At 34.8% G+C, this 576716-nt stretch overlaps 5 protein-coding genes across 8 annotated transcripts in view; 3 read left to right on the forward strand and 2 right to left on the reverse strand.

Moving 5' to 3' along the window:
* Positions 1-3903: 3903 nt before the first annotated feature.
* Positions 3904-270614, forward strand: UBAC2 (UBA domain containing 2). Its single transcript, XM_051984064.1, has 9 exons — positions 3904-5585; positions 55873-56000; positions 61612-61731; positions 63516-63622; positions 155534-155657; positions 160316-160363; positions 208826-209071; positions 247132-247257; positions 270208-270614. Exons 1-9 carry the CDS (start codon positions 5555-5557, stop codon positions 270313-270315), a joined length of 1038 nt encoding a protein of 345 aa, XP_051840024.1. The 5' UTR covers positions 3904-5554; the 3' UTR covers positions 270316-270614.
* Positions 69255-78514, reverse strand: GPR18 (G protein-coupled receptor 18). Its single transcript, XM_051984065.1, has 2 exons — positions 76810-78514; positions 69255-72896 (listed from the first exon to the last, which is right to left on the reverse strand). The coding sequence occupies exon 2, from the start codon at positions 72870-72872 to the stop codon at positions 71880-71882; it is 993 nt and encodes a 330-aa protein (XP_051840025.1). The 5' UTR covers positions 72873-72896; positions 76810-78514; the 3' UTR covers positions 69255-71879.
* Positions 131600-149842, reverse strand: GPR183 (G protein-coupled receptor 183). Of its 2 annotated transcripts, XM_051984062.1 has the most exons (3): positions 149769-149842; positions 138952-140040; positions 131600-134208 (listed from the first exon to the last, which is right to left on the reverse strand). In XM_051984062.1, the coding sequence occupies exons 2-3, from the start codon at positions 140019-140021 to the stop codon at positions 134202-134204; spliced, it is 1077 nt and encodes a 358-aa protein (XP_051840022.1). In that variant the 5' UTR covers positions 140022-140040; positions 149769-149842; the 3' UTR covers positions 131600-134201. The 2 variants fall into 2 exon arrangements, with proteins under 2 accessions (XP_051840022.1, XP_051840023.1); XM_051984063.1 differs by lacking the exon at positions 131600-134208 and having other exon boundaries at positions 138294-140040.
* A 154668-nt stretch (positions 270615-425282) lies between the features above and the next one.
* Positions 425283-500460, forward strand: TM9SF2 (transmembrane 9 superfamily member 2). Its single transcript, XM_051984066.1, has 17 exons — positions 425283-425666; positions 455384-455451; positions 457496-457589; positions 460509-460636; positions 471862-471991; positions 472895-473019; positions 473730-473841; positions 475208-475287; positions 475840-475948; positions 481033-481165; positions 483326-483445; positions 486469-486526; positions 491993-492152; positions 493430-493581; positions 494291-494402; positions 496749-496920; positions 499758-500460. Exons 1-17 carry the CDS (start codon positions 425508-425510, stop codon positions 499823-499825), a joined length of 1980 nt encoding a protein of 659 aa, XP_051840026.1. The 5' UTR covers positions 425283-425507; the 3' UTR covers positions 499826-500460.
* A 46862-nt stretch (positions 500461-547322) lies between these two features.
* The window catches only part of CLYBL (citramalyl-CoA lyase), a 357152-nt gene continuing 327758 nt past the window's right edge, over positions 547323-576716 (forward strand). The window contains exon 1 of one of the 3 annotated variants that reach the window (XM_051984069.1): positions 547323-547668. In XM_051984069.1, the coding sequence (XP_051840029.1) occupies positions 547550-547668 (119 nt within the window). In that variant the 5' untranslated portion in view covers positions 547323-547549. The remainder of the gene's footprint in view (positions 547669-576716) is intronic. The other 2 variants (XM_051984068.1, XM_051984067.1) reach the window with 2 other exon arrangements.

A 576716-nucleotide genomic window follows, 5' to 3' on the forward strand; every position in this document is an offset into this window, starting at 1 on the left:
ATAATAGTAATTACATATATAATTATTAAATGAGACATTCAGCCTATAGAAATTGTTTCCTTATTTGTGGATTGGTAGATGGATATCAAAAGCACTATTAAAAGCACTATTTTAGAGTAAAAAAACATTTGCAAAACATTTTGGAGGAGGAGGAGGATGAAAGTTATAAGCATATTACCTCATGAAAATGATAACCTGCTGATCAGAAACAGAAGCCTGTAGAAAGCGTGGTAGCTAAACTCTATCATCCAAGAAAACATGAACAAATTAAACTGGAAAGCCAACAAATAAGTATAAATAGAATAAATAATGTAGAATGCCTATTTCTCTATTTTTCTAGTGTTCTAAAAACTCTTGTTTCATATTTGTTAATATAGTCAAATAATTCATTACTTAGGTGGCTAGATAACTGGTGATGAGTGTCATCACTTAATTTGGCCAATCCTTAGAAAAGATATAGGACTATTTTAAAAACCATTCCAGTATAGTATAGCCTACAGGAGCTTGTGCCTCACTAACATAGCTTTTGAGGACCCAGAGTCACATCTGTGCCATGATTAGAGTAGTCTTTTGTGGCAAAATGTTTAAAAACTGGCTAAACACATGGATGAAAAAATGGAACAACGCCACTGGAGGGAGCACTTACCAAATTAGATCATAGATAAGTATTTTCCCTGGAGATAAAACCAGAGTTCAAATGACCACATTTCTACTTTATTTACCACCTCAGAACTAGTGGTGGCACTTGAATGGCTGATCAAATGTATACTGGAGAAATCTGTTCTGGAAGCAACTATATTAAAGGCACAGAGGCACTGATTTATAAAACATCTGAAGGAAAAGAAGATTTCAAAGGAATGGGAAAGATTGCTGTTGGAACCAGTTTTGTACCACTGAAGATAGCAAAACAGGTGACTAGAAAAACATCAACTAGTAATACATATGCCTAAGTGGTCATCTTGATAAATATTTTATGAGAATGTTTTATCAAGGTATCATTAATGAAAACATTAAACAGGAAGCAGACTTGGATTTTTTTGTTGATGATACCTTTTGTTTTAACATCACATTCATTTTCAAATATTTCCCTCTTCACTTTCATTAGCAAGTTTGCTCTTTTTCTTACAGAGATTGAAAAAAGGAAAAAAAAAATCAGCAAAACCAATATGTTAATTTTAACACTATGCATACTATTAAACAACCACAGTTCACTCCCACACCCACCCTTTCATGTGCCAATGGAGGGAAATATTAATCATATATCTTCCGCATCAGTTTCCGCATTTGTTTTTTTAAAGCTTTTTACTTTCAAAACATATGCATGATTAATTTTTCAACACTGACCTTTGCAAAACCTTGTGTTCCAAATTTTCCCCTCCTCCCCTAGATGGCAAGTAATCCAATATATGCTAAACATGTTAAAGTATATGCTAAATCCAATATATGTATACATATTTATACAATTATATTGTTGCAGAAGAAAAATCAGATCAAAAAGGAAAAAATGAGGAAAATAAAATTCAAGCAAACAACAACAAAAAGAGTGAAAATGTTATGTTGTGATCCACACTCAGTCCCCCTAGTCCTCTTTCTGGGTGTAGATGGCTCTTTTCATCACAAGACCATTAGAACCAGCCTGAATCATCTCATTATTGGAAAGAGTCACATCCATCAGAACTTTAGTTTCCTCATTTATAAAAATTGAACGAGATAAAATGAGATCTTTCAAGACAGTTGTGAAAATCGAGTAAGGCTTCATCTATTTCAAAGTTTGAGTAGGCCTGAAGGACTTTAAGGTCAAGGGCATACTTAGTGTCTCCTCCCTGCTATCTTAAGGACATACTTAAAGTCTTCCTGCTATCCCCTTCCTGTTAGCCCCCTAAGGGCATACTTAAGTCCCCTTGTTATCCTCCCTATTTCAGCCAAATATGGGCAACTATATACTTGTTGGCCAAGTTCAATTTCTTGGATAGTTTCCCCATTTAGAATGTAAGATCCTCAGCCAATAAGGATGAGGGTCAGTGGTGGGAGGGGGAATTTGCGTTAGGGATAAAAGCGCCGACCCTACCCCTACGGTGCTTCCTCCCTTCGACTGTCTGCTAAATGCCGGGATGCCCCATTCTCCCGAGAACGTAAATAAACTTTGCTTTGCTTCTAGAGATCTACCCAGTTGTTTCATTAATGGTTTCTGACCCACACAAAATGGTTTGAATTAGACTTTATATGGTACAGTGGATAGAGCACTAGTCTTGAAATTGGAAGACTCATTCTCTTCAGTTTAAATCTACCCTCAAATACTTGAACTGCAAGACCCTAGACACTCTTTTAACCTTGGTTGTGTTAGTTTCCTCAGTTGTAAAACATGCTGGAGAAGGAAATGGCAAATGACTCTAGTATCATTGCAAAAAAAGCCCAAATAAGATGACAAAAAGTCAATACAACTGAAGTGACTCAACAACAATAAAGTCTCTTCAAGTGCTTAATGATATAATGCTATAGGGTGATCCATTTAGGCTCTTTAAAAGTTAGAGATTCATCCCGAAATTGGGAACTATACAGAGGGTGTGCTAATGACAAGATGGCTTTATTAATAAGAGATCAGCCACTAAATAATTAGTTAATTATATGCCCCCTGCCCTAGATCCTGGCTTCTTCAACTCTGGTTGTTAACCCCATAACTGAATATGGAGTCCTTCCTCTACTTCCTCTGACTCACTATGTAAAGATCTCTTTTTAAGTGGGGGTGACAATATAGACTTAGAAAGGTTTGGAATCCACAGTCCAATACAGGGAAAGGAAGTAATCTCCCTTATCTGCTAGTTTTGTTTCAGTTTTCTTGAATAAAATGCCCCTTTCAGAATAAGCTGAATGCTCCAAATCTTATCATTGTGCTGCTAATTCAGCCTTACATACTTCCCAACTCCCTTAGCATCTTCTCCCCTTTGACTGGAGCATTGAAGGATGAAGCATTGAACTGCTCAAGTAGCTTTGTTAAGGTCACCCAGTTACTAAGCCTCTGTGGTTGGATCTAAATTCAGGTCCTACTGATTCCAGGCCTGAAGCTTTTTCCATTGCTTTACCTAGCTAATTTCTTTTTCTGGCGTTTTGTTTTTTTCATTTTTGTTTCCCCAGGACTTCTTGGTTTAATGAGTCAATAGAAGTTATCATATTTCCCTACAATGCTTTAGGCAGACATCAAGCACAAATACTTAGTTCTCTGTTCTTACCTTACATATTTAACATGCTTTGTTACAGTTAAAAATGTAAAAAACGCTGAATTGGAAGTTCAAGGAAATGGAATGGGACTCATTTCTTCTACTTACTAGCAGACATTAGGCACATGACAATCTCTCTCTAGGTCTAGATGTTTTTCACTATCAGAAATGAGGGGAGAATGGGAGGCAGGAGGGACAACTGGTGGCCATGTTTTGTTTTGTTTTTTTTCCAGCTCTGAATCTCTATTTCACCTATTAAGCCACAAACTTCCATCCTACCCTACCAACCATTCTTCAGAGGCAGAAACTTAGAGTATAGTTGATTTTTCCATGTGTATGATAGCTAGAGATTTAATTCAGGGATGTCTATGCATTCCATCTAAGTATCTCCAGTATCAGATGCAAAAAGTATTCCTAGAGTTCAAGGTAGTAATTTTCAAAATGCTTGGCTAAGAGAAATAGAATTCTTTTCTGGTAATTATTAAATTAAAAAAAAAAAAAAACAACCTACTCAATTTGGGTTCAAATTCCATCAGATTCAGACTTTGGGCAAATCAAACAACCTCTCAGTACTGCCCTCCCTCCCAACCTTCCCTTTCATTCCTCTCTCTCCCAGGCTGCAATTTGTAGAACTGCTATAGATCTGTATTAGCTGAATACTTTTTGTGTGTGTGTGTGTGTGTGTGTGTGTGTGTGTGTAAATCAGTTGTGTATGAAAACACTCTTTACTAGTTTAGTGGAAATATTAAAAAAACCCACAACCGTCTAAATAATATTCAAAATTCACAAATTAAGATATTAAAAAACACTATATGACTATGAGAGTTCACCCTTAGGTATACATTCTTAAAACAGGCAGATTAATTTCATCTGCTCAACAATTCTAATTATTTACTATGTGGCTAAGGAAGAAGAAACGAGTCATCCAATTCTTAAGAGATTTAAAGTTTAAAGTTACTTTTGAGGTTATCCAATACAACATTTAATTTTCAATTCAATAAAGATTTATTAAACTTTTACTACAGATCATGGCCAACGTTAAGCCCATTTCTAGAAGTTAAGTTATCCCAAAAGCAAACTGGTGGCTGAACCGGGCTTTCGAATCGAGGTGTTATGAATCCAAATCCAAAATACAGCTTTTGCCCTCAAAGAACTTATATAGGACAACGTGGCACAGGCATTAAATATGAAATAATGCACGATATGGACAGCCCACATGCGATGCAAAGGTCTACGGGTTATCTGAGCACTTTGCCCAAGTTCTTGAATAACTTCCCAAGAGCCGCGGGATTCGGGGGCTTCCTGGGAAAAGCGGCGTTCGTAATGAACTTTTAAGGTGTGGGGGTTCACTAATTGAAAGTTAGAACCAACGGTGAACGCCTCCCCCTCCAGTATCAGTGGAAGGGGGCAGAAAGTCTCGTGCGAGGGCTCGAGTGAAGCGGGTGGGGAGGAGGGCAGAAGAAAAGGCTTTCCCCGAAGTCAGCAAAGACCAGAAACTTTGTAAGACCTCCTAAGTGAAAGGAAAGAAATTAAGTCCGGACCTGACCAAAGGCATCAGGACAACTTCAGCTCTCTTCTGGGAAGGCGAGTCCCAACGAGTTCCTGAACTCGGCCTAACCCCGGAACCGAAGCGGTCACTGCTCTCCGAGAATGAACTCCAGAGTAAACTCCGTGGTATATGCGCAAAACGAACCGGCGCTACCAATTGTATGGAGAGTGGGGAGCGAGACGGTTCTGCAGTCCAGAATATACCAAAGCACGAAGCAATAGAGAAGCGGGGGGATAGCGGAAGGGCTTTTTCTACTATTAAGAAGGATGGGGCAAATTGTATTAGAAGAGTCTAGCACAGGACCTAGGTGGGGGAATTACTCCAAATCATATCCAGTCTTACCCTTTCTTTACCCAGACTTGTCCTTTTACTTTCCAGCCCCTCCCTCGGTGACTTTATCAATGAAGGTCCCGCCTCCTCTCAACTCTTTCCCACACCTTCTCCCCCGGCTCGATTCATTTCCACTTAAGTAAGACCCCGGAACCGTAGTGCAACACTTTCCTCAGCAGGAAGAAGGGCGGGCCGACAGAGCATGTGCACTCGGGAGCAGGCGCATGCGCAATGACCAGCCGCCGGCGTCTCGTGTTTCCTTTCGCGGGTAGCTGAGTCCTGTGGTATTTTGGACCCCGCTGTGTTTGCGCCTGCGCTGAAGGCTCCTTATTCTCCACCTCCACACCCCCTCCCTTCCCCCACGCGGCAGGCGCCCCTCCCCCATTCATTCCCTGTCTCCCCCCCCTCCCCCCGCCCTCTCTCTAGACCTTCCCCCTGGCGGGGGTTCGGGAGCGGGACCATGTTCACCAGCACCGGATCGAGTGGGCTCTGTGAGTACCGGCCGCGCCCCCCTGGCCCCGCCCCGGAGGAGGCTTAGGGTGGACAGTGGGAAAGGGGAAGTGAGTGTGTGGTTTGGGGTGGGGGTGCTGTGGGAGAGGCGGAGAGTACCAGCACCCCTGTTACACCTCTCCACTGGGACTGGGGGGCGGGGCGGGGATAGTCCTCGCGGGTACCAGGGTGGGCGTGACTCTGCCCCAGTCTGGTTCTTGGGTTGGAAATAGCCGGGACTCTGAGCTCCTAGAATCATCCGAGGCTCCCTGCTTCCTCTCCAGCGGCTGGGCCAGCCCCTTGGACCGGCGTCCCGTCTGTGACCCGTCGCTGCCCTGAGCCTAGGAGCAGGAGGGGGTGCATTCACGTGGCAGCGCTGCTGGACTGGGCTGGGGTGGGCTGGACTCGCTCTCACTCTGTGAACGCCCCTGCCCCCTTCTCCCCAAGTCGGTGTGCACCCCTGTACCCTCACCACTACCAGTCCTGATGCCAGGCTGCCGAGAAGGTGTTGGGGGAAGCCTGCCACTTGGGGAGACCCCCTACTAAGTATTTGCTTCGTCGCTTTTTTAAGTTTTGTTTTTTTTCTAACCTCGATCAGACCCCACCGACTTTTTGTCCTAAGGACTAAGAGATCATTTCCTTCTCTGGTTCGGGAATTGGTTCCTCGGTTGCATCCTGTCCCTCTCACTCTTTACTACGTTCTTTGCTTTTCGTATATTTAGACTAAAAACTGACTTTTAAAAAAAGTTTGTAGTGGGGAGGGGGGGAGTTTAGGACACTTCTCAGAGATGGCAAACTGATTTGCTGAGTGTGATTTTCAATTGAATGAATGCTAGTGGTCAGCAGGTAGAAGGCAGAGAAGGACAACCTTTTAATAGTTTCTAGTGTGGGCTTATTCTTAATTTGCAGGACTAGGGATTCTCCAGAGGTATATTGTTTGCTAAACAAACTTAAGCTTTGACGTGCTAATAACTAGCATTTGTACTATAATGATGTAATAATACACTCTAAGGACTGGGACTTTTCTATCTGACTTGCAGCTGAAATTTTCTGGAAATGTGGTCTTCTCCATTAGAATGTGAGCTGCTTTACAGTGGGAATTATCTGACTTTTCTATTACTATCCTCAGAATAGTAATGCTTAATAAATGCTTTATTTATTCCTTTATATAATGCTTTAGGTTTTCCAATAAAAATAGCATTTAAATAACTTTGAGATTTACAAAAATAATAGTTAACATTTATATACATGTTTTTATTACATGTCATTTCATATCCTCTTTTCTCTGTTAATTTTCTGTTACTGTTTAGGGTAATATCATCCTTCTAGTATCATTCTACTAGTCACCTAGGCTCACAATTTAGGTGTCATAGTCAATGGCTGCCCTTCCTTTCTTCCCCCCATAGAATTCTCTCCCTTTTCATTTTTGCCTCCTTATTTTTCTGGCTTTCTTCAAGTTTTGGCTGAAATCACACCTTCTTTTGGAAGCCTTTCTTCCTTATCTCTAGTGTCTTCCCACTGTTTATTAATTCCAGTTTATCCTGTACGTAACATTTTTGTACATAGGTTTTGCAAATTGGTTTGCCCATTATACTGTGAGCTTCTTGACAGATCTCTGTCCTCTTTCTATACAATTTTACTATAAATTCCCATGGATTCAATTATCATCTCTTTGCTGGTGATTATTAAATCTCTCCAATCCTACATCTCCAGCTGTCCATAGACATCTTGAATTGGATGTCCTAAAGACCTCTTAATGTCCAAAACTGAACTCATTATCTTTTCCCACAAAAACCCAGTGAAGTAAGTTTTATTATTTCCATTTTATAGTTGTGGAAATTGAGGTGTCCGGAGTCACACATTAAATAAGAACTGACTAGAATAGTTAATAGAAGAGAAATATAAAATAGGAAGCACAGGTCTGGCCATATCCCTTCCCTTTTAATAAACTTCACTGGCTTTCTATTATTTGAACCTAATAACAAAATATTCTGGTATTCAAAGCCCTTCACAATCTAGACCTTTTTTGCTTTTCCAGTCTTTGTAGACCTTACCTCCCTTCCCCTTGCCTGACACATTCTCATCAGTTCAGTGACACTGGCCTGATGTTTCATGATATTCTTATCTCTGAGTTCTAAGCAGTTTTCTAATTATTCTCAGTGCCTGGAATGGTCTCTCTCCTCAGCTCTGCCTACTGACTTCCTTAGCTTCTTTAAGACCAACTAACACCCTATTTTCTACCCTCTTAATTCTTATGCCTTCCCTGTTTATTATTTAACCTGCATATAACTAGTTTTGTATATATTGATTTGCATGTTACCTTCTCCATTAAATTGTAAGTTCCTTGAGGACAGGATCTGTTGTTTGCCTCTTTTTGTCTTCCTGAAACAGCATAGTGCCTGGACGTAGTCGGTATCTAATAAATGTTAACTGATTGGTAATTGAATTTAAAGAAAAATAGAAAACAGACTAGAAACAGCAAAGAAACTTGGTGATTTTTTTTTTTTAGCATCATAGTGAGCCAGTTATAAAGATGGCATTTTAAATTTCTATTGGACCATAAAATATGAAAATTATCTAGTCCAGTCTTCTCATTTTTAAGGATGAAGAAAATGAGACCCCAGAAAGTCAAATCATAGAGAGCAATTGAGCTGTGATTTAAATTCAGGTATTTTGGTTTACAATCCATCATGTCAAGGGCCATCTTCTACTCTTGAACCATCCCTTCACTTTTGCTGACTATATCTTTGTTGAAATATTTGATGGGTGTGACACTGATTTATTAAAACAAATATGGTTTTTGAGCAATAAGTTTACTTGAACATGTCATCCTATTAGTAATAAATAAAGTTGAATTTATCTGCAGAATATTATAATTATGAGGATGATGATGATGCTAATAATAATAATAGCACTCTAAATATCAGGCTGTAAAATTCTTGGAAAAAAAGATCATTTTAGGAATGGAAGACATGATTTGATTTGCATAATTTAGTTCTAATATGAATTTCAGAAATGAAGTCATTAAATATACATGGCATGAATTAAGGATCCCTGACTCATTGATGGTACTGTTTCCCCCACCCATGCAGAATAGTACTTTTCTCTAGAGCATAACAAGATTCCTCATGTGTTACTATGGCTAAAAAAAGTAACCACCTGGTGGCCAACCTTGTAGGAGGAGTCTCTCCCCATTTACTCAGGCTGATTCCTCCCCTCCCCCCATCTTGACAAACTGCCAGTTTTTGAAGTGATAGTCAAGTTGATTACTCTTCTGTTGCAGAATGTATGTCCTCAGTGATCCAAGGTCATTTCTATAACTGATAAGAGAGCCTATGGAGTATAAAACTAGTGGGAGCAGCATTCTGGAGCATATAGAAAAATATAAAATGGGAGGAAGTAGGTGGGAAGAATCCAAAGATCCAGCAAAGGAGACTGAGTGGGAGTAGTCAAAGAAGTAGGAGGAAACCCTAGAGAAAATAGTGTCATGAAAAAACCTGGGAGGGAGAGTATGGAGAAGTTAAAGTTGTTTGACCCTGTCAAGATGCAGAGAGATCAAGAAGGATTTGGATTGAGAAAAGCCGATTAATTATTTTTCTGGTGCAATGATGAGATCAGAAGCCAGACTGATAGGAGGATGAGAAGAAAGGAAGTAGGGCATGGATTTAGAAAGCTTTTTCAAGGAGATTAGTTACAAAAGGGAAGAGAAAATGCAGGATAACTAATGTGATGGGTAGATCAAATGAGGTTTTTTTTTTTTTTTTTGAGGATAGGAGAGACTTGGGAGTGTTTGTAGGAAAGCAGTCAGTAGACAGGGAAAGATTGAAGATAAGTGAGAATGGGGATTATAGATGGATCAATATAATAGACAAGAATTGAATCACTTCAGCATATAGAGGGATTTTGCCTTCACTAAGAAGTCTCTTAAAAAATAATTAAAAAATCATTTCTATAATAATTGCTTTCTATTTTCAAAACACATGCAAAGATAGTTTTCAACATTCACACAAACATCGTGCTCCAGATTTTTCTCCCTTCTCCTCCCATCCCTTCCTCTAGATAGCAAGCAATCCAATATATGTTAAACTATGCAATTTCTTTATACATATTTCCACATTGTCTTCAACAATGAGATAATTCAGGCTGTTCCAATGGTCTTGTGATGAAGAGAGCCATCTACTCTTAGAGAGAGAACTATGGGAACTGAGTGTGGATCACAACATAGCATTCTCACTCTTTCTGTTGTTGTTGGCTTGCATTTTGTTTTCTTTCTTGTTTTGTTTTGTTTTTTCTTTTTGATCTGATTTTTCTTTTGCAGCACGATAAATGTGGAAATATGTTGAGGAGAGCCATGTCCATCAGAACTGATCATTGTATAATCTTACTGTTGCTCAGTACAATGATCTGGTCTTGCTCATTTCACTTAGCATCTGTTCATGTAGGTCTCTCCAGACCTCTCTGAAATCACCCTGCTGATTGTTTCTTTCAGAACAAAAATATTCCATAACATTCATAACTTATTCAGCCATTCTCCAAATAATGGGCATCTATTCAGTTTCCAGTTTGTTGCCATTACAAAAAGGCTGCCATAAACATTTTTGCACACATGGGTCCTTTTCCCTCCTTTAAGATCTTTTTGGTATATAAGCCCAGTAGAGATCAAAGAGTGTGCACAGTGTTGTAGCCCTTTGGGCATAGTTCCAAATTGCTTTCCAGAATGGCTGGATCCATTCACAATTCCACCAACAGTGTATTAGTGTTCCATTTTTCCCACATCCCACATTCGTCATTATCTCCTAAAAATTTTTTTTTTAAAGGACATATATGTACAAAAATATTTCTAGCACCTCTTTTTTTCAGGACAAAGAATTGGAAATTGAGGGGATGCTATCAGTTGAGGAATGGCTGAATAAATTGTAGTATGTGATACATATTCCATGGTATTTCTGTAAGAAATAATTAAAATTTTCTCAGAAAAACCTGGAAAGTTCTCCATGAATTCAGGTGAAATGTACTATGTACAAAATGATAGCAATGATCAGCTGTGAATAACTTTGCTATTCTCAGCAATACAGGAATTAAGATTATTCTGAAAGACTTAAAATAAAATATGGTCTACCCATATTCAGAGAAATAACTGTTTGTGTTTGAATATGGATTGAAGCATATTTATTTCTAAACTTTTTTGAGGCTTTTTTTTTGGGGTGGGGAGATAATGTTTTCTTTTGCAACATGACTTTTATGGAAATGTTTTGCGTAACTTCACATGTGCCTTCTCAATGGGGCAGGGAGAGAAAGGAAGAAAATCTGGAATTCAAAATTTAAAAAGAAATGTAAAAAATTGTTTTACATGTTACTGGGGAAAATAAAAAATAGCAAAACAGTTTTAAAAATAAAAAAAAGATCATGTGAAACAAGATTTTCAGCTAAGAACATGGAAGAGAGAAAACCATGGGATATTCAGAGAATTATGAAAAAGGTTTGGAAGAACCACTATGGAAACTGAAACAGTGAGTTGAATGGGGGTATAAAAAGATTGCCATGTAGCATAGAGACTTTAAGCTATGTGACACAAATATATAGGAGACAAGGAGATTTGTACAGGTCAAGATTGATGATAGAAGTGATGAGAGGAGAGAACAGTGTAGAGTTTAATTGATTCACCAAGGAGATAGATAAAATAGAAAAAGGCTAGTACACAGGGAAAATTGGAAGGATGAGGGGTTGGCAATGATTGTGTAGACAAAGAACAGGATTTGGAGTTGTAAGGCAAAAGGAGAGTGGACTAATTATAGATTGATGATGAAGGGAATGTTAGAGTATTCACATGGAAGTGGAGCATTTGTGGGTGATAGCAAGAGCAAAGATGGGACCATATTTTTGTGTAGCTTGGGTGTGGTGGAGGAAGAGGATGTTATGGGAAATGAGTAAGTAAGGAAACTTGAGGTTAAGGTGATTGAAGGATTATCAGTATATATGTTGAAGTCCCCTTCAGGGGCTTGGGGAGTAGACAAAGAATATGAGCTGAACTCATTAAGGAAAGGAGAATGTTCTGAAAGTTGGTAAATAATGGTTACCAGAATTTTGGGGAGTAGATCTCCAAAGGTCAAAGGTTGTTGAGGAATGGAGATAGAGAGAAAGTCTGAAAGGGGCAATAGAGAGCAAAGAATATTCCAACTACCCAACCTTTACCATTGAGTCCTGGGGAATGAGTGAAATTGCAGCCAGTGTTGGCAAGAATGGCCAGGTGTCATTAGGAGAGAGCAAAGCTTTAGTGAGAGAAGATGGAAAGGGAGAAAAAGGAAAAGATTTAAAATGCAAGTAAGTTTATTGCTACTTGAGTAGGCATTCCAGAAAGCACAGTGGAGGGCAGTGGGTAGCTTTAGTGCATGACATTGATGATGGCTGTAGCTGGGGGTGGGACTGAGACATCAGGAATTGGGTAATGGATAATGGCATATAAAGTTCATGAAGAAGGAAAGGTAATGGGTACAAATTATGAAGGGCTTTAAATGAAAAAGGTGGTTTTATATTTGATCTCTTGATTTATATTTGATATATCCACATATGTGACATGGTCAGATTTGCACCTTAGTTAGTAAGATTACTTTTGATAGTTTAGTGGAGGATGCTGAAGTGGGGAGAGATTGGAGCCCATCTGCATATCATTGAAGTAGTCCAGACATGAGGCTCTGAAAATCCTCACCAGGGTGGTGGCGGTGCCAGAAGAGAAAAGAAGGCATTTGCAAGAGTTTTTCAAAAGTAAGCTAACATGTTTGAAGTTTTCCTTTAATTCTTGTCACATTACAGGTATATCATTGGAGTGCTTATTGTTCACCTTCCACGTTTTAAATGTTCAAAGCTGAACTCATCATTTCCCCGCCTCTTCCTGATTTCTCTTGGATTGAACTGTCAAGCCTCCCAGTTACCCAGGCTAGAAATCTAATTGTTTCCCAAACCTCATTCTTACAGCCCTCCCCCCATCAGTCTGTTGCTATGTCTTGTTGATTTTACCTTTGTAATAATGTCTTTCATCTATGCCTCTTTCCTATTTCTGACACTGCCACCGATTAGTATAGATTCTCTTCAGCTCAGATCTATATTAACCCAATAGTGAGCCAGTTGTTCTCTTTGCCTTAGGTTATCCCTCACTCCAGTCCATCTTCCATTTACTTGTAAAAGTGATCTTCCTAAAGCACAGTCTTAGAATCCTCTCCTCTATCATATCAGCCACTCCTCTAAACAATACATTCCAATGGCTTCCTATTAACTTGAGGATCAAATAGAAAATTCTTGTAAACTCTTTATCATCTGGTTCCCTTTTTCTTTTCCAGTCTTCTTATTCTTCTTTCTGTGTCTTATGTAGTCCAGTAACACTAGTCTAGCTGTGTTATCAGAAATAGGGTGAGATACACACACACACACACATACATATATATGTATATCCTTTTGAGTGGTTACAGATCTCTTTCAGGAGGCTTTGTTATGTACTGTTACTTGCTGCAACCAGCTCTGGGCATTTGGAAGGCCTCATTAGAACAGTGAATTTGGCTTAGACTTTAAAATGCATTCCTTCTGTTACATTAGTGGGCAACTTTGTTGGGCATAATTTGTCTCCCTCTTTTTCTCCTTACCTAATCTTTGTGACCAGAAAGTTGTTAAACAAGATTAACTCACATCATTCAAGCAATCTTTATGATTTAATTTTATTAATTCTAGCGGCTTCTTGATTTTTGTCCTTCATAATCTTGATAGTCACATCTATAAGTGGACAGGTGACATCTTGTTGGAAGAGACCTTTAAAGCAGTATTCTACTCACAAAATCAGTTTTTGAAAAGTAATGCATAATTATTGCAGTGGACTCTTCATCTTTTAGTCAATAATCTGAGAATAGAGAAGTGTGTTCCATTGGAAAATGTTGCTTGTGAAAGGTTTCCTATTCCCAAAGGATCTGCCCATTGGGGATCAGCATGTATGTGTGTGTGTAGATGATTCTTATAAAAAATTCATGTCGATGGATAAGTAAGTTGGTAGTTATTTTCTCATTTGCTTTAAAAATTTTTTTTTTAGTATTAGTAAAATCTGAACTTGTCTTGTCTTCCTAGCCTTTAGATGTTTTGTTTTGTAAATCATTGCCTAAGTGTCTCCACCTCTTTCACTTCCACATTGGTTTCTACAGACACAGCTCAGTTCAGCTGCTTTACCTTTTTTTATTTCCTTTGTCACCGTTTGTTCCTTTACAAGCACACTGGGGACTTTGAAGCTTGATTTTTACTATGGTGCTCTACTTTGCTTGTTAGTGAGATCAATTTGTTATAAAAATCTTCTTAGAATTTTTTTTTTATTGTTCTTTTATTTTTATCCTTAATTAGAGTTTATTAAGCACCTAGAATATGCCAAGAACTTTTCTAGACAGTGAGAATACAAATAATGGAATATTCCCTACTCGAAAGGAGTTTACAGTCTAATGATAGAGACAACAAATACATATAATATACACAATAGGATTTCCAAATTACATGGCAGAAATTTTTACTGATCCTCACTTTTCCAGCGTCTCCAAAACGAATATTTCATCATAGATCAAGTGCATAAGAGATAATATCTGCTATTTCCATGGCCTTGGACACCAGTAATCCAGGAAAGGTAAAAACCAGCGTGACCCATCAGCTAGCAACAGAGTGCCACTCCATAATCATCTGACTGTCCCCCTAGTCCTTTTCCATTGATAAGAAAATCAGCCTCCCAATTGCAGACATTTGTTTAAGCTGAGGCATCCACCATTACAGCAGAGATCTGTGATGTAATAGAGATTTGCAGAAGAATAAAGGAAGAGAGGAAATGGGGGCTTGCCTTGTAAGAGCTCAAGTTGACTCCCAGCAGCAAGAGCACCAGAGGGATAGTGATCAGTATGTTTGTGTCAGAGAATTGAGGAACAGAGAAAACTGGGTAGAATATCATAATAGGGGGGACATCTTGTGAGGGGCAACTGAGGTGAAATGTCTGACATTTAGTTGTGGCTAGTTTTGTCTTCTCAAAAGTAAAGTTGGGGTAGAAACTAAGGCTGGTGATGAACTGTGGATTACCTGCTGTGAGAAGTAGCTCAGATGATTTGGTTTTAGCCCCCAAGGAAACCACCAACAGATAGAGTCTGAAAGTGAACAATAAGGGGGGGAACCCCAAAACACTGAAATTATGAGAGCTCTCAGGAGGAAGAAAACTCAAAGATTTTGAGCATAAGCAGATTAATCTACAAGAAAAACATTAACAGAATTGCTCTTTACATGAGCAAAAGTATATACAGAATAAATATAAAGTGAAAAAATACAAATGTATACCAAGTACTTAAATACAAAGTAATTTAGGAGTGACGACACTAGCATTTGGAAGGGATCAGAAAAGGCTATGTGCAGAAGATGCTATGTCTTAAAAGAAGAAAAATGTCTATGAAACAATACTTGGAAATGGAAGATGGAGTGTTGTATTTGTGGAGTATAGAGAACACCAATTTGGCTAATTCTCAGAATGTGGAAGTAATTCCCATTGAGGCTGGAAAGATAAGTTGGGACAAGATTATCTTGGACATTTAAAAACTAAACAGAGGATCTTATATAGATCCTAGTGGCCATAGGAAGAAGCCCCTGGAGTTGATTGAATAGGAGTGACATATTCAGACTTATTCAGTGCTTAAGCAAAATTAGTTTGACAGCAATGTGCAGCAGAAGGAACTCAAGTGGTAAGAGACATGTATGCGAAAGGCTGTTTCAATATTGAGGTGTAATAAGGGCGTAAAAAAAGGTGGTGCCTTGATGTGTGAACTTCAGGTCTCAGAACAGAATCAAGAGATCTTCTTTTGTTTTGCCATACTTTAACTGAACTAGGTTCTCAGATTTATGAGGCCCCCTCCCCTATTTCTTTCTTTCTTTCTTTTTTTTTTTGGGGGGGGGGAAGGCAATTGGGATTAAGGGACTTGCTTAGGGTCACACAGATAGAAAGTTTTAAGTGTTTGAAGTTGGATTTGAACTCAGGTCCTCCCGACTCTAGGGTTTTGACTCTAGCTACATAAGGCTGTTCCTTATGAGCCCTTTTAATTAAAATCTTCTATCTTTGAGGTTCTTGTTGTTTGTCCTTTGGACCATGACTTAAGGGAGGAGATGCTATGTTTTGCACCTGAATTGGATTTAAGTGAGGGAGGACTGTGAAAGGTCACCTGCCTCACTTTCCCCTCCAGAGCCATCTGGGTCCTGTGGCCAGATAGAGCAGGATGACTGTAGATGGCCCTGGATGGAGACTGGCTTTTTTAGGCTAAGATCTTCAACAGGTCTCAGTTTGACTGAGGCTGCACTCATTCAGTGATTAATAGGTAGCAATTGAAGCAAAGTCTCCTCTTTCATCTAATTCAAAAAAAATTAAATAAAGAAAGAAATGAATAAATGAATCTGGGAGGAGAAGACCGGCAGAGTTTCTGGCCAAAGCAGAAATATGATTTGTTTGGCATATTCTAGACATTTTAAACAAATCATTCTTCATCTAAGAATATGGTATAGTAGCTAGGTGATGTAGATCTGGAGTCAGAAATATCTAAGTTCAAATTTAACTTCAGACACATTATTTGTCTGACCTTGGGTAAGCCAGTGAAGCTCTGTTAACCTTGGTTTTCTCATTTGTAAGATGGGAGTAATTTACCTGCTAGATTCTTTTTAGGTCTTTTTGTGGCGATTAATTTACATTAGTTAAATTTAAGTATAAGATTACTACAATTGATGTAGATGTCATTTTAATTGCTCATTATTCATTTTCATGGTTAATAAATTTTTTAAATGGTTCAAAATTGAGTTTCATTTAGCATGCCGTTTGTTTTTCTCATGATTATTCTTCTAGTTTCATGCTAATTTTGGTCTTGTTTAAGTTAGTCAGTAATCCTGATTATTCCTAGCTGATTAAGGAATGACTTCCATATTAATAATGAGCCTTTTTCTTCATTAAAATAATATTGACCTCTCTCTTACTGTCTCCTCCAACCCCTGTGGTACTATTCAGTCATTTTTCTGTCTAGTGCCTTTGACTTCTTTGCTTCAAGGCAATATTCATAATATGGAAGGATGAGTCTGTGTAGTCGTGAGTTTTACCTTCCCTCACATTCCCCATGCTTATATATTTTTCACCATTCTCACTTATTTCTACTTTTGTGGTGAAATCATTGTATATCAAAGTGCATAGTACTTGGACAGCTTAGGTGACTCAGTGGATAGAGTACTACCCACTAACTTCTACTAAGTTAGGAAAACCAAAGTTCAAATCCATCCTCAAACACAAACCGGTGGTCCTGGATAAGTCACATAATCTCTTTGCTTTATCATTTTCTCATCTATAAAATGGGAATAATTATAATAACATCTACTTCCCAATCTTGTTGTGAGATAATAATATAAACCTCTTAGCACTTAGCCTGGAGCATAAAAAAGGTTTATATTTGTTAGTTATATATTGATTTATATATTGATCAGGTTCTTCATAAAATTTGTTTTCATTCTCAGCAATAGATGTTGATGCATGAACTACAATTATTTTTGTGGTGGATAGTCTTTTTGCAAAGAGTTATCATAAACACTGCAATATGAAATCAGTTATCCACTGAATTATCTTTCTTGTATTTGGGGATGTGATAAAACTAACTCCTCCACTTTCATTGTCTCTTCAAGGAGGATTTATGAATCATCTTTTTTTTTTTTTTAAAGCTACAACCTTCTTCTGCTGGTGAGAATGACAAGATTGATATGATTCAGCTCCTCCAAAAGCATGTCCACTGGTTGGTCATCAGGCAGACACTTTATATTTATAATACTAACAGCTAAGTCAGTTATAAACAGTTTAAAAACTGTGGTTTTTAATATTCTTTGCCCCGAAATTAGGCATGGACTTACACTTAACACCGTACACCAAGATAAGATCAAAATGGGTCTATGATTTAGGCATAAAGAAGGAGACTATAAATAAATTAGAGGAACATAGAATAGTTTACCTCTCAGACTTGTGGAGGAGGAAGGAATTTGTGACCAAAGAAGAACTAGAGATCATTATTGACCATAAAATCGAAAAATTTGATTATATCAAATTAAAAAATCTTGTACAAACAAAACCAATGCAAACAAGATTCGAAGGGAAGCAACAAACTGAGAAAACATTTTTACAGTTAAAGATTCTGATAAAGGCCTCATTTCCAATACATATAGAGAATTGACTCTATAAGAAATCAAGCCATTCTCCAGTTGATAAATGGTCAAAGGATATGAACAGACAATTTTCAGATAATGAAATTGAAACAATTTCTACCCATATGAAAGTGTTCCAAATCACTATTGATCAGAGAAATGCAAATTAAAACAACTCTAAAATACCACTACACACCTGTCAGATTGGCTAAGGTGACAGGAAAAAATAATGATGAATGTTGGAGGGGATGCGGGAAAACTGGGACACTGATACATTGTTGGTGGAGTTGTGAATGAATCCAACCATTCTGGAGAGCAACCGGAATTATGCCCCAAAAGTTATCAAACTGTACATACTCTTTGATCCAGCAGTGTTTCTTACTGGGCTTATATCCTAAAGAGATACTAAAGAAGAGAAAGGGACCTGTATGTGCCAAAATGTTTGTGGTAGCCCTGTTTGTAGTGGCTAGAAACTGGAAATTGAATGGATGCCCATCAATTGGAGAATGGCTGGGTAAATTGTGGTATATGAATGTTATGGAATATTATTGTTCTGTAAGAAATGACCAGTAGGAGGAACACAGAGAGACTTGGAAAGACTTACATGAACTGATGCTAAGTGAAATGTGCAGAACCAGGAGATCATTATACACTTCAACAACGATACCGTATGAGGATGTATTCTGATGGAAATGGATATCTTCGACAAAGAGAAGATCTAATTCAGTTCCAGTTGATCAATGATGGACAGAATCAGCTACAGCCAGAGAAGTAACACTGGGAAATGAGTGTGAACTGTGTACATTTTTTGTTTTTCTTCCCAGGTTATTTTTACCTTCTGAATGCAATTCTTCTTATGCAACAAGAGAACTGTACGGTTCTGCACACATATATTGTATTTAGGATATACTGTGACATATTTAACATATATAAGATTTCCTGCCATCTAGAGGAGGGGTAGAGGGAGGAAAGGGAAAAGTCGGAACAGGAGTGCAAGGGATAATGTTGTAAAAAATTATCCATGCATATGTTCTTTCAATAAAAAGTTATAATAATTAAAAATATATATATTCTCTGCCCCTCTGCTACTATCACTGCAGAAGTGAAAGGGAGCTTAAGAAGACTATTATGACATTTTGTACTTTTGCTTCATGGGTCACCCTGACTAAAAAATTTGTCCCCAAGTGGGCAGCCTATTGATGATAAACGTCTGTCTGCTTAGCTGACTAATCCTGAAAAAGCATGCAGAAAGCCTTTTTACCATGATAGAAATGGCCAAAACTTGTACTCCCAGGCATAGGCAGGCCTAATTCCAGCTATAGTAATGCATGAGAAAAGGATTCTATGGAGGTTGTGTTCTTACAGGATTACAGTTTTTCAGTAATTGAGTTATAATCATATCATGGCAGTTGATTTTTAATTAAACTTAGGTTTAAAAATTACATCTAAAATTTTTAAAGTAGATTAAAAGTATATATTTAGTATATTTCAATTTAATTCAACACTCAATTATTCTTTTTTAAAATAAGTTCTTGCGTTCTTAATAATCTTTTCTCCCTTTCAATAAGATTAAATTTTATTGGTGGCATTCAAGATATCCATGGAAAAGTACAAAGTTTATGTAAAATAAAGACAAAATAATTTTGAGGTGGGGAATAACTGGGGAGAGGCAGAATAAGAAGATTTTATGTAGGAAGTGCTGATATCTGAACTGCCCCTGGAATATTATGAGATAAGCCAGGAGTAAAAACATTAAAGACATGAAAGGTTGAAAGGTGGCTTGTACGAGGGATAGAAGAGGGGAGGCAGAATACTAGAACTTAAAATGCTACATGAGGAGCAATAAATATGAAACAAACCCTTAAATGTTAGCTGGAGCCAGATTATAAGAGCTTGAAATGCCAAGGCAAGGAGTTTGTATTTTATCCAAAAGCAATGGAAATCGTAAAGTACTTTAGCATGCTTAGTAAGCGCTACATATATGTTAAGTCTGTTATCATTCTTCTTATCATCCTTGAGGAAATGGGAAACTTGTAATTTCTTGAATAGGTGATTCACATTCAGACTTTTGATTTAAGATTTTAGCAGCTGTATATGATAAGTTGGTAGGAGATAGAGCAGACTAGAAATATGGAATCCAATTAGGAGAGGCTTTTACAATAGTTTAGGCAGAGACATTATTGAGGTAGAATATTTACATTTATCCATCTTTTAATAGCATGTGACCATGGAGAATAGGCTGAACTTCAAATACATATCATAGCAGACTAATCTCATTTCCTTTTTTGACAAGGTTACTATTGGTACATCAGAGAAATAGATATACTTTACCTAGACATTAGCAAAGTATTTGACTACATCTGTCATACTATCTTCATAGATATAATAGAGATATATGAGCAAATGATTGGTATTTTAGGAGTTACTGAATGAATAGTCTTCAAAACTGGTAATTAAACTTTATTAAGTTTAAAACCACACTAAGAATTTTATGATACTCAGTACATATTAAAGTATGTAAGTATATAAACATATACCTACATATATATATATATATATATATATATATATTTGAGATTATAATATTTGAACAGTATATAAAGAATATGTAATGCCTTTGTGGATATAGATATCTATTTATACACATGTGTATATATGTATAGTATACTCTTAGAACAGCTGATTTTTTGCATCTCTTCTTTTAGATATGGTTACTTTTTGATTGAAGGGTGGGAAATTTTATGGCAGTTTATGGGTGAATACTTTTTTTTTAGTTTCCACTTGATCACTACTTGGTTTCTCTGTGTTTGAACCACTTCCTTCATTGGTTAAGATAGGAAATTAATCATTGACTCATCCTACCATTATAAAATGTATATTAGTAAGGAGTTTAATGAAACTTTTGTTTTTTAAAATAATTTTTGAAATGTAGTCAACACATTTTACTATATTTCAGTCATTCTTTTATATATATATATATTATATATATATATATATATATATTTGAGATTATAATATTTGAACAGTATATAAAGAATATGTAATGCCTTTGTGGATATAGATATCTATTTATACACATGTGTATATATGTATAGTATACTCTTAGAACAGCTGATTTTTTGCATCTCTTCTTTTAGATATGGTTACTTTTTGATTGAAGGGTGGGAAATTTTATGGCAGTTTATGGGTGAATACTTTTTTTTTAGTTTCCACTTGATCACTACTTGGTTTCTCTGTGTTTGAACCACTTCCTTCATTGGTTAAGATAGGAAATTAATCATTGACTCATCCTACCATTATAAAATGTATATTAGTAAGGAGTTTAATGAAACTTTTGTTTTTTAAAATAATTTTTGAAATGTAGTCAACACATTTTACTATATTTCAGTCATTCTTTTATATATATATATATATATATATGTTACACATGTACAAAGTATGTTCTTTGAGAACTATTTTGATTTGCTTGTCATTAGTATGCATAGATTTATATTGAAAATTTAGTAGGTAGATGAATTACTTTTGGACATTCATATAATATGCCAATGATAGCATAATATGAAAGCAAGTTGCCATAGTGTTTTTACATATTTCATCCAACAGCAGCAAAATTCATTGTAAAAAAGTTTTCTTTCATACAACTAAGGAAATAAATCTTGCAAAGTGTAACTAAAACATGACTACTTAAAAAAAATTTAAGGGAATTTATACATCTGAGGAATCAAAGTGTTGAATTGTTTCTCATTGGAAGGGTATGTGTACAGAGAGGCAGTGTGGTATATAATACAAAGAACACTTGACTTGAAGTGTAGAGAGACTGGGATTGAATCCTGTCTCTAAAACTTGTATTAAATTTGACTGTGGACAAATCACTTAACCTTTCCTATATGTATGTAATATATATGACCAAAAGCCATTTCTCAATAGATTAATGGTCATAGGATATAAACATATAATCCAAAAAGAATTGCAAAATATTCCCAACTTTATGAAAGAATGCCCCAAATCACTTGTAATAAGAGAAATAGAAATCAAAATAACCCCAAAGCTTTACTTCACACACTCTAATTTGACAAAGACAAAGATGATAAAATATAGAAGTAACATTGGAGGCATTTTGGGATGATGGGCAACTAGTACATTATTGGTGGATTTATGAATCTATAAAAACATTTTAGAAAGCAATCTGTAATTGTACAAATAAAGCGAACAAAAAAGTTTATACTTTTTAATTTACAGAATCTGATACTCTAAGGCAGTATTTGAAAAGGAAAAAAAATCTATATAGTTATAGCAGCATCTTTTGAGGTAGCAAAGAATTGAAAATCAATTAGATTCTCATCAACTGAAGATTGGCGAAACAAATGATGGTGGATGGGAGGAGGATTCTGGGAAGATGGTGGAGTAGGTGAGAAAAATTCAACAAACAAAACAAAATTGCACCTCAGGGAGAACAGACTGGTGGGAGGAAAAAAGACTTGGGGCAGAACTGAGGTCCTCCTGGAATAAATGCAGAAGCCCCTGAGAAAGACCCCAGAATCCTATTTTAATTGATGTGAAATGTAAACATCTCTAAGTTACTGAATAGGAAATTGCAAGTGCTCCCTGGGGCTGTCTGAACTTTCACCATAAGGACTGAATGGGGAGTGAGGGGGGAGGTTGTCAGAACCAGGGAAAACTGAGGACGCCTCTGCTGATGAGTAATACCCAGCTGTGAGGCTGAGACATGGTCCTGGGCAAGAAGGAGCCAGCAGAAGCAGTGGGGCAGGGAGACTGCTGGCTTTGGGCACTTTGCAGGACAGTAGAGTTTTTGGTTTGGAGTTCCAAGTCAGAGAGGGGAAGTGACGCCAGAGGCATCATCACTCCCATCCCAGGATTAGAAATGCTTACACTAATAGTTCTCATTTTAAAATTTAATTAATCAATTAATTAAAAATTTTATTAAAAATAATTTTTAAAAGAACAGGAAAAGAAAAAAGAAAATATAAATTTACTGTGGCAATAGGGAAGACGAGTTGGTCTTCAGAGGAGGACTCTGAAATAAAAGTTTCTTCTACCCTAAAGAGTAATATTAATGGCTACCTGCCCACTAAGAATTTATAGAAGAACTTTAAAAAAGACTTTAAAAATCAAATGAGAGAGATTGAGAAAGAACTAAAAAAAAATAAGAACCCTCTGAGAAAAACAAGATTATGGAAAAATAAAAAGTTAACCAACTAGAAAAGGAGATAGAGTCTTAAAGAAGAATTCTTTGAACTCTTTGAAACAATATTGGGCTACTAGTAATCATTGATTTTAAAGTCAAACTTAAAGGTTCATTCAAAAGAGAAATCGACATGTCAGCCAAATTAATATTGTTTTAAATACATATCTACATATGTGTAAAAGTATGAATGTGTATGTATATACATGTGTATACATTATGTATGCCGATAGATATGTGGGTATGGTTATGTCTATGTGTGTACAAACACACACACACATACACACACACACACACACACACACACACCCACCAACAGAGTTGGTGGTTCTTCATTCTCAAAGAGAACCAAAATGATGTCACTATGTTAGAAGCAAGGCACAGCATGCCTTCATCAGAAAAGGTGCTGTGCTCTATGAGCAAAACAATTGAATTAGCTCAGAGGAAACATGAAGTTAGAGAGTCCACCCCAAATGTTCATAGGGACTGTTTCTGACCTGCTGCAGAACATTCTGAGCTTACACTGGTCTGTTCAGCCCTGGTCGGGCACATTGTGTGAGTTCTCCATAAAATGATCTTTTTGGCAAGTATATCTTTGGCATTCAAACAATGTGGCTAGCCTAATGAAGGTGTGCTCTCTGCAGTAGAGTTGGGATCCTTGGCAGCTCAGTTCAAGAAAGGACCTCAGTATCTGGTACCTGATCCTGCCAAGTGATCTTTAGAATCTTCCTAAGAATCCAAATGGAAGCAATTCAGTTTCCTGGCATGGAACTGGTAGACTGTCCAGGATTCACAGGCACACAACAGTCAGGTCAGCACAAAAGCTATATAGACCTTCAGTTTGGTAGCCAGTCTACTCCCTCTTGTCTCTACACTTTCCTTTGGAGCCTCCCAAACATTGAGCTAGCTCTGGCGCGCGCGTGTGTGTGTGTGTGTGTGTGTGTGTGTGTGTGTATGTGTGTGTGTGTGTGTCTGTAAATATACCTGTGCTTAACTGTAGCCTTTGTGGGGAAGGTGGAAGGAGTGAAAGGGGAAAAAAGAATTCAGTAAAGAGTGCACAGGAGAGAACAAAAGCTAACTTACAAGGAATATAATTACTCTTCTGTTATTATTCTTTTTTGAAATGGAAATTCATTGTTACTTTGTTACATATTTTGAATCCTCCCTGTTCTGTTGGGTACATGATAATGTTTTGTTTTGTTTTATTTTTCTGTCTTTTTTAAAATTTTGTTTTTTCTTTGTATTTAATTTTAAATGAATAATTTTCTTTTTGAAAAGAAAAATATTGTGGTACATCAATGTAACAGAATTTTACTGTGCTATACAAAATGACAAATATGAATAAAGAGAGGCATGAAAAGATTTATATAGTTAAGACTTTTTTTTTGCAAATCTTCCTTGGGAAATGTTTTCAGAATCTATGGCACTTTTTTTTTTAAATACTCCTTGGCTCTGATAAATCTCTATCTTTAGGGTTGGATTTGGGTTTTTTTTGGAAAAGCCTTTTGAAGTCAAGCCTAGTAAGATAGATGTTTTTGCTAGACAGTCCCAAAATTACCAGTTAGGATCAAACCTCGGATAGTACAAATATCAATTAGGATAAAAAATGAGGTATCACTTATCACCTGTGACTGAGCAAGTCACATAATTTTTATTTGGTCTCATCTATAAAATAACAGTATTAAACTAGATGGCAAGACTCATCTTGAGTTGTGATGCTTTGATTTTACTGGACTTGAACAAGAATCTGAATGAGATGTGTCTTGATGGAATGAATTTCGGAAGGGAAGATATTGCCAGGTAATGATAGCTGAGGAAAGGTCTAGCAGTGTCAATGAGAAGAAAGGAATATGTTGGGTTTTCTTTCTGGCCTAATGTTTCAGGGAGACAGGAGAGGAGGGGGTCTCCAGCACATATTTATGAAGTGTTTATGACTAAGCTCTGGAGATACAGAAAGACAAAAGGCAGTCATGCTCACAGTCTAATGAGGGAAACCTGCAAAAAATCAAAACAAAACTCTGTATTACAGTATTGACTAGAAATAGTTGGGAGAGAGAAGGCATAAAATTAAGGAGGAAAGGCTTCCTGTAGAAGGTGAGATTTTTTTTTAGCAAGAACTTGAAGGAAGCCAGGTAAAGTAAGAAGCAGAGAAAAGGAAAGCGAGAATTCCATGTAGGGGAAACAGCCAGGAAAATGTGCAGTCAGGAGTTGTGTGAGGAATAGCAAGGAAGCTAGTGTTACAGGATCAGAGATTATGTTGGGGTTGGTAGAATCAAAAAAATTAAAAAGGTAGGAAGAAATGAGGTTAAAAATTTGAATAACAAAGCATTTTATATCCTCAAGATGATAATGAAATAATGGATAATGAATATGGATAATATAGGTGGAATTTTTCAAATGGGGAACATGACCTTGTTGAACTTTTCAAAGATCGCTTAGCTGAGAGAATGATGGTTCCATCAACAGCATTAGGAATGTTTGGACAGAAAGAGTTCACTTTTGGATATGATGTCTACAAAATATCCAGTTTGAGATGTCCAGGCAATTGAAGATTTGAGTGATGTTATGAAATATGTTAAGATTAAGTAAATAGACTTGAGAATCATCAGCATTCCACCAAGAAAACAGATCCATCATCAGCCAATAACACCATCATATGGGAACTATCAGTTATGGCAAATGAAGTTTTGAATGCTGTGGAGTTCTCTTCCCCTGGCACACAAAAAAGTATTTATTTATTTATTTACTTATTTTAGTAATGCTTTTTATTTATAAAACATATGCATAGGTAACGTTTCAGCATTGACTCTTATAAAACTTTCTGTTCCAAGTTTTCCCCTTCTCTCTTCTCCTCCTCCCCTAAATGGCAGGTAATCTAATACATATTAAATATGTTAAAATATATTAAATCCAATATATGTATACATATTTATACAATTATCTTGCTGCACAAGAAAAATTGGATCAAGAAGGAAAAAAAAAACTGAAAAAGAAAACAAAATGCAAGCAAACAGAAAGAGTGAAAATGCTATGTTGTGATCCACCCTCAGTCCCCACAGCCCTCACTCTAGGTGTAGGTGGCTCTCTTCATCACAGGATTATTGGAACTGATCTGAATCATCTCGCTATTGAAAAGAGTTTGGCAGTATACTTTCCAGGGATGTCTACATTGACAATGAGATGACACATGCATTGTCAGAGCAAAGCAAAGTGTGGAAGAGGAGAGGTATTAGCATAACTACCACACTGAAGGTCTGTATAGCCGTTGTGCTGACCTGATTATTGTGTGCCTGTGAAACCTGGACAGTCTACCAGTGCCATGCCAGGAAACTGAATCGCTTCTATTTGGATTGTCTTTGCAAGATTCTGAAGATCACTTGGCAGGATCAGGTACCAGACACTGAGGTCCTTTCTTGAACTGAACTGCCAAGGATCCCAACTCTACTGCAGAGAGCACACCTCCATTAGGCTAGCCATATTGTTTGAATGCCAAAGATATACTTGCCAAAAAGATCATTTTATGGAGAACTCACACAGAGCAAGCACTCACGGGGTGGGGGTGGAGGGGGTGGAGGGAAGGTGTTTCAGAAAAAATGATACAATTGTCAAGATCTCTCTTAGAATTGATTATATGACATGGGAAATACTGAAACAGGACCACCCGGGACAGCATGCCCTCGTCAGAAAAGGTGCTGAGCTCTATGAGCGAAATAGAACGGAATTAGCTCAGAGGAAACATGAAATGCACAATGTTAGAGAGTCCACCCCAAATGTTCACAGGGATTATTTCTGACCTGTGGCAGAGCATTCTGAGTTCACACTGGTCTGTTCAGCCCTGGTGGGGCACACTGTGACTTGCCTCTAACATAGTGACATCATTTTGGTCCTCTGAGAATGAAGGACAACAACCAACCAATGGAGAAGATAGTTGAATTCTTCAGAATTGGTGAGGGATCACCAAATAAAATTATAGAGAGGGAGAAAAGAAGAAAGCCCAGGTGGGGTTAGCTGGAAGGAGCTAGGTAAAAATGAAGCAAAGGAGACTGGTAAGATGTCAGACAGATAGAAGATAACAGTCAGTATCATGGAGGTCTAGAGAGAAGAGTGTGTCAGAGACAAAAGGGTTAACAACTGAGAAAAGGCAATTAAGAAATCATTAGTAATGCTAATGCATCATTAGCATAATCATTAGTAATTGCTAAGGATGCAATGTCTTGTGCAGAAAAAAAAATCCCTTAGTAACAAAAGATGGAAAGAATATGAAGTGAGGAGTTTGAGGATGAATGGCAGTTTCCCTTTTCAGTGGAGTAGAGGCAACACAATGAAAGAGCAAGAGGAAAAAAAAAAGGATAGCAATTGAAATTTTAGCCTTAGAGAACAGGAAAATAGCTTTCATGCTCTTTCATTTCCTCTGCCTCATATCCAATTTCTAATTAGCAATCAATAATTAAATCAGGTTAATTTTCATCTCTCTGTCTCTGCCTCTCTTTGTGTCTCTCTGTCCCTTATTAGAAAGCCATGTCTATTGATCAGTGAATTAATGTATAATATAATGTTAGAAGACCTGAACCATAGCAATCTTGATATTATGATAAATGAAATCTAAGAGATAACGTAATTGTATCTAAACAGAAGGTTCTCTTTGGAGATGCAGATAAAGGAGTTGGAGTAGTTGGTTTAATCAGACAACAAAAAAATTATTTCCTAATCACTTACTTATTTTATTTTCTTATGGTGAACCTAAGGGGAAAAAAAGCATTATGAACATTATTTCATTTTACATTTCTGCCAGAATCTTTTGCAGAAGATGACTCACAGGAATTCCATGGAGAATTTGGCATAGTCTTCTTTTTTTTAATAAAGCTTTTCATTTTCAAAACATATGCAAGGATAATTTTTCAATATTGACCCTTACAAAACCTTGTGTTCCAGATTTTCCCCTCCTTCTCCCAACCCCCTCCTCTAGATGGCAGGTAATCCAAAAAATGTTAAATATGATAAAATATATGTTAAATCCAATATATGCATACATATTTATGTAGTTATCTTACTGCACAAGAAAAGTCAGATCAAAAAGGGAAAAAAAATGAGAAAGAAAATAAAATGCAAGCAAACAACAGAAAGAGTGAAAATGCTATGTTGTAAACCATTTTCAGTTCCCATGGTCCTCTCTTTGGGAGCAGATTATTGGAACTTGCCTGAACCATCTCATTGTTGAAAAGAGTCATGTTTGGCATGTTCTTTTAGACTCAGTCAACATATATGTTCATTTTCGTTGAATTTAATACAAAAATAGAAGAACTTACGGGGAAATGGCAACAATGCATTTGAAAAATAGAGTTCAAGATTACAAAATGAAAGGAGGCAAAGGCTTCTATGGTAGTCAAATTTCCTATCATTATATCATGAATCCACCTTCAAAAAAAATTATGTTGAAACTTAATTATCAACAAACATAATTTCTGTATTATGCATGTGTACATATATGTATGTATTATGTATATATATTCAACATATATTAAAAGAAGAATAAAAATTGTATGCGAAATGGTAGATTTTTTTATGTATTTGTTTTTTAAAAGTATTAATAAATTTTTAAGTTAATTTTTTTCAATTATCAAGCATTTATTCTTTTATCCTTCTTGTCTCCCACCCACAGCCCTGGAGAAAAAACAAACAAACAAAAAAACCCTTTTGCTACAAATATGTGTAGTTGCAGTAGGTCAGATATCCAGATTAGCCATATTTAAAAATGTAGGTCTCATTCTGTATATTTTTACATTCTGTATCTTTGTCAGGAAGTGGGTATGAAGTGGAAAAGCACCCCTAATGGGACCGTGAGAAACATAATATTGAATCTTTGTAGTTAGAAGTTTATTACTAGTTCTTTACTCCCTAATGCAGATGGTATTTTTACAATCCCAGGTGTGCTGTCCTGAAAAATCTAAGACCTTGACACTTTATAAACTTAAAGAAATATTGCTTATTGCTGTCTGGGAATGACCCCCTTAGAGTGATAACTTTTTGCTTCCTGTTTAGAATAGAAATTCCTTTATTATGACAAATGTATCAAGAAACATTTTGATGTCTCTCTCTTCACTCTATAAATATATGGCTCTGAGGCCACTCATTACTGACCCCTCCAGTCTTGGTGCTGGAGCATCAGTCCTGGCCAGTAATAAACACTCTTAAAACTTCATTATTTTGGCTGCTTGTTTTTCTCTCGTCTAGGTACTTCAGGTAGCATTCATCACCCATTCTCTGGAATCTAGCTGATTATTTCATAGATAAGAATTCTTCAGGCCTTTTAAATTTTTCACTTTTACAATGTTCCTATACTATAATTTGTTCTGTTGGTTCTGCCTGCTTCATTTAGCATCAGTTTATACAAGTCTTTCCAGGTTTTTCTGAAACTCTCTTAAAATTTCTTATAGAACAATAATATTCCATTATACTCCCCTAAGTACCATAATGTATTCAGTAATTCTCTCAATTAAGGAACACTCCCCAGTTTCCAATTCCTTGTCATTACCAAAAGAGTTGCTGTAATTGTTTTTGCATGTATAGGACCTTGTCTTCTTTTGATTTCTTTGGAATCTAGGCCTTGCAGTGACATCTATTGATTTAAGGGTATATACTTAGTTTCGTAGCTCTTACAGTTCCAAATTGCTTTCTATAACGGTTATTCTAATTCATTGCTTCACGAATAATGCATCAATGTGACTCTTCCCATAGTCTCTAGCATGTATCATTTTCCTTTTTTATCAACATTTCCAATCTAGTGAATATGAAGTGGAATCTCAGAATTTCTTTAATGTAGTTTTTTAATACTTTAATTCTCTATTAGCGATTTGGAGCATTTGAAAATATGACTATTAGTAGCTTTTTTTTGAGAATTGTTTATTCTTATAAATTAAACAATGATATTTCTAGGAAGAAGTGCAAAGTAGAAAGAAAAATGGGTTTGGGTATTCTGTGTTAGTCTAATATATGAATTGACAGCAGCCTTCTAAGGTAGCTAGTCCAAATATTATCATCATTTTGCAGATGAAATAATCCAAGTTTAAGAGAAATTAAACACAGCTGGAGGAGGTAGAATACGTATCTTCTCTTCTGGTTCTCGTTTGCATCATTTCATAAAAGTTTTTCTATATTTCCTTATGCTCCTTATACTTGCTAATATTTGTGATGTCATCAGATTCTCTTGGGAAGTGTGACATCTTCAGGCTAGTTCTGCCAAAACAGAAAGTGGTGAACTCTGGCATTAGCTGGGTTGGGAGATAGCCTGGGCCCCAACCACAGGAACTTTCACTTCCCAGACATTGTGGGAAGTTAGGATTTAAATTGAGGAAGCTTGGAGGAACCTCTGCTAGTAAGGAGTGCCAGGCCCAGCTGTGCTGCAAAGATGTGGTCCCAGGCAAGAAGGAACCAGGGCAGAAGCATAGTGGGGCAGGGATGCTGCCAGCTCCAGCCATTTAAGGAGGCCTGAGTTCTTAGTCTTGCCTGGCCAGACAGAAATGAAGAAGAATCTGAGGCCAGAAATGTTATCCCTTTTACCCCAGAGTTAAAGTGATTACACTATTAAGTTCTTATTAAAAAAAAAAAAAATAAGGCAAGCAAAGGAGAAAGAACCTAACCATAGCAAGTTACTATGGGAATAGGGAAGGTCATGGTTCATCCTGAGAGGAAGATACTGAAGTAAAAAAAAAATCCTCTCCTAACATTAAATGGTCACCTAACCAAAAAGAAATCAGAGGAACACACACACACACACACACACATACACACACCCCACATTCAAAAAATCAAATGAGAGTAATTGAGGAAAAAACTTTTTATTATTATTATTTTTTTTATTATAACTTTTTATTGACAGAGCCCATGCCTGGGTAATTTTTTTTACAACATTATCTCTTGCACTCATTTCTGTTCCGACTTTTCCCCTCCCTCTCTTCACCCCCTCCCCCAGATGGCAAGCAGTCTTATACAAGTTAAATATGTCACAGTGTATCCTAGATAGAATATATGTGTGCAGAATTGAACAGTTCTCTTGTTGCATGGAAAGAATTGGATTCAGAAGGTAAAAATAACCTGGGAAGAAAAACAAAAAACAAAAATGCAAGCAGTTTACATTCATTTCCCAGTGTTCTTTCTTTGGGTGTAGCTGCTTCTGTCCATCCTTGATTAATTGAAACTGAGTTAGATTTCTTTGTCGAAGAAATCCACTTCCATCAGAATACATCCTCAAACAGTATCATTGTTGAGGTATATAATCTCCTGGTTCTGTTCATTTCACTTAGCATCAGTTCATGTAAGTCTCTCCAAGCCTCTCTGTATTCATCCTGCTGGTCATTTCTTATAGAACAATAATATTCCATAACATTCATATACCACAATTTACCCAGCCATTCTCCAGTTGATGGGCATCCATTCATTTTCCAGTTTCTAGCCACTACAAACAGGGCTGCCACAAACATTCGTGCACATACAGGTCCCTTTCCCTTCTTTAGTGTATCTCTTTAGGATATAAGCCCAGTAGAAACACTGCTGGATCAAAGGGTATGCACAGTTTGCTAACTTTTTGAACATAATTCCAAATCACTCTCCAGAGTGGCTGGATGTATTCACAATTCCAACAACAATGTACCAGTGTCCCTGTTTTCCCACATCCCCTCCAACATTCCACATTATCTTTCCCTGTCATTCTAGCCAATCTGACAGGTGTGTAGTGTTATCTCAGAGTTGTCTTAATTTGTATTTCTCTGATTAATAATGACTTGGAGCATCTTTTCATATGGCTAGAAATAGTTAATTGAGGAAAAACTTTAAAAAAAAATCCAAGAAAAACAAGATTATGAAAAGAAAGTCAAACAACTAGAAAAGGAGATTCAGTCTTAAGGAAGAAAATGACACTTTTTTTGATTATTGTTGTTGTTTTTAAACTAATTTGTGTAGTATTTTCCCTCAGTTACATTTAAAACTTTTTAAATATATTTTTTAAAGCCCCACCCTTAACCTCCATTAAGAAACTACATGTGAAGTTATGCAGAACATTTCCATTAAAAGACATGTTGTAAAAGAAAACATAGATCTCCCACCCTAAAACAACAACAACAACAAACCTTAAGAAAAATAGAATAAAAATAAAGAGAGATAGTATGCTTCAGTCTGTATTAAGACACAATTAGTTCTTTTTAATGGGTATGGATAGGATTTTTCATCATACACCCTTCAGAGTAGGCATAGATCATTGTACTAGCAAAGATATTTATAGCTGATTATTCCAGAACGTTGCTTTTTACTTTGTACTTAGTACAAATGGAATACACAAGTTCATGGAGAACTTTGCAAGTTTTTCTGAGAGCATCCTACTCATCATTTCCCATGGAACAATAATATTCCATCAAAATCACATACTGTATTCAGCCATTCCCCAATTAATGGGCATCCCCTCAATTTCCAGGGTTTTTTTTTTTTTTTTTTTTTGCCCTGAGGAAGAGTACTGCTATAAGTAATTTTGCACTTATAGGTCTTTTTCCTTTATTAAAAAAATCTCTTTTGGGATTCATATCTAGTATAGTGGTATTGTATAAGTCAAAGGATATGCATGAATTTATAGCCCTTTGTGTATAGATCATATCTTTTGATCATTTATCAATTGGAACATGGTTCTTATTTTTTATAAACTTGATTTAGTTCCCTATTTGAGAAATGAGGCTTTATCAGAGAAACTTGCTTCAAAATTTTTTTGGTACAATTATCATTGCCATTTTCACCATTTATTCTATTCACTCTGTATCTCCTCAAAAGTGTTTTGCTACTGACCACTTCTGCCCCCAATATGTCCTCTCTTTTATCACTGTTTCCCTTCTTATATCCCATTCCCCCATATTTTCCTGCAAGGTAAGATATATTTCTATACCCATATTGAGTGTGAAGGTTTTTTTCTCTTTGAGCCAATTTTGATGAAAGTTTCATTCACTCACTCTCTCCTTCCCTTCTTCCCCCTCCATTGTAAAAGCTTTTTCTTGCGTCTTTTTAAGGCAGATAATTTACAACCTGCTTCTTTCTCTTTTTGCTAGTACATTCCTCTTACCCCTTCATTTTATTATTTTTTGAGATTATCTCTTTATATTCAATTTACACCTGTGCTCTCTATGTATAATCTTTCTAAATGCCATAATGAGAAAGTTTAATGAGTTACAAATATCATCCTCCCATGTAGGAATATAAATAGATAAACCTTATTAAATAAGTCCCTTATGCTGTCTCTTCCTTATTACCTTCTTATGCTTCTCCTGAGTGCTACATTTGAAAATCAAATTTCTGTTCAGCTCTGGTCTTATCAAACTGAATGCTTGAAAATATTTTATTTCATTGAATTTCCACCTTTTCCCTTGAAGTTTTGTTGGATATGCGCTTCTTGATTGTTATCCTAGCTTCATTGCTCTCTGGAATATCCTATTCCAAATCTTTTGGTCCTCTAATGTAAAAGCTGCTAAATCTTGTGTTATACTCACTGTAGCTTCATCATACTTGAATTGTTTCTTCCTGGAGTCTTGCAATTTTTCTTCTTAACCTGGGAGTTCCAGAATTTGACTATAACATTCCTGAGAATTTTCATTCTGGAATCTCTTTTAGGAGGTGATCAGTGCATTCTTTCAATTTCTATTTTACTTTTTGGTTCTAAAATATCAGGGCAATTTTCCTTGATAATTTCTTGAAAGATGATGTCTAAGCTCTCTTTTTGATCATGACTTTCAGAGAGACCAGTAATGTTTAAATTATTTCTCCTGGATCTATTTTCTAGATTGTTTTTTCCAAAGAGATAGTTCATATTGTTTTCAATTTTTTCATTTTGTTGGTTTTATTTTATTGTGTCTTGATTTCTCATAAAGTCATTAGTTTCTATTTGCTCAATTCTAATTTTTAAGGAATTTTCATCAATGAGTTTTTATACCTCCTTTCCAACTTACCCCTTTTTGTTTTTTAAGACATTCTTTTCTTCATTAGCTTTTTGTATTTCCTTTTGCACCATTCTTAAGTCCCTTCCTAATTTTCCTTCTATCTCTTTTATTTGATTTTCAAAATCCCTATTAGCTCTTCCTTAGCGTGAAACCAACTCTTATTTTCCTTGGGGCTTTTTATAGGAACTTTGATTTTGTTATCATCTTCTGAGTGTGTGTTTTGATCTTCCTTGTCATCATAGTAACTTTCTGTGGTCAGAAAGTTTTTCTGTTGTCTGCTCATTTTCCTAGCCTATTGCTTGACTTTTAACTCTTTGTTAAAGTAGGGCTCTGTTTCCAGGATTGAGGGTCCACTATCCCAGGATTCAAGAGTTTTGTGCAGCTTATTTTCACCTTCAGAGGTCCACAAGCATTATTTTCTGCCCTGGAACTGTTAGGAGTGTCTCTAATCCCACTATAGCTGTAAATATAGTGTGCTAAAGCAAAAGAGTCCTTCAGTGTTAATAAAGAGACCTTCTGAAAACTCAGTCTTCTAGAGGCTTTCACCTCCACCACCTCCCAAGCCTACTCTTGGTTTGCTGGTTTCCCAAAGCCCTGTTACTCTGCTGACAGACCTTTTCTGCTAGCCTTCCAAGTCATCTTTGGTGTCTCTGACCTGAGAGCTCCATAAACCTCCAGTGCTGCTGCTGATTTGCTGGCATGGGGCCAGATCCAGAACTCAGCAGGACTGTACACTGAACTCCCACCCTGATACCATAGACCTTTTCTTTTTCTTTTTTTTCCTGTTATATTTTCATTTATTTTGTTAAACATTTTTAAATAACTCTTTATTGACAAAACATATGCATGGGTAATTTTTTATCATTGATCCTTGCAAAAACTTCTGTTCCAATTTTTCCCCTCCTTCCTCCCACCCCCTCCTCTAGATGGCAGGTAGTCTCATACATGTTAATATGTTAAAGTATATGTTGAATACAATATATGTATAACATGTTTATAAAGTTGTCTCGCTACACAAGAAAAATCAGATTTAGAAAGAAGGTAAAAATAACCTGGGAAGAAAAACAAAAATGCAAGTAAACAATAACAGAAAGAGTGTAAATGCTATGTTGTGGTCCACACTCATTTCCCAGTGTTCTTTTGCTGGGTGTAGCTGGTTCTGTTCATTACCCATCAGTTGGAATTAATCTGGATGCTCATTGTTGAAGATAGCCACTTCCATCAGAATCGATCCTCATGTAATATGGTTGTTGAAGTGTATAATGATCTTCTGGTTGTGCACATTTCACTTAGCATCAGTTCATCTAAGTCTCTCAAAGCCTCTCTGCATTCATTCTGCTAGTCATTTCTTTCAGAATAATAATATTCCATAACATTCATATACCAGAATTTACTCAGCCATTCTCCAATTGATGGGCATCCATTCAATTTTCAGTTTCTAGCCACTACAAAAAGGGCTGCCACAAACATTTTGGCACCTACAGGTCCCTTTCCCTTTTTTAATATCTCTGGGATATAAGCCCAGTAGTAACACTGTTGGATCAAAGGGTATTCACAGTTTGATAACTTTTTGAATATAATTCCAAATTGCTCTCCAAAATGGTCAGATCTGTTCACAACTCCACCAACAATGCATCAGTGTCCCAGTTTCCCCATATCCCCTCCAACATTCATCATTATCTTTTCCTATCGAATTAACCAATCTGAGAGGTGTGTAGTGGTATCTCAGAGTTGTCTTAATTTGCATTTCTCTGATCAACAATGCTTTGGAACACCTTTTCATATGGGTAGAAATAGTTTCAATTTCATCATCTGAAAATTGTCTGTTCATATCCTTTGACCATTTATCAATTGCAGAATGGCTTTATTTCTTATAAAGTCATTAGTTTCTATTTGCTCAATTCTAATTTTTAAGGAATTTTCATCAATGAGTTTTTATACCTCCTTTCCAACTTACCCCTTTTTGTTTTTTAAGACATTCTTTTCTTCATTAGCTTTTTGTATTTCCTTTTGCACCATTCTTAAGTCCCTTCCTAATTTTCCTTCTATCTCTCTTATTTGATTTTCAAAATCCCTATTAGCTCTTCCTTAGCGTGAAACCAACTCTTATTTTCCTTGGGGCTTTTTATAGGAACTTTGATTTTGTTATCATCTTCTGAGTGTGTGTTTTGATCTTCCTTGTCATCATAGTAACTTTCTGTGGTCAGAAAGTTTTTCTGTTGTCTGCTCATTTTCCTAGCCTATTGCTTGACTTTTAACTCTTTGTTAAAGTAGGGCTCTGTTTCCAGGATTGAGGGTCCACTATCCCAGGATTCAAGAGTTTTGTGCAGCTTATTTTCACCTTCAGAGGTCCACAAGCATTATTTTCTGCCCTGGAACTGTTAGGAGTGTCTCTAATCCCACTATAGCTGTAAATCTAGTGTGCTAAAGCAAAAGAGTCCTTCAGTGTTAATAAAGAGACCTTCTGAAAACTCAGTCTTCTAGAGGCTTTCACCTCCACCACCTCCCAAGCCTACTCTTGGTTTGCTGGTTTCCCAAAGCCCTGTTACTCTGCTGACAGACCTTTTCTGCTAGCCTTCCAAGTCATCTTTGGTGTCTCTGACCTGAGAGCTCCATAAACCTCCAGTGCTGCTGCTGATTTGCTGGCATGGGGCCAGATCCAGAACTCAGCAGGACTGTACACTGAACTCCCACCCTGATACCATAGACCTTTTCTTTTTCTTTTTTTTCCTGTTATATTTTTATTTATTTTGTTAAACATTTTTAAATAACTCTTTATTGACAAAACATATGCATGGGTAATTTTTTATCATTGATCCTTGCAAAAACTTCTGTTCCAATTTTTCCCCTCCTTCCTCCCACCCCCTCCTCTAGATGGCAGGTAGTCTCATACATGTTAATATGTTAAAGTATATGTTGAATACAATATATGTATAACATGTTTATAAAGTTGTCTCGCTACACAAGAAAAATCAGATTTAGAAAGAAGGTAAAAATAACCTGGGAAGAAAAACAAAAATGCAAGTAAACAATAACAGAAAGAGTGTAAATGCTATGTTGTGGTCCACACTCATTTCCCAGTGTTCTTTTGCTGGGTGTAGCTGGTTCTGTTCATTACCCATCAGTTGGAATTAATCTGGATGCTCATTGTTGAAGATAGCCACTTCCATCAGAATCGATCCTCATGTAATATGGTTGTTGAAGTGTATAATGATCTTCTGGTTGTGCACATTTCACTTAGCATCAGTTCATCTAAGTCTCTCAAAGCCTCTCTGCATTCATTCTGCTAGTCATTTCTTTCAGAATAATAATATTCCATAACATTCATATACCAGAATTTACTCAGCCATTCTCCAATTGATGGGCATCCATTCAATTTCCAGTTTCTAGCCACTACAAAAAAAGGCTGCCACAAACATTTTGGCACATATAGGTTCCTTTCCCTTCTTTAGTATCTCTTTGGGATATAAGCCCAGTAGAAACACTGCTGGATCAAAGGATATGTACAGTTTGATAACTTTTTGGGTATAATTCCAGATTGCTCTCTAGAATAGTTGGATACATTCACAACTCCACTAACAATGGATCAGTGTCCCAGTTTCCCCACATCCTCTCCAGCATTCGTCATTATCTTTTCTGTCATCTTTGCCAATCTGAAAGGTGTGTAGTGGTATCTTAGAGTTGTCTTAATTTACATTTCTCTGATCAATAATGATTTGGAACATCTTTTCATATGGGTAGAAATAGTTTCAATTGCATCATCTGAAAATTGTCGGTTCATATCCTTTGACCATTTAGCAATTGGAGAATGGCTTGATTTCTTATAAATTAGAGTCAATTCTCTATATATTTTGCAAATGAGGCCTTTATCAGAACCTTTAACTGTAAAGATGTTTTCCCAGTTTATTGCTTCCCTTCTTATCTTGTCTGCATTAGTTTTGTTTGTATAAAAGCTTTTTAACTTGATATAATCAAAATTTTCTATTTTGTTATTAATAATGATCTCTAATTCTTCTTTGGTCACAAATTCCTTCCTCCTCTACAGATCTGATAGGTAAACGATCCTATTTATTTATAATCTCATTCTTCTAATTTATTTATAGTCTCATTCTTTATGCCTAGATCATGAATATATTTTGATTTTATCTTGGTGTATGATGTTAAATGTGGATCAATGCTTAGTTTCTGCTATACTAATTTCCAATTTTCCCAGCAGTTTTTGTCAAATAGAGAATTCTTATCCCAAAAGCTGGGGTCTTTGGGTTTGTCAAACATTAGATTATTATAATTATTGACTGTTTTGTCCTATGAACCTAATCTATTCCACTGATCAACTAGTCTATTTCTTAGCCAGTACCAAATGGTTTTGGTGACTGCTGCTTTATAATATAGTTTTAGATCAGGTACAGCTAGGCCACTCTTCATTTGATTTTTTTTTTTTTTTTCATTAGTTCCCTTGAAATTCTTGACTTTTTGTTCTTCCAGATGAATTTTGTTATTTTTTCTAGGTCATTAAAATACTTGCTTGGGAGTCTGATTGGTATAGCATTAAATACATAGATTAGTTTAGGAAGTATTGTCATCTGTATTATATTTGCTCAGCCTATCCAAGAGCATTTAGTAATTTTTCCAATTATTTAGATCTGACTTTATTTGTGTGGAAAATGTTTTGTAGTTTTGCTCATATAGTTCCTGACTTTCCCTTGGCAGATAGATTCCCAAATATTTTATACTGTCGACAGTTATTTTAAATGGAATTTCTCTTTGTATCTCTTGCTGTTGGATTTTGTTAATGATATATAAAAATGCTGATGATTTATGTGGATTCATTTTGTATCCTGCAACTTTGCTAAAGTTGTGGATTATTTCTAATAGCTTTTTAGTAAGAATCTCTGGGGTTCTCTAAGTATACCATCATATCATCTGCAAAGATAATTTGGTTTCCTCATTACCTACTCTAATCCCTTTCATTTCTTTTTCATCTCTTAGTGCCAAAAGTAGCATTTCTAACACAATATTGAATAGTAATGGTAGTAGTGGACAACTTTGTTTCACTCCTTATTTTATTGGGAATGGTTCCAGTTTATCACCATTACATATGATGCTTACTGATGGTTTTAAATAGATGCTACTGACTATACTCTCTAGTGTTTTTAATAGGAATGAGTGTTGGATTTTATCAAATACTTTTTCTGCTTCTATTGAGATGATCATATAGTTTTTGTTAATTTATTGATATAGTCAATTATGTTAATAGTTTTCCTAATATTGAATCAGCCTTGCATTCCTGCTATAAATCCTACTTGGTCATGGTGTATTATCCTGGGGATGAATTTCTGTAATCTTTTTGCTAATATTTTATTTAAGGTTTTTGAATCAATGTTCATTAGGGAGATTGGTATATTATTTTCTTTTTCTGTTTTCCTCCGAGCTGGTTTAGGTATCAGTAACATGTCTGGTACTGATTTGGTATGACTCCTTCATTCCCTATTTTTTCAAATAGTTTATATAGCATTGGAATTAATTCTTCTTTAAATGTTTGGTAGAATTCACATATAAATCCATCTGGTCCTGGGATTTTTCTTAGGGAGTTGATTTATAGCTTGTTCTATTTCTTTTTCTAAAATGGGACTATTTAACCAATTTACTTTTTCCTCTGTCAATCTGGGCAACCTATATTTTTGAAGATATTCATCCATTTCATTCAAGTTATCAAATATATTGGCATAAAGTTGGGCAAAATAACTCCTAATTATTGCTCTTATTTCCTCTTCATTTGTGGAAAGTTCTCCCTTTTCATTTTTAAGACTAACAATTTGATTTTCCTCTTTCCTTTTTCTAATCAAATTTACCAATGGTTTATCTATTTTGTTGTTTTTTTTATAGAACCAACTCTTAGTTTTATTTATTAATGCAATAATTTTTTTACTTTCAATTTTATTAATCTCTCCTTTTATTTTTAGAATTTCAGGTTCAGTGTTTGATTGGGGGTTTTTAATTTGATCTTTTTTCTAGTTTTTTTAGTTGTAAGCCCAATTCATTGATCTTCTCTTTCTCTATTTTATTCAAGTAAGTCTCTAGAGATATAAAATTTCCCTTTATTAATGCTTTGGCTGCATCCCACACATTTTGGTATGTCTTCTCATTATTGTCATTCTCTTGGGTGAAATTATTCATTGTGTCTATGGTTTGCTGTTTCACTCATTCATTCTTTAGGATGGGATTATTTAGTTTCCAATTACTTTTTAGTCTATTTTTCCCTGGCTTTTTATTGAATGTAATTTTTATTGCATCATGATCTGAAAAGAATGCATTTACTATTTCTGCACCTAACTTTTCTAGTGTTTTATTTACCTCTTTATTTATTTTGTGGTTTGATTTATCTAGTTCTGAGGGAGCAAAGTTGAGATCTCCCACCATTATAGTTTTGTTGTCTATTTCTTTTTGCAGCTCCTTTAGGAATTTAGATGCTATACTACTTGGTGCATATATGTTTAGTATTGATATTGCTTCATTATCTATGCTGCCCTTTAGCAAGATATAGTGCCCTTCCTTATCTCTTTTAATTAGATCAACTTTTGCTTTTGCTTGATCTGAGATCAGGTTGGCTACCCCTCTTTTTTTTGACTTTACCTGAAGCATAGTAGATTCTTCTTCAGTCTTACCTTTACTCTGTATGTATTACCCTGCTTCAAGTGTGTTTTCTGTAAACATCATATTGTAGGATTCTGGCTTTTAATCCAGTTTGTTAATCTGCCTCAGCTTTATAGGGGAGTTTACCCCATTCACATTTATAGTTAAAATGATTAATTCTATATTTCTTGTTATTTGTTAACCCCAAATTATGCTTTTCTCTTTCCTTTCCCCCTTATTCCCCTCCCCACTATTAAACTTATGAGCAGCACCTCCTTCTTAGGACCACTGGTCTCTCTTGAGTTTTGCCTATATATTGGGGTTTGCAGAGTTGAGATAATCACTTTTTCTGTGGACTACTGGCTTGGGTATTGTGACCTGGGAACTTTGCGTTTCAAGGGCTCTTCTTTCTGCATTATAGCTCCTCCTTAAGGCATCTTACAGAGTACATAAATACATGTGCAATGCATCCTCTCCCCCTTTTATTTTATTTTAAAGTCCTTTGGATTAGATTTGCGAGACACTAAGCAATTGTATTCCTTTTTTTTCCCCTGAAGCATTTGGGATTAAGTGACTTGCCCAGGGTCACAATGTAAGCAATTGTATTCTTACCAACCTTCAGTGAGCACATTGCATTCTTCCCTAAGAGTATGCCATTCCTATCTTTTCTTTTTTTAATTGAAGGCTTTTTCTTCAAAAATTAATTTCTTTTTTCTCCCTCCCTTCTTAGGATCCCCACTCCCTCTTAGATTCCCTCCCCTTTTATTAAACCTTTCCCTTACAATTTCTGTATTCCCTTCTGTTTAGCCTATCTTCCCTTTTCACTTTTCCCTTCCCACTTTTCAATGAAGTGAGAGAAGTTTCTCTGTAAACCGAATATCTAATCTTTTCTCTTTAAGTCAGTTCTGATGAGAGTAAGATTCATACTATGATCATCCCCCTCCCTTCTCTCCCTCAGGTATAATAATTTTCCTTTGCCTTTTTGTGAGATATAGTACCTCCACTTTTCCCTTTTTCTGGTTCAATTTCCTTTCCACCTCTAGATCCTTTTTCATAGTATAATAATAAATCAAATTATACATGTACTCTCTATGTATACCCTTAACAGAATATAGTTCTCAAGAGTTCTTTTTACCTTTTTATGCTTCTCTTGAGTCCTATATTTGGAGGTCAGACTTTTTGTTTACTCTAGTTTTATCGTCAGAAATAAATGGAATTTACCTATTTCATTGAATGTCCATTTTCTTTCCTGGGAGAAAATGCTCAATTTGACTGGGTAGTTTATTCTTGGTTGCATTCCAAATTCCTTTGCCTTTCGGAATTTCAGATTCTAGGCTCTTCGATCCTTTAATGTGGAAGCTGCCAGATTGAGTGATCCTTATTGTGACTCCTCTGTATTTGAATTGTTTTTTTTCTGGTTGCTTGTAGTATTTTTTTCCTTGTTCTGATAGTTCTGGAATTTAGCCACAATATTTCTTGGAATTTTAATTTTGGGATCTCTTTCTGTCAGTGATCGATGAATTCTTTCAATGTCTATTTTACTTTCTGATTCTATGACATCTGGGCAGTTCTCTTTGATGATTTCCTGAAAAATAGTGTCTAGGCTCTTTTTTTCTTCATGTATTTCAGGGAGTCCAATAATCCTTAGATTGTCACTTCTAGATCTATGTTCCATAGAGCTACGGTTGTTTTCCCCTTAGGTATTTTACATTTCTCTCTCTCTCTCTCTCTCTCTCCACATATATATATATGTACATATATATATATAAATAATTGATTTTGCTTTACTGAATGTTATTGCCTTATTGAGTCATTCATTCCATTTATTCAATTCTGAATTTTAGTGTGTTAATTTCTTCATTTACTTTTTTAAAATTTCTTTTTGTATTTGTCCAATTGAATTTTTGAATGAGTTGTTTTGTTCTACAGAATTTTTTTCCATTTCACCAATTTTGTTTTTAAAGGGGTTATTTTCTTTTTCCATTTCACAAATTTTGCTTTTTAAGAAGTTATTTTCTTTTTTTGTTTCACAAATTGTATTTTTCTGGGAGTTACTTTCTTTTTCCAGTTTATCAAATCTTATCTTTTAATGAGTTAGATGCTTTTTCCATTTCACTATGTCTGTTTTGTGTTGCCTTTTCCAAACTCTCTTGCAAGGCTTTCATTTCCTTTCCCCATTTTTCTTCTAGTTCTCTTTTAAGATTCTTTTTAAGTTCTTCTAGGACAGCTTTGTGTGATGGGGAGGGGACCAGGTTATTTCACCTTTTGCAGGTTCATCTGCAGACAATCTGCCTTTAGTCTTCTCAGGGTTTCAAATCTGTTCTTCTCTTTTGCCATAAAAGTTGTCAATTCTTAAGAGTCCTCTTTACTTTTTAACTCATTTTTTTTTTTTAAGTTAAAGCTGCCTTTAGGGCAGGAGAGGTTTCCCAAGGACCACAGCTGCTGGATCAATGCTGATTCACTCCCGGTGCTGGCTCTACCATGTGGAGTTGTTAGCAGTGCCCCCAGGGCTCTGTGCTGTCTGCCCTGGTGTTTCTGGTCAGAGTCTGCTTAGCCACCCTGAGATTGTACTGTTCCCGGACTCTGAGCTGTCTGTGCTGACCTTTGCAGTCAGCTGCCTGTGTCTCTCCCACGTATGATTGAAACAGACCTTCTCTGGTCTGCTTCCTCCCGCAAACTCTGTGCCCCAGGAAGGTTGCACCACCACACTGAGATTGCTCTGCCCCCAGGCTCTACTCTGTCTGTGCTGGCATTTGTGGTCAGCTGTTTGTACTCCCTGTCTCTTTCCTGTTTCTGAGTGAAACAGACCTTTTCTAATCTGTTTCCTCCCATAAATTCTCTACCCCAAGACTCTGAGCTGTCTGTGCTGGCATTTGTACTGGTTACCCTTGCTGCCTCCCTCTTTTTTCCCGATGAAACAGACCTTTTTGGAGATCTTTGAAATTATCTTCTGCTGATAATTTGTTGCAATCCCAGTATTTGTGGGTTCTGTCCATCTAGAGCTAATTCAGAGTCTGGATTTCATAATTATTGTGAGGGTTATAAAGAAGGTCAGAGAGAAATGTGTGTCATCTCTGCCATCTTGACTCCACCCTCAATAGTCCCACCATAGACCTTTTCTGCTGACCTTCTAAATTATCTTCAGCTGGAAAATATTCTACTCTGTCTTTTTATGTGTTCTGAGGCTCTAAAATTTGTTTAGAGTCATTTATTTGAAGAAATTTAGAGTGGGCAAGTTCCTGCCTTTATTCTACCGTCTTTGTTCTGCCTCCAGAAAATGACTTTGAAAATTAGAATTGGGCAAGGAGAAGCTAACAAAATAATCAGAGACCAGAAATTATAAAAAATATATATATATAAGAAATAAAAATAAAAAGAGAGAATATGAAACATCTAATGAAAAATACAAGAAATCTGGAGAACAGGTCAAGAAGAGAAAATATAAGAATAATCAGATTTCCTGAAAACCATGACCAAAATAAAATCTTGGTACAATCATACAAAAAATAATTAAAGAAAATTTCCCTGGAATATTAGAACGAGAGGGGAAAGTAGAAATAGAAAAGAAAAAATCTACTGATCAGCACCTGAAAGAGATCCTATAAGAAAAATCCACAGGAGCATTATTGCTAAATTTTAAAATGCCCAGATCAGATAAGAGCAGCAACAAAAAGAAACCAAACTAATTCAGATTTTGTGGAGTTACTGTTAGAATCCCAAAGACCTAGCAGCAGCTATAATAAAAGGCCATAGGTCCTGGAATACTGTATGTGTGGAAAATCAAAAAAAGTAGAATTCTGGCCAAAAATATTATATCCAGGAATATTAAGTATAATCCTGAAAGGGTAAAAAAAAAATTGATCTTCAATGAATTGCTGAGACTTAGAGGATTTTGTGACAAAGTAACTGAACTTAAGGACAAAAGAAAATACACTTCAACAACAATACTATATGATGATCACTTCTGATGGACCTGGCCATTTTCAGCAATGAGATGAACCAAATCAATTCCAATGGAGCAATAATGTACTGAACCAGCTATGCCCAGCAAAAGAACTCTGGGAGATGACTAAGAACCATTACATTGAATTCCTAATCCCTATATTTTTGTCTGCCTGCATTTTGGATTTCTTTCACAGCTAGTTGTATAATATTTCAGAGTCTGATTCTTTTTGTATAGCAAAATAACCGTTTGGTCATGTATACTTATTATACTTTAATATATTTAACATGTACCATTAATATATTTAACATCCTGCCATCTAGGGGAGGGTGTAGGGGGAAGGAGAGGAAAAATTGGAACAAAAGGTTTGGCAATTGTCAATGCTGTAAAATTACCCATACATATAACTTGTAAATAAAAAGCTATTTAAAAAAAAAAAAGAAAAGAAAATTTGACATAAGAACCAAGAGAAATATCAGATAATCATTAAAGACTGTTTTAAGAGATTCAGTAAGAACAAATTATGTTTATTTATGGAAATGTAAATCATGTCTAAGATTGTCAGCAATTGGACACTTCAAAAGATGGATTGGAGTAGAGCTGGGTATAATGTGGTTCTAAAAAACAAAACCATATAAGAAGAAATAAAAACAGTAATTATGAAAGGTATGAGAGCAAGAATTGATACAGAGGAATTAGATGGGGGAGGGGTGTTGCTAATGGGTTAATGAGGGAACAATACAACTATATATGCATATATATATACATACACATATATACACACACACACACATATATATATACACATATACATACATACACACACACATATATATACACACATATACATACACACACACACATATATATGTATATATATATGGAAGAGTATAAAACTTCAAAATTTATAAAAAAGAATGTGGGGGAAGGAATAGGACAAGATGGGGTATATAAAAAAAAAAGTCCAGATTCAAGATGATCTAAATTAACCTGACTAAATTGTAAGACAAGTAAATAATGTTTAGGCATTTAAAGTGATGTTTAGTATAACATATTCCTTTTTAACCTCATCCCGGTGATACTGGATCCCTAGCTGCTGAAGAGCAAAAACCCTTCCTTCCCCAGTTGCTGGATGTCTAAATCCCATTTATCTGATTTTTACACTTTCCCTCATATCCCTGACTCACTGACCTTGGTGAATGATTCACAATACTGTCTGCCTCTTGAACACTTCTAAACTCTTCCCCCACCAGTATCACTCAGACAAAATTTTGCTCTCTGAGATTCACACTATCCAAATTTATTCTGCTTTCCAGATTCTAAGTTAGCTCCTGAACATTCTCCCTCTTTCATTTTCTACAAAATTCCTTTCCTAATACTAGGGGATTTCCAACATACATATTGATGTTCCTTTTAATAGCCTAAGTTCCCAATTTATTAATCTATTCAGTTCCAAAAACCTACTCCTCCACTCCATTTCAGTTAATACAGGAATGGTTACCATTTGTCCACAGTGACAAGAACTCTGGAATTTCTTTAACCAATCATACTCTTTTATCCACCCATCATTCTTTTATGACTCTAAACTCTCTTCTTTATCCTCAGTATTTTCCCAGGCATTGAACTGTCTGTAATGTCATCCCTTCCCAGTATTGACCTCTTAATGAATCACTTCACTTCTGTAGCCTCAAATTCATTGGTCCCTCTGCTTATCATCTAACATACCTTACCATTTACCTCCACCTTGAATAATAGCTATTTACTTCATATATTCCTCCTCATAGTTACTGAATAGAGCTTCAGGGTGTCACAAAACTGCTAATTGGGTCCATTACACATTTATTCTTAAAATAAAGCTCTTAGTGCTATCTTTTATTTTAATGTGATCTAAATTTCTCTCTCTATTCCTACCTCTCTCTCCCAAAGAATCATCCCTTATAACAAAGAATTTTCAAAAAGAAAAAGAGGAGAAAGAGAAGATCAGCAAAACCAATCACTTGGGGGAAAATACAACGTTACGTGGTTTTTCCCACCCATAGACCCAGTCACTCCACCCCAACCTCACTATTCCTACAAAAGAATTGGGAAGGTGTCTTTTCATTCTTTTCTTTGGGGCTAAGATTGTGCTTTGTAATTCAGCAGCATCAGCTTTCGGTTTTTTGTTATTTTTCTGTTCATTTTGCACTGTTATAAACAAGGATCTGGAGTCATCTAGTAAATCAATCAATAAACAGTTTTTAAGCACTACTACTACTACTACTAGCATTGTGCTAAGTGCTAGGGGATATGAAAAAGGCAAAAAGACAGTTCCTCAAGGAACTTACTCTCTAATGGAGGAGACAACATGCAGACAACTATATATACAAAGCAAAAACTATAGAGAAAGTAAATGGGAAATGATTAATAAGAGGGAACTGCAGTTAAGAGGGGTTGGGGAAGGCTTAAAGGCTTAAAAAAAGCCAGGAGAGTTTTTAGGAATTGGAATGAAGGAGGAAGAGCATTTGAAGCATGGGAGACAGCCTGGAGCAGAGGGACTGAATGTATTGTTCATGGAAACATCTAAGAGGCCAATGTCACTGGTTCAGAGAAAGCCTGGAAAGTTTGGATGGTTTGGGGTGTCAGGTTATGTAGGTCTTTGAATTTGAAACAGGCCATCTTGTATTGCAATAGGGAGCCCCTGAAATTCATTAAGTGAGTAGAGGGGGTGACATTGTTGAACATGTGCTTTAGAAAAATCACTTTTGTAGTTGAATAGAGCCCAGCTTCTCAAATTATGGGGATTGTGAAATTACGTTTTATTATCAGTAAATTTTTGATTTATGTACCTATTCTATATACCCGGGGTCACATAAAATTTCTCAGGCAAGAGGGATTGTGAGAAGAAAAAGTTTAAGAAACCCTGGAGTAGAGAATGAGATGGAGAATCAGAGGCAGATCCCTCTATAGAGGCTATTGCTGTCATCTATCTACACATGAGGACATGAGGGCCTGCTCTAGCATGCTGGCAGTATTGGGGGGGAGCAGGAGACATTTTCCAGATGTATTACCAAGTGAAATCCACAGGTGAGAGAGAGCGAACATTCTGGGATGGCTTACCCTCTCCTGTAAAAGGGAAGGGTGGTTAGTTAGGGTAGTGTTTAAAGCAAGTCCTTTCTTGAACTTAACAGCCAAGTATTCCAACTCTACTGGCCAAATCCCTTATCCCTCTTTCATAAAATGAGAAAGATTATATTTAATATTATGTTATACTCCACAAGATTATTGTGAGGATTGAATGAGATCAGGAAGTATTTTGCATATCTTAAAGCACATATAAAAATGTACATAAAATATAACCAGTAATCTGTGGCAACTACCAGTTTATCCATAAGATTAAAATCCAGGAAATTCCCAAATCTTCTACTTTAGATGGGGTTCCTAGACTTTTCTAATAATGACTACTTTTTGTAATGTAAATAATTTATAATGTTACTATCATACCCCCTAACTTTTCTAGTATTGTACTTTAGGAGAGTGTCCTAGACTTCAGTGGAACAATATTATAGATTTAACACTTACCTCCATTGTCAGAGATAAAAAGCACCCTTGATTGGTGATGAGAATTTTATTGGCTTTTTTTGGTTTGTTTTAATTCAAACCTTTCATTTTTAATGTTTGGGAAACTGTAATATAGAGGAAATAGCTTGGCTATTTTTATATACTTCATCAAATTCACAAACCACAGAAACAGTTGTAAATGTGGTAATCACCCCAAGGGAAAAATCACATGAACAAAACTAATCTAGTTCTGGAAGTTACAGTTAATAGGCAAGTGACTCTCAAACTCTTTCCAGTTGTGGAACCCTTTGTTTTAAACAAAACTTTGATGTAATGCTTAGAATAAAATCTTTTAATATGATTTTTAAAATGCCTATTTACTAATGATAATCAAGTAACCAATAGACTTATTAGTCCAGAAGAGTAAGATTTTAAAAATTTTCTGAATATATTAATATATGTTATTTTAGAAATATTCTGAATCCAAACAATTTACTTGGAGATATGGGTATAATTATCTATCAATAAGGAACAATATTCAGTTATAGGATAAATTGAAAATTGAAGGAACCTTGGGGATCATTTAGTTCAACCTTGGAACTAGACAACTTAAAAAGAAGTGGTGTCATTAAGTAGAGTGAATGAAATACACTACTTATAAATATAAATTAGGAATATTATATTTGCATTTTTCCCATATTAAGGATTTGTTTTTTTAACTAGGTTGGTAGACCTTGGTTATTTACATTTTTCTTATCTTTTCAAACTCCTGATTATTTTATATAATGGATTTTATAAGATAAATTTATAGCATGGCAGGTAGTCCCATCGTGTAATCAATTTTAATTGATTGAATCTAAATTAATTAATTTAATATTGACAGCTGGGGGGGATAGACTTCTTTGTGGCCTGCTTCCAGAGTTGAGAAATACTGATAGAGGCCAACCCTTTATTTTACAGATGAGTAAGCCAAAATCTCTCAAAAGTTAACTGTCTCTTCCAAAATTGCACACTCTCGATCACCCTGTTACAAATGAACAAATACTTATGACAAGGTGGCCTGTGGAAAGTTCCTTTTGACTATGAAAATGTCATTCTGTGAAATACTGGCACATTTAATTGTTATCAGGAAGATTTTAGTCTAGTGGGGATTGTAGACCATCTACATAAACACTTAAAGTAAATGGATACATTGATTAGATCTTAGGTCCCTAAGAGAGTGGCAGAGTGGAAAGAGTGATTGCTCAGGGAAAGCTAACAGTCATTTCTGCTTTGGCCAGAAACCTTGAGCCTCAATTGCTACCTAGTCTTACTTACTGAATGAGTGTGGCCTCAATCTGAGACCCCTTAAAGACCTAGCTTTAAAAAGGCCAAGGTATCTCCCATTGCATCCGGTCCCTGATTTAGATTTAAATAGTTGGATGCTCCAATCTCTGTACCAAGTCCCCATGAGCAAAAAAAGTTACTGTTTCTGTAGATTACCCCAATTTCTGTACCAAGTGCCATGAGCAAAAAAGTTTACTGAGTTTCTGTAGATTTGAAGTCTCCCTACCCAGCCAGTCAGAAAAGTCCCCTCATCCCAACCACATGGTTAGCCAACTGAAATTAGTTACCACATATCTACACAGGCTCCTTATTCTCCCCAAAGTACTTGTCTATCATTTTCATGGATCTTCCATATATAGAAGTTGCATCAGCTAGCAAGCTCTTGATCAACCTGTTACAAATGAACAAATACTTATGACAAGGTGGCCTGTGGAAAGTTCCTTTTGACTATGAGAATGTCATTCTGTGAAATACTGGCACATTAATTGTTATCAGGATTTGTGCATGCACTAGATTCTTATTATGCTCTTAACCCTGTTTGAAAAATTTGCCTTCTTTGGCAGATGAGCAGGAGTACATTTTGAACACATCCATGTCCCCACTCCAGAAGAGTCTTATATATGGGTTTCTGGGGAAGTATAAACATTAGTCTTTCATTTTCTTCTTCCAGTGCCATACAAGAAAGAGTCTAAAACAGTTTGGCACAGTCTTATTTAGTTCCACATGTTCAGGTAAAAACAAAAAAAATCACAATTTTTCTCAAAAACAGAGATTCAGCATTGGCCTTAACTGAAGCCAAAAAGCAAAAAAGACGGAAGGAAGGAAAGAAGGAAGGAAGGAAGAAAGGAAGGAAGGAAAGAAGGAAGAGAAGAGAAGAGAAGAGAAGGCTGTCTTCGAAGGAAATCTAGTCCCTTCAGAGCTTTCCAGATGTCATGATGTTTTCCCTGTTTCAGATTTAGATTTTGATGTTGATTAGGAATCATCCTCTCACCCTTTAGGTGAGAAATCAACCAGATTTGATTTGGTTCCTACATAATGATCTCAGTCTTAGGTGTTTGAAATATCTCTCTGTTCTGCTATTCTGGACTCATGCTCACCTAGTTGTGGTCAACAATTAAATAACTACCAAAGGGGAAAAAAAATAGAAGCTTCTTGTCTAGGAAAATTTAAATCCCCATCCCAATCCCAAAACATGTGATATTCTCTCTATCTAGTGTGGATGTGGTATGAACTGGAAGTCTCCCTACCTCTTTACCTTTACCCTTCTTACTATCCTGGATGAAAACTGGGATTCCAAGACTTCATCAACACATATAGTCATCTAGTTGGGTGTGGACAGAATTTCCAAGTGTCCCTTTCTACACTGACCATACTAAAATTTCTTTATCATAAATAATTTCCATAAATGTTCAGGCAGAATTTCTTTGGGTTCTTATTCTAAAAGGCACCCCAAAGTGGATCTTTGCCTCTTCAAGGACAGTCCAAATGCAGTTGTGTACTCATCTGACTAAACAAGTAATTTCAGTTAGAAAAATGGCAAACCGAGGCCATAAGCAGCTCACAGATGAGTGAAAACTCCCAAGAAAAAAACTAAGCACTCTAAGCCAAGCTTCTTAAACTTTTTCCACTAAAGACCCCTTTTTGCCTAAGAAATTTCTACTCAGCCCTGGGGATATAGACATATCAAATAGGCATACAAATCAAATATTTGCTGATAATAAAATCTTTAAAAATTCATTTTATAACAATTCTTTGATATGCATATAATTTCACCATTTATTAAAGATGAAAGCAAATTTGCAAATAATGAGATGGATGTGCTTATTTATTTTTATATAAAGAATAAAATCTTGATGGATACTTTTTAGTGTTGCCAAAATTTTTGCAGCTTCCATATTGTTTTGCTATGTGGGGTCTCGACTCACAGTTTAAGAAGCTTTGCTCTAAAAGCCACTAACTTGGTTTTTTCAGGTACTTGGGCAAATTCTGTGAACTTGCATGGCTTAAGGATTTCACAATAAATTAAACAGTTCAAATCTTATTTCTTTCTTATCTAGCCTAAATCTCTGTTTGGGTGGTATCTTGGAGTTCATGAATTATATTTTTTTCTTGAGGACTATGTCTTAACCCAAATCACTCTGGCTGTTATAGATTGGTACTTGCTCTCTCTTCCTCTCCTGCCTTCCCCCTTCCCTCCTTCTCCCTCTTCCTCTCTCTCTTCCTCTTCCTTTTCCTCTCTCTCTCCTCCTCCTCTCCTCTCTTCTTCTCTCCTCTCCTCTCCTCTCCTCTCCTCTTCTTTCTTCTCCTTTCTTCTCCTCTTCTATCTTTCCCTTCCTCCCTCCTTCTCCATCTCTCTCTCTCCCTCTCTTTTTCTGTCTGTCTGTCAATGTCTCTGTCTCTGTCTCTCTCTTTCCCTCTCTCCCTCCCTCTCTATCTCTGTCTCTGTCTCTCCCTATCTCTCTGCCTCTGTCTCTCTTTCTCTCTCCCCTTTCTTCCCATCCTCAGTTCTTCCTTTCTAGTCTCTGTCTCCCTCCCGTGTGAAAAAGACCGCTCTTTGCCTCATTTCTTTTTTACCTATCTTTAATCACTGAATAGATATTAGCCTCAGGCAAAATGAGACCTGTTGAAAACCTAACTTAAAAAAGCCAAGGTCTCCCATTGTATCCAAGGCCATCTCCAGTCTCTTGATCTATACCTGGAACCCAGATGGCTCTGGAGAGGAAAGTGAGGCAGGTGAACTTGCACAGCCCTTCCTCAAACTTAGTTCACTTGCATGTCATGGCATTATCTCCCTGATGTCATGGCCACAGTCTAAGGTTTTAGGCACTAGTGTTCTAGTAATGCAAATGCTTTTTCTAAAAATTTAATTTAATTTAATTTTTTAAAAATATCTTTTTATTTACACATTATATGCATGGGTAATTTTACAGCATTGACAATTGTCAAACCTTTTGTTCCAGTTTTTCCCCTCTTTCCCCCAACTCCCTCCCCTAGATGGCAGGATGACCAGTAGATGTTAAATATATTAAAGTATAAATTAAATACAAAATAAGTATACATGACCAAACCGTTATTTTGCTGTACAAAAAGAATCGGACTTTGAGATATTGTACAATTGCCTGTGTAGGAAATCCAAAATGCCAACAGGCAAAAATATAGGGATTGGGAATTCAGTGTAATGGTTCTTAGTCATCATCCAGAGTTCTTTCTCTGGGTGTATTTGGTTCAGTTCATTACTGCTCCATTGGAACTGATTTGGTTCATCTCATTGCTGAAGATGGCCAGGTCCATCAGAATTGATCATCATATAGTATTGTTGTTGAAGTATATAATGATCTCCTGGCCCTGCTCATTTCACTCAGCATCAATTCGTGTAAGTCTCTCCAGGCCTTTCTGAATGCAAATGCTTTATTTCTCATATTAGATTATATATTTATGTGGTATTTACTAAGACAGTGAATTTTAGTTTTTATGCACCAAATGCAGAAGTTTGAGGTAGTCACTTTAATAGAACTGAGGGAATGTGCACCAGAAAACTGAATATAGAATTACATTCTATATTTTTGAAGGAGGTAGTTTCTCTAGTATCTCACAAATGTAAATGTCTAAAATTAAAAGGTTTGGGTGAAACTGATGGGGTCTGCCCATGTGCCAGACTCTATTACAAGGGAAAGGTTAAGAATCAGACAGAATACAAAACCATTGGAAGAAAATTGAGAAGAGCACTCTTCTTGTACTTGTAAAGGTACAAGATTTGACAAAAAGAATTGAAAGGAGAAAGATGAGAGGATGGAAGATTTTTTTTTTTAAACATATAGAAAAGGAGAGGATGGCTTTGATTTAGTGATGTAAGAGATGGGATCTTTTGCTACAAGGATTGAAAAGTATGTTCAGTGGTGGTGATTTGAAGTGATAAAAAATAGGAAGGAATAGGTACTGTAGAGAATGGTAAGGGGATACATTCAAACAAAAGGATTATTAAGTAACACTGAAAGCCCAGTTGAAATTAGGGAGTTATGTATTTACAGTGGACTCTATTTCTTCATGAAACAGCAGAGAATCCTGGAATCTGAATTAGAAATAACTTCAAAGGTCATAATCTTCAACCTATATGCAAACAGGAGTATTATGTCCAAATGTGTCTAATAAGAGGTTATTTACTCCGTTTGAAAGACATCGAATTAAAAATCTGATGATGGGGAGTTAACAGTGTTGAACATGAGGTAAAATATTGTAAGTAGAGGGCAGCTAGGTGGTGCAGTGGATAGAGCACCAGCCCTGAAGTCAGAAGACCTGAGTTCAAATCTGTTCTCACACATGTGTAACACTTCCTAGCTATGTGACCCTGGGCAAGTTGCTTAATCCCAATTGCTTCAAGGAGGAAAAAATTCTAGGTAGTAGCACATTCGTTTAAATGGTCAAGCACAGGGTTCAAGCTGGTGTGGGAGAACCGCAAGAAAAATAGTTATTTTTTCTTGTTCATTATAGAAAAAAGAAATTATCTTAAGTTATACACTAAGTATAGCCAAACTATGCAAGTTCCAAATACCAAATTTTAATCCTGAGGATTTTAAAATACCGTATTTGAAGCAGTTATTTCTAAGGAAAGACAACCATTTCAATTATACTCACAAAAGCAATTTTCGTCTTGGAATTCATTTAAATAAGTAGTGTTAATTTTAGAGCAAAATGTGTACGTTTTCATGCCATCAAGAAAAAGGAAAACATTGTAAAGAAAAGGAGAACTGAATGAAGGGGAACAGATGATAGAAAATGAAGTTAGTTCAGAAGTCTAAAAACACTTTTTTAATGCAAAAACACTATTTTGCATAATAGTTTGCTTTGGGATCAGAATCTTGAAGAAGAAAAAGCTGAAGCATGGTGAGGTCTCTTGGAAAAATAATTAAGAGCATGAAAAAAAGTTTTTACTGCTTTTTTTTTTTTCTATATGGTGATAAAAGTGGAGGGAAAGGATTGGAAATTTTTAAAATTAAAAAGTTATTCCTACTGGGAAACTGGGTTATTTTGTTCTAGATCCAACTAGACATATTTGGCTATTGTAATTAGATAGTGACATACAAACAAGATTAACAGGTCTCACTGAAAAGAACAAACCAGGCACTGCAGAAAGTTGTGAAGAACTCTTGAATCTTCTGGACTCTCTGAACTGAGGACATTGCTGTAGCTGTAGCTCATATATACATATAAAAGCAGGATCAGTCAAGGAGCATCCAAGTAGAGTGATTGAAATTTATGTAAAAATATTAATTTAATGAAGGCAACAGGAACAATGTTCATTCTAAGGTTTGTAGCTAGAAATCATCACTGTATTTAGTACGATCAACAACATATTTTGTTTTGAATTAAAAGGAAAATTTAACATTGACTCTGTTACCAGGAGGAGAGTATAGAAAGTTTTAGAACCAAAGTCCACACTTTACCCAAGAACATGTTGAATGTATGTCACTTAGCAGTTCAACAGCACTAAGAGGGTGCAGACAAAAATAACTCATCTATAAACAGCACAGAAAATGAATCTTACATAGTGTAATTACATTCTTATTTCATTCAACTAATTTATTATGTCAGTAGTAGTAAGGACCATCCATCATTGGCAAAACTGACTCATGTGAAAAAGCCTAAATAACCTCGTCATCAGAATGAATGGTGACCAGCTGATGTTTGGAGTTTTGTTTCTTCTAGTTGAATGTAAGCTGCTTCAGGTTAATTGTTGTTTCATATTTATCTTTATGTCCCTAAGGCCTCACTCAGTCCCTTACACATAGGAGGTATGTTATGTTGTACTGAACTTGGGTTATGGAAGATAATACACATATCTATATCTATATCATGATTTGCAAACCGTTAGATATGGTAGAAAGTAAGCCTTTATGTTGCTTTCCCCTCTATACCGAGGGTTCTTAAGCTGAGGTTTACCCTAAAGATTATTCTGTCCATAAATTTCAGAGGAGTTATAAACTTGGATGGGGAAAAATGCATCTTTATTTTAATTAATCTCTAACTAAAATTTATCACTTCCTTTAATTGTTTACAAACATTATTCTGAGAATGAGTCCAAAAACTTTAGTAGGCTACAAATTAGATCTGTGATGTAGAAAAAGGTTAAGGATTTCTCTTCTATGGCTTTCTATAGGTTTATGTTTTGCAAAAAGATTTTGTTGACATTGTAGTCCATTTATGTTGAGGACATATAAGAGATAATGATTAATAAGGCTTCCAAATGCTAGGTGTTGGATGAGAATTGCTTCCTGATATTTGTTAGTAATATTCCTCTTCAAGTGTATTGTGGGAGTTTTTAAAATGTGTTTTGGTAGAAAACTAAATTTTTTTAGTTTTGGCAGAAATTCTGTGTTCTGTGGAATTTGGGATTTGTTTGTTTTTTTGTCTTGATATTGTTTTATCCCCCTAAAAATAATGTTGACATTTTTTTTTCCTTCTTTTAAAAGATAAGGCACCTTTGTCGAAGAGCCTTTTACTAGTACCGAGCGCCCTTTCGATTTTACTGGCACTGCTTTTTCAACATTATCAGAATTTCTTTGTATATAACCTACAAGCTGTAAAGAATGACTTGCAGGTAAGTTATTGATAATTTGTTTAAGACCTCCTGGAAAAGGGAATTGTGAAAGGTGGAAGAGGGGATGATTATTTTTCAGGATTTGTTTCTCTCCTCACTACTACTGGTACATTCACATGCAGTATACAACAGGACAAACTATAACAACAAGAAAAGTAGTGTATATATCAAAGCTGTCATTTTAAAAAATAATTTATATCATTATATATCGATATATATCATTTATAATAATAAATTTTTTATTTTTCACAATACATGTAAAGATAATTTTTAAACATTCATCCTTGCAAAAATCTTGTGTTCCAAAATTTCCACCCTTTCCTGGACAGCAAATATTCCAATATAAGTTAAATATGCAATTCTTCTAAACATATTTCCACATTTATCATGCTGCACATGAAAAATCAGATCAAAAGGGGAAAAAATATTAAAGAAAAGAACAAGCAAGCAAACAACAAAAACAAAAGAAGTGAAAATACTATGTTATGATCCATATTCAGCCCCTATAATCTTCTCTCTGGATGCAGATGGCTCTCTCCTTCACAAGTCTATTGGAATTGTCCTGAATCATTTCTTTATTGAAGAGAGCCAAATACGTCACAGTTGAACATCATGTAATCTTGTTGCTATATACAATGTTCTCTTTGTTCTACTTATCTTCTCTTAGCATCAGTTCATGTAAGTCTTCTGAAATCAGCCTGTAGAACAATATTCCATTACATTCACATACATAAGTTATTCAGCCATTGTTCTCAATTTTTTTTTTGATCTCTTTGATGCCCATTAATGGCACTGCTGAATCAAAGAGTATGCCCATTTTGATTAGCCCTTTGGGCATAATTCCAAATTGTTTTCCAGAATAATTAGGTCATTTCACCAATTTATATCAGTATCCCAGGTTTCCCACATCTCCATTTATCATCTTTTCCTGTCATCTTAGCCAATCTGAGAGATGTGAAGTAGCAATTTCCATTTTTCTAATCAAGAATGATTAATTTGCATTTTTCTAATCAAGAATGATTTAGAGGTTTTTCATATGAGTAGAAATGGCTTTAATTTCTTTGTCTGAAAATTATCTGTTCATATCCTTTGACCATTTGTCAATTGAGGAATGGCTTGCTTCTTATAAATTTGAGTATATTTTAGAAATGAGAAAGCTGTCTTTTGATATCTATTCTTTTAATAGTTTTCCATTTACCAAGGTCATTTTTTTATATTTTACTTATTCCCATATATGAAGACAATATCATTTAGTTTTATAAGCCTCATAGTACAACAGAGAGGACCAAGGATCTGAGTGCTGGATCTGGATTCTGGCTTTGAAGTTTATTACTAGGAAAAGTCACTTAAATTCTGAGGACCTCAGGTTCCTTATCTTAAAATGAGAAGACTGGATTAAATGGCTTGTAATGGTCCTTTCAGAAGACACAGCCTCTATTGTAACTCTGATGAGCTCTGTGGTCTTTAGCAAATTGTTTACCAATTCAAGACCTTAGACTGTTCATCTGTGAAATGAGAGGACTGATAAACTGGGGAACATCCCATGAGGAGAGGTAGCATGGAGAAGAATCTCAAGATTGTGTCATATGAGAAGAGGTTGAAGGAATTGGGGGCATTAGTTCTGTAATATTGTGGTTAAGTGACTTGCTCAGAGTCACATAGTTAGTAAGTGTTTGAGGTTGGATTTGAACTTGAGAGGATGAGTTTTTCCTGAAGCCAGGCCTAGTACTCTATCTACTGTGCCACCTTGCTGCCCTGATTTTAGAACCAATGCTTACAGTTGAATGAGCACTTGTGGGTTTTTTTTCCCCCCAGTAATGTTTAAACCATATGGACTCTTGAGATTCTGTGATTCTGAGTAATGGGTAGAAATTTGAAAGAATAAAATTAAGCCTATCCAAAAGTAGATTGGATTTTTTCTAACTTTTTGAGTCTGTGAATTTAAATAAAATGAAAAATGATATTAACTTAATAATTTACAATTAGAAGGGAAGGGAACAAGTATTTCTCAAGGACCTATTTTATTCTGGGCTCTGAGCTAAAGTGCTTCACAAATATTATGCCAGTATCAGAACTGGAAAGAATATGGAACTCTAGCTTTGGAGGATGTGTTTCCTCTCTTAAACATGAAAATGTTAACTGCTGATGGTGTGGCGCAGGTGGTTACAGGTGATGGTGAGGATAGAGAATGAGGTGTGGTTCTCAGCCATTTCCTTACCAAGTCCATACCAGGTTTGTTTACACTGTTTTCACGTAGGTGCCTTTGTGAGAAATATACTGACCTCCTTCCACATTCAAGCCATTTGAAAGTTTTTCTGTTGCTTTTTAGCTGTGCCCCCAAAAGAAAGAGAAGTTTCTTGAGGAGCTTCCATTTTGGTGGCAAATACTTTGTTAATTGCATTTTTAATGTTGCATTTTCATTTTGAAAACAAACAAATGCTTTATAACTTAGAATTGTAGAAAATAAGATAGCAATTACTTCAGGGTTATTAGTATAGTCAGGAAAAACCTGTTCTTTGAGGAAGCCATTTTTTATTTCTGAACCCATTGGTGCTCCAGCTGTGCATGCGTGCTCTCTCTCACCTGTTCTCACTCTCTCTCTCTCTCTTTAACATGTTCTCTCTCTCTCGCTCTCGCTCTCATTCTCCCCCTCATTCCCCCTCCTTCCCTTTCTCCTTCCCTCCCTCTTTCCCTTCTTCTCTCTCTCTCTCTCTTTTTTTTTTCTCTCTCTCTCTTTCTCTCTCAAGCTTGATGCTATTTCCCCCTGCACTTTCCCTTTTCTAGAGTCTCCTATATCTATCCAAGTCATCTGTGTCAAGAAACTTCCAAGTTTCTTGGGTGATTGGCCACTCCTTGATTCTTGATAGGTACGATAGGCAAAGCAATCACATCCGTCTGATTCCACGCCTTCCTTTGGACTGCCTTGACCTCTGTGCTATCCTAACCCAGGGCTGTATTTGTGAAGATGTAGCCATAAGTCTCAGTGAGAACTTGGTATATGTAAAAATAAAAGCAGTAAGATTGATATAAGTAGATTTGAGAATTTTAAGCTTTGAGATGAGATCACCAAGTAAAGTAGCATATAGGGAGATATTTCCAAATTCTTCTCTTGAAGATGGCTCAGGAAAGGAATCTGACAGATACCTATGAGGATCCAGTACACATTTATTTAATGTGTTATACTAGGACAGGGTATAACTATGAAGTTCTGAGCAAAGTGGTTTTTAAGCTACCATGTGAGGAAGGCAAACACACTAGAACTTAGCATCTTGTTATATGTATATTTTGCACAGTATGTAGATTATTATGTATGTTAGCAGTTGTAAAAGTAGAAAAGGTTGTCTCAGGAGGAAATAATATTCTTCTTTATTGGATAGAACTGAGTAAAAACCATATAACCACTTGGCAAAATTGCTTTTTGGAAGATATGTTCAGGCACAGTTTAGATGAGCTTATTTTTGAGGTCTGGTTTATCTTTCTTTGATTTTAAGAATTGAGTTTCTTTTTTTAAGGATTTGTTTTTACTATATCGTGTTGCCTTTCTTATCTCTTCACTTCGCTCTTCTAGATACCTTTTTAACTTCTTATTTTTGATATATCAATAATAAGAGTAATGATATATGACTTACATATGGCAGAAGAATTTTATAGACAGCATACCATGATTTCAGCAAGACATTTAGCCAAGTCTATCATAAGAATCTGGGGACAATCTATGAACATCCCAGCCTTATCATTCCCTCAACACTGCTTTCTCCAAATTTACCAAAGCCCTGGGTTAGGATAGCACAGAGGTCAGGGCAGTTCAAAGGAAGGTGTGGAATCAGACGGATGTGATTGCTTTGCCTACCATACCTCTCAAGAATCAAGGAGTGGCCAATCAGCCAAAAAACTTGGAAGTTTCTGTTTTGAAATCCATTAACTTTTTCTCCATCTGCATTCTCAACCTCTCTGCAGCTTTTGACATTATTGTTTACCTTTTCCTCCATACTCTTTTCTCTAGGTTTTGAGGACTCCTCCTGCTTATCTGACTGTTCCTTCTCATTCTCCTTGCTGGATCCTTCCTCTTAGTTTTCTATCCTGGGCCCTCTTCCAGAGAAGAGGGAGAAGACTCCCTATGTATTACTTCACTTGGTGATCTCCTTTCAAAGGTTATGATTCTCAAATCTACTTTATCATATCCCCCAATCTCCACTGGTCTTTAATTCCACATCTCTAACTGACTTTTAGATATCTAAAATTGTCAGGTAGCCATCTTAAACTCAGCATATCCAAACAAAGCTCATCCTTTTTCCCCTCTAAGCCATTTCCCTTTATTATTAAAAAGGCACACCCATCCTCTCAGGCTCATACACCTAGGAGCCATCCCAAACTCCTTGCCATCTCTCATCTTTCATATCCAGTCTCTTGCCAAGGCCTATCACTTTCATTTTTGCAATAACTCTTCAACTTATCCTCTTCTCTCCTTTGACACTGACCACTCTAATGCAGCTCCTCATTATCTCACACCTGGATTTTTGCATTAGCTTGCTGATGGGTCTGCCTGTCTGTATCAAGTCGTCTTACTCAAATCCATCTTCTCTTCAGCCACTGAAGTGATTTTCCTAAAGGACAGGTATGACCATATGTCACTTCTCTACTGAGTCAGTTTCAATGGTACTCTCTCATCTCCAGGTTCAATCTAAAACCCCTCTTCAAAACCTAACACCTCCCATCTTTCCATCTTCTTACATCTTTTTCCCTCTACCACATACTCTTTGATCTAGTGACAGTGGTCTCCTTGCTGTCCCACAAACAAGATACTCTATCTCTCAACTCTGAGCTTTTTCTCTGGCTGTCCTCCATGCCTAAAATCTACTTTTTCTTCATCTCTACTTCCAGGCTTTAGGTCCCAACTAAAATCCTCTTCTATAGAAAGCCTTTCTCAAGCTCTTTTATACTGCCTTCCCTCAGTTAATTATTTCCTGTTTATCTTGTATATAGTTTTTTTGTACATACTTGTTTGCTTGTTACCTTCCTCCGTTAGATTGTGACCCATTGGCAAGTTAGTTAATCTCACTGAACTTTAGCTTCTTAATTTGTAAAATGGGCTTGGCTTAGTGACCTAGGCTTTCTTCTTGTTGTAAGTTGATGATCCTGTGACTTGGGGTTGTCATAGATTATAAACTCAGGACAAGTTAGCTTTGTAGTGTAGAGAAGAATTCTGAGGAGAAGAAGCAGAATGAGGGAAAATATGCTCTGAATAGTTAAAAGAACTCTACACATCAAATATAATGATATTGTTAACTTAGAACTATGGATGATGAACAAGGTATGCCTTGCCTTGTTAATTTAATCAGTTGTGTAAGAATGCATAGATTTCAGGCATTCAAATATATAATTTCATAATCACTTTTGTTCCTCCTCATATATTTTATGAGAAAAAATTTTATGCTGTGTTCTAGCCAGTTTTTTAAAACAGAAAAATCTCAACCTTTAATCATTTTTTGCCTTTTAAAATAGATTACAAAAAGTACAAATGAAACAAATAATTTAAATTCAGTGTAATAAATTTTCTATGAAAAGAGCTTGAAATATCCTAACTTTTTTCTGTGCATTTTTTACTTTTTAGATATGGAGATTGATTTGTGGAAGAATAATTTGCCTTGATTTGAAAGATACATTTTGTAGTAGCCTACTCATATATAACTTTAGAATATTTGAAAGAAGATATGGCAGCAGAAAATTTGCAGTAAGTCTGTTTTGAACATTCACTTCACCAACCATTTATCAGGTACCTTCTTTGAATAAGGCTCTGTGCTGGGTGTATTTGGCTCTGTATAGAAAATCTTGAATCTGGTTAGCTCTTGACTTTGATACTACCTGTATGAGCTCAGGCAAACCCCAACTACTCTGGGCTTCTATTTTCTCATATCTACACTAAAGAGCTTGCTTGCTCAGTGGTCCCTTTTAGAATTATAATCTGCCTTCTTAGATTTATGGGAATGAGGGGAAAGGTAATGATATTTTTTGATTTTTCTGATAAAGATGGATAGATTCAGTCTTTTTTTATGAGAGATCATCAGAGCCATAACAAAGACTTCTTCCATCTGGAACAAAGTCAGTTGATAGATTCACAGCTTTAGAATCAGAAGAGGCCATAAAAGATCTCACCCACTCATTTTAGAAATGCAAAGATTAAAGTCCAGGGAAATGATGTGACTTTCCTAGGGTCACATAGATAGTAAGTAGCATTGAATAAATTAAAATCTAGGTCCCTCAACTCTAGCTCCATGCTATTTCCACTGTATCATTTTTGTGATTGTAGAGTGGTCAGATGTAAGTGTTTCAGAAGAGAGTCCAGATATGGGTACAGAAGTGCTCTCACAAAATTTGGAAGGGAAGGTGGACGACAGAATCTTATGGGTGATAGGTTGTTTAAAAAGCTCACTGAGTTGGTAATTGGTCTCTGTGAGGGGAAAAAGAATGTTCCCAGATCATCTTGGGGTAAAGCTCTAAAGATCAGGTTTTCATTTTTAAAAAAATCATTATTTTGCATGTTCATTTAAAAACTTTTATATGTATTATTTGGAAATGGAACATTATCAAAGTTAATTAAAATATTTCAAAAGTTCTTAGCTCAGAACAAAAAATATATGTAATAAATTAGAAAATCTTAGAGTTGCAAATTAAATAAAGTTATAATTCATTCATGTCAGAAATCTGATGTTACAAATGTATAATTTTTTTGTATTCTTTAACTTTGATCTGTTAAAGTTAATCAATCAACAAGCATCTATTAAGAACCTCTTATATGCCAGGTACTCTGCTACGTGCTGAGGATATAAATGGAAAGAGTAAAATAATCCCTATTTACAAGGAATTTAAATTCCAGTAATAATGAAGACAGCAAGCATACAGAAAAGTATATGCTCAAGAAATACAATGAAAATAAATATAAATAGTTAATTATAAGGGAGTTTAGGAGGGGGCACTAGTTGTTGGAAGGGGGGATCAGAAAAGCATGTGTTAGTGGTGCTTAAGTGGCATTCCAAAGGAAGTTTTATATGAGGTGGCAAGGAGGAGGGGAGGATATTTAGTCATCTGTGTGTGAAGAGCAGATGATGAAAGGCCACTTACTCTTCATTACAGAGTGATACCTCATTCTGACATGCCAGTGATCTTGGGTTCTTGAAGTTATGTCTGGTGATAGAAGTTTTAGAAAACCTTACTGAGCTGAAAAAATTTAGAGTGCCAGAGGTCATTGAATTATCCTCCAAAGAGCAGCCTCTTTAGCTAATTTCAGAGAAACTCATCAACCAGAAGATTGGCCACCTGATGATAATTTTTTTCTGCTCTCAGTAACTTATGAAACCATATGGAAGGGTTGCTCTGTGCTATTGTAGAAGCCTGTTACAGATATTCAGATATTAAAAATAACAAAAAATTATGTTTCTTAATGTAATATGCTAAAGTGATTTTAAGTTAATGACTTAAGTATTTTTGTTTGTGAAACTTTTTCTTCTTTCTTTACAGTCTTTTTTATTGGGTTCCTGGATTTTGTCAGCTTTGTTTGACTTGATCCTTGTGGAAGCTATTCAGTATTCATTTGGTATCACAGCCAGTAACTTGCCTTCTGGTTTGTAAGTAACTCCTAATAGATTTGTTTAATTTAGAATTAGATTATTCTAAAGAATCAGTTGTCAAATTCCAGTAAAAAAAGAGAAAGACATTTAAATTTTTTTCCAATGTAGATTCATTTAATACTTTAAAAAAACCCAACAATCCACAACTCATTTTAAAATGCTGTGTCCAAAGGATTAATGTCAAGTTTAAAAATAAAAAATATTTTTCTTTTTTCCCATGTAGATTCATTTGCTAATATAAAAAGAAAATCTGTCATTTTTAAGTACAAAGCCCTTAAAGCCTGTGAAGACTTTTGAAACACCTTGTATTTTCCCATTTTAAATATGTTCTGGAAGCATAATTAATTTGAGTTACTTTCTCTTAGAACTTTTAACTTCCATAGTTAAGATGTTAGTTATTAATTCTCATTATGTTCTTATAGATAAGATTCTTTTTTTATATTAATATGGTACCATAATATGCCTGTATTAAAACTTGTTTTCTTGCAGAATTGTTAAAGCTTAAACACATAAACTTCAAATATATAATAAGTTTTCCAAAATGTAATTTCTGAGGCATGATATTTTTTGAAGTTTTCATAGTTAAACCTTTCAGAACAAGGTATGAATTTCTATAAGACGATTTTAGTGTATTACTTTGTGGACAGTGGTAAGACCAAGATTGGGGCATGTGCTCTCAGGCTCATAGGGAGAGTAAATGTGGTTGGCAGAGTCAAGGAAGAGGAACATGAGGGTATAGAGCAGGTCAGCTGATTCTATTGTGACAGCAATTCTTTCTCTCAAAATAACTCCTGTTTTAAACCCTTATCCAGCATCTAGAATGAGATTAGCCTAAAACAGAAGTGATGTTTATTTCTGTAGTTCACTACCACTGTAGGCTCATAGCTGAGGCAGGAGTCAGTAAATTGAATGTCCCTCTCTCCCTCAAGTTTTTATTTTTCATGATCATCCTATCTACAGCAATACTCAAAAATGACAAATAGTTTATAGATGCCTCAAAATATGTGTTCAAATTAGTACTGGTGAATTTTCTGAAACCTTAATTTTATATTTATGTTTTTGCATTAGTTGCCATTGACTAAATACTTCTGACCTTTTCTCTCAGCTCACCTGCTTTACTGATGATACTTACATCTTTTTTTCTATCTTTTTTCTTCATATTCTCCAGTATCTCTAGGTTTGAGATGCAGGTAGACATTCTCATCCTAGCTTTTCTGGGCTCAACTCATTCATTTTCTTCCCAGTGCCAGTTTATATAGCTGCCCCTTTCATTTGAAAGTGCCAGTTATCAGCTTTGCATTGACAGTGTCACTTAGCATGTTGTAGTCCTTAAATGTTTGTTAAGTTGAAGTATGAACCTATTGCTCAAAAGGCACCTTAGTTTTACAATGAGTCCAGAATTCACATCCACAAGCCTGTATCAAGCCTGTAGTGAGGTCTAATAATTTGATAGAAAAAACTTAAGTGAAATAGCCATATCTTTGTGTAGTTTAACATCATCCACCATATTGATAGCTAAACTTTTGCAGTGGGCACACTTCTCCAAATCAAGTTAATGTCTAAAAAATATTTGTTGTTGGTATTTTATAGAATTACTGCGTTTAGGAACAATATATATTTTTTAAAAGCATATTCATATTATTCTGAGTTCTATGCGATTGCTTATGACCAGTGGCAAGCATTTTATTTCCATTTTATTTTTTTTACTGTTACTTAATGATATTTTATTGTTTCCAATTACATGTAAAGATAGTTTTTAACATTCATTTTTGTAAAATTTTGACTTCCAATTTTTTTCTCCCTTTCTTGCCCTCTACTTCTCTCTAGACAGCAAACAATCTAATATATAGGTTATACACACACAATCATTTTAAACATTTTCATAATAGTAATTGTGAAAGAAAAATCAGAACAGAAGGGAAAAACTATGAGAAAGAAAAAATGAAAAGGTGAAAATAGTATGCTTTGATCTGCATTCATTATTTCTTTCTCCGGATATGAGTGGTATTTTCCACCCCAAGTTTGTTGGAATTGTCTTGGATCACTGAATTGCTGAGGAGAACTAAATCTATCATAGTTGAAAAATGTTGCTGTTACTGTGTACAATGTTCATCTGGTTCTGCTCATTTCATTCAGCATCAGTTCATTTATGTCTTTCTAGGTTTTTCTGAAATCAGCTTCATCCTCATTTCTTTTATTCCATTCCATTCCTATACTATAACTTATTCAGCCATTCCCCAACTAATTGGCATCCACTCAATTTCCAATTCCTTGCCTCTACAAAAAAGTGTGTGGCAGGAATTTTTAAATGTCTCAGTATTATTTTGATTTTGTTGATTTCTTAAAGAAATATTTGGCATTTATATATATTTTAATGAAATCATATATCTGAAAGTATAATAGTATATTTTATATTCTAACCTTTGTAAATATTACAGTTTATTACATCCTTCTACTTACCAATATAAATTTTGAGAGTGTAAAGAAATAGCAGCTTATTATCTTGCCCAAGGATTGGGGGAAACTGGAAAAAGTTCTGTATTAAATTCATTTTGTTATATAAACTACTGTTTGACATGAAAACTCTTCAGAACCAGCTTTTTCCCCCCGCTATCATTCCGGTCTCCTTCAATATTACTTGCCTTTATTCTTTCTACAATTTAGTAAATCTCCCCTTTTTATTGTTCTTCACCCTATTTCCCACTGACTATCCTTGCATGCTTGAAATGAGATCCTTCTCCATCTTGGTCTCTTAGAATCCCTGCTCTTCTTGAAGATTCAATACAATCACCATCCAAGGTTACTTTGTGTGTATCCATTATATATAAATATGTTCATATAATACAATGTTTGCATGCATTATATTTTATATACATGTTAGTTTAATGTGGGTATACAGATATACATTTTATATATTATCTGTATATATTACATCTATATGTTTGTATATACAAGATATGCAGATTATATATATCACATATATATTTGTATATATGAGCTACATATATACATACACATACATACCTAAATACATAATGTATACACACATTATATATTACATGGTATTTCATCCCAGGATTGTAAATGTAAGTTCCTTAAAAGTTGTTTCATTTTCTTTTTTTTTTTTTTGGGGGGGGTGCATATATCCCCAGTGTCAAACATAGTGCGGGGCACATAATAAGTTGATTTATTGATTGCTAGATACAGCTCCCTGTTGAGACCTAAGCTTTCTCCTTAGCTATAATTCTGAATCACCAAGTGCTTTTTGGGCATTTTTAAGTAGATGTTATGAAAACATTTAAAACCTAGCATGTCTGAGGATAACTCAATTCACTGCCTCACTCCTGCCCCCCATCTATCCTTGTTATCAATTTTCCTGTTTTTCTTGAGGAAATCCCAAGACTTTAAATCACTCAGGTTTGCAACCTTGTTATTCTTGTCTTCTCATTCTCCTTCACACTATTCATCTGATCAGTCACTACATCTTGTTAAATTTCTGTTTTAGATTCTTTCTGTTTTAGATTCCAGATTCCACACTGTCCAAAAAGAATACGCACTATATGGAAACCTTTTTTCTCTATATCACAGACCTTTTACTTCAGTATTGCAGCTTTGCTACTGCCTAGATTCCAACAAGATACTTAGATATACAGCTGGGTATTCTTCCCTTTCTAATCCACTTGCTACCAGACCCTCTTATATATGTCTTTTCCCTTCTCCCCAATTGGAATGTGAGTTCCTTGAGATGTCTTTATTTTACATCCCCAATATTTATAACAATTCTTGGCACAAAAGGAGTATTTAATTAGTACTTTTACTTTCATTCATTCTTTCTTTCTACCTCCAAAGCCTCTCGCATCATTTTGTCTCTGCTCATGTGGCCATCATCTTAGTATAGGTCCTCATCATCTCTCATTTGTATGCAAATCAAGTTAATAAGCATTAGCTAAGCACTTACCATGTGCTAAGAGAAAGAGCAAAGCCATCCCTGTTCTCAAAGAGCTCACAATCCAGTGCAAGAGACTACATGCAAACAATTGTCTATTCTCAAACAAGATATAAACACAACAAATTGGAGATGAATGTAGTATTGCAACAGCAATTAATTTTCCAGTTTCTTCGCTACATACCCAATGATCTCTGTCTCAAAGTGATTTACCTAAAACAGTAATCTAACCATGTCACTCCCCTGCTCTATCAAGGATTTATTAAAAGTTTACTTTGGGGGAAAGCTAGATAGTGCAGTGGACAGAGCACCACTTCTGAAGTCAGGAAGATCTGAGTTTGAATATAGCCTCGGATACTTTGTGGATGTGTGACCCTGGGCAAGTCACTTAACCTCAGTTGCCTCAGGGGGAAAGAAAAACTTAACTTTGGACCATGCATTTTGCTAAATCTTGGAATTATGAAGGCAACGGTAGAACATGTATCATCAAAGGGGGGGGAACTTGTATACACACCTGCATACACCAAACACCATGCACACATGCAAAACATTAAAAAGCAGACACAAGTTAGTCTTGTAAGGGAGAACATTAATAGCTGAAGCAATCAGGAAGAGTCTTATACAAAAGTTGGTGCTTACCCAAAGCCCTTAAGGAAAGCAGAGCTTCCAGGAGGCAGAAGTAGAGAGAAATGAGGGACAGTTGATATGTACAAAGGGATAGGGCATTATTATGTCAGGAAGATAAGTAGGCTGATATAGTTTAATTATAGAGTTTGTAGAAAAGTATAATGTGTAAGACATTTGGAGAAATTGGAATGAGGCAGGTTATGAATTTAAATGCCAAATAGAGTATCAAATAATACTACAGTTAATAAAGATCCATTAGAGTTAATATGAGTGTGGGAAAGATGCTACATGATTAGATTTTTGTTTTAGGAAAATTACATATGGGTGGATTGGGGGAAAAAAAGAAGAAATAATATAAAAAGCAAAAACAAAAAATATGGATTGGACTGGGGAAAGACATAAGGCAAGTGCAATAGGAGGCTATTGAAATGATCTGACAACCATTTTTCAGTTGTATTATTTTACTTGCCTTTACTTACTCTGTGGCCCAGCCAAATTGGCCATGTTACTGTTCCTAATAATGAGGTCAAATGTGAGGTTAGTGATAGTGAAGAGATGCAAGAATTAGGGTGGGAAACCCCCCTCTGGTCTGGGCAGGACCTATGCAAAAGAATTCACAAACCCAAAAAGGGATTTATTGGCACTGAGAAGCCAGCTTTTGCTAGGAAGACAGACTTTTTAGTGGCAAGGTCCTGTTTTAGGACATCTGCAAAGATATCTGGACATGTAGCTCTAGATATGTTGGGGCTTGCTTTGGGGGGCCAACTCCTGTGTCACTTACATATAGTCATAGAGAATGCCTCGCACAGGATTACATAGCCAATATATGTCAGGGGCATAAAATGAACTCAAGTCCTGCTGATTCTGAATCAAGCTCTCTGTGCCACTCTGGTTTTAGTCATATAATAATAAAATCATTATAGTTTTGGATTATGTGAGAATAAATTTCAGTCAGTTCTAGTTTAAGAACCAAAGTTTCAGTCTACATTTACCTTTCAATTTGTAGAAAGTGTTTGTTCTAAGCTATACTGTTGAGAAATAAAACTTTCACAAACATGAAAAGATTTGCTTGTTTTAATTTGAATTTGTTTCTCTAGAATATTTACATATTTATAGGTATTCCAAACTGTTCCAAACAAAATTTTGGCAATTTAATGTATTTCAGGAGGATTACTGTAAAAACTTGTTATTAAATCATAGTTCTAGAGCTAGAAGATACTGTAGTACAGTGCAGTTTAGCTTTTCCATCTTACAGATAATAAAAATGATACCCAAACAGATTAAATAACTTTCTCAAGTTGATCTAGATTGTAGTGGAGTCAGGATTTGAACTCGGGTACTATGATGACATATGATTACTGTTCTAAATTGTAATACATATAATGTGCTTGAGCATCACCTCTATAAATAACTTTGTGGCTCTTGGATGGGGGTGGTATTTTACTAAAAATACTAGCAATTAAACTTATTCTTTGATGGCAGGTTCCTGGATATAGATAAAAGTTAATAACTGAGAGTTGTGCTTGCTGATATGCCTTTAATGAAAATATGTAAGAAATGAAAATTATGTTTTAATAACTCAAATATTTTCTAAGATATTATTAATAAATTTATACTCAGTTAAATATTCAAATTTAAAACTCTGGTTTCAGTATATTTTAAATTTTTTGTTTTAATAAAGAAATTTTTTTTTGCATTTCAAAATAACCTTGATTAATTCTTTGTTTAGACATGTTGGTTGGATAATAGAATGATTTAAGCATTTTTTAGAAAAACAATTTTTTAAGTTCTTGAAGAGTTTATATTGATGGACCAAACATTTTTAATGTCTCTTATTTGTTTACATTGAATGCAAACTGATGTATTATCAAATTAGAGCAAACAGTATAGTTTATTTTTGTTTCTTTGAAGTTGGTTGTCTTCTAGGGAAAGAATATGTTTTAGACAAGAAAATTGATTTAGTGGAGAAATTGTATTATCACTCCATAGCATTTAAAAATGAATTAAGCTTTTGATTTGGTGTCTTATAAGTCAGCTTCACCTGTTGAAATTCAATTCTGTAATATCTGTCAATCCTTTTCTAAGCCCAGGGATTGTGTTACATATTGAGGTACAAAAAATTTTTTTCCTCAAGAAGTTTACATTGTATTGAACTTAGCAAAAGGAATTCCCTCCTATGATAGTAGCATTTTCTGATGATAGAAAATGAAATTATGACATTATGAATATGGATCAGAACAGTGGAGGCTCTTTTGCCCTCATTTTTCCTATTAGATTATGTAAAAATAGATTCAAATAATCATGGCTTTATAATTCTGCTCTTCTTTGAAATGTATTCTCCATTATAAGTAACTTTATAGAAATAGGGGCATTAAATAATAATGGCTTCCTAAAATCCTATAGTCATTTATAATGTATGAAGTTGCTTTTCTCACAACAACCCTGTGAAATATATATATGAATGATTATCTTATATTAGTGATGGGGGGCAGTTAGATGGTGCAGTAGATAGACTACCAGGTCTGGAATCAGAAAGATTACTTTTCCTGAGTCTTTTAACTTTTTTATGACCTTGAGCAAATTACTGAATCCTATTTGCCTCAGTTTCCTCATCTGTAAAATGAGCTAGAGAAGGAAGTGACAAACACTCTAGTATCTTTGTCAAGAAAACCCCAATTGGGGTCACGAGGAATTAGATACAACTGGAAAACAATATTTCTGATGAGGAAAGAGGATCAAAGGAAATAAAGGATATTGGCTCAAAGTTACACAGTTGGCAAGTGGGATATTGAGGACCTAGAAAAGTAGGATTGTAGCTTTAGAACTGGAAGAGACCTTAGATTAAATCCTATTTCATAGATGAGAAATTGGGCCACAGAGAAAACAAATTCCTTAACTCAAGTCTCCTGCCTCTTTACACTAGAGGTTATATCAGAATTCTTTCCAATGGATATTTGTAATGTAAATTGTTATAGATATTGCATTGAAATCTTTAGTTCCAGATTGTGGAACTAAATAGTGGAAAAATTCTACATACAACAGTTTAACTAGATGAAAAGTTAGTAATTGATCATCTCAATCAGACATTTTCCCTCTTCCCAGCCATTAAAATGATTGTTTGACAATCTGCTTGACAGAATCACCCATTAGACTCAGTATAATAAATGAATTAGTTGTACTTGACCCCAGAGGATAGAACTAGAACCATATTCGTAAATAGTTAAGTTTGGTCTTGATACAAGGTAAAAATTCCTATTATTGAATTGCCCAAAAGTGCAATGGGCTATTTTGGAAAGTAGTTGGTTTTCCCTAATTGCAGAACTTCAGAAACTCTGCTGATAGAGCAATTGTCAAAAAATGTTTTATAGAGGGGCTTATCTTCAGATATAGCCTGGAGCACATGACATCTTCTAAATCTGAGATTCCATTGATTACTAACTGTCTGAATATAAAGAGTAAATTAAGATTAGGAGTTTTTTGCATAAATTCATTTAAAAGGTTTTAAATAGGGAAAAATGAATATAATAGTTACTAAAATAGCTAAGCTATTTTTTATTTACCCTATAATGAAATACAAAACATTCCTAAAATATGTTGCAAAAGGAGGGGGTTATAACATACTCATTTGACAGTTTTAAAATGAAATTCTTTAATACCTGATTTAAAAAAAAAAACTACTAATTATATCATTTCACTGTTAATATTGCTTAGTGACCTTATGCTGCCTGATCGAAAACTCTTCCTGCGCACACTTCGAAGATAATTTCGATATAGCATGACACTGATGACTCGAGCTTGAAATTGTTTTGAGACAATGTAATAGAGTATAACGTCCAGACATGTGCTGAGATTCATAAGGAAAGTGGTAAAGGTGCTCCATGGATTATAGCTGTTTTCCCCTCGTTGTAACATTAAAAGAGTAAAACAAATATGAAAGGGAACAAAGCACACAAGCACTTGTACAATGAGAGTGATAATTATTCTTATGGACTTTTCCTTGACCTTTGGCTTTAGTTTAGAAGTCCGGCCACGAAGGAGACTATTAATAATGAACGAATAACATCCAATCATGATGAAAAGAGGAATCAAGAAGAAAAAAATCAAACGAGTGAAGTTCAGCATATTCATTGCTTTTAGGTGAATTATGTCCAGAATTTTCAGGCAGCTGGCAGGGTTTGTGTCTTTATCTGGATCTTCATTTAAAAATAATAGAGGGGTGGTAATTGCAAGAGTCATTATCCAAATTCCAACGCAGGCTAGCACTGCTTTGCTTGTATTCTTAAGTTCTTTGGTATGTTTGGGCTGCAAAATAGCCATGTATCTATCAGCACTAATAAAGGCAAGAAGCCAGAGGGCAATACTTGGATAAAACATTGTGAGAGCTCCAAGAATGTGACAGAAAGTCTCTCCAAATTGCCATTTACCTTTTCCATAATAAATCATACGGAAAGGTAAGCACAATATGAAGACTATGTCCAGTAAAGCTACATTCATCATATAGATAGTTACAGTTGTTCTCTTCTTGGTGCTACAACTGAAGACCCAGAGAGCAGTCACATTAACAAATAATCCAATTATGAAGATACAGCTGTAGAATACTAGTGCTGCAATCTTGTATTCTTCTGGTTGTAAGTTAATAGAAACAGAATGATTTTGATTATTTTGGATAGCCATATTACTTCTTGTTGAACATGATACCTAGAAATGGAACAAAAAACTATTAAATATATTCTTGTGAAATTATGAACCTGATATAAATCAATCACCTAGTGAGCTTAAATTTGAGAGCATAATATTTTCATGAGAGATTATTGTAAATGTATCATAACTGATTGAAACTTATTTTGATATTGTGAAATACATACAAAATTTTATTTTTATTTTAAACAAATTTTTATTGATATCTTGTTTTTATATAATCATTATTTGCAAGAGTCATTTAATCCTGATGCAAGCTAGCACTGTTTTGCTTGTATTCTTCTTTGGTATGTTTGGACTGCGAAATAGTCATGTATCTACACAAATTTTGCACACAAGATTTTGCAAAGGTGAATAGTGAAACTATCTTTGCATGTATTTAGAAAAATAAAATTCTATTAAAAAATAAAGTACGTTCAGTAACTAAAATTGGGCTAACAGTTTCAGCAAGTAAAGGCTCTGGGAAAAATAGGAATGATTTAAAAATTCTTCTATAATGAATAGTGGTTGAAATTCATTTGTTGAAAATCAAAGTATTTTAAATATTTCTCTTGAAACTTTATTTACATCATTAATATTTATTATTTATGGATAAAATAAGGATTTATTAGACCAAATTAAGGTGAATCCTCATCCAAATGATCACAAATTACAAAATAATAATACCTAAATTCACTAGGTTGTTTCATTTCTAAATAATGATTCAGTATAAAGCAAGTATAGATACAAAACTAATTATATAAATGTACAAATGAGCTAGAAACAGCCTTTTGAAATGTACTTTTAGCTGTGGTTACCCACAACAGTTTACAATATAGTTTTATGAAAACATTCACTAGTCAAGATTTTCATAGTAGTATTTTCTTTAAATGCTCCATTTAGTCAATGTTCTGGAAAAAAAACACACACACACACACACACACACACACACACACCTACTTTGTACTGGGTTCTTCAAGTCAAGAGACTTTGGATTATTGTAGCAAGACTGGAAACTTTTTGGAATGGGTAGTTGAGAAGATCTTGTCTCAGTTCGACTCCAATTAAATTTTAGCTTTCATGCCCAAGATCTGTAGCCAGTTTTAACCTCTGTGATGTTATATAGATTGTAACAGGGTTATATATATTTTTGAGGGCAAGGCTATATAGATCTGTCATTTTTCTTTTGAAGTTGAAAACCCTGATATATGATATAGGTATTGAATGGATACTTAATGAATCCATTTGGAAAAGGTATTATCAAGGTTTATAGGGTGTGTGAGAAGGCAGTTGAAAAGAGGACGTATGCATAACCCATTTCAGGTTCCCAATTCAGGCTTTAGGGCATGGTTTTCTGTATTTTGTTGAGTTAATTTTGCTAGATGATAGCCTGACTAAAATCCTGAAATGCTAATGACTACTAAATGGTAGTGATAATAATAATGGCTTCCATTTATATGTGACTCTGTTTTACAATGCCATAACCTCATTTTTTCATCCTAACAATCCTGTGAGGGAAGTAATGGAGACATTATTCCTTTCATTTTATAAGTGAAAACAATTTTAATTCATAGAGGTTAAGTATTATAATGTGCTCATAGTTATCAAGCTGCTTAAGTATCCAAATAAGATTCAAACTGAGGTCTTCTCCAGAATTCAACATTATTTGAAACTAGGCTAGTAGTAACAAATCCTGAGAGAGTAAAAATTCAGAACAAGAATTACTTTTGGTCAATATATAAATTAAAGACAAGAAAGACATCTTTCAAAGCAAAAACATTTTTGGTTATTTGAATTTGCTTTGGCTTGGAAGTGATTATCATTTTTAGGAAGTTATAGTGCTTATTTGTCTGGTTTCTCATGGACACTTTTGCTTCTAACACAAGTTAAAGTGTCTTTGAATTTTAGGGGGAAGAATTTTATAATACCTCAGTTCTCTTGATATTCTAGGGGATTATAGATTGGATTAGAAATCTGTATTTCAATAACAATGCATTTCAACCTTAATTTTCTTTTTTTGCTCTTTTATTTATTTTGCTTTTTGTTTCTTTTCTTCTTTTTCTTTTAAACATAACGAATTTAGACAAATAATTTTGACTCTTATCTTGGCTTGAGTCATTCAATTCCAATTCAGTAAACTTTTATTAAGTTGTTACTAGGTGTAAAATCACAGAACTGGATACTGAACACAAATAAATTTTATATAGACAGAGAACTTGGAATATAACTATATGATGTGTGTATGATACAGGAGAAAGTGGGACAAGTGTAAAGGAGAGGCCCAAGCCAATTTCCACAAGTAATTTTAACAGTAAAAGATCACATTACCCCAGGGATAGGACAGAGCTTTGGTGGAGAAAGGTTTCATAGAAGAGATGGTACTGATGTGGACCTGGAAGGAAGGATCTTGACATGAATAGCTGAATCTGAATGATTCTACATAATAGGCCATTCTACACATAATGCAGTAAATTGTGAATCAAAGAGTTGGTAAGAAGAGGCTAGAGGACTGGAGAGTTAATAGAATAAAGAGTACTTGAAAAGAAGTAGTATTGAAATAGAACAGTTTGGGCCAATTTATATGTGTCTTTGAATGACAGAAGAGGTTAGAGTCTATGAAATGATTTAGTCCTAAAAGTAGAATGAAAAAGACCTCTATGAGTGAAATTTGTACTGAACTAACACCATAAAGAAGCATAAAACAAATGGCTGAGTCCTGCAGATTTTTTAATAGAAATAGAGGAGTTTATAGGCAGCTCAAAATCAGATCCTTGCCACTCGATATTACAGATGAGTTAGATTTACAGATTTAGATTTTTGATCAATGTAATTTACGGTATATCAGTCACTGTAAATTGCAAAAATTTAGTACTTACTGAATACTTAGCAAGACATGACCTGGTGGCTAGATTTGTATATCAGAATCTCAGTCTTTCATAACCTTGATAGATAATTAATTGCTGTACTATAAATATAGATCTCAAATATTCTTGAGAATTAAAATGAAAAAATAACTGGAACTGGAGTATTGTCATAAACTTGATGTTTTACATTTGATAGCAACTGTTAGGGATGTATCTGAAGTCAGGTCTTCTTAATTCTAGTTTTTCAACTTCTTGCTAGACATGTTATACCTTTTAAAGTGATTCATCAGAAGTGAAAAGAATAAGATGTTTTCTGATACTTAAATAGGTTCATGTAGGAGTTCGTGGTATGGCAGTCTCTGCTCTCTGACCCTCTTTCTATATTACTCCTGGAAAAGATTATCCAAAAAAGTACATAGGTCTACATCTTACAGTCTCTATGATCTTTTATGTATGACTATTGAATAGTTTGGCAAATTTCTCCCATTATTGAGGGCATTATCTCAAGCTTTTCTAAGCTCCAGATTCTTCTTTTGAAGGATGATTTGGGGGGGAAAAAGTGGTAGAAATGAATTTTAAAAGGCACTTGATGTCTTTAAGTATAGAACATAATTACATTTTCAAAACTAGAATCATTTTAAAGTACATAGCCTCACTATTTACCTGACTTTGTTTATAGATTTTTTTAGATCTAAATTACAAAAAACTATATTTTAAACCAATAGGTAGAGAATATGTCATGAAAAAATTTTTTTCTTTAAAATGAAAATAATTAAAGAAACAAAATATGATTGCTATTCATTTAGATTTACTGAAAAAAGACATCTGCTCTATATTCTAAGATATTTATTAGCAGTGTTTTAAATAACATACTATTAATATATATATCTTTTTAAAATACTTCTATTAAAAAGTTCAGCAGGTTATTTAATAAAAGAAGGTCATTTGGCTACCTCTGTCCTACCAAATACACACACACATACACACACACATATCTTTATATCTTTAACATTGAATTTGAAATCTTAACTTTTTATTAAAAATCATATAAAAAGTCAAATATTCCTTACCTTCCAAGCACTAAAGTTATATGTAGGTAATCCTTTTTCAGTATGCCCAAATCTGTAAAAGATAAGAAGTTTTTCTGTTGCCTTTTTTTTTTCTCTGCTCTAAAATATGTTGTTCATAAAACAATCTGGGTCAGGAAATACAGTTTCATTTTTAAAATTTTAGGCTTTTTGCTTAATAGCTTATCTCATATGCTAAGTCTAACGTCAAGCTTTTATAAGACTATTTTTCATTATTTTGCCTCTCAGCAAAAACTATGAAATAAAGATGGTTGTTTTTTTTGCCCATGTCATCATCCTGGATGTATTTTTTCCTTCTTTTTGGAGACTCTACTGTACAGCATATATGTAACAGACCACAAAAAAAAAAAAAAAAAAAAAGATAAGTAGTACTTAAGAGACTTTCTGGATAAGAAATGGGAGAAAAATGAATGTTTCCTTTGCTAAAGAAAAAAAAAGTACTATTTAGCATGTGTCTTAGTGCCTTCAGGAAAATTAAATACATTTAGAGATCTGAAAAGTGAAAGTAAATCTTACGAATCATATTTTCATTAGAAATTTTTCTAACAATTTAAATTCAACACCAATTTTTCTGATCCTCTTTAATTAGTGACTTTCCCTTTGTTGAGGAAAGTCAAAAAAACTGGAGGAAAATCTCCAATTTGATGCTTACAAGTATAGTTATTTCCATCTCCCCCATTAAACTGTGAGTTCCATTAGAGAAAAGTCTGTCTTAGGCTTTTCTTTGTGTCCCCAGTGCTTAGCACAGAGTCTGGAGACAATTTTTAATAAGCATTTATTGATTGACCAACTATCAAGGTTTGTTTTCTTTCTTAGCTCTGTTTTCCAAATAACACTCACCGCTTTTTACTTTTCTTCTCCAGTAGTGATCCTTTCTTCTTCCTTTATATGAGAAAACAAATATTTTTTGTTTGACTTCCCCAAAGGCTGCTTTAAAAAAAAGTCTTTGGGATCCTTTACTATATTAATTTATATCTGCTAGTTATGCTAATGAAAAAAAAACTGAGTTGAAACTGATAATAAGGGAAGTAATACCCTAAGTGAGGCAGCTAGAAGCCCTACCACTTCCTCCTGTCTTCTCCTCCCCCTCCCCTTTTTTTTCACAGAGAAGGTTGATAATTGCAGAGGGAGATTATTTTCTTATTGTATATAATCCTTAACTCTTTCATTTGTTTTCTTTTAAAATAAATTCATTTTCACATTTCTTTCTTGAAATCCTTCAACAACATTTTGTTTTGTTAGGTGAAGGAGTTATACAGTTTGCTTCTTTGAGAAAAATTAAAGCTATATCTCTTTACAAAATTAGAAACAAAAAAGATTTAATTAAGTAAAATTGTCAGTCATTAAAAAATTTACAATCAGATACAGGTCATTTTAATTAAATAGGCGGTTTTTTAAAAAAATTAATCAGTTATTTAAATTAAGCTGGGCTCTTGTCTTAAAAAAAATTCTTTCTAATCTAGGAAAAACAATAGTAAGGTTGATTTGGTTGATACTGCCTGCAATTAACATTATTTTTTACCATCACTTGACTGTGCCCTCAAAAATCACATCTGATCCTTTCAGATAATCTAGCACTATCCATCAACATTGATACATCATTTGACCAAATGATATTACCTTTTATGAATTGTTGTTATATGAGAAATATGTTGAAAAATGACAGTATTAGAATTTGACACGGGGTGTCCAGAATTTAAATCCCAGTTTTGCATTTTATTCAACCATTGTGCTATTAAGTAAATCACTTAAACTCTTTGGGCTTCTGTTTCCTCATCCTGCAGATAAGGGTGTGGAACAAGATGATTTCTATAAGGTACCTTCTCATTATAAATGGTAAGAATAGCATTTATTGACACTTAAAATATAGAAACATAGGTCATTTCCTTAAATTGTTATCGATAAATAATCCTCTTTGTTAAATTTTATAGTTTCTAATCTCTTGCTTAATGCTTGTACCCAAAGTGCCTCCCTTTTAGGGAGGAACTTGTTTAATTCTCTTTTGGATCCTGCAAACAGTGCTTTGTTTTTTCCTACTATCTTGATTTACTTAATGAGTAGGATTAGAAGAAACATTGTGCTTGCTGTAGAAAGAAAGACCTGATTGCTTCCATGGAATGAATTATTCTTTTTGCTTCCTGTGAAAGTGTAGGGGTCTGGAACTCTGGAAAAGTATACTTGAAATAAGGTGTTAACTCAGTGGAATTGATTGGATGATGGTCCTCTAATTCACATACATACTTATTTAGTACTTAGTATGGTGATGGAATGGTTCTCTAGTTCACACAGTGTGCTGTAATGATGCAATCATACCAGACTATTTAAAGGCTGAGAGGACTGGAAAAGGGACATTCTATCTTTGACCCGAACGTTACATGGAAGTTCAGTATATCTGCCCAATTTTTTGCAATTATTTTTTAGACCTAAAATGTCCCTCATTGAACTTTGACTCTAGGCATTTAAGAGTGATTACAGCATAAATTAATGTTTAAAGTTCAACATTTGTTGCTTAAAGTCACAGTGGCAGAACTCCAAAGGAAATAATTACTAGGGTTGTGTATAGTACAATAAAACTATATTGGAGATTAGTGTTAGTATGGACAAAATGGTTTCCAAAAAAATGTATACTAGTCTTCTGTTCAGTGAAACCTCTTTTCCCCTCTGCTTTTCAAACTCATACTCAAGCAGGAGTTAAGTAGAACTCTTAAACCTCTCCCAAGATGAGCAGTGTAAGAGATGTCCCCTGAGCAGTTTCAGAAAGGCTTTTCAGTCCTTCTCAGTCCCAAAGTCAGCAGAGGAGCTACCTAGACAAGACTATGGCACTTGGTCTTCTGGCTGCCTCCTCAAGGGTTGAAATTTCAAGAGACACAAAAACATACCTATTTTAGGGAGGAACTCCTAGGAATTCCTATAATGTCCATTCTCAAATCCTGAGACCCAAGGGACTTTTTGAAAGCAAAGACTTCTCGAAGGCCATACTGTAACTGCCCAGGTTCAGATCTGCTCACCTTCCTCCAGATTTTCCCACTCCTCAGTAAGCCCTCTTAATCATGATAACCCCCTATAGTCTGGTTTTGTTCCTTATCATTCACTGAAACTGCGCTCTCCAAACTTACTTAGTGGCCAAACTCAATGTCATTTTCTCAGTGCTCCTTCTTGACCTCTCTGCAGCCTTTGGCACTACTGATCACTGTTCTTGATACTGTTGTCTTTCTGTGTTTTCAAGACAGACTCTCTCCTGATTCCTCCAACCTATCTGATCACTTCTTCTCTGTCTCCCTTGCTGGATCCTCTGCCAGATCACATCCTTTAAATATTGGTACCCCTCAGAGTCCTATCTTGGGTCTTATTCTCTTCTCTATATATATATACTACTTCACTGGATGATCTTAGCAGTCCTATGGGATTTAATTGTTATCTTCATGCTAATGATTCTCAGCTCCATCTATCCCTATCCCTCTGGTGACCTCCAATCTCTCTTCTTCAACTGCTTTGCAAGCATTCCCAACTGCATGTCCAGTAGACTTCTCAAATGCAATGTGTCTAAAAGAGAACTCATTATTGTCCCCCAACTCCACCTCTGACCCCTACTTGCTGCCTAATTTCAGTCTTGTAGAGGGCTACAACATCCTCTTAGTCCCTCAGGATCACCACCAAGACTTCATCCTGGACTTTCCCTTCTTTCTCATTTTCCATACCCAGTCTCTTCCTAAGAACTCTCTAATAAGCTCCTTCTCTTTTCTGACACTGCCACCATTCTGCTACAGGCCTCTTTTACCTCCCCTGATTATTGCAGTTTCCTGTTCTTGGGTTTTCTTTACTCAGGTCTCTCCCTACTCCTATCCCTGACCCTCCCCTGCTCAGTAAACTCTAAGGGCTCCCTCTTACCTGCAGGTTAAATACAGACTTCTCAGTTAATCATTTCAGGCCTTTCATGACCTAGCCCCCTTCCACTTTTCCATTCTTAAAACATAGACTCTTTCCATTCCCTGAAATGGAAATACTCTTAAATGCTGTGATACTACTTCTCTTGCACAAACTGGATACTTTTTCTTTTGACTGAAGGCATTTTCTTTGGTTGGAGTCCTCTCCCTTCTCTGCTGTAATTACTGACTTCTTTGGCTTTCCTTAAGTCCCGACCAAGATCTCACCTACTATTGGAAGCCTTTTTGCAACCAATCTTAATTCCAATGCTTTCCTTTTGTTAACTATTTCCTATTTAACCTAACTATAATATAGCTTGCTTTATAAATATTTATTTGCATGTTGTCTCCCCTGTAGGATTGTGAGCTTTTTGAGGATTGGAAATATCTTTTGCCTCGTTTGGTATCCTTACCACTTAGCACAGTGCCTAGTAAATAGGAAATCCTTTTAATATGTCTTTATTGATTGACTGATGGCAATGAAAATCTAGCAGGCTAGTAATTGATTCTTTTCTTTCTTTCTTCTTTTTTTTTTTTTTAATAACTTTTTATTGATAGAACGCATGCCAGGGTAATTTTTTACAGCATTATCCCTTGCATTCACTTCTGTTCCGATTTTTCCCCTCCCTCCCTCTACCCCTTCCCCCAGATGGCAAGCAGTCCTTTACATGTTGAATGGGTTGCAGTATATCCTAGATACAATATATGTGTGCAGAACCGAACAGTTTTCTTGTTGCACAGGGAGAATTGAATTCAGAAGGTATAAAGAACCCGGGAAGAAAAACAAAAATGCAAGCAGTTTATATTCATTTCCCAGTGTTCTTTCTCTGGGTGTAGCTGCTTCTGTCCATCTTTGATCAATTAAGGCTCTCTTTATCAAAGAGATCCACTTCCATCAGAATACATCCTCAAACAGTATCGTTGTTGAGGTATATAATGATCTCCTGGTTCTGCTCATTTCACTCAGCATCAGTTCATGTAAGCCTCGCCAGTCCTCTCTGTATTCATCCTGCTGGTCATTCCTTACAGAACAATAATATTCCATAACATTCATATACCACAATTTACCCAGCCATTCTCCAATTGATGGACATCCATTCATTTTCCAGCTTCTAGCCACTACAAACAGGGCTGCCACAAACATTTTGGCACATACAGGTCCCTTTCCTTTCTTTAGTATCTCTTTGGGGTATAAGCCCAGTAGAAACACTGCTGGATCAAAGGGTATGCACAGTTTGATAACTTTTTGAGCATAGTTCCAAATTGCTCTCCAGAATGGCTGGATATGTTCACAATTCCACCAACAATGTATCAGTGTCCCTGTTTTCCCACATCCCCTCCAACATTCCCCATTATCTTTCCCTATCATTCTAGCCAATCTGACAGGTGTGTAGTGGTATCTCAGAGTTGTCTTAATTTGCATTTCTCTGATTAATAATGATTTGGAGCATATTTTCATATGTCTATAAATAGTTTCAATTTCTTCGTCTGAGAATTGTCTGTTCATATCCTTTGACCATTTATCAATTGGAGAATGGTTTGATTTCTTATAGATTAGAGTCAATTCTCTATATATTTTGGAAGTGAGGCCTTTATCAGAACCTTTGATTGTAAAATGTTTTCCCAGTTTATTGTTTCCCTTCTAATCTTGTTTGCATTTGTTTTGTTTGTACAAAAACTTTTCAATTTGATATAATCAAAATTTTCTATGTTGTGGTCAATAGTGATCTCTAGTTCTTCTTTGGTCATAAATTCCTCCCTCTTCCACAGGTCTGCAAGGTAAACTATCCTATGCTCTTCCAATTTATTTATCATCTCATTCTTTATGCCTAGGTCATGAATCCATTTTGACCTTATCTTGGTGTACGGTGTTAGATTCTTTTCTTTACTAAAGAGCTAATATCTTACTTCTCTAAACTTCACCACAATTATAAGCCCATTACATATTAACTGCCATAAATGGCCTGCTTTTATGAAAAGAGAAACTATTCCAAAACAAAAAAAAAAATTAGTGAAAAACATGGCATTGTCTAGTATTTCAATATTCTTACAAATCTTTTTAATGTCTGATAATCGAGGAGACAGCTGGATTGTCTGCTTTTGTAACAAATCTATTGCTATGTGTTTTGGTTGTAATATATGAAGGAAATCTGGCCTCACAGAGATGTGTTTTAAAAAAAAAAAAAGGAAGAAGTATTTTAACAAGCAAATAATGCCTTTGTATTATTATGAAAATAGTTTTGATCTCACAGCTCCCCTGAAAGTTTTTCAGTAACTCCTAAGGATCTTTAAACCATACTTTGAGAACTCTACTGCCTTATGATATATCTTTCTCATGATAACAAAAAATTTTTGAAGTCAGTTAAATTGTGGTGACTTGACAGGCCTCCATTTTTGGTCCCTGTTCCCTCTACCTCTTAGAGTTGCACCTACATTGCTTACTTTGGATTTCTTTCTCCTCCTTTTTCCTTAGTGTCCTTTCCATAAAATCCCTCAGTAGCATCTCTGTATATGAAAGACTTACAATTGTGTTTCTAAGAAATGCATGCTTTAAAAATTCACACTATTACAGAAGTGTCAGAAATCTATCCTATTTGAGTAGCTTCTTTGAAATGAGTGTTTATTTTTCCATTAAACTCATATATAAAACTTATTCTTTCAAACATTTCTGTCATGTACTATATTTAAAATTTATAGATATAAGGATCCCTTTTTTAAGAGAACCAAATATAGTAGTATACAGGTAAAACACAGACAGATGGCTTCCAAGTTATGTTTCCTTTAGGAACTTCTTAAAAAAAATTTAAAAAAACCCAATTTATTTATATAAAACTCAAATTGTTGTTGTTTGTTCTTCTTTCTCCAAGAGGACCATGACATCAGGAATGTGATACCATGACATGCAAGTGAATTGTATTTAATGAGGGAGGGCTGGGCAAGGTCACCTGCCTCACTTTCCCCTTCAGAGCCATTTGGGTCCAGTCACAACTCATCTTGATCTAAAACTGAAATAGAGAATAGAAAAAGGAAAAGAAAAAAATGGAAAAAGAAATAAGACAAAAAGGAAAAAATTACCATGTGCACAGCAGAACATAGGAGAACAAATTGTTTCAAAGTATGAAACTATAAATTTCCACTTCAAAAAAGTGTATATAGTAAATACTACATCTTGTGTTCAAAGCAGTTCATTTTTTCTTTGCTTCCTTATTGGTTTTCTTCTCTGCCGTGCACTTTTTACTTTATTCTTTCTTCTCCTTCCCCCAGGAAGGTTACAGTTAAACACAGATATATTTGTATATATACATATATATGCTTATACACACATATGCATATCTGTACAAAAACAAATATGTATATGCACTTATATACACATATGGACAATGCACAAACATATGTAGATTCTATAATCATAATCCTATATACACATTTATATGAGGCTGTGCTAAGCTTATTTAACCTCTGTTTCTTTAAAATTTAATGATATCATCCTTCTAAGTCTTTCCCTATTTTCTGAATTCCATATTTTTCTAATTCCATCAACTCATTTCCTACAGCCTGGCAACATTCTAACCTTATACAATTTGAGCTTTATCTTTGAGCTCAATTGTTTTTTCCTAACTAAAATTCTATTCCTGATCATAATGTTTATTTTCTATCCCTGTTGCCTCCTCTGCTTTACCTCTACCTTCTATCTTGCCTTGCTATTATTTAACCTATCCAAGGATTCCTCCCATATCCTCTTCCCCGATCCTTTCCCTCTTTTTTTTTTTTAAATCCCATTCCCATTAATTTACACACCTTATCTCATTTCCATTAATCTGTATATCCTTCTATACACCATCATCTCCTTTATCCTATTCCCTCTTCTTTTTATTTCTTTATAAATTTAGAAGACTTTTAACCCTTTTACACACACACACACACACACACACACACACACACACACACACGTGCGTGCGCGCACACATACATTGTTCCTTCTTTAACCCATTCCTGATGTGAGTAGAATTTTAGAACTACTCTCATTCCCCATCTAATTCCTCTGTCGGTTTTTGCTTTCATACTTCATTTATATAACCTCATTATTTGGTTTTTTTTTCTTACACAGTTTTGCTTTTTAAAATCACATTATATTCAGTTCTACTCCACTCTTTCTTTCAAACTACCCAATTAAAAATGATGATTTTAGACATGTGGTTTATACTTCCATATATAAAACATAAACAGTTTGTCCTTATTGAGTCCCTTGAAATTAGTCTTTGATGTTTACCTGATATTTTTCTTGGATCTTATGTCACATTTTTTATTAAGTTCAGGTTTCTTTTGGTTTGTTTGTTTTTTGTTTTTGCAACAAAATCCTGAAAGTCTGACTATTCCCTGATTGTCTTCTCCCCCACCCCCCCATTCAGGATTATGCTTAACGTTGCTACTTTACTGGATATATTTTTGGTCCTAGTTCTTTTGATCTTTGATATACACTATTTTTAGATTTGTTGTCTTTTAATGTAGCCTCTGCAAGATCTTATGTGATTCTAATTATGGTTCCACTATATTCAAATTGATTTTATCTTGTTCAAAATATTTTCTCCTTGATCTGACTGGGGGTGTTGGAATTTGGCAATGATGTTCCTGTAGATTTTCCTTGTTGGATCTCTTTCAGGTAGTGATCAGTGGATTTTTCCTATTTTTAGTTTCTTCTCTTGTTCTAACATTCCAGGACAATTTTCGCTGTTTCTTGTATTGTTATATCAATATTCTGTTTCATGTAGTTTGATTATTCTTATGTTTTCACTTCTTGATCTCTTCTCCAGATTTGTTGTTTTTCTTGTAAGATGTCTCACGTTCTCTACTATTTTTTCTTAGTCTCTCTCATTTGATTTTTAAATGCTTTTTTGAGTTCTTTTATGAATTCTTTTTGAGCAGGTAACCATTTAATGTTACTCTTTGTGGTAGGAGAAACGGGTTTTTTACTACAATAATCTCCTCTGAAGTTGAGCCTCAGTTTCTCCTGTGTAACTTTCTATGCTTGAGTTCTTTCTCCTTTGCCTGCCTTTTTAAAAAAATTTTTTTGTAGCAAATTGTTGTAATAATCACTTCTAGTCCTATGGAGTGGGGGAATGGTACCTTCTGGCCTCAGATCTTCATTCAGTTCTTCTCTCTGGCTAGGAACTAAAACCCCAAACTTCCCCTCCCTCCCCCTCCCTCCCCCCCCTCCCCAGCCAGCAGAATCCCAGGCCCTCTTCTGCACGCTCTGTGTGGGGCTGGTTCCTTCCCACCCAGTGCTGCTGAGTTCCTTCTGCCTTCTCACCCTGCCTGGGAGGCTGCCATTCCTGTGGTTGGGGCTGAGGCTGCTTCCCAACCTATCTAATGACAGACGCACTTTGCTGTTTCAGAGGAACTAACCTGGAGGTTTTTATACTTCTCACAGGCCAGGGTCTCTCCTAGTATCTTTATCAAATTTTTCCCACTTCTGCCAGGGGACCACTCCTCTGCCCAAACTGTTAGTTGTTTGTAAGGCTTTAAATTTCCCGAGATGTAATTTTGTCTAGTTAGGGGGAAATCTGGAGTACTTGGAGTTTTCACACCTCTGCCATCTTCCCAGAATCTCCCTAAGGCATTTCTTTTCGAAGATAAGATGTTAATTCTTCAACTAATTCATGCATCCTAAGCTTTATAACATAAGAATTTAAATTTCATACATGTTCAGAAAAATACATTTTATGCTGTACTGCCACCTACAGGCAATCATGTATCTCTTGACACTCTCCTATTTAATAATCTTGTATTAATATTGGGAGGATTTATTATAAGGGCTTTGCCATTTTTTCCTATTAAAAAGAATTTGATGACATTTTTTAAATAAAAAGCAACCATTTGGATTCACTATAAATGAGGTGGCTTGGCAAATTTAAAAATAGGTTTGTTTTTTTTTAATATCATAAACAGAACCTTAAATAAGATTAAGCATGATTGGTAAGTACTGAAAGATTTGACTATATGTTGACATCTTAAAATAAATTAATTTATCAGCCTCTCAAGAAATACTTTTTTCAAGTTTGTAATTCATCTGACTCTAAACAGGGTTTCTGTTTGCTAAGAATGTAGATTATAGAAAAGAAAATCATTTATGTGACCCATATTTATGAAACATACAAGAACAAAGATATCAGAAGTAATAAGTAACAGTAAGACATAAAGCAGTTATATATATATATTTTAAGTTTGGGGGTTTTTCAGTGTTTTTCCTTCAGAAAACCAGTGTGAAATGATAATGAAAAATTATTATGAAAGTTTTGAGCAAACTGTTTTATTTCAGGAAAAACTACATATGCATATGCTTTTTATATGCAAGTAATAACCTTGTAGACAATGATTAATTGATTTCCATATTTAGTTGATAGGGGAAGGGAAAGGAAGATATAAGAATTTTTATAGTACTTATTATGTGCCAGACACTGGACTAAGTATTTTACAAACATTGTTTCATTTGATCCTCACAAATGTGGTTGTAGGTAACACAGCTTCTAAGTGTCTGAGGCCAGATTTGAATTCAAGTATACTAACTCTAAGCCTAGTATTCTATCCATTGAAGCATCATATGAAATAATTGTATTTGCCAGATGTTCCATCATTCTATAAAATTTTCATATGCTATGTATGAACAAAGATTACAAAAAAAAGACTTAATATTTATTTAGGTGTTTTTTTATAAAAAAAATTCAGGGGGTAAAAATTTAGGTTTTTAAAAATGCATTTTGGAGTTTTAGAGAAAAAATGAAATAAAATTGGAAGGGGAAAGGACCATAACAACAACAACAATAATAGCTAACATTTATGTAATGCTTAAAATAGAATGCAGAGTGAGTAGAATCTCAAAAATGAATCAGGCAAACATTTATTGAACATCTACTTTTTCCCAAGGAATGTGCCAATGGTGAGAACACCAAGAAGATTCTTGCTATGAAAGACCTGATAAGTCTAATGGTGGGGACAACATCCAAACAACCATGTGCAAACAAATGTAAAAGATATACAGGATAAATTGGAAATAATCAAAAGAGGGAAGGCATGACCATTAAGGAAGGTCAGAAAAGGCTTTTTGTCTTTGTGGTATTTTAGCTGGGACTTGGAGGAAGCCAGGAGATAGAGATGAGGAGGAAGAATATGGGGGACAACTAGTGAAAACGCCCAGAGTTTGGAAATGGAGCATCTTGTGCAAGGAACAGAAAACAGGCCAGTGTCACTGCATCACAGGCTAGGTGGGGAATTAAATGGTGTCTGCACACTGGAAGGCCAGGAGATTGGGTGGGGAGCATGTTAGGAAGGACTTTGAGTGCATGGGATTTCATATTTGATCTCGGAAGTGATAGGGAGCCACTGGATGTGAATGACACTTGGGTAACTGAGTAGAGGCAACTCTCTTGATTGGTAGGGAGACCTAACATCAGGCTATTACTATGCCTTTAACTTCAAGGAGATGAGGGCCTGAACCAGCATGGTGGCAGTGTCAGGAGAGGGAAGGGGAGGGGATATGTGCAAAGGGCATTAGAAAGGTAAGGTGGACAGCTCTTAGTAACATACTGAGCATAAAGGGCAAGAGGGAGAAGGTGAGAATGATAACTGTATTTTTGAGCTTGGTTGACTGGGAGAGAATGGTAGTTCCCTTGGGGCCCTTGACAGTAGAAGGGAGGACAATCCATCAAAAGAGACTGAGAAATGGTCAGATAACTAGGAGGAGTGCCACTCCATCACAGAAACCTAGAGAGAAAAGAGTATCTGAGAGAAGATTGGGGATGAGCTGCTGCATCTTTCTCCAGGTCATACCCCCTCTGGTCATAGTCACAGGGTTCTATCCTGGTCCTTCTCCTTTGCACTGCTTCTCTTAATGATCCATGAAAATGGATTTGATTATCATTTCCACATTGATGATCCACAAATGTAACCAATCCTGCTTTTACTCTTGCTGCTGATCTCTTATTTCACATCTCTGACTGCCTTGCAGACATTTTGAATTGGATATACAGGAAGAAAGCATATTAAACTCAACATATCCAAAACAGAACTCATTATCTTTCTCTCTAAACCCTTCCTCTACTCCCCTGTTCCCTCATTCTACAAGGCAGTAACACCTTTCCTGCCCCATCTCTTCCCTATCTCTTACCTCTTGTGTCTCATCCCCCCAAATTGCCAAAGCTGACATTTTTACTTATTTAGACCTCCTTATGCCCTTTTATTCCCTGACCCTGGAACTATCCCATAATTATCTCACCCTGGATTGTTGCAGTGGCCACCTCTTCCCATTCTAGACCATCCCCTATTCATCTGCCAAATTGATTTTCCTAAAGCTCAAGTCCTACCACTATATCATCACCCCACCTTACCTCCATCCCCAGAGAAATCCAGTGTCTTCCTTTTGTCTCTAGGACCAGAAACAAAATCCTCCCCTGATCTAAGTCATTCCTAACTTAGTCCCTCCCCACCTTTCCAGTTTTTTTTACACCTTATGTCTTGCCCCACATACTTTTTGATCCAGTATCGTTGCTCTCCTGGTTATTCTGTGAACAGATCAATCCATCTCTCCATAGACCCATCAGTTCATCTCTACCTCATTTCCAAAGTGACTTTCTTTTAAGTTTCAACAAAAATCCTGTTTTCCACAGGAAATCTTTCCAAACCCCTATTAATTCTAATGTCTTCTATTTGTTATTTTTTGTCTATGTTGTAATATAGTTTGTTTGTTGTCTCTCCAGTTAGAATGTGATCTCCTGGAAGACAGGAACTAACTATCTTTTTTCTCTTTTTGTATTAGCAATTAGCACATTGCCTGCCTATGTGGAGTTCATAAATATTTATTGTAAATTTATTATTATATAATAATTAATAATTAATAATAACAATTCAATTTAATTATAACTATTACAATATAACATATAGATATTGTTATATAATAAATATTTATGAAACGCCATATAGCCAGGCAGTGTGCAAAATATTTATTGGCCGACTGACTAGCCAGTTGACATTGTCAAAAGCTACAGAGAGCTCAAGAAGGAAAAAAGGAAGAGATAAGCATATATTAAGTGTCTATCATATGCCAGGCACCAAGTGGGTTAAGTGTTTCACAAACATGATTTCATATCCTTACAATAACCCTGCAAAAAAGATGGGATTATCCCCATTTTATAGTGTAGGCAAATTGAGGTAGAAATAAGAGACTTACCCAGAGCTACACAGCTTCTAAGTGTCTGAGGACAGATTTGAATTCACATGTTCCTTTCCAGGCCCAGAGGAATGAGAATTGACAAAAAAGTCATTAAATTTGACAGTTATGAGATTGTTGACCAATGGAATTCAATTATCCAGTGTTGGGTGAAGTGAAAACAAATTATTTAGTAAAGAACCATCTACTTGACAAAAATTAATGGGAAAACTAGAAAGCAGTCTGGCAATATTAGGCTTGTAAGATAAGCACTTTACATGTTATTTCACAATACATTCTAAATAGGCACTTGACCTTAATATTAAAGTTCATACTATAAAAAATTAGAAGAGAAGCAGATCACATAACCTCTTAATAAGGGCTAGAGATGATTATAAGATATAAAACAGGTAACTTTTACAAGAAACTGAAAAGCTTCTGCACAGGCAGCATTAATTCCCCAAAGATAAGAAGGGAAATGGATAAATGGGAGAAAAAAATCTTTGTATCAAATTTTTCTGAAAAGCATTTGGTATCCAAAATATGTTTTATACATACTTATAAGTCAAACACACTTATGCGCATAAGTCACCAAAGTATATAAACAAACAATTCTCAAAAGAACAATTGCAAAGCTTTAACAATCACATAAAAGAATGTTCTAAGTAATAAGAGAAATACAAATCAAAACAACCACAAGATTCCACTTTTACACTCTGCAAATTGGCAAAGATGACAAAAGGTGACAATAATAAATATTGGAGGGGCTTTGTAAAATAAGCGCGCTGATTCATTTTTGGTAGAGATGTTTATTGGTATAATCATGGAGAAGTAATTTGTAATTATGGAAATAGTGTGACGAAAATGTTCCTATTTTCTGATCTAGAGATTTCATTGGGAAAGCTCAGGGAAGGCTTTAAAATGTTCCTCATAAACACTAAAATAAAGTTCCTCATATACACTAAAAAAAAATTAGAGTGACAGTTTTTGTTATAGCAAAGAGTTAGAAACAAAGTTAATGCCCAGCAGTTGGATATTGATTTTAAAAATTATGGTACATTGTTAAATAGTCATTAAGAAAAAATATATATATATATAAAAAGAAGACTATTTTAAAAGAAAAGAGATGGAGAGACCAGTTTTGGTTGAATGATGAGGTTAGAAGTCAGATTATAGAGAATTAAAAGTGAGAGAAAAAGTAGAAGCATCTATTATAGAAAGTCTTTAAAAAATTGTTGTGATGTGCTTTCTAGAGCCCCTAAGTTGGAGTGACAAAACATACCATTGCTTTCTAGAGCCTCCTTGCCAGGGTGATTAAAATATATCTTTCTAGTAGAGAAATGATGGGGCAGGATTCCTGCTTATGGTGGAAAAATGGAGTCTGTTTATTCCAAGGACTTAACCCTTTTTTATGCCCTCATACCTTTATGTAACAAAATCGCTGGGCATGCACCCAGTATATACTGCCCATGTGGAACCACATAAACAACTTGCTATTGTATGTAGTTTGCCACCTGGTGTCACTCTGCTTCAATCACAACACAGGTTGTCACCTCCTCCTGACTTCTCAGGAAGGCTGAGAACTCTTAGGGGAGATGGGGAGCTGAACCAGACATAGTTAGCAGTTTCTCTCTGGGCTAAAGAGTCTTATACCTCACCCAGAGTTCCCCACTGACTGTGACTCTCTACAAATTTTTTTTTTTTCTCAGTGGTATTTTATTTTTCTAAAAACATGTAAAAATAATTTTCAACATTTGTTTTTCTAAATTTTCTAAATTTTTTCTCCCTTCTTTACCTCCCCCCTCTCCAAGACAGCAAACAATCTGATATAGATGAAACATATACAATTTTAAAAAATATATTTCCATATTTGTCATTTTGTACAAGAAAAATTTCTCTGAGAGCCTTTTTTTGTGAAAAAATATTTTTTAGAAGAAAATAAGGAAACAAAAGACAATTAACAATCTGATCAATGAAATGAAAAAATCTGAAAAGATATTTTTTTCTTACAAATCAATCCTACCAAAGAGAAAGAGTTGGGGTATCTTCTTATATCTTTTGTTCCTTGTAATTTTACAACACACATTTTTTTTTTACTATTTTGTTTATTCTTTCCATTTACATTGCTGTGGTAAGCATACATTATTTTCATCATATTCCACGTATGAAATTATAAAGCTTAAAGCTGCACAAATGAAGTTTTACTCATATTTGGCCTGAATTAGGAATAATTGTCATACAGAGGTACTGATAAGTCTATTAGAAATATTTTCACAGATAAACAACTATCATCATCCTTATTAACTTCTCTCATGAATAGTGTTAATGATCCAAAAATGGTTTTATGTTTGTATATGTATATACTATAGATAGATAGATACAGATATTTAATGTTAGTGCATTATTTTTTATGTGTTATTCTTCTTTAGGCCAGTAAAATTTGCTTCAATTCATACAATTTTTTTTAAGTTTTCTTTTTTTAATTAAATTTATTTAGTATATTTTTTAAATTTTTTCCCAGTTTTATATAAAAAACAATTTTTAATGTTCTTTTAAAAACTTTGAGTTACAAATTCTTTTCCCTTCCTCCCAACTGAGAAGGTAGTTCTATGTGAGTTATATACATATAGTCATGCAAAACATTTTCATGACAGTCATACTGAATTCATAGAATTTTTAACATGATGCCTTTGGTAATTTGTTTTCTATTGTTGAGAACTTATGAACACTGATTTTTAAAAAAAATTGCTTTTATAAAGATTTAATTTTATACATTTTTTCCCTTTTTTTTTCCTTCTCATTTCCCTCTCTTTCCCTCTCTTGTGTATACATTAAAGGCTAATCTTATATCAAATGTAGGCATAAAATGACTATTTTCTGTGATCATGAATATATTTTGACTGACTTTTGTTTATTTAGAATGAGTTTTACAATTTATTTTACATTTTCAAATTTTAATATTTTATTTTTTCCCAATTACATGTAAAAATAATTTTTACTTTATTTTATTTATTTATTTTTTTTTTACAATTTTGAATTTCAAATTATTCTTGCTTTCTAACTCCCTCCCATTATTGAGAAGGCAAGCAGTTTGATAGAGGTTATATATGTTCATTTATGCAAAACATACTTCCATATTAATCATATTATAAAAGAAAATACAAAGAAAAATTTTTTAAAAGAGAGAAAAAAGTCTGTCAGATTCCACCACTTCTTTCTCTAAGGATGAATAGTATTTTTCATTATAGATCCTTCAGAATTATCTTGGGTTTTTGTATTGCTGGGAGTGCCTTAAATCATTCACAGTTGATCAGTGTATACAGTATTGCTCTTACTTTCTACAGTATTCTCTCTATAGTGTTCTGCTTACTTCATTTTTGCCATCAGTTCATGCAAATCTTTCCAGGTTTTTCTGAAAGCATCTTATTCATCCTTTCTTATAGCACAATGATACTCTCTGATATCATATACCACAGCTTGTTCAGCCATTCTCCAATTTGATGGGCATCCCCTAAATTCCCAAATCTTTGCCCCCAGAAGAGTTGCTTATAAATATTTTTGTTCCTATAAGTCCTTTTCCTTTTTACTTCTTATCTTTTTGGGATACAGAACTAAGAATAGTATTGTTGGGTCTGAGGGATGAGCTTAACATTAAAAAATTAACTTCAGCTTTAGAGCCATATGCAAAAATGTCGAAATAAAGTATAATATTAGTGAGCTCCTGCTATAATTAGTGCTCCAATGATTTGCAAATCAAAACCCTTTCAGGTCTTTTCACTTTGATTAGAGAGGCTAGTGAAACAGTAGAAAGTTGATACTGTGGGAGAAAAGTAAAGGGTGAAAGAAGTAAAAGTTGGGAGAGAGTGAAAAAGCAATTTCAGACAGCTCAGGATCATAGAATTAAAAACACGTGTTTTAAATCAGAGAATGTCATATAGCAAAAAGACCAATGGCCTTGGAGTCAGGAGATCAAGTGTAAATCCTAGCCCCATGACTAACTGTGGGAATGTGAATAAATCATAGATTCTTTGAGCTTTTTTTTTTCCCTGTATCAATGATGTATCTGTAACAATGACTGTTCTTTACAAAATTGTTATAGTGATATGTATCCTACCTTGATCATAGTATTGTGTGGAAGCTCAGTTTAGAGATGGTATCTGAAAGAATTGTTCTTCAAACAATATCATTTTTACTGTATACAATGTTTTCTTGTCTGCTTACATCAGTTTTCATTATTTCATGTGTTTTTCCATGTTTTTTCTAAAATCAATTTTCTCATCATTTCTTATAGCATAGTAGCTACTCAATCATGCTATATCTCTAGAGCATGATTCATGTTTACTAAAAAAAACTTCCAAGATCAATTGTAGTCTCCACTTTTTGACTTTCCGAGAGCCCTTATCATAGGCCTGACTCAAGCTATATTCATGAGTTTATTAGCCTTGATTCTTTTTCACACTTTAAGTGAACTGGCTTACTCATGATTCACAACAGCCTTTTGTCTTTGCCTTTTCAGAAGCTGTTTCCCATGTCTAGAATTCACTCTCTTCTTCTGCCTCTTAGATATCCTAGTTCCCCCTCAAAGCTCTGCTAAAACATGAGATGTGTTCTGATATCTAGCTTTTCTAGCTGCTAGTCTTGTCCTCAGCCCCAAACCCATAAAAATAGCTTATGTTTACTTTTATAGGTACATACTGTTTCCTCATTCCCCCATAGATAATAAACTCTTTGAGTATATAATTTTTGGTTGTTTTTTGGTAATTAAAAGTGTTAATGTTTATTATTTTTCACTTAATAGTATTTTATTTTTTCCAATTACATGTAGAGTTTTCAACATTCACTTGAATTTCAAATTTTTTTCTTCCTTCCCTCCTGCCTCTCCCAAACAATAAGCAATTTGATATGTTATATATATATAGATACTCATTTTAAATATAAACAGTAGTTATGTTGTGAAAGAAAAATCAGAACAAAAGGGAAAAGTCATGAGAAAGGAAAAAAAGCAATAAAAAAAAGTTCTTTTATAGTTCTTTTTTAGGATATGGAAAGCATTTTCCATCCCAAGTCTTTTGGCATTGTTTTGGATCACAATATAGCTGAATAGGGCTAAATCTGTCATAATTGATTATCACACAATCTTGCTGTTATTGTGTACAATGTTCTCCTAATTCTGTTGACTTCATTCAGTATCAGTTCTTGTAAGTCTTTCCACTCTTTTCTGAAATCAACCTGCTCATCATTTCTTATAGAACAATAGATTCAAATGCCACATCTGTTCCCCAAATGAGAGTGATTCAGACCATATTTTCATATGACTGTAGATGGATTTAAATTTTTTTGTTTGAAAATTGTCATCTACCATCTTCTTTCCTTCCTTCCTTCATTCCTTCCTTCCTTCTTTCTCTCCTTTCTCTCCTTTCTTCCCTCCCTCCCTTCTTCCTTCCTGCCCTCTCTGTCTCTCTTTCTCTCCTTTCCTCCTCCTCCTCCTCTTTTTTCTCTTCCTCCTCCTCCTCCTCCTCCTCCTCTTCCTCCTCCTTCTCCTTCTCCTTCTTCTTCTCCTTCTTCTTCTTCTTCTCTTCTTCATGGGGTTAAGTGACTTTTTCTAAGGTCACACAGCTAGGAAGTGTGTCTGAAGTCAGATTTGAACTCAGGTCCTCCTGACTTCAGAATTGGTGCTCATATATTCTTATTTCACAACAACTTCTGATCTCTCAGTATCTTCTGTTCTCCATGGAGTTCTTGTCCATCCTCTAAGGAGTTCTTGTCCATCCTCATTTATTTGCTTCAATAACATTAATCCTATAGTTAACCAATACAACAAGGCATTGTCCTTTATTCTTAAATTAATTTGTCCCTTAGTGTTCCGTAGTTTCTGTTTATTTCTTCTATTAGTGTACCTCACCACTTGATTTCTTTTGAATCACTGAATATGGTTCAAGAAAATCTCAAAAGCATAGGCATTGCATCTACTACAAATTCATGTTATTTAACTTCTACAGGGTCCTCAAAACCATAGGACAATTCTCTACTCATTTCTGATTGACATCATATCACGTTTTCAAGAGAAGTTGGTTTAAAGTTTTTTAGGCCACCACCTTCAGTTTAGCCTACCCTCTCTCAGCAAATGCTTTCTTGAAGCTGATCACTCTCATTTCCCTCTTTTATATCTCAAATAGCATGTGTACCACATTATCTGTTTCCTTGCTGTTTGGCTTCCAATCCAGAAGATAAAGGTGACACTTCTTGCCAAGACTAACTAACTATTCGCTATGCCTATCTCCTTGAACCTATCCCCTTCTATCTCCTTTAAGCACTTACTGATAAGAGTTAATTATTTATACATATGGCAGTATTTTCTTACAGCATTTAGATATGAGCCAATTATCAAACATATAAAAATGGCATTTTTTACACCCTAAAAAAGAACCTGAGCAGTTTTTTTTTGTTTTATTTTGTTGTGTTTTGAAGATTAAAGCCTTTATTTGCAGTAATATTATCAGCCACTAGATGACTATATTGGCAACAATTTACAAACAACATTAAACTGTTCAAAAAAGCAAGTGATTAAATAGATTTTCCCTCTAGTCCCTAGAGAGGTGAGATGTAAGAAATCTTGAACATTTTAGGTACTGTTTTATAATTTACTTTTGAAATCTTGAAGCATTTTATGGAACTATTTGTATAATGTCTTAGAGAATCATTTTGAAGACACCTTTGATTGAAGTTTTGTGAAAACTTAGATTATGACCTTGAGTATCTTAAGTTCTGATGATCTCAGCTTTTGCTAGGGTATATTGTTAGGTTTTATAGACCTCTAGTCATGAAGATATGTCTAATTTTACTTTAATTCTGAGTTCAAGAAAATTATATTCTTCCTACCATCACTTTTACTAGCACAGTCCACATTTCTTGAAGCATCTCAGATAAATTAACAAGGAATTAAGAAAAAGTTGTTGCTGTGGTACAAATTAAAGTATTATAATGGAGAAGTGTCAGACTCCTGACCCAAAAAATTCCAGTGTGGCCTGTCCATATTAAAATATAATTCAGAAATGTTTAACAAGATAAATAAAAACACAGCATAAATAATGTTAATTTGCATTTTTCTAAGTCAATATGCAGCTAGAGTTTGACACCATTGTAGTAGATCGTGTGATGAACTCTGGAGTCAAAAAACACTGACTGGGTTTCCCTCTGACATTTACTAGTGAGTGACCATTGGTAAGTCAACTTGAGCTCTCTGAACCTCAGTTTCTTTAATAATGATAATTATTCTAATAGAGGAATTTTGGTAAAGTGGAGAGAAAGCCAGCTTTGGAGTCATGAAGATTCAAGTCCGGCCTCAAACATAAACTAGCTTTGTGATTTGGGGCAAGTTACTTAACTTCTCAGTGACCCTCATAATTCTCTCCAATTATTAGATGCAAAGTTAAGTTTATTTGCAAGGAACTTTTTACACTAATGAAATCATAGATCTAGCCAAAAAAAAAGTTAGTAATTATTTTGTCATTGTATTTTGTTATTATTTCATTATTATGTCACATCTCTTTACATTTATATTGAATTCAGTTGATGGATTGTTTTGCAGGTAGATAAAATTGTTTTTATGACTGGATACTTGCCATACTTGTCCTTCATTGTCAAAGAGAACTGATGTGTTAGAATCAAGTTAGTGTGTCCACATGTGGCTCATCAGACCAGTATGAGTTGGGAATGCTCTGCCACATATCAGACACAAACAGTCCCTATGAACTTTTGGGTGAGTCATACTGGATCATCTTCAGACTCACTGAAGGTACCTGTGAAGCTATGCTACTTGCAGATGGCATGACAGAACTGATGCTTTCTTCTTTCTCTTTATACATGTTTTTGATTTCTTCCATTAAGTCTTTGTGTATAGAATGTCCTAAAATATCTTACATCAGTTTTAATCCTTAGTTGCTTAAAATTGCACTTTTAAAGAAATTGGGTATTTTAAGAACTTACCATGCCATGTAATATGGAGAGTATTCAGTATAGTGACATGTATTTAAAATGTTCTTAAATCATTATGGGTCAATGTTAACATAGTTGATTGTAGCTAATAATTTTGTTTTTGATAATTCTCTAATAGCATCATTTATTTAAATTCTTTGAAAATATTAAATTCTGGGGGCACCTTGGGTGGCGCAGTGGATAGAGCACCAGCCCTGAAGTCAGGAGGACCTGAGTTCATATTTGGTCTCAGATATTTAACACTTCCTAGCTGTGTGACCCTGGGCAAGTCACTTAACCCCAATTGCCTCAGGGGAAAAAAAAGAAAACAAAGAAAATAGTGAATTCTTCTAAATATTTTGAGGTTTGTATTTATGGTAGAGGGATTTGTCATCTTTTAGTTTACACAGATTATCAAGCTTGTAGAATATAATTCTGACCATAGGACAGTGTGTAAGTATTTAATAAGTGCTTAGTCTTTGTAATCCTTAGTGAGATGTTGTACAATTTCAGCCTTTTCCTTGGAAAAATGTACACTTATTAGTCAGTTTAGACTCAATTTAAGGTAAACTGTAATTTATAGTGGTAGTAACTTGATCCTGAATCCCCATAATAAATCTTCATTAAGCAAATCTTTGTGATTTGACCATTGTTTAATAATAGTCAACAATATATAATGTTAATAATAATCAACAATAAATCCCCATACTACAAATTCAGACCTCAAAGTATTCTAGAGAATTCAAAACAGCATAGTGACCTGAAATCATACCATTATTATGGACTAAATTTTTGCTCATAGTTGCTGGGACGTATCATGAATTCATTAATAAAAATGTCATTTAATACATGTCAGTCCATTTCAATACAATACATTAATGTATTATTATAAGTGTTAATTGAAGCAGCTCTTTTGGAAAGGAATTTGGAACTACACCTAAAGAATTACTAAACTGTAAATACTCTTTAACCCGGTGATTGATGGCTATATCCTAAAGAAATCAAAAAAAGAGGGAAAGTATCCATATGTTCAAAAGAATATTTATAGCAGCTCTTTTTTGATAGCAGAAAACAGCAAATGAAGGGAATTCCCATCAATTGGAAAAAAATTGGGGTAAAAAGATTGAATGGAATACTATTTTGCCATGAGAATTTTTAGAAAGCGTAGGCTCAGAGAAACTTGGAAAACATTGTATGAGCTGATTCAGAGTGAAATGAACCAGGAAAATAATTTATATGATAACATTGTAAAGATAATTTTGAAAGATTTAAGAATTCTGATCAATATAATGACCATCATAATTTCAGAGGACCAACAATGATTTATGCTCACAACCCCTTAATCAAGAGGTAATATTATGTTGTGAAATAACATATAAATCTTGAGACATGGCTAATGTAGAAAAATGTTTTGTTGGAAGATCAGTTAAAAGGATTTTGTTTTTCTTTCCCAAAGGGAGAAAAAAATGAAAGAAAGGAAAAATAAATATTTGATAATTTAAAAAAAGAAGAAATAAAAATTTAAAGATGCCTTAACCAAATAAGCATAATCTCTAACCCTTATGGGACAAAAAAACCTTTGAAAACATAAAAACCTGGTAGAAGAGAATAAAATCATGTAGGAACAGGATGACATACCTATATCTCTTTTTTCCTGTCTACTTAGTTATTTTCAGTATTCCAACAGATGATGTACTCCCATTCTACTATTTTTAGTCAGCTATAAAAAACAGTTTAAAAAAAATTGGTTTGCACAATAACCTGTAGAATATTAAATATAATAATAATTATTATTTTTGGCTAGCATGTATATAAGCATTTTACAAAAAGAAAAATAACAATATAGTTATTTATTCCAGAATTGTCTGTGTCAGAATCCCATCATAAAAATGAGAAGACATCCATCACTGATAACATGCTCCATAGTGAATATTGAATATTCATTATATTTCTCAATCATTAATTCATGTGGCATCCTTTAAAGGTTTTTGCTGGAATATATTTGAGAAAATTGGACTCATCTAGAATTTTTCATATTTTCATTTTTTTTTGCTGCTGTATTTTGTTTTTCATGTAATCATCTTAACCAGAAATCTTTTCTCATCTTTTTTCCCCCTTGCTGTAGCAAAGAAATTTATTAAAATGACATAGCAAGAATAATGATTATAAGACATTTTCCCAGACACCAAAGCCATATTTTCTCACAAATTCAGCTAGTGTACACCAGATAGAAAAAGCAGATATTTGTTTAAAGTTCAGTGATAATGATACTCAAGTATCAAGATCACATATAGCTAAGGCAGTTCATAATTGTGTAGGGCCTTGGTGTACTTTCTTAATATGAGAGGATGATTTCAAATGTTTGCTATGGAGCATGATATTAGTGATGTGAATTTATTTCATTCCTTCTCTTTTTACAGCCTTTTCTTTTCTTTTTTTTCCGATGTGTCATGAAGAACAAGAGAGGAAAGAGGAAGAGTTTATGATAAAGAGAAATAGATAATTAATAATTGTAATTGTGGATATTAATGGGAGGAACTTAACCATGAAGCAAAAGATGGATTGGAAAGCAAAAAGCAAAACTATGTTGTTTACAAGAAACATTTAAAACATAAAGATTCTCACAGAGTTAAAAAGTAGTGGTGAGAGCAAAATATATTGTTTCATAGGGGAACTCAAAAAAAAACAGGGTTACCTATCACAATCTAAGAGCAAATAATATTACAAATAGACATAATTAGAATAGTTAAGCAGGAACACTACATTATCCTTAATGGAACCACAGATAAGGCAGTAATGTTAATTTAAAATAGATATTAACCTCTAGACCACAATCTCAATAAAAAGATAAATTAAAAGGAAGGATCTATGTAGAATTTTAGAAAAGTTAGATAAATCATTGAATGAGAAGAGAAAGGAATTCATGTGTATGCTCATTTGCAATTGGGGGAAGAAATATATTACATATATATTACATGAAAAATACACATATATGTAATTTTTGTAATTTAAAGTAATACATACAATTATCCCAACAATTAATAATTAAACATAATAGCATGGTATTTGATAAGCCCAAGGACTGCGACTACTGAGCTAAATAAACAGTATTTCACAAAATTGTTAGCAAAAATTGGTTTGGGAAATACTAGGTCTAAACCAACATATCACATCATGCATATATCTCCAATATGATCCAAATATAAATATAATCCAGAAATTTAAAAAAATCAGACCATAAATCAAAAGAGCAGGACAAAAGATAATTTTCATCATGGATAGGTTTTGGAATCCTAGTGTTAACTTGAAACAAGGTGATAACTCAAGGGAGTTGTTAGAATCCTAGTGTTAACTCAATGTAATTGATATAGTGCTTGTGTTCACACCTTTAGAGAGCTCATATAAGCAAGAAATATTTAAGTACTCATTGGAGTTCACACATTTGGGAGATTTCAGGGTTTAGTATGAGATATCCGAATTCATACCTCCCTTAGGTGTGCCTCCAGAAGGAGGAGTCAATCTTTGGGAGATCATATATAAAGAGGCTCTTAGCTTGGGGAGCCAGTCAAGAGTTTTACTTCAGAACATTCCCAGGAGTTAAAGAGGAGCACTCTGGGACAGACACAGAGCACTCTGGGAGACTGAGAGCCAGAAGCCATCACCTTTGTACTGGCTGGAGGTTGAAGAAAGCAGAGGCAGAAGCAAAGGACAAAACTTCAAGAGCTTTTAGAACCAAGCAGAGAGATAGGCCTCTAAGAAAAACTAACCAGGCTATTTTGGAGGAAGCAATAAAAGATCAAAACTTTTAGCACCTGGCTGCATTTGGGTGATTATTTAATTTTAACTGATACTAAGGCTGCCTCCAGAAAACCTCCCCAAGAAACCTGCTCCCAGAGAGAACTATTTTATTTTAAAAAGAAAAACACCAAAGATAGGGAAAGTTTTTGATTAAAAATGGATCATACGATTAATAGATTTAGAAATAGAAGGGACCTTAGAGCTTTATTCCTACACTTTCATTTTAGAGATAAGGAAATTGAGGCAAAAGACAGTTGAGTGACTTTTCCAGGGAAATAAGTGGTAGAACTGGGGTATGAACTCAAGAACTTTTGCTCTAAATTCCATATTCTTTCCTATGTAAAAAATCAGTAATTTTATTTGTGCAAAAAAATTGAAAAGATTTTACACACACACACACACACACACACACGCCAATGTAAGAACAGAAACAGTGGGAAATATATATATTTTAAATTGCTGTTTGTACTTCAATTTTTAAAAAATGTTAATGGTACTTTTTTTTAATACATGGAAAGTTAGTTTTCAATATTCATCTTTGCAAAACGTTATGTTCCAAATTTTTCTCCCTCTCCTTCCCCTCTTCCTCCCCAAGAAGCAAGCAATCTAATGCAAGTTAAACGTGTGCACTTCTTCTAAGCATATTTCTATATTTGTCATGCTGAGAAAAAAAAAATCAGATCAAAAGAAAAAAAACACAAGAAAGAAAAACAATAAACAAACAGCAACAGCAATGAGAAGTGAAAATACTATGCTTTGATCTACATTCAAACATACATTCTCTGTATGTGGATGGTACTTTCTGTCACATGTCTATTGGAATTGTGTCTGTTGGAATTGCCTTGAATCACTCATTGTTGAAAAGAGCCAAGAACATCACAGTTGGTCATCACAAAATCTTGTTACTGTGTACATTGTTCTCTTGATTCTGCTCACTTCACTTAGCATCACTTCATGTAAGTCTTTCTAGGCTTTCCTTAAATTTCTTATAGAACAGTAGTATTCCACTACATTCATATATCATATGAATATACCATAACTTGTTCAGCCATTCACTACTTTATGGGCATCCAGTCAGTTTCCAGTTTCTTACCACTATAAAAAGGGCTGCTATAAACATTTTGCATATGTGGGTCCTTTTCAAGCTTTTATGATCTTTTTAGAATACAGACTAGTAGAGACACTGCTGGATCAAAGGGTATGCAGTTTTTATAGCCCTTTGGGTATATACCCCACAAAGGAAGGAAAAGGAAAAGGAAAGGAAGGCTCTATATGTACCAAAATATATAGAAGAAATATAGAAGTAGTCAAGATCTGGGAATAAAGTTGGTACTCATCATTTAGAGGATGGCTGAATAAATTATAGTACATTAATATAATGAAACATTATTATATGATAGAAATAGAAAAGAAATGGATTTAGAGAAATTTGGAAAAACTTGTATGGACCAATGTAAAGTGAAGTTTCAGATTTCTATAAAAATAATTTCCATAATGACTATAAAGAAAAACTTTAAAACTTTGATCAATGCAATAAATAGCCATATTATTAGAAGACCAGTGATGAATCATGCTTCCCATCTCATCTGTACTATATGGTGCAAAGAAAACAGGTTGTCAGACACTATCAAAGGATGGAAGAGAGTGACTCAGGATAGTGTTTGGGGGATGGTCCTCATGGTTAGTGAGGGTCCAAAAGAGGAGGAGAGAAAGAGGAAGGAAGACGAGGAGGAAAACCAAGAGAGAGCAGTTTCATGACCGCCTAGAGAAAAAAATATCAAACAGAAGAAGGTAATTGACAAAAAGCTGCAGAAAGATCAAGAAGGATAAGGACTGAGTTAAGACCATTAGATTTGGCAAATAAAAAAATCATTAACTATTATCTCAAACTAAAGTGGGAGAGCCTGCACTTCTTGCACTCTGAACCTGAAATATTTTATAAGTAGCTAATAGTGATCGAATGAGCAGCAGTCTATTGGAACTCCATCCAAGTTCAAGGTCACAGTTGTATTGCCTAGATACAAACCAGGCCAAGGACTTGAGCTCAAAGAGGGTAGTGCTTAGATTTTGTCCTGAAACAGACTGCTTTTAAGTGAATGAAAAACTGAACGTCCTTAGCTTGAGATGATTCTGATATCTTGGAATAGTGACAGTCACTAGTCCCAAGAAAGCAGACAGATTTGAAAAAAGCTACAAATTGATGCAAAATATTTCATTCAGAATTGTTCAGGACCTGGTTCCAACATAAAATCTGGAGACAAAATATTGAGAGGAAGAATGAGCAAACATAACAAAAGGAATTCAAATTTGAAGAGCTATTTGTGGCAATAAGGATGCTCAAGGCACAAACTGAGAAAAGATGATTACACAAATTACACAAGGAAAGTAGAGACAGAAAGACAGAGACAGAGACACACAGAGAAACAAGCAGATAGAGACACAGAAAGAAGACAAAGTGAATGAGTGCTTGGACACAGATTGAACTACAAAATGAAACAACTTTTCTTTTTTAATTAATTAGGTTGGATGGCTAGTCAAGTGGCAGATTTTAATAAAATGTCCCTTTCACAATCTCATTTCTGTTTTCTGTGTTTTAGTGTGTAAATATGAAAAACAGTCTCAACCTAATCCATGATCAAAGATAGTGATCAGATAAAAGAGGGTCTAGACATTGATGCAATGATTAAAAAAATTAAGTCATCATCCTTAGTGTTGAAAATCATGGGTGGTGATGTAGAAATACACCAGTTATGAAGGATGGTTGAAATGAGGAACAAGTTGAAATACCAACCAGCCAGTTCTTTTTTTTTTTTTAACAGACCAACTTTATTATCTGTCCAGCAAATAATAGAATTAAGAATCCAATTCCAAAAAAACATTTAGTAAGTATCTGTTATGTGTCTAGCATACTGTAGTAGGTTCTAGGGAGATTGTAAGATATAATATATGAACATGGAAACTGTTTTACAGTTAAGAAAGTTTTATATTTTAAACAGCCTGTGAGGCTAGTAATGTATTTTTGTTATCCCTCTGAAGAAGAAGGAAATGACTTGCACAGATTCTCAAAATTAATACCAAATGACAGTTCCGCCCCTTTAGGAGCTTTTACACCTTTCCTACCCTCAACTAGTCTATTCAGAGGTAGGGGTAAAATATAGAGATAGCTCATTATAATCTGCTGTATTAAAGGGTGCTCTGAGACATCTGAGAAAGAGTTTTTATCAACCAAGATGGACAAGGAAAGGGAAGCAGAGAATGTTAGTTTTTAAAAGACAGATTTAACTCATTGGTCTAAGAAGAGGAGTGAGAATGTTTTCAGCTGGGGTAAAACTTGAGAAAAAAGGAGATTGATAGAGCTAACACCCTTCTTAAATCTTCATCAGTACTTGCCAGACTATAGTTTAAAACCTCCTGGTTGATCTCCTTGCCGCCAGTTTTGTCTTCTGTTCATCTTCCACACAGCTGAAGGATAAGTTTCATTTTGTCACTGCTTTTCCTATTGCTTGTAGGATAAAATTAAAAGTCCTGGCATTTCAAGCCCTTTGCAGTCTGATTCTACCCTACTTTTCAGACATACAAGGCATTAGTATGTAATTCTAACCCTCACACATGTCATTCCATCTTAAACTCCATTCCTTGGCAGAAGTTCTTCTACCAAGACTGAAATGGACTCTCTTCTTGCCTTTGCTTCTTCAATCCCTAGTGTCCTTTAAAGCTCAGCAGGACAACTCCTATCTAAGGCCTTTTCTGATCTAACAAGCTGCTGAGCTCCCCTCCCCACACACACACCCTAGACTATTTTATATATCTAATATTTAACTTATAGATGTTTGGTTTTTACTTGTACATTTACATGTTATTTCTTCTCTTATATGAAGAGAAGAACATCCTCGAAAACAGGGACTCTCTCTCTTTCTTTCTTTCTTTCTTTCTTTTTTTTGCTGTTATAGAACTGTATGAAATATAGTGTGTGGCTCATAATAGGTGTTTTAGAAATAGTTATTGAAAACAGTTCTTTGTGACTGAGCTTCTCTTTTATAAATTTAGAATTAGAATTAGGTTAATATTTACTTAAAAGCTAAAATTGCTCTATCTTCATTTTGAATAGAATAGAATAGACTATTTTGTCCTTATTTTTCCCTGTCAGTGGTTTCTGTTAGAATTTATCTCATTCCAGTTATTATGAATGCCACTTCTGCTTTTTTGTGCGATGGGTGGTAGGATGATCTACTTTTGGCTACTCTTTCTGTTTGTACTTGTTCAAATCTTTCAGAATCACTGTTTTTCCACATAAGATTGGATACTCACTTTTATTAGTTTATTTTTTAATTTAATAATTTATTGGAAATTCATTGTAGTTATATGTCTTCTATATTCCTTTTTTTTTAAAAAAAAAGTACAGTAATCAGAGCACTGAGCTTGTAGTCAGGAAGACCAAATGAAGCCTCAGACACTAAGTGACCCTAAGTTACTTAAATTCTGTCTGCCTCGGTTTCCTCAATTGTAAAATGGGGATAATAGCACCCACCTCTCAGGGTTGTTTTCAAAGCACTTAGCACAGTGCCTAGCACCTAGTAATTACCATATAAATATTTATTCTTTTCCCTTCTTCCCCTTCCTTATTAGGAATTAATGCAAACTTTTTTATTTACCCAGACTTGACAAAGCCATTTAAAGCAATATCTTCTATTTTATTATAGGTTAATAAAGTCAGTAACATCATTTTGGAATTTCCCTGCCTATATTCTTCTTGTTTCTTTCTTTTTTAGTGTAATTCAAAATATATTTTATGATTAATTTTCCATTTTTTCCCTTTTTTCTAAAACACTATTCTGTATATTTAGTGGTTTAGGAAATGTAATATTGTGAGTGTCCTTATTGTTGTGGCCATTTCAGAAGTGTCAGCTGTTTTATATATTTACCTTTTGCCTTAGAAGTTTGCTGTTTTTTCAGAGACTTTTTTAATATAAATATTTCTCTAGAAACTTTAAAAAAGAGAAATGTTTTTCAGTGTTCATCATTTGTCTTCATGCAGCATGTTTAGTTCTCTCAAGTAAATAATTCTGAGTTCTTGATGCATGATTTTAATTATGTACTTTTAAAAGTTTATCTATTTGATCACATCTTATCTTTCTTAATAAGTTAACGGTGATTCTGATATTCCCTAAATATTTATTTGTTTCTTTTTCCTTGAAACTTGTAGACTTAATGTCCTTGGCAGAATAGTGTTGGATTTAACTATAATCTTTTTAGAAGAGTTGAATCTTAAGTTCTTCCCTGTCAGTGTCCTGTGTATTGGTACTTAAAATCCTTGCTTGCTTCCTAATAATGGCCTCATCAAATTGTATATAGATGCCCATCATAAAAATATTTTTCTATGGGGGAAACATTCTAAAGATCACCTTTTGGGGGAATATACTTTTAGCATTATTAGTATATTTATTTAGTGCATCTAGCATATTAATATAGTCTCTTTAGTATATTCCTTTTAGTATATTTATTATAGTCCTCTCCTTTAGATATTATATAAGATTTAATTTAGAATCTTTAAAAAAGCTATTATAAATTTAAAAATGGAAAAATGGATAATATATTGAAATTCACAGGAACAATTAAAATTCCATCTAGAAGTTAAGCCAATATAAATTAATGGTTAGAACTCAAGAAGAGCCCAGAAAACACCTTAGTCATCAAACATTGACTTTTTAAAAAAATTTATTAAAACATTTTATTTTTAAAACACATGCATGGATAATTTTGAACACTGACCCTTCCAAAGCCTTGTATTCTAAACTTTTTCCCTTCCTTCCTCCCTTTCTCCCTTAGATGGCAAGTAATCCAATATATGTTAAATATGTATAATTTTTTCTATACATACTTTCACAATTATCATGCTGCACAAGAAAAATCAGATCAAAAAGGTAAAAAAGAAAAAAGAAAACAAAATATCAACAAACAACAAAAAAAGAATGAAAATACTATGTTGTGATCCAGATTAGTTTCCACCCTCCCCTCTGTGGGTACAGATGACTCTTTTCATCATAATACCATTGGAAATAGCCTGAATCATCTCATTGTTGAAAAGAGCCACATCCATCAGAATTGATCATCATGTAATCTTGCTATTGCTGTCATTGACTTTTTTTTGGCAAATGGAGGGAGGGTGATGGCTGCTTAAAAAAAAAAAAAAAAGGCCCCAGTTTAAAATATAAAAATGTTTCAAAGGAGGATGTATTGGACTATTATGAGCAGTATCTCATAAGATGTAAAGGTCAGGAACTTTGAAGAAATACTTAAGGCTCAGGATGATTGTTTAAGTCTACAACCAGGTGCTAACTTAGTGGAATTGATGAGACAATGGTTATTTAGTTTATATATACTTAGTACTTAGCATGGTGATGTAATGGTTGTATAGTTGATGTAATTGTAATAGAGCATTTAAACTAAGGACAAAGTCAGCCACAGAGGATTCTATTTTGGATCAGCTTTGTGATGGCTCTCCTGCCTCCTGCACTTTGAGAGAGAGAAAAGACTTGAAGGAATTTCTTCTGCATTCCTTCACTGAAACCAAGACATTCCAGAGGACCTCCAGAAAGCTAGCCCGTCCTTGGGCAAAGGAGACAGACTGTGAAGGAGATAATAACAGACTGTGAAGAAGATAATAAAGACTTTGGACTTTATTCCTGACTATTCTTGTGGTGATTATTCTGCTGAAATCAAGATTGGTCTGAAGGCCCTCCAGAAAGCTAAGCAGAATATTACAATAAGAGAAGCAGAGGTGGCTAAAATCAGTCTAAAGAAAACTTGGCAAAGAAAATTAACTAAGTAGTCATACTAAGTACATGATAGGATAACAAACAGAAAACAGACTTTAAACAGAAGAAAAATGGAAATGATTTGCATTACAAGAAACTTTTTTTTTACATCACAAATAGTAGAACCATCAAGTAGTAGAAACATCAAACCATCACAGTTCCCAAGGTGCTTAAAGAGGAAGTAGAAATGGCCCTAAGGAGACCCTAAGGAGAACAAAGATGAAGAAAACAGCCAGATTGGATATAGTAATATGGAGGTCTAAATTGTTTTAATTCTTTGTTGTTATACTCATTTTTTCTTTTACTTAATCGTTATTTTCTTCTCTTTGATGGTTCCTTTTCTTAGGGGTGGGGAAAATGAGAATATGAAAGGAGTCTGATTTCCTCTGAACTCTCTTACTGTCATCTTGATTGTAAAGACCCACTAGATATTTTGAACAGAGTTCTAACAAAATCAAATGTAAGAATGAGAAATATTATTTCCTTTGGCAGTATTAGGGATGGAATGGGGGCAGGGGGTAATAACAATAAAATAGAGGCAGTATAAGTTAGGGAAATGTTAAATAAATTGTGGTATATGAATATAGTGACATATTAATATACTATAAAGAAATAATGAAAACTTCAAAGAAGCATAGAAAGATTTCCATAAATTGGGAACAATAATTATAATAGCCATTCTACTTATCCTTCATCAGAACAGAGCTTTTTTATGGCTTAGAAATATTCAAATTTTATTACCATGTACTAGGTAAGTGGCTTTGGTGATTTATGGTGATGCTAACGATGCCTAAAGTGCTGGTTGTTGATCTCTAAAACTGTATAGTGAGCTATGTGTGCTCTACCTTTTTTCCATGGAAATCTGGCCATATTCTAAAGTAAATTTTCTAGTCTAACCATGGTATTTCTATCTGTACTTAACTGTCTTTTGTCACGAATGCATCTTATTGTTTCCAACTTAATATTAAAATTGCAACCAAATATTGATAAAATTATGTTTGGTATGAATTTTATTTTTCAGACTTCTTTAGAATTATCAGTCACGAGTATTTTATTCATTTTTTCCTTAATCATCACATAGCCCTCTTTCTTGAATTTCTTGTTAGCAACAATGTTATTTACTTCATATTCTGGAATATTGCAAAAGACAGTGTTATGTTGAACTATTTCAGAAGTGCCAAATAGATTCTCTAGAGGTAAAAGTCATTTGGAAAGGGAGTATACCTATAGACATCTGTGGCCTTTTAAAACATCAAACTATTGGCATGTTTTCAAGGGAAGTAGGTATTGTGGCCAAGGTTGACAATGTTACAGTTAGGTTTCTAAAGAAATATCTTCCCTATCTTGGAAGCAAATTTTCTTCTTAATAATAATTATTAAAACTTCAGTGGCTATCCAGATTCCTTCATTTGAAAGTCTTCAGAAAGAATGAAACTTTTCAAAGTAAAGGAATTAATTGTTCCCAGGATGTCTAAATGTAAGTAAATCCAGCAAAATGGATAGAATTTCAAGAGATGGAAATGCCTATTTTAACTCCTACTGTCTGTGAATAATGGAGTTTTGCATATGTATAAACAACAGCTTTTCAGATCTTTGGTCTCTGTATATTCTACCTTACGGTGGCCTTCTCTAGTTGATATTTTTTGTTTTTAAATCACTTATGTTAGTTTTGCTTCTATTGGATTCCCCTTAGATTAGAATTCTATTCCTTATTTCATTTTGTCCCTCTATCATAGATATTATCCAAATCATTTTACAAACTCCTCTTAAATTCACCAATGTTGCTAAGGAAAATGGATAAATATAGGACATTTAGAGAAAAAATAAAGACTTTAAATATTTTTACTTAGCATTGAAGATAAGTGATACAATAGATAGAGATGGGCTTAGAATCTGAAAGACATGAGTTCAGATTTTATCTCAGATATTTTCTCTGTCACTTCACCTTTCTCAGTCTCAGTTTCTTTAGCTTTGAAATGAAGGCTTGGTACTCAATGACCCTTCCAGCTGTTAGATCTCTGAACCTCTGAAATATCCAAGATGAGATTTTTTTTTTAATTTTAATTTTATTTTATTTAATAATAACTTTGTATTGACAGAATCCATGCCAGGGTAATTTTTTACAACATTATCCCTTGCACTCACTTATGTTTCGTTTTTTCCCCTCCCTCCCTCCACACCCCCCACTTCCCCCCAAGATGGCAAGCAGTCCTATATATATTAAATATGTTGCAGTATATCCTAGATACAATACATATTTGCAGAACCGAACAGTTCTCCTGTTGCACAGGGAGAATTGGATTCAGAAGGTAAAAATAACTCGGGAAGAAAATCAAAAATGCAAATAGTTCACATTCGTTTCCCAGTATTCCTTCTTTGGGTGTAGCTGTTTCTGTCCATCATTTATCCATTGAAACTCAGTTAGGTCTCTTTGTCATAGAAATCCACTTCCATCAGAATACATCCTCATACAATATCGTTGTCGAAGTGTATAATGATCTCCTGGTTCTGCTCATCTCACTTAGCATCAGTCCATGTAGGTCTCTCCAAGCCTCTCTGTATTCATCCTGCTGGTCGTTTCTTACAGAACAATAATATTCCATAACATTCATATACCACAATTTACCCAGCCATTCTCCAATTGATGGGCATCCATTCATTTTCCAGTTTCTAGCCTCTACAAACAGGGCTGCTACAAACATTTTGGCACATACAGGTCCCTTTCCCTTTTTTAGTATTTCTTTGGGATATAAGCCCAATAGAAACACTGCTGGATCAAAGGGTTTGCACAGTTTGATAACTTTTTGGGCATAATTCTAGATTGCTCTCCAGAATGGTTGGATTCGTTCACAACTCCACCAACAATGCATCAGTGTCCCCGTTTTCCCGCATCCCCTCCAACATTCATCATTATTTTTTCCTGTCATCTTAGCCAATCTGACAGGTGTGTAGTGATATCTCAGAGTTGTCTTAATTTGCATTTCTCTGATCAATAGTGATTTGGAACACTCTTTCATGTGAGTGGTAATAGTTTCAATTTCATCATCTGAAAATTGTCTGTTCATATCCTTTGACCATTTATCAATTGGAGAATGGCTTGATTTTTTATAAATTTGAGTCAGTTCTCTATATATTTTGGAAATGAGGCCTTTATCAGAACCTTTAATTGTAAAGATGTTTTCCCAGTTTGTTGCTTCCCTACTAATCTTGTTTGCATTCGTTCTGTTTGTACAAAGGCTTTTTAATTTGATATAATCAAAATTTTCTATTTTGTGATCAGTAATGGTCTCTAGTTCATCTTTGGTCACAAATTTCTTTCTCCTCCACAAGTCTGAGAGATAAACTATCCTATGTTCCTCTAACATTTATAATCTTGTTCTTTATGCCTAGGTCATGGACCCATTTTGATCTTATCTTGGTATATGGTGTTAAGTGTGGGTCCTTGCCTAATTTCTGCCATACTAATTTCCAGTTATCCCAGCAGTTTTTATCAAATAATGAAATCTTATCCCAAAAGTTAGAATCTTTGGGTTTGCCAAGATGAGATTTTAGAGAAATGTGATGCTGAGATAGAATAGTGTGTTCATCTAATAGTATTTTAAGAAGACACATGCAAACATTCGCAAAGATACATATTCTATGCCTGTGTACATAAGATATTTATTTTCTACATGTATGTATGTTCTTTGTTATTGACTTTAGTAAATATTCACATTTTGAATTGTTAATGTGATAAAGCATAGAAAGAAGTCTACACTTCTGGTGATATACAACCTAAAAACTTACGAGTCATTTAAGCTAGGCAGAATATTTCTAGTAGTTGACCAAAATAGTTTTGTTTCGAGTTATAAGTGAAAATGCATTTAGAACTTGAATATCTGTTTTAATTTCTGCTTTTGTGATATTCAGTTCCTTTATTTTAATTACCATTTTCCTCTCAGAATATAGAGATCCTATTGCTTATGTCAAAATGAGGTGTTATGTAGGAAATGTCCTGAAGTCAAACAAAACCTGAATTTTTTTTTTTTTTTTTTATAAATCAGTCATTAAATGGGCCAGTCACCATACTAACTGCTGGAGGTACAAAGAGGCAAAAGATAATCCTTACTCTTAGGGAGCTTATAGTTGAATAAGGATGGTAATAATGCAGGTAATATAAATAAAATAAGCTATATACATAATTAAGAAGGAAATAAAATATAGAATGACAGCACTAGAATTAAAACCGTCAGGGGAAGCTCCCTTTATAATAAAAAGATGGGATTTTAGTATGGACTTAAAACCAGGAAGATCATTTCTCAGAGCAAAGGAAGGAGAGATATTTTAAGGTTGGGGAATAGCCAGAAAGAATTTCTGGAGCCAACAGATGAGTGTCTTGCTTATGGAGCTGCCAAGAAGTCTATATCTCAGGATTGAAGAGTATGTGTCGAGAAGTAAGGTGTATTTAAAAAATATATATGTAAATATTCAATGACTGTAGTAATCTAGTGTTTGATTATAGAGTCCATTTTCTGGGATATGTACTCACTCTTTGACATAAACTTCTGGGGAAACTGGAAAATAGTATAACAGAAACCAGGGCATAGAACAGTATCTCACATCTTATACCAAGATAAAGATATAAAGGGTGATATTGTAAGCAAGTTAGGAGAGCAAGGGATAGTTTCTCTCTCAGATCTCTGGAGAAGGCCAAAGAAGAACCAGAAATGAAAAATGGATAATTTTGATTACATTAAATTAAAAAGGTTTGCACAAATAAAACCAATGCAGCCAAGATGAGAGGGCAAGCAGAAAGCTTCCTTACAGCAAGTATTTCTGATAAAGACCTCATTTCTAAAATATACAGAAAGCTGATTCAAATTCATAAGAATATAATTCATTCCCAAATTGATAAATGGTCAAACGATATAAATAGGAAATTTTCAGATGAAAAAAATTAAACCCATCTATAGTCATGAAAAAATGCTCTGAATCATTCTTGATTAGAGAAATACAAATTAATTCAACTCTGAGATTCATGTCACATCTATCAGATTGGCTAAGATAACAGGAAAAGATAATGATGAATGTTAGAGGAACTGTGGGAAAACTGGGACACTGATATAGTGTTTTTTGTTTTTTGTGTTTTTTTTTTGGAGTCTGTAAATTATCTTTTTATTTTGACTATTGTATTTTTATTTTTTTAAATAACTTTTTATTGATAGAACGCATGCCAGGGTAATTTTTTACAGCATTATCCCTTGCATTCACTTCTATTCCAATTTTTTCCCCTCCCTCCCTCCACCCCTTCCCCCAGATGGCAAGCAGTCCTTTACATGTTGAATGGGTTGCAGTATATCCTAGATACAATATATGTGTGCAGAACCGAACAGTTTTCTTGTTGCACAGGGAGAATTGAATTCAGAAGGTATAAAGAACCCGGGAAGAAAAACAAAAATGCAAGCAGTTTATATTCATTTCCCAGTGTTCTTTCTCTGGGTGTAGCTGCTTCTGTCCATCTTTGATCAGTTAAGGCTCTCTTTATCGAAGAGATCCACTTCCATCAGAATACATCCTCAAACAGTATCGTTGTTGAGGTATATAATGATCTCCTGGTTCTGCTCATTTCACTCAGCATCAGTTCATGTAAGCCTCGCCAGTCCTCTCTGTATTCATCCTGCTGGTCATTCCTTACAGAACAATAATATTCCATAACATTCATATACCACAATTTACCCAGCCATTCTCCAATTGATGGACATCCATTCATTTTCCAGCTTCTAGCCACTACAAACAGGGCTGCCACAAACATTTTGGCACATACAGGTCCCTTTCCCTTCTTTAGTATTTCTTTGGGGTATAAGCCCAGTAGAAACACTGCTGGATCAAAGGGTATGCACAGTTTGATAACTTTTTGAGCATAGTTCCAAATTGCTCTCCAGAATGGCTGGATGTGTTCACAATTCCACCAACAATGTCACTGATATAGTGTTTTTTTTTTTTTTTAAATAACAGGGGGATAATTTAATATCATAATCTTAATATCCAGGTTTCTTTTCTTTTCTTTTCTTTTCTTTTCTTTCTTTCTTTCTTTCTTTTTTTTTATTTTTTTATTTTTTATTTTTTTTAAAATTTTATTTTATTTAATAATAACTTTGTATTGACAGAATCCATGCCAGGATAATTTTTACACGACATTATCCCTTGCAATCACTTATGTTTCGTTTTTTCCCCTCCCTCCCCCCTCCCCCCCCCCCAAGATGGCAAGCAGTCCTATATATGTTAAATATGTTGCAGTATATCCTAGATACAATACATATTTGCAGAACCGAACAGTTCTCCCGCTGCACAGGGAGAATTGGATTCAGAAGGTAAAAATAACTCGGGAAGAAAATCAAAAATGCAAATAGTTCACATTCATTTCCCAGTATTCCTTCTTTGGGTGTAGCTGTTTCTGTCCATCATTTCTCCAATGAAACTCAGTTAAGTCTCTTTGTCAGAGAAATCCACTTCCAACTGATATAGTGTTGATAGTTGTGAACTAATCTAGCCATTCTGGAGAACAATTTGGAACTATGCCCAAAGGGCTATCAAACTATGCAAATCATTTGACCTAACAGTTTGTTACTAATGGGTCTGCATCACAAAGATCATAAAATTGGGGAAGGACCCATCTACATGTACAAAAATGTTTATAGCAGCTCTTTTTGTGGTGGCAAGGAATTAGAAATTGATTTGCTGCCCATCAGTTGGGGAATGACTGACTAAGTTAAGATATATGAATGTAATGGAATATTACTGTTCTATAAGAAATGATGAGCTGGGTGATTTTAGAAGAGCCTGGAAAGATTTACATGAATTGATGCTGCCGGTGAAGTGAGCAGAACCAGGAGAACATTGTACACAGTATCAGCAAGATTTCTGTGATGATTAACTATAATAGACCCCAGTTTTTCTTAGCTTTTTTTTTTTTTTTTTTGGACTACTTTCTTTGCTTTTTCTTTCTTGTGGTTTTCCCCTTTTGTTCTGATTTTTCTTTCACAACATGACTAATATGGAAATATGTTTAAGAAGATTGTACAAGTAAAACTTATATCAGATTGCTTGCTGTCTTGGGGAGGGGAGAGGTAAAGGAGGAAGGAGAAAAGAAAATTTGACACTAAGAATTTTAAAAAGGAATGTTCAAAGCTATTTTTACATGTAGTTGGAAAAATAAAATATTGTTGAATAAAAAAAAGAAGTAAGATATAAGAAGACTGGATGTGGGAGAGACCAAGGTAATGAAGAGCTTTAAATACCTATTAGAGCTTTTGTATTTGATCCTAGAAGCAGTAGAGAGCCACTGGAATTTGTCAAGTAGGAGGGTAACAATGGTTTTAAGAAAATCATTTTAGAGGCTGAATGAGAATAGATTGGAATGGGTATAAATATGAGGTAGGCAGACTCATCAGCAGCTATTGTAGTAATCCAGGCGTGAGGTGATACACCAGAGTGCTCGCTGTGTACAGAAAGGGGCATATTTGAGAGAGATCACGAAGAGAAAGTCTATAGGCCTTGGCAACAACTTGGATGTGGGAGTGAGAGAGAGTGAGGAGTCCAGGATGACTTATAGGCTGGGAACCTGAGGGGCTGGGAGGATAATAGTGCCCCTTAAATTAATAGGGAAAGGGAATGAGGGAGAGTTTAGAGGAAAAGTAATTTTTTTTTTTTGACATAATAAGTTAAACATGTGCAGTGGGCATCCATTTTGAGATGTGTGAAAGGTAATTGAAGATATGAGATTAGAGGTCAGCAAAGGGGTTAGGGAAGGATAGGAAAATTTGAGAGTCATTAGTTTAGAGATTCCTTTAAATCCATGGAAGCTGAAGAGATCATCAAATAAAGTAAGAAAGGAGGGAAGAGAACCAGGAGAGACACAAAGTTTTTTTAAATCTGCTGATAACAAAAAGGAACTCAAGATGTAGTTGAATTCACAATTTACTTCCTGTTTCTCATTTATCATTGGAAAGTTACACCTTATGAAAGATTTTAGATTCAGATCATTGTGCTATTCTGAGAAAACTTTCAAAATGCTAACCATAATTTAGTAACCTTAGCAACATAGGCAACATACATAAATTAGTCTCATGATTACTTTTATGAGCTAATGTTTCATGTATATACGTTTTTGATTGATAGGAAAAGTGCCACATTTTAGTTAAATATCCAGAGAAGCCTTTTTTTTTTAAGTTGAGTAAAGAATCACATAAGTAGCTGATTACTTGGGCAGAAATGAGAGCATACCCACTAGCTTTGTTTACAGATCTGATATGAAAACGCAGTAATGGGAAGTAGCTTAATCAGAAGATAAGTAGCTCAAGGGGATGACTGCTTGATAAAGTGTTGGTTGAGCCTTTCTCATCTGCTTTGTCACTACAACTATTGAATCATTATCCTTCCTACAAATGGAAGCATAATTGTAGCCTAGTTAAACCACCAATACTTTAGTAAATTCTCAACTTCAGCGTCCAGTTACACTTTAGTTTATATGCAGAAATCAAAGCTAAAATGGGACAATGTCCCCTTCATTCTAGAGCAGCCCTAAAAGTTCTAGCCCAAACCTAGGATCACTCTTAGGTCATGGAAACCCTAAGACAACCAAAATATTTCGGAGATTGACTTAAGTGGGTCTTAGAACTGTTCCTAAAATGTTATCTTCTCTGATCTCAAGTATACTTATGAATTGAGAATAATTTAGAACAAATTTCAGTTGGATTGAAACAGGATTGTCATTCTGAACTTGGCAAAGCATTTGCTAACTGATACCAAGTTTTCTATGAAATTTCTAGCATATTGTGGGCTGTAATTGCCCATGGAGATTTGAAAAAAGCAGCACTAAAAGTAGCAAATTATAAACAGCTTTCCCCTTTGCCCATCTTTAGGTTCAATTGACTTAAATGCATTTGTTCCATAGTATGTGCATTATTTTTCTCCTGATGAATGTTGAAAGATAGGGGATAAATGAAATAGGCATTTTCTAAATGTTGACTCTTAATATAGTAAACTTGCATATCCTTTTTTATTTCACATTTTTTTACATCACATTTATTTTAGAACATTTCCCTCCTCCATATCTTTAGCATAAACTTCTCAGCAAAACCCATCAACTCATTAACTATATCTGAGAGTACATGCAATATTCCACTCTTTGTCTGCATATGGTTTAGAATATAATCTCTCACTTCTGCAATGGAGAAGGGTGCATTTTTCAATTCTACTCTCTCACCAACCTGGGTCATTATAATTCCACCACATTCAGTTTGATGTTTGTTCAGTTTTGTTTTATTGTTCTTTACATTTGCACTGTTATATATAATTTTATATCTTATACTTTATTCTTTATCAGTTCATGTCATGATTTTTCTTTGAATTCTTCATATTTATAATATCTCAGTGAGTAATATTATATTTACACATGAAAATGTCTAGTAATTTTCTAATGAGTGGGACATCTAATTTATTTCCAGATCTTTGCTACCATAAAATAATAACTACTGCTGCTACTCTACTATTTGATTATATACATTATATACATATATATTATATACATAATGTGTGTGTGTATATACACACACACACACACACACACATACACACACACACACATATATGTGTGTATATATATATTCCTTGATCTCTGTTGAATGTATATCTAACCTCATGATTTGGGGGGGGGGCATCATAGGGCATGGACATTTTAATCAATTTAATTTAAAAATAAGGCCACAATTTTAATTTGCCTTCCAGGATGGTTGGGACAATTCAGGCAGTATACTTTTATTAATCACTATATGCCATGTACTATGCAAAGTGCTGAGTATACAAAAAGAGGCAAAGGCAATCTCTCCCTCAAGAAGCTCTATCAGTAAATCAGTATTTATTTGACCTATTAAGTGCCGATATAATTTTGTATTAAGCTGTATTAGGCTCATAGTCTAATGGAGGAGACAATAATTCACAGTTACAGTGGTATGTTTTTTAAAGTCTTTTTTCATCGACTATTTCTGTCTTTGTCATCACCAATTCTCAGCGTGGGAGGTAAAATCTCTGTTACCTTGATTTGTATTTCTATTAATTTTAGTGATTTGGAGCAGTTTTCACATGGTTGTAGCTTGCATTTCTGTTCTTGAGAAGAATTTATTCATTTTCTTCAACCATTTACCTATGGCATTTTTGAGTAGATAAAATTATGCCCAGATATATTTTCAGTCAAAATGAAATTTCATCATTTTGAAATGGATGGGAACAACATATATAACATTTTACTTAAAACTGGAAATAAAAATATTAATGAAGTTATCTGTAGTTATTATATAGAGGTAACATCCAGTGTATTTTATGTTAATATTGTATATCACATGTTCAGGAATGTTGTTTTCTTGACATTAACAGAATTCACCCTTCTTTTTTTCTTTTCTTTTCTTTTTTTTTGCTGAGGCAATTGGGGTTAAGTGACTTGCCCATAGTCACACAGCTAGGAAGTGTTAAGTGTCTGAGACTAGATTTGAACTCAGGTCCTCCTGACTTTAGGGCTGGTGCTCTATCCATGGTGTCACCTAGCTGCCCCCACCCTTTTTTCTTAAGAAATCTTAGGTAAAATACTAATCGAAACATAGAGTTTTGTACCTGAAGATCGAAATAATACAAACAAGAATCACGAAACATTGACGTTCCCCTTTATAAATGTTTTCTACTCTTAATTATTTCAGCTCAAGTAAAATCCAATAAAATTTTTCTTTAGTTTCATTCAAATTCTCACTAAAGTTAGAAGTAGAAAAAATTGCTATACCACTGTATAGAAATTCCAGGGTAGGTTAGGACTTCTAAATGGTCAATTATTAAATCACTGACCATTTAAGCATTTTGATGGGCATATAGAAGAAAATGTCTTTTAGTTCTATTTATTATCTCAATACTACTGAATAATTCATGTATTAGTAACTCTCAGTACTATTTCAGATTCTTAAAACATCATGAGTAGTAATATGGTGAAATGACTTTAATATATTTTTCTTAGTGTGACATTTTATATTGGGAATTAAGAGACTAATTCTCTTCATTTGTTATTCTCATTCAAAGATATATGTGTGTGTGTCTCTGTGTATATACATATGTGAACACATGCATGTTCAACATATATGAATAAAGCATTATTCTGTATCTAAGTAACTCAGTTTTTACAAATCAACAAGCATTTATTAAAGTGCTTACTATATGTTTCAGGAACTGTGCTTAGAATACAAATACAAGTAAAAGAAAAACAGTCCATACCTTCAAGAAGCTTATATTCTAATAGGAGAAAACAACACATAAAGGGAGCTGGAGAACTTGAGATGGGAGGAAGAGAAGATATCCTCACATAATAAAGAAGATCTTTGAGATCAAATTAGAACCAGGAAAGGGCGACAGTGAGCATGACTTGTATTTTTGCAAAATGGAGATTCTGAGAGGACTTACCAGTCAGAGGAGGATACAAGAGTGGAAGTATCTTCCAATATCAGAAGGCAGAGAATGAAGGAGGGAGTGAAGGGAGACAGGTTATCCTTGTTTTCAGGGATATCTTTTTTTTTTTTTTTTTAAGATACCTCAGACACACTTTCTGGCTATGTGATCCTGGGCAAGTCACTTAACCCCAACTTGCTTTAGCGGAAAAAAAAAAATCAATTTCAGAATTTTTCAGAATGCTCTGAAAAAAAGAAGAGCCAAACCCCTAATGGTGCGTCATTAGACACTTCCAGAAACAGGCTCTCTTAAGTAGTCACATGTTTTGGCAGCAGGCAGAACAAACTATACATGCCTAAACAACTTCTAGCAGAGATAAAAAAATAAAGAAAATTGGAAAAGCAATCCACAAAAATTACTTTGTCTGACTACATATGTTATACCTATACCTACAGTGCCTCATGTCTCCAATTTGAGAAAAGATCCAAGCTTAGTTTTGTTTTTATTGTTCTTTTCATTTGCATTATTATAGTCATTGTGCATATTTCTAGCTTTTCTTGATTTTTCTCAGTTCATTTATTATTGGTTCATAGTCATCGTTTCTTAGGCACAATAATATTTTTTTATGTCCTTGTACTAGTTTGTTTAGTCATTCTCCAATTCAAAGTGCATCTATTTCTTTTTGTTTTTTCTCCCACAAAAAATGCTTTTAATATTTTCATGTACATAAAAATCTCCTTGGAGGTAGATGCTTAGGAATGGGATCTCTAGGTCAATGATGTGGACATTTCATTATTCCAAAATATCCGGACTGATATATCAATAGCATCTTAGTGTGCCTATCTTTCCTGGCCCTTATGGCATTAACTATTTCTATATCTTGCCACCTTTTCCAGTTGGCTATGTGTTAGGTAAAATCTTAGTTGTTTAGATTTTCATCTTTTAACAATCTTTCATATAGGTCTTAATAGTTTATAATTCTTTTGAAAACATTTTTCTCATATCACTTTGTACATTAGGGAGTAATTCCAAGTCATGCTTTTTTTTTTCCTTTTTGTAAAACCATTCCTCTTTTGTTCTCCCCAATGAGGAAAGTTCTTCCACTAATGCCATAGGCACTTAGAGTTTGAGGGAATTGGCTAGAACACTTAGAAGTTAAACTACTTACTGTCCTATGATCCCACAGCCATTGAATCTCAGAGGGACTCTCCAGTGTAACTATTAGACACAACTCTTCACAAGGTTCCTTATTATCTTTTTTTGTATTGAAAGTGTTCCATTGTATTTATATGGAATTTTTATAAATTATATTTTAGAAGGAAATTTGGAAGAGATGAAACATTGAATAGCTTTTACTAATCAGAATTCCTCAGGGAGATGTAGCAACCTGAAGAAATAATGAAGAGAGTCTATAGTTAATGGATTAATTATTATTTAGTAGGAAGTTTGGTCTCTTAATATATTATATTCTTAGATAAAAAATTATGCTTGCTTAAAGTGTCTAGATTATGCCATCAAATTATTTCTGCTTTGGCCAGAAACCCTGAGGTTCTTCCCCTCCCATTTATTCATTTATTTAGATTTTTGGGGGGACTAGGTGAAAGAAGAGATTCTTTGCCTCAATTGCTTCCTACCTTTAAACACTGAATGGGTGCAGCCTCAATCCAACTGAGATCTGTTGAAGATCTTAACTTAAAAAGGTCAGGTCTCCCATTCATTCAGAATCCCACTCACTTGCATGTCATAGCATCACCTCCCTGAGGTCATATTCCTCCTTTGAAAATAAAGGACAAACAACATTTTGTGCCATTGAGAGTTTCTTGTTCATCTTTAACTCAGTACTTAAAATGGGATAAAAGTCTTGTGCTGTACATTTAAGAAATTAATTTATAAATAGAAAACTTTAGTTTAAAAAATGAATAATTTCACAAATATGGCTAGAGAAAAATTCTTAATCAAATAAAAAAAAAGAAAAGATTTCAAAAGATCAAAAAAAAAAAAAAATCACCGTATTGTTATGAGTTCAAATGTTGGAGTTCTTGTTCTTCTTAAAACACAGGGCGTAGAGGCTTAGAGCCCTCCGAATATCTCCAAATCCAAAGGTCCTTCAGCCTCTGCCTCTGCTTTCTTCAGCCTCCAACCAACACAGAGATGGAATGTCTCTCTTGTATCCTTCTGGGGAGCCCAGGCACCAACTACAGTGGTGTGAGATGAAGATGAATCTGGTTGTCCACTGAACTCTCCACTCGTAGCTTCTTCCTCTGTAAACTCTTCGTCTGCCACCAGCCAGCCAAGAGGAAAAAAAATGTATTCTGGAATGGCTGTCTCGCCTTATATGTGAATCTTCTGAGAGAATGGGATTATGGGTTTTCTCCCATAGTGCTCTCTGGCCCAAAGAGCTTTAAGGGAGGTGTGGACTCCCTTGAAGTTAGAAAGTGTACTTTGTGGACTTCCGGTTAAGATGGCGGAGAGGAGGCTCACAGTTGCATAAGCTCCGCGCTTTCTCTCACTATCCACTTCATTACAAGCCTCTGAATCAATGCTTGACTGAAAAAAACCCACAAATAGTTACCAAGAGAAGCCATCCTTGAGATCCGCCAAGAAAGGTCTGTCTTTACTGGAGGGCTGGGGCGGTTTTAGATCGGGCGCAGGCGGCGGGCAGCGGCAGTGAGGGCACAGGAGCAGACTGGAGAGGGGGTGGGGAGTGATCGCAGCCGTCTCTGCGGGGAGAGCTTCGCTACAGGTTTGGAACCTGCAGCAAGTCAGCAGCCCAGCAGAGAAGCTAAAAACACCTGGGCTGAAGAACACAACCCCAAACAGCTGGAGTCTCTCAGGACCTGGCCGCCCCCCCCTTCCCCCCCCTCAGTGACTCAGCACGCTCTGGGATCTCAGAGCGCAGGCGCAGCACAGTCCTGCTAGTGCCTCACTGCTGCCCCCTGCAGTCTGTAGAGGAAGCTCGATAACACACCCAGCCCCCCCCCAAAGAAAGACTCCAGTTTTTTCTGTTTTTCTTTGGTAGTTTGTCTCTGATTAATAGACAGAATGAGCAAGAAGCTGAAGAGGACTTTAACCCTTGACAGCTTCTACACAGATAGAGAGCAGACTCTAAATCCTGAGGAGACTAAAAACAGGCAGTCCCCAGGTGAATCCCCAAAGGAGGAGATTGTCTGTTCCTCAGCACAGATGAACCTCATAGAAGTGATTAAAAAGGCTCTCACAAGGGAGCTAGAAGAAAAATGGGGAAAGCAGAGTGAGGCTTGGCAAAAGGAGAGGGAAGCTTGGGAAAAGGAGAGGGAGGCTTGGCAAAAGAGCCTGGAGAAGTCAGTTAAAGAGAGAGTGGATAAAGAAGTAAAATCCTTGAAAAATAGGATTAGTGAACTGGAAACAGAAAACAGCTCTCTAAAAAACAAAATTGGCGAAATGGAAAAAAATTCCACAGAACAAAAGAACTCAATTGGACAATTAGAGAAAGATTTTAAAAAAGTGAGTGAAGAGAATACTTCACTGAAAATCAGAATTGAACAAGTGGAATTGAATGACTCGAGGAGACAAGAAGAATCAGTCAAGCAAATCCAAAAAAATCAAACAATGGAGAAAAATGTGAAATACCTTCTGGGAAAGACAACAGACCTGGAAAACAGATCCAGGAGAGACAATCTGAGAATCATTGGACTCCCAGAAAAACATGATGAAAAAAAGAGCCTGGACACTGTCTTCCAGGAAATTATCAAAGAGAACTGCCCAGAAGTCATAGGAACAGAGGAAAAAATAAACATTGAAAGGATTCATCGATCACCCACTGAAAGGGATCCTAAAATCAAAACACCAAGGAATATAGTGGCCAAATGCCAGAACCCTCAGATGAAAGAAAAAATATTGCAAGCGGCTAGAAAAACCCAATTCAAGTATCAAGGAGCCACAATAAGGATCACCCAGGATCTGGCAGCATCCACATTAAAAGATCGAAGGGCCTGGAATATGATATTCCGAAAGGCTAAGGAACTTGGTATGCAACCAAAAATAACTTACCCAGCGAGAATGAGCATCTTTTTCCAGGGAAGAAGATGGACATTCAACGAAGTAAGCGAATTTCATCTATTTCTGATGAAAAAACCAGAACTTAACAAAAAGTTTGATCTACAAATATAGAACTCAAGAGAAATCTAAAAAGGTAAAGATTAATCTTGGGAACTATATTTTGACTATATAGATGTATAAAGAATACATGTATACCTTGTTCTAGAAATTGATGTGGAAAGGACATTGTACCAGAAAAAGGGTAAAGTGGGGGTAGTACATCTCATGAAGAGGCATAGGAAACCTATTATATCTGAGAGAAAGAATGGAGGGGGATGAATATAGTGGGTATCTTACTGCCTTCAGAATTGGCTTTAAGTGAAAAATCTTAAGACATATTCAATCTATGGTGAAACTTCTCCCATCTCATTGAAAAGTGAGAAGGGAAAAGTGGAAAGGGAAGGAATAAGCTAAGCGGAAGGGAATACGGGAACTGGGAGGGAAAGGGGTAAGATGGGGGAGGAACTCTAAGGCGGGGGGAGGGACACTAAAAAGGGAGGGCTGTGAGAAGCAAGGGGTGCTCACAAGCTTAATACTTGGAAGGGGGGGAAAGGGGAAAGAAGGGAGGAAAGCATAAACCGGGGTTAACAAGATGGCAAGTAATACAGAATTGGTCATTCTAACCATAAACGTGAACGGGGTAAACTCCCCCATAAAGAGGAAGCGGTTAGCAGAATGGATTAAAAGCCAGAATCCTACAATATGTTGTTTACAGGAAACACACCTGAAGCGGGGAGATACATGCAGGTTAAAGGTAAAAGGTTGGAGCAAAATCTACTATGCTTCAGGTGAAGTCAAAAAAGCAGGGGTAGCCATCCTGATCTCAGATCAAGCTAAAGCAAAAATTGATCTAATTAAAAGAGATAAGGAAGGACACTATATCTTGCTAAAGGGTAGCATGGATAATGAAGCACTATCTATATTAAACATATATGCACCAAGTGGGGTAGCATCTAAATTCTTAAAAGAGAAACTAAGAGAGCTGCAAGAAGAAATAGACAGTAAAACTATAATAGTGGGAGATCTTAACCTTGTACTCTCAGAATTAGATAAATCAAACCACAAAATAAATAAGAAAGAAGTCAAAGAGGTAAATAGAATACTAGAAAAGTTAGATATGATAGATCTCTGGAGAAAATGTAATGGAGACAGAAAGGAATACACTTTCTTTTCAGCAGTTCATGGAACCTATACAAAAATTGACCATATATTAGGACATAAAAACCTCAAACTCAAATGTAGTAAGGCAGAAATAGTAAATGCATCCTTTTCAGACCACGATGCAATGAAAATTACATTCAACAAAAAAGCAGGGGGAAGTAGACCAAAAAATAATTGGAAACTAAATAATCTCAAACTAAAGAATGATTGGGTAAAACAGCAAATCATAGACATAATTAATAACTTCACCCAAGAAAACGATAATAATGAGACATCATACCAAAATGTATGGGATGCAGCCAAAGCGGTAATAAGGGGAAATTTCATATCTCTAGAGGCCTATTTGTATAAAATAGAGAAAGAGAAGGTCAATGAATTGGGTTTGCAATTAAAAATGCTAGAAAAGGAACAAATTAAAAACCCCCAGTCAAACACTAAACTTGAAATTCTAAAAGTAAAAGGTGAGATCAATAAAATTGAAAGTAAAAAAACTATTGAATTGATTAATAAAACTAAGAGTTGGTTCTATGAAAAAACCAACAAAATAGACAAACCCTTAGTAAATCTGATTAAAAAAAGGAAAGAGGAAAATCAAATTGTTAGTCTTAAAAATGAAAAGGGAGAACTCACCACTAACGAAGAGGAAATTAGAGCAATAATTAGGAGTTACTTTGCCCAACTTTATGCCAATAAATTCGACAACTCAAATGAAATAGAAAAATACCTCCAAAAATACAGCTTGCCCAAACTAACAGAGGAAGAAGTAAATATCCTAAACAGTCCCATCTCAGAAAAAGAAATAGAACAAACTATCAATCAACTCCCTAAGAAAAAATCCCCAGGACCAGATGGATTTACATGTGAATTCTACCAAACATTTAAAGAACAATTAACTCCAATGTTATATAAACTATTTGAAAAAATAGGGATTGAAGGAGTCCTACCAAACTCCTTTTATGACACAGATATGGTACTGATACCTAAACCAGGTAGACTGAAAACAGAGAAAGAAAATTATAGACCAATCTCCCTAATGAATATTGATGCTAAAATCTTAAATAAAATATTAGCAAAAAGATTACAGAAAATTGTCACCAGGATAATACACTATGACCAAGTAGGATTTATACCAGGAATGCAGGGCTGGTTCAATATTAGGAAAACTATTAGCATAATTGACTATATCAATAACCAAACAAACAAAAACCACATGATCATCTCAATAGATGCAGAAAAAGCATTTGATAAAATCCAACATCCATTCCTAATAAAAACACTTGAGAGCATAGGAATAAATGGACTTTTCCTTAAAATAGTCAGGAGCATATATTTAAAACCATCAGTAAGCATCATATGCAATGGGGAAAAACTGGAACCTTTCCCAGTAAGATCTGGAGTGAAGCAAGGTTGCCCACTATCACCATTATTATTTAATATCGTATTAGAAACACTAGCCTCGGCAATAAGAGTCGAGAAAGATATAAAGGAATTAGAGTAGGCAATGAGGAAACCAAACTATCACTCTTTGCAGATGATATGATGGTATACCTAGAGAACCCCAGAGATTCTACCAAAAAGCTATTGGAAATAATTCATAATTTTAGCAAAGTAGCTGGCTACAAAATAAATCCCCATAAATCCTCAGCATTTTTATACATCACCAACAAAACCCAACAGCAAGAGATACAAAGAGAAATTCCATTCAGAATAACTGTTGATACCATAAAATATTTGGGAATCTATCTACCAAAGGAAAGTCAGGAATTATATGAGCAAAATTATAAAAAAGTCTCCACACAAATAAAGTCAGACTTAAATAATTGGAAAAATATTAAGTGCTCTTGGATCGGCCGAGCGAACATAATAAAGATGACAATACTCCCTAAACTAATCTATTTATTTAGTGCTATACCAATCAGACTTCCAAGAAAATATTTTATTGATCTAGAAAAAATAACAACAAAATTCATATGGAACAATAAAAAGTCGAGAATCTCAAGGGAATTAATGAAAAAAAAATCAAATGAAGGTGGCCTAGCTGTACCTGATCTAAAATTATATTATAAAGCAGCAGTCACCAAAACCATTTGGTATTGGCTAAGAAATAGATTAGTGGATCAGTGGAAAAGGCTAGGCTCACAAGACAGAATAGTCAATTATAGCAATCTAGTGTTTGACAAACCCAAAGCCCCTAACTTCTGGGAAAAGAATTCATTATTTGATAAAAACTGCTGGGATAATTGGAAATTAGTATGGCAGAAATTAGGCATGGACCCACACTTAACACCATATACTAAGATAAGATCAAAATGGGTCTATGACCTAGGCATAAAGAACGAGACTATAAATAAATTAGAGGAACATAGAATAGTTTATCTCTCAGACTTGTGGAGGAGAAAGAAATTTGTGACCAAAGATGAACTAGAGACCATTACTGATCACAGAATAGAAAATTTCGATTACATCAAATTAAAAAGCTTTTGTACAAATAAAACTAATGCAAACAAGATTAGAAGGGAAGCAACAAACTGGGAAAACATTTTCACAGTTAAAGGTTCTGATAAAGGCCTCATTTCCAAAATATATAGAGAACTGACTCAAATTTATAAGAAATCAAGCCATTCTCCAATTGATAAATGGTCAAAGGATATGAACAGACAATTTTCAGAGGATGAGATTGAAACTATTACCACTCATATGAAAGAGTGTTCCAAATCATTATTGATCAGAGAAATGCAAATTAAGACAACTCTGAGATACCACTACACACCTGTCAGATTGGCTAAGATGACAGGAAAAAATAATGATGAATGTTGGAGGGGATGCGGGAAAACTGGGACACTAATGCATTGTTGGTGGAGTTGTGAACGAATCCAACCATTCTGGAGAGCAATCTGGAATTATGCCCAAAAAATTATCAAATTGTGCATACCCTTTGATCCAGCAGTGTTTCTATTGGGCTTATATCCCAAAGAAATACTAAAGAAGGGAAAGGGACCTGTATGTGCCAAAATGTTTGTAGCAGCCCTGTTTGTAGTGGCTAGAAACTGGAAAATGAATGGATGCCCATCAATTGGAGAATGGCTGGGTAAATTGTGGTATATGAATGTTATGGAATATTATTGTTCTGTAAGAAATGACCAGCAGGATGAATACAGAGAGGACTGGCGAGACTTACATGAACTGATGCTAAGTGAAATGAGCAGAACCAGGAGATCATTATACACTTCGACAACGATATTGTATGAGGACATATTTTGATGGAAGTGGATTTCTTTGACAAAGAGACCTGAGTTTCAATTGATAAATGACGGACAAAAGCAGCTACACCCAAAGAAAGAACACTGGGAAACGAATGTAAACTATCTGCATTTTTGTTTTTCTTCCGGATTATTTATACCTTCTGAATCCAATTCTCCCTACGCAACAAGAGAACTGTTCGGTTCTGCAAACATATATTGTATCTAGGATATACTGCAACATATCCAACATATAAAGGACTGCTTGCCATCTAGGGGAGGGGGTGGAGGGAGGGAGGGGGAAAAAAATCGGAACAGAAACGAGTGTCAATATAATGTAATTATTAAATAAAAAATTAAAAAAAAAAAAAAAAAAAGAAAGTGTACTTTGTGAAGCTAGCATACTTGTGGACTCCAATGAATAAAGGTGTGAACACAAGCCTTATATTAATTAGTTCTACTTAGTACCTTGTTTCAGGTTCTGGCCAAAATCTTCTTGTAAGATTAGATCAACTCTAATTAGTTAGCAGTTAGTAAGGATTCCAACACCGTATAACAAAACAAAAAGGAATAATAATTACATGAAATTGGAAAAAAAAAATTCCATTAAAAAATTAACTCAGCTAGAATGAGAGGAAACATTGCTTGGAAATAAATGTCTACATTAAATATCTCTAATAAAGGTCTGACTGATATCCATGACAAATAAGGAATTAAAGCAAATCTACAAGGGGCGGCACAGTACCATCAGGACCATGAGATCAACTTCTTTAGTTGGATAGTATGATCATTTTCATTATTTCTTAAAGGCATTAAACAGTTTACATGTATGTGCTAAGCCACTGAACCAAGCACTGGGAATACAAAGAAAGGTAAAAGCATTGTTCTTTATCATATTCTAATGTGTACAGTTAAACATATACACACATGCCATATACAGAGTAGAAGAATGGTAATCTCCAAGAGAAGGCACTGAATCTTGAAGGTAGCTAGGATGCAGAGAAGAACAAGAGCATTCCCAGAATGGGGGCCCTACTGCAGAGAGGATAGAATATAAGAGTTTCATACATAGATGGAGAAGAAGGCTCAGGACACAACTTTGGGGCACACTCATGATTAATGAATGTGACCTGGGAGTATTAGTAGCAAAGGGAACTAAGAAGTGATCCAGTAAGTCAAAGAACCAGGAGAAAACAACCTCATAAAAATTTGAAGAGAAGAGAGTATCTAAGAAAAAAGGGTGAACACCTATTCAGAGGCTGCAGAGAAGCATGAAGGATAATGAATGAAAAAAAAAAGCTGTCAGATTTGATGATGTTTTATAGTGGCACACAGGCTTTGCATATATTATCTGTGGTTCTCACTCACTGCATCACTAGCTTCTCTTTTCTGTTATCACTTCTTTTTGATTATCACTTGTTTATAATTCATGAGAATTTATAGTGAAAATGTTAATAATATTGTTTAGTTTCCCCACTAAGAGGCAACAAAAGAGTTTTGGACAAAAATCTCATCACTGTGATGATCATATAACTGAAACTTTAGATGAGTAATCAGCAGTGTTTTATTGGTTTTATTTCATGGATCTCTTCTCAGAATATTTGCTGCCTACATTCACAATTTTTAAATTAAATTTTATTTTTTCAATCCACAAAAATCTTCCTTTTCTTCTTCCTACATCTCTTTCCCCCTCATGTTGTGAAAACATGAAAAAGAAAGCCCCTATTTAAACATGTACTGTTGAGCAAAACAAATGGCCAATGGCCATGTCAAAAAAAAAAAAAATTATAATTAGAACTTTAATTCCATTTGAGTTCATCAGCTCTTTGTACAAGGTGGCTAGAGTAGCATGTTTCATCATGAGTCTTTTAGAGTCATGTTTTGCTATTACATTGTTCAGAATTTCAAAGTGTCTTTACGTTATTGTTATTATATAAATTATTATCCTGTTCACTTTAGTCATTCAATCAGTAGACATTTATTAAGGATCCACTGTGTGTTGGGCATTGTGTTAGGTGCTAGGTATACAAAGAAAGACAAAAGGCAGTTCCTGTTTGCACCGTATCATTTATACAAGCCTTTCAGATTTCTTTGAAACTGTCTCCATCATTTCTTTCAGCACAATAGTATTCCATAACATAAATATTACTTGCTCCAACTGTTCCTCAGTTGATTAACTCTCCCTTATTTTTCAATTTTTTTGCAAAAAGACTTTATTTTTGTTCACATAGATCCTTACCCTTTCTTTTTAGGTACTGGGAGGGATGGACTAGTAGTGAAATCACTGAGATAAAGAGTAATGCATAGTTTAATAGCTGTTTTGGACATAGTTAAAAATTGCTTTCCAGAAAAATATGCTTTTCCATAGTCCAAAAATTGCTGGACCAGAAATTCATCCAGAACAGACCAGCTAGGTCCGTTCATAGTTCAATCAGCAGTGCAGTAACATACCCTGTTTTCCCACATTTCCTCTAGCATTTTTCTTTATCCTCTTTTGTCAACTTTGTCCATATGATGGATAAGAAGTAGATTCCTAGAACTGCTTTGTATTTCTCTCATTATTGGTGATTTGGAACATTTTTCATGCCATATTCTGTCTGAGATACCCTTTTCTTACTCCAGTTATTTGAAAACATGTACCCATTCTTTAAACTAGCTCAAATGCCTTTTATGGTACTATCAGAAATTATTTTTCTTGGAATTCTTCTTCATTCCCCTTCTGTTTTCTACCCTACTTTCTTTTCTCCACTCCCACTTTATTTGGAGTCTGTGGTACCCCAAGGATTCCATGATAAGTTTCAGGGAGTTCTTCAACTTGGATAGGGATAAAAATACATCTTTATGTTCACTAACCTTTAATCTAAATTTAGTATTTCTTCCAGCATTTTAGAAACCTTTGAGGTATCCATAAGCTTTATCAAACTGCCAAATGTGGGTCCAAGACACAAAAAAAGAATTGGAACCCCTGCTCACTGTTAAATTATGATTATTCCTACATATCTTTTATCTTCCTGCTCACAGAGGCATAAGGTTCTTGAGGGCAGTAAGAATGATTTATTTAATCTTAGTAGTTTTTTCCTCAGAGCTCAGAACAAGGCCTTACAGAGAAGACACACTTAATAAGTGTTTGTTGAATTGAACAGAATACCATTTTATTTATTTTTGCAATATAATACAGGAAGCACTAAACACAATGGGAAATACATCACACTGTTACATAAAGAAAACACTGTGGTACAGATGTTGTCAAGCAATAAGGACACATCAAAAGTAAGACTTAAGAGTAAAACTAAGGCTCAGATTTCACATAGTTTCATTTTGATGACACATTATCTTTTTCAAAAACTGTCTGTGAAGAGTTTTTCTTACTAGAGCTAGAAACCAAACATTTCCCATATTGTATGAAAGCTTATTCAATTCAATCAAATATTTGCTGTTATCTGCAGCACTGCTAGGCCCTATGAAAAGTAAAAAGAAGTATAGCACCATTAAGAAGCTCATAATCAAAGACAACAGAAATATAATCAGTTTACTGTATACTGTATACTGATTATAATCAGTATAATGTAAAACATTACATAGAGCACTCTAAATTTAGAGCCAGAAGGAACCTTAGAGAGCTTCTATTCTAGTTCCTTTAAAGGTGAGGAAACTGAGATCCAGACAAATTAAATTATAGGCAGAACTAGGTTTTGAACTAAGAATTACAAAATTTGAGCATCAAACCTTCTGATTTGAAATCTAGTTCTCTTTCCTCTGTATTATGCTACTTCCTAATGTCCAGCATTAAAATGTCCTGTTATTAAAAAAGTAAACATTAATACAAAACATGACAAGTACTAAATGATAAGACAGCTATGGGAGTTGAGAGAAGGGAGAATTATGTTGATGTAACAACATTCTACTTTTATCAAATCTTGTTCTATCCTTCCCTTCTCCCACTGCTGATTCTGAAATTATCTTGTTCTTCTATTATAAAAGTTAATATACGTAGACATATTTTTAAATTTTAATTGTTTTTACTTGAAAATCTTTTTTTTTGCCTTCCAATATTCCCCACTGAAAAAAAATTAAAATGTAATAATAAATATGCATAAACAAGCAAAACAAATTCTTCCTCTGCTGCCATGTACAATGAATATGTTTCATTCTGTACCTTGAGTCTTATCTTTGTTTCAAGAGGTAGATTCTCTGGAATCAGGGTTAGTCATTGTGTTGCTAACAGTTCTTAAGTATTTCCAATTGGGTTGTACATATTTTGTAATGTACAAATTTTTGGTATGTTATCTTCATTAAAATATGAGCTCCTATTGTTTTGCTTTTCTTTGTATATTCAGTTCTTAGTTTAATGTCTGGCAATCACTCAATTAAAAGTCAGCCAAGAAAGATGACAGGAAAAGATAATGAAGGATATTGGAGGTTATGTGGGAAAACTGGGACACTAATACAGTGTTGGTGGCATTGTGAACAGAAACAGATCCAACTATTCTGGAAAGCAATTTGGAATCATGCTCAAAAGGCCATCAAAATGTGCATACCATTTGACCCAGCAGTGTTGATCCACATGTGCAAAAAATGTTTGTGACAGTCCTTTTTGTAGGGGCGAGAAACTGGAAACTGAATATGCCCATCAGCTGGAGAATGGCTGAATAAGTTATGTTGTATTAATGTTATGGAATATTATTGTTCTATAAAAATCAATCAGCAGGATGATTTCAGAGAAACCTGGAGAGACCTACATGAACTGATGCTGAGTGAAATGAGCAGAACCAGGAGATCATTGTACGGGGCAACAAGATTATATGGTGATCAATTCTGATGGCTGTGACTCTTTCTAGCAATGAGATGATTGAGGCCAGTTTCAATGATCTTATGATGAATTGAGCTATCTACACAGAGAGAGGATTATGGGAACTGAGTGTGGATCACAACATAGTATTCTCACTCTTTTTGTTGTGGTTTGCTTGCATTTTATTTTCTTTCTCATATTTTTAAACTTTTTGATCTGATTTGCCATTGTGCTGCAAGATAATTGTATAAATATGTATGCCCATATTGGATTTAACTTATATTTTTACCATGTTTAACATATATTAGATGAAATGCCTTGTGGGGAGGGGGTGGGGGAAAGAGGGAGAAAAATTAGAACAAAAGGTTTTTCAAGGGTCAATGTTGAAAAATTATTCTTGCATATGTTTAGAAAATGAAAAACATAAATTAAAAAAAAAGTCACCCAAGAAGTATTTACGTGCTTGTTGTTATGTTCCCAGCACCATGCTAAGTGCTGCCACTACAAATAAGTAAAATCAAAGTTTTTGCCCTTAAGGAGCTTAAATTCTAACAGGAAATGACATTATATTAAAGAGCTGAAAAGTGGATAGGAAGAATAAGGAAACCCATGAGAGAGCATGATGGAGAAAGTATTTTGGAATTGAATCTGCAGTTTGCCTGAAAAGGGATAAAGACATGATTGGGTTGGGTGTCCTCTTTAAATGGAAGTTTCTGACACAAACCAGCCAGTCAGAAAGTGAAGCCTCAGGGAAAAGAGTACATCCAAGTTGAGAAGTAGTTCCACAGTGAAGAGTTTTCTGTGTAATGGTAGAAGTTAGCTATAGTTGGGCAGAATTCTTCAATGTAAGTTCCGTAGCATGTGGTGGATTTCAAAAAAAAATTTTAGAGCAACTTTGTCTTTGGTGTTTCTTTAAAGGATGAATTTCTGGGGCAGGAATCAAGTCCTAGAAAGAATGGATTATAATGAAAAATACAAGATTCCTTTAGAAAACATGTATTTGATCAAAATTGCAATTTAAAGTATTTTGTTTCATTTGATTCCCTTTTGAATAATTGAAAGTGAAACTTAGCTTTTGGAAATTTTCAAGAAAAAAGATTGACAACTTTTCTAGGAAAATTTGAGTATAATTATATCTAGATATATAAAAGAAAATTTGAATATCATTCTGCCTGAATGATCTTACAAAAATTACTTCCTGACCTTGTGATTTAATGTTTTTATAGAATACCTTAAATTACCATGGAACTAAAAAAGTAACCAAAAATAGAATTTTTAATTTAAGATATGTGCTTTCCCTTTTAAAATTCTGTAGGACTATAAATTTGGTTGGGGAGGGAGGGGAGAGGACTGGAAGCCAGAGTCAGGATATTTGAATAAACAGAAGTAAAGCTGTCAATGAGGTGTCCGGGATAGTCTTATCTTTTGGAATATTTTAGAGCGGTAGTGTCATAAATTCTAGAGGGCAGAAGGAGTTAGGAGTCAGGAAGTCTGATCTCCTCCTCATCTTGAGTCTCACATTGACAATTTATAATCTTAGAGCAAATGGTCCTCAGTCTTAATGGATGAGAGAGGGATTTTACAACTAAAGGGGATTGAGACAAAACAGTTAAGGAAACTAAGGTAGAACAATTTAGGGAAACGGAGGCAGAACCAGTTAGGGAAAATGAGTCAGGACAATTAAAGAGAACTGTGGCACAATATTCCACACTCTCTCTTCTAAATATTCAAATCATTGAATCACCTTCCTCTTGATACCCAGAAGTCTTAGCACCATAATTTTGACCAACTCCACCTGGGAGCGGATGAGGTGGACAAGCTTAGAGAAGATGCAAGGATCTATGGCACAACAGTATCTTCTCTGGGATAATCGCCACACTTGCCTTTATGGATTGTACGTAGTGGGGGGAGGAGGAGGGGCAACTGTTGTTGAGGTTCTTGGAATACCCTTTGGAGCTACACCTTTAAAATTTTCCCTCATGTACTCCTACTGCTGTGTTCCCCTTAATTTTCAGCTAGTTAACACATTTAACTCTTTAAAAAAGGCATTTACTCAAACAGTTGAGTGAAAATAATAGCCACAAAATATTTCCTTTATAAATCCGGGGCATATTCCCACAAATACACACCATATCCATGAGAAAAGTAAGTTTAAATTTAGAGGATAATGTCATTAAAGCAACTCAAGAGCCCTTGGTTCTACAGGGCCAGGAAGGTCTTTCTTTTCATGGAGTCCTTATATATATAGCTGCCTTTACATAATCCATCTCTCCTGGTTTCTAAAGTCTGCTCCTCTGTGTTGTTCAACTCCCAATTGTTAAGAACTGGACACTCTCGAAGCTTTGGTCACCTTTCTTTGTTGCCAAAATTCTGTTCCTTGAAGCTATTTCTAACCTGTATTTCTAGAAATGACTGCCTGTCTATCATTCTCTGTTCCTTTTATTGTAGCTTAAAATCTCTCCACTCAATGAATTCACAATGAACTCACTTGCCATCTTTCTCTGGGCAAGTCTCTGCTGAATCAAAAGGTAGGGAAAAAAGGATTTTTCCAGGAGACTTCTCTTCCACAGAGAGCTCTGGATCCTGTACTGACTGTACTTCTAGGTTTAACTGTTTAAAGCCCCCATGAGTGAGGCTAATATGTTTACTCAGCCACTTTAGTTGTGCCCTTTCATTTATTTCCTCAAAGGACTTGCTTGTACCTCATAAAGGTGTAGTCACAGTTTTACAACTAGTTTAAAACCTTCTTACTGTATTATAACTGAATCATCTATGACTAAGTCTGGTGACAGAGGAAGAAGAAGAGAAGAAAAAAATATGCCCTCTTGCACTACTGTTAATATCACTATTGATTCAAATAACTTTAATTGTGTAGTGGCAATAGAAGCAAATGATCTTTTTGTACTATTCATACTTTATAAAATTTTCTCATTTTTGGCCTCTTGGTATTTTTTGTTGCTTGGCATTCTAATAATACCCTGGTGAAATAGGTGGTACAAGAGAGGAGATAATGGAAAGTGTGCTGAACTTGGATATCACTTTTATTTAACACACACAGTATGTCAGGATTATGCTAGGCACTGGAGCATCAAAAGTAAGAATGAAATAGCTCTTGTAGCCTTGCAAGGAATTTATGTTTTCCTGAAGGAGGAAGACAGAAAATCATATCCCTTGTCATTTGTACTAGTGTTAAGAACATCATAAATGTTTCAAATGGCTTTAATTGTACTATTAATGTAACTTAGAAAGTCACTTCTTACACCTTAGTTTCCACATCTATAAAAATAGGACTCATAAATCCTGTAAAATCTACCATACAAGATTGTTGTGAGGTTCTAATGAAGTAATTTAAAAGTATTTCAAAAATGTCAGCTACTATTATCATGATTATCATCATCACCATCAATTGGCATTTGAAGAAAGAAAAGCAAGATATTTAGATGGATCAGGGTAAAGAACTTGATTAGTCGGGATATCTTTACTCTGCTTGTAGTTGTTGCCTCTATTTTTTCCGTGGTTTATTGTGAAGATAGTGACTTCCTGACTTTTTTTTTTGAGGTTCCACCTTTCCTTGTTCCACCCATCCAGAAATAGTCTGTGCACATTGACTCAGTTGTAGTAAATTATACAGCAAGGGGCTAAAAAAAAATATGAGATTGCAAATTTTTCATTTTGAAAACACAATCTATAGTAGTTCTTCATTAATACTGTCATTTTAATTGTCAAAGTAGCAGGATTCTTCATCTGCCCCAATGGCTCCTTTTTTCCTATCTCTGTTTTGCATTCTGTGAAAAATCGATGCTGGTTGACTAACATAGAAACTAATTTCATGAGTCATGATTGTACAAATTACATCTTTTTTTGTCTGTTCTATTTCTGGTAATTCTTATTGAAATAAATAAAAGATTCCCACTCACCAGTGAGAAAATAAAATTATCCCCAGCATGCAAAAAACAAAACAAAACAACAAAAAAAAAACCCCACCTTTATTTCTAACATGTTTTTCCTTTAGCCTTTGGAGCAGGTTTTATTCCCATTTTATGGATGAGGAACTTCTTATGACTGTCCTCCCTTTCCTCTTCTCCTGTCTTCCCATACTTTGGACTGACTGCTTCGTTTATAGCTAAAGCTAGTACTGATGCTTCCCATTGCTTCAGCTGTTGTTGCTAGTTCTAGTGCTGCTTTGCTTATGTCATGCTTCTTAAAGACTCAGGAAGAGAGTATTGGAAGCACTAAGGAACAGAATCATAATTTTGAAACATCTAGCCTTCTAAAATTTTTAAGATAAAGTTTTGTGATTAAAAAATGCCAAATAGTTATATTTTTGAGTGATGTTCCAGAGTTATAAAAAGATATATTTTAAAGCAGATATATTAGCATTTTCACATTTAAAATATACAAGATGAAGATATTTGCTCCAAATACATTAGAAAGAAAGGAAAGAAAGGAAAAAGTACTTGGAAGAGAAAACAGATCAAACCATTTTTGTTTTTTTGTCTTTAACTGACTTGTATCTCTAATGTTAGATTCTAAACTTTCTGGTTATTTTACATGTTAACTTGGTTATATATTTTTGTTGATGGTTATTATGCTTATATCTTTTTTAAAAAAAATAAAATATTTCTTAATAAAAAATCAAGGACTAGTCAAATCCGGGGCAATTCTTCCTGTAATCTCATATATCCAATTAATCATTATCTTAATTTTTTGCATGCTATTGATAATTTCTAGGCCTCATTAATACAAAAACACAGTTGGCAGTAACAGAGAGATTCTATCCCAGAGACATATTTTTTTTGTTTACAAAGTAGTTCATTTAAAAGTTTTATATTATTATCTCAAAGCTAAAGGTCTATACATGTGAGATAAATTGTTAGAAAGAAACCATAATTTCTTACTATAACTTCATGAAACTTTTAATATTTACATAAATGTCTTTATAGTATCGGTTTAAATTTTATAAATGACAATATCATCTGTTAATTGCTATACAGAAACTTTCTTATCAAAATAATTCCATTTAATTCCATGCAAATTGAATTCCATTTTATTTTTTTATAACAAGGTTAAAAAATCAACTAATACATACTTTACTTATTTGATTAGCAAGTTAAACCTTAATTGCATAGTAGTTATAATAGTCAGTAGACTCTGAACATAGAGTCAGAAAAGACTTCTCTTCTGTTATTCTGGACAAATCACTTAACCTTTCAGTGCCTCACCCATTTCCCTAGAATATATCTACTGAGTTATAGATATACTTTAAGTGGAGGGATTTCCTACAATTGGAATTCCCCACAATAAGGAAATTATGGATCTTTTAAGATATTTATATCATTTACTTTTATACAATATTTCATTGTTGGGTTTTTTTATCTTTTTCTGTTAGGACTCAACTCTTTCTACATTTATTAAACACTTTTTCCCCCTTTAGTTCAGTTGGTCCAGTTCTCAAAATATGTTGGAGAGGATAGTAGCTTAGATTCATCATGTCATAGAATCATTGTCATTGGCAATAGTTGAAGAACCTTTGTTATATGACACTCTGCCTTTGGGGGTTTTCTTTTTTCTATACCCATTACTTTGTATGGGTATTTTGAATTTTGGAAAATTCACGTTACCCTGGGAGAGAGGTTCTTAAAAATTAATTGAACAGAAATTTTTCTTGAAAAAATTTATACTTCATTACCTCCCGTTTGAAGACTTAGAGTAGATCATTGCTTGATTTTCTGTCATTTCACGTGAGTTTTCATCAGGAGCTGACTTATTAGCACTTGAAATCGACACACTGACTTGACGTTTCAGCAATTTCATTACTCTTCTTTTGTAACCTTTACATGCAAAGAAATATATAAAAGGGTCCATGCAACAGTTGAAGTTCATCAGGCATACAGTAAAATGGAGGGAAATCTGAAATATATGTTGTTCTTTACAGTCTGGTTCTTTTTGCAGCTTCTTAATCATATGTTGGACAATTGCAATATGATAAGGTGTGAAACAGACAACAAAAACAATAATTATGAAAACAATTGTGTTGAGAGCCTTTTTGTTTACCCCTGATTTCTCAGTTAGTGGATTTTGTTTGGCAGTTTGGAAAAGTTTACAACAAATTTGAGAATAGCAAATTAGTATGATTACAAGTGGAATAGCATAACCTATTAAACAGGCACCAAGAAGAATCCAGGGAAGATTTTGTATATCTTCAAAGTTTGGATATTCCATGCATGTTATCCTTCCATTTTCTTCCTTTGACATAGAATGTATGAGTAGTGGCAGTGTTTGACCAAATACAAGAATCCAGACAAAAATGCACACACATTTGGCATGTTTGGTTCTTTTCATCTTGTTGTATCGAAGAGGGTGGACCACAGCAAAGAATCTGTCGATGCTCAAACAAGTCATGAAGTTCACACCTGCATAAGCATTAATGTAAAATATAAGGGCAGTTATCCTACAGGAGCTTTCACCAATTCTCCAGTCAAATCCCAAAGCATAGTATACTATCCGGGTTGGCAGAGCAGTAGTAAAAAGTATATCAGAAATGACGAGGTTTGTTGAATAAAGAGTGGTGGAATTGATTTTTTTTCTGTTCTGAAAAATGACAGACAAGGCCAGTAAGTTGCCAAGGAGTCCAACGATGAAGATGATGATATAATGAAGAGGCATTAAAATCTTTGCTATATTTTGGTGTGCATAAAGGTCACAGCGCGATATATTTGTTGGAGAAATAGTAAAAGGTGTTGTGAAGTTGGTTTCCATTTTTGCTGGAATTTAGGTTCTGTGGGGGGGGGGGGAAGTTAAAGCAGATAATTAGTTAAAAGAATCATAAAATATAAAAGTAGAAGTCTGTAAATTTGTCTGACAACTTTTCCTTTTCATCTGAAATTTAGCAATCGCAAAATGAAGATTGGGAGTGTAAACAGAGCTTAAGAGTTATGAAGTTAAAAATTCATGGTGTCACAATCGTAACTTTGTAAAAAGCTGGGGAAGTCCTGGGCAAAAGAATTACATCAATGCATAAATGAAGCCTGTTTTATAGTATAAGAAAAATACTGACTTCTTAGTGTGAAATTCCCCTTCTTCATTCTGAATCACTGTATGATTAAAATAAAATGACCTGTGAAGCCCCCTACATGGCAGGCAAGCATAGAATGGTTTTAAGCTGAATTTCAGTTGGACGTTTTAATACATAGTGCCTATCACTGCCAGGAAATGAAATTAGTCATACATTTAGAAGACTGTGAGGGTTACCACAATGATCTGATTTGTGTCAGAAAAGTGTGAGAAGCAGGCTCAAAGCTTCTTGATAAACTAAAGGTGGTGTTTTTAAGTTCTAAAGGAAAAGGGAAAAACACTAAGAAGCACCAGAAAAGCATGCATTTGAGGAAATGGCAGAGTTGTGAATTCCCTGTAGTAGTTTCTGAAAGGAATCCAGGTATCCATCAGGAGAATCTCTGTATACAAATTTGTTTTCTCAAGGAGACCATTGAATTAGCAGAAAATCTCTGCATTTCCAACAGTGATACTGCTCACTTTACATCTGGCAACTCATAAATGCCACCCCCAAGATCCAGCTACCTTTGTGGATAGTGTAGACACCCATAGTATTTTTATGGTTTTAACACATTCATATCTTTGTTTTTACTTGGGCTACACTCTAAACAAGTTGGGCTGTTTTCTGTCTTTACACAGTTTGGGTTTTTCCACCTCCATGCCTTTGTTATTGTTTACTCTTTTTTGTTTTTATGCCCCCATTACAACCGCCCAGTTTGGACCTGTTAAGAGACCTATCTATCCTTGAAGTGACAGGTGAATGTGCAGCCTCTTCCATGAAGTATGTCCGTAGCCTTCTCTAATCATTAATGATTCTTCTCATATCCACACTTGTGTATTGCTTGATCTGTATGTACCTCTCTGCTGATAGTCCTCAACTTGTATCACTCTCGTCTCCTTATTATTTGACATATTTCTCAGATTGTGAGCTCTTTGAAACCAAGGACTACACCCTGTCTTATTTAACCTTCATGATTTTCCCCAGTACTTAGTAGTAAATGTTTAATGAATGTTTGTTGCAGATAGATATATCTTGTAAGAAAAGTATAATTTTGGAAAAAGGCTACATGCAAACTATATTAAGGAAATGAAAATAGGAAATTGGTGGGGTGGCATGAGGATTCCAGACAAGGGGTGTAGTTTAGGAAAAGGCAATGTGAAAATTTGAACTTCCTTTTATTATAATCTCATTTCTGAGTAAAATGTTGCTTTTCAAAAAATGTAGCCATAGAACCCTTTATAATGTTATCACTTATAAAATATTTCAAAACTCAGTTTCCTGGGAAATGTCATTTAAAAGGAGCATTATAGAGTTAATCTGATAGCTCTCTCTGTGTCTCATAGCATGTTCTCTCTCTCTGTCTCTATCTCTCCCGCATCACACACATACTCTCTCACACTCATTACATGATATCTGTGAAAGTGAAAGTTATAGGAATCAAGGCTAATTATTATCTGTAACTCTAGATAGGGATTGACCTAGAACTCTTATCTAGATTTTGAGTCATTCGTATTTATACTCTATTTTATGGATCTGAACTTTATGGATCTAATTTATTCTCAAGTATTCAGAATTGTATAACTGTTAGGCAATTTATGTATATAGGAGGGTTATATCAAGTAAATTTGAAATCATGGTACCTTGTAATTTTGAAAAGGTAGGGAAAAAAAACTAATAGATTTTCTCAAAATTGTTCTTTCCTGAGAATTTGCAAATGTTGCTCTAGGCATGGTACTTTCTAGCTGAAGAAAAAAAAAATATGCCACTGTGGCCTTTGCATTTTTCTTGTGCTTGTGGGATGCTTTCATAGATGTGAGGCTGTTAAGAGTGATATGGGAAATTGCAGATTTCTTCTGTACCTCAAAACAAATTTCTCCACTGGAGAAATTTAACCAACAAGCTCTGTAGAAACTATCCATAGCTAGTCTAAAATCTTGAACAAAAAGGTGGCAAATGTTATTTCTGCTTCCTTACTAAAGCTTGTTGCTTTTAAATTACTTCTTTCAATGTACTGGTTTGAGAAAAAACATACAACTTTCTCCTCCCAAAAAGCAGCTATAGAATTATTTGCAAGTAAATGTTCTGTGGTTGAGGAACTATGTATGTATATTTATCTATTTGTGCCTTGTAGGCAGTAGAGTTGTTCATATCTCTTCTGATTTTATCGTCTCATTTTTGTATAACCAGACGTGTTGAACTGACAGACTCTTCCTAGCCACACAAAAAGAAAAGAAAAAGACAAAAACTTAGTTGACTAGAATTTAAGACAACTATTTAAGGATTAATGTAATTTATGTCTTAGAAACAGTATTTTTTAGGAACAACTTTTGAGCTTGTATAATTTTGGATCTGTATTACTATATTATTCTGCTTTCTTTATTTCAGCTACTAGATAGAATATATTATTAATTTCATTTTGATACATGCACTTAAAAGTACTAAAATATTCAGAAATTAACTCTGGCCTGCACCAACTATATCATTAATTTCCTAAAAAGGCTAATGCAACTTTCTAAAGTACCTAGTCAGGCCAGCCTTTAGGTAAATTATGAAGTTAGTAGTTTGTTTTAGTGCTGCAATATCTACATTTTATTCAATTTTTTGACTTTAGTGATCTATCCTTTGTCTACCTTTATTTTCTTAATAGGGGCCAATGGGTGGCACAGTGTCACTCTGGAGTTCTACCCTGGACTCAGAAAACTCATCTTCCTGGAGTTTTAGTACTGGGCTCAGCCACTTACTAGCTGTGTGACTTTGGGCAAGTCACTTAACCCTGTTTGCCTCAGTTCCTCATCTGTAAAATGAGCTGAAGAAGGAAATGGCAAACCACTCCAGTATTTCTGCCAAGAAAACCCCAAATGGGGTCACAAAGAGTCAGACATGACTGAAGAACTGCCTAAGCCACAACAAAAATGTTCTTAATGCCCTTGTATTCTTTCTCTCTTTCCACTCTCCAAACATGAGTACTTCTGAGATTATTCATGTCTGTTATGGTTCATATGACTAGTAGCTATAAATATTGCCCTTTCAGTTATGTTTGTTCTTCAGTAGAAATCATAACCATAAATTAAAGGAATTAATCTTGAACAGGCAAATCCAGCTTATGGAGAATGATTTTCTTCCCTTCTCAGGAGGTTTTGAAATGATATAGGTCTGCTACACTGCCTTTGAGGCTGGTCCTGCCCTAGTTATAGCTTACACACTAGGAAAAGCTAGCTTTTTAGGAATCTGAAATATTGTGTGATATAAAGATACTTCAAGGAAGATATATTTGAAAAGACAGAACCACAGAATCAGACTGCTAGACATGAGTTAGATTTGTCTGTTACCAAATAATGATTACTTTTTAAAAATCAAACTTTTTTTGTTTGTGTATAGTCTCAGTTCTTTGACTTATTCTTTGGGACCAAGGCAGGGAAGAGGAAACTAATTCATTCAGAGGAAGGAGAAAAAAATAAGAAATATGAAAAATTAAGTGAAATAGGAGTCCTAGGAAACTTTTTTTTTTCTTAAATTGTGGAACCGATGGGAAGTAGAGAAAATGACAGGAGAGTATGCTGATCACTTTGCTATAACAGGTTTGTCTCACTTCTGTTCCTTGAGCATAATATACCTGTTAGGCAAAAAAGAATCTGTCATCAGGTCCCTCCTCTAATTACCTGGTTTTCTAAGGTCTAATAGTTTGTCAATTATTTCCATAAGCTGTCTTCTGCATTGGCAGTTGAGTGACATCCAGTAGTTCAACACAATTCTATCTATAGATTAAGGAAATTCAACACCACCAAGTTTTCTTATTTGTTTAGTAGAATGAGCCATGGTATTTTGCATTTTACTTAACATCTTTTGTAAACAAGAAATCTAAAAACCAAATGTGAAATGACTTAGGTGGTGGGCTATCTGCTTTTAATTTACTAGCAAAGTTGGTTTAAAACAAAAACATGGTTCTCTATCCATTAGATTGTATGCATTGTCTTATAAAATACCACTGTTTTTCCCTCTTTCCCCCCAATAGAATACAAACTCCTTGAGGTCAATTTGTACCCCCAGCTTTTAGCACAGTATCCTGACCTGATTAGAATGAAATTCACATACATTAATAATGGTGATCTCAGGTAATTGAATTAAATCAACTTTTCATACTGTTTATGAGACAATTCTTCATTTGTGCTCAGGTTGAGTTTTGACTGATAGTTTTCTCTATTCCTATGGTTCTTAAAAAAAATACAGGGTATGTTTTCAGGAAAAACTTAACAGTCCCGTGAGGGTGTACCTCTCTAAAACTGAAAAGCTTGTAGATGGTTTAGATTTCTGAAGTCCTCTTTAATTGCTTACAGAGGTTTCTTTCCTCTGGCCTGTATGTGTGCAGCAAACATTGAAGTAGCAACATTATCCTTTATTAAGTCCCAGTTGCTTCTTTCTAAAAATAATTCATCCTGTAACCTGCAGTTAGTCACTAATTTGCCTCTGAGATCAATCAGGTATAAAATAAAACAGTAGGAGAAAGATAAGTTTCCTATTGCAAAAACTAGCTTTTCCATTCTTTTGTTCCCTATCACAGTAACTTTTATCTAGTATGTAAGTGAATTTAGTTATGTTTATAATTTGTATTCCATAGGACAGTAGATTTAAAGATTGAAGAGACTGCCTGGGGCAGTGGGGCCAACTCCCTCCCTTTATATATGAGGAGACTGAGACCGAGGGAAATCTTGCAAGTAGTCAGCTGCACAGCAGCCTTTGAGCCCAGCTTGGTTCTCTGAGCTACATTTCTGTCCCAGGGCACTATGACTTTTCATTGAAGAAATGAAAATTTATCAAATGAAAGGATTATCAGGAAAGCTGAGTAGGAAGTGTCTTATATTGATTATCTTGTTAAATACAGAGTTGAATCGGAAAATTTGCATTTCCTAGAATCCCAGACTTAGACCCTAGAGGAGAAATTAATCACCCTGTCTACACCTGAGTCTCTTCTAGAGGCTTCATTACCTCAAGAAAGAAATGCATTCCAGTTCTGAAGGTTCCATTTTCTCTTTATAATAAGCCTCAGTGAATCTCCTTTTAATTTCTACCTATTGGTTCTTGCTTTTTCACCTAGATTTACAGAGGAAAAAGCTACTTATTCCATATTTTATTCTTTTAAATGTATAAAGACAACTCTGCTTTCTGATTCTTCTCTTTTGTATAAAGTTTCCCAGTTCAACCATTTCTCATTTGGCATAGTTTCTAGATTTTTTTGCCATTATGGTCTTCCTCATTTTATCTTATAACAATTTGTCAACATCCCTTTGAGATGTAGTATCTAGAAAAGAACTCAGCAGGACAGATAAGGTCTGATCCGCACAGTTAAATTGGTCTCTTACTTCCCTAGCTCTCTTTCTTCTCTTTTTTACTTACTCTTTTTTCATTTCTTTCTTATAAAGCTGAGGCTAGAGTATGAAAACTGCTGGTCAGTCTTACCATAAAAAACAAATAAAGGAAAGCCTGCTGTGTTATGCTATTAAAGTATATGTAGAAATACAGCCAAATGCCAAGATGGCGCATGCCTTGGGCTCTCATGAAAGTGCTTTAGACCAGGAATCTGAAAACCTGGGTTCAGGTGCTGGCTCTGTCCAATACCCAGTCATTGTTTGACCACAGGTAAGAACTCCACACCTTTCTTTCCTCCTCCAGCAAATGAGCTCATGTTGCTTTCCTCCTAGGGTTGTTGTAAGGAAACCATTCTATAAATTCAAATATTAGCTCTTAATTTCTATTTTAATAATAGCATTTATATAATACTTTATGTATGTTATCTCATTTGATTCTCACAACAACCCTATAAGCAAGGTGCTGTTATTAGAAATTGAGACAAATAGAGATGAAGGGGCTGCCCAGGGTCACATAGCTTTTTTGGTGTTGTTTTGTAAGACATTTAGAGCTAAGTGACTTGCCCAGGGTCACAGAGCTTGTAAGTGTCAAACATCCACGATCAGATTGATCTCAGGGCCTCCTCTATTCCAGGATCAGTGCTCCATCCACTGCAGCATCTAGCTGCCCATCACACAACTTTGTAGTGTCCAAGGCAGGACTTAAAATCCCTTCTTCCTGACTGACTGCACCACCTAGCTGCCTCAGCAATCTATGATTTCAGCAGAATTGTGTCCCCTCTCCATTGGTGCAGATTTCAACTACTTTCTGCTCCAGCATAGATGATGGGATTCACAGGATGTTCGTGTTGGAAGGTGTCTTTGGGTGCACTTAGACCATGCTATCTTCAAAAAAAGAAATTTCCACTGTCTGTATCTGACAAGGGGCTGTCTACCTTTTGCTTAAAGAACCCTCTCTGCTCCCTGAGATAACCTGTTCTGGTTCTGGACAGCTCTGTCAGGAAATTCCTGACATCAAAGCTAAATTGGAATTTCCACCTTTTACTCCCAGTGCTGCCCTCTAGGCTCAAACAGAACAAATTTACTTGCCCTTTCAGGTTTCAGCTGTTTAGATACATCCTCAAATTCTTCAACTGATCACCATGTAACATAAAATCAAGGCCTTTTACTTTCCCAGTTGCTTTCCTTTGGAACTATCCAATTTATCAATGTTTTCTAAACTGTGTCAATCAGAACTAAATCCAATTTTTCAGATGTAGTCTGGTCTGGGCAGAGTTTAGCACCTTGTTCTTAAAAACCATGCCTCCCAATAAAAGTCCAGGACTAAAATGGCCATATCAAACTGCATATTGAGCTTGTGGTCCAGTAAAACCCCCATATTATCTTTAGACATAGAAACCACTATGTAGTCATCTTCTTCCATTTCTACTTATGATGTCAGCTCATTATATATCAGATTTTAATGATTTATAACCAAAACGATTGATTTTTTTTCTGGTGGCCAATTATTATTATCAGATTTATAGACTTATCACATATCCATGGGACGTGATGTGACTTTAGCATGACAGTGACTAATAAGTATAATAAGACAGGGTCAAGTCTAGTAATAATGATTCCTTATTAGTTTTATTACTGTTTATATAATCTTATGATCTAAGATCAGAGTGTTTCAATAAATATTAATAACACTAATTTTTTCTGTTTCTGTTTCTATTAGCTTATTTATAATTTCTCTATTAATAGGCAAAGATACGGTATTAAATGCTTCTCTTGTCCTTATGTAAAAACTAATGTTTAGAAAGATTCTGTGATTTGCCTAAGAATTGTAAGTTATATAGCTAGACATGAATCCAGTTTGCATGGTTTTCAGGTTGAGATTTTCTGTTATCCAATAATGGCTATTTGATATAGATACTTTTTTTCTCCTCTCATCCCATATACTTTCTAAGAAGAGAATTCTTCTTATACATATCTACTTCTTATAAAACAAATACTGCACAGGAGTATAATTGAAGATAATTACTTTCATTGTAATTAATTATATTTTTGCTCCCAAACACTATTATGATTTGAGATCAAGAAGCAGTTTCAGATTTTGATTTATAGTCACTACCTAGCCAGGAAAAGATAAAGAATTAAATAACAAATAGTGATGGAACCATTTTTATAAGCAAATTTAATTTACAAATTTAATATGTAGCTATTTAATAGTAAATATATGATTTTGACAGTCTTTTATAGTCAGAAAAGGGCACATAAAGTTTGATAGGAAAGAAGACATAAGACCACAAGTTGGAATCAAAGATAGAACTCTTCTGGAGATATGTGACCATGCTAGGTTGTTTTAATGGTCCAGAAATCTCCAAGGTGGATAGTTAGTCCTTGAGGCCCTTAGCATGTTCAAGTATAGGTCCTTAATTAGATTTTCTCTTCTGCTTTCAGTATATTTACCTAAAATTTTTGATGAAAGCAACTGAAGCTGATAGGTGATTCCTCTTATAAATTCTTACTATTGGGGTCATTGGGATTTTCTATATGTACCAGTAACAAGTGCTTAAAATGTTTAAATTGAGAATCAACAAGTATTTATAATAAAGCATCTACCATATGTCTATAAATGTTTTTGACTTTGCTAAAGAATGACATTTATCCATTGATAAAAAATATACATTCTAAATAGAGGTATTCTATAAAAATCTCTTTGTAAGTAGATTCTAAAAATCTTGGTCATTCAGTCTTTCCCTTTTTTCTCAATTTGAGGTATTCTTGAATGAAACATAAACCCACATGTACACACTCACATATTCATGCTTACCAGGAGTTATTTTCTTTGGCCTGATACTGGTTTAAAATGTTATTTTAAATCTTAGTCATTTATGTAGATTCTCTTGAAACTTCACTTTATCCTTTAATTTCCCATTAAACCTAATTCAGTTTCTTAGCATTTACTGCAGTTATTTTGTATTGTCTTCTATGCCACATTTTTTTTCTCCTCTATTAGATTATAAATTCCTTGGTTGAGGGCAGGGACAATTTCTTATTTAGAATCTTGTATACAGTGTTTTTAGAATGAACAGAAGAATGAGTGAATTTTTCTGGTTTCTTTTCATTGAATGTGGCTATGTAACATGTAGAGTGATTAGGAGTCAGAATTAATTTGATTAATACAGTAAAAAATTAATAAAAAGATTAAAAAGGAGAAAGAAAAAAATTTAATATATAAAAATGTTTTTACTTCAATAACAACAGAGGAAAACATAAGAGAAAACTCTAAGTTCAATTTTTGTTTTATATTGAACAATAAATACATTTTGAGAATGCTTAAAAGCTTTTTTTTTTTTTTTTTTGCTGAGGCATTTGGGATTAAGTGACTTGCCCAGGGTCACATAGCTAGGTCATATTAAGTATCTGAGACCAGATTTCAACTCATCTGAGACCAGATTTCAACTCAGATACTCCTGATTTCAGGGCTGGTATTCTATCCACTGTGCCACCTAGCTGCCTATGCTTAAAAGTTTTAAGGACTGATTTTAAAAGGCATGGAAAAGAAATTTAAAAGACCTTAGGAGTCTTATGTTTTGGGAAGAAACTCTCTTAACTGCATTCTTAGCAGAAAAAAATCTTGGAGATATCACTGTCTTAAACTCATTATTACTATCTTTGAGGATTGATTTTTGAAAGGCTTTCTTCTTTCAGTAAGGAAGTTCAAAGATTAGTTCTCAGTGCATAAAACACTAATTCATTTCTTTATTGCTTCACCTATTAAATATTGTCATTTTATCAGTTTATACAACTACACAGATGACACAATAATGATTAGTTTAAAGTTTTTTTTTTTAAAGCAAACATTTTTGACATGCTTGTTTGTCTTGTCTATGCTGAGTAGTTAACAGGAAAAGATTATTAGTACTACCTGTTGGTTCCCTGTAGCAAAGGTGTAAATTAATAGTATAACATCTTCATGAAAATATATGTAGCTAGCCAGTAAATTAAACTCTTTCACTTATTTGAGAAACTAAATATTTCAAAAACATTAACTTAAAAAATTCCTACATAATTGATAAAACACAACAATTTTCTACTTACATGTTAGTGATTTTTTTAGGTCCTTTGTGAAGCAGTGATACTTGGCAGAGTGACTGCAGGAAACTAAAGCTTATTGCTCTTGTCATATTTGAAGGAAGAGCATCTACTGATATCCTTTTATGGTGTTCCTTTTTTTTTTCATCATCCTGTTACTGAATATAGTAGCCCTGATGTGCACATGTGCATAATTTTAAATGGGAAGTGAAATGGCTCGTGTCCTGTTGAAGTTTGAATCTGGCAAAAGTCCCTTGGAATTTATGAATTACTGATTTCTTTAGGTGGAACTTTATAAAATTTTTAGTTTGAACCTTTTTTCTTTTTAATTTGGAAGTAATTAAAGAACCTAAAAATGAGGTATAGATTTTTTTATGTCCTTTATCCATATTATATGTGAATATATATTTTTCCCAAGATGCTAGGTGACCTGCTTAGTTACCTGCTATGTGTGAACTCTGTTGAAATTTATGAAGTGAATAAGTAACTAGAAAGAAGATTGTTTGAAGTATGTAGGAGGAGTTTAGATAGGGTTTTTTAAGTATGAGAGTGAAGACTGATAACTCGAAGTCCATGGAGAGAAGATACACTTTAGAAATAAAAGCAGAGAAAGGGATGAGATTTCTAGTTGTAGTATCTCTCTGATTACTGAAGGCATCCTATCAGAGCTTTCTGAGGCATGTGTCTAGCATCACTTTTGCCTCTTGGAGAAATCTACTTTGTTTCCTATTAAGCTAGGAATGGTTAATCTCAATTTCATTTTGACTGTCAATAAGGAAGGCAGATAATATGTTGTTAAAAAGTACTAAATTTTATCTTGTCTCTTTTCTGTTATCTGGCTCCTTCCTGAGGTCACTAAATTGTTTCCATTTGATGAACAGAATTTATTGTATTTTAAAAAGTAAGGCATGCATAATGAGCACAAATGACTTCTATCTCTTGTTACTTAATTAAAATGAGCAAGGCATATTTATCAAATATGCATCTGCAATAAAGCTAGAAAGGATTGTTAATAAGTTATATAAAATAAGATTAAGCAGGATCTTGGCAGGCTGAAACAATAGTTGAAACTAAAATGAAACTTGGTGGTAATTGTAACATCATCTTTAGCTTTAAAACAAAATTGGGTTGTGATTGTAGAATTAATTCAACAACAACCTTATCTCTTAGGACTTTTGATTGAATAAGAAATGAGTTAAGAGTGTGATGACGCTGCCAAAACCTTAGCTATTTTAGAAAAAGATTTAGTGTCCATAACACAAGTGAAAATAATACCGCTATACTTTGGAGCTTTTTAAAAAATAATTGTTTTAAATTCTGAATTTAATACAAATAAAAAGGATATTTTTGTGTACACAGAAAAACACAAAAGAGGAGTCTATAAAACCATGAATTTCTTACTTCATACAACTTTTCTTTAAAAGTATATATACTTTTATAAATTAAACTTGTTATTTTTAAAAACCATCTTGCTTATCTGTTCTTCCTTTTGAATTTTATTATGCTTAAAAACTATTATAGTGGCCCATTTTTTTTGGATAAGGGCATTATTATTTCTAATCCTTTCCTTCCAATCTTTCCTCCACAATTAAAAAAACAAGAGAAAGGAAAAGAGGAAAAACACAACCAAAATAAATAAACATAGTAAAGCAAAACAAATCCACTCAGTGTCTATGTCCAGAAATACATTTATCTGTCTTGAATCCATTTCCTCTGTTCAAAGCCTCAGAAAAAGTGGCCATTAATGTAATGTAATTAATTGTAAATAATGTAAATAAAATTTAATTAATGTAATGAAATGTAATGACCACTTCTTCAAGTCAAAGTTGTTTTTTGTTTTCCACTATTGCCATCCTTATAAATTTTTCTCCTGCTCACTTTTATTCTGTGTCAGTTTATAGTATTGTGGATTCTCTGCAATTGTGTCTTTTGCTCTTTCTTATGGCACAATAAAGAAAATATTACATTCCATTCCTCAACCTCAATTTTTTCGGCTCTTTTTTCACTTGTCTAAAAGGTAATCTCAGATTCTTAGATTCTGTTTCTTTGCTTTTCTCTTATTCTCTGTATAATGCTTGGCAAGCACTTAACCTTTGTTTGCCTCAGTATCCTCAACTGTGAACCACCTTCTAGAACTGTTGTGAGCATCATGGGAAGTGCTATATAGATGTTAGCTTTCTTATGATTATCCTCAGTGTCCTTCTCCACTCCTTGCCATCCTTCTCCCCACTGAAGTTTGTTTTGTGTGTGACTGTTCCCTCCCCAGGGTTATACTCCTCCTTAAAACGTTGTTCAGTTATTAAGTTTGATGTATTTCTATACTCTGTGTGTGTGTGTGTGTGTGTGTGTGTGTGTGTGTGTGTGTGTGTGTGAGAGAGAGAGAGAGAAGGAGAAGGAGAGAGAGGGAGAAGGAAAGGGAAAGGGTGGGAGGGAGAGGGAGGCTGAGACAAAGAGACAGAGAGAGAGAGAGAAAACACTTTTAGAGAAAGGTAAAAGATCAAGAGTATGACCATCTGTGAGTATTTATGATAGGGTAGAGTAGGCTATAGGAAGATGAGTAAGTTGGGGGACTGGAAGTTTAGGGCATTTGAGAAAATATAAATATGTATATTGAAGTACCAGGGCAAAAGTTGGGGAGGAAAGAAAGACCATGAACCAGGCTCCATGAGGAAGGAAGGCGTGTCATGAGGAAAAAATTCTTTCGCTCTTTTTTCTCTTCCCCCTCTCTTCCCCTATCTGGGAAAACACAGCTGGTCTCAAATTTTGAGTGTTTTTTTTGGTTGTTGTTAAACAAGAGCTCTGTGGTCAGTAATTACTCATACATGGCATCTGGAATTTAGTCATTTAAAATTTTGCAGTTGTTAATAATCTTAAACTTATACTAAGATATATAACATGAATTTTGGTCTTTAAGGTTCCTATCAATATATCAGTCTGTGTTTGAAATATAACCTTAAAAATTAATTTCACTTAACTGTTCAGTGAATAAAGTCAGTCTGGTGAGTAATTTGCAATTGTACATAAGAAAACAATCACCTTAAGTAAGTTCCTCAGAGGATAGGTTCTGGGGTGGGAGATCTCAAGTGGAATTGGTTTATAAAAATAGAACTTCAATGTCATTGTATGCAGTTAAAACCATACATTTTTAGCTTATTACATATGCTCCTCTTAAAACAAAAAAATTCAGTCAACCTATCTTTTTTATCTTTTTAAGTTAAAATAAAGCTGTTATATTTTCTAAAATACTGTCATTAATTTTATTATTAATGTACTTAATAGTTTAATAAAGAGATATTGGGTGAAGATAAGACACAAAAGGAATCTCTGAAAGAGAATAGTTTATGTGGCTAGGGGAAGATATTAGGCTGTGGAGCTTGGTGGGCCAGTCCCAGAAGCTCCAAGGTGAGGAGATGTTCTGAGCTAAGCTCCTTCCTTAAATGAGGATAGTAAAGTTCATGGCTCTACCTCCAGAAAGAGGGGCAGAGGAGGGTGATGAGGTAGAATGTAAGGTCACAGAGTGAGATTTTTTTCAGTAATGAACTTATTGGGACTTGGTGGGGAAAGTCAGAGAAGTCCCAAAATAGTGCAGCCAGGTGAAATATATGATGTTCTGAGTCTGTATTATGCAGAACTTCTTAAACAATATTGAGAGTCTTTCATAAGCATAATTTTGATTATTTCTTTCACCTCTTAGAAACCTAAAGTAACTCTATTATATTTCATGTAAAATTAAAATTCACAAATATTGATCGCCTTTTTTCACCATTTCTTTTGTTCCAGTCTTTACCTTCATGGATTCTCAAACCACACAAACATATTGGTTCTTCTTATTCCTAATTCTCACTTCTTATTCCTAATTCTTAAGGTATTTCTTCTGAATTCAGTTAAATTCAATGAACATGTTATATATTAATTGTCTACTTTGTATAAGGTGTCATACTAGGAGTATGAAGGTAAAAAAATAAGAGTCTCTGACCCTAAAATGACCTTATCATGCTTCTTAGGCCCAGCCACCACCCATCTTCTCTCTCTCTTATTTTTTTCACCCATCTTCTCTTAAAAAGTGTTTGACTCATCTTCTCCATGAAGAGTTTCTTCCTAACCAACCCTGTTATGTAGGTTCTCAGTCCCTCCTATGATTTCACTAACCACTAAGAATTTGTGTTTTTGTTTTATGAAGTTTTTAATTTTGCATGGTCTCCTATATACTTAATTGTATTTGTTAGGCCTTTCTCATTAGATTTTGAATCCCTTATAAGTGTGATACTACATAATTTGCCCTTCTTAATTCTTTCAGAAAGAACTCGGTCCTTGTGGATAAAAAAATTTTATGTCTTAAATACTTCTGTCTACTAAAAATAAATACTGTTTTAACAGAGATTGCACTGTAGTAAAATAAAGTAGTTAGACATGGCTTAGGAGTATGAGGTTAGCCATATATATGTGGCATCACAATTGTACAGTCTATGAAACATTTTAAATCAACTTTATCAGAGGAAATAGTTATATACTGTGAGTAAAAGTAGTTATCTTGGTCATTATCTTAGAAATGCCCTTGTGAACTCAAATTAGTTTGTGTCATTGCAGGTTTTTTCCCAGTCGATTTAAGCACTTTTTTTTTTTTGAGATGCCTATTCATTTCTTTAGCAGTGAGCTGTGCACCTGGTCCCTTGAGTTGAGTAACCTAGTTCATTTATTCAAATAGAATCTTGGGTGTATTTTTCACTATGTCTCTGAATTTTAACCTATTCAGGTTGTTGCCTAGGAACACACAATTTTTACAAACCATTTCTTGTCTTTATATATAAAATTCATGAGGTAAGACTGGGGAAGATGGAGGGAGGCAGTCCTTACTTGTCTTGGTACACCAGCATTTAATTGAATTAATGGGAGGAATTGTGTGGCATGTAGAAAATATATCAAAAGAGCAGTGGTGAATTCATAGTACCGCAGTCATATTACTTTAACATACTTAAAGCAGGTCATAGGGTTGTCCTACTTAGAAGCACTGATCTCTTTGAGATTAAATTATTATGGATGTTAACTACCACAAAGGAAAGTTTGAAATGCTTTTTCTCTTTTCTTAGTGAAAACAAGTATTACCATACTCAGTAACTATTCATTACACTTTGCTAAAAATGGTATTTTTGAAGCTCTTCATTACTTTGTAATGGAAATATAGTTTCAGGGTGGGGGTAGAGGGGAAGAGGAGTTATACATATTTGTAATTAAATACGGGTTTAAAAAGGGGGAGGGGAGTTGAAATCAGTTCCAGTAGAGCAGTAATAAACTGAACCAGCTACACCCATGAAAGAACTCTGGGAGATGACTGTGAACCACTATACAGAATTCCCAATCCCTCTCTTTTTGTACAGCAAAATAACTGTTTGGACATGTATACATATATTGTATTTTACTTATACTTTAACATATTTAACATGTATTGGTCAACCTGCCATCTGGGGGAAGGTGTGGAGGAAAGGAGGTGAAAAGTTGGAACAAAAGGTTTTGCAATTGTCAATGCTGAAAAATTACCTATGCATATATCTTGTAAATAAAAAGCTATAATAAAAAAAAAATTTTTTTAAGGGTTTGAAAATAGAAAAGTACAATTTTTAAGCATGGGAATAGCTTTTTAAAATAAATTTGTAGAAAGAATATTGTGTTTATCATGTCTTTTGGAAATTGAAATGTTAAAGATTTGATAGAAAGTAATGTCAGTTCTTTTATTTTTTTCAACATAGTAATTCCATTTTTGTTTGTTTTCATAGTCTTGGGCCTGTATTTGCTCTATTTGTACCATTTTACTGCTCCATTCCAAGAGTTCAAGTGACACAATTTCTGGGCCAGTTTTCCATCACAAACAAGACATTGATTTATATATTGGGTTTACAGGTACAGTATGTATTTTATATTCATTTTTATTTTAATTAGATCTTATTTCACATTTATTTCTCTCTGTTTTAATCTCTGGCAAATAAAATCTTTCCCCAAAACTTTAACCTCATTAGCTGTGCTAGCTATTTAGAGAAAAAGTTACTAAAAACATACCTCAAAGCATAATAGGTCCTAGAAGCATTTTTATAATCAGTAGCAATATGATAACAATTTTCGCTGTAACTGGAGTATATAAAATCAGAATATTTCCATAGGTATCAGTGGTTTATAAACTGATATTTATGGAAATATTTTGATTTTGTAATACACCAGTATATCAACATATGTCAACAACAATAATGCTGTCAAGATCAACAAATGTCAACAACAATAATACTGTCAAATAAGATCAACATGTGTTTCTGTGAGAAACCTATGTGTTCTTTTATCATCTTGAGCTTTCAGGTTTTTCAGAAACTCTGCAAGCTGCATAACTTATATATTCACAAACATGTTTTATATCCATTCATTTTTCTAATGTCCTGTTTTTAAATTTAAGTGATGTCTTATGCAATACTTTTGAATATTCTTCTAAATACTAGATTCATTCATAACCAGGTACTTAGTAGGGACAAGTCACTGAAGGAAATGCAGAAAATTAATAATTTCCCCTCCCCCCTTGTGATTTAATTACCCAAATAATGAAGAGTATCTTCCTCACACACTTCTCAATCAATCATTCAGGAAAAATATATTAGTTATGATTTGGTCTTTCCCTCTGAGGAATTAATGTGCTAGTCCATTCACAGTTGCCGGTCTAAAATAATTTAATTTCAAATGGGCCCTGTTTTCCATTCTTATCACTTGTCTCTTTCCTTGGTCCTCTTCAGTCATCTAAAGTTCAATTTTTTTTTTTTCTGTGCTGCTTTTTGATAGCATATATACTTTTGACTTTTGAACTTGAGGTTAATGTTTGCAGTTTTCTTTACCCTTTTACTCCAGACTTGTGACTAACATCACTTTAAAAGGCCCTTCTTTTTATTGAAGCTTTTTCTAGAGTTAGTTAGGCTTTATCTGTTGTCTGTATTTCATAGGCCTTCTCTGGTTACCCTCACAACTTACTACTCTGCAACTCTTCACTTCCATGAATTAATTCCATCTTAGTCTTCCAACATTCTTTTGTGTCCAATAAAAGCTCTGCTTTCCCATGTTAAGTCATATTAATTTTTAAAACTCTAATAGGAAATAAATACATTAGCTGATTTATTTAGTAGCATTTTTGTGTCCTGTGTGTTTTGTTTTGTTATATATGTATATTTATGTGTATGCATATTATATATACATATATCATGTAAGAGTATATACATACATGCACATATCATATATATATATATATATATATATATATATATATATATATATATATATATATATATATATATATATATATATAATATTCACATTTACTACCTTTATTTGCCAGAATTCAAAGCTTTTCTTCAAAAGATCTTATCTCTTACTAATTCTGGGGAAAAAAAAAACAAACCTGGTTAAAGAGTTATTCTAGTCGTATTCTTAAGAATCCAAATAGTTTAGTATTTTAATACTAAGCATCGTAAAAGGCATTGTGACAAAGTGAATGGTTTGTTATACTTGACGTCATGAAGATCTGGGTTCAGATTTTGCTTTTGGCACTTATGAGCTGTGTGAACCTTACCAAGTTATTTAAATTTAATTTGTCTGGTTGTAAGAGCTTTGTAAAGAGAGTATACATGGAAGGAATTCCTTATGTTGACAAAATCACAAATCTTCCACTTATTTCCCTAAGTATTACACAGCACCTGATAAAATTCATTATTCCTTGACATCTCTGGTGATTTCACAAAGTATATTGTTGATCAATCAGTGTGTATATATATATATATATATATATATATATATATATATATATATATATATATATATATATATATATATATATATTTTGAATACTTGTTAAATACAGTAGATTATGCTGAGTATAATATGGGAAAAAGGTGAATTTAAGATATGAGCTCCTTTCCTCAAGGAGTTCATAATTTAGTTGAGATATGATCATCCATTTAGAGCTCAAAGAAACCTTAGAAGTCATAACAAAGCTTCTTCATTGAACAGGGAAGTACAATGAGCCCAGAAGGATCATATCTATCTATAGTAAGGGATAGAAATGGAATTGAAGCCCAAGCTTTGACTAAATATAGCACTTTTCTCACTTGGCTACACCCAGTTCTACATAAACTCTGCTTTACAAAAACCATAGTTACACTGCAAGACAGTTTGATAGATGCCAAAAAAGTAATGAGAAAAACTATAGGAACTCAGAGGAAAGAGAAATGGACTGATGAGACAAAACAAAATATGTAGTGATTTTAGTTAGACATTTTTAGTGTTGGAATGTTTTGAGGGGCAGGCAGCACATAACAGAAAGCACACTAGACTTAGATCCATGTTGGATGGTCTCTCTCCCCAACTTCTGCTTCTGTTCATTGTTCACTATGGAGAAGTAGCTTAACATCTTTAGATGAGCTTCAGTTTCCATACATAGCAAGCTGTAAAATAAAGAGCCTTCACTTGATCTGTAAGTGCCTTCAGAACGCATCCTATGCAAAGATTCTTACGTAGCATGACTTTCATTGCAGATGAGGAAACAAGAGCCCAAAGAGAGGATATGGCCTGCCCACATTCACATAGCTACTTAATGGTTGGCTTCGAATCCACTATTCTTTCCAGTAGGCCCCATTGCTTTCCTTCTTCCATTGTAATATTGTATATTAAATTCATGGGAGAATGATGAAAAGTTGAGATGCAAAAAAAAAGTTTTAATAGAGAATAATGTCAAAATCATATGACTGAAATTCAATCAAATTGACTCAGAAAATCATATGGTATTTTTTATATAGTTTTGAAAAAATACCTTAACTTGCAAATGCACTTTTCCACTTAAGACTCATCTTTATATAGAAAAACTTAACTTAAAAGGAAATCAAAATAAAGGTTATAGCAGTACATGTGTAGGCTCTTTTTATCTATATCTCTATCTAAAATTAAATCAACAAACAAAAGTTAACTATCTGGGAAGCCTCATGGGTAGGCATATAGGAAAATACAAAGAATATATGGTTCCGACATCAAAGAGTTTTCAATCTAATTAGATTAACATGCTTTTGCTGAAAATTTTTAAACAATTTGAATATTGTTCAGTATAATAAAAAGATATTGCACAATTGTATAAGATGAGTTGTACCTTGTCCGTAGTAGATATTTAATAAATACTTCTGATGCAGTTGTCAAGTTCATCTTACATGTCCTTCCTTTATGTTTGTATGTCTTCTTGATGTTTTTGAGAAGGAAGCCCAGAAAAATATTTCCCATGTATAATTCTCACACCCACATACTACTTTCTTTTCCTTTTTTACAGAAAACTTTGCCAACAGAGTCTTATTAAAACTAAACAGTCTTGTCTTTGGCAGACCAGTTAAAAGGATTATAGTTAAACTTGTAACCAGGTGTTTGATCTCAGCTGACAGTGGAGAGGAAAGAGAGCCAGTTAATAATCACTCTTCCAGGGAGCAGGGGAGGAGTACAGGGATAAATTTAGGTGATATAAAAATGAAAGCTAAATTAAAATACATTTAAAAAATAATCACTTTTCTAATTCTACTCTGACATCTCTCACTGTTTATCTACTAGTACCTTATGTTTCTCTGTTTCCTGTATGCCTTTGGACTAGATGATGTCTAAGATTTCTGAGATTGTGTAATGTAGAGTAATATTAGTAGTAGATGAAACTATTATAATAGAGTTCCTGGGCCTTTTCTTCTTCTCTGAAATCAAAGATATTTAAGACCTTAAGAAGCAGCTTGAAGCAAAGAGGCAATCTGAAATATAAATACCAACTTTCAAGTTACAGATTCTCTTTCCCTTTCCTATGCTGGGAAGTTCCACTCTAATTTTTCTTTATATGTAGAACTTTTTGAAAATGTAATGTGTAAAAGAAAATAATTGTAAGACCTAAATTGCCTAGAATTTACTTTATCTCTGTTCTCAGAAAATGAGGATTAAAACCTTATAGAATAATGAAGTATTATCATTAGAGCAATAAACCAAAGACCTCTTTGTATTCAAAATTCTCACTTTCCCCAGACAAGTTGAAAAGGAGGAAAATTATATGGATATGATATATTATGGTTTAAGATCAAATGCTGCTCAGTCACTGTAGCAGACAAGAACAATGAGCAATTTCACTTAAAGATTCTGTTTATACTTTGGTAGGCAAAGCCACGTACTTTTTAAAACAGTAGTTTTATTTTAATTAAAACCATTCGTGCTCATGCATAAATAAAAATTTGTATTTTTTTTTAATTAATGTTATAACTTAATGCATCTTGTATTACAAAGAAGGGACCAGGCTCCACCAACATTTTCTTGCTTTGGGATCAAATAATAAGATCTTTTTGAAGCCTAAGAAATTATTCTAAACCAGTAAAACAGCATTTCATTAGTTTGCTTATTGCTGTCTGATGTAGCAAATGTGTAATGAAATAATTGTCATTACATTAAAATTGGACCTTTAAAAAAGTAAATTTGTAATATGCAATTGATTTGTTTTTTAAATTAGTACTTTTTTTCTTTTATAGCTTTTAACTTCTGGTACCTACATTTGGGTTGTAGCCACAAGTGGTCTGGTAAGTGTTTAATTTTCTTTTAATGATTTTCTTGCCTATAAAACTATTTTAAGAAAAACAGAGTATCTCCTTATTTTCACCTTTGCATAAAATTATCCAGTTTGTCTTCATGCTTTGTACATGTCAACTTTTTAAAGATAAATTTTTATTTATTTTTTGTTTTTATATCACTAAGCTTTACCCTTGTATCTCTCCTGAGAGAACCATCCCATATAACAATTTTCCCCATCAACTTTTAACTTAAATATAATTCTTTTAGTTATTAAAAGTCTATATACTATAAAGTCTAGAAATGCTGGATTTTAATCGAAACATTAAGTGGACTTGAATGTATGCAATCAGTTTTCCAAATAACCAAAAAAAAAAAAAAATGAACAAATAAAAATCTTTAATTATTGAGGAATAACAATAATGAAGTTGCATAATCGTGTCATAAGAATGACTAGCATTCACATAGCACTTAAAAGTTTGCAAAGTGTAGTTTAAATCGTTTCTCATGTTTTTATATGTTCCTTTTTGCTGCCAAAACTAGTCTTGCTACACAACATAAAAACTCAAGAGCAATCTAGATTCTGTAACCAACCTAAAACTTGAGTTTATTACTTGAAAAAAAAATTATTAAAAAAATCCCAAACTCACCTCAACTTCCCAGGTAATTCCAATAAAAGTTGATAGGTGTTTTTTTGTTTGTTTGTTTGTTTGTTTTTTGGGTGGTGGTGGTGGTGATGGTTATTGTTGTTGTTGTTTCTTTTTTAAATCGTTAGTAAGACCACAAAAGTATTTGAATTAGCAGGAGGGAAAGAATAGTGGGAAAAGAAAATGAAGAAGTTAGTTTTACTAAATATACAGACTTGGTGGTGGGTTTTTTTTTTGTTTGTTTGTTTTTTGTTAAAGGGGACATAGTTTTACAGAGGAAAAACATGAGGGTAGTAGGAAAATCAGCTGGATTGGAAGATTACAGAAGTCTCCTCTTTGTCTGTGACCAGACAGTAGTGAAGGGAAAAGTGAGCAATAGTGGAGGACTCAGGGTTACTCACTACATGCATTGAATTTACTTGTAGTGTCAAAGTTTTTGTTTATTGGTTTGTTTTAGGTAGCAAGAACATTTCCTGTGAAAATGTCTCTAAGAAAACATCAGATACATTTCTTATTGCATATTATTTGTACACTTAATGGGATTCCTGAACAGTTAAGAACACGATACCTTATCTTTCATATGTAACAATTTCAGTCACCTGAAGTAACTTTGAAAAATCTAAGATAATTTGTGAAATGCATTGTCCAGGATGTATCATAAAGGAATAGAATATGAAAATAGCATATGCTACCTAAGAAGTTTTAAATTCACTCTAAAGAGGTCCTTGAGCACTGAATCCAGACCCCTCAGACTGATTTCCTTTGTGAATGTCAGAGGACTCTCTTTCCGTTCCATTTTTACCTACTTCCATATTGTGACTTTAATTTTCTGCAACATACTTTTTGTTCCTTCTTTCTACCAACCTATGAAGAATTCAGTGTAGGAAGTAAAATTACTATAAAACTCACTGAATATCACATACTGTGAGTCTTTGTTGTATGTCTTTGTTGAGTTGCCCAAATTTCTCCTTGCCTCTTGTCAGAGAGTCTTATATCAAATAATTTTTTTAAGAGAGAGAGAAAAGAAAAAGAGGAAGAAGATTTAAAATTCCATAGTCAATCATAATCATTACAGCAAAATTCGACACTGAATGGGCCTACCATACCTGCAAAGTAGTAGACAGAGTTGTCTTTTCTCTTTTTTGGAGCTAAGATTCTTCTTTATAATTAATTTCTGGTGTTGTAGTGAATAGAGAGCTGGATGTGATTTCAAGCTCACCTGAGACAAATGCAGGTTCTGTGTGAATATGGGCAAATTCCACTCTCTTTCTTAGTTTTCTCAGTTGCAAAATGGGGATAATAATATTATGTGTACTTCCCAATGTAGGAAGGATTGTGAGGATCATAAGAGAATAATATTTGTGAAGCTCCTAGCACATTGTGTGATATTTAGCAAGTGATTAGCAAATACTTCTTCCCTTCCTCTCTGCTTTTCCTCTTCCTTTCCCAAACTAGGGAAATTCAAGAAATTTTCTAGTGGGTTTGTTTATGGACTTCTTGCCATAACACCTACCATAAATTAGTTGAACCCCATCCAGAGAACTGAGGCCCAACTGGGATATCTGTTATCCTTACGTCTTGGCTTGACTTCATCATTCAGAACTGGGGGTTTACCTTATCAGACAATTTGCTAAAGCTTCTCTTATTCTAATTCAAAACTAATTTGAATAGCTAACTAGTTTTATTGAGTAAAGGCTGACAGATCCTTAGCAAATTTATTGACACTACCAGTGAGAGTTTACAGCTTTAAAAATTAAAGTTAAAGTCAATACTTCTTTCTCTACCTTGTTTTTTTTTTCTTTTTTTAAATGGCCTAGTAGTCAAACTTAGGGTACAAGAATTCAAATGAGTAAGAATAGAGACGTTCCTCATGGTATACTTTTTTTTTCTTTTTATATTAATTGGCCACCTTTAAATAGCTAAATCCTTTTAGAAACCATTTCTAAGTTATTTTTCTAAAACATTCCTTTTCTGCTAAGGTTTTATTTTCTCATGTTTCTCTATCAATGCTTATATATATATTTGTAGTCTTTTTCATCTGAAATGCAAATGTTACAGTCCCAGCCCTTTATTGCATTGTTTTTAATGTAAAAAATATTTCAGTGAAAAAGGAAGTGTAGGCCAAATGCTATAACTGTTTTTTATATAATTCCAGCTAAATAAGGCGCTGAAGAAGTTTTAGTGCAGAAATAAATTTCCTTGACTGTAGTGTTTTGATCTTGTATGTGGATTTGTTCAAGAAATATTTTTGGAACCCCTACAGTGATCTATGGTATTGATCATTTCATCATTGATAATTATAAACATCTGCTTTGTCTTAATAAAGTTTAAAATCTACATTTAATTTATCATTTTAGAGCTTTGTCCAGAGAACTTTGATTTAAGATAACCAATGCAATTGATATTACCTAGTTCAGAGTGATTGCATGAAGAAATAAAAATTCATTGTAAAAAAAAAAAAGTGGTCCATAAGTACTGAATATTATCTGAAATATTAAAAGCCACAATATCCCTGCTCCAGATGTCTCTTGCACAATACAGTTTCTCCTCCCATATATGACTAGTAACTTCCTTTTTTGTGTACTAAAGAAAGTATAATGCTTACAGAAATTAGAAATGAAGATTGATGTTTGGGAAAATCTTATGAAACCTACCAATAATATTTTACCTTTTTTCCTAAGAAATAAATATTTGTTAAGAGAGAACTTCATAACTGGCAGAGGTAGAATGTATTTGTGTATATACTATATATATGTGAATACATACATACGAAGATATATAAAATATTTTAGGCAGAAACATAAAACATGAGTCATATCTACTACCATAGGAACTAAAAAAATTTACTGCTACTTCATCTTAAAATTGGGCAACTTTGGGTTCATTTTAGTTAAATATTTCCTTCCCAGGCTAGCTTTCCTTTTTTTTTTTTCCCTATATATGTGTCACTTATTCTTACTTGTCTATAAATATATTTCTCAGTATATAATGTTTAAGTCCCACTGATTGAAAGAGGACGTTGATAAATTGCATCAGTATTTTACTGAGCAGGAGTCCACTTTCTGTCTTTAACAATAACTGAAGAAAAAATGGAAACTAAATAATTCTTTAGAATTGAAGAAGAAAGTGGTTTTCATTCTTAGCCATAATAATAATGGGCTAGTTTGCCTTAGTAATACTGTCACTCTCTAGTTGTACACTCAGTCAGAGAGATTTTAGTTCCTACATGAAAAAGAATAAAGGGGACTTTGGTTGCCATCAAGGACTGCTGTTGAGTTTGCTCATATGTGCTAGCGACAAATCTTTTTTACTCAATTCTTCCTTTTATAGTTCTGAGTTTGATGTGATTTTCTACTCCTTTTCCTTGACAGTGTTCCATGTTGAAAATATATCTGGCCTTCCATTAGTTAGGAAGTTATAATTGAAAAGCTTGGTTATTGTACATAATAGTGTGCATTGGTTATTGTACTTAATAGGCAGGTGGTTCAAGTTTTTTAGATTCAGTTTTCTCTTAGATATATTGTTACCTGATTTACCTATGTTAATGGACCCCCTGTTACTTTCTTTAGGGAGGAAAGTACAGAAATTGAAGCCATTTTTCATAAACATAAAATTTCACTGCCTTTATTGAAAAAATTTTTCTCTTTATATAGTCATTTATTCTATATTAATATTCTCTATTCTTTATAGAAAAATTTATTTTTCCTTTAGAGTTTTACTTGGCTCTTTTTATAGTATTATTTGAAAAACTTGAAGATATTGTCTACTTCATATTCTATGTTGTTTTTATGATCATAATAATTCATTACCATATAGCTATGTTTTATTTTTACCCTACTCCCTTAAGAGTCCTGAGACTTGGTATATTTATCCCACTCCCTTAAGAGCTCTGAAACTTGGTTTTAAAAAATAATGAAAGTGACTTGATACTGACTTTGTCATCAATGAATATTCTCACTGTCTGATTATTAGCAGCAGAATTCCCAAATTCTTTTTTTTGAAAATAATTGAAGTGAGGGGGGGGGGGGAATCGGAACAGAAATGAATGCAAGGGATAATGCTGTAAAAAATTACCCTGGCATGCGTTCTATCAATAAAAAGATATTAAAATTAAAAAAAAAAAAGAAAATAATTGAAGTGGTACAACTAAACTTCAAAATTGTGGCTGATGGTTTTGTTTTATCTTTCCATCTTATGCCTAAAGGAACCAACAAAAATAGTATTTTTTTATTTTTAATAGTATTTTTTTTCCAAATATAAAGATAATTTTCAACATTCAACATTTTTGTAAGCCTTTATGTTCCTCTCCAAGACAGCAAACAATCTGATAGAGGTTAAATATGTACAATCCTTTTAAATACAAAGATTTTTTTTTTTAAAGCAGTAGAACATAGTGCATTCAGAGGAATTAGAAAAATGAAGTGCCTTAAATCTTTGTCACATAAGGACTGAAGGATCTAGGGGTATATGGCCTGGAGAAAAGAAAACTATAAATGTGAGAGCTGTTTTCAAAGTATCTGGTGGTTTACCTGTCTGATGGAGTTATCATTCCTTCCTGGTCTCTATTACTGGCTCATCATTCATATCACATGTTCCTTAACTGTGGATGTTCCTCAAAGCTTTGTTCCAGGCTTGGGATTTATTGATTTAAAAGGTCTATGTAGGGAGGGATCATTTCTCATTTACCTTTGTATCTCCACTATTGCTCAGCATGCCAGGACCAAACCTTTGTTCTTGTGGGACTGATTAAAGCCTATCTAAGCATTTTCAGTGCTTTGCTTTGGGTTAAGCTACACAAACAATAAATAAATTTTTGATAAAATTCGAGTTTGTATACTATGTCAGTATTAAAAGTTTTGCTTTTTTTTTTGTTTTTTTTCTGAAACTTATAAAATAGATGAACCAAGGTTTTGGTTTGAAAGATGGTATATCTATCTAGTTTTATAAAAGCTTATAAGACACTTAAGGATTTTCTATACTATCTCCTATAATATGATAGGTCTTTTATAATCAACTCAGTTTTCTCTTATTAGCTTTTCAATCCATTATCAGCAACATCTTCTTGGACCTTTTGAACTGACTCTCCCAGAGACATTTCAGTCTTGGCATGTCTGAAATGTTTTGCTTTCTTTTCCCTCAAGCCCTTCCTCTTATTCTAAACTTTCCTATTTTTGTCATTTCTATCATTCTTTCAGGCACTCAGTTTCATAACATTGGTGTTACTCTCAGCTTCTTTCTCTTCCTCCCTCCACATCTCCAGTCAGTTATTGTCTTGTCTCTTCTGCCTTCCCCACAGCTCTTAAACCCAACTTCTCCTCCCTGGCCACCACTTGAGTCCGGACCCTCATCTTCTCTCCCTTAGACCAGGGTTGTTGGTCATCCATTCTCAAAAAGAACCAATAACTTCATGAAGGAAATATCTTGACTTGCCTGTGAATTGGATTTAAGTGAGACAGAGCTTTTCAAAGTCATCAGCCTCATCCTCACCTTCAGTCATTAAAATTAAGTCATTGAAGGAAAGAGAGGTGTTAAATACATGACCCACACAGAGTTCACAACATTCCCTAATACAGCCCAAACAAAAATGTAGTTCCTATCCAATTTTAATATTTTGATTGCTAATAAAAACTTATAATTTCCTAAGGCAATATGTGGCCTGCAAGGATTCTTTTGTATGATTAAATGATCTTGTGTTTCTCTCGAGTTCAATATCACTAGTCTATACTACTTCAGCCTCCTCGTTAAATTTCCTGCCTCTGTCTTTTCTTCCTTCCAGTGTTCCTTAAGTGCAGATCTGACTGCATCTCTCACTTACAAAATTCTGCCTCTAGGATAAAATATTAAGTTCTCTGCATGACTTGTAAATCCCTTTATGACTTCGTTCCTATGTCTCTGGCTTTATTATACATGACTCCCCTTGCTGTACTCTATGATCTAATCAAACTAATCTTTTTTCTGTTAACATATAGTTTCATTTCCTTTCTTTATTGCTTTTGCATTGGTCATCTCCCTCATCTGGCAAGAAGTCCTTTTCTTCTTTAAGATGCAGTTTAAATATCTTCTTTTCTAATTTCCCCAGACATTAATTTACCCTACACTCCTAAAACTTAACTATCTGGTTTAGTCAAAAAAAATCATTATTTACTTTTTTATTAAAGCTTTTTATTTATAAAGCATATGCATGAGTAATTTTTCAACATTGACCCTTGCAAAACCATTTGTTCCAAATTGTCCCCTCTATCCCCCCACCCCATCCCTTAGATGGCAGGTAGTCCAATACATGTTATATATGTTAAAATATGTTAAATATGTTTAAATATATGCAAATGTATACATACATATGTGTATACACACACAGTTATCTTGCTGCACAAGAAAAATCAGCTCAAGAAGGAAAAAAAAACCTGAGAAAGAAAATACAGTGCAAGCAAACAATAACAGAAAGAGTAGAAATGCTATGTTATAGTCCACACTCATTTCCCATAATTCTCTCTCTGGTTATAGCTGATTCTCTTTATTACTGAACAATTGGAACTAGTTTGAATCATCTCATTGTTGAAAAGAGACACTTCCATCAGAACTGATTGTCATATAGTCTTGTTGCTATGTATAATGATCTTCTGGTTCTGCTCATTTCCTTTAGCATCAGTTCGTGTAAGTCTCCCCAGGCCTCTCTGAAATCATCCTGCTGGTCATTTCTTATAGAACAATAATATTCTATAACATTCATATACCACAATTTATTCAGCCATTCTCTAATTATGGGTATTCACTCAGTTTCCAGTTTCTGGCCACTACAAACAGGGCTGCCACAAATACTCTTGCACCTACAGGTCCCTTTCCCTTCTTTAGTATCTCTTTGGGATATAAGCCCAGTAGAAACACTACTGGATCAAAGAGTATGCATAGTCTGACAACTTTTTGAGCATAGTTCCAAATTGCTCTCCAGAATGGTTGGATTTGTTTACAGTTCTACCAACAATGCATCAGTGTCCCAGTTTTCCCACATCCCCTCCAACATTCATCATCATCTTTTCCTGTCATCTTAGTCATCTGTCAGGAGTGTAATGGTATCAGAGTTGTCTTAATTTGCATTTTTCTGATCAATAGTGACTTTTTAAGCATCTTTTCATGTGACTAGAAATTTCTTCATCTGAAAATTATCTGTTCATATACTTTGATCATTTATCAATTGAAGAATGGCTTGATTTCATATAAATTTGACTCAGTTCTCTATTTTAGAAATGAGGCTATCAGATGCTTTGGATGTAAAAATGTTTTCTCAATTTATTGCTTCCTTTCTAATCTTGTTTGCATTAATTTTGTTTGTACAAAAACTTTTTAACTTCATATAATCAAAATGATCTATTTTGTGATCAGTAATGATCTCTAGTTCTTCTTTGGTCACAAATTCCTTCCTCTTCTCCAGATCTGAGAGGTAAACTATCCTGTGTTCTTCTAATTTGTTTATAATATCATTCTAGATCATGAACTCATATAGACCTTATCTTGCTATACAGTGTTAGATGTGGGTCAAGGTCTAGTTTTTGCCATAATGGTTTCCAATTTTCCCAGCAGTTTTTGTCAAATAATGAGTTCTTATCCCAAAAACTGAGGCCTTTGGGTTTGTCAAACACTAGATTGCTATAGTTATTGAGTATTTTTCCTGTGAACCTAAGCTATTCCACTGATCAACTTCTCTATTTCTTAGCCAGTACCAAATGGTTTTGATGACTGCTGCTTTATAGTATAATTTTAGATCTGTTATATTCACTTTGTTTTTATTCTCTGTGTGCTTACATATGTACAAATTGTCTCTTGCTATAATATAAGCTCTTTAAAAAGTAAGTGACCCTAATGCCTATGTGGTGCCCAGCACATACTAGCTGATACATAAATGCTTGTTGATTAGTTATGTCAAAGACAAGATTTTATTTGTTCTCTTTGGTCCCTGAGGACAACATGAGGATCACTGAGTGAGTGGAAGCTGCAAAGACAAATTGAGTTTTTGCACCAAGAAGAATTTCCTTACAATTAGAGCACTCCAAAAGTGATTTTATTCTGTTTGGGGAAGCAATAGGTATCCCTTTAGTGGAAGTTTTCAAGCAGAGGCTGAATGATCATCTGTCAGATGTGTTATACCTAGGTATTCCTTTCAATTATGGGTTGGACTAAGTGACTACTTCCAACTCTAGAATCCTACAAAATAAATTTATTACTTTAGAATCACTGGAGAGATTCTAACTAGACTTTCCACCAAATTGCTGAAACTTGATGTTAAAATCCATGTAAACTGGATTGCCTAACTAAACTGAGAAAACTGATATAGTGAGAAAAAGGAAGGTATCCTTCCATAGACCAGTCATTTTGGGTGACATAGATGAGCATGACATACTGGTTTGTGATTTCAATCAACAGGAAACTCCTAGTAAAGAACTCCCTCTACTAGAGCAGATAACCAGTTCTTCTGCAATTTAGTCTTCCAGAGCTTCCCTGAGCAGTAAAAGGTTAAGTGACTTGCTCATTGTTCCATAGCTACTGTAGGTCAAAGGATGAACTTGGACTGATTTCCCTTACTGTTGTGCCAGTTCTTTCTCCACGGTGCTGCACCACCTTAGTGTACAACTCCCTACGGAAAAAAGTAGGTGATAAGAGATCAAATTGTCATCATTTACCCAAATTCCTGTAAGACTGTGTAAAAGCAGAGGCAATATTTATATTGCCCCCCTCTTCTCTGTTGCATTGTGTAGTGCCGAATGTACTCAAACCACAGAACTAAGACTAGAATAATATTAGTCATGTATGACTTCCAAAGTACTTTCCTTATAGTGACTTCATGTGACAAGTAATGCACATGTGATTCTTTTTTTTTTCCTTTTTTATAAATGAGGAAATTGAAGCTCAGAAAAAATAAATACAGACAAGACTTAAACTTAAGCTGCGTGTCCTTTCTCTTACTTAGAAGTGGGACTCCATGACTAGGATCTGAATCAAATCTATTAGGTGTTTGGATGAATGAGTGAATCAGCCAATGAATGAAGAAACATTTAGTAAATGTTTACTGTGTTCCAAGCACTGAGCTGCATTCTGAGCATGCAAATACAACAGTCCTTGCGTTCTAGGAGTTTGCTTTCTAATACAAATTGCGATTTGGGGGAATTCATCCAGAAAAGGTGTTATAGCACCCTAGGGCAGGACTTTTTTTTTTAAACATTTAAAAAAAATTAATAACTTTTTGTTTTCAAAATACATGCAAAGATAGTTTTCAATATCACTCTTGGAAAACCCTGTGTTCCAAATTTTTCTCTCTCTCTCTTCATTCCCCTCTCCCAGAGAACAAGTAATCCAATATGGGTTAAATATGTGCAGTTCTTCTAAAAATATTGCCACATTTATCATGCTGCACAATAAAAGTCAGGTCAAAAGGGGGGGAAATGAGAAAGAATAAAGCAAGCAAGCAGCAACAACAACAAAAGTTGAAAATACTATATTGTGATCCACACTCAGTCCCCACAGTCCTTTCTAGATGCAGATAGCTTTCTCTGTCACAAGTGTATTGGAATTGGCTTAAATCACCACATTGTTAAAAAGAGTCAAGGAGGACAAGCCTTCTTAAATTTTTTTCTATTTATGACCCCTTTTTGCTTGAGAAATTTTTGTCACTTTTGAGTATATAGAGATATAAAATAGCTTTACAAATCAAACATTTACTGATAATATATCACAAAGAAATTTATTTTAAAAACAGTTCTTTGGAGTTTTGCTACATATTAAAGATGAAAGCGAATTTGCATACTCATAAGAGATTTACTTGTTTATTTTTACATAAAGAATTAAATCTTGAAGGAATATTTGATATCTTTTACTGTTGCCAAATTTTTCGTGAATTCACATTGAATTATAGGACTCCATATGTGCCCATGACCCACAGCTTAGGAGGCTTTGCACTAAGAAGTGACAGTCTTGGTGACTTGAGCTTTAGTGCAGTTAATTAACATCCCCTTTGCTGAAGCAGAGGCAGTATTTCTGGAGTAAGATTATCATATGCAGGGTGGGGTCTCAGGTAGACTTCTTGTGAGGAGGATGGGGGAGAGAATGTAAAATACATATTTATGTAGACTCTGTTATATTCTGGGCACAATTTTCTTCTGTAGTTAACTCACAATACCTCCTTAAACCTCTAGCTCAGTGGTTCTCAAAGTCTGGTCCAGAGCATCCTCGGAATCTCTGAAATCCTTTCAGAGAGTCTACAAATTCATAATTGGTTTTTATTTTTAATGTGATCAATGTCTATAACTATAACACACATAAACAAAAACTCTTTGTACAGATCCTCAATCATTTTTAATAGGATAAAGATATTGAGAACAAAAGTTTGAGGACCACTGCAGTCTACCTGCTAAATCCAGCGTCAGATCTTTCTTAACCTCTTTCTTGGTTATTTTTTACTTGGATTTTCATGACATTTCTATCTTCCAGTTCTCTCCATATCATTTCTTTTCAGTATCTTTTGCTGCATACATTATCAACTATATACTGTCCCTTCTGTCTGGTTATATACCAGGACTCAGTAGTGGACTTTCTTCTCCTCTCTCTACACTTGCTAGTTCACCAAGTAGAACCCTAACCCTGAGATTCCTTTATCAGCTGTAGGCAAGGGGAAAAAGAAAAACATTTATTTCGCACCTGGGATAACTATGAGATCTATAAACACAAGCAAGGAAGATAGCCCCTGCCTCCAAATCGCTTACATTCTTATGAGTAAAGACAATACAAAGGGAAAATTGGGGGGGGGGGAGGGGAAGGAAGAGAGGGGAAGGAGAGAAGACAGCATCTTATGGAGAGGCTGGGAAATGGCTTGAGGACCAGGTCTTGAGACAACCTGATAGTTTTCTCAGAGGTGGAGTCCAGAGTTCCATTGGTAGTTGAGATGGAGACAATGAATCAAGGCCAGGCTGTATGAGGTGGAGAAGGTAGGAAACTGTCCTGTGACTTCCAGAGCTGTGTTCAGCCCTTGACTCTCTCTTAAGTTCACAGCCACCATCGGCCACCTGGGTATTTCAAATTTTAAAATACAAAATGAATATTCATGATATTCCCCTTCCTCCAAACATATGTCTTCTTGTTGATCAATATCCTAACACTTAGATCATCCAGGTTCACAGCCATTTTATTCTCTTTCTTCACAGTCAAGAATTTGTCCATATAGCTCTTACACACACTCCAGCCCTGCCTTCGTACTGGCTACCCATTCCTCCTCCCTTCCCTAGTACCTGGAATGTCCCACTTCTCCCACATACCGCTCAGAATTCCTCATTTCCTTCAGGTGCCAACTATGTGAGGCGATCCCCTGAAATGTTAGTGCAGCCAGGTGATGAAGTGGATAGACCTGAGGCCAGCGAGACTTCTCTTCCTGAGTTCAAATCCAGTTTCACACACTTCCTAGCTGTGAAACCCTGGACAAGTCACTTCACCCTATCTGCCTCAGTTTCCTCATCTGTAAAATGAGCTGGAGAAAGAAATGGCAGACTGTTGTAGTATCTTTGCCAAGAAAAGCCCAAATAGGTTGTAAAGAGTTGGACAAGACTGAAAAACGACTGGACAAAATTTAGTTTGTATACATTTTATGTATCTATTTATATATGGTTCCTATTGTTTCCTTCATTAGAATATATAGGCCTTAAGGATGGGTCTGTTTCTCTTTTGTCTTTGTAGCCCCAGCACTAAGCACGGTGTTTGGCACCTGCTTCAGTCTTAATAAAAGTTTGCCATCCTTGACTCTGTCCTCGAGCCCTTCTCCCCTTCTCTTCCCACTGACCCCTTCCAAATCTGGTGGATTCTCCCCTCGCAGCCTCTCGGACATCTCTCCTTTCTCTGTTCTCACCATATCTCCCCACCCCCAACCCCTTCAGTTGCTCATAATTTCTTGTCATTGCAGATGACCTTTCACTTGGTCCCCGGGCTCCACTCTTACCTCTCGCATGGGCCAGGTTGCCATTCCATGCAGATTTTGGAAGACCAAGGTGTAAACACCCTCTTGGACCCTGACTGTAGGACTCTTTACAGTCACTTAGCCTCCTTTTTTTCATCTGTAAAATGGGGAAGTTGAACTCAGTGATCTCTAAGCTTCCTTTCAACTTTGGGACCATATTACTCCTTTGCTCAAGAAACTTAAATGATTCCCTGTTAGCTCCGGGATCAAATACGAATGTATTTAGAACTCCAGTCGATCTCTCTATACTAGCTGTGCCTTGCTGCTCCCCCAGAGGGCTAGGCTCCTTGGTGTTCTCCACCCATACTGTTCTTAATCCATCTTTGTACTTTGGAAGAGGTCAGCTGTACTGCCCACCCAGAATGCTTTTCATTTATGCTTCTTACAATCCCTGACTGACTTCCAGGCTCTGCTCAAATGCCACTATCTGCATGTGTCTTTCCTGATCCACTTTTCTATTAGTCCTCCTTCCCAGAAATCAATTTATATTTACTTTGACTATATTTTATATTTATTTGCCTATGAAAATGTTTTCCATGTGAATTGTTTCATTTTTTTCTTTGTGCCTAGCACAGTGCCTGGATTATAGTAGGAACTTAATAAATGGTTGATAAAACGAGTTGAATTTTTCAAATGAGGACTGGAGCATATGGCCTCTGAAGTCCTTCCAATTGAGATTCTGTTGCTCTCTTGTGAATGGAATAAAAAAAAATAAAATCATGTAAGTACCAGATGGAGTAGTTTTACTAAAAAAAAAAAAAAATCTAGGAGGGTTTAGTGGACCACAAGCTCAGAATGCACGATATTGCAGTTTTTTTTTTTTAATTATAGCTTTTTATTGGCATAACATATGCATGGGTAATTTTTCAGCATTGGCCCTTGCAAAAACTTCTGTTCCAACTTTTCCCCGTCTTGCTGCACAAGAAAAATCGGATTTGGAAAGAAGGTAAAACTAACCCGAGAAGAAAAACAAAAGTGCAAGCAAACAATAACAGAAAGAGTGTAAATGTTATGTTGTGGTCCACACTCATTTTCCAGTGTTCTTTTGCTGGGTGTAGCTGGTTCTCTTCATTACTGAACAGTTGGAACTGATTTAGATCCTCATTGTTGAAGAGACCCACTTGCATCAGAATTGGTCCTCATATAATATTGTTGAAGTGTTCAGTGTTCTGGTTCTGCTCATTTCACTTAGCATCAGTTCATGTAAGTCTCTCCAAGCCTCTCTGTTTTCATCCTTCTGGTCATTTCTTACAGAGCAATAGATATTGCAGTTTTTTGAAAAGCCAATTTAATCCTGGGTTTCATTAAGAGAAGCGTATCTTTCAGTAATAAGAAAGTAATTATCCAGCTATATACTCTATCCTGATCAGGCCACATCTGGAGTTTTGTGTTCAATTGTAAGTTTTACATTTCAGAAAGGACACTGATAAACCAGCCTTTGAACAGATCATATCACATGAAGCCCTATTGAAAGAACAGTGTATAAATACCATAGACATATTTAGTCTTCAGAACAGAAGACTTGGAGGTATGCAAGGGGACAAGAAGGGGGTTCAAGACCTTCAAGGGCTTTCATGTAGAAAAACAATTAGACCACGTATTCCAGAACTTGGTGAAAGTTGCAAAGAAGCAAACTTTAGGGCTTGATATGAGAAAGCATTCCTAGCAGTAAAGATTACTCAAAAGTAGAATAGGCTATTTATGGAGGGAGTTAATTTCCTTTCACTGGCTATCTTCAATTAAGGCCCAGTTATATCTTAAAAGGACTTCTTCAGTTATGAATTGGACCAAATGGGCTTTTGCCATTTTTTAGGCAGCTAAATGGTGCAATGGAAAGAATGCCAGGCCTGGAGTTAGGAGGGCTCTGAAACATGCTCTGTACGATCCTGGACAAATCATTTAATCTTTACCACAGGTTCTTCATATTTGAAATGGAAATATACCTCCCAGAGTTGTTATGAAGATCAAATGAGATAATATTTGTAAAGCCCACCCTTAGCACAGCATCTGACGTAGTAGATGCCATAAAAACGTTAGTTATCATTGTCATTATTATCATTATTATTATTACTAATACTATTTCAGCTCTAGAATTCAGAGATTGGGTGATCTCACAGGATCATGGCATTTAAAACAGAAGATGCCCTGGAAATCATCTAGATAATTCATAGTTGTCAAGGAGAACTTTAAAGATATTGGTTTTACTCTTCATCTAATATGAAATATAAAATCACTTCCAGAGTTTACTAGCAATAAGAACATAAGAAATAAAATACAGAGATTGATTTCTCATTATAAAAAAATGATTCATTGACCAGTTTTTTATACTTCCTAGGGGATGGGGGAGCACGTAATCCAAAATAGGAACCCCTGATCTAGATCAACCCTTTTTAGTTTAGAAATGAGGAAACTGAGACCCCCCCAAAAAGATTAAAAGGCTTATCCAAGTTCACATAATTTACCACTTAAAGTTTTTCTGAAGCTTAAATTCCAAAGAAATAGTTTTAAGATTCAAAGATTTATAGTTATGCTTAATATGCATATTCTACAGGAGCAGACAGAATTATAGGATCACAGATTTTCACCTAGAAGAAACTTTTATAGAATCTTTAGTCTCACAATCATATTTTATAGATAAGAAAGCTGAGATTCTGAGAGATTGATTTAGTGAATTGCCCAGTGGTCACACAGGTCATGAGGTAAGATTTGAACCAGGCTCCTCCAAAACCAGTCCTCTCTGCCTCACTGAATTTTATTGATTTCTTTTGTATCAGTTTTATGGATGAATACTTACAACAATATAGGTTGCCCAGATTAACAGAGGAGGAAATAAATTACTTAAATAATCCCATTGTAGAAAAAGAAATTGAACAAGCTACTAATCAACTCCCTAAGAAAAAATTTCCAAGGCCAGATGGATTTACATGTGAATTCTACTACACATTTAAATAATAATTAATTCCAATACTATGCTAACTATTTGGAAAAATAGGGAAAGAAGGAGTCCTACTAAATTTCTTTTATGACCCAGATATGGGGCTGATACCCAAACCAGATAAGGTCAAAACAGAGAAGGAAAATTACAGACCAATTTCCCTAATCAATATTGATGCAAAAATCTTAAATAAAATATTAGCAAAGAGATTACAATAAATTATCACCAGGATAATACACCATGACCAAGTAGAATTTATACCAGGAATGCAGGGCTGGTTCAATATTAGGTAAACTGTTAACATAATTGACTATCAATAACCAATCTAACAAATCATATGATTATCTCAATAGATGAAGAAAAAGCATTTGACAAAATCCAATATCAGTTCCTATTAAAAACACTAAAGACTATAGGAATTAATGGAGTTTTCCTTAAAATGATAAGTAGCTTCTCTTTAGAACTATCAACGAACATCATATGTAATGGGAATAAACTGGAACTATTCCTAATAAGATCAGAGGTGAATCAAGATTGCCTCCATTACCATTGCTATTCAATAAATTCGCGCTAACAATAACAATTGTTAGAAATGTTAACTTTAGCAATAAGAGAAGAAAAAGAAATTAGAGTGGGTAATGAGAAAATCAAATTATCAATCTTTGCCATATACTTAAAGAATCCTGGAGAATCAACTAAAAAAACTACTAGAAATAATTCACAACTTTTAACAAAATTGCAGGATACAAAATAAATCCAAATAAATCATTAAATAAATTCTCAGTTTTAAAGGAAAAAAAAAGCATTTTAAGAAAATATCTTAAAGAAAATGCAGTTTTGAAATCTGTTTAAGTAAATCAAGAATTCATCTCTGATTAAAGATAAAAAGCTAAGAAAAGGGGATGAGAACATTGTCAAGAGAAAATTCAAGTATCATTGTTCATTTTAGATCACACACAAAAAAAAGAGATTAAATGGCCGTTGCACCACAGAGAATTTTCCCACAGATTCTTATCCTTATATAAATGAAATATTTCTTATCAAAGTTTTACTTATCTCTTTGGCCAGATGTTGCTTTTAAAGTGTAAAAGAGATGTAAGTGTTCAGTGTCTATTCCCTTTTTGGGGTGAAAAATGTTGAAATGTCTCTTTCTATCTTGATGACAAAGCTTGTGATTAAGGAGATCTCCAAGTGTTTTTGGGTTTGTTTTTAATGATTTTTAAGACTCTAGGGCACCAAGAAATTCAGTACAACTTAATGTCCAGAAATTTGTTGTTTTAATTATCTTGTCATTTTTATTTTTAGCACTATTGTTATTAGAGAGTATATGTGTGAAAGGGAAAGGGAGAGGATGTGTGTGTGTGTGTGTGTGCGCGCGCGTGTGTGTGTATATATTGCTTTTCTGTTTTTCTTTTTTGCTTATTCTGTTTCTTCAAAAATAAATTTGGAAAAAAAAGAAGAATTTCTATTTGTACCTTTGTAGATGACAGGAATCTAAAGTGCAAAAAAATCAATTAAGAGGCTGTTGGAATAGCCTCTATGAGCAGTATTGGACAACTGAATGAGAGCAGTGATCTCATGACAGTAGAGAAGGGAATGAGTGTGAGATGTATCAAGGATGGGAAAAAATGACAAAACTTTATAATTGCTTTTGACTCTTCATGACCCCATGTGGGTTTTTTTGTTTGTTTGTTTTTGTTTGTTTTTTGCAAAGATACTGGATTGGTTTGCCATTTCCTTTTCCGGCTCATTTTACAATCAAGAAAACTGAGGCAAGCATGGTTTGGTGATTTGCTGTGGGTAAGAACTGAGTTCTTCCTAACTTCAGATCTGACCCACTGTACCACCCAGCTGCCCTAGAAAATAGGGATAAGGAGAGGGAGAAAGATAATAAGTCCTGTTTTTAAAGATAATAATCATAATGATGATAATTGATACAGCCCTTTGCAAAGCCTTTTATATTTTACAACAACCTTGTGAGTTAAATACTTGATATAGTAATATCTCCTTTTTTACCGATGAGGACATTAAGCCCAAAGTGGTCAGGTGACTTCTCACGTTGTCATACTGCTGGTCAGAGACAGAAAGCAAACCCAGTTCTCAGTCTTTAGCTCCAGTGCTTTTTGTACTGTTCAGTAAGAGAAGCTCAGATGGACACAACCATTCAGAGATAGGTAGTACAGGTGTTAGTGTTTTTATTATTGAGGTGAGGAAACAGGCTTGGAGAGGTTATGATTTGACCGTTTTCCAGAGTTTGTAAATTTCTGAGGCAAAATTTCAATTCAAGACTCTTGATTCTAAGACTAGATTCTGCTTCTCTCAGATTTATGAGAAAAGGCATAGATTGGCCAAATCTGCACATCATAAAGATTAAAGATTAGTTTGTATTATATATTTTATTGGGGGTAGAGCAAAGAAGGGGGGAAGAGGCAATGGGGGGAGGAAGGCAGGGGCCTGCTTGAACTTCCTCCCAAACAACTTTACATGATCCCTGAAAACATTCTGGATCAATACAATCCACAAAAGGAAGGACTGAAACTGTTTTCCAAGCCAAGACAACTTAGAAGATGCCAGGAAAGATCTGTCACATCAGGGTGAGAGTAGAGCACAGTCCAGGACAGGCTGTGCCTCCAGCAAACAAAAACCAGCAGGTTTTAGGAGCAATTGAATCAATGGTGGCAGTGGAAATGTCTGGACTTCTCAGCCCACAAACAGTAATGGGGTTAAGCAGTTGGACAAAAGGAGATTACAGGGGTCTCTTTGCTAGCACTGATGGCAAGACTTTTTTGCATTACCCATATGAGTTGCAGTCTGGCTCAGACCCAGGGTACTAGCATACTAGAGCTAGTAATCAGAGTGACCTGATCACAGTTCCAGGGTGGAAAAGAGTGCTTGTGGTTGTTCATAGACAAAAGCATAGGCCGGAAGAGTAGTAAACATACCTCTCCCTAAATCATACTACCTTAGAAGAACTGAAAACTTCTGGATCCCCAGAATTATCTCTGAAAACAGCTGCACAAAAACCCCCTGAAACTTGGGACAGTGTATCTTCCTCGCCAGAAGCAGAGTATCACTTTAGCATAGTAGGCTGGAAAATGAGCAAACAGCAGAAAAAGATCTTGATTATGGAAAATTAAATGATAGAGGTAAAGGAAAAATTGGGAAGAGAAATAAAGTGATTCAAGAAAATAATGAAAAAAGAATTAACAGCTTGGTAAAAGAGGCACCAAAAAGAAAAAATACTGAAGAAAAATATCTTAAAAAACAGAATAGGGTAGCTAAGTGGTGCAGTGGATAGAGCACCAGCCCTGAAGTCAGAAGGACTTGACTTCAAATCTGGCCTCAATCACTTAGCACTTCCTAGCTGCGTGACCCTGGACAAATCACTTAACTCCAATTGCCTGGGGAGGGGAGAGGGACCAGAATAGGCCAAATGGTACCATATAATGAAGAGAAGAATGCTTTATAAAGCAGAATTGGCCAAATTGGGGGGGGGGGGGGGGATGAACAGAATAACGAGCTTCTTTAATAAGCAGAATTGGCTAAATAGAAAAAAGTTTTAAAATTCTCTGAATAAAAGAGAATAAAATTCTCTTTAAAAAGTAGAATCAGTCAAATAGAAAAGAAGGTACTACATGGAAAAGAGGGCTGAAAGAAGGAAGAGTGAATTGGGGAAAATAAAAATCAGAAGCAAAGCGCTATTGAGAATGTACAGGATGTGTCAGACTGGCTAGAATGACAGGGAAAGATAATGCGAAATGTTGGAGGGGATGTGGGAAAACAGGGACACATACATTGTTGATGGAATTGTGAATACATCCAACCATTCTGGAGAGCAATTTGGAACTATGCTCAAAAAGTTATCAAACTGTGCATACCCTTTGATCCAGCAGTGTTTCTACTGGGCTTATACCCCAAAGAGATACTAAAGAAAGGAAAGGGACCTTATGTGCCAAAATGTTTGTGGCAGCCCTTTTCGTAGTGGCCAGAAACTGGAAACTGAGTGTTTGCCCTACAATTGGAGAATGGCTGAATAAATTGTGGTATATGAATATTATGGAATATTATTGTTCAGTAAGAAATGACCAACAGGATGATTTCAGAAAGGCCTGGAGAGACTTACACGAACTGATGCTGAGTGAAACAAGCAGGGCCAGGAAGTCATTATACACTTCAATAACAAAACCATATGATGAGCAATTCTGATGGACCTGGCATCTTCAGCAATGAGATGAACCAAATAAGTTCCAGTGGTACAGTAATAAACTGAACCAGCTATGCCCAGCGAAAGAACTCTGGGAGATGACTAAGAACCATTATACTGAATTCCCAATCCCTATATTTTGGTCCACCTACATTTATGAGTTCCTTCACAGGCTAATTGTACAATATTTCAGAGTCCGATTGTTTTTGTACAGCAAAATTGTGTATCTAATTTATATTTTAATATATTTAACATCTACTGGTCATCCTGCCATCTGGGGGAGGAGGTGGGGGGAAGAAGGGAAAAGATTGGAACAAGAGGTTTGGCAATTGTCAATGCTGTAAAGTTACCCATACATATAACCTGTAAATAAAAGGTATTAAAAAAGAGAGAGAGAGAATGTACAGGATGAAAAGGAAAGGGACTTTGAGGTGGGGGAGAGAGAAAAAGAGAGAGAAGGAAGGAAAGAAAAACAGGAATAAAACAGCATTGGAGAGAAATATATAATAATGAAAAAAAATTTTACAGGTCTTTGATAAAGACCTCATCTCTCCCCCTCTCTGGGAAAAAGTTCAAAATTAATTTTTTTTAATTTAAATTTAAAAGAATAGTTTGTACTGGACAGAGTAGTTAGGAAGAATTTTAAGGAAGCTGTTTCCTTATTCTCACTTACTCTTAACCATGGTAGTTATTCTAAATCTCCCACTACATTCAAGTTTCAGTGAAGAAGTATTCTCTCTCTTTGCCAAGGCTGATAGCTTTACAGGAACCCTTAATCATACCTCCTCTATTGTTTTCCAGAATATTGAGCCTAATATCATTCTTCCTCTCTGTTTAATCTTCAGACTCTTCCTAATTACTGATTTCTTTCTGTACAGAAATAGTCTTTTCTAGACTATTGCTTATATGTCTCCTGTCTTTAAAAAACTATCATTAGATCCCAATCTTTACTAGCTATATTTTCATAAACTTTTCCTCTCAAGTAGTTGAAAAAATATATTTTCTTCTTTGCTCCCCAGTTGTTTAATTTGGAACATAGTATATGGTGTAACGTTTTAGACTAATCCTAATTTCTACCTAACTGCTTTTCAGTTTTCACAGCAGTTTTTATCAGTTAGTTACTTATTCCAGTTATTAGGATCTTTGAGTTTCTCAAACACTATGTTGGAACAAGGCAATGCAAGGCAGCAAACATTAAGTGCTATGTGCAAGGCACTATGCTAAGCAATGGGGATACCCGTACAAGCCAAACAAAAGATAGACCTTAAATTCCTTTAAATAGTATATATTCTCCTGAGGGAAAACAACACATAAAAGGGAACTAGAAAGCAGTAGGAGCATGAGGAGCATCCACTGAAGGTTATGGCGGTTAAAGTGTGTAGTCAGAAGCTCGTCAGAAGGGGTTTGGTGGTTAAAGTCTATTAAGTCAGAAGCACGTCATTCTCAGAATAGAAGCCACTGTTGAGAGAAGGGAGTTCATCATGGCAGAGGATCTTTGCATGGTAAGAAAGTCCTAAACTCTGAGGAAAGTTCTAGGTTGAGAAGGAATTTGAGTCAAGGTTGCAAAAACAATAGAGTTACTATATTAAAATAACCTTCTAATTAGTTTCCCTGTCTCAAGTCTCTCCCCATTCCAATTTCCCCTAAATGTAGATCTTTCCATGTAATCCTTCCCACCTCTCTATTCCAAATCAGTAAGCTCCACTGGTTCCCAGTTACCTATAGAGTCACATACAAACTCCCTTTTATTTTTATTTTATTTTTTTTTTAAGCATTTAAAGCTCATTACAGTCTGGCTCTTTCCTTGTTTTCTTGTCCTATATATTACCAATCAATGTACATTTAGTCATACTAGCCTGCTTATTGGCCTTCCACACAATACTCTCATCTCCTTTCTTCTTGTTTTTTTGTATCTCTAGTTCCTCATTACTGTGATGCTTTCTTCTTCATCTTTTCTCTTAGAATTCCTGTCTTCCTTCAAGATTCATGTCAAAAATCTACATTTCACAGGAGACCTTTCCCAGTCTCCTCTTTTTATATAAGTTTCATGTTGCCATGTACCTGTTTCCTTCCTCCATTTGAATGTAGTCTTTGAGGGCAGGATCTGTTTTTACTTTATTATTATCATTAATATTTTGTCCCCCAGGGCTCAGCACAAGGCCTGAAACATAGAAAGCATTTAATAGATGCTGATTGATTAAGATAGGTGGTAATGAGGATATGAGCCATTGTGATGGCAGTGAAAACTGAGGAGATAGGATCCATGTGGAAGGTACTATAGAAGTAAAGTTGACAGAACTCGGTTTTTATAGGATTTTATTGGAGATGGAAGGGAGAGACAGGAGGCAAAGAAGATGCCAGTGTTGCAAACATGGGAGTGACTTCATCGTTGTAAAGAAGAAAAGGCTTAAGTAGAACCATAGTGTCCCTAGTGGATTTGAGGGGACAATAGAGAGGACAACAAAGTGAGGAGAAGATAGCTCGGGACAAAAACTGAATTGATGGGGAAGGGCTGAAAAGTGAGAGAATTTAGAGAGATAAGACCTGAAAGAAAGTAGTGTCTCTGAAGCCAAGGTGGGAATTTTCTGTAGGCTCTAGAAGGAGGAGAACTAAGGAAAGGCTATGCAGTTTGTTTAGTAGAAGCTTATTCATTCTTGCCCCTTCAAAGAACATTTTCAATAGTGTGGTGGGGGCAGAAAGCCAGTTGCAACAGATTGAGAAAAAGAATAGTAAAGTGAGGCTTCTCGCTACAGCAGTTATTAAGAAGGCTCTTAGTCTGGAGAGTTTTAAAATGAAAAGGACTTCAGCAGTTTCTCCCACCCATTCCAATTCCTCCGTTTGGTGGCAAATGTTAACCCAAATGAATGAATAGCTATTCTAGTGTCTGCCCTAGAAATAGAAGAATAAGGAAGCCCATACATGAGACCTAAAATCCTATGGGATTTTACTTGTGGTACATGGCATTGAGGGTTTTGCAGGCCCTGTAGATGTGTGTCTGTTGAGATGGTGTGTTGGTCCTCTAAAATTGGCTTCTCAAGCTTTTCTTTTAATATCAGAGACGTATAATCTCTGACTTGGGGTCAGAGGATGAGATTCACCCTTCTTTTCAGAAGTTGCAGAATAGTGATTAGGGGGAAGCCAGATTTTATTACTTCCACTCCCCACACTGTACTTTGAGATGTTATATCATGGTAATTAGTTGAGAAGTATGACTATAGGACTGGAATGTTTCCCAATTTAATTCAAAGTTGACTAAGTAGGGAGATATGTGAGATCTTGTCTAAGATACTTGGTGCGGAGGCTGTTTTGAATCCATACAAATACTTAACAAAATTTGTTGAGGACCACGCATAGTGTGGAACCCAGAAAGCCTGTAAAAGGTTAAAGAAGACTACACAAAAAGGGAAAAGATTGGTTCTTTGAGTCTCTGTAGCTATGAATCATAGCACACTATGAGAAACTAAAGGAATATTTTGGTTTTTAACAATCTTTATCTTACTCTCTGAGCAGAATTGACCAACTCTAGGAATTGCCATGACCCTGTCAACCAGAGCTATGTCTGGAGGTCATAAAACATATTTACTGACCCAGGTGCTACTTATGAAAAAAAAATGTATGCTTTTCTTTAAACAATAATAACCTTGCTGTGCTAGAAAACATACTTTCTATATAAGGATGGAATAAATTAGAGGTTCAGAGATTTTCACTGTAACTGCCTCTCAGTCTCCTTGTATCATTATAATCCTCTCACATGACATGATCTGTTCTGCTGGTCAAAATTAGAGCCCCGTAGCCCGTAACAAAAATTATAGATAGGCATTCCCCAGTTGATAAATGGTCAAAAGATGTTAACAGACAATTTTCAGATGAAGACATTAAAACCATTTTTAGGCATATGAAAAGGTGCTCTAAAACATTATCGATCAGAGAAATACAAATTAAGACAACTCTGAGATACCACTTCACACCTCTCAGATTGGCTAAGATGATGGGAAAAGATAATGATGAATATTGGAGGGGATGTGAGAAAACCAGAACACTAATACATTGTTGGTGGAGTTGTGAACTGATCCAACCATACTGGAGAACAATCTAGAACTATGTCCATAAAAGTGCCATAAAACTGTGCATACATTTTGACCCAGCAGTACCATTACTGGGTCTGTCTGTAGCTCAAGGAAATCATAAAGGAGGGAAAGGACTCATATACAAAAATGTTTGTACCCTTTTTGTAGTAGCTAAGAATTGGAAAATTGTATGCCCATCAGTTAGAGAATGGCTAAATAAGTTATGATATATGAAGATAATGGAATATTTTTGTTCTATTAAAAAATGATGAACAAATTGATTTTAGAAAGGCCTGTAAAGACTTACATGAACTGATGCTAAGTGAAACAAACAGAATCAGGAGTACATTGTGCACAGTGACAGCAAGAATGTGTGATGATCAACTATGAAAGATTTGGTATTTCTCAATGGTTCAGTGATCTAAAGAAATCCCAATAGACTTTGGACAGAATATGCCATCTGCATCCAGAAAAAGAATTAAAGAAACTGAATGGAAATCAACACATGCTAAGTTCATTTCTTTTTTCTGTTTTTTTGGTTTGTTTGTTTAAATCTCTCCCATGTTTTTTCCTATTGTTCTGATTTTCTTTCCCAACATGATTCATAAAGCAATGTGTGTTAAAAATAAAATAAAAAAACAAATAAAAAACAAAATTGTAGATAAGAAATAAGGTCCTTCTTGACATGTTTTAGGGGTAAAAAGGAATAGAAAAATAATTTTAAAAATTTTAGCCTATATAGAGTGATACCAGTGGGGCTTATTTGAATATTAGACTTCCCAAAGAATTTTGTCCCTTAATTCTGGGCCAGTGATGTAATGCTGGAGATACTGAGGCAAGATAGAGATTAGAGAGTAACATTTCAATAAAGGGAGAGATTTACTGGGACCAAATGGATCAGAAAATCCATCAAACAATGTGAGTTCTCAATGACATATATATACACACACACACACACACACACACACACACACGGTTCAGACACAGGGGATAGATTGAGGCAGGGGTGGAGTCAGGGTGCTGAGAGCAGGAACGGGACTCTGACAGAGTGAGGTGAGCCACCAGAGATGGGGATGACATAATGGGGGGAAGGCACTCCAGAGATGGGGAGAGGCATCTTAATAAGATGGTATCTGATATTCTGATAGCTTGGGGTGGGAAGAAGCATTCTGATATTCTAAAATATAAGATCTTTTATCCTTATCAAATATTCTGATTAAGAGGGAGGATTTTTGCAGGATTGAGCAGAACAATTATAAACTGAGGCAGAAAATTAGGGAAACCAAGGCAGGATAATTTAGGGAGACTGAGTCAGGATAATTAGGGAAATTGAGTCAGGACAATAAAAGAGAACTGTGTCATAACAGTGATAAGTAAAAATTATTCTGGCTGCGGGATGAAAAGTGGATTAGATTGGGGAGAGTTTAGGCAGGGAAAAATGACCTTGGGTTATTCTTTCAGAGTCAGGATTAGCAGCTACGTTAAGATACTTGTGACTTTTTTGCCTTAAAATTCTAGAAAAGAATGCTAATATTTTTTATGGAGAAAATAAATAAATACACAAAATCTTAATAAGAGAAAAAAGTTTTCCATTATTAATATTGGTATGTGTATATACTTATACATGTATAATACACAGTAGCAATTAATTTACTGGGAGAGAAAGACAGCACTTATTGTTATGAAATTTTAAAAATAAAACTACTCTTATACACATAATAAGAAGGATCATAAAAACTACAAATTAGGTACTCTGAGATGAATCACAGGCATTTAAGAAACCCTAAAAGGAGACATCAAGAAAATTGAGGCACTGGATGACACAAGTTTTTCAGAATAGTAGTATGGAGGAATAGAAATAGTTGAATAGACTAGAAAGATCAAGCAAAGATTTTTTTTTTTTTAAGGACTAGAGAAACCTAAACATGTTTATAAATCAGAGAAAGAAGCCAGTCATAGTGAAAAGATTGAAGATTCATAATAGAAAAGAAATAGATTCTGGAGTAAAGTTCTAAAGGATTTTGTATCTTCAAGCTTAGGACAATTGATTACTGGCACATGATAAGCTCTTAATAAAGGCTTACTAGTTAGTTATTCTGTTGATTTGGGAAGGTTTAGTTGGGGAGTGGGGGGGAGGAGGCAGGATTAGCTTTAGTGAGAAATTAGGGTATGTCTTCCATTGTAGCCGGGAAGAAAGTGGGGCAGTGCTCAGATGGGGGGAATAGAGGAAGGCAGCTGAGAAGAGAGCTCATGTTGGTGGCCTCAAACTTTCCAAAAAAATGATAAGGTTATCTGATTTAAGTGTAGGTAGTTGTATACATGTGGTAGTGATGGAGAAAAAAATGCGAAAGAGTCACTTCAGGGAAAGAGTGGGATTGTGGAAGCAGCAAAGCCTAGTAAAGGTCATCTGCTATGAACATGCTTCTCCAGTTTTAGAGATTTTATTTTATATGAAACTAAGTTCACTCACAGTTACTGTGACCATATTGGTTAGTAAAATTCCTAGCATTTAGGCAGAGGTTAAACTCTCTGACTAAATTTACATTTATATAGCTCTTTAGTTTGGCCTTGACCTCTTTGTGGTTGAGGCAAAATTCAGGTTACTGGAAACATTTGTTAATGAAATGATAGTTTATTGATAAACAGGCACCAAGAGGGGAAAATGCTGAAAAAACAGACCTTTTCTCAGGCCTTTTTTTAGATCTTGCCCATTCCTATTAAAACCATCCTCAATATAATCTGTCACAAACCAATCCCACCTTCTTTCCCTCTTTTGATTGGTTGTCCCTGAGCTGTTGGTTCCTGGCTCAATTATCAGTTATTCTACTCCTTCCTCTCAGTTAACATATACTCAAACCTCTTTCTGATTTTGAAATAGCCACTCCCTGTTATTCAAATTCCATTTGTTGTTGTTTAGTCCTTTCAGTCATGTCCAATTCTTTGTGGCCCCATTTGGGGTTTTCTTGGCAAAGATACTGGAATGGTTTGCCATTTCCTTCTCTGGCTCATTTTACAGATGAGGAAACTGAGGCAAACAGGGTTAAGTGACTTATCCAGAGTCACACAGCTGGGAAGTGTCTAGGACCAGATTTGAGCTCACAAAGATGAGATTTCCTAACTCCAGACCTGCCATGCTATCTACTCTGCTACCCAGCTGTCCCCCAAATTCACATGACATTGCTAAATGCAGTGATTAATCGAAGAAGTAGTCAATATTAGGTTCTGATTGATTTCAAGAAGTGTTCTTAACAGTCCACTCTTAAAAAAAAAAAAAAAAAAAACTAGTCCACTCTTAGTATTACACTACATAGCATTTCCAATCCCTCTGTTTTTGTCCGCCTGCATTTTTGATTTTCTTCACAGGTTAATTATACACTATTTCAAAGTCCGATTCTTCTTGTGCAGCAAAATAACTGTATGATATGTATAAATATGTTGTATTTAACATATATTCTAACATATTTAACATGTATTGGTCTACCTGCCATCTGGGGGAGGGAGTGGGGGGAAGAAGGGGAAAAATTGGAACAAAAGGTTTTGCAGTTGTCAATGCTGAAAAATTACCCATGAATATATCTTATAAATAAAAAACTATAATAAAAACAACAAAAACAATACACTCTTACAGTAGTGTTTGAAATTAGCCCAGTTCTGTGATTTTCTTTAAAATATTAAACAACTCAGGAGTAGGAACAGAATAATCAAATGAAGTGTAATGCGTCTCTGATAAGAGGCAAAAACCATCCAAAGCCTCCCTTTAATAGAGGACTCAGAATTTCCATCCATTTCTTCCTTTCCCACCAGCTATTCTGCTTCGTTTTTGATTCTATGAATGTCAACTTCCAGTGTTAAGTTCCCTCTGGTGTCACTTTATTCTGCTTCTTGGGGTGTGTTTTCTTCCCTCATTAGACTGCAAGCTCCTTGGAAACAAGGACTGTATTTCTTATTTATATCCCTAGCACATAACACAGTGCTTAGCGCACATTAGGTGCTTAATAAATATTTATTGGCTGTATTGACTAATTCAGGAATGAATAGTAGTTGGTCCTAAATTTGGGGAAGACCATGAGCCAAATATTTAGGTCACTGAAAAGTTGAAAGAATGGAATTCAACAGGTCACAGAACAAGAATGAAAAGAAGGTACACTTTGGCAGTGAGCTAAGGAGACCAGTGATGTGCTGCTCTCGTGGTCATAGCAAAACTACCAGTATATCTTAATTAAATGAAAATTTTCAACTTGGCACTGCAAATGATTCTTTTATTCTGGGAACCTGATGATATATATTCCTGTACAATTGGGTATTTAAACACTTCATTCCAGATTATTAGTTTGCACTTTTCTGCTGCTTGAAGGTTTGTAAAGTATTTTACATATATAATTTTATTTTATCCTTTCAACAACCCTGGGAATATTATTATTATTATTATCACCATTTTACAGATGAGGAAATCAAGTTAATATAACTGAAAAACATCTGAGGAAAGATTTGAACTCAATTCTTCGTGACTTCAATTCCATCATTCTGTCCATTATAGCAGAGGTGGTAAACATATATTTAACTAACATTCTTGAATGAGACAGGAACACAGATTGTAACAAATGGGAAATATTTAACAAAATGAATGCAATAGAACATGGACAGTGTTAATATGCAGTTTTCTTGAGTCTATATGCAGCCCCTAGGAGACTGTTTCTATTTGATTTTGATGCCACTGCACTATACCACCTAACATTAATGATGTTTTTCATAGGCAGTTTCTGTATCAAAGACATGTCAGTCTATCTGTATTTTGAAATGATTAATCCTTTTTATTTTAGCCTAAAAAAGAAAACCTCATCGATGACAGATCTGAGTTCTCATTAAATATTTATTGCATAAAGTTATGTCCTTAGTATTACATAGGTTGCTTAATGTCTCTCTTCCTTAATTTTCTTGGACCAAAAGAGTTCACATATGAAAAAAAGTTTAAGAAGCCTTTGGATAAAGCATCATCACCAATACTTAATGAAATGGTCAAATTCAGTGGTAGCAGAAAAGTGCTAAAATGTCGATGTATTGGGTACTGTGTGTTTAAAGGGTAACTAGCATAATTTTTGAAGTTACTGAGAATTAAATGAAAGGCGTGAAATAGAGAAACTCAGAAAAAATTGTGAAATTAAAAGTTTGTAAATAGATGCAACAAGGATATGGACAAGGTTATATAAATATGTATGTGCAACAAAAGAAATGTTACAAAGTGATAGTGACAGTCTGTTTAAGAGCAGACTTTTGAAGAAAGAGATAGCTTAAGCTAAAATGATATGTCCTACCTTTACAATCTTTCCATTCATTCTAATAGTACCTCTTGCCCATAAATACTTAACAGTCATCAACATCAGTCAGCAAACTTATTAAATATATTTTTATGCCAACATTGTGTTACTATATTTGGTTGTGTTTAAGTTTGTTTCCATCCCTCACATATATTTATTTGTGTTTGTCCTGTTGCAGCCCTTAAATATTTAATTCCTTGAATGTTTGACTATGTCTTTTATCCCCTTTATCACTGTCCATGAGATGAAGTACAAGCATATAGTATTCACACCTTAAGTATTGGCTGCCTTACTAAAACAAAGTGCAGAAATAGATGTCATTGTCAAGTCATAGTTTCTTAGGTTTTCATGTGATTAGGTTTTTCTTAGTGATTTCATGTGAATGCTAAAAAGTAATGAAGCACAAATTGAAGCCTCCTTTAACTTTGTGAAATCAAGATTTCATTTTTGTTTCCTTCCAGAAAATTAGCCTTTTTGTTGGTTTATCAGTATTTTTTCATGATCCGTTGTTTCAGAGGGTCTAAAAGGTCTAAAAACATCTGAATGTTTATCTTATGTCTAGATATAATGGTTGGATATTAAAAATTATCATGATTCCTATATGTTTACATTCCCATTTCTATTTTGTGGTAATTATAGATACAACATACTATATCTTTTTTGAACTCTTACCATTTGTATCTGCTTTTGCTTTCATCCTTTCATTTCTTCATCTTACTTCACCTGCATTCTGAGACCAGTTCTAGCCCTGAACCAGAAAGCTTATGGTGACCAGTTCAAACTCTCTTCTCATTATTACTATCTAGTATCTATTACTGATATTCCTCGTCAAAAAATCTAAATTCTTGATCTGGTCCCCTGAATATTCATTTCTCCACTTGTATGGCAGATTACAAAATGGTTTGCAAATGAAGATCTTCCTATTCTGTGGATATTAAATATGATTTCCTCAATTCTTTTATTAATTAACCTTTCTGTAGTGTTTCAAATTATTGACTGCCCTCACTCTCCTTGATACTGCCTCCTTCTTTGACTTTCATAGTGCCAGACTTTACTGGTTTTCCTCCCACCTCTTGAATAGCTTCTTCTTTTTCTTGTAACAAAAATGGTCCCCATGGCTTTCCCCTAACCCTCTTTGCTCTTCTCTCTGCACCTTTCCCTTGACTTCATTCACTCCCACAGCTTCAAATGTCACTTCTATGCAGTTGCCTCCTAATTTATAATTCTTTTCCCATGGAGTTTTCCTGAGTCCCAAAACTTTTCATTTCAAATCAACTACTATACATTTGCTATTGTTCATCCTTCATTCTCAAAGAGAACATTTACTAACTAGCACTTAAAACTCTACAAAATTAGAACTCAACTAATAATATTTTTTATTCTAATCTGCCTTTCTGCCTTACTTTTTCATTTTTGTCTCATACCACTATTTTCCCAGTCACCTATATTTAAAATAGCTGAGTTATATTTGTTTCTTCCTTTTACCTTTATCTTACCTTGTTGGTAATTTATTGATTCATTCTCTTAAATTTTCCCTCTTTTTATTTCCTGTGATATTATAGATTTCTCATTACTAGTGACCTAGACAATGTAAATTTTTAATAACAGTCTACACCAGCCTCTTTACTCTCCAACCACTGTGAAAAATCCCTTCATAATCTGACTCTATTTCAGCCTAAATTCCTATTACTTGTTGGGATTAGAATTCAGAATTCTTGATTCTCAGCCACATTTCATCACATCTCATAATTTTCATCTCTTTAAACACTATACTACAGCATTACTATGTCATGGCATCCTTCATCATAATGGCAAAGACTTTTTCCAAATGTGTGTGTGTGTGTGTGTGTGTGTGTGTGTGTGTGTGTGTGTGTGTGTGTCCCTGTTGTCTGCCGCACTAGGTACTAATGTCCAGTGGTTTGTAAAGGTGTTTTCTTAATGTCTTTTTTTAACATCACTATAATTTTTACAACATCCTTTTCCATTTCATTCCCATACAGCCAATTCATATAACAATTTTTTTTTCTTTAAGACAAAAGAGATAGAGAGAGAGAGGAGTAAAATTGAGTATACCGAAAAAGTCTGAAAATAAGTAATGTAAAATACTTACACACCTCCTACTTCTGCAGAGGGATCTTTCTCCTATGTCTTCTTCCAGCCATGATTATTCTTTATAATTTTGCAACTTTTTAATGATTCTTTCTGTTTATACTGTTGTAGTCGTCATACATACTTTTCTCTTGGCTCTGCTTACTTTACTGTGCATCAGTTCATGTAGATGTAACCATGCTTCTCTGTATTCATCATGCTTCTCATTTTACAGTACATTAATACTTGTCTTCATTCATGTACCACAATGTGTTTCATCATACATTCTTCAATTAGTGACATCTACTTTCTAATTATTTGCTGTCACAAAAAGCATTATTAAAATATTTGAGAATGTATGAAGACTTTCTTTTCATCAATAGCCTCCTTAAGTTATAAACTTAGTAATGGAAACTGGATCAAAGAGTGTACATATTTTCGTCACTTTATTTGCATGATGCCAAATAGCTTTTTTTTTTAAATGCAGAGTTAGTGTTTATTGCACTTTGATAGAGACATGTTGCTTTTATTTCACTAATGGATTCCACTGAAAAAAGGTTTTCTTTTTACATTTATTTTTCCATTGAGATATGAAAAAGTGGTAACCTTTTATTATTTAGACAGTTTTATTAATACAAAAATATAAAAACAAGGACAATTTTGTAAGATACAGTGAAAAAGTAATCCCACAGAAAACAAATACTCTTCCAGAATGAAGGTGAGCAAAGTGCCTTTTTTTCAAACTCTAATTTATATGTGATTGATATGAAGATTTTACAGTGGAAAGCTAGAAAATCCTAGTACCTAGAACATTTGATGACTATGGGATGACTATTAATTGCCTATTTGTGTCAGGGCTGACAGAAAAGTAGATTTTGTTTTCTTCCCAAAGGATAGAGATGAGCCATTTCCCATAAGAGATCCTGCTAGGATAGTAGAGTTGTGTAAAATTATATTCCAGAGGCACAAGGTGAGACTTTTCCATTAGTCTAAGAAGAGATCTCAGATCTGGATTCAAGAAGTGACTTCAGATCTGGGTCCCAACAAGATTATTGAGCCTACCCTGCCAATTGCCTCTTTGAAGGAAAAGTTTTGCTGGGCTTTGGTCTTTTTTCTGCGCTGTAATTTACTGCCTGAGAGGCAAAAACCCATCAGAGCTCAGCCAGGAAGATGGATTTGGAAAAACACTATAGTTTTCAGATGGAAGGTTCCATTGCTTAACCAGCAGGGAAACACCTTTATCCAACTTGAGAATAGAGACGACCAAAAGAAGAGCAACCCCATTTGTCAGTAAATTGGAGTGCAGATTGTTTCTGAAAGAAACCAAATACATCAAGACCTGCATTATGAATTTGTAACTTACCCAAGGCACATGTGCTCCCTATGCATGTGCCTCTATACTATTTATTTATAAATTTATGCCTACTCTCCCACACAGACATTGTGTACCCTGGGGGAAGGGAAGGCCAATCTCAGTTTATGGATAGAATGTTAGGTTTTAATTATTCTTGCTTTGCCTTCACTGTAACAAATATATATATATTTTTTAAGAGGCAATTGGGGCTAAGTGACTTGCCCAGGGTCATTCAGCCAGGAAAGTGTTAAGTGTCTGATTCCAGATTTTGAACTCTGGTCCTCCTGACTTCAGGGATGGTGCTCTATCCACTTGGTGTTTTTTTTTTTTTTAATATTTATTTTATTTTATTTAATAATAACTTTATATTGACATAATCCATGCCAGGGTAATTTCTTTACATTATCCCTTGCACTCGTTTCTGTTCCGATTTTTCCCCTCCCTCCCTCCATCTCCTCCCCTAGATGGCAAGCAGTCCTATATATGTTAGATATGTTGCAGTATATCCTAGATACAATATATGTTTGCAGAACCGAACAGTTCTCTTGTTGCACAGGGAGAATTGGATTCAGAAGGTAAAAATAACCTGGGAAGAAAAAACAAAAACGCAGATAGTTCACATTCGTTTCCCAGAATGTGAACTGGTTCTTTCTTTGGGTGTAGCTGCTTCTGTCCATCATTTATCAATTGAAACTCAGTTAGGTCTCTTTGTCAAAGAAATCCACTTCCATCAGAATACATCCTCATACAGTATCGTTGTTGGGGTATATAATGATCTCCTGGTTCTGCTCATTTCACTCAGCATCAGTTCATGTAAGTCTCGCCAGTCCTCTCTGTATACATCCTGCTGGTCATTCCTTACAGAACAATAATATTCCATAACATTCATATACCACAATTTACCCAGCCATTCTCCAATTGATGGGCATCCATTCATTTTCCAGTTTCTAGCCACTACAAACAGGGCTGCCACAAACATTTTGTCACATACAGGTCCCTTTCCCTTCTTTAGTATCTCTTTGAGATATAAGCCCAGTAGAAACACTGCTGGATCAAAGGGTATGCACAGTTTGATAACTTTTGGGGCATAATTCCAGATTGCGCCAAATAGCTTTTCAAAAGAGTTGTTCTGATTTATAACTCTATAGGTTATGCATGAGTGTATTTATCCACTCATAATTCCTCCACACTTGTAATTGCCATCTTTTTTAGTCTTTATTATAACCACCATTCATCTCTCTTTACTCTTATACATCTATTGCTGAATGAAGTGGAGAAAATCATTAAATTGTTTGAACTGAGGTCACTACGAATGTGGATCCAGTTTTATTTTTATTTGTGTGACACAAACTCATTTGGGCTCTTAGAGCTATTAGGCAATCCTTTGCCTGATTTATTAGTTCACTATACCACTGTCCATAGTTGCTTTTCCAAATCTTTTCATCCTTCATTAAGCCTCCTAAACTCCCCTTAACATCATTCAGTTGAGAATCCTGCCTCATCTTTTACAGAAAAAATGAGCTCCCTCTTTTTCCTTCTTTCCCATCTCATATTGCCAGTATGTCTTTTACCATTTTCTCCTCTTCACCCCTTTCTCCACAGTGAAGTGAGCTTTTCTCCTCACCAAAGAGGCTCTTCTATTTGCTTAAGTAGGCCTGTTCCATCCTGTCTCCTTTGAGATTGTCCCCTCCATCATATTCTTTATCATTTACTTTCAGTCTCTCCCTATCATCTAACTCATTCCCTACTGCCCATAAATATGCCCGTGTCTCCCCTATCCTGAAAAATCCTAAATTTGATCCTTCCGTCCCTGTCATCGTCTGTCTCTTCTGCCCTTTGCAGTTAGGCTCCCTGAAGAGGCCGTCTGCAGTCATTGCCTCCAGTTTCTTTCCTGTCCCTCTCTTCTCACCTCCAGCTGCCAGCCTTGTCAAGCTATTCTCGCCATAGTTACTGGGCATCTCTTGGTTGCCAATCCAGTGACCTTTTCTAAATCCTCCTTCTCCCCGACTCCTTTGTGGCTATGGCTGTGGCCCTTGGTATTGCCCAGTCACTATTTTCCTAGATCTTTGGACTTTCCCATGGTTTTGGGACCTTATCTGACCACTGTTCTTCTCCTTTGCTGGGTCTTCCTTTCCATCACACTCTAAAGTCTTGGGGTCCTGTCTTAGGCCCTCTTCTCTTCTCTCTCTCTATGACTTTGCTTGGTGATCTTCTAAATTCCCATGGATTTAATGACTATCTCTTTGAAAATGATCCTCCTAGCTACTATTCCTGCACTGGACTTCCAGTCTTGCCTCTCCAATTGACTTTCAGACATTTCAATTTGGATGTACCACAGTTATCCTAAATTCACTATTTTCAAAAAGAACTTCCCTATTACTGCAGTATTTCAGACTCCCAGTATAGGAGTCATCTTTGACTCCTCTCTATCTTTCTTCCCCCACCCTCATCATATCCAAAGTCCATGTGCCCCCTTCAGGAATCAGACACTGTCAGTACTCAGGTACAGGCCCACATCATCTGCCTGGATAATTCCAGTAGCCTGCTGATGAGTTTACCTGCCTCAGTTTCTCTCCATTTCAATACATCTTCCATACAGCTGCCAAAGTGATTTTCCTAAAATGCAGGTCTAGTCTTCTCCCTCTCCCTGCTCCCTTTCTTTCCCTTTCCCTCCCCCCATCTCTCTCTCCCTCTCTCCCTTTTCCTCCCTCCATTCCCCTCCTTCTCCCTTCTCTCCTCTCTCCTTGTGCCTCCTCCCTCTGTGCCCCCTTCCTCCCCCCCCCACACAAATACTTCTACTCAGTACACTTCAGTACCTCCCTGTCACCTCCAGAATCAAATACAAAAATACTCTCTTTGGCATTCCAAGCCTTTGAGTGTAGCTCTTCCTCTTACCTTTCCAGTTCTCTTACATCTAACTTCTCTACCCACCGCCCCCACCGCCCCCCATACAATTCAATGTGGTGATCCTGGCCTCCAGAGTGTTCGTGAAGCTATAGGCATTTTCTCTAGCTATCCCTCATACCTGAAATGCTCTCTGTCCTTTTCTCTACCTTTTGGTGTCCTATAAATCTCAAATTAAAATCTTTTCTTTAGGAAGCTTTTCCTAATCCCTTGCAATTCTCATGCCTTTCCACTCTTCATTATTTCTTATTTAAATTGAATATAGTTTGTTTGCACATATTTATTTGTTGTCTTCTTTGTTAGATTGTGAGCTCCTTGGGGGCTTTTACCTTTCTTTGTATCTCTGATAGATAGCAGTCATATAATAAAAAAATGCTTGTTGATTAATTAAATGATTGCTGGAGGTGAGGTTAGACCTCAGAGTTATTTTGATTTGCATTTCTCTCATAATTAGTAGGTTATAGTGTTCTTTCATGTATAGTATATAATTGTTTTTTTGAGAACTTATTCATATTTTTTAACTGACCACTTATCTTTGGGGATTGGCTGAGAGAGAGAGAGAGAGAGAAAAGCTCGTGTGTGTGTGTGTGTGTGTGTGTGTGTGTGTGTGTGTGTGTGTATGCGTGTACTTGGAAATTAAATCAATACAAATATTCTGTGTCCTGCCTTTATTGTTAAAGCTTTCAAGGAATCTTATAAGATTTGCTACATTTAGGAGATTGTTTTTGTAGCTGTTGAGATTATATTTTGCTTTTATCAAATCAAATGAGTTTCTTTACATCAATAAACCTCTTGTACTGTTTTTGCCTTGCTTTTGTTCTCATTGAGAGGACTGCCATGGGTTAAGCCCACAGAGTGACTGATAGGCTGATGCATCAGACCATCTCATTATCTCACTTCTGTTTCCTCTGTGTCGCTCTTCACTCACTTCAGCCATAAGGTCAACCATGAGGTCATTACAGTGCATTCCTGCTGTCACCATTATTCTTGGTTATTGTTCTTGTCTGGTGTTTCAGACTTGGGATTTGCAGGAAATGAGATATTCATGAACCTTCTAACATTTAAGAAAAAGGAAGTTTGTTTAACAGTGTGATAGGAAAGCCAGTCACCATAACATTGATTCAGGTAGATGGAAACATGTCATCTCTTTTTACAAAAATATCTGCGTGGAAGGATGTGTTAACTCACATGGCAATTGGTCATCTTCTAAGGATGAGAGTTCTGAATTCTTCATGGCCCATATTATTTTATTTTAGATAATTAGCTAGCTGTATAGACAGGTAGTTCCCTAGTCTCCTAGATCAATCAAGTATCAAAAATGACTTCTTTGTCTTTTAGGAAAAAACAAAAAGCCCACATGATAAGCCCCAGAAGAGATTGCACCTACCACCCCTTGGCAAACCATGAAACCAAGAACAATATAAAATGGGTTTTAGTTCTCTACAACTCCCTTATTTTTTTCCCTTGACAGTATCAGAGTAGTAAAAAAGGAAGCAGAGGATGTTGAGAATCACACAATGTTTCTTGTTTAATAAATATTTTTACTTCATTTCCAAACATAAACAAATTGTTGCCCAGTGATGAAAAAAAATTAATTTATTATTTATTGATTTAATTATTCAAATATTAGCTTTACTTTTGTAAAAGAATTCAGAAGATATAAAAGATGTCTGACCGAAATGGAAGGCAGGCACACAGAGTCTATGAGACGTATACTGAACAGGAGAAATAGGCACTTTAAGAGTTGAGCAGCAACAGCAGTGGGGACCAGTGTTAGTAGCCCTGCCAAGACATAAAGGGTTAAGATGCCAAAATTTGGTGGCACAGGTTTTGCATGAAGAAGCCAACATAAGATTTATTGATTTATACCTTATTTTGCATCCAGTATGTTAAGAAATATCATCCTGTATTACAATACTCATGATAAGCATTTGAAGCATAAGACCATGGTAAAAATAATTGTTTATTTATCTGTTACAGAAGTTAAAGGGCTAGAAAAATTCTCTGCAGACTTATATATCATAGGGAAAGTGAACAAAAAAGGTATTAGAAAATACAGTTGAGAAATGAGAAAAGGGGGAACTCCAAAGTTTGCAGGCTCCATGAAAGCCTCACACCTGAATATTATAATGGAGGTTATGATATGAAAATGGTGAAAATATGGATTCAGAGTCAAGAAGACCAGATTTTGAATCCTACTTCTGACATTTACTGGCTTTGTGACTCTCTCCGGGAAAGTCACAGAACTTCTCTCTGTCTCGGTTGCTCTATCTTATTTAATAAAAGAACAGTAATAGAACAAGTCAGGAAGTGCTGAACATGATATATACCAGATAACATCACGGACATAAAATTGATTATGTTTGAGCAGACAGGAAACGATCACTGACTAATCTCAAAGTCATTTTGAAATCAGTTGAATGAGTCCAGTTAGACCACCTACTTATTTGGTCTTTTGCATTTCTTACTTTTCAGAATTAAATTTTCCAATACATTTCTTTAACACCCTCCTTCCTGTTCACATTTTCAATAATGACTCTGAATAGTTAAGTACATGTTAATTCATTTTGGAATATCCCTACTGTGTTTTGGGGAAAGGGAGTAATGCTCAGTAACTTACTATACTTTATCATTCTAAAAATAACCATAGTTTATAGAGTTAAGAAGATAGAATTATTTCAGGGAAGTGACACTCATGGAGGAGATGCGATTTTAGTTGGACAGATTGGCAGGATCTGAGATGAGAAAAAAGAGCATTCTAAATAGAAAGAGTAGCCAGATTTGTTGCTGTCAGCTATATTTCTGTGCCTGCCACTGTAGCTGCCTTAGCCTGTCTCCTTTATTTCCTTTTTGCTGTGGTGATTCTAATCTGTTGTGGGCTAAGAAAATCTATAATCAAATTTAAGGTTTGCATATTAAAATTAAGTTGGATCAGTGTGGCCTAATGGATAGAGAGCACTCTTGAAGTCGGGAAGTTTTAATTTGAACTACCACTCCTGAGCAAATCACTTAGCATCAACTTGCTCAAGGAAACCCCACCCTCTGAGACTTTAATTTGCAGATATGGTTTTGACTGGCCCTGATGACTGGAGGAGTTTCCTTGACTGGGGACTATTCTAAAATTGTGAAATCACAGGTCCAGCCCTTATCTCTATTTTATGGCAAATGAAAGTCAGGTAACTTGAGTCAGAGTTAAGAAGTAATAATAGATGATTAAATTTTTTTGACTTTGTGACTGAGTTGAGTATTCAGAGATTACTTCATTTATCTCCCGCTCCAATTGCATTATCAGGGGGGTTAAAGATGCCTTAAATTTAACCTCTCAGTAACTATTATTATATAAGCTAATTTTAATTTTTAAAATTAAGTTGCTCTGGAAGTTTGTAGTATTTTAGTTGATAGAAAAATAGTAACCTGATAGTATCTCCTGATGATGTTCAAATGGCATGGCTATTTTCCTGTCCTCAAGGAAGCTGAAAATAACACTTCCTCTTCTATACAATATTCCCCTATTCTAAAACTTACCTAGCAAAGTATGTTGTTGACAGTTCATTAGTTCAAATTTGGAACTTTTTAATAGGAAACATCTTTATTCCCTTTTTTCCTCTTCTAATCTCCCCCATTCTATATTCACACATCTGTCACCTTACAAAGGGGCACTGCTTTCTCTTCTTACTGATGATAACAGCAACTAGAAAGTTGTTATCATTGTCATCAGAAGTTTCCTTAGTGTTCCCTGTTTTATCATTTCATCTCCTCTTCCATTTTCCTCTCAGCTGCTTATTTCCATATCACTGGTTGAAAGAGAAAGCCTGTCTGGTAATATATTGAGCAAAGTTATGATAAGACAGAAAATGATTGATGGATTTTGGTAAAAGGATCATGTTGAGGTATACAGGATGAGATTTCATAAGTCTCCCTCTGTTATTTTATGGAGAATGGCATTAACAAACTGTATTTAATAAAAGTACATACAGACTGCATTTCAGTGGGGGGTAGCAAATTTTTTGTTTTTCTATCAGAAAGATATGGTATTAAGCTTCTTTAGAAATCCTTTCTTTTGCATAATGACAATAACATCTGACATTTATATAACACTTGAAAGTTTGCAAAATACATTGTCATTTGATTCTCACAGTAACACTGTGAGGTAGGTGCTATTATTCCTTTCTTAAGATGAAATAACTGAAACTTTCAGGGTCATACAACTAATAAATTACTCATAAATTTAAGCCCATGTATTTTTTATTATAATTTCAACATTTTGCTTCACATTATTATGAGATTCAGATCATTGAACAGCTTTTTGTTGTTTGACCATTTCAATCATGCCTGATACTTTGTGATCCCATTTCGGATTTTCTTGGCAAAGATACTGGAGTAGTAATTTCCAGATCATTTTATAGAAGAGAAAACAGAGGCAAACAGAGTTAAGTGACTTGCCTAAGGTAAGGCTGGATTTGAACTCAGGAAGATGAGTTTTCTTGATTCTAGGTCCAATAATCTATGCACTACCTATATCTATGTCAAAATTATTGTCAAATAATATGAAATTTGATTTAGTGAAAAATTATAAAAGTTTATTTATATATATTATATATAATACTAATGAAGAAACTTTTACTGCAAATGGTGTTTGCTTCAGTTGCCTTAGAAATTGAGTTCAATTGCATAATGTTAATATTACTGGAAAGGCAATCATTACAGATGAGAATTACTAAATATTCTGATGTTTTACATAAAATAATTGAAGCAGGTTTATGCACTGATCAACAAATTTTTAATTTGGATGAAACATCCAAATTAATCTGGGAAAAGTCTTTCCGAATTTACATTTCTTAGAAGAAAAAACTCAAAAGTGAATTTAATGTTTCTAGAGATTGCCTAATGCTTTTATTTGGAGGCTAAATACAGAAGGAAATTTTAAATTAAAATCTTTGTTTCTTCATTGGTTTCAAAATCCTCATTCTAAGAGGCTATAATTATCAAATACTTCAAATTCTTTTGTAACCAATTAAGAAAATATGGTGACTAAAGTTGTTTTCAAAGACTAGTTTTCAAATTGTTTTAGCCCACTTACTAAAAAATATTGCAAAGACAATTTAATCACATTTAAAATATTACTGATTTTAGTTAATGCCCCAGCTCATCCACCTACACTTGGTATGAGAATGTAAGCAAGCAGATCCACCAAGATGTGGATAAAACTGTACCTTTATCATATCTACATGGGAATTTAAAGAAAGAGAAGACAGTTCAATCTATACTGCTTAAAATAATTAAATCATTTCATCACTGTAAGTTTATCTTTGGGTGCCATATTAAGTATTTTTTGTTTTTTAAAATTTTGTTTTCTATAACTATAACTTTGTAATAAACCTGAATCAGAAGTAACTTTTTCTTATCTTTTGCTTCATATTATTTACTAATAGATTAAATCTTATTTAGAGCTTTTTTCCATTGCATAGTTCTATTTGATTGGAATAAATTACCATATTTTTACATTTTAATTTCCAATGAGTTGAATTAGAATAATGAGAACACTTCACAGGATTCATTACTTGAAATAATCAGGAGAGACCTAGCAATAAATGCAGGACTTTGTAAAACCCTAAGTAAAATATAAATTAGTTATTTTCTAAGACTTTGTTATGATTATTAACAAGTAACTAGCTACTCCTGGTAGAAATCATACCAAAAGGCACAGAATGTTCGACTTGAGCTTGTATTCTCCCTCAAAAACTTACTAGTTGACTACTGGCAAATCACAGCCTCTCTGCACCTTCATTTTTTCGTTAACATTAGCATCTACCTCAAAAGGCTATAGCTATGAGGATCAAATGAGATAACATATAGAAAGAATTTTACAAACTCCAAACTGCTAACTAAATACTCACTAGCTGTTCTTGTATCACAAATGTTTAACTCAGTAGATCAAATATAGTCCTATGTTGTCTCTTCTATCAGGAGTCTCCAATGTATATATTAAGATCATAAAGAATTCTTGATAGAAATAAGTTTTTTCAGCAAATCTCCAAATATTCATATCAAGCAAAGTCTGAAATAGAGAGACACATATTTGTCAAACATTTGTTATTCTGTGCAAAATCTCAGTGGAAGCTCTCTTCCGTTGTAAATGATGCTTCTACAAGTTGATGATTTGTAATTGATTGTGTCAAGCCCAAGAACATTATAATAGTTATTAATTAGAACCATAACCACTCGAAAAAGGTTCACCCTAACAATCCAGGTAGGAAAGCAAGCAGATTAAGACTCTTAAGTAGATGGGTGATATTTTAATCCATCAGCACATATATCTTGAATAAGCCCAGTCCATGTACCATGAACTGAGTCTAGGAATAACAAGAGGTAAATAAAAGTGGTTTATATTCAGGGCAGCTAGGTAATACAGTAGATTAAGCACCAGCTCTGAAGTCAGGAGGACCTAAGTTCAAATGTGGCTTCAGACACTTAACATTTCCTGGCTGTGTGACCCTGGGCAAGTCATTTAACCCCAATTGCCTCTGCAAAAAGAAAAAAAAAAGTGGTTTATAATCAAGAAATTGCTTAGCATTTTCAATGATCATAAGATCCTACGTTACACCAGTCTTTTCTCCCAAGATATTCTCTACCTGTAAATCAAAAAAGAACATATTCATTGAAAAATCAAAATCATGGGTGACCCAAAGGTCAATAAAGAGACCAGGCTGTAGCATTTTACTAGTCATGTCTTAGACATAAATGGCATAAAAGGTAAGGATAGAGATTGGACATCTATTGTCATTGGTAATAAGAAACTCCACTTAATCTCCTTCTCCCTATGTGATTGGGCACCTACCCTATAATTCATAGTTTTTGAGAACTCCCTAAGGCACTCAGAGATTAAATGACTTGCCTGGGTCCCCTAGACAGTATGTGTCTGAAGGAAGGCTTGAATATGTAATGCGCAATACATATAGTTTATAAAAGAGGTGAGCTTGTCATGTATAGAGATCAAGTGATAATAGGCAGACAGCCCAAGGACCACATGACATAACATTAAAAGCTCTAAAGAGAAGGTTTGGGGGGGCATCTTTTGTGAAGGATTTATGGGAAAAGAAAGATAAAAGTCATGAACAAGCAGATGTAGATGAGATATGTATCTATTCTATTAGAAGAACTACCCACATTGATGAGGTTAGAGATTCTATTAATGTGCATTAGTTTTAAATATAAGGAAGAATACTATGAATTTTTTCTTTATGAGGACAAATAATCTACATTTTTCCTAAAGTTGTTGTTTTCTCTAATAGATCCAATAGATTCTTTTCTAAGAACTTGCTGCTAAGAACCTTGTGATACAACCAGTTGCAAGATTCCTACCCCACCTCCCTATTCCTTGGATTTACTCCACCCACAAAGTAAATATAACATAATGGGGGCTGGAGATACTGGCAGCTTGGGGCATCAGGCAAGGACTCATAGAAAATACAGTATCTTGAAAGAATTTTATAATGGAGGGGAAAAGGGGAAATGGGTGGCCATCTTAAGAGCTCAAAACATATGAGCCCTTTGATCTCAGAGGCAAGATGAATGAGGAGGGAGACTCACAGAGTGTGAAAAGCGCGCCAGTTTATTATTGATATACATTTGTGCAAGCATGATCAGTGCATGAATAGTAGGCAATCCCCAATCCCCATTCAGAGAAGCAGCTCGTGGCCTTTGAGTATGTATGGTCTCTGCCAATGGGAGGAGAGCCAATCCAGCAATATAGCAGGTCACTCACAGGCTAGAGGCCTTGTCAAGACATCCCTGCTCACAAGCCACTAGCTGTGACCCTTGGATTATCCCCATTCCCATAGTCATGAATCATTGCACCTTGAGCAACAAGGGCATTTCTGCTATGTGGCAGAAAACTTATTGTGCACCAAAGGTTGAGGTGGCCTCCGTACTCTCTCTCTCGGCAGAGTCCCATAGCCTAGCAAAATTCTCCCAGGTGAAGAAGAGGAGGAGTGCACTCTGGCCAGGGCACTAAGCTATGTGGGATATTGTAGGCAACAAACCAACAGGCTTGTTATAACATCGAATATATTATAGAGAGTAATGTATTAAAAGGCTACAGAAGCAAATTAGAGCCAGATTGAGTAAGGCTATGCATTCCAAATAATTTGTATCCTTAAAAGGAGCCATAGGTTAGTAAATGGTATGCATATGACTACAGGATCAAAAACCAAAATGACTTTAGAAATAATAAAAATGTTCTTTATTTTAAATTTTAATATTTTATTTTCTCCAATTACATGTAACAGTTTTTTTTTATATTTGTCTTTAAAACTTTGAATTCCAGATTCTCTCCCTTTCATACCACTCTCAAACTCCCTCAAGAAGGTATATGTGAAATTATGCTAAACATTTCCATAAAAGTTATATTGTGAAAGAAAACATAGGTCTTCCCCACCATTAAAGTCCTCAAGAAAAATAAAGTTTTTTTTTAAAAGTATGCTTCAATCTAAATTCACATACAATCAGTTCTTTTTCTAGGTGTGGATACAACATCTTTTATCATGAGCTCTTTAGAGTGGTCTTAAATCATTGTATTGCTGAATGGCAAAAGTCATTCATACCTGATCATCCCAGAACATCACTATTACTTTGTACATAGTACATTTCACTTTGCTTGAGCTTTTCAGGTTTTTCTGAGAGCATCCTATTCCTCATCTTCCACAGAACAATAATATTCCGTCATAATTGCATACCAGCTATTTTTCACAATTGATGGACATCCCCTCAATTTTTAGTTTTTTGGCCTGAAAAGAGGACTGTTATAAATAACTTTGTATGTAAAGGTCCTTTTCTTTTTAAAAAATCTCTTTGGGATTCATACCTAATAATAGTATTCTTGACAATTCAAATCAAAGGATAGACATGATTTTTTTGAGCCCTTTTGGGTATACTTCATATTTTTTAATGATTTATCAATTAAGGAATAGTCTCCTTTTTTATTTTTATAAATTTGACTCAGTTCCTTATACAGTTGAGAAAGGATGAGAAATTTCTTATCAGAGAAACTTATTTCAAAATCCCCTCCCATTTATACTATTCTCTCTTTCCTTTCACCCAGACCCTCCTCAAAGTGTTTTGCTACCGAATACCGCCCCATATACCTTATATCTCCTCCATTCCCATATTCCCCTCACTCCTACTTTCTTGCAGTAAGATAAATTTCTGTATCCATATTGAGTGTGCATGTCATTTTCTTTTTTGAGCCAATTCTGATGAGAACAAGGTTCACTCATTTCCCCTTTTCCCCTCCATTATAAAAGCTTTTTCTTGCCTCTTTTATAAAAGGCAAATAATTTACAACTTTCCAACTCTCCCTTTATCTTTGTCTCAGTATGTTCCTCTCACACCCCTTAATTTTATTTTTTTATATTATCCCTTTATATCGACTCACACTTGTTTCCTCTCTATATATATACTCCTTCTAATTATAATGATAATGAGAAAGTTTTATGAGTTATATATATACTCCTAACTATGGTGATAATGAGAAAGTTTTATGAGTTATAAATATCATCCTTCCATGTAGGACTGTAAACAAGCAAAACTTTTTTATTAATTAATTAATTTTTTTTTTTTAGTAGTTATAACTTTTTATTGACAGAACCCATGCTTGGGTAATTTTTTATAACTTTATCCCTTGCACTCACTTCTGTTCCAACTTTTCCCCTCCCTCCTTCCACCCCCTCCCCCAGATGGCAAGCAGTCCTATACATGTTAAATATATCTCAGTATTGTATCCTAGATACAATATATGTGTGCAGAACCGAACAGTTTTCTTGTTGCACAGGAAGAATTGGATTCAGAAGGTAAAAATAATCCAGGAAGAAAAACAAAAATGCAAGCAGTTTACATTCATTTCCCAGTGTTCTTTCTTTGGGTATAGCTGTTTCTGTCCATCATTGATCAATTGAAACTGAGTTAGATTTTCTCTTTGTCAAAGAAATCCACTTCCATCAGAATACATCCTCATACAATATCGTTGTTGAGGTATATAATGATCTCCTGGTTCTGCTCGTTTCACTTAACATCAGTTCATGTAAGTCTCTCCAAGCCTCTCTGTATTCATCCTGCTGGTCATTTCTTACAGAACAATAATATTCCATAACATTCATATACCACAATTTACCCAGCCATTCTCCAATTGATGGGCATCCACTCAGTTTCCAGCTTCTAGCCACTACAAACAGGGCTGCCACAAGCATTTTGGCACATACAGGTCCCTTTCCCTTCTTTAGTATCTCTTTGGGATATAAACCCAGTAGAGATACTGCTGGATCAAGGGATATGCACAGTTTGATAACTTTTTGAGCATAGTTCCAAATTGCTCTCCAGAATGGCTGGATGCATTCACAACTCCACCAACAATGTATTAGTGTCCCTATTTTTCCACATCCCCTCCAACATTCCACATTATCTTTCCCTGTCATTCTAGCCAATCTGACAGGTGTGTAGTGGTATCTCAGAGTTGTCTCAATTTGCATTTTTCTGATTAATAATGAACAAGTAAAACTTATTAAGTCCCTTATGATAACCTTTTTCTTATTACCTTCTTATGCTTCTCCTGTGTCCTATATTTGAAAATCAGATTTTCTATTCTGCTGTGGGTTTTTTCATCACGAATGCTTGAAAGTCCTCTATTTCATTGAATGTTCACCTTTTACCCTAAAGAATTATATTTGGTTTTGCTAAGTAGGTGATTTCTTGGTTGTAACCCTAACTCCATTTCTCTTTGGAATATCCTATTCCAAGTCCTCTGATCCTAAATCTTGTGTTATCCTAACTGTGACTTCACTGTACTTGAATTGTTTCTTTCTGGATGCTTGTAGCAGTTTCTCCTTGACCTTGGAGTTCCGCAATTTGGCTATAATATTCCAAAGAATTTTCATCTTGGGATCTCTTTTAGGAGGTAATCAATAGATTCTTTCACTTTTTATTTTACCCTTTGCCTTTACCTTCTATTTTACCTATATATCAGAACAGTTTTCCATTTTTTTGTTTTGTTTTTTGTTTTTAATATGGTTTTCAGATAGTCCAATAATTTTTAAGTTATCTCTCCCGAATCTATTTTTCTAGGTTGTTTTTAAATGAGATATTTCACATTGTTTTCTTCTTCTTTTTTTTTTTTTTTCATCCTTTTGGTTTTGTTTGATTGTTTCTTGATTTCTCATAGGAATTATTTTCCTTAGTAAACTTTTGTACCTCCTTTCACATTTGGCCAATTTTGCCTTTTTAAGGCATTCTTCTCATTAGTTTTTTGTATTTCTTTAGTACCACTCTCAATTCTCTTCACAATTTTTCTTCTTTCTATCTTACTTGATTTTCAAAATGCTTTTTGAACTTTTCTGTGGCCTGGGACCAATTCTTTATTTCTTTTTCTTTTTCTTTTTCTTTTTTTGGAGGTTTTGGACAGAAGAGCTTTGTTATCTTCTTGAGTCTGTTTTGGTCTTCCTTGTCAACAATGTATCTTTCTGTGGTCAGAATCTTTTTATGTTGTCTGCTCATTTTCCCAGCCTATTACTTGGCTTTAACACTTTGTTAAAGTAAGGCTCTATTTCCAGAATGAAAGGTGCAATGTTTTCAGAGATATTTCTAGGGACCTGAGCATTATCGCTCTTTTCTGCCCTGTAACTAGTAAGAGGGTCCTCATTCTACTCTGTAGCCATAACAGTTATGTGCTCCACTCTAGTGACTAAGAACCAACACTTTTGTCTGTGTTTGGTCATTTGCGAAGGGGATTAATTAAGGATCAATAGAATATGAAAGTACTTTTGATAGTAAGAAATTTTTTATTTGGTGAGATTTTGGAATAAAGAAATTTTTTTGATATTTTTTTCTATGTAGTACTTAAAATGAAGAGTGAGAACTTCCTTTTTCCATCTCCAGACTACTCTTAAGAATCAATAAATTACTTTGCTTTGCTGAATTAATTTGATGCTCTGTTGGTTTGTATTCCCAAGCATATACTTCAGGGCAGGATAGTAGAATGAATAGAGTACAGGATGTAGAGTCCAGACAACTTTCATTCAGATCCTACTTCAGATACTTGAAAACTGGGATTTACGACAGAAATATATTTTACATGATTGCATGTGTATGTAACCTATATCAGATTGTTTACCTTCTCTGGGAGAGAGGAAAAGACAGAATTTAGAGTTCAGAACTTTGAGGAACCTGAATGTTAAAAATATTTTTACATGGAATTGATGGGAAAAAGTAAAAATATTACTTAGGGATACTCTGTGATTCAGAGCATGTCATCTGTGAGCCTAAATTTCCTCATTTGTAAAAAGGAAATAGTCATAGCATCTATCTCATAGGTTTGTTATGAAAATCAAATGAAATAAAACATCTTTGCAAATTTTAACGTATTATATAAAAGTGATCTGCTATTATTGTTGATAAAAATAAATATTCATCCATTCGGTAGTCATTATCTACATATTTTAATACATTTATCAAACATTAAGTGCCTATTATAAAATGCAGTAATAACTGGAATATAGAGAGGGTAAATAGAACAGTCACTTTCTCTTTTATTTTTTTTTTTGAACAGTCACTTTCTCAAAGCAAATTGTTGTTTGTCATTCATTCTCAAATAAGAATTGTGACATCAAGAAAATGCCTTGACTTTGAGTTGGATTTAAGTGAGGCAGGGTTCTGCAAAATCACCAGCCTCACTCTTTCCTCCCCAAAAGAAAGTTCAAGTTAGCTAAACTAGTATAGCTTTATATATAATGGTTTATATTTTAAAATGACTTTGTTGTTGACCCATTTAAGTCTTAAAAGAAATACTCTCATGTGAAAGAATATCATTTTCAGTCCTGTGTCTTATTTGATATTCAGACATTTGAAAGATTACTGTATTTGTGTGTTTTTGTAAATTTCATTACATTTTAAAATTTTTGTTGGGATTTTTTTCTTTTAGATTGCTGGTATGTGTTATACCAATAGTGTGTTAAAAGTTCATCAGGTTCTTTGCATACCTCTCTGGATGGCAAAGTTATTTTCCTGGACACTTGAACCCATCTTCTCTTCTTCGGAACCAACCAATGAAGTCAGAATTGGAATGGGAGCAACAGTAGACATTCAGAGGCAGCAAAGAATGGAACTGCTTGATCGTCAGCTGATGTTATCTCAGTTTGCACACATGAGGCGACAACAACAGCAGCAGGTACTTAGCTTTTTAAAACCCAGTAGTTAATTAATTGGCAACATCTTTTCATTTTTGATCTTCCATGTGGAAGTGGTCCACAGGTCACTATGTAATCTGTAATACAGATTTTGTATCTTCAGATAGAATGTGTGTTTTCCCTAGTTTTTTCAGAAAAAGAAACATTTTATATAAATGTATATACATAGAGAGAAAGAGAAAGGAAGGGAAGAAGAGATGGAGAAAGAAAGAGACAGAAAAAGTCAGAGAGAGAGTGTGTAATTACTATTTAAATAACATGGCATACTATTTGTTTCAGACAAGCATAATTTCTTGGAGAAACACCAACCTAGTTAGCAAGAAGTGTTACTTATCTGGCTTTCTATCAGATATAAGCCACAGTGTCTTCCTGTTAACATGCTTGTAACCCCTCATTGACAGACAAAGGTAACCATTATTAATTTTCCTTGATTGAGAAGAAGACACCAAGAGGAGAAACTTGATAAGGAGTTCTCCAAATACCAGCTTTTTCTTAATCTCATTATTTTCTCTTTAGAAAATATTTATAATGTTCACTTGCTTATGATAGTGTGCTTACAGAAATGTAATGCGTATTACTAGTTGTCAGGCAGAATATATAAAATGTCATTAAACTAATATTGTACTTCAAACAACATTACTGGGTCCTTTTTAGTTGTTAATAAATGCTGGATAATGCAAGTACATTAATCCAAAAGTGCTTTGCCCTTTTCACTCCCTAACTTTTCTGGTTTCCTGAAATAATGAGATTTTACAGTATTTATTTTTGGTGAGCCTTGTTAATTCTTCTCATCAACCTGATTTTTCTTTAGAAATCTAGATGAGTCATGATATGAAAGAATATCCTATATTTTCATAAACTGTTGTTGGGGATGAGGCATGGAAGGGACAGATATAAAATTACTTTCATTTTTTTTTCATTGTGTTTTAACATTAATACAAACATTATTTTTCAGTTATGACAATACTGCTTGACTACAAATTATTGAGTTATTCTTTCTTAGGGAATATGAAATCAGTGTTTGCTTTATGTAGTCCCTTAATTTCTATGGAAATTCACCTATATGCTGATTATTCATATTTTAGCTACCAGATGGGAAAAACTATGAAGAATCAGAAATACGATAAAAAAAATCAGGAAAAAAATATCAACTGAAATCATTTATACTTGATGCATATGGTGTTAAGTATTAATGTGGCATATATTTTGTTACTTTAAAGATTTATATTTATTTTGTGAGACCAGAATAGGGGTTGGTATTCTCTCCACTGTTGTGTATACTATATATTCTTATCCTGTAAAAATCTTACTCATTTATTTCTTACCCAGGTTCTCCTTTGGGGACCTACACAATAATCTGAAAGGTTTTCTTTCGATCTCATTACGGGGAGAACACACAAGATGTCCTTTTTTTTTTTTCTCCCACTCTTCTGACATAACCAGCTCAACTCCTTCTGTAGCAGTACAGAATATCTGATAATATTCTTTATGCCATTTCCCTAGCAGAGCTTTTTTTACCAGAGCTATTCAAATCTCTAGATTTTCTATCTATCTGCACGTCATAATCTAAACAATAGATATTGTTTGTTTGCTTTGATTTTCATGTATAGATAGCCAGGCTGGACTCTGCTGAGTGACTATGCAGAGCATCCTAAATGAACTGCATGAGCACAGTGCCACCTTCATATAGAAATATTTAGAGGATCATCTTTAGGGAATATAACTGGATAGCCTCCATAACAAAAACTTTTAGCAAGTGTATGTCTCATTTAATAATAATAGAAGCGCCTGGGGTAGGACATTTATCTAGGATTGTGTCTCTGGATATTTATGCCTAAGGTTACCTCACTAATGTAAGGTAACTGTTTTTTCACAATTTTAGATGATATCTCCTCAAAATATAGAGAAGAACCTCTGAGAACTGAATAGCCAATGGACTAACAAGTAAAATAAATTTATCAAATGCTTGTTTACAAAATCATAGCTTCAGATTTGAGAGTCCCAAAGCCATCTGATTCAACTCATTCTCATAAAAAGAATTTCCATTGAATTTCACTTAAATGTTTTGTAACTTGCTTAAAATTCTCCAATGAGGGGACTCTTAAGAATGCTTTCTTTTCATTTGTCCTCTCTGAAAGTTCTACCTGTTATTCCTTATTCTTCCCTTCGAGGCCAAGCAGAACAAAATGAATTTATTATCAGTATGACAACTTTCCAAGTACTTGATGGGAGCTGTCTTGTCCTGGCTGAATTTCTTCTTCTTTGGAATAAATAGGACAAGTTCCTTTAACTGATCCTCATGTGATATGGACTCAAGGATATCCCCTGTTGTTTGCCCTTCTCTGAACACTATAGCTTACTTATGTCCTTCTGTCATTGCCTCTCACCTGGACTGTACTAATCTTAAGTGCCAAGGAGACTGTGAGGATCCACAACAATCCCTGCCTTTAAAGGAGCTTGTGTTCGGCTGGGCTGACAGGCATGCCAAATTGAAATGGACTGTTTTCCCACAGAAAATGATTTAGACAAAAACTTTATTAGGAGAGTAGGGAGAGATTAGAAAAAAGAGACAAGGAGTGAGGTAAAAGGAGATTCTCATGCTGAAAACTCCTTTTGGAGCTTCATTTGGGGGAGGTTGGGTTTCATCTGCCTTGGTCCTGGCTAGCTGTTCTTTTCTTATTGGCCTGACTTATTCTCGATCAAAAGGTGGAAAGGTTTCCCACAACCAGGGATATATAAATTATTTAAAACATTGTTCACACAAGATTTCATTATAATCAATTATTCTTATTGAGGATGTGACTGAACTGGATCAATTTAGACTTAATCTACTGTCATAGAAATTCATATCTTTAAATCGTAAAAATAATGTTTTTTTGGTTTTATCATCCCTCAATTTAAAGAAGCAAGTCAAAGCATTAGTAAAACTTTTAACTTACTATGAGGAAAGTAAACAACTCTAATCATGGGATTTTTCTTCAAATGCTTTAGAAGAGCTAAGATTTCACTACTCTATATATTCCCGTTTTAGGAGGATATTAAATTAATTTTTTTAATCCAAAAATAGTCATCACATAATCGCCAATTTCTTTTTATTATTATTATTATATATTTTTTATTTACAAGATATATGCATGGGTAATTTTCAGCATTGACAATTGCAAAACCCTTTGTTCCAATTGTTCTCTTCCTTTCCCCTCTCCTCTCCCCCAGATGGCAGGTTGACCAATACATATTAAACATGTTAAAACATAAGTTAAATACCATATATATACATGTCCATACAGTCCATATAGCAAAATTGCTGTACAAAAAGAATTGGACTTTGAAATAGTGTACAATTAACCTGTAAAGGAAATCAAAAATGCAGGCAGACAAAAATAGAAGGATTGGGAATTCTATGTAGTGGTTCATAGTCATCTCCCAGAGTTCTTTCACTCGGTGTAGCTGATTCAGTTCATTACTGCTCTATTGGAACTGATTTGGTTCATCTCTTTGTTGAAGAGAGTCATGTCCATCAGAATTGATCATCATATAGTATTGTTGTTGAAGTTTATAATGACCTCCTGGTCCTGCTCATTTCACTCAGCATCAGTTCATGTAAGTCTCTCCAGGCCTTTCTGAAATTATCCTGTTGGTCATTTTTTACAGAACAATAATATTCCATAACGTTCATATACCACAATTTACTCACCCATTCTCCAATTGATGGACATCCATTCAGTTTCCAGTTTCTGGCCACTACAAACAGGGCTGCCGCAAACATTTTGTCACATACAGGTCCCTTTCCCTTCTTTAGTATCTCTTTGGGATATAAGCTCAGTAGTAACACTGCTGGATCAAAGGGTATGCACAGTTTGATAACTTTTTGACCCTAGTTCCAAATTGCTCTCCAGAATGGCTGGATGTGTTCACAATTCCACCAACAATGTATCAGTGTCCCTGTTTTCCCACATCCCCTCCAACATTCCACATTATCTTTCCCTGTCATTCTAGCCAATCTGACAAGTGTGTAGTGATATCTCAGAGTTGTCTTAATTTGCATTTCTCTGATTAATAATGATTTGGAGCATCTTTTCATATGGCTAGAAATAGTTTCAATTTCTTGTTCATACCCTTTGACCATTTATCAATTGGAGAATGGCTTGATTTCTTATAAATTAGAGCCAATTCTCTATATATTTTGGAAATGAGGCCTTTATCAGAACCTTTGACTGTAAAAATATTTTCCCAGTTTATTGCTTCCCTTCTAATTTTGTCTGCATTTGTTTTGTTTGTACAAAAACTTTTCAATTTGATATAATCAAAATTTTCTATTTTGTGATCAGTAATGATCTCTAGTTCTTCTTTAGTCATAAATTCCTTCCTCTTCCCCAGGTCTGAGAGGTAAACTGTCTTGTGTTTCTTTAATTAATTTATAATCTCATTCTTTATGCCTAGGTCATGAACCCATTTTGACCTTATCTTGGTGTACGATGTTAAGTGTGGGTCCATGCCTAATTTTTGCCATACTAATTTCCAATTTTCCCAGTAGTTTTTGTCAAACAGTGAGTTCTTATCCCAAAAGCTGGGGTCTTTGGGTTTGTCAAACACTAGATTACTAAAGTTATTGACTGTTTTGTCCTTTGGACCTACCCTTTTCCACTGATCAACTAATCTATTTCTTAGCCAATACCAAATGGTTTTGGTGACTGCTGCTTTATAATATAGTTTTAGCTCTGGTACAGCTAGGCCACCTTCATTTGATTTTTTTTTCCATTAGTTTCCTTGAAATTCTTGACCTTTTATTTTTCCATATGAACTTTGTTGTTATTTTTTCTAGGTCATTAAAATAGTTTTTTGGGAGTCTGATTGGTATAGCACTAAATAAATAGATTAGTTTAGATAGTGTAGTCATCTTTATTATATTTGCTCACCTTATCTAAGAGCATTTAATATTTTTCCAATTGGTTAGATCTGACTATTTGTGTGGAAAGTGTTTTGTGGTTTTGCTCATATAGTTCCTGATTTTCCCTTGGCAGATAGATTTCTAAATATTTTATACTATCGGTAGTTACTTTAAATGGGAATTTCTTTTTGTAACTCTAACTATTGGATTTTGTTAGTGATATATAAGAATGCTGATGACTCATGTGGGTTTGTTTTGCATCCTGCAACTTTGCTAAAGTTGTGGATTATTTCTAATAGCTTTTTAGTAGAATCTCTGGGGTTCTCTACGTATACCATCATATCATCAGCAAAGAGTGATAATTTGGTTTCTTCATTACCTACTCTAATTCCTTTACTCTCTTTCTTGACTCTTATTGCCAAAGCTAACATTTCTAATAACAATATTGAATAGTAATGGTGAGAGTGGGCAACCTTGTTTCACTCATAATGGCTAACTTCTTTAAATTTACCTAGGCTAGTCATCAGATAGCAGACTGAAAGTCTATTCACTGAGTTTATACTTGATAATTTTCCAGTTTAGTAGGACCTACTAGAACTTATCTGTTCTTCTAGTTTATCTTGGACTGCTTCTAAATCATGAGATATCTGGTATAACTGATTTAATAACCTTTTTACAGTAAATTGTCATTTATATAGAAATGTTGGGCTTAATAATCAGATTTTAATTAATAGCATATATAAATCACATAGAGATTAATTTTTTTTTAGAGAATTAGTATAAAATGAGAAATTTTTGCAATGAGTTTAAAACATGGGTAACCAGGATGATTAAAAAATACAAAATGACCCTCAGTTCTGTCTGAGCTCTTTCTGTTCCTACACTGATGATGATGGAGTGATAAGAAAGGAGTCAAAGGCTGCTAAAAATTATAGGACTTTAGAAGATCCATAAATATTAAAGGTTGTTATTCCAACTATAAGATTCTTGACATGTTACTAGAACAGCTGAATAAAATTAATTTGTTATTCTTGTTATTAATGAGAACTTATAAAGAAGTTAAATTAAATGGAAAAACAGTGCATTGTATTATCCTCATAAAGACAAATAAAAGAATTGTACTTGGTTTCATATTATGGTAAAAGTCAATTATCATTTCATGATGGACATAAGCAAAAAGACAATCATGAAGATAATTGCAGCTTATGGATTAACATTGGTGGAAGATGATAAAGACAAAGAAATTCCACCAAAAACTTAATAATCATAGCCCCTAAATAAAGCCAGCATCATATACTGGCAATGTATATGGGTCTGGAATCAGGAAGACCCAAGTTCAAATCCAGCCTCAAACGCTTATTACCTGTGTGACTCTGGGCAAATCACTTAACCCTATTTACCTCTGGAGAAGGAAATGGCAAGCCATTCTAGTACCTTTGACAAGAAAATCCTATGGACATTATTGGCATACTATGGTCCACAAGACTGCAAAGAGTTAGACACAACTGAATGAGCAATTAGCTTAGAGAATCCTAAAGAGTCAACTGTAAAAATTCATTGAAAAAATAAATTCAGTAAAGGTGAAGAAAATTAAATCCATATCAGCAGCACTTTTATATATTACCAGCAAAACTCAAAGAGGAATTCCATTCAATATAACCATAAAATGTATAAAATGTTTAGGACTCCACTTACAAGATACAAACAGAAACTATATGAATATGTCAAAATGATCTTTATGTTAGTAAAGTGGAGAAATATTAGCTGCATTGACAAGACAGGCCTAATGTAATGCATATGATCGTACTGCCTAAATAGCAAAATGGGTCCAAATGAACAAAAGGTTGGGAATCTCGAAGGAAGTAATACAAAAAAGTATCAAGGAAAGGGGATCTTGCACATCTCAGACTACACTACCAAGCAAGTGATCAGTAAAACATTTCAGCAGTAGTTAAAAAACTAAGTCTTATCAGTAAAACAGATTATAGGTTACAGAATGAAATAATCATAATACCATAGTGTTTCATGGGGGGTGAAGGGAGAAAGGAATAAGCCTGTATAATGTGTCAGGCCCTGGCTAAGTACTTTGCAAATATTGTCTCATTTGATCCTTAAAGCAGCTCTCTGAAGTAGGTGATATTCTCTCCACTTTATACTTGAGGAAATTGAGGCAAGGGGAGGTTAAGTAATTTGACCAAGATTGCATAGCTATTAAGTTTCTGAATCTGCATTAGAACTCAGGTCTTCCTAACTCCAGGCCTACCCCTCTATCCACTATCCCACTGCTTCTAGGCAACCTCTGGGTAAACCCAAAGAACCCATTTACTGAGTTAGAACTCACTTTTTGATTTAAAAAATTCTGGTTAAACTGAAAAGCAGTCTGGTAGAAATGGGCACTGATCAACATCTCACTCCATATCCCAAGATAAGCTCTAAATCTGCACGCATTTAGACATAGTGAATTAGGATCAAAAAAGAGATTAGCTTTGTGAATATATAGATAAGGGAGCAATTTATGACCAAGCAGTGAATAGAAAGCATCATAGAGATAAAAGACAGTTTCAGATACATAAAATTAAAACATTTTTGCTAAACCTATGCTGTTAAAATTAGAAAGGGAAAAAAAGCAACTGAGAAAAAAATTTTTTGCAATAAGTTGTTCTGATAAAGGCCTTCTATTTAAGTTATTATGAGGATAAAAGCCATTATCCAACTAATAAATGATCAAAAGATATAAACAATCGATTTTCAAAGAAAAAAACTAAACTATTGAAAAACATATGAAAAAATCATCCAAATCATTTATAATTAGAGAAATTAACATTCAAGAAGCTGTGAGGCCCAACCTCATATCCATAATATTGAAAGGTGACAGAAATGGAAAATGGCAATTTTTGACAGGACAGTGGTGGGGGTGGGAAGGGGAGGAGGAACGTTCTAATATACTGTTGATGAATCCATGAATTGGTCCTGCCATTCTGAAAAGTCATTTGGAACTGTACACCCAAAATATCACTCAGCTGTACATATCCTTTAACTCACTTATATTATTCTTTGACTTGTATTCCTAAAGTATCAAAGAAAAAGGAAAAGTGACTCATATGTGCCAAAATATTTATAGCTATCCTTTTTTTTAGTAGGAATAGTAGTAGTCATTGTTGTAGCCATAGTAGTAAAGAACTGGAAACTCAAAGAGGGCCAATCTAGTGAGAAATGGCAAGACAAATTATGGGTTAATTTTTTTCTTTTTACTGGTTGTAAGCCCTTGAAGGTTTATAAAGCATTTTACAAATATTAACTTATTTTATCTTTATCACAACCCTGAATATTGGATGCTTTTGTTAACACTTTACAGATGAGGAAATTTTGCAGGGTCAACCAACTAGTGTTTGAAGGTAGAGATGAACTCTATCTCTCTCTCCTTTGTTCAGCTTATCTATCTATGAATAGAATGGAATATTATTGGACTATAAAAAATTGTGAGATTAGTAATTTCAGAAATACTGATTAAGAGTGAAGTGAGCAGAAACAGGAGAACAGTTTCTACAATAACAAAATTATTCAGAAAAACAACTTTGAAAGATTAGAAAATTGATCAGTGCAGTGATTAACTACAATTCCAGAGAACTGATTTTGAAGCTTGCTACCCATGTGTTGACAAAGAGGCAGTAGACTCAAGATATAGAATAAGCACTATAGGCATTTATTTTCCAGCCTAGCCACTATCGAAATTTGTTTTCCTTAACTACATATTTTTGGTAGAAATACTTTGTTCTCCCTTTTATTCTCCATTAGGGAGTAGAGCTCAAAAGGGCAAGAAGATGTAGGGAGAGCACAGCAAAAAAATGGAGGGGAATGAAGGAAGAGAGAGCGGGGGAGGGGAGAAGGAAGGAAAGAAAGAAGGAAAGGAAGGAAGAATAAGAAAATTTAATTATTGAGGCATCTTTTTTAATGTGGAGAAAATGAAAGTATAGAAAGAAATGGAGACAATCAGCATAGGTTTAAAAGCTACAAGTTGAACTTACATACTTAAAAAAAAACTGTACATAATAACAGATTTGTCATTTCATGTACAACCCTCCTTCTCTGACTTCTGATTTTTCTATATAGGGAAATGCTTGTTTAATTGATGTTTCTTAAATTTAGAATTTAAAAAAATGTAAACTAGTTATTATTTACCATATCCAGCACCTTCAAAATCATTCCAAAAGTCAAATTCACTATGGAAAGTCTGGTTTTAGACAGAATGTAAACCAGCCATTTGAGGTAATCAAACTGTCAGCTAATTAGAAAAATGTCAAAAAAACAAAAAAAAAAAAAAAAAAAAACAACAATGCCAAATTAAAAGAAAGGGTAAAGATAAAGAAAGGAAAATTCTTTTAAAAAAATTTATGAAGATCACAGATGGTATTATTGTACACATACATAAAAGTATTGAGTAAATATAAGCATGTACTTACCCATATGCCTGCTTTCTCATATCCAGAAAATATTTATGAGAATGCTTTCTACATGTGTACAAAGGCTATCCTTGAGAAAATATGAGAAGCAAGTAAGCAGATTTTCATATAAGGTTTTCTCTGAAAATATGGAGATGAAAGTATAGAAAATAAATACAAGATTTCTGAGCATATATAGTTTGTGGGTCTTTACAAAGCATTTTAAGCAAAATAGCTGCCTTAAGGAATTTTCTCCAATAAACTGTATCCTGTTAGTGTGGTCATATTATTGGAGGCAGTGTGGGCCAATAAAAAGAGAACTGATTCTGCAATCAAAAGACCCAGGATGAGTCCCTGACTCCAACACTTTCTGTGCCTCAGTTTCTTCATAAATAAAATGAGGGAATCATACTTGATTACTTCTAAGGCCTCTTCTAGCTTTACATCGTGGTCCTTGATTTATTAAAAACCACAGAGCATAGGTAACTATTCACATACCTCTCTAGCAATATTAGTACATGTTACCAAATACATGCAGCTTTTTTCATGGAACATAGTCTTACAGCATTGTCCAAATGGACCATTTCAGAGACCACGAAAACTTCATAAATATAAAAAATCAGAAATAAACACATCTTTTACTGACCACAGAGAAATAAAAATCAGAATGAAGTGCCCTTGAAGAAAGGATTCAAATTTAAATAGAAACTAATTTGATCCTAAAGGGTTGATAGGGCAAAAAGCTATTTTTAATTTTATCAAAGAAAATGAGATAGCTAACTAAACTTTTGAGATGCAGCCAAAGCAGTCCTTAAGAGGGGGAAAAAATATTTCTCTAAACATTTAATTAACAGAAGAAAGGACAGATGAATGAAGTAGGCGTTTAACTATGAATCTCCATATACCAGAAAGACAGCAAATAAAAACCCCCAACTAAACCCCTAAAAATCAAATAAGAAATTAGGAAAATTGAAAAGAAGGGGGGAGAAAAGGCATTTTTAAATAGATAAAACTGTGAACTGGGTTTTTTGGTTTTGTTTTGTTTTTTAAAGTAATAGAACAGATAAACTAATCTGATTTTTTTTCAATGTCACCAAAAAAGGAAATTTCACAACACATGAAAAAAAATGAAGAAAATTGTTAAGACAGTAATTTTGTCCAATTATCTAACAAAACTGACTACATAAATAAAATGGATGAATATATATTTTTTTAATTTCTTTAACATTTTGATTTAAAGTGTTGTGTTCCAAATTCTCTCCCTCCTTTTTTCCTTCTTTCCCCCTCCCTCCTGAAACAGTAAACAGTCAGATATAGGTTATACATGTGCAATTACATTTCCATGTTGATCGTTTTGTATAAGAAGACTTGAATAAAAGAAAACAATGAAAGAAAGATAGTGGAAAAGATAGCATGCTTTACGTTGTTTTCAATCAATATCAGTTTCTTTGGAGGTACATTATATGCTTCATCAATAATCCTTTTGGGTTGTCTTGAATCTTTGTATTTCTGAGAAGAGCTGTTATTCACAGTTTTTCATTGAACAGTATTGTTGTTACTGTGTACAATTTTCTCCTGGTTTTTGCCATTTTACTATGCATCAATTCATATAAGTCTTTCCAGGTTTTTCTGAAATCATTCTGCTCATCATTTCTTCATTTTCTATTACAGTTATATATCACAGCTTGTTTAATTATTCCTCAATTGCTGGACATCCCTTTGTTTTCAAATTCTTAGCCAATATAAAAAGAACTGCTATAAATATTTTTGTATAAAGAGGTCCTTTTCTCTCTCTCTCTCTCTCTCTCTCTCTCTCTCTCTCTCTCTCTCTTTTTTGTTTGTTTCTTTTCTTTTTTCTTTTTTTTTTTTTTTTTTTTGGTTGTCTTTAGGATATTGACTTAGTAATTGTATTGCTGGATCAAAAGGCATACACAATTTTATATCTCTTTGGGCATTGTTCCAAATTGTTCTTGAGAATTGTGGAATTAGTTCACAGCTCCACCAATAGTACATTGGTGTTACATTAGTGTCCCAGCTTTCCCCCATCCTTTCTAACATCCAAATTTTCTTTTTCTATCAAGTCACTTTTCTATCTCACACTGTGGGTGTGAGATGTTATGTCAGAGTTATTTTAATTTGCATTTCTCTGTTCATTAGTGATTTAGAGCATTTTTATATGGCTATAGATAGCTTTGATTTCTTTGTTTGAACATTGCCTATTCATAAACTTTGACTATTTATCAATTGGAAAATGACATGTAGTCTTATAAATTTGGCTTAGTTCGTGATATTTGAGAATTGAAGGCTTTATCAGAGTTACTTGTTGCAGTTTCTTTTCCAGTTTTTTGCTCTCCTTATAAAATCTGTTGTTTCATTTTGTGCAGAATTTAAAAGTTCCTGGGTTTATTTTGGCAGGTAGACTCCCAAATGTTTTATGTTGTGTACAGTTATTTTTTTCTTTTGACAATTTCTTTCCCTCACCTACTTAATAGTATTTTTTCCAATTACACGTAAAAATTGTTTCCAACATTCATTTTTGTAAGATTTTGAGTTCTAAATTTTTCTCCATTTCTCTCTTCCTTTATCCCTTCCCAAGACAGCAAGTAATCTGATATACATTATACATGTACAGTCATTTTAAACATATTTCATATTATTCATATTGGGAAAGAAAAATCAGAACAAAAGGAAACAGCCATAAGAAAGAAAAAGACCAAAAAAAAAAAAAAAAGTGAAAATAGTATACTTTGATTCACATTCAACCTCCATAGTTTTCTCTCTGGATGTGAATGGCATTTTCCATCCCAAGTCTATTGCACTTGTCTTGGATCATTGTATTGTTGAGAAGAGCTAAGTGTATCACAATTGATCATCATTTATCTTGCTGTACTGTGTATTGTGTTTTCTTGGTTCTGCTCACTTCACTCACCATCAATTCATGTAAGTCCAGGCCTTTCTGAAATCAGCCTGCTCATCATTCTTATATAACAAAAGTCTCCCATTATATTTATATACCATAACTGATTCAGCCATTCCCCAATTGATCGGCATTCCTTCAATTTCCAATTCATTTGCCACCACAAAAAGAGCTGCTACAAACACTTTTGCACATGCATGTTCTTTTCCTTTTTTTATGATCTCTTTGAGATACAGGACCTAGTAATGACACCACTGAATCAAAGGTTATGCCCAGTTCTATAGCCCTTTTGGCATACCTCCAAATTACACTCCAGAATGGCTGGATCACTTCACAGTTCCACAACTATATATTGATATTCTAGTTTTTCCATATCCTCTCCAACATTTATCATTTTCTTGTATGATAATATCTCAGAGTTATTTTAATTTGTATTTTTTAATCAATAGTGATTTAGAGCATTTAAAAAATTTCATTATAATGAAAATTATAATTTCTTCATCTGAAAATTGTTCATATCCTTTGACTATTATCAGTTGAGAAGTATCTTATGTTCTTATAAATTTTATTCAGTTCTCTATTTTAGAATTGAGGCCTTTACAAGAAACACTGACTATAAAAAATTCGCTTTGCTTCTAATCTTGATTGCATTGGTTTTGTTTGTGCAAAAACTTTATAATTTAATATAATTAAAATTATCCTTGTATAATTGTTTTAAGTGGAATTTTTATTTCTGTCTCTTGCTTCAGATTTTGTTGGTTATATATAGAAATGCTGAAGTCTTATTTTGTCCTGTAACTCTGCTAAAGTTATTAATAATTTCAAGTACTTTTTTAGTTCATTCTCTAGGATTTTTTAAGTATAGCATCATGTTACCTGCAAAGAGTGATAGTTATATTTCCTCATCACCTATTCTAATAATTCCTTTAGTTTCTTTTTTCTTATCTTTTATCCTATAGCTAATATTACCAGTATGATATTTAATAATAGAAGTGATAATGGGCATCTTTGCTTCACCCCGATTGTATTGGGAAAGCTTCTAGCTATCATTATAGATAATGATTGCTGAAGGTTTTAGATAAATATCATTTTAAGGAAAGCTAAAATGGACAAATGTTTCAAATAATTTAAAATATTCAGATTAAGAGAAATTAGAAACTTTAAATATCTTAAATCTAAGAAAAAGAAATTATGAAGTCATAAAGTAACTCCAAAAGGAAAAATCCCATGATGAGGTTATATTTACATATGAATTCTATTAATAATTAAAAAAACTAATTCCATTTGTTAATCAAGTTTTTTGCAGAAAACAGAGTAAGAGGGACCCTACCAAACACCTTCAATGAAACAAAGACAAAGATAGACAAAACATAAAGAAAAAATAATTATGAATTTTAATATGAAAATATTGAATAAACTTTTCAAAATATCTTGACAATATACCAAAGAAAAATTACAGATCTTTACCAAGATGGATTTGTGTTTCAAAAGCAAGGTCAGTTCAATATTAGGTAAAACAATAAACATAATAAACAATAATGAAAATTACATGATCAAAACCAAAAATTCAGGAAAAAATTTCAATAAAATGCAATACCTATTTCTGTTAAAAAGTTCTAAAAAAAAAAGCAGGGGAAAAAAATTGCCCTTTCCTTAACATGGTAAATCATACTTATCTAAAATAAAGAGTTGGTATTCTATGCAGTGGAAAGCATAGATTTCCATTCTCAGTACTTTGATTTGATATAATCTTAGGGATGCTAGCTAAACAAGAAACCAAGAAAAAATAAATTAGCATATAAGTTTAGAAACAAAATTATCACTTTTTGCAGATGATACTTCCTACTTTGAGAACTCTACAGAGAAAAATATAAATTATTTGGAACAGTAGCTTCAGCAAAGAAGTAGAATTTAAAATAGACAGAAATTATTAGCTTTTTTGGTACATTACCAACACAGCACAGCAAGTAAGGGAGAGTGACATTTTATTTAAAGAAACTAAATATGTAAAATATTTGGCAATACAATATAAAATATTGCCAATACACAGAGAGGGACTAGGATTATATGAATATAATTATAAAACATTCCTTATAGAAATAAAGGTATGCTTAAATAACTGAATGTTTATTGCCTGTGGTTGGATTGTGCCAATATAATAAAAATCTCAGTTGTACTTAAGTTAATTTACTTATTCAGTGCCATACTTATTAAAATGCCAAAAATTTAATTATAATTGTTATTATAATCATCATTTACGTAGAAGTTAGAAATAATGAAGCCAAAATAAGAAGAAAAGAAAGAGGCATTAAAGTCTTTTTTTTTGCAAAATGCACAGAAGAAAACAGAAGGAGGCTTAGAGAATGATTCAGAAACTAATGTATTTTTAAAATGAGCTGTAACTGAGACTCACAATTTCATATACATTCTTCTTTTTTTCTCCATATGAAAACATACTTTGTTGATGTTTGTCAAGTTCAGAATTAAGAAAGTAAAAATGTGTATCTTGATTTCTGGGAGAAATTTGTGGTCATAAAAGACCCCATAATGTAATATCCTGAAAGTAATTCAGCCACTCTCCTTTTCTTATATAATTTTGGGCCCAACATGTTGTTCATGTATTCTGCAATTTCAGTTATATATGCTAATATAAGATATCTATGTATATGTATACATACATATTTGTGTATAGCCACAAAAGCTCCATAGATTATTGCATGTCTCTTCTGTGATATTTATACAAGCTTTATGTAGTGTTCATCCACCTACATGTAATAATCCAGGACAGTCTTTATCCATTTGATTTTTCCTGTGTAGGTGCTTAAGCCAAACTCTTGAATTGTGTGTATTCCTTCCAAGAAACTGAAAATATTTGAGAGTTTTCTACATTGGACATAATGTTATCTGTAATAGGAACATATGAAAAAGACTCATTGTGCATAGGAAACCCTTATTCAACTGGTTCTCCATTTTGGATTTCCTCCATTACATTGACGTGCACTGTGGCTGAGCGTGTATTTTCCAGTTTTATGCCTTCTTAATGTTTATGATCAGAAGGTCATTAAACAAAGTTATTTCTACCATGAATATCCTTGGAAGAATTCACATTCAGCTTTGCCAAATCAGATTCTGTTTTATAACCAACAAAACAACATGTACAGTGGAGTTTTATGTTTTATGTCTTTCAGTCAGTTGTATGTTAAAGCATATGTATATGTATATATATATATATGCTATATATAGGCTATTTCTTGCAAAGCCTGTCAAATTTCATTGAAAATATCTTTTCCATGAATAAATGTATCTCATACAGTTTTGCATAGAATAGTAGGCATGCAGGACCTCTCCTTTGACACATTCCCTGCCTTCAGCTACCATGTTTCCCTGATAATAAGCCCTCCCCCAAAAATAAGCCCTATTGAGATTGCTACTGTAGTGAAGGTGATCCCCTGTGCTACATGCTACATTACGGTACCCTCTGTATGCACCGTTCCCCCCCTCCCCTCCCCGGTGAAATGCACGCCGCGCTCCGAGCTGCATCCAATCAGAGCTGCAGCAGTGAGCGCGTCATCCTGTTCTTCCCCAGTGATTTGCTTGCTGGCGCCATTGAGAGCAGTGCTGAGGAGGAGAGCTGAGGCAGGACAACATAAAAACCCGGTATGTAAGCGGGAGTGAGGGGGCATGATGGAGGATAAAAGGGGCATGATGGAGGATAAAAGGGGCATGATGGAGGATAAAAGGGGCATGATGGAGGATAAAAGAAGAACTCAGCCAGCACTCACCACGCTAAAGAAATGAAGAACTTCCTTGCAGAGAGAAGAATAGATCAAGTAATGATTCCTGCAGGAGTGACTGCCTATCTCCAGACCCTTGATATTGCAATAAACAAGCCATTCAAGGACCATTTGCGCATGGAAGTCAATGACTACATTGAAAATAGAATGGAAAGAAATCAGCGTGGAAACTTTGTGAAGCCCTGTCTGCAAGAAGTCGTGACTTGGGTGAAGAAGTCGTGGGATAAAATTACTGACAGCTGTGTCGCCAAGGCACTACGAGCAGGTTATCTGGACAAGACATGTTCATTTAAAGAGAGCTATATTGCTGGACATGACAGATTGGGTCCACTTCTTCTGAAGGAAATAGAGATGCAAGACATCCAGGACGGAATTCAGGGTATGGACACTTATGATGATGTTGTTGAAGAAGATGACATGATTATTATTGAATAAAGGTACTTTTTTTTGTTCACATTTACCTGCTTATTAAAATTGCTGTCAACGTGCATTAAAATAAGCCCTCCCCTGAAAATAAGCCCTCTGGTGTTTTTCTATCCCAAAAAATAATAAGACAGTGTCTTATTATCGGGGAAACACAGTACTCTCAGTGTTCTTGCTGTTGTGTAACCTCCTACACAAATCTCTTTAATGTCCACCAATCTACTTTGGCTGCTTTTCCTATCTTTGTTCTCTTCAGTGCTTTTTTCTGCCTCCTCTGTTAGGAGGATGAACAAGTCCAATTGTCTTTGGACTCTACTTCCCTTGATGATGAGAACAGTTTGTGATAAAAATCCTGTCAGATCTTTTCCATTTTCCTACTATTACTTCTATCACTTCCATCCCACAGTGTCCTGGGAGGCCTGTCTATCAGTGGATAGAGTGCTACGCCTGGCATCAAGAAGCCCTGAATCCAAATCCAGCCTTAGATACTTACTAAGTGTGCGAGCCTGGACAAGGCATTTCAGATTCCTCAACTATATCATTCAACTGATAGCAACCTCTGCCTCCGAGGGTTGCTGGGAGGATCAGATGAAGTAGTAGCTATTTTTTAAAATGCTTAACACAGAGCCCGGCACATAATACTCTTAGCATGTATTCTCTTCCCTTTCTCTTCTTCCCTTGGAATAACAGGCAGTCAGAAAAGAATAAAAAGCACCTGCTTAGTGTAATGTTGGAAGGCCAAAGGAGATGAAAATTTTAAGGTAGAGTAGTGGTAAACGAAGTCAAATACTACAAAGATGAAACAGCATTATTAATTAAGGTGATTCAGAAATTAGTAGAAAGTATAGAAGGCCTAACTCTGCCACAGCCACCCTTCACCACTATCACAAAAAAAGTGGGGCTTCAGAAAAATTTTAAAAAAACTTAACCAAAGTTCCTGACTCCAACACCAATAATTACTTTTTCCTTTCTGCTACATGGCATGCATATTTTTAAGCTCCTAATATGTGCTAGGCTCTGGGGCATAGAAAAGTGAGAATGTCTGACACAGCTCTCAACCTCAGGGAATGTATAATTTAAATATGGGGACTTTGCTGCAACCTGCTAGTGACAACAGTATAAAGTTTAGGAGGAAGTATCTTTCACTCCATGGCAGTACAAAGACATATACAATGAAAGAGTATCAGAGATATAGAATCATGCTTCTAAAGATAGGAAAAATTATGTAAATATGCACTACCTCAAAAAACACAATAACAATTCACGTTTATGTAGCATGTGAAAGATTACAAAGCATTTTCTTCACAGCAATTGTGTGAAACAGAAGGTGACAAGTTTTATTATCTACGTTTTATAAATGAAGAAAACAGGAACTTAAAAACTTATTGACTTAGGGTTAGTTAGATGGTGCAGTGGATAGAGCACCAGCTCTGAAGTCAGGAGAACCTGAGTTCAAATCTTGTCTCAGACACTTAGACACTTCCTAGCCGTGTGACCTTGGGCAAGTTATTTAACCCCAATTGCCTCAGAAATTAAACAAAAACAAAAACAAAAATCTTCATGATGGTGGCTATGGCAGATCAGAGATCTTTACCCCTTCCATTAAATAATTTCTAAATTGCCTTAATCAATTTAAGGTTGAATAAATGTCCTAGATCTTCTGATTCCAAAATCAGTGCTTGTACCTCAACCTAAGGAATAACATTTGGTCAGGAGATTACAAATTATTCATAAATTTAATAATTCAGATAATAAGAATATTTCTTGTATAACATTACTATCCTCTTGCAGAAAGGAGTCACTCGATAAATTTTTATCGGATGAATCGATAAATGAATTATTTTCCACCTTAAAAAAGAGAGAAATAGGGGTAGCTAGATGACACAGTAGATAGAGCAGCAGCCCTGAAGTCAGGAGGACCTGAGTTCACATCTGGCCTCAGACACATTTCCTAGCTGTGTGACCCTGGGCAAATCATTTAACCCCAATTACCTCAGCAAAAAAAGAGAGAGAGATTACTATAGCTTCACTAAACTAGATTATCCTAACAATTCAATGCTTTGCAAGTATTTTTAATTTTGCAAATGAAGTATCTCTGTAGACAGCAGGCCAAAAAGAGTATTAAAAAACCCCCACAGTGAAAGAGTTGATCAGCTTGAACAAGAAATATTTGCTAGTTTTGGGAAGATTGAAAAAAATTGTTTAAAAGCAATACAACTTTTAAATCTAAAGAATAACAGAATGAAAGAGACCAAATGAAAAAGATTTGTTAAGATATCCTAATATAGGATATCACAATATAGCAGTATTTTCTATAGAAAAGCAAAGTCTTTTATATTTATCTTTTCTGGTTTGGCATTTTACCATGTTTCCAAAGTGGAAGTTCTCAGAATGTTGTTTGCTTTGGATTTTTGTGGTGTCCTAAGTTTTGACATTCTACTCATAGGTTCTATCTCTTCCCCCTCACCCCCCGCCCCCTACACCTTCTTTCCTTCCTTTTTGTGTTCATATGAAAAGCAAGACTAAAAAGCTGCTTATAGTCTTAACATCTATCCTGTAGGGTCACACATTATTACCATATAGGGTATTCTAAAACTTTTAGCACTGTTTTATGCCCAACACCTAAAACTACACTAAGGTTTTTGGTACACTTTGTATATAAATCTTTTTACTCTCTTATGCCTTCTTTGGCTGAAGAGAAACAAATTGCTCTTTTTAATTTAGTTCTCTTCTCCTATGTTATATCAAAGCTGAAAAAAACTATAGCCATAACCTGGAACAATATAAATCCTGTTTGCTTTCCTTATTTTGAATCCTAATATTGAATCACAATATAATAGGAATTTGAGGAGGAAGAGACTGCACTTCTCTTTAAAATAGATGGAGCATACATAGTCTTGGCAGAAACTTTGGTTAAAAAAATGTATAAGATGAAGGAATATCATTAAAATGGAAACACTAGGACTTCCCAATTGGTAGGTAGACTGTGGCATAAGGAACAGAGAAGAGTTAAAGGTGATTCCAAGATTAACCTGAATGACTGGGAAAATGATGTTATGAATGGAGACAAAGAATTGGGGCAAAAAGGAAGTTTGAAGGGATATAAGATGAAAAGGTCAGTTTTATACATGTTAAATTCTAGATGCTATGGGACTGTCTTGGTGGAGCTATCTGACTTACATAAGCAGAACCCCATATTACTGCTGTTGTGAGAAAATGAACTAAATGATTTCTAATATCTCAGCTCATATAATGGAAAGAAAAATTGTGGCTTTCCTATACTGAAAATGATTCTGGTTCATCTATTGAGCAGAGTCTAGAATGCTAGATTAAAATCTTAGGTTCATCCATGATGGTAATGGATCAAATCTGATGCTTTGGCCCACTCACTAAAAGCACTAAATTAATTCTATTGAACTTTACAAAACAAAGCTGATACACTGACTGTTACACTTGTTGGCAGTGCTGCTCATTGGAGCATGAATCAATTAATGTCTTCCATGACGACTTGTTTGTTAGATGGTGGTACTTCACAATCAGCTCAGGCAGATCCTCACAGAATTCATCAGTGGGAGAGGTGCATAGGCTGATGATGACATGTTTTCTCTTCTAAGAGTTGGCTCATCATCATTAACATAACAATTGGGAAAATAACTCTGCAGGAAAGCTTAAACTTAAACTTCACAAGTTATTCATCTGTGAGACTATTGGAGACTTTGTGACTGATTTGCATGAAGAGAGTTTCTTCTAAACCTTTTGCAGGCTGATTTTAAAGGCTTAGAGGATCATGTGACTTAAAGTTGGAAAGCACATTCAAGATCATCAGTCCAGGTTTAGATCACAGATCTAAAGCTAAAAGAGACAGTGGCCATGATCACTTCTTTCAAGAAGAAAAATTGAGACCCAGGGCACTTATGTGACTTGTTCAAGGTCATACAATTGTAGTAAACATAAGATCTGAGACTTTACCCCATTTTTCTAACTCTGAAACCAAGGCTTTTCCCAGGCCGCTCTGCTGCCTCCTTTAGATTATTGACTTAAGAGTTGATGTCTGATCATGATAATGCTCTGAAGAAAATGTAGTCAACAGCTTTCAAGTTTGTCCTTCCTCAGTATTTTATTTATCATTTGGATTCTCATCTTTACACCAGAGCCCAATTCTCTTCCAAACTTCAAGTTCTCACCTGGGCATGATCTTCAACATTCTAGATAGCTGATAATTACCTAGTTTTGCCAATTATACCTTCACAATATTTGTGACAGTCATCTAGCCCCTCTATAATACCTCTTTTCTTTCATGAAGCTTTTTAGTGAGTTTATCACTGTTGATTCCAGGCATGTCATCAAGAAACCATTCATTCATTCATTTGCACAACAGGCATTTATCAAGCTGCTCTATACTCAGCTTGAGGCTGAAGGAGATAAAGAAATAAATAGGACAAAGGCTCTGATCTCAGTGAATTTCTAATGTAGTAGAAAAGTAAAGCTGGACTAGAACCAGAATCCATTCAGTTAAAGCATTAAATGATTAGTCTGTACCAGCCACTACTGATTGGTGCTGGGGATACAGAAATAAAAAACAGCTAGTTCTTCCCTTCTGGGAGCTATCATTTAAAGGAGAGCTACTATATACAGAAAGACCCTCAAGAAGTTTACATTACAGTATATAAATAAGTACAAAGATCTTCTCTCCATCTCTGATGCACACTGTTTCCTATGGAGTGATCTCTCCCACCTCAGTTTTTATTAAAGCCTTCACCTGATTCGTCTCTTACCTTCTACCTTGAGTTATAGGTGTTTGTACATGTTATACACATTTTTCTCTATGTTCCTTGAAGACAAAGACTTGTGTCATTTTTCCACCTTTATTTCCCTGTATTTCATGTGTTTTTATTGAATTCATATGCAGGAAAGTTTTTAAATAGGGAATCATAAAATTTTAGGAATTAGAACTAAAAGAAAAGGCATTTACCAGACATTCTGTGTCAAGCATTTGGGAGCATTGGAAAAACAAATAAAACCAAGCAAAATAATTCTTGCCCTCATGAAGCAGCATACTAATGGGGAAAGTCACAACTATATAGAGAGAATGGAAAAGTGAGAAGGTGACATGGCAAGGAGGAAGTGTTATGATACCTGAATCTCTTATGGAAGATAAGACCCAATTTGACCTATCAAAACTGAGGATGGTTCCAGGGGATTTTATGTGCCCTTTTGTTTTACAGATGAGGAAACCAAGGCCCAGAAAAATGTTAGTTATATGTCAGTCACATAAGTAAAAAATAACAAAAGCTAAAAGTTGCACCTAGGTGCTCAGATAAGAAATGTGCATTGAAACTATAATACAAAATAGAACTGAAGTACATTAGGGAGATACAATTGCACTCTGAATTGAATTGTAGGAAGGGGATTCTTTCCAAATGAAGATACCTGAGAGGAAGGTTTCATGGATATGGCATTTAAAATAGATCTTTGGATAGGAATTCAACTGGAGGAGATATGGTAATGGTAGTGTTTTGGAGGGAGTAGGGAGGAGATGCAGAAAAATTACTGTAGTGAAAAGATAAAGGAAGGCATAAACATTTAAAAGAAGAAAGCATGTAGTCCACTTTTAAGTGGTAGAAAATATAGATTTACAGGACAAGGAGACTCTGAGATGAGAATGGAATGGTAAGGTGGTTCCAGTTTATGAGGTGAATTTCTAGTTTAAGAAGGTAGTTTTACCTTCTCTCCTTGATTATCATTACATAGAAGAACTAGTCCTGTGCCAACAACTTAGTGCAGAGTCCAGTCAGACTGCATCTCCAGATATCTCACACCCAACCTTACCCAAATAACCTTAAAGAAGCCCTGCACACTCCCCACAGCTTTCCTTTTTAGATACTCTCTATTGCTTTGTAGTTCAATTTTATTTTTAAACTTTTTCTTTCAAGTTGATTAAACTGTCTTATCAACAGAGTGATCTGAACAGGTAGCGTTATGTCTTTTATGACATCCTTTCTTTATCTCAATAAGTAATTGTATAGATTCCAGATGTGGAACAAATTACGAATACTTAGTTGATAAAAATCTGCACATTAAATGGGAACTGACTGAAAAACTCTCTTCAAGTGAAATGAAGATATATAAACTAAGCTTTTTCATCTTCTTTATATGCTTCTTTGCTTTTGTTCCATATAATAATTGACCTTTCTGACGAAGCTCAGAACTAGAAGATAGGATCAAGTTCTATTCCCACTGTTAGATTGACTCATTGAGTGACCTTGAGAAAGTTATTTTGCTTTGTTGTGTCACTTTTTCCCCATGGGAACGGCAAATATAACTAGTTTCATGAGATTTTTATTAATCTATTGTTATCTGTTGTGAATAAGTTTGGAGGCATGTTTTAACATTGATACAGTTTTTAATAAGAAAATGCCAGAAAAACATCCCCTAAACCATTTTGCCCTTCTAGCACAATCTATTTTTGTTGTCCTGTTGGTCAGCCGATGAGTAAAGAGAAGACTCCTCCCACAGGCTTTACCCACCCTCTCAATAAGGCCATAGGCTTCTCCATCAGTTCTTTTCTCTCTTCTCTAGAACATCTGTGAGAACATACCATAGAATTAGGAAGCTTACTCCAAAGATCAGTATAGTATCAGAGACCCTGATAGCATGGCAGTGTGGGAAACATTTTAGAACAGGCTAATATAGTAGAGTACAAATGATCATTTCCCCCACCCCCTCTTGGCATGTGAATTAGGCTAGTTTTTATTCCCTTAATGGCAACAAAGCTTTCTTTGGTCCTTGATTGGCCCAAGTTAATAAGGGTTAAGCTGCTACAACCTCTGATACCTTTCTAGTATCCCTGACCAATGTGACAGTTGTTGTACTGGTAACCTAAGAGCTGAGAAAGACCCCCTCATTTGAAGTTGAAGTCAGCATCTTGAAGCCATGGGAGTCCCCACACTCTGCTCTGCTGACCAGGCTATCTTCCATAGGAAGGTGAGGGGGCCATGTTAATCCTTTAAGTGCTACTATATCCTGGTGGTTTCCAAGTACCTTATATTTGTTAGGGATAAGTAGACTTCCCTTTTTTAATTATTGAATGAACTGCAAGTGTCTTATTTCATTCTATCAACAAATAGGGGATTGATCTGAGTCAGATGTAACCATTATAAGCTCCCTAGGACCCAGTTCCTCTATTTGTAAAATGGGGGATGAGACTAGATTCCGTATGTGAACTTTTTTTTTTTTTTGGGTAATAACACTTCCTATAAGCTTACCGTCCACCTCCAGTCACAGTTATGGGCTCAGTTCCCAGGAGGCAACTTGCTCCAGGTTCAGAGTACTTTGTGGGTTCAGGCTCCCAGAGTCAGCCATTTGATATAGTTAGCTCAAAGCAAAAATATTTACTGATAGCATTGTAAAAATAATAGCTATAAAACATCTTCTTTATTAACCATACACATACTCTCTTATATATATACCTTGTGGCGGTGGAAAGAGTAGACACATACTTCCACTATTGGAACTCAGACGGCCTAGCTAATTCACACTTCAGGAACATCAGAGCCCATCTGATAGTGTCCTCATTCTGTCCTCTCTGTGCACAGCATCTCTTCTGGATGGGTTGCTCGACTGTACCTCTAGATGGCCAGAGCTGGCATTCTACAAACAAAACTCCTTTGGCCTGGGGCCCTCCCTGTCTTGACGGGCTTCCTTTTGGGTGTGGTACCTTCTGCTAGGCCAGGCTGCAAGTCTTCATGGCTTGTGTAGGGGTTAGGAGGGAAGAAGAAGAGGAAGAAGAACCAGGTGTCCCTACCCCTCAAGGGACAAGGTCTGCATTGCTCTCTCCTAGCCTCTTTACAGCCCAGGCACACACTCACTTACCTCTCTCTTACCTCTCTCTTCAGTTGATTACTAGAGTGTCTTGCTTTTTATAGGGCCATCAGAGGCGTGGTCTTTCCTTTAGCCAACCAGTGACTAGCCGCTCTACTTCCTCAAGCTGAACTAAAAAATTTCTCTACATCTTTTACAAAGGTACAAATTGTAAAGATTTCTTTATACTTCATTTAAAACCTTAATACCCAGTTTTCCCTATTACCTTTCATAATTTAATCATCCTGGGGAGAATTATTTGGTGAGGGTTATCCTAATCAATTCCTATCTCCCTGTCCCCTACTATTTGTAAATTCCTATCCCCTAAAAAGGTCCCAACCTTAGTTGATTCCAAGAGCCTTTGAAAGTCTAACGTTTTGTGATTCGGTGAATTTTTACTACAAGGCTTTCAAAAGTTGCTCCAGCAATCTGCCTTGGTGCCTTAACAACACTAGTCAGAAAATCTTCTTACAGTGATTTTTCTATAATTAAGAAAGTGTGTGTGTGTGTATATGTGTGTGTGTGTGTGTGTGTGTGTGTGTGTGTGTGTGTGTGTGTGTGTATGTGTGTGTGAATGGTGGCATAGTTTTCTTATACTTATAGTAACTAAATCTCCTAAGAAATAAATATTTCCTTAATATAGTTATTTAGAAGCATATATATGAAGCAAGCTAATCTGTACAAGTGTGGGGCTTGACTTTTACTCTCCTGGCACCTCCAGTTTGGATCTCCCCCAATGTTAGACATGATGCAGTGGTTTTAGACAAGAAAGAAGGAACAGGATTTTGGCAGCAGGACCTGTTGATTGCCTCCTCACTCCATTGTTACTTATAGTCTCCATTTCCCCACATTGTTACAGATAAAAGTTGAGGGCAATAATCAGCCTGTGCAAAAACTGCCCTGATTTTAAATTAAAGAGCTTTAAACTTCCATTAGGATGATTTTGTAGGTAATAATAACAGTTACTTCATTAAGATTTTGTAATGCTGTGGAATTACATCATTCTGTTCTGTTTCTATTGTGTGTCATTTATTCTATTTCCCCACTTCCTTAAAAAGAAATGTTTCTACTGCTACTATTATGACAGATGCCTTTTGGAATATTACACATAACAGCATATAGGACATACATTTTGGCACATAATGAATTTTGATTGATTTCTCTGTATTTCATGCTATCTGGCATCAGTTTTTTTTTTTTTTCTTTTTGTCTTTAAACTTCATTTCTAGTCAGGTTCTATGTGGAACACTTTAACAAGAAAGCAAAAAAGATGGCACAATGGATAGAGCATCAAACCTGGAATCAGGAAGACTTCTCTACCTAAGTTAAAAAATCTGATCTCAGACACTTACAAGCTGTGTGGCCCTGAAAAGTCACTTAACTCTGCCTCAATTTTCTCATCTATAAAATGAACTAGAGAAGGAAATGGCAAGCAGCTCCAGTATCTTTGAAATGAAATCACATGAAATCATATAAAGTCACAAAGAGTTGGACATGACTGAAACACAACTGAAAACAACAAAAAATCCAAGCACTTAAACCCACCTTATCAACCTCAGTCTGTTAGTGAAGTATTTAACCTTTCAGTTGCCATTAAACAAGAGGAATCTTTTTCTTGAATTCTCTATATTCTGAGCAACTGAAAGACCAATGTGAGTATAGATTTCTGCATTTTTTTTAGTCATTCTGTCTCTTAGAGCCAGAAACTTAAGGATGTCTGTTTTTTTTTCTTTCAAAAGTAGAGGAAAATCTGACTTTTCCGTTGATATGCTATATCGTTCAGGATAATCATTTAAATCTTTCTGAAAGATTATTTTTACCAGTGTATTTGTATGCTCAAGAATCTATAGTACTTTCTGATTTTATTCATTCCTTAATAGAACATATATTTATTAAACACTCACCAGAATCAAAACCAAATTAGACAAAACCTTGAAGGAAGTTACAACTGAAAATAGAGCCTTGTCTGCATGCTCCTAATCATCATCTATCTAATAATTGTCTTCTATTTGAAGCCTTCAGATGCCAGCTTACCACATACGATAACTTTTAAGACACCTTTCACTTTCCTTCCTTTTAACTTCCCCTAATGTGGATGTGCTGTCTCTGGTTGGACACCTGGGACCGACCCATGCTTCATTTCCAGCCGTGTTGCCCTTCTGACTCCCCATTCGGACCTTTCATGTCATGCCATAACACCTCTTCACCCCAAAAACTTACTCCAGCCTTGGACAATCCACTGAAGTACTCTTTGGCCCTGTGACCTTTTCTGACTGGCTAGTTCCTTCCATAACCTTCTTTTCCTTGAGGAGGCCCAGGCCAACCATTTCTTCATTTCTCTCTAGCTTACATTCAATACTCCTATTTAAATTTTTTTTCAATCACATGTAAACAAAAATTTAATTTTGAGTTTCAAATTCTCTCATTCTTTCCCTTCCCTATCTCTCCCTTGAGAAGACAGTTTTCTACAGATAATACATATGCAATCATGCAAAGCATTTCCATAGTAACCATAGTACAAAAGAAAATGCAGACAAAAAAAAAAACCCTAAAATAAAAATATAATGACTCCTTCAATTCTTTATCTGGAAGTAAATACTCTTCTCAGCCATATAATGCTATAAAACAGTCCTTAAGGGCTTAAAATGAAAAAAGCTAATTCATTCACAGTTGATCATCATTGCTGTTACTGTATACAATATTTTTCTATTTCTGCTCATTTCACTTTTTATCAACTCATGTAAGTCTTCCCAAGTTTTTCTGAAAGCATCCTCTTTGTCATTTCCTATAGTACAATAGTATTTCATCATAATCATTTATCACAACTTGTTCAGTCATGCCCCTGTTGATGGACATTCCCTCAATTTCTTATTCTTTGACACTATTAAAAGAGCTGGTATAAATATTTTCCTTTAATCTTGGTCAAAGGGTATGTACAGTTTTATAGCTCTTTGTACATATGCACTCATTGTTCTCCATAGGACTTTCTCCATCTTGCAGGATACCTTCATTCTCTATTTTTTCTTCCCCTTTTTCAACTTCTTTTTATGTGTCTTCTCATGTAATCTCCTTGAGGGCAGATATCTTTTTTTCTGCTTATATTCGGGTCCCCAGCACTTACTATAGTGTGTAGCTCTTGGTAAAAACTTAATAAATGCTTGTTGTTATTGTTAAAACAATTTTGATTCCTTTTCCTAATGACAAACCTCCAAATGTTGGAATAAAGTGATCATTTGACATGTATTAAGTGTCTACTATGTGAAAAGCATTATATCTTGTATTGCTGATACAAAAATAAAAAAAAAATAGTTCTTCCCTTTAAAGAATCTATAGTTTAATAAAGAGCTACAATAAAACACATATAAGTATGACATGGAGGTTGAGGTGTCTTCAGAATTTTTTTCTCTTGGATTGTTTCTTCCACTGTGTTGAGGAGCAAAACTTTATCCTCTATGTTAAGTTTGGGAGTAAAGAGGCCCTTTTACTTTACCTTTTCCAGGGAAACAAGCCTGAATTGACTAAGAATAAAGTTTTTTGTTGCCTCTGAAAAAGTCACAACCTTGTCATCTTGCTGAAAGAGTTCTCTCACTCTCCTCCATAGCTGCTGAAATAAAAATCCTTAATTCTTTAATTGCTCCAGCTCTGATTCCTCAGTTCCCTGATTGCTCTCACCGCTAAGTGCTACAACAAATTGCCTGTAGATTGTTCTATGGGTTCTGTTGCTGAACACTCCAGAGCCCATAATTCTCTAAGTCATAGGTCCTCAAAGTGAAGACTAGGGTTCTTCCCCAAGGGATGGAGTAGATTTGGCCTGACCCTCTGGTGTGTGATCAGTCATTTGCTGGCTATAGACCAACCTCATTATGATTGGTAGCCAATCACGGGGCTTATCCCCAACACAATCTTAGCTAACTTTATGCCCCAACATTGCACCCCAACCCCCATTCTGCTCTGCAAGCTTCCATCACCTCTCAGGACAATGCTAGCCTAAATTAGCCACAGCTGTTGGGCAGGCACTCACTCTTGGAAAAATTCTTCCTCATTCTTTCTCCCTCCCATCATCTCATAAGATAATTAGCAATACATGTATAGACTATACAAACAAGTGAACATATACATTTTAGAGGTGCATACTTAAAAGTTTTAACTGAAAGGTGAACAACCAAAAAAAAAAAAAAAAAAAAATGGAGTCCCTGAAAGGAAGGGACAGCTAATACATGCAGTAAATAGTGTTGAACTTGAAATCAGGAATGTTGACCTTTACTAGCTTTGTGATGCCGAGCAAGTCATTTAACCTTTCTTTTTCAATTTCCTCACTTATAAAATGGGAATAATAATAGCAGCCCCATTACAGGAATGTTTTGAGTATGAAGTAGTATAGCATGTACAGCACTCTGTAAACCTTTAAGTGTTATTATTGTTATTCTTATTAGGTAAGCTTAGTGGATATCTGGCAATATCTATGTGACATTACTTTATCCAAATGCTAGAGTTCATTAATTCTCCTGCCATTGTCTTGATAAAGGGGTTCTTTAACTTTTTGTATTAGATATGCACTCTTCTGGCAATCTGGTAAAGCCTATAGATTCTAGAATTAAAATAATGTTTTTAAATAATTGAAAGAAAAATTAAATGTTAATGAAAGATTAGTGAAAATAAAGAGAGAATTTTTCTCCTTTCCAAGTCCATGAATCCCCTGAAGCATATTCATAGATCCCTTGGTGAACCCCTACCCTAATGCAAGAAGTAGCTACCGCCAGTCAATAAGCATTTATTAATTACCTACTTTGTGACAGGCACTGTGCTAAGCACTGGGGATACAAAGAAAGAGCTTACAGTCTAATGGCAAAGACAACCAGCAAATAACTGTGTATTGGGGGGAGGGAGAATGTGAGAGAATCCTAGAGGAAGACCAAGGCTGGGCTGGGTCACTAACAAAAGCTGGGATTTGCATGGGTCTGAAGCAAGCCAGGAAGGCTAGATGACAGAGGCAAGTGGCAAGAAGACAGTGGGGAGGGAGGGTTGTCCTGCCTTTGTTCTCAGAGTATCTGTGACATCACCAGGAGGATGTCTTGACTTATGAATGAATTATGGCAGAAAATTCCAGGTATAGAGAAAAGCCACTGAAAACACAGAGCTAGGAGATAGAGCGTCCTGTGAGAGGAACAGGAAGAAGTCTGATGTTAGATTGTACAGTATACAGGGGGAGGAAAGCATAAGATTGGAACAATAACTTGGTACTAGCTTGAAAAGCCAAAGAGGGGATTTTATCATTTATTCAGGAGACAATACGTCAGGGAAGTTTATTGAGGGCAAGGAGGTGACATAGCCAGACCTACATTCTAGAAAAATCACTTGAATGGCAGAGTGGGGAGAGAAGCAGAAAGACCAACCAGAAGTCTATTGCACTAATCCAAGCATGACATGATGAGGGAGTGGAAGAAAGCAGGAATATGCGAGAGATGAATGAAAATAGATCTTGGTAACAGGTTGTGATTGTCGGGTGTCTGATGGTACCAGGAGTTGGGGAGAACATGAAGGTGGTGAGCTTGGGTGATTGAGAATCATGGTGCCCTCAACTGTAATAGGAAATTCTGGAAGTGCAACAGATTTGAGGGAAAGATAATGAATTCTGTTTTAAACATATTGAATTTGAAATGTCTATAGGACATCCAGTTGAAGATGTCCAGGAAGCATTTGGAGATGCAAGACTAAAGGTAACTAGAGAGATGAGAAAGTCATCTGCATAAAGTGAAGACCCAGAACAAAGACTTGGGGAAAAATGTATGAGATGATTTTGCTCAGTAATTTTAAACTAACAGAACCTTAGCTGCCTTTCTTCTTCTCCTCTCTTCTCCCTTTTGTCTGATAGCATAGGACTTTTCTAGGGTCTTCAAGGAACACAAAGAAATATAATACACCATCTCTGTCCTTAAGAATCTCACAACTTATCTAGGAAGTAAAAACATGAACACACGACAAATTAAATAATAACAACAAAAAACAATTTTTGATTCAGTATCAAATTGAATTTAAAAAATCCTGTCTTCCATCAACTCTAAATTCTACTGTCCAATAGAGGGCATAATATGGTCTTCTCTTTACCTCTAGTGATGTCTCACATTACAGAGCCCTTTAAGTTTTTACAAATTGTTTTCCTTATAACAACACTGGAAAGTAAATATCACTATGCCTACTTTATAGATGAACAAACCAACGCTCAGAGAAATTAAATTACTTGTTCAAGGTTTCTTTCCTACTAAATAGTAGAACCAAGTTTCACACCCAAATCTTTTGACTTCAAACCGAATGTTCTTTCTAATAAGCCACATTTTCCATTATTGTTTCCCTCAAGTCCCTTTCGGAAACCTTCTCTGCTCCAGTCATCTGCCTCCTAACTGTAATAAGTATATTCTATGCTTATTTTCAGTTTCCTGTTTTTACTAAAGCTGTTCACACTTCCTAGAATGCCTTCCTCTTTTTTTTCTCTGCTATCCAAATCATAATCAACTTTCAAAGTGCATCTCAAGCCCTCACTATTCCTTCAAGCTCCCCTCAGATACCCCCAGCCCATATTGATCCCTATCACCTTCCAGCTGTGTAGCATTTAACACTTGCCACACAGTTTTGTACTTAATTATGCACTGTCTTATAATCATTGTTTCTTGTGTGTAAATCTTGGTTCCTGAGGTAGATTGTAAATTCCCCGTGGGCATGAATCACATCTTACACTTCCATGTTTCCTCCTTAATACCTAATGGTACTAGACATATAGCAGGCACTTGGTGAGCCTTGGTTGGTTGGTTGATAAAATGCCATGTGCTAGCTTACTGTAAATTTTGTTTTTGACCTCAAAAAGCCTTTGAAGTTCTCTGTGTATCTTTTATGTTCCTTATCAGCTTCTCCTTGGTCAGCTTTGTGGTGTATTACTATATTAGAATTGGGATCAAATTTGAAATTTGATTTTCAAGGAGTTCAAATGGGCTTTTCCAAGAGTCCTTTATTTCATTAGAAAATTTCATGTCTATTTTGGACATTATGTAAAATGACTGGTTAGAATCCTAAAAAGTAGGTTTAAACATACAAAGCAAGCTTTTTGGTTGATCACTTTTTAAAATGCAGGCTATTTCCTTTTTCCATTTTTTTTTAAATATGTGGTTATTGCACTTAAAGAAGACTAAGTGAAGGAAATGTTTCCTGTTTGTGGAGACAGATAAGTCCATAGTAAACGCTACAAAAAAGGAGAATAATGTAAAAACATCTTTAAATTAGTACTTATAAAACTTTCTGCTTTTAAAGCATTTTCTTATTGTCATGAACATAAGTTAAAATTTTACATTACAGAATATGGGCTGTTACCAATTATCTAAAGGCATTTTAAAAAATTATTGCAAATAAGCTTCCCCCCTAACTTGTTTTAAGTATGTGCTTTTCCATTCAAATATATTGGATTGATCAGATTTTTTTTTGGGGGGGGGGGGTTATTGTTTTTTGTTTGTTTGTTTGTTTGTTTTGCTTAGAGAATTGATATAAGGCAAGCAAGGAATTGTGCTACAATTAACTCAGTTTCCTCAGGCTGTTTAAAATTGATCATGGACCATTTTTCTAGAGCTTTTTCCCCACTTTTTCAGAATGTTCTATGATCTACCCTCTTTCTGGTCCAGATATGCTTGCTCTTTCTTGCTTCGTCTGAGAGTAAAGCAAATTTAGCACTTAATTTCTTCCTTCATGGAAACATAATCTCATTGATGTAAGCAGTCGCCTATGATACAGGTTCCAGTCCATCTTTCTCATACTGTATGATTTTTGTCAGTGTCTTTTTATAAATTTTCCATGGAGGATCTGCCAAAAGACTGGAGGCATTCTTGTAGTCCTTTTAATATTTCATGAATATGTTAGTGCTCAGGCTGCCATTATTACCTGCTATTCTCACTATATGATCTGTCTACCTCTTTCCCTGATCATTGTTCCTTAAGGTGTCTTTTGTGCTATTTCTTAAAAGTCATCATTTACAATATGCCACAGCTTGTTTACACCAAGTATACATTTTTCCATGGACTTTTTTGGATTAGTTTAATTTTTATTCTTTGGGGATTGTGATATTCCAAAATTTATAGCTCAGTAGCTTCCCCAGATGTTTTAATTGTTTTATTTATTTATTATTGATGTTTTAAAAATGGGTTTTAGCTGTAATGACCAGCTTGAGATCATTAAAATTGCTATAGTTTCCCAAGTACCATCTAGCCTGATCTCCTTTGATTCAAAAATGGACCCAGTTAGCTGTCTATAGTGCCTTTCTGAAGTTTATAGACTGGAAGGTGGAGCCAAGATAGCAGAAGGCAATACACACCTCCTTTTCTCAACCCCTCTCACCACCCCCCCAAAAAAAAAGATCTAGAATATACACCAGATTAAATCTTAATGGGGAAATTCAATAAAAAATTACGATGAATCACTTATCCATCCCAAGTCTGGATATGGACACAGACCAAGAGGTGTTTAGTCACTGGGGATGGCGTCTGGCTGGGAAGGAGCACCCCAGGAATTGTGTGTTCTAGTACCCCAGCCAGCAGAGCAAGAGTCCTAGACCCCTAGTGAGATGTCATTGGAAATAAGTAACTCTCAGCTTTATCACTTACTAGCCCCTTCTGGGTCACAGATCCAAGGTGGACAGAAAAGGCAACCTGTGCCCTGGAATACAGTGATCACAGACTCTAGGCTGTATACCAAGAGAGGAACAAGTTCAGATGAAAACAACAGCAGTGTGGCTCAGATGTCAGGAGCAGAGTATAGTCCAGATTCCCACTTCTAGCTCATCCCTAGCCTACAGAGGAGTGATCAGCGCAGGAATTCCAGAACCAAGAGGAACCAACATTTCTGCCACTTGGAATCAGCCAAGCCTTCTAGCCAGCTGTGAGTGGCTGAATCCAGCAGCATTCTACTATTGCTCAGACCCAAACTCAGGTCAGGAGCTTGCAGAGTTCAGACTAGGAGCAGTCATCAGACTTTGCCCTAGATCAGACCACTTTGGAAGTACTATACGCTTGCAGGTCTTTTATCTCTGTGATCCTACAATAACACAATACTTAGTACCTCCAAGAAAGCAGCAGCAAGACCATCCTATACTTTTCCTTCCAGAAGGGTGCAGAGCCAGATCCTAATATCACATCCAGAATCAGGAAGTAAGTCTGGAAGGAGGGCAAACAAAAGAAGAATCCCACCATGAAATGCCTTTATGGTGACAGGGATCGCGCAAGACAAAATCAGAAGAAAAGAATAATTCCAAAATGCCTACAAAGTCTCAAAGAAAAGCTAGCTTTGCCACATATTCAACTAGAATTCCTAGAAGAGATGAATCAAGAATTTTAAAAATATTTAAAATGCTTTCATAAATTAGAATACTACAGGAGGGAGAAGAAGAAATGAGAGCTGTGGAAGAAAGCACTGGCACAAAAGGACAAAACCTTATCTAGGCCACAAATTCCCCAAAAGAAGCCATGAAACCAGCCAAAAAAATCAAAAAACTCAAAAAAAAAAATAGAAGAAACTTTAAAGTATTTCATGGCAAAAACAACTGACCTAAAAATGATTAGATCAATTGAACACTATTAACAAAAAAAAAAGAGCCTTTCATAAATATCATATTTCAACAACAACAACAAAAAAAAAAATCTTAAAAAAAAAAAAAAAACTAGCCAGATCTCTTAGAACCAGAGGATAAAGTGGAAATAGAAATAATGCACTGGACACCTCCCAAAATGAAAATTCCCAGAACTCTTATAGCCAAAATCCAGCACTTCCAGGTAACAACACACACACACACACACACAGCAAATAGCAAACAGTCAAAACAAAGAATTCTTATTGAGGAGCTGCAGGTTAGATATCAGGATAGGCAAATATACATTTATACAAATAAAGAGGAGGCTGGAGGAATGATTGAATGATGGACACTTGAAACTCATTCTCATTTGAACTAATATTAAAAAGGGAAGAATATATACACATATTTCCACAGAGTTGAGTATAAAAAGATATCTCACTTAACAGGGAAACAGGAACAAAAGGAGAGAAGGGGAATTCTAGAGGGAAGGTAGATCAAGAGTGGCATTAGTTCTAAATAAAACAAACTCTTAAGGATGTACAAAAATAATAATCTGAATTGGGGAATGATTAAACAGTTTTTAAAATGGAATATTGTGGTGATGTAAGAAATAATGAAATGAATAGTTTCACAAAAACCTGGAAACATTTATTCAAATCAATACACTGAAATAAAGAGAATAAGAAAAACAATTTGTATTTGACAGTAGGATTATAAAGACAAACTACTTTGAAAGTGTGGATCATCATATAATGTCCAACTACATTTCCAGAAGACTAATGAAGAAGTATACTACCTACTTCCTGAAGTAAAGGTGAAGGATTCAGAATGCAGAATGAGACTTATATTTTTGGAGACAACCAATATGGAAATGTGTTTTGTTTGACTATATGAGATTGTAACTAGGTTTGTCCTTCTCAATTAAAACACACACGCACGCACACATGCACACACACACACAATTTCAGGCTCATTCTGTGCAATTTATCCTTTATCTACTTTGTTTTTTCTCGTTTTTTTTTTTTTTTTGAGTGACTATCATAAAAATATAGATTTAGAACCAGCAATTTTTTTAAAGTAATGTAGTCCTTCATGTTATAGACAAAATCCAAATGGATTAAGTGATTTGTCCATTGTCAGAGTTCATATTAATAGAATGCCAATGGAGACTCAGATCCTGTGACTCCAAAATAAAGGTCTTTTCTACTGTACTACATCCCTTTGAAGAAACACTGTGAAGCACTCGAAATGTGACGGATTGATTACATTTCTAAAAGGAATATGTAGGACTATCAGGAAATAGGCAGAGAGTTGGTGTAGTATGGATTGTGTGGAAGCCAACCTGAGTGCAGTATTGGAACATTAAAAAAGATCATGGTTGTGCTGACTGTGTTTTGCCATGAAAGCAGGTGGTGTATGAGTTCAAAGGCCGGGTGTTTTGGTGTTCATTTCATTTTAAGAGAAGAGTATGAGGGGCAAGGGGTCAAGAAATGTGGTCACTATAGGTTTGAGTAGGTCAGCTTGTGGTTTAGTTAGTAATCTGTCACAATACTGTATTAGTTCAGTTAGGCTTTAAATTCGATCTGATCTTATAGTTCTTATCGACAATGACTGCTCTGCACAGGGGTATTGGTAAGGGAACCAGTAGCCAAACCATAAATCCTGACTAAAACAGCCTTGTATACACCCACACATCAGGATGACCATACTGGTAGGTTCTAAGTCTCCACTCTTACTCATATTCAGCTGTGACACTGAAATGAACTGCTAAAGTGTACTGTTGAGGTTTCCCAATCTCTGTGCTTGGGCAAACGTACTCCTCTGCACTTAGGCTGAAAAACATACCTGAAACACACATTCACTTAACTGCTCCTTCCACGCCAACCCCTTTTCATTCTCGGCTGTTAAACCAAAATGAATATCAGGAACTGTGGGCTCCCAGCCTCCACATTTGCTGTCATACCCTCCCCTGTTGTTAAACCAAGACACATGCCCAGCACACACATTCACCACAACCACTGGCTTTCCTTCCACAATGTAGCACTTGCTGTGCCCAAGGTTAGCTCTTAATTACCATTAACTTGCATATACCACTCCTCTATTCTGCTTTCTATATTTTATCACAGAATTGTAATGCCCCTTCTCTTTCCAGCCACCTCCATGATGACATGTGAGGAAAGAGTCTTCCTTCACCAAAAAAAAAAAAAATAATAAATGTATCTTGTATCTGCCTTTCCTCAAACTTGTAACAATCCAATGTCCTGAAACCCCATGGCACTAGAAAAATGCATATGTGAATGTATGTCCTCTTCTTACACTATTTGATGTGGATATACAATAAATAATTGGAAAAAAAATTATCTCCTGGGCAAATCTGTCATTAGCTTTGAATTCCATGTACAGAGAAAATGTGTTTGAGGAGAATCTTTAAAGCTATATTTTGTCCTTATAAGTCAGAAGTGTATTTGTGATAAGCCAACAATTAATACAGAAGGGCTTTTATATTCTCTATACCTCTCAGTCATGTGATGGTGAAACCAGTTTATTATAGAAAATTGTCTCCTAAATTCTACCATCACCTTTCTCATCTTTTCATCAGTTATATAGACAGTATCTACATAGAAAATTCTCAAAAGGATTTTATAGTAATAAGCAAGTATTGGTGACTTGATGATGCCTTTTTGATATTCAAAAATAAATAACAACAACAATAATAATAATATCATTTATGGTCCATTCCATTCTTTTAGTATCTTCCTTTCAGATCTCAGCATATCTAAAACTAAACTTATCTTTGCCTCTAAACTCTTCCCCTCTTCCAAATGTTTTTGGAAAAAAGGTATTTTTTGCTCTTTCCTTCCATCTCAGTCTTTCTTTGCTTAAGATGCAGCACAGGTACTATCTTTTGCACGGAATCTTTCCTAACCATTAATGACACCTCTTAACTCCTTTTTATATATTTTTATGTGTCAATATTAATTTGTGCTGTATATATTTTTTCTCTTTTCCATTAGAATATAAGTTCAATGAAAGTAGAGATTATTTCACTTAACACAGCATCTGGCACATAGTAAGAGCTTAATCAGTGATTCATTATTATTTGATTCATTATGAACCTGTTCATGAAGGACTTTAAAATTGTCACCACCAAAACAGATTTCTTCTATGTATATATTTGGTAAAGTCCCTCTGTTCTTTCCTCTATTCGTTTGGATACTATAATCAAAGTACTTGAATACTGAACTGTGGTAAAATATAAAGATCCTGGTTTCATTGTCAGTGCTGACACGATTAGATCACTTATAAAATCTGTTCTATTTTCCGTGTATTTGTTATCCTTTCAGTTTCATCTATAGATGTTCTTAGGATGATCTGGCTTACTGTGTAGTTTCAAGTCAGGCTCTTTCCAAGCTTATTATCACCTTAATTACTTTGCTTATAGTTGTCATCAGTCTGTTTTCTAATGATTTAAAATTGAGTTTGTACCCTGAAACAGTGTTAGCTCTCAATTCCATTTGTTTGGCAAGATTAAGTGTTTTCTGTTTCCAAACTTTTTTGGCCTACTTGTTATGGTGACTATTTGCTTCAACTACACATAAACCAAAATTGGAATTTAAAGAGATTAGAATTTACTTTCCTAGTTTAAAAAACGGAAATAATAATAGTATAAATTTTTGAAAATGACAGTGACTCCTGATTATCTTTACCTGTGTCTTTTTCATAGCAACCTAGGCTTCTTTTACATTTTTGTCTCTTCCTCCTGATCACATCCAAGGCCTAGACCACTAATGGTAAGAATGAACAGGGAACACACAGTCAACAGTAGAGTAGCTGAAAATATGAATGTGAATTTATATCTCTAACTGACTTCTAAAATCATGTTAGATAGTTCATTATGAATTACCTATTGAGTGATAATATTCTCTGTTCCCAGGTCATTCTGATTGAAAAATAGACTCTACTATACTAGAATTAATTTCTTGCATGAGATAAACATGTTACTATATATTTCATAATTTCCTGTTTTGTTTGAGTTTATGATGGAGACAGTATGAACAGGAAGAGTTCTGTATTCCTTTTTTGTATTATAACAGTATATGTATGATCTCTTTTTAGGGTAGGAGGATTAATTGGAATCGATTTTTTCCTCATATACGGCAGAGACGGAATGCAAATGTTCGAGCTTTTCGACTCTCTGAACAAGAAGTAGCAGCACCTCCTCTTGAGGTTTCTGAAGAGCAGGTAATCTTAGAGTGTACCCTTATAGAAGGAAAGTGATTTTCAGCACCTGAAAATAAAATGTGGGTATCTTGATCAATTTTTTAAAAACAGCAGCCTCCAGCCTTGCAATTTGTACTCCTATTATGTGCTGGCAAGTTTGAGAAAAGCTTGATAAATTTTGAATTGTGGTAAGCAGAAAAAAATTAGTCCACAACTATTATAGACCATTATTACAATTAATATACAATTAAAACTTTGATAATCTCCCTATGTAGAGTTTGATAGTCACTTTGAGAAGTAAGCCCAAGAACTTTTATCTATATTTCTGTGTCCATCATATCCCTGATAGGCACTCCCAAATGAACCATAATTGAGGAACCTAGCTTTGAAGCAACAGTATACCATCTGGAGCAGATTTTGACATCTTGACTAGAACCTGAAAATATCCTGTGTCAATGGTGTCCAACTCAAATAGAGGCACATTGACTTAGAAAACCGCAAATTTATATTATCTATGTGGTATTATATTTTTATGTGTTTTGTTAAACATTTCTTAAATGCATATTAATCCGGTTGGGGCCATTTTTAGGAATTTTGAAGGTTGCAAACAGTCAATTTGATACTTCTATCTTATTTTCTCATTGCCAGCATTCTTGGTTACTTCTAAACTAGACTAAAAACTGCTGCAAAAAGAGACTGTTTTCTCTAATTCATTAGGCTTCTCTTATGTTCTTAATATACTCCATTGACCCTGTTGGGGACAGAAAAACAAAAATCTCTCTTAGGATCTCAGCTTTGACTTTAGAGGAAACTACATGTCGACAAATAAATAAAGCTGAAAGATCAGGAACAACCTGCTCACCTTGAAGTGAGTCTTGAAGAGAGTTGGAATTCCAAAAGGCAGAGTTGTTCTTGTTGATCCTTCGTTCTTAACGACAACTACCATGTTTCCCCGATAATAAGACACTGGCTTATTATTTTTTTGGACAGAAAACCACCAGAGGGCTTATTTTCAGGGGAGGGCTTATTTTAATGAACATTGACAGCAATTTTAATAAACAGGTAAATGTGAACAAAAAAAAGTACCTTTATTCAATAACGATCATGTCATCTTCTTCAACAACATCGTCATAAGTGTCCATACCCTGAATTCCATCCTGGATGTCTTGCGCCTCTATTTCCTTCAGAAGAAGTGGACCCAATCTGTCATGTCCAGCAATGTAGCTCTCTTTAAATGAACATGTCTTGTCCAGGTAACCTGCTCGTAGTGCCTTGGCGACACAGCTGTCAGTCATTTTATCCCATGACTTCTTCACCCAAGTCACGACTTCTTGCAGACAGGGCTTCACAAAGTTTCCACGCTGATTTCTTTCCATTCTATTTCCAATGTAGTCATTGACTTCCATGCGCAAATGGTCCTTGAATGGCTTGTTTATTGCAATATCAAGGGTGTGGAGATAGGCAGTCACTCCTGCAGGAATCATTACTTGATCTATTCTTCTCTCTGCAAGGAAGTTCTTCATTTCTTTAGCGCGGGGAGTGCTGGCTGAGTTCTTCTTTTATCCTCCATCATGCCCCCTCACTCCCGCTTACATATCGGGTTTTTATGTTGTCCTGCCTCAGCTCTCCTCCTCAGCACTGCTCTCAATGGCACCAGCCAGCAAATCACTGGGGAAGAACAGGATGACGTGCTCACTGCTGCAGCTCTGATTGGATGCAGCTCGGAGCGCAGCGTGCGTTTTACCGGGGGGAGGCAGGAGGAGGGGGAAAACAGTGCATACAGAGGGTACCGTAATGTTGTATGTAGTGCAGGGGATCACCTTCACTATAGTAGCAATCTCAATAAGGCTTATTTTCGGGGGAGGGCTTATTTTAGAGGAATCTTACACAGTAAGGGGAGGGCTTATTTTCGGGATAGGTCTTATTATCGGGGAAACACGGTATGACCTTGGGCAGGTGATGCCATGACATGCAACTGAACTGGATTTAAGAGAGGCAGGCTGTGCAAGATCACCATACTCATTTTCCCCTTTGGAACCATCTAGGTCCAGGGGCCAAATGTAGATGGCCCTGGGTGAAATGGGAGATCTTGGCCTTTTTGAGCTAAGTTCTTTCTCAGGTCTCAGTTTGACTAAGGCAGCACCCTCAGTGAATAAGTTGGGTAAGAATTGAGGTAAAGAGTGATCTATTTTGCCTCGTCCCAAAAAAATAATCTGGGAAGGGAAGGACTCTCAGGCTTTCTAGCCAAAACAAAAACAATTGATATTTATGTTCACTCTGAGGCAAACTGGACCCAATGACCAAATGGGACTTGGCCTGGGATCTATGTTGGAATGGGCCCTGTAATTTCCTAGTAAAAGACAGAGAAGGTGTGAGGGAAAGAGGGGGAGGGCAGTCCTAGCTCTCAGCAGGCAGCCTTTCAAAGGCAAAAGGCAATTGTTTTGCAGAGTCAGCAACAAACCATCCAGTTTGGCTGAAACATAGTACTCAGGATGTGAAAATAGTCTGGAATTATTCGTTAGACATTTTCCTTGACTGTATATTTAGTATTAGGATTTTGATTTTCTTCTTCTGAGAGTAAAAAGGGTAAGGAATAATAAAGCAATTAGAGTGTAACCCCTCGCCTTTTATGTTAAGCAAAAGCATTAGGCAATATAGGGAACCAGTGAAACTTCTTGGTAGGAGAATGATGTAGTCCGACCTAGGCTTTAGGACTATAAGTTTAGCAGCTGTGAAAAGAGTGGAGACTGGAGGCAAGAATAGGAGTTAGGAGGCTAATGCAGTTATCTAGACAAAACGTGATGAAAGGCTGGGCAGGAATGCTCATGAGATGAGTAGCAGAGGATAAATGTGTGGGATGTTGAAGTTGGAATCAAGTTGGTGAGAGAGAGTTAGGAGTCACTGTGATCTCTAGGCTGTAAAAATAAGTGATGGCTATGCCCTCAACAAGAAATAAGAAAGTTAGGAGAAAGGGTGGGCATGATGGGAAAGATAATTATCTTTTAAACACATTGATCTTGAGATGTCAGGAGAACACAGGAGTGGAAATAACCAAGAAGCAGTTGGCAAAGCAGAACTAATAATCAGAAAAAAGATGAGGGACAGCTCTGTAGATCTGAGAATTATCTGCTTTGATATGATATGGGAGCCATGGGAGCTGAGGAGATCACTGTGAGTGCGAATAGAGAAAACAAAGGCAATCCAAAGCCTCAGCTACCTGTTTCTGAGGACCCCACAAGGTCAGATGAGTGAGGGATGAAGAAGGAGAAAGCAGTCCCCCGAAGGAGGACTTCTTAGTGAAGTCTAGAGGAATGAAGAATGAGAAAAGACTTTTGAGGCTTAACAATGAAAAGATTGGGAAAGTGCTTTTTGGCAAATGATAAAATAGGAAAAGAGGCAGTGAGGTGGCTGAGTGGATGGAGTCAGGAGCCCCTGAATTCTAGTCCAGCCTCAGATACTTAGCAGCTGTATGATCCTCAGCAAGTCACATACCCTTGTTTGCCTTATTCATTGGAGAAAGAAACGGCCAAGAAAATCCCTTGGATAGTATTGGTCTGTCATTATGGTCCAAAGCGTCAGATACAACTGAATAACAACCACAGAATAGGAAAATCACAAGGGGCTCCAAAGTGAATGAGAAGTGGAAGTCAAGGCAGAAGGTATAGAGTGAAAAGTGGGGTAAGACGGTAAGAATGGATGGTCGAATTAAAGGAAGTTTTTTAAGGATGAGCATGTATATGAGTAGAAGGAAAGGTGCCAGTAAATAAGAGAATACTGCAGATAAAGAAAGGAGAAAGGAACTGGCTGAAGGCACAGAGAAGGTTAGCTGGGGGAGGGTCTGAATATGGACACTCCACCTTTTGTCCCAGGAATTATGAGAGAAGGCGGATCCAGTCTTGGAGAGAGTGGCCAGGGAAGCAGCATATTGATAGGGAGTCAAATGTTTGCAAAAAGATAGAGGGAATATGAAAGGAAAAAAGTCTAATACAAAGAAAAGGTTGTTAATATTAGAAGGAAGATTAAAATGAAGTGAATGGGTGTGAGAGAGGGGAAAATGATTTTTAGGGAAAGCAACTTTTGACTCTGAACCAGTAAAAGAATTTGTGCTAATGTGATTTCCTCACCCTTTCTAATCTCCTTGCCCCCCACCCCTACTTTTACCCCCCACTAGGGAGCTTGGCTATATGGGGCTAGTCAACTAGACTAGATGTTATGGCTTGTCGTTTCTTCATTTTCTTTGGTGTAATTTCTCCATCCCCTGTAACCATATGCAGGGCTACAATGTTAGAATCTTGGTGTGCAGATTATGGAGAGCTGAGGGCAGTTGACTTCTTTGTGCTCTCTTTTCCTATTACAATTTATTTTCTATATATTTATAATTGTTTATTGCTCAAAGTGTTGTATGCCACCCTTATCTGCTTCCCCCATCTGTACTGTAAAGATGAAGACTGAGAGAGAGAACCTTATTTTAAATTTTCTTGATTAATTTGTTGTTTCCCTCTGTAAAGACAGTTGTATCCAAGTGTTCAGGTATTGGTTTGATTGGAGATGGGATAAGCTACTAATTTTACTAGTAAGCCCTCCTCAACCCCATGCTCTATTATTCTGCGTCTCAGACAATTATTTAAACTATTCAGATGCTTTAGTAAAATGATTTTGGAGCTTTGGGCAAGTTTTTGCTCTATATGAAGAATCTCCTAGACCCAAGGAATACATCACATAGTGATATTAACAGACTGCTTGTTTTGGGGGTATGTTTCCCAATGGAAACTTTCTACAGTTGCAAAGCTTTTTAGTAGTAGCAATAAAGGTACCCTATGGGGGGGAGGGCAAATGTGGCACAGTAGGCAGCCACAGGGCAAGAAGAAAATGAGTTCCATTATATCACTGCTTGTTTGATATATAAACTATGAGTCATATTCTTGATAGGAGCCGTTATAAAGATGACATTCTTTAAAAGGTGAAAGATTTTTGGTTTTGTCACTTTTCCTAAACTATCCAAAAATGACACCATTACTTATACATAGTACATATATACACACACATGTTTGAGCCTATTAGAGATCACATGGTTGTTGGGACACTTTTCTTCATTCTGTCAGAATAACAAATCCTGTGATGTTTGTCATTGTCAGTTTGCATTGACATTGATTCTGAGACTTGTGAAAAAGTGAAAATCAATGAAAAACTATTTTAATCAAAACTTTTCTCTTTAAAAAAAAAACCATTTATTTTTTTTCCACAAAATTTTCTATCAGCTGAGGTGGACAAAGGCATGATTTTTAAAAATATATAATAGTAGCTTTTTATTTTTCAAAATACCTGCACCTTCTGTAAAACCTTATGTTTCATATTTTTCTTTCTCCCTCCCCACTTCACCCATCCACTCCAGACAGCAAGTAATACAATTTGGTTAACTATGTACAAATCCTTTAAATATATTTCCACATTTATCATGCTGCACAAAAAAAAAAAAAAAATCAGGTCAAAAAAGGGGGAAAAAATGAGAAAAAAGAAAAAGCAAGCAAACAACAACAATAAAGGTGAAAATACTATATTGTGATCCACATTTAGTTCCCACAGCCCTCTTTTTGGCTGCAGATGGCTCTCTCCATCACAAGTCTAATGGAATTGCCCTCAGTCATTTCATTGTTGCAAAGATCCAAGTCCATCACAGTTGATCATCACATATTCTTGATGTTGATATGTACAATGTTCTCTTGGTTCTACTCACTTCACTTAGCATCACTCTGCTGATTGCAAAATTTTCTCTTAAAAAAAAAAAAATCAGGTCAAAAAAGGGGGAAAAAATGAGAAAAAAGAAAAAGCAAGCAAACAACAACAATAAAGGTGAAAATACTATATTGTGATCCACATTTAGTTCCCACAGCCCTCTTTTTGGCTGCAGATGGCTCTCTCCATCACAAGTCTAATGGAATTGCCCTCAGTCATTTCATTGTTGCAAAGATCCAAGTCCATCACAGTTGATCATCACATATTCTTGATGTTGATATGTACAATGTTCTCTTGGTTCTACTCACTTCACTTAGCATCACTCTGCTGATTGCAAAATTTTCTCTTAAAAAAAAAACCATTTATTTTTTTTCCACAAAATTTTCTATCAGCTGAGGTGGACAAAGGCATGATTTTTAAAAATATATAATAGTAGCTTTTTATTTTTCAAAATACCTGCACCTTCTGTAAAACCTTATGTTTCATATTTTTCTTTCTCCCTCCCCACTTCACCCATCCACTCCAGACAGCAAGTAATACAATTTGGTTAACTATGTACAAATCCTTTAAATATATTTCCACATTTATCATGCTGCACAAAAAAAAAAAAAAATCAGGTCAAAAAAGGGGGAAAAAATGAGAAAAAAAAAAAAGGCTATTCTTCCCAGAAAGAGAATTGATTCACTCTGAACACAGACTGAAAAATGAAAATATTTTATCTCTATTGTTTTATTTTGTTGGTGTGATTTCTTGCAGTTTTGCTAATGTAGAAATTTGTTTTGCATATCATATGTATAATCAAAAGCAAATTGCTTCCCTTCCCAGGGAGAGAATTCCAAGCTTTTATTGCAGCCTTAGAAATTTGCTCATACACTGTTATGGGATAATAAATCTGTTCTGAACTCTCTGCAGGGGAGGGCAAATGTGGCACAGTAGGCAGCCACAGGGCAAGAAGAAAATGAGTTCCATTATATCACTGCTTGTTTGATATATAAACTATGAGTCATATTCTTGATAGGAGCCGTTATAAAGATGACATTCTTTAAAAGGTGAAAGATTTTTGGTTTTGTCACTTTTCCTAAACTATCCAAAAAATGACACCATTACTTATACATAGTACATATATACACACACATGTTTGAGCCTATTAGAGATCACATGGTTGTTGGGACACTTTTCTTCATTCTGTCAGAATAACAAATCCTGTGATGTTTGTCATTGTCAGTTTGCATTGACATTGATTCTGAGACTTGTGAAAAAATGAAAATCAATGAAAAACTATTTTAATCAAAACTTTTCTCTTTAAAAAAAAAACCATTTATTTTTTTTCCACAAAATTTTCTATCAGCTGAGGTTGACAAAGGCATGATTTTTAAAAATATATAATAGTAGCTTTTTATTTTTCAAAATACCTGCACCTTCTGTAAAACCTTATGTTTCATATTTTTCTTTCTCCCTCCCCACTTCACCCATCCACTCCAGACAGCAAGTAATACAATTTGGTTAACTATGTACAAATCCTTTAAATATATTTCCACATTTATCATGCTGCACAAAAAAAAAAATCAGGTCAAAAAAGGGGGAAAAAATGAGAAAAAAGAAAAAGCAAGCAAACAACAACAATAAAGGTGAAAATACTATATTGTGATCCACATTTAGTTCCCACAGCCCTCTTTTTGGCTGCAGATGGCTCTCTCCATCACAAGTCTAATGGAATTGCCCTCAGTCATTTCATTGTTGCAAAGATCCAAGTCCATCACAGTTGATCATCACATATTCTTGATGTTGATATGTACAATGTTCTCTTGGTTCTACTCACTTCACTTAGCATCACTCTGCTGATTGCAAAATTTTCTCTTAAAAGATTGATATTTACTTAGTTTTTTTCAAAGATAATAGTTAAAAAGTAATTGAACTAAATAAGAAACATAAGTCATAGAAGCTTAGAGGAATCATAGAGCTTATAAGAACTTAAGGAATCACTGAGTTCATTTCCTGAATCCTCTGAATAACATAATTATAAAGTAGTTATTCATCTGCCTTTGAAAGCAGGTCATTCCATTTTTAGGCAATTCTTATTAGAAAATCCTTTTTTTTATTGAAATAAAGTCTGTCTCCCTCTTCTGCATCCCAAAGCCACACAGTTAAGTATACTCTTTCAACACTTCTCTCACTTCTCTTATAACTGTTAATTACTGGAAGATAATGATCTTATCTCTCCTATGTAATTTCAAATACCTTCATCAGCCCAATCTTCCTCTTCAGCATGTATTTCAGCTCATCAGTATTCAATCAGTGAAATGGGAGTTCTCTCTACAGATGCAAACTGAAACTTGTCATTACTGTCTCCTAACATTGTGAGGGGACCAATGGAGTGCTCCAGCTTTCAATCATTTTTCCTTGTCTTTGCCACATGACCAGGCTATCTTTTCTTCCTCTTCTACATCTTTTAATGGCATCTTTTATAGCTATTCTTCTTTGAAGTTCGCCATTAGTTATATATTTCAGCCTGCTCTTACCCAACCTAAGCCTTTCTGATGGTCTCTGTGCCATACTCATTTTCAAATCTTCAAGACTATTACATATATCATCATTAGCAAAATGTTGGCCTGTAAAAGATGGGCCTTTGTTTCCATTGGAAAATTGGAGTCATTGGGGGAATTTTATTATTCCAGAAGGCAGTCTCATTCACTATCTTTCTATTGCTCATCTTTGGGCCCCACTTTTTGATCATCTGTAATCAGATTATTTATTGATGGATAAACTCTATAATTTGTCCATAAAAGTATCATTATCTGGGCAAGAGACAGTCTTTATCCACTTGATCTTTCATGTGGGCACAGTCAAGCCAGATTCTTTGGGGTGTTTATGGCTTTCTTAGGGAGAGATTTGTGACATTTCAGAGTTCTGTGCAATCAACATAAATGTCAAACATCTGGAGAACTTTGATATCTATGAAAAATCCTTCTGTACTGGGTCTCCTTCACTCTGCAGACAGACATCTTTGTCTAGCATGCATCTGCCTAATTTGTGCCTTTCCTGGTGTTTATGCTCCACACTTAGGCCAATGAACAGGGTTGTTTTGACAATCTCTCTCATATACCCTCTGCTCTTCTTTGGCCTTCCCACTTCCCTACTGCAAGCCCTCATCTACACCTGGATTATTGAGGTTGCCTTCTGGTTGGAATAGATTGTAACTCCCTGGAGGCAGGGATTGTTTTTGTGTTTTCTGCATCCTGCAGTCATTTAAGAAATAGTAAACTGTCCAAGGCTAACTATCACTTGTGAAAACTTCCTTGTTAACTAATAATAGCTTTAATTCATTAATAAATTAAGGAATCCTTTCATATATAACAGTAGTTGTTAATGTTTTCTCACTTAATTTTTTTCTGTTAAGAAATGCCTAGGTCATTTGTTTGTTTATTTGGTTTTTGACTTTGTGTGATAATTTAATTTTGAGGATTACTAGAATTTCTCTGCTCCTTTGGCACAACTTTTTTCCTTGATGATCTTTTTGCAAATGCTTATTATCATCACTGCAATACAAAATTACCAATTATATACCATCAAATAATGTTGTCTTTGGATCGACAGTAAAATCTATTCTGCCTAATCCTTTCTTCATCTCTCCAAAGAATACTTGTGTCCCATCCTTTCATTTAACTTTCTTCAATCATTTCATTTGTAACAAGAATATTAAAAATCTTATGATTCAGCTCCTATCCTAGCATATTCACTCATTGATTTACAGATTTTAATTTGACAGCTTGTACGCTAAATATGAGATTGTTGTCATGTGATCATGTGAAAAACAGTGATTCTTTTTTATTTTGTTTAATTTCAATAGTATTTTATTTTTCCAATTGCATGTAAAGATAGTTTTCAACATTCATTTTTGTAAGATTCTGAGTTCCAAATTTTCTTTTCTCCTTCCTCCCTTATCTCCCCCCTCCCCACGATAGCAAGGAATCTGATATGTTATACATGTATAATACTTCTAAACATATTTCCATATTAGCCATGAGTAAAACAAAAATCAGCACAAAAGAGACAAGCCACAAGGGAAAAAAATTTGCTTCCATCCATATTCACTCTCACAGTTCTCTCTCTGGATGCAGATGACATTTTCTTTCCCAAGTCTGTTGAAATTGTCTTGGGTCACTTGTATTGTTAAGAAGAGCTAAATCTATCACAGTTGATCATCACATAATCTTGCTGTTACTGTGTACAGTGTTTTGGCTCTACTCACTTCACTGTATCAGTTAATGTAAGTCTTTCCAGATTTTTCTGAAATCAGCCTGCTTGTCATTTCTTATAGAAAAATAATATTCTATTATATTCCTGTACTGTAACTTATTCAGCCATTCCCCAAGTGATGGGTATCCTTTTTATTCCAAATCCTTCCCATCACAAAAATGGCTGCCACAATCATTTTTGCACATGCATATTTCCTTCCATTAAAATTTCTTTGGGATATATATAGACCCAGTAATGACACTGCTGGATCAAATATACACAGTTTTATAGCCCTTTGGGCAGTGTTAGTTCACAGCATCACCAGCAATGCATTAGTGTCCCAAAAACTTAGCATATATTGCAATTGTCATTGGACTGAAGCTCTTTTTGTATTTCTTTTGTTTTTTGAATTGTCATGACCAAAAATTCATCACCACATGGCCAGCCCATTCTTAGCTAGACTGTTCCTTCCTAAATACCTCATAAGCCTCCAGCATCATCTTATCTTTAGGTAGAACCTCAGTAATAAAACTTTATAAGTGCCCTTTGTTCCCTTGGAACCATCACAGTATGAAGCAAGAAAGGGATAACTTTAACATAGTCTGAGCATAGAGCTCCCTCCGGCTTTGGCAACCTTGGATAATTACCCCAGTACTCAAGCGGATGCCAGTGTACAGATCCCTCTTTGACCTGGAATTCTCCATATTTAGGTCTATCATCAAATGCTAACTATCCATCTGTAACTTCTGGATGTAGCCTTCTTGAAACTTTTCCTTTCTTCTTAGTTCCTGTTCACTGGAGAACCCAACTAATTCCTCTCTTGGTAGCCATGTGTTACCTTTGCAGACTCTTCTTCAAGATTAGCAGAATACCTAGTAATACCAGCTAGTGTAGACTTGCAGAGTACTTAGTCGTTCAACTGCTGATAAATATCCTGCAGATAAAAATCACCGGTCTGCTACCTTAAATGTTTCTGTGGGCACCCAAATTTTGTAGCAGGACTCTAGATCCAGGTTTCAGTTCATAACATTGAACTTGAATAAGTTATCTTTGCTTGTACCTCCCTGAATCCTTCTGAATTAAATCTCCATCTGGGCTGTAGACCTTCCTTACCTGGGGAGCAATCAATCCTCACTCAGACATTAACAGGAGTAGAGTTAAATCTGTGGTGTTGTTCCTAAACAGAGGTCCTCAAACTTTTTAAATAGGGGGCCAGTTCACTGTCCCTCAGACTCTTGAAGGTATAGTAAAAACAAAAACTTGGTTTCTTTAAATAAAGAAACTTCATAGCCCTGGGTGAGGGGGATAAACGTTCTCAGTTGTTGCATCTGGTCCGCGGCCGTAGTTTGAGGACCCCTGCTAAAGACCATGTGCTGATTCTTCTCAGGCCTTCAGTATTTTTAGCACTTTGAGTAGTATATAATTAAAACATCTCCTTAAGGATAGTTTGATATATTTCTAAGCATTTTGATTCCTACCAAATTCCAAACCTTGATCAGATCTCAGTTTGATCAGAGTGGATCTTGGCAGGAAAGCCATGTATTGAAAATTACTTCTCACATTCGACCTAAACTATTGTGGAATCTTTCTGATTCTGTGTATACAAAGACCAAATTATGCTGGGAAGTTACAAGAAAATTTGCTAGCATTCTCAATTAAAAACACTAAGCACAGATTTCACATTTCCTATCTTTACTATTATTTAGAACTAGTAGAATTTACTCTCCAATAGGTACAGAATTTTTTCTTGTGCCAAGTGTCTAAAATTACTAGAGAATTTTCATGGGCATAAATTGAAAGGTCTTGAATATTCAACACCAACTAATCCTGTACAAGCTAGTTTTAGCAGGTAACACAGGCTTGCTCTTGCGAGCTAAACCCAACACTGGTGTATATATAAAGTATATTAACTACATGTATGAAAGTCTCATCTCATTGGTCTCTAAACTATACCAGAAGGTGTAGGCCAGAGTTGTCAAACTCACAGGCATGTCTGGCCAGAATTCCTGAGAGCCACCTAAAACAGATGGAAATGTTTAACAACAACAAATGTAACACTCTGAGTCAGTTTGAGGCCATTGTCCCCATTTTTCTTCTGCTACTTATAGTTCTCAAATTTGTGTCCATGGCTGAAATTATTGAAAGTCTTTGCTGTGATAGAACAGGTCTTCACCAATTTTTAGTAACTTTTTTAATTATGACAAGTTGGGAGTCAAGAAGGTAGTTGAGCAGGAGACAGGAATCTGAGGCAGGAGATAACCAGGCATTTGAGATAAGCCCTCTGGGGTTTTATGACTCTTTGGAATGTGAGAGTGGCCAGAGCTTCGAGGACTCAATTCTCTCAGTCCCAATGGGGCCCAGTTTCCATTAGGGAAACTGAGGCAGAACAATTCTGGGAAATTGAGGTATTACAGTTCAGGGAAAATGAGGCAGAAAAACTGAGACATTACAGAAGAACCTACTGTTCCCACTCTCAAACATATTGGGCATCAGGTGAGGTGGATTTTTTTTTTTGCCCTTCAGCCATATCCTAAATCTCACACAACAGTCCTTATACTAAATTTGATATCTGACACTTCATCTCTCTCCACAACTCCTTGCATAGAAAGCTGTATGTCTTCAGTTACTCTCTCTTAATGCCTATTTATCTCATTTTGTATAATTATTTACACAATCCCCCCAAAGCCTTACTCTCATTAAAAATATAAGATCCTTGAGGGGAGGAATGGTTTTAATTTCTCTTTGTATACTTAACACATAGTAAACTGCCTGACATATAGAAAGTACTTAATAAATGCTTATTGACCAACTGACAAACAGTACTTCTTCCATTCTTTGGCCATTAGTGTTCTGAAAAGTCCTGAGCCTTCTTCAGTTGGAGCTCATATCACAGACATTCAGCAGTCAATTCCCTTTCTGGTTCATTTTTTGCCTCTACCAAACTGAAAAAATAGGAATTTACTAACAGCAGAGCAGCTAGATAGCACAGTGTGGATAGAGAGCACTAGGCCTCAAGTTAAGAAGAAGCATGTTCATATCCAGTCTCAGACACTTATTGGCTAGGACCCTACACAACTCAGTTAACCTTCATTTATCTCAGCTCTCTCAACTATAAAATAGCACCTATCTCCCAGGGTTGTTGTGAGGACAAAATGAGATAATAATTAAAAACACTTAGCATAATGCCTAGTATACAGTAAACACTATGTAAAAGTTAGCTGCTGTTATTATTATTATCATTATTATTAACAAAGGCTGGGAAATTCAATTACTCATTATATTAAAAAAAGCCAAGCAAGGAACAACATTGAAACAAACAAAATATATATATATTGAAACAAACAAACAAAAAAAAATATATATATATATATTCACAAAAGAAGTAACAACAACAAACAATCTTAGCTTTCAATCCTGGTGATTATTAGTCTCACTCTCCATTTCCCAGGAGTAGTTTGAGTCTCAAACCATCCCAAACTCATAACTCTTTGTTTTGTTTTGATTATTGTAGTGTTTATTTTTAACACATTGCTTTATGAATCGGGTTGAGAGAGACAAATCTAAGCAAAAGGGAAAAACCATAAGAGAGATTTAAAAAATAAAAAAACAGAAAAAAGAAGTGAACAAAGCATGTGTTGGTTTCCATTCAGTCTCCTTAATTGTTTTTTTGGATGCAGACGGCATTTTCTGTCCAAAGTCTATTGGGCTTGCTTTGGACTGAGCCACTGAGAAGAACCAAGCCTTTCATAGTTGATCATTGCACATTCTTGCTGTTATTGTGTACAATATATTTTTGGATCTGTGTACAATAAATTTTTGGATTTGGATTTCACTCAGCATCAGTTCATGTAAATCTTTTCAGACCTTTCTAAAATCAGCTTGTTTATCATTTTTTTATAGAACAATAATATTCCATTACCTTCATGTATCACAGCTTGTTCAGGCCATTCCCCAAGTGATGGGCATCTACTCATTTTCCAAATCTTTGCTATCACAAAAAGAACTACTACAAACATTTTTGCACATGTGGGTCCCTTCTTAATGATTTCCTTGGGATACAGACCCAGTAATGGTTCTGCTGGGTCAAAGGTTATGCACAGTGTGATAGTCCCTTTTGGGCATAGTTCCAGATTGCTGTCCTGAATGGCTGGATCTGTAAATAGTTCTACCAACAATGTATTACTGTCCCAGTTTTCTCACATCCCCTCCACCATTTGTCATTATCTTTTTCTGTCATCTTAGCCAGTTTGGGAGGTGTGAGGTGGTACCTCAAAGTTGTTTTTAATTTGCATTTTTCTAATCAATAGTGATTAAAAGCATTTTTTCATATAACTGTAAATAGATTTTAGTTTTGTCATCTGAAAATTGTCTGTTCATATCCTTTGACCATTTATCAATTGGGGCATGACTTGTATTCTTATAAGTTTGATTCAGTTCTTTATATATTTTAGAAATTAGACCTTTATCCAAAATACTGTCTATAAAGATTTTCTCCCAGCTTTGTGCTTCCCTTTTAATCTTGTTTCTGTTGGTTTTGTTTGTGCAAAAACTTTTTTAATTTAATGTAATCAGAATTGTCCATTTTACTTCATAATGTTCTCTAGTTCCTGTTTGATCATAAATTCCTCTCTTCTCCAAAAATCTGATAATTATCTCCTGTTCTTCTAATTTATTTGTAGTATCATCCTTTATGCCCAAATCATATATCCATTTTGACCTTATTTTGATTATGGGGCTCACAACTCTTAACAGGAAAAGTATGGATAAAGTCCCTCTTTAGCTAGATGGTGGGATAAGAAATTGTATACATGTAGGTCTTGTATGCTCCACTGAAAGTTTTCCCCAGTCTCCGCAATTTGGATGTCTTCTGTCCTTGCTCTGTGACATTCCAAGAATGTTTCAGAACTTCTAGGTTTCTGGATACCACTATTACACACTCTGGGATACCCCTTAAGACTCTTCTTTTCCAGAAATCTTTCCCCATTCAATAATAGTGCTCTGAACACATAATTTAGAGGCAAATGTTGCCCTTGTTCTTCTTCACTACTTACTTTAATTTGAGGGCCAACTATGTTAAGAAATGTTATCTTTTGTTTTCTTTAGCAATATCATCCACATAATAAGTATTTCTTATGTCCTACCATAAATAAGGCACTATATTGGGCACTGTGCATATAAAGAGAAAAATGATAATTTAAAAAAATACCCTCTCCCAAGCAAGTTATAGACTATTAGTTTCCCCAACTACAACTAGGAGTTGGTGATTTCTTAGAGATCTCTTAGTTAGAGCCAGGCTTTTTTGATATCTTTATAGGTGAATTAAGAAATGGACATATGACCAGTTGGATCGATTAGGAAGTGATCCAAAGACCAGACTCAAACATTAGTGACTGGTGCATTGATATCTCTCCAAATTCAGGTTTCCCCCAGAGTTGCCTATGGAATGAGGCTGTGGTCCTTCAAGTAACTTGGTACTTAGGAAATCTACCAATTCTGAGAAATTGGGAGGGTGAAGTGATACAGTGGATGACAGTCATAATTAAAAGGCTGAATAATAATTCAAAAAATTCAACAGAGCTAGTGCAGACTGAGGTAGACACAGTTAGCAGCAGTTCATTTTAAAAGACCTAGTGGTTCTTGAGGATTCAAAGAAGAGTGAGTCAATAGTCCAGAAATATTAATGTGATCTTAGTATACATTAATAGGAATAGAGCATCTAGGACAAAGCTAGTGATAATTCCACTCTACCCTAGTCCTGCCATGTCTAAAATATTATATTCATTTTGGAGCATTTCATTTTAGGAAAGGGAAAAGAGAAACTGGAGTGTAGTGAATGGACAGTGACTGGAATGGCCAGTCGTTAAAACTCTTGATATCTGAAGATTGAGTGAAGGAATTAGAAGGGTTTTTAGCCTGAAGAAGAGAAGATTTAGTGGAGACAACTATCTTCATCCATTTGAAGGACTCGCCTGGAAAAGGATTAGATTTATTTTGCTTAATCCTAGAAGACTGAATGCAATGAGCAGAGATTTCCATAAATCAGATTTAGATTGAAGATAAGGAAGTATTTCTAGCAATTACCACAGTTCATAAATGGAATGTGGACTGCTTTGAGAGGTAATAAGTTCCATATCCCTGGATATGGAAGTTTTCAAGGAGAGGCTTCTATGACTGTCAGTCATATTTTGGAGGAGATTCCTAATCATGTGTAGATTAGAATAAATGATTTATAATCTCTCTTCCAATTTTGAAAGGTCATAATTCTATAACATTCTGTAATTTTATAGTTTCTTCCTAATTCAGAAAGTCCTACTAGTTTTTACAGAAAATTTTACCAAGTTTTAAAAGCCTTTTTATCTTTTTTAAAAATTTTGTCCTAGAGATCGTTTGCCATAGGTGAAGCCTATATACCCCTTCTCATAAAGTTTTTAAATGTGTAAAGTAAAATACATAGGTTTATAAAGGAAATTAATTATATTGAAACATAATTATAAAAACATTTTTTAAGATAAGTTCACAAACACCAGGTTAAGAATCTCTAATCTATATCAGCATATGCACATAATCACGTACATACATTTAAGTCTAAGATATTGAAGAAGAAAAGAAGCAGATAGTTAAAAAAAAAAAAAAAGTAGATATTAGTCTTAATCATGATGTCACCTCTGGAAATGTTTTTACTCCAAAGAGTATTCATTTCAGAAATTACTTAAGCATTAGGCATTGTGTCAATTTACAAATTTAAAAAAAGACAATCTCTGTGCTCAAGAAGTTTACAATCGAGTCGGAGCTCATAACACAGATATATATATAATGCAAATTAGAAAATAAGTTTATTAAGAGTAGTAAAAAGTTTTGTGAGATCTGTTAGGAATACATACACAGATTTTGTGTGTGTGTGTGTGTGTGTGTGTGTGTGTGTAAATAATTAAATTCCATTACAGCAAGGGGTTTGGATTTCAATCCACAATCAATTAACAGACTTTTGTGGGCTTGCTATTTGTACAACACTGGTCTGAGTATTGTCAGGGTTTCAAAGAATAAAAATAGGGTTCATCCCCTTAAGGAATATGTAGGTTGGCCCTGAAAGGTGAACAGATGCCATAAAAGAAGAAGAGGGTATTCAGACCACAAAAGTGGTAAATGCTGTGAGACCAAAACAAATGGTGCAATAAGAGTTCAGAGAAAGGAATGAATCATACAGAGCTTGCTCTACCCCCTTCTTGCATCAGTAGTAAGTGGGGAAGTGCTATCAGTCTAGATGAACACGTAGAGATGATTAAAACAGTAAAGGGAGACATAACCAGTGCTTTTCAGAGAGACAAGACAATTACCAAACAGGGCTACACAAGCTGTTAGATGTAGATGAACTTGGAAATTTGTCTGATGTTAGCACACCACACAAAATGGGCTGAGGTGGGAGGTAGTCATCAGATAGAAAGACAACGTCAATGTCTGCTTGCATTAGAAATTGGAGAAGTAAGAACCCTAAAAACATAGTGGTGTTTGACGGACTTAGTAAAAGGGAAGCTAGACAAACCACAGACTGATTTGGGGGGGGAGGGAAGCTATAAGACTTGTTAGACTCTGAGTCCTTACATTATTTATACAGAGGAGCAAAGAGGAGGAGCAGTTAGATTCAAATGGGAGAAGAGCACAAAGAGGATTCCCTTAGTTAACAATCAAGCAAGAGTCTTCTTCAGAAATAATTAGGTGACTGTTTTCACTTCATAGAAAATGGGGTTTAAAGCAAACAAACAGACCCCTGGTGTGGATTTGTGTCTCTGTCTGTTTCTTGAACCTTCTAGTATGGTCTCTTTCTTTGCAAAGCATGTTGTGAATAGCATCTTGTTTGCTCATGGAACCTTTTCAAATGTCACTAATGCTGCTGCTGTAAAAGCACCTGTTCTGGGGAGATTTCACATACCTTGAGTTACTGAGCCACAGAGCTGATCTCTATTGGCTCCTGCAGGGGGTGTATTGAATGCCTGTGGCTGAGGTGTACTTGGATGAAAAGCAGCTGATGTTGTCACAGCATGCTCCCTGTGGGGCACCCTAGATACTTCTAGCGCTGTGTTTTCATCTCAGTGGGTTTTTACAGTAAAGGTAGAATTTAGTGTTACAATAGTACCCACGTCCTTCCCCCATATCTTGAAATCTGGTTTCTTATCTCTTTCTGGGCTGGATTTTCCCCCTAGAAAACGGGAGCTGGACATCTTTAAATGCTGGTGACTGGATTTTTTTTTTTATTTATTTAAAGAGAGAAGGAAAAACATTTAAATAAATACAGCATTAACCATGGGCCACTAGACATTTGACAGACAGATAGTAGTATGTTTTGTTAAAATGAGCCTAAAGAAAAATACTTTCTTATACCAAAAGCTTTTTTATCATATTAAAAAGAAAGTCCATGCAATAAAATTTTTAGAGAGAAGAAAGAGTCCCTCTAGTGCACAAGTAAAAAGGACATAGTATTTATGAGTTTGGTTGTAGGAAATTTCCAGATTTTTAAGTAGGCTGTATAATAAGTCCAATCAATATAATACTCTTGGAAATATATAGCATTTGCCTTTCTATTTAGCTATTGTTAAATCAAAAAATTACATATCAAGCAACTGTTGGAAAATTCAAAGTGTTTTATGAACTATTTTATTTTATTCTTAAAACATTCCTCTGATATTGATTTACATTGCCTTGATATATTTCTTCCAGTGAAATAGACTTTCATTTTGTTTTGTTTTTACAAAAAAAGTCCCTTTATTTTGAAGTTAGATCTTGTGGAATGTAGTGTTTAGGATCAATACATTGTTTCAATAAAATTGCCATTTTAGTCATTCATAGCACATTGCAGTTTTAGCTGACAGGTCATAAATGTGTTTTCTATTAATATGGCATTAATGACTAAAGTAAATAGATAGGAAACGGTTGTATATTTGGAAAAAACAAATAAATGAATATAGTCTTTTAGTGAGTCCTTCTTGTATATCTCAAGGTTATGAATTTTTGTTTTTTGACTGAGAATATCTGAACACATTTGCTTTTTGTCAGTGAATAAAAATCAAAATTGGATATATTCAAAAATAGAAAACATGCTATATTCAGGAGCTACTAAGGCAGCTAAAGATACTTTTAAAAAGTCTTACTTTTAGTGACTCTCTTACAAAAGTTAATTTACTTAGGCAGAGTTAGTAGGTGCTTAGCCTGAGTGAAATAACATCTGCCCTAGAGAATTTTGTAATCTATCTTGGGAAACAACATATATATATATATGCAAAATATTTTATGGTCATTTTCAGTCAAGTCTGACTCTTTGTCAACTTTTTGGAATTTTAGATATTAGAATGGTTTGCCATTTCCTTCTCTTGCTCATTTTACAGATGAGGAAACTGAGGCAAACCAGGTTAAGTGACTTGCCCAGAATCACAAAGTTAAGAAGTATCTGAGTCCAGATTTGAACTTGAGTCTTTCTAATTTCAGACCCAGCATTCTATCCACTACATGTCTAACTGCCCACCTAAAATATATACATAAAATGTCTTCAAGGTGAATACAAGGTAATTTCAAGATAAGGGCACACTAGTTATGCTGGGGGAAATCAGAAAAGATCCTCATGTAGGAACTTGCACTTGAGCTGAGTTTTGAGAGAAGGGAGGGATTCTGATAGAGGAACTTGAGAAAGAGTTGTAGTGTTAAGTGGGAGGCACAGACCCTATGGTGGGAGATGAATTGTAATTCAAAACACAGCATGTAGGTCAGTTTGACATCAAAGTGGAATGCACAAAGGTAAGTAATATGTAGTAAAACTGGAAATGCCAGTTGGTTCTAGATCATGAAAGATTTTGAAGGCCAACCAAAAGAGTTTGTGCTTGATCTTAGAGGCAAGGGGTAGCCAAAATGCCGTGGCCAAATTTGTGTTTCCAGAATTTCACTTTAGCAACTGTATAAAGGATGGCATTTGAGGGTAAGAATCAGGACAAGCCATTTCAAGAGTCCAGGCAAGAGGTGATGACAGCCTGAACTAGGATAGCAGTCTTGTAAGTGGAAAAAGAGGAAGAATATAAATCATCTTTCATGAGAAATACATAGAAAGGTCACCTTCACTTTTTCAAAATGTCATTTGTCACAAAAAAAGACAATAAAAACTCCATAAATGTTATTGGATGAATTGTAGCCTAGTAAAGGCTACCAAAATAATTAGAATTGTAATGAATTTTTGAAGTGAAGGATCTAAGGAAACAAGTTCAAAGGAAATACTTATCACAAATAAAACCCATGTGGACTTTTTTTTAATCTTTTAATTCATTTATTTTTAATACACATTGCTTTATGAATCATGTTGGGAGAGAAAAATCACAGCAAAAGGGAAAAACCATGGGAGAGAAAAAAAAAAAACAGAAAAAAGAAGTGAACATAACAAATGTTGATTTATATTCAATCTCCATAGTTTTTTTTCTGGATGCAGATGGCATTTTCTGTCCAAAGTCTATTGGGATAGCTTTGGATCACTGGTCTGCTGAGAAGGACCAAGTTGATCATAGTTGATCATCGCACATTCTAGCTATTATTATGTACTATGTATTCCTGGTTTTGCTTGTTTCACTCAACATCAGTTTGTATAAATCTTTCCAGGCCTTTCTAAAATTAGTTTGTTCATCATTTTTATAGGATAATAATATTCCGTTATCTTCATATACCACCATTCGTTCAGCCATTTCCCAATTGATGGGCATCTACTCATTTTCCAATTCTTTGCTACCACAAAAAGGGCTGCTACAAACATTTTTGCATATGGTTTTCCTTTTCCCTTTTTTATGATTTCCTGAGATACAGACTCAGTAATGGCACTGCTTGATAGCGCTTTGGGTGTAGTTCCAGATTGCTCTCCAGAATGATTGAAACAGTTCTCAACTCCACCAATGATACATTATGGTCCCGGTTTTCCCACATCCCTTCCAACATTTCTCATTATCTTTTTTGGTCATTTTAGCCAATCTGAAAGATATGAGTAGACCTTTGTAGATTTTCAAGTATAATGAGATTACCAAAGTCACCACTTCTTTGTCCTGTGTCAAGTTCAAGATAACCTTTCTCCTGTCATTTACTGGTATCCCATTTCTACTTTGCCTTCATGTGTCTGTTTAGTGGCTTCTTCTTCCAGGCATGACTTGATTATTCTGCTATTTAAATTTCTTATATCTCAAGTAGCGGATCTCTAACACCATAGTGCAGTTTATAAACCTAAGCTAACAGAAGCTTGCTCTGAGCAATAAAGCATTAAAGTAATTGGAAATTTTAATACATATCAATTCCTGCTATATACAACTAAGTCTTAATGGAACCAAACCTATGTGCATTACTGCTTTTTTTCCCCCCACATCTACTTGGCCTGTGGCATCCTTCTTGAGTGATATTTGTTTGTGTATACGTTTTATCTCTCATATTAGATTATGGTGTTTGGCAGAGAAGAAAGTGAAGATCTCTTGCTTTCTGCTTGTATGTCTCTTCCATGAATTTTTGATGAAAATAATAAAAACTCATGGCTTTTTCCAGTAACATTCAGCAACCTAGGAAGAATGAAAGGAAGAACTGGATCATTATAATTGCCTAGCAAACAGAATTCACAGATTAAGATCTATGGAAGATCTGGAAAGCAAGATCTTTGGTGGTAAACGATAGTGGAACTTTGCAATGGCAGACCACATTGGCAAGGTTGGGTAGTAAACGAGTGAAGACAGAGTTTTCACTATTTTTCCCCATTTTTGTAAACGTACAGTATTTCAGACACATTCTGGAATGCATTGGTTATTGTCAGCTATTTATATTATCCCTGAGTCAAATATAAAATCCTCTGGCTTAAAAAGCCGTTTATAACCTAGCCTTTCCCCATCTTTCCAGTCTTTTCACGCTTTATATCACATGTGGACGCTATAATCCAGTGACACTAATGTTCTTTATACAAGATTCTCCATCACCTGCCTGGAGTTTTCTCCCTCCTCACCTCCACCTCTTGGCTTCCTGACTTCATTCAAGTCTCAGCTAAAATTCCAAACAACTTTTGCAAGAAGTGTTTTCTGGCCCTCCTTTTCCCACTCCCTTCCCTCTGAGATTGCTTTATAATCCACTCTGTATAATACTTGTACATACCTAGTCATTCATTGTCACCCCATGCCATCATTAGAATGTGAGCTGCTTGAAAACCAAGACTGTTATTGCCTTTTGGGGTATTTTTTGTTTAACAAAATGAATTAAACTACTTGGTTGATTGGCTTGAGACTCTAAATATCATTAATAACATATTTATGGAAAAATGAATTCCAGATATAGAATTTACAATCATTAGAATGTTTGTATATGTGGAAACAAAAAATTTTGTACATTTTCCACCTATGGGTGGAGTATTTATGCTTGTACATCTTGCCCATTATTGCCTTTGGCTTTCTTGTGGTTCTGTAGCCCCAGAGCCATTTACATCTCCCATTACTGAGCTTTTTCATAAAAAGGAGAAGCAAGTGTAAACTCTTTTTGCTAAAGGAGATATAAGAGGTTCTTTTTGGTTGGAAGTCATCTTAAGGTAAAGTTTGTTATGTTAAAGAGATTAGTACCTAGTAGAAAAACCCTCCCTGAATAGTTAGAAGATTTCTTGAAAGAGATTGGGGGGAATAAAGAAAGAAAGAAAGCTTTGTAAGGAAATGTGGTTAGTTGGCAACACTAGGACAAATGCTCCTTTGTGTTTAAACCTTTATAAATAGACCAGTATAAAATTCTACAAAGTAAAGTCCTTTCTTTGCAGGGATCTCTATATATCTTCCCCCTCCCTCCATTCTCCTTCCTTGAATGGGAAAATTACCCTTTGTATAGTTTACAGCTTATGCCAAATGATTTTCTGGGTAGTTGGGATTTTTCAAGTTCCTTTTAATAAGCCAGTGTACTATCCTGTGAAAAATTAGGTCTATTTTTGTCTTTTGCCCTCTGATAAAGAGTATCTTTGCATTGCTATTTCAGGTTGCCCGACTCATGGAGATGGGATTTTCCAGAGTGGATGCTTTGGAGGCCCTGAGAGCTTCAAATAATGACCTTAATGTAGCTACCAACTTCCTACTGCAGCATTGATGAGCCGAGGAATTTCACTGACGTGGCTCTTGCCATCTGAGGCACAGGCAACATCCATCTGCCTCCTGGATGACATTGAAAAGCCTTTACCAAATGAATCTAAGGCAGCAAAGCTGTGTCTACAAAAACTAAGTTATAATGTTGGGTAGAGGGGTAGGTACTCCCTGTTGCTCCAATACCCTTAAACCCCAAGGTTGTCATGGTTATATCCAAAAGTAATTCTGCCACTGAATTAGCTGGCATGTTCTTTATCTTCATTCTGAAAAAAAAAATGGGTCTTTTTCTTAATTTTGGGAATCAACAATAACAAATTTGTTACAGTATATATATGTGTATATATATATATATATATATATATACACACACACACATATGTATATATGTGTGTATAGATATACACATGTATGTATGTTGTGTGTATATATATGTATGTATATATACATACATACATATATATACACACACACATATATATAAATGAGGAGAGAGTACAAACTTTTGCAGCAGCTCAATACCACTTCAGAGGGAAAATGGAGACTGTTATGAGTCATACTGTTGTTTATTATAGTACCTTATTCTACATAATCTTCTGGTTGCAATAATAATCTTAAAGGGGAAAGGGAGTAATGTTATTTCAATAAGGACATATCAGATTATTCTTCGTAAAAGTTTTTTTTTTAATTGTATTATTTTTCAAATTTATTTTTAAACCTAAAGGGCTATTTAGGCTGTGCCAGGTATCACTTGGATACTAGAAGTATGATTTATATATCTATTATAAATTATATTAACTAAGGACTAACTAGGGGAGAGTGGAAGCACTGACTCATACACTCCTCATTATTACCAACCCAGGGCAAATTTTCTAGGCCTTTTTCCCCATCTTCCTGAAAAAGCTACTAATTAAAAGAGCCTAGACTCTCTGAAACAATGAAAAAACTCTGGGGGAAAAAAGGTCTAGGGTTAACTCTCCCTTGAAAATCCAAAGTAGATCCATAATAGGGAAGTGATTCACACAACAAAGGAATGAAAAGTGAGCTTAAAAAAAAAAAAAAAAAAAACCTGACCTCACAGCATCCAGCTAGGTCCAGCAGTATCAGAATGACCTGCAGGACCATCACAACGGCCTAACTAGAGTCCAACTGACATGGAATGGATTTGTGAATAGCCTATCCATGATTGTCAGGAAGTGGAGATGAGGACCTCTAGCCCCTTTTTTGTCTGAGTCTGGGCTGAGTATCCCTGGCTGCCCCACCAGCATTAGCCTCTCTAGCAGTGGCACTTCCTGGCAGCCACAGAGCTGGGGTGCTCAACACCCCAAGGGTCACCCCAGGGGTGGGGGGAGAGGTTGTGGCCAACATTTCAGAATTAGTCAGAGAAGACAGAAATCAGGATTGGAAAGGGATGGAAAATAGGAGAGGTGGGGAGGACTGAAAATGAGCTTTACCAAAAACAAAACAAGTGAAAACAAGAGAGAACTGCAACTCTGTTTTCCATCAGAAATATATCACCTTGATGCAAGTTTAGGTATGTGATGCTCATAATAAAATTTGAAATGTGTTTTACCTTTCTAGTATTTTTCACATACAATTGACTAAATCTAAAGAAAACTTTCTCTTAGACTTTGAATGATGAAATAACGAAATGTTTGCCAGGCTACCTGTCTCTCTTTGGAAGAAGGGTTTTATGGGAGTAAAGGGTTGGAGAATGCTTTTGTTCACTGTAGCACTATCATCTCTGTCCTGAAAGAAGGAAATTAATGTGTTACCCAGGCCAGATTCTAAGGCTCATTAAATATCACTGTACGGCCTGGGACCTCATGAGATCCAAAGAACTCTGAAGCAGAGTTCCCTGAGCAGCACCTAATCAGTAAAGTTGTAAGAACAAGTAAAGTGGAGGTCTGAGGCCAAGTCACTAAGTATATTCAAATGTAGAAAGTATGGAAGCAATTCAGATCAATTGTGCAAGAGGCACACAGTGTTGTACTTCCTTTTTAAAAAATGTATAATACATAGTCATACCATATATTTTGTTTGTGCACACAGTAAAATCATTCCCAACCTATTCAAAAAAAAAAAAAAAACAGAATTTCTCTTCCAAGTTCCTAGTTATCTTAATAAATACCTGAAAATCTGGAACTTAGAGAAAGATGTGTATTTTGAGGGCACCTGAAGCAGCACAATCAGCATCTATACATGAAACTATTTTGGTCAGGACTTATACTTTCATCAGTGTAGGGAATTTCCATTTTCTTTAGTACAGATTGGCAACTCTCGTGTGATTCATAGTTTTAGAGAGTTGCCTCGGTCGCTGAAATGGTAAGTAACTCAGCCACAATCACACAACCAATCTGTTTGGGAAGCAGGACTGAAGCCCACAATTTTGACTTCATACCAGCCTCACTGTGCCAGTCTGCCTCTCATCCATGAAATGTGAGGTTTTTTCCCTTTTAAAAAAAGAATCAATCACCCAGTGGTTCTTATTTCTTTGTTATTATGTTTTGAGAAAACCTTCCAGTTCAGTTTTCATACTTAGATTCTTCTTTACCATAAATAACAGGGTGCTGCCTTCCACGTTATCCCCTGGAACCTGGGGACTTTCTCCCTTCTCCTCACACAACTTGTGCTCTCAGGATCTCTCTCTTTGTAATTATCTCCCACCCCTATCTTAGCACTAGGCCTTTACTTTCTTCCCTCATCTTCCACCCCAAGTTGCTTCTAGCCCTCACCTTCCCTGTTCTGCCGCGTGATAATCAGCTGCTTCCCCCAAGTGTCAAACTCTTCATCTGCTGCAAACAAGCTTAGATCCCAAGGGCTTTGAATAGAGGAAAATATATGCACACCCACACCTTCCATCTGACACTGAAAATCTCATCCAGGTAGATATAGAATCTTTGAGAAAATCCAGTGTGTTCCTCCCTTGTGCCAGAGGAGGGCACCAAAGAGCTGTGCTGCTCTACCATCGAATAGAAAGCACAGAAAAATGCTTGTGGATTATTGAATTAGTACCATGCGGATTTTCAGGATTAAGTGGATGGTTATTGCCCACTGTTGCCCCAACGAGAGGCAAAAACCTTGTTAGCAGGTTCACCTAGCTTAAGGGAGGAGAACCTCTGTCAGGAAAGCCCCAAGCACTTGCCTCAGCATAAATTACTTTGAAGGTGTGAAAGGAACTTCAGAACTCTGTTTACTGACGTAAGCCCGAAATTATGAAAATACCCAAGTGCCATTTATACAATAAAACCACTTTTGAGTACCTGAACTTGTAATCTATTCCTACAGCAATAGTCCTTTCACCTTCTTAGGACTGCGTCCTAAAATGTTTCAGAGGGTATTACATATAGTTGAAAGTTTATTTTACTAGATATCTCAGGTATTAACTAATAAGTATGGATTGAAAGAGATCTGATTATCATTCTGCATCCCATACCTTTCCCTTGACCTCAACCTATCCAGTAATTCTGAATAAAAGAATGGGGTGAAGTGAGTATAATAAAGAGGGATGAACATTTTCTCTGCAATTTTCTGGCTTTGATGCAAGATTCTTCTTTTTCATTTTATGTCAAAACTATTTCAGAACAAATAGAAGGGCAGTCTGCTCAGACCACTATAGATATACTATATCTTTTGTTTTTTAAGCAGCAGAATCTAGGGACCCCTGTCTCCCAAAGAGAAAGCTTTTGCACTCTGAATTGGAAATACTACCTCCTTTGAGCAACATATTTTCATTCAAGATTACCATGTCATTTAAAAATAATCATTGTATATTTTGGGGAGTTGTACAATAATCTCTTTTTATCCTTTAAATACAAGGAAATGTTAAAAGGATCTATCTATGTAAGCAATAGTTACAGAGGCCTTCTTTTATACTCTGGTTTGGTACAGGCCAGAAAGTTACTTATATCCCCCAGGGACATATTTTTGTCTGCTGGATATTCTGACCTGGACCAAGAATGCCTGTAACACTTCAGGAGCACCCCAGCATTCATAACTTGAAGGGACTAAGAAATTCCCCTCAGCATTCCTTGGGATTTCCTGCAGGGAAACCTTGAATCATTCCCTGGGGATAATTGTAAACCTCCTCTCTGGAGCACTGGATGGTTCTGACCTTGACTGAAAGGAAGCCCTCGGGGCAGCCTCCAAGCAACCAGACTCCACAGCTACAAAATGAATTATTAGGTATAATGAACATCAAGGAATTACTCATCCTCCTTTTCTTTCTTGGACCCCTTAGGCTGCCTAGTGAAGCTTCTGAACCCTTTTTCAAAATAATATTTTTAGGTATATAAAATAAAATACATAGGATTACAAAGGAAACCAATTATATTGAAATAGTTATCCAGATTTTAAAAACTACCAAGTACAGAGATCCATCTTCTTCCCCCACTCCCAAGAATTCCTGTTGGAGATTATCCATCTATAGGTACCAAAAGTAGAAAAGCTCTTTCAGATAAATCTGGCCTAGTACCCAGCTTGGTACTATTATGTAGTTATAGCTCTTTGAGACTTGATTCATTTCAATCCAGTAAGCATTTATTAAGCTCTTTCTAGAATAGGGCAGTGCATTATTGATATAGGCAAAACAGAACCTGTAACTGTGCTCAAAGCCTGTTTTACAGCCTTTCAAGGGGTTCCTGTTCAGATCTATGTATAATGGATAAGTAAATACCAAGTGTACATAAAGTAATATGGAGTAATTTTATGGGTTAACCACAATGGGGCTGACTAAAAAGTCTTCCTGAGGCTAGAAAAGCAAGTGAAAGGATTATGGAAGAGTTAAATGCTAAACTAGGACTCTGTTATACCCTAGAGCCACAGTGGGGTTTTGAAGGGAGGAAGGAGGCAGACATGATCACATCCTTGTTTTAGGATTATTTGGTAGTTCAATTTACCATTGGGTGTTAAGCCCTCTACTTCTTCCGCAGAGCATAGAGCCTCATTTTATGCTTTTGAAGGCTGTTCAAGGGTTTTCTGCATAACAGAATTAGAATTAGGACATGGTATGTTTCATTCTTTACTCCTTAAAATCTCTTAAAAGTATGGCAGTGTTTGTCAGATGGATACAATAGAATGGTAAACAGAAGTGTTACAGCATAGGTAAGAAATGGTCAACCAGCCTGATAACTGTCTATGCAGCTTTTTTTCATGGGGCAACTTACAAAACCTGCATTTTTGTTGTTTATGAAAAATAACACGTTTTTCTCTTTAGATAAAGTTTCCAGGATTGTAAAGCTGTTTTCAAAAGGTGTCAAACTACTAAATGTCTTCAGTCCAAAGTTCAGTAACTCAAGAGGCAGGACCTCATTGCATTTAGATTTTCACATACATGTCTGTGGTGTATTGTGCCTTTTGATGCCTTAATGACCTATTTAAAGAAAAAAAAGCATTATTTTGTTAAAAATTAAGCAAACAACTGAACTAAAAAAGCCAAATCCTGGATAAGCTACAAGCAATTTCCTGACCCACTTCGTAGATAGAGTTATGACAATGTTGTTTGTGTTCTGGATGAACTAATTATGACTAGAATGATGGTTTGGTAAAAGAAAATTAAAACATTATCTTCGGCTCAGTCTGTCTTATTTCTAATGTTTGCGTGAGTTTTTATGTCAGATACACTTGTGAAGTTTACTTCTTTAAAGGGTCTTGCTACCAACTTTTGGAGTAGCAGCATTTGCAGAATACATTCATTAGGTTGGTTTCTCCCACACACAGCTCTGATAGATGGTCCAGTGCTTTGGTCTCTCTCTTCAGTTTTCATTTGTTTCCCAGGGAATTGGTGCAGGCTGTTGGAGCTAGGATGTTCCCTCTGTGCTTAATAGATAAGGTTCCTCATTCTCCTTTGAAGCCTAAGCCTTCTCATTCATAAAAGGAAGCGGTTGGACATCAGGGTTCTTCACCTTTTTTTGTGTGTCCCGAGAGTACTTCGTTGCTTTAGGCACTCCAGTGAAGCCTATGGACTCCTTCTCAGAATATCGTTTTTAAATAATTAAGGGAAGTGATATGGTTCCATCAGTGATTTTAATAAAATAATAATTTTTTTTCTTCAAATTGACATCCCCTGAAATTTATTTATGGAACAGTATGTTCTAGATTAAGAATCTGTTGACTTAGTTGATAACAAGATTGTCCTTGTCTAGCTCCAAATTCTGAGTTAGGTTCGAGAAAGCCAGCACGCACTCGGTGGGTAGTTTTTAGAAAAGGCCAGCCTCTGACCCCAGAAAGTTCTGCAGAGAGGGAAGCAGGACTCAATACTGTCCATGGGGACCCAAGATAACTGGTAGGACCTTCCTACTTCCAGTGCCAGATCCAAACTGTTCTTCACCTTCCTCCAGACTTAAGGTCTGGCCACAAGGAGTTCTTCCACTCAAAACTCACCCTTCCAGCAAGGTCCTGGGGAGCAGCATCTGTCCCCACTCCAAAGTAGGAGGTACAGTTTGAACATTGCCCCTGATTGTTAAGACGAGTAACCAAAAAAAAAAAAAAAAAAAACCAAAAAACAAAACAAAACAGCCCAGCTATTGGGAGTTTGTTATAAGAAAAGGTTTGAAGCACTGACTTTTTGAAAGGCTCTATCCTTTGGGAAGTATTTAATTGACAACCCAAGAGTCCCATGAGATTATCCAAAGAACTGAATTTGAATAGGACTTGGAAGGTTCTTTCTAACCTCTGAAAATCAAATTCCACCTTAAACATTTACTAGCTGGATGACAGGGCAAGTCTCTCAAAACCTTCAGCCTCCATGTCTTCATGTGTAAAATAAAAAATATTTAAATTCACCAGGGTGTTGGGAGGATCAAATAAGATCATATAAAGCACCTTGTAAACCTTAAAGTGCTATATAAATGCTAGCTATTTACAAATAGTTTTTTAAAAGCTATGGTGTTACAGGATATCAAGGCTATCTACATTTTTTTATCTCCACAGCTCCCTAGAAAGCCTCAAAAATTACTCAAGATTTACCACTGCAAGAGAATGCTCCGCTCTTGCCAAATATTAAACAAAGAGAATATTTTCTTGATAGGTATTTCCAGATCTCTACTGGCAATTTAGAAATATAAAGCCAAAGAATCTCCAAACCCCAGAGCCATCTGCCACAAATTCCTTGCTATACATAAACATATACACACAACTGCCAATGACATGTTCTGTGGGGCTTCTTGAAATAAAACTCTTTGGGGCAGCCAGGTGGTGCAGTGGATAATACTCCAGCCCTGAAGTCAGGAGGACTTGAGTTCAAATCTGGTCTCAGACACAACACTTCCTAGCTGTGTGACCCTGGGCAAGTCACTTCACCCCAATTGCCTCAGCAGAAAAAAGAATTTTCTGTCCCCTGAAAAATTCCTATGCTTAATGGGACACTTTATCCACGGGCCATCAGAATAATCAGCTGAGTTTTAAATCTCTTTGGGTCAGTACCTACTCAGAATATAATCCACAGGCCCCTGGTAATGTGTTTACTTTTTTCAAAATAAAACATTTCATTAATAAAATGGCAAATCTAGGGCTTTCTGTGCTCACGTGGGATACTCTTCCACAGGTTGCTATCTCCAAAGGGAAATGGGGTATACCTGCAGGGAAAATGTGTGTCCAAGGAACTCTCATGGAGTGTCACAGAATATGCATGAAGAGCACTTGCTAGGGGCAACATTATCGTAAACTTGCCTGCAATGCCCTCTCCTGATGTCAGCATGCTCCTTTGGGGGGTTTGCAGCTCTGCTCACTTAAGTGTCATCTCCGGGCTGGGTTTCTTGTCTACAGTTGTGAAACTCACGCTGGTCACCCCTATCTGCTCCCTTCTGCTGGGCTTTTGTTCTCCAGAGCCAGCTCCCCATGCTCTGCTCTTATCTAGAACAGGTACGACCGAGAAAGCATCCTTTCTAAAGAGGATGGGCTGGCTTACCTGACGCTGACTGCTGAGGGCGCTGAATAAAAACTACTCAGGCCTTGCTAAGATGAAGTAGTTAATTAGTTTAATTAAATCTAATTAAGTAATTGAATATTTCCTCTTTTGACCCTGTGGCTTGTGATCATTTAAAGTCCAGCAGATGTGGGGCAGCTAGATCGTGCAGTTGATAGAGCACCAGCCCTGAAGTCGGGAAGCCTCGAGAACGCTTAATACTTCCTGGCTGTGTGATCCTGAACAAGTCACTTAACCCCAATTGCCTTGGGGGGGAAAAGGAAGAAAGTCCAGAAGACTAGGTTTGTACTTGACTTAGAATTTTTTTAAAAATCACTTGTAAATCCCATTTAACTTCTGATTAGGGCTCATAAAAACTCATTGAGGGATTTCCCCCAAAGAATCCTATTGCTTGGCTAGGACTAAGAAGCCCAGATTATCCCTAAAATCCTTTTTGATCAACATACAGAGCTATCTAAACAAGAACAAAAGCTAATTGCCCTCCACCCTTCTGGCCCACCTTCCTGCTTTCATTAATTTATCTGTCACCATTAACAACAACCAAAACAAACCCTGACTTTTGTGCTGTATTTGATCAAGGGTCTCCCCAACCAATTCCGATCCAATGTCTATCCATTATTTCACTTAATTGCCTTCATTGACATAAATTTATGGAGTTAAAGATGAGAGGATACTGTGAAATGGTGGAGAGTAAGCTGACCTCAGTCACTGAGACCTTCCAGTTTTACCTCTGATATACTGATGGATCCCCAGCCCTTATCCCCAGAATTTCTTCTCTCAAGGGGAAGATGATGGGTCACAGCCCAGGGTCTATTCTAAACTGCATACCTAGCTGATGAATTTGAAGCAATAAAAATTATATATCTGTGGAGCAATTAAAACCTTTTATCTGTTATTGTTTTCTGTGAAACCTCCATCCTCACTTAGTTGTTTTTTCTGTAAAAGCTCTTGTCTCCTTTAATTATAAACTTCCTTATCTTTCTTTATAAGTTACAACTTTGTTGGCTGTTAGCCTGCTAGCTAAGCTCCAAATTTTCAGTATATAAACCCCTCCTGAACTACTTCTAATTTGCTAAACTAACCCATCAGCTATGGCATATATAAACTTTGGGGACTTTAAAAGACTCTGAATTCTTTCAAACTGTGAACCATAATTCTCATACACTTTAATACTGCCTGGGTGGACCTTTCAGCTCTTTAGGCAACTTTTCAAAGACTAAATTTCAGGGAACGTGCTGCCTTGAATTGTTAGAAGAGTTCTCTATATCAATGAAAAAATAACTCTAGTATCTATCTCATGCATAATTTATGTGGAATAGTAATGGCTAGTGCAAAGCAATATTTCCACTAAGCTAAAATCTTGTCCAGACCCAGAATAAACTTCTTACTCCCTTATCTATAACAACTAATAGCTAGCATTTATATGGTGCTTTAAGGTTTGCAAAGAGCTTTAGTCCTATCTCACAAAAGCCATCCACTAGGTGCTATTATTGTCATTTCATAGATAAGAAAACTGAGTTTCAGAGTTAATTGTCATATGGCACAGGAAGGCCCACCTATAGTACTGAATGCTTAATTTGAACCTGGGTCCTTGACTCCAATTCCACACTCTGACCACAAAGCCCCCTGATAGAATAATAGTGGAATAGACTAGCTAACTCTCCAAGATCCCTTACAGATTCACAAACAGACTTGGGAAACACCTTAGCTTAAAAAGGTCAAGGTCTTCCGCTGCATCCGAGGTCATTGCCAGTTGTCCTGACCTTTAAATTTATTTTTGCAAGATTATAAGTTTTAAATTTGAGAAATGACTTCAGTCAATCCAAGCAAGAGGAAATGAGATATAAAAACCGAAGATGACCAGTTGAGTGAATACCAAAGATGTTCAAGGGGTAGGTTGTTGTTTATGGTGTTTTTGTTGTTTCTCCTTTGTTCTCAAATCAGGGAGGCAATGCCATGACATGCAAATGAATTGGATTTAAATGAAGTCGGCTCTAAAGTTACCAGCCTCACTTATTCCTACAAAGCTATCTGGACATGGATTAAGAGGCCTCTGGATGCAGAGGGAGATCTTGGCCTTTTTGAGCTAAAGTCCTTAATGGGTCTAAATTAGGTCCAGTCAGTAATTAAGGCTAGGTAAAAAGCAAGGTCTTTTATCTAGTCAAAATAAAAAAAAAAAAATCTATCTAGGAGAGGGAGACCTTCAGAGTCCCTGGCCAAAACAAAAACAATTGCTCTGATCCAATCAGGGTCCAAATAATGTCCCATGGGCTTGACTTAGAGTCTATTCTTGGCCAATCATTGATAGCCAAAGTGATTTGGACTTAGAAATAACAAAGTAAGGAAAAGTGGGGAAGTCAATGGCAATGTCAAGAGTTGATGTCAATGTCACACTTTTAAATCTGGGTGACTTTAGGGATAGTGGTGCTCTCAAAAAAAAAAAAATAGAGAATTCAGAAGAGGAATGGGAAGAGAGTACAAGATTCTGTCTTGTACCTGATAAGTTTGAGATACCCTTGAGAAATCTACTTTGAAAATATGCCACTGACCGTTGGATATTTGATTGGATGGAACTGAATATGTAGATTTAGAAGTCATCTTCTGAGATGATAATTAAACTCATGGGAGTGAAGAGGTCACCAAAGGGAGTGAAGAGAAAGACTAGAAATGGACCCAAGATAGAGCCTTAGAAAACATCCATAATTTGAAGGCATGTTATGGGTGATGAACCAGCAAGGGAGAAAGAGAAGCAGTAGTCAGATGGGGTGGAGGAGGAAAACAAAAAGGAAAGAATACCCAGGAGAAAGCTAAAGAAAAAACCATAGTATTTAGAAATTAAGAGACCAATGGTAATATTGGAAATCATTAAAGGGATAAGAAAGATTACATGAGATAGAGCAGTTTTAGCTGAGTAATAAGGTTGCAATCCAGATTGCAGAGGGCTGAGCAGAGTGAGAGGAAATGGATAGAGTGAGGAAGTGAGTGAAAGGAAATCCATCTGCCCACTCCACACAGGAATACCCTCTACAATGACCTTGACAGGTGGTCATATAGTTTCTGCTTAAATGCTTCCTGTGATACAGGACTGGCTGACATGTTCTATTATTATCTTCTGGTGATTCTTTTCCAGAGATTTCTCAGCCAAAGGAAGGGAAGAAATAAGTATTTATTAATTACCTACTATGTGCCAGGCATTATACTTAGCATTTTATAAATATCATCTCATTTGATGCTCTAGGAGGCAGGTACTATTATTATTATTAATCCCTTTTTATAGATAAGCAATCTGAAAAAGATCTCAATTAAATGACTTGAGCATACTCACCTTTCCTCCTATTCAAAAACACCCTGGGCCATCATGTCATTTTAGTAAGTGTCTAATGATATTTCTATATAATGAGAACTCTTTAAATACACATCTGTTCTTACCGAAGTATTTCTACTCCTAGTAGTGAATTCTTTTTCTTTTTTTTTAAATTTATTAAACTAAATATGAAATAAAAAACAGACTAGAAAAAAACAGAAAAGGAAAAAAAATTTAAATTGTCTTATACTTAGCAGAACACTAGAGAAGAAACACAGATTGACACCTGCTCTTTAATTTATAGTCACAGATATGCCTGGAGGAGTTACAAATTAAGTGAAGTAGCAAGAGTCACAAAGCCCTTACATTAGCACCTCCCAGATGCTGTTTAACACCTTCATGCTGTTTTGTACAAGCAAGAAAACAGATCCAGATGTTAGATGACTCACCCATAGTTACAAAGATAACAAAAAGTAGCTTACTTGGGGCTGAAACTTATATCTCTCTTGACTCCAACCATAATATTGGTTAATTGGAAGGGAAAGAAAGATAAAGAGAGATAGACAGAGACAGAAAGAGGAATAAAAAGATGAAGGGAGGGAGAGAGAGAGATATGAATGGATAGATAGCCAAATAGAGGATGGATAGAACTTTATGTAGATAATGAGTAATAGATTGATAGTACTAGATAGGTAGATATCCTAGTAGATATATAGTTATCCCATTCATACCTTGGAAATTAGGGATATGGTACCCCTGCAATCTAGAAAATCTATGTAAAAATTTTGGTCCTCTCTTTTGTAAGATAAATCGGAATTATGGTATGAAAGGATAATGTATGTGGATATTATGTAACACTATACATATATTTTAGGCGTTTCTGAGTTTCTAAATTTTTTCTGTGTTGTCTCTAGCTTCTGCAAAACTCCCCCCAAATTTCCCATTTAATTCCTTATGCTGACTCATGATCTATTAAAATTGTGGTGGGGAAAAGTCTCATTGTGGAAAGCAAAACTGTATAGAGAGGTAAATAGGTAGATAGATACAGATAGAAAAATCAAAACATGGCATAATTGTATAGATAGGTAGATAGATATATAGATAGAAATTGTGAAACATGTTAAAAAATCCCTTTATTAACGCAGGTTTTATTATACCTGATTTTCACAAAGTAGAGAATGGGTCAGGGATATGTGCATGGAGAGGGGATAGGATCAGAAACTGAACCTGTAAATTCATTGGCATAAGGAACTCTCAGATTGCCTCTTCCAGTGCAAATCCTTGCCTCTTCTGCAATTTATATTATTATTATAATATAACTGCTTAGAGCACTGGGAGATTAAGTGAATTGACTAGAGTTACACAGCCAGTATGTGTCCAAAGTCCAGAATAAACTAAAATATTGCAGATATTTTATTCAGAGTATAGTCCCCAGGTCAACGTCATCGAACTGAGACCTGTTCAAAAAACAATAGACTATCTTTCTGAAATAAGAATCATATCATTTGCTCTCTTTTCATCCCAACCTTCTGATCAAGTGAAGGTAGTCTTCAAAGGCAATAGAAAGTTTGGAGTTGAAAAACATATTTCCAAACAATTGTGTGGGAAATTATTTTATTTTGGTTATTTAGTTGGTGCAATAAATGTGTAGGGTGAATGAATGCAAGTCACCTTCTCCACACTTCCCTTTATTGTTATCTACCATATTTAGTGAAGAGCCAAAAGCTAAAAAAAAAAAAAAAAAAGAACTAGAAGTCAGAGAATCTGGATTCAAATTCAACTCTGCTATTTATGAGCAAATAACTTGACCTTTTGGACTTTAGTTTCCTGTAAATGTAAAATGTAAAAATTTCTAAATTAGTTATCTTCTGCCCACATCCTCAACGACTTCAGCAAATCAAGGAATCACAGAATTCAGACTTAAGGCATCTTCGAGGATATTCAGTGTTACCCATTTCTAATCGAGTGTTCCCAAGAAGCAGTCATCAAGATTTGACCTGATGCTTTTATAAGAGGTTACCCATTGCCTCCTGAATACTTTGGAATAGTTTTGGTTAGTTAGATAAGGTAGTTAAGTGATGCAATGGATCACCAAGCTTGGAGTCAAGAAGAATCACCTTTATAAATTCAAGCCTGGCCACAAACACTTACTAGTTGTAAGACTCTGAACAAGTCCTTTAATCTTGTTTGCCTCCATTTGCTCATGTATAACATGAGCTGGAGAAGAAAACCATTCCAATATCTTCGCCAAGAAAACCCTATGTGAGATCACAGTCAGACATGACAAAGTGATTAAACAATACAAATCATCATTAGAATCACCAGATCTTTTTCAGATAAACTATTTTCTATCCATTTCTCCTCCATAACGTATTGACGAAATAGAATTTTAAAATTCAAGTATAAGACTCACATTAATCCTCACCAATAACCATGGTTTCTCCATGTATGCATATAGTTTTCACATTATTCATGAAAAGGGTTACTTTTCCTATTGAGTTAGCATGTATTTGTGGAATTTAATTCAAAGTATATAGGAGCAAAGGAGGAAGGTGAGAATAGGTATTTACAATATTCTATTATAATGTTTTGAAATCTGTTCCAGTGCAATTGATATTAGGGAACAACGTGAACATAATGCTAATTTTGAGTCTGCTTATTCAAGATTTTGTCTCTGAGAAACAGCAAGAACACAAAAAACTACCCCACTTCACAGTAACTTTAACAAGCAAACTTCAGGTCTTTTTCAAAGTAAAGTATCATATTAATTGTCCAATTTCTGATATAACAGGAGCTGTGGACAGAAGAGGACTCCAGATACTGTACCATTCCCCCTCACCTTCTTCCCTACCTGTGGTCCTTCTTCCTTGTCCCTATCCTGGAAGCCTCCTTTTCTACTGTAACCCAACTTTTCCACCTGGGCCTTGTGGGAACAAAGGTACAGACTCAACAGCAGCTCAAAACTGTTACAATATTTATATATTTTTAACCATTTAACATGCACAAAACTGCTACTGTTTTTATTAGGCTCCCATCTTTTTATTTTTAATGTGTTATTGACAGTTTTTAAGTATAATACATAATGTCCCTAACCTCATTGTTCTCATGAGCCTTATGGTTTTTATTGTGAGATTTTTGTATAGTATAGTAATTTTTAGGAACACAGATGTCCTGTTGCAGCAGAACTGATTGTAATTAAAATATCTTTGTTATAAATGATTACCTGGCTTACTAATAAGAAGTAAAACATTAGTCAGAGTTCATGAGCTATAGTCTAATGAGGATTCTGATTCCCCCCATCCCCAGTCCCTAGAACCTGAGGAGCCCAGAGTGAGGAGATCTACATATAATTTTATTATTGTTGTTCAGTCATTTAGTCATGTTTGACATGGGGTCTTTAGGACGCCATGAACTTATCTATGAGGTTTTCTCAGCAAAGACACTAGAGTGCTTTGCCATTTCCTTCTCCATTGTGTCCCTTACCATTTTTATAACTGAAGAATTGAGACAAATAGGAATAAGTGAATTGCCAGGGTCACACAGCTAACAATTATCTGAGGTAAGATTTTAACTCAGATTGGGGCAGCTAAATGGCACAGTGGATAGAGTACTAGCCCGGAAGTTAGGAGGACCTGAATTCAATTCTGGCCTCAGATTATTAATTCTTACTAGCTGTGTGACCCTGGGCAAGTCACCAAAAATTTGGGGAGGGTTTTGCCCCCCCAAAAAATATGCATATATTTTAACTCAGATCTTCCTGAACTAGCTGTTCTACAAAATTTTGTAATCAACTACAAAAAGATAATTGAACTTTTCAGACCAAGTCTTTCTTCTTTTCCTTTTCTTTCATTCTTTCACCTTCTTCTTTCCTTAGATCTACCTATATATAAAAGTGAGAGCCAATGTAGTGTAATGCAGGGGCTCTTTCTTAAGCTATGATTTTTTTCAACTTATTTATTATTTTAAAAGTTTGATACCATAATATTATAAGGTAATATTATGTAATATATTATGACAATAATATATCATACTATTGTATTAATAATATTACGTGACATTAATAATATGGTATATCATAATATCAACAATATTATGGCATTATATTATTAACATAATTCTATATTATATATAAGATTATATAAGATATTATTATATTATATAAGATATATATTATTATCATATATATAATATAACATAATATTATAATAGTAATAATACACAAAATGATATATTATATAACAAGGTATTCTATATTTCATAATTACACATTTACATATTACTTAATTATAGTGTCATATATTATATATCATGACATATTAGTGATATTATATAATATTATTGATACTGTATTAATAATATTATATAATAATATTTAACCACATAATTGTTTTTTTTGTAATCTTATGTATTTTATTTTATGCTTTAAAAATATTATTCTGAAAAATTCCATGGGCTTCCCAGGACTGCCCAAGGACCCCATGAAATAAGAAAAAGTTATCCCCTAAAGGCATGGATTGACCTTAATCCATGCAAACCTTGTTTGTATGACTCTGAACAAATTATTAAACCTCTCAGTGCACCTGGGCAATTCTCTAAGACTCTAAGCCCAAGACCCGGTTATGATCAATAATGATAGGGGAAAATTACAGGATTTCCCTGTAACAATGAAATTAGAGGTCTAGTCCAAAACTCCATAAAGGAAAGTGTATTAATAATAGTGAGACAAATGCTGTTGCAGCTGAAAGAAAGGCTGTAGATAACAAACAGCACTGTTCTGTTGCAGTCTCCTATTGTCTTTACTGTGGAGAATCATTGTTGATATTTATTCTTCCTTCTAGAAAAGGACCATGACATGAGAGAGGTGACTCCATGACATGCAAGTGAGTTGGATTGAAGAGTAAGCCATAATAAAGTTGCAGCATGCTAATTAATCACCTCAGGAACATGTTCTCTATAACTTCATTCAAAAAGTAAAGCCAAGGAAGGAACTCTATTAGAAGCTACCTTTTCACCAATCCATTCATTCATTGTTGTTCAGTCATTGTTGCTGCTTTGTGACCCCATTTGAGTTTTTCTTGGCAAAGATCCGGGAGTGGTTTGGCACTTCCTCCTCCAGCTCATTTTTCAAAGAATTGAGGCAAACAGGATTAAGTGACTAGGGTTGCTGAGATCAGATTTGAACTCACAAAGATGAGTCCTCCTGATTCCAAGCCCAGTAAGTACTCTATCTACTGTACCATCTAAGCTGTCCCCTTAAAATTCCCCAAATATGACTTCCTATCACCTAGTTACATCTATCTTTCAAAGGTTATTCAATAAATATTTGTAAATGTTGATTTAGCAAAATACATAATATGGTATATATAACGGTATAGTTTGGAGGCCTCTTGCATGTTCTTTTTAAATCCTTTGTGACTTTGATAAGCCTAAATAGCATCCTGCAGATTCTATCGCTTAGCTGCTTTGCCTTCTAAGTCGTTTTGCAGTACAGGGACAATTTTATCTGCTCTCATCTCAGTATCATGGGGTATAAATGAATGCAAACACTAAATGATCAAATGGAATATAGAGATAACAAACCTTACTTGCAGTGGAAAAGCAGATAAGAAAACAGATGAGAAATTTGCATAATTTTAGCTGATTAGTGACATGGCAATGGCTAAACATGTTGCTTATCTTATGTTTTGGTATTAATTTGGCTGATTTTTCCCAGCCCGGGGATCATTTTTTTAAAAAAGTAAGTGTAAGTGTAAAAGTAAGTGTAGGGAGGGAATAAATAAAGTTTTTCCTATATGTTTACTACCTTTCCTGTCACTACTTTCTGCCATTGTTCCAAGTTACCCATGCCGTACCTTTCATATTTCTGTAAAAGTGTGAGTGTACCTGTCTGCCTCAAACTTACATTCTACAATCCAGAAGAATATAGAGGGCAGGTACTTTCTCTCTACTGTTTTTGTATTTTCCAGATCATAGAGCAATGCTTATAAGCACTTAATAAATGTTTGTTGAACTGAATTGAAATTTTATTAAACCCTTTCATTTCCTTCTTTAATATCTGAGTGATCTTGTCTCCCTCCCACCTAACACCCACCATCCAATTCCCCTACTGAATTTATTCTTCAGAATTTAATTCATGTGCAGTGATTGAATTCTTGGACTTGACCTCTGAACATTTGTAGCCTTTTGAGTTACTCCAGGATAGTTTTGAGCCTTTTGCTGGCAATCTTTGAATTTGCTGACATCATGGGTTTCAATTTAGAGACTCTTGAAAGGTGAATATGGTGGCCACCTAAGTCAATTTGTTGGGTATCCAAAACAGCACAGACCTCAACATTTTATTTTTAAAATTTTAATGGAAATTGTATGCAGTTGATCCCATTATCTCACTCAAGATTCGTAACAAGTTAAAATTACTCAAACCTTACTTTACAGATGAAGAAGTCTACCAACGAAAAAAAGATTTTTTTTTTTCTTCAGTTAGTATCAAGAGTCTACATTAGAACTAAGATCTCATGATTTTTCATCTGGTGTTCTTTGGAAAACATTGCCAGGGTCATCACTATGTTACTCTAAGTAGCAATGGGAGCAGAGAGACTGTGATTTCCCCCTAGGGATCCTTGAGGCAGAGGTGTAAATGCCCTCATCCGAGGTGCCCAACAGGATAATTCCTGGATCCAACCTTGGAGAAATAATGATATAACCTCTCAGCTCAGATAGTAATTGTGAGGGATTATGTGATTTCTCATAAAATCACTAACTAACATAGACTGAACCTACCATTAAGATTTTAATGTATGAAGTAAATTGACAGGTTTGGGAAACGAAATTCTTTTTATAAATATCATGATAAAGAACTTTAAATAGTTTAAATATTTGTGACCAGCTAAGCTTGAGCAAACATTTGTAATAAATCAACCATATCGGTCTGAGTAAGCATTATAACAGACTGGAATGTACAAGCGCTGTAACACCTGGTGAAACGGGAAACTGAGGATTTCTCAGCATCAAGAGTTTAATCTTTAGGCTCTGAAGAACAAAGACTCTCCAAGGGAAAAACATTTGAGAGATAACTGCTAAAAGAAGAATCTGACTAGATATTTAATGGCCTGGAGATATTTGAGAGCTCTATAAACTGGCTAATTTCTATTTGTTGATTGAGAAAAGCCTGAGGTAGAAAAACATTTTTAGCAGAACAAACTCTTTCTTTTGGAACAAGTCTTGCATAACCAAGACCCTCGCGTCACAAAAACCCACCTATATTCTAGAGACAAAGATGGAGTTTGATAATGATTTCAGGACTGTTTAAATCATCTCAGCCTTTGTGAGACTGACCTCCCTCTGGAACTTCAGTGAGAGGACCGTTTCTCTAGAGATCCTAATAAAACTTCTATTCTTCACTTTGAGATATTTCTGAGTATTTCTGAATTGGGGTTTGCCTTACCACACATAATCATGGAAAGGAGCATCATGGGGCCAAGTGGTGAAAGAGCTTAAACCCCAGCCTCCTGTGGGAGATTTCCTGGACTTTAACAACCTCAGGGTAGTCATCATGGCAACTTTCAGTTAAAATTACAGAATTTTGCCTTCTAGAAAAAAAAGAAGAGATGTTCTTGATCAGCACCAGTGTTTTGGGGACAAAATACTCAAATCTCCACTTCTCAAAGTCTCCTCTGCTTCTCAATGTCCCCTTTACCTCTGAGCTACAAGAGTAATGTTGCTCTTCCTAAAGATTACAAACAGGCTCTGCATTACACTAATGCAATGCTCTTTTCTTGGTAATAAAGCCACATGTCTCGTTTGTTCATTCAATACTCATTCATTCATTTGTTCATTTTTGAGTACCTATTCTGGGACAGGCTATGCTAGGTGCTAGAGACACAAAGAAAGAAAATGAAATTGTTCTTGCTCTCAAGGTGCTTACATACTTTGGGGGAAGAAAAAAATGTATCTACAGATATGTAAATACAAAACATCTATAGATTAAATAGAGGCTGGAATGGCTCAGTAGGTAGGGCACAGGGCCTGGAGTCAGGAGGACCTGAATTGAAATCCAGACTCAGATGCTTACTAAGTATTGACTTTGGGCAAGACACTTAACTCATTTACTTCAGTTTCCTCATTTGTAAAATAAACTAGAGAAATAAAACTCCAAATAGGATTATGAAGAATTGAGCACTACTTAAAACAACCAAACAACAATGGGGATGAAGGAAGGGGAGGAAGATGGGATCTCCTGTTGGAAGGAGGTGATAGATGAGCTGAGTCTTAAAAGAAATCAGGGATTCTAAGGGGAGAAGTAAGGAGGGAGGCCTTTGCAGACTCCTAAAATGGACATAAGTCTCAGTGTAGGTAGACTGATAGAGTAATTTTTTAATCACAAGCTGGATAATATTGAAGTGGTAAGGATTAAAGCATGTGATCACTGCCATTAGCATTAGCAGAATAATTAGACAGGCTTTCTTATGGTGACCATTCTTGCTAGTCACTGAGTTTTCTTGAACTGTCCTCCAGAGCTTTAAGGTGATTTTCATATGACAAAATAATATGATCCTCACTGGCCCCACAAAGCCTAGAGCACAGTGCCCCAGAAGTAGAAGGGGCAGCCTGATAATCCTTTCAACAGTAGTGTACTCCATGCAGCTCAACTTATGTCCCATCCTCCTGGTCAAGCGTAGAAAGAGCAAGGGCCTTGTCTGTAGAGATGTCAAGCCCTAGACCCCTACAGGGATGCATTTTGCCCAGCAAACATGGCGAAATTTGTGACTCTGGCTAACATGGACCACAGCAATATAGCAGTCAATGCTTATACATGTCATGAGGTAGACACTTCCATAGGTGTTCATATGGAACACAAATGCTGTTGCCCTACAGAACCAGTCACCAAAAAGCCCGTTGAAGTCTAAAATGTAATAGATGATCTTTCCTGGCAGAGCAAGAGTAAAAAGGACATCAGACTCTGAGATACCACTACACACCTGACAGATTGGCTGGAATGACAGGGAAAGATAATGATGAATGTTGGAGGGGATGTGGGAAAACAGGGACACTGATGCATTGTTGATGGAGTTGTGAACACATCCAGCCATCCTAGAGAACAATTTGGAACTATGCTCAAAAAGTTATCAAACTGTGCATACCCTTTGATCCAACAGTGTTTCTACTGGGCTTATATCCCAAAGAGATACTAAAGAAGGGAAAGGGACCTGTATGTGCCAAAATGTTTGTGGCAACCCTGTTTGTAGTGGCTAGAAGCTGGAAAATGAATGGATGCCCATCAATTGGAGAATGGCTGGGTAAATTGTGGTATATGAATGTTATGGAATATTATTGTTCTGTAAGAAATGACCAGCAGGATGAATATAGAGAGGCTTGGAGAGACTTACATGAACTGATGCTGAGTGAAATGAGCAGAACCAGGAGATCATTATACACTTCGACAACGATATTTTATGAGGATGTATTCTGATGGAAGTGGATCTCTTTGACAAAGAGACCTAACTCAGTTTCAATTGATAAACGATGGACAGAAGCAGCTACACCCAAAGAAAGAACACTGGGAAACGAATGTGAACTATTTGCATTTTTGTTTTTCTTCCGTGTTATTTTTACCTTCTGAATCCAATTCTCCCTGTGCAACAAGAGAACTGTTCGGTTCTGCACACATATATTGTATCCAGGATATACTGTAACCTATTTAACATGTATAGGACTACTTGCCATCTGGGGGAGGGGGTGGAGGGAGGGAGGGGAAAAATCAAAACAGAAACGAATGCAAGGGATAATGTTGTAAAAAAAAATTACCCTGGCATGGATTATGTCAATATAAAGTTATTATTAAATTTTAAAAAACAACCAACAACAACAATACTGTATGAGGATGTATTCTGATGGAAGTGGATTTCTTCAACAAAGAAGATCCAATTCCATTCCAATTGATCAATGATGGACAGAATCAGCTACACCCAGAGAAGGAACACTGGGAAATGAATGTGGACTACTTGCATTTTTGGTTTTTTTCCCGTGTTATTTTTACCTTCTGAATCCAATTCTCCCTGTGCAACAAGAGAACTGTTCGATTCTACACACATATATTGTATCTAGGATATACTGCAATCTATTTAACATGTATAGGACTACTTGCCATCTATGGGAGGAGGTGGAGGAAGGGAAGGGAAAAGTCAGAACACAAGTGAGTGCAAGGGATAATGTTGTAAAAAAATTACCCTGGCATACGTTCTGTCAATAAAAAAATTATAATTTAAAAAAAAAGGGGGGGTGCATCAGACACAGCCAAGTTGATCAAGATCAAGTAGAGATCTTCTTTTGAGAGATGATGTAGCTGGCAAGAATATTCCCAAAGGCACTGATGACCAAGAGCACTATGTAGAATAATGCACTCTTGTGATCAAGGAGGGATGGTGAATGGAGCAGAAACTGTCACTGGGTGGGAAATCACTGTGTTCATCAAACTGGCAGCCATTGGATGCAGGTTGATAAGGAAGAAATTTTGCTGAGAAGATATGAATTTTTAAAAAACTTTAAAGTAGAAAACATTTAAATCTGTTATCTCATTCTTCTTTGTTAACACTAATTTCTTTTACATATCACCATTTTGATCACTATGTTATGTTCATTAAATATCTGAATGAATGAAAAGACAAATATAAATATAAAAAATATACAAATATAAAAAAGAAGACAGAGAGTCCCGGCTCTCAAAATTCACTCTCTAATTGAAGGCGGTAACACACATAAAAGGGTTCAGATACAGGGATATGGTAAGTCCCAGCTCAATTCTAAACTGTAAGAGACAAGGACCACCAGGAGTACAGGTTTATTTACTCTACTCACACATAATGAGTAAAGATGGACATTATTATTACTATTTTATACATGAGGAAATTAAGGTATCAAAAGGATTTTTTTTTTTGGTTTTATTTTTATATTTTTACGATACTCATGGTTCCAGAATTACTTGCACATTCACTGCTTGGTGCAGCAACCAGTTAAGTTCCAGCTTGGAAACTGAACATAACTTTGAGCCCTACATCATAGTTAGAACATGATTATTGGGGATCTTTCAAGAAGACTTGACCCCCAAATTTCTCAAGTCATATGAGAGTGCTCTGCTGGTAACAATAGTTCTGGAAATTGTAAGGCTTTCTCTAGAAACCTCTTCAAGCCATAGGGCTAATAATTGCTGTCATAAAAATGAAACAGGTGGCTTTATTACCAGGAAAGAGCATTATAGGAGCATAAATGCAGAGCCTGCTCAGAATAGTCCAGTGGCTGTAGTAAATGCCACATAAATGTTAGCTATTATCATTATATTAATTCTAAATGTTGAATATAATATATGTTAATGCTACATACAGTTATCATTATTATAATCATCATTATTATTATTGCTGTTGTTACCTAGCAAAGCCCAAATTCCTTAGCTTGATATCACCCAGGCCCTACCTACATCTTCTGTAAAGGGCTGAAACTCTTAAAAGGTGTGCTTGAATCAGACAACCGACCTTAAGGCTAATTACCTATTGGACAGTGATTCTATTAGCATATGTTTGGAAAAATGGCCCTTCTCACTGTTTTATGCTGAATCAATGTTTGGTGTATACAGATAATCTAAGAAGGATTTGCAGGGGTCCTCAAACTTTTTAAATAGGGAGCCAGTTCACTGTCCCTCAGACTGTTGGAGGGCTGGACTACAATAAAAACAAAAACTTTGTTTTGTGGACCTTTAAATAAAGAAACTTCATAGGCCTGGGTGAGAGGGATAAACGTCCTCAGCTGCCGCATCTGGCCCGAAGGCTGTAGTTTGAGGACCCCTGGATTAGAGGGTGGTGTGAGACAAGCCAGACTCACTTTTTGGCAGGATGAGTAGGAGAAAGGTTGGGGGTGAGCCTGTAGCAGTTTATCTGTCTCCTTCACTTCTCTCCCTAAAGACCAAGGACTTTTACTTATCCTGACTCTGGCTGTTCTTGAGGCCTCCAGGGAGCTAGCCCGGATTTTATCATCTTCCCCTTCCCGTCTTGATGCTTTTGTCTATTTTGTTCACCAATTCCTGAAATGCCCTCTTCCCAATCCCTACAGTCCTTTAAGTCCAGGATTAAATGCCACCTCCTCTGTTAAACCTTCTCTTGTACCCTTCAAGCCAAGAGTTTTCTTTAGTTTTCTGGCAGTCTGGTGAAAAATATGGCCCCCTTCTCAAAACAATGCTTTTAAATGCAAAGAAGTAAAATATTATGTTCAGAAGAATCGCACGTTTAACCTGTATTAGATTATTTTCTGTCTAGGGGAGAGAAGTGGGAGGGAAAGAGGGAGACAAATTTGGAACACAAGGTTTCTCAAGGGTAAATGTTGAATAATATCTTTACATGTATTTTGAAAAATAAAAGTCTATTATTATAAAAATAAAATATTGAATTACTAGGGAAACTAGTTATATTAAAATATAGTTGTCAACATATATTTAAAATAAAAAAAAAACAATTTATAAACTCTAGGTTAAGAGCCCCTTTCCTAGTCTGAAATAATCTCTCTAATTTGGGGGTTTATTTTTTGCTTCTCATGTTCTACAATCTTAATGGCTCATATGTGGATCTGACATAGCTTCTCTATTAGCATCCTTATTATGGTGTGGAGCTGACCTTGGTCCCTCAAAGACCAAGAAAGCAGAAGATGTGGCAAGTCCTAGCAAGAGGAAATCCTTCAAATATAGGTGCAATGATGCGGCTGCTTTAGTCTGAAGGCCAGGCTAAGTTCTGAGAGGCTCAGCATCAAATTGAGTGGGAGATGACTAACTGTTTGAACCAATTCTGAAAGAGCCATCTCTTAAACTGAAGAGGTATTAGAATCTACTGCAAATATAGTAACAAGGAAAATGGCAGGCAGAATGTTGATGTATGAGCTTAGCCCTGTTCCTATCAAGTTCTAAGTAGAGATTTGTTCTGGTCCTGAATGGGAATAGCAGATTGAATGCTTGTTATCAAGAAAACCTGGGTTCAAATCCTGCCTCAGACACATAGTAGCTGTCTGATCTTGGGATAGTCACATAAGCTCAGGTGGTTCCCTAAAACTATAAGGTACAGATGACCTTTTTTGTTTTCAATGCAAAACAATTATTAAATGATTGCCATGTGCCAAGCACTAGAGACTAGAACAAGACAGTCTAATTAAGGAATAATTCAATGGAATCATAACCTTCCTCCCTCTGGACACTATTTTTATTAAAGTCCCTTTAGCATTATGACTGCCTTGTCACTCTGTTAGCCTATTGACTCTAGGTCTTTTTAAATGATTTGCTGAGGCAGATGGAGTACTGAAAGTCAGGAAGGTCTGGATTCACATCCATCCCCTTTTAATGCCAGAGAAACTGAGGCAGGAGAGATTAGAGAGTTTTTAATATTTTATTAATGGGAGAGTAAAATTGACTGGACAGGACTCTCGTCTCAAATTATCCAGTCAGACAGAGATGAAGATATACTGGGACCAAGGAATCCATGTTGGTCCCAGGGCTGGAGGAGACTGTCATCTCAAAGAATCCAGTGGACAGCATCCAGCTTCCAGCCGCCAGCCTCCAGCAATGAATGGAGGAACCCCAACTTCTTAAATACTTTTTCTCTAAACAAAGGAAGGGGTAAGAAGCAGGGAAAACTTCTGTCAGGATAGGGAGGCCATAAATCCTAAAAACCCAGAGACAGGATGTCTAAATACACAGAAATAAAGATGTCAGTGAGGTATCTTGGAATATTTTAGAGGGATATTGTAAATTCTTGAGGACAGAAAAGAGTCAGGAGGTCTACTCTCTTATTAATCTTGCTAACAATTTATAACCTTAGAGCAAATAGTCCTCATGGGACTTACAACTTAGGGGATTGACACAGAACAGATAATAGAAACTGAGATAAGGGAAACTAGTGCAGGGAAACTGAGTCAGGACAGTTAAAGAGAACTGTGGCATAACACTCTGAAAGATAGGCAGGCCATGTGAACCTGGACAAAGCTCTTAACTTCTCAGGACCCCAAGAAACTCTCTGAGACTATAAGCTACAGGTGTCAATGCAAAGTCCATTGAGAAGGCCTGGATTCAAATGCTGCCTGTAACCATGAGCAAGTCAATGCCGCTAATTTTATTTCTCAGTGCCCCCAAAGGACTCTTTGAGAGTCTAAGGCAGTGGTTTTCAAACTTTTGTTTTCACTATCTTTATACTATTTAAAAACCTATTGAGAATCTGTCTGAAGAATTTTTGTTTATGTGGATTATACTGATATTTACCATATTAGAAAAAATTAATTTGAATTTGCAGACCTTCTGAAAGGGTTTCAGAGACCACCAGAGAATCTCTGGACTTTACTTTGAGAACCACTGTAAGGAGTTGTTCAGCTATATCAAGCAGTGGGAGGAATTTCCACACCGGGAAATCCTTCTACAAATGCAGTCACAGGTCTGGATCCCATTGTATTTGTTTTTAATCTCCCTCAGTATCCAGGGCAGTGCCTTATACTTCCAAGGAGTTCATTACAGTTTGTTCAATGAATGGAGTGAGCAAATAAATGTACATGAAATGCCACCATATTAGTGATCACCTCTATAGGGATATTTTGTTTAAAGGACAAGGTTATCTCTCTCCTCCCTCCTGGCCTCTTGAAAGATGAACCAGGGCTGGGATAAGCTGCCTTAAAGGGCCTTTCTTATTCTATGAATTTCATTCCACCAAGAGAATAGGTAGGGATGAAAATGCAGAAATAGCTGGCAGTCCCTGAGCTGGCAGCTAAGTGTGTCTGTTAGCTGAGCCACGTCAGCAAATGTTATTCTCTCTGCTGATGTTTCCCGTTGAGTCCTACTTGAAGTTCCGAAGTCACTATAGTACTTAGCTTTCAACTCACCTCAATGACCCAAGGGAAAGAGACAGGGAAGTCAGCTGTGTCTGGTCCAGTCAGTCACCTGTACCAGGACTCAGAAGGGATGGAAGCTTGTTTCAAAGAAAGTGCCCTCAAGCAAGAACTCAAGGAACCTGCCACCCACACTAAATGCCATGCTCCTCCTCCTCTGCTCTTATTCCACTGGAGGGAAAAAAGGGTATCAACCAACTTGATCTTCAAAGCTCCAGCTCCCAGCTATAAACCGGTGCCTTTGTGAACCTCCTACCAACCAACTGGATCCAGACAAAAGATCAAGAAATGGAAAAGATGAAGGAGAGAAAGATCACTGCCTCTTGTCACAAAATGCCAGTTTTTTTCTCTTTCTTTCCTTCCTTCCTTCCTTTTTCTGTTCTTTTTCCTTTTTTCTCACTTTCTCCTTTCTTTTTTTCTTTCTGTCTTTTTTCTTTCTTTCTCTTTTCTTTCTTCCTCCCACCCTTCTTCCTTTCTTCCTTTCTCCCTGCCTCTCTCCCTTTTTGTCCTTCCTTCTTAATTTCTTTTCTTTTTTTCTTTCCTTATCTTTCTCTTTCTTCCTTTCTTTCTTGCTCCATTTTTTTTCATACTCCCTGAAGGCTGAGATTTAGACCATAGATGTGATTTTCAAAAAGCTTTCTTTGAAAACCCACCAGTCAGGAAATTCAAAAGCCACTACCTTTTCCCCACTGACTGTGAACAATGTGTTGTGTAAAGCAATGAGCACCATCTAGGGACATCTCCACTTGCTTAGATGACATAGGCTAAGGATGAGTGGAGACTCTGCCTGAACTCTGTCTGACTTTCTGGGATTTGGGAATCCTGGGAAGGAGCCTTAATGGTTGCTGAACAACTCCATTTGCAGCTCAGAAAGCTAGGGAACCAAAAAGCACTCTGCAGAGAAGCCGCCCGGCCCAGCTTGATTACAAAAGAGAGACAATGCCTTTGCCCCAGCAGGAAGAAGCAGGAGTCTGCCGTAGCCAGTTCCTCAGCTTGGCTCTGATTTCTCACAGTAAGATGGTACCTGCTACACAGCTGGAAAATAAATGAGGCGACGAACCATTCTTTGATTAAGACTCTTGCTTCATGAAGCAGCTAAGCCATCACCAAGCTCTGAATTCTTGTTTTCTTTTCCTTTCACTGCAGTGGAGCATCCAGCAGTTCCATCTTTTAGCAGATTATCTGAAACAAATTTTTATTTTTAATCTGTTTTGTCCCAGGAGAGGACTTATCCCTGCCTCAGTTTCCCCACCTCAAAGAATGTAGTCCCTGATCCTTTCCTACTCATCTTTAAAAAATCTTCTAAGGTCATAAACCAAATTTTTCAGGATGAAAATTAGACATCTTTAGAAACTTGAAAAGGTCTTTTAAATCTGTTGGATTTCATTTTCATAATGAAGTCTCATCATTTTTATTTTTGGTTAGGAAAAAAAAAGGTCTTATCAACACCTTTTGTTTCTACATTAGTCATTTGTAGTTACAATCCTCCACCCCCAACCTAAACATTCCTTTGTAACAAAGGAAAACAATTCAGTAAAAACAAGTAATAGCATGACTGTACCTGCCAAGAGGCTCTTCTGCCTCTTAAGAGGAAGGGAGGAGAGGAAAGGACTGGCATTTCATTTTCTCATCTCCAGTATCATTACTGCTTTCTCAATCATTAGAATTTGGCTTCCTTTCAGTAGTTTATTCCTTTACATTGCTATAGTCATTGTAGATATTGTCCTCTTTCTACTTTTTCTCTGTTTTACTACCTACAAGTCTCCCAAAGTTTCTCTTGAGTTCCTCTTGCCATTTGTGGATACTCAATACCAGGCCATTATATTTACACAACACAGTTTGATGAAGCCCTTGTCTTCCTGAGGGAATCCTCCCATAATCAAGCATGAGGTTTGTTCAGTCCCTGGGGCCAATAGTTACTGGAGCCATCATCTGACACAGCCAGGATCTCAGACCACCAAGGACCCAGAACATTGGACCCGACACTGACCATCAACGTGAGCAGGGTAAGTCCTTTCATCTCTCCCTTCACAGTCACCACCATCCTAGTGTAGACCATTATCAGCTTGTCAATTAGAATTTTAAATCCTGTTATTGTTGTTTATCCTTCCTTCTAAGACCGTGACCATCATATGCAAATGAACTGGATTTAAGTGAGGGAGGAAACTGCCTCAGTTTCCCCTCCAGAGCCATCTGGGTCCAGTGGCCCCAGGATGACTGGAGATGGCCCTAGATGCACTGGGAGACCTTGGTCTTTTTACCTCAAGTCTTCAGTAGGTCTCTGATTGAGACTGTGTCCATTCAGCAATTAAGGCTAAATAGCATTTGAGGCAAAGATATGACCTTAGTTTCATCCTACTTTACTCCATCCTCCACACAATTGCTAGAGGAATTTTCCTAAATCACAGATCTGACAATGCTGTTCCCCTACTCAATTACTCAAATGACTATAGATTTTAGGTCAGATATATATCATTAACGGGCACATTTCATGCCTGAAATACACTCCTTCGTCAGCTTAACTTTTTAGAATATCTAGCTTTCATTTGGGCCAAGTGAAAATTGACTTTCTGCTAATTGGCTAATAGTCCAGTAGGACTGTGTCTTTGTTGGGGTGTGTGATGCATTGTGTGTGTATATACACACACATAAATATGCATGAATTTTTGAGCTCAAAGTTTCCACTCAGTTCATAAAGTTCAGAAAACATGATTGGCAAAATCTTGATGTTGTTCATTTATCTCAATAAAAGCCCAGTGGAACTCCAAAACAAACGAACAAACAAAATCCCATTTAGCTTCCTCGCAAGCTCAGACACCCTCCTATTTCAGGCCTTTCCTGCTCCTCCCCGTTGCTAGGATTGACACTCAGTTGGGTTTTTAAAGACCTACCCAATCTAGCCCCAAACTTTCCAAACTTGTTCTATCTTCACCACTCCCTTTCCTGTTCTCTATAGTTTATCTACACTGTCTTTCTTGCTGTTCTACCTTCATGATGTTCCAGTTCCCACCTCTGTCTTTACACTCACTGTCCCCCATGCCTGGAATACATTCCCTCTTCACCTGTTTCCTTTAAAACTTTGCTCAAATTCCACATTCAACATGAAATTTTTTCTGATTTTCCCTCATCTACTAGTCTTTTTCCCCCTAAGTACCATATCTGTATCTATATCTATATATACACATACATACACACGTATTATATTACATGATATGTATATGTATAAAATATATGTATATATGTATAATGTATATATATATATAATTATGTATGTATAAAATAGAAGATACTTAGAAAGAAAAACTCTTTATTTATATGTATGTGTTTTTGTTCAGTAGTTTTCAGTTGTGTTTGATTGACTCTTTGTGACCCTATTTGGAGTCTTCTTGGCAAAGATAATGGTTTGTCATTTCCTTCTCTGGCTCATTTTACAGCTGAGGAAACTGAGGCAAATAAGGTAAAGGGACTTGTCCAGGATCTCACAGCTAATAAGTGTCTAAGGCTGGATTTAAATTCAGGTCTTTCTGAGTCCAGGTATATAATCACTGTGCCTCCTAACTGCCCCATTGTGAATTATGCCTCCTTGGTATTTATTGAATCTGGCTCCTCTATATTCAAACAGCCACTACCTTAGTTCAGGCCCTTACTTATCACCATTTGCCTGGACTATTGCAAATAATCTACGTGGCATCTATGCCTCCATCTTCAACTGATATTCTATACAGTTGCCAAAGTAACGTTACATATCATTCCTCTTTATTCCAGTCAAATAATCCATTTGTTCTTTCTTATGGACAACACGCCACCTCCTATTTCTATGTCTTTGCATCTTCAATGCCTTAGTTTTACCTTTTAGAATACCTAGCTACCTTCAAAGTTCAGGTTCCATCCCATGGTAAGTCTTTCCTGATTCTCCCCATCTCCTACAATTGGCACTCTGCTCCTGAAAAAGCTGGTGCTTTTATTTAATTGGGGAACATTCATTTGTTTCATTATTGTCTAAATATTCCCAATGCCAAGCACATAATGGACCCTAGACAAAAAACTGTTAATGAATTAATTAATCAACTCTTTCTGCTTGGCCATTTTTCTTTCAGGTTGACTCAATAGCAGAAAAATGTTTGAATGACTATATGAATGAATAACTCTCCTATGATTTAATGGCTTCCTTTGCATCCCAAAAGTCAGATCAAAGAGAGTGAGATATAATGTGCTCTATGACAATGGTTCTCAAAACTTTTGTTCTCAATATCCCTTTACACTGTTTAAATTATTAAGGTTTGTCCAAAGAGTTTTTGTTTATATGGGTTATATTTATAGATGTTTACTGTATTAGAAATAAAAACTAATTTTGAATTTGTAGACCCTCTAAAAAAAGGTTTTAGAGACTCCCAGCATTCTCTGGATTATACTTTGAGAACCACTGATCCACGAAACAATGTTTTCACGAATTAGCCCCATTTATTAAGAAATTGAGAGTCTCTGATGATCTTTTATGCCCAGGCATATAAAAAGCATGGTCAACAGACTTCTTCCACAGGCTGGATCCTTGATGGATTGGAAAAAGAGGAATAAATGATTATGGATAGGATTTAGATACATGATAGCTAGGATAGCAATGAGGGAGTTGGCTAAGGACCACAGTGGTCCCGGAAAGCTCAATCATATAAATACCTTTTCAATTAAGACACCTATGGGTGCAGTTATTCAGATCCTGAGAATGTGGCTTGTGGCTGGTGAAGTTGGAGCCCACCTCCTGCTGGCATCAGCAGTTTACATTCTGAAACAACTTCATGGGGCACAGATTTCTAACTCAGGTTTGTGCCTGCAGAAACCTAGCAGAGATGATGTTTGTATCTGATTTCTGTGGTTTGTGCACTTTTGGTCCTGTGAGCACCTCCTGTCACCATCTTATGGGAAGTCACTGTTACTTTAAGGGGCTTAATTCAAAATAATAGCCCGTATGTCAGAGCCTTTTAAAAATCTAGCTGACTTGGAGAAAGGAGGAAGGGAAGAATATTTAATGAGAATAAGAGGAAGTTAAAGGGGTTGTTTGTTTTCATTTTTTCTCATTTAATTTGAATTTTTTTTTTCCCAAGGAAGAAGTGCCTCCAGGAAACGCCCAGCAAAGATTTATTGTGGGACCAGTACTGATCTACACTACTAAAAGAAATTTCCTCACTAGACCAAAAAAACAATATTAGAGATATTAAAAAAAGGAAGAAAGAAAGAAAGAAAGAAAGAAAGAAAGAAAAAGAAAGAAAGAAAGAAAGAAAGAAAGGAAGGAAGGAAGGAAGAAAGGACCTTTCCATAGAGCCTTCTTAACATTTTAATGACATAGCCTCACAAACAAATTTTTAAAGGGGAGGATATTTGCCTGATCCGATTTATTTAGGTCAAAGTAGAGAAAAGTCCAGAACCAAATGGACCCAGAAATCCTGTTCTTACCCTCATTGTCATGGAAAGAACATTGCATCAGGAGTCTAGACTTGGCCAATATGATGTTGCCAATTCAGTAGCAGTGAACCTTTGGGGAAAATCACTTTATTTTTCTTTGTTCCTCTGTTTCCTTATTTGTAAAATGAGAGGAACAGACCAGATGATTTTCCAGCTAATATCCTATGATTCATATGAAATTCCTATCTATAAGGGATGGATGAAAATCAGCCTCGCATTCGAAATTCAAGTTCCATCTCTTACACAAAGTGGATGAGTGTTCTTCATCAAATTATTTAATTTCTCAGTGCTTTGGACTCTATATATTGACATTATAAGTTGCATTTGACTGATCTACTTTGGGGCAGGTGGTACAGTGCTAGGCCTGGAATCAGGACAAATTACCTTCCTGGGTTCAAATCTTGCCTTATTAGCTCTGTCACCCTGAGCAAGCCATTTCACCTTGTTTGCTTCAGTTCTTCATCTGTAAAATGAGCTGCAAAAAGAAACGGCTAGCCGCTCCAATGTCTTTGACACAAATGGGGTCATGAAAAGTCAGATATGACAGACAACAACAAAAAGATCCACTTCGGTAAAGTAAAAAAAATCCTCACTGGGGGTCCCTTAGCCCGATGAAATAGTTGAAAATAGTCATTCTATCAGTTCTATTCTGAGTGTGTGAGTTTTTGGTGTTTGGGGTTTTTTGTTTTTGGGGTTTTTTTTGATCTTCCTCTTTCTCACGTCAGTATCTTTTTACATATAATTTATGGACTGTGAAGAGTTGGCCACTCCTTCCCCAACCAATGGAATTAATCCTAATATTGTGTGAGGTGCCCACATCAAATAAGCACTGAGCTCTCAGAGCAAAGCAGGATTGCAGTAACTTAACAGAAATGTGACACATCCCCTCTCCAGGTGTTCATACGGTCTATTTGTGACCCGACCTGTGGTAAAGCTTTCTGAGCTTGTTTGGGTCTGATCAACCACAGATCATTACACTTTGTCCAACGTAGTGATGTCATTTTTGATTCTCTTCAAGAATAAAGGACAGCCACCAATCCACCAGCCTTCTCCCCTTCATCCTTCTTCTTTCTGGAGACTTATACGGAAATACCTCAGAACTGCCTTCGGCCAGAATGCATTCCTCATGTGATAGAACTCTGACGGTGATCAGGGAAAGACCCTCCCAAGTGTTAGACACCTCGTCCTTGACCTCAGACCTTTCTTCTCAAGCCTTAGTCAAAAGGATTGGTCTCAGTCTCTCATTCTATGTTAGTGTGACTGCTGCAGTCCGTCTGCATCACGAGCTTCTAAATCAGAGAGGCTGCCATTTAGCCAGTCAGCAAGCTTTTACTGAGTCCTTGCTATGTTCCAGGCACCGAGATAGCAGCAGGAAACATGAAAAGGCAAAGGAATGGAGGGGATAACTAGTATGATTAGTATACTATTATCGTACTAATATTAACTTGTATGACTAGCATGTAAATTATTAATAACTTTATTTTTATATATGTATGTTATAAATACATCCATACCATGTAAATTACTAATTACTATGTGCATATATGTATATTATAAACACAAACATATTATGTAACTTACTAATTAATATTTATATGTATGTATATTATAAATACATGCATATCATGTAACTTACTAATGACTATATGTATGCATATTTAAATGTATACATATGGTATAATTTACTAATGACTATTTATCTGTATGTATATTGTAAATACATGCATACCATGTAACTTACTAATTACTATTTATATGTATGTATATTTAAATGTATACATATAGTATAATTTACTAATGACTATTTATCTGTATGTATATTGTAAATACACGCATATCGTGTAACTTACTAATGACTATTTATATGTATGTATATTTAAATGTATACATATGGCATAATTTACTAATGACTATTTATATGTATATATATTTAAATGTATACGTATGGTATAATTTACTAATGACTATTTATATGTATGTATATTGTAAATACATGCATACCATGTAACTTACTAATTACTATTTATATGTATGTATATTTAAATGTATACATATGGCATAATTTACTAATGACTATTTATTTATATGTATATATATTTAAATGTATATGTATGGTATAATTTACTAATGACTATTTATATGTATGTATATTTAAATGTATACATATGGCATAATTTACTAATGACTATTTATATGTATATATATTTAAATGTATACGTATGGTATAATTTACTAATGACTATTTATATGTATGTATATTGTAAATACATGCATACCATATAACTTATTAATTACTATTTATATGTATGCATATTTAAATGTATACATATGGTATAATTTACTAATGACTATTTATCTGTATGTATATTGTAAATACATGCATACCATGTAACTTACTAATTACTATTTATATGTATGTATATTTAAATGTATACATATGGTATAATTTACTAATGACTATTTATCTGTATGTATATTTAAATGTATACATATGGTATAATTTACTAATGACTATTTATATGTATGTATATTGTAAATACATGCATACCATGTAACTTACTTATTACTATTTATATGTATGTATATTTAAATGTATACATATGGCATAATTTACTAATGACTATTTATTTATATGTATATATATTTAAATATATATGTATGGTATAATTTACTAATGACTATTTATATGTATGTATATTTAAATGTATACATATGGCATAATTTACTAATGACTATTTATATATATATTTAAATGTATACGTATGGTATAATTTACTAATGACTATTTATATGTATGTATATTGTAAATACATGCATACCATGTAACTTATTAATTACTATTTATATGTATGCATATTTAAATGTATACATATGGTATAATTTACTAATGACTATTTATCTGTATGTATATTGTAAATACATGCATACCATGTAACTTACTAATTACTATTTATATGTATGTATATTTAAATGTATACATATGGTATAATTTACTAATGACTATTTATCTGTATGTATATTGTAAATACACACATATCGTGTAACTTACTAATGACTATTTATCTGTATGTATATTGTAAATACACGCATATCGTGTAACTTACTAATGACTATTTATATGTATGTATATTTAAATGTATACATATGGTATAATTTACTAATGACTATATGTATATATATTTAAATGTATACATATGGCATAATTTACTAATGACTATTTATATGTATGTATATTGTAAATACATGCATACCATGTAACTTACTTATTACTATTTATATGTATGTATATTTAAATGTATACATATGGTATAATTTACTAATGACTATTTATCTGTATGTATATTGTTAAATACATGCATACCATGTAACTTACTAATGACTATTTATATGTATGTATATTTAAATGTATACATATGGTATAATTTACTAATGACTATTTATCTGTATGTATATTGTAAATACACGCATATCGTGTAACTTACTAATGACTATTTATCTGTATGTATATTGTAAATACATGCATACCATGTAACTTACTTATTACTATTTATATGTATGTATATTTAAATGTATACATATGGTATAATTTACTAATGACTATTTATATGTATATATATTTAAATGTATACATATGGTATAATTTACTAATGACTATTTATATGTATGTATATTGTAAATACATACATACCATGTAAATTACTAGGTTTCTTGCATAAAGTGGGATTTAGGTTGAGTTTTGAAAGAATTCAGTGAAGCTAGAAAGTTGAGGCAAGGAGAGAGAACATAGCAGGCACTGAGTTGGTAAACAGAAGAAGTAGCAAGTAAAATGTCATGTTTTAGGAAAGCAAGACCAGTGTTCCTGGATCCCAGATTGTGGAAGGGAGTAAAGCATAAGAATCCTAGAATATTAGGAAGGGGCCAGGTGGTAACGGGCTGCCCAAAGATTTTATAATCGACTCTAGAAGCAATAGGGAGCCACTGAAATGTAAGGGGAGGGAGAGTAGGTAACTTGGTATTTCACTTTAGGAAAATCACTTTGGCAGCTAAGTGGTGGGGTGAGTTTGAGAAAGGTGTCATGGATGACATTGAGATTGAGAACCTGAGGAGCTAGAAAAAAGGAGGTATCCTGAACAGGGAAGTTCAGAAGTGAAGAAGATTTTGGGAAAAGATGAAGACTTCGGTTTTAGAGATGTTGAGTTTGAGATGTTTATAGGACCTCCATTTAAAGGTGTCTAAAATTTACATGAACTGATGCTGAGGGAATTGAATAGAACAAGAGAGCACTGTACACAGCAACAACAAGATTAAGTGATGATTAACTGTGCTGAATGTGACTTTTTTCTACAATGAGATGATTCAGGCCAATTCCAATAGATTTGTGATGGAGAGAGCCATCTGCATCCCAGAGAGGGGACTATGGAAACTGAATATGGATCACAACATAGTCTTTCCATTTTTTTATTGTTGTTTGTTTGATTTTTTTTCATTTTTTTTCTTTTTGATCTGATTTTTCTTGTGCATGATAAATGTGGAAATACATTTAAAAGAATTGCACATATTTAATCCGTACTGAATTATTTGCTATCCAGAGGAAGGGGGTGGGAGTAAGGAAGGGAGAAAAATTTGGAACACAAGGTTTTGCAAGAGTGGATGTCGAAATAAATTAGAGGAACATAGGCTAGTTTACCTCTCAGACTTGTGGAAGAGGAAGAAATTTATGACCAAAGAAGAACTAAAGATCATTATTGATCATAAAATAGAAAATTTTGATTATATCAAATCAAAAAGCCTTTGTACAAACAAAACTAATGCAAACAAGTTTAGAAGGGAAGCAACAAACTGAGAAAACATTTTTACAGTTAAAGGTTCTGTTAAAGGTCTCATTTCCAAAATATATAGAGAATTGACTTATGAGAAATTAAGCCATTCTCCAATTGATAAATGGTGAAAGGATATGTTTCTACCCATATGAAAGGGAGTTCCAAATCACTATTGATCAGAGAAATGCAAATTAAGACAACTCTGAGATACCACTACACACCTGTCAGATTGGCTAAGATGATAGGAAAAAATAATGATGAATGTTGGAGGGGATGTGGGAAAACAGGGACACTGATGCATTATTGGTGGAATTGTGAACGAATACAACCATTCTGGAGAGCAATCTGGAATTATGCCCAAAAAGTTATCAAGCTGTGCATACCCTTTGATCCAGCAGTGTTTCTACTGGGCTTATACCCCAAAGAGATACTAAAGAAGGGAAAGGGACCTATATGTGCCAAAATGTGGCAGCCCTGTTTGTAATGGCTAGAAGCTGGAAAATGAATGGATGCCCATCAATTGGAGAATGGCTGAGTAAATGGTATATAAATGTTATGTATTGTTCTGTAAGAAATGACCAACAGGATGAATACAGAGAGGCTTAGAAAGACTCACATGAACTGATGCTGAGTGAAATGAGCAGAACCAGGAGATCATAATACACTTCAACAACAATACTGTATGAGGATGTATTCTGATGGAAGTGGATATCTTCAACAAAGAGAAGATCTAATTTAGTTCCAATTGATCAGTGATGGACCGAATCAGCTACACCCAGAGAAGGAATACTAGGAAATGAGTGTGAACTGTTTGCATTTTTTGTTTTTCTTCCCAGGTTATTTTTACCTTCTGAATCCAATTCTTCTTGTGCAACAAGAGAACTATATGGTTCTGCACACATATACTGTATCTAGGATATACTATAACATGTATAAGACTGCTTGCCATCTAAGGGAGGGAGTGGAGGGAGAGAAGGGAAAAGTCAGAACAGAAGTGAGTGCAAGGGATAATGTTGTAGAAAATTATCCATGCATATGTTCTGTCAATAAAAAAGTTATAATAATAATAAAAAAGAATGATTTCTTAAAAAATAAAGTCATTTATTTTTCTTCTCAAAAAAAAGAGTGAATGTTCAAAACTATCTGTATGAATTTTGAAAATAAAAAGCTATTATCAGAATAATAAAAAAGGTGTCTAAAAGACACCTTTTGGTTGGTGATGCAAGACTGGAGATCAAGAGAGAGATTAGTGTTGGACATATACATATGCATACATATATACACATATTAATTACATTTACATACATATACACATATGTTTATATATTGGAAATCATCTACATTGTGGTGATCATTGAACTCATGAGAACAGATAATATCCATGTAATTCTTTTTATTTTTATTTTTTGTTTTTGTATTTTGGAGGCAATTGGAAAACCTAGTGCTGAAGAATTTGGTATTTTGGGACAACACCATGACTTCTTGATCTCTATGACAGCAACAAGAGATGAGAGATACATCAAGAGACTAATGGACTGGGGAGAGTTGTCTACTTCCTAGATTTTGAAAGGAGAGAAAACTTCTACTCTTGATACTATCTTTCTTCTTTCTAGAACATGTAGCTTGGAAATCTCTTTGGCACCTCCTAAGTAATTGTGATGGGAGCTGCATAAACATAGTGGCTAATATATATACTCTCTAAGCAAGCTTGAGCCTGGTTCTTGGGTCCCTGGTTGCCCCTTTTGTTTTATATTTCTTTCTTGAATTAACCCTGAGAAGCAATTTCATGAGTTGGGAGAAGTTAGGAGACGTGGGGCCCTAGTTGGTGCAGGGTAAATGTCTTTACAACTACATTATTCTCAAAGAAGATGATCATGAAGGGATGAAGAAGCCAAGGTCTAGCACTGATGGTCAGAAGACATGAATCTTGACGGAGTCTTCAGGAAATACAGTGGAATTAAAGCTGAATCACTTATACCACTATCCTATTGTGTGTCAATGTATCAACATCATGTGCTAATGTATTATGTGTCAACCTTCCAAGAGAATATAATAGTAGTTCAGGGCTAATGCATCATTTGAATGTTTGCCAAAGTCAAATGTAATTTTTGTGTGTGTGTTGTTAGCATTTCTTCTATGAGAAAAAAATAACTGATATATGCCTGATCTACATAATATAACAAATACTTTTCTACTTGCTTTGGGAGGACCCATATCTGAGTCTAATGTGACTTTTAAGTGATTTCCTGAATTCTCTGCAATAGGGGTGTAAAGATCCAGAGAATGTAAGAAAACACCTCCCTCTTATCTCCTGCCATGGGCTAGCAACTCGTCAGCCTTCCTTGGTGTTGTAAGCATGGTATTATTTTCCTTAGTTTAACCCCAACACCTATGTACCATTAGCCAGACTGATACACTTATAGATTCTGGATTTGTGATTTATTTTCTCTAATATTTTTCTTTTTGTTTTGTAGACATTTTATTTATTCCCACCAAGGGCCCAGGCAGGTAGTGGTCACTACTACTACTGAGGAAGAGAGAAGGTACTGCTGAGACATCTTCCTTGACCTATCTGGAGCTTTTAACATTGTTAATCATCTCCTCTCCCCCTCTTCTTTCTTTGGCTTCTGCTTTGCTCTGTCTACTTATTAGATTCTTTTGCTATCTCACTGCCCTCTAATTTTCTGTATGTGTGGCAAAGCTCTGTCTTGATTCTTCTTCTCTTTTGTTCTTGGCCTTTTAATCTGCTGAAATAGATTCAATTATCTTCTTCACTCAGATGTCTCCCATATCTATGTATCTAACCCTGATCTCTCCTTTAAGCTTTAATTTAAGAATTTCACTTACTTCCTAGATACTTTCACATGGATGTTCCATTTGCTTCTTGAATTAAACATGTACCAAAATGAATTCAGCATCTTCCTTCTAAACCTACCTCTCTTCTTGCCTTCTACTGATGACAATGTCAGTCACCATCATTCAAAACTTTGAAGTAATCTTTTGTCCTGGATCACCTCTTCTTCAATGTCCACATTAATCCAGTTGCCACATCTTATTACTTTTACTGCCTCAACATCTCTCACATCTGTCCCTTCTTCAAAATCATAAAACTGGGGCAGCTAGATGGTACAGTATATAAAGCATTGGCCCTGAATTTAGGAGTACCTGAGTTCAAAGCTGGCTTGAATGTAATTTTTATTGCATCATTATCTATTTCTGCCTTTCTGCATTTGATTTTGAGATCTTTATGCCCTAATATATGGTCAGTTTTTGTATATATTCCATGAACTGCTGAGAAAAAAGTATACGCCTTTCTGTCTCCATTCAATTTTCTCCAAAGATCTATCATATCTAACTTTTCTAAAATTCTATTTATCTCCATAACTTCTTTCTTAGTTATTTTGTGATTTGATTTATTTAGTTCTGAGAGTGCAAGGTTGAGATCCCTCACTATTATAGTTTTGCTGTCTATTTCTTCTTGCAGCTCCCTGAACTTCTCTTTTAGGAATTTAGATGCTATACCACTCTATGCATATATGGCTAATATTGATATTACTTCATTATCTATGGTACCCTTTAGCAAGATATAATTTCCTTTTCTCTTTTAATTAGATAAATTTTTGCTTGTGCTTGACCTGAGATCATGATGACTACCCCTGCTTTTTTTTACTTTACCTAAAGCATAACAGTTTCTGCTCCAGCCTTTTACCTTTACTCTGTATGTATCACTCTGCTTTAAATATGTTTCTTATAAACAACATATTGTAAGATCCTGGCTTTTAATCCAGTTTGCTATGCACTTCCGTTTTATGGGAAAATTCATCCTATTCACATTCACAGTTAAAATGACTAATTCTATATTTCTCACTCTCTTATTTACTCCCAAATTATGCTTTTCTCTTTTCTTTCCCCCTTTCTCTCTCCCCAGTATTTTGCTTCTGACCACCACCTCTCTCAAACAACCCTTCCTCTTTACAGACCCTGCCCCTTTTTTATACCTTTTCCCTACTACATCTGTTTTCACTTTTATTAGCCTCCCCCTTTCCTTTCCACTTTCCCTTTCTACTTCCCTATAGGGTGAGACAAGTTTCTCTGTGAAACCATATATGCCTGATATTCTCTCTTTGAGCCAAATCTGATGAGAGTAAGATCATCCCCCTCCCTTTTCCCCTCAATTATAATAAGTTTTCTTTGCCTTTTTATGAAATGTAATTTCCCTCATTTTACCTCCATTTTCCTCTTTTTTCAGTAAATCCCCTTTCCAATCTCTAGTTTCTTTTTTATATTATTCCACTAAAATCAAATTCTTCCTGCACTAAGTATACCCATAACAGAGATATAGTTCTCAAGAGTTCTTTTCTTTTTACCTTTTTATGCTTCTCATGAGTTCTATATTTGGAGATCAAATTTTTTTTTTTTTGTGCAGCTCTGGTCTTTTCATCAGAAATAAATGAAACTCACCTGTTTCATGGAATGTCCATCTTCTTCCCTGAAAGATAATGCTCAATTTAGCTGGATAGTTGATTCTTAGCTAAATTCCAAGTTCCTTTGCCTTTCAGAATATCCAATTCCAGGCCTTCGATCCTTTAAGGTGGAAGCCACTAGGTCCTGGGTAACCTTGATTAGGGCTCCAATTTTTTCTTTGGTCTAATAGTTCTGAAATTTAGTTACAATATTCCATGAAGTTTTTATTTTGAGCTCTTTCAGGAGCTGATCTGTGAATTTTTTCAATGGCTATTTTACCTTCTGATTCTAGGGCATCAAGGCAGTTTTCCTTGATGATTTCCTGAAAAATAGTGTCTAGGCTCTTTTTTTCAATCATGGTTTTCAGGAAGTCCGATAATCCTTAGATTGTCTCTCCTGGGTCTATTTTTCAGGTTAGTTGTTTTTCCAATGAGGTATTTCACATTTTCTTCCATTTTTTCTTTTTTTTTCTTTCTTTTTTTTTTTTTTTTTTTTCTTTTTTTTTTTTTTTTTTGTGGTTTTGCTTGACTTATTCTTGTCTCATTGCGTCATTCATTTCCATTTGTTCAATTCTAATTTTTAGTGAATTATTTTCTTTAGTTACCTTTTTTAGTTCCTTTTGTATTTGGCCAATTGGATTTTTAAATGAGTTCTTTTATTTTATGGATTTTTTTCTGTTTCACAAATTCTGTTTTTTAAGGAGTTGTTTTCTTTTTCCATTTTGTCAAATCTATTTTGTAAGGAGTTATATGCTTTTTCTATTTCACTAAATCTATTTTGTAAGGAGTTTTCTTCAGACAATTTCTGTATTTCCTTTTCCAAATCCTCTTACAAAGTTCTCATTTTCTTTCCCATTTTTCTTCTAGGTCTCTTTTAAGATCCTTTTTGAATTCTTCCAAGAGAGCCTTGTGATATGGGGACCAATTCATATCACCCTTTGGGACATCATCTGGAGACAATCTGCTTTTAGTCTCCTCAGAGTTTGAAATCTATTCTTCTCTTTCTCCATAAAAACTATCTGTGGTCAGAGTTCTTTTTTGCTTTTCTGCTTATTTTTTTTTTAAGTTGAGTTCTGCTTTTAGGGCAAAAGGGAGATTGTCCAAGCTTCCTCTACAACAGCAGTGGCTGTGCTGGGCCAGTACTGACCAACTTCTGGTGCTGGGTGGGTGTAGCCAGTTCCTGTGATATTCTAATATTTAGGGGCTCACTATTTGCTTTTTGTATTTGGGGAGCCTGCACTTGGCCTGCCTGCATTCAGCCCACCTTCACTGGGTCTGCCTCCCTCTGTGCCCAACTGAAGCAGACCTTTTCTGGAGATCTTCCAAATTATCATCTGCTGGTAATTTGTTACACTCCCAACATTCATCGGTTCTGCCACTCCAAAACCAGTTCAGAGGCTGGATTTGTTGTTAGTTTGAGGGACATGGGGAGAGTGCAGAAAAAGATGTGTCTTCTCTCCACCATCTTGGTTCCGCCTCTCAATGACCTAGATTTGATTTCTCCCTCAGACTAGCTATATGATGGTGAATAAGTCACTTAATCTCTCTTGGTCTTGTTTTCCATCTGTAAATTGCAGGTATAATAGCACTTACCTCAAAGGGATTTTGAGACGCTCACATGAAGTTCTATATTTATATAGTATGTAAAAAGTAACTGGGACTGCTATCTGGACCAATGCTTCTGATAGTATTTTGACATGTAGAAGAGGCAAGGGAGCTTGATTTGGGTAGAGTTATGAGGAAAAAATGATTATTTATTTCCTGTATTAATAGCCAATTATTTATTTAGAGCTAAGATTTTTCTCCCTCTTTTCCTCATTTAGAAATCAGATCCTGGAGGTTATTTAGGAATCTTCTGAAGTGTAGCTCTCATAATGAAATGAAATCTTGGGTGAAAGTGATTCAACTGGAAAACTCAGATCTGATCAAAAAGTAAAGAAATTTTAGTTTAGATGCATTGATGGATTCTAGCCCATTGTGTTTTACTCTGAGAACCTGAGTAAGAGTGAATTCCTTTTTGTCTAGATTACCTTAAATGGGGGATATGGGTATAGATAAGTTGCTTTGACCAAGACTAGGTGATTAGAATCATGTTCCCCAGACTTAAATATTTATTAATTATTGTTAGTATGATAAATAAAATTATTAATTACCCAGAAACCATGTCTCTTGAACTTTCTATATGTCACAGTTATGATGATATGATGGAAGTGCCTTGTAGAGACTTTGGAGCATGTGTAGACATTTTGTAACTAGTTCTGGTCTAGGTGAAGTTGATTGGCTGTATAGTCAAAAGTTAGATGCCTTCAAAAAGGCCTTAGAAGCAAGGCTGTAACATGACAAACATGGAAACATGGAAACAGGTTTAGAAGAATTGCATGTTTAACCTTTATTGGCTTGCTTGCTGTCTAGGAGAAAGTGGAGGGAGGAAGGAAGGGAGAAAAAATTGGAATACAATGTTCTGCAAAGGTGAATATCAAAAACTATTTTTGCATGTATTTGGAAAAAACAAAAAACTATTAAAAAAAAAAAAGAAAAGAAATAAAAGCTTTAGTCATTCTGTTCATCTGCTTGGTCTTGGTATGTTACTGTGATTCCATCATTGATGCTGTCTTGTGAGAAGCAATACTGTGAGCCTTGGGGCTCTCTCTACCAAGGCTTACATATGACCTGTGAATACAAGCTTGGGATCTTTGCCCACATGAGTCTAATCACCCAGTCTTGGTCAAAGCAACTTATCTATACTCATATCCCCCCATTTAAAGTAATTTAGACAAAAAGGGAATTCACTCTTACACAGGTTCTCAGAGTAAAACACAGTGGGCTAGAATCCATCAATGCATCTAAACTAAAATTTCTTTGCCCACCTCCACCTTGTAAGTGAATGTATTAGAAATCCTTACCTTCTGAATTTCAAAAGCTCAGGAGAGTTGCATCGTGATTTTTGGATTTTATAGCCAGCCCAACATCAATGAGGAGCAAAGAATAACTTTCAGGACTGACTTTGGGACCCTGCACTGAAATAAGAGCCATGTGGCATTGATGTTGCCTCTGAACATGAACTTGATAGGGCCTGTGGTTTGCAAAAACTGAGCTATGTTTGAGCCCACTCTCCCTAGCCTGGGGACTAAAGAGAAGAAAGGAATTTGGAAGAAATGTTTGCAATTTGGTTCTTATTTCATGCTTATGTTTGTAAATATACTTTTCCAAAAGATAATGAAGGGCCTGGAACATAATAGATCTTAATAAATATTTATTTATTGATTGATTTGATTTGATTGATTAAATAGCATTACAAAGCTACTCACTGATGTCTAACAATGAAAGACACAAACTAAGGAAACTCAAGTCGCCTTAGGAAAAGACATCACCACAAACTCCAGCAGGGTACCCCAGATCCCTGAGGAGACATGTAGGTGTTTTAGTTTTGAGAAAGTGAATCGAAGCAGACTTGGTACATATATAAAACACTTCGCAAATCTTAGTATTATGTTAATATTAGTCATTCTTCTTTTTCCTTGTCATTTAAGGGCTTTTACCATTTGCCTTCACCCTATCTTTCTGGCCATATTTCTTTTTTGGAGGGGGTTATGTTTTGCAATTTTTTTTATTATAGCTTTTTATTTACAAGACATATGCATGGGTAATTTTTCAGCATTGACAATTGCAAAATCGTTTGTTCCAATTTTCCCCCTCCTTCCCCCGACCCCTTCCCCCAGATGGCAGGTTGACTAATACATGTTAAATATGTTAGAGTGTAAGTTAAATACAATATATGTATACATGTCCATAGAGTTATTTTGCTGTACAAAAAGAATCGGACTTTGAAATAGTGTACAATTAGCCTGTGAAGGAAATCAAAAATGCAGGCGGACAAAAATAGAGGGATTGGGAATTCTATGTAATGGTTCATAGTCATCTCCCAGAGTTCTTTCACTGGGTGTAGCTGGTTCAGTTCATTACTGTTCTATTGGAATTGATTTGGTTCATCTCATTGTTGATGATCATCATATAGTGTTGTTGTTATATATAATGTTGTATATAATAATCTCCTGGTTCTGTTCATTTCACTAGAATGTGAAGCATCAGTTCATGTAAATCTCTCAAAGCCTTTCTGAAATCATCTGTTAGTCATTTCTTACCGAACAATAATATTCCATAATATTCATATATCACAATTTATTCAGCCATTCTCCAATTGATGGGCATCCACTGAGTTTCCAGTTTCTGTTTTTGGCCATATTTCACACAATTCCTCTTATGTACTCCACAAACAGGACCTTTAGCTACTCCACAAACACAAGGTGGCTCTGTATATTTACATAAATTGTCTCCTAATCCCAGAATATATTTCCTCTTCATCTCTTAGAGAATCCCTGGCTTCCATCCAGTGTCAGCCTCAGATACCACTTATTCTATGAAGCTTCTATTTATCTTTCCCACTCTCCAGTTAAAAGTGTTTTTTTCTTCTCAAATTTCCCTAAGGCATTTTTGCCTGGAACTCTCCTACTTCAATCTCATTTTACCTTGTAGGTTCATAGAGAGCAAAAACTATCTTAGAAGTAATTAAATCCAGCTTCTTCATTTTAAAGAAACTGGGGCCTAGGTAAATTAACTGACTTGTCTAAGGTTCAATAGTTATTAAGTATCTGAAGATGACTGGAAGCTAGGCCTTTTTGACTTGATCTCCAGTGTCCTATTATATTTATATACATATATATATATATATGTATATATATATGTATATATAATTTACTTCCACATCTCCTCCCCTTTCTCACATTCTGACTCCAATCAATTCCTTTAGGGAAAGAACTAATCATTTAATTTTTTAAATTTTTTAAAATTATTTTTATTTATTTTGTTAAATATTCCCTCATTACATGTAAAAAAAATTTTTAAATTTTGAGTTTCAAATTGTCTCCCTCCATCCTGCCCCTCCTCTCAAGAAGGCAAATAATTTAATCTTGATTAGATATGTGAAGTCATTGAAAACATATGTCTTTCTTTTCTTTTTCCTGAGGCAATTGGGATTAAGTGACTTGCCTAGGGTCACACAGGTAAAAAGTATTAAGTGGCTGAGGCAGCAATTGAACTCAGGTTTTCCTAATTTCAGGGCTATGTTATTCACTGTGCTATCTAATTGCCTCTCAAAATATATTTCTATATTATCCAAGTTGCAAAAGAAAACACAAACAAAAATAATAAGAATAAAGTAAAAAATAGTGTGCTTCAATCTGCATTCACAATTTATCAATTCTTTCTCTGGAGATAACATTTTTCATCATTTGTTCTTTGGAATTATCTTGCATCATTTTCTTGATCAAAGTAGCTAAGTTTTTCTACAGTTGAGTATCCTTACAATATTGCTAATACTATGTAGAATGTTCTTCTGGTCTTTCATTTTGTACCAGTTTATGTCAAGTCTTTCTGCTTGTCATTTCTTATAGCATAATTGTATTTATTACATGACAATCACATAGCACAACTTGTTCAGCTATTCATCATTTATTGAGCATTCCCTCAAATTCCAATTCCTTGCCAGCTGCCAAAAAGATTTTCTACATTCTTGTATTAATAGATTCCTATTCCCTTTTTTTTGACCTTTGGGATATAATCCTAGTAATTATCCAAAGTGTCTTACATGTAGTGAATACTTAATAAATGTTTGTTGAATTGAATGAATAATTTTCTTTTCTTTTTTTTTAATATTTTATTTTATTTTATTTAATAATTACTTTATGTTGACACAATCCATGCCAGGGTGATTTTTTTACAACATTATCCCTTGCACTCGTTTCTGTTCCGATTTTTCCCCTCCCTCTCTCCACCCCCTCCCCTAGATGGCAAGCACTCTTATATATGTTAGATATGTTGCAGTATATCCCAGATACAATATATGTTTGCAGAACTGAACAGTTCTCTTGTTGCATAGGGAGAATTGGATTCAGAAGGTAAAAATTACCCGGGAAGAAAAACAAAAATGCAGATAGTTCACATTCATTTCCCAGTGTTCTTTCTTTGGGTGTAGCTGCTTCTGTCCATCATTTATCAATTGAAACTCAGTTAGGTCTCTTTGTCAAAGAAATCCACTTCCATCAAAATATGTCCTCATACAATATCGTTGTCGAAGTGTATAATGATCTCCTGGTTCTGCTCATTTCACTTAGCATCAGTTCATGTAAGTCTCGCCAAGCCTCTCTGTAGAATGAATAATTTTCAAAAGAGAAAACATTATTAATACTCATTTGGAAAATCATTCTAGTTATTTTGTAATGCTGGAGAAACTGAGGCAAGATAGAGATTAGAGAGTATTTAATAATTTATTTAAAAGGGAGAGATTAACTGGGACCAAATGGATCCATGGTTTGGTCCCAGGGCTGAATGAGACTACCATCTCCAAGAATCCAGCAAATAATCAGAGTTCTCAATGACATATATATATGTGGCTCAGACACAGGGGGTAGACTGAGGCAGGGGTGGAGTGAGGGTGCTGAGAGCAGGACTCTGACAGGGTGGGGTGAGCCTCCAGAGATAGGATGACATAATGGGAGGAGGCACACTGGAGATAGAGGCATCTTGATAAGATGGTATCTGATATTCTGATAGCTTGGGAGGAGGAGAGGAATTCTGATATTCTAAAACATAAGATCTTTTATCCTTATTAAATATTCTGATAAAGAGGGAGGGATGATTTTGCAGGACTGAGCAGAACAATTATATATATATAATATATATGTTTTTAATAATTTTTTATTGATAGCACCCATGCCAGGGTAATTGTTTACAACATTATCCCTTGCATTCACTTCTGTTCCGATTTTTCCCCTCCCTCCCTCCACCCCTTCCCCAGATGGCAAGCAGTCCTTTACGTGTTGAATAGGTTACAGTATATCCTGGATACAATATTTGTGTGCAGAACCAAACAGTTTTCTTGTTGCACAGGGAGAAATGAATTCAGAAGGTATAAATAATCCGGGAAGAAAAACAAAAATGCAAGCAGTTTATATTTATTTCCCAGTGTACTTTCTTTGGGTGTAGCTGCTTCTGCCCATCTTTAATCAATTGAAACTGAATTAGCTCTCTTTATTGAAGAGATCTACTTCCATCAGAATACATCCTCAAACAGTATCATTGTTGAGGTATATAATGATCTCCTGGTTCTGCTCATTTCACTTAGCATCAGTTCATGTAAGTCGAGCAGAACAATTATAAATGGAGGCAGGACACTTTAGAGAAACTGAGGCAGGACAATTTAGGGAAACTCAGTCAGGACAATAAAGGAGAACTGTGTCATAACAATCTCAGAGTTAGATCAGAGAAATTCAAGTTGACACAGGTTTCAAGTACTACTTTATATCCATTTGATCAGAAAAAAAAAAGTTAAAAATAACAAAAATTCTAAGTTGGTAAAGCTTAGTGAAAAACATACCCTTTTTACAATGTTTATAGAACTGTGAATTGGTGTAATCTTTTTAGAACACAACCTTCAATTAAAACCTATTTAAGTGACTCCTAACATTATATCTTATGGATATTATTCAAAAGAAAAATGATCACTATACATAATTATTTATAGTGAATTTATATCTAATGAAAAAAATGGAAATACTCAAATATCCATATAATGCAGAATAGCTGACTAACGTGAAGTATGTGAATGCAGTGGAGATCTCTGCTTTCCTTGAGTGAAGAAGAAGGAACAAATGCTCATTAATTTCTTAGGTGAAGAAGAAGGAACAAACATTCATTAATTGTCTACATATGTGCCATCATTTGTAGCTATTTACAAACTATTTACAAATATTATCTTATTGGATCTTCAAAATAAACTCTATGAGGTATGTACTATTATTATCCCCATCTTATAGTAGACCTCAGTTTCCTGAGTAAATGACTTGCCCAGAGTCACACAACTAATACATGTCTGAAGCTAGATTTAAATACTGATTTTCTGGATTCCTGGTCGAATGCTTTATCCATTGTGCCACCTAGCTACCAATAGAGCAGCACAGGGTAACACTTGGCAAGGGAACTTGCAATCTTCCTTGCACTGGAGAAGTTTGCAACCTGTTACAGTTAATTGGATAAATTCCACTGATTTTAGAGATATTACTTTACTACTCTGAGATTTGGTTTCCTTTATTTCTAAAAAGTGGTATATCTTTTAAGATTCATTCTAGCTCTTAATCTAAAGTCTTATAAGTTTTACAAAAGTGTCCAAGGCAAAAAATAATCTAAATGATTTGTTCAAGATCATCCTACTAGATAAGATTTGAATCCATAAATGAAAGGATGTCCATCAATTGGAGAATGGTTGAGTAAATTGTGGTATATGAATGTTATGGAATATTATTGTTCTGTAAGGAATGACCAGCAGGATGAATACAGAGAGGACTGGCGAGACTTACATGAACTGATGCTGAGTGAAATTATATACCTCAACAACGATACTGTTTGAGGATGTATTTTGATGGAAGTGGATCTCTTCAATAAAGAGAGCCTTAATTGATCAAAGACGGACAGAAGCAGCTACACCCAGAGAAAGAACACTGGGAAATGAATATAAACTGCTTGCATTTTTGTTTTTCTTCCCGGGTTATTTATACCTTCTGAATTCAATTCTCCCTGTGCAACAAGAAAATTGTTCGGTTCTGCAAACATAAATTGTATCTAGGATATACTGCAACCCATTCAACATGTAAAGGACTGCTTGCCATCTGGGGGAGGGGGTGGAAGGAGGGAGGGGAAAAATCGGAATAGAAGTGAATGCAAGGGATAATGCTGTAAAAAATTACCCTGGCATGCGTTCTATCAATAAAAAGTTATTTAAAAAAATAAAATAAAATAAAATTACTGTAGACAAAAAAAAAAAAAAAGATTTGAATCCATGTCTTCCTTCACCCAAATTCATTATTTTATGTAATATTCCAAACTTTCCCTCCTACTTTATTTCTTCTCTGGTATATTCCTTTTCCTTTTCCCCCTTCTTAACTCTTTTAAATCCAACAAAATCTCACAAAACTCACAAAGCTCTGAGTTTATCTTTCTTTGCTTAATCTTTAATTGTGAAAAATGACCTTCTGAAGAAATTATATTTTCTTTCCTCCTATGGGGATGTGAGCACCTAACCCATTATTTCTTTCCAAATGCTCAAATATGTTTATCTTTTTAGGTTTCTCTTGTCTCCTATGTTTGCATTTAAAATATTCTACTCAAGATGCCCATCAATGGGGGAATGGCTGAACAAATTGTGGTATATGAAGATAATGGAATATTATTGTTTTATAAACAATGATAAACAAGCTGATTTACATAAACTGATGCTGAGTGAAACAAGCAGAACCAGGAATACATTGTACACAATAACAGCAAGAAGGTCTGATAATCTACTATGAAAGACTTGGTTCTTCTCAGTGGTTCAGTGATTCAAAGCAATTCCAATAGACTGGACAGAAAAATGTCATCTGTATCCAGAAAAAGATCTATGGAGATTGTTATGATCACTTCTTTTTTTTTTCCTTTTCTTTTCTCTCTCCCATGTTTTTTCCCATTTACTCTGATTTTTCTCTCCCAATATGATCCATAAAGCAATATGTATTAAAAACAAATAATTTTTTTAAAAATTCTTACATATTGAGTGCCATAGCAATCAAATTATTTAAGTATTACTTCATAGAGCTAGAAATTCATATGGAGGATATTAAAAGATCAAAAATCTCAAGGGAAATGATTTTGAAAAGTGGGAAAGACAGAAATCTAGCAGCTGTTATTACTGTTATTCAGTCATGTCCCACTGTTCATGACCCCATGAGGTTTTCTTGGCAAGGACACTGAAATGGTTTGTCATTTCCTTCTCAAAACACAGGGTTAAAACTTGCTGGAAGTCACCCAGCTAGTAAGTATGTGAGACCAGATTTCAACTCACTAAGAGGAGTATTCCTAACCCGAGGCTTAGCACTATGAACTGGACCACCAAGTCAACAACCACCCTTATAATGTCACTTGGTTGCTACTCTAGCAGTACCAGAATTCAAATCATGCTATAAAATAATAACCATCAAAACCAAATTGGTACTGGTTAAATGGAGAAAGTCCATCAGTGGAACAGATTAGAGCAACAACCAAACACAGTAGAATGCTGTTTGCTAAACCAAAACACTACAGGTACCAGGGTAAAAATTCACTACAATGTTTGACAAAAACTGCTAGAAAAGAAATCTGATAGAAGTTATAGACTGAGCTGCTACAGGAATCAAGCATAAAAGATGACCTTATAAATAAATTAGAAGAACAAAGACACAGCTGTAGGGACCTAGCCCCAACATCAAAGACTTCAGTTTCTAACTATCCCTTGGGGCGTCTGACCTCAGTTGCAATAGTCTTTTCCATTTCCTTGTATAATCAGAAGTTTTTGACTTCAGTGTCTGATCTGAAATTGCTTGGCTTTAGTCCAACCTTCAAGAATGTCACCAAACCTTAGATAACAGTGGCTCTGGCCCAGTTTATAACCTACCAAGCGGCCCCAACTACTGAATCAGCTTCATGCAGCTTTTATGGAATAAAACTATCTATGTTTTTTTCACTTGAGTTCTTACTGTTTTATATGATAAATTTCATCATTAGTTTTTCTGGGGGAAACTATACTTGGCTGGAATCTTTCATGTTGTCATATTAGCTGGAAGTTTTATTCCTATAAAACATGGACACACGTATTTGCCTTTATTGTAAAAAATGTCTAAGACAAAATACAAATTGAAAAGTTTTTTCCAAGGAAAATTGAGGTCCTTCAGATGATCCTGCTTTCAGAAATCATTGTGCTATTGATGTAACATGATTTTCTGGACCCTGATTTTATGGGGGGTGGGGAAGGGGACTTCTGGCAATAAATCAGTGACTCTAGATTCTGGCTTTGGAGTCTGCTTCAGGAAACTCCCACACCCAATCTAAATGATTCTGATCACTGCTTAGTTAGCTAGCTTCTGGCCTCAGGACAGTCCCACAGATCAAATTCTTGAGACAATAGGATAGGGTCTTCAAACTTTTTAAATAGGGAGCCAGTTCACTGTCCCTGAGACTGTTGGAGGGCCAGACTATAGTAAAAACAAAAACTATGAATAAATTCCTATGCACGCTGCATATATCTTATTTTGAAATGAAGAAACAAAACTGAACAAATACAATATTTAAAATGAAGTAAAGTTAAATCAAGAAACTTACCAGTATTTCAATGGGAACTATGGACCTGCTTTTGGCTAATGAGATGGTTAATGTCTGGTTCCATATTTGTCACTGCTAGTTGTAACGAGTGATGCAAGTGTGCATCTGTTAGTTTTGATCTGGTTGGAGATTTCAAATGTTTCATTCTAGAAAAAGTCTGTTCACAGACATAAGTGCTGCCAAAGATGGTTGCCATTTTGAGTGTATGTTCCTGAGATGAGGATATGTCTCAGAGGGGAGGGATGCATAGAAATTATGAAGGCTGCTTGACTTGAATGTGTCTTTCAGAGAGTCACAATTCTGCAGTTCAACCAGTTCCATTTGGTAAATTGTATCCACATTTTCAATGTCAATAGAAAATGCATTATGGAAAAGCTGTATGTCCTGTTCATGGAGATGAAGCTCTTTAAATCTAAATTGGAACTCCTTTTGCAATTTTTCCAGTGAATCTACACGTTTTGTTTGGGAATGCAATCAGCAGTTTTTCTAATAACAGATTTTGAGTTGTGGGGAGATGGCAGAAGTTTTCCTCCTTCACTTGTTTGATGAGGAGGCCTAATTTTACTTCAAATTTTGACACGTGATTGCATATCACAGAGGAGCTTCCCCTTTCCTTGAAGTTGCATATTGAAATTGTTGAGTAGCTCTGTTACATCTGTCAGAAAGGCAAGGTGCCATTTCCATTCTGCAACATTGAGCTCTGGTACTTCTTTGTTTTTTGAAAGCAGAAAAGTTGTAATCTGTGGAAGTAAGTCATAGAAACTCAGCCAATGGACTTCTGTGTGTATAGAACATCTTCATACTATTTAGCTCAGACACAAATTCCTGAAATTGTCTGTGATTTAGTGCACTAGCTCTAATGAAGTTAACACAAGATACCACAATTTTCATAACAGAGTCCCACTTCAGTGATTTACTACACAGCGCTTGTTGGTGGATGAGGCAATGTATGGCTATTGGTTGAGAATGGTTATGTTTGTCTATCTCTTGGTTAATGCGAGCAATTACTCCTTTCTTAGACCCCACCATGCTAGGAGCACCATCTATTGTCATGCTGGCTACTTTAGCTCCAAACCATTCATAGTTTGGCAAACCTTTTCATAGATCCTCTCCTGTAATTGTTCCTTTGATGTTTTGCAGTGCAGCAAGCTCTTCTATGACTTCAAAGTAATCATTCGTCCCATGAATAAAAATTAGAAGTTGTGCAGAATCACGAACATCATTGCTTTCGTCGAGTGCCAAGGAAAAATATGAAATTTTTTTTATGGAGTTTTGGAAATGCTGCTGCAGATTGTCTCCCATTTCTTCAGTCCTCTGTGTAATTGTAGATCCTGAAAGACTCACTGTATTAAATAAATTGGCTTCTCTAGACACATTTCTTTGGCAACAGAAAGAAGGCATTCTTTAACAAATTCTCCCTCCACGAATGGTCTGCCAGGGCATGCCATTAGCTTGGCAACTTGAAAACTTGCTCGCAGTGATGAAATATTTAGCTGCTTCTGCTTCACAAAAGTATTTTGCTGAGTTGTCGATGTATTTTTCAGTTTTAATATTTTATCTTTTCTCACTTCTCCAACCAAACAATCATATTTATCTTTATGTTGAGTTTCATAGAGTCCACGCAAATTATATTTTTTGAACAGAGATGCTATATTCTGGCATATCAGACATACAGCTCTTTCCTTGTACTGCAGGAAAAAGTAATCCTAATCCACTGTTCTTTGAATAACCTACACTCCGAGTCAAATACAATATATCAGCAATAACTTTGCCCACATAGAGACATACAGACTGTAATGCCCAACTTCCTCCAAGCTGCCTCTGTGCTGTGATGCCTCCGTTTCCCGCACTCTCCCTCCTGCTCTTCGGCTCCCGCTTCCAACCTTCACTGCTGCAGTGAATTCCCCCTGCAGCGGCCGTGACATGCATAGCATGCACTGTGCATCCCCCGCGTCTGTCTGTTGTGGTGGCTGCCGTTACAATAAAAGGCCACGGGCTGTCAGTTCTCTGTCTCCTGCATCTCTCTCCCTTCCCCACATCACACATCCCAGCCTGGGAACTCCCCTCGTCTCAGTATCGCCTCACACTCTGTCTCCACCACCTCAGCCCAGTACCAGAAGTGTGCGTTGCTAATGCGAGTTTAGGTCGAACGTCACTTCCAGTCTGATTTTGTCATAACCCGGCGGGCCACATAAAGGTTCTCAATGGGCCGCATCTGGCCCGCCCATAGTTTGAGGACCCCTGCAATAGGGAATAAAACCACTCCTCAATTCATTGCTGACTGATAATCTGGCCAGTAATAATCTGGTCAATGAGAACCAAATTCCTTCCTACCTATGAGCAGTAGAATTTAGCATATCAATGGCAGAAGCTAGAGAAATGTATCTACTTGCTTTTGTTTTTCTGCTGAATTCCCTTACAATTCAGTCTACTTTTAATGGCATTATAATTACAATAAAGTTTTCTCCTGAGCTAAGGAGATGTATTCAAGCCTGCAAATTTTACTTTGGCCAGATTCTAAAATAAATTATTAAAGGGATGGCTGGTCTCATCAAAATTAGCCTCACCATACTGGTCTGTGACCTCAAACTTTTGGGTTCCCCTTTCCCAACCTCAACACTATTGCCTTAAGTCTGAAAACATTGAAGAGCCTCCTAAATGAGAAACATGTAACCAAAGAATTTCAGGCTAAATGCACAGAAAAAAAATAAAAGATGAAGAATTTTCCTTATTCAAATTATATAGTTGATTGGTTAGTACATACATCTTAGACAAGAAGAAATGACCATAAAACTTGACTTTTCAACCAAAAAAAAAAAAAAACACAAGCAAACAAACAATAACAATAAAAGTGAAAATACACATTGTGATCTACATTCATCTCCATAGTCCTCTGTCTGATGTGAATGGCTAGCCTAAGTTCACCTTTGTTGTTGTTTGTTTGCTTGGTTTTTTCTCTCTCATTTTCTCCCCTTTTGATCTGATTTTTCTTGCACAGCATGATAGAATGTGGAAATATGTTTATAAGAATTGCATTGTGTAATCTATATTGGATTATTTGCTGCCAAGGGGACAGGGGAGGGAGGAAGGAGAAAAATATGGACACTAATGCAGGACTCTTTGCTTTGCCCACACTCAGATCCAGGTCACAATCCTGTCTCATAGTCCCAAGGTGAGAAGGAGCACAGGTACACTAGCACTTACAACCACAGTGCAGCAGGGACCCTCCTCACAGTTCCAGGGCAGAAAAAAGGGCTCATGATTACTCATAGGCCAGACCACAAAACAGGAAAGTAGTAAACACACTTTTCCTCGAAAACTTACAAATCCCTCTCTGAAAACAGCTGCACAAAACCCTGAAACTTGGGACATTGTACCTTCTTCTGTGGAAACTACTTTTAAAAAGAGTCAAAAATCAAATAATAAGCTAGGGAAATGAGGAAACAACAGAAAAAGATTCTGATCATAGAAAGTTACTATGGTGATAAGGAAGATCAAAACACATCCTCAGAAAAGATGATAAAGTCAAACTTCCTATCCTGAAAACCTCAAAGAAAAATAAAAATTGCTCTCAGACTATGGAAGAGCTCAAAAGGAATTTTGAAAATCAAGTAAGAGAGTAGAAGAAAAATTGGGAAGAGAAATGCGAGTAATTCAAAAGGAACTACAAAAAACCAACGAAAAGAAGGATACCTTAAAGAACAAAAATGGCCAAATGGAAAAGAAAATACAAAAGCTTACTGAGGAAAATAATTTCTTAGAATTGAGCAAATGGAAGCTAATCAAAAAATAATAAAACAAAATCAAAGAATGAAAAAATTGCAAACTGTGAAATATCTCATTGGAAAAACAACAGACTGAAAAATAGATCCTGGAGAGACAATTTTAAAATTATTATATGGATGATGGACAGATTTAGTAGGGAAGATAATGGATACCATTTTGGAATTTGATCCTATCCTCCATCTTTGTGTCATTGATAAGGATAAGTGCTTTTTAAGCAACTGACCATCAAGACTAGATCCCTCATTAAAGACTCCCTCTCAGCCGACATTGAGCTGTTAACATCTTCTCTTTGGTTCTAAGCATTCAACCAGTACTAAATCCACTCAAACTACACTGTCTAGTCCATACTCTTGTTTATAGGAACACAAGAAAGATTTTATCAAATGCTTTGTTAAAAATATAGATGAACTATATTTGAAGCATTCCTCTGATTCACCAGTTTGGAAATACTGTAAAAAATGACTTGAGGCTAATTTTGATGAGACCAGCCATCCCTCTAATAATTTATTCTAGAATCTGACCAAAGTAAAACCTTTTCTTGAGCATACCATCCCTTATAGGTATCATTCTTTATCTTTCTCCCCTTAGATTCAAGTTCTAGAAAAAAATCATCTTTTCTTACAATCTTCATTTCCCCATCACCCACTTCTCAAAATTTTCTAATCTGTTATCTCAAAACTTTGTAATCTGACTTCCAGCCTTATTAATTATTGAAACCACTCTATAAAATGTCATCAGTGATCTCATAACTGCTAAATCTTAGATAAGTAATGAAATAATATGAAAAGTTTTCAAAGAATCACAAGCTACTAATAACCATATGAAAGCATATTCCAAATCATTAATAATATGAGAAATACTTTTTCTACAGGCTAGTCCTCTCACTCCACCCCACTTCCATTTACAGCTGCAGTTATCTTACCCCAGTAAGATAACTACTATCGTGGGTTCTAAGGGTAACTCTGTAAGTGTGTGTACTCCTACCAAAATAGTTCATGAGACTTTTCAGTGTACTACTAACGGTAAGTCAGTAGATTTAATTGGCTTTTAGCAAAACTATTTATTCAATAGGAACAGTTGGCCCAAAATATTCCTCATCAAAATTTGAAGTACTCTCTTATATAAATATACACAGCAGATATGAGAAGAGTGGGGCTCAGAAATAGGTGAAGTTAAAGGCCCATTATATGTCATAATATTAATGGCCTTTCTCTGGCCATTCTGGGTGGTAGCAAAAACGCAAACAAAAGGGATGATGAAGCTATCTAGTTAAGGGATAGTTGAACAAAATGTGGTGTGTGACTGTAATTAAACTATTATTGTGAATAAGAAGTGAAGACAGAGAAGAATTCCGAGAAACACGAGAATTTATATGAATTGACTGAGGATAAAAAAAACAGAAGTAGAAAAACAATGTCTGTGACTACCAGAATGTAAATGAAAAGATCATTAAAATGAAATCAAATTTTGAGTAATTAAAAAAACAGTTAATAGATCCAGATAACACATAATGAAACATAGGCCCCTCCTCTTGTCAGGGAGATAAGGGACTATGACAACATAATGTTGCATATATTTTCATATGTGGTTGCAGTAGTTGCTATTTTTGCTTAACCATTTTTCTCTTACAAAGGAGAGTTCAGTTATAGGTAAAGTGGTTTTAAAAAGAGAAGGAGGGTTTATCTAGATATGACTGGAAAGTAAAAAAGAAAAAGGACTAAATAAACTTATTTTAAAATAATTAAAATAAAACCTAAGTAGTGGCTTTTTCACTTCTCTTCCTTGATTTCTCTGGAGCTCTCTGCATTTCTCATTTCTGACCCTTTCTCTTCTTTCACACAGTTACCTAGCTAGTTCAGGCCTTAATGATTATGTACCTACATTTCTGTTTGGTCTCCTTGCTTCCTGTCTCTCTCTTCTTCAATGATTTCTATACATAGCTGCTAAAATAATCTTTACCATGCAACCATGTCACTCCTCTGTTCCACTGTGGCTATCTATTGCTTCTAGAATAAAATATAAACACCTCATCCTGGTGTATAAGGTTCACCTATATTTAACACTAACATATCTTTTAAGGTTTATTTCACATTATTCTCTTAACAATTCAACATTATAGTCAAACTAGATTTCTATCTGTTCCTAGATTTCACTGTTCCATCTATTGACTCCTAAATTCTAGGTTCTACAGGCCTAATTGTTTTGTTTTGTTTTTTCCCACCAGCTGTTCTTTAAAAATGTACATTTTGTGACAAATCAGTGGTCATACCAAAGAATAAAAGGCAATTAATACAAAAATTTATATCTAAAACCAAATTTATTGAAGTTTGCTTGGTCAGTGTTGGTTTCAAATAAGAAAAAAACCTAAGTATTAAAAAAGGGTCCTTTAACTTTCCAAGTTGGGGTATGTTCCTCCAGATTAGCAGGAGATCTCTGCTTTTTTTGATCTTGTCAATGAGATGGGAACTGGCTTCTAACCTGTGGCTAGTTGGATTGAACAAAGCAGGTTAAGAGCAGAAGAGTTAGGATTCAAAAAGAAGTTTAATTTCAGAGTGAGGAAAAAGCCTTGCAAGTGAAGTCCTCCTCAGAAGGAGGGCTGATGGCTTGTGGTGGGGAGTGAGTTTTTTAAGCATGAAAACCACAAAAAGGTGGGATCCAACACAGTTATTCTTAGGCCTTGAAAAAACAGTTCCCATGGCAGACCCATGCATGTAGGCATTGGGGACTATACAAACATTTTGGGTGCTGTGGGAACAGTTTCCAAATTATTAATGTCAAGTTTTAAGGGGATCATTTAATGAGGTACAGAACTAGAGTTAGCATGGCAGGAACTGAAGTGCAGCAGAATTGAACCCAGTTCAAAGCTTAACAACATTCAGTGGGTATAAGCACAGGAATTGTTCAGACTATCTAAAGATGTGATTGATTCCTTCCTGCTGCAGTATTTTAGCTGTAGCTCCAGCTTTCAATCCAGAATCTCCAGAGAAATAGGGAAGCTCCAACAAATCTAAATAGTTATTAATATGAAACTCATAAATCCTTCAGTGAACACATAGTGCTGGTGGAAACAATACATTTTGCCAAAGGAAGTTAATGCAGAGCGGGAGCACAAAGGATTATTGTTAGACCAAGTTTAGGGCACTGGTTGCTTGCTGGACCTTAGCTCTAGAAAATAGGGTGTCTCCTAACATCTTGACATTTCCCCCTTTTGGCCAAAGAGAAGGGGTTTTAAAGAAGCCTTAATCCTATGACCAATAAAGGAGAGGTAGGTATGAGCCAAGATGTCACAAGAGGCCATTTGGGCCAGGATGAGATGTTGCGCATTGGGTTAGTTCCTTGAGAAGACTTATTGTGGAGATGTGTTTTAGACATGATTACTAGCCATGGTTTGTTTGCAAGCAGAAAAGGGGTGGGAGGAATATAGAGGGAGAAAATGCAAACATATGTTTGAATCAAGGTCTTGGTGCCTGGGCACATAACAAAAGGGAAGATTTTTTAAAAATAGAGAGTTTACTCAGCCCTCATCCAGAACCTTGAGACAGCTGTCTCATCTGGGTGTTGGCTGACTCTGACGAACCTTGAAGTCCCAGGAGAGTTCTGCAGTCTACTCTGGAGTAGGGCTTGCTTCAGATGATCCAGGCAGCCACAGTCACAAGTTTGATAGCTGTGGGAGTAGACAAAAGAATCTGGTAGGGGTTCCCTGGGACACACTTCCCTAATAGGTTCTCTCAAAGGATACCCTTCCTGGGCTGTTTTGTCCTGGCTCTCCTGGTTTCTCTGAAGCATCCTGGCTTAGACCTGCCTTTCCTATATTGGTCAGGAAGGTAGGGGTTCTTTTACACCCCTTCCCTTTGGCCAAAAGGAGGAAAGTCAAGCTATTAGGAGACATCCTGTTTTCCAGAGCTAAGACCCAGCTTGCTGGCTGTGCCCTGAGCTTGGTTTAACAATTATTTTTTGCATTTATCATTTGGATGATTTCACTGACTACAAAATCCTAGAATTGTTTCTGGTCATGAAACCTGCTATTAATCAAATTTGTCACATTGTTACTATCACTCCTCATTGTCAGGGCTACAAACTCTTTGTATAGTCATAGGTAGAAGTATTGAGATTCTCACCACACTGTCTCAATTGTCCTCCCCTCTTAGTTAGGAGCAAGACTCCTTGCTTCAAGCCATTTCCCTCTCTTTGAAATTAAATTTCTGCTTATTTCCTGATTTCTATCTCTAATCTGTTTTGTTCTTTGGCTCTGGTCACTCACAGATTAGAGGCTGGTTCTGGTCCAGTTGATGACCTGATTGTCAGCTGATTCCCAATGGTGTAAGTATTAATAACTGGGATACAAAATCTCAAAGTTCTCAGATTTCAAAACAACCCAAAGGTTAAAATTCAGGGCCTTCCTTATGTACAAAAAGGAGCTTCATTTCCTCACATGGACTAGATGCTTCCTTTCAGTTTTCTCTGCTTTGAGTATCTATAGGGTCCCAAATAGGGTTCATGGGGTCAAAGGCAAAATTCATGTAATCCACATATTAACACTGATTTATTTATATGGAATTCTTTGCATTGATGGAGACTGATTATGCATCCATACTCATGCCAGAAACAAAGCTGGTGAAATCTCCAGAGAAAAAATATCCTGGTATTCTGGTTTCTAGTTTCAAGAGAGAGTATGCATAGTTCCAGATTCTCTTCAGATCCTAAAGAGAGAGAGAATCTGGGAAGAAGATACATAGAGGAATCAACACCTTAACCATATTTCTATTCCAGGCTACTTTATTTGAGACTTCAAGAATTTCTCCTGGGGTAAGATTTCAGATTCTCTTGATTGAACTGAATAATCTTCTTTCCAATGGCAAAATCTATTCACTCTATTGCTTTATATACCTCTCCCAGTTTCTATTTTGTTATTGACTTGGGAAAATGAGTTTACTTGCTATTTACTATGTGTGCTCAATGTAAAACTGGCATTTAATGGGAAGAGAGTAAACCATTGGATATATAGCTTGGGAAAGTTCTTCCCCGTTCAAGGATGGCAAACAGGAGCTCTGCTTGAACCTAAACGGTTTTAACCCTAGTCTAACAATATTTAAAGGAGCAGATAGATATAATTTTAATTAGTACCCTTCTATTTCTGAGAAGAGCAAAGTGGCAGCTTCTGACCTCAACCTGCTTCTCCTGAAGGAGTCAGTCTCTTGTGGAAAAGGGTAGGGAGAGGAGATTCTGCAATATTTATTCTTCTCTCCCTCTGAATCACATCTAGATAGAGAGATGTGAATAAATTCCTATGTGGGTAAAACACATACCTCTTACACTCAAATTTTTAAGTTGACACTATTCCTTCGGCATGGATTTGTGAAAAGATATTTGTATTTGATGCAAGATGGAAGATGAGCAATAGATGTTCAGTAAGCACTTTGTCTATGAGCATTTAGGTGAAGATCAGTGGAGAAAAGCAATTCTCTCATCAGATTATGCTACAGGCCACTTGGAGAAAAAACAAGAATTTAGGAAAGAGTTTAGGAAACAGATCATAAACTCAAGACAGATAAATTAAATAGCAACGAGACATTAACTATACAGATTCCTGCTGGAGCTCTGTTTTTACCAAAAGCAATTAATTATTTCTTGATATACCTTAATGATAATTTCATTCATTAAAGATGGAGGAAGCAAGAGGAAATTCTGTTTGAGATATTATTCTCACAAACAGGAAGGAACAGGTTTCTGGAGGTGAAAATACTGGTAATCTTGGAGGAAAGTAATTTCTCTCTTCTTTGTGATCTGGGCATGGTATGATATGCATCCCAGATTTGGGAAGACAGATTCCAAAGGCTTCAAAATAGAATTCTATGAATTTAAATTCAACAGAGGAGATGAGAAACTTTCAGGAATTAAATTCTGAAGTCACCAAAAAAAAGCAATTCTAATAAGGAAGAAAACAGAATTGCCTAAAGAGACCAACCAACTAAGATTTCTAAGATACTAAATGGGTGACACTTGATAATTCACTTGTCTGAGGCATATTTGCTTCTCAGAAAAAACATTTGCTGAGTTAAATCTGACTCAACACTTCATTTGTATGGGGTAAAGTTCTAGCTCAGACTTCTAAGAGCAATTGTATTAAGTCTGACTCAGAGTTCAGAGACAATAGTTGCTTCTTTGAAAATGACGAGCTGCTGTTCAATTATATTCATCTGTGTCCAACTCTTTATGACTCCCTCTGGGATTTTCTTAACAAAGATATTGAAGTGGTTTTCCATTCTCTTCTCCCTGGGTAAAGTGATTTGCCCAGAGTCACAGAACTACTAAGTGTCTGAGATCAAATTTGAACTCTGGATGATGAGTCTTCCTGACTCCAGGATTCTATCTACTTTTTTGTTTTAACCTAATTTACCTAATTATAGATAGAAGATGATAATTTAGTTGCTAACTTTCACAGAGAGACCCAGCTGCTTAAGCAAGAAAGATTTGAAGAGAGGTGAATGAGCAGATTTTGGAATGGAAAACTATAATTCTCTCTGCGTTATCTCTTGTTGCCAGGCAAATTGGTTGGCAAATCCAAGGTTGTAGTGTTTTCTTTTGACACCTGCTTCTAAGAAGGAGAAGAAATAGAATGTACTCTCCATTATGATTTGCTGTTCAGAAAAATAAGGAAAATAGATAACATAATCTGCTTTTGATTCTGAAAAGACAGAAGATAACTTCTCTGTATTGTCACCTGTTACTGCTGAAAGGTAGAGGAGAAAAAGAATCCTAAAATAGGAGAGAATTGTAGAGTCTTTTTACCAACTTTAGAGTAAAGATCTTTGCCATTTCTTAAGAGAACATAATACTACTTTAGTTCCTTCCTTTCTTCTCTCTCTTTTTTTTGGGGGGTGGGATGGAGAGGGAGTACAATAGTTTCTGACAAGAAGTAAGCAAAGCTGAACAGAAGATCATGATTGAAGGCAGAGAATCAGAGAAATATCCCAAGTGAGATATTCTGCCCAATGAGCTGTTAGTCAAAACCAGTATGGATCAGCTCAGCTTAGCAAAAGAAGCATCTGTTCAACACAGAAGCTATGGTCATCAGGGAACTTTTATGGACACCTCCTGAGACAGAAAGAGCATATCAAAAGTTGTTCCAGACTTGTGAACTGCCCTGGCCACATGTATTGCTTACATATGTGCTTTACTATCTGGCACTTTTCTCCATGGACACTGAATTTTGTGGGACAGTGTTATTGACTCTCTGTCTTTCTGTCTATTTGTCCCCCCCTTCCCCGCCCCCCTCTCTCTCTTTCTCTCTCTCTCTCTCATACACACACACACATACACAAACATCTCTTCAATTTATCTCTATCTACTGCCTCTCCTTTCCTGCTATCTACAAACATGCTTGGTTCTACCTCTAAAAAAAATCTTCACATGATCTGATTACCACATCAATCTATCTCCTCTCTTTCATTACCACACTCTTACAAAGAGTTGTCTCTCCATCTCTACTTCCTTCCCACTCCCTCACTCCTCAACCCCTTGCATTTTGGCTTCCTACCTTAACTGCTCAATATAATAGCTTTTTTTTTTCAATATGCATCCTCCCAGGCTTCTTTGCAACTTTTCACAGAATTTCAGAGTAAGAATGCACCCCAAATGTCCATCTAGTCTAATCCATATGTGAAAAATTACTCTTCTGAAATACACTTCACAAGTAATCATCTTATAAGGTCTCTAATATGGGGAACACTCAATAAATGTTTGTATATTGAATTACCACCAACTTATCTTTCTCACCATTGTGTTCATAAAATGATGCTCCTTAAAATCCATCAGTGAATCAGTGTTTCCTTCCATCTAAAGGACAAATTCATGATGGTTAGTCTCTAAGCTATCTATTAGTTCTAATCTTCCTGAAGCACCTTCCATTTCATATCCCTGGGTCTTATCCATAGCTACTACTTGGTCATTGATTGGTGATATATTGATATTGGAACAAATTGCAAAGGGCAAGGGAATTTTGATCTCTAATTTCATTGGTTTAGGGAATTCTATAGGAGCAAATTCCCTCTACTAAACCAGGTCAGCACGTGATCTTCAATTTTTAGTTGCCTGGGACATTAGGATATTAATTGACTTACCCAAGATCACATAACTACCACTTATCAAACAAAAGATTTGAATTAGGACTCAGAGACCAACTCTCAATCAATTACCCTATTCTACCCAATACCTATTAAAACCATTTAAAACTATCTCATCTATAAAATGGGAATAATAATAGCATCTATTTTTCAGGATTGTTGGGAGGATAAAGTCACATAATATTTATAAAGTGCTTTGCAGACCTTAAAGGTCTATGTAAATACTATTAGAATAATAATAATTATTGGAATATCGACTCTTTGGGAGCAAGAATGACTTTACTAGAGTACTTAATGACAATTCACTTTTTTGACACACTGAGGATTTACAGTGCCTTTACTTGTGGGAGCCCAGTGACATGGGTAGCAGGAGTATTGTTCCCATTTTTATAAATGAAAGTGTTTGGAGAGGGGAAGTTCTTTGCCTAAAATTATACAGCTAGTAAATGTTAAAGCTGGAATTTGAATTCAGGTGTCTTGAGTCCAAGCCCAGGGCCTCAGACAGGTAATCTATCTTAACTTTACTTTGTTCCTTCCCTATACAATGAAGGCATCAAATTGAATAATTTTTAAGGTCTCTAAATGAATGAGCTAGTAGTTTCAAGTGGAAATGTTACCACATCTTCAAAAGAAAAGTTCGGAAAATCCAAGTTTGATAAGCACTTTGTGATGTAGGAATGTGGAATGTCCACTGAATCTAGGTTCTCCTTTGAGAAATAAATAAAAGTTCAATTACTGAAACAAAACATTTTAAGTGGGAATTAGTTTTATGAAGGAACATTTATGAAGAAGTAAATGTAGGCTTGAAACTTCCTGATAATTAAATAACAGAGAATTAGAGCTGTCTAGAAGAGGAATTGGCTGCCCTATGCCTATATTAAGTTGAATTTCCATTGGAAGTTTTCAACCACAATTTAAAAGACCATTGTTGGATATGTGGCTGAGGGGATTCTTGACCAGGCATAGAATGGACAAGGTGGATTTTGAAGCCCCTCCCAACTCTAATATTCTCTAAGTCTGTGATCAAATGAAAAAAATATATATGTGAAAGCATTTATTTTGTAAATGGCAAAAATAAGATAGATGTGAGGAATGATTGTCATAACATGGTCATTGTACCTTCCTCATATTCAGTCAATGAGCGTGGAAACAAAAAACCAATTACTGAAACAAAACATTTTATGTGGGAGTTGGTTTTATGGAGAAGCATTTATTTTGAATTTATGTTGCGCCTCGCATTGTGCTAGGAGCTATATGATGTGTTGAGAACTTGTAAGATCCCTTCCAAACTTGGATCCTGTTATTCTGTGGTACTTCTTTCTACATAACCTTCTCTCTCTTGCTTCTGTACATTTTCACAGTCAATCCCCCAGACTAGAATGGTTCTCCTCACCTCTGCCCTATAGAATCTATAGCTTTTTAAAACACGCCTTTCCTGATCTATTCCCCCTCCCCCAGTTGTTAATTGGACTCAACAAGCTTAGGTTTGAACCTCAGCTCGGCCTCATTAACTATGTGAGCTTGGGTGAATCCCTTCAACTATGGACCCCTCATTTCCCTCCCCTGAATCACATTTGGTCATACCCCCCTCTTTTCTGCCCACCATTTGTATATGACCCTGCCTATACTGCCCACATCCATGCTGAACAAGGGGGAACCAGTATAAGCTCATGGATTCTAGGACTAGCTGATTCTCTGTGGACTACAGCCATTCTCCAGAAGAAACTTTGTACTTCTCTGCTCTCTCTCTCTTGTCATGAACATGTCCCAAGAGGACTTTCCCTGCCTGTCTACTCTGGGAGTTTTTATTCTGAATTTCCTAAAAAATATCTTACAGAGTGTTTCAGACACTGCCCTGGGGGTCTCCCAGCTTTGACCTTGGCTCATATTCTGTCTACACATGTGAATCTTAATTTGGAGCTTTTGTCTCTAGGTCCATTACCTTTGATAAAGAATTTTTTTTGAAGGCTCTGCCATGTATATAAGTGGCCTAAAAATTGGGCATATAGTTCTTAGGAGGAACTGATAATCTGTGTGAGAAAATGAGAAATGCACATTTGAAATTTAAAAAAAAAAAAACAGGGCACATACAGTGTCCCAAAAATCTTATGCAGTTTTAAGCTTACATAAGCTCAAATAGCTTAAATAACTTAAAACTGATAGCACAGCTACGTGGTACAATCGATAGAGTGCTTGACCTGGAGTAAGGAGGAATTATCTTCCTGACTTCAAATTTGGCCTTAGATACTTATTAATTGTGTGACCCTGGGCAGGTCATTCAACCCTGTTTACCTCAGTTTCTTCAACTGTAAAATGAGCTGGAGAAGGAAAATGGCAAACCACTCCTGTATCTTTGCAAAGAAAATCCTAAAGGGGGTCATGAAAAGTCAGATACAATTGAAAAAAAATATTGAAAAACAACTCCAAACTTCACTAAAATTTTTGGAGCACCTTGGATAAAATAGTGCTAAGTTGTGTGGTACAGACAAGTAGAGAATAATCCTACCTTATGTCTTTCACAACATGACAGAAAAAACCCAACCTTTTGAAATATTAAAATTCTTTTTTCACTGTCATAGCACTCATAAAATGAAATTAACTTGATTATTAATAACAATGATAATAATTCATACATGCATAGTACATGCTTTATAAAGCATGTTTTCATAACAATCCTGTGAAGTTCTTATGGAAGGTATTATCTCCATTTTACAGATAAAGAAACTGAGGCACGGGGAGGCGTGTTCACCTGGAGTCACAAAGCTAGTACATCTTGAAGCCCAAATATGAATCCACATCTCTTGACTCCAAATATCCTTCTGCTATATCACATTGCCATGACCTTAAGAAATCTAGTTAATTAAGCTTTTGCTGAACAATTGTTCTTTTCTGTCAGAGGTTTTTAATCTAAGTCAATAAAATTTTTTAGACATCTTGATAAATGTGTTTCAATATGATTGACCGCTTTTGTAAGCTTATGTGTTTTATGCTTTTAAAAACATCATTCTGATAAGGGATCCATAGGTATCATCAGATTGCTAAAGGGGATATATAAAAAAAAGTTAAGAATTCACTTTTTTTTTTCTTGCTTATAAGATATAGAATATCTATATGACTCCAGCTGGCTAGGGGTCACCTAGTTCAACTTCCTCTTTTGATAAATAAAGAAACCAAGACTTAGAAATACAAAGCAATTCACCTAAAGTTCTATAATTGTAGACCAAACACTCACAAATAGTTATTGGCCAACTCCAAGTATCTTGACTCCAAATCCTGTGCTCTTTCCATCATACAACATTATATATTCAGCCATCTTGCCTCAAAAACAATAAATTGCATTTATATAATTCTCTAAAGTTTACAGAGTTTTCTTGATTGTGTGGTTTTCTTTTACAAACCAGATGAAAATCCTATTGTCTGATATGCCCATTCCTTAGATTGAGATGCCATCAAGGAGCATGTAATGAAGTATTAGTAAAGTGCTATGTGGATCTGACCCAAAAATATGCCATGATCCCGAAAATAGCTGGTTTCTCATTTGAAACTACTAGAAGTTTACTTGGCTCCTTTGGCATGTGGGTAACCCTATAAAGTAGAAGTAAAAACCTAGGAACCCAAAGGAAGAGTGAGGAAAGGACTAGTGGTTTAACATTTTGGGGAGGTTTTTTTCTCTTAGTGACTTTTAAGAAGTTTGCATGTGCTGATCTGAGAGAGAAGCCTATAAATAGACCCAAACAAGGAGGAGGAAGAAGCTACTTAGTTTGGTTGAAGGAAGTCTATTTTGAATAGAGGTCTTGCTTGTATGAACAAGGTCTTCAGTGGGTTTTTTCCAGGGGAAAGTTTAAAGTCACCATATTCCCCTCCCCAAAGAGCAAACTCCCCAGTCTTTTCTTGGGCAGCTTTGGACTTCAGCATTGGGGAACTTCTGGGGTGGAAAATCCCTCCAATGATGCGTATCAGCAATTCATCTGAAATTTATAATCTTAGAAAGGGAAGGGAAGGGGGGAAACATAATACTAAGAAGTTAGTAATAGTCACATAACCAATACGTATTAAAGGAGGGACTTTAATCCCATCTTCCTGATTCCAAGGCTGGCCCTCTATCATTAATTTAGGTTGCTTTTCTGCTTCTTAAACTCACCAACATCAGACTAGACTGTTATTCCTTGGGATTCTTAAGCTCAGATAGAGCTTAAGTCTGTGGTTTGTTTTTCCCAAATTCAGTCCTATCAACAAATTAATGCCATATAAGTCAGTCATACTTCATCCTAGCAAAAGATCCTATTGAATCCCCACTCCTAAAAGAAAAGTGGTCAAGGGCCACTACAGTTGAGAGAATAATTACTACGGTCCCAGGAAAAAATCAAAATCTAAGAGAAGAAAGTCCTAGAAGGGAAGGACTTGAGCTATTGGTGATGTTCACCCCTTGTGTCATCTATACTTGCCTATGACTGGTAGGATGCTAGAATCAAAAGAAGCATTCTTTTCAAGGAAGAGATGGGCAGTGTCAGGATGATGATTTGGTCCCATATTTACTCCCTTATTGAGATTTACATCATTTTAATGGCATAATAACCAGTACCTCCTTCCACACTCTCCTGAACAGGTGTTACTGTATGGCTGCAACCAATGGAGGAAGTGTGATAATGATTAAAAAAAAAAAAAAAACCCTGAATTTGGTATCAGAAGAACTAAGTTCAAATCTCAGTTCTATCATTTACTCCTTACCACCTGCTTCAGTAATTCTGCTATTTCCCATTTGAGCTTCCTTCCCATATCACCAACAGCCTATTGGATGTTTCAAATGGATGACATCTCAAACTCAACATGTTCAATAGTGAGCTCATCTTTCCCCTCAAACCTTCTCCTCTTTCAAACTTCTCAGTTTCTGTAGATGGCATCCCCATTTTTCTAGTCTCCCAGGTTTGAAACCTCTGCATTATTGTTCTCTTCACTTTCTCTTATTTCATCCAGTCAGATGCCAAATCCAACCATTTCTACTTTCAAAACAATTACATCTAACTGCTTCTCTCCACAGTTACTACTTTAATTCACACCCTTATTCTCTCTCACTTTGATTACTGTAACAATTAGCCTGTATAAAATCTGTTAACAAAGCAGTCCATGCTACATTGATACTGAAATGATTTTCAAGTGAAGATCTGACCATGTGACTCCCCTACTCAATCAATAGCTATAGTATCCAATTTCTTCTAAGATAAAATATCAATTCCTCTGTCTACCTATTAAAGTTCTAAACAATCTGACCCCAATCACTTTTGCTAGTTTTCCAATTTTTTTCCCCTCATGCTTCGATCTAGTCAAAGTGACCTTCTCTCTGTTCTTTACACATGGCAACCATCTCTAGGTGTTTGTACTGGTCATTCCTCTTGTCTGGAATTTTTTCTTCACCATTACCTCAGAGGCCCTCTCTTCATTTAAAATGCAGATGAATCATGATCTTTCCTGATACTCCCAGCTACTGGTGCCCTTCCTACTTAAGTAATTTGTATTTAATTGCTTGCATAGATCTGGATTTATTCTATATATATTTATGTACATATTTTAAAAATTTCCAATAGTATTTTATTTTTCCAGATACATGCTTGTGTTCCAAATTTTTCTCCCTCCCTTCCTTACCTCCCACCTCCCCAAGGCAGTAAGCAATTTGATATAGGTTAAATATGTGCAATTCTTTAAACATATTTCCATATTTGTCATGTTGTGCAAGAAAAAATCAGATCAAAAGGAGAAAAAAACACAAGAAAGACAAAAAAACAAACTAGTAAAAAAAGTGAAAATACTGTGCTTTGATCCACATTCAGTCTCCATAATTCTCTCTCTAGATGGATGGCATTTTTCATCACGTCTATTAGAATTGCTTTGAATCACCACATTGTTGAGGAGAGCCAAATCCATTGTAGTTGATCATCACATAATCTTGTTATTACTGTGTATAGTGTTCTCTATGTATATTTTTGTTTTCCCTTTCCTCCATTTCCATTAAAATATGAGGTTCTTATGAGTAGGGATTATTTCATTCTTTGAATTTGTATCAAAGGCACAGTAGTATCTGGTGCATCGTGGGTACTTGATGAATATTTATTGATTGATTGATTCCTACCTATATCATCTTGGTCAAATCAAATAAAGTACTCTCAAGTTTCTTTTTTTGACCTCCAGGGTTTTATCCAGCTCTGTGCCCGATGGTCCTTATTCCTCTCCCTTGAAGTCTCACCTTCCAAGTCAGATCTAACTTATGGGGACTTTGCCTTCATGCAACTCTAGTTGACTATTCTTATGAGTAGTTTTGATTGAGAGAATCTTTCTGTAACTAAAAGTCAGCCCTATAAAATGACAGTGCTCCTTTGTTATCTAAGGAAGAGCTCATCATTGGTATGGATCCCAATGATTTCTTCCCTTAGAAGAGGAAAGTTTAGCCAGATTTTTTTTTTTTTTTAGCTTTAAGAGTTTCCAGGTGTATGAAAAAGGACAGGAAAACATTTTCTACAGCGAATGTCAGCATATTTATCTTATCACCTGATGAACCCTTTGACAGTTGCCTGGTGATTATGGAAGGACCTTTTCACAGCAGGTCTAGATAGTGAAGCTAATTTGTAAGTAGAGTTAATATCTAGTCTCCTGAAGGGAGAAGGATGGGCAGTCATGTCCCAACTTTGACCTTACAATGTTCATTTTCTCCAAATTCATCTGAGTTCTTTTTTCCTTTATAATGCACGATGACTTTTTTTTTAAGTACAGCAAATATTTTCCTCTTTAAATCACCCTTCCAAGAATCAAATTATTGAGTGAAACTGCCCTGAATATACTCTCTAAAGACCTTGAGTCAGCTCCAGTCCTGTTTGACAAATTTCATGAGTAACACAGCGGCTTGCTTCCCCAGAAGCTTTTGGCTCATAAGAAGAGGCAAGTGGTTTGATTTTTCTTTTAATAAGAGAGGGTGCCTTCCATACTTCCCAGGAGACCATGTAGTAAAAGCTGGTGCATACTGTGAACTTGGAAATCAGAATTCCAACCAGTTTTTCTCCTAAATACTGAGAGATGAGTGGAAGAGGGATTTTCATATCATCTTAGAAAATGGTATTGGAAGCATGTTTATCAGATTTACAGATGAGACAGAATTAACTATGGGGAATGTGATTCAATTATAGAATGGTGGACTAACTGCAATAAAATAAAATATGAAATCCTGCTTTTAGGTTCAAAAAATCAACTAAACAAGCACGAGTTAGGAGAGACCCAGTTTGACAGCAGTTCAGATAAAAAACAAAGCACCTAAACATACTCATTGATAATGCGTTAACAGTGTGACATGTCTACTTAAAAAGATAATCTTAGTCTCTGTCAATAAAAGCAATGTCCATATCAAGAAAATCTAAATATTATGATCATTCAATTGATCTCTGTGATAGCCATACCACATCTGGATAGTTACATTTAATAATGGGGTGGGGAAAACTCAAGGGAACAGGACACATATACCTTCTATTTGAGTTATGAATCTCTGGTTAAGGACATGAGGTTGGGGAAGGGACATGCTTTGGTTTTTACCTGGTCAAACCAGAAATATTCCCTAGCTCAATATTATAGTTGGTGGTTTTGAACAGGAAATATCTGAAGAGCCCTAACTTCAAAAAGGAGGACAGGGAGTTTCCTAGAATGGAATCTGGCTGTTGTAGTGGTTTGGAGGGTGAGAGTGGGGATGGGAAAGCATTCAACCAAGAAATCTTCAGCTTTAATAAACTGATGGGATGATTTCTTGACAGAGAGGCGATGAACTAAATATATAGAATGAGACACACATTTTTTGGCTATGATCAATGTGAGAATTTGTTTTACTTGACTATGCATATTTGATAGAAGGGTTTTGTTTTGTTTTCATTTTTTTCCTGGGAAGAGGGAAGGGAAAATGCAGAAAAATAAATGTTTGATAATTGAAAAAAATGAAATTATAGAGACAGCTTGAGGAATGATGGAAGTCTTGACTCAGCCACTATTCTCATCTGTACCCAGTGGGAATTGTATATTTATATCACCACTTCACCATGGTGCCAATGAATTTTAAGGGACCTTAAAAGACCTTTGGGAGCTCCAACTGGTCCAAACTATCTGCTTGGCCACACAGAGCCCATAATACCTGTAACATTTATCTGTAAGCCACCTATTTTGCTTTTCTGGAAGAATTCAAGGTGTTGACATGGGTCTGCTAAGCAATCCCTACATGATATGTGACCTAGTTAGGTTGTAGATCATTCTTCCCAACACCATGCCTTTAGAGGAGAAAAGTTCAGCCAGATTTTTTTTTGCTTTAAGAGTCCCCAGGTGTATGAAAAGGGACAGAAAAACATTTTCCTGAGAGAATGTCTGCATGTTTGTCTCAACTGGTGAACTCTTAGACAGTTACCTGGTGAGTATGGGAATACTCTTTCTAGCAGTTTCTGAGATAGTGAAACTAAATTCAGCAGGGAAATGAAATTTTTTTTAAGTATTTTTAGACAAAAAGATCTTTAAGACCCTTTCTGGTCTTAAAGCCTTGAACAAACATCATAACTTTTCTAGGCTTTGGTTTCCTCATCTGTAAAATGAAAAGTTGGAGACAGCCTCGTACTGCGGAAAGAGCACTTCATTTTGAAATGAGAGGGTCTGGCTTCAAATTCTGTTTCTGATGCTTCCTTTATGTGTAACCGTGGGTAAATCACCTACTATTATTGGACCTCAGTTTTCTCAACTGGAATATAAGGGACCTAACATATAAAGAAATAAAGAACCTCTGAACTTAACATCTAGCTATAAATCTATATTACAATTTAAGATTCTTTCCAACTCTAAATATTATGATTGTTTAAAGTCTTTTAAATTCACCTTCATAAGATCTAGAAATAATTCTCACCTTGCTAATCCCAAAGAAGAAATAACTTCAGTGGTCCCTTATATAACTATAAATTTAATAACTCAGGCACTGATAGACAGTTAAAGGCAGTTAAAGCTGCAAGGGCAGGTAGGTGATCCAGTGAATAGAGCACCAGCCATGGAGTCAGGATAACCTGAGTTCTCTGGACTAGTGACTTAATCCCGATTGTCTCAGAAAGAAAAGATTTTTTGAAAAGTTAATTTCCCAATGATGATGTACTACTCACTGACATCAGAAGACTCATATATTTCCGTAAAATGATGATTGATAATACCAACTTTGTATATCTAAAAATCATAATGCGTCGATGCAAGTTAGGTAAGTAATGTCTTCCTATTCTTTACAATAAGATAGCCTCAATTATTAGAAATAAATTTTATGTTTTAGTGCAAAGAATTTCAATTAACTACTTGCTCCCTCAAACATTTCACCTACAAATTATAAATGCTACATGAACTTGTTCTGTCAAGGTTCTTGTTTGCCCCATCTTGAGCTTCAGCATTGTGTTATACCTTGAAGACAATATTTCAAATCCACTTCCCTGTATTATCCAATAATTGGTTGATTTCCAAAACAAGAACATTCAGAATTACTGAATCTCAGAGCTATACAGAATATAGAAGTCACCTAATACAAATTTGAACCTGACCAAGAATACCTTTTGTGACAATCTCAACAAGTAGCCATTCAGCTTTGCTTCAAGACTTCTATTCCATTCTATTCTATTCTCTCAAGGCAGCCCATTCCACTTTTGGCTTCTTGTAATTAGTAAATAGTTGTTGTTTATATTCATCCTACATCTGTCTCTTAACATGAGAACCTTCCTTAGTTTCTCCAATCAATCTCATATAATTAAGAAAAATCCCATTCTATTTTTTAAACCTTTCCTATCCCAGGATCTGTGTGTGGATACTTACAGCAATTCAAATTTTGTAATTGTGCCCATCCAGTGGGGGCACTACCAGCAGATTCATGGACTAGCAGCAAGAAACATAAATCCAAATAACAGTGTCTTTAAGCCAGAAAAGTAAATAAATAACAAGGGAAAGTCAAACAATAGAATCCTTCTCTGATCTGCATGTACAAAATGGTAGATTTCATCACAGACTGTCACAGCAAGGAGATGACTCCCCCAGGTAACTCATGCTCCTAAGTAAAGATGAATTGTGGAAAAGATGATTGATTAATGCATGCCTTAAGTCCATTTTCTGCCTCAAAGATGCTGCCGCCATCTGCGGGACCTGATGCTTTAACTTCTTCCTTCAAGGAATGTTACCATTCTGCCCTGGGGATGAACCAACATGTTTTTAGTTCTTTAGTTAGACAGATCCACCAAATCCAGGTAACAATCAGGATCTTTTCACATACTGTGTCTCCCTTGATGGGAAGTCTCCCAGCTCTCCTAATTGGTTTAGGAAAACTAATGAATTCCTTCCTATTCTTTATCATGCTCCTGAAAGCTAATTAGATTTACACATCAATTAAGCAGAGACATATATTGAAAATGCAATTCAGTATAATTTTATTCTTCATAGTGTGGACTTGACTTCTCTGTAGCTCCACTGACAGTTGATTTTAATACAAATTCAGTTGCAGGAGGAATAATCCCAGGGATTATAAAGCCCAATGGATGAAGACACTGAGATAGTCACACCAGTGCTAAGGAACCCAAATGATTAATGGGAAGGAACTTTCAAAAGTAAACACACTGATGTGAGTTTTTTAATTATAGCTTCAGAATGCTTTTGAATCTGAAATAGTAGCCATTCATCTGGGGACACTGCCTATAAACCTGGTAGTTTTGAGCTGGGGGAACAGCCCCAAAGGGAATACTACATATATTTTGATGTAATTTTAATGTAAGTCCTTTCTCCACCAGCACAGATTGTATTTGCCTCCACGGCTCCACTGCTACATAGCCTCCATCTGTTTGCAAGGTTAAAAAAAAAAATCATTACCTGGTGGCAGGGACATGCTTAGAACTTATTGTTAAATTTTCAGTGTGAACATTTATATACAAGAAAAAATTAAGAGTTTGATTTACTATTTTATTACTTGTCTAGACTTAGAAAGTTATGAAAAAAATATTAGTAATTCAGATTAATCTTTAAAAGGCATCATATTACTGAGATCTAAGTCTGGAAAAGCAAAAACAGAAAAAGAAAACTATGGACCAATTTCTCTCATGAATATTAATGCAAAAATTTTCAACAAAATACTAGCAAGATTACAGTAATATGTTACAAAGATCATACTCTATGGGAATAAAGTGGGAATTATATCAGGACCTCAGTACTGATAAAATGTTAGGAAAACTATCAGCATGTTTGATCTTATCAATAACAAAAATAACAAAAATCATATGATTATCTTAATAGATAAAGAAAAAGCTTTTACCAAAATACAGTACATTTCTCTTAAAAACACAAGAATGCAAATAAATAAATGGAGCTTTACTTAAAATGACAAATAATATTTTTCTAAAACCATCAGCAAACATTATCTGAAATAGAAATGAAATAGAAGTTTTCTCAGTAAGATCAAGGGTGAAGCAATGATACCTATAGGTACCACTATTATTTAATATTATAATTGAAATGCTAGCTATAACAATAAGAGAAAAGAGGAAATTAAAGGAATTAGGCAATGAGGAAACAAAACTATCACTCTTTATAGTCCACATGATGAAATACTTACATAACTCTACAGAATCAATTTAAAAACTTATAGAAATTATTAACAACTTCAGCAAAGTTGTAGGATATAAAATAAATTCACATAAGTCATCAGCATTTCTAATATTACCAAGAAAATACAGCAGCAAAAGATAGAAAGAAAAATTCTATTTAAAATAACTTCAGGCAATCTAAAATATAAAATAAAATACTTGGAAGTCTACTTGTCAAAACAAACCCAGGAATTATATGAACATAATCATAAAACACATTTCAAATAAATAAAGGCAGATCTAAAAAATTAGAGAAATATTAATTGTTCATGGGTAGGCTGAGTCAATATAATAAAAATTACAATTCTAACTAAATTAACTTACTTATTCAATACCATGCTAATCAAACTACCAAAAAAAATTATAAAGCTAGGGAAAAACTATAACAAAATTCATCTGGAAGAACAAAAGGTAGGGAATATCAAGGGAATCATTTTGAAGGTAGCCAAGAAGTACCAGATTTCAAACTGTTTTATAGAATGATGATGGTCAAAACAATCTGTTACTGGCTAAGAAATTAGAATGGTGGATCAGTGGAATCGATTAAGTATATAATATAAAATAGTAAATGACCATAATAGTTTAGTGTTTAGTAAAGGAAAAGATTCAAGCTTTTAGAGTAAGAACTCACCATCTGATAAAAACTGCTAGAAACATTGAAAAATAGTTTGGCAGAAATTAGGTATAGATCAACAACTCACAATGCATTCTAGGATAAGGTCAAAATGGATACATGATTTAGACATAAAAGGTGATATTATAAGCAAATTATGGGAGCATGAAAAATTTTACCTATCAGATATATGAGTTTGGGAAGAGTCTATATTCAAATAAGAGATAGAGGACATTATGGAAAGTAAAATGGATAATTTTGATTAAATTAAAAAGGTTTTGCACAAAGAAAACTAATATAGACAAGAATGAAAGGAAAGCAGAAAACTTGGTGGGGGGAAGGAATTTACAGCAAATTTTTCTAGTAAAGGCTTAATTTCTCAAATATAGAGAGAAGTGAATCAAATTTATAAGAATAAAAATCACCCCCAATTGATAAATGGTCAAAAGATATGGACAAACAGTTTTCAAAAAAAAAAAAAAAAAGACATCAAATCTATCTATTATCATATGAAAAAAACTATCCAAATGAATATCAATTAGATAAGTGTGAACTAAAATAACACTGAAACACCACCTCACACCTGTCAGGTGGAACAAATATTGGAGGAATTGTGGAAAAATTGGAATATTGATGCAGTATTGGTGGATTGTGAACTGAACCAACCATTCTGGAGAACAATTTGGAATTATGCCCAAAGGACTATAAAATTGTACATCTTTTGTACATGTGTAGCCATGCAAAACATTACTATATTAGTCATATTACAAAAGAAAACAGACAAAAATCCCCAAGAAAAATAAAGTTTAAAAGTATACTTTGATCCACATCAGATTTTATCAGTTATTTCTCTGAAGGTGAAGAACATTTATCATTACAAGTCTTTTGGAATTACTTGGATTATTATTGGACACATGTATAATCTATAGCAAATTGCTTTCCTTCTCAGGGAAGAGAGGGAAAGAATTTGAAATTCAAAATTTTTTTAAAAGAATGTTAATTTTTATGTATAATTGAGAAAAATATATCATAAATATATTTTCCTTCCAGAGATCTGGTTGTTAGACATTTACCAACACCCTGCCTGGTGACCAGCTTTTTTGAAAGATGACTCTCTACATGGACCTCAAGCAACAGACACACAACTTGACAAAATGTGTGACCTAGAAGTCCCTACTTGCGTAACCTTCCAGAAACCAGTCACTTTGATCCTAAATTGAGACACCAGAATAGGAATTTAGTGAAATTGTTAGTCAATTAATGTCTGGTATTATTAGTTATCCTTTTATATCCTTTTTAAAAAAATTATATCATGCATGATCAACTAGATTGCAGGATTTTATGGCAAATATTTAATAAGTTCTCTGGAGGGAGAGCTTTAAAGTTTAATATGCATTACTAACATTTCTCCATTACTTTCTTAGGCCTAGATAATCAGTAAAACAATCAATTAACTCCCAACTTGTTATTTGCCAATTATTAAAATGCATATGCTTACACTGAAAGTTCAATAGTCTCTTTGAAGACAGATTCAGCACACCCTTGACTACAAGCTTCCTTATTTATCTGGACATTTTGCCATCTGCCCTGCTCTCTTAACTATAGCATTCCCCTCTGAAATTCCACCTTACCACTCCTTTCTGCTTCTTGCTCTTGCTTTGAGAACAATAATTTTTAATTTTTTAAATTAATTTTTTTATTTTAATGGTATATTAACTTTTAAAGTTACAAGTAAAGATGGTTTTCACATTCATTTTTGTAAGATTTTGAATTCCATTTTTTCTCTCTATGTTACCTCCCTTCTCTCCAAGAAAGCAAGCAAACTGACACAGATTATACAGGTACAATTAATTTGTGACATATTTCCATATAAATGATGTTGGGAAAGAAAAAAAAAGAGAGAAAAACTACAAGAAAAATAACAACAACAAAAAGTGAAAATGCAAGCTTTGATTCACCTTCAGTCTCCATAGTTCTTTCTCTGGATGCAAATGGCATTTTCCATCCCAAGTCTATTGGAATTTTCCTATATCCCTGTATTTGAGAAGAGTTTTGAGAAGAGACATAATTCAATCTTGCTGTTGCTATGTACAATGTTTTCCATGTTCTGCTCACTTCACTCAGCATCAGTTCATGTAAGTCTTTCCAGGCTATTCTGAGATCAACCTGCTCATCATTTCTTATAGAACAATGGTAATTTCATTACATTCATAATTTATAAAGTCATTCTCCATCTGGGAACAATAATTGCTATGGGAAAGCATTTGACAACTGATTGTCCTAAGGTTCCATTCACAATCATTAATCAAAACTCCCTTTTCAAGACAAATGTACTGTAATTCTCCATTGGGATGTTAAAATGTAAACTCTTTAACACTGTCTCATTTTTGTTTTTATATTGCCAGAGACTAGTGCCTGACATATGATAGGTGTTCAATAAATTCTTTTTCATTCATTCATTCAACCATTCATTCATATAAATAGTCAATAAATATTTGTTGATTATCTTATTCCCTGATCTCATTGATTCAAGAAAGGAGATTCTTTTAAAGAAGATCTAGAGATTAGTGATATTTAAATACCTTGCCATCTTCACAGTAGGGATGAACAGATGCACATTTATTTTGTGGGCTCCCTAACGTCCATGAGTCTCTGGATACAAAATAATTTTTCCATGCTCCAAATGAAACAAAACTATAAAGCTTTAAGAAAACTGCCAGGATTCATCAAAGCCCTCAGCTTGCAATGAATTCTTTTCAATACTGGCCACTAATTCAGAGGAAATAATTTTTGTAGGTTTCTAGAGAATTTTAAACAAAATCTTGACATCTAAATTCTGTACACTATCATTTAGATTCAGAATTATAGTAATCCTGGTTTTAATAACGTTGAGAGGAAACTAGTGGCAGAATCTGCAAGCATGTCAAACCGTGATTGGAACAGTTTCTCAGAAAAGGTTTCACAAAGGAAATCAATAGGAAGGCCATCTGTGCCCTGGGCCTTTGCATCTCTCAATTGTCTAATTGCTCTTAATACTGTACTTTACCAAGGTCAATAGGGGCACCCAGCAAAGAGGTTAAGTGGTTTGTAAGTGAAGGCAAATTAATCTCATCCTAACAATTTTTAATAGCATTGCAAAAGTTCTCAGGCTCTTTCCCCTGATAGTGACTGAGCTGCCGATTTGGACCCTAGAGCTTCTAAAAATACTTGTTTCTCTTTGCCTCAGGGTTCAGAACCTGAACACCAGAAAGACATGTGGAATTAAAGAGGGATCTTTTCTGGTCTGGTTCCAGATACCGTCTGGATTTATCTTTTGTCATTGTAACGGCACTATATATTGATCAATTTTAGACTAAATGACCTAACCAGACTTAGCCCAGATTATTCTAACTTAAAAATAATGGATAGCAACTGTGATTTCTTTGGTAGAAGGAACTCTGGGCAGAGGAAATTCCCTCTACTTGTATGGGTCAGCACCTACTTTGAAACTTACAGTCTTAAAGAACTGCCAAGAGCACTGAGAAGCTGTGGCTTAGAGTCACAGAGTTAGGTTGTGTCAGAAACAGACAGAACTCAGGTCTTCCATCTTCTTGACTTTGAGGGCAAATGGATACTCACTGAGCCATTGTCTCAGCCTATATTTTGTAGGAGAATAAAGGGAGGGTGTAGTATGTGGAAGATAGAACAAAGAATAGGGTTTTTTTTTTGGGGGGGGGGGGTTGTTTGTTTGTGTTGGAGATAGTTTCCTCCAACTTGCTGAGAATCACATAACTAATAAGTTTCTGAGACCACATTTGAACTCAGGTTCTCCTGACTCCAGCCACTGATACTCTATCCCCTCCACCTAACTGATTTGAAGAATAGGATTATAAATCATCCTTCTTTACCATTTTTTGGGCCATGTCTAACTATTATTCTTGCTCTAGCCCTGTGAAAGTTTATTTATCAGCTCTGCTTTCCTGTTTTTATTTCTCATTATCTTCAACAATATGATGTACTGGTTATAGAATCAGTTTTGCAATCAGGAAGGTTTGGGTACAGATCCTGCCTCTGACACATAATGGTTTAAGTGGCTTTGATTAACTTAAGTGCTTTAAAAGTTGCAAAGCATGTGCATATTGATGTTGGCAGAAATAGGTGTGGGTTTTTTTAATTCAACAATAAAAATTATCATTTCAATCCAAACAAAACAAAAACCTCCCAACCAAAGGATTCTAGAAATACTTTAGAATTTAGAAATAATATATTCATACATCTCCCAGATGTAACAGACAAAAGCCTAGCCTTTGATCTGAAGTCATATTGCCTGGGGTTGAAGCATGACAAAAGCATGGCCATGGGTAACTTGAGATAACATACCCAACATGACATTATCTATTGTACATGAAGGCTGAAGATTTATGACTCTCCATCCTTGAGGCAGGTCTTCTGAGAATTGTTGGGTTTGTTTGTTCTGCTAGAAATGATGGTTTTGTGTTGGTCCAGCCAAATGCTATTACTTAGCTCCACCTTGTGACCAACAGCACATTTAACAAGTGTCATAGGGCTCTAATCTGGGACAGTGGATAGTTCTCCTTTGTGTGAAGGTCTACTGGATAAAGGAGCCCCATAGAGTCCAACTAATACAACCCAAGGTCCAAAGGAAATATGGCTCTTTGTCATTATAGGAAAATTGTGTTTATGTCTACAGGTTTTCAGGTGATGTAGTCCTATGGTGGTATTGAGTGCATAATAGAGGAACCAAGTATTTCATTCCTCTAGAGACTGACCACGGAGCCCAATTTATCCTTGAAAAATTGTAATGTTATTTCCAACTTGTTAACTTTATTTCTGTATTTTTTAAATGTTTATCTGAGTCTGCCTTTCTCAAAGGGTTGTCAACCTGTTTTGGTTAGGCTGTTTGATGAAACCTATAAAAACCCTTCTCAGAATGTTTTAGATGCACAAAAATATACATAAGGATCACGGATTTTTATTGATTTTTATTTTATTGATTATTTATTTTATCATGTATTTTTATTGAAATTCAATTGTTAAAATAATTTTTAAAGTTCATAGTTCCACTTGCATCTACTTTCAGATAATTTGGGTGTTTATAGTTAAGAATCCCTGCTTTAGATAGATGACATGAAATCTATTGTCATATCATACTTCTGTCCCAGCATAGAATTTAACTTCAAAGAAAGAATGAGAGGCAGCTTGAAATGGTGGACAGAGAATTGGCTTCTCAAGGGCAAAGGTCTATGTCCAAGTCTGGTCTCTGACTCTTAATGGTTCTATGACCTTTGAGCAACTTTTCAGTGCCCCATGCAATTGTCTAGGATTAAATTGCACACCAGTGGTGATCCTGTATTGCTAGAGGGACTTTCTTCCTCAGAGATCTTCTGTATTCATGAAATCACAAATACAAATCAGAAAAGAAGGGGGAAAAACTGAGAGAAAACAAGCAATTTTTCCTCCCCCTCCACAGTGATTCATGTAGGAAATCGAAATTGCTTATCAAGGTAAGATCTAAGTCTCTTTTGAATTTTCCCATGGCCATGATCATGTAAACTGAATACTACTACAGAGAAAGACATTTGTGGTAAAAATGAAGCTGTTATTCATATCTCCAGGAAACATATACATAATAATCTATATCTTATCAACTATGTCAAGAACTTACATGGCAGGAATGTCTATATTATCAAACACTTTCTTTAAGGATGTGATTAAATTCCTGTAGTTTGAGAGACTGAGTCTGTTATATAACTTAAATGGTGAATTCAGAAAGTTTATAAGTGCCTGTATGACACCATGAGGACAATACACATGCAGTTAACTTAAGAATCAAAAATAAAGTGACTTTGGTTATTATTATTTTTTAAAGAATTAAGTTATTTGGGATTAAATATATAAAGTCAAAAAGTCTGAATTTAAATCTTCATGCCTATGTGAATCTGGGCAATTCATTTCACCACTTTGGCCTCAGTTTCCTCGTCTATACAAATGGGGGAGGGGGTTAGACTAAATACTTAGCAATTACATCTATGACCCTGTGTTCTATTTCTTCTTTCTTTGAGAGTTCATTTCTGCTCATGCTGTTCACCTTGTCTGTAATATACTGCATAAATCAAAATAAATCTATTTGCAATCTATGGAATGGAAGCATTCCATTCTCTATCATATTCTTCCAAACTCAATCTCTGTCGTCCCATCTTTTTTATGACAGCTTTTTCGTGATTTTCTCACTATCAATAGGATATCTCCTATTTCCTCTACTATTGTATATATCAAGTAGCCATGCTTTTATCAGCTTGTTTATTCCTTCCACCAATGCAGATCCCAATACCTTCTACTCTTTTTAGTAAATGCCTCTAAGATGTTGGGACTAAAAGCTCTTGGCAACTAAATTTCCTTTGATGGACTTGTCTCTAGACTTAGCTGAACAGATTTTTAGACAGACTTGTTAGTCTGTAATTGAGTCCATATTCAAAACTCTTCCAGCTTGACTGGATCTGCCCAGAGCCATAACTAGTCAGTCTTGTACTAATTCACTTTCAAATCAATTTTGAAGATTTGGTTTTGTTGGAAAGCTCTCCGGACACTGCTCTATGAATAAGGAGAGGAACTCACCTTGAGTATGATAGCTAAGTAGTACAGTGAATAAAGTAGCAACCCTAGAATCAGAAAGATTTGAATTCAAATATAGCTTCAGACAGTTACTATCTAGTAAACTTGGGGAAATCACTTACCATCTGTTTGCCTCAGTTTCTTCATCTGTAAAGGAGAAATAATATTACAATCTACATTACCAGGGTTGTTATGAGAATAGATAATTGTAAAGGTTTTAGTACAGTGACTGATACATAGTAAGTGTTGTATAAAAGTTAGCTAACATCATGATGATGATGGTAGTGGTGGTGGTGGCAACAAAGTATAAAACGTTATCTGCCAAGGTAGCAACACTGCATATTTTAACCAGTTGTTATGCTTATTTACTAGGGGTTAAGCATAATTTCCAAAGTCTTGTGGCAAAGTTCCAGTTGCCTTACACTAGTTATGACTTGGGACCTACCAGAGCTTCCATGCTGCCGACATAAAGGAATTTAGCTCTTGATTAAATGGCAGCTCTTTCACAGTAGGAATCAGATTTTGGTTTTGGTTAGGATTTTTGTTTGAGATATTTTTGACTCTGTATCCCCAGCACTTAGCACAATTCCTGACACAAAATAAGCATTTAATAAATGCTTATTGATTTATTGATTGGTTTCATTGGTCTGTAGTTCTTTTCATGAATAAATATTTTATCTTTGCAACAACTGAAAATTCTTTGAAAGCAGAGACTGTCTTTTATACCATCTTTATATGGCTGAGAGGATTTGGGAAAGGAAAAGGGCACACAATATGTGCTTAATGAACACTATTTGATTTATAGTCTATGAAAATTCCACAAAAGCTTTGGTATATGTGAAGTGAGATGAATTCATTCTGCCATAAGAGGGCACTAGCGTACCTAAGCAAATCTTTATGCACATGAGTACAAAACTATTGCACTTTGATTTCAAATGTAGAAATGTACTCTTTAAATTTGCATAATTTTTAGTATGCTAATAATGTATGCACTGTGATTAGGCTATGTAAATACTTGCAAGCACTCTGTCCTACTTCTTTGTTGACTGACAATTTCCATACCATTTTAAAAATCTTTATGTGAACAGTTGGTGTCCAAGTTATTTTTAACCATAATCCTATAGTTTAAACTATGCTGTAATTTTTTTTTACCAGCTCTAGTTATTTGTCATAGTCTGTATTAAACTATATAGCATCTTAATTTATTATCCTTAGAGGATAGAATGAACTAGAAACTAACAAAAATGAAATAACTTGATTCATACCTTAGCATCTGAAATTCCATTTGAAATACTAAGAATTAGCTATAATAGTTTATAGTCAATAGTATTTGGATGGTCTTGCAGAAGGGCAGAACATCTTTTTTTTCCTTGCCCTTACCCAATGATTGGTCAATGGCCACAAGACTCTATTTCATTTTTTTCATAGAACTCAAAACTTACTTGCTTCTCCCAGTAGTTAAATCTTCTCCTTGATCCTATACCACATCTCTTTGTCAAACTCTATCATCAGCTACCGAATCATACTTCAACTCAAATCAAATCAAACCTTGCCTCCAGTCCCTTTACTTAATCTTCTGTCTCTGTTCACCATTTCTTAACTCTGGATTACTTACCCATTTATTGCTTCCCTTCTCTCCCCAGGCTCAATTTTCCCTGTTTTTCTGCCTTGAGAAGTCTCAGCTACAACAGAACGCTCAGAAACAATTTTTATAGCTAGTGTTTCTGATAAAGACTTAATTTCTAAATTATATAGAAAACTGACTCTAATTTGTAAGAATAAAACAAGTCATTCTCCAACTGATAATGGTCAAAGGATGTAAACCAACAATTTTCAGATGAAGAAATTAAAGCCATATAAAAATCTCATATAAAAATGCTCTGAATCATTATAGAAATGCAAATTAAATTATTTTGAGGTACTACTTCATTCCTCTGAGATTGACTGAGATGACAGGAAAAGGTAATTACAAGTCTCAGCCTAAAGTATGGGAGACTCCTTGCTGCAAAGCCTTTGGAGGATTTATCCTCAGCTCCCTCTACAAGTGGAACTAGGAGAGAACATTTCATTAACCTGGGAAAAAAACTTTTCATGGAGATCAGGAAGCAGTTTTTCTTTTTCTTTTTTTAATTATAGCTTTTTATTGACAGAACATATGCATAGGTAATTTTTACACTATTGGCCCTTGCACTCACTTCTGTTCCATCTTTTCCCTTCTCTCCCTCCACCTCCTCCCCTAGATGGCAGGCAGAATCATACATGTTAAATATATTATAGTATATCCTAGATGCAATATATGTGTGTAGAACCATTCAGTTCTCTTGTTGCACAAGAAAAATTGCATTCAGAAGGTAAAAATAACCTGGGAAAAAAAACAAAAATGCAAGTAGTCCACATTCATTTTCCAGTGTTCCTTTTCTGGATGTAGCTGATTCTATCCATCATTAATCTATTGGAACTGAATTAGATCTTCTCTCTTTGTTTAAGATATCCACTTCCATCAGAATACATCCTCATACAATCTTCTTGTTGCCATGTGTAATGATCTCCTACTTCTGCTCATTTCACTCAGCATCAGTTCATGTAGATCTCTACAAGCCTCCCTGTATTCATCCTGCTGGTCATTTCTTACAGAACAATAATATTCCATAACATTCATATACTACAATTTACTCAGCCATTCTCCAGTTGATGGGCATCCACTCAATTTCCAGTTTCTGGCCACTACAAAGAGGGCTGCCACAAACATTTTGGCACATACAGGTCCCTTTCCCTTTTTTAAGATCTCTTTGGGATATTAGCCCAGTGGTAACATGCTGGATCAAAGGGTATATACAGTTTGATAACTTTTTGAGCATAATTCCAAATTGCTCTCCAAAATGGTTGGACCTCTTCAGAACTCCATTAATCATCAGTGTCCCAGTTTTCCCGCATTCCCTCCAACATGCATCATTATTTTTTCCTGTCATCTTAGCCAATCTGACAGGTGTGTAGTGGTATCTCAGAGTTGTCTTAATTTGAATTTCTCTGATCAATAGTGATTTGGAACAACCTTTCATATAAGTAGAAATAATTTCAATTTCTGAAAATTGTCTGTTCATATCTTTTGACCACTTATCAATTGGAGAATAGCTTGATTTCTTATAAATTAGAGTCAATTCTCTATATATTTTGGAAATGAGGCCTTTATCAGATCCTTTTAACTAGGAAGCAAATTTTCAACTTTGATTTAAGGTGCTACAAGAAAATAGGCCTAAAGAGATAGTAGCAGTAGTAATTGTAGACAGAAAGAAAGCCTGGTCAGTCAAATTTCTTTCTGGCCCTGAACTTTTTCAAGATAGGCACCCAATCTTACATTCATATAAAAGTCAGTTGGTAGCAGACAAATAGCCAGGCATAGAGAGAAAAGAAATTCTCTAACTGTAATGAGTCCTCCACAGACTGTTTTCCCTTTTCTGAAAGGATCTGGCTATAAGTTTACCATTCAGGGTTATTTTGTCCACAGGCATCCTTGCTACATTAAAAAGAAATTGAAGAAGATCCATGCCATGTTGGGTGGACCCTTTGTATTGCACAAGATCGGCAGGCAAGAAAAGGGTTCATTCTGCATCCTTGGAAAGAATATCTACATTCATGAGATCAAAGACCATTTGAATAAAGTTAAGTATTTCTTCATAATAAATGACATATAAACACATGTATTGCCAGAGATTGGAAAAGGAGAGTGAAAGTGAAGGTTGGAAGTGAGTATATGTATATGTGGTGGGGGATGGGTGGGTCATCCAGCCTGTTACTTGCTGACTCCTAAAGTAAGGAACAGTGATTAGCTCAGTCCCATTGTAATATCAATGAAAGTACCAATGAAAATAACTCAGCTCCTTCAATAATAATGATCAAGATTAGTCTTGGAGAGAATTGAGAAAATGTACCTTTTTCCCTTAATAGGATTTACAATATTGCATATGATTTTTTTTATTAAAACTTTTTTATTTACAAAACATATGCATGGATAATTTTTCAACATTGACCCTTGCAAAACCTTATGCTCCAAATTTTCCCCTCCTTCCTCCCACTGCTTCCCCTAGATGGCAAGTAATCCAGTATATATTAAACATGTTAAAAATGCATTTTAAATTCCATATATGTATACATATTATACAGTTATCTTGCTGCACAAGAAAAATCAGATCCAAAAAGGGAAAAAATGAGAAAGAAAACAAAATGCAAGCAAACAACAACAAAAAAAAGTGAAAAGGCTATGTTGTGAACCACACTTAGTTTCTATACTCCTCTCTCTGGGTGTAGGTGGCTCTCTTCATCACAAGATCATTGGAACTGGCCTCAATCATCTCTGCATCTCTGCATCTCTGCATATACTTTCAAATGCAAAAGCAGTTTTCCAAACTGCTTCTCTCCCCACACCCTCTTCTTAAAAATCTTTGTCAAAAGGGATAACTTCCTGAGAAGGAAAGAAAGAATAGATATTTTCAGAAATTCATATTATATTAAAAAAAAAACAAAAGGGCTTATTTTTTCAAAAGATTGAAATGATATAATCAATTTATTCCATTCTTGCATTTTTATTTTTAAAATAATTTTTGGGGACATTTTATTTTACATTAATTCTGTTTCCCAATGTAGCTCTCGCCCCACTCCTCAAACAAATTATTTTAAATAGAATTTTTTAAAAAAAAGCCTCCACAATAAAACCAAAGTTCCAGCTGTTGAAAAAATTCAACAGGACATAGAGGCATTTCCACAAAGCAAGACCTATTAGTCTGGTCCCGATCTTCTCCCTGAATGCACCCATTCTCCCGGCCACTCTCGCTTCTTGGTCTGCCTTTCTCGGTTGCACGCAGTCAGGCAGGTGGGCTCCTAGCAGCCTCACCCTCCCACGCTGCCAAGCTTTGCCCAGGCTGCCTGCTGGGAGTAAAATTGACAAGTATGGCGCGCTCTTACTCAATTTCACTCACAGCAGGTAAAGTACTTCCGACCGGCGGAGCAGCTCTGCGGACTTCCCAGTCTCTAGCCCAGGGTGGCCTGCTTTAACAAAAAAAAAAAAAAAAAATGCTCACAACACCTTTACTAGTTTCCGCGATCCATCAGAGGTCCGTGGTCTATTTTGTGACGCCCTCCCACTCTAGGCACAAATCATTAAAATGCCAAGCCCGGTGCAGTCCCTCTCAACGCTCTGGAAGAGTAGACATTTCCCAGGTAGGACCCCGATGGCCGCCGGACGGTCACGTCCCTGTTGCCCAGGGTCAAGACTGATGAATCCCAGGGAAGTTTTCTCTGACTTCATTACCCCTCTTCCTGCCTGAGACTGATTGTGTTGGTTCAGAAGCTATAGCTATACACTTCCAGCCTCAATCACATTATTGCTTTTTAACTGCCCCCAATTAACTCAGCTCCTCGGGTCTCTCCACGAACTCCACGTAAGGCAGACAGTAGCACTGCTCTTTGCCCAGCATGTAATTACAAAACCAACCTGTCCCATGTACAGAACCAGGTAGGGAAGCAGCTTTCAGAGTAAGTGACCCAGGATCTGGTGCTCTCCTTTGTCTTCCAGGGGAAAAATGGCCTTTTACTCAGTTTCTGAATGAAAAACTCATTTGTCTTTCCGGCTCATCTCCTTTTGTGATAACCCTAGTATCACAAATTTGATTCTGCCTCTTTCTTGATAAGGAAGGATTTTTTTTTTCTTTTTCTATGAGAAAGAGTAATTTTTTTTCATTTTCTTAAATTTTGGAAATCACCCAAGGAAAGGCTGATGCATCACAGGAGTTACTTTTTCAGCTCCAGATGTGGTCTGACCACTAGCTCTTTGAGCAAGAAATGCCTGAAGAGGAAAGATTTGCTGGTAATGAGGTTACAGGGTGAACACATTGTGGTCATCTGTATTCTCTTCATAGCTAAAAAGAATTCAGGTAACTCTCTGAAGACAGGAAGGGATAGGCAAGAAAGGGTGTGAGCATACCAATCAGTTCAAGCTTCCAAAGCCATAAAATTCTAGTCTACCTGGTTTAAAAATAAACCTTGCTCATGTTCAATCATTCCAGTCATATCTGATTTTTTGGTGATCCCACATAGGGTTTTCTTTGCAAAGATACTAGCGTGATTTGCTATTTCCTTCCCCAGTTCATTTTATAGATGAGGAAACTGAAGCTAATGTGTTAAGTGACTTGCCTAGGATCACACAGCTAGAAGGTATCTGAAACCAGATTTTAATTTAGGAATATGAGTCTTCTTGATTCCAGGCTAAGCATTCCATCTACTGATCTATCTAGTTGCCCTAAGCCCTGCAGTATAACAAAAAGGCTAGAAAAATTAACTGCGGTTATAATTATGAATACATAGTTGGGAAGGGGGGAAGTCATTAATTGATAAGCACCTAATCTGAGGATGCCCTTTGTGTCCAAAGAAAACAGTATTATTACCTATTTGAACAACACACCTGTTTCTAATTCAAGAGGCAAATGCAAGCTAGTTTGATCGACAGAATCAGTCTGTCACATGGTTTGGGCTAGAGCTGCAGTTTAAAACCCAGCGTCTGTAAGGCATTTATTTTCTGCTTCTTGATGCTACTTTGCCCTCATCCCTTTTTTGGGGGGGACAAATTGGGGAGGGGGAACAACTAATTCTAACTTTATGGCCTGAAACTTGTAGCTTATTCCTTTTCCTCCGAGATATGTAGTGGATAAATTTAATAATTCAATTAAAAAACAAGTTCTCCAAGCCATGTGGGAAAATGTTTACTACAAAGGATAAACATTCAGATGATACAAAAGTATTCTCCACCCACTTAAAAAAAAAAAAAAAAAGGAGGAAAGAATGGAATGATGTGTCCTGAAGCTTAATAAAATTTGGAATGCAGCCTGGAGTGATCTATCCTGTAAATTTGATGTTCCTGGCTATTTTGTGAAGATCTGTCTGCTCTTTTGCCTCTAGCCCTTTCATCCTCTATTTTCCCTACTTCTGTACTGACCTTTTCATTAAGTGCTTCTGATGAGATCTCTTGCTCCAGATTCTATTTAATCAACAGTTTTCAGATTCAGGATTTAGTGAACAGGAGAAATCTCCACTTTCTCACTTCATTCTCCACCCTTCCATTCCCTTTCTTGCTCCACTACCCCATCCAAAGCCTGTGACCATTTTGGAATGTACCTTTAAAATTGCACTGTTGGTTTCCTTTAAAAATCTATTCAAGTAGAATAATGATGGTGTTATTAACTTATTTAGTATATGCCAGTCATTGTGCTAAATGCCTTACAATTATTAGTTTATTTGATTCTCACAATAGCCCTGGAAGGTAGATGGTATTCTTATCTCCAATTTTCAGATAAAGAAACTAGATAAATGGGGGTTAAGTTACTTTTCCAAGGTCACTCAGCTGCTAAAGACTGATCTGAAGTCACATTTTCCTGATTCTCTAAGGCCAATACTCTCTGTAATGTGCCTCTCTTATGCTTCACAGCAGACTATAACATAATTCAAGTTGCTAAGGTAGAAAAGGCACTTATTGTTTGTTTATGGAAATATATATACATATATATTTAAAGATAACTCTTGCAAAATTCTTCAAATTTAACAGGTTGAACTGTTAAGAACCTATGCTGTCATTAAAGACTTTTGTTATTAGCCTGGTTGTTAAAATTCAAAGAGGAAAACATCTGAATTATAAGCAGTGAGATTAGGAGTCAATTCTTCAGAAGATTGCTGAACATGTGTATAGTAAGTACATTGTTAAAGATAAAGAAATCCCAAATTAAATCACATGAATAAAAGCCATAAAAGGTTGGGCTTAAGCCAAAGAAGTTAAAATTTCTTCTTGAAGTATTCCAAGCACTCCACTCAAAAATACTAGAATTAGGACTATTTCTCTAGTGAGTTAAAACAAATAGAAAGCAGTGCTGTACAAATAAGTTCAAAAATAACCTGACTAATTTTGGTAAGACTGAAGCTTAAAGGAAAATTTCTAGAACTTTAGGGTACTTTCCAATCCAAATTGGCATTTAAGATTTCCTATGTATAAAACACCATGTTAGAAGGAAAGGAAGGAAGAAAGAAGGGAGGAAAAAGGAAGGAAGTAAAAAAGGAAGGAAGGAAGGAAGGAAAGAAAAAAGAGAAGGAGGAATGGAGGGAGGGAAGAAAGAAGGCATGGAGGGATAGAGGGAAGAAAGAATGGAGAGATAGAGGGAAGAAGGAAGAGAGGGAAAAGGGAAGGAAGGAATGGAGAGAGGGAGGAAGGCAGGGAGAGAAGGAGGAAGGAAAGAAAAGAGAGGAAGGCAGGGAGGAGGGAAAGATTGAAGAACCTGATATCTTATGTTTCATAAGATGATAAAGAGTTGGATACGATAAACAACTGAACAACATCTACATAAATAAATACTTATAGGACTTTTGGTTCTTTTTTTATCTCTTTGTTGTTATCCCTCCCAACTAGTGTAAGCTTCAAAGACTTTTCCCCTCTTCCTTTACTATGGAAAATTGTTTGTAAAATATTTTGAAGTCTTCAAATGAAAAGTGGCATGTAAAACTGGTGACATTGTTATCACTTATCGTGACAAACTAGTTAGCATCAAGTAAAAATAGATAAATCTTTGCTTATTTTCAGTTTAAAAAAAGAGACTAAATATATGCTCATCAGTTGGTAGATAATTCTTTATGCTGCTATATGCTTATCTTCAATGTAGATAAAGTACAAAAATCCTGGATATAGAGTCTGAGAATTTGAGCTACAATCCTGATTGCCAGTTACTATCTCTCTAACTTTGGGGCAAATCACTTCAATTCTCTGGGCCTTAGTTTCTTCACTGGTAAAATGACCTCTTAGCTATCTTCTAGGTCTTATTTCACAATGTTGTGCCATCAAACATCTAAACACATTCCCTGTTGTGTTTCTAAAGCAAAACTAGGAGGTATTCTTGGTTTCTTTTAAAATGATCTCCCAAAGCACTAATATGATTTTGGGTTTTGTTTTTTTTTTCTCATTGCTTAAAAAACAAACAAACAAAAATACTAGTAGCAAGAACTTCCTGAATATAGTAAGCTACAGAATCCCAGTCACCAAATGAGATTAGGGCTAGATTTCCTGAGAAATGCAAGAGCTAGTTCACAGTGTAAGGGTTAGAAATTGCTAGTTGGACAAGCCTTCTCTCTGGTGCTGATCTTGTGGCCAATGCCAAGGAAAGTAACAGGGAAAACTTTTCTAGGTTCTTATATAAATGATTGTTTCTAAATGAGAGAGATTGGTTATCAGGTATTTAACTATTGTGGAAACACATGAAATTCAGCAATTCTCTTTGCCCTAGCTAATACAGGCCTTCCAAAATATATAAATGCTTTCAGTATTGCCAAAGGCAGTTAGAGATAAAGGAATGAAACTCAGATAAACCGAGAAATATAGTCATTTCCTCAGGACAAAACTATAAGATAGATCAGTTGAGAGACAAAAAGAGAGACAGAGACAGAGAAAAAGAGAGAGATATGTGTTGAGAACGAAAAAGAATGGTCATAGTACTAGTAATAGAAATGTCCCAATTTAATTCAAGGATACCATCATATTTCCAAGCTCACATTGTAACAGGGAAGGTGTGAGGGACAGTTTCATCAGACATGTTCATAAGACCTCACTGATTTAGTTTCAGTTTTAGACACTGGCCTCCAAATGATTGGTTGACTGAGAAGCAAGGGACCAGATTCTCAGAAAAGCTGCCTTTTCTTCATGGCATTTTAAAGGATGTTTATGAAATTGCTCAGTCCATGGATTTCCTGCCTGGTATATAGCATAGAGCATGAGCAGTGGGCAGAAGTGGGGTGATAAGAAGGGAAGGGTCTATTTCTCTCTTTCTCCCCCTTCAAGAAGCAGAAAATCATTTTCAGGAGAAACACGTGGCTCACATATGCAGCAAGCTCAGTGTTTGCCTGGTGCCCCAAAGCTTCTGGGCCTCAGATTCCTGGCTGCCTTCTGCCTTTGCTTTTTCTTCTTTAAACATAAATCAGAAATCAGAGTTTCTAAGAAAATACTTTCTAACTCCAAAATATGGCATCAATGGATTTCCTAGAGAGTCATAGGTGGGCTGAGAAGAGAGATTCTGAGAGGGGACTTCACCAGTCTTAGAAATTATTTTGAGAGTAATCCAAAGTTTGGTAGTTACCAGGTTTCAGATGCTGACTTCCTACAGAGAGAAAATTTAACCGTATGCTTCTTGTTCTTTTTTCTTTTTTGGTAAGACAATTGGGGTTAAATGACTTACCCAGGATCACACAGCTAATAAGTATCAAATATCTGGGATGAGATGTGAACTTGTTCTCCTAACTCCCAGTGGGTGCTCTAGCCACTGCACCATCTAGCTGCCCCTAACACCATGCTTCTTGAAAAAAGGAAAAGATATATACAAGCCTTGTGGATAAAAGACTAGAGCCATATCATGGTGGATTGAGGTCCAGAAATCAAATTTTAAGTTTTTGAAGCACCTAAGAGCTTTCTGATTTTGAGGCTTATTCTCTATCCAATACATCTCCTTACCTTTTAGGCATGAAATATAACTAAGCTTTATTTTGGAGACTTCTCCAGACACAAACTCTGGATTGGGAATAATGATCCAAAGAAAAAAAACTGTCCCTCCTTTGGGTCAGGCACTGGGGATTCATTTGTGTGAACCCAGAGTCCTTGAACCCCCAAGCAACTACAGCATCACTTTTGACTCTTTCTTTTCCCTCATCACTTCTCCTCATCCAATCATTGGCCAGTTACTAACAAGTCCTGCATCTATCCCTTTCTCGCCACTCTGGTTCAAACTCTCACTATCTCTTCCCGTGCTAATAGACTCCTCACTGAATTCTGAGGTCCTAGTTTTTCATCTTTCCTTTTTCCATTAACTGCCAAAACAACCAGTCTAAAGCATGGTTGACCATATCATCCTCCTGGTGAAGAACCACCATCACAACTCCTTATTGCCTCTAAGATCATACATAAGTCCCTTAACTTGCTATTTAAAGCCTTTCACAGACCAGTTCCAACAATCTTTCCAGGCGCATTAAATGTTATCCTCTTTTACTCACTCTACATTCAAGCCAAAATGACTTAATTATTGTTTTCAGGACTCTTCACACTATTCCCTACCACCATGTCTTTGCATAAGCTGTGCCCATTCTAGGAAACATATCCCTATTTCACTTCTTAGAATTCCTGGCTTTCTGCAAGACTCAGTTCACATACCTACCCCTCTGAAATATTTCCCAGTCCCCTTAGTTTTTATTTGATGTTTTTTTCCCTTCTAAAGAAGGCTACCAAAGAGAATGATCTTCAGATTGGAAAGGATAAGATACAAAATGATTAATAGCAAACTGAAACCCCACCTAAGTTAGGGAATAGATGTTGAAGGAATTCCTGGGAGTCTTTGACAAGTTCATTTTCATTCATGACCAACATTATCCTATTCTCATGCCTTTGATTTTTTTTTTCTTTTTTTTCCCCTTTGGCTTTTGCTTCTCTAATATTTTTTTGCAGCTTCCCCACCCAGAGCCTGAAAACTAGCTCCCTCAATCAAGAAGTAAAGGACATATAGAGAAGGAACCTCCTAGAGACAGTGGCATACATGCTTTATTTGAAATTCTGGAGCAAATTAATTCTGTAAGGCTTCCACAGAGATGCCATGCCAATCTTTCACCCCTTTGGCTCCTCACTCCTACCTGTCTGGCCCTACTGCCTTCAGTGAAAGTGGAATTCAATCAAGCAAGCAATGGGTGTGTACTAAGCAGAAACCATATTGTGGGCTTTGATCCCTTGCTAATGGAGAAAGATGTACTAAGCAGAAACCATATTGTGGCCTTTGATCCCTTGCTAATGGAGAAAGAAAGAAAAAAGTGAACCTACCTGAAGGAATCTTATATTCTAACAATACCTGCTTCTAAACTAAGTAAGACTTAGACAAAGGTTCCTTTGGCCCCTAATCCATGCCAATTCACTTCTTCAGTTGTTCTGAATCGCAGGTCCTATACTGCTATGCTTGATGTGAGCATTTTATCCATTAATAGAGGTGTTTGTATCTAATTGTTCTCAAATGCCATTTTCTTTTCTCCTTGGACCTGCTACCTCTAAACCTTCCTTCTTTATCTCTATTTTACATTTTCAGGACCTTTTATTTAGTGGAGAGAAAAGATTTCTTACGTGTAGATATTCACTTTAAGATCTGGCCTTTTCAATGGATATAGTATTGTTTTGTGGAATGGTCTCCTGATCTGTAGCCCACGCTTCCATGAACTTAGCAAAATATTTAATCTTATACAAAAAGACCCATTTTCAGGAATAGTGTTAAACAAATCAAAACTTTGCAGATATATATTCACAGGTTTCTTTTCCTAGAGCAGGTGTTAGGGTTGGAAATCTGTATCTTCCAAGTAAGATTTTTTGTCTTTGTGGCTTTATCAGATCACAGAAAAACTTTCTTAAATTGCAAGATAGAATGAAGACTTTAGACAAGCAAATGGTGATAGAGATTTTGAAGATTTCTTGAACAGGGGTACTTAACTGCAAGTACTGGTTGGTTATTCAAACCTTCCATCCCTTGGTGTTGATTTAATGGTTAACTTTTGGGCCTTAATGTGTATGCAGAGTCTCCCTTCTCCCCTCATGATTCCAATACATGAATCTTTATTGCCATTTTAATCAATCTTACTTTCATGGGGCTACTCCAACCTCGTTCTCTCCTAAACTAGAATCCCAGATCTAGTCTCAGTTTTATTTTACCAATCTTTTCCTTGAGTTTCAGAATTTCTAATTTGGTACTTAATTAGGTTTTAAAAAATTTGTTCTTTTTCTAGCTTTTTTAGTTGCATGTCCAATTCATTGATCCTTTCTTTCTCATTTTATTTATATAATTATTTAGAAATAGAAAATTTCCCCTCAGAACTGTTTTGGCTGTATCCTATAGGTTTTGGTATGTTGTCTCATTATCCCAGATCTATTCTCAAGAAACTCTTCTAAATTCTAATTTTTTTTCAACCAGCATTCTATTGACCTTCTCGTCTTAATAATAATCTGACTTTTCCCTGAATAAGGTACATTCCTTGCAACCCTATTCACTGGAGTTCATTTCTTTTCATACTCCTTCAGACACAGGGTCAGGAAGAAAGATTGTACAGTCCTTGATGTATCTCTGTTATTTTCATTTCTTCTCCCCTATTCTGTATTCATTCACTTAACTTAGACCTAGAGCCTGATGCATAATGTTTCACTAGGCATCACCATAGAATCCTTGACCTGGAAATTCTTATTTTTGAGTACACCCAACATTTAATTATTTTCTGCTTGTAAACTGCTGAAAAAATTGGAGAAAATGATCATCTTCTCCTCTCCAAAAATCATGGGAATATTGTATTAACTTATGCAAAGTAAGAAGAACCAAGAGACTAATTTGCAAAATGACCACAATAATATAAAGAAATAAAATACAGAAAAACATCAGAATTCTTATCAAACTAGTGATTAATCTTGATTTCAGAGAACTGATGGTGAAACTTAGCTACCTCCTTCCAGAAACCTAGTAAGCTATAGGTGCATCTCAAGGAATATCTTATCAAACATGGTCAGTGTATTGGAGTTTTTGTTGTTGTTGCTGTTGTTGTTGTTTAGTTATTCTTCTGTTATATTTGATTTCTTTTAGTGGGAATAGGGGGAAATATTGGAAAATAACAGTGAAGTTAAAAAAAATCATAGGATCAAAGGATAGTAGATTCAGAGCTGGAAGGGACATCAAAAGTCCATTATCTAACTTTTTTTTTTTTAACCTAACAGGAAATTAAGATGTAGAAGGTTAATTGATTTGATCAAGATCACATTGGTAATAAGAGTTAGAAAAAGGATTTGAATCCAGACTTCTAAAACTCCAGATTAGAAGTTAGAATCCAGACTTCTAACTCATAGTAAAACACCTGATTTATAGAATGGTAATGCCAATTACATAGTGCACTTCTTCTATTGTACCTATTCTGCAAACATGTCCAAAAAAAATTATAAACTCAGAGTTTTTCAAATTAGTTGACTTTCTATCCTATCACATTCCATGCATGATGACTCTGCTTTACTCTTGCATTGACTAAAGAAGTGCTCAGGAATAAATTGAAGGAAATTTACAAAGATATAATTGATCATTGCTCTTGTTCTGCTAGTAGATCAGCAGCAATTTGTAAAGCTCTCTACAATTAGTCTGATTTCAAAATTAACTTAGAAAGGCATATCGTATAGATAAGAGATTGTGTTATATCTAATATCAATTTCTTCTATTTTTGCATCATAATTCCAGGTTCTCTTCTTAACTTTGTCGTTTTGGTGCTATTTCTTTTTTCTCATTTAGCACATCATGGACTGTCATAGTAAGAGACTAAATATGATAGTTTCACTATTATAGATGATGAAAATAGATCACTATAGAAACACTGACAAACTGCTTCATTTTTTATTTTTTGTTCTCCAGCCAGTTATATCTATAAATGTTCTTGGGAAAATGTGATCTATTTGGGCCTCAAAATTAGCTTTGTTTTTTTTATCTCCACTGCTGTTGTATGATCTCTACTGCTTATAATCTCCTGCCATTAAATTCCATAGTATTTTATAAATGAATTTACATCCTAAATTGATGCCATTCTTGGCTATCGGTTTCTCTGTCGAGAATGGAGAAGTGGAGAGATTGAATTATGATGTTTTGTTGAAGATTGTGGAATTGGAGGTCATTAGCCTCTTCTGTTTGAGGAAGTAAAGCCACAGGGAGATTTACCTAGGCTGTGGGATAGAAGACTTAAGAATTAAAATGAGCTTATAGTCATAACTTAGGTAACATTTGAACTGAAAGACAACAGGAGAAATACTGAGATAAGAAGGTAAATTAAAAGTAAATGCAGACTTCTGAGATAAGAAGACTTCAAAAGAAGAGAAGCAGATAACAAGAAAGTTCTAAGAAGATGCCAAAGGGTATACCAATGTCCACACAGGCTTTTGCACCTTCTGGTGAAAGCTATTGGCAGGGAAACCTAACTGAAAAGAGCTGAAGCAAGCTTCATAACTATTAGCTGAGAATGTGGATAAATAATTGTATCCTTTGAGAGAATTGAAGGAAACATTAAAGCAATTGGCTAAGGAATTGTAGCTGAGAAAACTGGAGAGCACTTTGTAGCTATTGACTGAGAATTTTGGCTGAGGATAATTGTGGTCTTCTCTGCCAGGGAGACAATCACCAATCACAGCAACACCAGTAAATGGAGAAGAGAATACCTTTGGATGTACTCCAAAGATAGTACCTCAGCTGAGAATATTGCAGAGTCCCACACAGAGGCTAAAAGAGCAGGCTGACCTAGCTAAGAGCCTCTAACTTCTTCTTTGGAAAGAACAGCCACAGCACAAAAACCCTAATGTCTGGTAGAAGTAGCTAAAGGAGGTTGGTAAAGGAGCTGTAACTGTAGCATCCCTATTATATGATGTTTTAGCTGGTAAAAATATTCGTATTTGTTTAGCCTATATCGGATTATTTGCTCTCTAGGGGAGGAAGGAGGCGGGAAGGGAGAGAGAAAAACATGAAACACAAGATTTTACAAGGGTGAATGTTGACAATTATTTTTGCATGTATTTTGGATACCTTTTTTGAATAATATCTGAATAAATAATAAATAAATAATAAAAAGCTGTTTTTAAAAAATATCCATAGTTGGATCATGAAGCAGAAGAGAAAAGTAATCGGCAGAGAACAAGAGGGTACAATACTTGGAAGAGAGAATCAGAGAGCAATTGACAGCAATCAGGGGAAATTCTTATTGAGAAGCAAGTATAACTTAGAAAGAGTGATGGTAACAAGTGAAAACTTTGACAACTTTGCAATGTGTAAAATAGGAATTGTCTTTTCATGTATATTCCATGATCTTATTTGTTTCTTGGGAAACAAGAAAAGGAAAAATTAGGTTAAGTGATCAATATGTGGGGGGGAATGTCAAAATATGTGCAATAAGTATTGTTTGCTTGGTTCTGCTTATTTCATTTTGTATCAAATCAGATATCTATCTCCTCAACCTCCTCTATATTCTTTACTATTATCATTTCATTTATTCCAAAGTTTTTGTGCAGTTTATTATTGCTCTGATAAACATGTTTAGTAATTTTTCAATAGTATCTGATTTTTTGTGATCCAATTTTTTTTTTTTTTCTGGGCAAAGATACTGGTTCGGCTTATTATTTTGTTCTCCAGCTTATTTTGCAAATGAGGAACTGAAGCAAACAGAACTAAATGGCTTGCCCAAGATCTACACATCTAACAAGTGCCAGAGGTAAGATCCCAACTCTGGAAGATAAATCTTCCTGACTCTGGTTCCAGCACTTTATTTACTGCACCATCTCACTGTCTCTGCTGTGATGAAATATTCATCCTCTCTTCAGAACTAAAAATCACTTCAGTGCCTTTTAATGCTTTTGTTATCTAATCACCAGCTCCCTTTTTACCAGCATAAACATTTGTCTTTGTAGGACTCCCTGAGTTTCTTCATTTTTTTTTCTTAAGTTGCTATTCCTGTTTTCTTGGTATCCTTTTCTTCTCAAGTCTGTGCCTTACAAGTTTGTACTTTCGTTCATTTTTTTAAAACTGTGTGGTCAAGAGGGTCATAAACCATGCCAAATCTTAGTTGTTCTGTTTGTTTCTTTGTTTTGTTTGACCATTATCAAAATGGATTTTGAGTCTAAGATCAAAAATGACATATAAAGTTCTTTATTTTTCTTGAATTTCAATTTGGGGCACTTTGGTGTTCCCAGATGTAGAACATTTATAACCAACTGTTTACATCTAGGAAGTCTATTTGTGATGAACTTCCTGCTTATAATGGTCTCGATATATTTAATAGGTGGCAGGTTTCTCCTCAAGCTCCACAGGAGGAAATGACTTTACAGTCAAATAAAAGGCATTTTTTTTCTTTCAGCACAGTAATATTCAGTTACATTCATATAATTTCTCTAGCTATTACTTAATTGACATTTTAAAACTGGAAATTGTTTTTTAATCACCAACACAAATAAAATGTGATAAATAGTAAAATTTCTGACTTTGAAAGAAAACATTTCATTCATCTAGCAAAAACATAATAAAATTTTCAGATTCAAATACTTGTTTAAGTATACTGTTGTAGAGCAAGATCAAATGCATCATATTTATATATGATAAATAATTCTTGTTCAGATAGAGCAAGACCAAATGCATCATATTATATATCTGAACAAGAATGGTTAATAAATCCTTTTATTAACCATTCTTGTTCAGATAGAGTAAGACCAAATGCATCATATTTATATATGGTAAATAATTCTATATTTCTATATGTATCAGTCAGATGAATAAGTATGTCTTTTTGTATTTCGTTTGAAGGGCTGATATTTTTTAAGTTGGGAAACATAAAATATAACTTTGAAGTTTTATTATGCATAAATCTAATTTCAAAAATAAAAATAGTTAATCTTTCTGGATTAGAATATGAATTTATTTATTTAAAATATTCAGTTTTGAAAAACTACTCCAACTACATAAATTTCAGAAGGAAAATTCTGTTACAAAATGAATATGCTATTTGATCAAACAGTGTCACTACTGAGTCTGTATCCCAAAGAGATTATAAGAGAGGGAAAGGATCCATATGTACAAAAATGTTTGTAACAACTTTTTTTGTGATGGCAAGGAATTGGAAACTGAGTAGATGCCCATCAATTGGGGAATGGCTGAATAAGTTGTGGAATATGAATATAATGAAACATTATTGTTTTATAAGAAATGATAAGCAGCCTGATTTCAGAAAAGCCTGGAAAGACTTACATAAACTGATGCTAAGTGAAGTGAGCAGAACCAAGAGAACATTGCACAACAATATTATGTGACGATCAATTGAGATGGACTTGGTTCTTTTAAACAATGAGGTGATTCAAGACAATTCCTTTTTAAAATTTTATTTTTTTAGTTTTTAATTTTCAAAATATATGAGGTTTTTTGGTGATTTTTTATTTTTTTAAATTAGAGCTTTTTGTTTTCAAAATATATACATGGATAATTTTCGACATTCATTCCTAAAAAATTCTGGGTTCTAATTTTTTCCGTCCTGCCCCTTGCCATGTATAATGATCTCCTGGTTCTGTTCATTTTACTTAGCTCCAGTTCATGTAAGTCTCTCCAGGAATCTCTGAAATAATCCTGATCATTTTTATAGAACAATAATATTTCATAATATTCATATACCATGACTAGTTCAGCCTATCTTCAATTGATGGGCATCCACTCACTTTCCAGTTTCTTGCCATTACAAAAAGGATTACCACAAACATTTTGATTCAAGACAATTAAAAACAAACTGGGATAGAAAATGCCATTCACATCCAGAAAGAGAATTATGGAGACTGAATATAGATAGAAACACAGTATATTAACCTTTTTTTGTTTGTTAGTTTGCTTTATTTTTCTCCTAGGTGTTTTTTTCCCTTTTGGTCTGATTTTTCTTGTCCAACATGACAAATATGGAAATATGTTTAAAAGGATTGTACATGTTTCATCTATATTAGATTGTTTGCTATACTGTGGTGGAATGAGGTAATGAGGAAAGAGAAAAATTTGGAACACAAAATCTTATAAAAATGAATGTTGGAAACTATCAAAAATAAAAATAAAATGACTATGCTTCATCTTTATTGCTATAAAATTGCAATTTCCTCTTTCATATCAAAAATATATTTCAAAGTACTCCAGTATAAGAAAGTCCACAATGTTTTGTCCTATTTTCTGCCCTAAAGTATCACACAACCTTGCAAAAAGTTTTCATTTTAATGGTTTATTTTTTAAATAAAGTTTTAACTTAATAAAGGTTCTGGTGTCAGAAGAGAGCTGGATTCAAATCCTACCTATAACATCACCTATATGATCTTGGACAAATTATTTATCCCTCTAGGCTTCTTTGTAAAATGAGGCTCTTAAACAAGATAACCTGATAACCTTTTCAGATCTAAATCTATGATCCTATGAATTTGAAAACTTGATGTAATTCCTGACTTTTATTTCTCAATACAAGTGATTGTGTGTGAAACATGCAAGATGTCCTAATACAATGGGGGAGACATTTCACACAAGTGTTTATAAACCTGCTTTTAGTCCTAACTTTAGTTAAGTTTTATCCTCAAAATGATATATATGTTATGTGTATATGAGTATGCATATAATACATGTGTATAATTTATATATATATATACATATACATGTAATTTTCATAAAACCATCTGTCATCAGAATTGATATTTTTCAGAATTGATGTGTTTGGAATGTCTGGAAACTTAAGTCTGGAAAGTAATCAATCTTTCCTAGCATCACTTTCAACAACATATATATATATATGCCAGAGACCATGCTCTTGAAGATATGCCAGAGACCACTCTTGAGGATATGCCAAGAGACCATGTCCTTGAACATTGCCATGTCCTTGGATTAGCATACACCCTAAATTCCTGAAGATAATGTGTGTCCCAAGAAATCGGTCATCTCCGCCCAAAATCTAGATAACAGTATACTCTAGGATTTCCGCCACACCTATGGTCCGACATTCTTCTCATTGTAACCCCCCACTCTGAAATCCTATTTAATTAAACTCTCTTCATTCATTAAACAGAGACATTCACCATCTTAAATCTTGAGTTGCCTCTCTGTCTCTCCGATCCTGTCCCCAAGCCGTAGGCTTTACAGACTGATTGTCTTACAGCACCTTTGCTCCCCTTCAGCCCTGGCTCCACTCGATGACCCACTGTTATTGTCCTGCCGGACAGGACAATTGGCGCCCAACGTGGGCCTCTAAGTGGACCTCGGCCCGACATCGCCCCCGAGCATTCCGGGAGAGAATTCACGGTCTCTACGGAACCCCCGTAAGGGTAGAGGTAAGTTTTCGCGATTGTCGATACTATGGGATCGTATTTATCTAAAGAACAAATATTCCTTAAAGATCTTAAAGGAAATCTTAAGGAAAGAGGCATAAAAGTAAAAAAGAAGGACCTTATAAAATTCTTTATATACATAGATAAGGTCCATCCTTGGTTTATTATAAATGGCCCTGAAATACACCCCGGGAAATGGCAGAAGGTTGGCCGAGACCTAAAACAAGAAGGGCCAAACGTTGTAAATGTTTTCCCCCTCTGGGCATTAATTAATGAAGTCATTGAAGGAGCCTCTAACAACGGCAAGGTTTGGCATTTACCCCCGGGTCCTCAGATAATTTGGGAAGACGCTGAGGGAAATACGGGCACTGTCTGCCCTTACATAGTTCCTAATCTACCTATTAACCTATGGGGAAGAGATATTCTCTCACAAATGGGTACTATTATGTGCAGCCCCAATTCTGTAGTCACAAAACAAATGCTAAGCCAGGGTTTTCTCCCTCAACAAGGATTAGGGAAAAATAACCAAGGTATCAATCAGCCTTTACAAGTACAGCCGTACCCTGGCCGTGCTGGCCTTGGTTTTCAGAAGCATTTTTTATAAGGGCCACTGGTCCGCCCAGCCTGCAGGCGGACAAGATCAAAACACTCCAGTCTGGTTTGACCAGTGGCCCCTTTCCAAAGAAAATATGTTGCGCCGTCCATAGATCCTTTTCGCTTGAAATACCCCAAACCTGCCACTAGACCTTAACCCTAATTTCATTTAGGTACCCCAAAGCTAGACCCCAACATTTGCTTCCCTGACGAAACAAACACCGGAAGCTAGATAATTTGGCGATCAAACTGGACCCCGACCTTTTCGGGGCACACTCAGAACCAATCTGGGTTTTGAGCTGTTCAAGCAGTATTCTTCCGGGAAGAATCTGCGTTCTTTCTTTGGTCTCACTCTATCTCTAAAGGTAGTGGGGAGAATATCTGTGTTCCGTCTCACCCTACTTCCATTTCAGGTGAAAAGGCTTCTTTGATCTAGACACTCCCCTGCCTCTAAAGTCTTTTCCTGGAGCAGATGCTTTGCTTGAAGAAACTCCCACAGACCAAATCCTTTAGAGAGAGAAAGGCCCTTCCTTTGCATCTCAATGCATTTCTAATCTTTTTTTCCTGTCACCAGATAGTCCTGCTCTCCAGCAGGAACTGTTGAGACACGAGAGGAAGTGTCTCTTTAACACCACCCCAGACCAAAGAGTGGTCATGTGGCCGTTCTGGGGACCTTACCCTTCTCTGGGGTCCCAGGCCAGCGCTCTCTTTGATCTGTTCTGGGGAGATAGCCGGAGAAACGTAAGAGGAGCTGTGTTTGAGCCCTTCTCCCACGCCACTGTTAAATGCAATGGAGTCTCTAATGGTCAGGCTGTAGCCACGAGGAGAAAGGTCACTGAATTGGGGTGAGTTTAGAGAATGTCTCTGCCCACGGCAGCTACTCCCTGGACAGGGGTAAGCAGTCTTCCCTTCAGGTTTTGCTCTCCCAGTAAGATTTGGGGACTTAGATGAGCTGCCCCGCCTTCAAGTTCCAGCGTGGAATCACCAGAGGAGCCCTCGCCATTCAAGACGCACTGCGCTGGGTAAGATGGCATCTCTTCCTCCCCCACCCTCGTTCTGGCCTTTTCTTCCCCTTCTTCCATGGAGTGGGGAGTGTAGAACTCGAGGCCTGGTTCGGACCTCTCCCATGTGGCTTGGCAACCTGCCATTTAAATGCTCCTATCCTGTCCCCTTCTCAGGGTTACTGTACAGTGGGGAGATTGGGGACTCAATCTAAATCTTCTCAAATCTCCGGAAAGGTTGTCACCAACTTTTAAAATAGAAGTTTGCTAGCAATTTAGACAAGTGGGCCGTGCCCCTTCCAGACCTTTACCTGGCTCTTAAAGCCGCAGCTTCTAGCCCTCGGGACGTGTGCTCGTCCTATACATTTAAACGGGACTCAGTTTCCATGATTTGGTCATCTTGTGTTAATTGTAGAAGCCTCAGAATTATGCTTTCGCATGCTCACAAGGCTGTCTACAAAGATGGGATTTTAAACTGCTCTCGGTTTTTTTTTCTTAGCTTCAGGGCACTACTTAAAACTTTCTTAGCTGCTTATGTAGAGATAATCTAGGTAAGCCAGGCTAGGTCTGTTTATCTCACACTTTCCTACCTAACCCTACAGGTGGGAACTCTTTTGCTCCTAATTTTCTTAGTCCTAAAACCTTTTGCTCTTAGCACACTTGGTTCTATTCTTTTCTGGATTGGCATTCTATGTCCCTGCCAACAAAGGATTTTTTCCTGGGCTCCAACCCTGGCTAGGTTGCAGCTTCAAGAAAGACCTTTGGAATGATGGCTGGGAATGAAATTTCAGGTCAAGGCAAATTAAATTCTTTAGAAGATGGCTTTTTATTTCTTTTCTCCCCTCATTCCTTGACTGCAGCAAGAAATGAGTTAATGGGAGAAACTGAAGCCATTCAAGAATTCGGTGAATACCTTTAGGAAAGAAGTCTGTCTTTCCTGTGTGCTTTTCTCATGTTCTCTAGACTTGTTCCCTGTTTTCCCTCCCTCATTCTTTGAGATGCTGAGGGACTAAGATGGGATAGTTTACTTTCCTACTTAGATGGTGTGTTTTCTAGAGGTATTGGGTAATTTGTAACTGAGTTATGCCTTAAAATTTGTCATCTCTGTTGGGAATTATAAGTTATATGAAGTTTGGTTCAATTACTTGTGAACTTCAAGATCTGTGTAATGTTAAATTTAAAACTGTCTACTTAGATAAGAAAGATAGCTGTAGAAGCTGTAAACCCTTTACTGTGATTCTTGAACTAGATTCATCTGAAGTCCTTGATTAATGATAACTGATTGTAGAAGATGAAATCCTTTGGGAGTGCAGCTAATATTTGCTGGGAGTTTTGAGTTCAAGTGTGATTGCATAGACCAGAAGTAGAACTGCCCTAAATAACTATTTTAATTTGTGGCCACACTATGATTGTTGCTAAGCTTTTTCCTGGGGCTAGAGTTTCTTTATCTAAAGGTTTACTTCTTCCAAGTACTTGGGGCCACTCCCACCTTGCCTTTTGAGAAAGATGACCGGCCTTTTACACTGTATGTTGATGGAAGGCAGGGCTAGGCCCCTGACTTGCGGCTCAAATGCCCGGGCTAATTTGACCTCGCTGGGAAACCCTTGCAGTCTTGGGGGGATTTGTCGCTCATAGGACTCTGTGAGGCCCTGAGTCTTAAACTCTAGGTCTCTGGACAGGTAGGCTTGGCTAGGCCTTCTAGGGTGACTGGAGTCAATTGGTGACAATTGGCGTGTTTGGGTGTTTTTGGAATTTAGATTCTGTCCAAATCCAATGGGTGTGGCCCAGTCCCAGCCAGCCCTCGCGGAGAGAAATGAGAAAAATGATCAGAGAATATCGGTAGATAATCCCTTGGGAAACGAATTAAGTAATTGGAACAAACTGCCAAAATATAAAGGAAAAAGCAAGAAAAAGATGATAAGGTATTGCTGCTTTGTCTGGGGTGACAAGACATTGGTGGAGGCACTATTTGGCCTAAATTTGGCTCCCTTGAAGATTGGGTGTGCCAAATACTGAATTTGTGGGTTAATAACAAAGAACCTGTTAATCCAGAGGAGGTTCTATATGCAGGACTATGGCTTTCCGGGGCTTCTATAATGCTGAGTAAGAGTCCAAGTGTAAAGGACACGAAGGAGGAAACTTTAAAGACCCAGCAATGGGACCCATTGTTATCTCTCAGTCCTCCATACTTATCCCCACCCCCAGAAGAAGCCATGGTTTTAGGAAAGGGAAGGTGAGGACTTAATCCCATCAGCTCCTCCGGGGCCCCTCAGGACACGGGAGGATTTAATTCGATTGACCCCACCTGGACTCCAAAAAAGAGTCATTCTCCTCTTTAAGGAAGGAATTAGATCAAATTCAGAGATATCCGAAATTATCCTTTGCCGGGAACTAAAACCCCAAGTCCTAAATTATATCCCTTAAGAGAGGTTCCTTCGGCCCAAGGAGGTATAGGATTTGTGAACGCTCCCCTGAGCACCACAGAAGTCAGGGCCTTTTAGAAGGAAATGAGGTCCTTGATAGAAGACCCCACTGGGCTAACAGAACAGTTTGATCAATTCATTGGAATTTGTCTCCTAGGACCTAACATGCTTCCTCCCAAACAGCTTGAAAGCGTTTGCAACCACACCATACCTGTCAACCTGACGTGGCAATATGTGGCCGCTCCTGACAGCTCGTATTTTGCCTGCTCTGCTGGCCTTACTACATTTCTGGATGCCCGATCTTTTATCAAAAAACGCGATTACTGCGTTTCTGTCTTTCTCTTCCCTCATATTAATATACACCAGGCCGATGATTTCCTTGATATCTGGGAAAGAAAAAGTACTGGCAATTTCAGGACCAGGAGGGAACCCCTTACTGCATTAACCCTGACTGTCCTCCTTGGCCTAGGAGCAGTAGGAACGGGGACGGGTATAGCCTCCCTCATACAAAATGACAAACAATATTCCCAATTGAGCGCTGCTATAGATAAGGATTTACAGGAATTGCAAGCAGGACCTAAACACCTTAAAGACTCAGTAGCATCCTTAGCTGAAGTCGTCCTGCAAAACAGAAGAGGCTTAGACCTTCTCTTCTTACAACAAGGAGGTCTTGGTGCAGCCCTCAAGGAGGAATGCTGCTTTTATTCAGATAAACTTGGCCTTGTTGAAAACAGTCTACCAAAAGTTAGAGACAGTCTGGAAAAAAGAAAACAGGAAAGAGTAAAAAATGAATCCTGGCATAAGAACTGGTTCTCCACTTCCCCCTTGCTATCCACTTTTCTCCCTAGTATTCTCGGCCCTCTTGTGGGACTCCTTCTCCTCCTTTCTTTTGGCCCTTGGGCCTTTAATAAACTAACCACTTTCGTTAAATATCAAGTAGATTCTGCGATCACAAAAAGACACATCTTTTATCATCAGTTACGAGACCAAGACACCTTGGAACTTGAAGAGAAGATCGAACCACTCAAATTCACTGAACAGCTCCTGAAACAGACAGGGTGTCAACGATTGAGAAAATTGTTGTTCTCATGTTTAAAAAAAAAAAAAAAAAAAAAAAAAAAAAAAAAAAAAAAAAAAAAAAAAAAAAAAAAAAAAAAAAAAAAAAAAAATCCTGAATGTCATGGAATCTGTATAACTGTGTAGTCTGTCATATATGTTCCATGTTCTGTGTGGTTTGTCTGTTATGTTGTTGTTTGGAAAACAACGTTGCAACTGTACATAGTAAATTGGAGCTCCATGTCTGTTTCTGTGTGTCTGTGTTAAAAGTTAAAATAAGCTTGTAAGAGATAAGGATTCAGCCTCTGTGTTGCAGACTTAGAAAATATCAAGAAGTTTGAAAAATCTTTCTCTCTCTCTCTCTCTCTCTCTCTGTCTCTGGCTGACTGCAGCAGCCTGTGAGAAAAAGGGAGAGAAAAGAAAAAAATATATATATAGATTGAAAGGGATTTGAAAGTTTGGAAAGTTAATATACAGCAGTATGCTAACATTTAAAGGAAAGACGTTTGAATAGAATATCTAGGCATTCTCTGTGAAGGCAGAGTAAAACACTAAATGGGCTTCCTTGGAAATTCACGGAAGCCGCTTTGGATTTTGGAATGGGAAAAGGGAATTCAAGGTGAAACATACTTCTCTCTGAGGGTGGGGAATCCTGGAAACAGCCCCTAATCTGTTTTTGCTGATTTAAAAGCTTTGTTAAGTTTTAAGAACAATGATTAAGGATAATTTGCATGTCTTTAAGGAAAAGCCTGCTAGAGTAAAGAACTATAAAATTCAAGCTTAGCCTGGCCTAGGCAATAAATAGCTCTAGAGATAAGATGCTAATCGCTGTTAAAGAAAGGTGGTAGAAAAACTTTGCTGTATTACTTTGATTCAGTTTGTTACCTTCTGAAATTTGTTAACACAAGTTAATACTTTAAAACCAGCTCTGCTAGACATGTGTGGATTTTTGGAGGTTTATTATTCACTATAGGGTTGATTCTTACAGGTTTTTGATGGGAAAAGGAAAGAGGAATGCAGGTGAGTTAGGAAGGACTGATTTGCAAGGGAAATTAAGGTTCGATTAGTATCAGAAGGGTGAAAGAAAGACTTTTGGGAGTAGGTGAAGAGGTGGGGGAAGGAGTCACCCACCCCCACTGCCTTCTGCTACTTCACCAAAGGAGTATCTGGGAAGGAAAGTTCTTTAAGGAGATTGTTTAAGTATGTAGTCAGAAGGAAAGAGAAAGTTGGAAATGGGTGGATTTGGGAAGAAACCTGATATTGGGAAACTGATGGGTTAAATCTTGAAAAGGATCCCCATGTAGGAAATTGAGTGGGGAACCTGAGGGAAGTTTTTCTAGGGGGTCAGGAGTGGGGAAAGGATGGCCATATGGAATCTTCTCCGCCCCTCACCCCCTGAGTATGTTCCTGCCGCTTTTTTTCTTATCTGATTACAGCCAGTGCAGCAAACTGTGATTTTTAAGGACATGCTTACTTTAGCTTAATTGATTGAATATTTGTTTCTTCATAAAGGTTTTCTTGGTTAAGAGATATGGTCGTAAATGTGATCCATACTTTGGTACGAATATTTCTAAGAGTTTAATTGCTATGTAAACTTCTTGAAGTCTTTTATGTGGAATTGGGTCTTTTGTATAAAGTTTAAATTGATTGTATTGGGTCATTCTGAGGTTATTTAAAGGGTCTCTGAACATAATAGTTTTTTCTCTTTGTCCTTTTGAAAATGTTTGTTACAATATGCAATTTGGGATATTTTTCTATGTATTGGGTATTTTAAAAGTAAAATGATTTGTATGTATAATGCTCACTTATGTAACATCTACCTAGATATGATAATTGTTCTAAGTTGTGAACTTACTAAGACAAAATTGCTTTCTGTTATGACTTATAAGGATATGATAAATAATTGTTTAAGATTTATCCGAAATTTGATGACATCTGTTGTTGGAGTCTTTGGGCTTAGAGTTAATTCGCTAATGCTATTTGGGAGTTTTAAAGCTCCACCCTGTGACAGTTAATGGGACAATTGATTGATAAGCTGTTAAAACTCAATTGCTTATGTTATGTTATAGTTATGTTCTTGAATTTTTCCTTCTGTAACTGATCTCTCTGATCAGAGCAATGGTCAATAGAATTGTTAATGCAATTCAATTATGTCATGCTTTGCTATTTTCAGTCTGGTTATATGTAATCATTGTATCCTAAATGCTTGGGCAACTATTTTGCCTGGTCATCTGTCTGTTACTGGATATTGGTGTTTTGTTCCTAGGTTTCTACATGATAACTAGACAATTAGCAGGGGTCTGTAAGACTGCAGCTGTTTGCTTGGCCTGTAAAGCAAACTCGTCTCGTCACATAGGAAACTGCTGGCCAATCCATTTTGGCCTCCTTGTATTTTGCAACAGTTTGGTGAACTGAGTCTATCTAAGACTGATCTAATCTTTGTGCTAGATTTGTGTTTTTGTTTTAGATTTTGGTCAAATTACAGATATTGACTTGCTTCTGGAACCTGGATCAGCTTTGATCAGCTTTGATTGCCAGCATGACACACCCACTCTACAAGGAATGAGAGCCTCCTATCACTTCACAGCCTGAAGCAGCAGTTTTAAAATGAGACCATGGACTTGACCCTGCATCGAGTGTACTTTGGACTGATATGAGGGACTTTGGGAATGGTTGATGACTGACTGTTAAACCTTACCTGGATCATCTATTACTGTGTGTTTAAGACTTGGGATGGGATTTGTTAAAACTGTAATTGCTGTTATGTTTGAGGGCTTTGAAGGAAATGCTACTGTATTAGTCTGTTATGTATAGGGATTTTTGATTTGCTCTTGGGACTTATTTGGGAATGGTCATTTGAAAAGGGGAGGTAGAGATAGAACATTGGGGAAACTGGTATATTTTTTCAATATACCTGAAAGAATGGGAACTCTTAGCTCCTATTCACTTTGCCTTAAGCACTTTTGCCCCACCTCCTCCTCATATCCATACAAGGTCTGGTCTCGGGTATTGCCCCCCTCCCGCATTCAGTAAATAAGCTGTGGGTGAGCCAATGACGGGATTATTGTGGCCCCATATTTCAGGATCATCATACCCTCTGGCTGCAGGAACACCCAATGACGGGATTATTGTGGGCCCGTTTTCCAGAAGCACACCCTGGAAGTTTGATGCTGGGGTGCTGGGACGGATGCCGCCCACATAGCCTAAGACAGGGGTCCTGCCCTTCTCTGGCCTTCTAAGGTCGGATTACTTGGGTACTGAATATGGATGCCGGCCACATAGCCTAAGACAGGCCTCCCACCTATATATTAATAAAGAAAGGGGGATATGCCAGAGACCATGCTCTTGAAGATATGCCAGAGACCACTCTTGAGGATATGCCAAGAGACCATGTCCTTGAACATTGCCATGTCCTTGGATTAGCATACACCCTAAATTCCTGAAGATAATGTGTGTCCCAAGAAATCGGTCATCTCCGCCCAAAATCTAGATAACAGTATACTCTAGGATTTCCGCCACACCTATGGTCCGACATTCTTCTCATTGTAACCCCCCACTCTGAAATCCTATTTAATTAAACTCTCTTCATTCATTAAACAGAGACATTCACCATCTTAAATCTTGAGTTGCCTCTCTGTCTCTCCGATCCTGTCCCCAAGCCGTAGGCTTTACAGACTGATTGTCTTACAGCACCTTTGCTCCCCTTCAGCCCTGGCTCCACTCGATGACCCACTGTTATTGTCCTGCCGGACAGGACATATATATACACACACACACACACACACATACATACATACATGTAATCAAATGAAAACCTTTATAACTACATCTTGAGAGGTAGCCTAGTGTAAAGGATAAAGCACTAGACTTCAAAGACTTACAAGCTGTATGACTCTGGCAAGTCATTTAACCTCTCTAAATGACTTTGAATGAATTTGATGAACTCTAAGGTTACTTGTACCTCTAAACTTATGATCTTATGATGTGTGACATCATCAAATTAAAAGGAAAAAATAGGAAGATTTTAATTTTCTCACTAAATTGATCATAAAGGCTTTCAGATATGTAGGCAATTCTCCTTTTCACTGTATCACATGCAAGTGAAACCATTCAAAGATGTTTTGTATATGATTTGTCAAGCATCATTTTGACCATATCAGAAACTGCAGGGAGTACCAACATTTTTTCCTACAGAATGAGCTTTTATTGATGTAATTCTGTAAGCAACTTTACATGATGTAAACAATCATTTTGATGTCAGAGACATGATTTCTTAAAATCCCTTAGATTAAAGGCATCTGATTTTTATCTGGAAAAATTCTCTTGTCCTATTAATTTACTCTCCAAGTATCCTTTCAAGATGCCATTTCAATTGATTAGGTTTCATGCTCTTTTACAGCTAAAACATTTGTACAAAGTAGCACAGCTCTTTCCACTCCATCAATATATGTACTTTTAAATTCCATTAATAAATATAGAAAGTGATATTTTCTGGATTTGAGCTTTTTATTTTGTGATTCTACAAGACTGCTACTTAAACTGTCCCTGTTATCTTTGTAGCGATTTCAGCTGCTCTACTGTATTATATCTTCAAACATCTTATATATTTGTTCATCACGGAGATTGATTATTGAATAGAGAAGTGGCAATAAGGAGCAATTGGGGAGGGGACTGGAGGACAAAATATAGAGAGCATAGTCTTTAATAAATAGACATTGTGTTATACAGAAAGAAGAATAATGGGTTGATAAAACTATTTCAATAATTCTAACAGCAAAAATAACACAGATTTTTAATGATTCTTCAGAAGTGATAGCATACTCATTCAAAGAACTCCCAGTCATCAGTGACTTGCTGATAGCTAATTACTTTTATTTTGAATCTTACTTTTCATTGTGTCTCACAGAAAAATTGTTTTTTTTTAAATTAGACTTATTATTACCTTCCCTTTTTTAAGGACAGAGCTATATGTCCATTATTATCATGATGCTACAGACTGTATTACCATGTAAGAAATATTTTCTTTGTCTTAATGTATGTGAAATATTTGTATCTTGTAATAAACCTTATTATCAATAATCAATATATAACACAAAAACCTTTTTCATAATAATTTTTCTATGTAATAAAAATACATTTATCTTTGTTTTTAGTTTATTACAGATACCTCTGGATATTCTGATAATATATTTGGATAGTTCTTAAGATTATATCTTTTAAAACAGTAAAAACTTCAAAATGAAAATGATTCACTGGAAATCAAGTCAACTATTTGAGTAGAAGTATGAATAAGGACATGTAAAGGGGTAGGATCAGAAAAAGAAATGACACTTTCAAGAAGCTGAGGGAGAAAGAAAAAGAAAATATAAGGAAAATATAGTTCAATTATAACTATTTAGTTTATTAGATGAGAAAAAAATTAATAGATTCTACCTAAGATAAAAATTCAATTAAACAGGCATTGTACTGGGTATGGGGATTACAAATGAAATAATCCTACCCTTAACATTTTGGTATAATCAACAGTGTTATATTTGAAGTCAAAGGATCTGAATTCAAATTCCAACTTTGCTATTACCACACACACACACACACACACACACACACACGCACACCCTTTGTCAAATCATAGGCAAATAAATGCCTCTTAGCCTCGTTTCTCCTCAGATACTTGATTTTAAAAAATTAGAAACAATAAGAAAGGTGAAACAAATGACATGTAAATTTCATTGTTGAAAATGTTCATCAAGTAAAAATAAGTCTCTAACTTTTCTCATATCATCTGAAAATATTTCTTTAAGTTGAAGATTTAAAAAAGAACTTTTATTATACTTGCCAAAGGAAATGAAACAGGATGAGTATTACTGTATTTTTCTATATATTAGCAAATAGTTAAAGCAAAATACTAGAAAGAATATATACTATGACTAGTTTATATAAGGAATTCAAGGCTGATTCAATATAAGGAAGAAGATTAATCATTTTAACAATATGAATAATTAAAACCACATGATCGTGATTATATCAGTAGATGCTAAAGACATTTGACAAAATCAAACACCTGTTTTTGTTAAAATTACTAAAAAGCATATAATTAATAGATCCTTACTAAGTGGAATATGAAATATTAGCACTTGAAGTTTTTTTTAACACAATCAGCTACTCACTAAATTTATCTTTAGCAAGCAACAGTTCAACTTTGTTGAGAAAGGAAAAACTTGTTTCCATATTTCTTTCAGGAAGGAATACAAGATTCAGCAAAACTCTTATGAAAATTTTATATCTGGAGAGGGATGAGTAGCATTTTTCCTGAAAATAAGTTTATACCTTAAAATACTCACATATTTAAGCACACTGCAGCTTCTTTCAGAAGATAAATAAAATTTAAGTTCTAATAGACTAATTTTAACACAATTAGGGTAATATACTGGAGGGAATGATCAAAAATACTTGAGTTCTAATCCAATTTTGCTACTGATTGTGAGTGATTTGGTACAAATCATAGACACTCAGAGACTCTATTTCCTCATCTGCAAAGTAAAGGAACTGATTTAGAAGATTTCTAAGGCCCATTCTTAGCTTCTCATTCTGTAAGGCTTTTAAATCAGGATTAATAATTTATAAGGGGACATAACAAAAAGAGACAAAGGGTTTTACCAGACAATTTGGAATTCAATTCCAATTTAGCTTCAACTAAGTCAGAAGTATTAAAAGTTTGAAACAACTGCTGTGTCCAATGTTTAGACATTTTACAATAAATTTTATACTAAAAAAATTATTCCTAACATGCTTTTTGAGCACTGTGGAGGAGAATTTGCACTACACAGGTGACAAGAATGCAACAAAGCAATGCAAATATATTTTAGGAAAAACATTTTGCAACTGGGAGAGCAATTCAGTTTTAAAAACAAGTAACTCAGATTGAAAAAAAAGCTACATATTGAGGATGAAGAGAAATATAAGTTTCTGCAAATACTCTAGCAGGTTTAGTAGTGTACCACTAGAAGAAAATTTTTAAAAATCAACTGAACTCCACCTTCAGGGAAAGAAATGAAAAGTAGAAATGTGCATAGTATGGCACACTACACATACACACACACACAGACAGAGGAATCTATACATATGTATTCAACGTGTGTGCATGTATGTGTATATACTGTGTGTAATTTTACCCTTCTTTTGGGGGTAGGAGGAAAAAAGGGAGGAAAAAAAAATAAAGTAGGAAGTACACAGAAGGAAACAAAAGACAATTTAGAAATAAGCAAAAAAAATAAAAAGTTGGGTAGCTCTGAAAATTATGTATTGTGTTACTATGTAGGTTTTCTTGAAATGGAAATTTATTGTGTTGTATTTTATCCTTATTTGTGTTCTGCTGCATATATGGAAAGGTTCTCTTTTCTTTTATCATTTTATATTTAAGTTTAAAATAAATTTTAAAAAATCATCTGGACTCCCTGACCCCCAATCAACAGAGGGATCCTTGAGCCTTCTGAAGACCTAAAGACAAATAAACCAGAAGTTCAAGGTGGAATACAGAAAAGGAGTATAGGCAGCCTGTGAAAGCTACAATTGGATCTACCAGTTCCTGCCCACAAGCAACTTGGGCCCAAGGCTTCCCTGATATCCATAGTTTCAAGAGCCTAGCTAGCAAAATCTATCTTAGGGAGTTCTGGGTAGGACTAGTATGACACTCTTAGGCTGAGCTTCTTAAAGGAAATAAAATAAGATGCTCAGAGAGCTAGGGAGAAAATAGAGGCAAAGAAATAGGTGGTAGAAAAATCTCAGCTAAGAATAAAATGTCTCAAAGATTAGAATGTGTCAGAGAGAAAGCTAGAACACAATAAAATAAGAAATGTTAAAAGGAAACCAAAAGAAAGCATAAGAAATATAACATTAAACAACAAATATAACATCTAAAACAATCGCCATGGAAAACAAACAGGAAAAGGACAGATCATCTAAGAATTATAGCTCTATCTTAAAAGAATTAATCAAAAAAAGGGCTCGATACCACATTTCAAGAAAATATGCACAAAAACTTCATAAAACTTTTAGAGCCATAGAGCAAAGTAAAAACAAAAATATACTAGTAATATCTGGAAAGAAATTCCAAAATGAAAACTTTCAGAAATGTCAGAGCCCAAATCCAAACATTCCAAAAAAAATTCTTCATTCAAAAAGGACAAGAACCAGGGAGCATCAATAAAAATCAAATTTTTTGATATAAATTGAAAAGAAAGGAGAACTTGAAATACAATATTTCATAAAATAAGAAGTAAAAGTTTATAACCAAGGATAACCTATTAGGCAAAACTAAGGATGATCATACATGATTTTTTTAAAAGGATTTTTAATTTAATAAAATATCAAATGTCTACGTTTGGACTTGAACTCAGGTCCTCATGACTCCAGAGCTGGTGCTCTTTCTATCCACTGGGCCACCTGGCAAATCTTTGAATTTTAAAAAATCTTGAAATATTTGGATTTCTAGTTTCAATACAAGAAAAAAATCACTCAAATAATGAAATATTTCTCCCAAGTATTGGGAGAACATTTTTGTTCTTGTGAACATTTTTGGTTTGACCTCAGGCTCCAAAGCTTCCCTTTCTTCTTCTGCAATCTTTACATCTAAGAAGCTCAATTAGATCTTGTTCAACAGTTCTCCATGAGACTCAATCAATTCTTCAATCAACTCTCATCCACTTCTAACTCCAATTCTTGTTCTAGTTTTACAATTTGGTCACTCACATGTTTTGTATTTGTCAATCCATGAAAATCAAGAATAAACAAAACACAATTCCCTCCCCCCTCCAAAAAAAAAAAAAAAACACCTTCCCTTCATTTATGTTTCTGTTACATGTTTCCATGCTTTATAGAATTCTTTAAGTCTAATTTGCATAATGAAATTTATACAAAGCAAGAATTATCTGTAGATATTTTGAAATAGAAATTTTGTCACCATAAAAACATAGAAAGATATGCAATTTGTTTAATTGAAAGGGATTATGTACTGAAGAATTATATGTTAAGGGGATAAGAATGAAATGTCTTCTTAGAAGTCTAAATAATTTTAACATAGCAAAAAATTATAATGATATGAGTCAGAGGGTAATTTTGTTCTATTTTAATGATCTGAGGAGAATATAAGAGTAAGAGAGACTGTAGACTGAGGAAAAAAGGAGGAAGGAGAGGGAAATCACATGTGTAATAGGGGTTCATAAGACGATGAGTCATAGAGGAAGGGATGGGGGTAATGAGTGTCCCATGATTCTCCCTTTCAAATGAACCAGATAAATGAAGATTGATCACACACACACAAATGCAGATTTCTGTATAGAAACACATTAAACTCAAAAGAGAAATAGGGGACAGGAATAAAGGAGAGATAGAAAGGGTTCTAGGAGGACAGGCAGAATAGGTAAGAGAATAGTTAAGCAAAACAAATTGAAACATTAGTGGGAAAAATATAGAGGATGGGGCTTTAAAAGGAAAGAAAGAAAGAGTAAAAGTGTGGGATGGAGGGAGGTTATGGTAAGAGAAGAACAGCAACAGGGAGGAAATAGGCTATTTCACTTGCAAAATTAGAAATGTTAGAAAGCTTTTCTTCTGCTATCTTCTTTGTAAAGGAGGTAGGAACAAAAGGATTGGATGGGGGGGGGGGAATACACAATTAACAATCATGACTTTGAATATAAATGAAATGAGATCACCTATAAATCTGAATCCATCTATTTCGCCATAGAAATTCAGGAAGCCACCCTTTTCTCTTATCTTCCCCGCCAATTTTTTTTCCCAGAAAGAAATTTCATCCAGTTTCCTATTTCCCTGTTAAGCTACTTCCTCATTGTGACAATAATATTTTTATAGCCAAGTTCCTTTCTATAAAAGATTTTATTCTCCCTTCTCACTGTTATGACTTTACTTGTGATCTGGGATGCAGTGGGTGTTCTTTGATTGGTTAACTCACAGAGCATAGAAATATAGGAGTCCTTCCTTTCCAGCTTGGCAGTGGATGCTATTGGAGATATTTTAAGAGCTTTATATTTTATATTTTAAAATACCTTTAAAAATTTCAAAGAGCAGTCTATTGTATTATCATAGCAACTACAGTCCCTGAAACTAAATTCCTTCATATTCCTCCAAAAAGTAAAACTATAGGGCAATAATTTAGAAGGTAAGTATGGTCCTAACCTGGTCATTCTCATGGTTTGAGTGGATTCTGTTCTTTTGCTTTCCCATTTTGGGGGAAGAGTGACCTAAATGAACAATTTTACATTTTCAATCTGTACTTCATAAACAGCTATATTTAATTTTTTCCACACAGTAATTCCACTTTTTATTTAGTTGTTGTTTTAAAATTTACTTTCTTTTTGCCTAATTTGCTTTGTTTAAGCTTTTGAAATTGTATTCTCTTTCTTTCTTCCTCCCATATCCAAACAGTTATATCAGATAGCAGCCAGACAAAATCCAGATGTTACTTAGAATAAAACATTTTTTAAATATAGCTGTATCTACAGGGATAAGCAGGATAACAGGAAACACAAACAAGGACAAGGATGCCTTCTTTTCCTAGAGAATTGGGGGTAGATTATAGTTATTCTAAAATAGCATGTTGATGTTCTATAAAATTATGAATTCTTACATGTTTATATGTGTGCTGGGAACTAAAAAATGTGCTACAAATAGCCCTTCCCCTTAAAACAGATTTTTTTTCCCCAAGAAAAAATGTGTGAACTGGAAGGATATAGTAATTATGGAGATTTTTCCAGACCTAGTTGGAGATGAACGCAGAATCCAATGGAGCAATGGAGAAGGACTGGGGAGAGGAGAGGAAGAAAGATCAGAACAGTAGAGAGGTCAGGCAAAAGTAGTAGTATTAGAAGGGAATGACTAGCAACAAATCAGGGAGCCAGCACTAGGGACAGATCACATATTAACAAAGGCTCAAACTGAGTCTTCACTCCAACTTTTACCAGAACCCTATCCAAACTATTACTATGAGTCAGTCACAAATGCTGTACAGATTCCTTGAGGGGCATGGGGAAAAGGGGATCCATAAAAAGAAGAAAGGGCGCATCTTGATTCTATATAAGCTTGGATATGAATCCTTTTTTGCAAATAAACATGTCTAAATGCAAAGATTTTGAGCCTGAATGACTCTAAGGCAAGGTGGTACTATTAATGTTAGATAAGACATTTCTAGGTCTCATATATGTGGGAAAAGCAAGCAAGGGCCCCAAAATATGCCTGGACCAATTCACTGCAAGAAAGAGCTTCTGAAACAGGGGTTTTATTCTGTTTCACTTTTATTTTCTTTTATTTACCTAATAAATCTCCCTTTGAAGAAACCCAAACATTGTCTTAATTGAATTAAAAGGAATAAAAGATTTCTATCAATATTGGGTCAGGAAAGTGTAAAAAAATCTGAGGGTCCCAGGAGGCAGGAATAGACTGGTTGGAACCAAACTTAAATGGACCAGTATCTAAAAGAGTTTTCAGATGCAAAGGTAGAAAAAACCTCAGGGTAAATGGAGTTCAGCTGCATGTGTCCTTCCCCCATAATGCTTGCCATATTCCTTTACAGGCTCTATGCTTAATGACATTTAAACATGCTTTTAGCTGCCTGCCTTTTAAGACAATACATAGCTTAATGGTCCTTAAATTTCAATTTCAAGTCTAATTCCCTATTACCTCCTTAGGTTAGGTTTGGCATTGGTTTAGGATTTCCCTGAAGGTTCTTAAATACTTCCCTCTGACAATAACAATTTTTAAAGAGCTAATAAAATAAGTTTAAATCACTCTAACATGCCTTTCATTGTTTGGAATCATTCGAAAAAAATTTATCAAAGAGTTTTCATGTGTATGTTTGTTGAGTAGCATTGTCTCTCCCCTTTCCAATTGATCCTCTACAACTTGGGGTCAAATTGATCCTCCTAAAATATAGATTCAACCTTGTTACTCATCTATTCAAACAGCTTTTCTGTTTCTCTCTCTATTTGCCTCTAGAATAAAATACAAAATTCTCAGCTTGGATTTTTTTCATAATAAATTTTACTGATGTTTTTAATGTCACAGTTATTTCCAGATATAACCTCATTAATGCTAATCATCAGTCTCCTGTAACAGAAAAACAAGTAATAAAAGAAAACTTTTACAGCAACTCCATCTATGTATGTACAATATTCTGCACCTAAAGTAACCTCACCTGAAACCTGAAAGGAAGGAGGTATCTTTCCTCAACTCCTCTCAGACTAAGACGAGACATGATATTTACTGTGTCCATTTTCACTTCAGTGTTTTTTAAATTTTATATTGTTTTTATCATCATGTATTTTGTCTCTCCTCTCTGCTTCACTTTGTCTAAGTTCATTGGAGCCTTTCTTTTGTTCTCTGAATTTCTTGTATTAATTTCTTGCCATGTTTTAAGCTAGGTTTAATTTAGGCCCCTAGTGGTTTAGGCTCAATATTGAAACAAAATGAGACAGCCATAGGTCATTCAACATTTACTTCCATTTGTTTTTGTTACTACAAAAAGCCTAACAGCATTTAAATTTCTCACTATCTGTCTCCCACTTTTCCAGCTATATTTTATATCACACACACACACACACACACACACACACACACACACACACACATTTCCCATTACACTCAACTAGCTTGTTGTATACAACATTCATCTCTCATCTCTGTCCTTTGCACAAGTGGTCTCAGATTTTTCACTGCGAAAATACATTTTGGAATGTAGTACTTCCTGTTCACCAACTTCTTGTAGAATCCTTAGTTAGGATTTGAGATGCTATCTCCTACACAAGATCTCTTTTTCCTTTTTAAAATTACTTTTTATTACTTTATATGTACCATGTATTTATTTACTTGTGGACATTTATTTCTCCATTTTTCAATTAAATTATTCTAAAGTAGAGAAATACATAAAGCAAACTTCTTTTTAAGCAGAAATGAGTATTGAAAAAGACAGAGAGATAAACATATATAAATAATATTAGCTAGATTACAAACTCCTAGAAGGCAAAAACAAACAAACAAACAAAGAACCCAAATCCTAAAACACACAATACATTTCTTTTGTATCCCTGGGATCAGTTAAATAATTCAGCAAGTTTTTATCATTATATAATATGTTCAAAGCATTGTGTTGTGCTAGGAGTACAGAGACAAAAATGATACAATCTCTAACCTCGAGGAACTTAAATTCTTTTGGAAAAACTGGAACACAGGGTTTTACAAGGACTAATGTTGCAGAATTATCCATGCATATATTTTGAAAAATAAAAAGCTTTAATAAAAAAAAAAAAAGAAATGGAAAATAGAGCTTATTCACTCTGGATCTGCACTCTGCATACCACACACCTCCCTCAGTTGTTAATTCTTATTCAGATTCCTGAGAGAGAATCTCAAAAGCATTGTGTGTGTGTATGTAAAGGAGGACTGGCCAGGAGAGGTTCTTGATCAATTCGTTGATCTTATTGGAAGTGAGTCTTTCTTATGAACCTTTGATTGTTCATTATTCTCCACATAGGATATGGACTTAGACATTAGGACCTGGTTTAAGGGAGAAAAAAAAAACAACTGAATCCCTCTCAGTGACTAGGAATGCTCCAAGATGAATTGATTGGCTTAGACCATTTTTTGTTTCATTTTAAAGACAAATTTCAGTGATTGGAGTTTCTCCTAAGGTGATTTGGGAGGATGAGCTTTCATGAGAAGAGTCACCTCTTTGTTCTAGACTATTAAAGTCATCCCACACATTTTCTGCCACTTCTCTCACACTTTTCTTCCAAAGCGGACCAAGTCTACCACTTGGTAGAGAGAGGTTATCTCCAGTAATAGATGCATCTGAGTAGGACATAGAGGTGCACTTTGTTCACTTGTTATTGGAGAAGAGAGTTTTTATGAGTATTCTTTTCCAGCAGGAAAGATGGTGATGAATGCTGGAGAAGCACGAAGAAGTTTTCCTTATTCATAGAGCTCTTAAAGAGAGTCCATAAATAATATAATTCCTGAATCCTTTTCTCCTAGTCAGAGGAAGAGAATTTCTCAGCTATTATCATCCTGGAACCTAGTTTTCAAGACAGAGAAGGGAGGTTTCTTGTCAGTGCCAGACTTAAGCACTGTCCAAAGGATTGCTAAAGAATAACCCCAAATTCAAGAATTCAAAGATTAGGCTTACATTTGAAAGATCTATAAGAGCTCGGGTAAAAAGGAAAAACTTGTACTTTGTCCTCTTCCATTTCTACAAATTATTTATTCATTTATGTATTTGATTTTTTAATGTGAAAATGTTTATATTTTAGTTTTTCTAATTACATGTAAAAATAATTTTGTTTCAAATTCTCTTTCTCTCCCCCCTTGAGAAGGTGAACATTTGATTATACATGTGCAGTTGTACAAAACATATTTCCATATTAGTCATCTTGCAAAAGAAAACTTTTTTTTATAAAAAGGAAAGTTAGCAGAATTTTTTTTTTAAAAAAAGTATGCTTCAGTTTGAATTCAGACTCTGTCAGGTCTTTCCCCTGAGATAGCATTTTTTTAATCATAAGTCCTTCAGAATTGTCTAGGATCATTGTATTACTGAGAATAACTAAGTCATTCACAGTGGATCATCATACAATATTGCTCTGTATAGTTGTCCAGAATCTGCTCACTTCACTTTAGTTCATTTTATTTAAGTTTTCCAAGGTTTTTCTGAAACTGTCCTGCTCATCATTTCTTGTATCATAATAGTATTCCACCATAGTCATTCATCACAACCTGTTCAGCCATTCCATAATTAATGGGCATCCCCTCAATTTCCATGTCTTTGCCACCACAAAAAAAAGCTGCTATAAATTTTGTTTTACATATATGCATTTTTCCTTTTTTTTCTGCTCTCTTTGGATACAGACCTATCATTGGTATTGCTGGATTAAAGGATATACACAGTTTGCTAGTCCTTTGATTATAGTTTCAAATTGTTTTCCAGAATGGCTGGTTCAATTGTAAACTGCATCAACAGTACCTAAGGTGTCCCAGGTTTCCCACATCCCAAACAACATTTGTCATTTTCTTTTTCTATCATATTAGGCAATCTAATAGGTGTTAGGCCTCAGGGTTGTTTTGATTTGCATTTCTCTAATCTATAGTAATTAAGAGAATTTTTTTCATTTGACAATAGATAGCTTTAATTTTTTCTTCTGAAAACTGCCTTTTTATAACCTTGAAATGGATTCTTATCCATTTCAAAAGGAAAAATGATATCCTTTCATATCATTTTTCAATTAGGGAATGACTCATATTTTTGTAAATTTGACTCAGTTCTCTCAGTATTTGAGAAATGAAGTCTTTATCAGAGAAACTTGCTATAAATTCTTACTACTCCCAGTTTTCTGCTTTCCTTCTAATCTTGATTGTATTGGTTTTCTTGTACAAAAACCTTTTAACTTAATATAATCAAAAGTATACATTTTACATACTATGTTCTATATTTCTTGTTTGGGAATAAATTCTTCCCTTATCCATAGATCTGACAGGTAAAAATTTCCATGTCCCTCTAATTTGCTTATAATATCACCCTTTATGTCTAAATCATGTACCTATTTTGAAAACTTTATCTTGTTAAATATAATGAAACATTGGTATATACCTAGTTTCTGCCAAATTTTTCCAGCAGTTTTTGTCAAATAGTGAGTTTTTTGTCCCCAAAGCTTGGATCTTTGACTTTATCAAACACTAGATTACTATGGTCATTTACTTCTGTGTAATGTGTATGTAATTTATTCCACTGATTTACTACTCTATTTCTTAGTATTAGATTGTTTTGATGATTACTGCTTCATAATAGTTTAAAATCTGATATTGCTAAGCTACCTTCCTTCACTTTTTTTCTTGATTCCCTTGATATTCTTGATTTTTTGTACTCCAGATGAATTTTTTTCTGGTTCTATGAAATAATTTTTTGGTAGTTTGATTGATATGACACTAAACTAATAAGATAGAATTGTCTTTTATTATACTGGTTTTGCCTACTGATGAGAAATTAATTTTTCCAATTTTTTAGATCTGATTTTATTTGTGTGAAAAGAGTTTTTCAGAATGTATGGGTGCTATCCTCTTGGCAAACCCATATTCAGTTCCCTTTCAAGGAGAGTTCAAATAACTGGGAAGAGTTGAAAGTATTCTGTGATTCTGGTGGAAATGTGGCATCTAAAATATAATTATATTCAAATTTACCATTTATTTAAACTTTACATAATTACAATTACAGAACTGGAAGTAGCACAGGACAGCTGGTCATTTGTCCCAAGTACCAACACCTGCAGTGTGGTGCTTTCTCTTTATAAAGTGAAGAGACTATGTGGATTACTTTGAATTATTATGAGTGTCCTCCATTTCAGTCTATGATTCCTGTGAGATCTCTGAACCTTCTACATTTTCTGTGGTGTGAAATAAGGTCTATACTATACCTGATATGCCTTTGTTACCTGAATGCTTTAAAGGGACCTGGAGTCCTATTATTTAAATTTATAGAAACCTACTCATGAGCTAGATAAAAACTATATTTGAAGATTTTCCCAATTTAAACCCAGAGTAATGGCATAGTAAGCCAAATAAAGAATGTGAACTTTTAGGAAGGTCTCAAAGTTTGGATCTAATCTTTGTTCATCAAGGATTGTTTAATATTCCAATAAAATAAATGGGGTAGCTTTTCAATTAACTTCAAGTATCACATTGCTTTGGAAAGATATATACATACCTCTTATAAGTTCATCAAAATTATCAGGTAGCTCCCCTGATTGACCATCTTTTTACATATATGTATTGTTCACTTGTTAAGAAGGCATCAGTAACACAAGATTAATTATAGTTGAATAGAATATAGCAACATGTCATGTTGAAAGACTACTTTTACTTCAGACATGAGTATAAAATGGGCATTTTCCAATATAGGCTGTTTAAGATAGTACTCAGATGAGAATTTTTGAACAGTTGTCATATATTCCAATTTACTTGTCTTTAGAGATGCAGTCAGTTTTGGATCAGTTTCACTGGGATTCTATAGAGATAAGTATTTATAGTCTTAGAGGCTGGGAAAAGAACTGGAGCTAGTATAGGGTAGCTAGTCATTTGTCTCAGGTACCATCATCTGGGGTAGGATGTTTCCTCTTTATAGTTAGAGCACTGGCTTTTCAGATTTTCCCTTTCCCATCATCACTCAACAGTCTGCCCTACTTCAAAGTTTACTCCATTCTGTCCAGATTCTTGTTTCCATATAAGAACCTCCAGATTATTTTTCCTCTTCTCCATTAAGTTATACCTGCCTCATAGTCTCCCTCTTCACCCAAATTCTCTGGCCTTGAACACCCTGGCCTCCTAGTTAGTCATTCAGGACTTCGGTTTCTAGTTTACCTCAACAATACAAGGGAGTGAATATATTTCAGTCCCTTCTGTCTCCTCCCCAAATTCTAGTCCACAAATGAATGGCCAAATGTTGACAAAGTATATCCTAGGCTTGCAAAAGATTTTTATTAATACAATTGAAGTTGATCAGCTGTGGAAACTCCTGGTCAAGGGGGATTGGAGAAAGGACATGCTCTGAAGGAATATATTCATTAATCAAATTTAATATTTCAATGTTGAATTCAATAGAATGTTATTTTCATTTATTTTGATTATACTTATATGTGTATATGTCTCCCTTCTATGAACCTCTTCAAGGGTAGTGAATACTTAATTATCATTTTGGTCTCTCCAGCACAAAACATAGTGTCTGACACAGAGGAAATATTGACTACATGCTTATTGATTCATTGATAAGCCTTAGAATACAAATTCAGTTTGTTTTACCAATGGAGAAAAGAAAGCTAGTCAATATTAAAGAGAACTAAGTCTTCCATATAAATATGGATACACGATCACTCCTTCCTAAAATGCTTTGTTCATCTAATATATTCATTGTTTTGAGGTACTTAAAGAAAAGTAATTCCCATGCTACTTCCAAGTTTATTACAAAAGTGCTGAAGACACTGTGAAAGTTGGACAGCTAGCACAAATAGGTAGTTTTCATAATATGATCATATACATTAGGTTCTGAACTAATTTCTCAGAAGTCATTCTAGAATCATCTATTAACTAGTTTTGCATTGGTTTCAGAAGAAGCTTTTTAAAAATGGGTCACTTTATGTTTTCTTTCTATTAGACAAATAATAAAAGAAAAAGGAATCTTGAACTCAGTGAGTAGGCTTGATAGTGGAAGGCATTATTCATCACATTTTTGTATTGCTGGGATTTTTTAAGCACATAGTATTATCCTTCATTCAGCTTGCTATGTGCAATTTAGCAATACAGAGCAGGTTTTGCTTATCTAATTTTAGGTAATTACTTCCCCTCTCAAAGGATGCTTTCCCCCTCCTTTTCTAATGTAAGTTTGTTACATGGCTACATTCCATAAATACAGAGAACTTACAAAGAAGAAACATTCAATTTCCTTTGTCAAATATAAAATAGAATTAGAAATGAGTAAATAAAGAATTTGACACCAGTCATAAAATGTACCAACCAAAAAGTGCAGAAGGAACAAACTGAATCAGAATATGTAAGTTAATGAGAGACTACATAAAAACTAGCCAAACACAAACATCATTGACAGCTGGGTGTCTAATCAGAGTCATTACCAAAATGGGACAAGCAACTACTTATTCACTGAACACCTGAATTTACAGGTATTTTCATTCAAGAATATATGCTTTCCCAGAACTACTTCTGTTAATGTCACAGTACTGCCAGTCTCTGTAAATATAGGTAGAATTTTAGCTATCCTTTTCTTTTAAAAAATTCTATTGCTGCTAGAGCTACAAAGAGAAATTCCATTAAAAATAACTGTCGATAGCATAAAATATTTGGGAATCTATCTACCAAAGAAAAGTCAGGAATTATATGAGGAAAATTACAAAACACTTTCTACACAAATAAAGTCAGATTTAAATAATTGGAAAAATATTAAGTGCTCTTGGATAGGCTGAGCGAGTAAAATAAAGATGACAATACTCCCTAAACTAATCTATTTATTTCATGCTATACCAAACTCCCAAGAAACTATTTTAATGACCTAAAAAAAATAACAACAAAATTCATATGGAAGAACAAAAGGTCGAGAATTTCGAGGGAATTAATGAAAAAAAAATCAAATGAAGATGGTCTAGCTGTACCTGATCTAAAACTATATTATAAAGCAGCAGTTACCAAAACCATTTGGTATTGGCTAAGAAATAGATTAGTGGATCAGTGGAATAGGTTAGGTTCACAGGACAAAATAGTCAATAACTACAGCAATCTAGTGTTTGACAAACCCAAAGATCCCAACTTTTGGAATAAGAATTCATTATTTGACAAAAATTGCTGGGAAAACTGGAAATTAGTATGGCAGAAATTAGGCATGGACTCACACTTAACACCATATACCAAGATAAGATCAAAATGGGTCCATGACCTAGGCATAAAGAACGAGATCATAAATGAATTAGAGGAACACAGGATAGTTTACCTCTCAAACCTGTGGAAAAGGAAGGAATTTATGATGAAAGAAGAACTAGAGATCATTATTGATCACAAAATAGAAAATTTTGATTATATCAAATTGAAAAGTTTTTGTACAAACAAAACTAATGCAGACAAGATTAGAAGGGAAGCAATAAACTGGGAAAACATTTTTACAGTTAAAGGTTCTGATAAAGGCCTTATTTCCCAAATATATAGAGAATTGACTCTAATTTATAAGAAATCAAGCCATTCTCCAATTGATAAACGATCAAAGAACATGAACAGACAATTTTCAGATGATGAAATTGAAACTATTTCCACTCATATGAGTGTTCCAAATCACTATTGATCAGAGAAATGTAAATTAAGATAACTCTGAGATACCACTACACACCTGTCAGATTGGCTAAGATTACAGGAAAAAATAATGATGAATGTTGAAGGGGATGCAAGAAAACTGGGACATTGATGCATTGTTAGTGGAGTTGTAAATGGATCCAGCCATTCTGAAGAGCAATCTGGAATTATGCCCAAAAAGTTATCAAACTGTGATCCAGCAGTGTTTCTACTGGGCTTATTTCCCAAAGAGATCTTAAAGAAGGGAAAGAGACCCACATGTGCAAAAATGTTTGTCGCAGGCCTCTTTTTAATGGCAAGAAACTGGAAAATAAATGGATGCCCATCAATTGGAGAATGATTGGCTAAATTGTGATATATGAATGTTATGGAATATTATTGTTCTGTAAGAAATGACCAGCAGGATGATTTCAGAAAGGCCTGGAGAGATTTACATGAACTGATGCTGAGTAAAATGAGCAGGACCAGAAGATCATTATATATTTCAACAACAATACTATATGATGATCAATTCTGATGGATGTGGCCCTCTTCAACAATGAGATGAACCAAATCAGTTCCAATAGAGCAGAAATGAATTGAACCAGCTACGCCCAGCAAAAGAACTCTGGGAGATGACTATGAACTACTACATACAATTCCCAATCCCTCTATTTTTGTCCGCCTGCATTTTTGATTTCCTTCATAGGCTAATTGAACACTATTTCAAGGTCCGATTTTTTTTGTACAGCAAAATAACTCTATGGACATGTATACATATAGTGTATTTAACTTATACTTTAACATATTTAACATGTATTGGTCAACCTGCCATCTGGGGGAAGGGGTGAGGGGAAAGAGAAGAAAAGTTGAAACAAAAGATTTTGCAATTATCAATGCTAAAAAATTACCCATGCATATATCTTGTAAATAAAAAAGCTATTTTATATATATATATATGCAAAGATAGTTTTTAACATCCAAAAAAAAAAATTCTGTCACATCCATCTTGAACTGTGGTTTGAAGGTTAATTGCCTAAACTCAGTGAATCAAATGTGCATTACAAATTTGTTATCAAATCCCAACCAAATCCCATTGCTGCACAGAAATCCTTTCATTCTTATTTGATTAGACAAGTAATTTAGACATTCTTAACCTGGGTTTCCTCTTTTGTGAAATGGGAATGATTAAGTCTGAGGAGCTTTCCTCAAAGAGCCATTTCAAAGATCAAATAAGAATATTTAAAGCATTTTACAGAGTCTAAAGCACCATTTAATGTCAACTGTTCTTATTGGCCAAAACTGATTTACAACTCAAGATATAGTTGTTGATTAATATAGAAAGCTATATCTTTATCAAAGTAACTTGGTTAAGATGTTCCTGCATGAATCAGGAGATCATTATATACCTCAACAATGATACTGTTTGAGGATGTATTCTGATGGAGGTGGATCTCTTTGTTAAAGAGAGCTAATTCAGTTTCAATAGATCAAAGATGGACAGAAGCAGCTACACCCAAAGAAAGAACACTGGGAAATGAATATAAACTGCTTGCATTTTTGTTTTTCTTCCCGGGTTATTTATACCTTCTGAATTCAATTCTCCCTGTGCAACAAGAGAACTGTTCGGTTCTGCACACATATATTGTATCTAGGATATACTGTAACCTATTTAACATGTAAAGGACTGCTTGCCATCTGGGGGAGGAGGTGGAGGGAGGGAGGGGAAAAATCGGAACAGAAGTGAATGCAAGGGATAATGTTGTAAAAAATTACCCTGGCATGGGTTCTATCAATAAAAAGTTATTAAAAAAAAAAAAAAAAGATGTTCCTGCATACTCTTTGAATTTTCATAATATTAATCTCTTGGTTCTCTTGTCTGTGGCACCTGTCAGTCTCCTTTGTAGGATCATTATTCATCTTGTTGTTCAGTTATTTTTGAGATGTATCTGATTCTTTGCGACCTCATTTGGAGTTTTCTTTGACAAAGATACTGGAATGGCTTGTCGTTTCTTTCTCAGTTCATTTTGTAGCTGAGGAAACTGAAGCAAAGGAGGATAAATGACTTGCCCATAGTCATACAGCAGGTAAATGTCTGAGGTCAAATTTGAACTCAGAACTTCAGGATTTCAATCCCATTGTTCTATCCAATTAGCTGCCTAATCATGAAGAGGCTCCATGAAACACAGTCTTGTGTCCATGCTTTTCTCTCTCATTACTCTTCATGACTTCATCAATGTCTGTAGAATTAATCATTATTTCTATGCAGATGATCCCCAAATCTACCTGTCTTAATTCTCTCCCCTAAGATTTAATCCCCACTTCACTGCCAGACATCTCCACCTAGATGTTCTATAGGCATCTCAAACTCAAAAGATCCAAAATGAAACTTATCATCATTCTTTCTAAACTTACTCATCCTCCATCTTCTAGTCACCCAAATTAGAGTCATCTTCTGTTCTATAATCTCCTTCACTATCCATAACCAATAAGTTGCTAAGTCTAATTGATTCTATCTATATCACATATTTTCATATCTGTCTTCTCTCCACACATATAGTCACCACCTTAGTTTAAACCCTCATTATCTCCTTCCTGGAGAATTGCAATATTTATCTTAATTATTTCTCCTGCATTCAGTCTCTCCCCTTCTCTAATTCTTCTTCTATGCAGCTGTCAATATAAGTTTCCTAAACTACAGGTTTCCTGCATTGCTTTCCTGCTCAAAAGGGTACTTCCCTGCCTATTGTTTCTTTGATAAAATACACTCCATTGTTTGCTTTGAAAGTCTGGCACATCCTATTCCAGTCTACCTTTCTTCATTTTATTCCTTCTTATATATTTTATATTGTAGCCAAACTTCTTCTTGCTATTTTGGGTTATTCCATGAACTCCATTCCATTTCCTACTTCCATCCTTTGTACATGTTATCCCTGCAGACCTGACATATCTAGAATTCTTCAAGGTTCAGCTCCATACCGCATTTCTTGATTTTTCCCAGCAATCATCTTCTACTTCTTGAAATTACTTTATAGTTACTTCTCCAAAATAGAAAATAAGCTATTTGAAGATAGGAAATGTTTGCTTCTGTCTTTGTATTCTCATTTCCTAACACAGTACTTAGTACATAGAAGATACTAAATAAATGCTAATTGAATTCCAGCTATCAATAACCATAAAAAATTTCCATGTCATGAATATTTAGAAAAAATGTAAATTATAGTCTCTTGGAGGAACCATTAACATAACAAAAGAGAAAAAAGACAAATGATGTAAGGGCCTGAGAAAAACACACTACTACACTGAAATGGTTGGACTGTTCTGAAGGGCATTTTGGAACTAAACCCAGAAAGGTACTAAACTTTACATAACCCTTCATCCAGCTCTACTATTGCTGAGTGTGTTATGCCACAGTTCTCTTTAACTGTCCTGACTCAGTTTCCTTGTCTCAGTTTCCTTAACTGTTCTGTCTCAATCTCTTATAAATTAGCAAGATAAGAGAGTAGATTCCTGACTGTTTTGTGTCCTCAAGGATTTACAATATTCCTTTAGAATATTCCAAGATTAACCCATGATATCTTTACTTCTTTGTCTCTGGATTTTTTAAGGTTTTATGGCTTCCCCTCCCTGATAAAAACTTTCCCTCCCTTTCTCTTCTTTGTCTCCAAAAAGGTATTTAAGAAGTTGGGGTTCTTCCATTCATTGCTGGAGAATGGCGTCTGGCAGCTGGATGCTGGACGCTGGATTCTTTGGGTCCTCCAGCCCTGGGACCAATATGGATTCCTTGGTCCCAGTATACTTATCTCTGTCTGACTGGATAATCTGAGACGAGAGTCCTGTCCAGTCAATCTTACTCTCCCATTAATAAAATATTAAAAACTCTCTAACCTCTCTCCTGCCTCAGTTTCTCCGGCATTACAATTTGAGGTCCCACCGAGATAATAGAAACTGAGAACTGGATTAGAGATTAGAGATCTCTCGGTCTCCACCTAGGCCTGAGCGGGGCTCACGACCTGAGTCTGTTCCTTGAGAAAAGACCAGCATTCTGGCTAAGTGGTTCTTCAGCCTCAGTCCGACCTACAGTGGACAACGAAATCAATTCGGCATTTGATTCGGCATTCGGGAGAGTAAGTCTGTCTGGGTACCTTTTGGGGTACCATCTGGTTCTGGTTCTGGTTCTGGTCTGTTCTGTTGCTAGCAACCTGTGGTCTCAGAATAAATACCGACGGGTTTAAAAATTCTGAGATGGGTATTTTCTGGGACGCTGGAAAATATCCTCTGGGTATGTTATATGTTTGCTTAATGTTGTAACTGTGTAGTCTGTGTGATATATGTTCTATGTTCTGTGTGGTTTGTCTGTTATGTTGTTGGTTGGAAAACAACGTTGCAACTGTGCATAGTAAATTGGAGCTCCATGTTTGTTTGTGTGTGCCTGTGTTAAAAGTTAAAATAAGCTTGTAAGAGATTAGGATTCAGCCTCTGTGTTGCAGGCTTAGAAAATATCAAGAAGTTTGAAAAATCTTTCTCTCTCTCTCTCTGTCTCTGGCTGACTGCAGCAGCCTGTGAGAAAAAGGGAGAAAAGGGAGAGAAAGGAGAAAAAAAGGAAAGGAAAAAAAATAGATTGAAAGGGATTTGAAAGTTCGGAAAGTTAAAAAATATATATAGAAGAGCAGGTGCTAACATTTAAAGGAAAGAAGTTTGAATGGAATATCTAGGCATTCTCTGTGAAGGCAGAGAAAAGCACTAAATGGGCTTGGAAGTTCACAGAAGCCCCTTTGGATTCTGGAATGGGAAAAAGGAATTCAAGGTGAAACATACCTCTCTCTGGGGGTGGAGGTCCTGGAAACAGCCCCTAGTCTGCTGATTTAAGAGCTTTGTTAAGTTTTAAGAACAATGATTAAGAAATTTGGGAATTAGTTGTTTGAAAAATTTGCTAGTGATTTTAAACTTTTTTTAGGAAAAGCCTACTAGAGTAAAGAGCAATAAAATTCAAGCTTAGCCTGGCCTGGGCAATAAAAAGCTCTAGAGATAAGATGCTAATAGCTTTTAGAAGAAATGTGGTAGAAGAAAAAACTTTTAAAAACAGCTGTATTAGTTTGATTCAGTTTGTTACCTTTTGAAATATATTGAGTTATTTGTTAACATGAGTTATACTTTAAAACCAGCTTTGCTGGACATGTGTGAGTTTTTTGAAGGTTTGGGCTATTCACTATAGTGTGAATCTTACAGGTTTTTGAAGGGAAAAGGAAAGAGGAATACAGGTGATTTAGGAAGGACTGATTTGTAGAGGAAATTAGAGGTTTGCATGGTTTTAGGAAGGTGAAAGACTTTTGGGAGTAGGTGAAGAGGTGGGGGAAGGAGTCACCCACCCCCACTGCCTTCTGCTACTTTACCAAAGGAGCATCTGGGAAGGAAAGTTCTTTAAGGAGATTGTTTAAGTATGTAGTCAGGGGGAAAGAGTAAGTTGGAAATGGGTGGATTTGGGAAGAAACCTGATATTGGGAAACTGATGGGTTAAATCTTGAAAAGGATCCCCATGTAGGACATTGAGTGGGGAACCTAAGGGAAATTTTTTTTCTAGGGGGTCAGGAGTGGGGGAAGGGTGGCCACGTGGAATCCTCTCCTCCCCTCACCCCTCTAAAGTGTGTTCCTGCTGTTTTTTTCTTATCTGATTGCGGCAGTGCAGCTAACTGTGATTTTTAAGGACATACTTTTAGGTTAAATTGATTGAATACTTGTTTTGATAGATAAAAGTTTTCTTGGTTGAGGAATATGGTCATAAATGTGATCCATACTTGGTCCGAGTATTTCTAGTTTAATTGCTATGTTAAAAAAAAAAAAAAAACAAAACCTTCTTGAATTCTTTTATGTGGAATTGGGTGTTTTGTATAAGTTTAAATTGATTGTATTGGGTCATCCTGAGGTTATTTAAAGGGCCTCTGAACATAATAGTTTTTTTTCTTTGTCCTTTTGAAAATGTTTGTTATGGACAATATGCAATTTGGGATATTTTTCTATGTATTGGGTATTTTAAAAGCAAAAGGATGTGTATGTATAATGTTCACTCATGTAACATCTACCTAGACATGATAATTGTTTTAAGTTGTGAACTTACTGAGGCGAAATTTCTTTCTGTTATTACTGTAAGGTTATGGTAACTCTTTAAGATTTATCAGAAATTTTATTAATGACATCTGTTATTGGAGGTAAAGGTTTTTGGGCTTAGAGTTAATTAGTTAATGCTATTTGGGAGTTCTAAAGCTCCACCCTCTGACAGTTACTGGGACAATTGATTGATAAGCTGTTAAAACTCAACTGCTTATGTTATGTTATAATTGTGTTCTTGAATTTTTCCTTCTGTAACTGATCTCTCTGATCAGAGCAATGGTCAATAGAATTGTTAATGCAATTCAGTTATGTCATGCCTTGCTATTTTCAGTCTGGCTATATGTAATCCTTGTATCCTAAATGCTTGGGCAACTGAGTATTTCGCCTAGTCATCCGTCTGTTACTGGATATTTGTGTTTTGTTTAAGATTTCTACATGATAAGTGGACAATTAACAGGGGTCTGTAAGACTGCAGCCCTTTGCTTGGCCTGTAAAGCAAACTCGTCACGTCACATAGGAAACTGCTGGCCAATTTATTTTGGCCTCCTCATGTTTTGCAGCAGTCTGGTGAACTGAGTCTATCTGAGACTGATCCAATCTTTATGTGCTAGATTTGTGTTTTTGTTCTAGATTTTGGTCAAATTACAGATATTGGCTTGCTTCTGGAACCTGGATCAGCTTTGATCAGCCTTGATTGTCAGCATGACGCACCCACTCTGCAAGGAATGAGAGCCTCCTGTCACTTCACAGCCTGAAGCAGCAGTTTTAAATGAGACCATGGACTGGACCCTGCATCGAGTGTACTTTGGACTGATATGAGGGACTTTGGGAATGGTTGATGACTGACTGTTAAACCTTACCTGGATTATCTATTTCTATGTGTTTAAGATTTGATATGGATTTGTTAAAACTATGTAATTATTGCTGATATGTTTTGAGGGCTTTTTAGGAAATGCTACTGTATTAGTCTGTTATGTATAGGGATTTTGATTTACTCTTGGGATTTATATGGGGAATGGTCATTTGATAATTCCTTTCCGTGAGAAAAAAAAGGGGGAGGTAGAGATAGAACATTGGGGAAACTGGTATATTTTTTTCAAAATACCTGAAAGAATGGGAACCCCTAGCTCTTATTTACTTTGCCTTAGGCATTTCTGCCCCACCCCCTATCTCACTAGTTCAGATTGAATTTGGATGCTTTAGTTTTAGAATCCCTTATTTTGTTAAAATTTCCCTGGCAGACTCAGTTTTTGAGATTATTTTTTTTAGAAAAGCTTTAGAAATCAGACACCTGTCGTGACACTGGCAGTCTCTGATCTGTTTTTCCATTCCTGTAACCCCAGTTCATTAAGTATTTCAGCATTTCAAAGGACCTTGAAGTTTGGCTTGAGGCACCTAAAAAGTTTGGAGTTTGCCTGCCTTGATGGTGTAACTGTGCATAATCTGCTCAGAAATCTGTATTCTAATAGCAGCCCTGCCTGTTTCTCTGGGTGGGGACGAGTGGAGTACTACAAGCCTCATCCTTCCCCCATGGAGAGGGCTGCCTCTCTGACTGGGCCTTGGACCCTGCTGCTCTGTAAGCAGAAACTGAGTTAAGTGCACAAATGACCACAGACCTAACTGTCCATCTCAAACTGGATTCTCTGGCTGAGGTGGTGCTCCAGAACTGGAAAGGACCTGACATGCTTGCAACAAGGGAGCCTTTGTACAGCTGTTAACTCTGGGGTTATCAGGGAGAGACTTGCTCTTGCCATATGAGTCCTTACATTTTTTCTAGTTTTATTTTTGGCTCATTTGCTTTACATAAGGTGGGTCAAAGACCTCCTGGATACCTAGAGGAAGGTGTTAAGATTCAAAGATTTGAATATTTAGGAGAAAGAGTGTGGAATGTTATGCCACAGTTCTCTTTAACTGTCCTGACTTAGTTTCCTTGTCTCAGTTTCCTTAACTGTTCTGTCTCAATCTCTTATAAATTAGCAAGATAAAAGAGTAGATTCCTGACTGTTTTGTGTCCTCAAGGATTTACAATATTCCTTTAGAATATTCCAAGATTAACCCATGATATCTTTACTTCTTTGTCTCTGGAATTTTTAGGTTTTATGGCTTCCCCTCCCTGATAAAAACTTTCCCTCCCTTTCTCTTCTTTGTCTCCAAAAAGGTATTTAAGAAGTTGGGGTTCTTCCATTCATTGCTGGAGAATGGCGTCTGGCAGCTGGATGCTGGACGCTGGATTCTTTGGGTCCTCCAGCCCTGGGACCAATATGGATTCCTTGGTCCCAGTATACTTATCTCTGTCTGACTGGATAATCTGAGACGAGAGTCCTGTCCAGTCAATCTTACTCTCCCATTAATAAAATATTAAAAACTCTCTAATCTCTCTCCTGCCTCAGTTTCTCCGGCATTACAAGTGTAGCTGCCATAGAGATCAAAGAAAGAAGAAATTAATCTATGGGCACAATAATATTTATACCAACTCTTTTCATTCAAGCCCCAAACTGGAAACTAGCTTTTTTACTGGGATATGGCTAAACAAATTATGATATATGAATGTAAGAATGTAAGAAATTACAAAATGCACGGTTTTAAAAGAAATTGGGAAAACTTCTATGAACCATGCAAAGTACAGTAAAGCAAAACTAAGAGAACAATTTATGTGGATTTAAAACAATTTTGAAAGCTTTTAGAACTATAATTCAATAATAAACCCTATTCAACCCAAATCTGAAGATGAAATATGCTGCACACTTTCTACCAGAAAGATAATGAATTTAAAATGGTGGGATAAAGGAGACCAACAGACAGCAAGACAGAGACACACAGAGAGAAAACACATTATTTCTGGCAATATTGGAATTTATTTTACTGAATGACATATGTTTGAGGTTTCTTTTTTTTTTTTCCTTAAAAAAATTCAAGTGAGGAGAGGAAGTAGAAAGAATAGATTATAAATGAATGTTAAATAAATATGCATTTATTTAAAAATAAATACTTGTTGAATTGAATTGAATTTACTAATTGGACTCAGGTAGCACATAACAGTGTCCACCAAAGACTTCAGGGAAATTATTTTTTGTCACCAATTTATCAATTCCTAGTTCCTTTTTTCATGTCTGAAAGCTATGCTGGTTCTTAGATGCTGTTCAGTACCATAATTCTAAGCATTTGGAGAAAAGTCTCACCTTGTGTAACTTCACAAACCTTATTTTCTTCATAAAGAAATCATGCTTATAATATATTAATTTGACCTATATATGTGGAAGAAAAGTTTCTCTGTTGAAGCAAAATGACATAGTGGAAAGGAGACTATAATTAGTAATTTCTGCACCCAGAGCAAGTAATACAAAATGAATCCACATTATCATTGAAATACACTCCCAAATGTTGATCAAAAGGTGAAAGGGGTGGCATTAAGTGGTGATAGACTAGAGAACTGTTCACTTGTGGTGCATATGCCATCATGAAGCTTCTGATACTAACTAACTACTCTTTTTAAAAAAACTCTTATTCATTTTCGACATTTACTTTTAAAAGAGTTTGATTGCCATTTTTCTCCCTCTCTCTCCCATACTCCAAGGCAGCAATCAATCAGATATAAGTTATACATGGACAATTATACTAAACACATTTTCACATTTGTCATATTGCAAAAGAAGAATCAGAACAAAAGGGAAAAATCATGAGAAAGAAAAAACAAGAAAGTGAAAATAGTATGCTCTGATCTGCATTCAGACTCCATAGTTCTTTCTCTGGATGTGTGTTACTAGAACAACTGGCTAGTGGCTGCTGGGGATCTAATTCTGACCAGCAGAACAGATCCCTTCATGGGAGAGGATGATAATGATACAAGGAGACTGAGAGGACTCTCTCCTCTTTCCTCTGCCTCCAATTTATTTCATTCCCAATTCACAAACATCTGCATCAGTAAAGGCTGATTTGCAACTCCTTCAAGTATGTTATGATTCACAGCTGTGGGGGCTTTTGGAGAATTGACCTGCCCCTTCATACTTAGGAGTGGTCCTTAACAGGTGTAGATATAATTTTCCATTATGAGTCTTCTGGAAATGTATTAGATCATTGTATTATAAGAAAAAGCGGGGTTAAATTAAAAGAATTAATCTGTAAATCTCTATTTTGAATTTTGTTTTTTAATCTCATTTTTATATGATTTATTTTCAAGTATGCAATTAACATTTTATTCTCAGTTTCCCTAGAAAACTATGGGGTAAAGAATATAAGAGCAAAGTCTTACCAAAGTTGATCATCCACACAGTGTTGCTTTTATGCTGTTACTGAGTACAATGTTCTCTTGGTTCTTCTCACTTCACCCAACATAAGTCATGTAAGTTTTTCCAGGTTTATCTGCAATCCACCTACTCAACATTTCTTATAGAATTGTAGCATTCCCTTACATTCACATACCACAGTTTGTACCGCCATTTCCCAATTGATGGGCCTCCCTACAGTTTCCAATGCTTTGCCAGCACAAAGAGATCTGCTATAAACATTTTTGTACATAGGGGGTCCCTTTCCATTTTTTATGATCTCTTTGTAACCAATTATTTTTACTAACTAGATGATAAACTTGATTCTTATAAGAGTCAACAAAACAGGTTCAAATTGCAATTCCTAATTAGAAAAGTCAATTTCCTTCACTGAAATTTACTTTTTTCATCTACTAATGAAGATGTTATATTTGATAATCCCTAAGTTCTTTTCCAGTTTGAAAACTATGTTTCTAAGAAATGATTACTATTAGATGTAAAGCAATTCTAAGAGATAACTCTTACCAGATGTAAAAGAATCTGTCATCATTCTTTACCCCATAGTTTTCTAGGGAAACTGAGAATAAAATGTTAATTGCATACTTGAAAATAAATCATATAAAAATGAGATTAAAAAAACAAAATTCAAAATAGAGATTTGCAGATTAATTTTTTTAATTTAACCCTGCTTTTTCTTACAATAGCATATCTTCCCTTCTCCAGGAATCAAAAAGGAAAAGCATTCATTCAAACAATTAAGATTTCAGAGGAAATTTAGATGAACTGATATAGAATAAAATAAGCATAAGTAGGAAAACAACATACACAATTAGTATAATAATGTAAATTGAAAGACTAATAAATGAACCTGAATGCTGTCTGATTATAATGACCAAATTTGGCCTCAAGAAGAGTTGACAAAATATTCCTTCTTTTCTTCATTAAATAGGTGGAGGATTACTGATATAGAATATTGCAAATACTGTTAGACATGATAGATATAAGTTGGTTTTTTGAATTTCTGGGATTTTTTTTCTCTTCATTTTAAATCTTTTGTGACAAAGTATTGCTTGCTAAGATGGGAGAAAGGAAGGGGCATATTTCAAAGTAAAAGTAAAGAAGGCACAAGTAAAAATGTCATAAAAATTTAAAACAAGTAGATTTTGTCAGCAGCAGCATGTTAAGTCCTGACACCCTACTGAAAGATGGAAGCAAAGATTTCTAACCATCCTTTTGAAGTTCCTTTGAAGACAAGGCTGGTCTGATTATTGCATTTGTATTCTTAGTACTAGGATAGTAGTTGGCATGATGGATTATGACTATGATTATAAATATTCTCAAGATGATCTAGTTGGGTTGTAGTTAAGATTTATAAAAGCTCATCTTCTCTTCTATTAATTTGTTATTTTTAACTTGATGTTACATATTTAAAGACTAATGAAGAAAAAAAAGTTGATTCCTTAAAATCTTTGGACATAAAATTTTAGAATTTTGTAGAGAAAAGTTTTGATATTATTGGAAAGAAAAAGAGAGATTTTTCCCTACTATATTGGAAAAAAATCCAGATCTGTTATTTTTTTTAAAGTTAATCTAATATTCACGTAAGACTGAAAAATATGATCTCATACTACTCTTCCTTATTAAGTTCAAGGGCTTTACAACAATCCTGAACTGTTTATGAAAATTTTTCAGGCCACAGTTGTAACGCGTAGGTACTAGTTCTCTCTCTCACTGCCATGTTGCTTTAGATATATCTCTCTGGTTTCCAGGGGAATAGATATGATGGGTTAGATTATCTTTTTTTAATTAAAATTTTTTCCTGTGTTTTAGAACATTTTTAAAAATTTTGAGTTCCACTATGCCCAAAGGACTATCAAACTGTATAATCTTTGATCCAGCAGTGTTAAGAGATCATAAAAAGGGGATAAAAGTCACATGTGCAGCCCTTTTTGTAAGGGGAAATTGGATGAAAAAAGTTATGATATGTGAATGTAATGAAATATTATTTTTCTGTAAGAAATTATGAGCAGGCTGATTTCAGAAAGCCTAGAAAGACTTAGATGAACTAATGCTAAATGAAGTGAGTAGAACCAAGAGAACCTTGTACACAGGAACATCAAGATTATGCAGTGACCAACTGTGATTGGTCCACTTAGCTCTTTTCAAACATGAGGTGATTCAAAGCAATTACAAAAGTTTTTTGATGTTGTCATCTGTGATGACTGCGTATTTAAAATCAGCTGGAGTCAGGAATTCAGGTTAAGGGAAAAATCTTCAATCTTTATTCTTTTTGAGGTGAAGGGGGATTGCGATAGCAATATGGGCAGCTGCGACAGGAAGCCAGCCAGCAGAGGTGAAGGGGGATTGCAGGCAAAAGGGGGATTGGAGGTGAAGGGGGGTCGCGATAGCAATGAGAGCAGCTGTGACAAGACACCAGCCAGCAGTCTCTCCTTCCCCTTCCTTTTCCACTCCCCTGCCTCCACCCACCAAAATCGTCATTTCCTATACAACACATCAGGACTTGCACAAAGAGTGGGCGGGGGCCATTCTTTCTCCAAGCTTATATATTAATAGAGTATGGTCCAATTACTATTTAGCCTCACGTGCTTGGGACCTCAGTGCATCAACTCAAACCTCAGCCCATTATAGTCATCCAAATCTAGAGAGACAACTATGGACTGCAAACTGAATATGGATCAGAGCATAATAATTTCACCTTTTGAGTTTGTTGTTGTTGTTTGTTTTTTTCTTTTTTCATGTTTGGTTTTTTCATCTTTTGAGCTCATTTTTTCTTATGCAACATGACAAATATGGAAATATGTTTAGAAGAATTGCATATGTTTAACCTATATTGGATTCCTTGCTTTCTATGAGAGGGAGAAAAATTTGGGACACAAGGTTTTGAAAATATGAATGTTGAAAACTATCTTTGCATGCATTTGGAAAAATAAAAAGCTATTAAGAATAAGAAAAATTGAGTTTTAAATTCTTTCCCCTCCCTCCTTTGCATTCCTCTCTCTGAGGTGGCAAGCAATTTGATATAGATTTTTACATTGCAGTAATGTAAAACATTTCTATATTAGTCATGTTGAAGGGAGGAAGAAAAGAAATAGGAAAAAAGTTTTAAAAAGTCTGCTTCAGTTTGCATCAGACTCCATCAATTCTTTCTTTGGAGGTAGATAACATTTTTCAGCATCAGTCCTTCAAGATTTTCTTATATCATTGTATTGTTGAGAATAACTAAGTTATTTACAATTGATCAAAATATTGCTGTTTCTGTGTACAATGTCCCCTGCTTCCGCTCACTTCTATTTGTACCATTTCATGTAAGTCCAGGTTTTTCTAAAAACTTCCTGTTCATCACATCTCAGACCACAATAGTATTCCATCACAATCATATACCATAATTTATTCTGCCATTCCCCCATTAATAGACATCCCCTCAATTTCCAATCCTTTGTCACCATAAACTAAGTATTATTATACATATGTCTTTTTTCTTAGTGGTGTTCTTGGATCAGAGGGCATATACAGTTTTATAGCTCTTTGATCATAGTTCCAAATTGCTTTTCAGAATGGTTGGATCAGTTTACAGCTCCAGTGCATTAATGTCTCAGTTTTACCAGATCTCTTCTAACATCTGTCATTTTCCTTTTCGATCATATTAGCTAATCTGATAGATGTGAGGTGAGGTAGAACCTTAAAATTGTCTCTGGTAAGTGGTGATTTAGCACTTTTTTTTTTTTCAAATGACTATAGATAGCTTTGGTATCTTCTTAAAGATTCCCCATTCCTCTCCTTTAGTCCTTTATCAATTGGGGAATAATTTGTATTCATAGACATCTGATTTTGCAGTCAAATTAGAAAAAAAAATTGCTATAAATTTCCTCTTACCTTTTTCCTTCTAATTTTGGCTGCATTGGTTTTATTTGTATAAAAACTTTTAAATTTAATGTAATCGAAATTATCCATTTTGTATCCAGTAATGGTATTTCTTGTATGGGAATAAATTTTTCCCTCAACCATAGAACTGACAGATATTTTCCATGTTCCCCTAAATTGCTTTATAGTATTGTCCTATCTAAATCATTTTAACCTTATCTTGGGCATACAAGGTGAGATGGCAAACTGCTTTACAATTTTCCCAAAAGTTTTTGTCAAATAGAGACTTTCTACCTCCAAAACTTGGATCTTTGCTTTTATCAAACATTAGATTACTATTGTGTATATGCCTAATCTATTCCATTGAGCTACCATTCTATTTTTTTAGCTAGTACCACAATGTTTTGATGATTATCACTTTTTAATAGTTTGAGATCTGGTATTGAAAGACCACCTTCCTTCACATTTTTTTCATTAATTCCAGATACTTTTGACCTTTTGTTCTTCTAAATGAATTATTTTTTCTAGCTCTATAATTTTTTGATAGTTTGATTGACATGGCAATGAATAAATAAAGGTAGACTTGTCATGTTTATTATATTGGTTCAGTCTATTAATGAGCAATTAATGTTTTTCCACTTGTTTAGATTTGACTTTATTTGTGTGAAAAGTATTTTATAATTGTATTCATATAGTTCTTGGGTTTGTCTTTTTTGAGACAACTTCTAAAGCTTTTAAAATCTAACTTTTGTTAGATTCACAAGTATTTTATATTGTCTTCAGTTACTTTCAATAGATTTCTCTTTCTACCTCTTCTTGCCAGACTTTATTGGTGATTTATTGTTGGAATCTTTACAAACTGTTAAGTCATTAGAGTTGAGATGTTTTGGGCCAGAACCTGAAATAGATATACATGGTATACATAAATCCATCAATATGGGAGGCATTACACATAATTTACATAAGCACATAGCAACATAACACAGGCTAGTAGTAATGTAACAAATAACAAGAATCAACCTGAGAATTTACATATGTCTATAAGTCCTAGAAAATAATGGCTTACTAATATAAAAAAATCTAAGTAGGAAAAAATTAAACAAAATTCTGCCTACTAGTAGAATGAAAACAAAATACATTTCAAAAATACTATTATCATATATCACAGCAGGTCTTTCTATTCCATGAAGTGGTCCCAAATCAGAATGATGACAATCAAAATTTAGATAAGAATAATTTGCATGTATCTTATATATATGGTACCTTCATGTTTATAAAGGTCTTTCTTCATAATAGACTTGATTTTAGAGGCATTAATCAGTATTTGGCTTGTGTCTATGAAAGATTTTTTTAAAAAAATTAAATTAAGGCTTAGACAAGAATCATGGCTAGTGTTAGAGATGGAATTGAAGCCCAAGAGACTCCTGATCACAAATCTAGAGTTTTATTCAGTTGTACTCCAATAATCAAGGGTTTTTTTCTATTTCCCCATTTTCACATTGTATAGAACCAAGGGCCCTTTTAAAGCCAATAATACATTTTTTATATAATTCCATTTCAAAAGAACACTTTTTATTTCAACTCCACTATCAACAATTGATAACTGAATACTATAGCTTTATGGAAAGGGGCTTTATATGTTTCCTTAAAGCATGGTGCCTATTATTGCCTTTATTTTGTTGTATCTTTAAAAACAACAACAACAACAAAACTTTCTGAAGATTCTACAAGAAGCCTTAATTCTGGTTAAATGTATACATTGGTGTTATGAAATCTCAATCTTAAGGGGGATAGGTAAAAAATTAACATGTCAATCAGTTGCTGTTCAACAAAAATCCAAAGAAAATTAAGACTTTAAAGTTCCAAGTGACAGTTACTCATTTTAGTATATATGATATAAAAACCCAGTGAAATTAAGGAATTGAGATCCCTTTGAAGTTCATTTTAATAGCTATGAAGTGTCATAATTTTCATATTTTTAATGTAACATGTGAATTAATGTATAGCATACATTTTAGGTTAATACACCTCAAAAGTAATCATATTTTGGACATTCTCTTAAATGCTTATTGAGTTTAACTGAATCTACCACATACTAATTTTCTCATATGTTTTTCTCCTTATCTCATAAGTAATCATAGTACTGGGAAATTCTTTCAATTCTTGTTTAAAACAGCTTACCAAATAGTCACTTCTATACTTTTCTAAAATTCACATGACTCTATTAAGTCAGATTTGGCATAATAAAAAACCTTGGACTTCTTCCCTGGCTTTCCTAGCTCTGAAGAGCTTTTACTCCATCGTGCCAAGAACCAGACCTCCATAACACTTTGAGGCAATCCCTAGACCTAGGGATGTTCTACATGGGCTCTACCTCCCCTTTCCTGCTTGCCTTTCTGGGTTTTCTTTTCCTCTCTCCTATCAGAATATGAAAGAGATTATTTTGCTTATCTATATTTTGGTATTCTATGGTTTGGCAGATGTGATTCAGTGGATAGAATGCTGATCCTGGAATTAAGAAAACTTGCAGCCTCAGACACGTGCTAGTTGTGACCCTTGGCAGGTAATTTGTGTTTACCTCAATTTCCTCATCTGTAAGTAAGCCAAAAAAATTGGTAAACTCCAGTATTTTTGCCAAGAAAACCCCAAATAAGGTCACAAAGAGTCAGGCATAACTGAAATGACTTCACAACAAATCCCCAGGTTCAACATAGGGCATAGTACATAACAGTAATTCCTTTGCCATCTATGTCTGTCTGTTTGTCCATAGGTATCTAAAAAGTACAAAGCAAACTAATGGAGAATAGGACAAGTCTGAGGGGATGATACAGTCAACTGATTTTTTTTCCAGTGGGAAAAACTCACATATATTCAAAGATTTTTTCCAAGTATATGTATGTGTGCCTGTGCACATGCTTTTATGTGTGTCCTTGTTGTCTGCCTCATTAGGTACTAATATCCAGTTGTTTGTAAAGATGTTTCCTTAATGTCTTTTTTTTTACATCACTATAGTTTTTACAACATTCCTTCCCATTTCCTTCCCAAAGAACCAATTCATGTAACAAAAAATCTTTAAGACAAAAAAAAAAAAAAAAAGAGAGAGAAATCAGCAAAATTGAATATACCAAAAAAGGTCTTCTCATACATTTTCTTCCAGCCATGATTATTCTTTATAATTTTGCAACTTTTTATGATTTTTTTATATTTATACCATTGTAGTCATGATATATACTATTTTCTTGGCTCTGCTTATTTCACTATGCATCAGTTCATGTAGATGTGGCCATACTTCTGTATTCATCAAGTTTGTCATATCTTACAGCACATTAATATTTGTCTTCATTTATGTATCACAATGTGTTTCATCATGCATTCCTCAATCAGTGGGCGTCTACTTCTGACTCCAGATACATCCATATTCTTGCTATAGTCTCTAGCCTTAATCACTGAATGAATATGGCCTCAGTCAAACCGAGACTCGATCTTAGCTAAAAAAAAAAAGGAAGGTCTCGCATTGCATTCGGGGCCATCCAGTTGTTTTGATTTATATCTGGCCACTGAACCCAGACGGCTCTGAAGAGGAAAGTGAGGCAGGCGACCTTGCACAGCCCTTCCTCACTTAAATATAACTCACTTGCATGTCATGGCATCACCTCCCTGATGTCATGGTCCTCTTTAAGAAGGAAGGGCAATGTAACCCATTCAACATGTAAAGGACTGCTTGCCATCTGGAGGAAGGGGTGGAGGGAGGGAGGGGGGAAATCGCAACAGAAGTGAATGCAAGGGATAATGCTGTAAAAAAAAATAGAATGCATGCGTTCTATCAATAAAAAGTTATTAAAAAAAAAAAAAAGAAGGAAGGGCAAACAACTTTCTCTAGCTAAAATGCAGGCCAACATTCTTGGGCCAATGACAAACGGATATGTTATCACTTATGTTTATTAAATAATACTGAATACTTTCTGACAAAAATCGAATGCTGTTTTAAAATTTTTCTTTTGGAAACAAGAATAATGAAAATAATTCATCTTATTCTAGAAAATCTTTAAAATTAATTGATTCCAGGGACAGCTAGGTGGCATTGTGAATAAAAGCCCTAGCCCTAGAATTTTGAGGGCTTGAGTTCAATTCCAACTCAATACACTAGAGAGTGTGACCCTAGACAAGTCACTTAACTCAAGTTATTTAATTACCTATCAAAACAGACAAAAACAATAAGGTAATTGATCCTCGAGTCAAACACTCCCGAAGTACACAGTGCACAGCGAGGTACAGTAATCCCTAACAACATCTTTTAAGTGGTGATCATAAATCGCAACTGTGTTCAACACACACACAAAACCTAAAGGTTTTTTCTCTTACACGGAATCCCCACTGCCTCCCATCCTAAGGTGATTTATAAAAGTCTACACTATGGAAAAGTGTGGCAAAACTGGAACAGGAGGAAATCATTTCCCTGGTTTCATAGCAGAGTCAAAGTCCTTCGAAGAAAGGATGTGTGATAGCCAAAAATAAAGATATGTCACAGTCAAAAATAATCAAGACAAAAAGGGAGGAGAATCCTTCCATTCCACAGGGTGTATTTGGGCGCCCAAGGACTTCATTTTTTTCCCCACATTCCTCCCTCCTCTGACCCCATCCCCACCTTCACTCAGAACTGGCCCCAGGGCAGTTTTCCAAACTCTGGGTCCTCCCCTATAAAGCCCTGTTATAACCCAGCTGTTAAAGTCTCTTATTTCCTGGATGACTAACAGTATGTAGGTTAGGCTTAGGTTAAAAAACGAGAAAAACTTCGAGGAAACGCCTGAGAGGAAGGAGGAGACTAGGAACCTAGGAGGTGAGGCTCCTAGCGCCGCCGGATCCGGAAGTAGTGGTTCTTTCCTCCTGACCTCCCCTTCCCGTCACCTAAGTAGGATGACGTGTCTGAGAAAACTAAATGCGGAAGTAGGCGTGTATGAATCTACATGCTAAGGGATAGGCCAGCCAATCAGAGTTTGAGGTGGGAGTCAATCACTGTCGGCTGATTTCTTGGAGTTCGGTTCATACTTTCAAGGAAAAACGAAAAAAGCATCGCTTCTCCGGGTCTTAGTTGTAGCTCGGAAAGGGCGTGGAAAGAGGCTGGAACAGGTGGAATGTTGTTGCCTAGGTCTAAGAGAAAGGGTATTCCTTGGGAAGTAGGGGACTCCGTGAATCAAACCTTAATTAATTGGTTGAAATTAAATAAACTAATTAATTAAATTAGAGTTAATTAGCAGGCTTAGACATCGGAATTTTATTCCACTTTTGAAGTGAAAGGGAATGTTTTTCATTCTTAAAGTCATTCCTTTGGTATCAGTTTCCTCATGTGCCTCAGAACTAGTCTTTAGATAATGTTTAAAGGGTCATAGAACACTAACCCATATCTCACCTCTGTGCAGTGATCCTCTCACTGTAGAGATTTATAATTCCGTTTTATTTTGTGAAAACATTCTATTCAAAAAACATTTATTAAGCAGTACTCTGCTGGATACTGGGCTCTAAGCGACAGGGCTACAAAAAGATCCCGAAAACATTTCCAGCATCCATCGAAGAATTATTCTGACACTTGCTTTCTACCTTGCAACCTTAGTTATTTTTAGAGGGAGAGTGTTTTGACTTCAAATTAGATTGTAAACTTTAAAAAATTTATTTTTGAAGTCCATCTTGACTCATTTCTTATAGCACAATAGTATTCCATTATATTCATATATCATAACTTGTTTAGTCATTTCCTCATTGATGTGTATAGCCTCAACTTCCAATTTTTTGCCATCACAAAAAGAGCTGCTATTCATATTTTTGTACAAATAAATTATTTTCCCTTTTTTTCTGATCTCTTAGGAATACAGATTTAGTAGTGGTATTGCTGGATCAAAGGCTATGTCCAGTTTGATTGTCCTATTGACATAGTTCCAAATTGCTCTCCACAATGGTTCAATCAGTTCACAACTCTTCTATTCCTGCATTAGTATCTCAATTTTCCCATATCTTCTCCAGCATTTATCATTTTCCTTTGCTGTCATGTTAGCCAATCTGATAGATGTGAGATGGTATCTCGGAGTTGTTTTGATTTGCATTTTTCTAATCAATAGTGATTTAGAGCATTTTTTTCATATGACTATAGATAACTTTAATGTCTTTACCTGAAAACTTCTTTTTTATATCCTTTGACCACTTCTCAATTGGAGAATGACTTGTATTCCTATAAATTTAATTCAGTTCTCTATATATTTGAGAAATGAAGCCTTTATCAGAAACACTATTCCCATCTTTCTGCTTTCCTTCTAATCTTGACTACATTGGTTTTGTTTGTGCAAAATGTTTTTAATTTAATGTAATCAGAATTATCCATTTTACATTCTATTGTGCACTCTATTGTTTGGGCAGAAATTCTTCTCTTATCCATAGATCTTCCTGGAAAAAATTTTCATGTTTTCTTAATTTGCTGATGGTATTACCCTTTACATCTAAATTGTGTAACCATTTTGTCCTTATTTTGGCATATAATGGAAAATGTTGGTCAATACTTAGTTTCTGCCAAACTGCTTTATAGTTTTTCCCAGCAGTTTTTGTCAAATAGTAATTTCCTACCTCAAAAACTTAGATTTTTGACTTTATCAGATACTTACTACTATGTATCATGTGCCTGATCTATTCCATTGATATACCCCTCTACTTATTAGCCAGTACCACATTATTTTGATAATTACTACTTTGTAATACAGTTTCAGATTTGATATTACTGTTCACATTTTTTAATTGATTCCCCTGATATTCTTGACCTTTTGTTCTCCAGATGAATTTTGTTATTATTTTCTAGCTCTATGAAATAATTTTTTGGTACTTTGGCATGGCATTGAATAAGTATTATTATACTGGCTTAGCCTACTCCTGAGCAATTGATATTTTTCCAGTTGTTTAGATTTGACTTTATTTTTTGTTAAAAGTATTGTGTAATTGCATGTTGTCTTCGGTTATTTAAATGGAATTTCTCTATTTCTTCCTACTATGCTTTGTTGGTAATATATAGAAATGTTGATGATTTATGGGTGTTTATTTTATATTCTGCAATGTTGTTGAAATTATTAATGATTTTCACTATTTTTTTTAGTTGATTCTTTAAGTATACTATCATATCTGCAAAGAGTGATACTTTTGTTTCCTCACACATACCTTTAATTTCTTTTTTCGTATTGCTATATCTAGCATTTATAGTACAATATTGAATAATAGTGGTGATACTGTGTTTTTTCCTCTATTGATCTGATTTTCCTTGCACATCTTGCACAAATATGAAAATATGTTTAGAAAAATTGCACATGTCTAACCTACATCAGATTGCTTGCTGTTTTGGAGACAACAGAGGAGTGAGAGAGAAAAATTTGGAATATAAGGTTTTGCAAAGATGAGTGTTGAAACTATCTTTGCATGTATTTGGAAAAATAAAAGACTATTTTTATAAAAGTAACAATGACTTTTTGTTCCAAAGATAAACCATTGGTTAAACTGATTGGTAAGTTGTGTTCTTTTTTCTTTATTTTTTAATCAGTTTAAACAACTTACCAAAGACCTTGCTTTACTCCTGATCTTATAAGGAAGACTTTTAGCTTATCTCCTTTATATTTAATGCTTACTGATAGTTTTGGAGAGATAAAACTTATCATTTTAAAGAAAGCTCCATTTACTCCTGTGCTTTCTAGAGTTTGTAAGCTTCTTCTGCATCTCTTAATATAATATGATTTTTGTTGCCTTTGTTATTAATAAGATTCATTATGCTGACATTTTCCCTAATTTTAAATAAGTTCTGCATTCCTGTTATAAATCTCACCTGGACACAGTGTATGAACTTTGTGATATAGTGCCCTTATCTCTTTGCTGGCATTTTGTTGAAAATTTTTTCGTATCAATATTCATTATGAAAATTGCTTTATGTTTTCTTTCTCTGTTTTTGTTCCTCTTGGTTTAGATATCAGCACTATATTTGTGTCAGGAAAGGAATTTGGTAGGATTCCTTTGTCTATTTTTCCAAATAATTTATATAGTATTGGAATTAATTTTTCTTTAAATGTTTGATAGAATTCATTTTTGAATCCAACTGGTCCTGGGGATTTTTTCTTAGGGAGCTCACTGATGGCTTGTTCAATTTATTTTTCTAAGATGGGAGTTATTTAAGCATTTTATTTCCTTTATTATTAATCTGTTATTTATTTATTTTTTTTGTAAATATTCATCCATTTCACTTGGATTGTCAGATTTATTGTCATATAATTGGATAAAACAGCTTCATATTATTGTTTTAATTTCATCTTCACTGGCAATGCATTCATTCTTATTATTTTTGATGCTAGTAATTTGTATTGTTTTCTTTATTTTTTAATCAATTTAACCAATGGTTTATCTATTTTTTGTTGTTGTCATAAAACTAGTTCCTAATTTATTAGTCCAGTGATTTTCTTTCTTTCAATTTTATTAATCTCTCCTTTGATTTTTAGGATTTTCAATTTTGTATTTAATTAGAGATTTAGAGTATAAATTCTAAATATTTTGTAATTTTATGAGGGTTTATAAAATCATTGAAGGCTGGAAATGCAAGAGACTTTAATCATGGCTTAGGTCAAACCTCTCATTTTACAGATGAAGAAATTGATCCCTGGGAGAGAGAAGTTCCTTACATGGGTAAGAAGAAAAAGTACTTGAGCCCAGGGCTTCTGCTGTCAAATGTCAAATACTCTTCCCACTATATTATGGATCTAATTGTGTGATTTTAACAAATTACTTAAAGTATTAGTGGCTTTCTCTATAAAATGGAGATGTAAGTCAGTAAGCAAGTCAGGAGCCTTGATAGTCAATCAATAAATCACTTATTAACACCTGTGTTGACAATCACAGAAGAAATGAAAAGACCCTCTACCCTCAAGGAGCTTACAATCTAATGGAGGAGAAGGCGGCAAAAAATATATGGAAAATGAGCTATTTAAGGGATAAAGAGGGAAGGAACTAGAATTAAGAAGTTAAAAAAGCCTTTCGATAAAAGATGAGATTTTAGTTGGGATTTAAAGGAAGCCAGAAAAATCAGTGGTCCTAGTAGAGAAGGGAAAACAAAGGAGAGCATGTTCCAGACATAGGGGATAACCAGAGAAAATGCCCAGCATAATCTTTATTCTCAAATGGCTTAAACTTTATGAAGGGGAATAAGACAGAAATAATACTAATAACTATAATTCAATCTAGATTGATAAGAAGTCAGTCAACTTTAATTTATTTAGCATCTGCAATGTGCCAGGCACTGTGCCAAGCATTGAGCATACAAAGTTTTAAGAAACCCACGAAAATAAGCAAACCAAAAGCAACAACAAAATTGTCTCTACTCTCAAACTTACAATTGCATGCAAACAAGCTATATTCATGATAAATTGGAGATAATGTTAGAAGGAAGGCACTAAAATTAAATATGGCTAAAAATATTTAATTTAATAAAATTAAATAAGACTTCTTGCAGAAGGTAAGAAATTTAGCTGAGATTTACAAAAAGCCAAGAATGGGAAATAAGTTTTTATTAAGTGCTTATTATATGCCAGTGAGCCTATGTATTTACTATCTGGCATAGACTGAAGGTGAAAACTACAGATTATAGTGATAATACCTTTCACTTCCCTAGAGTGTTATAAAGAAAAATATATTAAAAACAAAGTCCTATCTGTATATTTTTGGTCTGGACTTATAGGGAACTTCTGTCACTGAAGCAAATCAGTAAATAGTTCATAACTTGGAATTATCCACAGAATTAGCACTGGAAGGAACTTTAAATATCATCTGATAAAACCCCCTTCATCTTAGAGGGGAAAAAAAACTTAAAGGAAATGTAAATTTGTGCTAGGTCATATAGGTAAGTAGCAGAATCAGAATTTCATCCATGACTCCAAATCCAACACTCTTTTATAGTTTCAGAGTTTCCTGGAGGAGTTAGAGATAAAGTGACGCCCAATTTTGCAGTTTATACCAGAGCCCTTCTTACTCTATAGTCTTGCCCTCTATTCACAATACCACACTTCCTCTCAAAGCACTCTAGAAATTAAAGTTATTACTGCTCAATAAACCTTTGATCCAGGACCCTTTTGATGATTGAAGATCACAGATCTTCCTTTAGCAGGATTCTACTGCTAAAGAGGTAGTAGAGTTGGTTTCTGAGTCAGAAAGACTTGAATTTGTGACCATTGGTAATCACTCTACTTCTCAAAGCTCTCAGGAAATTCTCTATTAAGTCAAGTTTCTTTTGTTCAGTCAATTTCAGTGTGTCTGACTCTTCATGACTGCATTTGAGGTTTCCTTGGCGAATATAGCAGAATGGTTTGCCATTTTCTTCTCCAGTTCATTTGATAAGCATGGGGGAAAGCCAGAGAAAATGCTCAAAGCCAGATTTAGAGTAACTTTTCTGCATGATTGGGTCAAAGACTTGTGGTTGGCAGACACACTAACAAGTTATTGTTATATGTCTAGGACTGAGGTAATGAGGGATTGCACCAAAGTATTAGGGGAGACAAGAGGGCTTATTTAAGAGATGTTGCTAAAGTGAGTTCCATAGATCTTGGCAATAGATTAGATACTGTGGGGTGTGATCTAGCAAGAGGGAGCCTGAGGGAATGTAAGAATGGAACGTCATTTATAGTAATTGGGAAGTTTAGAAGAGGACAGAGGTTAGAGGTGACTTGTGCATCTATCCTACATGAAGGGAGTTGATTTCCTAGCTTGGTTTTTTCTAAGCCCATGAAAGAACAGGATAGGAGTTTAAAAAGTTGCCCTTGGATTGGAGGATGCTTATCGATTTTTAAAATTGTAATTAATTAAAACTTATACGAGTTATAAGTCTAGTGTAGTGTCCTTCCCACTGTGCACAGTTAACAAAACTCCAAATTATTGAATTGCATTGACTTTTACTTTCTAGTTTTAAAATATTTATCTTCATATAGGTGAGCTTTCTCTTGAAAACAGGCTAAGAACATGTTAAATTTTGATTTTTCTAGAACAGAGTTATTAGTTTTTCAAATAGAGGACTAAGATATAGAGGAACTTGTCCAAGGTTGACCATTCTTTTGTTTCTATATCTTTAACAAAAAATAATTTCTGCTATGAGTCTCATTTAAGTGGGTACTATAGAAATAACACTTAATATTGTACACCTATGTTGTCTAATGGTTAAAGCACCCAGAAAGATCATAATTACTTCCAGGACAAAGTTCAAATTCTTCTAATATTCAAAGACCTTCACAATCTTACTCAACCCTATTTTTCACGGCTTTTTACTCATTACTTTTCTTCATGAATTTGTCATTCCAAACAAAGTGGCTTAGCTACTTTTTCTCATACAAAATATTCCTTTGCACAAGTAGTTGCCAAAGTAGAATGAACTTTTCATCATTTCTGTCTCCTTTCTTTTTAAAAAAAATTATTTTATTTAAAAAAGTAATAGCTTTTTATTTTCAAAATACATGCAAAGATAGTTTTCAACATTCACCTTTGCAAAACCTTGTGTTCCAAATTTTTCTCCTTCCTTCCCCCTTTCCTCTCTCTCCTCTCCTGCATAAGTAATCCAGTATAGGTTAAACATGTGCAATGAAGAGGTTTTGCAAGGGCATGTGTTGAAAACTATCTATGCATGTTTTCAAAATAAAAAAAAAACTTTTAAAAATGTGCAATTCTTCTAAACATATTTCCACATTTATCATGCTTCTGCCTCCTTTCTTTAAAGCTCAGCTTAAATGCCAACTGACAAAGTCTTTCTTAATCCCCCCTATTTTAGCTGCTATTCCCCATTCCCTCTCTCCTCCCATTTCAGTGTTTTTATTATAAATCTATTTTGAATTTATTTGTGTGTACATGTTTTCTTGTTTCTTCTTATAGAAAGTCTGTCTAGAGAGCAGGTACCATATGCTCTTTTACCTTTTTATACTCAGAGTTTTGCACAGTGCCTGGTACACAGAAGGAGATTAATGAATGCTAGTTGGTTGAATGAATGTTTTGTTGTTTAATCATTTTTCAGCTGTGTCCCACTCTTTGTGACTCCATTTGGTATGTCTTGTTGTATGATATAGGGAGTGGCTTCCCACAGGATTAAGTCTTGCCCAATCTGAGGCCAGATTTGAAGTCAGATTTTTCTGATTTCAGGGGGCACTGTGCCACTTAGCTGCTCTTAAAAGTTTTTTTTTTTTTTTTCCCCCAGTTCTTAAACCTAGACAGTGAATGAGCTGTCACTTGTACTGGTGAAGAAAGTAACCACATTAATGAAATCACAGATCTTTTGAACTGTTAAAGTTTATAAAGCACTTTCTCCACAGCAAAACCCAGATTAACTACCTTGTTATTTACGTTTTATATAGAAGGAAACTGACGATCATTTGTCTAGTAAATGGTCAATTTGGGACCATTGCCTAGTCTTCCCCATGGAGGTAGGTAGTCTACAATCTCTTCCCATTATTAATTTAATTAGTTATGTTGATTTCCCCCAGACTTTTAATAATCTATTAATAGGTGGTCAAGAAGACCTTGGGCAAGCTGTGTGAAAGAACATTATTTTATACACATAAATATATTTCAGTATAGTTTCCTTTTGGGTTCTATGTATTCTACTTTATGCTTTTAAGAACATTATTTTCAGGTCTACAGGCTTTCTTTAAATGTGATACATTATTCTGAGAAAGACTTCACCAAGCTGTTAAAAGAGACAGATAATAAGAAAAGGACAAGAATGGGGGCCGTATAGCTATACTGCTTCTCAATGTAGCAGATACTTCCTCGGTGTTCCCACCTATTTACTTGCTTTACTCCGCCCACCGCGTTTTCCTTTCCGCTCCCTACTTCTGAGTCTAGGAAAACACGGGAAACTGGATTTTTCTTTTTACACGCGCTCCCGGAAACTCTTAAGGGGCTGCGGGACAGCTTCCTACTGGGCCTGCGCAGTCGGGTCGCACATACTCTGTCGTAACCTAGTTCGGTTTCTGTTGCGGGGGCGGTCGTATCTCCCAGTGCAACCGGAATTGTCGGACGGCGACCCGCCCTCCTGCTCGGCTGCCGCCGCCTCCTCCCGGGCCGCTAGTCCGTGTGTCCCCTCCGGGCCTTCCCCGTCCCTCCCTCCCCGCGGCCCAGCCAGCCTTTCTCCCGAGATCGCCTGCCGTCATGAGTCCGGGGCCCCGGTCGTCATCTTCTCCTCGGTGGCGGTGGCTGCTGCTGTCCCTGCTGCTGACGGCCGCCCCCGGCCCGGGCAGTGCCTTCTACCTGCCGGGCCTGGCGCCTGTCAACTTCTGCGAGGAAGGAAAGGAGAGCCCCGAGTGCAAGGTGGGCCAGGGGATGATGGTGGTGGAGGCCGAAAGCAAGAGACAAGCGGGGAGGGCTGGGTCGAGGGCAGGCCGGCCAGGCCCCAGGCCTCTGAGGGTGCAGGGCCCGGCCCTCTGGAGCTTGGGACTAGCCATAGAACCTTTTGCGGCCACCCCCTTCCGGTCTCTGAATAACAGCTTTAAAAGACTTATCCGGGCCCTCAGGGTCTAGAGCACTGGGCAGTCACCTGGACCGCACTGTCGTAGGCATCACTGGGGGAGGAAAAGGGAGAAGAATAAGTGCTCTACGCATGCCCTTCTGGGGCACAACACTCACTTTTAGGCTGTTTGTAGCGATTCACCCGCTTTCCTAATAACAATGATGGTAACAAACAGCCAGCAGGTATATAGCTTCTACTATATACCAGTGAGGGCATCTGGGTGGTGCAGTGGATAGAGGTCCGGGCCTGGAGTCAGGCAGACCAGAGTAAACATCCTCTCCCAGACACTAAATGGATGACCCTGCACAAGTCACTTACTCTCTGCCTCAGTTCCCATCGGTAAAATGGGTATGCAGTGGAGAAATGAATGACAAACCACTTCTGTGGAGTTAGGCACAATCATAATATTTATGCCTTAGAAATACTTTTTTTGAACCTCACAATAACTCTGGAAGGTAGGTGCTGTATTCTTTTTTTTTTTTTTTTTTAACACTTGAAGAAGCTGAGGCTAGCAGTGTGAACTATTGCCCTTGTGACTTGACCAGAGTCACCTAGCTAGTGCCTGAGGCCAAATTTGAACTCAGATCTTCCGGCTTCCTGGCCCACCTTTAAGAGTCTGTAGGGCAGAAAATCAAATAAATCTTATCTTGCAAATGAGGACAATGAACCCTTTGACAATTTGATAAAACCTCTATTCCCTTCTCCCCAATAATATTTTTAAATGCATAAAATAAAGTACATAGGCTTACTAAGAAAACCAGTTATTAATTTTTTAAAAAAAGTTTACAATCTTTAAGTTAGGAAACTTGAGCATAGAAGCGCTGCACTTAATTCAGTTTAATTCAACAAACATTCACTAAGGAACTACTATGTGCAAGGCACTGTTGCCCAAGCATTGTCTCAGCCCTGGACAATCACATCATTATAAAAAGACTATTTATAGAGGTTACACCTAGAGTTGCACAAAATTCCTACTACTATTACTTTTGCCACTGAAGACTTTATTTTCCACATTTTTATTTTCTTACTATTACTTGCTTCGGGGAAAAGTACATGTTGCTCCCAAGAATTTCTTTTTTTATGATTGAGAGGCAGGAAAGAAGCAGGTAGTTGATGAAACTCTAAGAGGGACTTTTTAAAGGCAAACCTTAAATACTTTACTGGTTAAAGTATTTCAGATTGAGTAACAGTAAAGAATGTAGTAATGTATGTTCAGTCACTTCTTAAAGTACATTTTAAAATGGTGCATTATAATATGGGGTGGCTAGGTGGCAGTGAGTAGAGCTCTTAGGCATGGAGTAAGGAGGACCCAAGTTCAAATTCAGCCTCAACACTTGCTAGTTGTGTGATCTTGGGTAAATCATTTAACCCTATCTGCCTCAATTTCCTTGTCTGTAAAATAAAATGGAAAAAATCATTCTCTTATTTTTGCCAAAAAGCTCTCCTATGGCGTCATGAAGAGTTAAACATAATTGAACAACATAATATACATTACTGTACAAGATATTATATTTTACAATTGGACTCATAATTCACAAACTCTTCCCTTTAATAATTTAAGAACTTAAATTGATTTTCCTCAAATTTTTAATAATCTTTTAATAGGATATTTAAGGATTAATAGTAGAATGCCCTATAGATATGATCATAAGTTATTTGAAATAAGATTATTAAAAATTTTAAATTTCCCTTATTATTATAATATTTTTATATTTATATTACAAGTATTATATGTTCCTATTGTAACATAAAAGACATTTCCTCTTGTATCTATTACCTTTTCTTAATGACACCTGGATAGTATATATCTAGATTAGTTAGAAAACTTAAAACATTTGTATAGGTAGTTTTACTTAAGTTTGACTAAATACTATGTGATTTTTTTTTTGTGTGTGTGCACAAGAGTTGTCTAGTCAGAATAAAAGTTCTAATCTCAATTGAAGTGGAAGATTGAGACAGTTACCTAAGTATTCAAAATAATCAGTTCTTTAATTTTAATACAGATGACCAGATAATAAACAAGAAGTATTCTGTGTAGCATTAGTATTTGGCAAATCAGTAAGATGGTTTTGAATTTTCTTTCAGGAGTAACCATAGTGTCAACTCAACAACATATACATTTAAAATTGGTTTAGGTAGGTAGAAAACAGTCAGTGGGGACCAGTTTCTGAAATCCATTTTTTGTCATCACCAGACTCCTAGAATACTGTTTGAGTAGAAAGAGCTGTGTTTTTTTTTTTTTTAAAAAAGAAAGTGGAGAATAGCTCATGTAATTGTCTTTTCTTTAAATCAAATTCCATTTAATGGAACTTGAAATAAATTTTGACCCTTCTTCCCTGAGAACTCTGGCTTGTCAAATTCAGTTTAAGGTAAGGAGAGTCTGTAAATAGCAGGAATCAGTTTTGATTTTATTAGCCTGATGATCTGTTAATGTGACCAAATCCATATTTGGAAGGGAATATCAAGTCTTGTGACCAGTCATAAGTAATTTAAACAGCTGGAAGAACATGCTTTAAAAAATACAGAAATAAATATTATAAAATTAGAAAGGAATTTTTCTAAAAGAAGGCATCAGTTACTACCTCAGACATGGAGCATGTATAGAAAGAATTGGGTTATGTTCTTTCACTGCCTTCAGACAAGTTGTTCGATAATTTTTAAAACACTTATTTATGTTTTTCTCAATTATATATAAACAAAAATTTTAAACATTAATTAAAAAATGTTGAATTCCATATTTTTGCTAGTTTTTACAGCCACAAAATAAGAGTAACAGTATATGCTTATCATTTTAATAGGATTTTATGATGCTTAATATTTGCAAGGTAATTTGAATTAATGGGAAAATATAATATGAGTTGTAGTCTTTTGTTATTTTACAGTTTCTTGTTTTTAGGTGAAATTGGAAGATATGTATTTTTATTTTATGGCTTATGTTAATTCTTATGTGGTCTCATTATTTTGGTGTTTTAATATTTTGGTAATGTAGTTTGAGATTATGTCTTCAGCGAAAAAATTTCAAGTAAACCCCAGAATCACTGTTTTTCAGCACCGTTCTCTTCACTCTTATTTGTTTTCTGTACTTTGGCTTTTCCATCATTTTTTGTAATCACGGTAAGGTAGGTAGATAGAAGTATAGTCATAGTATTCTTTTTATTTCTAGATCTGTCCCAATTTTTTTTTTCCAGATCAAGATGATGTTCCATATTGGCTAATCTTAGGAATAGGTAGAAGTAAATAGGATTTGCTGTATGTTCTATGTCTGTGATGTACTGTTGTGCCAATTTCTTATTCAAAAATTCAAACTACAAAATTTTATTATTTCAGACTTTTAAAGTTGTTGGATATACTGCCGAGCATTTAATCAACTATTGAGAAATGCAAATTAGTGAAATCTGAAAAGTTAATTAATTTCCTAAGATTAACAATATGTCTTTTTTGTTTTTGTCAATAGTGAATTTAGATATTAGAACAACTAGCACCACTAGCACTACAAAATTTGTGCCAAATTTTTAACTGTTTGGAGTGTAGATCATGTTCTCTTAGGTGAAGGAACAGGAACTTCTTTCCTATTTAGATAAGAGTGACCAAATATGCATTCTTGTGGTTTCCTAGAACTAGGAATGTTGTACATAAATTATAAATATTAAAGAGTGCAAGTAGACACATGCCAACCATATGAAAATTTCACAATGTAAAAGATGTTCAAAAAGAATTTTCATTTATGTCTCTTTATTATAGGTAGTTTGCTTGAAGAGTGTATAAATTTTAGGTATATTGACAACTTTTAGTTGTCAATTGTTTCGCTGGACAAGAGCCTGCAATTCCTGGCTTCTTGAATATAATAATTTTATATATTTTTGTCAGTGCCTAAAATCTGGCATTCTTAATAGTACTTCACATTTACAAATCACTTTGTTCACAACAATTCCAAGAGAACATATTATTAATATCCCTGTTTTTACAGGTGAGAAAACTATGATCTAAATAAGTCAAATAGTTTGTCTTTAGGCATACTGACATATGGCACAACTAGATTTCCAATTCAGGTCCTTCAATCTAGCTCATTCCTTTGTCTCTTTTGTATTTGATCACCTTTGGCATATTGCATCATATTTTCTTACAAAACTTACTATTTCAAAATGAGGTCCAAAGAAATCAAAAGTATCACTTTAAAACAATTTTTAAAATAGAATTGTGGTGGTGTTTTTTTCCCCCCAGCATCTTTGTGTGAAGTCATTGTAGAGGATCTATTAGGTGCAGTAACTTAGTAGGAGAAATTTAATAAATAAATAATAGCTAATACCTTCTTAGCTTATGTGTAGGATTCTAGGAAAAACTCCACATCATTATTCAAAGTAACATTCACATACCGTTATCCCTTTATCCCCAGACTCCCAACTGCATACACATGCTAAGTGTGTCTTCTGAGTCTTTCCTTTTTTGTTCACCTCAGTCTGGAAACCTTTGCTCTTGTTTTCCCTATGCCTTGTTTGGGTCAGTTTATAGTTTTCACTACCATCAGTCTTCCAGTTGTTTATAAATTAGTGATCCTTGGAAAATTTCAGTTTATCTCCCCACTCCTGAAAGGGGAAAAACATTATAGCATATGCTTAGTCAAATAAATTTCTGCATTTGCTTGTTCAAAAATGCAGGTCTCATTCTTTATCTTGAGTCCATTATCTCTTTTAGGTCATTTACAATGCTTCATTATTAGTCTTCTGGAATCATGATGGGTCATTGTATTGAGCAGAATTCTTAAGTCTTTCAAAGTTGTCTTTATGATAATTTTGTTTCTGTGTAAAATGTCCTGGTTCTGCTCATTTCACTCTTCATTAGTTCATATACTCTTCCCTGTTTCTCTGACCACACAATGGTAGTCCATTACATTTATGTACCATAATTTGTTCAGCCATTCTGTATAATAGGTACCCCCTTAATTTCCAGATTTTTTTCTACCAAAAAAAGCTACTGTAAATATTTTTGTTCATATGAATCCTTTTTCCTCATTTTCTGTCTCTTTGGGATATATGGACCTAGCAGTAATATTACCGAGTCAGAGGGAATGCACAATTTAATTTTTTTGGAAATAGCCTCCAGTTTGCTGGATTAAATCACATTTCACCAGCAGTGCATTGATGTGCCTGTTTTCTCATATTTCCTCTAATATTTCTCATTTTCCTTTTTTGTAGGCTTTGTGAATCTGATGAGTGTAAAGTGGAAGCTCAAGGTTCCTTAATTTAAATCTCTCTAATTATTAGTGTTTTGGAGCATTTCTTAATATAGATATTGATGCTTGAATTTCCTTTGAAAATATCCTGTTCATGTTTGATCAGTTAGGCAAGGGCTCTTATTTATTTATTTTTTTACATTTTCAATATTAATTTTTTATAAGATTTTGAGTTTCATATTTTTTCTCCTTTCCTTTATCTCATCCCTCTCCCTAAAACAGCAAGCAATCTGATACAGATTATGCATGTGTAATCATGTAAACACATTAGTCATGTTGTGAAAGAAGAAACAGAACCAAAAGGGAAAAAACCACAGAAGTAAAATAGCATCCTTCAGTGCTCATTCATTCAGACTACATAGTTCTTTCTCTAGATGTGGATGACATTTTCTATCATCTAATATATCTTTTGGATTCTTGTATCATTGTATTGCTGAGAAGAGCTAAAACAGTCATTGTTGATCAGTACACAGGCTTGCATTTACTGTGTACAATATTTTCTTCTTCCTACTCCCTTCACTCTGCGTAAGTTAGAGCTTTTCTGAAATCAGCCTGCTGATTGTGTTCCATTATATCTGCATATCATAACTTATTTAGCTATTCCCCAATTGATGGATATCTCCTTTCGGAAATCAACCTTTTATCAAAGAAATTTGCTGTGAAAATTTTTCATGGTTAATTGATTTTCTTTAACTTTAACTGTGCTGGTTTTGTTTGTGAAGAAACTAATTTCATGTAATAAAAATTGTGTTATCTTTGGTTTCTCTTCCATGTTTAGTCATGAACTCTTCCCTTATTGATCTGAGTGGAAATTTCTTCCTTGTTCTTGTAATTTGTTTATGATAGGATGTTTTATAATCTGTAACTTCAACCTTGTTTCCTACTTCTCTCAGAGTATTAAGTCTAAACTTTCAGCACAAAAAAAAAAAAAAAAAAGTGTATGTGTACTCAGACAAGTTATATACCCGGTGTATTCTCAGACATTGAAGCATATAAACTGGAGCTATCTTCCAGCTATCCTTAAGTTATATAATGAGGAGTTGGACTAGTTAAGGCCCTTCTCCAACTCTAAAACTCAAGTGACTTGGTCTATTTAAGCATATAGAAGTTTTATTACTCTGGTAAGTATAGAATTTGGGGAATTGCCATAACATAGCTCAGTAATAGATTCATGGATATCCATTTCTGACCTCATCTTCCTTCTGGAATTTTAGATTATTTCTAAAGGAGGACCTCTTGTTTTCTCCATTTTATTCCTTCTTTCTACTAGGTCCAAATATCCATAGATATTACTATCAAGTTCAAGTGCTCTAAACCATTTGATGTCAAACTCAAATGGAAACAGGGCTCTTAAACCATTATGATGCATACTGACATAGAAAACCACATAGTGACATTATCTATTATTGTATTTTTATTTATTTTGTCAGTTATTTCTTAATGATATTTGAATTTGTTCTGGGGGATGCCTGAAAGTACCTGGTCTGTGTAGGCAGGAATGATGGTCTAAATCTCTTGATGTAACCATAGACTTAGCTTATAAGCAAACAGGACTTCTGCAGTCTTGCCTTAGACTGAACATTGTGTTCAGTCAGTCATTTATTTAATTTAATTGGGATTATTTTTCAAAATCATCTTTGTTTGCCCTGCAACTTTAGAATCTCAAAAAATGGGAAGAAAAATAAAAAAGATTGATTAAGTAGGTGTGAAAGAGATCAGTGTAGAAATGAAAGGTTACAGTAGGTTGCAAACCAGGTGTCCTTCATATAATAAAACACTGCAATTGTGATGAAATTTGAGATTAGTCATAGCAGGAACTGAATAGGAAATAATGTTGCAGATGAGAAAAAAAAGAAAAGGGAGGGTGGCATAGTTCCTTAAAGCAAGCTAATTAAAATCAGATAAGATGTAATTCAACCTTATCACTCTACTTCACCTCTAATAATAAAAACTTTTAGTGAATAGACTAATTATGCATTATATTTTATTTGGAAGACTGAGGCAAAGGAAAATTTCCTTAAATATTTAAAAGGGTAATAAATTATAGAAGTTTGAGAGAAGAGTGTCCTTGCTTTTCCATCTTTACTTGATACAGTGCTTAGATCATAGTGCATGCTCATTAGGTATTTTTGCATTCGTTTATGCCTGCAATGATTTGGATAGAGTCTTATCTGTGACTATTTTAGGATATTCCAATTTTAGAATTTGAAGGGAATATACAGGGTCAGCTAGCTCAACCTCCTCATTTCTTAAATGAGAATACACGTCCGTGGTAAATGATTTCCATAAGGTAACATGGAAAATAACTAGTAGAATGTACAATGAGTTGTGAAAATGATAAATACCAAATGAATTTTTCCATAACAAGTACATCTCCAGTCTGTAGCTTAGTCCATCCCGCCCCATTTCTCCAAAGAAACAAATGGGGTATCCAACTGGGCCCAAGCCCTTCTTGACCCAACTCACTTTCTGAGAGGAATTTGTAGCCTTTATACTCTTCCCCCTCCCTACTCCATTCTCCCCTCATCCCAAGTCTACCCTAAGGGGTCCTTGTAGAGGGGAGTTTTAGGAGAGTGGGTAGTTAATGGAGGTTGGGACTCAGGGTTTCCAGCAGTCTTGGATCCTCAGCTACCATCTCTGCCCATTGATGCTGCTCCTGCTTACTTCTCCTCCTGCTGAATATGCTGGTACTTGGTACCCTTTCCAGTACTCTGTTTTGGAAACCCAGAGACTATATGCTGCAGCTATGTTGTCCTTCAGGAACTGTCCAGCAGATTGCCTGTCAACATGCACAACCTCAGCATCATCTCCAAATTGACAATCCTGAAGTGCCTTCTAAGGGTGTACAGTTTGATAACTCTTTGGGCAAAATTCCAAATTGTCCAAAATTGTTGGATCAGTTTACAACTCTACCAACTATGCTTAGTGTCCCAGTTTTCCCACATCCCCTCTAGTGTTTTATCATTATCTTGTCATCTTAGTGGATATGAGATGTGTGTGATGGTAACTCAGAGTTGTTTTAATTTGCATTTCTCTAATCAATAGTGATTAGAGAATTTTTTCATATGACTACAAATGGCTTTAATTTCTTCATCTGGAAATTGTTCATATCCTTTGACCATTTGTCAGTTGAGTAATGATTTATATTCTTATAAATTTGATTGATTTCTCTATGTATTTGACACTTGCTATAAAAATTGTTTCCCAAGTTTCTATTTCCCTTCTAATCTTGACTGCATTGGGTTTGTTTGTGCAAAAACTTTTTAATTTAATGTAATCAAAATTATACATTTTATAATTCATAATGTTCTGTAAGTTCTTCTTTGGGCATAACTTTCTCCCTTCTCCAAAGCTCTGATAGATAAACTATCCCTTGCTTTCTTAATTTGCTTAGAATATCATTATCCTCATCTCTTGTACCCATTTTGACTTTATTTTGGTATGTGATGTGAGATATTGATCTGTGGCTAATTTCTGACATAACTATATTTTCCAGTGTTCCAAGTAATTTTTGTCAGTGAGTTCTTATCCCACAAGCTGGAGGTTTTGGGTTTATTGAATAATAGATTATTAACATAGTTTTGATTATTGTGTACATTGTGATCTATTTCTTAGTCAGTGCCGGATGGTTTTGGTAACTACTGTTTTATAATAAGAGTTTTAGATCTGGTACTGCTAGGCCACCATCTTTTGTATTTTTTTTTTTTTTTTCATTAATTTCCTTGATATTCTTGACCTTTTCTTATTCCAAATGAATTTTTTTTCCTAGCCCTAAAAAATAATTTTTTGGCAGTTTTATTGGAATATCACTGAATAAGTAGACTAATTTAGGTAGAATTGTCATTTTTGTTATATTAGCTTGGCCTACCCCTGAGTAATTGATATTTTTTCCAGCTGTTTAGAGCTGACTTTATTTGTATGAAAAGTGTTTTGTAATTGTGGTTCATATAGCTCCTGAGTTGTCCTGACAAATAGGCTCCCAAATATATTATTCTGTCTATGGTTATTTTAAATGGAATTTCTCTTTCTTGATGGGCTTTAGAGTTTTAGCTTCTATTTGATCCATTCTAATTTTCAGGAAATGTGCTTAGGCAAGGTTTTATATTTATTGTGTCAAACTTTCCAGTTCTTTTTTCCCTACCTCTTGTTTATGCTCCAACTTTCTTCATATGCATTCTCATTCCATTTTAAAAAAATTTTAAACTCATTTTTATAATTCTTGCCTTATCTCTTCCAGGACTTCTAGTCAGGTTTATGCCAAGGCTGTGTTTTTCTCAACATTGCCTCTAGATATTTAGAAGTTATCTTCTTTAGATGTGTTTAAACTGTTTCTGACATCATAACTCATTATGGGGGGGAGGGGTTCTTTTTTTTTTTTTTTAAATTTTGGTGATTCTTACAACTTACTTCCTGAATTCAAATTTAATATTAGGGCTAGATTCTCTCACACTTCTGGAGGGGTGTTCTGGACTGCATCTGTTGCTAGTTTCTTGGGTATTAAGTTGTGTTTTCGTGATTCTCAGAGACAGAAGAGGGAAAGCTAAAATGATTTGATCAAAAATAGATTGCTGCCATTTTGCCTTTGCCTCCCTCTTATGTCTTGGTAATTTCCTGGCTCCACTGTATTCTTGACTTCATGGAGCCCAGTTGCAAATTCAAGGTTAAGATGCCACAGATTTCTGCTGTTGGACAATTCAGTTTTATGTTGTCTGATACAGACCTTATCTAGAATCTTCCATAGTCCTGATAGACTTGAAGCTGCTTTAAAAAAAAAAAACCTTTCTAGTGACATGGGACTTGGTAATTTTTTATTTTTATTTTTGAGGCAATGCCTCAAAATCCTGTCATTTGGTTCTGCAATTATTAAGACAATAAAATGAGCTGGATGTAAACTTTTTTATATCTTTTATGCTGCGGTCTTTGCTCTACCTTTTGAAATATTGTAGACTATGTCTACTTTGCCCTCATATATTTATAATATATGTTATTTCTAATTCTTCAGGCTACTCATCTCCAAATTCATTCAAATGTTTTCCTTATAATATAGTTTGCAGACCCCTTATTCTGACTATTCTCCTCTACATGATCTGCCTATAGTTTTGTTAATGTTTTTAGACTGGTTGGTTTGGGGCACCTAGATGGCATAGTGGATAGGCACTGGCCCTAGAGTTAGGAGGATTTGAGTTTAAATTCGCCTCAGACGCTTAACAGTTCCTGGACAAGTCACTTAACCCCAATTGCTTCACACAAAAATCCCAAACAAACTGGGTGGTTCTTAGATCTGGAAGATAGTATTCTATATGTGATCTTGCCACTATAAAATTCTGTAAGACTTAATTTCTCTTGCTCTGGACATGGCACTACTCTTAATGCAACAGAAAATTAGCTTTATGATGAGCTGTGCCACAGAGGCTAACAGGTTTGTGATAAACTGCAATTTATGCAATTTTCACTCACCTAAACTGCTATTAAGCTTTATCAACAATATCAAACTGGTAGCAGGAGTTAGTAACTATTTGGCCTATGACAACGCATTTAACCTCTTGGCTTTTGTTCCTTTACATATTTGTAGAATGAGGAGATGAGATAAGTTGTTGTCTAAAAGTTTTTTCAGCTCCATGATTCTAAAGGTAGGTCTTCCCTATTTTTGTGCTTGATTTTTAAAAACTAAAGTAGTCATAATAGTATACATTTGTGTAGCATTTTAACAAAGCACTGACATTCATTTTTTTGCTAAATTTCTAATTTTTTTTGCTTCAGGTTTTCATTTTGGCTTTTTAAGAATCTTGATTACATTAATGTTACATTAATTAGCTCTTTCAGTTCTCACTTACATATTTGATAAACATGCCTTCTATATCTTCATCTAAGTAATTAATACAGAATTTTGAAGCAGGTAGGGCTTTGAAGCAAGTATATCAGAGTGGGACTTCAACCCAAGTCTTCCTGATTGTACTGTTATTATCCAGTGCATATCATTGGTTCTGGATACTGAGTTGATAGTAACCAGTTATCTACATCTTGTGTGTACAGATAATCAGAGACTTTCTCAAATGTTTTGCTGAAATTTTAGTATCTTTTTATCTTCCAACATTTCTCCTTGTAAATCATCAAGTATGATCAGTTATTTGTTGCCATGAAGATTTATGGAAAGACATGATTAAAAATTGGGACAACTAATTAATGCAGTAGATAAGAGTGCAGAGCCTGGACTCAGGATGACCTGAGTTCCAATGTGCCCTCAGATACTTACTAGCTATGTCGCTTTTAATCCTGTTTGCCTCAGTTTTTTCATCTGTAGTATGAGCTGGAGAAGGAAATTGCAAACCACTACAGTATCTTTACCAAGAAAATGACAAATGGGGTCATAAAGAGTCAGATATGACTGAATATCAAATAAGCAGGAATTTCATAGGACAGAAGTTTTAAAAGGTATTTCAATGTTTACCACTGAAGGGAAGTTACATAGCATCAGTGTCAAAGTCTGCAAAATTGTTCCTTGAATGAGTCTGTTTTTCTTATCCTTGGGTTTAGAGCAGTTTTAAGAACCTTTTTTTTTTTTCTGATGAGGGCCATTTATATATTTATAACATCATTTGCAAGCCTACAATATTATCAACTTACAGAACTCAAGCAGTGGGAAATTGTTGTAGTCTAGCTTTTAGCCCATCATCACCTACAGTTGCCTTAGCAAATAGCCTCATAAATTTCCCTCTTGTTTTCTGCCTTCATCCAACTTAATCATTCTGATAGAAAATTGGGGAAAACGCCTATGTACTTCTACTCCAATGATTCATAGGCAGAAAACGGTCAAAGAGATGAATTTCCAGAGTGATAATATCTTTTCCCACTCTTCTCAATACATAGACATGTCATTGAAAGAAGTACATGAAAATACCAGGCCTGGTAATGGGCTTTAGTAGTCAGTAAATATTTATTAAGCCCTATAATGTGTCAAGCACTGGGAATATAAAGAAAGGTATGACAGTCTCTGCTTTCCAGGAGTTCGCAGTCTATTGGGGAAAGGCAGCATTTAAAAGGGAGCTGAAAAGCAAGCTGATAGAGGAAAGACAACTAGGGTAGAACATGATGAAGTCCTACTGATGGGGTAGGAAATGATCTGAGGAAGTGTGGGTTTCAGAGTTGATTTCATCTGACAAAATGATGAGTTTCTGGAGAGCATGGAAATCCTGATCATCTGTCTGGTTGGGAAATAATAATTCCTGAATTACCTAAATTAGGTAAATTCTTAAAGTTCCTTCCTTAAATGGTAGAGGTGTAGGGAGGAACTCTCCTATGTCCAAACTCTATCCTCTGTATTCAGATGGAGGGTCCTCAGCAAGAGTTGCTGAAGAGATCTGAACTTTCTGTTGATTTCATCTTGTAAAATGAGTGGTATAGCACTTTTGATCCAGATATGAAGATGGAAATTAGATGTGTTTAAAACTTGGAGAAGAGCAGACCAGAGAGACATGATAATTGTGTTCAGAAAGGAATTGCCTTGTTAGCAGGGACTTTGGTATATATATTGGACTAGATAACTCCTGAATTCTGTGATTTTTTGATATGTAGTGGTTTTCTTTTTTCAATTTTCCCACCAAGAATTCCATGCTATGCATAATAGATTCAGTTCCTAAAGCTTTTTTTGTAATCCTTGTTATGATTTTGTATTTTTTGGCCATGTCTCCTCAGCTTTCCTGCAATGTAGCTGTGATAAAACAAATTTGAATTTTTGTTATCATAGCTAGTTTATATATGTTAAAATTTATAAATAGATATTAATTACATTTGTTCAACAAATAATTGCACTATTATTGTTATTGTCCCAGTTCTCAGCCTTTTTCCTTCCTTAGATATATACTTTTGTTGTTGTTGTTTTAAAGCAAGATGAAAGGAAAAGCTTTCATTTAGAGAAAGTGAGACTAGGAAAAGCTGTTAAATTGATTGTTGACTGTAGCATTTAGCTTCTCTCCTCACTTTGATGTCACCATTAGCTGTCTTCCTGAAACCCTTTTCCTCTTGTATAAGGATTTGAACTTAGTTGATGATTAATAAATGTTGGATTTAATGTCTTCACTTCAGGGACTTCCAAATCATTGACTATTCAACACATATCATCAGTGAAGACATTCTTGTAAATAAATCAGACTATGATAAATACATGAGAGAAATACAAAAATACTATGGAGGATAAATCACTTCTAGTTAGGAGGTACTGTTTGTATTTTAATTTAGCCACTTTGCTGCAAAGCTACATATGTTACGCATTTCTTCTCTTTATTATTTTCAGTTACTATGCTTCTAAGACCTTAAATTTAAAATTCCTACTTTTATCCATAATATCTCATTATCTTATCTCTATTATTCTTTTCCCTCTATTTGAACTTGTTTTCCATCCTCTTGTCATCTTGATCCTAAACTCCAGTTTATTATTCTTATTCTGGATTTGCTTGCTTTCCTATTCTAATGGAGTGGTGAGTCATTTCAGAGATGTACTTAATGACACCTTCGGAGCTCTCATTCTTTTAATTTTTCACTGGGGTTACCATCATTGATTTTACTTGGATGCTGGGAAAAAACCATAAAACCTTGCTGACTTGATCATACTATATCCTTTAGCTGGATTATCATTGCTGCTATACAGTTGCTGGGTTCAATTTTTGTTCATTTTACATACTGCTAAACCTTTTCTATTCAAACTTCAACCTCACTTTTGTATCCCTTGTCACACACTCATTCCTTCTCTTTTACTGAAAAAATCTAGGTCATCTGAGATAAGCAACTATAAGGAACCTAAGTTCCTTTCATTTCAGATTTTCCTACAATTATTTAGTGTGGCAGCATGATGGAATAGAATAATCATCAGATTTGGAATCAAGAGTAATTAAATCTTAATTATGGTCCTATCACTTAGCAACTATGACTTAAACAAGTCATTCTCACTGTGCCTCTGTTTACTCATCTATAAATGAGAGTGATAACCTCCAAGGACCATTTGAGCTCTAAATCATTGTTATTATGACCTCTCAGATTCCACATCTGTAAAGTAAGGAGTTTGAATTAAATGACCTCTAACACCTTGTTATGTACATTTGAGTACGTTATTACCCAAAGCATGAGATGTTTCTCAATTATACCATACACATAGCTGTCTCATTTCAGTTCATTTTTAGTATTTATTGAATGCCTTCTTTCTCTTAGGCATTGTTTTTTCTATGTCTGTTTGCACAGTACAGTGCTTTGGTAACTGTAATAATAATAAACTCTGTAAAAGTACCCATTAGTTCAAGGCATCATGTCAGAAAAAATATTCAGAGAAACTTAGAAGTACAAAAAGTTTTTCTAAAAGATCTTCTACATACCCAGATGCACAGTCCAGACATTTGTAAGCAGACATTTGCAATGTCTGCAGTTTAATGCAATTTCAAATAACAAGTCCATACCCTTATTTTAAGCTTGAATTCCAGGCACTCTGGCCTCTCAGGGCATTTCTGTTGTGCTTGAACCAGTTGTCCAGTGAGTATTCTTCCATCTGAACCTAGAATTGAAAAGAACAAATAGAACCAAAATAAAATGCCAACCCCCAGGCTAGTTTCTTGGGACTAAGGGAAGAAAAAAGGGTAGTCCTTCTTCCTACCAGGTAAGTTCATGGTGACCACCCAGTCAGTGACCATCATTCTCTTTGGACAAATCAGGAACAAGTTTATTGCTTTCTTTTTTCACTGCTGCTTAGATCAAACTCTCAAAGACCTCAAACCTGTATTATTTTAGTGGTCTTCTAATAGGTCTCTGTGCTTCTGATCCCTTCCTTTTTCACTTCATCTTTCATACAAAAGCCAGATTCATTTTCCTCTGGTATATGAATCTGATAAGGTAAGAGTTGAAAGATTCTTTCCTAACTTTAGAGTTAGGAAGTTCTAACGGTTACCCTTAGCTGTTTGCTATTGAACAAAACATTTACTCTCTGAGCTTCAAAGAGAAGGCCTGGTTTAGTTTCAGTATTTGGCTCAATTGCTGCATAGCATTAATCATATTTTTATCCAGATGTAGTTTGATTGCATCTTAGCTACGACTAGATTGGATTCCCAAAAGCCACTCCCAGAATTTGGTCCTTGGTTCTCAGGGCATCTATGCTGCATTATGCATTAAGTACAAACCTGAACTTTGGAATGAGGGAATATAGTCTTTAGAGTCTTTGGAAACTCCGGAGACCAGAGGCTCTGTTCTTTTTACTGGCTCTTCTGAATGAAGGTTATGTCATATTCTATCTCTCCTAGGTACTTCCCTTATACAACATTTTGTTTCTTTTGGAAGCAGTCCCTAGTATCCTCCACATGGAAAAAGATCTTTTTTTCTTGCATCTTCCTTATGGAAACATCATTCAAGGGACTCTAAGCATACACTCGTTTCCCACATTAAATAGGCCAAAAAAAATTTTGACCACTATCTAACACTATATATGAGTTCTCAGTGAATACTTGATTTAAATATAAAAGGTCACATCATAAAATAAATGATCCAACTGATAGTCATCTTTCGTGGGAGAATTTTTTTTTAAAGTAGATTTTTACTGAAATCTTTTGTTTTTACAACACCTATATTTATCCTTTTAGCTTCCCCTTTCCCTTTTATAACAAAGCTCTATCCCTTATGACAGTTTTATGTTGTTTTTTTTTAAAGGAATAAAACCAAAAATAACTTATAATATTTTTTTTGATGCAAAGAACTGGAAACATATACCTGTTGACTGGGGAAATCACAAAATTGTGGTACTGCTGTAGGAAACAACAAATGTTAATACAACAAAGTATGGAAGTGCAATACAAACTGAGTAAGCAGAGACAAGAAAATAGTATACTTATAACAGTATAAATGGAAAGAATAACAACTACAAAATAATCAAAACTGAATGATGTGAAATCAGAAAAAGACCAAGATTGGCCCCCAACGTGAGATAGGAGATAGTTTTGCTTTCCTGTTTTCTTTGCAAAGTTTGGAGGAGGAAAATGGTCCACAAATGGGAGATAATTTATATTACATCATACTTTTCAATGTGTTGATTTGTTTTATTTAATTTTTTTCTTTACAAAAATATTCATAAGGACTCTCTAGGAAGGGGAGAACAAGGTTAAGGGGGTAATTTAGTATGTAATATGAAAAATGTCAATAAAACTTATTTTTAAAAAAAGAATTTTCCCCATGAAAGATTACTACATTGATTTCAACAGATTTATTTTGTTTTGTGATTTTTTTGTATTCGAGTCAAATATTCATTTAGAATTATTGAGACTCATACCTTTAATCACAGTTACAAGAGAGGCTGAGGCTAGAAGATCTCATGAGTTCTGAGATGCTGTGAGCTAAGCCAATTAGCTTGCATGTCTAAACCAAATTTGGTATCAGTAAGCCTTCAAGAGAGGGAAGCCACTAGATTGTTTAAGGAAGATGGATGAATACTGTTGAGTTGAAAGTAAAGCAGATCAAAGCCCCCATGCCAATTTATATTGGGATCAGGATATGAGTAAGTAGCCCCTGTACTTTTAAGTTGAGCGATCTAGTCTTCCCTCTCCCCCCCAAATAATGAAACAACCCCAAAAAATCTTATTGCAGAATATGGTATAGAATTCTGGTCTAAAACTTTTTTCCTTTTGGTGACAAATTAACAAAATATCAACTTAAGGGAAGTTTTTAAACTTTTTAATATCATGAATCTCTTTGCTAGTCTGGTAAAGTCTATGGATTCCTTGGAATACTGTTTTTAAATACATAAAATGCATAGATTACAAAGGAAATAAATTATTTGAAATACAATTATTTAATTATCAAATAGTTCATGGATCCCTAGTTAACCCTAATCTGAGACAAAATTAGAGTCAAAATTATTCTTGGAAAAATCTCTAAACTGTCCATTAGTATGATACAATAACCTTTAATAGTTGTGTTTGTTTGTTGTGTTAGGGAAGGTTTTAGGCCAGGGTCTCTTAAATAGCTAGCAGTCTGCAATCAGAGCAGATACTGTTGAGATGGTTGCTATGGAAATGATTCAATGTAAATTTTTTTTTTTTAGTACATCCAGCTAAGCTATTATTCCTGAGAGTATTGTCCAACTCCAAGAAACAAGGACAGGTAAACTTTAGCTGGCAGACAAACTAATGATCTTTTTATTGAATATAATTTTTATTGCATTATGAACTGAAAAAAATGCATTTACTATTTCAGCCTTTCTGCATTTGATTTTGAGGTTTTTATGTCCTAATATATGGTCAATTTTTGTATAGATTCCATGAACTGCTGAGAAGAAAATGTTCTTCTTTTTTGTCTCCATTCAATTTTCTCTAAAGAGCTATTATAGCTAATTTTTCTAGTATTCTATTTACCTCTTTAACTTCTTCCTTATTTATTTTGTGGTTTGATTTGATTTATCTAGTTCTGAGAGAGCAAGATTGAGATCCCCCACTATTATAGTTTTGCTGTCTATTTATTCCTGCAGCTCTCTTAATGTCTCTTTTAGGAATTTGGGTGCTGTACCGCTTGGTGCATATATGTTTAGTATTGTCATTGCTTTATTATCTATGGTACCCTTTAGCAAGATATAGTTTCATTCCTATCTCTTTTAATTAGATCAATTTTTGCTTTTGCTTGATCTGATATTAGGATGGCTACCCCTGCTTTTTTTACTTCACCTGAAGCAGCTTTTTACCTTTACTCTCTGTATGTATCACTTTTATTTAAATGTGTTTCTTGTAAGCAACATATTGTCGGATTCTAGCTTTTAATCCAGTCTGCTATCCGCTTCTGTTTTATGGGAGAATTCACCCCATTCACATTTACAGTTAAAACTACTAATTCTGTATTTCCTGCCATCTTATTAACCCCAAATTATACTTTTCTCTTTCTTTTTTCCCTTTCCCCCCTCCTCAGTATTTTACTTTTGAGCACTACTTGCCTCCACCAGCTCTTTCCCTATAGAGACCCTCCCCCTTTAGAGACCCTCCCTCTTTATTATACCTTTTCCTTACTATTTCTATTCTCCCTTCTATTTAGGCTACCCTTTCCCTTTTACTCTTACTCCTCACACTTTTCTATAAGGAGAGAGAGAAGTTTCTCAGTGGAACCAAATATGTCTAATATTCTCTTTTTGAGCCAGACCTGATGAGAGTAAGAGTCACACAATGTTCATCTCCCTTCCCTTCTTTCCCTCATTTGTAATAGGTTTTCCTCTTCGTGAGATGTAATTTCCCTCATTTTACCTCCACTTTCCCCTTTTTCCAGTACAATCCTCTTTCTACCTCTAGTTTCTTTTTTATATCATAACAGTAAAATCAAATTGTACATGCACTCCCTATGTATACCCATATAGATACAATTCTCAAGAGTTCTTTTCTTTTTACCTTTTTATGCTTCTCTTGAGTTCTATATTTGAAGGTCAGATTTTCTGTTTAGCTCTGTTTTTTTCATCAGAAATAAATGGAATTCACCTGTTTCATTGAATGTCCATCTTCTTCCCTGAAAGATAATGCTCAATTTAGCAAGGTAATTTATTCTTGGCTGCATTCCAAGTTCCTTTGCCTTTTGCAATATCACATTCCAGGTCCTTTGATCCTTTAAGGTGAGCTACTGGGTCCTGGGTAATCCTTATTGTGGCTCTTCAGTATTTGAATTGTTTTTTTCTGGCTGCTTGTAATATTTTTTCCTTGGTCCAATAATTCTGAACTTTAGTCACACTATTCCTTGGAGTTTTAATTTTGGGGTCTCTTTCAGGAGGTCATTTCTTTCAGTGGGTTATTTTACCTTCTGATTTGATGACATCTAGGCATTTCTCTTTGATGATTTCCTGAAAAATAGTGTCTAGGTTCTTTTTTTCATCATGGTTTTCAGGAAGTCCAATAATCCTTAGATTGTCTCTCCTATATACATTTTCTAGGTCAATTGTTTTCCCAATGAGGTATTTTTATATTTTTTCAGTTTTTTGGTTTTGATTGACTGATTCTTGATGTCTCATTGAGTCATTCATTTCCATTTGTTCAGTTCTGAATTTTAGAGAATTATTTTCTTCATTTACTTTTTTTTTTACTTTTCATATTTGTCCAGTTGAAGTTTTAAATGAGTTGTTTTGTTCTATGTTTTTTTTTTTTTTTTTTTTTTTTTTTTCTATTTCACAAATTCTGTTTTTCAGGGGGTTGAGTTTTTTTTTCCCCCATTTCACCAATTCTGTTTTTTAAGGAGTTTTCTTTTTCCTTTTCACAACTTTTTCTAGGAGTTGTTTTCTTTTTCCATCTTGTCAAATCTATCTTTTAGTAAGTTACATGCCTTTTTCAAACCCTCTTGCAAAGTTTTCCTTTCCTTTCCCCATTTTTCTTCTAACTTTCTTTTAAGATCCTTTTTTAAAGGAGAGCTTTGTGTAATGGGGACTAGGTTATATCATCCTTTGGGGCTTTATCTGGAGACAATCTATTTTTAGTCTCCTTAGGGTTTGAAATCTGTTCTTCTTATTCCCCATAAAGACTGTCTCTGGTAAGAGGGCTCTTTGCTTTTTTACTCACTTTAAAAAAAAAAAAAGTTTTGGTCTGCTTTTGGGGCAGGGGAGGAAAAGTTTCCTTTATAAGCAGCAGTGGCTGTTAGGGGTCAATACTGACTCACTCCCGGCATTGGGTAGGTGAGGCCAGGTCCCTTGAGATTTTGGCGTTTTTGGTGTTCACAATTTACCTTTTGTGTTTGTGTTGGATGTTTTATAACTTATCTGCTGACCTACTGGCTTGCAACCAGGGCAGAGCGGCCAACACTATGGTAGAGTCCTCCCCATAGATTCTCTGTCATACTACCTGGCTCTGCACTGGTGTCTGTGCTCAGCCTGCTTGCACATGGCCACCTCCCTCCATTTTTGATAGAAACAGATCTTTTCTGGCGATCTTCGAAATTATCTTCTGCTGGTAATTTGTTGCATTCCTAATATTTGAAGATTCTGCCAGTCCAGAGCTAATTCAGAGGCTGGATTTGTGAATTAGTCTGAGGGTTGTGAGAGAAGGTCAGAAAGAAATGTGTGTCCTCTCCACCATCTTGAAGAAAAATCTTTTTGAAAAAAAAAATCATACCTAAATGTAATAGTAAAGGATAAATATAGAGCTTCAATTATTTGGGATGTCCCTTTAATACATGGGTTGACTAAATGGCTGTTGAAAGCCTTTCTGATTTTCAAATTCTGTGATTTTTTTTTTCTTGCTCTTTTTGAGGCAAAAGGGAATATCAGGAAGTTCAAGGTCATATAAGCAGGATCTTCTAGATAATTAATAATGCTTGAAAGCCCAACAGAAGTGGTTACTTTTTGTTAGCATTAGCTCTAAGAACAGAAAACTGAATATGATGAAAAGGAGATTTTGGAATCTTTCTCCATGGGGTGAAATACTTACACTAAGCGTTATCATGCAAGAACTGAGATTTACTGAGAATACAGTAGATTTTTTTTTAAATTTTCAGTAGTATTTCATTTTTCTGAATACATGTAAAATAGTTTTTAATGTTCATGTTTATAAGATTTTATGTTGCAAATTTTTCTCTTTTCCCTTCTTTTCTTATCTCTTCTCCAAGACAGCAAGTAATTTGCATATTTGTCATGTTGTACAAGAAAAACCATATAAAAAGGGAAAAAAAAACACAAGAAAGGAAAAATGGGCAAATAAAAAAAAGTGAAAATACTATATTTTGATCCATATTCAATCTCTATATTTCTCTCTCTCTGGATGCGATTGACATTTTTCCATCCCAAGTCTGTTGGAATTGCCTCAAATCACTGCATTGTTGAGAAGAGCCCAGGTCCATCTCAGTTGATCATCACATAATCTTGTTGCTTTATACAATTTTCTCTTGATTCTGCTTGCTTTATTCAGTGTCAGTTCATGTAAGTCTTTCTAGGCTTTTCTGAAATCAGCCTGTTCCTAATTTCTATAGAATAATAGTATTCCATTACATTTATATATTATAATTTATTCAGCTATTTCCCCAATTGATGGGCATCCACTCAGTTTGCCACTATAGAAGGGACTGCTACAAAAATTTTTGCACATGTGGATCTTTTCCCCCTCTTTTTGATCTCTTTGAGATACTGATTCTGTAGTGACAATGCTGATTCAAAGGGTATGCACAGTTTTGTAGCCCTTTGGGCATAATTCCAAATTATGTACCACAATGGCTGGGTCATTTTACAACTCCACCAACAATGCAAAATGACTCAGTTTTCTCACATCTCCAACATTTATTGTCATCTTAGCCAATTTGAGAGCTATAAATGGTACCTCAGAGTTGTCTTAATTTGGATTTCTCTAATCAATAGTGATTTAAAGCATTTTTATATACTTATATTAATATCTTCAACTGAAAATTGTCGAGAACAGTAGATTTACATCTTCTAAAGTTCATTCAGAGACATAGATTCAGTGAGTGGAATGGAAGGCCAAATCTTAAGCACAATTTGATAATTTTAAATATTTTTATAGATAATAAGCCTCCCCTCCACCTGAAGAAAAAAACTTCCATATACAATTAAGAGAGGAAAAAAAGGATTATATGTGAAATATCTATTATGTAAAGCTTGCTTTGGGGAAAAAAAAGTAATAAATTCGACTTGTTACTCTCAAAGTTTTCTTTTTTTGTGTTTTCCCCCTGACCTTTGTTCTCTCCCTTTCTTTGCATTTTAGAAAATAGGCTTCTACAATCCTCATTTCTTTTCCTTTTTTGGAGTTGTACCCCTTCCCCACAAATCCCTGAGTTCCAAATTAAAAAAGGAACAACAATTCTTGTATCATGTATAGTCAAACAGATCTACATATTTCCCATTCCCAGAATTGTGTCATTCTACAATTTAAGTCTTAATTACTCATCCATCAAGAGATGGATCAACATCCTTTGGGTTGGTCAGAGAATTGGCCATAGTTTTTAAGTTTTTCAAAGTTGTTTTTCTTTGCAATGATGTTATGGCTGTATATTATTTGTCTGATTCATCTTACTTCATTACTCTGCATCAGTACATACAAGTCTTCCCAAGTTTTTCTAAAATCTCTCCTTTTTGTTATCTCTTATGGCACAGTAATAGTTTTTTTTTTTTTTTTTTTTTTGTTTTTCTTTTTACATTTATATGCCAGTAATTTGTTAAACTATTTTCCAGTTGATGGTCATTGCCTTTGTTTCTAGATCTTTGACAAAACAAGAAAAGCTGCTAATAATATTATAGTGGTATAGGTGTTTTTTCTTTGTTTGATCTTTTTTGAATGAAGCTCTTAGTTAGCTAGCTAGTTATACTATTGAATCCAAGATTTTAGTGATTGCTAATTGCTTTCCAGAATGAGTAGTTCACTTCAGAGAAATACCTGTAGTGCCAATAGCCTATTTTCCTGGAGTGTAATCTTAAGAGTTGTTTATAATTTATATTTCTTTAATAATAGTGTTTTGGAGCATTTTTTCATGAGGTTATTGATAGTTTGGACTCTTTTCCCCCCAGGGTGTCCTAGAAGTTTTAATGCAGTTTTGACACATGTATATTAGATAATGTATAGATAATATATGTATATTTTATATATTAGGTTGAATTCAATAGTAGCACAATTGTTCTTTTGCTTGCATTCATATCTCAATATTTTTTTCTTTTGTTTTCTTTCTGGATGAGTTTCCAGCCTCTGCTCTCAAAACCAGAATCATAGCCCAGATCTTTGGGTCATGTTGGCTAAGCCTAAAAGTATTCTAAGATCGTCACTTCTCTTTTAGGAAGGTCATGTTTTATTGTTACTCCTTTAGACTTGCGGTTTATCATTACTTTAATCAGAGTTCTTAAGAAGGCTTCAAAGTTTGGCCATACCCAAAAATATTATGTCTTTTTGTTTCTTTTTGAATTATAAGTTCATCATTTCTTTTTCAGGGAGGTCACATTTTATTATTATTCTTTTGGATTTGTGCTTTTATCATTATATTGATCAGAATTCTTAAGAAGACTTCAAAGTTTGTTTTTTCTTATTGTTATATAAATTGTCCTCCTAGTCCTATTCATTCCACTCTATCATTTCACAGAGATCCTAACAGTTTTCTTTGAATTTGTTTATTTCATCATTTCTTATTTTATTGCATTTATGACTGCAATTTGTTTTCTTAGCTTTACCCTCTTAATTCCCTTTTTTTTTTTTTTTTTTTTTTTTTTGGTCTACCATGAGAAATAACTACTGTGAATATTTTTTTTGATTTCTTTGGCATATACTCTCAGTAGTGGTATGGTTAAGTTAAAGGGTAGACATGTTTTATTATTGTTTTGGGGCATAGTTCCAAGAATGATTGGATCATTTCACATCTCCGCTAACAGAACACGAATGTACCTGTTTTCTTTCTAAAAATTAATTTTTATTTTATTTTAATTTAGATGCAACTGAGATATGCATTTCCATATACAAAGTCAAAAAAGAAAAATAAGGTTGAACATGAATCTTTGAATCTGCATCCTTTAAGTTGCTTCACTGGCTAAGTATACAATAAAGTAAACATATTCAAAATTATTTGGCTTATCTGTATTCCTGCTGACTTTCACTCTGTATGCTTGTATTTCTAATTACTTCAATGGCCTTTTTTTGTTCTCTTAAAATTTTTTTTTGATAATGTTATTATTTGTACCCCCAACCTCCAAAAAATATTTGAAAGAAAAAAAAAAACAAATCCCCCTACCCTTGCCACTTCTGGATATATGTCTCATTCTTCACCATGAGTTCATCCCTACACTGTTAGGAGGATAGATAGCGTATTTCAGTTTCTGATGGTTTTTTCTCAAGAAATCATTTGCCAGAATTTATCTAGGATAAGTCTTTGCAGTATTGAAACTTTCAAACTTTCATAATCTAGTAATGTTGATCATAAAGAAAAATAGGACTATAATTTTGCAAAACCATTATGATATAAAAATAAAGTAGTTCATGCTGGGTTTTCATTTTAGCTTGAGATTTTAGTTCTTGATTAACAAAAAGTAAACTCTGTATTCCCTTTATGTATGGTTTGAAAAGCAGTGAAAATCTTAGTGCTCTGTCTCCATTGAGTAGATAAAGAAATAGGTTTCTCCTACCAGTATGGCACAGAAAAGACCATTGTATCTGGAGTTGGAGCACTTGGGTTCAAGCTGTAGCTCCACTATTGTATAGATGATATTAAATTCTTTTATTATTGAACTATCAGGTCTATAGGGACAAGCTTTATGAAGAGTACAGAAAGCCACACTAGACAAAAGTGATAAATTTTATTGTGGGCACATGCAATAAATTTCAAGAAAACTAATCTATACTTTGTAAAATAATAGAATCCTAAATGTTTTCTTTTTATATATGTACCAAGGAACTTAACAGAATATTCCTTGAAGACGTTTGTTTAAACATGCTTCCACAGTTAGGAACACTGAAAGATACCAGAAATAAATGTACAAAATCATAGTTTAGCCTGCCCAAACCCTGAGAAAGATTTATGAACTAGGGAAGAAATTTAAGTGTTCAGCAAAAATCCTCAAATACTGATATTGTGAAACTTGAAAGGGAAGGTTTTAGGATTAAAAAGTGCTGCTTCATATAGTAAATAGCAATATGTGTTGATACTGACTAAAAAATTAGGTTTAATAAGTATCTGAGATTAATTTGTGATAAAATTAGGAGGATATTTTGCTGTGAATTGGGGTTGTAGCTATGGATTGGAAGAAAAACCATGCACTGAAGTCTGTATTGGGAAGTTATGGATTCTAGTTTTCATTTTCTTCAAATTGTTAAATATCTTTTTTTCTTTAAGTATTTTTTCAAATGACAAATTTTAATTTTTAGTTTCCAAATCTTTAATTCCAAATTTGTTATAGCTTATACGATCATATAAAAACTTTTCCATATTATCATATGGTGCAGAAGAAAATTTAAAAAAAAAACACAAGAAAAAGAAAGATTGAAAGATTGAACAAAGGTACACTTTGATTAGTATTTAGACTATATCAGTTCTTTCTCTGGAGTTGAAGAACATTTTTCATCATAGTTCTTCAGAATTGTCCTAGATCATTGTATTACTCAGAATAGCGAAGTCATTCATAATTGATTCATTGTACAGTATTGTTATTGTGTATATTGTTCTCCTAGTTCTGCTCACTTTGCATTATTTTATGTAAGTTCAAGTTTTTCTGAAAACATTCTGATCATCATTTCTTCTAGCATAGTAGTATTCCATCAAAATCATTTGCCACAGCTTGTTCATTTACCAGGTGTTGTGTATTTCCTCAATTTCCAGTTTTTTGCCAACACAAGAAAAGGTGCTATAAATATTTTTGTACATATAGGTTTTTCTCCTTTTTCTTCCCCTCTTTTTGGGATATTATAGCTTTAGTGATGGCATTGCTGGGTCAAAGGATATACTTTGAGCATAGTTCCATATTTTCTACATGGTTGTATCGGTTCACAACTCCACCAACAGTGCCTTAGTGCTCCAGTTTTTTCACATCTCCAACATTTGTCATTTTCCTTTTCTATCACATTAGCCAAATTTAATATTATAAAGTGACTCCTCAGAGTTGTTTTAATTTGCCTAATCAGTTTTCCCTCATTTGCCTAATCAGATTTCCCTAATCAGGGATTTAGAGCATTCTTTCATGAGTATAGATATCTTTTATTTTTTCATCTGAGTTGCCAGTTCGTATTCATTGATAAATGATCAAAAAATATGTACTGGCAATTCTCAGATGAAGAAATAAAATTATTTTATTAATAATCACCCGAAACTTAGTCAAAGAGACATCAGTTGATCTATCACCTGTCTGGCGAAAGATAGAATCAACACTTCCCAAACCTTAGCAAACATAATGAGCAGGAATGTACTCATTAACCCAAATTTAGAATTTCTTTTATTCTGATTAGATCTTGACCTGAGTAGATCTTTCAGAAAGATTTTCTATACTGGTTGATTTCTAGATGAGAAAGTAGAAAAGGGCAGGGGGATTTTTGGTTCTGATTGGATTATTAGTTAATAATACCAGAGAGAAATATTCATTTCTCATACCATGTATATTCCTTCTAACTGCCCTAATATGAGAAGATACTTAGGAGAGATAAGTGTCATTTTTCCCTGTAGAAAAGTAAACAGTTTAACTTTATTGAATCTCTTATGATTTCTCTTTCCTATTTACCTTTTTATACTTCTTTTGAGTCTTGTTTTTGAAAGTCAGATTTTTCTACTTAACTTTTATTTTTTCATCAGAAATTCTTGAAAGTTCTCTATTTCATTAAATTTCCATTTTTTTTCTCCATGAAAGATTATATTTATTTTTGTTGGATAGGGGATTCTTTGCTCCTTTGCCTTCAGGAATATCATATTCCAAGCTCTCAAATCATTTAATGTAAAAGTTGTGAAGTCTTGTGTTATTCTGATTTCTTGATATTTGAATTGTTCATTTTGGACTGTTAGCAGTATTTTTTTTTATTTTTTGACCTAAGAGCTTTGGAATTTGATCTTAATATTCTTGGGAGTTTTCAGCTTGGGATCTCTTTCAAGAGATGATCAGTGGATTCTTTCGATTTCTAAGATATCAGAGTAATTTCCTTGAAAATTTCTTGAAATATGATGTCTAAGCTTCTTTTTTGATCATGACTTTCATGTAGTTCACTACTTAAGTTATGTCTTCTCAATTTGTTTTTCAGGTCACTTACTTTTTTCAGTGAGATTTTTCACATTTCTTATCTTTTTTTTTCATTCTTTTAGTTTGTTGTTTTTTGATGTCTTGGTGGAGTTATTGGCTTCCATTTGCCCAGTTCTAATTTTTAAGGAAATACTCTCTTCAATGAGTTTTTGTTTTCTATTTGTCTAATTCTTCTACTTAAAAAGAGTAGAATTCTTCAGTGAAATTTTGTATATCTTTTTTCCATGTTGCCAATTCTGATTCTTAATGAGTTCTTCAGTGAATTTTGACCAATTCTTCTTTTAACAAGTTTTCTTCTTTAAAAAAGTAGATTTTGCCTTTTCTGTTTTTTGAAAGTTTTATTTTGTGTACGTGTGTGTGTGCATGCCTCCTTTAATATAATCTGTTGACAACTTTTTTGGGTGGTTTTCTTGCATCATTGTCATTTCTTTTCCCAATTTTTTCTCTACTTCTCTACTTCTATTATTTGATTTTAAAAATCCTTTTTGACCTCTTAAAGAAATTCTTTTTGGGGCCTGTGACATAATTCACTTTTTTCCCTTGAGGTTTTGCATATAGCTCTTTTGACATTGTCTTCTTTTGAATTTGTTTTGATGTTTCTTGTCACTGTAGTAACATTCTCTAAAAAAGTTCTCCTTTTTCTGTTGTTTAATCAATTTTCCAAATTTTTTCTTGGCTTTTAACTCTTATTAGAATTGGGCTATGCTCCCAAGATGGAGGAAATATCTACCAAGTTTTGGCTTTTCTTTTTGTTTTCAAAGCTAATTCTAAGGATCTATAAGTTTTCAGTTCTTTCAAGTTGGCATGAAATGTGGGCACTGCTCTCCTGGCCTGTGCTTTGGTGTGTGATCATAAGAATTCTTTTCTGTCCTGGAACTGTCTAAAGTCCCTGCTCTTGCTAGTCCCTTCTTTTTGCCCTGAGACTGCAACTTTTATACTTGCATATGAACAATACAACAGTCCCATTGCCAGCAAAGGCTCTGGAAGCTACTACTGTAGATTCAGTGTGTCATGCGTCATGCTCTTCCCTCACGCCAGCCTACTTGCTGCTGCACTGCACTCACCTTAGAAAATTGTTTCGCCCTGTCCTTTTGTTGATTGTGCCACTTCAGAGTTTGTTTTGAGGGATTATTTTCACTTTGTTTTATAAGGGATATGGGAGGACTCAGGCAAGACCCTACCTTTATTCCACCCCCACCAAATGATTTAATATCTTGAACTTCTACTTTCTCATTTGTACTTTTAGTGGATTGAAATAGATAGTTGTTCTGACAATCTTACCCTAAAATTTTGAGATTGAGTTAAGAAAACAACTGGGATGTAGTTGCAATGCCATCCAGTACTGGCTGACACTATGACCTTGGTTAAATCACTTAACTTCTATTTCTTTTTCCTCATCTGCAATCAGTAATACTTTTAAGATAAGACTCATTTCACAGCAAGTTTTTTTTTTTTTTGGTAATCTAGTGAAATAATGTATGTAAAATACTGTATACATATTATAATCTGCTTTTAGTAAGGAAGACAATCTTGTTCATTCTCCATTGGAGACCTATATCAAGAAACCATATATTGAACTTATAATTTGGCTTTCCTTTAAATCACCTATCAATCACCTCAATATAATGATTGCTGAAAGTGAGTCTAAGAGCTTCATATCTGACTCCATGGGGTCAGGTGAGCCTATAAGGACAACAGGGACTAGAAATAACTATGTATCAAAGATGCTTGCATCCAGGCTTTACAGAACTTTGACCCAGGAGCACTTATCAGTCCTGAGCAAAGTAACAAGCATACTTACTAGCTTTTTAAATTGATTTAGTAACTATGATAATGAATCTTTATTGATAAACTGATGAGCAAATATTTTGGGTATTTTGAATCCTGAGAGGTTAAGAATAGAATTTGGGAGAGAGACTGTTTAGAAATTAGTCATTTTTACTAATTAAATTAGTAATTTACATATGTATATTAGTAATGTAATATAAATTAGTAATTTACATATGTATAAATTAGTAATACGTATTAGTAATAGAAATTACTAATTTAATTTTCCTTTCTTCCTTACTGACTAGAAATTTCATTTTTACTGTTAAGACTTTACAAATTACTTTTATGGGCAAAAAAGACCATGCCAAAAAGCAATTTACATGAAATAAGATAGGATTTGAGTGGTGAAAATGTTGTTATCTAAAATGTATTAAAAAAAATAATTTTAGTGTTTAGGAATGGGATGCTGAATTTGGAAAACTAACATTTAAAAATTTGTTAATAGCTTCAGTATTGAAGTGAAAATTGCAGTGAAAATATGCCAGTGTATATTTCAAAGTCCGTGAAGGTAGAAAAGGCTTTTACAATATTTAAGACTTTTAGCAATACTCAGACTTCTGGTATAGTTTAAATTCAACTAAATTAAGCTTACCTTTTAAGTTAACAATATATATGATTTGTAACATAGGTAAAACATTTAAAATGCTCCATTTTGTTCATTAAGTTCCATGTTTCAAACACATCAAAATATTTTTAAATTCCAAGCATGATAAATCTTTGTCATTGATTTTCAACATATAGTTGTTTGTTATCCTAATTCTGTATTTCATCATTTTCAGTCTGGAATAGAACTGTTTGTGAACAGGCTTGACTCTGTGGAATCTGTTCTTCCTTATGAATATACTGCGTAAGTGTTTTAAAGTTTGTTTATATGTGAAGTTTTCTGTCTCATCAAAAGATGTTTGCATTTTAAAACTTTTGTTGATATCCTCTCCTCCCCCCAGAGCATATGAAAACTTGGCTTTTTATGTAATGGATATTAAAAGTTTTAAAAACAAAGATTTTTAGTTAAGACAGTTTTAAAATATAAACTTCATTTTTGTTTTTTTTTTTTCCATTAGATATAGTTACTGATTAAAATGTTTGTTTCTTTCTTGTTTATCTCATCAGAAACTAAGCTACTTTTAGTTAAAACTAGTTGAACATTGTATCATGTCACATATAGTTCTTTTAAGTTTTCTGTTAAGCTCTCTAAACAGTTATATCCTTATTCTGTCAGCAGATGGAAATGGAGAATTAAAAGTATTTTTGTTTTTTTGTTAATTTATGGTGGAAGTACACTATTTTACCCTCCAAATTAGGAAGACTTAGAAAATCTTAGAACTGGAAGGAACTTTAGCATTATTTAGTCCAATGTTTATTGAGAGTACTTAATATCTTAATTTTTTAAAAAAATAATAGCTTTTTATTTTCAAAATACATGCAAAGATAGTTTTCTACATTCACCTTTGCAAACCTTGTATTCCAAATTTGTCTCCCTTCCCTTCATCTCCCTCCTGTAGACAGCAAGTAATTCAATGTAGCTTAAATATATGTAATACTTTTAAACATATTTCCACATTTATTATGCTGTGTAAGAAAAATCGTATCAGAAAGGAAAAAAAAATAAGAAAAAAAACCAAGCAAACAACAACAAAAAGGGTGAAAATACTAGGTTTTGATCCACATTCAATCCTCATAGCCCTCTCTTTGGTTGCAGATGGCTATCTCCATCACAAATATGTTGGGATTGACCTGAATCACCTTGCTATTGAAAAGAGCCATGTCCATCAGAATTGCCACATACTCTTGCCACACAGCTCTTGCTGTGTACAATATTGTTTTGGTTCTACTCACTTCATTTAGCATCAGTTCATGGAAGTCTCTCCAGGTCTCTCTGAAATCATCCTGCTGATCGTTTCTTATAGAACAATAATATTCCACTCCATTATTATTACATATCCATAACTTATTCAGCCATTCCTCAACTGACGGACATCCATCAGGTTCTTGCCACCACAAAAAGAGCTGCTATAAATATTTTTGTACATGGGTCTTTTTCCTTTTTTAATGATCTCTTTGGGATACAGACCTAGTAGAGACACTGCTGGATCAAGGGGTGTGCACAGTTTGTTAGTCCTTTGGGCATAGTTCCAAATTGCTCTCTAGAATGGTTGGATCAGTTCACAATTAAAACTTCTTACATATGTGTAAAAAGCTTTTTTTTAAAAAGTAAAGGCTCTGGTTTATTAAAATCTGTAAACTTAAAAAAAAGACCACCCTTCTTATTCTCCCACACCTTCCTCAGTACTTTTTTTCTTTTTGGGTGCCTCTTCTTTTTATTTTTTTCTTTTAACCTTTGAATATAGGGCAGAGCAATTGAGAATTTAGGTATTTTACTTTTCTAGAATGTAATCTGGGTTGGGAAACATTGATCCATTCTAGCCTTTTATTTTTGAAGTCCATATAGATTAAATGGTTAGGTGATTTATTCATGCAACTAGTTAATAGCAAAACTATGTCATATAAGTCCTAGTCTATTATTCCAATGTGGCACTAATTTATTTTCAGTCTAATTATGTGCAACAAACTTTGGGAACCAGAATTTACTTGGGAATGAAAAAATACTCCCTTTTTTGCTCATGTAGGGGAAAAATAGTATGACATCAACAAAGAGAAAAAAAAAATCTCAATGGCTTAAAGACACATCTATTAGTTTAAATTTTATAGTCATTTAGGAGCATAAATAACCGAGACAGGATTTTGACCAGAAGCTTTATCAGGTTTTTGCATTGAAGTAAAAACATTGAACATCACTTACTCTCATCATGAAATCCATTTAATTAAGATGGTTGAGATATGTGTTTCGTTTTTTGCTTTTCTCATTGAAAAACCAATTTTTTTTTTTCCAGGTTTGATTTTTGCCAAGCAGCAGGAGGAAAACGTCCATCTGAAAATCTTGGTCAGGTACTATTTGGAGAAAGAATTGAACCTTCTCCATATAAGGTTTGTATTTGTTGTTGTAATTGTTAACTAAGCACATGCCTTAATTCTTGAATTTTATCAGTATAAAAACTTGCTAGTATACATTTTATTAAAAAATAATTTAGGTTAGGAATAATTATCACAAGGGCACTGTTAGGCACAAGTCACAATATTGTTAAGTGAGAATCCTAATGCAGAAATGTTTTTTTTAAAGTACATCTTAAGAAATTCTTGCATTCTGTTGTATAGAGATTTTTTGTCATACTGGCTAATTTGTGTTTTAAGGAAAGAGCTGTTAACATCCATTCTGAGATCTCCTTTGTGTCTGCCTAGGGAGTAACAAGCAGCTAAAAGAAGTCTTTTTTTTTTTTTTTTTTTTTTTTTTGAGAGCTGACTATTGCCCCTGAGCTATTGGTATAGAATAAAGTTACAGACTTCAGACAACTCAAAAATCACAGAGGAAAAGACATGAAAAGCCTTCAACCTAAGGAGATGTTTTGATCTTTTAAAAATAGGTTTGAAGGATAGATTACTCTCAGAAATAAAATTTAATATAGAGAGAATAATTTCTTATTTGAGAACCGTGACTATTTTCCTTCATCACACAAAGAGAAAATATTCATTAATAATAGCATAATCTTTGTATGTGAGGAATGCAAAATTATGAAGTTGGGACAGATAATCAAATCTAAAACAAAATAGAACAGAAAGAAATTCTGGATCAAATATTATGAATATGAATCTTATTTCCTCTTAGATCTATTTAAGTTTCAAACTAGACCAAAACAGATGATCATATTATATAACTTGGAGGTTCTGAAGGAATCTAAGTGGTCAATCAGTCTAACTCTCTTACAGATGAGGAAACTAGGGCAGCAAAGCTGGGGCAAGATACTTTTCATACTATACCTCAAAGTTTTTATTACTACCCTCTAATTTGATTGCCTAGAGTTCTTTCTTTAGGTTAAAGGATACTACTTAGTTTTATTATTTTCAAATTGAGTAAAATTACAGCTCAGAAGCATATACAATTTGCCCCTAAAATCTTTTTTTTTTTTTTAAATAACTTTTTATTGATAGAACCCATGCCAGGGTAATTTTTTACAGCATTATCCCTTGCATTCACTTCTGTTCCGATTTTTCTCCTCCCTCCCTCCATCCCCTCCCCCAGATGGCAAGCAGTCCTTTACATGTTGAATAGGTTATAGTATATCCTAGATACAACATATGTGTGCAGAACCGAACAGTTTTCTTGTTGCACAGGGAGAATTGAATTCAGAAGGTATAAATAACCCGGGAAGAAAAACAAAAATGCAAGCAGTTTATATTCATTTCCCAGTGTTCTTTCTTTGGGTGTAGCTGCTTCTGTCCATCTTTGATCAATTAAAGCTCTCTTTATCGAAGAGATCCATTTCCATCAGAATACATCCTCAAACAGTATCGTTGTTGAGGTATATAATGATTTCCTGGTTCTGCTCGTTTCACTCAGCATCAATTCATGTAAGTCTCGCCAGTCCTCTCTGTATTCATCCTGCTGGTCGTTCCTTACAGAACAATAATATTCCATAACTTTCATTTACCACAATTTACTCAACCATTCTCCAATTGATGGGCATCCTTTCATTTTCCAGGTTCTAGCCACTACAAACAGGGCTGCCACAAACATTTTGGCACATACAGGTCCCTTTCCTTTCTTTAGTATCTCTTTGGGGTGTAAGCCCAGTAGAAACACTGCTGGATCAAAGGGTATGCACAGCTTGATAACTTTTTGAGCATAGTGCCAAATTGCTCTCCAGAATGGCTGGATGTGTTCACAATTCCACCAACAATGTATCAGTGTCCCTGTTTTCCCACATCCCCTCCAACATTCCGCATTATTTTTCCCTGTCATTCTAGCCAATCTGACAGGTGTGTAGTGGTATCTCAGAGTTGTCTTAATTTACATTTCTCTGATTAATAATGATTTGGAGCATATTTTCATATGTCTATAAATAGTTTCAATTTCTTCGTCTGAGAATTGCCCCTAACATCTTAATGCAATTTTAAGCTTTAGTATTCCCCTCTTTGAAACTTAAGTACTTAAGTACTTTGGAATATGTATTCTCATATATTTTTCTACTGATTTCTTGTTTTTTACCTCACTAACAACATTCTTTAGAACAATATGGCATTCAATACTAGATTTTAAGAGATACTGAAGAAAGTAATAAAACATCACATTCAGGGATTCATCTTGAATTATAATTTGTTTTATAACAATAAAATGTACTCCATTATATAAATACAATATGTTTTAACACAATATTATACATTTAAAAATTGATTGTTAGGCTCATACGTTGAAGTAATGTTGAAAAACCTTAAATTTGGGTGACCTTTTGTTTTTTTAAAAAAAAAGAAAAGAAAAATAAATTATCTTTATTCTAAATTTGTTTATTCACAAGTAGGATCTTGAAAGTTGATAGAGCAAAAAGTATTTTGAACATAAGGGGATAAAGAGAAACATGTTGGCGTTAAATTAATGAGGTTTTCTCCCACATCACTTATTCTGTGCTTATTTTAAAAAGCCTTTAGAGTGTGCTTCAGAAAAAATTGTGATTATTACTATTGATAGAATAGTGCTTCATTATTTTCTACCTTTTTTGTCAAGACCAAATTCAAATCTTGTGACATACTGTCTGAAATTTATATAGGCTGCCAGAATTTCCATCAAAAAAAAGAGAGAAAAGTATTGTTTGTTAAACAAGGAAAAAAATAGATGAAGAATGTCTTTTAAAAGTACTTTTAATCTACTAAAATTTTTTATTATGAGGGTATGCTAGATATGATTAAAATTCATTTTAAATTATTGGAATAATTTTGTGTTCAGTATGTGTGACATAGTTGTAATTATACCTAGGTATCTTCTATTAATTGACATTCCATTTTATTTTAATGCAGTTTTCATTTAACAAGGAGGAAACCTGTAAGCTTGTTTGTACAAAGACATATCATACAGACAAAGCAGAAGACAAGCAAAAATTAGAATTCTTGAAAAAAAGTATGTTACTGAATTATCAACATCATTGGTAAGACGTAGAATTATTAGTAGGCCAGCTTTTTTCTTTTCATAGTTATATGTTGTCTGCCTAATTTTAAATTTTATTTTATAGGTGAATGAAAGTCTTTGAAATATAACAATTTTTATGCTTTGAAATTTTTAATAAGTAACATTTAACTGCATGAAAAGTGGAAAATTTCAGCTTAAAGGATATTTAATATAACTTTTAAAAGAACCTTTTAGATAAATGTGTTAATTTTTGTTACTGTGATAGAATATAATAATTCTGTATTTTAATCCAGACTGTTCTCATTATTTATGCATTTGAGAGAGGAGTTGAAGACTACCCATAAAAACTTAAGAGTTTATCTTTAGATCATGCACTTGTGTATGTCAGGTATCATTGGTATTGGTGATGTGATCACAGCCTTTATGTGTTTGAGACAATTTGTGAATGGAAAATTTAATTGTTCTTTGTCAAACCTGTGAATCATTCTGAATTTTGCTAAGATTGTCTTTTGTGTTCATCACTGTTCTTACACTCTAAACCTTGCTTGACTTGCCAGACCTTGCATTTGGATGGCATTGCCTTTGGGAATCCACAGTCACTTTCATGCCAAAAGGAGCCATTAGTGGAAAGCTCTTGATAGGTTAATATATATGTATATATATTAACCTACAAATCTAGGACATCTGTAGCTATATAAGCATAATAATCAAGAACTGACACATTTCAAAGATTTTATGACTATTATTAATTTATTCTTTTTAATTTTTCTTTGAAAGTAAATTATCTGCACTACAGTTGTGTAGTATGTATATAATATTTGCAAATAGAAAAAGAAACAAATAGCTAAAGTGATTAGACCTAAAGCTAGGTCATCTTTATTCTATCCACTTTATGATAATAATTTAATGTAATTCTTTTGCATTCTTGGTAGCAGAGTTCTTTGCAATCTAGTTGTTCTTGGTCTTGATCAAATTTTTATGGTCCTTTTCAGCAGCCTTTTTTCATCATATTCATTGCCTTTAACTCTCTTCATCCTCATCTACTCTTTAATATTAGACTCAGCTTTTAAATACCCCAATATTTTGGTTTTCTTCAAGTTTCTTGAATTGTTCTTTTCTAAGTAGTCTTTTTCTCCCTTCTTATCTTATGTGTGTCCTGACCCTTTCAGTCCTGGATTTCTGCTGCTTTTCTTATTATACCCTTACATTTCACTTACGATAAGAATATATTCAAACCTCTGACTTGTCTTTAATGTTTCATGCTATTTGCAAGAAATTTTTTTTAATTGTCACAACCACACCTTAAACATGTCTAAATGTTAGCTTATTTTGTTTCTTAGCCAAACTGTCATCCTTCTAGATTTTAATTCTTGATGCCCCCGAAATTCTAAACCGAAGTAAATATGTATGTCTTCTTTTTCACTCTTTTTATCCAGTTGTGTTGATAAATCCTGCCTGTCTTCTTATAGCATAGTTTTTTGCATGTACTTCTTTTCACCATTCATTCCCACAATGCTAGCCTGGGACTTAATTATTCTGCATCACAGTTAACCTGTAAGGAATAGATTTCATGTTGATAACATTTTCCTGGTCTCTTCTTCTGTAGTAAAAAGAATTTATATCTTTCATTGTCATTTGGATCACACCATTCACTTTTTCAAAGCCCTGTAACAATTCCAAATTATAAATGAAATCAATTAATATAATTATATAATTATATAATCTTTCTATTAACTGCTGCCTAATCTCTAAGGATTCTTCCATTTTCTGCTTATTAATTCTGATCTGTCCTAATGAAAAAAAGAATTCTTTTAGGGATTCAGGTGCTTGGTGACTTCATTGGTGTGACTTCCTAGTGTGACTTCCTGTGTCAAAACCTCTATGAAGGCAGATTAGTTTCTTGGGGTACTGAGAGCTTCAGGGACTTGTCTATGATCACATAGCCACATATGTCACCTCTGTGAGCCGCACTGATGATAGAGACAGGAAGTTATATTCTGTCTAGGGAAACAATATGTATACATGTAAACGTAGCATACATATAATATAAATAACATAATTATATAAGATGTAGCATAAATATAAAGTAATTTGGCAGGGAAGGGGAGGTAGGTTGCCATTAATAATGAGGTGGCATTTGAGCTGACCTTTAAAAGAAACTAGCTCTTCTAAGATACACAGGTAAGAAAGGCAGGCATTCCAAACATGGAATACCACCTCTGCAGAGGTGAGGAGATGACTGTGAGCAGCAGTTCTGGCTGAAGCACAGAAAAGAAATCCTGTCTAAAAAGTCTCAGAAAGTTAGTTGGAGCCAGGTTGTAGAAGTTTTTCAATGCCAGAGAAGCTGGGATTGATCTAAAGCTAGATTTTCACGAATTCTTAATGTCTTGTATTGTCCATTTTTTTTTTTTTGACTGAAGAATTAATATTTAGAAACTGCTTCAGTGGGTTTCATGTTTATTTTACTTGGGGTTTTGGAGGTTTTTTTTTTGTTTAGTTTTGGAGTTTTGTTTTGTTTTGTTTTAGCCTTTATGGGCATCTGGAGTTTTATGTGGAAAATTTTTCTTTTCTCATCCTTGTTCTCCAGATATGCTCATTCAGGAGCCTTCTTTGATTCTCTTACCTCTCTTTATTATGTCTTACCTCTCTGAGGGCAAAGTAAGTGCAGTCAGGTCTGGGGGCCTTTGTCTTCTGAGTCCCATCTGATTATTCCAGCAAGTCTGGGATGGTTTTCCACCAGGGACTAAAATAATATGATTTTAACTCTCCTTTTTATTCCAGAGTTTAATCAGTAAGCAAAAAGCCAAACGCTGCCCTCTTGCTTCTGGGATCCCCAAAGTTTCTAGGTTAGATCCTTCTTTGGGGAGCAGAAACACCCTTCTCCTTACTCTCCTATTTTTGATGGAAGAGAAGACAGATGTTCCTCCACCAAGATGGGCAAGAGCATTATTACAGATGTCCTCCTTTTTAAGTACCTTTCTAATGGATTGCTCCTTTGCCCAATCTTTGAATTAAATTAAGAACAGGTGTGTATGTGAAATTTCATTGTCTGTCTTGAGTGGTTTTCTAGTTTTCTAATTTTCAGTTTTTTGTTTTTGCTGAGGCAATTGAGGTTAAGTGACTTGCCCCAGGGTCACACAACCAGGAATTGTTAAGTGTCTCAGGGCAGATTTGAACTCATGTCCTCCTGACTTTAGGGCTGGTGCTCTATATACTGTGCCACCTAATTGCCTCTGGTTTTCAAGTTTTCAAAGATGTAGAATACTTGATGTAGGAGAAGACGACTAATCCTAATAGCTTCCCAGTAAACCTGTTTGTTAAAAGTTTTATCCTTCCTCTAGCTGTTTCAGTAAGTGGTACTCATCCTATTTAGGACTCATATAAAAGTTATTTGATTTCTTTTAATGTCATGGAGAAGTTAGCATTTAAGTTGAGTTTTCAAAAGTACGTAAGAAATCAAAAGTAAATAGAGAAGGGGAGAGCACAGTTCAAATATAGGAACCGTGAGCAAAATTGAAGTCTCAGGCCAATATTTTGGCAAATTTAGGGGCATATAGGAGACCAGTTTGACTGGATCTCTGGATGTATACAGTTTAGGAATAGGAAACACAGCTGGAGAGGTAGAGATCAGTATATTATGGAAGACCTTGAATGTCAGGGTAAGAATTTTTTACTTTTCTCAGTAAAGAATAGGGAGCCACTAAAATTTTTTGAGCAAAAGGGTGACCTAACCAGACCCTAAGAACTTTATATGTATAATTAAAAAAAAAAAAAACTTTCAGTTATATGACTCCTCTGACCCTTCCTCCCATACTTTATTGTGTTATGGAAATGAGCATAGGTTCTTGAAGACTATTCTTTTTTTTTTTTTAAAGAAAAATATTTTTTACATTTTCAGAAGTATTTTATTTTTTTAAATATATGTTAAAGGTAATTTTTAACATTCATTTTTGTTAAATGTTGTGTTGCAGATTTTTCTACCTCCCTTCTTTATCTCCCCTTTTCCTTAAGACAGCAAGCAATCTGATATAGGTTAAATATGTGCAATTCTTTTAAACATATTTCCTTATTTGTCATGTTATGCAAGACAAATCACACCAAAAGGGGCGGGGGAAGATAAGAAAAAACTCCAGCAAACAAACAATAATAAAAAAGTGAAAATACTATGTTATGAATTACATTCAGTCTCCAAAGTTTTCCCTTTCCATGCGGATGGCATTTTCCATCCCAAGTCTATTGAAATTGCTTTGGATCACCATATTAAAAAAAGCTAAGTCCATCAGAGTTGATTATCACATAAACTTGTTACTGTGTACATACAATGTTCCCTTAGTTTTAGTCAAGTCACTCTTGAGGACTATTCAGTTAAGCATAAGTTCTTACAGGTTTTTCTAAGCTGAAATGTCACTAATGATAGAGCTGGAAATGAACTGCTAATTATTCGAAAACCAATATAACTACAGTATGAACAGCTTTTAAAGACTACTACTGGCCCTGGAGTCAGAGGACCTGAGTTCAAATCCTACTTTTGATGCTGCTATCTGTATGACTTTAAGTTAAGCTAAACTTGTGTTGCTCATCTTAGCTTGTTTCCTTAACTATAAAATGAGAAGTTAGACTTGATTGTCTTTAAGGACCCTTTCAGTTTGACATTTATGTTCCTAAGTCATATTGGGCTTGCAGTCTGCATAGATATGAGAAGTGCTCCCACCAGTGAGATTATAGATCTTTAATATTTTGTAGTGTGTATTTTGTCATAATCCCCTAAGTAGGGTTGTTTCTTAAAGGAGTAGGGAAGAACAGGAACATGCTATCTTAACTTTATTGCTCATTTTCCATCTTGAGAATTGAATTAATACTTTTCATATAGGCAGCATTTAATGGATGTTTGCTGAATTTATTTGCCAAGAAGTTTATAGAATTGGAGAAACGCTGTAATATCATGAATAATTTAAAAATTTCAAACCCATTAAAGTTTAATGCCTATGAAACTTTTTTAATTAAATAGTAAACATGATATCTAACTTTAAAATGTGTCATTCTTGAAGAATACTTAGAAAAATGGTAGTAATTTATCATTTTATCATTTGCTAATTGGGAAAACCCCAACTGATTTAGCTAAAGATGTAAGTAATCTGGGAATAAGGAATTTAATTCTTATGCATAAATCATTTTCCAAAGCTCTTCATATCATAATTTTAAAAAATTATAGCTTTTTCTTTACAAGATAGATGGATGGGTAATTTTTCAGCATTGACCCTTGCAAAACTTTTTGTTCCAACTTTTCCCCTCCTTCTCCCCACCCTCTCTCCTAGATGGCAGGTAGAGCAATACATGTTAAATATGTTAAAATATATGCATAATATACTTTTTAAGAACTGTGATTCAACTATCTGTTTCTACCCAATTTCAACTTTTTTTTTAACTACATAATTTCAGAGTAGATGGATGAATTGACAGACATATAGATAAATAGTAATCCAAGACAATTCCAGTAGACTTGGGATAGAAAATGTCATCCACCCAGAGAAAGAATTATGGAGACTGAATATAGAGCAACCCTTTTTTTTTTGTTGTTGTTGGTTTTTTTTTTTCCTTTTTGTTATGATTTTTCTTTCATAACATGACTAATGTGGAAATAATGTTTATCAGATTGCTTACTGTCTTGAGGAGGGGAAAAGTAGGGAAGGAGAAGAATTTGGAACTCAAAATCTAAAGTCTTAGAAAAGTTAATGTTGAAAACTATCTTTATAAATACTTGGAAAAAATAAAGTGCTATTAAATGAAAAAGCAATCAGAATACCTATAATTTCATGACTTAATTATAGAACCACAAAGTCATAGAATCTTAATGCTGAAAGGAACCTCAGTAATAAACTTACCTAAACCTCATATTTGCAGAGTAGGAAAATGAGAAACACAGAAGGGATAATTTTCTTAATGGACAGCTAGTCAGTGTGTCATCTAAAACTAGGACCCAGGTCTCAATGGAAGGTCCATTTCCTTTTTTCTGGCCATATACCTTCTGAAGAATTTTGTATCATGAGATAGTGTGTTCTATTTTATGGAGAGTCAAGAAGATCTGATTTCAAGTTCTACATCTGACACATTAGTTGTATAAAAGGCATAAGTCATTTCTCTGACAATTAGGGAACTTTTTCAGGTCTTAAGTCATGAATGGGTTGAGGTGGTCAAAGGTTTTACTACACTAGTGAAATAGGTGATTTATTCACATGATTTTTTCCATTATTTCTTGTGGACAGGTAATTATTGATAATATACTGTAGCCTTCTTATATGTATGATATATCTTTTCATTGCCCTTTGCATTAACTAGAGTTTTAGTTCTTTCAAAATTATAGTATTCCATGAATCACAGCCATATAATATAAGATCACTGTTGATGTTAAAAAAAGATGTTTAAAAAGTGTGTGTGTGTAAAGAAGCAACTTAGAATTTTTGAAAGGATTGCTTAATTTCTCAAATGCATTATTTCAAGGACTATTGTAACCAGTACATTGTCATCTTCAAATGAGAATATCTGAAAGACTTATTCCAGGACATCCTCTGTGATAGTGGCAAATTCTTTATGTCATATATGTCCTGTCTTTTTCAGAAAAGCACTGATCAAAATTAAAAAAAATTTTTTTTTCAATTAACAAGCATTTATTTTCTCTCCTAATAATATCTTCCCCTGACTTTCCCCTGCACCCCCCCAGAAAAAAGGAAAAAAGAAAATTCATATAACAAATAAGTGTAGTCAAACAAACAGATTCAAATGTTGGCTGTGTCTTTTAAAAATTGTAGGTAGCCTCCTTTATTATTGATATTCTGACATCATGATTGATCATTGTAATAATAGTTAAAGTTTATTAAATGTTTATGATATGCTTAATACTAAGAATACAAATATAAACAAGCTTTACATTTTAATAGGGGAAGAATTTTTAAGTCTTTTGTTTTTATAGCATATAACTTATATAAACAGTATATTTTGTTCTCTCTACTCTACATCAATTAATACAACAAGTGTTTCCAGATTTGTCTGGAACTGTCCTTTTTGTCATTTCTTGAGTTCAATTATATCATTACATTCATATACCATGATTTGATACATCACAGTTGATGAATGCCCTATCAAAAAGAAATTTCTTTTAAAAATTGTTTTTAAATTGTATTTTCATTTCCAAAATGCCTTCTTTCCTCTACTCTTTCCCGCAAGCCCTTGAGAAGGCAAGAAATACAAAACCTGAAAGAGAGAGAGTGAGTGTGTGAGAGAGAAAGAGAGAGAGAGAGAGAGAGAGAGTGTGTGTGTGTGTGTGTGTGTGTGTGTGTGTGTGTGTGTGTGTGTGTGTGTGTGTATAAAGCAAGAGAAATGGAGAGAAGAAAAATATGCTTCAGTCTGTACTCAGATTCCATCACCTCTCTTTCTGGAAGTGAATAGTCTTTTGGAATTGTCATGAATCATATGTAAGGATCAGAATTGTTATTAAGTCTTTCACAGTCGATGATCTTTATAGTATTACAGTTATAGTGTAAAGTGTCCTGATTCTGTTCACTTTACTTTGTATCAGTTCATATTGATCTTCCTAATTTGTTTGGCTTTTTTTACCATCCTCTTTATTATAGCATCAAAGTATTCCATGACAATCATATATTACAGCACTAATCCATTGATAAATATCCATTTAGTTTTCAATTTGTTGTGAAAAGAGCAGCTATAAATATTTTTGTAGATATGGATCTCTTTCCTCTTTGACCTTTTTTGGGATATTGATCAAAATATTATTAAAAGAGTTCTGTAACTTGTAAAACAGAACCTAATTGACTTGCAGTTAAATGTGTTTGCTGAACACTGTTACTGGCATTGCTTATCTCTATCTAGGAATCTTATATATTTTAAAAATGAAAATGATACACCTTTTAGCTTATATTTTGTTCTGAGTCAAATATTAACAATCAGTGATGAAACAAAAGTTTAAAATTTTATTTAGATACATACCAGTCTCTCAAATTTCCTGTGAACTTAAATTTTGTGTCTTCTCAGTATTCCTTATATATTTATTTCATATAGGTAACTAGCTGGAGAAGACTGCTGTGTTAAGGTTTCACTTCAAAATGAATTTGTTAGCTTAGATAATAAACTTAAGGTATGACTGTAAGATAAAAAGTAATAATAATTAAATTGTCTGCTGCTGATTCACATTTCATATATACAATATCTTAATTTTTCCAGTATGCTATATCTATTACGATAGTATATAGCTAACTAACATAAATAATATAGTAGTAATACTGATTGTCAAGTGTTAAGAAAAAAATCTGTTATTGACTGTACTTCATTCTCTATTAAAGAAAATTAAAGCAATTAATAACCATTTCTTTTGGCCTCTTAGGAACTATTCTAGAAAGTCTTGAGTTTCTTAATTTATAAAATCTTGACATTGTGCTTCTTAATACTTTATAGCCTGCTGTTTGTAATAATAACTAACTGAATAGTACAGGTGATTCTGAAATTTGATAGAATCTTCATCATTAGATAGCATTTAAATGTGATGAGATATGTTTTATTAGTTCATTAATACCTTGGGGTGAGAACAGATTCATAATTTCACTACTGGAGGCACACATTAATTAACAAATAAAACATGCCCTGGAGTGAATTAATGTGGTCATAATATAGCTACCATTTTTAGTAACTATTTTTTTTTCCTACTTGTACCACCAGTGTCCTTTGAATATAGGAAACTGCTAGCTAGGACTTAAGGTTCTGTTTTTCCAGTGCCATAGAACTCTTTTTTTAAACCGTTTTTCCCCCTTAGTCTTTAATTCTTTAAATAGGATATGTATCTCTGCAGTGGTACTGACAACCTCAGGAGTTTTAAAGGTCTTTGAGAGATTTGATTCTCTAGTTCAAAGCAATGCTTCTTCCAAGAAATATTGCTTAGAAACGCACAGTATTATAATCCTGTAATTTGTACTTTCTTCTTGACCCTGACCTTAAGTTTCACACCCTGTTGTTATGCCCTTCTTCAGCAGCTGTTTCTATTATTGAATTATTTGAGTGACAAAAAGTCTTTTTTTCCTTCCTATTCTCTAGCCTGTTCCTCAGGGACTGGGTATTTTGCCAAAGGAAAATAGGTTTCAGGCTTCCAGAATACTTACTATATTGGTAGATCATCAGTTATACTGCAGATGTTTTGCAGTCATATTACAAAATCATTTTCTAATATGATTATATCTTAAGAATATTAAATATACCATTTTATTGACTGCAATAAATTAATAAATTGTATTAATTAGACATGGAATATTAATACTTCCATCAGATTTAACTCAGATCTGTGTTCTTAGAATTCCTTCATTACGAGTTATATTAACTTAGAATTATAAGGGACCTAAGATGTCCCGTAATCTAATTCTATTTAACCTGAATTTTTTTTTCTATAGTGCTTTACAAGTAGTCATCAGTATTCCATTTAAGACTTCTACCATTGGGGAACTCAAAGCTGTCCATTTTCACTTTGGACAACTCTGATCAGATTTTCAAGTAAAAATCTGCAGTTGGTATTTTCTTTCTGTTGTACTTAGTTCTGACTTCTGGGCTGAGTGAAACATGTCTAACATTTCAGTAGACATTTATATTCAACAATTACTTTGTGCAAGGCACTGCAGTAAAGGGCTGGGGATACAAAGACCAAAAAAACCTTTTGTCTTCTGGGACTTATATTCTATATGACAACCTTATAGACAGTTGAAGAATTTTCTCTCAAGTTACCTTACTCTGCATTTGGTTTCCATCTAGTTATTGCCTCGTACTCATTGAGGTCAGAGCAGTGTTGCCTTTTGTTAAATTGTCAGCACTAGCATGTTACCTGACATTGTAAATGGTTAATAAATGCTTGCTTACTGACTGAAGGCTCACCATCCTTCAACTGCTCATCATGTGACATGGTTTTTAATTTTCTATACTGTAGTGGTCTCTTTTTTTCTTAAAATATGATGGTTCTCTCTGGGAGCAGGTTTCTTGGGGAGGTTTTCTGGAGGCAGTCTTAGTTTCAGTTCCAAGTAATAATCACTTCAAATGCAGCCATTTGATAAAAGTTAAAATTTTTTATTGTCTCTTCCAAAATAGCCCGCTTAGTTTTCTTAGAGGCCTCTCTCCCTCCTTGGTTCCAAGAGCTCTTGCAGCTTGTCTTTTGTTACCTCCAGCTCCTTCTGAATCTTGGTTCTCCCCCCATTCACTTACTCCAGGAGCTTTTTATATATGATCTCTTAAAGGTGTGAACCCAAAGGTTGACTCCTTCTCTGAGAGAGTGGGATTGTGGGTTTCTGACTTGTGAATCTCCCGAACTTGTGAACTAATGTGTGAGCTAATATGTGAACTCTCAAAGACATAAGCTTTGTTTCTATCAATTCTAGTGACTTAACACCTTGTTTCAAGTTCTGGCTCATAACACTATATCATCTTGGTTTACCCTTCTTTCTTAAATAAGGCACTCAGAATTACATGTAATACTTTCATTTTGGTTTGACCAGGTTAAAATCAGTAGAACAAGAACGTTTCTTCTTGTAGACTTCTCTTTTAATGTAGGCTGGCTGCATTCACCTTTTTTTGGCTATCATGATAATAATATTTTTAAAAATTAAATAATAGCTTTTTATTTTCAAAATATATGCAGATAGTTTTCAACATTCACTCTTGCAAAACCTAGTGTTCCAAATTTTTCTCTCTCCTGTTCTCCTCACCCCCTCCTCTAGTTAGCAGGTGACCCAATATTTGTTAAACATGTTCAGTTCTTCTATATATATTTCCACATTTATCATGATATTATTGATCTTGTATTTAGCTGTGACTCTCAGGTTCTTTTCATATAGATGATCGACTACTCATGCTATGCTCATGGTGTAGTTGTACATTTGATTGCTCTTTTTTGTTTGCATGTAGGATTTTACATTTATTTATCCATATTATATATTTCATTGTATATGGTCAATTCTTCTAGCCTATTAAGAAATTGAGAACTCTTTAAATTCTGATTCAGTTGCCTTAACTTTCCCTTATTTAAGCTGGTGTCATTGCCAAATTTGATAATTTATAGATATTTTAAAACCAAATTTTAATGAGATAGTCCTTATAAAATAATTTTCAGTAAATAACTATGTCACAGATGATGGTGACCTCCTTTGGAATTAAAAAAAAAAAGAGTTATATCTGTGTTTGTTTGTATGTATCTGTATATAGGATTGTGGATAACATGCCTGTGACATGGTGCTATGATGTTGAAGATGGACAAAGGTTCTGCAATCCTGGATTTCCAATTGGCTGTTATATTACAGATAAAGGCCGCGCAAAGGATGCTTGTGTTATTAATGTAAGTTTGTTAATATGTTAAAGGTCTCTTTTCTAAATAAATAAAAATTAGCCTTTCAGCTCAGATTTCATGGGAATAAGGGAAACTTTGAAAGTTGCTGTAATCGTAATCTGCAATTCACAATTTATTTAGACCTGACCAGATTGTTGAAGCATTATGTTAACTTTGGATTTAATGTATAATGATTTTGGATATATAAGTATTAAAAGCGTTTTAGTCTTAGAAGTTAGACTCAAGAAATGGGTCCCAAATATGACTTGGGTTCTTATAAGAATTTTTCTTTTAATTCTCTTTTCTTTGTAATGTGAGCTTTGTGATTATATTAAAAAAAAAAAAGGCTGGACTGGAAAAGATATCCTTTGTTTTCTTATTGAATATTATTCAACAAAGATGGTAGGTTTAAAATTGTGATAAATCTTAGTTTAATTCAGCTGTATTTATGGATATTGTTGTAGACAGTGGCATGAGTTTGATTTTGAAAAAGGATACATTAATGACCTTTTTAATTAGAAATACTTGAATAACTAGGCTACTGTATGTAGATCAAGTGATAAACTTGCTCAGAGCATATGTACTAAACTATATATGAAGTTGGACATATCTTTTTAAAAATCATTCTGTTAGTACTATATTGTAAATGAATATTTAGATGTTTTAACTTGTCTTAAAAAAATCCACATATTCATTTTTTTTAATACTAGTATTTAACCTATAAAAGAAACTATATATTATCTCTTCTTCAGATTTAATTAAGAAAACTTTGGGGCTTAGGACCTAGATGTCACTTGTTAAATGTTGGAGGAAGCTTGCTTTTAATTTGGACTGATAGTGTTATTGTGATCTATTTTTTAAAAATGTTGTTACAGACCTAATTTTCTTTAACTTTTAAATTCTTTCTCACAGTCAGAATTCCATGAAAAAGATACATTTTATATCTTCAACCATGTTGACATCAAGATACATTATCATATTGTTGAAAGTGGGGCCATGGGAGCAAGATTAGTGGCTGCTAAACTTGAGCCAAAAAGGTAATCATGTTATTAGATAAAATACTACTGGTATGATAATTTAGCTTTTCATGACTAGAGTGAAAGTCTCTTTATTTTCGTTTCACATTATATTTTGAAGAACCAACAACAGATAGTACAATTTTTTTTTTCAAGTATTATGGCACGTTATAGAGCCAGAAAAGGAAGATAGCTCCTTTGTGTTTTGTTTTTCCTTATCAGGAAGCTTTTGAGTGTTTTTCCATTTGCTATTTTGGAGTAGAGACTATTGATAACTTTATTATTAAAGAGTACCTTAATTTACAATGTTGATAGCTTTATCCATTATTATGAGATAAGCTTAATTTCTAAAACCCCCAGTGTTCCCATCCTAGTTTTTGAAGATACATTGAAAGAATATCTTTTGGTGCTAAGTAGGAAGGCATTCATTGGTCACTTATGAAATCCTTAGATTATTTTATCTAAGTTATAAAATATTTTCTATGCATGCTAAGCTCACTACTTTTTCCAAGATTAAGCAATTATCTCCTGCTGTTTATAGTAAAGAAATGCATGTCATGATAAGAAATTAGTTAATTTTATGAAAAGAGAACTTCAGCACTTCTTAAAAATTTCTAGTGTTATTCAGAAGTATTCATATCTAAAAATTTGTCTTTATTAACTCCATAGATTGCATACTTTAAGATTTACTCATCCTAACATTTTGCTTAAATGTTCATTTCTTCCTAAAGCTTCAAACATACACACGTAGAGAAACCTGACTGTACTGGACCCCCAATGGATATAAGCAATAAGGCTACTGGAGAAATCAAAATTGCATATACTTATTCAGTTAGTTTTCATGTGAGTACTTTTTATTATATAATATAACATTTCCCTTCAAATTTTCATTAGTTAAAGTTGTTCCAAAATACTTGACTTTTATAAATGGCAAAACTACTAAGAAGTGATAACTGACTTAAAATGTAATTTTAACTTATGAGTATTCTGTTTATTAGTTTTTTAAAAAGGTGGTAGGAATTGATGTTCATTTAAACCTGAGGGAATATAACTCAAAAATTTTCTAACTTAACTTAGCATTATAATTTAAGTTCTTCTAATTAGAAAGTACAATTTGGTAGCCATAGATTACATAGCATTTTAGTAGTGAAACATTTTAATGTGACTTGTAACATTATCTTTTGCTGTACAAAGCAATGATAATTCTCTTTAGGTTTCATTAAACTTGTGTTTCATGAAAGTTAACAGACACTTAGTTCATGTAACCTGAAAATATCAAAATTTAATTACATAGCTTAAAAGACTACTTTTCATGTATTTAGAATAACCATTCTAAAGAAATCTCTTACCCTGAGAATTATTACCAGTGATTTTATTTATTATCTTTTTCTACTTTGTTAATGGATATTGACACATAACATTTATATAGAAAAGAAGCAAGGGTAGGGGAGTAGAAGGCCTGGCTTCTTTTACTCAATTATCCTTCTGACCTTTGCCAAATTTGAACTTGTCTGAACTTCAGTATCCTTTTGTGTAATAGAGGTGGCTAGATCACACTGTTGCCAGAACGCTGTCCCTAGAGTCAGAAAGGCCTGACCTCCGATTTAGTAGTTGGGTTCTTGAAAATGATGATAAAACAGTATTAATGCTGGAAGGTCCTTGTCTCTAGCTTAGAAAAGCTTCAATTGTAAATACAGACTAAGAGGCAGCTAGGTGGCGCAGTGCATAGAGCACCAGTCCTGAAATCAGGAGGACCGGAGTTCAATTCTGGTCTCAGACACTTAACACTTCCTAGCTGTGTGACCCTGGGCAAGTCACTTAACCCCAATTGCCTCAACAACAAAAAAAAAGAAAATAAATACAGACTAAGTTTATCATTTAAACTATCCTAGATAGCTAAGAGCATAGAGACTTGTCCCCATATTATCTGTAAGATAATAAAATTTTCAACTACAGCAACTCATAAACACCCTTCTTTAAATGAGAAGAATTATGTTCTACAAGTATAATAGCACCCCATTCATTTTAAAGATGAGGAAACAAGCTCAGGGAGGTTGTTACCTTTGACCATGTAGTTAAAAATGTACAATTTGAACACAGATCTCTTGATATCCAATCTAGCATTTTTGCCATTATAATATGTGCTTTGCATCCTTCCTTGAAATTTTTTTTTTGCTTTCAACTATCTACATTTTATTTTTTCCCTCAGGAAGAAAAAACTATTAGGTGGGCTTCCAGATGGGACTATATTTTGGAATCCATGCCTCATACCCACATTCAGTGGTTTAGGTGAGAGAGCAGAGTTATATTCTTTTTGCCTGCTTGTTTTAGCCTTTGCACAGATCATTCTCTTATATTATAATGCTTTTCTTTTCCTTTTCTGTTTTATGACTATTTCCTCTGACAGTATTTGTTTCATGTCTAACCTTGAAAAAGTTTCCCTGGTTGCAGGTACTCACTTCCTTTCCCTATTTTTGTTTCCTCCTTTATCACTTATGCTGGGATTTTTAATCTTGCTTCTGATCTCATATTTGTGCATAGGATACTTTGGATTTGATTTTTTAAATGATAATTGTATTTCATTATTATTACTTTTCTTTCTAATCTTACATATTTATACATATAAAAATATTATTCTGAGAAGGGATTTCTGGGATTCACCAAACTAAAGGGGGCTTATGACACAACAGCGGGTGTGGTGAATACAGAGTTGGCCTCTGTATAAACAACCTGGGTTTAAAATCCACCTTCAATATATAATGACCTCCTCCTATAGACTGTGTTAGTATTATGAAGAGTAAATTTTTTGTTAGATTGATAAAGTACTTGTTCTTCTTGTAGCATAATGAATTCCCTGGTGATTGTTCTCTTCTTATCTGGAATGGTAGCTATGATTATGTTAAGAACACTTCATAAAGACATTGCAAGATATAATCAGATGGATTCAACTGTAAGTAAAAACATTATACCATTATCTTATAGTTTTTCTGTGGTGATATTTAGCATTTTAAATTCCACAGTATCTTATAAAACATTTTTAAAAAGCATAGATTCATTCTGTATAGACCTGTTAAATTAGCTTATTGAAGAAAACATAACAATTAGGAGTAATTAATTACGGCTTTACTCTTTTTTTCCTTTTTAATCTCATGTCTTCAGCTGTGTCATTTTCTATATCATATTTATGATCTGTTAGAAGGGAAATGGACACTTTAAATTTGTTTATACAGTTTTTTGTTGCTTTTCTTTTGGTGCACCCCAATATATTTCATACTTTTTTATTTATCACTGAAAATTAGTATTTTTTTTGCACATTTTGCATATGTACAAGTTTTGTTATTTTTCCACCTGAATTGAACTAATAGAATTTCATAGAAAATTGTTTATAAACTCAGCTTTTCAGTGTTTTGTTTTTATCAATTTCTATGTCTAGACCATCTTTGATATTCTTTTGAAATATACTGCTAGTATATTACTACTAGTTTTACTATATTCTTTTATAGTGTCTCATTTTTATGAATCCACTGTGAAGTAGGTATAGATATTTTTTTTAAACATATGCAGAAATGTAAACATATATATCAGTCTCTTAAGGTCATGTATTTCATGTTGGAACTAGGCCTTCTTTTCTTTCCTTCCTTCCTTCCTTCGCTTCCTTCCTTCCTTCCTTCTTCCTTCCTTCCTTCCTTCCTTCCTTCATTTCTTCCCTTCCTGTCTTTCTTCCCTTCATATCTTTCTGTCTTTCCTTCCTGTCTTACCTTTCTTTCTTTTCTTTTTTATTTTGTACAGCTTTATTTTGTAAAGCTCATTCCTTAGATTCTGTCACTCAGTTATATACAGGGCAATAAGGCCATAGTTGGAGAGCTGCTGTTTGTTTCTGGCACTATTCATCCCTACATTCCTTTAAAAAATAAATTTAACCTTTTTACATTCTTTTTTTTCTTTTTAAAAAAAAATTTGTTTCCTTTTTTTCTGGTTATACATGTATATTTACACATTTCTTTATGAATCACATTGAGAGAGAAAAATCAAAACAAAAAGGAAAAACCACAAGAAAAAAAACTGAAGAAAAAGAAAAAAAAAAAGGGGAACATGAAATGTTGATTTACATTGTCTCCATAGTTCTCTCTCTGGATGCAGATTGCATTTTCTATCCAAAGTTTTTTGGAATTGTTTTGGATTATTGAACCGCTGAGAAGAACCAAGTCTTTTCATAGTTGATCATCATCCATTTTACATTCTTGACTCCTTAGCCATCTTTCTCACAAATATGTACTATGAGGATAATTGATAAAATATGACAGGATCAGTGTTAATCCTAGCACTGTAGCATAAGCACTTGAGAAGCATATATGCTCGTTAGCATATTTAAAAATAGGGACAACACATTTTTTAAAAATCAGTACTTTTCCTCTTTGGTTGTTGCAGTGGATATAATCTTACCAGTGTGGACTTGTTCTGTGACTTACTTATTAAAAGGTCTCCTAAGAGTTTATTTAACAAAAACAAATTCTGTTATCTTGAAGCCAAACTGATGATGTGATGAGCCTTAACAAATTTGTTGTTTGACTGTTGGACAACAACCATTCAATCCATCACAAGCCTTTGCAGTTTAATAGAACCTTTCACTACTTGCAGTCTTTCAGTCTGATGACACCTTCATGCCATAATGAGGTATTTAAATAGGGGCTGGAGTTGAGGTTTTTTTGGAGCAAAAAAAAGTAAACACTTAAACTTTTATTAGCTACAAAATCTCAGTTGATATACATTTACTAACAGAAACCAATTTAAAATACTAACTGTAACATTGTTCTCTGGGCCAAAGCAATTAGTTTATACCAACTGAGGACATGTCATTATGTCCCTTAACTGCTGTTCACCAGTCATATGTGAAACTGGATAATTCTTTTGGGTACTCAAACAACATTGACATACTATTGTTCATTAGCAAGTATTAAGTTACGATAAGTGTTGTTAACATAGAAAAAGCTAATGTCTTGCCCTGAAGAAGTTTACATTTTAATGTAAAAATTGATAATCTTATATGGGATTCTAGAATAACAAGCTTTTAAACAAAAGATTGTGTTCTACAGCTAACCTTCTGTTCCACATTAATGGAATCTTATTTGTATAAGAATGAAGGTAGGAGGTTCTTGGTCCAGAAGTGGAATGATGAGGAAATTTTCTCTCTTTCTTTGTTATTTGTGAATTGGAAAAATGGTCAGATAATGATTTTTCTCTGACAGAGCACCCTGCCATCCATCCATTTTTTTAAAAGAATATAAGATCATTTCAAAATGCTTTAGTGGTATGCTGTCCAGCTAAGTCTTCAAAGCTATTTGATAATATTTCATAAAAGTTATTTATCTTTTGTACTGAAAGAGGACCAATAACATCATGATATTGGGGTCAAGGTACAATGTGTTCACCTGTGGCTGATTAGTCCAGTATGAGCTCAGAAGGCTCTTTCAGAGGTTGGGAACAAATAGTCCGTTTGAACATTTGGGCTAGAGACATCTCTAGATATGCACATTTCTTTTTTCTTTGTGCTGCTGTGGTTCTGTTTTGCTCATGGAACACAGTGCCTTCTTTAATGCAAGCACACTGTCCTATGGTAGTCCTATGCCAGCATCTTCCATGTCTCACAATTGATACTAAAGTTCTTCAGAGAGAGTGAAAAGGTGTCTTTGTACTACTTCTGAGTGCCTAAATAACCTTTTAAGATAAACATATGTTCAGCATTTGGGCTATATTGCCAGCCTTTCAGAATTGCTCTCTCTGCAGGAGAGTCTGAATAATACTTGGTTAAGCTCAAGAGAGGATCTCAGTGTCCAGTAACTTATTCTAACATTTAATCTTCAGAATTTTCTTAAGACAATTGTCTTAAATGGAAGTGGTTCACTTTTCTTGGTGTGGCACTGATAAACTGTACTAATTTCACAGGCATACAACAATGAAGTCAGTGCCTTGGCTCTGTAGAGACCTTCAAATTAGGAGACAGCCTAATGCCTCTTCTCTCCCACCTTTTTTTTCATAGAAATTGCAAAGTTTGAAAGATAATATATTGCATACATATATTAAATCAGAACAGCCACAAAAGAATAAAATTTATATGAAAATTAAATGACTGGGATAAATGATAAAAAATTCTATTACATAAATAGGATTGGCAAAATATATGTCAATCTTTTTTTAATGTAATGGGATGGGGGAGTAAAAGCAGTAAATCTTACAATATTAGCTAGCTAGCATTTAATGGCATTTCGAGAATTGCAAAATGCTTTACAGATGTTATCTTATTTGATTCTCCTAACAACCTTGGGAAACAGGTATTATTATCTTCATTTTATAGATGAGGAAACTGAGTCAGACAGGTTAAATGTTCTACACTGGTAGTAAATGTCTGAATTTTGATTTGAACTCAGGTCTTCCTGACCCCCAAACCTTGTGTCCTTTCCCTTGTAGTGTCTACTTGCCTCCAGAGTACAACCTTATACATATTTTTAAATGTTTTAGTAGGCAATATGTCTTTTTATTGAAAGTGCTTGTTTTTCATAATTGGCTTTGCATTCATGAGATTTTGACACATTCTTTGATCTTCATCATGAAACCACACTTTTATTTATTACAGAGAATATTAAGTATATCTTTGAACAATCCATTCATTTTTTCCCACTTTAGCCTAGATTATATAACCTGTAGGGTTTCTTTTTTTGTTGTTAGTGAACAAAAATTTTATTTTCTTCTCCTCATTAAAAAAAAAAAAAAAAAGAAACCATTTTAAACGGATTACATAGTCAAGTAAAACAAACTGCTACATTGACCATATATAAGAATATATGTTTGTCAGTATCTTGAATCTCTCACACCTCCTTTGGGAGATAATTGGTCCCATAGAATCTTGATTGATCATTGCAGTGATCAGAATTCTTAAATTTTTCAAAGATGTTTTTTGTTTATAACTTTGTTTCTATATAAATTGTTTGCTGCTTTGTATGAGCGCTGTATCTATTTGTACAATTATATTTTCCATCATTTCATTGTAGCATAATAATAATCCATTGCATTCATATACCATAATTTTGGTCATTCCCTTCTTAATAGTCATGATCTTATTTTCAAGTTTCTTCACAACACAAAAGGAGAGCTATACTTATTTTTGTATGTAGGTGTTTTGTTCTTTATTTGATCTCTTTGAGGTGTGTAGGTCTAATGATGGCCTGAGTCAGAAAGCACATACAACTAGGTAATTATCTGGATACAGTTCCAAATAGTTTTTCAGAATTACTAGACCAATTCACAACATTATAGTAATGTGCCTGGTTTTTTTTTTTTTTTTTTTTTTTTTTTGCAGCCATTCAAATATTTGTAGTTTTCCTCTTTTTTTGTTCATCTTTGCTAATTTGACGAATGTGAAGTAGAAACTCAGAATTATATTAATTTGCTTTTATCTAACTGAATTATTTGAAGATTATCTTTGAAGGGTTTTTCCCGTAACTACATTTATAGAAAACAAAAAAGCCAACTTTTTCATTTTTGATTTCTTCAAAGTTTAGACTTAGTAATAGCCTGGGTCAAAGAATATGCACAGTTTCATAATTTTTAGGTATACTTCCAAATTGCTTTTTAGAATGGCCAAACCCATGTACAATAGTAATCTGCCTGTTTTCTTGTAGCCCTTCAAACATTTTGTCATTCCCCCCCCCCTTTTTTTTTGTCATCCTTGCTAATCCGATATATATATATGTAAGATAGAAACTCATTAGTTGCTTTAGTTTTTTTTTTTTAATAATTCTGATTATTAGTGATTTGGAGATCATCTTTTCAATATTTCTTTTATAAGCACACTTTAAAATCATTCTGAATGTAAAAAAAAAAAATCAACAAAGTCTTAGCATTTATCCCTAGTTGAGATTTTGTTGCTTCCAAATTTAGGATAACTAATACTGTTAATGTTGGGTTTTTATTTATATTATTTGGGCACTAAATTGAAAGGCCCTTTTTTGCAAGTTTAACACTGTATTTGTTTCATAGGAAGATGCTCAGGAAGAATTTGGCTGGAAATTGGTTCATGGTGATATATTCCGTCCTCCAAGAAAAGGAATGCTGCTGTCAGTCTTTCTGGGATCAGGGACACAAATTTTAATTATGACTTTTGTGACTCTATGTAAGTGTTAAGTAAAAGTAAAGAAAATGAGAAATGTTTTATAACAACTTGCTGAATGGACTAGTTAAGACATCCTTCCTGCAGACTTGAATTCAGGAAAGAAAGCATAGTATGAAAGAAAATTTATTGAATTGAGTCATTAAAACCAAATTAAATCCTAGCTCTGGGTTTTTTTGCATGAATATTTAGTTAATCATTTTGGATCTAAGTTTCCTTTTCTGTACATATAGAGGATTGGCTACCATAATTCTTATGGCCCCTTTGAATTTTTAATTTATAATCTTATAATCCATGAAATGAAGGGGCTGAACTAGTTTATCTTTAAATCCTCGATCCTATTATCTGTGGTATGAACCAGTCCTTCCCTTGATTTTAACTTATGAACAAATAAAAGACTAATAATGGCTAGCTAGTATTTATGTAGAGCTATGTGCTACATACTGTGCTAAGTACTTTATAAATATTGTCACATTTGATCTTCACATCAACCCTGAGATTACTATTATCTCCATTTTGTAGTTGAGAAAGCTTTTTCCTTAAAATCACACAGCTAGTTAGTATCTTAGGCAGGATTTGAACTCCGATATTACTGATTCTCTTTCTATTCTGTTCTGTGTGCCACCTACCTGCCTAAGCTATAAGTTTAAGTATATACAAAAAGACTTTAACTATTGATTTAAAAAATGTAGTCCCACTGAAACTCTCAAGAGGCAAACTCTAGACAGTTTGATTTTGCCTTATAGCAAGGGTGTAGTTAGGTATGAATTTGCCAGGATTGGATTACCCACTTGAAATTGTACAACTGGAATGTCAAAGATAAATTTTTCCTGCTTTGAAATTTTATTTAGTTTCATTTCTTTCTTTTCCTTGTCAAGGATATTAGAAAAAGTTTTTCTCATTTAAAAAAAAATGTGGCCAAAGAGGAGACATAAACTAGAGAAAAGGTACAAGGAAGGTCAGAGGTCTGTTATGCATCTTTTTAGTTTTTCTCTGACTTACTGTTTGGTCCCTATATAAGAAGCCCCTTCTATTTCTTTTCAAAGCTGGTTTTGGGGAAATGGTAACAGAAAACAGGGAATGTCTTGGTTTGTGATTTTTTTGATAACCAAAATTAGTTAGTTCATTGAGTAGGCACCACTGAAATAATGTTTTACATCTGTCAATATCCCAGATCTGCTAGTAGCTTTTCTTGGAAACAATCATCATTCTTTAAGTATCTTTTGTGTGCTGGGCACTATGCTGGCTGATGAGATTACAGAGACAGTAATGAACCTGTTCCTGCTTTCAGAAAACTCCTATCCTATCGTGGAAGGCAGCCTGTTCATACATAAATGTATACAGAATAAATAAATAAATTCAAGCTAGTGGAGAGAACAAAAGGCAAAGGCTAGCATTTTGGGAAACAGGCTTTTTGTCAAAGGAGATGCTAGATTTAAGTCTTGAAGGAATTCTGAATAATGCCATATTCTGAATTTTTTGCCATGGTAGTTAATACAGTCATCACAGAGGCTTACCTGTAAGGAGTGAACTGGGCTAGAACTGACCAGTGTCTTTGCCAAGAGCTAGACATGTTTTATCTATCATTATTATTAAGATAATTTTTTTTTTTGTGTGTGAAGGCAATTGACTTGTTTAGGGTCACACAGCTCAGAAGTGTTAAGTGTCTGAGGCTGGGTTTGAACTCAGGTCCTCCAGACTCCAGAGCCGATGCTCTATCCACTACCCCATCTAGCTGCCCCGATAATAATCTTCATGCTACTATAAAACTGGGTTTTCTTCTGCAGTTACTTATTGGCTAGAGTGTCCTGATGTGTCTTTACATTATAACATTTCAGTTCCTTTAAAAGAAATAATACTTTGAATTAGATCATTGATAAAATAAAATTGATAAAATTCAATTTTAGCCTTGATGTGCAGGGGATAATCAAGTGTTATTTTGTCTGTGATAAGGAATCATTGGTTAACAGCCCTTTTGTCACATTGAACCTCATCTAAACATGCTAAGCTTAAGTACAACTAAATTTTCACAGTGTATGCTTTGGCAGCTCCTCTTATTCTTTCCCTTTTTATATGAATGGATCTTCAGGTTATCAGTTAACAGCTGGGGAAACCAGGTAATTCATATATTCATGTTTAACAGTTAATTTTTTTTGCCTTTAGTTTTTGCTTGTCTGGGATTTTTGTCACCTGCTAACAGAGGAGCTCTTATGACTTGTGCTGTGGTCTTATGGGTGCTGCTTGGAACTCCAGCAGGTTATGTTGCTGCCAGGTTCTATAAATGTAAGTAAAACTGTTTAAACAAATGTATAAGTTCACTAGTCCAACTTAATATAGTATTCTCTTCATAGATTTGTTCAATTTGTTGTAAGAATAATGTGGAAATATTTTGGCATGCAGCTCTCTCTAAATTTTAGTTGTATGTTAATAACTTGTTAATAATGTAGTTACTAGTATTTTTTCCATTGATTTACATTATAATTGTAGGGTTCTTCTGGCTATATCTTTGATTGGTTCTCTCTTGGCAGCAATATTTAATGTTAAGTTTGCTTAGTCTTTTAGCTTTTCCTGTATTAAGAAATGAAATATTTCCAAACAGTATATAGTATTTAGAGAAGCTCTGTTGCTTTTTTGTTTTTATTTTTTCTAATTACATGCAAAGATAATTTTCAACATTCATTTGTGTAAGGCTTTGAATTCCTGCATATATTTAACTTATATCAGATTGCTTGATATCTTGGGGAGAATATTGGAACTATCTTTACATGTATTTGAATAAATAAAATACTACTAAAGAGTAAAAAAAAAAAATTTAAATTCCAAAATTTTCTCCCTCTCTCCCTTCTCTTCCCTCTTTCCAAGACAGCAAGTAATCTGGAATAGATTATACATGTACAACCATTTTTTACTTATTTCCATATTAGTTATGTTGTGAAAGAAAACTCAGAACAAAAGGTAAAAATCACGAGAAAGGAAAAACAAAAAGAAAATAAAAATTCTTTGATTTGCATTCATTCTCTGGATGTGGATGGTATTTTCCATTCCTAATCTATTGGAATTGTTTTGGATCACCATATTGCAGAAAAAAGCTAAATCTGTCATATTGTAACATAGTTGGTCATCATACAATGTTGTTGTTACACTATATAGTTTTCTCCTGATTATATTCACTTCATTCAGTATCAGTTCTTTTAAGTTTTCCCAAGTTTTCTGAAATCTGACTGCTCATCATTTCTTATAGAACAATAGTATTCCATCATATTCATATATCATAACCTATTCAGCTATTCCCCAGTTGATGGGCATCCCCTCAATTTCCAGTCCTTGCCATCACAAAAAGAGTTGCTACAAACATATGAGCCCTTTTCCATTTTTTATGATTGTGTTGGGATACAGACCCATTAGTGGCACTGCTGGATCAAATGGTATGCACAGTTTTATAGTCTTTTGGGCATAGTTTCAATTTTAAAAAAATAATAAAAGGGTGATCACTCCCAAATTAATATGCTTATATTTGACAGGAATATACCTACCTGTGTAAGAAAATAAAAGATTATATTAAGAATTACCTTTCAGAGGGTAATAAAAGATAAAAGTTAACATTTTCTCCAGCAGTAGTCAATAAAAGTTAAATACAAGACGACCCAAAAGTTTTAAACTCTAAGAATTTAAATCCACATTTAGATTTTCAGAACACCTTGTGGATGTGTATAGATAGATAGTTACACACACACACACACACACACACACACACACACACACGTATGTGTATGTGTATGTGTGTGTATATTATATATATGTATGTATATAGTTGATTGGTATATACTAGAATTGAAATATTTTCATCAGTATTTTCTTAATATAAGAATTTTATATTTGTAAATATAAGGTTAAATCTAGTTGCCATTAAGCATACAGAATTCCTTTTAACAAATGGTTGATTTTAAGTATTATGAAGTAATAGTGTCAATCCTTCTGGGACCATTTTGCTGAGTTTTTTGGAGTGACTACTTTGCCACTTTTCTGTGTAGGCTTTATTAAAGCAAAATTAAGTTTAAATGTTTCATTGCTTTGGTATCAAAGTTTAAGGGCAATATGTTGTATTTCATATTCTAATTAACAAATAAAGTGTTAGATTTTTAAAACCTTTGATAATAGAATTTGCTTTTCAAGGATTAGCATGATTTTCACTTACATAGAGAAAATAAATTCCATAATTAAACAGTTATTGTAATTGTAAATTACTTACAATATTTTTCTTGCAGTTAGATCCATCACATAGGTTTTTTTCAAGTCAGTGGAATGATTATTTTAAGATAAAGGGAAAAGTTTATCTTGATCTTGATTAAGGTTAGCATTACTAAAGTAATATATTGTAAATAAAATCCCATTACAACATAATATACTGTACAATGAAGATACAACCATTTCCTAGATTATATTAGATTTGTGCCGATCTTGTTACCACAAACCCTCTAATCCCTGTCCTTACAAAAATGTCTATAATACTTGATTAAGTTTTATGAACAACATTATATATAGCTATCTTAAAAACATTCTGATGACTCTAATGTTGAAGAGAGATTATAATTGTTGTTCTTGGCCTGCATAAGGTAGAACTACCAGGAGTAATAGGTGGAAGTTAGAGGCAGATTGAGATTTGATATAAGATAAAATTTGTAATAATTTAGGATGGTAAAATGGAATTAATTAAAATCTGAAATAGTATAGAAATTATTCCTGTTCAATTATAGGTTAAACCTGATAGCCATAAGTTCTGGGAAAGAGAGATTGAAAGTAGCAGTTTTTCCCTTGTTCTTTTTTTCTATCAGATAAACATTCTTCAGTTCTTATAATCTTTTCCAACTTCACACATTTCAAATTCACTTTATTTATGATAGATTCTTGGACAACCTGATAAAATCTGTAAGGACATGGCAAGTCCTTAGGCAGAACAGAACTGATTTTAGTTGTGCATTTGTTTTTGTTTTTTTTAAACAAAAATACGTTTTTTTCTTAGTGCTATTCCAGCAAACACTTTTACCATTTGGCTTCTTAATTCAAGAGGATAAATAATCGACTTCATATGATACTGAAATAAAAACGCCTAAAGTATAAATCAGGCACAACATAAAACCTTCAGGTTGTTGTTCACACTTTGAACTTTCCATTGGTAAGGAAGCAAAATGCTTTTTTTACTAAGGACATTCTTTGCTTTGTCTTTAGTGCTTTGTCTAATAAACACAGTAAACATAAAATTAGAAGTTAAAAGACCCTGTATTCTACCATTTTATCTCCTTCTGTAGCATTTGGTGGTGAGAAATGGAAAACAAACGTGCTGCTAACATCATTTCTTTGTCCTGGGTAAGTGAATTATTTCTCTAATTATCTTTCTTTATAATATACATGTTAAAAAGGAGTGGAGGGGGAACTGCTTGTTTTAATTTTAAATTTTTTTTAATTTAAAAATTTTCCTTTTTTTGTTGAACTTAAATAAAATTAGCATTTCATATACAAAATAAAACAGAAAAAATTGTACAAGAACCTCTGAAGCTATTATGTGAATTTTGCATTTATTTTTAAATATGTAATAAATTCATTGTGTAAATTTGAAAGCTGTCTGGTCATTTCCCTTCTTTTTTCTCCTATGTCTTTAAAAAGACATAACAAAAAAACAAACAAAAAACATTTCACTGATCATCTGATTTTTTTTTTTTCTTTCTTTTTTTTTTTTTTAATAATTGGAAGACTCTTCCAATACTGTTTCCCTGTCCAGTGTGGGAAAGGAATGGCAAAGCAGGCAATAACCATTATAAAAATAATCTTATTTAAGCAAAACAAATCTCCACATTGATCATGTCCAAAGATAGAGTGTTAATTCTTATTGAGTCATTGATTAGATTTCTTAAGTTCTTCACAGTTGTTTATCACATTTTTGGGGGAATTCTGCTTCCACCCTCTATTAATTCATAGAAAGAAGTCATAATAGCTTTCTATGAAGCTATCCCTTTTGTCATTCCAAATATGCCATTCCAGTCACACATCATATTTCTTCAGCCATTCTTCATTTGATAGATCTTCTTGTTTTGAGTTCTTGGATATAACAAACTTTTGCTGCTTTTAAAGTTTTTGTAAATATGGGTCTTTGTTTTTCTTTTCTTGGTTTATTTAGTGTATAGGCCTAAGAATATTACTGGGTTAAAAGATATGTGCATAGGTTAGTGATTCCAGATAGAGAGTTTCAAATTTTTCCCTAGAAAGTATGAAATATTTTACAGCTCCATCAGCAGTGCCTTAATGTGCCTATTTTCTCACAGTTCCTTTCATTTTCTTTTTTGGGTAATTTTTCCAATCTCATAGGCAATAGAATCATCATATTGTTCTAAAATTCTTGTTTCTTTATTATTTATGGCATTTTTATATACTTTTTCATAGCTTGTACTCCTTTATTTGAAAGCTGCCTGTTCATCATATCTTTTGATAAATGTAAAATATATATAGCAGACATTTATCAAGGAAAGTTGCTGCAAAATATTCTTCCTCAGTTAACTGTTTTCCATATAATTTTAACTGCAATGATCTGTTCCAGAAATTTTAATTTCATGTGATCAAAATTGTCCATATTATCTTTTTTTTTTTTTTAATCTACTTACTTCTTTGGTCATAAACTTTTCCCCTGGTCATACTTGAAAAGATACTTATTTGCTTTTGTAATTGTTTATTATGTCACCTTTTATATTTCAGTCTTGTACCCTTTTTAAACTTAGTCTACGACATGAACTTTGGTGAATACATACTTTCTTCTGCTTTCTTGTTGTCCCAGCAGTTTTTAAAAAATGAATTTTCGGCATCTTTGGCTTTTTTTCAAACATTGCGCTACTATGTTCATATGCCTTTCAATCAACTTCAATTTTTTAGCCAGTAACAAATAGTTCTGATAATTACTATATAAAATAGATTGTTAAGGCCGAAAGAGAAGATTATTCAAGAACTGTTTGGATCCTTCATGATATTTATTTTTATCTGTGAAAAAATTAAGTACTTCTAGTTTGGCAGTAAGCTTTTTAGTTGAAAGAATATTAAATATAACTTTGTTGCTCTTTTCTCAGCTCATCTTTCAACTGGTCTGTAGTCTCCTATATCTAAAATTGTCTGCATTAATTATAATAAGGACCTCCTTCCTGAAGATAGTTGAGTTAATCATACTTTCTAAGTAAGAATATTAATTTCTAGTACCATTAGATCAAGGAATAGACTAGTCAAACCTTTGAAAGCCAATTTCTGACATCTCCCAATCTAGAAAAGTTTGGATCTTAGAAACAAGGTGGAAATGCTTGAGCAGAAAAGCAAAAACTTCCAAGCTCCCAGCAAGAAAATGAGCCAAGAAGAGCTAAAGATTGTGGCTTTTGGACTGTGATCGACTCTTTCCTCATCAGAAGAGGAGGAGCAGGTTGATTGCCTGGTAGTGTTTGTAAAAGCCTGGGCCAGCCTTTTCTCCTGAAAACTGAGAAATACAGGAGAGACTACAGGAGATCTTAGAAGAGACAAGAAAGAACAGGAGCAGAGAAGAGGGACTCAGAGGTGCTCAAGAAGATGTGGGAGGTGGCAGTAGTGGTAGAGATCATAAGCAGTTAGCCAGGAGAGCTAGCACCAGACAATCTAAACGAAAAGAGCCAGCAACAGATTCAAAGAATGGACTAGTTCTACAATAAGTACTTCAGTAAGCCCTAGAAGGTAAAGGCTTAAATAGGGAATCTCTAACTGTTTGGCTGGCCTTCTGCAGCTCAGCCCTTAAAAATAAGTGTGCCATGCCAGCAGCGTGCCAGCTTATATATTTAAACAATTGATGTTGGGGAAGAGGTATTATTTACTGTATAGTAATACAGGGAAGCCATATGTTTAGTATACACTATAGTGGATCAATGAATTACAGGATTGAGTTTTCACTGCTTTGTAGAAACCATTTTATGACATGGATTCCATATTTCTAATAAAAGAAAAGCTCAGAAGTATAAAGAGGTTGTGCTATAAGAGCAAAAAGTCCATTTAGATTGACCCTATAAAACATCTGTGAATTTTTATATTATTGCTTGTTCTATCTTATGTGATGGTAAAGTTCATAAAAGTTGGGTGTTCAAATTAAAAGACTGAGTCATTTTTAACTGTTGTCCTGAACTATACTAAGCACCTGTCTACATTAAAATGTTTATATTGTTTTTTGTATCGTATTACTAATTTTCAAGTGAAAAGGTTAGATTTTTTTTCTGGCCCACTGGTAATTGAATGGCAAAAGATTTTATAAATACTTCCAAAATTGACTGAGTTATATGTATTTTTGAAATGGTATTTTAGCTTTCTACCTTGACACAAAATTATAAGTCTGGTTTTAAAAAGGTGACACTGAAAGTAAGAAAAAATTTTAAATAATTTATCCTCTGAGCAGTTTTATAATGCTGAAGAAACCTGGGCCATTTTGGCACGGCTAGCAAACTTAGGCCTTGGCAATTAATAATGAAAAATTTAAAATAGTAATATTTCATGTTTACATAGTGCTTTAAAGCACTTTACTCCCAGAAGCCTTTGAACTGATAATATCCGTTTTCTCCCCATTTTATAGATGAAGGAAATTGGCACTCATGTTTAATAATTTGTTTCTAATTAACTAGTAAGAGTAAGGAGCTAGGATTCAAATTTAGGCCCCTAAATTTAAACAAAGTAAGGCTAAATCGTCAGTTCTTACATGTCAGTGTTGTTGCAAATGAAAGCTTGAGTAACTCTTGGCTTTTTTTTTTTTCTTTTTTGCTGAGGCAGTTGGGGTTAAGTGACTTTTATCACTTTATAGGTATTTAGTCACTTATGACTATTGTCACTGTATGACCAGGGTCATACAGTTCGGAAGTGTTAAGTATCTTGAGATCAGATTTGAAATCAGGTTCTCCTGACTTCAGGGTTGGTACTCTATACGTTGTGCCACCTAGTTGCCCCTTCTTGGCTTTATTTTTGAAAGTTATCTTGGCATAATTGGCCTTGGAGTGAATCTGATCTAGATTCTCAAACCTTGCCTCTGAAATTGTGCTAGGTTTTGGTCCATGGGCAAATCAATTAACCATTCATTGTCCTTCAACAAGATTCTGAGACTAAGTTATAGATAAGTTGAGGAGCTACATTAGTAGTAAAGGAAGTATCTACATCTCAAGTTTCCTACCTTAATGAAATTACAAATTAGTCTCCCCATCTCTTGCCTTACCTTGATTCCCTCTCCCTCTAATTTGTTTCCAGGAGATTTAACATTCATATTATTTGTTGTTTATATAATTAAGCTAATGCATTATGAAGCAAAGGCATTTTTCCAGCTAGTCTATATTTTTTTTTCCAGTAGATTCATAGGAATACAATTTCAGAATCTGTTGATTCTGATATATATATGCTCGCTTGAAGATAGCAAAACTAACCTGTTGATAAAAAGAAGCAAGTAGGTAATGTAGTATAATAAAAAGAACATTGAGCTAGAATTCAGAAGACCTGTTTCAGTTCCAGTTGCACTATTTATTAACTGCATTGGTAAATAGCTAAAATTTTACAAATCTCAGTTTCCTCATCTAATGATAATCATAATTGCTCAGCCTGCTATAGAAGATTGTTGTGGTGAGTAAATGAAATATTGTGTCTGTATGACATTGAAAATTATTTGCCATTATATAGTTACTATTATTGTTTTTATAAAATTGTGGAGTTACTACTCAGGCATCCTCAATGAATTTTTTTTTTTTTAAATCATGTCTCCTATTGTTCACTGATTTTAGGACCAAATTGTTTAGAATATCAACTGCTACCAGAGAAAAGGTTGCATGATAATGTTGATCTGTGATTCCTTGACTCTAAAAGACTTTGCTGTGGCATCATAGGAATTTGATTTTTAAGATTCCTTGTACCTGAAATTCTATTCAGAATCCAACATTATTAACTGATTATTTAAGTTATCATGTAGAAAATTGTCATCTGGTGTATGCGATAAGTTGTAAGTCTTTGTAATGGGCTTTTCCCAAAACATACCTGCACAAATCCTTAAAATGATGAGGCTCTTCCTTCACATTTTGCAAAGAAGAGTATACATGCATGCTAACAAGGAATTACCTCTAATCAGTTTATCATTTAAGTATTGTAGAAATAGCATATTGTTTTGAAAAAGTATTGGGAAGTTAAAGAACATTGATCAGCTACTTTGAAAGTGATTTTTTTGGAAGACAAGAAAACAACCCTGGGACAGGACAGTTCAGATCTTTGATTTAGTACTCAGTATTGTAGACAGACAACTACTTTATGCTGCCAAAGAAGGAATGAAGATGCACACCCACTCCACTCTTGAGAAAAATGCAAATGACAAAAAGAAGATTTCTGTTTTCATACTTTATGCCTACTACACACAGTAGCATAGTTGTTATGATAGTGATCCTTTATCATCAGCAAAACTAAAAATTGTGTTTGTGTATATATATGTACACATGTAGTTTAAGAAAAGGAAAGCATGTTAGCATGTTATTGCTTAGGAAAAGAAAACACATTACATATAAGAAATATTTCCATAAAAATGTTAAATAAAATATTTGGAATTACTTGAAACAGCTAATTCCCAGATAATTGTCAGGTTACAAAGTTGGTTTTACCTCTTCATTTGATATTTTCTGGCAACTATAGGTTATAAATGATAAAGTTCAACTGTTTAACCTGTGACTCATTTATATAGTGGCTTAACATTAGATTTTGGCTTTTCTTGTGTGTGTGTGTGTGTGTTTTTTTTTTTTTAATCAAAAAGACTATTGTGTTTTTCAGGATTGTATTTGCCGATTTCTTTATTATGAACCTGATTTTATGGGGAGAAGGATCTTCTGCAGCTATTCCCTTTGGGACTTTGGTTGCCATATTGGCCCTTTGGTTTTGCATATCAGTGCCACTGACATTTATTGGTGCCTACTTTGGGTTTAAGAAAAATGTGAGTTCATAGACTTTTATGTATAATAAACAATGAAAATTCATATTCAAAACTTTAGACCTGAGAGAGCTTAAAAGAAGCAAATTCTTCATTATTTTTATATATATTATTAGTTTTTCACAGGAATTTGATTAATTAATTCTTCAGTGTATTTTGGCCCCAAACTTGTGGGAGGTTTTCTTTTTCCCTTGGGGGAAAGTGGAGTTTCAGTACTTTTTTTTTTTTGATAGTTTCCCTACTCTGCTTTCACTATTAATTAAATATAAGTTCATAAAAGCATACACTGGTATGTGTGTGTGAGAGAGTATGTTTTACACTGATAAATATTTTTATAGAGGAAATAGTTTTTTTTACTATAAAGGTGCATTTTCCTTAAGTTTCTTTCCAAATGATAATGATTCATATATTGAATAAGCATTCTGGATTACAAAATTATATCCTCAAAAATGTCATCCATTTGTATGATAGAGAAGAGTAAAATTATTGTTCGTGTGTGTGTATGTGTGTGTAAATTTATGTTAAATTTTCTTCAACCTATTCATCCAACAACAAATGAAATAAAAGTGCCAATATTCAAAACATTTGTTAAAGCATGTTAATTTGGCATCACTATCTTGAAATGAAATTATAGGGTATATTTCTGAAACCTTTAGAGAAAAAAAATGAACTTCTCTAGTCAAAAATGAATATGTTTAGGTACTTTTTAATTTCATTTATTTTCATAGTATCATGTAGTGTGTTATGAAAGGGGCAATAATTGAGAGTATCACCAATAGCCCATGGTCATAAAGCTTCATACAGCCTTATTGTATTCACTGTGTTTTTAATAAAATTGGGCAATTTTAGTAAAGATGACAGTATTCCACCTCCAAATTAAAAAAAAAAATACATTGACAAAGTTTTCAGTACCAGCTGATTTTTTTTTCTGCAATAAGTATATAATTAAAAAGAAAACTCTAGCAGTACCTTGTTATTAACTACTATTTGCACAGTACTACATCATCTACTTTTGTGTGTTTCTTACTTTGTCTGAAGCCATTAGTCGGTGGATAGCTGCTGGAAACAGTGGTGACTTAATTCAATAGGCCAAATCTGAATATAGCACTTAGTGGTCTCTAGTTCATTGCTTTTAAATACAAATTTCAGTTTGATGACTTAAGTAGACTTCTCTTACCATTAGTGTCAGCATGGAAGCTGAGGAAAAAAGCTGGCAAATAGTCTAGTACAGAGAATATTTTAAATGGATGTGTAATTATTCTTTTCCTCTTTCCTTAAAGGCCATTGAACACCCAGTTCGTACCAATCAGATTCCTCGTCAGATTCCTGAACAATCATTTTACACAAAACCATTACCTGGTATTATTATGGGAGGAATTTTACCCTTTGGGTGCATCTTTATACAACTTTTTTTTATTCTGAATAGTATTTGGTAAGCTAACTTATAAAGATTTTATTCATTCCTAGAAATATTATGATAATAATATGATAATAATTTTCCTGCTTTTTCCTTTATGCTTGATATATTTAAAATTCTTTTGTGGATCTAATGAATGTAAGCAGTTACCTAGTAATCAGAAATCTTTTAATTGTGAAAAGAAGAAAGTTCTATACTCTTAATTCCTTATTCTATACTATATATCTTGAATGTAACTAACCTCCTTTATGGTGATCATTGCATGATCAGTTGCAGTGGGAGAGCTGCTATAAAAAATATGACATACTGACTTAGTCCAATTTTCTGAAAATAGCATGACATACCGACTAAGCCTCATTTTCTCCATGAATAATGGATTTTTAAGAATATTTGATTTATCAGATTAAATTACTTAAATTATCAGATAAAAGTACTATGTACCAGGCTATAAACTTTTTTCATTTTTACACATATATTTGCAATATTGGAATGAATTTTTGAATGCCAAAATAGAAGAAACAAAGTTAATTATGTATCCTAGATTGAGTAGATGTTTTCTAAAATCCTGAGTAAATAAAATTGCTGTATTTTCCCCTTCCTTGCTCTCTTCAGCCTTCTTAGAACTCGGTACGACTTTTGATTTGTTCCATTGGTTTCAGAATTAAGGCAGATTTTTTATATATTTTGAGAAATGGCTAATTAATATTTTTTTAAATCATTTTAGGTCTCATCAGATGTATTACATGTTTGGCTTCCTGTTTCTGGTGTTTATCATTTTGGTTATTACTTGTTCTGAGGCAACTATACTGCTTTGTTATTTCCATCTGTGTGCAGAGGTATGTTTTAGTACTCTTCAGCTATGCTCATTTTTAAACAATGTGTAAATTTTCATTTTATAAAAATTCCATGCTCTAATTAAGTTATCTCAGCAAGATTTGACCTACATATGTTCCAGAGTTATCAGTAATTAAAATACAACTTTTTAATTTAATAAGTTTCATTAGCTTTTAACAATGAATTTATAACATTAGCTCTTTAAACATAATAAATAGATTAATAAGTGTAGGCTGTTTAGGAATTACATAAAATGATTGTTACTGAATTTTTAAAAATCACAGTGTTAAGCAAATTAAAGTTATAAAATAAATCTTACATTTTTGCATCTTTTAAAAACTTGCTAAGCATTGTATCACGGTTGATTGATTTGCATGATTTGATATTGAGATTGCAAGATTTAGATAAATTAAAAATTTTTTTTTAAATGAAACCACACCTCTACTGCATCTGCTATTAAATATACCTTTGACAAAGTCCATTTTCCAACATCTTAATTAATTGGGGCTATAGCCCCTGCAAGAGTAGATGCCAAGCTGTATATCTACAGGGGGATGATGCTTCCCAGGATGGTGACTAAAGGTACTGGTGTGCAAACATTGCTCTTGAGTTTAGAGTCCAGAGCCATATAATCATGACATTTGCTGTCACACAATAAAATAATGTCAGAATTATACTTCATCTCCCAGTTAATTTGGACACCACTATATACTTAACAAGCTTTGGGTAGATTCTACTATAGCATTTAAAAATCGTTTTGAAAGATTCTTAAAAGATCAACATTTCTGAGTTTTTTTGAACACTGTTTCCTTATTATATACCTCTCTTTTTATTTGGACTGAAGAAAAGACAATCTTTTCTAATAAAAAGAAAAATTTTACTAATGATTTAGATATACTGCCCTAAGAGATATGTTTTAGATAATTTTACTTTAAACTGTTCAAGAAGTTCATTAGAAATTTCCTTTTTAAAAACTCTGCATCAGTTCTTATAGTAGTGTCAAACTCAAATAGAAATAAATTCCTTTGGATTGCATAAATGACTTAGAAAACCATAAATTAACATTATCTTTGTTGCATTATAATTTTATTTATTTTATTAAAGATTTCTCCATTACATTCTAATCTCTGTGTCAGATCTATCTGGAAGATTTTGGGGGGAGAGGTGGGAAAGGGAGAATTTGACTCCTGATTAAATTGTTTCAAATGATTTTTTCATCATTATTTGTTTTAGCTGATAATAAATATAAAGAATGGAGATCTGGCATATATTTGGAAAGCTTGTGTTAGACATGGCCCCCTCTATGATAGTAGAAATTAATGTACACCATGAAAGTCTAAATTAGAAGGCAAAAAGTTACCAGGTTCTATCATCTACTCCTTTTCCTCACTCTTTGCAGAAGGTTGAATTCTTTCTAGAGCCAGTTTAACATTTATTACGGTCAACTTGGCCTTTGATTTTACCTCTTTTAAAAGGGTTCCAGCTGGGCTACAAGCTACATGGCCGACAAAAAGTAAATAAAAGGTCATATTACCTCTTTTAAAAGGGTTCCAGCTGGGCTACAAGCTACATGGCTGACAAAAAGTAAATAAAAGGTCATATCAACGAATTGATTTTTTAAAAACCTACTTAGCTTAATTCTCTCAATGAGAACTGAAAGCAGGCTTGTAACCTAATTCTTCATAAAAACTAAAGCTAAAAACTTATAAATGAATAATATGGAACCATATAAATAACTTGTTTGTATTTATATTGCATTCTTGAGGTAGAGGATGGTACTTGTTTAAATGTAACCATCTCTTGATATTCATGGGCTTTTTGGCCAGTTCTTTTAATTTTTTTCCCCTATTTTCCAGCCTTGCTAATTCTATTATAGTTATGAACTATCAAGAGGAAATAGAGAGGGGGAAAAAAGATTTTGATCTTTCTCAGCAGCTTTTGGAAAGGGTTTGGTATTTGTCCCCCAAAACAAATGAAATTGTATTGCCTTCTCTCAGCAGAGAAGCAGTAGGCTTGAGGGTGGGAAGTTCTGTATATTATCAGACACTGTCACTCTGTCCATTGTTGGGGTTTTTTGTTTTGTTTGAGGTTGTTTTTTTTTTTTTCTTAATTCTTTTTATATGTTACAAGAAGGCTTTGATTCTGGGGTGATTTTATGCAGAAAAGTGATATGAACGCAAAAGGAATCAATCAGATTTGTTTAAAGGAAAGAGTTTAGCAAGTATGAACTGAAGGCTAAAATTGGACATTTGGACAATCTGCTTATTTTGCTTTTTTTATCTTGTTTAATTGAATTCTGCTAAGAATTTTTTCTTGTAATTAATGTTTTTTGTTTTTTTTCATCCTAGGATTATCATTGGCAGTGGCGTTCATTTCTTACCAGTGGCTTTACTGCAGTATATTTCTTAATATATGCTATACATTATTTCTTTTCAAAGCTACAAATCATAGGAACAGCCAGTACAATTTTGTACTTTGGTTACACTATGATAATGGTCTTGATCTTCTTCCTTTTCACAGGTAACTATTAAAAACTTCTTATTTAGAATTTTTCAGTTTATTCTGAAGTTAGTGGTCTATATAGGTTCTGTAAATTTCCATAAAACTTTTTAAATGATTGAGCTCTCCTGTGTCTTTCAAAATCTCCCACTCTCCAACAAAATCATTTATCCATCAGGCTTAAAAGGCAGGTTGAGCAAAGAAATTGTGGGATGGGATAATTGTAGCTTTTCAGAAATAGCTTTATTATGGAAGGTAGTGCAAAAGTACTTTCCTGAACTATGGGAATCATTCTTCATAAACTTCCACTTGGATATATACCCACTAGTTGAAATTAAACTCCTTTTTCTTAAGGGGAAATACTACTCTAGTTTTGAAGGAACAGTCTCTCCTTTGAAAAAAGAAAGAGTTGGGAATTGAAACTGGTAAAGAAAATTCAAGTAGAAAGGGGCAGATAACACATACTTTGGTCATTTGGTTTTGTATCATCCTTGAATTCGTATTGGAATGCATGATCTAGGTCATTTATCACATAGAGCCAGGATGGTTCCAAGAGTTACATGATAGATACATATGAGCTTATAGCTACACATTCCAGAAAATCAGTCTGTTAAAAACAGCAATGATCTTGGGTGATTACTTATTGTGTGGATTTTTCCGTGTGTGTGTGTGTGGGTGTGTGTGTGTGTGTATATGTACACACACACACACACGCACGCACACATTCAAACACTTTATATTGACTTTACAGGCTTAATATGAAAAAGTTTGCTCAATTTTTTATCTGAATTCATTCCAAAATGTGTTTACTATCTACTGTAAAGTTCTTTGTGACTTAGCATTCTTGTTCTATAAAGTATAATTATCCTACCAATTCAAAATACTATTACTGACTTTTATAATGCCCAAAGACCTAAAGAATTCTTTTGTGTGGATGTTCTGGTTAATTTTCATCCTGATTTTGATACTACACCAAATTAAATATATTAAATGACTTAGATTTCTTTTGCTTTTCATTATATTCCTTTTTTTTTTTTTTTTTTTTTGAAGTGGGAAATACCTGTATTAGGATTCAAAATAGATTAAGTCAGTATCTGCCAGTTACAAAAATATAGATATCACAAGTTTGTCACAAGTTGAGGATGTTAATTTTAGTAAATAAATGTAGTTTGTCAATACAGTTAAAATCAAGTTAAGCCAATTTTACTCATTTCTGAGAACTTTCAGGAATATGAAATGCTTAGATATAGCCTCCCATCTCTTCTCTGTTTAATTTAAATGCTCAATAGTAATGTACACACCACTGCAACAGGGAAAAAAAGCCTAAAACATTCTTCAGTTTCTTTCCTGCTTTGCTATCTTTTAAACAAACATATAGGTATTCTGAAATCTTTTAAATACTGCCAGCAAAAAAAAGGTAAAAAGGCTTTACACTGTGCCTATTTTCTTTTCCTCTCTTACTCCCATGTCTGGAATTCAAAGAGTTTAATGGTAGATTTTAGATTAATAGGGAGCTAAGAAAAATTCAGAATATATTTCATAGAAACATCTAGATGATTCATAAGTCTCTTGGGCTGTTTTCCCTTCTTCCCTCCCCACCCTCCACCCCCAGAGCAGAATGAGACTTTAAAATTTAGGGAATGGGAGAAAGAACTAGTTCTGGAATTGCTTTTTAGGATTCCATTTCTGGAACTGGTATGTGGCATGGTGGGGTGATATAGACTATTATCCATCCTCTTTACCTTTTCCTCCTTTTAATCATCAGTCTTGCTTTTATAGTTTAGTTCACATTGGACTGAGTTGAGAATTTGAGACTGACTTGATATGAGAAGTAATCCCAGGAAGCAGCTGGGTCTACAGTAGCAAAGAGGAGGGATTCTCAAGCCAAGACAGGATGAGAAGAAAAATTTTGGTGGACACCTAATGGGATTTATTAGTCCAATTGTCTATTTGTATAGTAAATATCTACAGAAGTTGGAGACCTATTTCATTTGCTGTGTACTCTTAATTAGTGTGCAAAATGACAAATCTGAAGTATTGTAACATTGTGGAATGTCTCTATCAAACAGATTCTATTTACTATAAGTGAGGTATTGTATGTTTTATTGTATTTCAAGCCTTGGAAAATTAGTAATGCCTTTATTTTAGTTTCGGAAACCTAAGTGAATCAGAATACCTTCATTTAGTTGAACATTTTGTTTTAGAACCCTAAATTTCATTTAAAATTGACCTGTTTTATAATAAGCATCCACATGAATCCCACTGGAAATGTCGAAGGAGAGAAAATTAGACACTTGACAGAAAATTTAGGAGAATAATGCATAGAACAGAATAACTTTCAAAGTCCCTTCAATTCTAAAATTTCATGATTCTATAATTGTGAAAGTTTTTGTCATAGCAATTTCTAGGAAATTTAAGCAGTCATCAAACACTTATTTCAAACAGTGACCTAAAGGCACCAAAGTTAAATATCAAAGAGGATTTTAAGTAACTTTTAGGGTGTTTTTTTTTTTTAAACTCTTAAAAAAAAAAAACTGACTTGGGGGTTTTTAACCTTTTTTTTTTTTTTTGCATCATGAGTCCCCTAGCTTTCTTCTTAAGAGTAACATTATTTAAATGGAAAAAAATAAAATACATAGGATTGAAAAGAAAATTATATATTGAAATACAACTATCAAAATAGAGCACAGAACAAGAGCCAAAACTCTGAGCCAAGTGATTTCAGATGGCAATATATTTAGGAAAAGTTTAGTAGGTTTGTAACAACTAAATGTTTTGTGAATACTTTGAATGTTCAGTCATTTTTAGATTTGTGTTTTTCTCATTTATTAACCTTTTATTAATTTTTTTTTTTTTAGGAACAATTGGCTTCTTTGCATGCTTTTGGTTTGTGACCAAAATATACAGTGTGGTGAAGGTTGACTGAAGAAGCTAATGTGCTCCAGTTAAAACAGAAATAAATTAAATTCTTCATCAACAAAGACCTGTTTTGTGAATACCTTGAATTTATCAGAAGTATTGGCCCTAATATTCCTTCAGAAACAACATGTTACTAAATACACCTCTTCCCATACACCTGTTCCCACAAAATGTGTTTTCCACTAAACATTTGTATTGTGATTTGATTTTAAGTATATTTTCATTTCTCTATGGAGAGCAAGTTTAAATATTATGTGCATTTGTAAATACAATAGCTATAATATTTACAATACTTCTAATGACAATAGAGGAAGCTGTATTGAGCAACTTAATGCTTACAAAATAAAGGACAGTTAATTGTAAATAGGATTTTCTAGGCTCAGTAGGTGGAAAGAATTATTTTTCTTTGAATGAAATAACTTTTTATCATGGTAATTTTGAAGGATGACTCCTATGATGTGTTAATTTTATTTGGGATGTGGCTTTTTTAAAAAACAAATCTTGTACTGGTTGTAATTGTTCATATATTCCTACTTCTCTATGTTGACTTCATTATTCCCATGGTATTGGCCTTTTAAACTATGTGCCTCTGAGTCTTTGGATTTATAAATTTGTTATCTTAATAAATATTGTAAAAATGTCTTCATTGCATCATTACCTGTTATAATTATATTCTTGAAAGTTCTGTAAATAGAAATATAGTTAATTGACAATAATGTTTTGAAATGATTTATAATATTTTGTTGAATTTTGCTATATTTTGTTAATGTAGCACTTTTTGTTTCAATCTTCTGCACTACTGACTAATCCAAAAAATTTAACTGTTTAGTAACAGTGAAGTCATATTCATACATCCAGCCAGTGACTGTACTGAAAGTCCAATGTTTAATGTCTTTTTTTAAGACTAAATTGTCATTGAGGATTTTATATGCTAATATGTCAGGTAAGGATTGTTTGTTTGTTTTTTTTTTTTTGTTTTTTATATATAGGTTCTATTCATGCGATCTCTTTCTCTCAAATTAAGGAAAGCAACTTTCTCATTAACCTGACTAATCAAAATTCATTTGGACTATTCAAATTTCAGATAATTTTAGAGATAGCAGATAATTTTAGAGATAGTAGATTGCTTACATCTGTTAAAAACACTATTCATTTTTGTTTTTAAGGGTTGCATATTTGTCTCATACAAGGACAAATCATTAAATTTTTAATTCACATTATTGTCATGACGTTAATGGGTTCTTTTATGTAAAATTCATTTTAATATGCTTTTTTTAAATGATCATTTATTTGGATAGTGAGATCAATAAAATATCATTGAGTAAGGTAACCTGATATTTTTACCATCAATAGATGGATTTAAGTCAAAAAACTTTCATTAAAATAGATAACTAAAAATAATATTGACTTATTAGAATAGATTTATTTTTGTCATTAGAAAACCACCTTACATTTTTACTTGTTTGTGTCACACTTGTATTAAATGATGCCATTTAATAAAGAATATGGTCTAGCAAACAAAGGGAATATAAGGAATACTGATAATGGCTCTTGAAGATGAAGACTAAGCTCTGTAGTTTTATATATCCTTTGTATAACTATTAATACTTTAAAAAAAATAATAAGCAATAGAAAATACTAACTTTACAACTGACAAGTTTTATTAGAAGTCATGAATTTTTTCTATATCAACTTTACATCTATTAGGAATACTCTGTTAAAATGATGGTATTTCATATTAGTCATTGAAGAGGGACAAGAAGGGAGAAAAATCAAGTACGTGAAAATACAATTAAGAATGTAGAAACATGAGGAAGAAAAGGAGAGGCAGAAGGAAATGCAGTTAGTAAAAAAGAAAAAGAGGAGGAGGTTCAAGTAGGAAAGTGCCACGGGTCAATCATACTGCATCTGGATAGGTACCAGTCAATGCCTTTCCCATCAGCGTCCAATTTTGATTCTAGAGATTTTTGTGGAATAGAATCATCAAGACACTCCACAAACCTCAAATGGGGCTTTTTTTGCTTGAGATGAACTTGAGAACAACTTGAGAACACCTAGTGTTTCATGTGTTTTTATAAGCATTGAGCCTGATGAAGTTAGAGCAAAATGACCCCAAAGATGATGAACCTCTTCCCCACCCACTCTAAATGTGAGCTCCATTTATTTTGAACACTTTATCATGAGATGTGATTCATCTCTCTAGTGCCTTTGTATTCCATTGTTTTTAAGAGTTCCCAAGGTACTCTATTCACCTCTCCTGTCCTGTCCTTAGAATTTTAGTTATGAATCTGATCCCTGAGAGCTGCTCCCACCCTCACACTGCTTTTTACACTGATAGTTGTATGTCTACATTCTAATGCCTGCTGCATTACTTTTTCTCCTTCCACTCCCATAACATTCACACTTCAATCAATGGAGTCAGTATGGGTGAGAGGAAGGTAGTCATTTGTGGGTCTTTTTGTAGCCCTCAAATCAGTATGCCATTGCCCATCACATGTCTTTAAAAACCTGTTTTCTTCAGATGAGTAGATAATCTGTGAAGATACTTTAAATTGTATTATCCTATATTTTCGTAATATCAGGCTTTTAGTTACTCCACAGCTTGGAATTCCAAAGTGTTTCTAAATTAAAATGTGTAATTTTAGGTATTCTTTTAAATAGTATGGGAAAAGAATGATTTAAAATGAACTTTAAAAAGCATTGGCTTGGGACAGCTAGATTGCTCAGTGGATAGAGCACCAGCCCTAAAGTCAGGAGGACCTGAGTTCGTATCTAGTCTCAGACACTTAACACTTCCTAGCTGTGTAACCCTGGGCAAGTCACATAACCCCAATTGCCTCAGCAAAAAAAAAGAAAACGCACTGGCTCAATCTAAGTTTTTGGTCCCAGTTCTGCTTTTGAACTGGGATGTATATCTTTGACCATTCCACTTGGCTTCTTTAGCATTCAATTTATATCTCTAAAGTGAAGCTGAATTTGCTAAGGCACTTTTTTGCTAAAAAATCTTATTTCTGTGTTTTTTTGATTCTTAGTTTTTAATATGTCATATTCTTTTTGTTAACCTATCAGTATATTTATGACTTGCATATGAGCAGTACCATTCCAGTTCCATACACTACTAATTTGTATAAATAGGGAAAGCATATTTGTGCCTTTTTTTTCCCCTCATCCTACTAATTCACCATTCAGGACATAGATTTTAAATATTGGGGGCCATTATAGAGATTCTTCATTGCTGATGAAGTTAGAGCAAAATGACCCCAAAGATGATGAACCTCTTCCCCACCCACTCTAAATGTGAGCTCCATTTATTTTGAACACTTTATCATGAGATGTGATTCATCTCTCTAGTGCCTTTGTATTCCATTGTTTTTAAGAGTTCCCAAGGTACTCTATTCACCTCTCCTGTCCTGTCCTTAGAATTTTAGTTATGAATCTGATCCCTGAGAGCTGCTCCCACCCTTATTTCAAGAATAACCATAAAGGTTTAAATGAGTTTTTTCAAGCCTGATCATAGATTTAATCATTAATTCAAACCCATAGTTTTATGAATGAGAAAATGGATTTAGAGAAGTTAAATAATTTGTCCAAGATATTAACTATCAGATATTTAAAAAGAAACCAAATCTGACACTTTATTATACATGCTATTATATAATTGTAATCTGTCTTATCTTATAATTATTCAATTCTACACAGTCCTTTGACAACATAAATGAATTTTCTAGGCTGTATATTTTTCCTATCTTTTTTGGCTGGGAGGAAGGAAGAGCTTTCTATGATCTGTGCACATTCTTACAATTCTCTATTCAGTCACTCATTTTACTATGGAAAGAAAACTGTTCCCATAAACTTTAGAGTACATAGATATAGACATAAATATTATCTTTTGGTTATATGTGTTGGATAACATGAGTTACAAGATTTATTTTAGGAATAAGAATTTGATATCAATTTGGAATGATTTGGTTACATTGTGAGTTAATGATGACTAAGATCTATTTTCATTAGACCTTCCCTGACATAAGCATCAGTACTTGGGTGGAATTCTCAGTTCAGATGTGATGTGGTTTGTCTGTTTGCAGTTTGGTTATTATCATTAACTTCAGAGAGAATCTCAATTCCAGAATTAAACAGATCAGGTCAAAATAAACATCTTTGTCACCAGGTTAATGTGAAATCTTAAGGAAAACCATTTTACTTTCCTTGGGGCTCAAATTTCCTCACTTAAACCCAAAACCCAGTTCATTTGCATTTCATAGCATCACCCCCCTGATGACGTGGTTCTCTTCAAGAATGAAGAACAAAAAATAAATTAATACAGATGTGAAATTCAAGTGAGATCACTAGCCTATATCTCATCATGGCAGCAATAATGCTATCTCTTTTGCCAGATAGTTTTGAGGAAGATAAACTGGAAAATTAAAGTGTTTTGAAAAGTATGAAATTATAGAAATGTGTGGTATTGCTCTGATTTTTATTAGGGGCACAGTTCCAGATATAGCAAACAAGATGATGAGAAAGTATTGGCTAGAGGAATGGAGGATTGCAGTGAATAAAAAGAGAGGAACAAAAGGGAATCAGTAGTGCAAGTTATCTCCTAGTCTTGTGCTTAACCTGGTTGTGTGTTTTTCCTTATCTGGTTTCACTTTTTACATCTTATTCTCTTAACTATCCAAGTTTTAATATTCTTCAAAGTTCAGCTCAAATCTGATCTCATTTTGTAAAACTTTCTGTTATCTTACCTTTAATTTATATCTTTATATTTCTAGATGTAGAAGTGCTTCTCAAACAGATAATTCATGTTGGCGTCAAACTCATCATCTGTTTTGAATGGTGGTAACAACTTTTTCACAAGTGGGAGAAATGTTTCTAAAGGTGTTTCTGCCATTATTGTTTTGAATTATTGTTTGAATTGGATCATTTCCATTGTTACTGAAAGTCTTAAGAATTCTTAAAATGTTTCAGCCCACAATTAGAGTGTAAGCTGCTAAATCGGTTTAGGGATTGTGTCTTCCCTATCAGTGCCTTACACACAATGTATGCTTAATAAATATCTGTTGATTTGAAACTAGGAACTTAATTTAGCTGATGTAATTATTGAAGTTTTCAAATTTCTAGTCATATTAATGTACTTTTAAATGTTCCTTCTGTGGGACACTATATCCATGTTTTGTTTGGATCTAGGATTCTAGGACTCATGGTTATTTTGATTTGGTAAGATGATGTTTTTTAGTATATATCAAGCAATGTTGTCTTGTACATTTGTTCCATGTTCATTGACAGTTGTTAAAATGATGTCGCACAAAACAAATCAGCACTGGCAAAAGTTGACCAATTTCTAGTTTGAACTGCTACTCATGGAATGAGCCCAAACATAAAGCTACAAAGAGGCTAATTGAAAGAAGAACGCTGGGTCACTTCTCTTTCAAACAAAACAGATGGCACTCCCTGCCACACTTCTGTCACACTTGGGAAAGAATGATTTTTCAACTCCCACACACTCATCTCCTTAAAAGAATTAAACATAGTTACAGAAATGTTGTGATAAGAGATACTTCAAAAAAGACCTTTAAAATAAACCAGCTTGTTTTCCATTTTGAGGGCTCTAGGGCAGTCTCAGGGATATCTAGCAAGCAAATTGTTTCATTTTAGGAAGAATAACTTAATTTTTAATTATTTAAATTTTAATTGATCTTAATATTTAATATTTTTATATATAATATATAATTTTGTATAATTATAATAATATTTTATTAATTAGTTCAAGTACATTTCAGTAGCAAACTATAATCATTTAAAAGGCTAATATTTGATCATCATGAGAACATAAAGCAGAGTGGTAATACTGCCAATTGGGCAAATTATATTTTACTCTTGTCTTGGAACTGTCCAAATTACTTCGGCTATACATCTGGTAAAATTGACCAGACTGGTCAATTTTTCCCATTTCCCAAGCTTCACTTGCTACCAGCCTACTCTGGTTGCTGCATCATTCACTGTCCTCAGATCTTTTGAACTGATAAAGTCACTACAATCTGGGATATGTCTGCCATTGAATGAATGCTCATTTACCTAAGATACAAGAAAAATCATAAAAGATTAGAAGAGTTCATAACCACATGGAGGACAGGTGGAAGACAGGGCAATCATCCTTTCCTTCACTTAACTTTGGTCTCTGGATCCAGCTTTAAAGCCAAAGTGGAAGAAAGAGGCAGAAGGACAGGATATTCCTTTTTTACATCCTCCACTTAGTCATCAGCTTCCCTGGTGTCTTCATCATGTCCCACTGAAATACCTTTTGCTAGCAGTGTTTCTACTGGGCTTGTATCCCATAGAGATCATAAAGGAGGGAAAAGGACCCACATGTGCAAAAATGTTTGTGGCAGCCCTTTTTGCAGTGGCAAGAAACTGGAAACTGATGTTTGCCCATCATTTGGAGAGTGGCTGAGTAAGTTATGGTATATGAATGTTATGGAATATTATTATATAAGAAACAATCAGCAGGATGATTTCAGAGAAGTCTGGAAAGGCTTACATGAACTGATGCTAAGTAAAGTGAGTAGAACCAGGAGGATACTGTACATAACAAAAGGACGTGGCTCTTTTCAACAATGAGATGATTCAGGCCACTTCCAATGGTCTTGTGATGGAGAAAGCCAACAGCACCCAGAGAAAGGATTGTGGGAACTGAGTGTGGACCACAACATAGCATTTTCACCTTTGTTTGCTTTTTTTCTCATTTTTTTTCCTTTTTGATCTGATTTTTCTTGTGCAGCATTATGAAAATATGTATAGAAGAATTGCACATGTTTCATATATATATATATATTATATATATATAGGATTATTTGTCATCTAGGGAAGAGGATAGGGGAAAGAAAGGGGAAAAATTTGGAACACAAGGTTTTGCAAGGATGAATGTTGAAAATTATCCATGTATATGTTTTGAAAATAAAAAAGCTTTTATATAGGTTTTTTAAAATATAAAATAAATGCTGGTGAACAGAAAAAATATACCTTCTGCTAAAACATAAATGGTTTAAGGCAGCCTGTTCCCCTCCAAAGCTACCATATGATCACTTTCCATATCTATCTATGAAATGAGTGCCCCCTTAAACAGGATTAGCAGAATTCTGCTAAGAAACTGACTAAAATATTAATGCCCTTTGACCCAAAGATCTCATTGCTTAGCATATACCCCAAAGTGGAGAAAGACTTAAATAATGACCCCCATAAATAACAAAGCGATAATATAATTTGTCTTTGTAGTATCAAAGATCAGGAAATAAAGTGAATTTCCACAGATTTTGGAATGACTGGGGAAATGCAAAAAACTGATATGTAAATAAAATGAAATATTATTGTACATTAGAAACAATAAGAATTCATAAAAGCATGACTACAATGGATAGACTTGATTTTTAGATTCATATTTATAATCATTTCTCTGCTTCCTCTTTTATTATAGTTTTATAAGAATTTGTATGACTTTCTAATCTACTGAATTATTTTTATGTAATAAAAGTCTTCCATGCATAGGGCAGATATTCCCATTTTATAGATAAGGAAACTTAAGTTCAAAAATGTGCCTCAAGTTTCAAGACTGCAGATCGATCAGAAAGCAAAGGTGATTAGATTCAATTCCACAAACATTTTTAAGTATTTACACTCTTTTAGATGCTGAGATGAGCATACAAAATAAAGGTCAGTCTCTGCTATCAAGGAACTTATATTCTTATGGGACTGTATCAAATAAAGAGGCAAATAAGGACAAAATGATTTGAAGAGGGATGAGGAAAGACAAAGGATGGGAAGAAAAGGGAGAAGAGGGGAGGAAGAGAAGAAGGAAAGAGAATAGAGGGGAGGGGAATGAAAAGAGAGGAGTTGGGAATTAACAACTAAAGTAAAAAAGCTTTGAATAAGATATGACCCAAATCTGAGACTTGAAGGAAGCCAATGACTCCAAGAGACGGAGGTGAGGACAAAAGATGATGGACTAGTAAATGCAGGGAACATCACATGAAGTTGCATTAATATGTAAAGGAGCTGAAAGCTCCATCGATGCCATTATCATTGTTCAAAGCAATAAAGAAAATCTACAAAATTTATTTCTTCTGCCTGCATCAGCGTCTGCTATACAGTAAGTGCTGTATAAATGCTTCTTGACTAGATTTCTGAGGTTTAGATCCTCATTATGTAAGCTGCTATGTGCCACATGTAAGTAAAATGGGATGAAATCTTTCAACAAATAAGGAACAGATAAGTCAGGGAAATGAGGACAAATGCTTTTTTTATATATTAAACCATTACAGCTTCTGTGAAACATGATGTCCTAGATACAGAAACATAATTGTTCCATTCTTTCCTTTCTTGAATTTATAGACTGTCTAATCTAAAATTGCACAGCAGTTTTTAATGTTTTCCTAATATTCACAAAATCTTTTGATAACTGATTTTGTGAGAAAAATCCATAGAATAGCGGAGGTGGAAATGGTGGTTAGGTAAGGAATGGTCCTAATCTAGGAATATTTTCACATAGGCCCAAAGATGGTTTTACTCCAGAGGTGGGGACAGTAGGTGAACATACAGAGGAAAGTTTATTTTGGTGTGTAATTTCACCTTCACAGGGTTTTGGGGAAGAGAGAATGGGCCTGGAGAATGTGCCATGTAAATAATATGGGGATATGTGTGTAGAATTTGGGAGAGATTGTTCCATAGAATGAGTGGCAAAGATCCTTGGGGAACCACGAACTTGATGAGGTGATGTAGTCCCTCCCAAGAAGCATTACTTTTCGCTCATGTCTACTACCTGGTAAAAAGTCTCATTTATCTAAAGTAAGTTACAAGTTAGGAAGACAAGGGAAGTGGGGAAAAGAGAGCAAAGGAATGATGGATGATAAGTTTTCTACTTTCTAGACTATCTCACAAACTAGCTCAGTTCTTTGTGAAAGTGCAAACTTTGCTCATAGGAAGGTAGAAGTGAGGAGGAGGGAGGAAATAGACATTTAGGTGACATGGTGGATAGAGCATTGAACTTGGAATCAGAGAAACCTTGAGCTCAAATCCGACCTCAGACACTTATTAGCTTTATGACTAACTTTTGCCTTGGTTTCCAGATCTGTGAAATGGGATAATAGCATCCACTTCCCAGGACTGTGAGGCTCAAAGGAGGTAACAACCTTTTAAGACTGTTATGAAATTGAAATGAGATAATATTTGTAAAACGTTTTATAAATCTTAAAACATTATATAAATGCTCTTAATATTATATAGCAACCAGTTTGAGATCCTCTTATAGATCATGAATTGAAAAGTCACTTTTTAGGTATCTGATGAATAGAAAACACAAAATTATAGGAAGAGGGAGGGACGTTTTGCCTGATTTCAGAAAAGCTTGGAAAGACTTAGATGAATTGATACTGAGTAGGATTAGGAGAACATTGTAACAATTTATGATTATTGTTATATCAAGCAGAACATTGTAGCAATGTGATTTTCATCACAATATATGATGATTATTATATCAAGGAAAACATTGTAGCAATATGTGATTTTCATCACAACATATGATTATTATCATATCACAAATATGTGATTATTCATCACATAAACAGCAAGATTATGTGATGAACAATTACGATGGACTTAGCTCTTCTCAGCAATGAAGTGATACAAGCAAAAAGATGGAATGGAAACTGCCACCTGCACTATGGAAACTGAATATGGATCGAAGCATACTATTTTCACCCTTTTGTTGGGTGTTTGCTTTTTTCTCATGGTTTTCCCCTTTTGTTCTGATTTCTTCTTTTATAATATGATTAATATGGAAATGTGTTTAAAATGATTGTATATGTTTAGTCTACATCAGATTATTTGCTGTCTTGGGGAGGGAAATGAGATAAGGAAAGGAAGGAGAAAAATTTGGAACTCAAAATTTTATTAAAATGAATCTTAAAAACTATCTTAATATATAATTGGAAAAATAAAATGCTAAAAAGGAAAAGAAAACAACAAACCCCAAAGTTTAATCTGATGGAAGTTAGAAGGCAGGGAAAAGAATGAAATTAGGTACCACACCCCTGAGGGAGTACTAAATGCCTGATTCTATGCTACTATATCCAACCACATGAAAACAAGGACCCTTTAAAAAGCAAACTTCTACTTTAAGTGATGATGGAGCTTGAGGCTCAGAGCTCTATTTACATACCATAGAAATTATGCTCAAGTGTTTGTCCATCTGTATAAAAGGGAAAGCTATAAGCAGAGGTCTGTGAGTGTCCTTTGAAGGCTGAAAGGGAAAGGCCTTAATGCATCCTTGTTGTTGAGTGATCCTGAACTCTCCATCTCTCATCATACAACAGGATCTCGAAGAGATTAAGTGTCCCATGAGCCTCCTTGATTCACATGTCTTCAAACAGAATTTGATGAGTTCAGCAGTTAGAGGCGGGACTCCAGAAGCTAACTCTTGGCATAGGATATAAGGAGAAGCCCTGTGGGGGACTGCAAGTCGTAGCTGATGGAATGCAGCCTCAACCTACACTCCTCCCTGGCAACTCCCCAAGGGTGTTGAGGGCCCCCATTTTGGAAGCAACAGATCAAAGTGACCAACTTGGCTGATGTGAAAGGACATCCTGCTGACAGGCTGGGGCCTTTGATCTGTTGAGCTAGGGTGACTGGAAGATTTTCTTTGTAATTTTTTTGCCTTTTCTGTGGGATTCTATGGAGGTGCCCGCAAGCTTGGCTTTGGTGGGACCCAGACACTGTAACTTTCAGTTTGTTTACCTTACGAAGGCTGCCTGGTCTAATTAGATCCCTAGAGACCCAGTTGTAAGTATTTTTCATGTGTACGGAAATTTAAAAATTTTATTGAAGGAAAACAACATTTTTTTCCAGGACAGAAACATCAGGAATCCAAGGTGATTACATAATAACATATACTTTCCTCCACCCAGGGGTACACTGTAGCCAGGTGGATTCCACTCGTGAGAACCAATTGTTAAATTTTCAGCTTAATTTACACCTCAGAAATCAGCAAATGCTACAAATCAGGGTTTGATTTATTGGCTGCATACATTTAAAAAAGTGATGGAGAGAATGTGTACATTTTTTTCCTCCAGAGAGCCAGATGTTGAACATTTTACCTACATACATCCACATACATGTTCACTTTGCCTCAATTGGTGCTATTTGTTCAATGTTTTGAGGTTTGCAAAACACTTTACATACATTTGACCTATGCTCACAGCTTAAATTTGATTTAAACTGTACAACAACTCTGTGAGGGATGGATACTGAAAATATTATCCCCATTTTATAGATGTGAAATTAAGGCAAAAAGGTTAAATGGTTTTCATACTGGCAATACAGCTAATAAGTGACAAAGGCTAGATAGTGCTGTGTTGTAGCTACATATTTCACTGACAGAGCAATGAGGGAAATTGTCTTTATTTTTAGAGCACAACCTTTTTTTTTTTTTTTTTTCTTCTTTTTTTTCTGTGGGCAGTTTTAAAGATCCTTTTAATGGCAATGGCCTTTTGTTATGGTTGAACAACAAAATGGTGTTATAGAGAAGAGTGAACCAAAACAACTAAACTTCTGACAACTTTCTCTAGATGAGGTAGGATAGATGTAAGGAGCACAAATGGGTGACTGTCTAACTGTTGAGCATAGATCTATAGCAAATAAGACTCCTTAAAGAGCTCTGGTAGCTAGATGTGCATCTGATAGTGCACTGAACTTGGTGTCAGTAATACCTGGGTTCCAATCTGGGCAAGGGACTGGGCAAGCCATGGCATTGATGTGCCTCAGTTTCCCTAATTGTAAAATGGGGATAATATCAATACCAATCTCAGAAAATTGTTGTGAGGATCAGAGAACTGTTGTGAGGATCAAATGAGATATTTGTAAAGCGCTTAGAACAGTGCCTGGCACATAATAGGTACTTCATAAATGCTTATTTCCTTTACTCTCCTTCCTTTCCACTGAAGTCTATGCCCTTTCTGACTCATCAATCAACTACCATTTGCTAAAAACCTATTATGTGCCAGAGTTGTGCCAGGAATTGGAGATACCCTTCCCCTTTTTGTGGAAAATAATATATACAAATCTAAGAAAACATGAAATAAATATTAAGTAAATATAAAGGAATTTTTTTGTGATTGGTGAGGGCAACTGAGAGGATCAGGAAACAAATGAATGACTAAAGCATTTAATTAGCATTTACTATGTGCAAAGAACTTTGTGCTAAATTCTGGGGGGATACAAATAAAAAAATTTAGACAGTCTCTGCTTTAGCTAAGAAAGGCTTTATGTAGGAGGCAGAATTAGGGCTGAGCTTTGAAGGTGGCAAGGGCTTCTAAGAGGCCCAGGTGAGAAAGGAGTACATTCCAGGAATGGGGCCAACCTGGTAAACGCTCAAGAACAAGAGATGGAAGGTTTTATATGAGGAATAGCAACTGGGCCAGCTTTTTCTAGAATGTAAAGTATTTGAAGGTGAGTAATATGTAGGCTGGAGCCAGACTGTGTTAAATGCCAAATAGAATTTGTATTTTATCCTAGAAGCAAAAGGGAGCCATTGAAAATTTTTTAACAGGAGAATGACATGGTCAGACCTCTACTTTAGGAATATCACAAGAAGAAAAAAAGTGAAATTAGAAAAAAGGAAAGTTTGAATTCATATAAGCGGTAACATCAGTTTCTACACATGCTGACTGTTCACAGAACTATAGGACTTAAAAAGTCAGCCAAGATCATCTCATCCAACTACCTCCCTCCCTAAGCTATATGAGATTCCATCCCTTCCTGAGCATAGTGAGGAGAGGGCATCGCATCATTTCCTTTTACAAATATTCAGCAAAACAAGACATGTAACATAGAATGGCCTTATACAACACAGAAACATGGAAAGAATTTGCACTGGTCTGCTGAGAATTCCTTTGCCCATCACAGTTTTGAGGAGCTGTGGATAAAGTGCCAAAGCTTGAGTTAGGAAGAGCTGAGTTCAAATGCAATATCAGATGTTTACTACCTATGTGATCCTGGGCAAGACAATTAACCTTTATTTGCTTTAATTCATTGTAGAAAATAAGCCATTTAATCTAATGTGCCTCTTTTTCCTAATTGTAAAATAAGCTAGAGAGAGAAATGAGAAACTACTCTAGTATCTTTGCCCAAAAAACCTCCAAATGGGGTCATCAAGGATTGGAAATGATTTAATAGCAATAGCAGCAACAAAGGACAGTGTTGACCCCATGATGATCAGTATAATTTCTCAGGGTAGAATTCTACACTATTTGTCTGCCTTTACACAAATCTGTTTGATCCTTTTCCCAGGAAATGATGCCTTCATCCCCGAAAGCAGAACGGCTGTCTTCTGAAGATATTCTCTGACAGTCTTCCCTCCTCATTAAGGCATTGAACCATTTCTCTAGAACTTGAAGAGAGACTGATATTATAATAATTTTCCAAGCCTAGAGAGCCATATTGAAACAAAGATATTCTCTAAATTGGGGATGAGAAATGCAAAATGGAAGAGGTACTTAATTTTTACTTTCTCTTGAGTAAGTTAGAATAAATTGTTCCATGAGCATTCTTTTCCTTAACTCTCAGATGGAGAGGTTCCCATTTGTCCAGCATTTCCTACTGAGTTTTGAGGTTCAGAAGTGCTCCTCTTCTTTCATTCCCCACTTTTCTAATTATTCCCTCCCTCCTTCCCTTGTTGCTGGATTTTTCTGTGAAAATCAGAAAGTACCAGAAAATAAAAGGGAAACATCAAACAATCAATCAATATTTACTGATACCACGTGCTAAGCTCTATAGTAAGTTCCAGATATAACAAAAAAAGGCAAAAGACAATTCTTATCCTCAAGGAACTTGCAGTCTAATGGGGAAAACAACATGAGAGCAAGTGTAAATTCAAAGGAAGTTATAAAATATTACAAATAGGAAATAATGAAAAGGAGGAAGGCATTGGATTTAAGAGGGTTTGGGGAAAGTTTCCTGTAGAAGGTAACCATCATTTTCCCTATAAATACTCAGGATCACTACTAGAAATAAAAGTCACCAGTCTATTCCAGGGAAAGGATAGAGAAAGGAAATTTTCCTGCACAAGGGGCCGTGATATAAATGTGGCTAACCCAGAGAGTTAGTTTTGCAACATTTGTATTCCTATTCCACAAGCCCATGTGCCAAGGAGGTTACCAAATCAGACCACTTTATCCAATTATAAATGAGATAATACTTGAAAAGGGCTTAGCACATAATAAGCATTTAATATTTGCTTAGTCCTATGTGTATTGTTACTGAATAAAGTGAGTAAAACCAAGAGAACATTGTACATGGCAACAACAAGATTATACAATGGTCAATCTGATGGATGTGGCTCTTTTCAACAATGAGATGCTGACAGATCTTGGGAAGCAAAGAGGATCGTCATCATGTTTCTACACTCAAACTGTACAATGATACTGTTGTTGTTCAGTTAGGTCCTATTCTTTATGACCCTATTTGGGGTTTTCTTGGCAAAGATATTGGAGTGGTTTGCCATTTCTTCTCCAGTTCATTTTACAAATGAAAAGACTGAAGAACAAATTTAAGTGACTTACTTAGGGTCATACACCTAGTAAATGTCTGAGGCCAGATCTGAACTCAGGAAGAGTCAATTCAGACTTTCCTTCTCCCATAGAAAGATTAGAGGTCAATTCCATGTATTTCCAGGGATTTGGCAATTCTTAAGTATTTGATTTTTATCCTCAGACGGTACTAGACCCATTAGAGTTTTGTGTATCCAAGTGAAGCCTGTGCTCTATCTACTTTGACACTTTGCTTCTCTTTCATCAGGTTAATCCTTTTGTGGGGGGGGGGGATATATTCCCCCTGCTCATAATCAATGCACTTCAATTTACATAAACCTAACCGCATCTTAGAATCTAAATTTTTACTTAACAATAAGGTGAAAGTGATAATTACATCATGAGTACTCATATAAGGCAAATGAAGGAATAATAAATACATCATAGCTCACTTATAACCCTGGTTCACACTTTTTCACTAAGGTACAGCTAACTCTTAATTAGTATAAATAATGAATTCCCCTGAAGTGACATAATTATTCCAGTTCATACAGTTCTAGTGAAGTGGTCACATTATTTGAATTCACACTATTCACAATTATAACATATGTAAAATACGGCAATGTTTTGCTGAAACCTACTAATCTGACATTATATAGGGTAACAAGAATATTGTTTTAAGAACAAGTTTGAGTAACTCAATTTTGACTTTTTCTGAATACCCAAATTAACTATAAAGGATTTATGAAGTAAGAAACTATCTGCCTTGAAATAAAGAACTGATAAATAGAAGTACATATGGAATAGTTTTACACACACACACACACACACACACACACACACACACGTATATTTGTGTTTAATACTAGTCACATCTAAGGTAGGGGGAAGGATAAAAAAGAAAGTTTCATGATAACTTTATTGTATACTTGAAAGGAATGGCAAATTATACATAATAAATTTGAAGTTTTATATTCAATCATTCTCTCACCCCTCCATTTACTGTGTTCTGGGAATGCCTGTTTTATTCCTTAAGCTCAGAATTTTAAAAATTCAAAAATAAAAAATAAAATCAACTAATATAGTAATCCTATAAAAAACAGAAATGAGTTTAAGCTTGCCCTACCTATTAATGATGAAACCCTACTGGATTTGTGTGATCACCCCTTTGCTCACTATTGTTCACTCACCATTTCCTTACTAATACATTCTTGAATTTTAGAGTTAATTAGAACATTCATTGATCTTTAGTTTACACTGTACATGCTCTTCTTTCATTCCCCCCACCCTTTTTTTGAAAATCAGGTCACCATCTGCTTTTCTCCAGATCTGTACCTCTTCTGTTCTTGATGGTTTGTTACAAATCTCTAGAATACTATCTGCCCATTCCTATCTATTTGTATATCGGTAAGACTTGCTAGAATTTGCAGAAATTGATTTTGAGAAGTCATCTCCATAGCACTATGAGGCACCAGAGGAGGGCTTTAGTATTGAAATGTATGCAGTCATGAAATGCTATATCAATATAGAAAAAGCATTAGGCAGTATATAGAAGAGTTTGAGGACTTTAAGAGAGAAAGAAAAGATCTCAGAGCTGTATGTGACTTTGCTTTTCTCCTTCATACCAACTCCCAGTTAATAAACTAGGGGATGGGAAAGTGTGGAATGGTAGGAGTGAGAACTGGACAGTACTCAGTTCTTAATGGCATAAAGACTTTTCACTGTAAAAATATGCTGTGCAAAAATGTAGCAGCCCTTTTGTAGTGGTAAGGAACTGGAAACTGAGTAGATGATGCCCATCAGTTGGAGAAAGGCTGAATAAATTATAGTATATGAATGTTATGGAATATTATTTTTCTATAAGAAACAATCAGCAAGATGATTTCAGAAAGCCCTAGAGAGACTTACATGAACTGATGCTAAATGAAGAGAACAGAACCAAGAGAACATTGTTAACAACAAGATTGTGTGATGATCAACTGTGATGGAATTGACTCTTTCCAACAATGAGGTGATTCAAGACAATGCCAATTGACTTGTGATGAAAAGTTCTATCTGCATCCAGAGAGAACTATGAAGACTGAATGTGGATCAAAGCATAATATAACATAATAAACAACCCTTTTGTTGTTGTTTGTTTGCTTGTTTTTTCCTTTATTGTGTTTTTTCTCTTTAGAGTTGATTTTTCTTGCTCAGCATGACAAATATGGAAATATGTTTAGAAGAATTGCACATGTTAACCTATATTGGATTGCTTGCTGTTTGGGGGAGGGAAGAGTAAGGGAGAGAGGAAGCAAAATTTGCAACACAAGGTTTTGCAGGGATGAATATTGAAAACTATCTTTGCATATATTTGGAAAAATAAAATGCTATTTAAGAAAGAATATGCCATATTGAACTTAATAAAATGTCAGGCTTTAATGGAATGGAAATCTGTTGGTGTGAAGAAAGGGGACTAGATCTAGGATCAGAAGACTAGAAAACCAATTTCTATTCTCAAGCTTAAGCTCTGTCAATTACTAGCTATGCAACTTTGATCCTTGATCCTTCTAGACCTTAGTATCCTAATCTGTAAAATAAGGAGATTGGGTTAGATTTTCTCTTTTTCGTGTCATAGACCACTTTGGAAGTGTGGTGAAGTCCTTGGACTCTTCTCTGAGAAATACTGAAGGAAGTACTAAATTTCAGTTAGAAATTAGTAAAAATAAAGACTTTTTTTTTCCCTTCTTAAATTCATGGAGCCTGTGAAATATATCTACAGCCCTCTTAGGATCTTTGGACCCCAGGGTAAGAACAGGGTAAGGACAAGATCTCCAGGATCTTTTCTATTTCTATATCTATGACTTTTGAACTTTGCTCATGCTGTCTGATCTCTGGGCTTGAGATGCTTTATTTCCCTTCCGTAGTGCCTATCCATTCTATACCTTGTCAAAGACCAACTTGGAAGGTCACCACTGCCATGATGCCTTCCCCAGAAACTCAAAAGCACCTTTTGTTTTTTTCTGGATTCCTGGACATGTATTCTTGCATTTGATTATATTGTGAGTTAAATTACTCTCAAGGAGTTAGTATTTAGGGATTTTTTTGATCATGTATATATTTTATGTCTTCCAAGTAAAAGTTTAGCTTTTCAAGATGTCCAACCATACCTTGTACTTGTTAATATTTCCCACAGTGGCTATCATGGGACCAAGCATTTACCAGATATTCAAAAATACTTATTGTCTTAACTTGCTAAACTTTTAAGTGTGGAATTGTGGAAAGCCCTTAAAAGTAATTTTTCCTTAGATGTCAAGAGGCATTAAGTACGTCTTTATATGGTAAAGTACATGGAGAAAAGTGTAAGAAGATTAGAAAGGAAGGAATGGCCAAAATTATGAAAATTTTTAGATGCCGAAAAAGTTTTATGTTTGATATTGAAAATAATAATAGGGAGTCACTGAAGTTTATTGAGCAAGGATTTTCAAATTAGTGGCATATCACTCAATTGACTTTGGGAGGTTACATATTTTGTCTTGTTCAGTTGTTTTAGTCATGTTTGACTCTTCGTGACCCCATTTGGGTTTTTTTTTTTTTTTTGGCAAAGATACTGAAGCAGTTTGCCATTTTCTTCTCCAGTTCATTTTATAGATGAGGAAACTGAAGCAAATTGGGTTAAGTGACTGCCCGGGATCATAGTAATTGTCTGAGGTTCAATTTGAACTTAGGAATATGAGACTTCCTGACTCCAGCCACTGTGTCATCTACCTGTCTACATGCTAAAAGAGTCATCCAATTTAGTGCAGGGAAAATCAGATAAGCTAATTGCTAGACAGTCACCGAATTTGGCAAGCCCAAGTAAACAGAGCCACAAAATCTGCTTACTTTTGGTCCTTTTCGGATTATTAAAAGGCCATAAAGAAATTCAATCTTGTGTTCCTGAGCCAGTCCAGAATTTTACAAAAGACCTATTGGAACAGAAATAATAATAACATTATAATAAGTAGCATTTATAAAGCCTTTTGCTAATATTAAATCATTTGAGTCTCACAACAGCTCAGAATTAGGTATCATTTTTATTCTGATTTTACTGGGGAAACTGAGGCAGACAACGGATAGACAACACCCATATCACACAACTAGTAATGTCCAAGTTTAGATTTGAACTCAGGGCTTCTTTATTCCATATCCAACAATTTATTTACTGAATCACTTTGTTACCTCTAGAGAGGGCCCTCATGATTCTTAACACAATAAAGGAAGAGTTGGAGCCAATAAAGTAAAATGATTCTCTTGAAAATTATTAATATTTTCTACAATGTAATCTGTTTTGTGAATATACAACTAGATGGGAACTTAAGGGTCCTATAGTCTTAGCTCTTCATTTTACAGATGAGAAAATCATAGCCAAAAAAAGTTAATGATTTGCCCAAAGCACACGGGTAGTAAGTAGCATAGCTGGAATTTGAACTAAGGTTCAATAACAATGGGTAGTTAGGTGGTAAAGTGAATAGAGTGCAAGACTTGGAGACAGAAAGACTCTTTTCACTGAATTAAAATCTAATCTTAGAAACTGTGTGACCATGAACAACTCACTTAATTTCCACCTCTGTAAAATGAATTGGTGAAGGAAATGGCAGTATCTTTATAAAGAAAATCCCAAATGGGGTCATGAAGAATTGAAATAATTGAACAAAGTCAATGACAATAGTTCCAACATTCCCCCCTCCATACCATATTGCCCCTACAATTCTGCTTTTTCTATAGCTAGATTTTTAAGACTTTATGATTTTATTTGTCATTGCTGCTAATTTTAGTCTCCATATAGCATTATCTTTGGCTAATAGCAATGGGTTTTTGGGATTTTTGCCCTCCTCATTTACTTAAATCTTCTTTCTTAAAAAGCATATAACACTACCTGCTCCCAATGATTTTCTGATTGTGTAATTGTTGTAATTGTAATTTTTACTTTCTATTTAACTTAGGTCTAATTGTCTAGAGCTAAACCAGTTGTCATTAATTGAAACTGCTTTTGCTTTTTCCTTTGGAGTCAATGTTTTGAATGTTTCCTCTATGTTGATTTGGACTGAGGGAAAAGAGAAAAGTAGGCTGCCATGTACTCAGATAAATGAAAAAAGGGAAGACGATGTTTTAGATTCAAAGAATATTCACAAAATACTATGATGCTGTATTTGCATTATAGCATTTCATGAGGCATTCAAAACCTGAATTGTCCTTCAATGCTATCCCGACCTTCCAACACCAGGGTGGTCACACAAGTAGCTTTTGATTCAATTTTCTTAATGATCTGTAGCAAATAGAAAGCCCAGATAACTTAAAGTACTGCGTAAATATAATTATTAGAGCTCAACAGGAGAGTAACAATGTATGCAGTTATAAAAAGTCCCTTCTTGGAGGTATAACATAAGTCCAGACTTTAAAGGTCTAGATTTACATGGACTTATTTAATCTTAGGGATTTAATATACAAATCTTTTTTTGGTTTATGCCCTACCTAAGCTTTTTCCTGGGAACATAAGATTTTGACTTGTATCTAGACTTTTCTAATGAAAAAAAAAAAAAGGACCCACAACTCATACAATCATCCAGACTAACAAACTGTAGGAGAAGATTTATTCAATTAAAAAACAAACAAAACAAAACCCAGCAAAAGATTTGTACTAGATCATAGAAACAGTGAAATCAGTTTTCTTCTCTGGATCTAGTTTACTAAGATCTTTGTAGTCTTCTAGACTTACAATACTATTCATACAGTGAGCTGAATGAAAGGCATGCAAAAACATGTTAAACTGTCACAATACTTGAGAGACTTTTATGTCACTTCTTTGACCCTGTTCATCCCCTTTGGACAGATGAGGTCAAAGACTCCTTTCAGTTAACTATATAGTCAACATTCTCCTGAGTTCCATTTGATGCTAGTTCTTTCTTGTAATCCATAATACTCCATTGCCATGACTGAGCTGGGATCCGGATTCCAGAGTTTCTGTATTTACATTTGAAGACCAGTCTTATGAGAAGTGTGAGTTAGAAATCCTAGAAGAACTGTGTTGTTCTACTCCTTTGCCTGTTCAAGAGAAGACTTAAATAGTACATTAAAAAAAAAAAAACTCCTAGGTCCATATTGGTCCTGTATCTAAGTTGACTTTTGTAGTTTGAGAGAATCATGGGCTTGCAGCAACCTATAGATGTTTATTATTTATTATTAAATGCCATCTCCTTGTTATTATCAATTTTAATGACTTGTTGACTGTGTTTTTTTAATTTTTATTTTATTTGTTTTTGCTGAGGCAATTGGGGTTAAGTGACTTTCTCAGGATCACACAACTAGGAAGTGTTAAGTGTCTGAGATCAAATTTAAACACATATCCTCCTGACTTTAGGGCTGGTGTTCTATCCACTGCACCAACTAACTGCCCCCTGCTTTTTATGACTGCTTCTGTGTGGAATCAATTTCATTATACCATGCTCACATAACTTGCTGTTGTTCATTGTTTCAGCCATATCTAACTCAGTCTGACCCTATTTGGGGTTGTTTTATAAAAAAAAAAAATGGTGTGTTTTCCTTCTCCAGCTCATTTTACAGATGAGGAAACTGAGGCACATAGAGTTAAGTGATTTGGCTAAGGTCACATAGCTAGTTCAGGACGGTGAGTCTCTCATACTCTGACATTCCATCCACTGGGCCAACCAGCACACGATGGATGCTCGTTAAAAGGGAGCACATTCAAAAAAAAGGTAGGTTACTAAGTGTTTGGGGGCTTGAAGTTAAGTTCTTGTTGGATAGATACACAGATTTGTACAGCTGTGGACAAGTGGTGCTGCCCAATAGTGAAAAGCAAAACTTAGAGATAAAAAGTCTTGGACTCTCTGGTGGTCACACAAAGCATAAACTTACTCATCACTTCTGCCCCAAAGGACGTTTATAAACCTTCATGGCCCACAGCACCACCTGGTGGTTAAGTGAGCACATGGCTAACCAGTTTTTCTCTGACTCTGTTTTTTTATTTTCTCCTGGGAGCATCTGCATGAGTTTCTCTGCAAGTACCTCAATCCACATCTTCTGCATAACCTTTTTTTTCACTTGTATTTTTCTGCTTTTTTTCTATTTTCTCATATACTTAATTAATATTAGTGAACAAAAGCCCAGTAGTTCAGAGATATCAACTATATTTCTTCAGCATTTATTTTTCAAGTTGGCTTTTCTTCTATATTTTCCTATGTCTAGCTAACAGTTAGGGGATACCATAGCATATGGCAGCATCCGTCTTGGAAAAAAGTCTATACAATTCATGTCATTCAGGGGTCATCAAACCTTTTCTTCCTGGGGTCTTTCTTGAAACTTCTTGAATGACCTTTTAGCTTTGGATCAAAAAGCCTCCTAAGTTGTTTAAGTTGGACTGAAGGAAAAAAAAAGCATTGAAAGTGAAAAGGGAGAGAAACATTCTAAAGGGTAATGGAACAATTGGCTAGAAGAATGAGGACACTTCTCTTGATGTGTCCCTTTCCCCGTTGTCCTTCTCTCTCTCTATCTTCTGCCTCCTTGAAGCTTTTGTATGACTTTGTTGATTCTCCTCCTGCCCTCTCCCTCCCATTTTCCATATATAGCTTTATGCATTTGCTGGAGGAAAAAGTTCAGCTAGATAGTTACTCAAATTTAGAAATCAACAACTTTAAAAGTAAATCTTAACTTTTCTTCCTACTTATATTAGGGCCAAATGCCCATCACGATGGAAGTGGAAAGGGAAATGGTCCACACTTATATTCTGGGGTCCTTCTATTTCTCTCTTCCTATTCCCATTCCCACTTTGCAAAGGGTATATACCATTCTAGAAATGCCTTTCCTAATTTTTTAAAAATTCTTTTTCTCCTCTCCTTTTTCCCCTTCAAACTCAAAATGACAGATGAAAATGGTTGGGGGAAGGATGGAGGAAATCAATACACTTATTTCTAGCCTTCTCACCTTAAGCTCTAAATGATATTTTTCAGTGTTATTTTTATATTTTTAATGTTTATATTATATATTATTAAATTATATATATACATATGTATACACATACATATATATATAGGTGAGCAGGGATTGTATGGTTTTGGATTATACTTTTCAGAATATTGACTTAACCAAAGTCAGTAGAATAAAAAACAAAGAAGAACATTGGATTTGGAGTGAGAAGTTCTGGGGTAAATTCTTGCTTAGGGTAAAAAATCAATTAGTATTAATATTTTCAATTAATATTAATTTGTTACATATAACTAATAAATTAATTAATACAACCTATGTAAGGTCAAAGTACTTAACCTTTTGGCCTCAGTTCCCCCATCTATAAAGGGAAGAGATTGTAAGTAGATGGCCTTTAAAATTCATTCCAACTCTGTCTAAGATCCTATGATCTTATTACTTATTATTATGAACCTTATTACTGGATTGTAATTAAATCGTACAGTTATGAAAACCCAGTGCAATGTCTCAGCTACTGTTCACTTATTACTTTTAAAACCTAGTTCCTATGGAACAATCTATGACATTATTTCTATTGTATTTTATAAAGTCAGTATAAATGGGATATGTCTGCGCTTTTCCTATATCACTTAGTATAGTATCACTATACCTGTAGATGCTTACTGAAAATATTCTGAGAAAAGACTGGAAAAACACTAGACAATTGGGAGTCATTTAAGTTTATGAGGATTAGAATGATGTGATTAGATGTTAGACTGAGAGACATTAAGGCATTAGGAAGATTGCTATGGTAGTATAATGGAGAATGGACAAGAGAAAGAGGAGGAACTGGAGGTCAGACATCTTTGGCTTCACTTTGTTAGTCACTTCACAAGAGCTTGATGTGGATTCTTGTATCAGATATCTATTTGGTAATTGTAATGATCAAGATAGTCATAGACACCGGCAATAATATACTTTGATAAGCCGTTAAAACTTGGCCAAACTGTCCTTAAAGGATAGCCTGTCAGGAATCTTTTATTAGTCAGCTAGAATATGTGTTCTATAATGGAGAGTCTATTGAAAGAAAAAGAAAAAAACCTTACTTTAGGGGAATATAAAGCCTTTTACTTCTAAGACAGTAATTTCAATTTGACCTGGATCAGAGATGAATAGTAGCTATTCCCAGGAGACAGTTCTCTTTTGGTCTCCTTTTGAAGTAAATTTAGTGATTCTGAGTCCTGTCCCCATTAAATTAGGGGGCCATGCCACAGGCACCTCTATTAAGTTATAGACTAAAAGCTAGAAGATACCTCAGAGACTACCTTGCTCAACCCCTTGATTTTACAGACAAGGAAAATGAGACCTAGAAAGGTAAATGACTTGGCCAACATCACATAGATGGTAAATGACAGAGGAAAGATTTGAATCCTGGTTCTCCAACTAAATAAAACTTCTTGGCTTTGTACTGTACCACATTACTTTTTAGATAGAGATATTTGCTAGTAACATTGGCCAAAAGTCTAGAAGTCTGGGACACAGCAGATAGGGAACATCTTCTTGGCATATTAGCATGACTGATGAAGGATAGCATGAACAAAAAGATAGCTGAACCCTTAGTTGCCTGTCCTGCAACTGGGACTTTTATTTCTTCTCCAAAGTAATAGAGAAACAATATTTTGCCTCTTCCAGAAACCTTATCCCATTACCTTGTTATCATAGGAATTTAACCAACTCACACTGGTGAATTAAGACAGCCCTATATACCAAAGAAATCCAGTGGCCTTTTTTTTCTCATTTTCTTTGATTTCAGGAATAAAACGATGCTCTTTTTTATTTCATGAATTGTCTTCAGACACTTCAGCCCACTTGTGATTGAGTTCTCCAGGGCATAAAGGGGTATTCAGGAAGCGTTTGCTGAACTCTTTTCAGAGTTGCTCATCCACGTTTGGTGTCCACCTGGCATTCAACTCTCACCTGTGACTCCAAGAAGCTGTAGCACATAGAGCAGCCATAGACAAAGGATAATTGACCACCCTCAAACCTGTCAGTGAGTTGTGAGGATGTCTACCCTAAGCATGTGAAGACTTCTCCTCAAGGAATGGATGAATGAGAACAATTTGTTCCAAGAAGCATAAAGGTAGCTGAAGCAGGTAGTATACAATGCTCAGAGCGTGGTCAGACATTGAAGATGCATTCTGGGCTATTGCTAGTCATCTTGAATTTTGTCTTGCTACTGGACTACACAATAATTGAGGAAGAGAGAATGAGGCTGTTGTTTTATACAACTCTACCTCACTTAAATATAATTCAGGAGCAAGTTATGACATTACCCATGATGTTATTGGTCCTCTTTGAAAAGTCCTCCATGCTTAGCTAGAATGGTCTTTAAAATGTAGAAAAAATCTGCTAATAGATATGCATCCTAGATTAGGCTCTCTGAAGAAATGAAAGTGAGTGTCACATTGAGGGTAACAGATGGATGCATAATTGGTTTGATTCAGCTACATTCAGCTACAAATAATTTTAAAGAAGAATGGAATTTAAAGATGACAGAGAGCTGGCCATCAGAACAGAAAGTCCTAGATTCAAATGCTTATTCTGACACACTGGCTATGTCACTGAATAAACCATTTAACCTCAATGCTCCAGACAGCTTTTTGAGGTTAAGTTTCAGAAAGGTGCCATGCTGATTGGCAGAGGAAATTTCCTCAGCTCCGGATTCCCTATGCCAGTTAAATTGCAGATCTAGATCTACTTATCTCAATTAAAACAAAACGTGACTGCAAAAGAAAATTAATGGATCATATTACTCTAAAGGCAAGGATTAATTTTTAGATACCTTATATGTCATCTTGATGTTCTTGTCACGTCACAAGAATGTCAGGAAGTTTATGTCCTGTGGCCCACTATGGCAAACTGATGGGATGAGGATAGGAATTATACAGGATAGGCAGAACATGAATGGAATGAAATCTGTATGCGTGGAAGGAATAGCCACATCAGTAAGATCATAGATTCATTTGAGTCTTTGAATATGGTCCTCTTTTTCTGAGAACTGTGTTCTGGGTTGAATGTTTAAAACATAAAATGTACTTGAAAGAATGTAAACAGAGGACTTAGTGAAAATCTCCTCCCCTCCCTGGGAAATATCTGAGTGATGATACCTCCTTCCTAATATCAAAGGAAACCTGGGGAAGTGGTCAGTAGGTGTAATATGAGCTAACTTAATAATTCAGTGAGCTCAGGACATATCAGTCATCTCAGTTCTGCAAATGAGCTGTCAGCTAGAGATGTCCTTTTGGTGGGAAACAGGAAATTAGGAGTCAGCCCAAAAGGGAATATGAATTTTGAGACATAAGGACTGTGAATCTATTTACTGGCTGTCAGATGGAGCTCATGTGATAGAGAAGCTACTCTCAGGAAAAATGGCGTCTGCTATGGAGGTCATATGGTGACAGAGGAGATTAAATTGAGGTGTCAGCTATTCTTCATCTAGGAAGAAGCTGGTCAGCGCCTCCTCTTCTAAGTAGGTGGGAATTTCAGAATTCAAATAAAACGAGGATGTTTTTGATAAATGTGACATCAGAACAAAGGGATAGTGTCATCGAGCTATTAGTAGCCTGATCCTCCTTTCCTTCCCCTGTAGGGATCTGCATTACTTCTTAATGAAACCCGAGTTCTCTACTCAATCACTTAGGTCAGCAGTTGCTATGGAGATGTTCTTATTCATCCTGGCTCCCTGTATTTTCTTCTGATATACCGAACAAGGACCACCAGCCTCCAGCCTGCATTTTGTCACCACATTGTCCTTTCTTCATTTTAGCAATTTTCAGCATCTATTTCCATTAGAAATTACAGAAATATCTGTCTTTACCTAACCTTTAGAGTGACTTCCTCCTGCTGATATAGACGGGCACACTTCTGACTCATCAGTGAGATGCTGCCAAACCTTAATGAAAGTGGGATTACTTTTGGCAAAGTCCTCTGTGTTGTTCCAATAACATCCTTGGTGTATAAGTTACAGATCCTTCCAGACCAAGCAACTTATCTTTTTCATAACCTTAGAATAATATCCTTTTAGAACTGAAAGGAATCTGAGTCATAGTCTAGCTGAGGAGCTCATCTCATACTTCACAGAAAAAATTAAAGCTACTTTATGAGTATTTCCTTTTAGTCCTTCTTTTTCATTTCACTTCACTCAGATATCATCCCCTATTATCTTCTGTCATCTCCATCTGTCTCTGTCCCTCTGTCTTTCTGTCCCTGTCTGTGTCTCTCTCAATCTTTCTGACTCTGTCTCTCTGTGTGTCTCTTTTTTTCTCTCTCTTTCTTTCCCTCTGCTTCTGCCTTTCTGTCTCTCTCCCCTGTCTCTGTCTCTCTTCTTCTTCTTCCTCCTCCTCCCCTCCTCCTCCTCTTTTCTCCTCCTCCTTCTTCTTCTTCCTCCTCCTCCTTCCTCCTCCTCCTCTCTCCTCCTCCTCCTCCCCCTCCTCTGCCTCCTCCTCCTCCCCCTTCTCCTCCTCCTCCCCCTTCTCCTCCTCCTCCTCCTCCTCCTCCTCCTCCTCCTCCTCCTCCTCCTTCTTCTTCTTCTTCTTCTTCTTCATTTTCTTTTCCTCTCTATCAGGTTTTATTGTGGGTTCTCTTTCTCTCATGAAAAGGGGTTCTTTACTTGCCAAGGCAAACCACTCTACATCTATTTTTGATCCTAGTCTAGCCCATCTTCTTCAGTAATTTGCCTGTGAACCTCGCCTTCCCACTCTCTCTAATCTTTAATCACTCCATATCCACTGGCTGTTTCCTTGCTGGCTAAAAACATATTCATATCTCCCCATCTTAAAAAAAACCCAATTATCATTTTTTGTAGCAATAACCATATATCTCTCCTCCTCTTGAGAGGAGAGGAGTACTCTATGTACTTGATGCCTCCAGTTCTTCCCTCTCACTTGATTCTTAAACTTTTATAATCTGGCTTCTAACTTAATTATTTGATCAAAATTGATCCACAGTCAGAAATAATCTCTTAAATACCAAATCCAATGATTCCTCCTTTTTAAAAACTATATATATATTTTTTCAGTTACATTTGTTTTTTAAAACTTTGATTTTCAGATTCTCTCCCTCCTCCCTCCCCACTCCCAGCTCATTGAGAAGGCAATGTGAAGTTATACAAGACATTTCCTTAAAAGTCATGTTGTGAAAGAAAAAATAGATCTCCATTCCCCTACCCCAAAGAAAATCCTTTAGAAAAATAAAATTTAAAAAGATATACTTCCCTTTGCTCAGCAGTATCTCTACTAGATCCCAGAAAGTAAACATTCTGTATCACAAAGAAATCATAAAAAAGGGAAAAGATGTATGTGTGCAAAAATATGTGCAAAATGTTTGTAGCAGCTCTTTTTGTAGTGGCAAAGAACTGGAAACTGAATGGATGCCCATCATTTGGGGAATAACTGAATTAGTTATACTATATGAATGGAATGGAATATTATTGCTCTATAAGAAATGATCAACAGGATGATTTCAGAAAGATCTGGAGAAACTTACATGAACTGATGCTAAGTGAATTGAGTAGAACCAAGATAATATTGAACACAGCAACAGGATTATGTGATGATTAACTGTGATGGACTTGACTTTTTTCAACAATGAGATGATTCAGGGAAATTCCAATAGTTTTGTGATGGAGAGAGCCATGTGCATCCAAAAAGAAGACTATGGAGACTGAATATATGGATCATAATATAGTATTTTCACATTTTTGTTGTTGTTATTTGTTTGCTTTTTTCTTTCTCATTTTCCCCCCTTTTGATCTGATTTTTCTAGTATAACATGATCAATGTGGAAATATGTTTAGAAGAATTGCACATTTAATCTATTGGATTACTTGTTGTATAGGGAAGGGGAGAAACAGAGGGAGAAAAATTTAGATCACAAAGGTTTGCAAGGGTGAATGTTGAAAACTATCTTTGCATGTATTTTGAAAAATAAAAAGCTATTATAAAAATAAAAAGAATACTTCAATTTTTATTCAAACACAATCAGTTCTTTCTCTGGATATGAATAGCATTTTTTTTGTAATGATTCCTTCTTAATCCTTATTTTTCTTGATCTCTCTGATTATTCTACTCTCTTATCTTGACTATTTTTTCATCTATAGTTTTTCATGACACTGTTTTTTCTTATTCTTCTCATACTTATAAGACTCCTTCCTGTGTCCCTTAAAACACCTGTCTTGATTTCTCTTCTCCATCTATATTATTTCACTTAGTCATGCCATCAACTCCTGTTCTATCTAAATGATTCTCAGCTCTTTTTATTCAATCCAAATCTCTGTTGACCTCTAGTCTTATATCTCTAACTACCTGTGAGACATGCCAAACTTAATATCTTATAGACATTTTAAACTTAATATGTCTTAAATGGAATTCATTGCATTTTCCCCCAAATCTTCCTACCTCAACCCTTCCTAAGTTCCCTATTACTGTTGAGGACACCACAGGCTTTCAATCACTCAGGGTCATAATCTTAGTTTCATCTCCTAAATCTTTCACTCTTCCACTCTTCCAATATCCAATCTGTTAGTAAGTCTTGTCAATTCTATCTTTGAAATACTTCTTGAACATGCTTCCATATTTCTTCTTTCATGGCCATACCCTGACAAAGGCCTTTTTCTTCTTGGTTTCTCTGTTTTGTATCTCTTCTCATTCCAGTTCATATAAGCTGCTAAAATTCAAATCTGATCATGTGAGTCTCTCTATTCAGTAAAATCCAATGATTGCTATTGCCTCTAGAATAAAATATAACCCTTTCTATCTTTCCCATCTTTTACTTTATTCCCCTCTATGTGCCCCATGTATGATTCAGTGATACTAAACTTCTTGGTTTTTTCTTGCATACAAGACTCCATCTCCCAATTCCTTGCCTTTTTCACTATCACCTAACTCTGAATTTTTCTCTTACCTCCCCCGCTACCCTTTTGTCTTTCTTCAATGTACAGCTTGGATGCCACCATCTTCAGGAGCTTTTCCCAATCTTTTCAAATCTAACCAACCCCTTCCTACTGCTAGTGCCTTCTCTCTTAGATTGTCTTCAATCTATTCTTTATATATCTTGTATGTACATTTTGTTTCTGCTTGAGGACAGTTACTGTGCTGGGCTTTTTAAAATAGCATTTTATTTTTCCAAATATATGCAAAGACAGTTTTCAACATTCACCTTTGCAAAACTTGGTGTTCCAAAATTTCCTCCCTCTCCAAGACAGCAAGCAATCTAATATAGGCTAACCACGTGCAATCCTTCTAAACATATTTCTGTATTCATCATGTTATACCAAAAAAAAAAAAAAAAAAACCCCTAACCAAAAAACCAGATCAATAAGGGAAAAATGAGAAAGAAAACAAAAAGCAAGCAAACAACAAAAAAGGTGAAAATACTATGTTGTAATTCATATTCAGTCCCCATAGTCTTCTTTCTTGATGCATATGGCTCCCTCCATCACAAATCTATTAGAATTGGCCTCCATCACTTCATTGTTAGAAAGAGCCTCATGCATCAGAATTCATCATCACATAATCTTGCTGTTGCTGTGTACAATATCCTCCTGATTCTATTCATTTCAGTTTGCATTGGTTCATGTAAGTCTCTCCAGACATCTCTGAAATCCTCCTCCAAGTCATTTCTTATATAACAATAATATTCCATAACATTCATATACCATAACTTATTCAGCCATTCTCTAACTAATGGACATCCGCTCAGTTTCCAGTTCCTTGCCACTACAAAAAGGGCTGCTACAAACCTTTTTGCACATGTAGGTTCTTTTCCCTTTTTTATGATCTGTTTGGGATATAAGCCCAGTAGAGACATTGCTGGATCAAAGGTTATACACAGTTTGATAGCTCTTTGGATATAGTTCCAAACTACTCTCTTAAATGATTAGATTACAAACAATATATTAGTGTCCCAGTTTTCAATTGTATTTCTGAAGAACTTAAAGGGAAAAAAATCTTCATAGTTAGGATAGAGAGGAATGTATGCCTTTGGAAATATGGGAGTACAGAGGCAACAGTCTGGGAAGGAAGAATAGAACCCAGGAAGTATTATCAATAGAAAGAGGGGCCAGTAGTGGTCCTTAGCACCTTTCCTCTTAGGAATTTATAACCTTTATACACATACACATATATTATATGTGTGTATATGTATATATAAAGTTACGTACATATGTATATATATGAATGTGAGAAATAATTCATTTTGGACTCCTATTCTATTCAATCAGTATTAAGCAATTTAATAGAATCAATTCAAAGTTCTGAATATAAGGTCCCAAAGTGATGGTGACCAAGTCCACAGAGATCACAACTACATGGAAAGTCCTTCAAAATATTTTTGTACTTCTAGACTAATCACTTGTCCAACAGGAACAGATGACCATCTTATGACCACTCACGCCACTGACTGTGATAGTTTGTATTATTTCTTCCTGCCCAAATTAAGGAGAAACTTGTCCATTTTGTATGAAGATATTGCTTGCTTATCATCCTGCTTATATAATATTTTATTTGTTTTAGTTTATGTATAATCAATGAATGGAATTATTCTGGGATGTTTGGAATATCTGAATATCTGAAATATTTGATATAGCTGTTCCAGAATGACTAGACATCTAGCCCTATAAAAATAGGGCTTTGGAAGGAGGGGGCATCTCAGATCATAAGAAAGATCTGAAGTCCACTTCATTAAAGGGGACCATTGACCCTTTAATAAAGTGCCATTGGCTCAGAATTTCATCTTGGTAAGATAATTTTAATCCCCACATATATGTTTGTGTATGTGTGCGCATATAAAAGATTGTACATATATGTATATATGTATATGTGCACGCATGTATGTATGTATATGAGAATATATGTGTGTGTGTGTGTGTATACTGGTATTAGTTTAGTTCTTAACTCTTGTTAAGTTCTCCAACTGTAGACTTACCCTTAGAGCTTAAGTTTACTCATCTTGAAGTCTCTCCAAAAGAGTTCTTTTGCTTTTTCACTTCAATGGCCAAATTCCATCCATCTGGCTGACTTTTCATATGACTTCTCTTCTTAAACCATGGATCATGATCCCCTGTTGTGTCTTGTAATTGAATGTGGAGTCATGAAATTATGATTTATTTTCAGTAAATCTTTAATTTGTATACCTATTTATATACTTTAGTGGTCATGCAAAAATTTCTTGGGAACTCATGGTATTAATGGGAGAGACTATGTGCAAACAACTATTTAAAAATAAGATACAAACAGGATAAAAAGAAGTTTTTCTTTGTTTCTGTTTTTGTATACATCGTTACTTTGTTCTGCTCATTTTGCTCTTCTTCAATTTATACCGGCATTAAAGGGGTCTGGGAAGGACTTTTTGTATAGGGGGGAAACCACACAGAGGAGATTAAGAAGGAAGAGATTCCCAGGGAAGGAGGACAACCAGTGAAAATGTCTGGGATTTCATATATCATGTGCATGGAATAGTAAGGAGAATGATATTGCTGGATCTCGGGACAAGGAAGAGAGTAAAGAAAATTGGAAAGATAGGAAGGGAACAAAGTATTTTATATTTGATCTTGGAGGCAATAAGGTAATAAGGGGATTGAACTGGCTGATCTCTGAGGTTTTTTCTTATGATCCTTGTCTCCATTTTTCTCAATCTGTCTTGCTTAGTGCTACCAGATTAATCTTCTTAAAACGATCACTGTCATTATATCACTTTCTTCACATAAAATGTCACACTGCACAAAGAATCAAGTCTAAATTGTTTGATCTTTATTTTGTTCAGACCTATCTATCCATCTTTATCACCTGGCATTTTGCAATAAAGGCTTTATGCCTGTTCTTCTTGGCTACAGTATTTCTTAAAGACTATCTTTTGGAGGGGCAGCAATCTGTCTCTTTGGAGAGACCGCACAGCAACAAAAGACAGACTCCTTGAAGCATTAAAGTCTTCTTTAACATAAAACCTCTATTCTAAACCTCTGGAAGTCTCAGAAGATTGGGATTCCTATCTTAGAGAGGGATTACTTGTTGATAACAGGCAGAAAATTGAGCACAGTGCTTGGCACATGGTAAATTAGTCCTTCATTAAAAGATTTTAAAATTGTATTCATTCAAATAAACTGTACTTTCACAGTAAGCAAAATTCGATAATACCCCCTCTTCCATCGCTATTCATCTGCCAACTCACACCAAAATAAACAAACAAAAAAAGAACAACAAAAAAAAAAAAAACCCAGTGTTTTGTTTGCCTAGTTCCTTGCAAGGAAGCTTATTGGTAGTTTCTACAAATGAAACATCCTTTAAACAATCTCTCCTCAAGGAAATCAAAGCAACATATATTGATTTGAGTCAGGCTTCTTCTTTGTGATTTCTTAGTTCCATACATCTCAAGAAATCTTTCTATCAATAAATAGTGGCAGCAGTTTATTTTTGTTGGATTCACTTGGCTCCCTCCACCTCCCTCCACTTCCTTTTTTGGGCTGAGGGACTGACTAAAGAAATAAGGGAAAGATCTTTTCTTTATTCTTTTTTCCCCTCTGGCTCAAAAAAATAAAAGCTCTGCATTCAGTATACTTCAAAGTTATCACAATTTGGGTAAAGTACATCAGGGTTAAAGTTGTTCTGGATTCAAGTCCTTTTATAACTTCTTCAAATTTCACATTCATTCGACCTTAGGTTAAAGGAATGCTTTTGAAAAGTGTAACGATTTGATCCTAGCAATGGATAGAGCTAAAATACCAAGGTCAATAAGTTAAATTAAAAGGGTTTTTTGGGAAAAAAGAAGCAAAAACTAGACTTCACAAACTTTTAGCTTGGTATGGAATAAAATAGAAGGACTGCTCAGATGTCTTCTCACATAGAAACTTGTGGTGTGAAAGATACTCTTCAAAGTTAACCAAAGAATCTTTTTTTTAAGTTTTCAGATTGTAAGAACTTGAATGTCTAATTTTTTAAAAACTCAATTTCATGACCTGAAACTTTTGTCACAACTTTTCTTGAAGCCTTTTACATATACCTTTTGTTTCTGCCATATCAAAAGAACTTGTCTTCTAATTTGAACTTTGGTTTTTTCTAAACATAGTGCTTTAGAAATCATATCCCAGGGAACATATCACTGGGGAAATTGTGACAGTCAATGAGAAAAAGAAAAGTTGAAGCATTATTTTCATGTTTGAAGTAGCAATTTATTAAATTGATATTTATTAATTGTTATTAAAACTTTATGAATTTAATTTCAGATTAAAGGAAGGGAAATAGAAATCGTTATGCTTATTTCTATAAGCATAGAATTTGTTACTATAATAGATCTAGAAAAGACTTGACTCTAACAAACCTATTTTCAAATGAAGAGATGTATATTCCAAGTTCTGAAGGAAATGGGGATATGTAACTTTTAGGGAGATGACACAATAAATAAAGTGCTGGGCCTGGAGTCAGGAAGATTCATTTTCCTGACTTTAATTTGGTTTCAGATGCTTAGTAGAAGTGTGACCCTGTGCAAGTCACTTAACCCCGTTTGCCTCAGTTTCCTTATCTGTAAAATAAGCTGGAGAAGAAAATGGCAAACTACTCCAATGCATTTACCAAGAAAACTCCAAATAGGATGATGAAGAGCTGGATGTAACTGGGAAAAAATGACTGAACAACAAGCTTGAATTCCCCAATGATGGAGAATTTGGAAATTCAAGTGCAGCTCGATGATCACTTGTCAGAGTTGTTATAAAAGGATGCCATTTAGGCTGGACTTCCAACTCAGAGATACTGCAGTTCTCTTAAGTATGTAATTTAAACAATAAGTAGTAGAGCTAGGATTATAACCTAGGTCTTTGGACTTCAAATTCTATGTTCCTTCTACTAGACCAAGCTAAAAAGATCCAAGGATACAGTGATATGTAAACAATAGCTTGCTATCTATTGTACAATTTTATTTTTAAAAATACTATTCTCATTTTCCAAATACATATCAAAATGGTTTTCACATTCAATTTTGCAAAACCTTGTGTTCCAGATTTTTCTCCCTCTCCCCTTCCCCAACAGCAAGCAATCTAATATAAGTTAAACATGTGCAATTCTCCTAAACATATTTCCATATTCATCATGCTATGCAAGAAAAATCAGATCAAAAGAAAAAAACACAAGAAAGAGAAAAAAGACAAGCAAACAACATCAAAAAGGTGAAAATACTATGCTTTGATGCATATTCAGTCTCCTTAGTTATCTCTCTGGATACAGGTAGCACTTTTCATCACAAATCTATTGGAAATGCCTTAAATTACCTCATTGTTGAAAAGAGCCAAGTCCATCACAGTTGATCATCACATAATCTGGTTGTTACTATTTACAATGTTCTCTTGGTTCTGCACACTTCACTTAGCATAAGTACATATAAGTCTTTCCAGGCTTTTTTGAAATCAGCCTACTTGTTATTTCTTATAAAACAATAATTATTGTACAATTTTAGATCTGGAAGAGATTATCTACTCTAGACCCCTCCTTTTACATGCAAGGAAACAGAGGCCCAAAGAAGTTAATGGGTTTGTCCAGAACCAACCAAAGAGGAAGAGCTAATATTCAAACTTACGTTTCCTGATTCCAAATGTCGTAGACTTTCCACTATATTTCTCTTCATCCCTTGACTTGACTAGTGCAACACAATTAATTAAGCTAGTAATAGAACTTGAACAAAACCCAAGCTTCCAGATTGTCATTTTACTGCTTTCCCCCCTTTATAATACATGTAGTTGTCTACTCTGGCATGTATCTGGGATGTTAATGAATTGGGTGAGGGTGAGTGGGGGTTGGTCATAACATTTATGAATTAGACATTAAATAAAGAGAACTTTAAAAGTCCCCAAATGTTCAAATCATCAGAATTCAATGACCTAAACAGAAAAGTTTGACTCCTGTAGGATGTTAAAAAATAAACAAATCTTTTATAATATTTATTTGTTCTCTCAAAAAGCTCACAGAATATATATGCCTCTAAGCCAGTAGTCTATTTATATTACTTTCCACAATAAACAAATTCTAATAATAGATTTCATTTTTCTTTGAAAGAGACTGCCAAGATTCTCAATGATCCACTAGTATCCTAATAATTCTCAGAATAACTCAGGTACAGGAATCAGAAACTGTCAGTGACAAGGTTTATTAACAATCTGTCTGGTACATTAAATATAATACCCTAGTATCTAAGAGATTTTAATTAGTCTTTATCATTTAGTTCCATTGTGTTACCACCAGTCAACTGTATTCAATCAAACAAAGATTTATTAAGAGTCGATCAAGTGTCAGGTGATGGAGATAGGAATATGAGTGAAAAAGTTACTTACACATCAGGTGTTTACAATCTTGCTGGGAAAGACAGCACTTACATGTATATGTGTGTATGTGTATACACACATATCATATACATGTTATATACATACACACAAACTATATATATATATTTTTTCATAGATAAATATGAAAAATGTTGTTCAGTCACTTTTAGCTATGTCTGGCTTTTCATGACCCTGTTTGGGGTTTCCTTGGTAGAGATACAAGAGTGGTTTGTTATTTCTTTTTCCAACTCATTTTACAGATGAAGAAATTAAGGCAGACAAGGATAAGTGACTTTCCTAGGGTCACATAGCTAGTAAGTATAAGGCTATATTCGAATTCAGGTCTTCTAGCACTCTATCTGCTGTGCCATATAGCTACTCACATATGTAAAATAGATACAAGATAATTTTACGAGGAAAGATTGCAGTAACTAGGTGAATCAGCAAAGGATTCATGTATGAAATAGTGCTTGAGCTGAGATATAAAGGAATTCTAAGAAATGGAGGTGAAAAGGGAATGCCTTTTAGGCATAAAAGAAAACCAGTGCAAAGGTATAAAGTCAGGATATGTAGTCTTGTATGTGAATAATAAGAAGGCCCAATTTGAATATCCAATTATGCTCATAAAGACAATGTTTGAGGCATTGGGATACCATTATAAGGCTAGAAAGGTTGAAACTGGACTAAGAAAGATTTTAAATACCAAAAAGATAAGTTTATATTTTATTCTAGAAATATTAGAGATTCATTGGAATTGATTGAAAAGGGAAGTGATATAGTCTCACTTGAACCGTAGGAAAATCACCTGGCAATTTAAAGGATGGATAGAGGGAAAACACAAACCAGAAACACAAGTTAGTGTAGGTTATGGTACTAGTCTAAGTGATATGAGGGGAAAGAAGGAAATAGATGTAACAAATGTTCTAAAGAACAAGATTTGGAAACTGATTGGATATATAGTATGAGTAATGGTGAGGAGTTGAGGATAATAATAATAACAATAGCATCTACATAGCATTTTAAGATTTGCAAACTACTTTATATGTTATCTCATTTTATCTCTACAATACCCAGGAGGCAGATGCTTTAATTATCCTTTTTTTTTTTTTTTACAAATGATGAAACTGAGGTTGAGAGAATTAAAATGTCTTGCCCAGTTTCACATAACTAGTTGGTGTTTAAGACAGGATTTGAACTCAAATTTTCCTGATTCTATTCAAGTTTTATCCATTAAACTTGGTTGAATGGGAGGATCATGGTGCCCTCTATAGGAAAGGAGTGAGGAAGTGGAAGAGGAATGAGTTTTTTGAAAATAATAATGAATTCTCTTTTGTCATGTTGAGTTTGAGATAGTTGTTGTTGTCCCTCGTTCTCAAAGAGAATCAAAATGACATCACTATGCTAGAGTCAAATTACAGTGTGTCCAGCTGTGGCTGATCAGATCAATATGAGCTCAGAATTCTCTGCCATAGGGTTGGAGACCTTTTGGTTTCCCTCAACTTGATTTAGCTTGTCTGCTGAAACAGTTTACTGGAGTGAGTTTTCCCTGCACACACTCTACACCACTAAGTTTGAGATATCTATGAAATCAACAATCAGTTGATGATGTGGGACCTAAGTTCAGAAAAGATACTATGGCTGGATATATAGATTTGGAAGTCATCTACATAGAAATGACAATTAAATCAATGGGAAGCTGTTGAGACACTATGTGAAAGACTAAAGAGAGGGTAGAGAAAAGATGGCAAAATGAAATATATCACCAAAACCTAGAGAGGAGATATTATCCAGGAGGCTAGGTTGGTTAGCAGTATTAAATACTACAAAAAGATCAAGAAAGAGGAGGACTGAGAAATAGCTATCAGATTTGGCAATTAAAAGAGTTTTGATTTTAGAGAGAGTAGTTTCAGTTGAATAATGAGGTCAGAAGCTGTAATATAGAGTTGACTGAATGAGGGGAGAAAAAGGGAGGCAACAAATGTTTTTTCTGGAAGTTTGGCTGAGCAAGGAATGACATAGAATCATAGCTTGAGGGAGTTGGAGGGACTATTTAGGACTTTTTAAAGTGCATGCTTTTGGAGACAACAAGAAAGCTTATAGAGAGGGGGAGATGACAATAAGAACAATTTATTGGCAACATGAGCAGATAGGATCAAGGAGTATGTGTGCTGGTCTAAGGGGCTAGCATTGGGGGAAAAGGCCACCTTTTCATCAGAGATTAGAAGGAAAGAAGAGAGAATAAGTATCTACCTTGAGCAGAGTACCATACCACGTTTCATGTTTTTGAGAGGTTAAGAAGAAAGTGAAAGACATAATTTTTGATCTATGACTTGGTATGTTCCACATGAGGGAGCTCCTTCTGCCAGTGCAAATTGGCAACTGTTCTATAATTTATTATTTTAGGGGGTTGATTGGTGGCTCTAAATGATTACTCAGAATTATAGCAATGATATGTCTCAGAACATATACTTGAATTTAGGTTGTCAGGACTCCAAGACAAAAATATTGTTTCATATTTAAATATAACTCAAATATGTGATTGCTGTTATTCAGTCATGTTTGGTTCTCTGTCACTTCATTTTGAAGTTTAACTCTTTGAGCGCTATGCCACTTTATCTGTAAAGTAGTGATAATATTAATACTGCCTCCTTGAGATGGATTATTGCAAGATCTCTTACAGAGAAAGGGAAAGACATCAAGTTCAGAAGTCATGAAGAGGATTTAGCAGGTGCCATATGCTGAAGTTTTAGGTTTGCTAGGATGCTTACTAAGTAAAGGACAAGACCACAGAGGTCTCTGAGGAATGACTGTTTATTGATAGATATTGATATTTTTCCATGAACTCTGATAAGAGTTCTAATTCTTTTTTTTTTTAACCTAAAAATACATTGTGCTTGAGTTTTGTGAACTCTGTGTTTGCAGAGGGAACGTGTAACAACACAGTGGGTGGTGTCATATAGTCAAATTCTCAGATTTCCAAGATGGGGGAAAAATGAGTTGTGAAGCATCCAACCAATGGAAACAAGTCCTTAATATTCCAGAAGAGATTTCTGTCACAGAAAAACAAAAATTCTTCCCCTCACAGACCATTATACATTATGAAATACTCCTCCCATTTATATTCCAGAAAATATCTTAAAATGGCATTAGCTTGACTAATGATCAAGAAATCCTAAGGAAAAAAATTAAATATATTCATTTATCCTAGAATTAAACCTTTAAAGATAGAGGTAATGAGTGTTGAGAGAGGGCTTTCACCAGGGGACTCATCAAGAACACAAAGAAATAGATTTGCAATTGCTCTAAATAGAGATGGGCAGAAGAAGAGGGGGTTGTGAGGATTCCATAGTATCAGGAACCAACAGGTCTATAATAAGGAATCCTCAGAGGGGCTGGAAGTTGTCAGTACTCTGATTAAGTTACTTGGAGAAGACTTGAAAAAACACAGTTCTTTGAACAAGGGGATTTGAAAACAAAAATTCTCTGGCCAAAGAGACTTCAAAGGGGTTTGACAACCTCAACGCTCTGACTCTGGATGAGCCTTTGTTGTTATTCGGTCATTTTATTCATGTTCAATTCTTCATGACTCCATTTGAGATTTTCTTAGCAAAGATATTGAAGTGGTTTGCCATTTCCTTTTCCAGTTCACTTTACAGATGAGGAAATTGAGGCAGACAAGGGTTAAGTGACTTGCTCAGGGCCACACAGCTAGTAACTGAGGCCAGATTTGAATTCAGGAAGATGAATTTTCCTGACTCCAGGCCTGGTACCCTCTACTGTGCATGAAGAGGACACAAAACCTATCAATATATCAAATGCAGAAATACCAGAGAAGTCAGTGATAAAAGCAGAGAAAAATGAAAGATAGAATTAAAGAGAAGTCTGATCACATCATCTAGAAGTATAGGGGGAAAGTGTATTCAAATTAGGAATTAAATCTGAAAATATGAATAAACAAAAGAAGATACCAAGCACAGTGAAAAAAAGATTATGGATCAAAAAAAATGCCTAAGAGGTAAACCAGAAGAAATGAAAAAGAAATCTGCAAAAAATATAAAATACTCAAATGAACATAAGAAAAAATAGATAATTTAAATAATACAATCCTTGAAAAATAAATTGAACAAACCATAGATGACTTTTAAAAAATCCAGGATAAGATGAATTTATAAGTGAATTCCACAAAGAATTCAGACCAATAAATTCTAATATTATATAAACTTTTTGCAAAAATAGGGAAAGAAAGGATTCTACCAAATTCTTTCTATGATACTGATATGATCTAGAAAGTGAACTATAAAATGATATCCTTAATGAATTTTGATGCAAAGATTTGAGTAAAATAACTTATTAGAATTAGAAAAGATACCATTAGTATTAGTAAAAATGCCACTGCAATATATTTATAAGGTTGTACACTTTAACTAGATGGACTTTATAATGGATTACAGGATCAGCTCAATATTAAGTAAATTCTAAATAAAATAAACTATATTAATAAAAATTAAATCACAAAATTGATGTACACATACATATACATACATATGTATAAATAACATACACAAAATGTATCACCTATTTATATTTTTAAAAGACATTAAAATCATAGGAATAAGTGGACTTTTTCCAAAATGATAATTATTCTCCGAGCAAAGCATCAAAGTGCAATAATGACATGCTTTGGGTGTCTGCCAATAGCCCTCATACTGCCCTCGCCTCAAGTTTGGGATCCCTGCTTTGAATTTCATAGTCAATAAACATTATAGGCCACCCTTTTCCATCTTTGCAAAGATGAACTCAGGAGTTACCCGTAAAAGACAATTTTAGACTATAAACAGGTAAATATGATATGGAAGGGTTTAAGAGCCACAACAAGTAGCTTGTAATATTAACAGTGAATATTTACGTGAATAATATAGTCATTCATTAGTAACTTGTCCAAAAAAATCATAAGCCTTCAAGAAAGTTGTTTAATTTTTAAACAGTTACAGGAAAGTTGATGCTGACTAGACATATTTCTCCAATGGCTCTTTAAAGTGTGCTAATGTGTCAAAAGCATGACTATGGAATCCATGTGCTGAAGATTACTAAATTTAGTGAGGACAAGTATTTATTTTTTCCATTTCCTGAAAAAATTTAACTCAAAAAAGTCCCTGACTCAAATTCAGGAAGGCAGCACTAGTCTATTCATCTATAAGTGAGAATTAAAATAAATGTATCACTGTTTACTTATCTGGAAATGAATTTAAACTGTGTCAAGAATATCAGTACTAAATATTGTACAGTAGTTGAAGGAATGAATTTTAATCCCATAGCCCTCTGAAAATCTATATTACTTGTTAAGATTCAAGGTCAATGACCTCTCTATACTTTTTTAGCTGCATTCAATCCCCTTGTGATTTCATCTTTTACTTTCTCAGAGGTTCCCAAAGATTTGCTTGTGTTTATTCATTTTTCCAGTCTTACTTCCTGAATTAGGAGTTTATATTGGAGTCAACCTCTGTGCACTTCTGGAAGGAATAATAAAGCATCTTTTAATCTGGTCTATTATGGGGGAGAATGGGCTTGGGAATGATTACTCTGTGCTTTTAAGGATCTCAGGAGCATCTTCTGATAACTCACTGCTTTAGAGGTCATTGGTAGGGGCAAGCTGCTTCAGAATCTGATTCAGGTTGCACTTTGAATATCATCCTCCTGGCCCCACAGGCTTCAGAGGGATTTGGGGTCAAAGAAACACAGCTGCAGATTCCAGAGTCTTGATCCAGATTCCCATATCTCATATAGCTCTAGGCTACAGGGTTCCCCAGTTCACCTATGACCCTGGTGATGGAAAACTACTCTGAGATGCCAGGTCGGTATTTTGTGGCTGTTATCCTTTCTCTACTGTCCATTTATCTGGATCTTTCTACGTGGACCTGGACTGGCAAAAGCTTTACTGTAGTTTCACTTTAGGTTTCTTTTTGAAATACATTTTTATTTATTTTTAAAAATATTTCCTACTTTTAATTTTCAAATTCTTAATATCTCCTATAAAAAAAACCTTCAGCTTCAAATTTTCTTCATTCCTTATACTACCCCTTGAGAAAGCAAGCAATATGATATCAATTATATATGTGAAGTCATGTAAGACATATTTCCATATTAATTAAACATGTTGCAAAAAGAAAACAAAAAATTCAAGAAAGCTAGAGTGAAAAAAGTCTGCTTCAATCTGAACTCAAAAGTCATCAGTTTTCTCTTATAAGATGGATAATGTTGTCCTTAGATTGAACAGAGTAGTTTAGTCTTTCATAGTTGATCATCTTTATAATATTGCTGTCACTGTGTACAACGTTTTCTTGGTACTACTTATTTCACTTTGCTTAAGTTCAAATAAGACTTCCCAGGTTTTTCAGAAAACATTTTACTTGTATTTCTCATAGAATTTAACATTCTTATAGTATATAATATATAACATTTAACATTTCATCATATATTAACATATTTCATAATAATATTTCATCACAGTTTGTATTTCTCATACCTCAATTGTTGGGTATTATTTCAATTTCCAATACTTTGCCACCAAAAAAGAGCTGCAATGAATAGTTTTGTATGTACAGGTCCTTTTCCATTTTTTAAAAATCTCTTTGGAATACAGACTTAGTAGTGGTGTCACTGGGTCAAAGAGTATGCATAGTTTGATAGCCCTTTGTACATAGTTCCAAATAGTTCTCTACAATAGTTGGACCAGTTCTTATTTCCACAGTGCATTAGTGTTCCTATTTTTCTATGACCCCTCCAGAATTTGCCATTTTACTTTTCTGTCATATTATTCAATCTGGTAGATATGAGGTTGTATCTCAGAATGGTTTTAATTTGCATTTTTTCCAATCAATAGTGATCTAGAACATTTTCTCAAGTGATTGTTGACTTTGATTCCTTCTTCTGAAAACTGCCTTGAACTTTTATCAATTGGAGATGAGTCTCATTTTTATAAATTTGGCTAAATTTCCCCTACATTTGAGAAATGAGGTCTTTATCAAAAAAAAACAAACCTGTTATAAATTTTCCCTCTTCTTCATTTCCTGCTTTCCTTCTAATTATGGCTGAGTTGTGTTTCTTTGTTCAGAAATTTTTTAATTTTGTGGAACCAAAAATCATCCATTTTACTTTTGGCGATCCTCTGTATCTCTTGTTTGGTTCTAAATTAATCTCCTATCCCTAGATCTGATAGGTAAATTTTTCTCTGTTTCCCTATTTTTTTATGAAAACTTTTATATCTCAATCATCTTTCATAACTAAATCGTTTATGTTGACCTTTTACCTATATGGTGTGTGATATTGATCTTTGCCTAATTTCTGCCAAAATCCTTTCCAGTTTTCCCAGCAGTTTTTGTCAGATGGTGCATTTTTACCCTCAAAACTTGGCTCTTTGTATTTATCAAACACTAGATTATTGTGGTTATTTAATAGTGTATGTTGTATACCTCATCTATTCCACTGATCCACCACTCCATTTCTTCACCAGTATCAGATTGATTGTTTTCATAATCATCACTTTATAATACAGATCCTTGAGTTTCCTGATTACTTATAATTTTTACTTTGATTACTTGTTTTACTTGGGCTTACATGTTATTTTTTCAATAATATTTTATTTTTCCTACTACACATAAAAAAGCCTTCAATATTCGTTTCTGTAAAAGTTTGTGTTCCAAATATTTCTCCCTTCCTCTCCTCAATCTCCTCCCCAAGACAGTAAATAAACTGATATAACCTAAATATGTGCAATATTTTTAAACATACTTCCATATTTGTCATGTTGTGCAAGAAAAATCAGACCCAAAGTGAAAAAAACAAAAAAAAAGAAAAAGAGAGAGAGAAAAAGAAGAAAGGAAGGAAGGAAGGAAGGAAGGAAGGAAGGAAGGAAGGAAGGAAGGAAGGAAGGAAGAAAGAAAGAAAGGAAGGAAGAAAAAAGAAAGGAAGAAAGAAAAAAGGAGAAGAAGAAAGAAGAAAGGAAAAGAAGAAAGGTGAAAATAGTATGCTTCTATCTACATGATTTCTTCTTTTTAAAAAACTTTGTGTATTTTGAGAAAACTAGGTTGTTCTACTTCTGCTCACTGTCATTTTAAGGATAACTTTTCTCAGTCCTCATCTTTCTTGACATTGTCCAAGCAACCATTGGCCCTTTTTCCCTTCTGGATAAACTCTCTTGGCTTAACTACTAATTCTCTTCCTATTTTTGTAATATCTCTCTTCTCTCTCTCTCTTTCTCTCTCTCTCTCTCTCTCTCTCTCTCTCTCTCTCTCTCTCTTTTTATTACAAATTCTTCATTCTTTCCCTAATTCCATGTTCCCAAGATTCTATCCTTTACCCTTTTCTTTTACAATACAATTTTTCTTGGCATTATCATTCAGGTTAGTACTTTAAAATACTATCTGTATATAGATCTCTCCCAGGTCTATGTCTCCAACACTAAACTCTCTTCCTATATTCAAACACACATCTTCCATGGAGGGAGAAAAATTTGAAATACAAGGTTTTTCAAAGGTGAATATTGAAAAACATTTTTACATATATTTGAAAAATGAAATGCTATTTTTTATTAAAGCTTTTGATTTTCAAAACATGCATGGAAAATTTTCAACATTCACCCTTGCAAAACCTTGTGTTCCAATTTTTTCCCTTTCCTTTCTCCCACTCCTCCTCTAGATGGCAAGTAATCCAATATATGTTAAACATGTGCAATTCTTCTATACATATAAAATACTATTTTTTAAAAAGAACTATGATCACAATTTATAGACTTAGATCATGAGGACCTCTTTATTTTACAGATAATGAAGCAGAAACCCAAAGTTTTGCCCATTGTCCCACAGATGGGTCCATAGAATCATAAACACTAGCTGGGTGACCATGGACCAGTCACTTAATCCTATTTGCCTCAGTTTCCTCATCTGTAAAACAAATATAAGAAGGAAATGGCACACCACTCCAATATCTTTGCCAAGAAAACCCCCAGTGAAGTAACAGAGTCAGACAAACTGAAGAACAACAGCAATGGAGTTGAGGCTTCGTGTTGTTTAGTCATTTTAGTCATGTTTGACTCTTTGTGATCCTATTTACAGTTTCATATCTTTTTCTACTGTGTCAAACTCCTGGTAGAACTGAGATTCAAAACTTTGCCTTCTGGCTCCAAATCTTTGCTTTCTGCTGTACCATATCAAACTTCTTTGCTTGGCATTTAGGAAACCTCTACAATCTGGTATGATTAAACTTTGACAAGAATGATGAGTATGTTGACAATTTGGATAGCAAAATGGGGAACTCATCATCCTGAGAGAAATTATTATTTCCTATTATATTAATTAAATTATTAAACTAGGATTAAGGTTTCCCTCTTTCTTTCTTTATTCAGGGACCAATTCCTGAACATCAGTATGTCCAAACCCAAAGGACATTACTGACAGATGAAATTACCTAACTCCTCTAGGTACTTGCTCTGCATTCTTCAGTAGGACCCCATGCAATTGGAAGACCATATAAATAGAATACAATCTAGGTAAATTATCCACCTTAGGAAGTAAGTATATGTCCTTCCAGCCCCCTACTGGAATTCAGGATAACCTAGCTCATGAAAGAGAAAACCAGAACTATCTGGGTAGAAATGGATTCCTTTTGTTCAGGTTAGTGGAGAAGGCTGAGTACATGATCAAATCATTTTTTCAGCAGGAGTTGAAGACTTTTAGCCCAACTTTTCATTAATATGTCTACCTCCTCATTATTTACCAACCAGATTTGATTTTCACCACTTGGGGACACCTCTCTTTCCAAAGATATTCAATCATTCAAGGATCTCCAATGGTTTATCTTTAGTTATGGCCAGAGATCATCAATTTATTATTTGCTAGCCTAATTGATTATTGATTATTAAATTATTAATCACACAGAAACTCTGTTTTGCGGGCCTTTCCTTCATCTAAGTCCCCAGAAAATGCCTTGCTCTTCTCCAATTCATACCTTTACTCATTTGTCCCTGAACCTGTTCCCCTTTACTTCCCCACAGTTGGATGAATATTTACTCCTTTCTCAAAGTCTAATCTAATCATCCCCAGGAAACGTCCCCTGATTCTTCCCCCTTTTTTTTTACTTCTAGAATGTAATTGCCTTTCCCCCTGTGTCCCAAATATTACTGTTATAATTGTTTACAGGCTAAAGACCAAACCTATGATTGCATTAGTACAGGGAGGGAACTTCCACTATTAGTTTAAGGGTTGCCTAGAACAATAAATTAAACTCAAATAGAGAAGAAGACCACTAAATCATACATAAAGATCCCTGTTGGCCTTATATTGACTTGGAAAACCACATATTAATATTATCTATATTGTATTGTATTTTTATTTTTAAAATATTTCCCAATTATATTTTAATGAAGTTCTGACAGCACTTGAGTGTTGTGGGTTGGTATCAATGTCAAGGAATATTTAATAAGCACATTCTGTGCTAGGCATTGTACTAAGTAATGGGGATACAAAGACTGGCAAAAGACAGTCCTCACTCTTGAGTTTACAATCTAAAGGAGACAATATACAAACAACCATGTACAAAAACTGACTACAAAAATTAAATGACTTGCCTAGATTAACAAATTTTATGTGCTTGTCAGAGGTTATTTTGAATCTGCCATAGGGGAGGGGATGGTCTATTATTGGTTATTTGTATGTGCATCCTATTCCAAAGCAGATTGTAAACTCCATGTGGCCAGGCAAAGTGGATTATATTACAAATTTATATACCTTTTCTCTTTTTTTCATGCAATGGATAGTTGAGTGCAGTCACACAAACAAACATAATGATGAATTTAATCTGAGAAAAGGAAGAAATGAAATCAGCTCACTTGAGGTGGCAAGCCTTTTTTTTTTTTTTTTTAAAGTTGAATTATTATTAGATGCCCATATCAGAAAAGAAGCTTTTTGTATGGAGAGAGAGAGAGAAAGCAATCCGGAGTTTCAAGTCTCTTCGGCTATCATCCTGCTCATAAAGCTATTATAAGAGCATTTACTAGGAAAGAATCATTCCTACAAATTCTGTCTCCTCCTAGGTTCCGCATTTAACCCCTTCTGAAACATGATCAACCTGGAGTAAAGATAACCCCATAAAATAAAATTAAAATGAAATGCAAGGGTTGCATATTAATTCTTGGGCAGGGATGACAGGGACTCACCACAGACCTACATAGGCCGGTCCTAAAAGCCCGTTCCAATAAAATTTTCAAAATAAAATTTTATTCATGGTTTGTATTTTTAACTTCAATTTAGTTTGCACTAAAATTCCAAATTTTACACTCAAATTTTAAACTCTACACTATATATATTTTAACTCAGTTTAGTTTACACTAAATTTCTCTATCCCAGAGAACTAACTACCCCATATAATTAAAACATATAAAAATAAAAGGAAAAGGGGGAAAGTCAGCAAAATTGATGAAAATATAGGGGGAAAAATTGATGATACATGTTTCAAATTCAGAGAAAAAGTTTCCATTCGACTTGGTGCCTGAGCAACTAGTGTCAGACATTGGCCGGGCTTATCTGAAGTGAAACAATACAAAATACCAGAAAAGACACAAAAAAAGATTTAAAGGCGCCAGAGGAGCACCGGCTCCCACGGCAGAGGGCCCTGCCCGCGACCTTGGCCTGGGCACCCCGCTGCGCCGCCCCCTCGGGCCAATAGGCGCCCGGGCAGCGGCGCCGCGTGTGGCACAAGCAGGGAAACTCAGGACGGGTGCAATTGCAGCCCGGGGAAGGTGTCTGAGGCCGGGGGCCGAATAGTAGGCGTGAGAGCCTCTAGCTGGAGCCTAGAGTCTGACGGCAAGATGGCGCTAAGAATGCTGCAGAAGGCCGGTCGCGCTGCCGCTGCGGTGGCCGCTGCTGCTGTTGCAAGAGCCGGAACCGGAGCCGGAGTCGGAGCTGGAGCGGGGCTCCTGCGCAATCTGTGAGTTTCTGCCCTCAACCCCCAGCCGCCCGGGCTCCCCATTCCTCCCTGCACTTCTCGAAGACTCCCGTAGTTTGCAAAGAGTGTTGTCGCCCTGGTTCTCCGCAAACGTGTCTGAATTCCCATCCCCCCCCAAACGCCTTCGGAGTGTCCCCAAGACTGGCAGGCTCCGCCTCCGGCTCTGCCTGCTCCGGGCGCCCCCTGGCTCTGTTGGCCTTTCACTTTCTGACTGCGCGCTCTTCCTGCTTCCTTCCTTCAGTCCCTTTCACCCACTTATCGGCGTTTACCGAAATGTAGGGAGCCTTCAAGGACAACTAGTCCTCATATTCCCGGAGAGACTCTGAGGCTGAATGAGGTTTAGAAATATCGCATTTTTTATAGCAATTATGTTATATATGTGTTATAACTATTATAGTTTATAGAGATTTCCTATGTCTTTCTCCATTCTGTGATTTCGAGGAGACTTTTGCCGTAGAAATACTTAGGGACACTAAAAGTAGGGAAGCTGAACCCCAAACAGCCAGAAAGCAAAAGAAACCTCACAGACAGTTGTGGATGATGTCACAATTATTGTGCAATATGATGAACTCTTGTTAGATAGATGACCCACGAGAGTCTTACTCTACCTCTGTGTTCGGGGAGGGTGTGGACAGCCCTTTCAGGGGCTATGTCTCTTAGTATACACTCTGGCAGATTCTTCCTAGCTCGAAGCTAAATGGAAAGAAATTATTGAGTTAATGAGGTTTTTTTTTCCCCCTTGCCTCAGTAACTCCTGAAACCCCTTGGGCATGGGAGAGTTGTACATGACACTAGTAAAGGGAATAAATGAAATCACATATACTTGAAAGAAAGTTTTGATTTGAGTAATTATAATACTTAGAATAATTAATACAATTTTCTTCAAACAGCATTGGGGTTAATGTATACATGGTTCCCTTGGTTCTGCTCTTTTCATTCTTTGTTATTTCATGCTTGTCTTTCCATGTTTTTCTCCCTGGTTGAATCTTAATGAAGTCCAAGCTGAGGTAATATTTAGGTAGTTCATTCACCTATCCTTGCATCTTCAAGTACTTCAAAGTTCTCAGATTTCGCACTATACTCAGGAACTAGAGCTACTTTATAAATGCTATATGTAGTGACTTTCAAATTCAGTATCTCTGGCCCCTTCGTTATTCTCTCTTACAACTCTCAAGCTCTTGGGTACCTCGATCTTTCATTAGTATCTCACTAGGATGCCCTCCGTTGCCCTCAGAGTCATCTCACACTTATTAGTGTAGAGATATAGGAGAAAATCCAACAAGATGACATACCCCAAATTGTACCCATATGCAAAGACATTTCAAAAGAGAAAGGCATTGATATCTCATCTGGAAACCCATATGGAAAGAAAATTTTCATACAAATTCACCCTAATTAAATAAATATTATTAAGTAAACCATCACTTTAAGTTGGCCAAGTATGAGTTGACTGAAATGGTATAAGTTCATATAGTTCTTGCTATGTTTTTCTAAAACCATTCCCCTCAGCATTTCTTATAGCACAAAATTATTTCAACATGATCATATATCCCAACTTGTTCAGCCATTCCCCAACTGATGAATTATCCCCTCAATTTCCAGTTCTTTGCTACCACAAAAAGAGCTGCTATAAAAAATTTCTTTACATATGGGTCTTTTTTCTTTTTTCTTTGATTTCTTTGGGATATAGACTTAGTAGTAATTTTGTTTGGTTAAAGAATAAGCAGTTTGATAGCCCTTTGGGCCTGTAGAGAACCAATTTAACAGTGATTGTCATAATTAGTGGTAGTTAGTACCTCTCCAGGGACGTTTTACTTGAAAAACCTATTGCCCTAATTTTGTATTAAGTAATTGTAATCTTTGGAGGGTCTTCATGATCCTTTCTGATATGACTTTCCTAATAAAAATTTGAATCTGAATTTTAACTTAAAAATTTCCCACTGGTTTGAGGGGAATTAACCTTGAAAAGATATTGCAAACTAAGATCATATTTAAGTGTATTAATTGGATTAATAGGAATTCTAGGATATTTCTTGAAATGTGTTCTTAGAATTTTACAATCAAAGTTGGTCAGTAAAAATGGCAGAGCAAGACAAAAGCAGAGAAACAAAATAGCCATATTGTATACAGAATGGAAAAAAGTTTAGGCCCATGTTTGCACAGGAGGATAGTCCTCCTCCCCTTATATTATAAAAGTAGACTAGGAAAAGGGAAGAACTGACCTTAATAATTTGTCATGTCTTGATAATTCAGTAGCTAAATTATCTGAATCTTAAATTAGTAATGTGCATAATGTTCTTGTTAAGCCTTGAATTGCTGTATCCATATCAGATATTATTATTTTACTTAAGGTTTTCTTTGCTTGAAGAACTAGTTCTCTAATTGTTATAATTGTGTTGATAAAATTTGGAAAGATGTATCAAATGTTTGAAAAGCACAGCATTTCATAATGTCTACTTTAATTGCTACATCCTATGCTGTAATTATCAACTATGTAGACAATAATATTGATGTAGGGAGAGAAGTAGCAGATCAGACTGATATTAATGTAGATTGTTTGTACTGTCTTGAAATAATTGAAAAGAATGGGACTTTTTGGACTATAGTTGTTTCTTATAATTTGCTTGTGATCCTGTACTGATTTTGTTTTCATCTGCTGCATTGAATACTTCTATTTTAGTTGACTTACTAAAATAAAAGATTGGATTGGTGTTAGATATGATTATATTGTGTTTAAGACACACTGGTGAAAAGTCCATCAACAAGAGGTGATTGTCAACAGACTACTTACTGAGTTTATATTAATAATATGCCAAAATCTTGAGAGTGTAAGCAGCACATCTGTTTATTGAATGGATACCAGATAGATGTATAGGAGCAAACGGGAAGGATTAGAGAAATGGCCTTTTGAAGGTGGTAACTGGCCTTTTTTCTGGAATTTCCATAGTTTTCCTTCTGGGAAAATAGATTTCTCAATCCATCTAGTTGAGCATAAAGCCTGTTGTTCATACTTCATTGGATAATGAGAAGATATGGCATAAATGGACAATTATTAACTGAAATTTATAGTTGTTCAATTATATTCAATCCTTTGTGAACTCATTTGTGCTTTGCTTGGCAAAGATACTGGACTGGTTTGCTATTTTTTTTTCCAACCCCAACTTCTTCAAGTCCAACATTTTATAGGTGAAAAAACCAAAGCAAATAAGTGTCATACAGATAGTAAGTCTTGGGGGCCAAATTTGAATTCCAGGCCTGCCACCTAGCAGCCTCAGACCCATATGTGATTGGGGATCCAAACAGAATAAAAGAAAATAGTCCAGTAAAAATATATAAAGTCAGTTTGCAATTCCTACCCCTAAATATGCCATATAACAAATATCAAAAAGTTAGACAGCCAGCTTCTTTATGGATTTTGACTATTAGCTGACTACTTGGTAGGAAATAACGAATTAATCTAAAGAGTGATTCGGGTGATATTCAAACAAATAAAACAAAAAAATGACAAATTTTTCAGCACCTCTTTGGAAATTCTTGTCTATTCCACAGAAATAGAAGAGTAAGACATGATCTCTTGTTTGGAGAAGGGATTCCTAAAACTAAGAAGATATTCTTGAATTGGACCAGGGTGGAGAAACACTGTCCCAGATGATTACTGCCTACAGATTATGAATAGGTCTAGCCTAGTATCCCAGGGAATCCATTAACTTGATTTCAATTATTCTCTTTTCATCTACTCTGTATTACATCTAACCTGGGTTTAGATCTTTTTTCTCAATACACAGCATCATAATTCCTCTCTTTGTGGCTTTTCATAGGTTGTCCCCCATACTTATATTGCTTTTCCCTCTTTATCTCTGCTTCTTTCTATCCCAAGCTCCTAGTAAGGCTCAGATCAAGTGCTATCTCCTGTCTCTTTCTGTTTTTGTTTCTTCAAATACTGGCACAGTATCTGGCAGAGAGTGCATGTTTAATAAATGCTTATTGATTTGAATTAAATTGAAAAGTCATCACACCCTCTCATTAATAATAAGGAAAAAATAGAAAGAGTCTCCAAGATCCATGGGATACATCATTTGAGTAGCAGGAACAGTAAGCATCCCTCTCAACAAAATCTTGTGCAGGAGACACCTGTCGTGTTTTATTTTATTATTTTTTAATGACCCAGATGTTTAATAGGACATTTGGATAGAAGTTCTGAAATTTTTGACTTTGTTCTATTCCTTGTTCTTCCCATTTGTGTCTCTATAATTTGAACTAAGGAGGCAGCCATGAAATAATAGTTATATTTGGTTGTTTGACTTAGAGAAGAGTTATACTTTAACTTTAAGGCTAAGAATGAGAACATGACTGAGAAGTCTGGGCTGCAATATGGAATATTCCAAATGGCAGAAGGTAGAATTTAACTGGCTAGTTGCTATTCTCATGGCTATCTCAACCTGACCAAACTTTTCTCAGCCAACAGAGTGGACTATAAAAAGGGAGGCTTGGCTTCTCAGGCAATCAAAGTAACACTGGAAGTTACTGGGATCAGTTAGAATGAATGTTCCCAAGTGGAATGTAACAAAAGCAACTATAGGAATTCAGGAACATTAATACATTACTGGTGGAGCTATGGAGAGTGACTTGAAACTAAATCCCCGATGATCACAAAAATGTGCATACCTGTTGACCAGCAATACCACTATTAGCTCTTTATCTCAAAGAGATCAAAGAAAGAAGAATATGAAACATATGTACAAAAACATATTTCTTTGAAATTAAGGAAGTACTAAAAATTGGGGATTGACTGTGTAGTGACAACAGATCTCCCACAAAAGGACAACAGAAATTCAGACCATTGGAGGGAGGGAGCAAACAGATGGGCAGCCCTAATGATAGGCAGGAAATTCCTAATCAACTGGGTTAAGTATCTGGCAAACAGCCTCCCACTAGAGGAATGGGACACAGTGCCAAATCACCCAGTGCCACCTTCTGGAGTTTGCCTTTTTGCCATGAAATGACTTGATGTTCCTTCCTCCTCTGGGATCTGCAGAAAGTTTGCTACTGGGCATAGTTTGAAGATCCTTTTCTAAATATTATGAGTTTAAAATAGAATATAGTCATTCTCATTTTGGAATTATAGAGATGTTGAGCTGTGTATTATCTGGAAGGAAGTGATGGGAATGGTGGAAACCGGATTCTAGTGTCTGTGTTGTTCTGTCCTTGACCTCTACCCACTTTTTTGCCTTTTTGGATTTACTCTGGTTCATGGCCCTTGTAAAGAAAAGTCTGAGTCCTTACCCAGTAAATAAATAAGCAAAGAATATGAATAAATAGTTCTCAAAGGAAGAAATTCAAGCATTCAAAAACCATATTTTTGAAAATTTTCCAAATAACTAATAATAAGAAAAATGCAAATTAAAACAACTCAGTTTCCAATTCTTATCTATTAAATTTGCACAAATGACAAAAGCAGAAAATGACAGTTGTGTTGGAACAGCTGTAAGAAAGCAGGAACATTAATACATTGTATATGTAGAGTACAGAGAATAATTTGAAACTTTGCTCCAGAGATCATAAAATTGAATATTACCTGTTGAGCCAGCAATAACACTATTAGATCTATATCTCAGAGAGCAAAGAAAGAAAAGGAAGCATATCTAGAAAAATATTTATAGCATCTCTTTTTTTAAAAATATTTGCAAAGATAGTTTTTTTCAACATTCACTTTTGCAAAATTTTGTGTTCAATTTTTTCTCCCTCCTTCCTCCTTCTCCTAGACAGCAAGCAATCTGATATAGGTTAAACATGTGCAATTCTTCTAAACCTATTTCCATATTCATCATACTGCACCAAAAAAATCAGGTCAAAAGGGAAAAAAATACAGAAAGAAAAATAACAACAACAAAGATGAAAATACTATGCTTTGATCAACATTCAGTCGCTATACTTCTTTCTCTGGATGTGAAGGGCACTTTCTATCACAAATCTATTAGAATTTCCTTGAATCACCTCATTGTTGAAAAGAACCAAATCTATCACAACTGATCATCACATAATTTCATTGTTACTGTGTATAATGTTCTTTTGGTCTACTTACTCCACTCAGCATCAGTTCATATGAGTCTTTCCAGACTTTTCTGAAATACTGCTTATCATTTCTTACAGAACATTAATATCCCATTACATTCAGATTCCATATCTTATGAAGTCATTCTTTAACTGAAAGACATCCACTCAATTTCCAATTTCTTACCACTATAGAAAGAGCTGCTACAAACATTTTTACATATATGGGTCCTTTTCCTTTTTATATAGCATCTCTTTTTGTGATGATAAAAATTGGAATCTGAGGGAGTACTCATAAATTGGGAAATGACTGAACAAATCATGGTATATGAATGTAATGGAATGCTCTTGTACACTAAGAGATAGTTAAAAAGGATTATTTCTGACACACTTGAGAAGATTTATATAAACTAATGCAAAGTAAAGTGAGCAGAACCTGGAGAACAATTTACATAAAATAGTATTGTAAAGACAAAGAACTTTAAAGAACTTTAGAGATTTGATCAATGCAGTGACCATACATAATTTCCAAAGACTGAGGCTAAAATACATTACATTCCTCCTAACATAGGTTGATGAATTTAAAGTGCAGAATGAGATATCCATCTTTGGATTTGGTTAGTGAGGGAATTTGTTTTATTTGACTATGTGTATCTGGAGTAAGTTTTATTTTTTCTTTCTTTTTTTTTTGGTAAAGTGTGAAAGACTAGAAATGGGGTTATTAAAATGGGAAAGGAATAGTAAGTAGAAAGAGGGGATCATTAATTATTTTTAAAAACTATATAAAAGATAGAACAAAAGTAAATAGCAGACAAGTTAGACAGTTTTGAAAATAATACATTGAATTTATTGTATACTTAAAAATAAAAACAAGCTGCTAATTATAGACTCACAGTTTTATGTACTCTTTTTTTCTGTTGGCATATAGAAATATTTGTTTAATGTTGATTAGGTTCAGAATAAAAATAAATAAAATTATTTTTAAAAAATCAAACATGTTATAAACCATAAAAGATTGAAAAAAAATCTGATCCCAAGGTTACTCCCTTAGTTTCAAGTTGTTTTGGGTTGTTTTTGCAGATGCTATTCTGTACTTCAGGGATGGGCCCTGGAGGGGTTTAGGGATGATTAAAAGGCTAAGAGAGAGTCAGCAAACCTGCTGGAAAGGGTCCATGCTCATTGTCCTGTCTGAAGGATGGAAGAGAGCAAAGAGCAAGGTCAGGAAAACATGAAGGGAGGAGTGTAGGGCTTTGATTAATGATGATTTACTTCATGCAGATAGTCAACCTGTCATTTTTTTGCTTCATCCCCTCCCCATCTCAGCTGAAGGCAACACAGCTGTGGGCTTGGACAGATGCCTTCTCCACCCTTCACTGGAGTTCCCTCTAATTCTTAGCCTCAGGAAATCCTATCTCTCTGCTGTTGGTTTTCTCCTTGGCCCAACCATAGACCCCCGTGCACTCCTTCTGTTCTAATTGGCCTGTCTTAATCATACTTTTGAACCAGATTCTTAAGGCTGGTTCCATTTCTGAGATGGAGAAAAGCTTCTCTGTTTGTTGTTCTGATATAATGTTTGGGTTCCATTATCCCAGTGGCTGGGCTAAAATGATGGCTAACAGTTTGATCAATACAGACCAATTTTTTTTTTTTTGCCTTCATGGAAATTGTCTCCCATACCTTGGGGTTGTGGTCTGTATTCGTTCCTCATCCTTGCCTATTGAAATACTTCTCACTCTTCAGGTACCAACTTAAGTGCCACTTCTTATGTGAAACTCTCTTAGACTCTGCCAGAGATTTTTCTTCACTGAGAAATCCTCTAAAAACCCAAAATCAAAGCCATACCATGAAGATGTATTGGATTAGAACTTTAGTAAAGGGTCTTGAACAGAGAAGGTGCTTATTTTAAATGCTTATGTTTTGATATTAATTCTACCATGTAGTCTACCTTTCAATTTATCCTGCATGCATATTTATTCACCTGCCACTAATGATTACTCAAAGAATTACTCAAATTCATTAACCCTTCACTTTAAGGTTTAAGGTTTGCAGGGTTCTTTATGTGCTTTATCTCATTTGCTCTCCACAACAATAGTATGAGGTAAGTGCTGTTGCCCCAGTTTCACAAATGAGGAAATTTGAGGCTCAGAAAGCTTAAGACATTCACTAAGAATCAACCAGGTAGTCAAATGACTACCATTTCCTTCTGTTCTAAAATGGATGAATTCTTATATATCCATTTATTATCAGTATGTTCTAGCTTTTTCTTTGCCTGAGTGTAAGAGGCAAACCTGAATCCTATAACTCCCATTTCAAAGAGGAAATAATAGAAATCTAGATTTACTTCTGGATTGGTTAAGTTTCTATTAGAAGCTGTGACATAAAGAGAACTTCTCCTTCCTGGGAGGAGGGAGTTCCTAAACAGAAGGCTGTCCAAACATATTTCCCCTATTGCCTGAACTTGGATTAACTTTTTAAAAAAATTTTTAATAGCTTTTTATATACAAGTTATATGTATGGGTAATTTTATAGCATTGACAACTGCCAGACCTTTTGTTCCAATTTTTCTCCTCCTTCCCCCTGTCCCTTCCTCTAGATGGCAGTATGACCAGTAGATGATAAATATATTAAAGTATAAATTAGATACACATTAAGTATACATGACCAAACTGTTATTTTGCTGAACAAAAGGCATCGGACTCTGAAATATTGTACAATTAGCTTGTGAAGGAAATCCAAAATGCAGGTGGGCAAAAATATAGGGATTGGGAATTCAATGTAATGGTTCTTAGTCATCTCCCAGAGTTCTTTTGTTGGGTGTAGCTAGTTCAGTTCATTATTGCTCCATTGGAACTGATTTGGTTCATCTCATTGCTGAAGATGGCCAGGTCTATCAGAATTGATCATCAGATAGTATTGTTGTTGAAATATATAATGATCTCCTGGCTCTGCTTGTTTCATTCAGCATCAGTACGTGTAAGTCTCTCCAGGCCTTTCTGAAATCATCCTGTTGGTCATTTCTTACCGAACAATAATATTCCATAATATTCATATACCACAATTTATTCAGCCATTCTCCAATTGATGGGCATCAATTCAGTTTCCAGTTTCTGGCCACTACAAAGAGGGCTGCCACAAACATTCGTGCACATACAGTTCCTTTTCCCTTTTTATGATAAGCACAGTAGAAACACTGCTGGACCAAAGGGTATGCACAGTTTGATAACTTTTTGAGCATAGTTCCAAATTGCTCTCCAGAATGGCTGGATGTATTCCAATTCCACCAACAATGCATCAGTGTCCCAGTTTTCTCACATTCCCTCCAACATTCCTCATTATCTTTCCCTGTCATTTTAGCCAGTCTGACAGGTGTGTAGTGGTATTTTAAATTAACTTTCTACTATCATCAATGAAACTGAGTGGCATAGTGGATAGAATGCCAGTCCTGGAGTCAGAAAAACTCATTTTCCTGTGTTTAAATACTGTCTCTGACATGTGTGATCCTGGGCAAAACACTGTTTGCTTCAGTTTCCTCATCTATAAAATGAACTGGAGAAAAAAATGGCAAAAACCAAGCTAGCATCTTTGCCAAGAAAGGGCACAAAGTTCAGTTGTATCTGAACAACAAAATGGCTCAGTGGCATATTAGACTTGGAGTTAGGAAGAACCGAGTTCAAATGCAGTCTCAAAAAGTTACTAGCTACGTGATTACAAGTCACTTCATCCCTGTTTGCCTTAATCCACTGGAGAAGAAAATATTAAACCATTCCAGCATCCTAGCCAAGAAAAACCCCTAAATAGTAGGTCATAAATAATTGACTGAATGTCTGAACAACACTTACTCATTTTTTTGAATATGTTTCTATATATGTGCAAAGGATCAGAATTTAGAGTTGAAAGTAACCTTAGGGTTTTGCAAAGTTGAATGTTGAAAACTATCTTTGCATGTGTTTTGAAAATAAAAAGTTATTATCAAAATAAAAAAATTTAAATGAAAGTAACCTTAGAAATCTTTGAGTACTATTTCTTTATTTTATTAATGAGAAAATTGAAGCCCAGGAATATTCAATGGCTTACCCCAAGTAAGTATTCAAGGCAGGATTTGAAGTGGTCCTCAAAATCAGCAATTCTTGAAGTATGGTCTAGGGACTCCTCTGTGTGTGTGTGTGTGTGTGTGTGTGTGTGTGTGTGTGTGTGTCTACAAGGTCAAAACTGTTTTTTATAATACTCTTAAGACATTTTAATTTCTAACATGGCTAAATATTGATAACTATAACCTGAAAACTAGTAATTCAGGGCCTCAATAATTTATAAGATTGTAAAAGAGATTAAAAAGTTTAAGAACCATAGCTCTGTAATGGTGCTTTTGCCTCTCCTGTTAGCCTTAGAGGGCTGTTATTTTTTATTCCTGCAAATGAATTGTTATAATTTTGTCTTGTTCTTTAAGCAGTCCTTTAGTAATTCAGATGTCATGGCACCGAATCTATAAATTGTTAGGTAATTTTGTCATTTTAAATATTTTAATAATTAATATTTTAAATATTTTAAAATTTAATATTTTAATAAGCAATAAATTCTTTATTCATGAGCAATTAATTCTGCTCTAATTCATTATCTTTATTTCTATGAAGAGTGTTTTATATTCATATATTTCCTGAGTCTGTCTTGGTAGTATATTCCTAGATATTTTATAAATTTTGAAGTGAAAAAATATGATTCAGTCTACATTCAGGATCAATCAGTCTTTTATCTAAGATGTGAATAATGTTTTCTTTCATGAAGTCTTTATTCTTGTTTTGGATCATTGTGCTGCTGAGAAGAGCTGAGTAATTCATTGTTGATTATCACACAGGGTTGCCAATATGTGTACAGTGTTTTTCTGGTTCTATTCATTTCACTTTGCATCAATTCATACAAGTCTTTCCAGGTTTTTCTGAAATTTGCCTGTTCATCATTTCTTATTGCTCAATAGTATTCCATTATATAATATGCCACAGCTTGTTCAATCATTTCGTCAAGTTATGGGCATCCCCTCAGTTTCCAATATTTTTCCATTACAAAAAGAGCTGCTATAAATATTTTTGCAAATATATATCCTTTCTCCTTTTTTATGAAACCTTTGGGATATAGTTCAAGTATTGTATGGTATTGCTGGGTCAAAGGATATGTAGTTTGTTTGTCCTTTGGGCATAGTTCCAAATTATTCTCTAGAATGATTGAATCAATTCACAACTCCATTAATAATGCTTTAGTATCCCACTTTTCTCACATCCTCTTTAACATTTATTGGGAAGGCTTCTGGTTTATCCTTATTAAAGATAATGCTTGCTCATGATTTTAGGTAGATATTACTTATAATTTTAAAGGAGAACACTCCCTTTATTTCCATGCTCTTTATTCTTTTTTTTAAATAGGAATGGGTACTGTATTTTGTCAAAAGCTTTTTCGGTATCTACTGAAACACTCCTCACTTTAAAAAGGGGTAAAAGATAATCATATATCTGTTGGTCTTGTTATTGAAATGGCCAATTATGATGATAGTTTTCCTAAAGTTGAATCAACCCCTGCATTCCTGGTATAAATCCTACTTGGTCATAGTGTATAATCCTTATGATATATTGTTGTAACCATCTTGCTAGTATTTTGTTCAAAATTTTGCATTAATATTCATTAGGGAAATTAGTCTATAATTTTCTTTCTCTATTTTAGTTTTTCTTGGTTTAGTATCAGTACTATGATTTGTGTCATAAAAGAATTTTTGTAAGACTCCTTCTTTGCCTATTTTTTCAAATAGTTTATATATTAGGATTAATTGTTCTTTTAATATTTGGTAAAATTCACTCATGAACTCATCAGTTCCTAGGGATTTTTTCCTAGAGGTTCATTAATGACTTGTTCAATTTATTTTTTAAAGATAATCTGTTTCCTAATCTGTTAATCTTGGTAATTTATATTTTCATAAATATTTATCAATTTTACTCAGATTGTCAGTTTATTGGTATATAATTGGGCAAAATATTTCCTAGTCATTGCTTTTATTTTTTCTTCATTGATGGTGACTTTACTCTTTCCATTTTTGATACTAGAGATTTATTTTCTTTCTTTTTTTTAAAATGAAATTAACCAATGACTTATCTTATTTTTTTCCCATAAAACCAGCATATAGATTTTTTTGTTAGCTCAGTAGCTTTTTGTTTTGTTTTGTTTTACTTTTATTTCAGATTTATTAATCTCATCTTTGATTTCCTGGATTTCCAATGTGGTGGTTCATTGGGAATTCTTAATTTGTTCTTTTTAAATTTTTCTAATTGGATGCCCAATTCATTGATCTGTTCTTTTTCCATTTTGTTGATATAAGAATTTGGAGAAGTAAATTTTTCTCTAATTACTACTTTGGCTACATGCCATAAATTTTGGTATATTGTCTCATTGTTGTCATTTTCTTTAATGAAATTAATTGTTTCTTGGTTATGTTCTCTGACACATGTATTCTTTAGGATTATATTATTTAGTTTCCAATTAATTTTTACTCTATCTTTCTACTTCCCTTTGTTGGATGTGATTTTTATTACACTATGATTTGAAAAGAATACATTTAATACTTCTGCTTTTCTACATTTGATTTTGAGCTTTTTATGCCTCATTGCATGTTCAATTTTTTATTTAGTGCCATATGATACTAAGAAAATGTATATTCCTTTTGGTTCTGATTCAGCTTTTTCCAGTGGTCTGTCATGTATAATTTTTCTGATATCCTATTTACCTAATTAGTTTCTTGTTTATTTTTGGTTGGATTTATTAAGTTCTTGGTGGGGACAGTTGAGATCACCTATTAGTATGTTTCTTTTTGTAACTTACTTAACATCTCCATTAAGAATTTGAATGCTAGTCTCACTACTGGGTCTATATTCCAAAGAGCTAATAAAAAGGTAAAAGGACCCATATGTGCAAAAACATTTATAGCAGCTTTTTTGTAATGGCAAGGAACTGGAAATTGAGTGAATGCCTGTCAATTGGGGAATGGCTAAATAAGTTATGAAATACAAATATGATAGATTATTATTATTCTACAAGAAATGATAAACTGGCTGATTTCAGAAAACCTGGGAAGACCTACATGGACTGATGCTAAATGAAGTGAGCTGAGCCAGGAAAACATTATACATGTGTTATGTTATATGATTATGCGATAATCAACTGTAATGGTCTTTGCTTTTCTCAACAATGTGGTAATTCAAGGTACTTCTAATGGACTTGGAATGGAACATGCTTATTGCATCCAGAGAGAGCACTATGGAGATTGACTATGGATTGAACCATAGTATTTTCATAGTTTTGTTTGTTTATGTGTTTTCCTTCCTGTGGCTTTTTTTCCCTTTTGATTTGATTTTTTTTTTTTTGCACAAGGGGAAATATGTTTAAGAGGATTGTACTTATATAACCTTTATCAGATTGCTTGCTGGCTTGGGGAGAGGGGAGATCAAGGAGGCAGGGAGAAAAATTTAGAACACAAAATCTTACAAAAACAAATATTGAGGAGCTAGATGGTACAAAGGATAGAGCACTGGCTTTGGAGTCAGGAGGACCTGAGATCAGATCCAGCCTCAGACACTTAGCATTTCCTAGCTGTGTGATCCTGGGTGTGTCACTTAATCCCAAATTAATTCACAATTGCTTCACAAAAGAAAAAAAAGAGATTAAAAATGAATGTTGAAAACTATCTTTACCTGTATTTGGAAAAAATGAAATATTATTGGGAAAAATAAAATAAAAGACAAGACTTTTAAAAAGAGAATTTTAATGCTATGCCATTTGGTGCATATATGTTTAGTATTGGTATTGCTTTATTGTCTATGATATTTTTTAGCAAGATGTAGTTTCCTTTTATATTTGTTTTAATTAGTTCTATTTTTGCTTTTACTTTGAGATCAGGATTATTACCCCTGCTTTTTTTTTTTTTTTTACTTCAGCTACGCATAAAAGATTCTGCTGTAGCCTCTTTCTTTTTCTCTGTTTCAAGTGTGTTTCTTGTAAACAATATATTGTAGGATTCTTTCTCCTGAGCCACTGTACTAGCCATTTCCATTTTATTGGAGAGTTCATCCCATTCACAACCACAGTTATGATTACTAACTATGTATTTTCCTCCATTCTACTCTTTCTCCTATTTGTCTCCTTTTTCTTTTCACCCTTTCCCTCCTCATCAGTGTTTTACTTCTGTTTACTATCTCCTGTTCTCTGCCCTCCATTTTGTCAACTCCCTCACCCTTTTACTTGATGTCCTCCCCTTCTAATTCCCTATTAGGTAAGACAGATTTCTATATTCAACTAATTATATATATTATTCCCTCTTTGAGCTAATACTGTTAAGTTAATACTGATAAAAGTAAGGTCCAAGTGATGCCCTTCTCCCATTCTCCCATATTCTCCTCCACTGTAATAGTTCTTTTGTACCTCTTCGTGTGAAATAATTTACCTCATTCTACCTTTCTTCTCCTGCGTGAAGTGGTCTCTTCTTCTTCATCCTTTAATTTTTAAATGTCATTTCCTCAAATTTACCTTAAACTCATACTTTCTATGTATATTTCTTCTAGTTATATTATTAGCAACATAATTTTACTTTTTAATTTTACATATATCCCTTTATTACTTTAAAAAATAGCTTTTTATTTTCAAAATATACACAAACATAGTTTTCAACATTCACCTTTGCAAAACCTTGGGTTCCAATTTTTTTTCTCCTTCCCTTCCCCTTTCATTCTCCCCTAAACAGCAAGTATTCCAATATATGCTAAACATGTACAATTCTCCTATGCATATTTCCACAATTATCATGCTAGCAACACTATTTTCAAGAATTACAAGTATAATCTTCCCATGTAGAGCTTTAAATAGTTTGTCTTTATTAAATTTATTGAAACATAAAGGTATGTTTTGTTTTCCTTTTTAATCTGTTTATGTTTCCCTTAGGCTTTGATAGTGGAGATCAATTTTTTGATTCAATTTTAGTCTTCTTATGAAAGCTTGAAATCCTTCTATTTCATTGAATAAACATATTTTTCCCATGGAGTATTATGTTTAATTTGACTGGACAAATGATTCTTGGTTGTAGTCCTAGCTCCCTTGCTTTCCAGAATATTGTGTTCTGTGACTTCTGATCTTTTAATGTTGAAGCTGCCAAGTCCTGTGCAGTCCTGATTGTGACTCCCTGATATTTGAATTGTTTCTTTCTAGCCATTTTCAGTATTTTTTACTTGACCTAACAGTTCTGAAATATGGCTGTAATGTTTCTTGGAGTTTTTATTTTGGGGATATCTTTCTTGAGGTGATCAGTCAATTCTTTTAATATCTATATTGCCTTCCAATATCAATACATTACTTTCCTAACTGTCCCTGGGCCAACAAAGGCTGGTGTCGGTATTTGTTATAGGAGTCAAAGACAGACTACATGAAGGGAAAGAAAGGGAATCAGCATTTATATAGCACCTATTATGTGCCAGACAGGCTAAATTGAGAACTTCACAAATATGCTCTCATTTGATTCTCTCAATAACCTGTGAGGTAAGTGCTATTATTTATCCTTATTTTAGAGTTAAGGAAACTGAGCAAATAGGTTATATGATTTGCCTGGAGCCACACAGCTAGTAGTATTTGAGACTGCATTTGAGACTTCAAATCCAGCACTCTGTCCACTGCACCACCTACCTGCCCTAGAAACCTGTACTTTTGTCCTATCTTAAAACTAATCTGTGAGATTGGAATTTTAAGATAAGGGTCAGAGTTTAAATGGGTTACTCATGCTTTTGGCTGGCAATACTGTATGTTAAGGATTTTGTACTTCTGTGGATAATACATCATTCAAAAATAACTACTTATTCTTCACTCACTTTTTTTTTTTTTTTTTTTTTTGCTGAGGCATTTGGGGTTAAATGACTTGCCCAGGATTACATAGCTAGGAAGTATTAAGTGTCTGAGACCAGATTTGAACTTGGGCCCACCTGACTTCAGGTCTGGTATTCTATCCACTGCAACACCTAGCTGCCTTCATTGATTTTTCTTTTAAAAATATTTATTTACAATAACTTTTGTTCGCAAATGATGGCAGACATTTCTTAGCCATAATTCAAAATATGATCTTTTCCAAAAAAGGTTTTCTGAAAGCAGTTGAGAAGGGCCACCAAGTAAATGATTGTGATCAATAGTTAATATCACTTTATACTTTTCTACTATACTAATTGCAGCATAAATGTGTGAACCTAGACAAATCACTTAATCTTTCTTCTTCTGTTTCTTCCTCTGTAAAATGGGAAAGAAAATAATAACATAGTGCCAGACACATAGTGGGTGCTATGTTAATTATTATTGTTAAGTGTTATTGTAATTATATATGTGTGTGTATATATATGAGTGTTATTTGACTTCTTTCTTCACTATGTATCACTTTATACAAATTTTCTCATCTTTCTCTGCTTTCAACATATTTGTTATTTTTGTTATGCATTCAGTTACATTCATATATCACAGTTTGTTCCACTAACATCTAATCACTGGGCATACATTTTGCTTCTAGCTTTTTGTAATCATAAATAATGCACCTATGAATATTTTATATATTTGGACTCTTTCTTGCTATCTTTAGTCCCTTTGGAAGAAACATGATGTCACAGCAGTTGGATTTTTGGGTTAAATGGTTTGAACAACTTAGTTCACTTTTCTTCTATACTTGCAAATTGTTTTCTAGAATGTCTGAACCAATTGATAGATAGCTTGTCTTCCTATGGTCCTTTCCACTCTATTTAGGTCTGCTATCATCTCTGCCATTTTGAGCATGTGCATTTCTTCTTTTGCAAATTTTCCACGTCTTTTGATAATTTGGCTTTTAAATATCTTGCAGGTTTATGTCAATTTGCTTTGTGAGATTTTTTAAAAATCAAAATTTTTTATGTAAAATGTTTCCTTTATCCTTATTTTTCTCTTAATTTTAGGGCCATTAAATTCATTTATGCAAAAGCTTTACAAATTTCATACATAGAGATCATAAATAGAAAATAGATATTTTCTGTTTCTTCTGTTCTTTGTATGGTTATGAACCCTTTCCTTTTCCACAGTTTGATTACACCTTCCATTTTCTAATTTTTAATAGCACAACTATATATAGATCATCTATTCATTTGGAATTTATTATGGCATTAGGTTGATTAATTCCTCTTCCTTAATGCCACCACAGTCTTTGTCGAATAGGAAAATATTTCTTCTTTCCCTCTTGTCAGAAATGGGTCTTAGAAAATTAATTCCAAATGCTATTTCATGAATGAAGCACTGGAGGGTGCTAAAGCAGTGAGAGAGTTAAATCTGTCTGGGAGTTTAAGTACCTCTTTAAAAAGAAAACAAACAAACAAAAAAAACTACTACACCTATTTTAGTAAAGAAATTATATTTTTTATCCATGTTATTGTTTTATTGAAAGTAAATCATAGATAGGAAAAACTAATTTAGAAAAATAACCAGAGAATTTAAAATAGCATTTTTGGAGGTAAAATATGTCACGAGGTTGTTATGAGAATAAAATAAGCAATATAAATTATTATGATAATTATAAAGAGCTTAGCACAGGTCCAGGCACATGATAACTGATATATAAATGTTAGCTATTATTAAGATAATAATTGTAAAGCACTTAGAAAAATGTTTAGTGTTATATAAAATTAGCTATTATTATTTAATATTTTATCTTTTCCCAATTACATGTAAAACAATTTTTAATATTCACTTAAAATTTTGAGTTCCAAATTTTCTCCTTCTCTTTGGTATAGGTATTAATATTATTATTAAGATAATTGTCAAGCAATTAGCACACGCCTAACACATAGTAAGTACTGTATAAATGTTAGCTATTAATATTAATTTTTTGGTATAATGGAATAGTTGAATGTGTTTATATATGTTTACATAAATGTGAATGTCTAATCTATTAGTGGTCTGTGATCAAGCTGTTAATCAGAGGTAGGACCAGTAAAAGGAAAGGATAATTGTGACTGGTTATATGTAAATATCCTAGAGTAATTGAATCTACTTGTGGGTAAATGTCAGGTGCTACTTGCTGAATCTGACTACCTTCCTCATTGAAAAAATCAATTTTCATTCCAGTTCACTAACAAAAGAGTACTATCTAAGAGAAGAAGAAAGGAACTGAATGCTTCAAAGTGCTCATAACATACAAAAAACAAAAATGATTCATTTTTTGCCATTTTGTTTTCCAGAGCAGTTTCTTGGAATACATTTTGCTAAAAAGTTGGTGCTGTCTAGAGAAATAGTAAAAATAACATTTTATTTAAAATATGATCAAAATAAAACAAATTCATTAGTAATAATACATTTGACATGAGAGGGTGGAAGGCATATATTGTATGTGTATATGTGGGTGTATTTTTTCTCTAGATTATACATTTGTCTAAACATTCCTGCTGATTTAAGGTAACAAATTTAAAGGTTTTTTCCCTTGGCATGAATTTTTGAATATAGGCCAGTGTTATTTTCAGACTCCTTGATGCTCCAGTATATCTGAGAGAGTTTTCACAAGAACAAGTAGAATATTAAAGCTCAGCATCTGTAGATATTTTATATATATATATATATTTTTTTTTTCCTTGGTATATTCTTCTGGTGATGCTGTGGAGGCAATAAGTCACGGAATGCTACAATTTCCAAAAATATTAAAGTTATAAATCATCCAGAGGACATTGGAAAGACATATGAAAGATACATGCAGCATATGTTATCATGAGGCAGCTAGGTGAAGTGGATAGAAGACTAGGGCTGGAATCAGAAAGATCTGAGTTCAAATAAAACCTTAGACACGTACTAGATGTGTGATCTTGGACAAGTCACCTAATCCCTGTTTCAATTTCTTCTTCTATAAAATGGGGATAATAATAGTGTCTACCTATTGTTATGAATACCAAATGAGATAATTGTAAAAGCTTAGCATAGTGCCTGTTATATAATAAGTGTGGTATAAATGTTATTTACTATTATTATTATCATTATCATTATAGGAACCCAGAGGACCCAGATTTAGATCAAACAAAGTCAATTACTTCTCTTAATTGTAGAGTAGGAGCTGGATTTTATTCAGGCACTAAAGCTAAAGTAAGATGAGTCAATTAAATAAAGCATGAACCAGTATAAAAGGTGATTATAAATGTAACTACATAATGATTATAAGCAAAAACTCAAAGGAAAAAATGGATTTTTTTCCACAAAAATTACATAAACTGTTAGAAGAAATGACTCAAGTGGTAAAAATGAAAAGACCTGGAGAGAAGAATTGAAAGAATATGTATCTTAGAAGAAATAGTGGTAAAAATTTTTACCAAAATTGAAAACTAGAATAGGCCAAATAAATTAATGACTCCATGAGATTTCAGGAAATATTGGAACAAATTTTAAAAATTGAAAAAAAGAATAAAATGTAAAATGTCAGAAATAACTAACTCACAAAGCAGTTCAAAGATAGATAATTTAGGAACAATTAGGCTTTCCATTGGAAATCCATTGTAAAAATGAAGCCTAGACATTATATTTTGAGAAATAAAAGAAAACTGTTCAGATCTACTAGATTCAGATAATCAAATAAAAATAGAGAAAATCTGCCAATCACCTTCTGAAAGAAATACCAAACTGAAAACACCTAGGAATATTACCACCAATATCCAGAGCTTTCATGTCAAGCAAAAAATACCACAAGCATGAAGAAAGAAATAGTTCAACAACTAAAGAACCACAATCAAGGTTATCACAGCCACTTTGGAAGACAGTCCTTACCCTATGGTGAGAAACCAGTGCTCCTGGGTGAAACTTTACAATAAGTCCCTTAGTGCATGATATCATCCAGTTAGAATTTAAACATACTTTTCTAAGTGTCCCTGTCCATATAAGACACACCAAGATTTTTCTTGGGATCTTTGCACCATTGGAGATCTCCTTAAAGATTTAGGAAAATTTCCTCTAGTTTCTAACACCAAGAACAACCGAAATTAACCCTCTAGCATGGAAAGGTCAATCCAAATGGAATTGCAAACCTCATTAAATCTTTTTTTTAAATAACTTTTTATTGATAGAACTCATGCCAGGGTAATTTTTTTACAACATTATCCCTTGCATTCACTTCTGTTCCGATTTTTCCCCTCCCTCTCTCCACCCCCTCCCCCAGATGGCAAGCAATCCTTTACATGTTGAATAAAACCTCATTAAATCTTATGATGAACAGATTCAGAAACAATAGTAAAAATAGGAAATAGGAAAAAAAATCAAACAAGTCATAAGCCAAAAGGCAAGGCAAAAGAGTCACACACACACACACATACACACACACACACACACACATACAAAGGAATAAAGTACTAAAGAAATTGAAAATTTTTCAATTGTATGATGCAAAATTTTAATTTCTCATAATACTCTAAAAATATATACTTCTGTAGGACTCAATAATATAACAATTAACTGTGCTTAAACATTCAATGAATTGATAAATACACAAATTTACAAAAATCATATCAAATAGAAATTACTTATAAGAGAAACACATATTGGAAAAATGACTATACAATTAAAACTGAAAATAAAAAAAATTCTTGATGATCATAAAGAATTTAAATAACAATGTATTTCAAAATGAAAGTTCTGAGTAGAGAATCTCTCTAGGGGTCTAACAAATTCAAAAGGCCTGATTATTTTATCCCAAATGAGCCTCCACATGTAGCAAGTATTTTGGCTAATTTTCCCAGTCTTCCTTATAACATTCCAATACCTCTAAGAATTTGGGGATTTTTCTTCTGTAATGCCATTGGCTCAGTCCCCACCAATTGTTCTCCCTCCATTGTTAGTTGCCACTTATGAAGGCCTTGTTACATTTAATCATATAACTAAAGTTAGCTTTTACAAAAAAAAAAATTACTTAAAAGACAGTCTGTCTGGGGAAGACACTGCAGATAAGCAACAACAAAAACAATTGACACAACTAAAATAGTAGAGAGTAAACTAGACTGCATTAATTAAAAAAAGTTTTTATTTTTCCCCTTCTCACATCCTCCTCCTACTGAAAAAGAACAATAACTCTTACTATAAAAATATCAAATCAAAACTCTTCCTTGTAATAAATATGCATAATCAAAAAGAACAAATCCCCACTTTAACCTTGTCATAAATGTGTATCTTTTTCTGTATATTTTAATTCATCAACTCTCTATTGCTCATTATGGGTCCTCTGGAATTGAGTTGATCAAAATTCTTTAGTCTTCCAAATTATTTATTTTTACAATGTTATTGTTATACTATAATTTTTTTTTCCTGGTTCTGCTTATTTCACATTATAATGGTTTATTCAGGTCTTTCCAGTCTTTTCTGAATTCTGCCTTTTTGAAATTTCTACGAGTGTGGTAGTACTTCATTATTTGTTCATCTCTTTCTCTAATGATGGGTACTCCCTTAGCTTCCAGTTCTTTGTCATATCAAAAAGATCTGCTTTTGGCCTGGGCCTAGGAGTTGTATTACTGGATCAGAAAAGTTCTGTTTATGTACTTCAATGACATACCTAATTAATACCTTTCTAAAATGATTAAGTCAATTCATAATACTCTAACAATGCACGGATGTTCCTGTTTCCCAGTTACTCCTCCAACATTTATCAATTTTCTTTTTTGTAAGCTTTGCCAATCTGATAAGTATGAGGCAAACATTGGAATTACTTAAATTTGTATTTCTCTCATTATTAATGATTTGGAGCATTTTTTCCCTGTGGGAGAAAAGAAATAAGCATTTAGTAAACACCTGCTATGTGTCAGGCACTGTAAAGCCAATCACTTTACAAATATCATTCCATTTGATTCTCATGGCATCCCTGGGAAGTAGGTGTAATTATTACCCTATTTTACACTTGAGGAAACTGAGGCAGACAAAGATTAGTTAAGTGACTTGCTCAGTCTCAAATAGTAAGCTTGAATTTGAATTTGAATTCAGGTCTTTATGATTCTATGATCAGTGTGCTCTATCCCCTGAGAAGAACTTATTAAAATAATATTTTCTATGTGCCAGACTTTGGGAATTTAAATACAAAAACAAGATAATATCTACCCTCAAGGAGTTTATATTTTAATAAGAGAAAAAGAACACACATAGGAGAGTGGTAGGTAAGGAAGAGTGTTTTCACCCAGAAACTCACAGAGATAGTAATTGTTTGAGAAGTATTAGCAGTGTTCTTTTAATTACTGTTTTTTGGATCAGCAAAAGGGAAGTGTAAAGAGTGTGTGTGTGTGTGTGTGTGTGTGTGTGTGTGTGTGTTGTGTGTGTGTGTGTGTGTTGAAGGGGATAGGGGTTTTTAAGAAGATATATTTCTATTAAAATGTAATAATGCATTCAGTGCAAGAGTTTTAAAAATACATTATTATAATTTGATACCTTTTTCACTCATCTTTTATAATTACAACTAATCTGTTTTTATCTCTGGACCTGCTGGCTTCCTCCCTCCCCCAAATTCATCTAGAAGTCTTGTCTTGTACTCAATTGTAGTTTTGGTATTCCAGCCAATTGGCTATCAAAAAGCCTAATGCATCTTAGTTCTCAGTATTCTGATTGCTTATGGGTTTTCTGTGCTTTATCTACAGGTGAATTAGTTATACCCTCCATTAGTTTGGCTGTGTTAATTAAATTAGTTCACAGTCAAATTCTGCTGTTCCTTCTGACTCCATTTTCTTGGCCAAAAAAAAAAAAAAAAAAGAGAGAGAGAGAGAAAGATTACAGTCTCATAAGACTACAATCGCTCTTTGCTTCCATGTGAAACCCCTTTGTACTAATTTTCTCAAATCAAAAAGACCTAACTTTTTCTTCTCTCTCAAAGAAGAAAGGCCTTTCCTTTCTTCAAGTAGGTATTTCCAGCTGCTAGCTCCTGGCTCGCTATTACCTGAAATGTAAATGCAATGAATGCCCTTCTCCCTGGCCACAACAGCTTCTGATTCAAAGCAGTTTCTGAAAGAGCAGGCTTCTTTTAATTCAGAACTTTATAATGTGAACCTTTTTAAGGTGCAAAATTAGCAAGGTTTTTAAAACAGAGACTTAAGAGTATTTTCATCATAGCATATTTTAAACCATCATATTAGTGGATAGTAAAAGGTCAAATGAATGAGTAGAAAAAACTTTAAAAGTATAATTCCTGATAATCCTACTTTACACAATGTGGTATAAATATAAAAAGTTCATTCATATTCAAGAATTGTTGAAGCCAGAGACTGAAGGCACACTGAATCTTAATTTTGAAACACACACACACACACACACACACACACACACACGCACACACACAAAACTCTAGAATTTGAACTGGATTCCCTTCACAGACTAGGATTTTGGTTAAAATCCTAAAACATTAAAAGATGTTGATCTTTTCACTTGATAAGAGTTATATATATTGTCCCTGGAGGATCACAAACTGAATTATTAGAGTCTGTTGAATTTCAACATAGAGGAATTCTCTCAAGCTATGTTAACTTAGTAGATAAGTCTTAGAGAGTTCCCTAAAGTTTAAATGCTCCCAGATAGTCACAAAGATTGTACCAAAGGAAGATTTGAATACAGGTTTTCCTGATTGCAGGTGTGATATTCCTATCCCCTACTACATGCTGTCTCTCTGTAGCTTGAAATAGTATTGTTACTCCTAGATAAGTATTTTGATTGTTCCCTTTGCTTTCAATAGTGTCATAAACTCAATAGAGTATTTTATGGCCTTATAAAAACATAGTTTCTACCCTCAAAGTCTCCATCTTGGAAGCCAAGATTCAATCTACATCCTAATACAGCCCACTAAATTCTTATGATGTTTCCAGAGTTGGCAAGCTGTGGAACTTTATTCCTACCTCCCTGCAAACAACAAACAAGCACAAAACAGAGTCTGTTCCTAGTTATATCACTTTCTTCGTAATAGACATGGTTATACATAGGACATCATGTGTCCAGGACAAAGTGAAGACAAGTATAGCGATAGATATCTTTTGAGTTAGTGGGGGAAAAAAAAGGTTGTCAAGGAGAACAATAGGTATGGTGAGATCAATTGAATAGCCTCAGTTTAGCAAAAGATTCCCTCTTGGCTGCTCAAGGTACCACATAAGAATTACTTTCCTGGAGTAATATCTCATTCTGGTTTCCATTTTTGAGACATAAAATCTTCTTTTCAACCCTTTGGAAAGGAACTGATAAGTGGCACAGTGGCTAGAGTGTAGGATTTAAAATCAGGGAGATGAATTCAAATCCTACCCCAGATATTAGCTATGTGATCTTAGTTGAGGAAGTCACTTAACCTCAATCACTTTCTTTATTCATCCAATTGAGGATAATAATATTATGCACCTCATAAGAATAGTAGAAGGATTGATTGGTACAATATTTGTCAAGTACTTGCAAACCTAGCTATTATTATTGTTTTTATTTAGGTATTAATGACTAATAGTAATTCAGATACCTTCTCTTAGTGATATTTACATTTATGCATGATTTACCTCTCTAATTATAGAATTTCTTATTTTAGTATGGCTAGTGTGGAATATATTAAGAAAAAGAGAAGAGGTACCATTCCAGTGCCCCTCAATTTATGAGTATCTTCCCTTTATTAAAGTTTCATCTTGTTTGCTGGCATTCTGCCCCTATGTCTTAGCACCTATTTACTATCATAACTCTCTTTTGTAGATGAATAGTTACTTAAGTGAATCATCATTCCATCTTTGAAAGCCCCCTCTTGTGCCATGAGCACTACTCCGAGTTCTTCTCTAGTGCATATGATGAGAACCAAAGTAATGAGTCATTCAGGTTGACCAGAATGTAGAGTTAGGAGAAGAAATTAATGAAAAAAGGTTGGGAAACCTTTTGGACCTAAATTGTGAAGGGTCTTAAACATTGATAAACAATTTATTCTGTAGTCAATGGGAACCATTGCAGTTCTTTCAATAATCATAAAGTTACACAATCAAAGTAGTGTAGTCAGTCCATCCATGAATCAATAGATATTTGCCAGATACTGTGCTTGGTTCTGGGATACAGAGATAATGAAATAATATCTGCCCTGTAGTAGCTTATATTCTTCTGAGGAAGACAACATGTATTTATATAAGTATATGCATACTACATATGTGTGTATACATATGTATATAGAGCATACATAATATACACAGAGCTCAAAAATCTATAATATATATGTAAGTATATAAATATGCACACATGTATATGTGGAGAAAGCATATATATATGTTTCTACACACACATATTAACATATACACAGAATAGTTTTGAAGTGAAGGCATCAAGAGCAATCAGGAAAACTTCTTATAGTTTCTTATAGAAAGTTACATTTGAGATGAGTTTTAAAGGAAACTAGGGTATGTAAAAGCATGATGACTGTACTGTGAGGGATAGATGGGAGAGGAGAGTAACTGATGACTGAAAGATTTGTCAGGATAATTCTAGTAGTTTAGGTGAAACGTAATGAAGACCTTCACTAAGGTTCTTGCTATGAGAATGGAAGGGAAAAGACAATTAACAGATGATACTGAAAGAGGAATTAGTTCTTGACTATGGATTAAATGTGTGGGGGAAGGGGGAATAGAGAAGGAAAATGCAGAGATGACTTTCAGATTTGAAAACCTCTGAAACTGAAAGGAAACAGAAAAGAAGAGGTGAGAATAGATAAAGGGTGTTGACCCTCTTTCTCTGGAGGAATAAAAATGAGGAATCTTCTTAGTAAAACAAGAAGCAGAAGAAAAGGAATAGAAGTAGTGGTAGGGGCTTGAAGCAAACAGAGAAAGTTTGAAATATTGGAAAGTGGGAAATAGGATTTTCACAATTTTCCCTTTTTTTCCTTCCATTGTTTGACTTCCAAGATGAACGCATTAGCAGGGAAAAAAAATCAATAACTCTAAGCCTTTAGAATGCCTTCCTAGCTTATACCATTTAAAAGTATACCTTTTTCTTTCAAAATCTCTAACATAAACATACTTCTTTTCCTATCCTCCTGATTCTTCATTTTGTCTTATTATTAGTTTCATCAGTAAAAGATTTCTCCTCTTTCAAGCACATGTTTTTAAAGTTTACTGCTTTCAGAAATGTAATTTTATTTCCATGAGATCAAAATATTTTACTTTGGGAATGTATCATTATTTTATGATGCATTATAGAAAAATGTGATTCATAATTTACTTAAGACATTTGCCTAGTACCTCAAAGTTGCTGGAGTGCAATTATTCTATTCTTCTAAGTGAAGGATACCTGTAAACCCGTCTCTTGCTTTTTTTTTTGGAGCCAACTAATTTGTCATTCTGTAGGCTGCACTGGCTTAGTCACTTATAGAATCTACTTGGTGGTGGTTAGCTGAACCTCCCACCTTTTTGTTCTTTCATTTAAGTTACAATTGAGAACTTTTCTAGGATAAAAGGAAAGTGATGAAACTCAAAGATAATCCAATTTGTCTTTATATGTTAATGTACTTACTACATTTATACAATTAATAGATAGATTTATATTGAACTTTCAGGTGACTTAATTTCCCTTAGTACTGTATACTTAGCTGTATACATCTGCATTGAGTTTGTTAAAAGACCTTAATGAGAAACTTCAAACAGTTTAAATGTCAATTACCCCCCAAAAGGGGGGGAAAGGGAAAAAAGTGAGGTTTTAAAGTTTCAGTAATCTGCCCATATTGGTCATCGAAACATGATTCCAGGTGGGTGTAATTCAAGACAGATGACATTCCAGAGACACAATTACAAAGAGTTTATATATTTTCAATACTAACAAGCTGTCACGCTATGTTGTAGCTACATTTTCAATACTGTATATGTACAATTACAGCTTTATCTAGTAGCTTAGGTGCTAAAAGATCTCAGTTCACTCTTTCTACACCGTTAATATTTTCTGTCTTCCTTTTGGAATAACAACAATAAAAAAGATTTCAAAGCTACTATATGAGTAAAAGTATCCTGATAGTATATTAGAGTTTGAAATTATTTAGATTTGCAGACTTACGCTCTTAGGGAAAAAGAAAGAAAGTATAGTGTTAATGATGTGACAATAGTTCATGAAAGAATTACTTTGTTATTACACATTCAGTCTTATTTAATGTGATAGTATTAAATTTGTGAATGAGAGGGCTTGAATTAAAACAATATGTTATTCCTTTCTTTATCCCTCTCTTCCCTCCTGTGTGAGTCTTGCTCTCTCTCTCAACCTCCACCCCTCCCCATCCCCCCTTTTAGGTTTTAAATAAAAGTGTGAAAGAAGGTTTGAATTAGCTGTTGGGATTTGTTTTGCAAGTATATTTTCCCTCAAAGTAAGGCAAAATGCAAGCAGAATAAATTAAATTCGTATTTTCTGTTCAGATCAGTTAGTGGGTGTTACATCCTTAGTCATTTGTGCTACAAAGTAAGTGCCTTTGGCAGGCGGTTTAGTTTTCACCACTTCTGAGACTATGACAAATGATCCAGGAAGATCTTTGGTTCTAAAACGGAAAATGTTATTTTTGTGACTTTCTTCTGTTTCGGGTTTCTTTTTTTTCCTGCTCCTGTTTGAATGTGGTGTGAGGTTTGTGTGTGTGTGTGTGTGTGTGTGTGTGTGTGTGTGTGTGCGTGAGAGAGAGAGAAAAAGAGAGAGAGAGAAAGACAGAGAGAGAGAGAGAGACAGAGAGAGACAGAGAGAGACAGAGATAGAGATAGAGACAGAGAGACACACAGAGAGAGACAGAGACACTTTGGGGATTTAAAAATGGAGCTTGTCTTTGGGATTTTGCTTTATTTGGCAGTGTGATTTTAAAAAGAAGGAGACAATTTTGAAACTCTTACATATATCTTTGCTAAATTCTGTTGAATTTTTTATATTTAGATCTTTTTAAAATTTTACAATATAAAATTTTTTTAAAGATACTGAGAAAATGACAACCTCTCATGAACATTTTTAAGATTAGGAAAATTGTGATTTTCAAAGTGTTTATCTTTATTATTTAAAAATTTCTTATTAGAAATCTTGTTAAAGAGTTTTGGAATATCATAACTCATCACCTCAAAAAGCTGCATAACCTAATACAATTGCCTCTCAAAACTCAGAAATGTTTTGTCATAATCAACTTGGAGTGAAAATATCAGTTTAGTAATTGTTTTCTTTCAAAAGCAATTTGTTACTCTCCTATTTAGTATGGTGTACAGTGTTTTCATGCAACTACAGATGTACAATGATTTGTAGTTTACAGAATCCAGTGGGATTTTTTCCCCAATGTTGCTAATATAATCGTTTTTCCAAGTGAAATGCTTCCACAATGTCATTGGTACTCCAACAATTGTAGATTTATAAATTTGTTGGAAAGGGAAATCTAACTTTTTTTTCTTCTGGTTATTTCTCAACCTAGAGTAATGACAGAGATGAATTATGTGTGTATTTAAATTAAAATACATAAAGTATCAATTATTTGGATTTAATTAGTTTTGCAGCTGTGTTTTGAAAATTCTATTTCATGTCAGCTAGTCTTGATCAGTTAGGTACTTTCTCCCTGGAGGAATTCTTTGATGACTTACTCCCCTTCTCTGTAAGTAACACACTAGAGTTTATTTGGACTAGACTTTAGCCTTGAGAATTAAAGTAATCATTTAAAAAATTGAGTGGAAAAGTTCCTTGCACCTGGAAAATTAGAAGAGCAGGAGTGAGAGACATGTTCTCATCCTTTCCCTAGTGGTTCCTCACCTGTGAACTTGTACCGGAGGAGTAATAAAATTGTATGGACCTCATTTTATGTGAAGCCATTAGCAACATGAGAATTTGGACTAGTTGCCCCTTATATTTAAGGACACTGGAAGGTGCTATTTATAAGCACACAGTGCCTGCTGGAAGGCAGAACAGGCTTGTAAACTCTAGTCCTATACTCTAGAAGGTAACCAGTTTGTAATGTCGTTTAAAGT

The sequence above is a fragment of the Antechinus flavipes genome, chromosome 3 (assembly GCF_016432865.1).
Source record: "Antechinus flavipes isolate AdamAnt ecotype Samford, QLD, Australia chromosome 3, AdamAnt_v2, whole genome shotgun sequence".
NCBI classification, from domain to species: Eukaryota; Metazoa; Chordata; class Mammalia; order Dasyuromorphia; family Dasyuridae; genus Antechinus; species Antechinus flavipes.

Coding starts and splice junctions, on each gene's coding strand:
- GPR18 (XM_051984065.1), bottom strand. CDS start 72,872: ATGGCTATCCAAAATAATCAAAATCATTCTGTTTCTATTAACTTACAA.
- TM9SF2 (XM_051984066.1), top strand. CDS start 425,508: ATGAGTCCGGGGCCCCGGTCGTCATCTTCTCCTCGGTGGCGGTGGCTG. Junction 457,590..460,508: donor TTGAACCTTCTCCATATAAG/GTTTGTATTTGT, acceptor ATTTTAATGCAG/TTTTCATTTAACAAGGAGGA. Junction 475,949..481,032: donor ATAATCAGATGGATTCAACT/GTAAGTAAAAAC, acceptor TTTGTTTCATAG/GAAGATGCTCAGGAAGAATT.
- UBAC2 (XM_051984064.1), top strand. CDS start 5,555: ATGTTCACCAGCACCGGATCGAGTGGGCTCT. Junction 61,732..63,515: donor ATGGCAGCAGAAAATTTGCA/GTAAGTCTGTTT, acceptor CTTTCTTTACAG/TCTTTTTTATTGGGTTCCTG. Junction 160,364..208,825: donor TTGTAGCCACAAGTGGTCTG/GTAAGTGTTTAA, acceptor TTTTTCTTTTAG/ATTGCTGGTATGTGTTATAC.
- GPR183 (XM_051984062.1), bottom strand. CDS start 140,021: ATGGAAACCAACTTCACAACACCTTTTACTATTTCTCCAACAAATATA.